At 35.8% G+C, this 511,840-nt stretch overlaps 2 protein-coding genes and 1 long non-coding RNA gene across 7 annotated transcripts; 2 read left to right on the forward strand and 1 right to left on the reverse strand.

The window, feature by feature from the left end:
* Positions 1–209: 209 nt before the first annotated feature.
* Positions 210–273,421, reverse strand: SEMA3E (semaphorin 3E). Of its 5 annotated transcripts, XR_014266690.1 has the most exons (19): positions 272,707–273,421; positions 121,792–121,952; positions 102,754–102,813; positions 99,840–99,959; positions 60,332–60,425; positions 48,822–48,941; positions 47,622–47,764; positions 46,443–46,557; positions 45,939–46,008; positions 42,937–43,081; positions 40,580–40,802; positions 37,724–37,815; positions 35,458–35,499; positions 33,546–33,712; positions 28,892–28,959; positions 27,244–27,383; positions 10,054–12,752; positions 8,064–9,942; positions 210–3,552 (listed from the first exon to the last, which is right to left on the reverse strand). XR_014266690.1 is itself a non-coding variant. In XM_082472484.1 (18 exons), the coding sequence occupies exons 1-17, from the start codon at positions 272,819–272,821 to the stop codon at positions 18,314–18,316; spliced, it is 1,914 nt and encodes a 637-aa protein (XP_082328610.1). In that variant the 5' UTR covers positions 272,822–273,421; the 3' UTR covers positions 12,761–17,368; positions 18,272–18,313. The 5 variants fall into 5 exon arrangements, 3 of the variants coding, with proteins under 3 accessions (XP_082328608.1, XP_082328609.1, XP_082328610.1); XR_014266691.1 differs by having other exon boundaries at positions 210–9,942; XM_082472484.1 differs by lacking the exons at positions 210–3,552; positions 8,064–9,942; positions 10,054–12,752 and adding exons at positions 12,761–17,368; positions 18,272–18,352.
* Positions 250,013–250,471, forward strand: H2BN1 (H2B.N variant histone 1; the record flags this gene model as incomplete). Its single annotated transcript, XM_082473906.1, is given in 2 exon segments — positions 250,013–250,348; positions 250,352–250,471. Coding segments are annotated over 2 exon segments (456 nt in total), but the record flags the coding sequence as incomplete, so codon positions are not given.
* Positions 273,422–291,236: 17,815 nt separating the features above from the next.
* LOC309666345 lies at positions 291,237–298,021 on the forward strand. Its single transcript, XR_014267061.1, has 2 exons — positions 291,237–294,958; positions 295,268–298,021. It is a non-coding gene; the product is annotated as an uncharacterized lncRNA (long non-coding RNA).
* Positions 298,022–511,840: the final 213,819 nt, after the last annotated feature.

The raw sequence follows: 511,840 nt of genomic DNA on the forward strand, positions 1-511,840 counted from the left end.
ACTTATGAGTTAGAGATTAATTCTGGGAGAGCTTTATGGAGAACACATGCCTTGAAAATAGCTTTGCAAAAGATAAGTTTCAACATCTTAAGACATAAAAGAATCTGCAATGGGAATATTTTTGAAAAATTAAAGTATATGTTCTAATTTCCCCCAATGCAATCTTCTGCCTCCCAGTACAAGCCAATCATGGCTCCAAGGCAGAGAAGGAGCTCTTTAGTTTGATGACAGGCTTTAAAACAAGCCATTATAAAGAGACAAGATGGATAATTCCTTTGGTCCCTGTGGCAGCCAAGAAAGTACACTGCTCAGAACTCCCTGTAAGAGAGAACCAGCTGCAAAGAGTACAGTCAGCTGATGGCCCCTAGCTGAAGCCCAGTCCCAGGGCAACTCGATGACTGAGTGTAGCAGGGACACTCAGATCTGGTCATTCCTTCCCAATGGGAAACTCCCAATTGGGCTGCCTACCGCTTCCTCAGAGTTACATCACATTCAGAGATTCTTCATCCCAAATACTCCTTCCTTCCCCCATCTCCTCCCATAGGTGTCAGACCTGTATAATACTCTTAAAGTATTCACCTGGCTACTTCTCCTCTCTCTCACCTTTATTTTTCACAGGCATTGCCTCCAAAGATTCTCTTGCATTTCTAATTCCATCCTGGTGTCTGTTTCCCAGAGGACCTGAGCTGACTTAGCTCCTACTGAATTTTTCACGTGCTAGATGTGAAGGGACATCTGAGATCTTCTTCCATAGTGTAGGAGACTTACTCCTATCCACTATGATGTCCTAGCGTTAGGCAGTAATGAGAAAGAAGAAGGATGTTATGTAGAGTAAGAAAAAGAAAAGCTCATTCTTCCTGGTCTGGAGAAGTGTGGAAAGGAGTGAGAGGTAGGAGAGGCTAAGTGTGAGGAATGTATATGAACCTACTGTTGGGAGAGGCACTCTGCCATGGGACAGAAGACCCCCTGCATGTTCTTGCTAAGTGTGGCAAGTATTCAAAGCCTTGACTTTTCTTACCTGCATCATTTCTCAGGGTTGGATTGGCAGCAAGCAAACTTAAGGGATGATGCAATGTATCCCTCTAGAGCAAAAACAAAGCTTAAAATAAAAAGCAGCAGGTTTCCCAAAATCAATGATTTTCAGCTGTGAATCAAACCCAAAATGTACTCAGTATTTACTGGAGGAGAAATTTGTCACCTCTATGGAACTCAGAGGGAAAAGAGAAACCAGTGCCAACATCATACTCATGCTACTTTCTGAATTATGAATAATAAGTCCTTTGTCCCTGATCTAGGGATATTGTGTCTTCTGCCAGCACCTATGAAACAGTAACAGGCTACCTCGTTAACTTGTGAGATAAAATCTCAGGCCTTGATACCTTCTCCCTCTCAGTTGCTTTAAAGCCCCCCGAGCATGGAAAAGTGGATAACAAGAAGAGGTTACTGTGGGTAGAATAACCCACATCTCACCTGAAAAAGTTAGAGGAAGCTATCATATAAATGGTCTATATATCAACCTGGGACTAGGTCTCACCAAAGAAACCTGGTGACACAGTGAGAAACTAGGTAAACAGAACCTGGACATCAGCTCACAAAGTACACAGGTGTCTCCACTCAACACACTGAGTTGACTAAAATTACCAGAAGTTCTTGTCCTCCTTGAGAAAAGAAGTGAAAGACAGTCAAGAGTGTCAGCCAGTTAACCTACCAGAAGAGGCGAAGTGGTACTACAGGTGGACTATGGGGGCTAAGAATTTCTTGAGGGGGAGAGCCAGATCCTAGTGTAACTTAGCACCAGGGATTTGGGAGTTGAGGTTGAATCATCAAGGCCTTGAGAGAAAATGAGATATTTTAATGGCATCATAATTCTACTGAAGACTCTAGGAGCCCAAGGACACTCTAAGGCATGGCTTGGATATGAAGACACTGTCATTCACAGTGACAGGAGATCACACGTCTTCCTTCCTCCATACCCCTGTACGCCATCCTCCCGAGAGACCTTGGGTGAGAGACAGCACTTCGCCATCTGAGAGTCTGAGACTTAGTGTCCAAGAAGGACTATGGCCTAACTACAAGGTCTGTCACAGTCATTTCATCAGATCAAATGGTAATAAGAAGAGCTCAAGTGTTTTTTCCTGATACCCAGATTCTCAGAGCTTGTGAAAAAGACCTGGGCTTGATAAAGATAGTAAAGAAACTACAATTTTTCTGCCTATCCAAGTTGTAACACAAGTGGAGTATAGCTCTATTTTATAACATACCAGAAGTTGAGGGTAGCAAGGTAAAAATGTTTAAAAAGGCTCCATACGTTAAGTTTTCTCCATTGTTATACAGCATAGAATACACAAGAGATAATGCAGTTGCCTTGAATGTCAGGCTAAGGAGTTTTGGCTTCCTTTTGTACAAAGAATAGAGTCCTTGGAGGGGATTTTTAGGAGGGTAGTAAAAGATTTAGTGAGGCTGTTTGGAAAGGTTCCTTCAATAATAAAATGTATCTATACATCTATCTATCTATCTATCTATCTATCTATCTATCTATCTATCTATCTATGTATCTATCTGACTGAAAGGAGAATGACAAGGGAAGGGGACTGGTATTAAACACCTGAATTAGGCTAGTCCCTTGGTGCAGGGATCATTTTTAACATAATGCAGAGAGAGCTTTGCACTGTACCAAATACAATATCAACCACATGCCTCAAACATAGTAGATGATGAACAGACCAATGTAGCACATAAAATACTGATTACTGATCTCCTCAGGAAAGTGCCTCAGTCTTTCATTTATGGATCCTCTGAAAACATTCTGCAGTATTTTTTTGTGCTATATCATAAAATGTGGTAAAATGAATACAGTTTTAAAATCTCCTGTTTAGAAAAGCTTTGACTGCTAGGCTACATATAGACATGACAAACCAGAATAAATAAATTCAGTGTTTCAATGTGTGTCCTCACTAAACGGAATTAATTTGTTGCAGAAATGAGACATTCTCACATTTAAAAATAAATTCCAAGCTAATTTTCAGATTGCTACCAAGAATATATCTGCAATATCACTCCTGAGAGAGTAAAAGTGTTACAGTAAATGCCCATTTATGCACACATTTTAGGAACTAGTTTATATTTGACATATTATTCTACATATCATAATAGTCTGGTTAATAAAGAACATGATAACCAAATATACACTTAAAATTTTAGAAGATGGTGTTTCAAAAAATATATTAGCACTAAGATTATTTTGCATATAATTAAATCTTTGAGGAATTAGATGACTTTTTATGATGATGTAACAGAAAACCCTGCCCAAAGGTACAAGTTGCATTTTTTGGCAAATTGCATTTTGATAACTCAAAAATGTACCATCCCTAAGGAAATAATGTTGTAAACAGCTATTGAATTACTTTGAAAGCCACAAGAATCTTTTTAACCGATATGTCCCTGAAAGACCTCACCTGAGTATTAACAAGCCTGAGCTCTGCTTTCTGAGATTTAAGGCCACGTAGTGCAGAAAGGAGGAGAAAGAAGCACCGGCATCTGAGAACTCAGGAACTGTGGATGATAGTGGACAACAAACTTGAAGGGGGTTGTAGAAAGCATTTTTAAAGTTTATACCTTTTCCTGAATAAAGAACAACACGAATACAGGGAAAATTGTATAAAAAGTCATTTTATCTCTTATTTTCATTTTCTTACCCCTGGGGGCACATTCCTCCTCTGTTACTCTAATCTCTCAACCAAGGCCTGAACTTTTCCTTAAAGCGTTCCATTCTAAAAAGCCAAATAGCTCCTTTCTTTCCTCTGTTCACTTCCTTCCCCCACCCCAACTCCATCAAAAATGTCATTCTAACAGTTCAGATGACTCCATATGGCTGGTTGATCTAACTGATACTGCTGATGTGAATTCTATCTACTCAGTTCTACAAGAGTTATTGGCATTTTAAAGTAGATGGCTTGATAAATCAAAGACATTCTTTGTTTGATAGAATTTTTAGGACTTAAAGGACTTTCATATATATGGAATGTTACACATTTTGGGACAGGGGTAAACCGTTAAGTCTGATAGGTTAGCCTGGTTCAGCCAAACTAAAAATTTTATAGCTGATCACCTTCATCAAAAGGTGCAAAGACCATGAAAAGATGCTCAACGTGACTAATTATTAGAGAAATGCAAATCAAAACCCCAGTGAAGTATCACCTCACGCCAGTCAGAACGGTTATCAACAAAAAGTCTGCAAACAACAAATGTTGGAGAGGTTGTAGAGAAAAGGGAACCCTCATTTGCTGTTGGGATTGTAAATTGGTGCAATCACTATGGAAAACAGTATGGAGGTACCTTAAAAAACTAGAAATACAGCTACCATATGATCCAGCAATTCCACTCCTGGGTATATACCCGGAAAAAATGAAAACACTAATTCGAAAAGATACATGCACCCCCAATGCTCATAGCAGTACTATTTATAATAGCCAAGACATGTAAGCAACCCAAGTGCCCATCAACAGACCACTGGATTAAGATGTGGTATTTATACAATGGAATATTACTCAGTCATAAAAAAAATGAAATACTGCCATCTGCAGCAATGTGGATGGGCCCGGAGAGTATTATGCTTAGTGAAATAAGTCAGACAGAGAAAGACAATATTATGATATCTCTTATACATGGACTCTAAAAAAAAAATGTATACACAAAGCAGAAATAGACTCACAGACATAGAAAACAAACTTGTGGTTACCAAAAGGGAGAGGGAAGGGGGGAGGAACCAACTGGGGGTATGGGTTTAACAGATACAAACTACTACATACAAAATAGACAAGCAATAAGGATTTACTGTATAGCTCAGGGAATTATACCCATTATCTTGTAGTAATCTATAATGGAATATAATCTGCAAAAATATTGAATTACTACTCTGTACACCTGAAACTAACACAATATTGTAAATCAACTACACTTCAATTTAAAAAAAAAAGTACAAAGACAGTTCAATGGGGGAATTGTTTTTTCAATAAACGGTACTGGAATAGCTGAACAAACACATGTAAAAAAATAAATCTTGACACATACTTCACAGTGCACACAAACTAACTTCAAATGGATTATAGATCTAAATGTTAGAGTAAAGCCATAAACTTCTGAAAGAAAATACTGGAAAAAAATCTTAGTGACCTTGTGTTTGGCAAAAATTTCCTAAACTTGAAATGTCAATAAATAGAACTTAATAAAAACCATTTATACCTGACGAAGGTCTTATATCTAAACAATATAAAGAACTCTTACAACTTAATAATGAAAAGGCAAACAACTCAATAAAGATGGGCAAATAATTTGAATAGTTATGTCCTCTAAGAACATATAGGAATAACAAATAAGCACAAATAAGCACATCATTAGTCACTGAGGAAACATAATAAAAACCCCACGGTGAGATACATCTACTTACCTGATAGAACGACTACTTCATTTTTCCATAAGCCTTCGAGGAAAGACAACTTTGAACTTAGCACTTTCATTTATTAAACTGGTAGAATGTTATAGTCAGCATAACTCAATGTCAGCTGTCAATTACACATCATCCTGATGTTAACAGGAAAAAAATTTCAATTTTACAAAATTGAAAGCTGAGATAATTATCTGTATACTTCATATCAGTGTTTTTTAGGAAGAGCTATGTCTTTGATTTTGGTATTTTAAAAAGGGAGTCCAGACAATGGGATAGAGAGCACACAGGGTAAGACGGATATTCAGAGAGAAAGCCAAGAGGCACAGAAGAATATTTCCAGGCCTTGAAACCTCACGGAAGTTGCCGAGCTGAATTTTCAAACTGCTTTCGATTGGGGACTCCATTTTTATCTACCATTTTCTCCTTGTTTGAGCCAGAATATCCTTAAACCATTATATCCATCATTATATGTTGGAAGCAGATAACTTGTTCCTTTAGTTTCACAGGGCCACAGATGGATAGGAACTGTACCCCCGAAGGGTATTTGATGGTATATCAAGAGCCTTATTCATACCTGACTTAGAAGCAGACGAGAAGATTGAGGACTTCTGAGCTGAAGGATGAGCATTAGGGGACCTTGAGATGGGGGTAAATGTGTATTGCATTTGGGAGGAATGTGAAGCTTTGGGGGCCAGGGGATGTACATGGTCCTTGAAATATGCCCATACCCTAATCCTCAGGATCTGAAAATATGTTGTTACACAGCAAAGGGGACTTTAGCAATGTAACTAAGGTTACAAACTTTAAAATAAGGAGATTAGCCTGGATTATGTGGGGGGGGGGCCAGTCTAATCACACAAACCCTTACAGCAGTAACATTTCTCCAACTGGAGACAGAGAAATGCAGCGTGAGAGGAAGTCAGAGAGAGTCTAAGCTTCAGAAGAACTCAAGAGCCCACTGCTGGCATTGAATATGGAGCAGGGACGGGATCTCAGTCCTGGAACCACAAGGAACAGAATTCTCCCAATTATCTGAATGAACTTGAAAGTGGATTCTTCACCAGAGCCCAGGCAGCTGATGCATTGATTTTGGTCTTTTGAGATCCTATGCAGAGAATCCAACTGAAACACGTTGGGCCTGGACTTCTGATTTATGGAAGTCACAAGATAACAAATTTGAGTTGTTTTACGCTGCTTAAAAAAAAAAAAACAAACATGTAAAATTAAGAAACTCTTCAATCATTCCTTCAAAATAGATTAAATTTATGGAATAATCTCCAAGGGATCATCCTGCTTGTCACTAGCTCTTTTTGTTTTTCTGCTTGAATACTGAGCTTATAATTTTGTCTTTCCCTTCCCCCCAAACCTATTCTGAGCCACAAAGAAGAAACCTCCTACAATATGGAAACTCTTTCTGAATGCCCTAACCTGATTGCTCTAAGCCGACAGTCATGGTTGAGAGGCCACTTCTCATCACTTTTTCCAGATATCACTTTTCACTTAACTTCAGATATTTTGAAATGTCTTGGAATATTTGTTTGTAGGCTCATTTTGCATGTTTCTGTTTATTCCTTAATCTCTCTGCCTTCCTCTGTGCTTTCATTGTGTATTAGTCTGCTCAGGCTGCTGTAAAAAAAACACCATAGACTGGGTGACTTGCACATCAGACAATTTATTTCTCACAGTGCTGGTGGCTGGGAAGTCCAAGATCAAGGGACTGGCCGCTTCAGTCCTGGTGACAGCCCTCTTCCTGTCTTGCAGATGACTACCTTCTTGTTGTGACTTGTCTCTTGCTTTTTTTTGTTAAATTATTTTTTCTTTTTATGTACCATCCATCATTGCTACATCACTGCAGCTCCTCTGAACCAAAGAGTGGCTTTTCAATGCCATCCTGACCAGAAGTCCCAAGATTCATAATTAGAAGTACTTTTCACAACACTCAAAACACTTGAAAAAAAGATTTAAAAGCTACACTGGTGTTGAGTGTCTCAGTGCATAAAGTAAAATGAAGATTTGGAATTTTTCCAATGAAAACATCTTCTGAGAACAAATATAATTCAATTTTTATTTATCTACATAACTTAATGGCATTATTAAGCAACCATCCACTGCCTGGCACATAGTTCTGAATAAAAAGGGGTGCATACTTTTGTTCCCTTTGAATAATAGGTAAGAGATTTCTAATCCCCACAAATGTTTCTCTACTTTTCCTTGATTAATGACTGGGTATGGATCTAAAAAGCAGTTTCAACGGGTTCATCAAATACTACACTAAAAGTAGGCCCTGTATTATAAATAAATGCAAGTGTGAAACATGTATAGGCAGTAATGGCACTGTCATATCACAAAGCTGTCAGAAACATGTCCTAGGCTGCTGCCAAAATCTTCCTTTAAAACATCGGAACTAATTACTTACCGATACAATAAAATTGGCCTTGAAAACAAAACTCCCCAAAGAAGGAGTCATTTAACACTAAATCTCATTTAAATGACCTCCCCAAGTTCTTATAAAAAATAGCAGAGAAAACAGCAATTTAGATACCAGTCGAGGCTTGTAAAAATTGTAAACATCCTATTAGTTACCATTTTAAAGGCATTCATTTTCCATATCTCTTACCTGGATGATGCAGCTTTGAAAGGGATTTCTGGATGCTGGTCCTAGAAACATGATGTGACATAAACAAATCCAACTGCTCCAAGGTATTGAGATGAATGAACTCTCCTTCTTAAGAAAGTTGACTTATACATTTGAAATGAAAGAGAACTGAATTCTTTTCTAACTTCTTAAAAATTAGTGTTTGTCTAACATTGTATGTTTACGTTCAGCTTCACATATTATGAAACTTGGGTTCAACTGCCAAAAAGTGAGAAAACACTCCTCGGACAGCACTCAAGGGTTTACAAATATTTATTTCTTTATCCTCTAAGTTGAACTAAATAGAAATTATACATAATGGTACAAATTCTGCAGTGTACAGTGGCAGATTCATGCAATAGTCAAAGAGACCCGTTGTCAAGGGTCTTTGTAGCTTGCCACCAGATGGTAATAAGTCTCATGGCTTATCATCAGTGAGAAGAAACAATATGGCACATGCTGTGATGGACACAGGCAAGCAAATAAAAGGAAGCCATACGGACAAAAATACCCTAATACAGTCCTCCAGCTTGTAACTAAGCCATTTAGACACAAACAGAACACACTGAGTTTATAATGAAGGCCAAAAAGATAATGCTATCTTCCCAAGAAAAAGAAAATAAACGTACCAGCTTACCTAACATACTACAATCGAAAGTGTTTCTGGAAAATCTATTATTTATATCTGATTCAAATGCAACAGTTGTTGGCCTGAAAAATGAGCACTGCTTTTGAAGAAGTACCTCAACGTGATACTTTGCTCTAAGAAAAATAACAGCAACTCCTTACTGGTATCATGACTGTGGCACTTTCTCCTGGGATCTCAAACACCTATACAATGCTAAGTGATATTTTTAATATATCAGTCAGGCTGAAGACAATTCATTTCAAGGACAACAGCTGCTGTGTTCGTTTCATGCTTACCACTAACACTCAAAACGATTTACTGTAATTTACAAATTTTACAAATGTTCATAATAACTATGAAGATTTACAAAACCCTACACCCTAGAGCAAATATTAAACACTTGATTAAAAACATCCTAAGTATTTAACTAACTTTAGGAAGGAAAAAACTCTAAAATATATATGGAACTGCCACTTACTAATAAGCAGGCAAAGACTTTCTGTTCCCTTTTTGCTAGAGCTCTTATTAGTGTTTATTACTATTTTTAATTCCTGTTTCTCCAAGTTGATAGCTTTGCACTGAAATATTCAGTAATAACCACAAAAGAAAACATTAGCAATGTAGAAGGCTAGATGTGGAAGAGACCTCACAAATCATAAAGTAAGATCCATTCAAGTTGTAATCCTTCTAGCTAACAAATCTCCATCTCTATCTAGCTCAATGGGTGACACAAGACTGAAAACAGAGGTGCACATTGTCCTATGCCAAACTCATTCTATTCACAGGTCCTCTCCCTTCCCAGAGAATAACAGAGAAGACAGCTGAAGAAGCAGGAGACTGACCCCCCATGGAGGTGTCCCTTTGAATCTAGGATGGGTAGTTATGGGTTATGATTCTTTCTCAGCTGTGTGTTCCCAGAGGGCACGGGGTCGGGCGAAAATGTGCTGGAGTCAAGGCAGGTGACTAAGTATGTGCCCTTCCCGAGTTCAAGAAAAAGGGGATAAAAAGGATCAATTCACTTGTGATTTTCCCAGCTTGGGCATGTCTCAAAGGAGATTCTAAATTTGATTTCTAATGCCAGACAGAAAAAAAAGATTGCCAATATGTTTCTGTGGTATGTTTCAGATTTTCAAGAAGGAGAGGACAACATAGGTTGCTGGTTTGTCTTTTGAGAGGGCAACGGAGATTTATCTTAAAGTATGTCATGATGTGTGTGTGTGTGTGATTGTGTAGCTGCACTCACATATGGGACAACATAGGTTGCTGGTTTGTCTTTTGAGAGGGCAACGGAGATTTATCTTAAAGTATGTCATGATGTGTGTGTGTGTGTGTGTGATTGTGTACCTGCACTCACATATGGGGGGAGAAAAGAGGAGGGAGGAGCAGGCAGGAGAGAGACAGAGAGAGAGACAGAAACTGAGAAAACAGAAAAATAAGTGTGTATGAAATTTAGTGCTCTCCCTAAACTGTGAACTTGTGTCCTCAAAATTTTCTTATCAGGCTTCTTTCAAGTTAGCATTTTAAAAAGGTTCTTTCTTTTTCTTGTTAAAATAGTCATCTCATTTTAGTTGAACAGCTTGTAGGACCATTTATTCTTAAGACTTATGTCATAGAAAAGTTATTTTCCTTAGTCTTCTCTCTTCAGTTACCAAATATTTTAGTTCACAATTGACGTCACTGCCATCATTATTATTAACTGCTTGTGTGTGTTATTTAAAGTGATAACTACTTATACCGCAACTGCCTTATTTTTTAAAAATTTTGAATACAGGAGAAAATCCTACTTTCCCTTCTCTTGTGTTAATGGAAGAATATTTTCAATTATGCTTTGCCTTATCTGTTCACTTTGAGTATTTCAGACATAAACTTTGCTAAGGACCCTGTGATTTGTGGTTATGGGTCTATTTCTCCATGTTGGGCAGGCTTCTATTGAAACACATACAGTTTTCGGTTAATATTGGTGGGCAGCAATGACCTCCAGTGGATTTCTAGGTAAATAACAACTGCATTTTTCAGAGAATGTTAATTTCCGATATATTTGTTTCCTTTAGGACTTTTGGAGCTTGGCAGCTTATTGAATGAACTTTCCAAACTTTCTTAAATTTGTTAATGTTTGAATGAAATTGCAAACCATCACAAGTTATCAACACTTTAACTTTCATAATTGTATAGCCTATAAGCTAATTTTGAAAACTGAAATTAATGTTATTCAAAATTAACATTTAAATATTCATAATTGTTTTCATGTGTAGTCACTTGCTTTTAGTCTTTAGTTAAATGAAAACTCTCAAAATTTCATATTTTAGAAAGTTAATGGCTAAATAAAACAGAAGAAAAAACTTCAGGAAATAAGCATTCTCAAAAATAAAAACTTCTGATAAGATTTATAAGAAAAAAGTTAAGGTGCTCTAAACATCTCAGTAGTTAAGTGAACCTCATGAAACAATTTTCCTATTTCTTAATATAAAACTGAAAGGAAATTTTGATATCTGAGAGCAGAATGCTTTACTTTTTTTAAAATAATAAAACATGTTTCTGGAATATCTTTTAGATTTCATGGAAGATTATTTAGAAGGCATAAAATTTAAGTTTTAATAGAGCTTCAGTGCCGTAGTATCTTCATTTTGGGCTTGTGAGGTAATAATAAACATATTATCTCCACTTTAAAACATGATATAAGCATTAACACATTTTTACTTCAGTTAGTTTTTTTTTTCTGAAAATGAGCTAGATATAGTTACTGAGAAACTGGTTTCAGATCTTTACTGGACAAACCATAGAATTAAAAAAAAGATATGAGAATATACCTTTTCTACCACAAGAGGGCAGCAAAAATGTTTTCAGTTAGAGTCTGTCACTGCAGCTGTTCTGACACATTTTGCTGTTTTTCTGAGAAGTTACCTTAACTTTCTTCTTTCTGCACTGGAGTGAAATTGAAAGAATGTGTTTTCATCCTGAAACAGAACTATTGTGAATATGGTTTAATGAATGTTTTATGAAAAGCACAAGCCTCAAGGTGACCACAATTTTTCCTTCATGGTTTACGATAATTACGACATACCTGCTTCATAAAGCTCATGGCTTAGACAACACTAACACAATAATTCTTAAAGACTACAGATGGTTCACATGAGAATGTTAAAGTATCTGATAGTCTATATATTTTACATCGTGGTGGAAAGGCAAAATTCAGAAGGAATAAAACATTTATTTTTGCCATGATTATGAAAATCTCTAATTTTTCAGCAATATTGCAATAATATTAAGTCTTCCCAGGGTAAAATAATTGCCAAGGAAAAGCAGCCAAGTACTCAAAGCTACAGCTATGGTCACCTTTTGATAAATATAATGTGAAATCATCGAGCAATACATTGTTTTTAAAAAATTAGTTAATTTTATGTAAGGTTCAACCAGTCAAATGAGTATATAGAATAATTTATCATAACACCTTTATAGTCCTTTCTGTATTACAGAAATCTCTTTTAAGTAATGCAAAGAAGGTGGATGGTTTCTTTTTCTCTTTTTTTTTTTTTTTTTTTTTTAGTTTCTAAATATAAATTCTTCAGAAGCCAGTAGATGGTTTCGCCCCATCAGGAGTCCAGCACATGCCTAGGCAGGCGATAGTGCTCGGCTTTGGGACGGAGCTTCCTTTCCTGTGGGTTGGCATACTTCCACTTGGAAGGGGACATTTTAAGCTTTCTTCTCTTTTTATCCGTGCACCATACCTTTTCACAGTATTCTTCTACTCTCTGGAAGTTGCTATAACCAATCAGCTGCAAGAATTCCTTGTACCAGGGTTTTGTTCCATGTGGGGTGCTGCTCTGAGCAGGACAAGGCATCTTGTGAGGCCCGTCCTCTTCGTAGTCTTTGTTAAACATTTCCTCCACTCTCTCCTCTTCCACAACCTCCAGGGTGATTTTACGGATTGTATGGACAAAACTATGTTCTACTGTCTGGCAAAAATAGGTCCCAGCATCCACTTTGCGTACCCTTAGGAAGAGTAAACCGAGGTCCATCTTAACCATTCTGTCATCTGTCTTCACCTGCAAGAACAAGAAAATCAATGGCACTGAAGTATTATCCAGGACAAAAGAACGCCAACCTGTAACCCTTTCCACTATCTAGAATTTTTTCATTTTTGTTATCATATGATGAGATCCTAAAAATCATATATATAATTATATATATTATATACCTATTATATGAGTATATTAACTATATATTATATAAATGTATATAAATTATGTTAATATTTTATTTATACATTCATATTTTAATACATATATTTCTTTTATATATTTATAGTTATACTATATATAAATATAATATAAATATATATGAGAAAGAGGTAAGTAATTACATCAGGTGTGTGTGTGTGTGTCCTGAACTTTATATTGAGATCACTTCATATCAATGACTTTGAGATCAATTTACATCAGTATTGTTAAGAGCAAACTGAGAGAGCTTTCTCCAGTTCAGCATAGCACTCAAAGTTTGAGTGAAATGAAGATTTGTTAAATTTAATTTCTTTTGTGATGCCAGAACAAATGCCGTTTCTCACATTATTAGTTCAGGGGTTCTTATGTTTCCCAGATCATAATGATCAATGTACCTACAAGGACCTGTGTTGAGAGAGCTGGGATACCTATACTCTCTCTCCTTACCAAAAAAAAAAAAAAAAAAAAAATCCATCCATTCCATTTCACTATTTTTTGCTCCATATTTCATGACTGTTTCTTTGACCTTATCTCATGGCAGTCTCCCCCAAATCCTTCTTCTTTCTGTTCCTGCTTTCATGCCCAACTTGATTCTGTTTCAGGACCTAGAGGGACTCCCATACGGCAGGCTCCTTCTCATCCCGAAAGGCTGAACTAAATGTCATTTCTTCAGGCCTCCTTCACACCCAATGTCAAAGTATCCTCCTTCCCTTAACACCATCATTTCACCTGTTAACCTTTGTACACCCGAGCCTGCAACATTACCTGCAAATACGTAACAACAGTCCTGTAATAAGTTTTCTTTTACCTGGTATCTTTCCCCTTTATGTCAACATATGGGTACTATTTTACTCTTCAAAGTCCACTCCCTTTTGTCATGCTCCTGATTGAGAACTTATTCAGACTCTATTCCTGCTCCTCTGAGCAGGTGAGAATTGCTCAATGAACCAGATTCTGCCTTTCTGATTGTCTATCCCAAAGCAGCTTAATGTGGTGTTTCTCACTAGGGTTGGTGGAAGAGGTACACTTCTGTAGATGAATGAATTTTCTAGAAGGATTTCTTAATGTGTTTATATTCATGATAATCAATATAAATTAATAAACTCTATTTGGGATTGTGTGGAAGATCAACCTCATTGTGAGTGTTTGTGTTTATTCTGAACCATTTTTAAAGCTTGAATAGTTTCCAGCTGCTGAGAACAAAGGTAAATTTAATATGTTAATAATACATTCCAGCCATATGAAAACCAAACAACATCCCTACGTACTAATGTACATAAAAAGTTTTGAAGTCACTTGAACAACGTGTGGGGGGATCGCATCATCATATGGCACAAGGTGTTGTGGATAGATGTTTTACACACACACATACACACTCATATGTGGTAGTCTGTATTCCAGAATATGTTCATGGAGATACCTTATTTCAGCGAAAAAAAGTCATCACATTAAATAAACATTTAAATGATGCATATATTTATTTCTATTTTATTTGTAAATTTATTTTCATTCTATATTTGAATAAAAGCTATGAGCATAAAGAATGCATTTGTTTCAGTCTTGTGAATATTTAATAAACATTCTAAGTTATGATGGCAGCCCAAGAAAATGTTTTACTTTTAACGGCAGGTGGTGGGGGGAAACCTATACAATACTAGAATCAAACCTTCCTCCTCACAACTGCCGCTGCTCTTGGCCCCTGAACTCTCCCCTTATTTCACACTTCCAGGTCTTATTCTGGTCTTAGTCTTTCTTTCCATTAGTTGAACTCCTTTCTGTTGTTGGGAACTCCACCCATCCATTACTTAAAAAAATTCCTTCTAGGCTTAAATTTTCCCTTCTTAAATGAATACTTCCTTTACAGCCCACAAAAATCTTTTGTTTCTTTTTGTAACTCAATAGCATTCACATCTGTAGTACATAAGTTGGTATTTTTATTCCTCTTCAAATTATTTTTCCACACAATTTTTATCTCTTGAACCATATACTAAGTTTCATAATGGCAAAGGCTTATCTCCTAATCATTCTGAATATTCCACAATGAGTACTCAGAACACACTGAAAAACGAGAACATACTAATTAGTTCATAGGGCACAAACATGCAAAACAATGGGGTATACAAGTAAAGATACATCCAAAAGTTATTCACTTTTTCTAGGTAAGTTCAATAATGACTTGGATAGAGAGGAAACAAGCACGATTTCAGGAGCAGTTACTAACTAATGAAAGAAGACGTCTCTGCTCCACAGATACATAGAAGAAACAGCTCCAGGACACTGTCTTCCCCTGAAAAGAATCTGCATACAAACATCATCACGAATATGATCCTTTGATCTCTCCCTACTATACCTCCTGTGAGAGTGAATAATACATGAGAAAACACGAAAGTCATCTAGCCTACTTTCTGGCATACAGCAAGCAGTCTATGAAAGTGTTTTGAAATAAAACAAAGAGCAAAAATAGAAATAAATACAAATCTTTCATCACTGGATGAGAAGGACTTTCTTGTTTTTTGTTTTTTGTTTCCAAGTCTGGTATAAAAAGCAGGTCTTTCTTTCATAATCAGAAACCCCAGTTTGAGAAACTGCACTGTGTATAGATAAAGTCCAGACTGGTTCAAAAATGTGGAAGCACGACAATTACAATGGGAATTGTCCTACATCATTTATTTGCATATTATAGATAGTGCCTGTCTTGGAATTTTGGTCTCCCCTCCTGGTTACAGTGAATCATAGATTCAGGAAAAGATGTTTTAACTCTTGAGTCTGGACAGCTGTACACTATGAAGGTTAAACTGCTTTGAAAGTTAAATATATCTTCCATGGCCTATGAATGCCTAAAAACAAAAAATGACTTAGAAATTTGTATTTGAAGTCTTTCCACGATTTAATCTTTCTACTTTCGTTAACATGGATACCTTCAACATCAAATCTTTATTACAGAATTGTTTTCATCCAGCTGTTCTGTCTGCAGACCAGATTTCCTTGGTCAAGAAGATGGTACATAGTACATCATTTTATCAAATATTCTTATAGGCAATCTATAAAAACACAAAATTTCTTACTGAAAATGGTTTTAATATTCTTAGCTATAGAGATTGATTCAGTATGTTTCATAATGTCAAATAAAAAAAGTAATTGAACAAAGAACCCTGCACATCTGGTAGCTAGTCAGGAAGAAGCAGTGATTTCCATGGGTATCAACCATATGGTTCCACACTTTTTATAGGAAATGGACAGACATAGGCCTTGAAATGGTTTAGTTCAGAATATATTTAACAATGAAATCAGTTTTAGTAAAGAAATAAAGACCAACAATTTTATATATTTGTTTGTTTATCTGGCCTGCTTTCAATAAAAAAAAAATTTGTTTGACTTACAGAAAATGTATCATATATTACAGTATAAAAATAAAATTTTCCTTTTATTAAAAACACTTTCCAATGTGAAATTGCTATATGACAGAGATGATTCCCCAAGAGAGACAGGATGAATTACTTAATAGCTCATTTGGGGAAACCTACCACACTATACAGAGAACAAGTAAAGTTGTATTTACTTCAGATTAAAGATCCAACTGGAGAAAACTTAAATCTAACACAAGAAGATGATGATAAGAAAGTTATCATAAATAAGAACTCTATACTGTGAAAAATGTATTCAAAATATCAACTATATCAAAGAAGTTTGGAATATTTATATTCAAGAATGGATTAATGTACACAGAAGATGCAAAGAATTCTTGAAAGTCAACAAAGAGAAATAAAAAATGGAATGGAAAAAGCATATAAATAGGCAATTCAGAGGAGAAACCCAAATGTTTAATAAGTATGCGAAGTTAATGTTCAACCTTACTAGTAATTTTAGGAATGCAAATTTAAACGAAATACTACATTATACCCAGAAGAAAGGCAAAAAAAAGAAAATACCAAATATAGGTGAGGATATACGGAAATGGGAACCCACATGAACTGCTTTGAGAGTGCAGATGGTGCAGAAATTCTGCAAAGCAAGCTGGCAATAGTTATAGAAATGAAAGATGTTGACAGATAATAATTTAGAAATTTGCACTCATATCTATAAGAGGTTACCTGCAGAGATGATCATTAAAGATATGGTAGTGAGAATTAACAACACTCTTGGTCCACTCGTAGGGGAATGGATCAATTAGGAGCAATGAATACACGCGATGGGATGAGCAGCCTTCAGAAACAATGAAACACAGACACACACAGCAACAGTGATAAACCATATAAACATAGTGCTGAGTTTTAAAAAGTAGAAGCAGAATAAGAGTTATAACACAATACATTTATTTTCACAGCTCATGTACACTAAAAATGTTACATACTTGTTCAATATACAAATGTAGTACTGGACTTATCCCAATCATTACAGTGGATGTACATAGGGAAGCAAGGATGAAAATGGAGAAAGGTGGCCTAGGAAAAATAAAGTCAAACAAGAGAGGGCATTTGTGTGGACTGATCATGACAATGTGCCATATACTAAGCAGTATGATTAAATTATGCAACTGAAGTCAAAAATAAGAACCAAAAAGCAAAACAAACAAACCAACAAAAAATCCAAATGTTTGTAATGATCATCCTGGTTTGGCAAACAATAAACTAAATTGTCTGTAAGATCTGTTCATGCTCTAGCATACTATAATTATATACTTTTAGAAATAGTGTTCAAACATGAGCAAACAGCAGTTTAAAAGTAATGTTTTATTGAAAATTTCTATAGATAAGAACATCAGGGGACTTCCCTGGTGGTCCAGTGGTTAAGAATCCGCCTTCCAATGCAGGGGATGTGGGTTCTATCCCTGGTCGGGGAACTAAGATCCCACATGATGTGGGGCAACTAAGCCCACGCGCTGCAACTACTGAGCCCGTGTGCTCTAGAGCCTGCGTGCCACAATTAGAGAGCCTGCATGCCGCAACTACTGAGCCTGCGCGCTCTGGAGCCTGCAAGCCACAACTAGAAAGAAGCCCACGTGCCGCAACTAGAGAAGTCCGCGCACCACAACAAAGAGCCCATGCGCCACAGTGAAGGATCCTGCATGTCGCGACTAGGACCTGATGCAGCCAAATAAATAAAATAAAAAAAAAAAGAAAAGAATATCAGGATGATCAGGATGAAGGGAATAAGAGGACAGAGGATGAAAGTAAAGATAATGTTTGAACACAAAACTGGATACCATAAGGCACTGAAGAGCTACCCTAACTGGAGTATAAATTCAAAACTAAATTTCCTAGTGACCAAAGGAAAGAGGAAAGTATGATAAATTCTGAGATCCAAGTGTCTCTAAAATATACTTCTAAAGTTACTTTCTGCATTACCATGTTACTTCGTTTAATCAGATGTCCAGAGTCAGACTGGTCTCAGTGGGATAAAACAGATTGGGATCTGATTCCATAGATCTAGAAAGATATATGTTTAATTTTCAAAGATGTTCAGCATTCTCTTGGAAAATTAACAGAAGAGAGTTCTACATGAAGCTCTAGATCCATTCTTATGATCACATAGCTGCTTTATATTTTCCCTTCATACAAAAGAAACTGTCTTTGCCATTGCAATGGAAAAAATGAAATTAATAAGCTATATTGCTAATTACTCCAGAACTAAAATACTGGGCATATGACATTATAAAAACATGCTTGTCAAAGTTCAAAAATGTAAGTTTTGAATATTTACCTGTAAATAGTTGTTAGTTTAGAAAAGATGAGAACATTTTTTAATAGACTGAAGTAGAAACATCAAAACTACTAAACAGATGTTTCAAACGAGGCAAAGAGTTCACATACTTTAATGTTATGATAACAAGAAAAACAAAGAAATAATATTCATGGGAAACAAATCTGATGCTTTCAAAACATGTAAATAAAGACAGAATTGTAAACTTAGGGCTGTCACTGATCCCTATCATGGATTAGCTAGCATTGGTGAAGGTCAAGAAAATGTGAGCCATCTAGCAAACAAGATGGTACAATGAAGATAAGATTTTGCTTCAAAAGTTTCCGAGTTTTGATTACATAATGCAACTGCAACATTAAAAGATGTACTTTGTGTACTCCACTTTTCTTTCTTTTGTTTTTACAAGAGAAGCTGTCTCCATAATGCATTGAATCATCAATAAAATTATGCTTTCATGGAGACTGTACAAATTTAGCATAGATGCAATGAACTCTAAGTTATCTGGAAGGAACTGCTGACTGATAAGTTAACTATGCCTCTTAGATTTCTCAACAATATTTAAATAACTTTGATGAATTTATCCTACTCAGTAGGTGGTCTGAAGATGAAGTTAAGAAGTGACAAATTTCTGGTATAGAGTTAAAAAAGAATTGAGAGAGTAAAGTCAAATTCAAGTTTTGGAGTTTTACTGTCAACTTACATCCTCTCTTGAATTTTCTATAATAAACATGCACATTTGAGCATTATTTAAGCAATCTATACAGTGCATAAAATTGATACTTTATTTTTAAGACACACAAACACACAAAAATAGTTTCCCTTAAGTAGAGAATGCTCAATGGAAGGATCAACAAAGATCAAGGGGGAAATAAATCTTCCATGCTTACCAAGGGATAAATGATGATGATGGTCTTATGGACCAGAAGCTTACTGGCCTGCCTTATACCACTCTGGCATGGGCATGAAGAATATTATACGTATTTTGGGATTGCTCTGAAACTGCCCCACTGGAGATTTATGAACTCCTTCCTAGAACCCAACTTTGTTTACAGTGTCTCTGGGATGCACATTGGTTTTGTCAGTAAGGAATAAAATCCAAAAGAACACATTCCAAGAAAATACTCATTTTGTTTGGTTTTGTTGAAAACTCATTCCAATGAAATTATAGTGCTCAGGACAAAATGAGGGCTTGGTTTTTCATGAAAAGATATTTTTTCCAAAGTAGAGAGGTACTTAATAAGACTTCACTTGTATACGTTTTCATTTTGAGCTCTTTAATCAGAGGTCAATACATTTCCTGTAAAGGGCTATAAAGTAAAGATTTGGGGCTTCATATGTCATATGGTCTCTGTTATAACTACTCAACTTTGCAGTTGTAGCATGAAAACAGTCATAGACACCAGGTAAACAAATGAGCGTGGCAGTTTTCAAATAAAATTTTATTTATAAATGAGGCTGAGGGCCAGATTTGGCCCGCAGGTTGTACTTTGCCAACTTCTGTTTTAAATTATTGTCAAGGTTCCAAAGACTATTCTATTTTCAGGTTAAAAATAATATATTCCAAACTTAAAACATTCAAAATGAGGATCCTCTTAACGTGAGCAGTTACACTAATCTGAGTAGCTTGAAGAAACTATGGCTTTCTTTGTCATGATAAGTGAAAATTACACACAGTGAACTAATAAATATTTAAATCTAAGCAAATCAATGCATATTTCAATTTTTCCTCAATTACTTAGTTTTATTTCATTTAAAAAATTTTTTTAAAGATTTTTTTTTGATGTGGACCATTTTTAAAGTCTTTATTGAATTTGTTACAATATTGCTTCTATTTTACATTTTGGTTTTTTGGCCCTGGCATGTGGGATCTTAGCTCCCTGCCCAGTGATTGAACCCATACCCCCTGCATTGGAAGGCAGTCTTAACCACTGGACTGCCAGGGAAGTCCCTCAATTACTTCATTTTAAAATATAGTGCTCATGCATTTTAGAGAAAGAGAAATACATAGAGAAATAATTCAATTGTCCAACCACATGTCTTAACAAGTATGGATGCCTTTCCTTTGGGATGTTATTCAGGATTAAATTTTTGCAATTATTTTGGAGGCTTGTAAATTCAAATACATCAAACTGTAGAAATTGAGACTTCATAAACTAGGGTATATCATTTTGGGGAGATTTAGTTGTGTTTCTAACAGTTTTTTCCTTTGCAATCACACAAACATACTTTATACCTCCTTCATAAAAGGAAGAGTTGAGCTGTATTCCAAATTAGAATTATATGTAGAAATATATACGGCCACCTGATTTAAACAATTATAGAAGGCCTATGGAACAGCTAAACTAGGATTCTGTAAATGAAATTACCCTTATCCACATACATAAAATCTTTCTTTTCTTTTCTCCTCAGTTCAGAGAATGAGGGTTCTTCCTCTTCCTTCTTAGAATCGACCCTGTCACTTCTGTAATGATATTCTCTCCCATACTCTTCGTCTTGCTTCATCAATTAACTGCACAGTTTCTTCTTTATGGCTACTTCCCTTCAACCTCTAAACATGACCAAGTCACTGTTTTTCTTAAGCCAAAAAAGCAAAGCAGAAGTTTTTTCAACTCTTGTCTCCTATTGTTGACCTCCCTCGAACTTCTCACCTAAACCTTCAGGTCGAGAACACTATACGAACTGTTTCGAATCCCACACAGCCCCGTGCATCAGCATTACTTCATCTGTTGCTAGATGGCTCCTGGCTTAACCATTCTACTGAACATTCTCACTAGAGCCTGAGCACTTATTTTCTGAATTTTTCAATGGGTCCTGTTTGTTACTTTGTCCTTATCCAATTCGTTTTCTCTGAGTTCTACTATATATACCACATCCCCAACTGCACCATCTCTACTTCCTCAAGCTATAGTACTCTTGTGGTACTTACCATTTGTGTATTTCGCATCAGTTACTTAATTTTATCTATGTAATGCACTTAATAATACTAACTACTGCAGAGAAATGTTGTAAGTTTTAAAAAAGTTACTACACATGAAGCACTTAGAACAGTACAGGGCACATAGTAAGCACTAAATGAATGTTAACTATAATTATGACTTGTTTCTCTAACGATTTTACTCTTCATCTTTTGGAGTTTTTTCTTCTCCTATTTTTTCCCTATATGTGCGTTTTCCCCTTGCTTCTAGCTTTACTTCACAATGCTTCTTATTTACTCCAAGCCTCCAAGGCAGGCTATGGCAGTTAGAGGCACCATTGCAGTGTAACTAAGGGCCTAGGGTTAAAACCAGAATACCTGGCTCAAATTCAGGGTGATTTCACAAGCTATGTGATATTATGCAAGTAACTCAATCTCTGTGCTTCAGTTTCTTTATCTATAAAGTGGGGACAATAATTCTATTTCATAAGGCTGTTGCAATGATTAAAAGTATTACTATAGGTAAGATTCTTAGGACAGCGCCTGGCACACAGTAAGCCATATTTAAGTATAGATGCTCGCTATATTATTCTTACTTTTATTATCTCCATGAATTTACCGCCTCTTTGCTAATGTCCCTCACACATCTCTTGCCATTCCAAATCTTTCCTTTGGGCTTTATACTCCCAGGCATGCATATACCAGAAGGACAGCTCTGTCTGCAAGCTTTACTGGAGCCCCAATTCAATATGGCCCAAATCAAACTCTTCCTTTCCTCCCTGTATTCTTGGAATCACATCACTGCACTGTGCATCAACCACACAAACACCCAAACCGGGAACATATGAATCACTTTTGATCATTTCTCTTTTATCTCAAATATCAAATGCACTCAATGTTATCTCATAAAAATTAAAACCTGTCTTCTCCCTTCCTACTACCACTGTTTAGTTTGATCAAAACTCTTTCATTTGACCATTGAAATACCTTCTTAAATGGTCTCCTTGACATCTTGCTTATCCTCCAAGCTGGTAAGCCAGTTTCTAGAGTAATGTGTCTAAACAGTTTGTCTAAGGCATTCTCATTGGCTTACAGATAAAGTGAAATGGTTCCTTGGTGGATATACTCATTTTGGCATCCTCATATCCTCCACAGATCTACACTGACCGTACTGTTTGTCATCTCTAGCACATATGATTACACCACTCTTTCTGCTAGTTGGCTTCTATTTATCCGTTAAGACACAGCTCAAATGACACATCTGCCTTGGATCTTTTCCTAAGTGTCCATAGCGCCAGCTCCACACCTGACCTGTCGGTTGAGACAATTTTCTTTTCCCATGGTTTCATACTACGTTGTAATGAACACAATATATTATAACTATCTGTTTACATAACCGTATTCACTGTAAGCCTATAGGCTTCGAAAGGGCTAAGGCTATGATTTGTTCATCACCTATTAAGGTAGGCTCTGAATGAATATTTATTGTATTCAAAACACTAATTTTAGACACTTGGGGAGGAGAACAGAAGGTTGAAAATGCATTCCATCTGAGATATTAAATATATTAAACAGCCTTCACAATTTTCAATAATACTGAAAAATATACGTGAAGCACTTGCTCTTATGTGTATGAGGCGGCCACTTGCCCATCCTTTGACTTTGTAGGTGAAGGGCACACTGACAGTTAATGTTGTGTCACTGAACATAATGATGTATGTCCCTATCATCCCAATGACTACCTGCTTCCACCTTTATCTCCACACCCACATGCTACAGTCTTAATACAACAACCAAAGTCATCTTTTTAAAACCAAATTTTGATCATGTCATAGCTCTCCTGAAAACTACCCAATGGCTTTCTATTTAATTCAGAGCAAAAACTAAAGCCCTTTATAAGGGGCTACAAATCCCTGCATGAGCTGGTCCTTTACCTCACTTTTTGACTCAGTTTATTAGTTTCCCTATTACTCTGTCTCCTCCAGCCACATTGCCCTCCACGCTGATGTTCTTCTAATATATCAGGTGCCCTCCTGATGAAACAGGGCCTTTGCACCTGCTGTTCTCACTGTCCAGAAAGCCATTATCCAACACTGTTACATGGCCTATTACCTCACCTCGGTCAAGTCATTTGCAAATGTCACTTTGTTGGTGAACTTCTTAGTAAGGCCTTCCATGACCACCCGTTTAATATTGCAACCTTTCCTTGCAAGTAATCTCTCTTGTATTTTTCTCCTTACCATCATCTGATACATTAAATAATGTTCTTATTTAGTCATATTATTATTATTACTATCTTTCTCTGTTCTCCAGAGTACAAGTTTTATGAAAGCAGGACATAATAGATGCTCACTAAATAAGTTTCAAATAAATGAATAAAGCGTTATTTTAGTTAAAACCCAAGAAAATGAGGTAGAGTGCCAACAAAGCTGAAGCAGGATGCTCCACTAAACTCTGAGGGAGAAAAATATAGATATATATATATACATATATACATACATATATATAAACACACACACATATATATATCTGACAACAGGAGCATTTTTCAGAAATCAAATTCCAGAACTTCTACAGTGCACAGTTTTCCATTTGCCCCATGCTTGTCCCAGAGCATGTGAAACTGTATTTAGAATTCTGATTTCAGAAGATGGTGTGATTTAGTAGAAAGAACTAAGAGACCTGGATTGGAATCTGCCTCACTAGCTATGAGTAACCAGGAAAGTGATTAAACATTCTGTGTTTCAATGATCTCATCTATAAATACATTTTTAAGAACAAAATGGTACATTTTATAAAACGCAAATAGCAAATTCCTAGTTACTTGGCTGATGAATAAATGTGAAGCAGCTCAGCTTGGGAGGCAGGAATACCTGAGTTCAAACCTTGGGTCTGTAACTGACTTTATGAGCTCTACCTCTTTGAGTTTTAGTTTCCGCATTTGTAAGATGAGGACTCTTATGCCTAAGGTGCAGCTATGAGATCCGAGAATAATAAGGTAAGGCACCTACCCCAGTTCCTGTATACAGTAGATGCACATTAAAGAAAAGCCTCATCTCCCAAGTCCCTTCTATGAAGGCTTCTCCCCCAGGATGTCATAATCACAATGCACACCACAATTAACCAGGTCATCAAGCCAAGGGAAAATGCTCCTTTATGAAGTACTTATAAATTACTTATAAATTAGGCTTTCCATAAACATTTCTGGAATTAATAAAATGTTACATTTCATATGTGTTATTTAAGGAAGCAAGAAACTATAAAGTGCATATTCGAGAGAACTGCAGTGATCCAGTTTAGAAACCAGATAACTGAATTGCTAAAAGCATTCTAGAAATTTGGTTATGGAGCATTTCTACATATTAACTGGAGCAAAAATGTCATCCACCTGAATACATGATTTATGGACAGCTGAGGAGAGTTGAGGGTGGATCTGTAAGTGGATTCCAGACTCAAAAATAGCAGTTCAATAAAAGGATACGACAATCAAAATTTTCCAGAAAGGCTATGGTCTGACCGTGGCTTGTAGCGTCCAGGATGAGCCTTGACGGCCATTGTCAGGGATACTCTAAAAAAACATACCCACATGGGTTAAGAATTGGACTAGGTGAACTTAAACATCCTTTGCAATGGTCTAGATTTGATAATAAAATTATCTTATATGTCTTATAGTAACTATAATAAATGCAAAAGTGGTCCAAACTCTAAACGCTAAAAAAACTCTAAACAGACTCTAAAAAACTCTGAAAGAATACACACGTAAAGTCATTTTGCTTTGTGTACACAGCACGCACATTTAGCTTTTGATGAAGTCAGCAACTGTGTGCTTTGTTTTGTTTTAGATTGTAAATAAATCAATATATACTGCTATGTCTATAGAATCAAGCACTACCTGATTATGATACAACTTGTCATGCATAGAGTAAACTCAAAATTTCGAGTATCAGTAAATATACCAGGGAAATTTGAATGTAGTTGAAAATAGGGACTAATATTTGGGGAAAAAGAAGTAGATTATATTAATATGATAAAGAAACTTAAAATTGAACACTACTGGATGCAGCATGTCAAAATGATTTGGTAAAGGTTTCCAAATGAGGCAGATTACAGTGAGTTCCAAATCAGAAACAGAACATACTGAGTGAAGAAAACTACTGATGAAAGAATTACTTCTCTGTCTTCTGAAGCCATTCAACTGGAGGAACGATAGACTATTTCCAGGTCCTCTCCTGCCAAGTCAGTTACAATGGAATTTAAAAACCAGTTTTATCTCAGATTTGTGCAATGGAAAATACTTCAGTACTAAATCAATAATTTCAGTGCAATGTACTGTAACTTTTTTGGACACATATTTATTGTTATGATGTCATGAAAATTTAGGAGAATTTTCCTCTCCTGATTGCCTTTCTATATTATCTCTAATAGCCTTTGTTAAGTTGAGGTATCTTCCTCTCTAATAGCTATCCCAGGAACCTGGGATATAGAAATTTAGTCATCTCCCAGAATGTACTTTATGATTCTTGACCAAAAACATGTTGGAGTTTTAGTTTCACAACAGGCTAGGGAAAAAAAAGGCATAAAATGTCATTGTGCTCTACATGTAGAATCAGTCATTTAAACTTCCGATGACAAAGGTTTCGTCTCCAGAGTCAAAATGAGGTACAGACTTTCCTGACTCACTATCTTATGAGTACCTATTAGCTGTCCTCTGTGTCCTAAGGCAGGTCTCTAGAATTTCCTCCCCTTATTCAACTTGTAACCCTCTCTTTACTAAGGACCATTTCCCCAGTATTCACCAAGTCTATCACCCTTTAATATAACCAACTTTTCTTCTATTTTTATAATTCCATTTTTGTAAAAATTAAGTTCAACGCCCACATCAACAATGCTTTATCTGCCTTCCCTAAGCTTTATCTGCTTCACACCCTTGACCCCTCCCTACCTAAAACCAGCTCCCTAGACCCGCGTGCATCTATACAGTGTGTGCCACCAGACTATTCTGTATGTGTGCTTTAAATGCTGCCTAGTCTTCCATCTATAAAAGCAGCCCAACTCGTTCCTCTCTCATTAGTTAGATAATTATAGAAATATAATCTCCACCACTAAACCTGCTTAGAAGGGTAAAAGAGCTGATGCCTTTTTTTTGGACAACAGTGGAACCCCTGATTTGATGTCTCACATATGACTTAATAGCTTTATCAACAACTGGTTTAATGTCGCTGCTACTGTTGTTTCAATTCTATTATCCATGTGTCTAAGATATGTGTGATAATGGTGTTTAATTTCGCTATTTTTCTAAAACATTGCCTTCCTTGGGTGATACAATTTGAGACTATAATTTTACAATATGACACTAAAATCATGAAGCCAAAAAAAGCTCCTAAGTTAAAATCTAATTCTAGGTTCCAAATTTTATTTATACATACATACATAATTTATTTATATATCTCTATAAATATAGATGTATATAAAAATCTACATGTGTATTTTAAAACCTTTATATATACATATACACATATACCTATACACATATATATTTATATGTATATAAATCACACATAATAAAAAAAACCCCACTTTTAAAATGACAGGTATAGCACAAGAGATTGTTTAATTTTTAAGTACCCAAATAAATCATCATCTATTTACTGATGGCACACTGTATGCAAGACACCACGGTGTGAATGTGCAGCTATGAATTACCTCCTCTTTTCTTGTGTCGTGTCCTTTCTGCACAAACCAGATAACTTTTGCTTGTAAAGATCGCGGGGTACATTCCAGCAAAGTACTGTTGTTCTCTATGCCATAGGCCAATCGCTCCTCAGTCTTATCCAAAACATCCCCTATAACATAAATGTTAACATCAGCCTTGAGACTTTGATTTTACTGGTAAACAATATTTTTTAAAGATTCTTTATTCAGACCCCTATAGCAAAATGAATAACTTTTATTACTCATTGTTAATTTCTATACAGGAGTTATTTAGGGAGAGTAGCATACCAAAATCTAGGCATTAAAAAGGCACAGCAGGCTATGGAGTGAGACAGAAAGAAGTACGTGGAAGTTTGGTTCCAAAGGATGTAACAGTCAGATCAGTTAGAAGGTGCATCAGTGTTAAATTCGTGGAAAATCAGTGGCAACATCCACTGATAAAGTGGGCAAGAGAAGGTGAGCACAAAACAATTAAGCAAGGCATAGAACTAAAATTCATGGTTACAACCAAAAGCAGAAAGCAGAAACCGAGGAGATATGGCACTACATAAACACAAGTGTGAGCGTTATCTTGACAATGGACTGCACTTATCCAGATATGGGGCTCCTGAAGGAAGAAAAGAGTACGAAACTGAACTAAGGACTTTGTGAACCAGAGCTTCTTGATTATAATCTGTATTTTGGCCCAGAAAGGCTCTCACTGAACTTGAACTCAAATGGGCATAGAGGCAAGTATACCTAACTGCAGTTTGGAATAAAAGCAAGTGGATTTATTCTTTGTTGTTTCAACCAAGATCAAATTCAGTACTAGATCCCAGGATTTTTTTTCTATGTCTGAGTCCTCCTTGCATTCAAAACTGACCCCTAAATTTCCCTAAAATTATAATGCCACCTTTCTCTAGCTAATATTCTCAGAGGCTTACATCTTGCATCAAATCCTGAATCAGCCTGGGGTCTAGCAAATTGATCCCGGACCACAATCTCTGGATCTGTGTATAAATACCTCTGGTCTCCCAATCATGGTGCCCCTTCCTCCTGTTGCTTCCTGGTGAGCGCAGCATGTTCACCAACTACCATCATGGTGTAAAGAGTCAGGACGGTGTTTTTCTGTCTTGTCTGACTTTTTTACATTTGTCTACAGCTAAAATTTTCTCTCTTCCTTTACACATTGGACCACCTACCACCTTTCATCAGAAACCCAGTGAAAGAGTCGAAGTTTTTCACTTTATTCTCTCCAAAGCTTAGCAGGTGACTTGATTCAAGTTAGATCACTCTTGATAAAATTACTGTAAGTTATAAAAACACAGTGAAGATATTCCCAGGGTTGAACTGGTGAAATAAATCCTGCAAATCACTGTGGCATCTGCCACCTAAAGTATGCAGCATTTTTGTTCTAGGAGTCCCCTTCTTGAATTCTAACAATAAAGCTTGGTGGGTAGATAAAACGTTTTCCTAATTAGGAAAGATTATATATCAAATGCACAAAATCTTAACTACATGGAAAACCAGAATACTTTCAGGAACATTGTTCTAGTGTGTATCAATCACAAAGAAAACAAGGACCCTTTTTAAGAAGCTGGCAGTTTATCTTCAATGCACACTCTAAGAAACCCATGGCAATCGATTTTCTATGGATTACCGACAAACTGCTGTCCAAAGCACTGCTGAGCTGCATTTCCATGCCGAACATCTTGTCTGCGGAATCGCCTGAAAGTAAGTAAATGCATTTAGGAGATGTTCAGATTTCAATGTTCCAGACTTTAAAAGATAGCCAACCGCATTAAAGTTTCAAGTAGTATTCTGCTACTGAAAAAATTGATCAGTCATACGAAACCAGGATAAAATCCAAGTTTCATAGTTTTCCATATTTCCATTGAATGTTATTCAATGGATAAGATCTATAGAAAACTGTTTTTTAAATCGTCACATGAGTTTGATTATAATTCCAGAGTTCTCCTTACATTTCGTTAAGAATTTAGTTAAACAAGAAGTCTTCTAGTTCAAAATGAGTGTCTTGGGTGGTAAAGAATGTGTGCAGATAAAGACAGTGGGATTTGAAGCAGACTACCTATTTGAGTAAAAATGCATAAAATTCCTATCTATATTAAAGTGCATTAAGTAAAGGTATTTGGATCCAAATATTTTGTTCTACAGCCATCATGATCAATATGATTGCTAATAAAAATAAACTAATAATATACTCAATTTACTTTTATTCAGTTATAACATTTAGAAAGTATATGCCTCTACTGAATGTGATGGTGCATTTACCTATTTAACAGGATGTCTTACATATAGTGTAACTCAAGAAATATTGTATTTCTCCTCAATTTGCCTCTAATAGGCAAATACGCTTCTAGTATATTTTCATGTTTTATAGTTCGCTTAGACATATAATTGACAAATGACAATATTCTTTACCCATGGAAAAAGAATTCCAGAATATATACCATGTTCCAAATTTGTAAGCATTGTTCTCAAGAATTAAACAATAGAAATTATCATTATTAGTACTGGGAAGCTAAAATCAAGATCTTCAGCATATTAATTCAGATTTGAGATAAAAACAGAAGTATTACATAAAGGCAGAAAATACTACTTGCTTCTCTAAATCATGGCATATCTTCAAGACTGAGGGAAAACCAGAAGGCAAAACAGAAGTTTTACCCCAGAGGGAAATGGGTGAGACTTCCAGAGTGATAAAGAGATGCTTTAATCATATGCAATGATCAAATCTGGAAAAGGGAACCAGATTCAAATCCCAATGGCACCACTCATGTGCTGCAGGAACTTACACATATCCCTCGCCTTTCCTGGTTCTGTGTGTCCTCCTTGGTAAAATAAAGTTGGGCTAAATGACCCCTAAATTCCACTCTCAATTTTTTTTTTTTTTCATTCTAGGTTTTCCTCATGGTCACCAAATAGTGATATTGGAACGTTATTTCAAGAGATGGAGTGCTTTCTCACACATGAGTTCAGATCCTAGTTAAGAACTCAATACTTAAACAACCATTTAAGTATTTCCCTATATTGAAAGCTAGGACAGATGAATATTTCCAATCGATTTTTAGGATTATGACCTCTGTGCGAAAGCATGTTTAAAAAAAGATAGACTGTTGATTAGAAAACCTGACCTAAAGACCTGAGATTTTACAAAGTTAAGATTAAAACTGCCACATGGATCATTCTACTGAGCTAAACTGAAAATAAACATTGACAGAAAAGTAAGGAGCAAAATTTAAAAGTTTTATGCCTCTATATTATTTTATACTAGTGTTAACATCTATTATACAACTGATAGCAGCTCTAGATGAGAATAAAAGGCTGTTGTTAATTCCTCACTTCACTGAGTATTGCTTTGGTATTGGGAATCCCAAGCCTGCTGAGCAATAACGAATAATGGAACAGGAATAAATCAGTGAAATGGGAAATAGGTTCCATTTTGCAGAAATGATATTGTATCATATTTATTATACAGATGATGTGAGAATAAAGGGAACTACAGTCAGCTAATACTAGATAAGCACTGTGGATAGATGTACAAAAATTTTGTTTAAAATCACTGGAAACATGCATTTAAAAAGAAAGATATCACATTCTCCAATAAAGCTTCAGTTCATTTTATACTATCCTAAAAGCTGTTCTTTACTTCAGCATTTAAAAAAAGAGTGTATTAAAAGCAAGAGTTTTAGAAAGGTTAAGCAAAGTTGTCTTTTATTCTCAAAGTCGCATATTTTTCTTATATCTCTTGCCTCTTAGAAACTTTTAAAGAGAATGCTGGAAATAGACAGAATACAAGAGCAAGGGGGAAGAAAAAGACCTAGCTCTAGAAATTATAGTGTATTTTGGAAGACTATTTTAAACAAGTGGTTTGAATTGCGAAGTAATGTTTTTCCTCTGTTGACTCATTTTCACTCCGTGAACAGAAGAGTATTTATTTTAATGACCAGTTTTCAATTTCTGCTGCTAGTCAGATCTGAAGCAAAAACGATCTGCTATAAAAGCAAACTATTTTCCCTTTATGTCTGGAACTTATCCAAAAAGTTCTCCTCCAGGGGTGGGTGACGGTTCACAAGAGTGACGCTACTGGATGATCTGCATTACATGTCACCGAACTGAACTAATTCACTTGAGTATGGCTCCTGACTCCAGCATCTCACTCCTTCCTGTCTATGATTTTGCCCATTCATTTAACTTTTTCTAAACAACTCTTTTTGTCCACCCTTTTAAATACTATCTTACAAACTTGTGCATGTACAATCTTACAAGATGCACTGTATACCAAGACATACTTAGCTATGGAAACTGCTCAGTTAAAATTCTTCAACACTCTTGCATGCCTAATACAAAACCTTGCTATTCGGAAGTATTTGATGCAAGGCTTGTAAACATATTGATTGTTGCTAAAAACAATAGGGTAAATAATTTTGTTACTTTTGGTAAAACTACCTTTCTGCCCTTAGATCCTACCACTTCACTCCTAACCTATGGAACTACACGGCTTTCCCAGAACATTCTGTGCCTCTGTACAAACAATTAATTCTCTTTAGCTGGAATCTCCTTATATCTCTACCTTTAAGACTGAGCTCAAAGGCTGGGTTCTTTTGAGAATTAAATAATGTGTTATGTGCATTGCACTTAGTCCAGTACCTTACACATACTAAGTGCTTAGTGGTGAGCTATCATCCTTATTTACAATTCCATTCTCCACTTCAGGTTCCGATTTCCTACAGACAGGGGGCTGTGATTGTTTCTTCATGCCCCTTGAACACAGTACAGAAACTGGCTTGATGAGCGAATAAATCATAAAACAATATTTTCAATTAATAACATGGCTATATTCCTCAAGAATTGCTTTCAACTATCAATAAGCATTTGTACAAAATCAATTAACTCACTCTATTCTTTAATACAGTTGGTAAATTATTAAGTTCACAAATGTCCTCTCAAAGCATCTTTTTACTATCTGCTTAGTATACCTTTAAACACTCAAGGGAATGTTAACTTAGCTAAGGTCAAATTAACAAAAATTTGAATTAGTGACTAAGTTTTTTTAAAAATGAGATTCTACTATACATGTAAACTTAGAAAAATAACAACTGTATTAAATTAGATTAAATTCGATTTTGAAAAAGGTTTAAAGAAAAGTAGCCCAAAGTGAAAGAGCAAGAGTAAATGAAATTAATAAAAGTTGCTTTTCAGTAGGGAAACTGTATATGAGTCTATATTTTTGCTTTATATTATCTTTAGTCACTTTATCAAGTGAAAAAGATAATTGCTTATTCCACAATAAAAATATTTTCCCTTATTTTTCTCCCCAAAGAATGCACAATTTCTTCTGACTTGAGTGAAGAAAGATCCTTATTCTTTAAAATACTTTCTGTACCTCAAGGTCTCCTGTTCAAAGAATCCCAGGATTTACCTCCTCTAACAAGTGGCAATGACCCCACTGAATTGTAGATATTAGAGTTTGGAGGTCTTTAAGTACCTTTCATTTGTGTTGAATTAAATCACACATTTCATTAATTATACAGGTCATGCATTTGCCTAGGAGTTAAAATATTCACTTTCAAAATGAAATAAATGAAGACCAGCTGGTCGGGAGGACACAGGGCAAATGCAGGATGTATTTTAGAATTTATTTATTTATTTTCCTTTTAAGTCTTTGAATTCCTCATGTGTGGGGTGGCTAGCCATTTCCACATTTTACGTTTATCTAAACTGGTTTGATGTCTTGCAGCAAAAGTTTCAGGAGGGGGAAGAGCTGATTCAAACCCGGAGGAAAAATAAAACCCCGGCAGCCTGCTCAGCCCAGGCTCTACACAATAATTAATGGGAGTTATTTTTCAGTAAAATGTGGAGTTTTCAAAACTTATATTATGAACAAAATAGGACTATGATGATTAGGAGGTTGGGATTAACGTATAAACATTACTATATATAAAATAGATAATCAACAAGGACCTACTGTATAGCACAGGGAACTCTACTCAATACTCTGTAATAACCTATATGGGAAAGGAATCTGAAAAAGAATAGATATACCTAAAGTCTATGTACACCTGAATCAAGTTGCTGTACACCTGAAATAAACACAACATTGTAAATCAACTATACTCCAATATAAAAACAAAAAAAACAAAGTTACTTTGGAATAAATGAAAAATCACTAAAAAGAAACAAACAAGCAAAAAAAAACCACGGTTATTTTCATGGAATGGGTACAAAAAGAAAATAGTGTTAGGTTTGTTTCTCTAAATCAGGGAAAGATTCCATGGAAGACTCTGTCTCACCGTTTTGCATGTGTGCCTGTTGGGTAATACCGGGAGCAGGATATACCATCCCAGGCGCAGTAAGGGTCTCGAGCCAGGCAGCAGTCTGCACAAGCACTTCCATACATGTCACACTGATGGAATCTGACTTGGGCCACGGCAGAAGCAGATCCAATATAGAGCTGTTGCTACAGACATCAAGGAAGAGAGAGGCCACTGGTAGAAATGGACAGAATTCTCACTGAGCTCTTACACCTGGATTTTCACATTCCTACACAATCGCCTCTGTGGATACTCACTTAAATGACTGCAGTTACTCAAGACAGATAATGGAACACTGATACTTTCATTTTCTCCAAGATCTGAAACACTTTTACAGGCTTGGATGCATGAGTAATAAAATTGCTAGAGCAAGGCTGACAAAAATCTCAAGAAGTTGACTATTTTTTTCATTATCTAAGTAGAGTCTTTTGTCATCTAACATTGTAGGTCTTTTTAAAAGATCTATAGGAATGTCCAGTAGGAGACTGGAAAAGTAAATGGTCTTTTTTGCATTTTTAATTGAGATACAACTGACATATAACATTATATTAGTTTCAGCTGTATAACATAATGATTCGATATTTGTATATATTGTGAAATGATCACAATCAGTCTACTTCACCGCCCTCATCACACACTACAAATCTACAAATTTTTTTTGTGATGAAAACTTTTAAGATCTACTCTCTTAGCAGCTTTCAAATACACAATACAGTACTGTTAACTATAATCACCATGCTGTACATTATATCACCGGGACTTTTATAGCTAGAAGTTTGCACCTTTTGATAACCTTCACCCATTTCACCCAGCCCCCTGCCTCTGGTAACTACCAATCTGCTCTCTGTATCTATGAGCTTGTTTTTGTTGCTGCTGTTGTTGTTTGCCAATAGTTCACATGTAAGTGAGATTATATGGTATTTGTCTTTCTCTGACTTATTTCACTTAGCATAATGCCCTCAAGGTTTATTCATGTTGTCACAAATGGGAGGATTTCTTCCTTTTTTATGGCTGAATAATACTCCATTGTGTGTATATATATGTATGTATATATGTATATGTGTGTGTGTGTGTGTGTGTGTGTGTGTATATATACATATATAATTTATTTATACAGTCATTCATAGATGGACACTTAGTTCATTTCCATGTCTTGGCTATTGTAAACAATCCTTCAATGAACATGGGGGTGCATATACCTTCTTGAGTTAGTGTTTTTGTTTCCTTTGGATAAATACCCAGAAGTAGAATCGCTAGATCATATGGCAGTTCTATTTTTAATTTTTTGAGGAACCTCCATACTGTTTTCCATAGTGGCTGCACCAATTTACACTCCCACCAACAGTGCACATTGACATATAACATGTAGAAAAGTGATGTAGATATATATAGAATGATGTGGAATAAACTGTAAGATATGTTATTAAGTAAAAAGTAGAAGTAGCAGAACAATCAACATCACATGTTCCCATTTGCCTAAACATAAATGGTTATTTATAAATAAATGAGGCAATATATGCAACAACTACTTCTGAAGAAATTTACACCAGAAGCTGGTTCCAGTAAAGTAGAAAAGAGGTTTGTGTTTCATTGTACACTCTTTTGTATTACCATCATTACCATTGTTTTTTGCAAAAACATTACCAAAAAAAAAATCATGGAATAAGGTCCTATCATGGTTGTAGAGGTAAACCTACTCTTTTCTATCTTTCTAAAAACAGAAAATGCAGAAATCTATTACCTGTAAACCACTATGTATTTTTGTCAGAATAAAACTGTAACTTGTTAATATATAAGCACACATACTTAAGCTTTCTATCTTTTGACCTTATCTGATGTATAGAACACACACACACACACACACACACACACACACACACATACAACTTACTCTCTTTGATGAAATCTCCATAGAAATAATAGGAACTGGGTCCTGAAAAATTAAAAAAAAACGTTTCCTTTTTAGGAATAAAAATATAGAAACATACCTTAGTGTGGTTATAAATTACCTGAAAACATGTGAGTTGTTTCCTGCCAAGCAGTCTACAGCTTTCATTTTAGTAAATCAAAAGGAAAATACACTTAAATAAAATATAGCCTTCTTTTAAAAAATATTTTCTAGTAGAGTAGGACAAAATGTGGATGAGAAAAGTAGTGAATAATCTAAGCATCTTATAGTTTGTCTCTGGATTACAATTTTTGTGTTTGCATTTGAATATTACTCATGCTCTGGAAACTCAAATATCCTTAAATAAAATAATGAAGTCAGAGTGTTCTTTCTTATAAAGAAAGTTGAACCATTAGAAGTAAAACACTTACGTCTTTGAATAGATCTTATTGCCAATAAACCATGTGATCTTTCATTGTTTTAACCCAGGCCTAAACAAAATACTTTTCTGTTAGAGTTCAATCTCCATGAACCCAAAACGCTTTGAAAAAGATGCACTGTCATCATCACTGTCTTAGAATTGCACCAGAGGAAGGATGAATCTACACGATAGTTTGAGAGCCTATGTGCAATTCTAGGGATGGTGACTGAGACGACAGTGTCTCTAAGGACACCACAAACTCAGTCAATTCTGCAAGTGGAGAAGCCATAGGCAAATGGGATCCGCTCTGTGGATAATTACCCTTCAAACAATTATTTTTTGAAAGAGAAAAACTGATCCTCTCTATTAAATCTTTTAAAATATTTTAAACTACAGAACCATTTATGCAGGCATGCATTTATTCATTCAGAACACAATGTTTCTTAAGGGTTTATATGAACAAGACATTGTGATGAATGTGGTTAATATGAGAGCTATGATTCCTAATGGGAAACGAAATCTTACAGAGGTCCAATACGCAAAATAAACAAAAGCATAGCTGCTCTGGTTGAGATAAGAATGTGGTTAACTTTGTGCATAGCTATGGGGAATCTAATCTCCAGAAGAGCCAACGTGAAATACACTGTTTCTCATCAAAAATGTTTTCATATACATTCATCACCTACATACACAATCTTCATTACTTGCAGATTGTGTTCTTGCACATTTGCTTACTTGCCAAAATTTATTTGTAACTCCAATATCAATACTTGTGGTGTTTCGCAGTCATTCACAGACATGTGTGTGCTCAGAATGGCAAAAACTCTTGAGTTGCCCAACATGTACATTCCCAGATGACGTCGTTCAAGGTGACACCCTGCCTTCTTGTTTCAGCTCTCATATTGTAAACAGGTATCCTTTTCATGGTCTATTTAGTGCCCCATTTTCATACTGTTGTGCTTTTTGTTAGTGATTGTGCTGATTAAAAGGCCCCTAAGCATAGTGCTGAAGTGTTGTCTCGTGTTCCTAAGCTCCAAAAGACTGTGATGTGCCTTACGAAGAAAACATGTTTTAAATAAGCCTTGTTCAGGCATTAGTTATAGTGCTGTTAGCCGTTAAGTTCAATGCTAAATAATCAACTATGTATACTAACTAAGGTGTCTTTAAAGAGAAACACACATAAAACAAGGTTATGTATCGAAAAGTTGACAAAAATGTCGTGACTAGAGACTCTCAGGAACCTAACCCTATAGCTCCCCTAGGAGCAATGATTACTAATTAATTCAGCGTTCAGGGTGACTTCAAAGACGGTAAGTGCCACAAATGTTGAGACTTACTCTGTGTGTGTGTTTGTGTGTGTCTGTCTGTGAATATGTACAATTGTTTGTGTCATGTCTAATCTTTCCATTATCGTTTTGTAGTTTTCTCTCTTTTAGTAAATTCTCTGTGTAAACTGCATGCCATAAAAAAGCAGTCTACTTACCATACCACAAAGTCCACAACATGAAATCTACTGCTATTTTTTAACTGTCTATATCGATAGTAAATTTGTTCAAGATGATACATTGCAATAATGATTCTAGAATTCATTTGTGGGATAAGTGTCTTTTCTTTATGTCACAGTTCATACAATGAAATTCTTTTCATGCTCGGTAAATACTGGCCTCTTCGTCTGAACAGTCTATGACAATCAAATAGATGTATCAGAATTTTAAATCATTCTTCAATTCATTCTGAATTCACAATATACCTGTTAGAAAAAAACTGACATAATGTTTTTCCTATTTATAACTCACTTGCAACTGTCTGTAATACATAAATGTTGGCTATATTTTTTACTAAAAATACCTTGAATATCTGAAGTTCTTCTAGAATTACTTCTTCCATTGATTCTGTTTCTTGGTTATAAATCGTGATTACTTTCAGCACGATTCCATTATCTGTGAGAAAACAAAAGAGATAAACTAGAAGCTTTGTCACAATCTGGTTTTCAAACAAGTAAAAACCATGGAGAGACTATAAATTCAAATAAGATTTGAAATCTAGATGTACAAAACATTTAATCATTGCTATTGCAAACAATATGACTACTTATATATTCATATTCATTGTTTCAAAAATTTGATTCAAAAATCCAGTTAAAGGTTCAGAAATCAAAATGTCTTTTGGAATTAATGAAGTATAAGACAGATGGCAAATTATTCTAGCTTCTTCTGTGATGTATGATAAAAGAAAATTTTTTGCCTAAAGCTACCTTCCCTGTAAGAAACTATACCTTTAATCTTATGGAACCTTCCAAGCAACACACTATGGAAATTTATATATATATATATATATAAAAATATAGATAGATAGAATATGTTTATATCTATATATACTTTTATTTTTTCCTTCCAGTTTTAATGAGATATAATTGACATACAGCACTGTATAAGTTTAAGACATACAGCATAATTATTTGACTTACATACATCATGAAATGATTATCACAATAAGTGAACATCCATCATCTCATATAGACACAAAATAAAAAGAATTTTTTTCCTTGTGATGAGAACTCCTAGAATTTACTCTCTTAAAAAGTTTCACGTATAACATACAGCACTGTTAATTATATTAATCATGGTGTACATTATATCCTTAGTACATATTTATCTCATAACTGGAAGTATGTATCTTTGACAACCTTCATCCAATTCTCCCACCCCTCACCTCCAGTAACCACAAATTTGGTTATATACACTTTTAATAAAAATTTCAAGCATACACTATTGAGAGAATAGTATAATGAGTCCTCCTGTACAAACCATTTAGCTTCCATAATTATCAATAATTTTATAAATTTATATTCACCTTTTAAAACTCCACATTATTTTTATTATTCCTGATATTCTGAGCTTGTTATTTCTAATGAAAAATTTAATAAGACACTAATTTGCTTGTAAGAAAGATTTGGTGTAGTGGCTAGAAATAACTTAGGGAAAAAAAGCATGTTGGAGGTTCTGATCCAAGAGTTTCTATGGTATTTAAGCAATTTGTTTAAAAATTATGAAATCTTGCGGTTGGGTTAATAAAATTTGATTAAAATGAAACTAATAACAATTACCTGTGTCATACATTAAAAGGAACAAAAATTATCATATCAAGCACACATTATAAATATTCCACAATTATTATATAGAGTAAAAGGCAAAGATGAAACTCAAATTATCAATTTGCAACCAGTGATTTTGCAATAAGGTCTATATAGCATTAAAGCAAGTGTCTGATAAACTTGGGGAAAAATAACTATTTTGTGGGATTTTCCAATGCTGTACTAATCACACATTTATCAAATATGCTCTTTGTGCTGAAAAACTGTGGTTCAATATAACAATATCTTTAAGTTAAACATAGGTCACAAGAGAGTGTAAGTATATACCTGATATTTCTGGAATTCTCTCAAATAGCTTTGGTCAATCTAATAAAAAAGTATTTCTGAAAACATTCTTGGACTTATATATGACTTCTCATTTAAAAATAACATACTTTTTTCTATGATTAATTTTATCAAATATTACTCTTGCTTATGGAATTCTTTTTTTTTTTTTTTAAGTCTGTTGGATATCACTATAAGTGAATTCATGGCCAGGTAACTTTAACTTTGTTAAAGAAATCTGATGCTTTGTTAATCTTGAACCCACAGTGTAGAGCACATTACTAACCTCCTAAAATAAATGAATAAAATACAGCCTGCACCAGAGATCAATTTCTGGAAATCCGATTAATATCTCCTTACTTAAATCTTTGATTTTTCAGAAAGCATGACTGGAAAAGCTCAAGCACCAATATTAATACTATATCCCAATTCCTGATTTGGGCATATGCAATGTCTCTTTAGAATATGTCAATGATTAAAGTTAAGTATGGTAGACTGTTTCCTCTTCTAAATAGGATCTGCTGTAGCAATTACTATGATGCATATGAAAAAAAAAGAAATGATCATTTTAAAGATCCTTTAAATGACTATATAATTTTAAAGTACTTGACAGAATTTGATACATATTACCCTGGATGCTAAAAGATTCCAAGTTCTCTTCCACAAGCTAGATCTAATGCATAGCATTAACTGAAATTACAAATTTATTTGAAATATTCACTTTTAGCATATTTATTACACTTTATTAATGCAGGATATTATAGCTTTGGTCTAAAATTTTATCTCCATTATGTGTAACACTTGTCTTGTTTGGTACGCATGGTTGACTTCTGACGGGACCTGATAAGCATAGTTGAGATTACAGATTTACGTGAAATTACCTAAACCTCACCTAAAGACTGAAAAATCTTGAGACCTTGTTGAACAGCCAAAGGTAGCAGTGGACCTGGGGGAGTAACAGGAGAACTATCCTTGTATGGCACCCTACTTCCTCTATGAGTTCTTTTTGGAACCAACATTGTTTATTCATTGTTCGTTAACATCAATTACTCGTTCCTTTATGTATTCATTTGTTCAAATGTATTAAGTATTGACCATGTATCAGGAATTATGTGCTGTAACTGCTCCAAATCTTCTCTTCCACTGCAGTAGACAGGTAGTATGTAAATGAGCCAATGTGGGTCAACCAGGGTTTTGCTGATAGGTGGGGTTTTTTTAATGTAATAATGTTATTGATTTTAAGGTTCAATTTAAATGTCTCTCTGAGTAGTCTCTAATCTCTTTACCTGTCCCAATGAACAAGACATCATATTGGCCATCCTCGGCTTCCACTCGATCCACTGCTATTTGCTTCAGGTTATACTTTCCATCTGTTTTCACCAGTATTGGTTTTTTATGGGCAGGTTTTATGGGCTGGTACATAAGTGGATGGCTTCTTGCAAATCTGATGGCATCATCAGGGTAGTCTTTGGTGGTTCCGTACCTCCCTCCATTCACTTTGCTGGCACACTGAAATACAAACGGATGAATTTTTTTCCCCTGAAATCTAAAGAGCAAATTTATACTCAATTATGAAAAAAATTACAAAAACTGGGTATGTTCAGTTAATCAACTGTGCATTTAGCAATATTTAGTAACCATATATTCTTCATTACAGAAATAAAATCTGCATTAAAAATTGCATAGAGAGACTGAATTATTTCAAACATGCAGCAGTAGAAATAGACAGATAGTAGTGAAATCCTGAAAAAGTAAAGTATATGTAATATTGGTATAGTCTAGAGGTAATACAAACGTATAACATTATAAATATTCTAATTATTTTTCCTGCTTCTAAAATTTATTTTTCATATTTGTAAATTAAATTTTAATTTGCTATGAACAACATATTGTTTATAGCAAAACAAAGAGACTCTTTATTGTGCTAAATCTTCCCCCCAAATTAAGAATCACAACTGTACAATAGCTTTCCCATTATTGATACTATGATTGGTGATGGTTCCAATTGGCTCACTGACTACAGAATTTTAGTGCTGTAACACTGAAACCTATTCAAATTCCATCATTGTTAAATAAGGAAAAAACCCTCTCTGTTCTACTGTAATCTGTATGAATTTATATTATTTTTGTATGAATTAGACACAATAAATTGAGAAAACCAGAAATATTTGCCATAATGTGTCTCAATTCTTAAATCACTGACTCTAAAAATAAATGTTCAACAGTACCTAAGTTACTTCTTGGAATACCTTTAACTGCGTTGATTCATGCTTGTTATTAAGCGCTCCCTCATTTCACATATTTTCCTCCAGAACCAGCAGCAATTGCAATGATGACCTTGATAAAAATTTTCCACTTCAGAGTATAAATACAGTAGTTTAGTAATCAGATTCTGCAAAGAGGGCATTTTTAATGGTTTGTTTTAAAAATTTGGGCCATATTTCTCAATTTGGCATGAATTTTTCACTTGAGTGTACTTTCATGATATATAATTGGAAACATTGTGGACCAGCCTGGAAGCAGTTCAGTAACCAGTCACTTCCTCCAAATCTCCTTTAATACCATGTGGTTTCAAGAAGCATTTCCAGCAAAGCCACAGGAGTGGGTTTTCTCCATTTAAATTGTAATTTCAATCAATAGAGTGAAATAAAATATACTTTATGTCTTACTGTAAGTAATAATTCTAAGCTAGTGAGAGAGAGTGATTGTAATGGTAAAGCCTTACACTTGTTAATGTAGGTAAGCTTTGTTTCCACTTTGAATTTTGGCTCTGCAAAAATGGTTTCTACCCGACTTGCAAGCACTTGTGGAATCAGCCTAGTGTTGGGTTTTCACCAGCTGCTCATAATAGTGTAGACTGTGACTTGCATGACAAGTTCAGTATTTGTTCTCCATGGACAGCAGATACAATTGATGCTACACTTTCCCAACCTAGTTGTGTACGGGACATATGATACAAAATCATCCTCATCATAATCATCATCATGTGTGCAATTAAAAGCACAAAGTTTGAATGGCTAGTTAGGGAGAATCTTAGTAGTATCAGTTAAGAGGCAAATGGTGGAACTTCTTATTCTCTAGCAACACAGCTGTATTGTCACTTTTCTTCCAGAAGGCTAGCAAGGATGGCAAATGGGGTGCTCAGAATTCTGAAGAGCCAGAGAAAAAGCTTCCTCTTGACATGTTAAAGTGAGAAGTAGGGAGAAAGTTTGGCCTAGGGAACTGAGAGCCTGACTCAAATATTATAATATAAAAATTTGGTAACATTCTCTTGCTTGGAAATCACATGTGGCACTAATTCTTCTGAAGAGGCTGAGAGGAATATGATGCTCATTTCACTGGATATTTCTGTATTCACCAGTACCCTTAAAAATAAAACTTTAGTGAGACCTACATAGATAGCTAAAATATCAACAATAATATATAGCCTATAATGCTAGATTATATTCTTTTCATTAAATAACAAGCATACATCTTGATGTAAGAAGTAATATTTCTTTACCTTGCAAGTAATCAAGCATATTTTTAGGTGTTGAATTTAACTATTTCATGCTAATTTAGTAAAGCATCTGAAACAATGAACAGAATATTACTAAAAGAGTCTTTAAAAAATAAGAATACTTTGTTAAATGCCTAAACTTACAGAACCAGGTCTTGGATAAGGGACTTTTCCTTCATAGAGTGACCAGTGGTATTCAGGTCCTTCCTTATGTGCATATGGTCCATTAAAGGCTGCCCGGATACTGGACATGTGATAGACACATATAGCATGCCCTCTAAATATATTACTAAAAAAAAAAAGATAAGTTACTATTCTGGAACAGACTAGGAGGTCACAGAGCCAAGCCCCGCAGACAACATAGATAAGGATGAAGTCTTTTGGATAAAAGACTTGCAATCTCTTAAGCATAGGAAATTCTAGAGATATTAACTATTGCAATATTTCAAGTATGGAAACTCCAAAATTTACCATTTTTTGCCTATTTATTATAATAAATTGAAAATGACATTGTTAGAATCACAAAAGCAGTTGTGTCACTTCATTTTTTCCAGTTAAATCTTATTTTTTTTATTGAAGTATAGTTGATTTACAATGCTGTGTTAGTTTCAGGTATACAGCACAGTGATTCAGTTTTATATGTATATATATATATATATATATATATATATACACACACACATAATTACACATACACACACACACACATATACACATATATATACACATATATATACACACACATATTCTTTTGTGTTTTTATATTTTTTATTAAGGAAGATTTGGCCTTAATATTTTAAAGATTCATTCCCAAGTTGAGGAAGGCTTTATCTCCTTGTACGTTGTCCTCTCTTCCAAGTAGACGGTGTTTTCCTATTCTCCATGCTGTTAATATTGCTATAAATTTTATTCAAATTTTATTACTTCTCTTAGTGTATATGATCTGAAGAACAATTTAAAGTCTGAAGAAAATTTGGGGCTTTGTTTCATTCTTTAGCTTGGGGTCACGGAAACATTAATAAGCTTGCTGTATATTCCTTCCTTCAGGTCACTGAAAACAGTGCTACAGTGGAAAGGTTTACTGGGCTGCACCAGATTAATTTTGAGAAAAAGACTTACATTCTACAAAACTCAGATTCTTTACCTGCAGAACTACTAGCAACTGAAATTATTTTTTTGATAAAAATTTCTACTTGTTGCAGATAAAGACAGTAGTTGACTAACTACAGCAAGCTTTATTGGGGGCATAAGATTCTGCAAAAGGACATTTTAGAATGATTTGTTTTAAAGATCTGGCTGCATTTCTTAATTTGGCATAATATGAATGAATTCTAGCACTTCCATAGCCTCCTTATTGTGAGAATTAAAATAATTAGTTTGTGAAAGTGCTTTGCAAAATGCAAAGTTTTCTGTAAGTGTAACATTTCCTACATTCTGAGACACCTGTAGAACAGCAGTTATGTTACTGTCTGAGAACAGCAATTCACACATTTTATAACACACCTTGAAGCAATTGGAAATGCCTGCAACAGTGAGAAAACCAGAGATAGTCTTCCAACTAACGTGGCAGTAAACCTTTGATCACCATGCTACGATATCAACCTTTACGTCAGGTAACAGCTGGCAAGCCTTTTTCTCACAATTACGTATAAATTGAACAGTCAAAATTGAAATTATGGAAGAAAATAATTTGTCTTTGAAATCTCAGACAGATCCATTATGCTATCATTTATGAAAGCAGCTTATAAACTGATCATTATAACCCATAAAAAAATCTATACTGATTATCCTATAGCTTATATTTATCATATAAAGCCATGGATTTATCATGCAGTGTACAAATTCTTCACTGGCATAAGGCAGAAGATGAAGTGTAAAAAGAGGTTAGGGATATTCCAGGGACTGTGATAGCTACCAATGTACATTAACATCTCCTCGCATCACGGAATGACTGATAGCAAAATTGTTTCCATGTTTCTGTGCTGAAGAAAAGGTCTCCTTACAATAGCAGGATACTTATTGAAAGAGCTTTATTATTTTTTTTTTCAAAGTGAGCGTAATAAACTACCTGCTGAAAAAGTAAACAAAAACTATGTGGAGAGATCCCAAACAAACAAGGTATACATGGCTATAGAACAGTTTAAGGCCAATGCAATGCAAACGAGGAACTGAGTAATATCGTTCTTTTCCTGTCAAGAGAATTGAAGTATGTTCTTTATTTCTCATTCCAGCCATATCATCTCCACTCTGCTTATTTGGAAAGACACTCAGGAAATTATATATATAAACTTTCAACCAAAACTGATTCTAATATTTTTTTCATTCACGTATCAACACACATGAAATATTTGATTCATTTTTCCAGCACTCTTCAATGGATACAAAATACAAAAGCATAAAAGAGAAAAATACTAGATCATAAGCCCTAAACATGAGCACCTTTTTAAAATTTAAAACTCAGAGGGTAAATCATAAATGTGTGTTCTCTAAGAATCTACATAGGAGCAAGACAACCAGAGTAAAAGAGTGAGCCAAGCACTCTGTGATTAAGGAATCAAGGAGTGTTTCATGAAGATGGCAATTGACAAGTATTGGAAAAACTGATATAAATCAGCGTTAGAAGGGAAAGTAGATAAATAAAATCACAGTCACAGGGAAAGCAGACACTGGGATTCTGACAAGGTATTATCTTGTCAAAAGCAGAGTCGGTGGGAACTTAGACGAAAAACTTTCAATCCTGAATGGGGAATAGTTGATAGAGAGCCTTGAAAGCCTGACTTGGACAATTGTATATGATGATTGAAAGAATTATCCTAGACTCTATAGCATAGAACTAGTACCTTAAAAACTGTATGAGGAAAAAAAAATCATTCTGTTGTAGATCAGAGAGGGAAGAACTTAGGACACTGAGCATAGGAGGATGCTGGTACTTCAAACAAAAACAAATAAGGATCTGGATTGAGATTGTGGCTTTAAACATCAAAGTACAACTGCAAACACAGGAGAACGAAGAGAAACTGGTGACTTATAAAGTATAGAAAGTGAGAATAACACATTGGTCAATAGTATTTTCAATTGCATATACGGTGAAGGGGTTTGGCTTCCTTTGTTTCATGATGTTTTGACTGACCATATAAATTTCTCACCTGGTAGTGTTGAAGAGTCCAAATATCACTGGGTTCTTATGATCTCTGGTATGCAGCAAAAAAACATCCTCTGAAACATTAAAGACCATTATGTTACTTAATATGTTTAGCCCTCGTTGCATGTGAAGAAAATACATTGACATAAAATAGTTTAGAACCCATGACAGATTTTAAGATATAAATTTCCATATACAGTCATATGACAATGACCAAATCACAACATAGTGAGACTGATGACTGTTCAAGATGACTTTGAGCTGGGCCTCAAGGAGGGAACTAGAGGCGCCGACTCTAAACTAACAAGAGAGGGTCTTTCTGTTCCCGCAACTCCCTTGTCCCATTCGTGGACCTGGCCAAGATGAAAAGAATAGAAACTCGCTCTAAGTTAGATAGAAGTCAATTACTGCAAAAAGCAAATTTTCCATATGTGCTAGAAACAATGAGGGTTATACAAAGAAGCATATATATCGAAGAGGAAAATTTAACTCTCCCAATAATATTTACCTAATTCATCAAAATATGTATCAATTCCATTCATTCCTGGTACTGAGCAAACCAGTCTAGCTTTCAGGAAAGTGCTCCACTTGTTCACTAGTATTCTCTGTCCTCCTACATCGTTCTGTAAAAAACAGAAAGCAGGTAAATGGGTACCCAGAGAACTCTTACCAACAACAGATTTTGTATTATTAAACCTGCAGATGGCAAGAGTTATACTTCTTTTATTTAATATGAAAATTTGAGCATAATCTTCAAATAATATTAAAGATGCAATTCCCCATAAACTTTTTCTTTAGGTTTGCACATTCTGCCTTGTCAGTGTACTTTCACCCTGGCCCATTAAATACAGTTTCCAGGCATTAAACAATGTTAGTAGAGAGTAGAGTACACTTTCCTAAATAAAGCAGTAAGTTTTATGATACAGTAATGTTTATTATTATTTTATTGATAAATAATCCGCTTATCTCAGAAGTACAGAAGCATCCACTTCTTTTTCTTATTTAGGGAAAAAGCCTTGAAATACAAACACACAAGCACACATACACATAACAGGCATATATATTTGCACACACACACAAAATTCGTATGTGTGTATATGCGAATATATATACACATACGTATATACTGAACATACATATAAACATCTTCTTAAATTTATTCAAGTACCTTCTTAAATATCAAAATAACTTCACATTTATAATACTATTAGCATTCTCTCAATATATATGGCCACTTCAGTTGGTGATGAATGTTCACAAAACAACCTATCTGACTATGCCCAACAAACTATATATGTTTTTCCTACAGAATCAACCATCTGAATTGTTGAAACATGCTTATGTAAATTATTTAGAATGTGGATTAAAGAAACTAGCAAGATTTTGGTGAAATTAACTTTTAAAAATGGAGCTCAAACTTCTGTGTAGGAAGAAGTATAGCCTAATTATAGGCCATTTCTTAGTAGGGCTTTGAAAATGGAGAAAATCACACAAAATGCAAAGCTCTTTTCAGATTAAACTTTCAGTAGATATGAAGTCTGAAGACTAGATAGTAAATACCAATTTTAGGGAGCCTAACAGAATAGAAGAAAATACTTTACAGTAGAAACCTACTATAAAATGAACAAAGGTCTGACCATTAATTGTGAGTTAGGCAAGCTTAGTGAGAGAGGAAGGCGGTCCTCACCACGCAGAGTCGCCCCACTCTGGTGTAAATTGCCTGGGCATTGTTTTCTGCCTCCAGGGCCTTCTCCGTAAAAAAGAAATACACTTTGTTGTCATCTCGGTCTTCATTGTCAGGGATCATGTACGAACCTACAAATTTTGGTTCTAGAGAAGTAAAAAACAGAAGAAAATGAAATAACTATTACAACAAAATAAGTTAATATATTTACCTTGAAATTTTGTACTAAACATTACAATCATGTAGCTATCTCCATATTCTGTGCAAATCAACAATTTTTAAGAAATGTTAGGGTATTTAAAATTTAACTGAGTTGGAGGGAAATAAATCAATTTCAAATAGCATACATTATAGACCTGAAATGAATTCAAAGAAGAACAGATTAGGAGCAGCATGATTATAATCTTCATAAATTTCCTCCCATATATGTATGGGAGGCATATATTAAAGTCAATATAATATATGTAAAATATTTTAGCAAAGAAGTCTATCATTATTTTTTAATTCATAAATTATCTACCAGTCCAGCTCATGGAAGACCAGTTTAAGTTTTTGTATTTGTAATCAAAGGGATCTGAGGGAATGACCTTTGACTGATACGGAATGTCAAATATTTTAATGATAAAATGCTGCCAATAATGATTATGCACTCTAAAGCTTAATAAAAAGGCTGAAAATAATGAAACCACTCACTATAAAATGACTTTAGTCCCTAGATATACCAATGTGCCAAAATATAAACATGATTCCTTACAAAGGATTCTATGTAAATGAATGCCTAGTGATTCTCCTAGAATTTCATTTGTCTCTCAAGTACAATGTGATCCTATTAAAACAAGCAAAGCAAAGCAATCAATTCATGCAAAATTATACCAACTGACAAGAGAAAACAAAGCAACTATTGGATGAAAGGGGTTTTCACTTTTCATATATTTGTCTTGTTCATTTAAGTCCTGATTTCTAACTATTGCTATGAGGGTAATCTGGTTGTATAATAAAGCTGATCCACTCTGCTATAAAATGATATACATATATCATATATACTATTTTAATTCGGGAAGATTGCTAAGGAAAAAAACCCTGAGATTTGTGAAAACTATAAATTACATTTGTATTGTTATCATTATCAAAATGGCAAGTTTCCCGTGAGCTCTGGACTTGCTTTCAGTTCTGATTTACATACGCTTTTCTCCTCAATGCTACCTTTCAACAGGCGCTCGTCATCGTGCTCAGTGCGGATATGAGCCAGTCGCCCCAGGCTCCTGAAAATGGCAGCGTCTCTGCCCCAGTAGTCACTGTAGAGTCCAGCAAACAATTCACTACCTGCATGAAAACATCAGATAAGATAAGTCAGTATTCGTTTCTGGGTCTGATGACAATGTATAAAACCACAATTACAATAAACATATCCAGGTTTCCCGTGTATACGGTCTAGTGAAACGGATACTACTGCTAAGAGCATAGATGGTACAGGCAGACGGCCAGGGTTTGAATTGTGACTCTGCCACTTACTAGATGTGTGAACTTGGGCAAATTGCTTAACCTCTCTGCGCCTCAGTTTCCACGTTTACGAATAGGGGAATAGCACTCAGAAGTGTTGCTAAGAGTAAAGCATTTAGAAGAGTAGCTGGCATATACTAAGGCCTACATGAGTATTTGATAAATAACCTGGCTTTATGGTATTTTAATAAACTTCTTTTAACCTTCATATCATCAGGGTATTAGTATTAGTATTGGTATTAGTATTAGTACTGGTATTATATGTGAGTCAGCTAACTCACATTCTTCTTGTAGTAAGAAATTGCTTCCATCAACATGATTTTAATGCAGGAACCACAAAGTCTGACAAAGCTGTATATAATCCAATTAGTTGTCATTTAATTTGTAAGTGTGTGGCTTATTTAGACAGAAATGACAGAAAGAGTTCATAATTTAATCAGGCAGTCAACAGAACGAATGAAGTTAGCTGCAACACGTGGTGAAGGTCACAGACTTAAATCAGACCAAGGAATACACAAGCGTATGCAGGATCTCAAGCCATGACAACATATTTTTGGGGCCAGCCAGAAAGAAAGACATTAAAATTGCTCACAAGAAGAGAAAAAATAATTAACAAAAAGAAAAATAACATAATGATATAACTAGACCCCCAGAAAGACCAAAACCTCTCAAGCACAGGAACTTGGGGTCCTCTTTCGTCGAACTGACAACAAAAGGTAACTGGTGTGCTCCTCAGTGAGGCCAGAAGGATTGTCCTGGGCATATGAGGCTCAAATCCTGTCCTGGGCTAAAATCTCTGGCCAAGAAGCAGATGATAGCAACAGATCACTGGATATAGCAACCTCAATTTAGGGTGACAAAATTATTTTCTTAATCAGTGTCATGTAACTGTGGTCCGGTTTTAAAATATAGACGAGTATACTAAAAGTATACTCAAAGTATTAATGCCTTTCTGTTAAATCTGGAATGTGTACATATGTGTCCAAGTGGTATTTAAAGCGCTTTTTTTAAGAGAATTCAAATTAATTGGATTTCCAATATAATAAATTTAATTGTATACTCAATTTTAGAATTAGAATTATTAAAGTTACAGTATAAAAATTTGACCAAGTATCTAAACAGAATTAAACAAAACTTAAATGTCGTATTTATAAATTTTATTGATTAGATTTAAAAATTGTTTCAACTTTAAGGTAAGATCTTTAAAACTTTAAAAAACTTGAACAGATTAAATATATTTGTATGGTTTAAAATTTGAGAAAGTAATCAACTGAGTTGTAAACAGGATCACTGTAAGAAGTTTATTTCCACCTTGAGATAACTAACAATTTTTCAAAAGTAAAGATAATTGCTTTTGATCTTTTAGATTTAGAAAAAGAAAAGTGAGATATACATTGAATTTAAAAACAAGAAAACAAAGTTTTGATAAATGTTACTATAATAAACTATTCTTCATTTACAAAAAGACAAGTAACCATAAATGGGTTTTTTCGTTCACAAAACCCACTATGGATACTTAAAAACTATACAAGATACAAATAAATAAAATCCAGGTCTTTTGCAAAGGAATTAACTTTTAAACTATATATATTATATAAGTGAGAAAGAGAGAGACAGACAGACAGGAGAGACAGAGGCAAATGTGGTAGAATATTAACAGTTGGTGGGCCAACGTAAATGCTATAAATTTTTACTCCTCTTTCAATTTTTCTTTGTATTTGAAAATTTTCAAGACAACAAATTTAAAAAGGAGCTGTATTTGTTGAGTTCATCCTGTATATTCAATGCATGCTGAATGAGAAATATGATAAGGAAAATAACAAAAACCAAAAAATAAAGATGCTTTATATCTGGACTTAAGAAAATAAAATTTGGTAGAGAAGAGTTATATCAGAACTCTTATTTAAGCATATTCTTTGAAACTAGAAGGGGGGAAGAACAACATAATTTGTATCAAATTCAATCAGCGCTGTCTTCACCAGAAGTTTTATATCCATGTGGAAAAAGAGTATTTTGGGATAAAATGTATTCAGTGGTTAGGGATATGAACCATATGTGGGGTTCAATCCGTACTACTTGAACATAGATAAAAGAGAGTCATGTTGAATTCATTAAAAGGCCTTGGAGATCATCAACTCTATGGCAGAAATGAACGAGTTCACGCACAAAAGAGTTAGTTGACTATTGAACCACCAGAGCAAGGGTTGTTCTGAAATTTAAAAAAACTATTGTACTTGGTTATAGTTTCCATAAAAATATAAAGGCCATCTTACATGGATGGACCTCGAGATTTTCATGCTAATTGAAGTAAGTCAGACACAGAAAGACAAATATCATGTGTTATCACTTACATGTGGAATCTAAAAAAAAAATGATACAAATGAACTTATTCACAAAACAGAAATAGACTCACAGACATAGAAAACAAACTTATGGTTACCAAAGGAGAAAGGGAGGGGTAGAATAAATTGGGAATCTGGGATTAAGAGATACATAATACTATACATAAAATGGATAAACAACAGGATCTACTGTATAGCACAGGGAACTATTATTAATATCTTGTAATAACCTATAATGGAAAAGAATCTGAAAAAGAATATATATATGTAAATCAACTATACTTCAATAAAATACAGTAAAAAATAAAAAGGCCATTTTGTAAAACTGTCCTAAACAGAACTTATTTTTCTAATATGGACTGGACTGAATGTTTAATTCATAATGGGTACAAAAAAAAGATTTCTTTAAAATCATGACAGTTTTATATTTCTTAAGTTTTTAATATTTAATGTAATTCAATTTCCTAAAATATTTACAGAACTTTTATATATGAAAATATTACTTTGGAAAAATAATCTTTATTTTAGTTCACATCAATTTTCTTGCACTTATCCCAATTTGAACACTGTTTCCAAGTTCTACTTGTAATCAATTCTACAAATTTAACAAAAAAGTTCCCCTTGCAGCCACTAGATGGAGCCATATGATACCAAATAATATACATCCAGGGCAGGTTATCTGCAAAAAGGAAAAGATGATATAGTACCAATTTTACCCAGTTTCCCTTTTTGTATCCAGATAAAAGAAAATGGTTTGTGAACAATTCAAATAATACAATATGAACTGTATGACTTAAACTTTGAAGAAGCTACTAGACAGGTGCTAAAAACTATATGCTATGTAAACTGAACCAAACGTGTTTGTGTTGGAAACATTAGATCTTCCTCAGAAGGGAAAGATTCTCCTTTCATATTTTATTATCAGTGTGAAGAACAAAATAAATTTATAGTAATAGATAATAATGATGTTTGGTAAAATCCTTTCCTAAGAAAAAATAAACACTTTAATGAAAAATAATAAATGAGAATAAAGCTTTAGGCACAAAGTTAACTAATAGTAATTAAATGAGCAAAAATAATCAACATTATTATAATTGATACTATTTATGGCAAATACATAGTTTCTAGTTGAAAACTTTAAAATTATAGCTATTTGGTATAGAGACAATTTGTGAATCAATATTTTGGTATTGTATAGAGCAAAAAATAATATCTGGATAATTCATATTTTCACAGATTAAAAAAAATTTCATACAAATAGTAAAATATGTTTTAGATTTTCAATGATAAGAACAGAACTACTCAAATTTTTAGTTTTCTATGTCTATGCAGATATGATATTTAATAAATGTATTAGCTTGGTCATAAAGTTTACTGGTACCTATTTTGATATTCTGAATATAAATAACCAATTTGACTTGTATGCCATATATTATGTTTCATTGTTATAGCACTGGTTTCTGATGGTAGCTGATGTTATGTTAATGTTAGTTGGTTATAATTAAAAAATAAAACACATCTGCAGGGTATTTTGACAGGTGAATGTAACTTATCACTGTCATGTTCAACAATAGTCTCTGTGTACAGATACAAGAAGGGTGGAAACAATTCTGCACTGGAAATCTGGCAAACTAAGCCCGCAGCCCCAAACCTACTGTTTGGGGCAAAACTGTTTGGAATCTCACTGCCTCGGTTATTTGGAGAATCAGAGAGGTGTACAAGTGATTTCCTGAGGTTGCCAAGCTTTTCTGTTCTCTCTGCTGCCCTTTTTTTTGGTTTGTATGTTCTTTCCCTGCAATTCTGCACCTCCCCCCACTTCCCACTTCACCTCCCATTTACCTGGCCACGGCCCACTTTCTCCATGAAGCCTTCCCTAACCAAACTTGTGTTAGTTTAGTAGCTCCTAGTACCACCATAGCCCCCATGCCTATCATATTTCTCATCCTACTATAGTTTGTCTCCTGTGTTTGACATTATTCCTCACTAGAATGCAGACTTCTTGATGTGTCTTATTATATTCTTTTGTCACCAATATCTTGTAGAGTGTCTGGAATACAGAAAATGCTCAATAAGCATTTGTTGAATCAAAGAATGGCATAATGAGTTAATTAACAAGTGAATAAATCTAAAACTTTTAGTGTTCATATTTTAAAAAACTATGAAATGCAATTAAAAAAAAACACCTCAGGATAAGATTCTGAGTTTTCGAAAATGCTTCAGGGAGAAAATATCAAAAGAAAGAAAACACTGTTGGCATTTATATGAATAACAGAGTTCTTTGAGCTTTTGTTCCTCAAAAAGCCTATATTTAATAATTTTAATCCAGGAACACAGGGACTCTATCTTCTAGTATTTGTCCCCAGTAGTTTCAGCCCCAGAAGACTGTGTCTACTCTCAACTAGTTTGTAGGAAAGAAAATAAAACAATCATTTGACCTTGGCAATACAAAAACAAACCCATTGTAAATAATCTAAGTTAAAATGCATAAGTAAAATACTTTTCTACACAACTCCTTTTTTTACAATACAAACTCCAGTTGAAGTTTTAGTGAAACATACTTCATTGCCTTAATATTTTATCAACCTTATCAAGAGCTTAGTTCATAGATGGTATTATTAATCGATTAGAGTTTTTACTCACCATGTTGTAAATACTGATTTTAATTGTTTAGTAGGAAAAATTCACAGTTTTTCATGCCCTTAAGTCTTGCTCAAGCATTTCTCCTATTTATGTTGCAAATGTCTACGAATCTGAATAATGTGAAACATATTCGTCTCATGGAAAAGACATGGCTAAAGATGGATTTAACTACCTCATTTTATAACTGAACTGCATCATTTTGTTAGAAAATCATTCTACTTTTGCACTATTTCACAGAGCGACTATGACATGCATAATTGCAAAGAGAAACAAAATGCACTTGGGAGGATGAGGATGGATAAGAATGGTCCATAGGTTCCAACCTCCTAGTTCACACTCACGGTCTGTGTAGGATGCTGAAAGAAATCAGGAAAAGCAGGTCCTTTTATTAGTTATGTAGTTGTTTGGACTTTCTGTTTGTTTTTGCTTTGGCAAATAGCTAGCATTAGCTATCAATGTCAAGAAGGTGGTTTCTCAAGACCAAAAGACAACCCTCAGAATGGGAGAAAATATTTGCAAATGAAGCAACTGACAAAGGATTAATCTCCAAAATTTACAAGCAGCTCATGCAGCTCAATAACAAAAAAACAAACAACCCAATCCAAAAATGGGCAGAAGACCTAAATAGACATTTCTCCAAAGAAGATATACAGACTGCCAAAAAACACATGAAAGAATGCTCAACATCATTAATCATTAGAGAAATGCAAATCAAAACTACAATGAGATATCATCTCACACCGGTCAGAATGGCCATCATCAAAAAATCTAGAAACAATAAATGCTGGAGAGGGTGTGGAGAAAAGGGAACCCTTTTGCACTGTTGGTGGGAATGTAAATTGATACAGCCACTATGGAGAACAGTATGGAGGTTCCTTAAAAAACTAAAAATAGAACTACCATATGACCCAGCAATCCCACTACTGGGCATATACCCTGAGAAAACCATAATTCAAAAAGAGTCATGTACCAAAATGTTCATTGCAGCTCTATTTACAATAGCCAGGACATGGAAGCAACCTAACTGTCCATCATCGGATGAATGGATAAAGAAGATGTGGCACATATATACAATGGAATATTACTCAGCCATAAAAAGAAATGAAATGGAGGTATTTGTAGTGAGGTGGATGGACCTAGAGTCGTCATACAGAGTGAAGTAAGTCAGAAAGAGAAAAACAAATACCGTATGCTAACACATATATATGGAATCTAATAAAAAAAAAAAGTCATGAAGAACCTGGGGTAAGACAGGAATAAAGACACAGACCTACTAGAGCATGGACTTGAGGATATGGGGAGGGGGAAGGGTAAGCTGTGACAAAGTAAGAGAGTGGCATGGACATATATACACTACCAAACGTAAAATAGATAGCTAGTGGGAAGCAGCCGCATAGCACAAGGAGATCAGCTCGGTGGTCTGTGACCACCTAGAGGGGTGGGATAGGGAGGGTGGGAGGGAGGGAGATGCAAGAGGGAAGAGATATGGGAACATATGTATATGTATAACTGATTCACTTTGTTATAAAGCAGAAACTAACACACCATTGTAAAGCAATTATACGCCAATAAAGATGTTTAAAAAAAAAAAAGAAGGTGGTTTCTGACATATGAAGGAAAAAAGAAAACTGCGCTCTGAATCTGTTCATTTGCATTTGCTAGCATCCATGACAGTACTGTGAGTTTCCTTGGTGGCAAAACAGTGACATTGATACCAGCATGGTCAAATCAGATTTCTAAGGGGGAGAATGTCAATGGGGAATTGAAGAGGACATTTTTTTTCTTCTTTTTTTTGATTTTTTTGTTTGTTTGTTTGTTTTGAGGAAACCATAAGCAAGTATTCAAATAGCTCTTTAGCAACTAGCAGTTAATGGCCAGAAGCAACAGTCAGCATGTGGATACTTGGCATTCTGCCAAATGAGAAAGCACAGCATTCTTAACCTGGATAAGAAATTACAGATATTCTTTAGGCACAGGAATATGCAAAAGGAATAAGTTTCTACACAGTTGGGACGAATTCAAGAAATGAGCCAGCACATTCACTTATGTTTATAGAGGTTGTGATTGTAAAGACATACATTTTACCTTCATTTCGATGATTTCATTTATTTTTCTAATATTTATGAAGTCCTATTTTGTGCCAGAACTATTCATTTGTAATTCTGCCTTGAATATATAGTTAATAAAATAGAAACATTTTTTTGTGAAAAAAGTTTTAACGGTATTAAGAGTTTGAGATAATCACTTAAATTTTCCCTGCATGAATTCCGACTCCCTTTCATTCAATTGACATTGACCTTTAATTCACAGAATTTGTAATGAGGGGATATATTCACAAAGGTCTCATTATGATGAATAAAAGTGCAGGAACAAAATTTCAGCAGCTGTAAACTTTTGTAGTTTTATTTGCTGTAAAATGTAACATAAGACATGAAAAGCGCAGAAACAAAATTTTGGTGACCATGAAATACCTCATTCATGGTTATTTGTTGATATAAAATTCAGTAAGTCTTTAACTTGAAAGTATCCTAAAAATTCTAACAACAAAGCTAGCACTTTCAAAAGCAAAGTGTGAAAAGGTACCTGAGAAATCAGAGTGGTTTTCCCCCAAACACTAGTAACATGTACATTAGCATACCTTAGGTGCTTCAGGTATGGTATGTATTAAATTACACCTAGAACTGGTAATAAAAATCTGGGTCAGAATGAAATGCTTTAAAACAGTAGCAATAGATTGAGTCGGCAAAGTATCAAAGAAATCCCAAAGTTACTGAAGGTGTTATCAACGTAATAAAAAGAATACTGCAATATTATATCAAATGTAAACTGATGCAAAAAAGTCAGCTAATACTTTTCCTTCCTGACCAAAATGACATATGACATAAAGAAAATATTTCCTGAATTTTTATTTGGCCGGCCACCAAACCTAATAATTTTTAGTGGCAAGATAAGTCCTAAGTATCTTTCGTTGACTTGAAAGGCACAGACAAGTAATGCAGCAATTCATTTTACTATGTAATTCATTGTTTCAAAAAACTGTTTTTAAAACCAGATTATAATGTCTTGCCTTCTTCAACCAGTTATTTAAGACCATTTTAAATGTAATATTAGTAATCACCATAGAGGGAAAGTGTGGTTAAACATATAGAAATATTGCACCTGTGATATGAATTTATACACCACCAAGATAAATTCTGTTAATACAAAGTGACATTTAAAGAGCAAACCTAATTAATGTATGACTTCATTTTGATTGGTTTCTGAACATATAGAACATAGCTCAATAAAGAGGCTTGTTTTACTCCTTAAATCTTGTTTCACACAGAATCATTGCCAGTTACTAACACTTCCATTCTAAATTAGACTATAAATTTAATAAAAGTGTTCATTAACCTGTCTTTCACCTAACAAATAATATTTATTCCTTACTTAGTTTTTCAGTAAGCTTTTACTCCATGTGATCTTAAGCCAACTGAATTTAAGTTAAATAAAATGAAACTTGTATCTAAAGTTAAGATATTATAAGAAATTCTCAGATTTGTGAGCATGTTTTTTTCTTTGGGGGACTTGTTAGTTGTATGAGTATTGTTACAAAGTTGAGGGTTTTTTTTTTTAATGATGAAAGTGAATCTTAATGTGAACAGGTATTAAAAGTTAAGTGTGACCTATAATTAACAAAGAAGCAAAGAAGCAGAAATGGTCTAAAGATGGTCACCTTTTTGCTGGAGTCCTGTCCTAACCCATCAGCAGAGAACATGTGCGGTCATAAAATACCACATTAATGCATTCTTTTCCTGTCAGAGTAAGCTGCACCAAGCCTGCCAAATTCCAACTCAGGTAGCTCCATTTTTTCCAGTCCAAATTCCTGCTGCTTTTTCAATTGGGTGAATTATTTCTACTTCCTGTCTTTTAAAGAGTTGCTGGCTCACATAGGTTATCAGATTTCCATCCCAGTGGCCGCTGCATATCCACAGTGAGTGAATGATCTCTCAAAGGTACTTTGGGATGAAAGCTAGTGGATAAATGAGAAGAATTATATTTTTATTTCTTCTCTTTGGAGGGATTATTCTATAACTTTTGTGTTTAGCTTGGAGGGCTCTTATGATTTGATTTCTTTTCTGAATAAGCGAAACAGTCACCCAGATGGCAAGCACTTCATATTTTAGCATAGTGTAATTCGATTTGGAAGTTCAATGAAATTCACTTGGAAACGTCCCTCTAGTAATATTTCCCCTCTTAAAAAAATTCAGTTTCAAATTCCTGGTTTCATGCAAAAACAAGCTACAAGGAGGCTGAGTGGTGAGTGGCTAAAAAAAATTACTTTTAACCATTAAAATAAATGTTAAAAATAAATGGTGTTCTCTTCCAATCTTCTTAGGATTTTACTAGAGAAGTAGCGTTTACTGCGCAATTTTTGACTTTCAATACCTTTTATAATATTCTTGTGAATAACATCCCCAAATTTATTTTTGGTTTGTTTGTTTAGGAAGCTCAGTGAGTATTTCATTCAGTCGATATTTAAAGGAGGCCTTTTCTGTGCAATATATTGTATGGTAAAAGAAAGATGATAAGACAGTCTCTTTCTTCCAGACATATTCAAATCTTAAATCTATGAAGTTACAAAAATCACTAAAAACATTAGAAAAAAATTGTATGAGTCTATCAAATGCATGTATTTTAACTCATATGCTGCCAATCTACCACAAATTTCTAACATTTATGAATCTGGCATTCTCCAAAAGTGGCATTCTTAAGGTTTTGATTCCTACTAAGTCCAAACTGACTTAAGCAACTCAATTCCCATATTTAAAATCTCCCCTCCTCATATTGTGTTTACACACACCCATACACGAGTGAGTAGAGGAACTCAGGATATCACAGTATTTTCTTTAAAATCTTATATTCTTTAAAAATATCTCTTTATTCAAGCTCCTAAAGAACTAATCACTACGTGAAATTCTCATCTTAAAGCACTTTCAAATTATGAAGCTGAAGTAAATCAAACTTTCCCTACTGTTTAGAGCTAACGTAAGATTTTTGTTATACAAATAAATATACGTATATATAAAAGCTCTACTTATTTGGACCTGAGTACCATTACTGAGACGGGGGACTGTGGAGGGTGGGATGCAAGGCCCATCAGAATCAACTGTCTGGAATAAGTTCAGGGAACGTGTTATCTCTAGAATATACAGGAACATCTGCATCAACTCTAAATCCAGCATATGATATTCTGATTACTCATCAGTGGGGAGTTTTAAGTTTTACCCACTTATTTAGGACAGGAAATCTCTACCTGTTATTTTACATGTTTTCATTTTCTGTAAACAGGATGACCTAATATTAGCATATAACTCTAAGTGCTGCAAATGTAATAACAGAAGCTTGTACATCTGTACCATATACCTATCAGAACCTCTCAACACTGAGAAAACAGAATGATTCCTAACAGCACCCATGTGAGGTGTCAGGGATTGCTCTCTTCAACTTTATACTTGGCAACTCAACCAGCTGTCTGTACCATAGCAGTGCTGGAGTATTTGATAAGGGTGTGCCATTTTCAATCCCAAACTGTATTAAAGAAAAAGTATATTTCTGAGATTTAAGTGAGATTTTCATGTATCTCGTCTAATTTAATTGAAATCCAATTGAAATCCAGATCAGACATGGCCAGCTTATTCTATTATTCCAACGTGGACATAGTTTGAGCCAGTCAACCTCTACAGCTTACATTTTAAATTAACAGGAATTTAAATAAATGACTTTGAAGTTCCAAATTGAGATGACTTTCTGCTGAATTCTACTGAGACAGAGAAAGGCACCAAGAGAATATTAGAAGAGAATATTAGAAGTTCCCTTAAAGTCACAGAGTAATTAATACATAAAGAATTAACATATGTTAAAATAGTTTAGTTTCTCTAGCTACATTTTTATAAAGTATTTACATAATTGCATTTTGTGAACAATAAATGACATAATACAAAATATCTTCTATCAGGTATTAAGGGACAATTTGTGTTTTCTGGATGAGACGTCCATACTTCATAGCAGCTGCACTTATTTTAGAGTAAAATTGGCTCAGGTGAGCATGGCTTGAAATTTAATATCCATGCTCCCAGCACCAATAAATAGATATGACACAGCAATGTATATGAAGAAATACTAAAGAATCTACCTGAAGTTTCGAAATCAATATGACTACCACCTGATGTCTGCAGCCATGATAATTACCAATTAAAGTGGAGATGAATGAGGAGTTGGCATCAAAAGGACATCTGCCCCTTCCTCTCTCAGATCTGTGCGATTCCAGGTGAAAAAGGGGATCCTTTAAAGAAAACCAGAAAAGCCATTATGTATTTGCCAACTTTAATAAGAATTTAATTTCTCAGAAAAAAATACATTCAACCTTGATTATTTACAAAACAGGCATTGTAAATAGGGCACCAGTGAGAAACATCAAGTTATTTAGGAACAAACTGGATTTTATACATAAACACGTGGGTTTTCAGGCCCATGTGGGTTTTATCACTTCTCTCAAAAAGGATGCAGGTGCTGAAATGAAAGAACTCTGCAGTTTTTATCACTTGATTAGCCAGTATTAGTTATTCTGAGATGTGTCAGTTAAATATTCCAAATGAATGGAGACTTGCTGGAAAAAAAAAAAAAAAGGTTATTAAAGAGGAGACTCTGATAAACATGAAAATGGGCATTTATTCCACAAAGGTCATTATTGATTTTTTGAATAATCTCTAAAAGAAAATGATAAAATTTCTATCAATAATTTGGAATATTTATTTCCAATCATTTTTATTCTTCATCGCATATTCTTTGTATAGACACCTAATATTTAATAATTTAGAGAATGATTACTGCATAAATAATTACTGAGATATACATGTAGAAGTTGATGCCATATTATGAACAATATTTCAGTATGGTTTCATACAAATGAGATTTTGAAAATAAACATTTCCATGAAAAACTACTACTTTATTGGTTCCTATTGCGATCACATAACCACAGAACTTTTTCTGAATGTTCTCAGATTGCAAAATTCTCATTAATGGATATTTTTACAAGTAATCGCCATTAAGTGTGCTATAAATGGTTTCAGTTAAAAAAAAAGTAGTCTGGAAAAGTGACAATAAAAATCAATATACAAAATTTTGCCAGAAAAAAACCCCCACTTTGCAATAGAATATTGTCAATACTGCCCACTGTGGCATCTATAAGTAGTCCTGCCCATCTGTGAATAATGAACCTGTAAACAATCCAAAGTCCTGAGGAACCTCTGAGGGTTGCATGCACTTTTCTAGAACTTGATCTTGACTTTCCTAGACAGCCTATTTACTCCACATTATCTATGCCATCCTTTTCTTGCCATTCTTATCCAACACACATTCCTCTTTCTCTCTATGATATTCTAAAATCACCATTTTGATCCTGCCATTTCAAGACCTTTCTGATAAGTGCAGAGTTCACCTGACTCTTATAAAACTCCAGTCTTGTTCTTGGAACTGAACCATAGCCTAGAGAACAAATGTGGCCTCTGAATCCAGAGGTGTGGCTAAACCGGTATTTTAAGCCAGAAAAAAAAAAAGTTTATCTATTTATACACGTCACACGAATCAGTAAAGAGAAAGAATGCCAGTAAATAATTTGAAACATTTTTGTGTTCGCTTCCCACAGACAAGAGATTTGCAATGACATGAAAAGAAAATGTTTGTTGAAATGAGCTAGAATGACTGGTCTACCCAGCTAACACTTAAGCGGAAAGGATTTCATCTAAATTTGCAAAACATATCCATAGTGTTATATGGAGGAAGAAATGATCAAGTCTATGAAAGAAATACTTGTTTACCCCTTTAGTTAATGCCACTTTACAGAATATTTGGTAAAAACAGGTAGGGTATACATACTATACTTGCTCTAATTCAGTCAAATGTCCAAATGTTTGCTCATAGAAAGCAGTTGAAGAAATATACTGAACTACTTTCTTAACTCAAGACGTTTGATAGCTTCAACATTCTGTGATACTCAACTTTTTGTCTCTAATGATGGATGAAGTTGATTTATCTAACAGATATACTTAGAAACCGTAAACACTAAAATTGAAACTTTAGGAGAAAAACAAGTATATTGCTTATTGATTCAAGGAATATAATATATTCATTTAAATTTAAACTGTCAAGTGGGTGAAACAGAAAATGCAAACTGTAAGAATGCTAACATCAAGAGAATCTCAGATTTTGAAGAACCACAGAGTTAGATGAAGGAAATGAAGTTACAATTTCTTAGAAAAGTCACAGGTTCTCGTAAATATAAATCATGATCTAGGTTCCTAAGGCTACTACTGTTGATTTGTGAATTTCAGCATGTTTCTGAGATATCAAGTATCTAACAGAGCAGTGTCTTCAACTTTCAAGGGAAGTAAATTGAATCAACTGGAAACTATATGCACAAAAGCCTATAACCCTAACATTTTGAGAACAAATAAGTGGAACCCAGGATGTACGAAGCACAACTCTGTGCAATATGTAAAATCTGTTTGAGTCTGTAAAAGGGTGAACTCTTTCATGAAACTTAAAATTTGACAACTGAATACTGAATACTAAGTACTTATATTTTCTCAGAGATCTACACCTCAAGTCCAGACTCAGATGTACCTTGACTGAACCCTTCCCACCTTTCTCCAGAAGACTTCAAATATCTCTCATTAATTTGATTAATGGCTAAAACTGCCTCAACAAATAGTCTTTTGAAATAATGAACAAATTAAATTAAGCCTTTTTGCCTGCTTTTCACATTAGTATTAAAAATCCACATTTTTGAATAGCTTAAAGGATAGACATACCTATCATTTTAATTTTTTAAATGCATGTGTTCTCAACGTACACTTATATCAAATTATCACGATGAACACTTTAAATATCTTACAATTTTATTTTTCAATTAGAACTCAATAAAGCTGGAAAAAATACGTGTATTCTGCAATTTGTAGGTTTTCAGCCCACTAATGATTAAAAAAAAAGATAAACTATTAGAACATCCCTGCTTTAGACAAGCACCATTACCTTTATAAAAAGAAGAAAGGTCCAAATCTGTAGAGGATACAGTCATTTCATGCATACATAACCCTTAGTTAATAATACTGCAGAAATCAGATAATAACAAAACGGATGAAAATGTTAAGCTGGATTGTAAATTGTGCTATGTACTTCTTAAATTTGAAGACTACGCTATTTCTAACAAAATAATGAAGAGGTGCTCTGAACGCTTCAAAGTTCTATAACTTGTATCTCATCACTTCACATAGTCTTCTTTGACCCTGTTCCCAAACCTGACTAGTTCTTAAATGAACATTTCCATTATTAAATTAAAATGTCACTACATAGAACAGGAAGCTCTATATTTATTTTTATTAATCAGAATATACCTTTCTGCAGAAGTATAATATAGGTGCTGTCAATATTCCTTATTTAAGTCACTGGATGCCTTAAAAACAGTAATATTGTCTCCCTGCTTTTTACTCTATTTCTGAATTACTAAGTTAAATGAAATTGTTAAAAATATGTTGCCTGGTTTTTAGTAAAGGCTATTATGATGTTATGACTAAAATAACATTTGATAATAAAAGCCAGTAAATGGTTGACATTTTTTACGTGAGTGACTTGAGAGTCTAAGTATGGCTATGATTACACACAACTTTACATTCCTATTATTTTGAACTCAGCCTCATTTGCTGATACAAGGTATAGCTTTATCACAACTGTTCATTTGTCTGTGATAAATGAGTGAGTGGCCTCAATAAATTTTATCTGAGCACATTATGTGCAGTCAAAACTTTAACACATAATTAGATGACACTTAGAGAAGTTAAACAAAAGAAGCAAGGCCAGAAAAAGTAAGAAGATAAAGTTATCTTACACCTAATCAATGTTTTATGACATGGTAAAAACAAAAGATCTGCCTGTGGTGAAAGCTAATCAAATCTAAAAATGGTTTGCCTCTTTTTTAAAAAAAAATTATTTATTTATTTTGGGCTGCATTGGGTCTTCGTTGCTGTGTGCAGGCTTCTCACTGAGGTAGCTTCTCTTTGTTGCAGAGCACCAGCTCTAGGTGCACGGGTTTCAGTAGTTGTGGCTCACGGACTCAAGTTGCTCCACGGCATGTGGGATCTTCCCGGACCAGGGCTCAAACCCGTGTCCCCTGTATTGGCAGGTGGATTCTTAACCATTGTGCCACCAGGGAAGCCCAAGTTTGCCTCTTTTACGAACGTACTCAAAACTCCTCTTTTTAACCCGTCAATCTTTGTTGATAACAAGTATGAGATTTCCATTGAACAAATCATGAAAAATGAACAAGGTCAAAAAGGCAATTTCTATCGGAGATAAGATGACTACTAAAACCATATTTCTGATCTAATTTTATTGCTTCTCTAAAACCTTTCTACGATGCTTTTTGAAATCCTTATTTCATGGTAAGTGAATCTCTAAAACCACACTCAATTTACAACATGCTTCAATACCTCCTTGCCTTAATTGAGTCAGAGCTCCCATACTAGGCATAATTATGGAGCCTCAAAATGTTCATGTCCTAAAGCCTGGAACCTATGAATATCTCACTTTGCATAGCAAAAGGGGCTTTTCAGACGTGATTAAGTTAAGGACATTCAGATGGGGATATTACCCTGAATTATCCAGGTGAGCCCAATGTAATCACACGAGTCCTAAAAATTGTCAGAAAAGATTTGATGATGACAGCCAAGAACCAACCAAAGGAATGCAGTGTGGGGAAGACTAGACCCACCATTCACTGCTGGCTCTGATGATGGAAGAATGGGGCCATGAGCCAAGGAATGTGGGTGGTTCTCTAGAAGCTGGAAAAAAGAATGACACGGATTCTTCCCAGAGATCTTCTGGAAAGAATGCATCCCTATTGACATCTTGATTTTATTCCAGTGAGAATCATTTTAGACTTCTCACCTACAGAATTATTAGATAAAACATTTGTTTCATTCTAAGCCACTAAATTGGTGGTAATTTGTTACAGCAGCCTTAAAAAGTGAATGCAGCTCCTATGAGAATATTGTTCCACACAGCTTCTCACAGTTCCAGCTCTTTTACATGATTAATCATAAAATTATAAATATTTTTGACCCAATACAAACCTCCAGAGTTGAGACCCTTTTATTTTTTTCAAAATACAAAGGTCCCTTCCCGTCTGCTCCCCCTTAGTCAGCCCTCACTTTGCCCCTTATTCTCTTATCCACATGTCTACCTTCCCCATTTCTAAACCTAGGATAGTGATGCTGCTAAAGCAAACCATTCAAAAATATAAAGCAATCACTAACAACCAGTGGTTTCAGCCCTCAAAATTGCCAAGGAATGTATGTTTCCCTGGTTACGTCCTTTTATAACTCTTCTGAGCAGCTATGTGCTCAAACACCCTAACTCGTGATCTCTCTTGACATTCAGTAGACAGCCTCACACCTTACGTTTGATGGAGAAAATCAGTTTCCATTATTTATGTAATTATTCAGAAAAAAAAAAAATCAGTTTCCACTTGTCAGGTCCTGGCCCTGGAACAGGAAAGACAGTAGCAAACAGAACTCCAAGCCTTATCACTCTACTGTTCTCATAAAATTACCCCCAATAGACTTTTTTTTTTTTTTTTTTTTTTTACTGTATCTATCTGCAATATTCAACGCTGTTGCCTGCACCATGGCACTTATTTAATTCACTCTTTTACCACTTATCACCTTAATTTTAACCAGCCCCCTGAGCGGTCTCCCCAGCCACTAATTCTTTACTCTGCTGCCAAAGACTTCTTTCTGAAATGTGAATTTCCTCTTATCACCTCCCTACTTAAAATCTTTCATTGACTTCTGATAGAGTCCAGAAAAAAAAGTCTAAAGTCCTTAGGGTATTTACGTAAGGGACTTTATACATAAATACTTCATCTCTAAAATGCTGCTCTTACAGTTTGAGTACCAACCATTCTGACTGCTTGTAGGTTTTTTAATCTTACTTGGGCTTATTAATGTGTTTAGGATAACAATGCCCACACAGTATTAAAAATTCAGCACAGACCTTATCACCTCCAGGAATCCTGATCTGCCTGCCCTAATATGGATTCCTTTCCCTTTCTGGGTCCTCCTGAAGCATTATACAAATCCCCCTTTTACATCATTTACTCCTCTGTATTAACTGTCTGTTTGACTCTATTCCCTACTGGTTTGTGAGGCTTCCTTGAGGAAACTGCCTATGTGACATTTATCTTTGATCCCCTCTATCAAATAAAACACCTGATATATAATAAATGCACAGCTGTTTGTATTGTTTGAATAAATAGCTTTATCTCCTTTGTTGTGTGGTCTTTGCCTACTTTCTCACAGATCTAAAACAACTCACAAAACAGAGCTATGGATAGGTATGTTGATTTAAAACTAGACAATATGTACAAGTTATTATGCTATTCTTTGTTGTACATGCTTTCCTGGGGCTACCCATACAGCAATAATCACAGTTCGATTTTTTCTATATTTTGATTGCCATTGGCTTTAGTAAAAAAGGAAGGAAAAATAAATGTGTTCTTAATTTCCCCAGCTATTTATTGAAGATAATATATTTTCATAAACACTTTGACAATTTATGATGAACTCTTGCCTGGTGTGATATATTAAAGGTTTGGATGAATAGAACATAATTTAATATCACATGGCAGTCATTAAAAATAAAATCAAATACTGAAGAATTATAGAGATGACTTATTTTATCCCCAAAGACCTTATTAATGACAGCATGTAATTTGAAGTAATATGGAGGTGTGACGTGGACGTACACTTATTTGTTAGTTAAGGCTTCCCTTTCCCGCATGACTTTTTTTTTTTTTTTTAATGAGGAAAAGGTATTCTCTTGATACTGCTGTGTACTGTCAGGAAATTTCAAAACTGAATGGGCAATAAAGACTGAGTTCTTAATTTTTATCAAACAACCAATTTGACACTAGTTTTTAACATACTAATTGGTCTTTTGTGCCATGATTTTAAAGCAGAGGCTTTCTTTGTCTTGTTAAGCTGCATATGACAAAAAAATACACTGATCCAAGTCATCTTAATTCCTCAGGATTGAATATGTTATTTTTGCAACTTTATACAGCTGAGATGTAGAAATTTTAAAGGAAGAAAATTTACCATACACAGAATAGTATTGATATTATGATAGAAAACAGGCAAATTCCAAACTTTTATTGCTTTGTTTTGTATAGGTCAAGCTAACTTCAAAATTAACTACAAATTTAAGAATGAAGTTTTTCACATTATTTGGAGAGTTCACTGTGGTCTTAAATGCAGTGTTTAATTTAGTGCACAATCCAATAAAATACTAAAAAGCAAGTAATATAATTTTCTTCCATGAAGTAGAATTCAGCAACCAAACCAACCAGAAAACTTGAGTCATAATGACCTTGTCAATGACCCCAAAGCAATCGAGTTTATGGTTCAAGTAATGTGTAATGCTGGTGTTTAACCCTTTTGAGAATGTTGGTCACTACTTAGACTGGTTTTCCATTATCTGTGTTTTAACAGCTGGAATTTCTGCCTGAGTAGTGTGGCTTAAATTTACAAGACATCGCTAGTATTAACAACGCAGGCTGCACTTTTTGTTTCAGTGTGACACAGAGAAGTTTTTCAATAGATCCTCATGTGCTTGAGAAAAAGCAGGACATCTAGCTCACAAATGTGCGGAGATGCATGTGCTCTTCAGAAAAACGTTTGTAAAGAATAAATGGTACATCTTCCCAGAAGAATTTTCTCATTTAGGTCTTGAGGAGAGCCCTCAAAACCCAGCAAGCCTGCTGTAAGCTACTGTCAATAGGCGTGAGTTGCTGCATATCAGGTGTTAAACGTGATGCCAATTAAATGAAATGAGTTTCCCATTAATAAATCAGCTTTGTGAACTAATATTATTCTTGCCCTCAGCACCACTGAGATATTCTGAAAGATGTCAAAAGTAAATTGGAACATTACAAATACAACAAGATAAAGCAAGTAATCACTTATTTTATTAGCTATTTCTAATAGGAAAAAAGTAAAATACACAGGCTCACAGCCCTGTATCTATCAACAAAGGTGGTTTGGGTACAAAAATGCCTAGAATAAATAACCATAATATGCGCTTTAATTCTTCACACAAAAAAATAGCTATTCAATTGTCTGTATCACAAATTAATTTTGAATGTGATTCACTGTATCATTTATTTTTTCCCTTTCTTCTGCCAAGCAATAAAATCATTTATTAAAGAATATGTGAAACATTTCCCAAAGGCTAAATAAACAAAGTAGAAAAAAATGCAAAAAGGGAGTGAAGTTGTAAGTAAATGTTTTGACTTTAAGGCTAATAGTTTTGCATTTTAATTGCTTTTTTCTTCTTTTACATTGTTTTTCCAAAAATGATACATTATATTTTTATAATACTTTAAAATTTAGGAAGTATTCTAGCATATATTATCTTGTTTCATCCTCAAAATAAGTCTGTAAAGTAAGACAGGGTCAATAATATTGTTCACAATATTACTTTCTCTTTATCGGTGAGGAATCACAGGCAGAATGAGGGTTTGCTAGTCTCAAAGAGTGTCTTCTAGTTCCACATTATTTTACAGTATTACCCTACTTGCCATTATAAAGGAGAGGATGGATATATTTGTGTTGCTAGGCATGGTTGAGTCCTTTATAAGGTACTTAATGTATAATCAAGGTTCAAAAACGTATATTAAGATATTTTTAAAGAAGAAAAGTATTTTATTATTTTATGTATTTATTAAATTACATGTTCAAATGTTTTATTTCCTTAAATATTATTGGAATAGCTTGCAGAGGCTACCAAAATTTTTTAAAAGCTTATACTACATCTAAGTAAAATTCTAACTCAAATGTCTTGTGCTGAATTTTTAAATAAATATTTACTTTAACCTTTGTTTGACGGCAAAATCATCTTTTCCTCTCTTTTGTTTTAATTATTACTTCAGGATTCCTCACCCTAAGTGCCCTTATCATATGCCAATATTCTCTTAAATTCCACACTGATAGCTCTGTCTACTGGATATGTATGCCAGGGTATACTAAGAATACTGGAAGCAAATATTCTTCAAACTGTAATTATAATGTTGTCCTGAAGCCTGCTTTTACTAGAAAACAGCATCAATCTTGCTTCTTACCTCTTCCTCATCATCTTCTTAAAAATAATCATGTCACTCTCCCTCTGAAAAATCTTTGGTGCTTCCTCATGATTACTGAATAAAGTCTAATTTCTAGAATGGCAGTTTAGGACCTTCACGGTTTGACTTCATGCTTTATCCCTTATGATTTCCACCATCCAATCAAAATTCCAGCAGCATAAGCTATCTTTAAAATTTTCTGCATCATAACACCCATAGCTCTGATTACACTTTCCCTTTGGGAAAAGAGAATTTGAGTCTTCCTTTTCTCTACAATACTAACTCCTACTAATGATAAAATGATATTGAAAAATGACTTCACTGATATTCTCCAAGACATCACCAAGCAAAACTTCTCCCATGGCTATGAATCTCTGGTAGCATTATTCTCACTGCATTGTGACGATGTACATCTGGGCAGTTCAGCAAACATTTAAGAAGCCTACTATATTCCAATCATTCAGACAATAACGAATTTAGGAAGCATGATGCATGCTATTCCTTTTAACCACCATAAAATTAAGGAAAGTAGCCTAATTGTCAGGGAAGATTAGAGGGAATTTCACAGTGACAAATGCCTACCTCAAGAAATGAGAAAAGTCTCAAATAAATAACCTAATTTTACACCTCAAGGAACTAGAAAAAGAACAAACAAAACACAAAGTTAGTAGAAGGAAGGAAATAACAAAGATCAAAGCAGGAATAAATGAAATAGAGACTAAAAAGACAATAGAAAATATCAATGAAACTAAGAGCTGGTTCTGAGAAAAGATAAACCAAATTGACAAACCTTTCATCAGACTCACCAAAAAAAAAAAAAAAGGACTCAAAGAAATAAAATCATAAATGAAAGAAATGATATTACAGCTGATACCATAGAAATACAAAGGATCATAAGAGACTACTTATGAACAATTATACACCAACAAATTGGACAACCTAGAAACAAATGGATAAATCCTAGAAACATATGACCTACCAAGACTGAATCATCATGAAATAAAAAATCTGAACAAATTATTAGTAAGGAGATTGAATACATAATCAAAAACCTCCCAACAAACAAAAGTCCAGGACCAGATGGCTTCACTGGTGAATTCTACCAAACATTTAAAGAACTAATACCAATCCTTCTCAAACTATTCCAAAAAATAGAAGAGATGGGAACTCTTCTAAATTCATCTTATGAGGCCATCATTACCTTGATACCAAAATCAGACAAATATGCTAGAAGAAAAGTAAATTATAGACCAATATGCCTGATGAACTTAGATGCAAAAATCTTCAACAAAATATTAGCAAATTGAATTCAACAATACATTAAAAGGATCACACACCATGATCAAGTGGGATTTATTCCAGGGATACAAGAATGGTCCAGCATTCGCAAATCAGACAATGTGATGCACCACATTAACAAAACAAAATGAGGAATAAAAGTCATATGATCATCTAAATAGATTCAGAAGAAGCATCTGACAATGTATTTTATATATATATCCAGAATATAAAAGAACTCATACAACTCAATAGGAAAACAAAAAACAAAAAAAAACAATCATCTGATTTAAAAATGGGCAGATCTGAATAGACATTCTTCCAAAGAAGACATATGATGGCTAACAGGTATGTGAAAAGATTCTCTACATCATTAATTACTAGGGAAATGCAAATCAAAACCACAATAAGATATCACCTCATACCTGTTAGAATAGCTAATATCAAAAAGTGTAGAAATAACAAGTTTTGGCAAGGATGTGGAGCAAAGGGAACCCTTATGCATTGTTGGTGGGAATGTAAACTGGTGCATCTACTGTGAAAAGTAGTACGGAGGTTCCTCAAAAAATTAAAAATATAACTACCATACATCCAGCAATTCTACTTCTGGGTATTTATCCAAAGAAAATGAAAACACTAAATCAAAAATATATATGTACTCCCACGTTCACCGCAGTATTATTAACAATAGCCAAGATACGGCAACAACCTAACTGTCCATTGACAGATGAATGGATAACAAAATTGTGGCATATATATGTGGAATATAATATTATTCAGTCATAAACAAGAATGAAATCTTGCCATTTCTGACAACATGAATGCACCGTGAGGGCATTATGCTAAGTGAAATAAGAGAAAGACAAGCATCATATGCTCTCCCTTATATGTGGAATCTAAAAAAAACAAAAAACAAGCTCAGAGCTACAGAGAACAAACTGGTGCTTGTCAGAAGCAGGGAGTGGGGGGTAGGAGACATGGGTCAACTTTTATTTTTTTAGTTTAAACAAGTTAAATCTAAAAATTTTAAATAATAATTGTCAATTTAACAAATGGCAAACCAAAAGGAACAGGTGACTGCAAGTAATATATAATAGGATAAAATTTTTTCATTAATCAATATATTAACTGAACATCAATGAATCATATTAGACAAATACATCATTTCAATGGCAGAAATAAAGTCTCTGATACGTTCTTCTCATAAATTAGTGAAAAGAAAAAAAAGAAGAGGAAGAAGGAGAAGGAGAATGAAAATAGGAACAGGAATAAGAACTAGAATAAGAGTCAGGATACTTCACAAAGAGAGTTAATTCGAAGTGGAGACAAGAAAGGTTCTGATTTGCTCTTGCTCAAGTCCCATAACCTCTTTCTACCTCAATTACTTGTAACTCATTATTTGTAAAAAAAGAAATGATAATTCTATGCTGCTATCTCCTATGACTGTTGTGACAATCAGAGGAAGGAATGAGTATAAAAGGCCATTGAGAAACCATAAGAACTAGAACATATAGATATGTGACATAACCATACATGAAAAGAAAACTGATCTCTTACAAATCCAAGGGTTTGCAACCAAATATTTTATATCAAACCCAATGGTGCATAATGCTGATTTCATTCAGCATTTTGTTTTTGTTTTTGTTGTTCTACAGTGAACTTTAAAACCTTGTTCTATATTATAAGAAGCCAATGTGGTGTAAGAATGCACATTAATATGGATAGTATTTCAAAGCACTGTGGATAAGTGATGGATTATTCAATAAATGGTGTTTGGACAACTGGACTGCCATCTGGAAAAAAATAAAGTTTGATTACTACCTCATGTCCTATAGCCCTGTAGTCAAATTCCAGACTGATCAACAACTTAAAACATAAGAAACAGGATTATACAGGGAATAGAAAAAGACAAAAATTTTGTATATAACCTTTGATTCAGGGAAAGGCCTTTTAAAATAAGACACAAAATTCAGAAGACTTAAAAGAAAGACTGATAAATAATATGACTAAAAATTTTTTAAAAATCCTATATGAAAAAAAAAACATTTTTTTCACTCAAATAAAAAACAAGACCTTTATTTTTGCCTTAATATATAATAAACTTATACAAATCAATAAAAGATCACAAAATTAATTTAAAAAAATGGTCCGGGGTCATAGATGTATGAAGTAGGCATGGAATACCTTTTCATTCCAGAAAGCAAAGAAAGCTATCAAAACTATTAGGGTTATAAAGACTTAGATGTCAACTTAAAGAGGTATCTACCGGACAAATATGTGATAATTCATTGATCAATAAGAATAATAACTGCAACGGATTGAAATAAGCCTAAACAGCCAAAGAATATTAAAAAGCTGAATATTGGCAATATTTGTTGGAAATATCTTATAAGGCCACATTAGTAAGTGTCCTATTATAATTAAATATGTAGTTCTAAGATTGGGAAAGTTAGTATTTTAATTATTTGAAAGATGAGCATAGCCAGTCTTCTTATAATGATATCATGGGTTCTGATTTGATTCATTTACCTTATGATCATCTGTGTTTGGTTTTGGAAAAAGTCAAATTTAATGTGATAGAAAATCCATCACATATGTCTAGTCAGTCCCTGCCTGAACTACCCAGTTAATCTGACTTTGAATTTACATATTGAATTCATATTGAATTTACATATTGAACTGACTTTGAACTCATAGTGAGAATGAAACAGCATTCTATAACAAATTACTCAAATAGCTTACTTGGAATCTCTTTACATAAACAAATTATGCAATATTAAAAGCAGGTATATCTACATGTAAAAAGGCTGAAGAAAATAAAATTTTGCAGTAAGTGACATCATGGTCTGGATTATGAAAACTAGCTGCTGCTTAATAGAATGCCAAGAAATTTAGTGAATGCAATTATGGCTATTTTTTGAGCAGTTATGGACATGCTGTCCTGCATAGACATTTTTGGGTGAATTTGGACGAAAAAATAGTGGTAGTAAATATTTGTTCAATGTAAACAGGTGTTTACCTTCTGATATTCTCTATACATTGTATGATAAAATAATTGGCATAGCATATCTAATAAGCAATTGGATTAAACTGTGGCTTGTTTCTTAGATAAAATATATGGTATCTGATAATTTATATATATGTATATAGAATAATCTACATATATGATAACATATGTAAGCATTATATATTTTAATATGTAAAGTATAAATAGGAGATATTAATATTAAATATTCCTTACTATTGATTCATATTAAATTATTAAATAGAAGAACGCTAGACATAATCAAGAATAAACAGTTATGTATACTTTCAAAAATTTAACTGAAGGATGGAGATAATTATCTAGACTTTTACACATGGCAAGAGAAAACCCATCTTGACTCAAGTCAGCTTAATGATCTGGATTTCTCTTCTGCATTGCTTTTCCTGTCCACCTTCTCTGGGTCTGACTACTCTCACTGTTATTTTGACCACACACAATGAAGCAAGAATCAAAATTCTTTTTTGAGGACAAAGATGCTTTTGATCAAACTATGAATATCTACTTTTCACGGGAAGGAAGTCATGGTCCCTTTTTAGTACGCAGTTAGCCTTCGGAGCCATTCCTCACTTCTGAATCCCTGTTCCCTTTCACTTGGACACTTCTGAAAACCCCTCAATCCTATGAGTGTTCCTACCAATGACTGACTCATACATGATCACAGAGGATCACAGTCCTGTGTGGAGAAGAAAGAAAAGAACGGCTGGTAAAAGGAAAAAGAAATCCACCCTCTGCACAGTAAGCACTGACCAGCTGCAAGGGAAGGGACGCTTTCTATAACAGGTGATTCGTCATTCAGCTCTGGCTGGAACCATACAGCTCTCAGAGTTAAAAGTGCCAACAAAGGAAATTTTGGAAAATAGGTTTAGTGAGTAAAGACTTTCATGGTTATCAGAGAAGTCTAGGTTAAAGGATTCCTGGCTTTTTCTTATGGTAAGAGGACAAATGCTCATGAGGAAATGTATCCACATTATAATATTCTTACATAGTTACAGAAGAGTATTCCAAAATTATTTTCAAAGCTGGTAATAATTAAACCCTTTCTGATTTTATGATGCCCAGGAAACACTCTAATCTGCTGTGCTTGAAATGGGGAAACCTGCTCCACGAGATAGTCTTGAGTCTGAGAGTATATGTTCCCTCTTTCTTCTTGCATCTCATTCCTCCCTTTATCAAACCACAAAAATTAGTTTATCACATAGAGGTAAAAGGCATGTGAGCATATTTTTTTTTAATGTGATTATTCTGGAGGCTCAAGCCTGTAGATATAGAATAGAATAGAATAGAACAGAAATAGAGTACAATTAAAAGAGACAACCATCATGTTTCACTAGGGCCCCATGATCAGTGATAACACCGAATGGACAATAAACACAGGGCCTAACATGCACTTCAGAAGACATGATTTCAATGTGCACTTGAATTCCATGAGCGCTTCACTACTCTGTGCTGGGCACTGTGCTAGGTGCTGCAAAGTTAATAATAAATCATTTCTGCAGAGCACTTACGAAGATACAAAGCACTTTTACCTACGTATTCTTCCTTTACTGCTTATCACAAATCTTTAAGATAGATATCTAACCTATCTCAAATACAGTGATCCTCCAAAGAACATCACAGGAAGGAACTGTGTCTTCTGAGCTCTAGATAGGGAAATACAATTAGTATATTGAGTGCCTCAGTGTCAGAAGTCCTATAATGCGGTGTTATGAGAACAGGAAATTGGAACCTAATTCTAGTCCTGGGGGTAGAGTGGTCTGGGTTGAGGAAGGGAATGGTAATATTCTGGGATGTTTTTCCTAAGGAAACAAAAAAATAGTTGATTAAGATTTATATTACGAACACTCTCTCTGGCTCAAATATTGTGCTGAACATTGCTTATTTGTTTATTTCACTGTTACTACAACCTTAAGAGACAGACGATTTTATCCTCATTTTACAAATAAAATTTCTAAGGCTCAAAGCTATTAAAAAATGTATCCAAATTCACATAGCTAGTAACACGAAGATCTAATTCCAAAGTCTTTCAACCACTCTTCTAAAAGAAGGTATTCTAGGAGAAAAGAAAAAACATTTCATGATGAAGGAATGGGTAGGAAAGAAGCAAGTAGCCCTGACTGACTATAATCAAACTTGTACAGAGGAAGTTTAATAAGTGGGAAGGAGAGAGGGCTGAGAAAGTACATTAGAACCAGACTGTGAAGGATGCTGAGATAAGGTGTTTGAACTTCCTTCCCTCAATGCGCAAGGGGAAATCGTGAAAAAATGTTTTGAAAAGACTTACTGTTAAGCATGGTTAATTTGACAGCTGATTGAGATACGGCCAGATTGAAGAGCAAGTGAAAACTGGGGCAAAGCTAGTGGAGGGTGACAATGGTTCTGGCAGAAGGAACAGAAAGAGGAATGAATTGGAAAGATAGTTTAAAGATACAGCTGAAAGGGTTTTGCTACTGATTTAACTTGAAGGAAAGCTAGGCTGACAGTACAATGTTGAGTTTTAAGCATGAGTGGAAAGAAAAAAAGTAGTATCTTTTAACTACGATAAGGAGCCCAGTAAAAAGGAATGAAACAATAGGTTTTTAGGAAACATGATAAATTTCATATTAGGAATGTGTTTGATTTATTCATTTGGATACTTTTTAAATGATGACGGGAAATAACAGAAACTTGACATGGGACGTCAGCAGATGTGTTAGGACTAGGAATTCAGATTCGTGAAAAGTTGATGCCACTGGAGAAGTTAAAGGAACGAGACTGAAGATGCCGCTGCTGATGACAGCTGACAATTACATAATATCTCTTATCCGCCAAGCCCTAGTCAAGGTGATTGACTTATATTAATCCAATCCTCATAACAACCCTATATCTGAGGTACTATTATAAGCTTCATTTCATGGAAGAGGACACTGAGGCATGGAGAGAACAGTGACTTGCCCTAAATTATTACACAGTCAGTAAAAGACTGGGATTAAGCCTAGAGGTAGGGAATTATTCTATATATGTAATTAATATCACCACTGCACCACCACCATCAGTTTGGCTTGTGGCCTTCCAGAGAGAGAGAGGTCTGAAAGACACAACCCAAAGTGCTGGTGGTGATTTAGTCTGGGGGAGGGGCTGAGATTGGGGAAATGTTGAAGGAATACTTTCAGTGTGTCTCTGTGCTTTGACTCCCTCATAAAGGCGAAGGCAATGACATGGATGACTTTAAATGACTGAAACGATATCATTACTTACATATGAAATCAATATATCATTATGGAGGAAAATGTAGAATATAAATCTCTAAAGGCTGAAAATAATGATTTTTCATAGTCGTACTAGTTAAAGAGAACCACTGTTGAAGCTGTTACATTTCCTTCCAGGCTTTATAGCATCTTTGATATCTTATTTCATAGAGCTCATGTTACACCGAGTTTTACTTGGGTGTCCAACAAGTAATAAGACATTCTGTCTCCATTTCTTTAATAAATACTTTTCAGTCTCCAGTGCTGTGATACTTTATGGGCAGAACCTTTTCTTTAGCCCCGACATTCGATGATTTTTACTTTGATATCACTGGAGTGAAGAGATATCTACCAGCCTGGTTTTGTCTTGAAACAAGGTAATAAGCAAGTCCCCATTCACTGATCTCAGTGTCCTTTGGGCTCCTATTACTTTTGGCCTCTCACACGTTCAGCTGCTGTAAATTTTATATCATCTCAACAGTGATTCAGCCACCTGAGGGCAAGGGGATGGCAGCCCTACAGGAAGTCCTGAAAGGAAAACACCAACTGTGCAGGCTATGTTTGTTTTCTTCCTTCTTGTGTTTGCAAAAGGTGTTAGACTGAGGGTCAGATTTTTGTTTGCATCTTTTTGTTCTGTTTTATAGCCTTTCTGTATACAACTTTACATTCAGGCCAGCCTGTACAGCATGTAAGTAATGTGTTCTCACCTAGCCCCTCTCCAGATGTTGCTGGCAAGGTCCTGAGAGTTTGCCAGAAACTTCTCTGCTTCCCATGAGGAGGCACTGCTCTGTCAAGTTGCGCTCTTTGACCCTAAGTGCCTTCCTCCAATCTGGTTCTGCATCACAGCTAATAAAATGTCCCTGGACTTTCCAGCATATGGTAGCACTCTCGTCCTTAGTAGTGCATGCTGATGCAAGTTCTCCCCTTTGATGAAAGCCTTCTAAGTAACTTCAATAGAAAATCAGCAACAAGGTGGTTCTTAAGAAGTAGAGGGAGTAGGTTATTACCTGTATCTGCCTGGATCCAATCAGGAGACAAAACCCCACAAAGTTTAAACAGGGGACATTTAACATAAACATTAAGTGATGATAGGAGATTAAGTATAAAGATGAATTGCAGGCTGAGGAAGGAGAAACTGAGAAGGGGGGGATTCAGACCTCTTTGAAAGATGTACGGTTGCATGCCGATGGGTGGTGGAGAAGCTTGCAGTGTGTCCAGGTCAGGGCTGGTTCAATGTCCCCAGGCAAGTGGAACCACCCTCAGGCACACAGTTCTGAAACCACCCATGCACAGGACATCACAGGGAACTTGGAGCTGGAGAGATCGCCCCCTGCAGAACCTAGCATGCTGGTATGGCCTGGACTGGGGTGGCTCACCAGATGGCCAGCCCCATGGGCCCGCAGGCAGGGGACAGGAAAGGATGCAGGGAAGCAGCACTTCTGCACAAGCTGGGGGCAGCCCCACATCTCATGCTGCCTCTGTCCGAATTGAGAGCTGCAGCCAGATGCTAGAGAAACTTGTGTCCTGTGGGCACCCTCACACTGAAGAAACCGAAAGAGGCTGGGCAGTGGAGAAAAAAGTGTACTCTCCAGAAGTCTGGTGAAGAAGCCAAACCTGAACCAATGAGGATGGCCTCTTCCTTCTGGAACGTCTTGCAGCGCCATCTACTGACAAAGTTTAGCAACGGCCAGCTTAAAGGTGAATGATTAGGGACTAATGAATTATGTCCCGAGAATGTAATTTCCCTTTGTCACATAATATAAACTAATTAGGAGAGTGATATCACATCACTTTTGTCATATTCTATTGGGTAGAAGCAAGTTATAGGTCCAGGTCCTGCCCACTCGAGGGAAAGGGATTATACAGAGCATGGATCCGCCCACCACAAACTGCATTATTCATAATCGCCCCAAACTGGAAATGACCTAAATGCCCCTCAATATGTGAGTGGATAAGCAAACTGTGATACATCCATGCGATGCAATACTCCTCTGCAATGCAAGGGAATAAACTATTGATATACACACGACTCCATGCATCTCAAACCCTTTATGCTAAGTGATAGAAGCCAGTCTTAAAGTTTGCCTACCGTGTAATTCCATTTAAATGGCATTCTCAAAATTACAAAACTATTGAGCCAGATAACAGGCCAGCATTTGCCAAGGTCTGGGAAGGGGATCAGCAAGCTTGACTGTAAATCCTGTTAGTGGTGGTAGTTACCAGAATCCATACACATGACAAAATTCATAAAATCAATTTAGAATTCATTTATCGAATAAAAGTGAACTATACTGGATGCAAAATTACATAATAATAATACTTTAAAAGAAACAGCAAAAAGTCAGTATACTTTTATGTTCCCACCAGTAAGAAGTATGTAAGAGTTCCTGAGTCCAGACATCCACACAATTGACTGAAAATATTTAAAATTTTCACAAACCAAAATAACTCTATTTTGTTTTGCATTTATTTAATTAAAATGAGCTTGCATATTTCACGCATTTAGTAGCATACGTATTCACTCTTCTGCAAATTTATCTTGATATCCATTTATTAATTAAGTTCTTGGCATATTTTTAATGCATTACAGACACTCCTCAGAGTTTAGGATATTAATGTTTGTTACCTGTTACAAATATTTTCTCATTCTGTTACTTGTGTTTTGAGTCAATTTATGATGCAATTTTTAAATACACAAGTTTTTTTTTAATTACCCAATATAACCCAAACGTATCAATATTTTCCTTTTGCTTTTTGTTCTTGTTGACTTTTGCCTCCCCTGCTGAGGAGGAGATAAATTAATCACAAGTATGCTCTTGTAAGTCTTTTTATGCTTGATAGTTTACCTCTTTGATCAAGTTTAGCATTCAGCTTATTATGAGAAGCTTTTTTTTTTTTTAAAGCACAGAGGCAGAGCATGCTTGTTTTTGAAGCAGAAAGAGCCAGTGGAAACTTGTAGGTCCAACATCACTAGCCTGGGGTGATAGTGAAAGCTAAGTTGATCTGCCTCAGCCTGGAAAACGGCCAAGTTTGGAAAGAAAGATCAAGATGAAACTGATGGACAGAAAGCATAGGACAATAATGAATAATAAGAAGCTGTGGTGAGGATGTACATGTGAAGAACTGGGGAAACAGCAGGGAATTACAGAAGATGAGATTGTCAGAGCAGAGACCCATGGCTGAGGCTGTGTACGATGGTAAAGCCAAAAAAATTAAGATGAGACACAAACAAAAGAGTAAGGCTGACACAGCAAAGCAACATCTAGCTGCTGCCCAGAACGGTAGTAAATTCAGGAAGGGAGAGAAGAGCAGGGTAGTAGTGTCTCTGAGCGTGGAACACATGCAGACACGGAAGCAGGGTAGTGGGTAAGGAAGGAGACAAAACTAAAAGTAGGACGCTGGGGCTGGACTATATAGTTCATAGGCAAAAACCCAAACCAAAGAGCCCACTTATCACAGAAGATATGTATAAAGTGTCATCACAAAACCAGAGCATCACCATTATATGAACTGGCATAGGTCATAGCAGAACCACAGCAAGACAGACTAGATATTGCCTCTTATGACTTACTCAACCATGACTTTGCTAATTTGAGCTAAGCAAGGTTTACTTGCACAGCATCAGGGAGAGACAGCCTGCAACTAATTCCATCTGAGGGTATAGGAAGATTATTGGAGCTGAAATCATAGTTCACTCTAGGTATTATATAAGAGATAAAAATCTAACTGATGATTAAGAACTTAGTAGTATGGAAGAGGGACTTCCCTGGTGGCACAGTGGTTAAGAATCCTCCTGCCGATGCAGACGACACAGGTTTGAGCCCTGTTCCGGGAAGATCCCACATGCCGTGGAGCGACTAGGCCCGTGAGCCACAATTGCTGAGCCCACGCACCTACAGCCCGTGAGCCACAACTACTGAAGCCTGTGCGCCTAGAGCCCATGCTCCGCAACAAGAGAAGCCACCGCAATGAGAAGCCCGCACACTGCAACGAAGAGTAGTCCCCACTCGCCGCAACTAGAGAAAGCCCGCACAGGAACGAAGACTCAATGCAGCCAAAATTAATTAATAAATTAATTAATTTTAAAAAAAGAACTCAGTATTATGGAAGAGGAAACATTCAAAAAACAACTGTCCAGAAAGCTGAAAATAATCATCATACATACATATACATTTACAATTATATATACTTCTACATACACATGCATATATGTGATCTTCTTGAATTACTGAATGTTCAAATGTTTGATCATAACTCATCTTGATTCTAAAAAAGTCAATCCAACACTCAATTCTATTCAGAAACATTTTTTATAGATTCATATCAATTCAACAAATTTAAAGGTCTGGCAAATAGTAGGTTATAAATTATCAGGTTAAGTAAAATGATAAGCCTGATATATATTAGACAGGCTGGGTCCTGGGACCCTTTACTGGAGTGCTTGCATCTGGACAAACATCTCCTGGAGCAACAGAATACAAAGAAATAATAAGGGACTAAAAATAACTGCATGCATGCATAGTTGGGGCTATTATGAACAATAAGATACAAAAAGGGCACAAACCAACTGTCATTTCTGAGGCGCTGCGAGCAAAAGCAGGGTACTGCACATGATCCCTGCACACAGCACCACCAAGCGGTGGGAAGACCACCTAAGCAACCCCTCCTGCCCGACCCATGGATCTGCCTCTACCCTCACCCCATTTAAGGAACCAGTTCGCCCCTCCTCATGTCTTTCTCTGACTTATTTCATTTAGTATGATAATCTCTAAGTTCACTACATCTTTTTAGTCAATGATTTCAATGACTACTGCCAGGATTATGTTGGGCCACGAAGAAAATGAGATAGAAATGACAATGTCTTCCCTAGAGAAGACTCTGGCGTTCATATAGAAATCTTAATTCATAACTAAGGTTTGTCTTAAGTACAATGAAAATCCAAAGGAAAGGTAATTAACTTCACCAGGTGGAGGTCAAGATAAGCATCATAGAGGAGGTGATGTTATGAGCTGAATCTTGAAGGATGAGTTAGGATTTTCCAAACAGAGAATAAGGATAACAGTTCCTCAAGTAAAGGAATCAGCATGAGTGAAAAACATAAGCAAGTGACAGAATACAACATCTTTAAGACATGGCACAAAATGCTGTCATTGCCTCATTTGTCCCATAGGATCAGGGAAGTCATGAAGGGTGTGTGGGCTCTTCCTCCTCCTCCCACCAGGGCTCCCTCCTTTGTCAACCTGAATTCTCAGAGTTTTATTATTAAAGGAACTCTTTCCTTACAATGTCTCCGGAAAATTATTTTCTACATGTCCTGCAGGCATAGGATATGTGGATTTAAAGTACTGAATAAAAGTCAAGACTGGGATAAAATCTCAGAGTCAGCAAGTAGATAAGAGATCAAGCCATGTGAATTAACAAGAACATCAAGGAAAGCATGCAGTGTAGGAAAATCCATACCAAGGATAGAATTCCTGCCACCACCAAAATTTAAGCGGCTGGGAAGGCAGAATATTCAGAATTGTAAAACTATACAAAAATAATGATCCTAAAAACGAAAAGAGGAAAGCATCTCTACAAAAATTATAAATACTATCAAATGCAGCAGAGAAGTAGTATAAGATGAGGAGTTAAAGAGATACTTATTTGGCAACTAGAAAGTCATGGGTAACAGAATTGGGAGCAGTTTTCGCAAAGTGCTAGGTGCACCCCAGGCTGACGAGCAAATGGAAGTTGAGGAAGGAAAGATGGGAAGTACCAACTCTTCTTTCAAGGTGGTCATAGGAAGGGTGAGAGCCAGAGAAGTCAGGAGATAAGCCTGTGGCCAAGCAGAGTTGAGGCTCAAGTTTTGTTTCATAATTTTTAATTTTAGAGACAACTCTAAACATGGAGAATTCTAAACATTTTTGTGCGCGGGAAGAAAAGAGAATGGAAACAGGTAATGAAGAAGGTAATAGATGTGATAAAGGGCATAGGTGGAACAAGTAATCTTGGAAGGAAGAGTCCAGAAATGTCTCCATATGAGACAGAGGGAAATGCAGCATCAAATACATAAATTAAGAAGTGGAAAAGAGGAGAGGTTATAGACTTTTACTTTATGGCCTCCATTTGCCTGCCTTTTTAATAGGAAGACATTTCAAATGCCAAGAGTTAAGAACTAGGAAGTCTGCACTGGAGGTTTAACAGGAAAAAACTGTTAACATCAAGTGTGCAATACCATGTACCAGTTCCTAGGGGAGCTGCCTCTCCATATATGATCTCAGAAAATCCATATAGCTCTGGCAAACTAGGTATTAAAATAGAGAAACTGAAGTTCACAGAAGTTAAGTACTGACCCGAAGTCACACAGGTAGTACATAGCAAAACCTAGACTTGAAATTTCATCAGTCTGGTCCCAAAGCCTCTATTATTTTCACTGCATTATTTTGCGCCTACCCCACTTCCAGAACAGTAGTGACTTGGACAATGCCAGGATTGTTAATTGAGGACTATGCATGATTGACCATATGAACATGGGTCCATCTGAATAGTAATGGTGACAACCAATGTTCTCTAATTGTCTCTAGTACGATTCAGCAGTTTGGGAGCAGGGTTAGTAAATCACAAAGGTGAAGACAAAAAGACCAAAGTAGTTTGTTGTGTGTCACTAATATCAGTGCAGTGAGCTCGCCACTGTGTCAAGAAGGGAGTAAAATCTGGAGGGATTCAAGGATTGAGAAAATAGCAACATGTCCACTGACAGCTGATGATGAAGATCAAGTTGAGATAAAGTGTGGAAAAGCTGTGGAAGGCATAGATTCATGTAGAAGATGCCTGAGTAGAAACAATTATTACTATCATCATTAAACTCTTACATGGCACTTCACAGTTTACAAAATGCCTTAATATATTTGGTCATTCAGGAAAGCAGCACAGCATAATGGACAACACTTAGCCTTGGACCATGTGGCCCAAATTTGGCTCTTACTGGGCAGCAAGAAGAAGCCACTTAATTTCTTTTCAATTTCCACATTGTTATATGAGAGCAGTAATTCCTCCCTCATGGGAAGTTATAAGCATTAAAGCAAATGAACAAAAACATCTGGCACATGGTATGTACTCAATATGCGGTACTTATATTTATTAAGAGTCTTTGGGGGAAATTTTGATTCATCAAATAAGACTGAGGTAGACAATATTACTTCATTGATATGTAATTTTAGATCTAAAAGATGCCCTCTTATCTCATTTTAGAAAAGGGAAAATGGGGGATTAGAGAGGAAAACAAACTTGACTGAGGAGATTGAAATAGGATGAGACTAGAGCTTGTTAATATTGCTCAGAATTTCATTCCAGAAATAAAACTGAATCTACACACTGATCAATCAATCTAGACTGACTACCAAAGTCTGACAAATGTTTCAGATATGAGGATATGGATAGACATATAGGACCTTATTTAACATTCTAATCTTACAAGAAGATGGAAGGCTTTTGTTAGAGAAAAAGAGGAAAGGTGGACACAGAAGCTTATTTACCCAAACGCTAAGCAGAAAAGTTATTTAGGCAGAGAGAGAGAAAAATTGGGGCATCTAAGCTTTCCAATGACACTGAAGATATACCTAGTGTAGGAAATGCTGAAGAAGACAGTAAGATCAGTAAAAAGAAGGCACAGTGGCCAAATGATATTTTACCCAATATCAGGATAATAAAAGGGCTCCATTCTGTTTTAGTCTCTTATATTACTTTTTTCTTCATTTTCTTGTAGGAAGATGATGGTAATAAGCAACACATCAAGAATCCTGAATTCCTATCAAATTTCTTCTCTTCTCTTTCTTACCTTTTTCTGTCCAGATGTTTCATCTATGCAAATGCTGAAAAGGAAGTTTTCTGGAAAATACATCTACAACGATGTAGACTTTTAAAAGTTAACAAAATAAATGAGTAAAGTTGAGTTTGCTTACTTTTTAAAATATGTTTTAATTTCCCTTTGGAAAGTAAAACCTGACAAAATTCAATTTGACAGACTGGAATAAGCAAGTCATTTTAATTGTCAATATTTTAATTAGGCTACCAAATTTAACTCTATGTACATGTGCTCTGTTTCATGTCCATGAATTAGCAGTATAGCATGTGACTGAACTTATAACTAATTTAACTTGACTCCACTAATAAAATCCAAGTTAGTTGTAAGGAGCCAACATATTACTTAATCACCTAAAATATTGTTCAAATGTCTTAGTGAAAATATTCTTGAAAACAAGGACGTCCCAAGCTAGCATGCTTTGTCCTTAGAGTCATTGTTGCGATGAATGCCAAATGTATCTTTGGAGTTAGAGAATTGAACATCTTCAGGCATATTTTTTCAAAATTTCTTCAGATACTTTCATGAGAGCATTTAAAAAGTGAATCCATTTGACATCATTTCCAACCTAAAGCAGGCTAATGCAGCTATTACAAAACATCCACCATTACTCAATAGCCATCAGATAAGGAAAATAAATCATCTGGTTGCCATAGAATTATAAATGCAGAAAGTGATACACCATGGTAACATTAAGATTTTGGCATGAGGTACAAAAGTCCATATGTAGAAAGTCTGTGCTTTTTCTAAGTAATGGACTTACATTATGGACACTATCCACTCTTATATAAAGAATTATGCCATAATTATATCTCAAAGCTCAAAGATGGAAAAGTTAATAAAAATAGCTAATTGTTACTGAGGTACCACTTCACTATTGGGCTATATATGATTTTTACTATACTTTTATATTTAAAATATTTTATGTTCAATTATATATATATACATATATATATAATCTATATACACACATATATACACATATATATATAAATGGAAACTCCAGTACTCCTAAATCCAAAGCTTTTATTATTAATCTCTAAACTCTTCCTTCCTGATGAGAACTATGTAACACATCTTTTTTCCTGGATTTACCTTGATTACCAAGAATGTCAATATCATAATCAGGAAATAATGGTTTTATTCTTTTTACCTGTTCCTCTTTTCCTACTACCACCTCTAATATTTAATCCAACTGTTCTCTTCCACCATTTTCCCCCAATTGTATTTTTGACCCTTGTTTTAAATTTTCTATCAGTTTCAAAAGGAAAAGGAAAAGGATCATAATAAGAACTATTTTTAACTATTTTCTCTATGTCTAACACTGAACTGCACATTTTAGATTTGCTCTGTCATAGAATCACCCAGCAAACCTATTTGGCAAATGTCAAGCAGCTCTTAAACGGCAAACTGAAGGCTTCAACTAAAGAGTTACTCAAAAATCCTAAGCCTCAATAAATATGTGAAAGTGCTCAACTTTATTAGTCATCAAGAAAATGAAAATTAAAACCACAATGTGATTCCACTACACATTCATCAAAACGGTTAGAAAAAAACAGACAATATTAAGTATTGTCTGTGGAGTGTGGAGTAACTAACTGGCACATGCATATATTGCCAGAGGGCACAGAATTGGTACAATGACTGGAAAACTGTTTGGCAGGATTTACTAAAGCTGGACATACACATCCTCTATGACCCAGTAATTCCACTCCCAGAATATACTGAGCAAAAACACAGGCATGTTTACCAAAAGACATGCACAAGAATGTTCATGGCAGCATGATAACAGCACTGCAACTGTAAACAACCCAAAGGCTCAGCCAAAGGAGAATGGGGTCAATAAACTGAGGTGTATCCATATAAAGAAACACTACACAGCAATGAGAACACATAAACTATGACTACATACAACACAGATTAATGTTACCATATTATTAAGCAAAGAAGCTAGTCACACAAAAAAAAGTAATGTGCTGTATGATTCCACTTACATAAAATTCGAAAAGAGGCAAAACTAATCTATGGCGTAGAAGTCAGAACAGTGGTTAGTTTGGCTTGGGCAGTGGGGGAGGTAGTGGATGCTGACGGGAACGGATCACAGCAGAGATTCTGGGGGGCTACTGGTGATGTTTTCTTTCTTGATCTGGGTGCTGGTTACATACAGGCGTTCAATTTGTGAAATTGAACATGGGTACATTTTTTTGCATCCATTCACTTTTCTTTATAAGTGAACAAAAAAGTATACTTAAAGAATGTCTCTGCTTTCTATGTTATGCTTCTTAATTTATATTCTAAAGGCCAGAAAAGTAAAAACAAATATTTATCACGTTATCACCAAACTTTTTCAAGAGTGGGCAGAGTCCATAAAATAAAAAGAAACCAGTATGTGTATAGAGGGGATTTGTTTATTATGGAATTTATAAGATAGAGTCTATCTTATAAACACTTTCACCAGTTGAACCAAATAAAATTATTTTAAAAAGCAAAAAATATTTACAAAGTTATAAAGTCATCAAAAAGCAAAGATTCACCAAATTTAACTAAAACTTTCAGATCTCAAAATAAAGTCCAGGAATTTCTAATATCAGGGCTGTTAGAACGTTAGAGGTTCACATCAAAGTATGAATGTAACAAAATCCATTCATTTATTCATTAATTTGCTCACTCATTCATTCATCCCATGGTTATTGATTATTAGATTCTAAGCACTGAAGTCCACAATCCTTCTAGTGCTTGGGTAACAAATGCAAATGCCCATCAGGGCCAGGTGGAGATGGCGAGCTAGCAGAGGCCTGGTGTAAGCGTGCATCGTGTGAGTGGCAGGGACTGTGCAATACTGTTAAGCACATGCCCCTATGTGTGGAATGGGGCAGCAACTACTAAGGGCCCACTGATTCTTTTCATGTCAGTCCAACGGAAATCACAATTTACTATGTGAAACCAACCGGTTTTCAAATGTAGTCTCTTTAAAAGAAAACAAACAAGAAACACTGTGACAAACAAAGCACATCTGTGAGCTGAATCAGACATATGGCTGCCAGTTTATAACATATGATCAAATTAAAGAGACATGAATGCTTACTGGGTTACAGCCATGAGAAGCTCGTTTGTCCGTTAGGTGCCCAACCACTTAAGTACCACATTCATTCTCTGTTTCGCTGTAGACTGAGAATTAACGGTTTAAAAATAAATCACTTAATTACATTATGGTTCATTCTTGCTATGAAATACTATGCACCATTTAAATGAATGAGATAGCATTATTATGTCCAAATATATAAATAGTAATGTCTTTGAAAAATTTTTGAGTAAAAATTAACAAAATCAGAACTTCAAGTAGGGTATGTTTTTTGCTCTTACACGTATACACACACGTTTGGAAAAATAAATATCAAACTACTGGGCTTCCCTGGTGGCGCAGTGGTTGAGAGTCTGCCTGCCAATGCAGGGGACACGGGTTCGAGCCCTGGTCTGGGAAGATCCCACATGCCTTGGAGCAACCGGGCCCGTGAGCCACAACTACTGAGCCTGCGTGTCTGGAGCCTGTGCTCCGCAACAAGAGAGGCCGCGACAGTGAGAGGCCCATGCACCGCGATGAAGAGTGGCCCCCGCTTGCTGCAACTGGAGAAAGCCCTCGCACAGAAAGGAAGACCCAACACAGCCAAATAAATAAATAAATAAATAAATAAAAATCCTTAAAAAAAAAAAAACTATTAACATAGGGGTGCCACAGAAGAGGTGGGCAAAAGTTGGCACTGGAGCACTTTCACTTTTTATTTTCCTGCCTTTTTCCATGTATTCTACGTATTAAGTGGGAAAAAATAGCCCTCATGGCAGAGCTCACTGCTCCCTGAGGATCTGGCCTGCTACCTCTTTAATTAGGTAGCGTTCCGGACCAGCATAAGCCTCTCCTGATCCCTTATCCCCAAGGGCCAATAGGAAAGTGGCTCAGCAATACAGCATCACTTGCTTTTCTCTGCACCTTCCCTTTGGTCCCAGGCACGTGGTGCTGGAGAGTGGGGTTTCTCACTAACTGCCTCACATGCAGAGCACGCACAGGAGTGTCAAGCAGTCTGCCTTTCCAAAAGCTTTCATATAATCATTCTCAAACAAAAACTAGCCCAAGGAATACTGTTTTCCTTCCCACTAGAAGATCATGTAACCAGCTTTCAGTATTAAGATTGACAGGAGAGAAAGACCTTGAAGGAACAATCCCTCTATCAAAGACATTTTAAAATAACCTTAGGGATATTAAAGATCACAAAAATAATAGACTGCAAGCTCCTGGAGAAAGTGTCATGCTCACCTTTTTATGTCCCAGGGGTAGAAATATTGCGTTTTCTATCACCTGCACTGAAAAATATCTTTTGATTTGCAGTAAAGAAAGCAGAAAAACAATGAAGAAAATGGTTCAACACCTGATGGACAAGATAGATATAATTTCTTTTAAAGTATTGGTTACTATTTAAGTCTTCTAATGCTAGTTTCTAAATAATAAATCTTGATACAATGTGATAAGAAATTTAATTAACCTTCTTTACCTACTTAAAAAATTTTGTCTTTTTTTAAGATACAAAATAAAAGAAAAAGAAAAAATATTTTTCCTTGTGATAGTAACTCTTAGGATGTCTTCTTTTTAAAAGAACTATTGCCTATTTGATAGCTATGATGATAGTATAATTTCCTTTTTCACATTTAACTTTTAATATCTATTCCAATGGATAAAATATTTCCATTCTTCCTACTTCAGAAAAAAAGTATTAGGGTTTCCCTGGTGGTGCAGTGGTTAAGAATCTGCCTGCCAATGCAGGGGACACAGGTTCGAGCCCTGGTCCAGGAAGATCCCACATGCCACGGAGCAAACAAGCCCGTGCACCACAACTACTGAGCCTGCGCTCTAGAGCCCACGAGCCACAACTACTGAGCCTGCATGTCACAGCTACTGAAGCCCATGAGCCTAGAGCCCGTGCTCCACTACAAGAGAAGCCACAGCAATGAGAAGCTCCACACAGCAACGAAGAGCAGCCCCCGCTCACCGCAACTAGAGAAAGCCCATGCGCAGCAATGAAGACCCAATGCAGCCAAAAATAATTTAATTTAATTTTTTAAAAAAGTATTATTGTTAGGTAATCGCTATTTTCATTGCTTATAATTTCCATTACACCTGCAGTCAAAAATACCTGTACAACACATGGTTTCCAGAATGAAAACGTCATAGACTGAGGTCAGAATAAAACATAAACCTGACTTCATAGGGTCATACATATAACCTTTTAATCACTTATTTGAAATGAATATAAAATAAATTGCCATAATTTTTAAATCAATAAAACATTTCTATATATTATTTTCACATAAGTAGATCAGGAAGTTACAGACCAGAGTTGCCCTTCAAAACATTTGACCAACAAGGTTTATAAAAATAATCTTGATACAAATTATAATATAGACATTTTCGTCAACTAATAGTTAATTTAATATATAAAAATTATCTGAAAAAATAAATGTTGCTAAATACTCAATGTAAATTTTCATGTATTTATTCTATTCAAATGGCTAATGCTCACCCTAGATGTTTACAAAATAATTTAAAAATTATTATCTTTAACATTTTTGTATCTACTGTTAAGATAACTGCAGGTAAACAAATAGAAATAAACAGGGACCTAACAGAAACTCTTTAAGAGAACAAATTAGAAAATCTTTGAAATTTTGTGTGTTTAAAAGCTGGGTGTGACAAGAGTTGATATTAAACAAAATAATTTGTGAAATCAAAATATGCATACTTCTTTGTGAAAAACACAGAGAATATTAAATGCATGGCTATACTGATCTCAGTTGTGTAAAACAAACTAGAAAGATCAGTCATATAACTCTAAGAGAGTAACTTTTTAAACCTCTGGGAATTGTTATTAGTTTTGCTGGCCCTCCCAATGGGATTCTGACTCTGTACTATAAGCAGAAAATAACAATTTAAAAATCTGCTAAGAAACAAATATTAACAACCTGTGAGGAAAATATATCTGATAAAAATCCATGTACTCATAATATTTATGTTTCAATCTATTTTGGACACTTAAGTATTGTTGCCTGAAAAGATATTTTCAATATTTATTGAAAATAAAGGATCCAAGCTCTAAAGGACCCAAGAGATAATATATAAAACACATGACTCTAAAAGGCAAGAACCTGTTAGGTCTGGATAGTAATCTCTTACTGGCATATCAGAAAATATTTAACTAGGGAATACAAACAACTAGAAAAATACATAATTTCCAGTCTACGAAGTACAAACGTGAACTTGGTAAAAAACATTATTTGGGTACAGTTCCTAACATATTTTCAAAGAGACTTATACTGGACTGAGTTAATGTATAACCCTTTTGATTTTGAAGCTGACAGTATCCCAACTTAAGTAGCTGAGCTGCTACTTTCTGCAGTAGATGAAACGCGTCAAAATCATATACTGAACATCAAAAAGCTCATTATTGATTATCTTTGGTGCCAGACACATTTGCATGACTAATACAGTCTGCATACTTAACAACTGATATAAATAGGCTTTAAATTAAAATACACTGAGAAAATTTACCCTACACTAATGAAATACCTCAGCAACCTACATTCAAATGCTATGCTCACAAAGACAATCAAATTTTCCCATTTTTGAGCAGGCAAAATTTGGAGGCGGCCCACACATTCATCCCTCTGTCTTTACAGTTCTTACAAGGAGGAATGTTAGGGGTTTTTTGTTTTTTTCTTTAAGAGGAGAGCCGTGGACAAAGTTTAGAAAAGAATAACTTTGGGCTTCCCTGGTGGTGCAGTGGTTAAGAATCCGCCTGCCAATGCAGGGGACACGGGTTCGAGCCCTGGTCTGGGAAGATCCCACATGCCGCGGAGTAACTGGGCCCATGAGCCACAACTACTGAGCCTGCGCGTCTGGAGCCTGTGCTCCGCAACAAGAGAGGCCACGATAGTGAGAGGCCCGCGCACCGTGATGAAGAGTGGCCCCCGCTTGCCGCAACTAGAGAAAGCCCTAGCACAGAAACGAAGACCCAACACAGCCAAAAATAAATAAATAAATAAACAAATAAATAAATGAATTAAAAAGCAAGTTTAAAAAAAAAAAAAAGAATGACTTTTATTTTTCACCCTTTGCTCTGTGCCTTTGCCTTGCCTCCCCCAGAACCATCCTCTTAAAACACTTGTACTTATTAATACAATCTTCCTTTCATATAAAGATATGTAAATGAGAGTATGGTAGGCAGAATACTAATGATACCCAATATTCCCACCCCCTCTTATAGAGGTTTAGTATAATCTCCACCCCTTGGGTTTGGACAAGACCTATAAATATGGTAGAAACCCCCCTCTAGATTATAGTACTTTATATGGTGATGGTATAGTAATTCTCATAATTAGGTTATACTATATGACTCCTTAGTAAATTGGACAGAAAGATTCTCCTGCTGGTTTTGAAGAAGTATGTTGTTATGTTGTGATAGGGCCACATGGCAAAGAACTGCTGGGGTCCTTTAGGAGCAGAGAGCAGCCCCTGGGTGACAGCCATCAAGAAAATGGGAACTTGAGTCCTACAACTACAAAGAACTGAATTGTGTCAACAACCACAAGATCCTGGAGTACGACCCTGAGCTCCAGAAACATGGCAGCCCAGGCAACACACTGCTTTCAGCCTTCAGAGACGTGGAGCAGTGGAGCCAGCTAAGCAGTGCCTGGTCTCCTGCCCCACAGAAACTGTGAGATAATAAATGTGTGCTGTTTTAAGCTGCCAAATTTGTGGTAGTTTGTTCTGCAACACAGAAAACTAATACAAATAGTAGCAGGCTAATAGCATTGAGCTAAAGTCACTGTGCTCTTAGAGAAACTTAGGTTGTTAAGTGATGAAAGCAATTTTTATTTTGCAGCAGTTCAAGGCCTTTGCCAGTTCTCTAGAAACATATGTTTTATACCTGAACCTCTGGGATTTTTTTGTCTGAACCTCTATATTCAACACATAATTTAGATTTTCTATGAAAGGTGAGTAAAATTAGAAGTAGACATAAACTTGTAGTATTTTACATAGTACTTTATATTTGTATAGCATTTTATTATTTAAGAAGTACTCTTGGGACTTCCCTGGTGGCGCAAGGGTTAAAAATCTGCCTGCTAATGCAGGGGACACAGGTTCGAGCCCTGGTCTGGGAAGATCCCACATGCAGCGGAGCAACTAAGCCCGTGCGCCACAACTAGTGAAGCCCGTGTGCCTAGAGCGCATGCTCCACAACAAGTGAAGCCACTGCAATGAGAAGCCCGCGCACCACAATGAAGAGTAGCCCCCGCTTGCTGCAACTAGAGAAAGCCCGCGTGCAGCAACAAAGACCCAATGCAGCCAAAAATTAAAAAATAAATACATAAACAGTACTCTTAGTGTAACAGAGAAGAACAAACCTGACTCCATGCTGGATCTATTCCTTTAGTTCTAACCTTTGCGCTCTGTTGCCTGTGCTTAGTCATGCTGGCTCTTCACCTTCTGTAAAAGAATGTTGCCTACAGCCTGACATATATATCATAGCCCATTCTCCAGGCTCTGACCTTTAAAGGTACAACTCTTTTTCATTCATACAGAGATAAAAAGTTGCAGAACAGAGAATAACAATTGTCTTATTGTAGGTTTATAGGAACATCAGCGACCTGACCTACGTGGACAGCTGCAAGAACAAAGGATTCCGGCACCAAGAAGTTTGCAACAACCTGCCATATCCTCTCCCCTCTTAGGATAAAAGAAGCCTGAATTCTCACTCGGGTAAGATGGTTCTTTGTAACACCAGTCCACCACCTTCTCAGTCTGCTGGCTTTCTGAATAAAGTCACTATTCCTTTTGCCCCAACAACCCGTCTCTAGATTTATTGGCCTGCCGTGCAGCAAGCAGTACAAGATTGGACTCGGTAATATTAGATTTCTGAGAGGATAGCAGCAGAGACATACCTTCTATTTTCCATAAGTTCTCTCAGAAAAACAGATGGATCAACTAGAAATGCCAAACGACAAGCTCACAGAGAACACCTACAGCAAAGTGGCTATTAAGACATCTCCATGAGCCCCTAAGTACCAGCAGGTGTGGATGAACTACTGCAAGCTATAAAACACACAGGGTATTAACATCTTGCCAGAGGAAGCAGAGAGAAGCAAATAGGTTTTGTCAAATGTAAGAAGAAAATGACTCTCATATTTCCAATAAGTGCTCACTAGTAGTGTAGCATCGCTTAGAATGTCAGGTGAACCTGGGAGGAATTCTTGCTGATTCAATCTGTGGTTTCAAGGGGCCTGAGGAAAGAATGGAGTCCTATGAATCCTCAAAATTAACCAGCCCATTTCCCTTCCAAGAAGAAACCGCTGGAAGTAGAATACAATTTGTCCAAGACAAGGGATAAAGAAGGTCAAGGGAAAGCAACAGCCAGACAAAAGAGAAAAAGATCATGGCCAGAAGAATATCTATATCTATATCCATATCTATATATCTGTATCTATATCCATATCTCCATATTTTTGAAAACTTGGCAAAACAAAATAGAATGGTGAATTCTAAAATGTAAAGCTAGACATCCATCTATTCTGATCCACACTTCCCTTTTAAAAGTTCAGGAACTAATTTTTTATAAAAATGAGCAATAGAAAAAGATGCCACCTGAATCTAGTACAATGTTACCATAGGATAAAAGAATAATAAATAGAATAACATTACCATAGACAATGAAAGTTTGTCAAACAGACATGCCACAAAGTGGATGAGAATCAAACATAACTTAGTATTTCAACAGAAGTTAAGAAAAGATAGAAGAAATAAAATACATAAATCAAAATTAGGAAAACTCAAAAATGAAGTGATAGAATTCAGGAAGGACTTTGAAATACAAGGAAAAAATAATTTTGAAAATGAAGACTAAACTAGAAGGGCATAAGAGAAAAAGATAAAACAAAACCAAGAGTTTACAACCTATGAGGGAAAAAATGGTGCAAATAAAAGCAAAAAATAAAAGAAATGATTCAATCTGGGTGTCCGTTACACAGGGGTATTCAATTTGTGGACATGATCTAGCAATACATTCACACGCTGTGTACATCTTGTATTTATATTATACTTCAGGAAAAAATTAAAAATAATGAAATGAAGAAAGAGACAAATGTGATTCAAGAGAAAGTTGGCTTCAATCCTTTATGCCAGAAAACCATGATTTGCATCCACATTTTACTGAAACTCCTCTCATAAATGTCTCCAAAGACTTTCTAAGTCCAATGACACTGACTCTTTAAGACTTGTAACACTGGTGATCACTTCCTCATTTCTGTGCTATCCCCCTCTCCTATTTTCCTCCTAACCTTTCTAGTCACTTCTTGTTAGTCTCCTTTGTGGGTTTTTCTTCCTCCACTAGCCCTTCAAATATTGGCGTTTCCGGACTCTATATTCAACTATTTTCCCTTTTTTACTCAAATTCTCTTCCTAAGCAGTGATATCATACCTAAAGGGCTCAGCTTTCACACATACACATGCTGTTAATTCTCAAATTTGCATTTCTAGTTCTGGTTTCTCTCTTGAAAAATAGCCCTTTACATCCAACTGTTAATGAGATCTCTCCACTGACTATAAGACAGTCTCCCTCCTTGTCAAACTTGCTTCCCACCCAGCCCTCCTTAACTCCAAGAAGGAAAGTGATCATATCTTCTTGTTCAATAAATAATTTAAGTTTCCCCATCATAAGAAAAACCTTTCAACACTCCTACACTTTTTATATCCTTCTCCATATTTCTTTTCCTTAACAATTCTATTTCTGGATTGAATAGGCAGTATTACTGCCTTTATCACAATTCAGTCACTTCTTCATCTCCTACATTCTAATTTCTCATCCCTTTACCAAAACTGCCCTCTCTGTAGCACTGATAATGTTGTCTATTATTAATTTTTTTCCTTTCACTCTTACAAATGTGATTCTAATTTGCACTGACATGATTTGCCTTATACTACTTTGTCTGCTCAGTCTGTTTACATTGATATTCCCTAAACATTCTACTGTCACCTAAATAATGGCATTTTCCAAGTTACTCTGATAAAGTGAATGGCAGAGAAGGAAAGCAAGAGAAAAAAATAAGATAGAGAATGAGGTAGAGAGAGAAAAACAGAAAGGAGAGACTCCTTCAGGGACCATTAACTCCCTAGGGTTCAATAATTCAACCTATTCTGACAACACCCTATCCTAGCTGCAGGATCAATATTTCAAATAACTGTACGTGGAAATAAAACAGTTATAACTGAGAAACACTGAGCATTTTTTATGTTCTCACAGAAATATACTCTTATCTTCTTAGTTTCCTCTTGCTGTTAGACTTTGTCTTCCCAATCATCAAGAAATAAAATTGGAATTGTTTTTTGATTCCTTTTCGTCTGCAACATCCAATAAAATGTTAAGTTATATAAGCTCCTACTGAGTGGCTTCTCACATCAGCTCCACACTTCCTTTCCTTTGCTATTGTGACAACACTCAAATACCCTCATGATCGCTCACTAAGACTCTGATAAGAGTTCCCTTTATTTTCTCTCTGCCTTTCATCCCTCTCTGCTTTAATCAATCCTAAATATTACTAATGACATGTCAATCAAACACTATGCTCAACCTCCTTCCTAGTCTCCATGCTGTTTTTAGAAATACCTACAGGATGCCACTGTCTAGCATCAACATCCTCCACCAATTTGCCCCAGCTTTATCTTCTGCTGTTTCCCAACCAACCAATGTCTGTGAACCTATTCCATATGTGCCTATCTCTGTGTTTTTTAAACATTTTCCTTGCCTATAACAATTTGTAATTTTTCATCCCCTCATATGAAATTTTACCAAGCCTCCAAATGGAGTTTTGGGAAGAAATCTCTCACTGCCCTTATTATCATCTGACCACATATTCCTTTTATGACACACACAGAATTTTTTTCAAAATATGTTTTTAATCAGACCTAATATTAAGATGATTACATGAGAAAACTATTCAACATTATGTATATGAAGGTGAATTACATGGAGTTCCACGTCTACTAATGACAATGCAACTTGTACTAAACTAACTCCCACAGATAATGATGATGAAGTAAAAAAGTACAAAAAAAATTATTTGAAGGCAGTGGATTCAGTAAGAGCAGACAAAGACTGGAGAGTTTTTCACTCAAGGAATGTCCTAATTCATGTGGGGAGGAATGGCTAGAACTCAAGCAGAAAGCTACAGACCTTCTAGCTTGGAAAGGCATAGGACAGAAATTTAAGGTACCAGATCAACTTAAAAGTGAGAAGGCGTATCCAGAAACTGAAGGAGGCGCCCTGAGATCTGTGTCTATACTCTTTCCCAAGTCCTTAGCTGACACCTGAACTGCATGAGCAAGCAGACCCTGAAAAGCAGTGGCTGGAAAGTTAAAAGAGATGCGTGGATGCTGCCCATTGCAAGGCAGTTTTGAGCGTGAGTCCAGCCAAGTAAACTGTCTGCTAGAATAAAAACGGACTCTCTTCAAAGGTAACAGAGCTCAGAATCAAGAATGAAAGTATATAATCCATAGTGTCCAGTACAAAATAAAAATTACTAGACATGCAAAGAAACAAAATATGATGCATCGCCAAAAGAAAAAACAGTCAATGCAAACCTAAAGTAACCCACATGTTAAAATTAGCACACAGGGATTTTAAAACTGCTATTAAAATATGTTCAAAAGTTTAAAGGAAAAGAGAGTCATAATAAATAAAAATATGGGGGAGCACTCAGGATAGAAATGGAAAATATACAAAATGAAAGTTCTAGAATTGCAAAGTACAATATTTACATGGACCATTAATGGAGTGGGCTTAACAGCATACGGGAGATGTCAGAAGAAAGGGAAAATAAATCAAAGGTATTTATCCAACTTGAAAAACAGAGGAAACAAAGATTGAATAAGAATGAACAGAATCACGGTGACCTGTGGGACAATGCCCAAAAGTCAATCTGTCTGTCTGTCTATCTGTCTATGAGTCCCTGAAGGAGAGGAGAGAAAGAATGAGGCAGAGATATTATTTGGAAAAAACAATGGCCAAAAATTTGGTGTAAAACATATACTCTGTATCCAAAAATCTTAGTATCCCAAGAAATATAAATATCAATCTCTCCAACACTGCCACCACACACACATAGGCACAGTATAGAGAAACTACTGCAAACCAAAGATAAAGAGAAAATCTTGAAAGATAAAACAGTTACAAACAGGATAATACCAGCATGAATGAAACCTAAATCTACATGAGAAAGAGATTAGACAACAATAAGGCATTTCTGAGACGCTTAAAGAAAAAAAAATGTTAACCCAGAATTCTATATCCAGGGAAAATATCCTTCAAAAATAAAGATGAAATGAAGGCGTTTTCAGATTAATGATAACTGAGAGGATCTGTCACCAATAAATCTGCATCACAAATTGTATATGTTCTGACTTTGTATTTATGTATACCTGTGTGTTTGTATACACATATGTACATATGCATATGTATATACATATGTATACTTTGTATATATGTAAATATTCTGACTTTGCACTGGACTTACTTGCCTTCTAATGTTCTCCTACTATATTACCTGCATTGTTTCTTTAAAATAATTTAGTAAATACACTGTGATGTGTTTGTGTACGCTACTTAACTTTAATCTACAACTAGGGGTGGTTAGTTAACATTTAAAATATGCTAATCAAAAATCCTGCCTATAAGGATGCTTAAACAGCTGAAGTGCCTCAATCAGGGGCACTCTCCAAAGGCAGCTAGAGTGAGCACTTCAGATACTGCTAATTATGTGTGCACCTGCATGTTAACTACTATCAGGAATATCAGAAATAATTTTTCATTAAATAATTTTTCATTAAATAATTCATTTCATTTTTCATTAAATAATTTTTCATTGAAGAGAATGTTGCTCTTCATATGTGGTGGCTGAAAATATTTTATGGTCACTGCTGCCCTTTCATAAATGGGGTCCAAGAATCAAAGGAGTAGCAGATGTAAGCTATTCTATACAGGACGGATAAACAACAAGGTCCTACTGTATAGCACAGCGAACTATATTCAATATCCTGTGATAAACCACAATGGAAAAGAATATTAAAAAAAAGAATGTTTACATGTGTATAACTGAGTCACTTTGCTGCACAGCAGAGACTGGCACAACATTGTAAATCAACTATACTTGAATTAAAAAAAAAAAAAGAGAGAGAGAGAGTCTAGCTGCATGTCCCATCTTGATGCAGGATTCTGCCTTCTGACCACAAGGGAAGGTAACAGATCCTGACATCAGTATATTGTTTAGTAGGCTTATTCACAGTGAAACTGTGATGTAAGGTGCTTGAAAATGCGCCTAAATAAACCAAAGCTGAGAGTTTACCCAGTTTGTTGAAACCACTTATATGACTGAATGTCAAGCCTAGTTGCTAGTAAATATAATGTGGTGTATGTGGCAGAATTCAGTTGGGATTTGCTTTCAGGATACCATACCATCTAGTGGTGGGGTCTCGGGGGAGGACATGTATAGCTCTCATCAAGTAAAGTTCATCTTAAGTCAGTTTGCAATCTCCCCCAGCCCAACTCTACCTCCCCCACCTCACCTGGCCAAGAAAAGGAGTCATTACAGGATCAACAAGCCTTTGCATGTCTTTTTAAAAATACTGTATGTAGTAATTTTATTTATATAAATTTATTTTCATATATGCTTGTATATATATGTTCATATATATATATTCATTCTAGTTTGGCACTTACACCAATAAAGTTTTATATAAGAAGACGATAGAGAACACAGTTTGATATTAAGAAAATATTTTTAAGCGGACAAATTAAGTAAATGAAATTCTTCAGTGAATGAATACATAAAGAATTAATTGGTTCACAGATTTTGAAGATGGCAAGAATTTTAAAGGCCCAGAGAGATCGTTTATCTGACTCAAGAAAGCTTAATCAGAAGATCACAAATGCTTTTCTCTTTTGTAGGAAGAAATGCCACAACCTTTCTTTTAAAACAAAGTTCTTTTAAGCATTACTTTTGATAATTCATTGAGAGCAATGAATGAAATCATCATACCTCTAAATGGTATCCAACTCTGATGAAGGCACAAAGTGGGTCAAAAGCTCCAGTACCGCAGGTCAGAAGATGCGTCCTATTATAGTGATGCAAAACCCGAACATAATTTGCACACTCACTCTAAAGCAGGGGAAAAAAAAAAAAGAAATTGGTTAGTGTAATGAACATATTTAGTTCTTTTTTGATTTTTGCTTTTCCGAGCCCTAGAAATCTCATGTATAATCCTTGCTTGGTTAGAGAAGGCAAAGGGGGCAGATGAAAAGAAGTTAAGGACCAGTGGAAGAAGAGACGGAGGTGACCAATACAGCGATGTATGAATTACATTTAATAATGCGAGTGTATCATTTTCATGTATTCTAGTACACAAGGAATTTTTAAAAAGCACTGTTCAGAAATTTATCCAGGTATAAAGATTTACATGGCAATATGTTTCACTAAATAATTAAATTCTTCCCAAACCTGTTATGTTTTTAAATTTCATATAAACAATGAAATCAGCATAAAGTCAGAAAACAAATAACTAGAAAAAGCTTCATTACACTTAAGGGAACATATGCAGACCTTAGGGCACTACAGAGTTTTGATGTTTGGGATAACAACAAAATAAGTCTTATACCTTCAAACTCATAAATTCATATAAAGTACTTTCATAGAGAATTTTTAAGTAAACAGATAGAAAGCTAACTGATAAAAATAACATTTTATACCTATTACTGTAAGATTACAGTCCTGAGATCAGCAAACTTTTTCTATAAAGGACCAGAGAGTAAATATAATTAGTTTGATGGGCCATCTGGTCTCTGCTGCAAGTATTTACTTCTGCAGCTATAGCATAAAAGCAGCCGTTGACAACAGAAAAATGAATGTATATGGAAGTGTTCCAACAAAACTTCATTTATGGCAGGTCACATTCGGCCCCAGAGCTCTAGTTTGCCCATAATGGGATTCAACTGTAATCTTATCACGGACAGAATCTTGATTTTACACATCTTTGTATTCTGTAGCTAATCAAACCCAGTACCTGATACACACTCCATGTGTAACAAAGTTTTAATAGATCAGTCATTAGGTGAGTATGCTGAATGAAAAAAAGTTTAAAATTACTTCAGACAAACTTGACTAAATTAATTTTAGCAAATACCTTGTTGGCAAATCAGGTACTGCTAGTTCATTTAAATTATGAGAGAAATACTAAACCCTTTTATTGCTAAATATCACTTTGACATTAGTACATGCAATAGTCAGTACATACTATGTTTTATAAGGTCAGATTCTGACTTTTAAATTCTCTCATGTAACAGTATTAGGATGAAAAAGCCAGCAGAACTATCTCACCGTAAGTGATTCAGAATATAGCATTCCCTTGGTAAGAACAAGTAACACACTACTGAACCGATTATCTGGGGCACACAGACTTATTCCTTTAATTTCCCCTTCATGCAGCATCCTAGTCTGTATATGACCTGTATAGTTGGGAAAATCTAATATCCTATTTTCATATTGCTATAAGCACCTGCTTCTCATCTCTTGAAACTGTCACATCTTGAGGAAGCCAATTAGACCACATTTTGGCTCGGGGGGGCTTAGATTGACACAGCCTCTGAATGTGTTCAATTAGTCAGCATCACGCCGTAGACTAAGGCAGCAAGGATGTCTTGACTCATCCCTTGGCTGTTACCCAGTTGCTGCAAGAATCAGGAGTTGGTATAATGTGTGTTAGATTTCTACATGGTATTTTTTTTCTTACTGAAAAAAAGGATGAGTTAACTTTCAAAAGGAGCTGTGCATGCATTCCGCCAAAGCTGTGCATTGTGTCATTGGCCAGCTACTCCTAGCATGTGAAAAGTCCTTTCACCCGCGTACTCGTGCATTAGCAACTATGGCAGGGTTGCTGCAGCTGGACCACCTCTTCCCTCTCACACGCTGCAGGGAAGTTATGGAGAGATGGAATATTGATTCTTTCAGTAGGAGACATCCTCAAAACATGTGGAATATATAAAGCATGTTTATTGCCTTTGCCATCTTCTTTCAAGTTTTTTTGCTTTTTCTCCTTTACTTTCTTCATTTGTTTCTAATTTACTAATCAGGGTGAGATGAAATCTCACAAAGACGGTGCTTAGCTTTTCCTCAAATTAAGAAATTACCTGAAATTATTTTTCTCCCCAGTACATAGGAGATAAGCCTGACTAGAAGGAATTTATAAATCTGAGTTGATTAAAATATTGTAAGACAAAATAAAACCAAGATCTAGATGGTATCTTGGTGCCCTACTCTACCTCTACACTGATATTAATTTTTAAGTAATTATATATATAGAAAATGTATATGTATATATCATATGTGCATGTGTATACATGTGTGTATATACATGTACGTATGTGTGCATATATATTGATATATATATGTATATATCAATATATATCTATAGATAGATATTTATTCTTGAAATGAATTGCATATATGATTTTTAGGAGCAAATAAAAGGTTAGAGATTCAGTCCTTTGTCACTGACCATGACTATAATTGATGATTTGTTTAATTTACAATGAATAATACTCACGGGGGCTTCCCTGGTGGCGCAGTGGTTGAGAATCTGCCTACCAATGCAGGGGACACGGGTTCGAGCCCTGGTCTGGGAAGATCCCACATGCCGCGGAGCAACTGGGCCCGTGAGCCACAATTACTGAGCCTGCGCTTCTGGAGCCTGTGCTCCGCAACAAGAGAGGCCGCGATAATGAAAGGCCCGCGCACCGCGATGAAGAGTGGCCCCCACTTGCCACAACTAGAGAAAGCCCTCACACAGAAACGAAGACCCAACACAGCCATAAATAAATAAATAAATAAATAAATAAATAAAACCCAAAAGTTTAAAAAAAAAAAACAAAAAACCCCAATTAAAAAAAAAAATACTCACGGCATCTTTTCCTTTCATTATGCATTCTTCTGTTTTTACTGCTGTGCTTGGCCAGTGTATCTGGAATAAAAGGTAATGGACTGTTATGCAACTGCATATAAAAATAAACCACACTGAAAAACCATTTCATTTTTTTTCTGCAATTCAATACATTTTATTTTGTTCTATTTTTGTTGGTTCTACTTCGTTCTTTGAGAAGATCAAGCAAGACTTTATCTTCTTTATGGCATTATTTGCCAAATTAAGACACTTATCTTTCAGCTTTTATTTTATGCTAAACTTTATTATTTTTTTTAATCTTTCTGAAGGCTCATCTCAAGTCTCAGGCCTTCAGAGGCCACCCATACTTCAACCAGCACTGCTCTGCATTTAACCTGCTGTAACCTCTGCTGTCCAATCTTTCTCCTGAACTTGTCTGCCCCCCAAAGGCCAGGAACCTCTTTGAGTTCCCTTTGCATTTTTACCACCTAGCACTGAACCTGGTGTGGTGGACTCTCAATAACATTTGTGCACAAAAGAATGAAAGGATTTATAATGAATGAATTTATAATTCATCCTTTGTTTATAATGTATCACTTCATAATACACCACAAACATCTTTGATTATTTTTAAAACATTATTTAACTCTACCAGTTTCCCACTGGATTTCAGGAAATTTTCGTTGTATTTCAAATTTGTTGGTTTCTTCCTTGAAGAGAGAATATATCAAATACCTCTTTTTCATCTCAAATAGTGCCTAGCACTTTGCTGGGACCACAGGCAGAAATCATTAAGTACTTTTTAAATCTAATTCCACAAATATTTAACCGTGAACTGCTGTTTTTTTTTTTTTTTTTTGGAATGAAAGAAATTGTTTTCTCTATCCTTTTCTTTTCTCAGACTGTTTCTGTTCCTCTTTTTGCTTAAATGATAGATTAATCATACCATGTGCCAGATAGCGTGGCAAGAACTTTTAGTTTTTCTTTCTTTTACTTTATAAACTCATGTGCAGAGGTTTGAGTTTGTTATACTATGCAACTGAGGGCTCATTATTATCACTGGTCTTAAAAGGTCCCTCTCTTATTTTAATTACATATTTATTTCCTTCCCTTCCCCCCTCCATCTTCTCCCTGCATCCCTCCAGGAGGCAATGACTGTAAATTGTTCCTGGGAAGACTAACAGTTTTTTTGTTGTTTGCATATGTTCTTATAAAGTCTATATTGCTTTTTGTGCATTTTTAAATTTATGTAAATGGTATATTTTAATTTATGTAAAGTCTTTCTCATCTTTTATACTAAGAACTGGGTTTTGAAGACCCCTATACAAAGCCCTATGTATACATACAGTCTGTTGTTTCTAACTGCTTTGTAATATTTGGGGAATGGATCCCCCATATTCCCTCTTCTACTCTCCCAGTGAGGACACCCAAATTGTCTCCAAATCTCCACCACAGCAAACATCTGCACATCTTCTCCCAATAAAACCTAGAGGAATCATTTTAATGTTTATGATCTCCATGAACAGCTCATTTCAGTTGCAGTGACTACACCAGAAGTGACGGTGTATAAACTACTGCAGGAAAAGGCTTCTTACCACAATAGTCTGTTTTGTATTAATAAAGTACTTTATTGACAAGAACCACTCCCTCCCCCCCCCCCAAAAGCAGCAGCACATCTTTGTACACGTCTCTCTGGGATCTATATAAGAATACCACTGGTATGTATAACCAGGAGCAGAATTACTGGGTCTTAGCGAAGCATACATTTAATCTTTTACTGTAGTGTCAGGTTGCTCTCCAGAATGGTGACATGTTTATACTCTACCAGCAATCCTCACTGACACGTGGCATTATCAGCTTTCTAACTTTTGTACTGAGCACTTCAGATTCAACATTTAATTTAATCCTTACCAGAACTTTACCTAAGTATTATTTGGGAGCTTCTTTTTAAAAAAAATGCATATTTCTCTGTCCAACTCTACAGTGCAGATCTATGGATGGGAACCAAGGTATACAATTCCCTTAAGTAATTGTAGCAACTGGTAAGTTCTCAAATGTTTCCTGTGCCTCAAGACCTAAAAGCCTCCCGGTTAATAGCTTATCCCCTCACCTGCTGGATCAATCACTCCCCCTCCCCCGACTGAAAAAGCTCAATCGGCTCCCTTTCTTGTGTCTCCTTCTGAATTCCACGGGATCACCTTCTCATGCTAATGTATCATCTTCACAGGCTCTGCTGGTCAGCGATGATGAATTCTATTTTGAGCGATGCTGACTTTCACCAGAACCCCCTATAGTTTTTTGTTCATAGCCTCCAAACGCCTGTGCCTTGGATCCACATGCCCTGGTGTACAGGACTCCTAAGATGTTCTCTCTTCCTCTCCTGCCTCTACGGCTGCTTTGAGCCAGGCTACATGGACATTTCTTTGGCTCCCTTCTTTTTGTAGGCAATCATCTTCCACTCTCAAGGGAACATTTTGGTGAATGAGTAGAAATTTCCCAGTAGAGTAGACTGGGTCTCTTAAGATATTATTAATATTTCTAAAAATAGCCTTTTCCTCCTCAGGATGCTTAAGAGACTCAGGTCCTGGATTAAGAAGAGTTCAGGTATGGCATCCTACTACCCGGTATCAATGGTCATATATATTAGACTATATTGCTCCACCTGTGCCAATAAGACAAACTGTCTTCTTATCTAAGGCAGTTTGTTCCCTAAAGGTCTCTATTATCTCTCCCTGATGTCTCTCCTCCTTCCACCCACCGCCATCCTATCCTGTGCTCTGCTAGTTTGGAAGGACTTTCTGGTTATTGAACTACATACTAGATGCTGCTGATTGAAGATATTTTTATTTAGTGAGGACTGTTTAATTATTTTTAAATTACTGCCCAATATTCAAAAGTGAGAAATTTTGCATAAAAATCTAGATTTCTGGTGTCTCTAGAAAAATCTAAAAGGCGAGCAACAGGCATGCCTTCCTATGTGGCACCATTCTTCTGGAGTTGAGTCTGAAGTCTTCTTTCAATGGGACAGGCACTCTCTGAGTCTCTTCAGACTTTTACCTGAGTGGCCCCTGTAGGCATTTTAGTTTTTGAAATCTGATATACATGTTTGAATCCCAAATATGGTCAAAATTTAAGATGTTTAAAAACGCTGTGTCCCATACAATATCAGGTTAGGCATTTATATGCTAGATGGGGAAGAGGTTTGTCACTTAACTCACACATTACGTAGTCAAATCCAGGCCCTGATACATGAAAAATATTGGGGATTTATAAAAGTGGTGTCAATAGCATTTGATTATGATGATCCTTTTATGACTAAATTTATTATCATGGGAGTAAGCACTCTATGGTTTGAACTATAGGTATATGACATTATTTTGATGTTATTATTAGTGTAATGAGCCCCCTAAAGTTTCTTACTAACAATATTCAGCATTCATGTGTTCCTTTGTTTTCATAGTACAGTATATAAACTTTTAAATAAAAACACAAGCGCTTTTTGTTATGTTACAACATAGAAAAAAGACAAAAGGAAAAAAGTAGAGATATAAAAGAAAACCAACTAAAAAGTCCAAAGCACACATAGAATACCCTAGAATCAATGTTCTTCATTATAGCAGTAGATCTATCAGTGGATCACATATGATTCAGGAAAGATATCACATAAATAAGACAATGTCAGGTTCGACTGCAGGCTTAACATCAGCCTGAGGGAGGTTACCAACACCACTAGACAATAGGATCCTGGAAGTGAAGTGTAGAACTTATAAACTTCACTGATCCTTTATTTTGGAAAAAATTCAGGCACTGAGCAGTAGGTTTTCTCAGATGATTTCTAAAACTCATTCTAATTTGAGCTTCAATTTGGTTTTGGAATTATAGTTTTACTGTGGATGCATAAATTATTCAAAAGGATATGCTAGAATGTATATGTGTGTGTAAATACAAATTCAAAATACAAATTCATTTTAGGATCATCCATCACTGGAAAGATTTTCATGACTAATTTGCTTATTGACATGAATAAATCGGAGAATACCTCATCGGTAGAGCAGAATAATGCTTTTATATTCTTAACACCTTTAATTTATGAGATGCAGGGCTTTTCTTCTTAGAATATTAGCATCCTTTTTTATTCATTTTTCATCATTATGTAAAACGGTGACTTCTTTAAACTGTACTTCTGCAATTTCAAAGTATTAGATAACCAATTCCTTGGAAAAATATACGAAAGTTCAGCTTTTCAACGTTGAAATAGTATCCAGACAATAGAACAACCTCAATGTATTACCTCATTCTCCTCAATCATTGCTTCATAAGGATTATTTTGGGGACTACTTGAACATATTGTCTGGGGAGCAATTCTCTAGAGGATTCCTATACTTTATTGACAGCTTTTGTTCCACATTATCTTTTCAAAGAGCCTTGGAAGACAGAGATAGAATCTCCCTTCAGGGCAAATAGAAGATTTGTTTCCTGACGGGGATAATAAAGATAATGTCCCCCTCTGGGCAAAGGTTGGACAGCTTTGCTAGCAAATCCCTGGTGAGACTGGGAGTTTTCTGAGCTGGAGGTTGGTAAAGCGGGTATGACACAAATTCACTGTGTGTACAGCGTCTACTTAGGCTGCTTTGCGCATCCCCTGTGGGACTTGAGGAGGAAAAGACAAGATGGAAACAGAGGCTCATGCTGCCTGCTGTGCTGTGAGTGACAGAGTGCTGTCTCTAGCCCGGGCGTTGTCTTCTGCCAGCATCAATGAAACTATGACAGGCCAACCTGTTGTCTTTTCTTGCACAAACAAAAGATCATATATTATGTGGTGGCGAAGACAATACATGGCTTTTCTAGGATTGCCAGAACATGTGTTGTTTCTAGCAGCAAACCTAATAGTGGCAGTTGCTCTAGGAATAATGAAATCATTATTTCAGGCACGTCTTAGAAGACGTTTCCTGATTAACTTTCTCAACAGATAGTATTTCTCCCTCCTTTGATCCTCTATATTGTTTTTCTTACTTTTTCTACCTATGACTATAATGATATGTGTACTCAACTTTAGCTCTCTTATTAGGGCTATAAGTTATAAGAGGGCAAGGCAGTGACTTATTTCCGCAGCCCTAAAATGCCTACCTGGCACAAGGCCTTAAATACAATCACTGCTCATCCATCGTCTCTTGGCAGACTTGTATCAGTCAACATTTCTTTATCACATTCTTCAAAAAGTCAATTCAGTAAAGGATCCTACAGTAAAGTTTGAGATATAGATTCACTGACATGAAAATGCTGCAAGCAGTGTCAAATAAATGAGACAAGTAACACTTTCCAGTTTAATCAGGGAGGAAATCCTGCAGGATTTAGCAAGTTTGAAAGACTGGCAGGATTTCTGAGGGCAGAGAAAAGGGTGTTAACCAGATCACTCTGGGTCCATGGAAGGGTGAGAGGTAGAAGATTAAATTATGAACACTCACCACTAAAGTGCAACACAGGGGAACTCTCCAAATGAACAATGTAATTATATATTTATTCAAGTTTTGTTTTTGTTGTTGTTTATACATTAGTTTTTTTTTTTTTTTTTTTAACAAAATTTAACAGGCTCAGGACTGCATTCAAAGGTCCACTCAGGTGAGAAAAGATAAGAGAATGATCTCACTGGAAATCAAAAGTTATTTTAAAGCCATCATGTACAAATGTTCTGCCAATACAGTAAGGGAAATGATTTTCCTCATTTGTTTTGGCAGTAAGGATGCCTTTTGGTTCTGCTCCAGAGTATAGCATCAACAAAAACCCATAAAATTAAGCTATTCGTTCTGCATAAAACATTTTTAAAGGCAGTTAAGCAACAGGGTGTAATGACATTTCCAAATTCTCTGCACCGAGAAAGGTACAAAAAGCAGAAGGTTAAATATACATCATTTCATCACAATACTCTTACAATATAATTTAATTGTTCCAATGCACTTTAACAGGCCATTTACTATTCTTGCATATCTCAAAGGAGAAAAATAAAATAAAATAAAAATTAAATTACAAAGTAATTCTTTCCCAGACTCCCTATTGAGTCTCCTAATTATACCAGGATTAAGAATTTAACAGTTCTATTGTTACAAGATGTTAGGACACTCAGAGATTTTGGAGAGCAAAAACAAATGAACAAAGAAGCAACAATTTAACTGTCTAAAAAACATTATTTCCTTTTTTATTGAAAAAAATTAAATAAAATGATCCAGGTAATATAAGTCTCTCTTCCTTGGAATACATTTAAGTGATTAAGACACTATTATAACTTCATCTAATATTCTCTTCCTAATTCTCTTATTCTAATGAAAAATGTTTGTTTATATTTTAGCTTTTCTTTATATATTTTATATCTATATATAGTACCAGTGTCCATCAAGGTATATTTTAATTAAAGGTCCTATAAATGTCATTAAAATCAAGAAAATAGATTGAGTATAACACATTAAAAGAGGCCTAATGGTTTATAAATGGTAGCTTTAACCTGACACATGTTATCCTTACTGCTTATGCTTTTATACTTAATTACAATGGCTGTCATTATTCAAGTAGTTTGTACACCAGAATTATAATCTTTTGGACTATAGGCAAGATTTGTTCTTGAAATGTTTATAATCCAAAGCTTTTGAGTTAGAACACTATTATTATGACACAAACATTTTTGGCCTTGTGTATGCCCTTTTTAATGGATGAAATTTACTAAATTGCCATCATTAATGTGAAATACCATTTGCCATTTTATATGCAAATTAGATTTTAATGCCTTTCTCTCACTTAAAAAAAATTAAATTCTAAAATTCAAGCATTTTTTTTCACCTTGGATTCAGTAAAGTTGAGTAAATGAGAAAAGTATAAATATTTTTACAAACAGAAGTGACAGTTATATTTAGAGATATCCAAATTAAGTAGTGTAACTTTAGCCTAAAATAATAGTGGTGAGAGTAATTTTAGAAAAAAAAAAGCTGAAATTTAGAAACTTAGAGAAAGCCAGGAGTGAAAGTTTGTTAAAGTGAATATTTATTACTAAATATGGAATGTTTTATGAAGTCCTATAAAATATAGCTTAAATAAACAAACATTTCCACTTTTGATTTCTTCATGAAATGAAAAAAGGAGAGAAGATTTTATACCTCAAACTAGTATTGCTACCTCCCTGAGAATAATTCTGATTGGTTTTTCAGGAATCTCAGTATTTCTCAAATGTGCACAGATTGCAAGGGGCTACGTCGATAGAAGACGGACAAGCTAGTTCCTCACCTGTGGTTGAATACCGGAGCCTCGTGGGGCACTCAACTTTGCCGTTAACAAGGGGAAGACAGTTCCTTCTCGCACTTGTCAGTGGTTTTCCTCCACTACTGTCACCAACCACTAACTGTTCCACTAGTCTATTAACCATTACTAAGGTAAATGCTAGTCATGCAAAGGGAATAAGAACCAAGAGGAAAGAGACACCTCATAACAAGAGGCAGAACTAACAGTACACTGAAGACCACCTCGGGAGACACGGATTCACACCAAAGCAGCAGCCTGGCTCTCAACGCCGTGGCGTGGTGGAAAGACCTTAGGCTTCTAAGACAAGTGAACTTGGTTTTAAGTTCTAACTGCTACTTACTGGCCTCATGGCCTTATTCTCCTCTTCCTTCCATTTACCCAACATGCTGCTGCTAAAGCAATCATGCTGAACTACCGTTCTGATTATGTTATACACATATTCAGACTCTCCCACTGGCTCCTGCATTGCCTAGAAGATTAAGTTTCAACAGCACAGCAGTCAGTATTCTTCAGGATCTGGTCTAAACCCCATTTCCATCCTTCACTCTCACTCTACCCTGTTGATACCCACACACCCCCACCTCACCTATCTACTTCAGCCAAGTCATTATTTCAAAGTGCTCTAAAATTTCTGACCTTCTTCCCTGTACTCTCTCTGTTCCTACTACCTATCTGTGTGAATCAAAATTCCAACTATGATTCAAAGTCCAATTTTAAATTATATCTCCTCCAGGAAACCCCAACTCCCAGCTTCTGTATACTTTCTTAGCATTTTATTTGGGCCTTTGTTATAGTTCTATTCAAATTGTGCTACCTGTGACAGATGTGTATGTATGTATCTTCTCCATTGCATTAGAAATATTTTAGGGTAGGGACTGTTTTATTCATCTCTGCATACTTCGTATCTCCACGACTGTTTCTAGAACTGAGTTGAATCGTCTCTAAAAATATGCAGTACTCTTCTACCTCAGTTAGAAATGGCAGCACATAGGAATCATGTGCTGATTCTATGTCTTGTTTAGATGATAACCATGATAGCAAATATTTGGATAATACTTACTATGTTTCAGGCACTGGCCTAGGCAACTAATAAGTCAATAAATTGTCTTATAAAAGCTGTGAGATAAATACTATGATTATCTCTCTTTCACAGATGAGAAAACTGAGAAATAGAGTTATGGAATAAGCTGACCAAGATCACTCATCTCCTAAGTGCTGGACCAGATACGGGAGTTCAGGCAATCTGGCTATAAAACGTGTTCTTTGCTATTACATTCTGCTACTTTTCAAAAGGTCTTATAATATCTGCAAATGGAAATAAGTTAAAATAAAACAAAAAATAATTTGTTGGCTCTTTTGGTCAAATTTCAAAAAAAAAATGTAACTGTTGATCCGTTATATCTCACTCTAGAAATGAAATGTTGATCAGAAAGAACGAAGACAAACTTTCAACCAATAAAGAAACACAAATTAAGGTACCATGGCTAATGTTTCTTTATGGTAATACAAATAAACCTGATAAATATGAATAAGGAAATAAATTTTTCTCATGGAATACGGAAAACAGCACAAAAATGTTTTCAATAATTCTTAGGTGCTATATGAAAAAACTTTACTTTGTGTAATATCTAAAGGGATTTTTAATTTATTACTAGTTTTGGTTTACTAATTAATACTATTATTCACCATTTTGAAATATTATCATACATTATTGAAATATTTTAGAGTCACAGGAAAAGTTTTTTTAAATCCTCTTTTTAAGAATTGTTTGAATTACTCAATAATTGTGTAAATATTACTCTTAAATGCTCCTTAAATGCTAGCAAAATACCAGGATGTTTTGTATTTATTCCTTTGCTTCCCTTTCTTGATCATATTTTTAACATACATATTTAGTTTTTTATGAATTACATGTTTAACGCTAAAAAAAACTTAACTCATTAATTTTGCATGCATATATTTAAATCCCCTTAGATTTAACTCAAATTAAATTTCACCAGACTGAAGTTTAAACAACTATGCATCATGTATAAATAACATTTAATATTGCTGAGTGTACAGCTGCTAACTAGAGAATTTAATAATAACATAATAAACTTTCATTATCTCTTTTGGCCACATCTTGATATTGCACTAAGTATAAATAAATTGGGGGTGGAGGATATGACAAGAGACATGTACATTCCTTTTCAAATGATCTAGATTGGAAGTTCTTCCTCAATACAAAATGATAATTTTAAAATTAAGTAGTGAGTGAAAGGAAATTTAATGAGGAAGATTTTTGACTTTCCTGGTGGTCCAGCAGTTAAGACTGTGCTTCCAATGCAGGGGGCATGGGTTTGACCCCTGATCGGGGAAGTCCTGCATGCCGTGCAGTGCGGCCAAAAAAAAAAAAAAAACCAATTTAAACATGGATAGCTTTGAATTCTTGTGGCTATAGTCCTATCCCATTTTAGAGACCTTGGGGCTTCATCATAAATAAATGCTTTTTTCAAGAGACAGATACAGATGTAGGTTGTACAAGAAAACAGGAAAATCAAGTGAAAAGTGTCCACCAGCATAGGTTTGTCTTTCCCTTTCCAAGTCTTCTGATCTATACTAATGTCCTGCTATTGTCACATTATGATCAGAGTCTCAAGATACTTCAATTTTTTTCACCCAAATAATGATTTCCTCTAGCTCAGTCCAAATCTTTCTGTACCAAAAGCCTTTAGAGAAAGGTGAAAAGAAAAAAAAATGTTTTAAAAAAAATTTCTTAGAAAGTTCCTGATGAAGTCAGAGTTTAATTTAAGTCGCATATTATCTGTGGATTTTAGAGACTTTTTAAGAGAGCAGAAGAAACCTTTCTTTGGCAGGTAGGAGGTTCTCATATGAGGTAAAACAAATGGAATAATAAGGGTAGAATTTTTACACTGAAGAGTATGATTTACCACCAGCGTTGACTTTTCCATTTTTGAGTGAGGGTCAAGAGTTTTTTAGGAATGTGACCTAGATACAAGAGAGCAGAATTTCAGTGTGAAAGTATCATTACATAGTCTGGGAAATGCTATGAATTAATTTATAAAGCGAAGTTAGTATCGAAAAAAACTAATATAGTAAATCTATTAAATGGTAAGTTCTTATCTATCTCAAAATTGCACGGGAAAAATCAGTCCTATGTGTGTATCATGATATAAGTTCTGATTATTACAGTTGATCCTTGAACAATGTGGGTTTGAACTGTGAGGGTCCACTTAACATGCAGATTTTTTTCAGTGAATATGCATTACAGTACTACACCATCCGCTGAGGTTGGTTAAATCTGCGGACATGTAACTGTGGATATGGGGGGCCAACTGTAAAGTTTTACCTGGATTTTCAACTTCTTGGGGGTCAGCACCCCTAACCCCCTGTGTTGTTCAAGGGTCAACTGTATATATAAGACAATTATTTATTTAGCCCTATATGTAGGAATAGTATTTCCTAGGGCTTGCAGGGACATATAATACTCTAGTATATCACAATTTTAAATGTACATTACAATCACCTCGGAGAGTTTTAAAAAGTACTACTTATTCCTCATTTTATTCTGGAGGAAAGGCCAAGGCATAGACATTTACAAGATCCTTAGGTATTATTAATGTTCATCCAAAGTAAAAACTATTACCATACTGTAAACAGGCTCCTTACCCTGTTTGCCAGTGGGGAAGTGGGTAGGTGCTTGGGGAGGGAGAGAGTGGAAGGCAGACAAAATTAGTTTGAAAGTGGTTCTACAATAAGTACAATGGGATTTGCAAGAGGGCAGACACTGAAGAGAACAGATTTATTGGACGATGTCAATATTAGAAACAGACACCTTCATCTTTTTAGTGTCTACATTCCTTGCATGCCTACATCTTCAAAGATGAATACAACTTAGTACCTACTCTTAAGGATCCAACTGACAAAGTACACTGATAAGTAAACAGCCACTTTTAATACAACATAGGAATCAAAATCAAACCAAGGGATAAGGAAGGGCTGGGAGAACCTTCTCCAATTCTAGTTTAGAGGAGGAAGGAAATAACTAAAACAACAAAAGCAAAAACTGGGTATGTGTGAAGGCTAGTCCAAAGAAGGAAAATGTAAGGATAAAGAAGCATTAAAGAGCAAATAGAGGTGACTGACATCACCACTTATCAGGAAAATAAAAATCAAAACCACAATGAGCTAGTACCTCACACCGGTTAGAAAGGCTATTATCAAACAAATCAAAAGATAACAAGTGTTGGCAAGGATGCGAAGAAAATGGAACCCTTGAGCACTGTTGGTGGGAATGTAAATTGGTGCAGCTACTACAGAAAACAACATGGAGTTTCCTCAAAAAATTTAAAAATAGAACTACCATACGATCCAGCAATGCTACTTCTGGATATATATATCCAAAGGAAATGAAAACAGAATGTCAAAGAGATATTCTGCACACCCATATTCACTGCAGAATTATTCACAGTAGCCAAGATATGCAAACAACCTCTGTCCATCAAGGGATGAATGGATTAAAAAAAATGTGGTATGTACACATACACACACACACACATACATACAAAAATACACATGGTGAAATATTATGCAGCCATGAGAAAGAAGGATATCCTGCCATTTAGAATGATATGAATAAAACTTGAGGGCATTATGGTAAGTGAAATAAGTCAGACAGAGAAAGACAAATACTGTATGGTACCACTTATATGTGGAATCTAAAAAAGCTGAATCCATTGGAACAAAGAGTAGAATGGTAGTTACCAGAGGTGGGACTGGGGGGAGATTGGTGGGGAATGAGAAGATGTTGATCAAAGGGTAAAAACGTCTAGTTATAAGACACATAAGCTCTGGGGACCTAAAGTGCAGCATGGTGATTATAGTTAATACTGTATAATATCTTGAAAGTTGCTAAGAAAGTAGATCTTAAATGTTCTCACTACAAAAAAGAGATGAGAATCACATGATGTGACAGAGGTGTTAGGTAAAGCGGTGGTGGTGGTCATTTTGCAATACACAAGTGTATCAAATCAACATGTTATACACCTTAAACATACACAGTATTGTATGTCAATCGTATCTCAATAAAGCTGGGAGAAAAAAGTGCAAAAAGAAGTGCTCCGATTGCCAATGTATTGGTGTGAACAAGTGGAGATTAAACTAAAAAGGTAGACAAGAGTAGATCCTGAGGACCTATCACAGCTAAAGTGAGAAATTTATGTTTATTTTTACTCAAAATTTTAATAAATGCTTTCTAAGATGAAAATTGTAGAGCAAGAGTTCTTAACTGGGGCCTGAAAAAAGAATTCAGGGAATGTACCAACTTTGATTGGAAAAAAAAATTACATTATTATTTGCACTAACCTCTAACTGAAATTTAGCTTTTCTATCTTATAAATGTAGAAAACTAACCTCAGTAGTATTAATAGTATCTGTGGCTTAATAACCAAGATAAATAACAAATATTTTAATATTAACTTAGAGTTGCTGCAGGTATCTCAAAATATTATTAACACTCACCATCAATTTGAAATTATGGTACTTATGAGAACTATTGCTAAGACTTCTTATTTAATATTAATAAAGAAGTTACATGTTTTCATATTAGAAATTGTTATTTTTATATTATGATAGTTGTATTTCAATGTAGTTATATTTTAATAACTTTTTTTCAATATTTTACTTCGTAATCCTACATATTTATTTAATGCATTTACGGTGCATAGACTTCACCAGACTGCCAAATGGATCCATGACATACAGAAAAGCTGAGAACCCATATACAAAGCCCTATTTGTTGCTGATTTTGTAGAGAGAAAGAAAACAATAATGTAGAACAGACAGAAGATAACCAGTCCTTGACAAATGTCAATAGACTGGGATGCAGAGCGTGTGCAGATGAAATGGCGTTTCATAAAAGGAGAAAGAGTACGTTCACTAACAAGGAGGGAGGCAGAAGAAGTCAGGCAGAGGAGTACCCCTGGTGATGGGAGAGTAAGGATTAACCTGTCTGATGGCTTCATATGATGCAACATAGTCCATACAAACCAAAGTGAACAATAGGAGCTTACGGATAGCTTATACATAGCTTATACATGTGTGCCAAGCACGGTTCTTGGTCCTTTGCATATATTAATTCAGTTTCATCCTTGGAGAGGCCTAATACGTCCCCTTTAACAAGTGAGGAAGTAAAAGCATAAAGGGATTAAGGAATTTACCCAATGCTATAAATGCAGAGCCAGGATTTGAACCTAGAAATCTAATTTGTGTTCCTAATTCACTCTTCTGTCCCTACAAAGGGAGTAGAGCTACAAGTAACACAACTGACTCTAATAACTAATACTGAATAAAACAAAACAAAAAAGCAACCCCAGGAGACGACAACGTACTATTGTGCATCACTTTTACATAGCTCAAAAGAAGTAACATTAAACAATATACTGTATAAGAAAACACTCGTTATGATAAAATAATTTTTAAAACTTATGAAAAACAAAAAAATAAACAAAATTCAGCATAGTTAATTGCTTCAAGGCAGCAGGAGGCATGAGGAGGCAAAGAGGCAGGAAACAAAAGGTAGCTGCATCTGCAGTGGGAATGGTGATATTGTCATTCTTGAGTTGGGTGGTGAGTTCCTATGTATTTATTTTATTATTATGCTTTCTAACATATTTACGTTATTTATATCTTTTATGTATCACATATTACATTTTAAAAGATATTAAAAACTAAGAAATAAATGGCAAGTGAGAAAGTGGGGAAAATGGGCTTTGGCTACTCTTCCAAGGTGACTGATCCCAGGGGAAGAAGCAGGGATGTGGTAGCACCAAGTAGATATATGTTTACAGCAGGACTTTTTAAATGAGAGGTCTCTATCCTGCTTATAAAATGATGGGCTAGACACAGTGGTCTGACCTGAGGTAATTCTGCATCCCAGGGGGTATCTGACAGTGTCTGGAAACTTTTTGATTGTCATGACTCAGGGGGAGCATTCTACTGGAGTGTATTGGATAGAAGCCAGGGATACAGCTAAACGTCCTACAATGGCACAGGACACCCTCTGCTCCAACCTAGACTTATTCCAAATGTCAACAGTATTGAGGTTAAGAAACTCAGAGATAAAGCAGGAGAGATTAAAAATATAATAACAGGTAAATAATTGAAGGAGTAAGATCCAGGAAAGATCGGAGGAGAGCCTGGCCAAGAAGCAGAAACATCACATCTTCAGAGCCTGGACAGCACTGAGGCACCAACTCTCATTCTTAAGTCTACCTTTTTTAAACAGACTGTCTATGAAGTAGACCTTGTCTAACTCTGCTGTTGCTGAAAATAAATGCAGAACGTCTATGTGGAGTTTTATTGCTAATCATTCTGTGGAAATAGGCAAGAAAAGTATAAAATAACAAATACAGGTGGGGTGAAGTCACCTCAGAGCTAATGTAGCTTACGTCTCAGGATTCCTCGCGATTACCCAGCCCTTTTGTGGCCCTGGGAGGGGCGTTAGCAATTTTGAAATTTAAGTTTGAATTATATTTCCTGAAGTGGCCCAGCGAACTGTATATACTTCAGGTCCCACAAAACAAGGATTTACCCTTGAATGCTGCAAAGTTATTCAATTTAATAATTTGTATAGCTGCTTTCCGTGACATCCTTGCTGGATGGAACCCTGAAGCTTCAACGGCCAGATACTATTCTATTTAGCTCCCTAAGATGCAGTTCATAAAAACTCATCACTCTCCAGGTTTCTTATCCTTATATAGTCTTCACAGGTCATTTCCTCCATTAAAGCAGTCTTTCTAGCATTAAAGGCCTTAGGGTACAATTAGGCCAAAACAATAAAGGATAGTAGGTTATTCAATTTACCCTACTCTAAAGCAGAATCACATTAAAGTGGGAAGCTGCTAACTCCTGGCCTTAGTTCCACATAGGAAATGAGGGCTCAGGAAAACTGTTATGAGATTTTGTGTACATAAAAGTCATCTAGAAAGCATGTCATAAATGCAGATTTCCGGGACCCAGTCCATGAGAGTTACAGGATCCAGATCCAAGCACAGCAATTTAAGAACTACTTCCTTAATGCAAAGATTCTTAACCTTCTGGGTGTCGGACCCCTTGAAGGATCTTTCCATATTCACATACTTATAATTTTAATATGGAGATTTTATTAGTTTTCTATGGCTGCTATAACAAAATGTTACAGACTGGTTGGCTTAAATAACAGAAATTTCTTTTCTCATAGTTCTGGAGGCTAGAAGTCCAAGTTCAAGGTGTTGGCACATCTGGTTTCTTCTGAGGCCTCTCCTTGGCCTGCAGATGGCTGCCTTCTCACCGTGTCCTCACATGGCCTTCCCTCTATGGGCACACATCCCTGATGTCTCTTTAATGTATCCAAATTTCCTCTTTTTTATAAGAACACCAGTCAGACTGGATTAGGCCTACCCTAATTGCCTCATTTTAACTTAATCACATCTTTAAAGTCACATTCTCAGGTACTGGGAGTTAGGGCTTCAACATATGAATTGGGGGTTGGGGGAGGAAATCATCCCGTAACAGAGACTATTCTATGGCCCCCATTCTAACCACCCCTAGCTTAGCTATTCCTTCAAAGAGCTGGAGTGTGCAGATGATCTACCCGAGAGAAAAAGAAGGGGGCCATGTGGTGAACACCACAGTTAAGAGGAAAATGACCATCCATAAAAGGGAGAGGAAAATCCATTGAATTTGTCTGGAAAAAAGAGGTCATTGATGGTCTTAAAGATTTATGTGTGTATACCTGGAAAAGACGAAAACTCGAATTTGAAAAGATATATGCCCCCCAATGTTCACATCAGCACTATTTACAATAGCCAAAACATGGAAACAACCTAAATGTCCATCAACAGATAAATGGATAAAGAAGACGTAGTATATACATACAATGGAATATTACTCATGAAATAATGTCATTTGTAGCAACATGGATGGACCTAGAGATTATTATACTAAGTGAAGTCAGACAGAGAAAGACAAATAGCATATGATATCGCTTATATGTGGAAACTAAAATATGACACAAATGAACTTATTTACAAAACAGAAATAGACTCACAGACATAGAAAACAAACTTATGGTTACCAGAGGCGAAAGCCAGTGGGGGGAGAGATAAATTAGGAGTTTGGGATTAGCAGATATAAACTACTATATATTAAGTTGATAAACAACAAAGTCCTACTATATAGCAGAGGGAACTATATTCAATATCTCGTAATAACCTATAATGGAAAAGAATCTGAAAAAGAATATATATATGTATATACATATATACATAACTGAATCACTTTGCTGTACATCTGAAACATTGGATATCAATAATACTTCAATAAAAAAATCCCCAAAAATGATGTATGTGTGTGTGTATAATACAAATAATGTATATTTATGTTTTATATATATAAATACATATACAATTTTATAATATATATTTTAGATAGACATTGAGAGAGAGAGAGAGCAATCATCTCTTTGAGAACTGTAGAGAAAATAAAATTAAGGATGACAGAAAAAAAAAGGAAAGAGTTAAACATATTATGTGTCTCCACTTCATCCTGCAACTAAAATAGTAGCCAAAGGACATAAGGCAAAAAGGACAAATAGAACTTGAGTGGAGATGCCAAAGAAATATTAGCAACATTTTGGAAGTTCTACAACATATGGACAAGTGTTGACTGGCTTTCCACACGAGAAAAGCTGAAAACTAAATGCCTGCAAGGTGAAGGGAGCCAATAAACAAGCTGATTCATGAAAACGAACTTGAAAAATTCTCAGGAATTAGAAGTCTAGGACTCCTCTGAAAATGGGAAAAGGGGTGGGTGTGGGTGAAATCAGGAGAAATCGTTCAACATCTGTATAATAAACAGCAGGCCAGACAATTGAGAACAAAACTCTGCCTTATAGGAGTCCCAGAAAGAGAGTCAGGAGGAAAATGGAAAGAAGGGAAAACATCAAAGACATAATGAACATTTTCCAGAGCTGAAGGCCAAGGCTTTCCCCTGCAGAAGGCCCACTGTGTCTCAACACAGTGAATGAAAAACAGATCAAACCTTAAAGAACATTTGAGAAAATGTTAAAACATAGAAGGGCATGAGGACAGGATTAGGGGAACAGGGTGGCAGGAAACAGCTTATAAATAAAATTTTGAAATTAGAATGGTATCGCACTTCTCTGCAGCTATACTCGAAGTCTGAAAACAATGGAACGCCATCCTCAAAATTCTAGAGCTAATGATTTTCATTCTTGAATTTTACATTCATCTACCAATTCTGTGTGGAGTCTGAATAATACTATATTTAAACATTAAAAAAAACCTCAAAATTTTACTTTGGATCTTTCTTCAGCAAGCTAATTGAAGGTGTGTTTCAGTAAAATGTCAGACTAAACTACGAAAGAATATCACACGACTGGGAGGTTGAGGGGATGCTCCAGCATGATGGTGAAGTTCAACTCTGGGCTGACAAGAGAATCAGGAAGGACGCATCTCGTTTAAAAACCAAAAACTGATTTGGAAAGCCATATGGTTTACAATATTGAAAGGAGTATAAGAACTCTGGTAGAAAGTTTGGTGAAAAATGAGTAAAAGTAATCTAAGCAAATGAAACAAAGAGAAAATATTTCATCTGGGGTGGCGGGAAGAAGTGTGATCCATTTTCCCAATTATAATAATATAAATAGTTATTACTTAGCTAAAAGTTGTGGTACAGCTCTATTGGGAAGATGACCGGGCAGATGAGTAGGGGTTGCTGGTGAAATAGTGCAGATATTTTAGCTACGGTACTGCAAGAAAAGAAAGCTAAAATCCTCATCTTCCTTTACAGAAAGTCAACATATACTATCTAAAATTAACAATACCGAGAAAGAACAGTACACAAATGTTATTTAGACATACAGAGGTAAGAACCAGAAGAAATGAGAGTTTTACATGATTTCCTCTAGAGATGAGGAACTGTCAGGGATGAAGGTATGCTGCTTTTTATGATACATTTTTAAAAAATGACTTTAAAAAATATGGACACTGTACATTTCGACAAACATAAAAATAAATAAGTAAATTATAAAGAAAATGTATTATGTAATACATACATTTATGCCAAAAATATCCTATGGTCTATAAAAATTTCTGCATGTTTTATATAAGGTTGATATATCAATATTTCTGGAAACATATTAGGTCAGTTCAACTCTATAAGCACAGAGTTATAAGAACCATTTTTCTTCTTACAGTTAATCTTTCTCAGAAAAGTTGGGTGCTCACCTATTTTAATATACTTTAATCCTTCAGGTTTAAAAAGCATCCACCTGAATTAGTGATCTTACCAACAGAAATATATGAGTTAGCTATACTGAGTTCACACATCGGTATTTCTTCAGGCTGGGATTTCTAGAGTAGTAAGTGCTAAAGGCACTTTAAATCAGCATATTCCAAACCCAGGTGTCAGGACACTGGGTATGGTGACAAGGGCCATCGGGCAAGAGAAACGTCCAGTGCACCAATCAGAAGTCTTCTGGGGACACAGAGATCTGTGGTGTGCTAGAAAAGTTCATTCTCCATCATTTATAACTTTTTCTCAAAATGATTTTTTTATTTTTAATGAATATTTTATTTATTTCAGTAATATTATCACTCAGAATGTTAAATGGCCAAGACAATGAAAAATCTAATCCAAGTAACACCCACGCAAGAAGATACCTCCCTTACTCCTTTTCTTTCTCTCCTGAAATATAGTTTGCTGTTTCCATACCTCTCTATAGTCACTGCTGATGTGTTCTAAGCTGAGGGAATACACAAGATCCTTGCCTCCCACGAAGAGTCTCTCTTGATATTCATCCAGCAGCATTGTCTGGAGATCAAGAAATCCAAAAGGGCTATGAAAGACTGACGTTCTGTTTAGATCCAAGAGCTCTGAAATGCAAAAGAAATTGTACACTAAACACAAGAGAAAATACAAACACCTTTATAACACTTTTCTCATGGCTCTATTTTCATACCTATTAATACTGTGCAATTAACATTCATTTTATCATAAATACAAAGTCTTTAAAATTTATTACTCAAAAAGATTAAAAATATATAGTACATCAACAATACTTAGTTGTGTATTTGAAAGTTGCTAAGATGGTAGATCTTAAAAGTCCGAATCAACAGAAAAATATTCTAACTATGTCAGGTGATGGATATTAACTAAACTTACTGTGGTAATCATTTCTTGATATGTACATATATCAAATCAATATGTCATAACCTTAAACTAATACAACATTATACATCAACTATAATTCAATAAAACTGGAAAAAAATTTTAAATATTTGTTCAGTGTGTAAAAAAATTATAATGGAAATAAGTTGTGATGTGCACAAACTAACATCTTTTATAAGTTTATTAAATGAAAAGCTTCGATTCAACTTAATAGGTAAGGTAAATATCCTATGTTTTTAAATACAGAAAGAATTATTTTTCACAAACTTTAATGTAAAGTGCTACACGGAAAAGTCATTCCATTATGACTTTTTTATTTACTTTTCTATGTATAACAAAAATCCCAATTCTACAATAAATATTCCCAAAGCAAGTCCATTTAATTCCAGATGAACAACAACTCAGAAAAAATGTTTCCACTTGAAACTGGTTTTGAAAGTCACGTCCAAAATCAAATTGTCCAAGAATGGAAACTATCAGGGTTGTTAATGTGGTAGTATTCAGTACAGTGGGAATGACTGTTAAAACTGATGGGGATCTACTTTCTACCACTGTGATTCGGGCTGGTGTTTATGCATTCACCCCTACTTCAGAAATTACAAATTATTTGTTTTAGTTAACATACATTTAATTTTAGAAAGCCAGAATCTGGCAAACCTCTCATATGTGTGTATTTGTTTGTTGAAGCTATTTAATTGCATATGGCAGTTCACTATTTAAGGTTGGTAAATGATAATGTGAGAGCCTTTGAGGATGAGAGAGAATTAATACGAAACCCTGCATGCTGAAGATTTCTTAAAGAGACTCCTTGGAAATATTGACAAGGTAGAAGATAACTTCATTTCCCAAAGGTCAGCTCCTAATGCATCTGACAAAGAAGGTGAAATACTGGTAACCAGAACACTCAAACCCAGACAGCAGTATGAAATATGACAAATCCATAGCACTTTGCCCACTCTTACACTGCCTGTTTCTGAGAAAAGAGAAATGGAGTATCTTTTCCCCTCTATTACGAATGTATTAATAACTTCTATTTCTCTACTCTGAAACTGTTGATGTCCAAAGTTTTGTGGAATGGTGCTAACTTTAAACCTTTAGTTAAAACAACCAATTTTGCTAACATCAAATTATTAAATTATTTTAAAGGTAAAACTTGTGATACTGAATCATTTGACCATTCACCTAAATAAAGAATTTAAAGTTTTGAGGGACAGATGGAAATAATAATAATGTGCTTTATTTAGGGAAGATAAAAATAGGAATTTGAGAGATTAGGGGTTCTTGAATCCTGGAAGACAAATTTTTTCCCACTCAGTAATTTTGTCAAGGTAGAATCACATTGTTTTCCTTCTTAACTAGGCATTCACAAACAGAGATGCGTATTTTAGGGATTCAATACCCTAACAAAAATATAAATCAGAGCTCTCCACTGCCATTACACCTTGTCTTCACATGTAATCACTTATGGTTTTACATCAGGGCTGCTAAGTGGAGTATTTTCCAGAAAAGCCTCCCCAGTTATTCTAGTATGTTGCTAAAATTCCTCAAGCATTATGCATGGTGAAATCATTATCTGAAAAGATTCAACTGTTCAAAGAATGGTTATACACTAGCTAGAATTAGCAGGTCTCTAAACTACAGACTTACCAAACACAGTAGTGTACAAAGCTTAGGAGAATAAGTTGGCTGGAAAACGAGAGAAAGCCATGAAAGGAATCAAACATGAGGGCGCTACCCTAAAGTGCTGCCACAGTGGAGTAGTCAGTGCCAATTTTTAAAATATGAATTGGAAAGAGAGGCAGCTCAACCAGTAAAGGAGGCACTCCATAAATGAATTCCATCTAGGGATGGAATGACCTTGCTTTTTCCCAATGAGTCATTAGGACCTCATTACCTCTGTATATACAAAGAGATATAGACATCAAAACTTCTACTTGTTTTTGTGACTTGCCAACTTCTGCAATGCATACTATGCTTACTATAATTTTTATAGTCTAAAGGTCATCGTTCCTGTTTCTTTGTCAGTAATAGAGACTAACTACCGGCCCATCAGTCTTATTTTCTTCTAATCAAATTTTATTCTGACCCATCTTCCCATCTCTATGAAGAAGTCTATCCCATGAGATCACAAAGATGAACTCATGTTCTTGTGGAGATGTAGACTGGAAAATGCAAAGGGAAAAATTTCAACAAATGCAAATTTTTTAAATGTTCATTTCTTACAGCCTTTACATGTATCAATTTTTTTTCCACCACAGTAAACAACCACAGTGTAACCGTTTGAATTACCACTGTCCTTTATTTTACTTATGAAGAAACTCAGGTGCCTAGAGAATAAATGACTATCCTACAGCTATATACTATTACAATGAAAATTCACTCAAATTACAAAAAAAAACAAAAATGAGAATCAAAGTACAACAGATGTATATGCCATAATGAAAGTCCTGTAGGCTGAGAATCTGAAGAGCCAGGTTCTGGTCTTGGCTTTGCCATTAATTACCTGAGTAACTATGAACAACCACTTAACCTCTTTAGATTGGTTTCCTCATATCTTAATCACCCTTGTACACTCAAAATTATTAATTCTTTGACTAAATTGCATTTCTAAAATAGAGGTGATAAAACATTGTCAAAAAAAATAAACAAACCCAACCACAGATATTCTATGGCCTTTCAAAGTACAGTGCTGAATCTGTATTTTTTGGAGTCTTAACAAATGGAGGGAGTGATCAATGAACAAGTCTACATATCCCACGACCCTTATTTAAGCTTGCCTAAAAGGAAGTAGTTAAAATATTCATTTATGACTTTTCATATATTTAAATGATTATAGGGTCAGGGAATACTTTTAGGTTATCAGGAATTTTGCAGCTAATTTATTTTGATTCATTCATATCACCTCAGAGGAAACTGCTGTCAAGATACGTTTGGATACATAAAATTGAATATCATGTACATGCCTTAGGCAGTAAGTTAAGAAATTTCATTTCACTTACGAAGACACTTCCTGGGATAATTCCTAACTTATTTTTAAAAAATATAAGATCCAATAAATAGACTGCAGTTTTCTTTAAACATGTTCCCAATATGAGAGCTGTGCATTGAATGTTTCTGCAACTCTCCACTTTGACCATCACCATCCAACAGAATAATGCCAACGACTGATTCCTAAGAAGTTCAGACTTTTCAGTGGAAATTTCAGAATCAAGGCACTAACTACTGTCTATGATTCTCCAACATCCTCGACTTTAAGTCAGGAAAGGTTAAAAGTACCCGTTATGTGTAAATATTTGTGTTTTAGACATATATCTGGAATAACAGACACAGAGGCATTCTAAAATAGAAACATTTTTTAAAGGTTGTGCATAGTTATGCTTTAATACTAACTCTCATTTTCTACTTTTATTTATTTAACTTGCATCTTTCCAAAAAGGATCTGAGATGACTCATACAAATATATTCAGTTGAACAAACAAATATATTGCTAGGGGTGCTAAAATGAAGGGAAATAAAAAACAAAGAAAATAAGATGGGAACGCTGGAATAAATGCTATTAAGTGAAAGTTATTCTCTAATATCCTATACACTGTTAAAGTGAGTATCAAAATTGACCCCAGGCTTCTTAAAATTCAAATTCAAAGTCCCTATAATACAAGAGAAAAACTATATCAATTGCTTAACAGTACTGCTTGATGTGATGATCAATTTTAGGTCTCAACTTGACTAGATCAGGGTTGCCCAGATATTTGGCTAAACATCTCATTTAATCATGGGCACTTCCACGAGGTAGGACCTACAACTACCTCCGTTTTCTAATTGCAAAAAGAGAGTTTTTAAGCGATTCAGTGCACAGCTAAGGTTATTTGGTCATTGTTGGTGCCAAAATTTGAATAAGAGGTTGACTAGAGAGCTTTGCTATTAATGATCCATGTGAGATGGCGTGTTTATCACCACTGTATACTCACAGAGCTTAGTCACCCCCAATTCTGGTCCCCAGAGACAAAGAGCATCAAGATTGTTTGACTTGTTAAAAGCTTGTTCCTTATAAACAGTGACTCCGTAGCCTTATATAGAAAACTCCCTATAGAAGCAACTAAGAAAAGTCTAGTCTATTAAGGGATTATAATGTTTCTGAACTTGAATACATTTTTGTAGAACTTGATATTAAAAATAAAGTAAAACGGAAGGTTTTCCCAATATTCAATAGCTGGGATTGATATAATTCAAAACAATTCAACAGCAAGAACATCAAGAGGAAAATTTAGGTTAATATCAATTTTAATTTTAATTACCTTTCATATGTATTTAAAAAGCTGTCTCAAATAACTACGGACGTGTTCATGTTGCTTTATTAATTGGTGACATTTTCAGTTTTATACATCTTACTTTAAGAAAACTGAAATATTTGTAGGTAACTTGTGATAGCGTTTCAAAATGAATTGAAAAATTTTTTGGTATATACTTAGGCAAACAAAACAAAACAAAAACCTCAAGCAGGAAGCTTCCCTCCTTCTTTACGAATATTTCCTCTTTTTAGTTTTAGAGCCAGCATTTTAAGTCATAATACTGGTCTTCGCACCAAATTATAGTCCGTGGACTTGGCGTATTTACCAAGCAATGGCTGACTTATTTATCCCTCTGCACTGCTGCAAGCTGCTTAGATGAAAGAATCAGAAAACATACAGGAAGAGGGGGACAAAGAAACTCTAATCTCAGGTAATCTCCAGAAAACACAGTGCAAATAATGGACAGTGCTGACTCGGGTAAAGGGAGGAAGCTCATCTTGAGTTCTTCCTACTCTAAAAATAACACGAATTACTTGGGGGAGGCAGTGGACAAAGAAACAAGACTAAACTGGGATGCACCAACTCAGGGTTCATCCGGAAATTTTCTCAAGAGGGAACTAATTATTATTGCTAAGCTGCCTGCTAATTATCAGCTGTCAATGAAGGCATACTCAGAGGATTTAGTCATTTCCTCTCATGGTCTTTCTTTTAAAACTGCAAGGGAAATAGTTTTAAAACTCACTGACATCAATATATTATAGAGACAGTTCCCCTCACTTTGTCAAAATATATTTAAATTCCACACATCCATGTACAAGGTGGGGGAGGACAGAGTACATATTTTTAAGTTCTCAAACAAAAAATAGATCTCCTAGGGATGGGTGTTTCCTTTTTTGAATGCATACTTCTACCAGTCACCTGCAAAGTAGTGACTTCCTGAGACCCAGGACTTTAAACTTTTTATTATTTTCCAAATCAATTCTTTTACTCAATGTCTTAAAGTTAATTCAACAATAAAATATTGAATCACACACAAAGTCAGCATTATTAAAGAAAATGAAATGTAGAAATAAAGGTTAGAAATTTCTTCAACTTCTTAACAATTCCAAAGGAAAAGGTTTCTTACTGCATGCTTTGATGATTTTGACAGACCTGATCAATACTCACTAATGGCTTGTAATAACGTTGAAACAGAGTGGTAAAGAAATAAGCAATTAACTTTTTTTAAAGTGTAAACAGGGCTTCCTAATTGGTCTTTCCAGCAATGGACTATGGCCAGCCTTTCAGGCACCTTCTGAACTTTTAGATTTCTATCTTTCTTACAAGTCAAAGGTCCACAACAGGCATTGTGGTGTTCCAACTTTTAATCATAAACTGCTTCCAACAAAAGCAGAAAAAGTTCAAAAGTACACATGAATAGCCTAGGCATTAAACAGCCTTTTATTTCCTCGGTCAAGAAAAATAATAGTGTCAGAATTTTAATATTCCTTATGTTCCTATCTTATATAAATTATCATTATTCAGTATTATACGCGATGTTCTGCCTTACAGGTCAATGAACTCGTGCACGCACACAAGGGCACCATGGGACAAAGGGTACACAGACTCACCGTCCATGCATGTACTCTATGTGTGTGAGTGCACATACTTAAATCACTGAACTGAACAAAATCATAGAATATAAAGTGCTACTCCATAAAAGTCAATGATTTAACAATTTTTGATTGCCTCCTAAATGTTTAATTACATTTTATTCCAGTGGAGACCAAAGGAGCAAGTCCTAAGTGAACAGCTTCCGAAGCTGAGCCTGCAGGCCAGAGGGACCCTGACCTGGGACCACCCTGTGTCCTTCATTCAACATTCCTTTGGGGCCTTGTAAACTAGGACATGTTATTCTAAATATAATGGAAAGGCCCTCAAAGGTTTTAAGAGCAAGTACATGACTGGATTTATTTTAAAAATACCAATTGGTTTTGATGGGCATAATTGCCAGCAGGGGGCAAAAGTTAAATAAAAGGGATGGAGAAAAAAAATATATATATATATATATATTATAAGCAGGTGAGGAGAATGATAGTAGTAAAGCATGGTGCACTGTGAAGGCAGAGACCTGAAAGATTAAGTGGAAGAAAGCTAGGTATCAAATTTTACTCAATACGGTAAAAGTCTTTTTTAAATTTTAAGCTGTTTAGGATTGGGATAACAGATTGTAATTCATTTTGATGAAACATTCAATGCATACTGAGATGCTCTGCATTAGGTACTAGATCTGAGGTTTCAGAGGGATACTAAAAATCAATGTAATTATGTAAAAATAACACAAATCAGATTTTTGCATTCTTCATTTTATTTCTGTAAATCAATTTTAGAGGTAAGTTTTTTCAGGCTTACATACTGGATAGAATCAGGCAGGTTTACTTTTTTTTTTTTAAGAAAATATTTTTTATGGTTCAGAACCAGAAAGAATATAAAGATTTACAATGATAGATTCCCTTCCATCTGGCCTCACTCTCCCTGTACAGTTCTCACTCCCCCTGTACAGTTCTCACTCCTTCACCCTGAAGGGTCAAACCCTGTCTACTTTCTTGGGTATTCCTCCAGAGTTTCTTACACCTACACAACAAATAAGGTAAATATACAGGTGTTTAATACTTTCCTAACTTTTTGTACATAAAAAGAATCATAATATAAGCTCTGTTGTTTACTTTGCTTTTCTTCACTTTATATACTTTAAAAGTCTTTCTGTACCAAAACTCAGAGAGGATACAGTTGCATAATATCCCACTTTATGAATCAGCTATTGGCAGGCACTGCATTCTTATAAATTTTTGCTATTAAAAACAGCACCACACATGATATCACTTATCTGTGGAATCTAAAAAAATGATATAAATGAACTTCTTTACAAAACAGAAAGACTCACAGACATAGAAAACAAATTTATGTTACCAAAGGGGAAAGGGGGTGGAGGAGGGATAAATTAGGAACTTGGGATTAGCAGATACAAGCTACTACATACAAAGCATAAACAACAAGGACCTACTGTATAGCACAGGGAACTATATGCAATATCTTGTAATAACCTATAATAGAAAAGAATATGAAAAAGAATATATATATAAATGTATAACTGAGTCGCTTTGCTGTACACCTGCAACTAATGCAACATTGTAAATTAACTACACTTCAATTTTTAAAAATGGTTTAAAAAACAGTGCTAACAATGTATATACATGAATATATGCCAATTCATATATGTGAAAATATATTTGTAATATACATTCCACTTTTTAGAGTGGAGTTACTGGGCCTAAAGATACATGAGTTCATAAATTTTTACAGATACTGCCAATGTGCCTCCATAGGAATTATATCAGTTTAATATTCTACTACTATATGTGAGAGTGACTGTTGCGCATCACCTAAGAGAACAGTATGTTATTAAAATTTAGGATTTTTGCAGATCTGATTGTGGAAATACAAATTAAATTTCTTATTATGGATGAAGTTAAGCATCCTTTCCTATATCTCAGAGTACCTTATTGTCACTTTTTGTCATTTTTCTCTTTATGTCCATTGCCTATTTTTCCACAGGATTAAAGGTGCTTTGTCAACATCTGAATTTAAGAAATGTTTAAACTGTTAAGTTTTATGTTTTGTGACATCATGGTTGAGAGATGAAGGAGGCGAGGTTCTTAAATGTAGAAATTTGTGCTTCAACCATGTTAGAAACATATTTTTAATGTGTTATAGTTTTGCTTTAGTAAGTAGAGTTAATTCTTGATTATCCAGGGTAATTAACCAGTTTGTCATTAACAGTTCACCAAAAAAATGTTATAAATCAAGGAACATGCTCGGTCTCCCGGAGGCTGAACTGGGTGTCAACAAACTCCCAGGCACAGCTGTTCAGCTGGGGAGCCCTACGTGGGTCAGGAAAGGTGGAGCCTTGGCCACAGTGGAGGTGCCACCATTGGGGCGGTGACAGTGGTTTTACAGCCAGAGGCCTTTATGAGATGTTTCCTCCTCCCTAAGGAGACCATGGTTGATCCAGACTTTTTCCTCATCCATCTTCCCTGCCTTCAGAGCCATGTTTTCCAACTGGCCTCTTCAGACTCCAATCCCCTTCAGACTTCCTCTGGATTTTTCCTATACCTCCATTTTTGAAGATCCCCATTGAATCCATTTTTACTCATTTGGTTTTGCTTTAACAATTATTTCCAGTCACTCATGATTCCCAAATCCACAACCCTTTCTCATACACAGATTAACTAGGAGTTATATTAAGAGGCATAATATTTTCTTAATAATTTACTCACTACTATAAAATATCAGAAATGTCGTGCTTAACATGCAGTTTCCCAAGGCCGCTACTGTGGAGGTCAATTTTTACTTATAGTCAGGCTTTTATTGAACACTAGCCAATGAGAAAGTTTCTTTCACATGGAGGGGAAAAATGACTCACTCAAAACTGACCTTTCAACCCTACTCTTCTTAACTTGACTCTGTGTTGATTTCCGGACACTTGTTTATGAGAATTCCAAAATTCTAAGAAACAAGTAATCTACAAGATGTTTTAAATGTTCAGTCAGAGCAGAAGTTAACAAAGCCAAGAATATGTGTGAAATACCGTAATGATTTCTATACTGTTAGTCATTTAAAACTTATCGAGAGGAGGGTTGTGAAAGGAAACATGTTCCTAGAAGTCCAACGAAGTGCTCTAAGCATTATCATAGTGTGCTATAGGTTTGATCATCATCTGAACTTCTTCCTTTCAAAATATTTTCATACAATCTATGAAATTATCTGTGATAATAAAGCTTTGATTTCATTTAGTTATTTGTTACTTATTTCTTAATGTGAGACGTATAAATAGCATTCATTTTACAGTAATATCTTAAAAGCCACTTTTTCTGGATTATATCATTTCACTATGGATTGGCTCTCATTTAATATTTAAAACTTGAATAATAAAACACAACTGTTCTATATATTTACACTGTATTCTGTCTTAGAATTGGATTTAAAATAAGCGAGCAACAGTACTTCATAATGCATTTCCTCTAACACACACTGAACAATCCTGACTCCCGTCACTCAAACTACACCCCACAAAAAACTGCTTTTTGTAAGATACCTTTGATTTTTGAACAAAGTTGGCTAAGGTATACACAACCCCTCCAGGTAATTACCATAATTAGCTATTAAATTATAAATATATTTCAATATTATCTTGACCCAGAAGTGCTCTATGCTAATAAAACGAATACATTTTATACAGGCTATATGTTTAATTGAAGTTAGGTCATGCTAAGAAGGTGACTAGGTCTATCAGCCACTTTTTCATTTTGTAGTTGATCATTTTAAATGTTAGACTAATATAACTTGCTAATACATAGCATAAATTTTATGCGCTTTTTCCCCCAGTTTTATTGAGATACAAGTGAAATGTAACATTGGGTTAGTTCAAGGTATGCAACATAACGATCTGATATATGTATATAGTGAAATGATTATCACAATAAGTTTAGTTAATATCCATCATTTCACATAGTTATAATTTTTTTTCTTATGATGAGAATTTTTAAGATCTACTCTCTTATCAACTTGCAAATATACTGATACAATATGGTACTGTTAACTATAGACACCAGGCTCTACATTACATCTCCGTGACTTATTTATAACTGGAAGTTTGTACCTTTTGAACACATTCACCCATTTCCCCCACATGTAAATTTTTATGTTTTTGTTGAAATTCTGTACCTTTCTATAACAACTTTATTGATCATTGGTCTATAATGTTTTCTCTAATAAATACTCCATCACATAACAACAAACAAGCAAATTAACTAAAACTGGAATCGAATTTTTACTTCATCATACACTGGTTCAAATATTTGATAACTGAAATTCTTCAAAGTAATATGATACTCAATTTCTTGCCTCCTATATTGACCCCCAAATCCATATTTATTTAGCCAAATGCCTACTTGCCATCTTCTCCTGGACTCTAACAAACTAGTTTTTCCAATTGAGGAAATGAAGAATAACTCTTGATTTCTACCTACAAACCAACTCCTCTCTCAGGCTTCCACTCTCAGTAAATGGTTCTTTGGATCTCGCCAAAAATCTAGGATTTGTCCTGATTCTCCTTTCCCTGAATGCCATACTATCAGTCCTCAACATCTCACTACAACTACTCAACTGGACCAGTGAAACGGCTTCCGATTTTCCTGCTTCTACTCTCCCCAACTCTCTGTTCCATCCAATTGGTTTAAAAAGAGTAGCCTTTAAAAATATTAACTGGGGTGGGGGCAGGGGAAGGACCTTCAAGATGGCAGAGGAGTAAGACGTGGAGATCACTTTTCTCCCCACAAATACATCAAAAATACATCTATATGTGGAACAACTCCTACAGAACACCTACTGAATGCTGGCAGAAGACCCCACACTTCCCAAAAGGCAAGAAACTCCCCACATACCTGGGTAGGGCAAAAGAAAAATGAAAAACCAGAGAGAAAAGAATACAGACAGGACCTGCACCTCTGGGAGGGAACTGTGAAGGAAGAAAAGTTTCCACACACTAGGAAGTCCCTTCACTGGCGGAGACGGGGGGTCAAGGGGAAGCTTCAGAGCCACAGAGGAGGGTGCAGCAACAGGGGTGCAGAGGGCAAAGCGGAGAAATTCCCGCACAGAGGACCAGTGCCGACCAGCACTCACAAGCCTGAGAGGCTTGTCTGCTCACCCACCGGGGTGGGTGGGGGCTGGGAGCTGAGGCTCGGGCTTCTGAGGTCAGATCCCAGGGAGAGGACAGGGGTTGGCTGCATGAAGACCGCCTGAGAGGGTTAGTGCACCACAGCTAGCTAGGAGGGAGTCCGGAAAAAAGTCAGGACCTGTCAAAGAGGCAAGAGACCATTGTTTCGGGGTGTGTGAGGAGAAGGGATTCCTTCCCTGTGTGCCTACAGAAGGCAGAGCACAACCTAAGTGAGCTCCAGAGACAGGCGTGAGCCACTGCTATCAGCTCAGACCCCAGAGACGGACATTAAACACTAATGCTGCTCCTGCAGCCACCAAGAATCCTGTGTGCAAGCGCAGGTCACTATCCACACCCCCCACAATGGATAGCCTGTGCAGCCCGCCACTGCCAGGGTCCCGCGATCCAGGGACAACTTCCCCGGGAGAACACATGGCGTGCCTCAGGCTGTTGCAACATTACATTGGCCTCTGCCACTGCAGGCTTGCCCCGCATTCCAACTGTGACTACTGTACCCCTCCCTCCCCCCAAGCCTGAGTGAGCAAGAGCACCCTAATCAGCTGCTGCTTTAACCCCCTCTTATCTGGGTGGGGAACAGATTCCCGAGGGTGACCTATGTGCAGAGGCGGGGCCAAAACCAAAACTGAACCCCAGGACCTGTGTAAACAAAGAAAAGAATGGGAAATTTCTCCATGCACCCTCAGGAGCAGCAGACTAAATCCCCACAGTCAACGTGATGTACCCTGCATCTGTGGAATACATGAATAGACAATGAATCGTCCCAAAACTGAGGTGGTGGACTTTAGGAGCAACTGTAGGCTGGGGGTTTGCTGTCTATGACTGATTTGTTTCTCATTTTTATGTTTATCTTAGTTTACTTTTTAGTGCTTGTTATCCTTGCTGGATTTGTTTATTGGCTGGGTGGCTCTCTCTTTTTTTTTATTTTAATAATTTAAAAAATACTTTTAATTTTTACTTTTTTTTTTTTCTTTCCCTTTTTCTCCCTTTTCTTCTGAGCCGTGTGGCTGACAGGGTCTTGGTGCTCTGGCATGGTGTCAGGCCTGAGCCTCTGAGGTGGGAGAGCCGAGTTCAGGACACTGGACCACCAGAGACCTCCTGGCCCCACGTAATATCAATTGGCGAGAGCTCTCACAGAGATCTCCGCCTCAACACTAAGACCCAGCTCCACCCAATGGCTAGCAAGCTCCAGTGATGGACGCCCCATGCCAAACAACTAGCAAGACAGGAATACAACCCCACCCATTAGCAGAGAGGTTGCCTAAAATCATAATAAGGTCACAGACACCACGAAGCACACCACCAGATGTGGTCCTGACCCCCAGAAAGACAAGATCCAGCCTCATCCACCAGAACACAGGCACCAGTCCCCTCCATCAGGAAGCCTACACAAGCCACTGAACCAACCTCACCCACTGGGGGAAGACACCAAAAACAACGGGAACTACGAACCTACAGGCTGCGAAAAGGAAACCCCAAACACAGTAAGTTAAACAAAATGTGAAGACAGAGAAATATGCAGCAGATGAAGGAGCAAGGTAAAAACCCACCAAACCAAACAAATGAAGAGGAAATAGGTAGTCTACCTGAAAAAGAATTCAGAGTAATGACAGCAAAGATGATCCAAAATCTTGGAAAAAGAATGGAGAAAATACAAGAAACGTTTAACAAGGACCTAGGAGAACTAAAAAGCAAACAAACAATGATGAACAACACAATAAATGAAACCAAATATTCTCCAGAAGGAATTAATAGCAGAATAACTGAGGCAGAAGAACAGATAAGTGACCTGGAAGATAAAATAGTGGAAATAACTACCACAGAGCAAAATAAAAAGAATGAAAAGAGTTGAGGACACTCTCAGAGACCTCTGGGACAACATTAAATAGACCAGCATTTGAATTATAGGGGTCCCAGAAGAAGAGGAGAAAAAGAAAGGGTTTGAGAAAATATTTGAAGAGATTATAGTTGAAAACTTCCCTAACATGGGAAAGGAAATCAAGTCCAGGAAGCACAGAGAGTCCCATACAGGATAAATCCAAGGAGAAACACGTCAAGACACATACTAATCAAACTACCAAAAATTAAATACAAAGAAAAAATATTAAAAGCAGCAAGGGAAAAGCAACAAATAACATACAAGGGAATCCCCATAAGGTTAACAGCTGATCTGTCAGCAAAACTCTGAAAGCCAGAAGGGAGTGGCAGGACATATTTAAAATGATGAAAGGGAAAAACCTACAACCAAGATTACCCTACCCAGCAAGGATCTCATTCAGATTCGACGAAGAAATTAAAACCTTTACAGACAAGCAAAAGTTAAGAGAATTCAGCACCACCAAACCAGCTTTACAACAGGAACTTCCCTAGGAAGGAAACACAAGGGAAGAAAAAGACCTAAAGGAACTTTTAAAGGAACTTCTAAATGCTAAAGGAACTTCTCTAGGAAGGAAACACAAGGGAAGAAAAAGACCTACAAAAACAAACCCAAAACAATTAAGAAAATGGGAATAGGAACATACATATCAATAATTACCCTAAATGTAAATGGATTAAATGCTCCAACCAAAAGACACAGACTGGCTTAATAGATACAAAAATAAGACCCGTATATATGCTGTCTACAAGAGACCCACTTCAGATCTAGGGACACATACAGACTGAAAGTGAGGGGATGGAAAAAGATATTCCATGCAAATGGAGATCAAAAGAAAGCTGGAGTAGCAATTCTCATATCAGACAAAATAGACTTTAAAATAAAGACTATTACAAGAGACAAAGAAGGATACTACATAATGATCAAGGGATAGATCCAAGATGAAGATAAAACAATTGTAAATATTTATGTACCCAATATAGGAGCACCTCAATTCATAAGGCAAATGCTAACAGCCATAAAAGGGGAAATCAACAGTGACACAATAATAGTAGGGGACTTTGACATCCCACTTTCACCAATGGACAGATCATCTGAAATGAAAATAAATAAGGAAACAAAAGTTTTAATGACACATTAGACAAGACGAACTTAACTGATATTTACAGGACACTCCATCCAAAAACAACAGAATACACTTTCTTCTCAAGTACTCATGGAACTTTCTCCAGGATAGATCATATCTTGGGTCATAAATCAAGCCTTGGCAAATTTAAGAAAATTAAAATCGTATCAAGTATCTTTTCCAATCACAATGCTATGACACCAGATATCAATTACAGGAAAAAAACTGTAAAAAATACAAACACATGGAGGCTAAACAATATGCTACTAAATAACCAAGAGATCACTGAAGAAATCAAAGAGGAAATCAAAAAATACGTAGAAACAAATGACAATGAAAACAGGACCGCCAATAGGAATCTAGAGTCTGAACTCCTGAAACCACTTTTATTAAAGAAAATAGAAAATTCCTAAAAAAAAAAAAAAGAAAGAAAGAAAACACGACCACCCAAACCCTATGGGATGCAGCAAAACCAGTTCTAAGAGGAAACTTTATAGCAATACAATCCTAACTCAAGAAACAAGAAAAATCTCAAATAAACAACCTAACCTTACACCTAAACCAATTAGAGAAAGAAGAACAAAAAAACCCCAAAGTTAGCAGAAGGAAAGAAATCATAAAGATCAGATCAGAAATAAATGAAAAAGAAATGAAGGAAACAACAGCAAAGATCAATAAAACTACAATCTTGTTCTTCGAGAAGATAAACAAAATTGATAAACCATTAGCCAGACTCATAAAGAAAAAAAGGGAGAAGACTCAAATCAACAGAATTAGAGATGACAAAAGAGAAGTAACAACTGACACTACAGAAATACAAAGGATCATGAGAGACTACCACAAGCAATTATATGCCAATAAAATGGACAGCAAGGAAGAAATGGACAAATTCTTAGAAAAGCACAACCTTCCAAGACTGAACCAGGGAGAAATAGAAAATATAAACAGACCAATCACAAGCACTGATATTGAAACTGTGATTAAAAATCTTCCAACAAACAAAAGTCCAGGACCAGATGGCTTCACAGGCAAATTCTATCAAACATTTAGAGAAGAGTTAACACCCATCCTTCTCGAACTCTTCCAAAATATAGTACAGGGAGGAACACTCCCAAACTCATTCTACGAGGCCACCATCACCCTGATACCAAAACCAGACAAAGATGTCACACAAATCTTTGTTCATCAGTGATATTAGCCTGAGGCCAATATCACTAATGAACATAGATGCAAAAATCCTCAACAAAATACTAGCGAACAGAATCCAACAACACATTAAAAGGATCATACACCGTGATCAAGTGCGGTTTATCTCAGGAATGCAAGGATTCTTCAATATACGCAAATCAATCAATGTGATACACCATATTAACAAACTGAAGGATAAAAACCATATAATCATCTCAATAGATGCAGAAAAAGCTTTCAACAAAATTCAACACTGATTTATGATAAAAACTCTCCAGAAAGTAGGCATAGAGGGAACCTACCTGAACATAATAAAGGCCATGTATGACAAACCCACAGCCAACATCATTCTCAATGGTGAAACACTGAAACCATTTCCTCTAAGATCAGAAACAAGACAAGGTTGCCCACTCTCACCACTATTATTCAACATACTTATGGAAGTTTTAGCCATGGCAATCAGAGAAGAAAAAGAAATAAAAGGAATCCAAATAGGAAAAGAAGAAGTAAAACTGTCACTATTTGCAGATGACATGATACTGGAAGTAGAGAATCCTAAAGATGCCACCAGAAAACTACTAGAGCTAATCAATGAATTTGGTAAAGTTGCAGGATACAGCATTAATGCACAGAAATCTCTTGCATTCCTATACACTAATGACGAAAAATCTGAAAGAGAAATTAAGGAAACAATCCCATTCACCATTGCAACAAAAAGAATAAAATACCTAGGAATAAACCTACCTAAGGAGACAAAAGACCTGAATGCAGAAAACTATAAGACACTGATGAAAGAAATTAAAAATGATACAAACAGATGGAGAGATATACCATGTTCTTGGATTGGAAGAATCAACACTGTGAAAATGACTATACTACCCAAAGCAATCTACAGATTCAACGCAATCCGTATCAAACTACCAATATCATTTTTCACAGAACTAGAGCAAAAAATTGCACAATTTGTACGGAAACACAAAAGACCCTGAATAGCCAAAGCAATCTTGAGAAAGAAAAACGGAGCTGGAGGAATCAGGCTCCCTGACTTCAGACGACACTACAAAGCTACAGTAATCAAGACGGTATAGTACTGGCACAAAAACAGAAATATAGATCAATGGAAGAGGATAAAAAGCCCAGAGATAAACCCACACACATATGGTCACCTTATCTTTGATAAAGGAGGCAAGAATATACCATGGAGAAAAGACAGCCTCTTCAATAAGTGGTGCTGGGAAAACTGGACAGCTACATGTAAAAGAATGAAATTAGAACACTTCCTATCACCATACACAAAAATAAACTCAAAATGAATTAAAGACCTAAATGTAAGACCGGACACTATAAAACTCTTAGAGGAAAACATAGGTAGAACACTCTATGACACAAATCACAGCAAGATCCTTTTTGACCCACCTCCTAGAGAAATGGAAATAAAAACAAAAATAAACAAAGAGGACATAATGAAACTTAAAAGCTTTTGCACACCAAAGGAAACCATAAACAAGACGAAAAGACAACACTCAGAAAGGGAGAAAATATTTGCAAGCGAAGCAATGGACAAAGAATTAATTTCCAAAATATACAAGCAGCTCATGCAGCTCAATATCAGAAAAACAAACAACCCAATCCAAAAATAGGCAGAAGACCTAAACAGACATTTCTCCAAAGAAGATATACAGATTGCCAACAAACACATGAAAGGATGCTCAATATCACTAATCATTAGAGAAATGCAAATCAAAACTACAATGAGGTATCACCTCACACAGGTCAGAATGGCCATCATCAAAAAATCTACAAACAATAAATGCCGGAGAGGGTGTGGAGTAAAGGGAACCCTCCTGCACTGTTGGTGGGAATGTAAATTGATACAGCCACTATCGAGAACAGTACGGAGGTTCCTTAAAAAACTAAAAATAGAACTACCATATGACCCAGCAATCCCACTACTGGGCATATATACTGAGAAAACCATAATTCAAAAAGAGTCATGTACCACAATGTTCAGTGCAGCACTATTTACAATAGCCAGGACATGGAAGCAACCTAAGTGTCCATTGACAGATGAATGGATAAAGAAGATGTGGCACATATATACAATGGAATATTACTCAGCCATAAAAAGAAACGAAATTGAGTTATTTGTAGTGAGGGGGATGGACCTAGAGTCTGTCATACTGAGTGAAGTAAGTCAGCAAGAGAAAAACAAATATATGTGCTAACACATATATATGGAATCTAAAAAAAGAAAATGGTTCTCATGAACCTAGGGGCATGACAGGAATAAAGATGCAGACGTAGAGAATGGACTTGAGGACATGGGGAGAGGGAAGGGTAAGCTGGGACTAAGTGAGAGAGTGGCATGAACACAAATACACTACCAAATGTAAAATAGAGGGAAGCAACCGCATAGCACAGGGAGATCAGCACGGTGCAATTATACTCCAATAAAGATGTTAAAAAAAAATTAACTGGGTCATGATGTTCCTTCCTCTGCATAAAGCCCTCCAACTGTTTCTCAGTGTTCTCAGATTAAAATCCAAGTGTGGAGTGATCTATCAGTTGCCTACCTCACCCCAGATGTTGCTCCACTTTCTTCCTTGCTCACAAAGCTCCAGGGCACAGGTTTTAGACCTTTGCCGTGACTCTTCTTCCTGCCTCCTCCGTGCCTCCCTCTGACCTCCACAGTGCCAGCTCCTCCCTCCATTTGGACCTTGTCTCCGTGAAGTCTTCCCAGACTAAGGAATCCAGAGTTCCCACTTACACACTCCCAGCTGCATCACTCCCTTTTAGTATTTTAATATTGCATGAATGCTACTTGGTTTTGGCTTGTTTGTATTTTTCTTAACTTGTGTATTTTCTTCCTCCTCTGATGAGAAGCAAGTACCACGGGAGGCGTGACATTTTCCATCTTGGTCACTGTGATACCCCAGAGCCAAGGCCAGTGTTAGCCACCTGTTTAGTAAACACTCATAATGGTGTGTGAAATGAATGAATTTCTCTACATCTCAACTTCTTCAAGCGTAAAATGGGGATAACAACAAATCAGTAGAATTGCTCTAAGGATCAAATGACTCCTAGTACGTAATGGACAGTCGATATATATGGGTTTCTTTCTCCTTTCTTTGATGTTGATAAATTATTGGTGAAGGGTACTGAATGAAAACTTCTCCTATAGAAACAGGCCTTTCTTAATTATATTCTGCAAGTGGACATAGTTACTGTCTAGGCTTTTCATATAGGCTTAAAGTGAAATAGGAAATTTTCCAAGTACATGATTACTATGATCAGTGTAAACAGCTAGTCTGTGTTGTAAGTTAAAACCTTGTTTTCCTACCAACAGGAGTTTGGGATAGTTTTCTATTTCTTTTGTTAATCCACATCCATCTCTGCTTGCAGGAGAATATGTCCTTGGAAAATGTGCTTCATTTCTTTATCATCCATTTATTTATAAGCTTTATCTAAAATATATTATACTGAACTATTCTCCACTTAACCCCTCAAATTTCAATTCTAAGTAGCAGAACAGCAGGCAAACATTCCTTCAACATTGTTGCTACTACTATTAAACCCTAGATTTTTATGAGTTTTTCAGTATTTAATTTGGTAGTTGTTTTTATAAGAACAGAGTTGTCATTTCTAGACAGGTGCGTGGTTTGACATGGTGTTAAAGCATCACAGCTAAACACCCTCTACATTCTCCTCTTTTGACCTCTAGTAAAGATCTTTAGTCTCATCTTTATAAAAATAAAGCCTTCTCTCAACCCATATAATTTAATCCTATAAAACATTCCTTCTAAGAAAAAATGACTTCCAGATGTCCTGGGAGTTTGCAATCTGATCATCTGACACACTGAACATTTGCACCTTTAAAAATATATCGTTTCCAGACTGACATATTACCATAACGTAGTAACTACTGTGTAATTTAGATACTTTCTTAACATCGCATTTTCCTCATAGTGTCAATACTGATAGAATAATAACTGAATTTCAAATCCAGGCAGAATGAAGGGCAACTTTATAATCTTTTGATATCCCAAGAATTAAATGGAAATTGAATCTACTCATCCGCATGATAATGACAAAGAAAATACTATCACTGGTAGATGTATATCTGATGTAGAAATGAGGCTGTGTGTTATGTGCCATCATTTGATAGTTTTGGAAATGCAGGACAACCACTAAAAGCTCATTTGCTCTTAAATTACATGCCTCAATTACTGTAGCTGCTGCCATGTGAACCGGAGGAAGCCCCTTAATAGGTAATAGGCCCCCTGGGTAGGTGGGTTCTCTTCAGATGTGGCCAAGAGAAAAGTGAAGAGAGAAGACAAACCCATGCTATGTGTACAATTCACTGATGACTTTCTTTCACAAGAAGTCGCCTTAGTGACTAAGCTGCTAACAAATTCTTCCTCTGTTTTCCTTTCCTGGCAATCGTCAATAAGCATTGATTCACTTCCCAGAAAACCCTGTTGTTTATAACCTGTCACAAGGCAAATAGTACCTAAAAAGACCACCCGTGTTCTCTCTGGAAACTTTGAAGGAAGGGAAATGCACATTCACAGAAAGGCTCTTGTGTGGTAGGTACTGTGTGAAATATCCACTTTGCATCATTTCATTTGCCCTTCACACCACTGCAACAATGAACGGATAATGCTTCCCATTTTACAGATTAGGAAACAGAAGCTCACAGAGAAACTTAAAAACTTCCTAAGGCCACACATCATGTGAATGTCAATATCTCTGGATCTAGTATATTATTTTGCTTATTTTGTATATTTGATCATAAAAAAAGAATTTGTATAATTATATAGTTTCTTCACAGACTCAGATTAGTCATAGGTTGTCAGTGAGGTACATCTCTGAAGAGTTACAGGTGTTTCCCATATTTCATGCATTTATCAAATAACATTTATCCATAATAAATAGCCATAGACAACTTTGGAGGCTGGCAATGTTTCAGCCTGTACTTCAGCCTTTTCTCATAATTCGCCTCACTCATCCTAAAGGCAATTTCATGGCAGCCATGTTTATGTTACATAATCCGATCACAACAAACAGACAAAAAGGGGACCCAGAGGGTCAGACAATACAGAGATCAGAAGCAAATAAAACGAAAACATATACCTCTTAACTTGAAATCGGTTAGAGGAGATAATGTTCTGAAAAATAAAAATTATTTGAGAAAAATAAATCAAGACATCGTTCCCAAATTTACCATTGAATATACCATTCACAGGAGATTAAATTCCCCACTTGCAGGATGAGGAGTGAATGGGATCATTACTAAGGTTCCTTCTAGCTTCGCAAACTATATCACATCATGAACTATATTGTCTCCAGTTGGGGAAAACATAAACTAGAAGTGTCCAAAGGATGCTCTCTAGAATTTTTTAATTTGTCAGCTTTTGCAAACCATGAGAACTGCGGAATTAATTCTAGCTGTATGGAAAGATAAGAATTAATGCTAAAGATACAATTTCATATCTGTTGAGTTCTTGTGTCCAAAAAGGCATATCACTATGGGTAAAAAAAAAACAAAAAAAAACAACCAACAAATTTATTGTTATTGATCTGTCTCCTATAATTTTTAATAGGCTTCAAATATAAGGGGGAAGCAATCCATCACATATAGTCTAGCTTCATACTGGTATAACACACTTATTACGAAAATGAGATAACATGAATTCACGTTAAAATTAGAAGAACTAAAAGTTGTGACAAAACCTTTATAAATTATAATGTAATCACTTAAGCCAAAACCTTATTACTCAGGAAACAAGTAACTTGGCAAATGTGAACATCTTCCCACATGCTAAGAGCAAGAGAATAGATGATAAATAAGAAAAAGCATGGAAAGCTTGGAAGACATTTTTATGGGATAAATTAAAATGTCTTTCATAGAACTCATTGGAGAAACTTCAAAGTATAAAATTAGCTCTAGACAAGCAATTTATTAGTAGAGCAAGTTGAAAGAATGAAACCTAAGTTCTGCCATGAAACTCAAGATTAGGTCCTTATTCTATATTTTATGATAGGACTGCCAATCATCTCCTTTGAGAATCAACTGAATTTCTGAAAATATCATTCCTGCCAGCTGGAGGCAAGAGTAAAATGCATTAACATGCAGCTGCCCTATCCCCAGGCCCCAACTTTATCAGAACAGAGGCGTGTACCCACGTAACTGGCCATCCATCATCAAGTCAAATATGATTTTACATGTACTTGGATCCTTCTGGCAAGGTCACTGCCCCTATCTGGGAAAAAAAATTCCACATAAAATTGGGAACAGGAGGTCAATTTTCTTTTCCTTGCCATGACCAAGCAGAGATATAGCCTCTGCCACTGGAAGGGAGCAAATGCATTAACCTCCCTTATTGGCAGACACCCTTCAAAGTGATGATGCAGTTTTTTAGAATGCTTGTGGTTAGTGACTGCTAGGATTTATCCCCTTAAAACAGAACTCTCTGTGTATGTGTATGAAAGAGAAAGAGGACAATTGAAGAATATGAAGGTAGTTGTGGGGAGGTGGCAAGCAGAGGCAAGCAGGAGGTGTAAAAGCTTTCCCTTCACCATTTCCTCTCGCTGAGTGCAACAGGGGAAAGAGAAAAAGAAAAATGGTAATTAACGCTGATGTAAATAACATCAAGAGGTGATCATTTTCGTTACAGTTCATATTGCTAAAAATAACATAAATTAATAGATATGATATTGAGGTGTTTAAAGCTATCAAGTCCCAGCCTGCTTTTGTAGAACTTACCAATTCCAGCTCTCAAAGAGCCTCTTGATTTTCCACGTAAGCAATAAAAACATATACACTCTACCTAAATTATTAATGCTTTCCAGTTGCTAAAACAGTTATAGTGAAAACATTAAAGAACATTAAAAAATTAACTAAGTGAATAACTGGTAACAGAATTTTCTTTGGCAAAGGCAAGATTATCAACAGAGGCTGTAACTCCTGTAACATCAATTGCAACATTTAAAATTCTGTGGTTACCTCATTCGTGTCTTTAATATTCATTGATAAAGCATAGTACATATGACATCTACGGTATTTTGTGATAATACATTATCTGGAGTAAATTAAATTTTGAAGGCAATCAATTAGCACACTTTCTTTAGCAAATAAAGTGTTTTTAGTGCTTCAGTGGCAAATTACCTTCGGTAAAATAATAATTAATTTCTAATGTAACTGTCTACTTACTTATATGACCAAGGAGACATCATATTTGGAACCAAAAGGACAAAAAAATTTTTTTGAATGGGTAATAGTAAGTTCTCTGAACTTACTGTGAACAGAAGCTTAATGTTTTCCAGAAGGGTTAATCTAATGAGCAAAACTGCCCAAGTGGTATAATTTGAAAAGGGGTAATGAAGAGGGCCCTTTGAGTCCAATTATTTAATCCTCCCCCAGTTGCTACTGTCATTAAAGTTTTACAACTTTGATATTTGTGGCTTTCAAGAGACCTTATTAAAATTTTGGAACCTCTGGGAGGGATTATACCTTACACCTTTATCAACTAGTAACTTAGCTTTGTCTGAACACTTGAACGGGGTTGAGCATGAATACACCATTAGATGAACCTAGAGAAGGGGTGTTTTTCGTGTGGGAAAAAGGGATGATATTACGTTAGGGTGCGTAGGGGCAGTGGGGGTGTGGAGGTTGACACTACTCCTAGTGTGGCCCTAACGGGCCAGCTCTCCAGGTCCAGGCACACAGCTTGCTATGGGGCCAAAACAGGGAGTCCAGAATGAACGAAATTGTTCACTTTTGGCTTAGTTTTCTGGAGGCAAGCAGACACACTCCATGACACATGAGGGTATGTCTGAACAGTGTCACCAAAGTCTAAGTAATTTGGTCAAAATTTACTTTGGCGTCCATCAACCTGACAGAAAAATGTTATTTTTATGGTAAATTCAGGGCTCAGTGTCGGGGGGTGGTTTCTTCATGCTGATTTTGATTCTGTTTCTGCTTCTTGGTTGCACCCTGGAATCCCCTGGAAGCTCTAAAAAAGTCTGATGCCTGGGTCCCTCCCCAAGAGAGGGTTGTGTATTCAGTCTGGCATTGGTATGTTTTTAAAATCTCCCCAGGTAATTCTACTATAACATAAAAACTGAGAAACTCTGCTGTAGAATGATTCTGCTGAAGCTCAGCTGTTAGACAAGATGCAAATATCATATGCACATAATCACAGGTTTTACAATCTTGGGGGGGTCAGTTACAAAGAACTGCCAAGAGGCCAAATTTACCAAACTGTTCCAGTCATTATCCAATCATGTCAATAACAGGAGGAAACTAAAACTAATCACTGCTTGACATTATACACAAGACCAAGAAGGGGTGAGGAAAAAACCTTACTTGAATATTGTATCAACATATTAATGCTGGAAGCAAATGCTGGCTGTTCCTAGGTGTGTCTGTACATATTTCATGGTGTGATTAGTTGACACTTAGCAGTATGCCCTTCATCTGTACCATAAGACATGTGATGAATCTATTTTGTACAATGTTCAGATAATTATATTTAAGATATCGCATATTTTGAACAATAGCTAGCCCTGAATATTTGAACTGGAAGAAAGTATTAAAAGATGGTGCTTCATCACTCAGATTTGTCACAAAAGGGGAATAAACTCAAAAATAAATGTCTTTGTTGAGTTCTACAGGTTTGATTTTGAAAGGAGCAACTTTCAACTCCCAGATTTCTTAATAAACTCTATGTGTCTCTTGTCATCTGTAACGTTTGTAAAGGCACTGAGGTAAGAAACTGAGCTAGTATAAAAGACTTCAGGTCCTGTCTAACTCAGGCACTGCAAAGATGTGGTGGGACATTTTACGAAGTGTTCTTCAATATTAGAGGTAAACTCTTTTCTTTGGGTTAGGCTTAAACGTGTTTATTTTATAGTGAGAAATAAAGCAGACACTTTAGGACACCAAGATACAGAGACCTGTCAAAGGCTTCTAATGTCGTATTCTCTACAGAAAAGGGTATGAAACAACACTCATGGTTACTCCTCATGTCTGAAGTTCTCTACTCAGTAGATGAGCATTTTTAAATGGTTTGAGATGATCTAGTCCCTGCCCACCAGCAGCTGAATGCTTCTAAGGGGTAAGGATATAGGCCCATGAGATCTCCATTCATCTACTGAGGTTAGGGTCAAGGGGAAGGTCCCCGTCTGTTCTCTAATAGCAACATTAAAACAAGAAAACATCGCACGTTCTAGTTGTGGCAACACATGAAAAGTATTTTCTGAGGAAGGAGCATACTATGTCAGTGTTACCTCAGTACAGGAGATAAAGGTCATGATTTGCTAACTTCATTTCTTAACCTCAAAGAAATGAATACATACTTATGTATCTATACAAATATATATATATATGTATATATAAAACTAGAAGGTGAATGCTAGAAACTGTTTAGGCCCACAACACTAAATCTGTCCAAAAATCTCCTAGGACTAACATTTTCACTCACTTAATTCCCACGGTTAATTTAACCGAAGTGATCATCCAAGTGGCTGATTTCTTTCACCCTCCCCAATCCATACTTATACTGCCCCCTCGAAACTGTGGGCTTGGAGGAAGCAAACACACTTCCTGGACAAAAAAAGGAAGAGTCTTTGGACAGGGATATATAATTAGCAGATCTCTCAGGCTGGCAACCCTGAAGAAGCTGTATGAACACTGTGAAATTACTTACGGCTGAAGCGTTTGATCTGAGTCTCCATTTATAAGGACTCACACACTAGAGAACTCTTGAAATACAGGCTATGGATTAGTTGCATTCGTTTTACTGTGTACATAAACACTGGATAAGACGAGGCAAAGGGATAGGCATTACATTCAAAAAGGCATTACATTTTGTTCTGATACTCTGCAAGTTCTCAAGAAAGGAAACAGGAAAAAAATATCAGATAATTATTTTTAGAGATATTTGTATTTAATATTAATTTGAGCTTATTAAGAATACAAAATATATGTCACGTTTCTTTAAAACTGCAAATTATTTTGCTAGTATAAAACTTAGTTTTATTAAATAGTGTTTGAAATCAGTAATTTATCATCTAAGGTTTGAATATACATGGAAATGTGCTGAAAAGGAAGTGGAGCCATACAAAGGCAACTGTACTAAATTAAGTAAATAAGGTATTTTAAATATCTTAACACAAGCTATTTCTGTACTCTGAATATGACAATGTGATGTAAATTATACCTGCTTTTTAATTTTGGTGTAATATAGAAAGAAATATAATATGATGCATTAATGCTGTCAATATAATTTTTAAACTTCATTTAATACATAAAAATAAAAATGATCCTAATTCAAAGCTTCACCACTAATGGAAAGAATTTTACTCAGCTTCTTACATAAAGACTAAAGCTAGAATAGAGGCTAAAACTATTCAGATGCTTTGAAATAGGGATAGTGAGGAATTTATATTTTTTAAATAGCAAAGGGAGGGCGCACATCAATTATAATATGAAAGTCTCTATTTATCAGAGTATTTGTTTTAATGAACTGCCATTCATATTTGGTTGCTCTGGTTCTTTGTTTTTGGAGTTAAGCCCCATGCCCACTCATTTCCAATTAGTTAGCTGTGTCCTCCCTGGTAATAGGTGGTTACCACATCACAGCTTTCTAGTTTTCAGACTCAATTAAAACAGTGATAGTGAGTCTTGGCTCAAAATCAAGGCTGTAACCCCTGCAACCATCACATCTCCTTTAATCTCCCACAACTCTGTTCCCTGACAAATTCCCTGGACAGAATAATTATCCCTTTCCACAACACTTCCAAACGCTCTGCACAGAGTTCCCAGGAGAACCAGCACAGAGATGCCATAAATGTTTTAAGTTAGAAGGAAAAAAGGCACACATTTTTTTCAAAACAGATTAGTTCTTAACAATGATTGCTCAATGTTGATTGCACAAACACATTCTAAAATCCTATAAATTTAATTATATCATTTATGGAGAAGGAGAACTTGCCACAGGATTAAAAGTCTATGAGACCACATTTAGGCTAGCTTTTCTCGTTACTGGCAAAGCTATCACCGGCTCTTCTTTTAAAAATACACACATACATACACTTTTATACTACAAGAGAAATGATTTAGCTGGGTGACTCTGGTATACACTTTTGGGATAACAATACACATTGTGTTCTTAAAACTCATAAAATTAGGTTTTGAAATATCATTAACCAATTATATATGTTTCAAATGAGTTCCATACTATTTTGATCAAGCTGTCAAAATCTCCTGAAAATTTTTTGTATAAATGTACCAAGGGTTCAAAAACAGGATTTAACAAGTTTCTACTATCTACCTCTATAACTTTCTTCGTAAAGATTTTGTTTTCTTAAAAATGAAGAAAAAGAACAAAAACTTTATTTATTGTCCAATGTAACTACAACCAAACTTGACTTTAAATATCAAGCATACATTTTACTGGCTGATGGAATATCATGATTAATGCACAATCTAGGTTCTATTTCCCTCTTTAATTGGAAACTACCCAGCCACAATAGGAGAAAAACATTCCTATTCTTTTCCTGAAGAGGAAAAAAGATTAATGAAGTAAAGTTAGATTTACACGGTCATCATTAGCTAGACATTCTGTAACAAATTGTGAATAATTAAATGGAAATATGCTGCTTTCACCTGCATTTATCAAGATTTTTTTTAAAGAAACAGTAAAGTTAGGAAGAGGGACAGGGAAAAATTGAATCTTATCTTGGGTAATGATTTAATATCATATTTGCTTAGATGCTTCACCTGCCTACAAGCACACACTTTTCTCCTATAGATGCGTATGCACGGTAAGCAAAAACTGAAGAAAAGTGATTTTTCCCACATAAGATTTTCTCTACCACTCCACTCCCCACCCCTTACCACCGCCCCCCCACCCCCACCCCCCACCACTGTTGCCAGCAGAAGCCTGACTAATTGAAATGTGCTTTGTCCTTGCCAGGACAAATACGAGATTAAATTAAACTAAGCAACAGCCTTGGTCAGATGGGAGACTGGGAAACAATGAGTTTGCACCAGCCTCCCCTCACCCAGGACCTCCTCCCCCTCTTCCTGCCTCATCTTCTTTTCCTTCTCTCTACTCCAGGCAGGGGGCAGAGGCCTCTCAGGCAACCTCCTGCCCTGCAGGTGTTTTACTTTGTGTCTACGTACTTTTTAAGCTCAATAAAGGGCTTTGCTTATGAAAAGAAGAGCTGCCCTGAATTGCAAGCAAATGTTGTTACAAAGTATTTGGGACCTTGAGCACGAGCTGTTGTTCTGTATTAAGGATGATCTGAAATATGAGGACAAATTATCAAGAAAACTAGCAGAAAGTGATTCTGCTTTCCTTAACCTACTGCCTCCTCAGCCATCCTCCCTGTACTGCTTGGAAGAGGGGAGAGTTTGAGATATTCGTAATGTGCATCATCCGCCCATCACAAAGTACTTCTGGAAGCACAAGCTTTGCCTGTACCATGATTGTTAATCCATCCACTTCATGCTTACAGTTTACTACAGAAACACTTATCACCAGAAATAGTTAGTACCTCTAGGAAAGACTGGTCACCTGAGCAATGGCAAGACCCCTGGCCTATTAAAAAAAAATTGGATTTGATATTTTTTTTTCCCAAATACTGAGTTTTTATATAGTTGTCAGTGATTCTCTGATCATTAAATTGATATTTTAGATAACATATCACAATCAACCATAAATTAATCTTCTTCCATGTCAATGTAATTTTACTCATTACGTATTCTTATGCATAGTACTAATTTCTGGGTATACAGATGCGTGAAACTGTCATGGGCCCTGGCTTCACAGAGTTTCCCTCCTAACAAAACATATTTTCTCCATTAAAGAGAAAATATTTTCTCTCTAAACAGGCATTTAGACAATTATAGTAATTTTAAAATATTATTTGATAGAGATACAAAGTATGTAAAGATATTTTGTTCTACTTTTTTCAACATTCATTGTACTTGGGAAAAATTCCTAGCAAGGCTAAATTATTTAGGGAAAAAAATATATTTACATTATAAATAAAGATACTTGACATCTTTCAGAATATAAAAAATAATCAGCAAATCTTAACACGAAGAGGATTTTCTTGATTCTGACATTGTTGAGATAGTATTTGCTTGAGTAGACGCAATAATTTATGAATTACATAAATTCTTAGAACAGACAGAATACATCATAGCCATTAAATCCAATGTATTCTGATATTTCATCACCTAATTTTAGTTTTCAATATCACTGAACACAAGTGGTGTGTCTAAGCAATAGCAGGGAATTTATATTTTCTTCACCTGCCACACTGTTTTTAACTATCACACAAGTCAGACATGCTTGAGAGAGTCTGAATTTTAACAGTACCTTCCAGTTCACTACAATAATAAATTTTAGCAATAAAAGTAAGAATGTACAATCATAGGCATCATGTATGCATGTCGAGTATATAGAGCATACAGCATGCAGTACAGAGTATAAGGGGAATTTGTGACTGTCAGAATACTGCATCCATTCCATACAAAGTTTTACTTCCTGGAATACAACTTTAAACTCAATGCACTCTTGTCAGTATCAAAATGAACGAAACACCACACATCATTAGTGTTCCTACAACAGAGTGACCCTATTCCTTTCAGGGTCTACAAGTGCATACATTTAAGTTGAACATCTGCATTGACAAGGAAGGACTTCCGCAATGGCCCTGATGCTCCAAATCATGTGTTTTGGCAGCTGCCTTATGCTAGACAGAGCATGAAAGACTGCTCCGTGGCCTTTACACACTCTGTGCTCTAAATAACAAGTTGGCTTTGTAGAGGCGGAGGAAAAGCGAGCAATGAAGCACTGTCACCTCCAGAGCTCATTCTAAATACATCGACTTTATTTACCCCCAAGTTCAGAAGAAGAAAAACTATTCGCATTTTGTGATTTAACTGTAATTATACTCCAGGAAATGCTGCTTTTGCTATACTCCCTCCAACCAGGGATACATAAAAAATACTAATTCACCATTATCTTTGAAAAATACTAACTTCACCATGATCACCAAACCCACTTCTAAGGAGACAGAATATTTTTCTTGACTAGCTATTCCCTTGCCTTACCATGAAGAATGGAGCGAGGGTTAGGGAAAAGGAGAGTAGAAGCTTAGAGTAGCAAAATTATATAAACAGAGGGAGGTAAAAGGAAAGTAGGGGATGAGGAAAAGAGAATCAACATATAAGTTAAAAAAAACACCTTTAGAGATCCAACTTTAGGTGCTGGCAACACACCCCATACACCTGTTATGCAATGGAAAATGAGATTTTTCCAGTTTTTAACCACTATGGAGAGCTGAGGCAAAAGCAATTTGAAAGAGAACGGACACAGGTAAATTTTTAGCAGGATCTGAGGTAAATGAGAACGTGTTCAGACAGAAGTAGTAAATGAGGACCATGGTGCAAGAAAATGGTTTGGGGATTCTGGGTGGAAAAAGTAATTACTAGAGTTAATTCCAATGGGAGCTTAGAAACCCCAAAGCTCTTGTTTCCATTAGAGGCACATAAAAGTATGGTGGGTTGTAAGGAGGAGACACTATACAGAAGGAATAAAAATTTGAACGGATGCACATGATGGCCTTGGTTTTCTTCATGAAAGGAAAAAAGTATGACATCAGTGAGTCAGGAATGGACTATAATCTCAATTTGAGATGTATTTCATGGGGAACAGGTTACAGAATGGACAAGATGCATACATAAAATTGTCTATAAGGATTCAGTTGAAGTTGGAGAACATGAATAAACAATTGTGGGTTTTGCCAAATATATTCGTTAGCCCAGAAATAAGACATAGCAGATGACCGAGCACTTATAACTCACAGGTAAGAAAAGGAAAAGGTACAAGGAAATCTGCAGTCACAGAAATACCAGTAGTTGAAACTGCAGATTGGAAAAAGGTAAGAGGACACATAAACAGAAAAGAGACTCACAGATTGGAAAAGCTGTAGAGAAATCGCTTTTGGTTTCAGTCTGGCCTGAGTTCAAGTCTAAGCTCACCTTCTAACTAGTTATCTGATCTTAGACAGATCACTTATCTTCATTTTGTGTCAGTTTCCTCATTCAGGCAAAGAAGATAATAGCACTTACCTATGGAGTTATCATAAGGATAAAGTTAAATGATTTATGTAAAGCAGCAAAATAGGAGAATACAGTACTACGACCATTAATAAAAAGAGAGGATAACAGGAGATGTCAGTGAATGCCAGTGGTCATGCTTCCCTGTCCTTCTCCACTTCTTCCTTTCCTCAGTGATGCCCAGAGATCCTGGCACAGCCCTCCCTTACAGGCAAGCTCCTCACTTCTCCTTTCTATTACATCACAACCCCTGAATTTAGCCATTGTTTCCACCAGGGCCAATAACCCTGCTTTACAGCATAATGAAACTCCCCACTGCAGTTCTTTTTTCTTATAAATTTCTATCTTGCCTTGGCTTTCAGAATTATCAACTCAAATATATATTTCTCACTACACCTAGGGTAAACTTTCTAGAATCTGCCTAATGTCCTACAATGAAAATGGACATTTTTAAGCACGGCCTGGCCCTATTACCCCATCTTCATTCTCCAACACGCTCCCAGCATCTCCTCCCGTAGTAGATATGCTAAATCAGGTAACATGCCTAGAAGGCTCCGCGTTTTTTCATGCCTCTGTGTCTTTTCGGTAGTCCTCATCGTCTTGCCTTCTTGGTAAAGTCCTTCAAGACTCATCCCAAACCCTAACATCATACCCCTCTCCTCAGAAGGGGGGACTCCTCTATGAATGTCACAGCTCTGAAACATATCTTCTCTTACAGTACTTATTACACTGAGTTTTAATCACGAATTTCCTTTGGACCCCACCAAACTATGAGAATCTTGGAAGCTTTATCTGATCGATTTCTGCATGGGTAGAACCTGCATAAAGATGGTAACAACAGCTATTACATTGAAGGCCTACTACCATGTACCAGACACAAGTGATCTACAAAACCACCCTATGGGATATGTATCTTTCTTATCATTGCCATTCTATAGAAGAGGAAACCAAGGCATAGAGAGGTGAACTAATTTGCCCAAGGTCACAAACTTTTAAGGTTTAGAACTGGGCCATGAAGCAGGCTGCTTGAGCTATCCAAGTCTCCTAAGCACTACACTGGCCAATCAATCCCAAAAGCTTGTTGAATAGTAGGTGCTCAATAAATATGTAAAAGATGAATAAACATGTAAGCTTTAGTTGAAGAAGGCTTAGAATAAAATCAGCCTTGATATTCATCTGGCATTGGCACTGCTAGTCTGTTAACTTCTTTCAGGCAATCTCCTGATCTCTCTATGTAGATAAAGCTCCAAAACCATTCTGCACCAGAGAGCTTGCATGCATTTGAATATTTATTGAGTGCCACTTACAACTCTTCTTTCAAGTGATGCCTGAGAGAGTACAGTTAGAAAATTACATTCATTAGGAGATGGGGGCATCTCAGGAACGGGCCTGGCCAGACAGCTGCTCCAAGCTCAGTTACCAAGCCCCTTCACCAATGAAAGGACCTTGGAGAGAATGTTTGGTAACAGAACCAAGGCTAGTTTTTTTGTTTTCTTTTCTTTTCTTTTCTTTCCTGTTTATATTTCCTTCTCTCTTAATCAGCCAGCACAAAAGTTCATCTGATTTCTCTGACACCTCCCATCACTGCCACTCTACCAGTCGTAAATGAGAGGAATTGAGAAGTGTGGGCTCAGAGAGAGGCTGAGCAAAGTGTAAGGACCATGAGAACAAGTTCAAGGCTGGCTCTGCAGCAGGAAGGGGTAGCAAGCTCCGTGAGGAACAAATCTACCTCTTTACTGCACTGCTAACCTCTATTTCATTTAAGAAAAAGACACAAATTTAGCATTTCCAATTCAAATACTGTTTAGGGGATAGATAGGTTAGTAGTTATTGTTGAGTCCATTTAAAGACATAGCCACTCAAAGATAACTTTAAGCCAAACTTAGCCTTGTCTATCACAGCAAATTGGCAAGTTCAAGGTCTTTGTGACTGGCCATTTATAGACACCCGCCCTAGAGAAGAAGCTGGAGTGTTGCCAGGTCTTGCTGGCCAGCTCCCAAAAGCAACCTGTCTTGCTCTGCTGTGTGGGGCTGTAGGAGGATGGGGCCTTAGGTTGCGGGGTGAATGTGATGTCAGTCACATGAATCCTTGCTCTTCTGCAGCACGCCTGTAAACAGAAAGTTTTCACTGCAGTTAACAGATGCTTTGGTCCTGTTCTGGGAAGCACCTGGACCTTTTAAGGTATTTTAGGTCCTGTGTATAGATGGACAGAATGGCAGTGGAAGTTTTATAGAGACCTATGTAGCGTCCTTGCCAAGGAACATTTTCTTTTCACATCACAGTTCTTCCTGTAGTGCCTTGGAAACCAGTCTCTGCCAGGGGCAGGTTCTGACTTTCTAAACACAGAAAGAACACTTTTACCAAGACAAGCAGGCAACAGGTAGGTTCAGCCTGCAAAGGTCCGAGAGCAAATTTAGGCACAATTCCATCTTAAAGAGGCACAGTTTATAACAATGAACATATGAAAATTACCTATACGTGACTAAGAAAGTGCACTGTTTTTCACTAGCTAGGGAGAAAATGGTGATAAAAGGGGAAACATTCTCTCTGGAATTCTGTTTTTAGTTTTATTTTTCCCTGGAGAAAAGAAAACGAGTTTAAAGACAAGTACAGACATGTGGTACTGTATTAGTCTGCTCTAGCTGCTATAACAAAACACTGAAGACTTGGTGGCTTAAACAAGGGACATTTATTTCTCACAGTTCTAGAGGCTGGGAACTACAAGATCGAGGTGCTGGTGAGGGCCCTCTTCCTGACTTTTAGACAGTAACCTTCTCGATGTGTCCTCACATGGCAGAGAGCAAGTGAGCTCTCTGGTGTCTCTTCTTTAAAGCACACTAATCCTATCATGGCCCCACCCTTACGACCTCACTTAACTTTAATTATATCCTTATGAGGTACAGTCACATTGGTGGTTAGGGCTTTAACGTATGAATTTGGTGTTGGGTGCAGGGGTACACAATTCAGCCTATGTTAGGTACCTTTAAAAAAAAAACTAAGCCACATGTTATGTAATAGAGTAATGCTATGAGGACACTCAGGAAAGAGACAAGAATTATAAGTGTTCTATGAAAGTATTACAAAGATATTTATACAGAAGCATTATAAAGATGCACTACTCAGAAGTGTCATAGAGATATATCATGGTTGATTGGTGAGAAATTATAAATCCGGTTTCTCCTAAATTTCAATGCTATCTTAAGCAATAATTTTAGCCAAAGATACTTGTTAGTGTTCTACCTACATCCCCTCAAATCACTTTCTCCATTTTTTGTTTTTGTATGTTTCTCTAACTCAGTGGACTTTTATTTCTAACACCCTGTATTTGTGGCTGTCTTCAGATCACTGTCCTCAGCTACTGGAGCTGTTCTGCCAACACAATGGAGAACCAGAAGTGCCTCGGAATTCATTTCTTCACTCAGCCATTGACCAATATGTGACAGATGCATGCATATGAAAGCCCAGGTCCCTTGCTTCAGTCGGGGTACCTCTAGGGGTTAACTTATAACCTAAATTTTCCCTGTGGGATCAGGCTGAAGTTACCCTTATTTGTCTCCCCTACTTCTTTGTCCAGATTCTCCCAACCTTACCAGTCTCCCCTGGGAGCACTTCCTTAATAAACCCCTTGCACACCAATACTCAGGGTCATCTGGGGAATGCAACCTCAGACAGCACTTGAGATAACATCTATGACACTATCAAGAAGATACAATGGGGATAAACAGGAGATGTCAAATGTTAGCAGCTTTTATACTGACAACCTCCTAGCTGACTTTCCTTTAGCAATTCAAATTTAATCCCTCATTCTTTGGTTCACTGTCTCACCCAGGACTTTTTTTTTTTTTCCCTTTCACTTTTCTCAGCTTGTCTGAGACACATGGTTTCACCTTATTTCTTACTTTTTCCTAACACTCCTGTTATCCTTAATGAACCCCAAAGCACAGTTCTCAGGATTGATGGAAATATAGTTGGGAAGGTGGGGAAGCGTCAGGCTCTGGTGTTTGATTGACTAGTAACAGAGAGACTTGAACAGCACAGGATAACTGCAATACCAGCATAAAGAGGGGATGAATCCAAGGAAACAGACAGGAGGCTGGCAGATGGCAGTGGCAAAAAGAGCTAGAGGGAGCGTGAGGGGGGGAAATGAGCATCCATGTCTCCTGTTCAGGGCAGGCACTGTGCACTCAGGGGTGGCTCTGCCTCTTCTTTATTAGCAGTGGTATGCAGGACTCAGAGGCCTGACCGCCATCTTCCGGACTTCAACTTTTGCTGAGTTGGAGACTAAATAGTTTCTGCTTGTGTTTTTCACAGAGAAGAATGTTCCTAGGAGAGAACTGGTTTTTAGTTGAGGAGGAGAGAGGATGCAGGAAAGAGGTCAGTGAATGGAGGTGGGAGAGAATCATAGGGGTGGACTTTAAAAAATGTTAACAAAATTCCTATGAATGGAGAAGCTCACTACAACGTGTTTCAACCCAACCAATCCATGGAAGCTCCATTCAGGAAGGTAATCAAACAACTCACTCCTGTCAAACTTCCTACCAGCTCTCCTGTCAAACTTCCTACCAGCTCTCCTGTCACGATCTTCTTTCCCTTTCAGTGGCATTTGTCCTGAGCCATTCTGCCATCTTGAACTCTGTCTACCCTTGGTTTTCCTGGTACTTTCTTAGATGTTCTTCACTCTCTCTGGGCAATGACTCTGTCTCCTTGGATTTTTCTTCTTCTTCAGTGTTCTCATAAACACTGATATCATTAAGGCCTTTCTCATCCTATGTCTTTTCTTCTTCTGTCCCTACATTACATCTATGATTTCAAAAGCATTTTTATCAAATTACAAGGAATAACATTGATGTATTTTTCTTTTTTAAGACTAAAAATTCCATTATGAGGGCAAATCCATGGGTAATCCTTACATCTCCATTGCCTGAGACCTAGAAGGTAACTAGTCACTGACTTTTGAGTAAATAAACAACATATAATCAAAAAATAATAATTCATACACTCTTCTTTTGAGAAAATGCTGTAAAATCTCATTTAAAAATCCCATAAAAGAGGAAAATTATATTTGCTTCATCATGAGTGAACTATGAAAACATTTTATTTTCTGTGTTAACTAAAATAATGTTACCCAATATTTTATAAATGACATAAACCAAGCAAACTGCCTTTGCACAAGTAGAACACAGCTTTGGAAAAAGTTACATTTTTGATTCCTACTTAGCTAGGTCTGACTTACATAACTTGCAGGAATAGCTTTCCTTCCCCCTTAACAGAGAAGTCATGTCAGTACAGAAATTTACAAAATCTCTCATGCACTTATTTTCTGTGAATCCACCTGAGGTACATTAAAGGAAGGGATATTCTCAAATCTTCCACAACAGAATGAAATACAAAGGCCAGAACTATCTCTAAGAAATCTGGACCTAAAGTTCCAAAAGCTGAGAAATGTCTGATATCTGTGAGTACTTAGTCAAAGGAAAAAAAAATTCCAAGTTGTTTCATTACTCACCAAGTTAGCACTTCTAGGAATGCAGGGAACACAATCTGTGCAGTGGCCATGCCGCATTCCTAGAAGCAGGTGGTGTGTTTTCTGAATTTATCCAGTCATTGTACATAACACAGAACTGCGACTTTTTATAGCTTGTCTTAGAACAAAGTTATTCCTAATAGGAATATATTTTCTTTCTTTTTGGTTCTCTTTTAATCATTGGATTTAATATTCTCTCTCTCTGATTTTTTTATCTGATTAATTTTCTACATGCGTATCACAAATCCAACCGCCAACCCTCCAACAGTTGTCTTAGTTCTCTTTCAATACTACTCCATCAGATTCACTGCCCCGAAGAAATCTCTCTTGGACCCTTTGCCCAGAAGCCTCTTGGATTGGCTGTCCTCCCTTGGTGCACACACTCATTGTGAGATGGCCCATCACGCTTATGCTGGGGATTTCTTTTACTCCTTCCTGATTTGAATCGCTTCTTTCTAGATCTAACCCTTTGTTGGTTTATTCTCCTGTTATGGTGAGCATATCTTCAGTTTCTTAAGAAATAGTACATCAAGGTTAACTATTTGAGAACTTGCATGTCTAAAATGTATTCAACCTCCTATGTTAATTGATATTTTGGCTAGATACAGAATTTTACACTGGAAAGTATTCTCCTCTGAAATTTGAATGCATTTTTCTGTTGCATCCTGGATTTAAGGGTTGAAGCTATGAAGGACAAAGCATTTCTAATCTCTGAAAAGCATATAATCTGCTTATTTTCTCCAGAACCTCACAGAGTCTTCTATTTTTTTCCCAGTGGTCTAAAACGTTATGATGACCTGCTTTGGTATGAGTTTGTTTCCATCCATTGTACTGGGCCCTCTCAATCTAGAAGTAATTTCTTTAAGTACTAAGAAATTTTCTTCAATGACTTTATTGATAACTTCTCTTGCACATTCCTCATTTTCTCTTTCTTCAATACTTATTTTTTGAGCTTCTGAGTTGCCCCCAAATTTTCTTATGTTGTCTCACTTTTTCCATCCATTTTCTCTTTTTTTCCTCTATGTCTAGGATATTTCCTTAACTTTAATTTTCAAAACTTCTTTTATGATTTTTATTCATCTCAGATTTTAAATTCAGGGAGCTGTTTTATTTTCTGTCCCTTTTAAAAATAGTATGTGATCCTGTTCCATGAATGCAATATCTTCTCTGATCTTCATGAAGATCTTTTATTTCTCTCAGCATAGGTTCTGTTCCCTCCAAGCTTCTTTATTTATCTTTTTTTTTTTTTTTTTGGAACGCTACTTTTTGTTTTAGAAGCTTTCCTCAGCTGTCCAGTGGTCTTGAACTCTATGTTTACATTTAAGAGGGGGCTTAAGAATGGAGGCTCTAAGACATGAGTAGGCCTTGCCAATTGGAGACCTTTGCTATAGAGAGAGTTGGTAGATTGTCTCTTTGAGGAGGCCAAATAACAGTACGTTTCTTTAGACTGGTCATATTCTTCTACGAAGAATATTCCAATTGTGTTCCTGGAGGGCTGCCAGCAATCGAAAGCCTTAGGAGAAGAAGGACAAGCAGTTTTCAATCAATAGTGGGCTGGAGCTGGTAAGAACTCAATCGGAAGGACTGATTATGTGCATTATCTTCCCTACTTTACATTCAGGGACATCATGTTGATAGCTTGAAATTGGGCATGATGGTGCTATTTACACCAGGGAAATCAGCAAATGCTACAAATCAAGTAGAGAGCTGGTTGTTGAAAATATACCAGCACACTGCTGGTCTTAATATTTAATATTTAGTCTTTCATCTGGTTCCACTGCTTTCAGTCTAGTCCTTCAGTTCAGAGATGCTCTGTTTTGCCTACTCCAAAGAAAACATTTCAATCTTCACAGAGATATGAGCGAGGAAGTGGCAGGGTTATACTGGATGAGACAGGAGATCTTGGGATTTAATGCTTATTAAACAGACTTCCAAAGTTTCGAATCCACTCTCATAGGTACTTGATGATTCCAATTCCTAAAGCTTTGGGGGATTCTATGCAATAAATCAGGTTATTTCTCAACTGGGGCTTCTGTGGGCTTAGGATATGGTTCTCTTGGTTATGCCAAGTCAATTACACTCACCCATGTGCTATTCATTTTCCAAAATTAAGCTGCTATTGCTTTCTGTCCCCTTTTTTATGTAGTGGTTTGTGCCTTTAAAATCCTTTTATGGTACTTTTAGGAAGATGGAGGAGCTTATGAAAATATAGGTACATAATTTATCGATCTTTATCTGACTATTTTTTTAATTAAACATTCGGAGTTTAAGTATGACAGCTTCCAATGTGACCTTATTTGGAATTAAGGATTTTGCAGGCGTAGTCAAGGTAAGATTAGGTCATACTGGATTAGGGTGGCCTCATATCCAATGACTAGTGTCCTTACAAGAGGAGAGAAATTTGGACACAGAGACACAGGGAAGAAGGTCATGTGACAGTAAAGGCGAAGAATGGAAGCCAAGGAATGCCAGCCAAGGAATGCCAAGGATTACTAGCAACCACCAGATGCGAGGAAGAGGAAACGAAGGATGCTTCCTTGGATGCTTTAGAGGGAGCATAGCTTTGCCAACACCTGGATTTTGGACTTCTAGCCTCAAGAATTGTGAGAGAATAAATTTCTGTCGTTTAAAGCCACTCAGTTTGTGGTACTTTGTTAAGGTAGCTCTAGAAAATTAACACAACCTCCAATGGTCTGCTTCCAAGGCTTTTGCTTTGCTCTTTCCTTGGAGTGAGCTGGCAAAGAGCGAAAAGGAAGACTAGGCAATCCGCACTCATATAACCTCTCCATCATTAAGCCCTGATCCTATGGAGGATACAATGCTTAGTTCCCTTCTTCTGCTTACATCGCCCAGTCACCTCAGTTATTCAAGAATCAATGTTATAACTAGTGCAAGGACCTCAGAAATATACGTTCAAATCTACCTGCGCTTAAACACTGAAAAGCTACATGTGGCAGACATAAAATAGCAGCCTTTTGGTTTAAATATTTCACCCTTGATATTTAGAAAGTTCAATCTTAGTTGGTAGCAAAGACCAGTAATTTCAATGATTTCTTGAGCTAAGACAGCATTTTTACTATATATATTTTTTCTCAGAATCAGATATATTATGAATATTTACACAACCCTTTCAGTGAGTTTTTTAAATTTTTTTACTTTTGGTCATTAGTGATGGGAGGGTACAAACTATATCATTTGTAGAAACTATTATAAAAATATTTACACAGTGATTATATCTAGAACCTAAGTTTTCTACTAAAGGAATTGAGTAAATATAGATGTGAGTGGTTAAAAGAAGAAAAAAAGAAAGAAAGTAAAAGAATAAGTTGTGATGAGGCAGGGACTTTTAAAACAAAAACAACTTATAACCCCTGTCTATGCATATGATGAAAATGACTCTCTAATTTATATTTAATTACTGAACTTATGTAATTATATGCTTACATATAGTTTTTGTCATAGTTCTTACCGTAATGGTCTTTTTGATAAGACAAAAGTAATTGTCATCTAAGTTAACATAATGAAAATATGGAGTATAAATAAAGTACAAATAGTCTCTATATAATATTCATTGTAAAAATGAATCTTAAGCAAAGTAGCTCTTAAGCATTTCTAACTAGGTACACTCAAAAATTTAAAAAAACCTTGAAGGATGAAACAACTAAGTATCAAAAATCACAAGTATAATGTCCAATATTTTCATTTCTTTCACCAAAGTCAAAATTGCACTGCAATATTATCAGGGATCGAATAGGAGCTTTACTGAAACTGAGGACATAGTTTAAGACTAACTAGCGTGAACCACCAACTGGGCCTTGAAAATGGGTGAAGGAATAAACTGCTAACTACAAACTATAAGATATTATTATCAAAGCATAAAGTTTGTCATAGATAAATATTATAGCCAAACTTCCTTCATAATTTAATCAATTCACTATTCATTTTCTTATTACTCACTCAATAATCTATAAAGGCAAAAAAAAAGGCTGAATAAGTAAAATCCAAGACCTCATTATAAAAGCTACTCCTATCCAGATATTTAACTGTTTTAACATTTTTGCTTAAACTCCATTTGCAATGTATGACCTATAAAATAAATATCTGTTTAACATGATTAGGTTTTTAAGTTCTTTTTAAAAAAGAAATCTTTAAAACGAATACATTTTCAGAGAGTATTAGAAGGATAAGACATAATAAAATACAATGAAATTGCAGTGATTTATTACTCTTCTCTATCTTCAGAGAGTCTTTAAAAAAATTTTTTTTAATGAACCATACTGTAAAAGGGCTTAAAAATGTGAAAAATACACTCAAGTGGAGAAGTAAATACTTTTTAGATAATGAGAGTGTTATGTTCTTACAAAAATCTTCCAAACATGGTCTGAGAATAGAAGAGCACTCAAGTTGCCTATTCTACCCTTATTAAGGGTTATCTTTTTGGTAGAGTATTTCAAATCATTCACATAGTGGTCACTGGAATGTAACGTAAGTGTTTTAAATAGTAACTAAAGAATTTTATAACTGCCAGTAGAAGCAGCTCTTCAAATAACTAGGAAATTATATTCTTGATCAAAGGGAAGAAAGGCTATTTCTCCTCTACCAGGGAGCAGTGTAACTTGGCATATTCTATGGCCTAAAACTGTACTCTAGTGATTTCCTCAATATATCTGTTTCTGTTTGCATGTGACTTTACTTTCCTGCTAAGGGTGAGTGATTCAGAAAGCCATTTTCCAAGGTATATAAGAGTTAATAGCTTCTTTCCATACTCTAGGTAACTGGTAGAAAATTGAGCTCTGTCAACAACTAGTAAATATGTTTTACAAAATAATATCAATATATGAGTATATGGTAAAGAGATTCAATTTCTCATGAAGAAACTAGATCCTGCCTTCAAAAAGATTCACAAACATTTTGTGCAGGCAGGTAATCTATGCATACAAAGGGTTTTTAATCCTAGACTAGGCTGTGGTTAGGTAGGTGGCTGTTCCAGGTGATCAGACCATTCACTACTGGACTCCAGCTAGTAGATCTAGAATTTACTATTACCTGGAAAGGGGTCAGGAGAAAGCTCAACAGTGTGATAAAGACCCACCAGTGTGTCAGGAATCCATGGAACAGAAATGCTAGGCAGGGATATAGAAGCAGAAAGCAAGTTTTAGTATTCTCTCAGTGATAGAAATTCAACTTTAATTGGAGTGAGCATTTAAAAAAAAAAGGATTCACGTGATTGTTAAGTATATTGGGGTAATTCTCAACGTCAAAGGAATCGGAGCTTTAGGGATTGAAATCAGGGACTCTACACTAGTGCTCTCTTTCTCTTTTTTCCTCTCCCCCCACACACTCATTTCTGATTTTATTTTCCTCTCTCCATCTGTTGTCAGACCCACTCCGTATGATGGAGAAGAGCTGCAATCAGGCCCAAGGCTGGACTGTATCTAGAGATACCCTTTGAAACCCACGGAAAACTACTCTTCCACCACAATTTCAAAGAATTAAGGGTTATAACTCTGATTATCCTGACATGCATCTCATGCTCACCCTTTGAAACTAATTTGTATTTAGGGGCATAGAGTACTGTGATGGACCAATATGTCAAAAATAGTGGAGAGATTTTTAGATATCTTGAAAGTCAGCCTCTCCATAACTACATGGACTCAGGAGTAGCTCCCTAAAGAAAAGGACTTACCCTTAGCTAAAAAGGGAAATGGGACTACGACTACCACATCCCCGTCTACTGGATGGGCAAAAGGAAAAGATAGTGTATTTGAGATTATCTAGATGTCCAAGCCGTTCTTTAAAAATACTAGGAGCCGACACACTTTCTGGTTGGTGATCTGAAAGTGCTATTGTAATAGGGAAGAACAAATATGACTCCATATTACGTCTGTTTCTTTTACTTTAACCTTTGTATCCTATTGCTTTTGTTACCAGTTAGGAATGTTGAGATTTCCCTGGTGCTCCAGTGGTAAAGAATCTGCCCTCCAATGCAGGGGACGCGGGTTTGATCCCTGGTTGGGGAACTAATATCCCACATGCCACGAGGCAACTAGGCCCGCACACCGCAACTACTGAGCCTGCATGCCTCAACTAGAGAGCCCACGTGCCGCAAACTACAAAGCCCATGCGCTCTGGAGCCTGTGCACCACAACTGGAGAGAACCCCGCACGCCACAGCTAGAGAGAAGCCTGCACACTGCAATGAAGAGCCCACACACCGCAACGAAAGATCCCACATGTCACAACTAAGACCCGAAACGGCCAAAAAATAATAATTAATTAACTAATTAATTTAAAAAACAAAAGAATGTTGCCTATAGTCTGAAGTATACAGGATAGCCCATTCTCAAGGCTTTGACCTTTAAGGGTATAACACTTTTCCATTCACAGAGAGATAAAAAGTTGCAGAACAGAGAATAACACTTGTCTTGTTGGAGGTTTATAGGAACATCAGTGACCTGACCTACATGGACAGCTGTAAGAACAAAGGATTCCTACACCAAGAAGTTTGCAACAACCAACCACGCCCCTCCCTCACCTTGCCTTTAAAATGCTTTGCTGAAACAGCTTCAGGGAGGTTCAGGGTTTTTTTGAGCACAAGCCACCCGACTCCTTGCATGACCATTCTCTACCCCAAACTCTGACGTTTTCAATTTGTTTGGCCTCACTGTACATCAGGCACAGGAACTTGCATTCAGTAACACTATTATGATAACTACTCAAGTAAGAATTGCTTGGAAATTCTTAAGAAAGGTGGGTTGCTTTTCTACCACTACAAATTAGAGTAGAAACTTTTAATATCAGATGTGCTGCTGCTAGGATAGGACCTTCAAAGATGCCCTGCATCCATGTTTAATAAAGAATTAGTCTCTGTCTTGTAAACCATAGAAATCACAATTCTCAGATCATTATATCAGAAGAATGCTTCTGATTTCTTGTAATCTGTATTTTTATCTAGTATCATGCAGTGCACTGTGAAAGGCCTTATTTAGACTACTTGTGAACTTAATATATGTTAATTAATAAAACTGAATGGTTTTTAACATGTTCAAAAAAATAGACGCACCTTAGTCCCACCTGCCAGTTCCTGTTGGCCAATCCTATGACTAGTCCACACGTAGTAGTTCTTTCTTACCACATCCTAGCCCTCATTCATCTGTCACCTGCTAAGTCATGGGTCCCTTGAACAAATAGAAGGTACATTCACATTTGTGTCTCCCACAGTGGGTTTCACCATAGAGATGGGTTCCCAGGAGATGTCTGCCAAACACAATAAATCATCAGATGTTCTATTCTAGGTAGAAGTTTCCAAGAGGTAAAGAAAGAGAAGTCATTGTAAATTGGCTCTTAATTAAATGTTTTAAAAAATGAATGAAAACCAAAAGAGTAAACTAGATTTGACTGAGAAAAACATTATACAGACAGACGTTACAGATAAAACGTTATGTATCTTCTTCAAACTTTTTCATTATATATTAGGACAAAAATATAGAAAGAAAAAAATTAATTCAAATTAGCATAATTGGAAAGAATTGCCATTTTTCGTACATTTTTAGTACCCTGTTTCATTACTTTAAAGTTTCAAGTAAATTGTAAAAGATAAAGATATTATCTTGAAACTTAGTCACGTATTTTTCAAAATAAGATCAATATACCTACTTATATCCTAAAAATTCTTACTTAAAATTATTAAATATAGGTATTTTTCAATATGTATAAAGACCTTATCAGGTTTGAATTCAGGTTTTATTCATCCATACCTACTATGTGCTGCCAACTTTTCTAGGTCCTGGGAATAATGCAGTGAGCAAAAGGGATAAAGTCTCTGTTCACATGAACTTACATTTCAAAAGACATGGATACAGAGTTCATGTTGTGAATTGTTTACTACAAGCCTCCTGTCACTATTCTAAGGGCTTCAGAGGTATTAACTTGCTTATTCTCTACAATAGCCCTACAGGGCGGGTCATATTATTTTCTCCATTTTACAGTTTAGAAAACTGAATGGAAAGTTTAACTTGTAAAAGGTCTTAAACAACCAGTAGCAGAGTTGAAATATAAACCAGGTTATTCTGGCTCAAAATGTGTCTTCTGAACCACTCTGCAATACTGCATCTCACCATAAACAAATATAAGAAATATATGTTCTTAATATTATCTTTATACACATAGACGATAACTAGTCAATGACTTGCTCATAAAAAATAACAGAACTTATTTCTTCAAAAGTATTTGTCACCTGTAGAATTTCAGTCCCCAGTGTCTCACTTCTCCTGCCTGATGTCTCCTTTACCAATCTCAACTCCAGGCCTTAACAAACAACCTTACTCCTTCCTTCTCTGCTTCAGTTGTGACAATAAGCACTGCGACGTGCACTGGGGACACCCTCTTTTTGGAAGAAAGGAATTTACTTCCAGAGTTGTTGAGCATGCTGCCAACAGAGTTCAGCAATCAGCCCATCCAGGAACTCTCTCAGCTAGAGAGAAAGGGAGCCACCTTGCCCAAGGTCCAGCCCCTTCCCAGGGTGGCCTGTACCCTATGCCTGATCCATGCGGGGGTAAAATGCAGGTCGACTCTGAAAGATCATCCCAGTCTCAGAGCTCCTCCCACATCAGGCTGAGGTCACAGTTGAGACTGCATCTCCATCCAACCTTCTCTCACTGCTCACTCTTGGTTTCCCCCTTCCCTTCCATATGTGTCCCTCTGAAAAGCACTCTCTAATAAACTCCCTGAATGCTAATCTCTCTCAGAGTCTGCTTCTCAGGGAACCCAGCCTGCAATACTCCCCACTATTAATCCCAACGTTTCAAATTTCCATTGGGACAGAAACCCTACAGATGATATAAAATATGTCAGATTATGGATCAGTGTCACGGAGAACACAACAGAAATAAGCTTCATTTATGGCCTTTATTTATGAAGCATAAATGGGATGTAACTCTATCAAATGATAAACAGAAGCAAAGGGTCACTTTGTGTTCATTCTTTTATTCTACAAAGTGCTCTCCTATATTTCATTGCACTACTGCATTCGTACTCTTTTTTTTTCTTGTAAAATGGATTCTAGTTATCCTAGTTACTTTAATTTTTATGGTCCTGATTTCCACATCTCTAAATCATTTTGGTCCCTCTAAACCACTCTAAAGTATAGTTTTTGGCACAAGAGTTGTCCTCCCTGAATTTTTTTTTCTTTTCATTATCCCCAAGAGATGAACAAGACAGCATACCAATTATACATATCAATTTGCATTGTTGTAAGGGAAAATGTTCATGTTGATTTATGAGATACTTTGAATATTTATTTTGGATAAATGTTTTTAATATTTACTACATCCTGTATTCAGAAGTATAATACTTTTATGATAGTTGTTTGGGTTACGCTTCCATAGAAAATACTGCCATTTTAACCTGAAACTAAATGAGCATTATTCACAGGGTGTTTCTCAGTCTTTCAAAGAGATCAAAATACCTCATTTCTTGTTTTTTTCTAATTTTCAAAATAGCACTAAATAAAAATGACCATGTTATCATAGTGGAAGAAATTAGCATTGTATAAAATATTTACAATTTAAACCAAAAGAATGTATTTATTGGTTGAGAGGCAGTATCACAACCAACACGGAGGTTTTCTTTATGGACTTTTCCAGTCCCAGTCCTGACGCTTTTTGTCTCTGCTGCCTTAGGCACATCATCTAACTTTTAAGCTTCAACTTCTCCTCTGTAACATCAGCAATCTATTTTGTCTAACTTTAGAGTTTTTATGAGATATCAAATAATATGTTACAAAACATAAAAATCAGACAATACTGTATAAACACATGCACTAATAATAATTCCACTGAAAAAGAGAATGATGGGTCACACAGTAGTTGTGTTATACAAAACCAAACCACCCAGTTGCCTAAGTGAACTTTAAAAATGCATCTAGAAGTTATTTGACATGTCGATCATATCTTAATGCCCTGCGGGCTGTGCTTACTGATGCTCAGGTCAGCCTCCTTCTAAGTCTTCTGTGTTTTAGTTTCATTGCCTCGACATTTTTGCTTATATGACCACAAATCAGGAAATCGCACAATTTCTCTAGGTCAGCACATTTTGCCATTTCACTGATGCAGTGCACTCAGCAATGCATTAACTTCTCTAATTCTTATTTCTTTCCTGAGCTCTAAAGTTGATATTGTACCTTTCAACTGGGGCTGGTTAAATAAATCATGGAAGAATCATAACATGGAACACTACATAGCCATTAAAAAGTAGGAGGAAGTTTTATTTGTCGTATGTGGAACAATTTCCAAGACATGTATATTTTTTTAATTCAAGAGTCTAGTCGGTATAAAATAAATCCAATGTGTCTGTGGAAATATATATGTTTCACATTAAATACATACTAAATTATGTATATTATTATAAGTTGTATATATTTCACATATATACTATACATTGGATTCATGTGTGTATATATACATTATACACACATATGTCTATAAATACACACATACATTTTTCCCTGAAATTACCATGGATTTTCTTAAAGAAAGGAAATTTGGTATTTGCAGTTATACGAAAAGTTTTATTTTGGCATACACAATCAATAAAAATATAAGAATCAGCTTCTCCTAATATCTGCCTAATATTATAACTTTTATTAAGAACCTAAGGTTATCATTTTGTTTATTCCAGTATAAATATTTATTTCTATTTTGTAGGAAAATCAAACAAGAAGCAAACAAGTTGAGAATATTATTATATCTTACTTTGTTTTAAGCAACAAGTCATTGTGTGTATTTATGCTTCTTGATTGGAATATTCTTAATATAGATGTCTTCAAAAATCTATATTTTTGTTTCATGTTTATATGAGATTTATTTATTTAAAATTTATTTTCCAATTTAGAACAGACACTAAGTATGAAAATGCATACATTTAAAGATGCCAAAATATGTTACTTAACAAATATTTTTCTTCTTTTTTAGTGTAAAAATTATGGGGGAAAGAATTATTTATTTTCTCTTGGATTAATTTGAACCACCTTAAGACATAAGGTTGGCACCTATAAAAATAACTTCAAGATAAATATTTGCATTCCACTGTTCCATATGGGCATCCTCAGGAGATGCGACATTTGGCTTCTGGCTCTCAAACCAACACGTGATAAACGTGACTTTTAAAATTAGCCTGTATTGCTGATTGTTATTTCTTCTGGGTAAAAGCAAGGACAAATTAAGGAAATCTGAAGGAGATATTCCAATGCAAAAACTTAAGATAACACTTAAGAATACAAATCAGGGATCTTTTTAGAATGTAAGGTTTCTTTATTTCATCACATCTTTATTTTTCTTGCTATGTTCTTTGACTTTTTTTACTTTGAGGACATAAAATGGAGCTAGGAAGCTAGCCTCACATTCTAGAAAATATGAGTTAATGAACATCGACAGATTTAAGAATTTAGGAAACCTGTGTTCAACTGCCTTCCCTCTCCAGAAATGAATATTCTCAAAGCGATTTAACGTCTCTCTTCCCAGCTAGAGCATGAACTTTATGAGGGCAGACACCAAGTCCATCTCATTCTACTTTTAGACAGAAGCACTTAGTAAAATGACTGGCACATAACACAAATTCAATAAATAGTTTCTGAAAGGATGAATGAATCAATGCATGAATGGACGGCATAATAACATACAGTAAGGTGTAACCTTTTCTTTTTGAAGAAAAAGAAGTTTGCTTTGATGGAAACAATCTAACCAGGAATCTTGAAACCTGGGATCAGTTTCTTCTCTGCACCTATTCTGACTAACTTACTTTCAATACTTGTGTTTCATAAGAAGATAAATAACCTAAAAAGGGACAGATGATTGTATATAATTTTTAAGTCCTTTCCAGTTTTTAGATAAAACCTAGGTGAAATTATGATGTTTGAAAAAACAAAATGCAATAAATGTGAGGCTACAGTCTTGCTTTGACTATTTATGTTCATTTGTTAATGAACTACCATGTGATCTGTAATGTAAGGAACTCTCATCAGAACTTCTGTCTTATAACTTTAATGAAGATGAATATTAAATCCTGAACATAAATTGGTTAATTTTACATGGTTTTCTCATTCACCCCCTACAAATATCTAGGATTTCTCCATCCCTCAAACAGAAATAACTATACCAATAAGCTATTCTACAACCACTTCCTTCTGTATGTTTCCCTCCGCTTCCTGCCCCTCCACCAGTTTAATTAACTGCCTCTACCTGAATTTCCTTAGGGCATCATGTACAGTCCCAGGATTTACAACCTAAAAGGGAAACTCCCCTTTCTCACTTCAATTTATGTTTAAGTCACAAGTGGAAAGAAAACAAGCAAGTTGGAGAGGCAGAAGAGGAACAATTAAATGCTACACAGATCCTTCATTTGAGCCTCCACAGCCTCTACTGTGCCTCAGCCTGCGTTACTGCACTCTACTGGGAAGTTACCTCCAGCTGAAACTTCCTTTCCTTCTGTTACTATGCTTAACTGAGATTTGAATAATTAAAAAGGAGCAGGAGGAGAAAAAGTAGTGAGTTACTGGAACTGTTGTCCTCAGATGGCAGAGGCACTGGGGCTGGGTAAGGTCCTTCCCTACTGCCATTGTCCTATAGAGGAGCTCACTCTCCTTGCTAATACCCACGACTGCGTTTCTGGAAGGGCTTCTTGCCTCTGGAGTTCTCTTTACTCCAAGTGCTACTGACAACTCAATACTGTTCTATGTAACATATTCCAAGGAAAGACAACGCAGCTCCCATTTTAAACCTATGCTGGCAATTCTAGGTAATTCAGGGCAGCTTTCAAACTTTTTAGACCACGTCCACAGATAACAAACAGATTTCACTTCGGAGCCATTAGACAGGCTCATGTCATATATCCGAAAACAAGGTTTCACAAAACAATACTTACTATATGCAATACGCACTGATATTTTCTGATTCCCATATTAAAAAAATAAAACAAAACACTGGCTGGACCAATTAAATCCCAATCTTTTGGAGTAAGACTCAGGCATCAAGTTGTTTTCGCTTTTTGGGGGTTTTTTTTGTTTGTTTTGGGGGTTTTTTTTCCGGCATTTCCCAGGTGATTCCCATGTGTAAGTAGCTTTGGGAACCACCTTTCTAAAGGATTTTCAGGTGACCCTCTTGGACTTTTGAGGAATATGGTTTTATCACTTGTAAATAATAATAGTTCTCTCTTCATTTAAAATCACTATATTTCTTAATTTTGTTTCTTGTTTTACTGTATTGCCCAGAATTTTTAAAACAATGTTAAACAGTAATAAAAACAAGCATCTATTAAACAACAACAAAACTGGCCTTTTCCCGTTGCGGCGCTGCCCAGTGAGGAACTCTTGTGTACATCCGCAGCCGTGCAACCCTCTGCAGTCTGTGCAGTCTTCCGACACAAGGAAAAGGCCACAGCCTCCGTCTCTCGCTGCAAACCGGGCAGAGCTCACCGAGGTGAAACAGGAAGCTGGAAGGCAACGACCCGAATCGCTTCTGCTTCTGAAAGAGCGACTCGGGGGCGTGGTCGTGCGTGGTCGTGCGTGTCGGCGTAAACGGTAGTGGTCTCGTGACCCAGATTTACCCAATCAGCCAGTCCATCTCCAAAGCCCTGGTGGCCTAGTACCAGGAATTCGTGGATGAGGCTTCCAAGAAGATCAAAGACATCCTCATTCAGTAAGACCGAACCCTGCTGGTGGCTGATCCCTGTCGCTGCTAATTCAAAAAGTTCGGAGGCCCGGGCGCCCGTATGCGCTACCAGAAATCCTACCGATAAGCCCTTCATGAAGATCGGAGTTCACCATTTGTAAAAAAAAACAATGGTTGTGGGATTTAAGGTTTAAATTAAATCCTAAATCCTGTGACCTATAAAATTGATTGCACACTCTATTAAACTCACAATTTGTAAGCCAACTGATGTAGAGCAGGAGTTGGCAAACTATGGCCCATGGACCAAATCAGATCCGCCATCTGTTTTGATAAATAAAGCTGTACTGGTGCACACCCGCGCCCACTTTTTAATGTGTTATCTATGGCTGCTTTCCTGCAACAGTGGCAGAGTTGAGTCAATGTGACAGAGACAGTAGGACTCGCAAAGTCTAAGCTATTTCTTATTTGACCTAGAGAAAGTTTGCCTACCCCCTTAGTTAAAACAAGTATTTTACCTGAGGAGGGGTGGAACTGGGGGCAGAAGCGAAGAGGTTAGAAAAGAATCAGGATGCAAATCTTGAATGGTGTTGTATGTTAAGCTAAGGACTGGATTTTATCCCAGGGGCAGTAATGAACCATTTCCATGTAGGAGTGACCCTTTTTGCTGATCAAGTCTCCAGCTGGGTTCTGAAACTTTGAAAACAGAGCACATTAGGCAGGGATGAAACTATGTCTTGTTCCTTGTGCATTTCTAGGCTCCAATAGTTGATGTTCCCTGTGAATCTGCTAAATGTACACTTAGCCTTTGCTTCTCTTTGACTATGAAACTGCTGGAATTTATAATCTTCCTATTTTTAGATTAAAGACTCCTGCCTGAGTCTCATCAGAGGATTTCATAACTCTGGGCTGTATTCAGTGGGCATTCTGGCTCCACCTATAGGTGGCTTTCCTCTGTTCTCTAAGGAGAGGTGGTGATGTGGATCAACCATGCTTCCTGCCTGAAGCTGCTGTGGTTTTGACAGTACATAAAATAAGCAGCAAGCCCATTAAAGGTGGTCAAGAGACCAGTAAAAAAATAAAGCTTTTTTTTTTTTTTCAGCAGGTAATGCTTAATTCATTCATCAAACTGACACAGTAAACATTTACACTATTCATCTATCCATCAAATATGTTTTGCTTTAAGTAAACATAGCAACTATACAGTTCTTAATGGCAACTTAGATTCTATTCATGCTTGCTTCAAAGACAGCACTGAAAAACCTGTTGTTGACCTTGAGAATGATTACTAAAGCCCTACTGGTCTGATGCTATAATTTAAAGGTGTTTTTTATATCTTTTCATATTCTAAAAGGTATGATAAGAAAAATATGCTTGAGGCAAAAGGTCTCAGTTAATTATTTTAATGTTTTATTTTATTCACCAGCTGGGTTTTATTAACCGAGCTTAGAAAAAAATAGGAAGATCTTCACAACATGTAGTATAGTAGGTAAATATACATAGCTTAGAAATAAAGGTCCTATAAGACTTATGAAAAGTTTATGAAAAGACTTCTAAAAGAAAAAAGTTCCAAACCTAAATTATGGTTAAATCTGCATTATAAAGTAAATAAAGGTGGTTTCCAAAGAGAATGGTTATGTGTCAAAAGTGAGATGTGAAGAATGCAGAAAGATTAATAAAACCAAGCAGGATCTCATTAATCAAACATCCCCAAGTGGAAGAAATGATTTGACTTGAATTTGCCTCTATATAAACCAGTGATGGAATCTGCTTTTTTTGTGAAGCAGCCAAAATGTCAGCTTGATAAATGGGGTAATTCAAAAGTACCTACTCTGTTTTTTTTAATACATAGATGAATGTACATAGTAAAACCAAGATTAATTATTTGTTAAAAATCTAAATAAAGCTTTGATCACTTTGACTAAGAAGATTTGATTCTTTTTAATGAATTGACCAAATAAAATCGTTAAACTGAATCTCTGTTCAAAGGATTGAACATACAGGGAAAAAACCACAACATCGAATGATTTTAGTTTACCAGGAGAGCATCTTAGATGAATTAAAACTAATATCTGTTACGAATATCATATTTAGGGCTTCGAATAACAATTTATAAAAATAATGTAATTACCTATATATTTCAGTCCTGATATGAAAATGCTTTAAGAATGATTAGGTTAATGTTTCATTTATATGGCACTTTTTCCCCTGAATCATTTGAAAAATATGGTAAATATTTATGTCCAAGACCACCTAAAGGAAAACAAAACAAGTAAAGCAAGTAATAAAAAAAAAATCTTGCCTATAAAACAGTTATCTAATAACCAGTTGAACTGAGGTAGTTTAAAAAACCACCACAAATACAATTTGGGAATATCATTGCCAAATGAATATAAACATCTAGAAACAATACAACAACAAAAAAACAGTATTCCTATTATAGTTAATAATATCCCCAGTGACAGTGGCCTCTTTGGCAACCTAGTAAAGATAACTATTATGGCTAATTTTATCATAGGTTTTCTGTGAAAATGTCTAGTATTTAGTTTCTGTTTTATTCAAAGTTATACATTGCTTTAGACTGAATTTTGTCCCCCCAGCCCAAAATTCATATGTTGAAACCCTCACCCCTGATGTGACTTATTTGGACATAGAGCTTTTAGGAGGTAATTAAGTTAGAGGAGCTGATAAGAGTGGGCCTTACTTAATCCAGTAGAATTGGTGGTCTTATAAGAAAAGAGAAAGAGATAAACAACAAGGACCGACTGTACAGCACAGGGAACTAATTCAATATCTTGTAATAACCTATAAGGGAAAAGAATCTGAAAAAGATATATATATATATATATATATATATATATATATATATATATATATATATATATATAACTGAATCATTTTGCTATACCCCTGAAATATTGTAACTCAACTATACTTCAATTTTTTTTAAAGTAGCATTAAAAAAAAGAAGAAGAAGAAGAGAAAGAGAGTGAGAGATAATCTCCCTCCTACCTCTCACCATGTAAGGGGACACAGAGAGAAGGAAACAGCTAAAAGCCAGGAAGAAAGTGCTCACCAGAAACCAAATCTTGATCGCCTCCAGAACTGTGAGAAATTAATAAATTTCTGTTCTTAATCTATCCTGTCTGTGGTTTCCTGTTATAGCAGTCCAAACTAACTAAGACATACATGTTCACAGTTTAAATAATCAAACAGTTCTTCAGTATTTGTTATGAAAAATAGCCATGCCTCCACATTGCAGCTCTCCTACTCCAATTCCCAATCCCTAGAGCAGGGGTTCTTATCTAGGGTAAACCAAGCCCCCACTCCCACCCCTCCAGTGGCCATTTGGTAACGTCTAGAGACACGTTTGGTTATCAAAAATGGGGGGAGAGAGGGTTGCTATTAATATCTAGTGGGTAGAGGCCAGTGATGCTTTTAAACATTCCACAATGTATAGGACAGCTCTGTACAACAAAGAAGGATCTGGCCCCAAATGTCAATCATGCCCAGGTTGAAGAACTCTGCCTTAGAGGCAATCACTTTTATGCTACAACTTTTTTCACGTTTATCTTCAAATCTCTAAATAATATGGTCATTTTCCTGCTTCTTAACTTTTCTTTTAAGCAGTTTTATTGAGGTATAATTCACATACCATACAATTCACCCATGTAAAGTGTATAATTAAATGGGGTTTAGTATATTCACAGATAAACACAACCATCACCACAGTCAAGTCGGGAACAGTTTCATTACCTCAGAATGAAACCCATACCCTTTAGCTATCACCCCTCTACCCCTGCTCCCTCCTCCACCCCGTTACCACCACCCCCCCAAACCCACCAGCTCTAAACAACCACTAATCTACTTTCTGTCTCTGTAAATTTCCCTATTCTGGACTTTCTTATGAATGAAATCATACAATAATGTGAACTTTTGTGACTGGCTTTCTTCACTAAGCATGTTTTTAAGGTTCATCGAAGTGGTAGCATGGATCAGTACTTTGTTCCATTGTACAGATATACCACATTTAGTTTATCCATTCTTCTGTTGATGGACATTTGGGAAGTTTCCACCTTTTGGCTCTTATGAATAATGCTACTATAAACATTTGTGCACAAGTTTCTGTGTGGACATGTGCTTTCATTTCTTTGGGGTATATACCTAGTAGAACTGCTGGGTCATATGATAACTCTATGTTTAATCATTTGAGGTACTGTCAGCTGTCTTCCAAAGCAGCTGCACCATTTTACATTCCCATTAGCAGTGTATGAGAGTTCTGATTTCTCCACATCCTTGCCAGCACTTGTTTTCTGACTTTTTGATTCTAGTCATCCTAGTGGGTATGAAGTATTATCTCATTGTGGTTTTAATTTGCATTTCCCTGATGACTAATGATGTTGAGCATCTTTTCATGTGCTTATTAGACATCTGTATATCTTCCTTGGAGAAATGTCTATTATCATCTGTCTCTCATCCTACCACAGCAACCCACATCATGTACCTGCATACCTAGTATTCTCTTTCTTCCAATATACTGAAATTGTGCTTTTGTTAAATCAGTATTTGGTTATTACATTATTATATTATTATAACTATATAAATATTTTTGACAACTGAACCATATAATTATTATGATTTCATAATTTTCCCCTCTCTGGAGTAATTACCTTCTTGTTGTTGTTTCTTCTATGTACTTCTCACTGCTGCTGCATCTCAGAAATCTTTCTCAGTTGTTATCAATCTCCTCTCAATACATTAAAATCAACTTTATCTTCTTGAATAAATCTCACCATCTGACCTGCTCTAGGTCAGCTACACAAATATTATTTGGGGAATCTCTCTTCACAATCACCTAGGAATTCCCATCCCTCTCTCTCATGTTGAAGACTGGTTTCCGGGATCCCAAGACTTTCACTTTCTTGGTTTACTCTCTTGTCTTGGTAGTAAAATACGTCCTTGGTATCTTCCTGAGAAAGTGTACAAGGGAAGCAAAATTTGTGAGATATTACTTCTACCCTTTCATTTAATTGATAATTGGTCTAGGCATAGAATTCAGGGCTGGAAATGATTTTGCCTCAGACCTTGGAAGAAATTGGTTTATTGTCTTCTAGCTTAGTACTGCTAATGAGAAGTCCAAAGCCATTCTGACACCTGCTCTTTGTGTGAAACTATTCTTTTTCTCTGGAAGTTTTTGGGATCTTCTTTTGGTCCCAGTACTTTGAAATTTAACAATACAGTGTTTTAGATTGAGTCTTTTCAGCTTTTATACTAACCTTTCCATCTGGGGAAACATTAATTATTTTATTAATTATTTCCTCTTCTCTGTTTTCTGTTTGTCTCCATCTGTCTCTTTGTTTTCCTTTCACTGAGATTTCCTTAATCCTATGTCCAACTCATCTACTGATTTTTTTTCAACTATCACGTGTTTAATGTAAAAAGCCCTTTTTTCTCTAATTTAAAAAAATAGTATTTTTTTGTTGTTTCATGACTGCCATAAGCAGTCAATGAATTATCTCTGAGGATATGAATGAACTTTTTTGTTTGTTTAGTTTTATTGCTTCTGCATAGCCTCTATGTTCTCTAACTTGCTTTTTTATAGCAATTTGGATTCTTTACTAAAGTCTTTCTGCAACTACCTGGTGAGACTCAAGGCTATCTGCTCATATATTAGACTGGGACATTAAAAAGTTGATTAGAATCTCCAATTTTTCATCTATAGGCCCACAGGGTGGTTTTGTTTGGCAACTTTCTAAGGAAGTATAGGATCTTACCTTTGGGCTGGTCTCATTAATCACAAAAGATTCTTTCAATCTTTTTATGTTAGGTATAGCTTAGTGCCAGGCTCTGAGAGCCCAGGGGGGAGGAGAGCTAGAATTTCAACATGCTCTAGTAAAATTTCTCTTTATCACCAGATTTTTTAGAAGATTTATCCTCCCTCTCAACTGTGCCTGGTATCCCCCAGTCAGAAAGTCTCTGCTTTATCCTCTACAGGTAATAAACCTTAACTCTTCTGATGATATACAAAGTGGCAGACATCTGGTTGTAGAGAAGGGAAAGAGAGTCTGATGTTCTAATTACTTTTTGTTTTATTGAAGTAGAGTTGATTTACAGTGTTGTGTTAGTTTCTGGCGTACAGCAAAGTGACTCAGCTATACATACATTCTCTTTCAGATTCTTTTCCATTATAGGTTATTACAAGGTATTGAATATAGTTACCTGTGCTATACAGTAGGACCTTGCTGTTTATCTATCTAATTACTTCTTAAACAGAATTCCAAGCAATCTTCTTATGTTAGCCCCACCTTAGCCCAATTTCAGAGAATCTGGTACTCCCAATTCCCAAACTTTGGGGGTGTTTCCTGTAGACTAAATTTTCTCTCAGTCTTCTTTACTCCAGTTTAGGATCTAGCTTTCTTGCTTTGCTAATTCAGTTATCATTTACCTCTGTGGTTTTCAGCCTTCCAAATGTCATTGCTGCTAAGCCCTCTCTCATCCTCTTTTCTTAAAGTCATTGCTGTCATGTGCCCCACCCCGTTCTTTTTTCCTATTGTCATGGCTACCAAATTTTCCATTGGCCTTATCTGCACTTAATGAGTTGTTGGAGAAAAGGTGAAAGCTAAGGTGCATGTTCTATCTGTCATTTAACAACAACAAAAAAAAAACCTTCTTTCCATTTTTAAAGTTAATTTTAGCCTTGAAAGCGGTTGGAGAACAAATTCAATTTTTCTATTAACACCTTTTTTTTGCATAAAGGGATGTGGATATCATTTTAGATCTGAAATTATCCACCAAGCATAATTTTTCTCTAAATATCAATCTAGTAAGACCATATTAATTTTGAGTGTTATATCAATGGGGATATCAACCAGTACTGCTGGTCTTGGAATTGGAAATAACCCAATACATATTATAAAGATAATTTTCTAAGGACATATATGGCCAAAGTATGTTTAATAATATTTCTTCCTTACACTCTGCCTTACTTTATGTCCCTAGAATGCATACATCCATTCTAAATATATCATTCCAAAATATGCAATACTTTAATAAGTAGATGTCAACATTAATATCCTACCAGATATTCTACCTCCACAATTATGGGATGTATAACATAAAGTAATATTTACCAAGCGTTGATCCACAGACTATTTACAGTAAAAAGTGCAAAAAGTTTGAATAATGATGCCAATTCCTTAGCCTCAGCCAAGAGCTACAGTGTATGGATCTCTGAGGGTAAAGTCTTCATTTTTATTTACCTTCTTAGGTAAATCTGAAGCACAATAAAATTTTAGAATCACAATGAACCATAAAGAATGTGTTTTGTGAGGTTAGGAACTTAATTTTATCTCTAGGTTTTAACGAATTTGTTTTTTATATGCCAAATGGCATAAGACACAGGGGGTTTTAACTGTTTTCTGTAAAAAAAGATTTGGCAAATGTGTATCCAAATGACTTAGAGGTCACTTTCATGTTATGTCTGGAGAAAAGAGTTCAAGAAAGGAGATGAGATGCCTAGACCCTCAGTGAAGGGATGACTGAGTACTTTCAGATGCTCAGATCTTTAGGAAAGGGCTTCAACAATGACTCCAACTAATTCATTTGGGGAATGGAAGTTGCCGGCATTTTCTCTACCTCATTAGTTTTGGCAGCATGAATACTAGAGTCTAAGAACATGGATTTGTACGTGTCACATTGACTTCCTTGAGAGGAGGACTGGGCAGGACTTTTCAAACAATCTTTGAAGTTATGTAAAGGTTGTAATTAAAGTTCCTGTACACTGTGAAGGCAGGGATCATTTCTATCAAATTCCTTGTTTCACCTTCAGCATCCGGCACAGTGCCCACCACACACAGTAGGGGTCAGTAAACACTGAATTAACGAACAGATACTGACGCTTGACCGTGAGAGGCTACAATGCTAAGAAAATATAAATGCTGTTTAGGGTAATGCTACTGGATTCCACCAGAATCAGCACTGTGAGCCTAATTCTTTCCATCAATCCCTCACCTCTCCTCAAGAGAGGCAAAAACAGAGGTTACTGTTAGCTCATCTGACAACCCCTCTCAGAGGCCAATGAAACATCAACAACATAGTAACAGGAGACGGTTGAAGGGAGTGATTTTGGCTTAACTTTGATCTCTTTGAAGTAGATAGGAGAACTGTGAACAACCAGTGCAGTACTGCCAGCAAATTCAAGAAAGCTCAGAGCAGTCATGAAGCTTACCCTGCAGAGGAATTGAAAGACTCTGACTCTGGTATAAGCCCTCAGAGCGAGATCTCCAGTGATGGTGGCAGAGATACACACTATGATAGGTGGCTTTCTGTAAGTCAGAAGGAATACATAACTTCTCATATTTCCAAGAAGTGCTCTTAGAAGGGGAATGCATGGGAAAACATACTCTAAAAGAGGCCCCAGAAGGATTAGATGAAAGGAAACAGAATCTGTGGAGAGCGGGATGGAAGAGACTGGCATGACCTCACTGCTACAGTCAGTGGTATCCTGTAGGACTTAGCTTTTGATAAGGTCTGCTGTGCAGTCAATCACTGACAGCCAAGATTGAGGCCTGACTCTTTAATGATGGGAATTAAATAAACTGAAAGGGAACTCTGAGGATTTTTAGAGCATTAGTGTTCAAAGAAATCAATTGTTTTGTTGTTAACTCTTGTTTTATACTTAAAAAGTCTGAAAACGTATATTTAAAATATTTTAACACAGAAAACAATTTTCTTTTGTTTTTTATATAATAGAACTAGTTATATATGTGTATATAAATTATAGTTATATGATTTTGTTATGTATATAATAGATTTTATATATACATGTGTATATAATGCATTTAAATACATGTGTATATAATGCATTTAAATACATATGTATTTGGTATAATATGTATACATATAATACATTATATGTATACATAGGTATATATATATTAAATGTCTATAATATGTTTTGTTTTGTAAATAACAGAACCAGGCATATATATTATATATGTAATAGAACAGCTGATAGAACTTTGTACTGTTTGAATATTTAGGTGAGCAAAATAAAATTCATAGAGGAAAATTTGACCTTTTCGAAAGCATAACTTGAAATAACATGTAATAATTCACCCTAGAAGGCAGACAGAAGATACAGGATTTTTGTTCCTGACATAGATTTTATCCTTACATTTTCATTATAGTTAGTTGGTCTCATAATCAACTTAAATGTCTGTCTCTCTCACTAGACTGTCAAACTCCTGAAGGGCAGGGTTTAGGTGGTAATTTATTTGTTTCTAAGCCACTATAACCGGTACACAGTAGATGCTCAAAAACTTTTTACCAAGTTATTAGATTATAAATTCATATTGTATTGGATAAATAATGGAGAATTTTGAACAATAGCATTTTTGTGGCTTGTAAGTCCAAAAAAGAGAGATGCTTTATATATGTACAGACAATATAAAAATTAACTAGTCCTAAGACTTTCAGAAGTTTACTTCCTATGTTAATATTGGCCTCAGTTTTCCTAATTATACCTACGTGTAGGACTGATATAAGAGACAATGTATAAATTCTTTGTACATAGTCTGTGCTCAGTAAGTGGTATTGCTATTATTGATAGCCTTGCACTGACAAAACACATAGATGGACTGATTTTGAGTTTGGAGAAACTGAGACAAATAGATTTAAAGTGATTTGGACATGTCAGCCAAAAAAAACCCCCAAAACCTCACAAACCTCAGTCTTAAATATGGCCATTAATTTCCACGGATCCTCTGAAACACTAAGGGTGTTATTCTAAAAGCAAAGATAACATAAAACTAAATAGATTTCTCTTTGTTTCTTAGGCAAGATAAAAAGCCAAATCCGTTAGGGGTTACAAGTACTAAAATACCCTTTCTGTGATTCCAGGGAGCTTGCATATGTGTCTAGACTCATACAAACTCAGGTTTGTGTTTCTGGTTACTCAATATGGTAAAGTTCCAACTCCTCCTCTTAACAAGCTGCTTTATAATGGGAAGTCGGTGATTTAATGGCTCTAGAAATTTAAGGTGATATATGTATGTAAAAATGCTTGTGGGGAATCAACAAGCTAAAACAGTTCTATTGTAACTACACAAAAACAGTAAAATGAATCCCTCCTGGCACAAGAAGATGACATCAATGGATAGAGGTGGGAAACTGGTTAGATATGGCTCTTTTTCTAAGCAGATGAATCACGTATTTCCCTGCACTCGTCCTGTGTGCCTATAAAATGATGCACTAAACAGTCTCGACTTCAGAATTACAAACATGCTCCCCTTTTGCTAAGCTACAGGCAAAAGAGGAAACACAAGCTAAAACTTCAAAGTCAGGGTGATGTTTATACTACTCTAGTTTCAAACTTCTTGATCATTTTACTTGCACCTTTACATTTTAGTTAGGTCAATCATTCTTTAATCATTATGTTTTCCATTTAACCTTTCCTCCTAAAAATCACCTTTAAATTGTTGCTTTCTCTTTCCTTTTTCAGGGGGTAGGTTCCTTTTAGAATAAAGACATCAACCAAAAAAATTCTATAAAGTACTGATAAAATTACTTCTAAGACTTCATAAGACATCTTGGAAATAAGCACTTGCCTAATTGCCTAGTAGAAGACACTAACACTGTATGGGCCTTTAATGGCAGGCTGGTTAAAATATATTTAAGTAGACTCTATAAAGTTTTATATTGTTTCCTTCCTTATGCAACTTTTATCTAAAACTCTAAGTACAGATAAATGAGAACTATAGTGCTTGAACAAATCCAATGTATATCATAGCAATAATAATATTGTTTAGAAAGTAGTGTTAGTTCTTCATTTGAGCAGCTGCACATATAAGTAATAATCATTTCTAAACCCCAAGTTGATGACTATTTACTGATATGATTTGTAGGAGACTACAGAGCTCTACTTGGGGAGGCATGAAAGCATCATTGAGAAAGAAAGCTTTGAGAGACAAAACTTTCTGCTGTGCTGTGTTCAGAAGTCCCAGTTAACACAGCAAGTGCCAGATACTAAGTGCTTACATGTGTACTTTGTCCTAAGTACTTTACCTGCATTATCTTATTTAACCATCACAACAACTCAGTACAGTAGATACAAATTTTTTTTTCATTTTATTCATGGGAAAACAGACTTAGGGTTTAATTAGTTTCCCCAAGGACACACTGCCTATACACAGGTAGAGCTGGTATTCCAAGACAAGAATCTCTGAATCTAAGCCTTGAAGGTGGCTTTCCTAATCACTAAGCCAGTAGGGGTCTCATGCTGTAGTCTCATAACATTTACATCTCAACTATATGGGACCCTTCATCTCACTCCTTTTTAGCTCCTTGGATTAGTTATGTGTTTTCAAATCCATGATTTAATGGTTTCCTTGGACAAAAGATGTTTACTAATAAAATGATGGTTTCCTTGGACAAACGATGTTTACTAATAAAATCAAAAATTCCATTTTTTTTCTAATTCACAGGACAAATTAGACTACTGGATAAAAACACTCTCAAACTTAAACCTTTGGTGCCAGCTAATAAATGCTACCCGTTGAAAAAAATTAATGAACTAGCATGATAAATACATTAATAGGAAACTCAGGATCTGCTGACCTTGCTAAATCCAACAACTTAGTTATTATTTGTCACTCCTGAAAAGAATGTTTGGGGCTTCCCTGGTGGTGCAGTGGTTGAGAATCTGCCTGCCAATGCAGGGGACACGGGTTCGAGCCCTGGTTTGGGAAGATCCCACATGCCGCAGAGCAACTAGGCCCGTGAGCCACAACTACTAAGCCTGCGTGTCTGGAGCCTGTGCTCCACAACAAGACAGGCCGCAATAGTGAGAGGCCCGTGCACCGCAATGAAGAGTGGCCCCCACTTGCCGCAACTAGAGGAAGCCCTCGCACAGAAACGAAGACCCAGCACAGCCAAAAATAAATAAATAAATTAAAAAAAAAAAAAAAGAATGTTTGGAGATGTGATTTTATTGTACATTGCATGCCCCATTTAATGCTAGGAATGTTCAGAAATGGGAGCCATAACTGAATAAGCTCTACAAGAGGCAGAATCCACTTGGAACTATATCCATTTGCTAAGATGGCAAATGTTCTTCCTTTTTTGTCCAAACCTCTGAAGCCAAGATAAACTCCTGGGGCCGTGGCTTCACCCAGTTCCTAGTTCTATCCATTTTGGGTTAGTCCTCCCAGGCTGCAGTGATATTTATCATGCCCTTCCTAATGACAAAAGTTTTCTCCCAATCCTCAAATGCCTACTTATTTTTCTTGAAAGCTTTTTTAGACTTTATTAAATTTGTAGTATTATATCCAGTGTGATACTCTTCTTTGGAAAATTTTTTTTCAATTATCCTGGATCAGTTCAAGAGAAATGAAAAGAAATGGCGGAAAGAGAGACCATAGTGGAAAAATAAACAGATGGGCCAGAAAGAGTCAAACTGAGGCAAGTGCTGGACAGTGTGAACTTCCAGCTGTTAAGGACATATGACAGGGCTCTCTTCCCTTTGCTGTGAATACTATAGGAGAAAACTATATGTTAACACCATTTTCCAGTAGTAGAATGGATATACAGATTTCTAAGGTTACCAGTGTTATAAAGTGTCAACAGTGGATACTGGATGAGGCAGAACTGCATGCTTATATTTTATAATGTTTTATTTTTTTTCATTTTTGAAAAAAGTTCCATGTTTAGGTGATAGAATTAGCTATATCAGTAACTTATAATGCTCCATTAAAGCACCAAGATTTATAAGGATCTATAACCCAAACAATTGTAGGCTTACTGGATGATTTGATAACTTAGCTAGTTGAATACTGAGTGCTTGATGGACTATATTAAAGATGCATTGTGTGCATGTGTGTGTGTGTGTGTGTGTGTGTGTGTGTGTGTGTGTGTGTGTGTTGGGCAGGGAGGGGAATATAGTGCGTGGAAGACAAGTGTATGGCTAGTGGTAATGGGCAATGGGAGAGGGTGTCTTCCAAAGGGACAGGCTCCAGTTTCCTGGCAGCAGGAGAGTGAGAACTGTCAAGGACTCCAGACCAAAGAGAAAAAAGACCAACATTTCCTATGTTACAATTTACTTACAAAAAGTCGCATATGCATTTCTTTTTTCTCCATTAGCTCATTTAGATTTCACTTTACAGTCAAGATTATGTCTGTATCAATATCTTATTATATACTTTGAAATCACTTTTTATCAATGTTTCTCAAACATTTCAATGTTTCTTGCTAAAGCCAGGAAAAGATTTCATGTTCATTATCCTACCAAGTCTCCCATTCTAATGAAGAATAAATCAGCGATAAATAGTACAGTGACCATCTGAATTATATGTGTGTGTGTGTGTGTATATATATATATATATCCTTAGCAAAAAAGATATGAAAGATTTGTATTCAAAATGCAAATTAGTTAAAGTAAACGTTACCAAATCCTAGGTCAAAATTCTATTGATAGAGGGCTTCCCTGGTGGCGCAGTGGTTGAGAATCTGCCTGCCAATGCAGGGGACACGGGTTCGAGCCCTGGTCTGGGAAGATCCCACATGCCGCGGAGCAACTAGGCCCGTGAGCCACAATTACTGAGCCTGCGCGTCTGGAGCCTGTGCTCCACAACAAGAGAGGCCACGATAGTGAGAGGCCCGCGCACCGCGATGAAGAGTGGCCCCCACTTGCTGCAACAAGAGAAAGCCCTCGCACAGAAACGAAGACCCAATGCAGCCATAAATAAATAAATAAATAAAAATTAAAAAAAAAATTCTATTGATGGAGATATTTATCTTACTCAAACTTGTTTAAAAAAAAGTGCATGACAAAATAAATTGGAAATGAAATTAAGTAAGCATAATGTCTTAATATGAAACAAGAATGGCAACAATTGAAAACTATAGGCAACTCAAAACAAGGCTGAGGATGAATTAGTAAATTGTCCTTCCTAAAATTTCAACCACCTGCCCAACTCTGCTTAATATTCTGTAATAACCTAAATTGGAAGAGAATTTGAAAAAGGATACATGTATATGTATGACTGAATCACTTTGCTGTACACCTGAAGCTAACACAACATTGTTAATCAACTATACTCCAATATAAAATAAAATTTTTTTTTAAAAAACAGTTTTGAACAACTACCAAATGTTAACTGGAGCCAAATTTTCTTTTTAGGATACTGAACTAGAGTCCTAAGTATACTTTAATAAATATTACAACTTTTTTCATGGATAAATTATTTATAATAATGATTATAATATAATATAATTATGAATAAATTCATATTTATGGATTTTATTATGAATTTTATTTATGAATGATTTATAAATTTTACTTTTACTTATTAATAAACTTTAATAAGTTATATTTCAGGTTATTACTTAGCATTTAATTAAATTAGTATTAGGCAGAGTCAGAAATCACAATCTATGGAACTGCACAGTATTCACCTACAAGCACTGTATAAGGTCTAATATTCTGAGACCAGTTCATCAGGGTGCCAAGAAGAAACACTGGTCTATAACCTTCTCCTATTTTTTCTCCAGTTTGTAAAATTGTTGGTAAAATTTTAGCAGAAAGCACAGGCTTTCTGCAAAAATACCATCAACTACAATTTTCTATATAGGTGTGCTTTCTCTTCACAATGGAATCACTCATTCTGCCATTTTCACAGTCTAAACAAGGAAAGTAACCCCTGGTAGTTTGGTCTGACTGGTCTGCTGTGGTCAGACACACTTTGGTATAAACACTGCCCAAATAAAGAATGTACGATATTATTATATTCTTATTAAATCATATTTAAAGATTTGTTTAACCTTAGAAAATTGGCTGCTCACCAAAACCTCTTGGTTGCTGCTAAAGGTGGTGGTTAGTAGGTTTGTCTAATGCAAACACAGGCCAAGTCAAATTTTCTTCCACCCACAGAGTTTCAGAGGGGTATATCCTGCCTTTTTGCTAGCAGGTAAGGCAAGCTGCCAGACTCCAGTAGGCTTACTGAGGCAGATATGTGAAAAAGTTCTCCCACTCTAATGCTGGAGTAATCATCAATCTTTCAACAGAAAATGCAATACACAAGAATGAGGAATTGGTAGCATTCCCCAGTCTGGATGAGGCTGCCAGATCCAGATAAATGAACTTTGCCACCCTCAGTAGAATATCTTCTTCCATATCTGGCTCCAGTGAGTCCAAGGTAGGCTCAGAAACCAGAGCCTTAGTCTCCTTTATCTCCTGTCTTTGTTCCAGGATTAATCCTTCTCTACTTTCCTTTTAATGCCCTGTGTCTATCACCAGGCCTTTCCTTTCTCCATTTTCACACCTATGTTTAAGAGCTTTTTAAGAAACAGAGAACTTGATCATTTCTCATACTCACACTGATGCTGTAATTATGATGCAGGTAATTAGAAATATTTAATGACTTTAAGTTTGTTCCACCTCAGAGCCCTATATCATGTTTTTCATTGATAGAAATAAGTCAAGGTATAAAGGTCTATGATTTGTCCTTCCCCAGGATTTACCTTTTTAATAAAAGTTATAATATTACAGTACTCAAGTTAGGTACCCCCAAAATCTCTTATCTAAGTAAAATTATATATTATTCTGAAACTCCTCTATACAGGAAGGAAGAGTGTCAAAATTTAATGCGCTACTGAGACTTCTTGCCTCCCTATAGAGTCTTGAGAAGATCTGAAGCCTCTTTCATATCCAGAAGAATGTTTGGTGGGCAGATTCTCTAGTTCTTATTCACCCCCATCACCTCTAAATAGTCTGTGGTCCCAGATGCATAGTCCCTTGATAAGTTGTCATCCCTCTGGTGTTTCTCAAACTTGGGAATCAAGCTTCTTATTGAGGCTGAGAACCCTAGTGCCCAGAGCACTAAGTACATTCTCCTTAAATAAACCACACAGCGTTTTCCTCTTAGGTATGATCACCTCCTTGGAGCAGGGAAATTAAGGAGAGCAGAAGTCCACACTGCTCCCAGAATGTCCCAAGTTTCTGGTGCCTTCTAAACTAAGGACTCTTTTTACCCACAAGTTCAACTCCTACCTCTCCGGTCTAAGCAGAAACCCTCAACATTTTAGGTTTCGGAAAACAAAAGCCAGGAAGGGGGCTTACCTCTGTCTGGTAACTTCTTCTTTCAGCCTAACACCACATATGCTCCCAAGACAAAGGAACTCACTACCTTCTGGGAATTTGGAAGTAAAAATAGACCAAATCAAATATCTCATTTTACACTATATTTTGTTTCCTACCAAACAGAATTTTTTTTACTGAAATTTGCATTCTATCACACACTGAAGACTCAATTTTTGAGTCATTTGAAACATTCCTATCAATACCCTATATCAATTTATAGTTGTAAATCTCTTTAATTTACAAAGTATTACATGTTCTCTCATTTAATCCCTCAACAAACCAGTACTACTCTTATTATCTCTAAATATTCAACCACTAGATTACATACTCCAAAGGATACAGCTAAGTGTAAATGGAATAGCTTTTCAGGTGAACCTGAGTAGAATCCTGATTTCTACCACTTATTATCTGATAATCAAATCCAAGGATTCTTTTCCTGTTTTTAACATTTGTCACTGTTTTCCTTGACACATTGTCTAACAGCCTCTTAAATGATATATTTTTACATTTTTATCTGTTTAATTTTTATCCCATCTCTATTACTAAAAATTAATGGATATTTATATGTATAACTGATTCACTTTGCTGTACAGCAGAAACTAACACAACATTGTATATCAACTATACTCAAATAAAAATTCATTTTAAAAAATTAATGGAAATTCTTCTCTTATTTAACTATTTTATCAATTCCCATTGAATCATTTTTGTCTGTACATCTAATGTCTGACTTACCTTTCTTTAATCCTATATCCATAGGACATTTCCACCAATATCACCACTGAAGAAAAAACAATATTTAAAAAGGAGTTTATCTACTTTTTTCCCATCTTCTGCTAGATCCCAGACAAATTTCTTATAAGTTCTAAGTTTTCCCTTTAGTGTCAGCCATTGTGAATATTTTCTAATTTTCCCAGAAAATTTGATCTTTGTGAAGTCAAATTCAATTCTCTTACCCCCTTTTGTTCTCTGCATTCCTTGTCTTACCAATTTCTCCCCAGAAATGAATGATAAATCATATTTAATAAGAGTTTTCATATTCAAAATCAAGGAGTTTTTCTAGTTCAATCAAACAAGCTAGATCATCCACACTATTAACACTGGAATGTCAGAATACCCTCCCCTTATTCTGCAGAAAATCTACTCTAGTCCATTATTTTTTGCAAAGTAAAGACCACGGTTTTATTTACACTGCTTTAGGTTACACAAGTTAATCGCAGAAAATATGTTAAAGAAATATCCAGAGCCAAGAAAATCAACTGTCTTCATTTATCTAATCCCCCTTCAATATTAAACACATATGGTATTGCATCTGTAGGTCACCATCATTTGGAGAAGTACTAACACCTACATTCACAATTGCATAAGACAGATGATACTTTGTGTTGATCTGAAATCCCTGCTTTGAAGAACTGATCAAATTTTTATTATCTTAAAATGATTATTCTATTCAATTCCCATAGGCTAGCTTCTGAATTCCTGTGCATATGTGTGGAACCCAACAATATCAGTGGAATGCTTATACATATATACACATATGGGCATGATGGGGCAATACTTCATTTCACCATTTTATATTTACTTTTTCCAAATAGGGGAAAATGGAGTTGTTGGTCTTTCTTCATTTTTTGTTGATTCTTTAAAAGTTGTGCCATATCTTTTTCAAAAGGTAAACATAGTAATACTTTCTAAGTATGAACAAGAAGTTACTGTCTGACATTCCATTCATTTATCAAAGAAACATATGGCCTTTTAGAGAATTTTTTTCATTTTTTATATTATAGCATAGCCATCAGTTTCAGTGTCTCGCTCTCTATTACTACAATGTGACAGATTAAAGATAAAATATTTAAAATGGCAGAAATAAAATATCTCCAAATGAGATTTCTTTTCTTAACATTCTTTTATCATGTACCCATCAGGGGATTCTTTTTTCTTTTAATCAAGCAGTTCTGATGAGTTGACGAGGAAAAACTCCAAGCATTTCCTGGGATCATTAATTCTTGATATTGCACAAGAGAATTGGAAAATATATACAAAACCTTCAAATCAACAAGAAAAATGCAAACATATTGGTAGAAAACTAGGCATGAAATATGATTAGCTTTCACAAAAGAAGAAATACAAATGTCAAAACACATATGTAATCATTAGTAATAAAATAATTATTTTATTAAGAAGACCTCAATGAGGTATAATTTTAGACCCATCAGATTGGAAAAAATAAAGAAATCAGATAATACTAAGGGTTGATTAATATGTGAATCAAAAGGAACACTCACATACTTATGCTGGTAGGACTACAAATTGGTATAACCTTTGGGAAAGTGTGTCATTATCTACACATTCACATGCCCTATGACCTAGCAATTCCACTCCTAAGTGTATACCCTAAAAGAATTGTTGTATATATCCATCAGGAGATATACAATAATGTTTATAACATTCCGTTCATAACACCAAAAAACACTGAAAATAAGCCCAAATAGCCATCAAAAGAAGACTGGCTATATAAATTTAGCATACACTCACCATGGGCTAATAGGCAGCAGTGAACATAAATGAAATATGGCTACTCTCAACGATGTTAAAAATTCTTAAAAACATAGTATTGAGTGAAATAAAAACACATAACAAAGGACACATGGGTCATGATGCTGTTTTTATGAAGTGTGAAACCAAGCAAAATTAAACTATTATTTAAGGACAAATTTTTTTAAAAGAATAAGAATGAAATATAAAATTCATAATAATAATTGCCTCCTGGAAGAAACTAAGAGGATGAGTTAGGGAAATAGCACACAGGCAGATGACATGGAACAGGGAAGGTTCTAGATCTTAAACTGAGTAATAGGGTCACAGGTACACATGTTTTATAATTTATGGTATAATTTACTCATACTAAAACATTTACTTGCATGAATGAATATCAGAGAACTCAGTGCTTTGTTTTTCTTGTACTTTTCAGAAAACACGATCAATAGTAATCTCAGAGAAGGGTTTCTCAAGCTTGGCACTATTGGCATTTTGGGCCAGAACACTGTTTTGTGGTGTGGGGCTGTCTTTGCATTGTAGAATGTTGAGCAGCATCTCTTGTCTCTACTCCCAGATGCGAGTAAGAAGCTGCCAGTTGTAACAGCCAAAAATGTCTTTAGAAGTTGGCAAATATCCCTTGGGGGCAAAATATCCTCCACTTGAGACCTACTGTCGTATAGGAATAATTTATGTGAGATTCGCACAACATAAGATTAGAGCGTCTTTGCCTCTGAAGATGGAGAGATGTTGAGAGGAACTCAAACAGAACTTGCTAAGTTTCCCCCAGTTTCCTATACTCAGCTTGTACCCTTTTCCCCACCATATCTTTCCACGACTTTCCACTTTTCATCAAACCTAGCATAAAAAGACTCAGGTTTAACCACACCTTTGGGTCTTCATTTCCCTATGAAGGCTCCTGTGTCACATGAAACTTACATTAAATAAATTTGTATGCTTTTCCCCTTTGAATGTGCTTTTCATTACACAGCCCCAGCTAAGAATCTAGAATGGTAGAAGGAAAAGGAATTTTTTTCCTCCCATACACAATACTAATCCATAAATTAAATACAAAATCTCTTGCTGACTTATCTTTGAAGAACTATGGAATGTCTCTTTCAGGTCAAGATTTTTGTATTTGTGTCATGCAAATTTTCAAGCATTTATAAGAGTTGAGAGCATAACGCTGTGAATCCCCATGCACTTATTTAAATCTAATGATTATTATGATTTTGCCCTAATTGCTTTCTCTATCCACTTTCATTTTATTATTTTCTTTGTTGAATTATTATTTCAAATTCCATATGTCAGAAGTATTTCACTCCTGCATACTTAAGTATGCAACTCTAAAACACTTGAATGTGTCAAGTCTTTGTTCTCATAATCACATTTGTAACAAAAACTAAGAAATAAATATAACAACTCTTTGTCATAGCACAACTTTAACTCAGAGTTATGTATGTTGTATGTATAAAGCAATTTTTTTCACATTTTATGATGAAAATAATGATTATTGACTTTCTGTGTAAACATAGGTGTGAAAGTCTATAATTTCTTCTAAGGTTTCAATGTAATCTTAAAATCAAGGTTGTCAAATTAACAAGAAATGGAAAGATGAATCCACAGAGAAAAGCTGAAACCAAATTGCTTGCTATATGATCAGGCCACCCAAGATGTTCTCTTGCTCTCTGTATATCCCCTGCTTGACCAGTGCTGTTTCACCTACGCCCTACACACATGACTGACCTTCCAACATGCCCCAGGCCTCAGCTAGTGGTTGTTCTAATCTTGAGATCAGAACATCTCCACCATGATAGTTTATCAAAGGAGCAGTGAGGGGCGGGCCCTTCTGTTTGTTTCCCTGGTAACCGATGAGCCAACCTGCCATCAATTCCCCCTATAACTGGTAACCTCCCCCTCCCCTTGGGAGCAAGGCTTGCAGCCCTGTCCTGTCAGTCATCTGCCCTACACAGTGAGGTGTCACTCCAGGACCTTGCTTCAGACATGTAAGATCCCCCATCCATTAAGCCACTGATGTCTCTGTCACGCACTCCGGGCTCTTTCTTCAGACCCAAGGATGGGCAAGTACAGGGCTTGCAGGCCTGAAGGTGCAGCCCAACACTTGATAGGAAGCAGCACCCAGTCTTCTCCAGACCTTGAGTAGAGAGATACGTCCATTCACTAAAGCTTCTAAAATCTGTATAGAGCTGAGCCAATTTTGCTGACCATTCTAGAAATGTAGATACACGTGAGAAATTTGAAGAGGAAAGAAAAGTATCTGGACTTTTGAAAAGATCCAGTTTACAAAACTTAGTATGTCAACATTTTCCTAATCCAGTGAAGAGCAATTACCTTTCCACTTAAGGTAAAAGAAGGGAAAGTTTCTTGGGCATTATTCTTAACGCATAATGTCAGAACATTCACTTTATAAAATCATAAGAACACTTTAAAGACTTGGATTTCTCATAGAAACAATCCAATTTAACAGAGAAAATTTAAATGTAAGTGAAATAATCATGCTTTCTTCAGAATAGATGCAGCCTTGAATTCTGTGACGCAAACACTACTTTTCCTATTGTTATTTATTGTAGACCAAAAAAAAATTCATTTCACCAAAAAAAATTTTGCCCTGACATAAGGTACAGGAATAAATCTATCTAATACTAGTTTCCTTTATGCATCAAAAAGTTTGTGGATGAGTGAGTTACTTTTTCCTTTTTTTTCTTTCTCCCACTTAAATGGGTTGGAAAGAACAATGTGCATGATGGAAGTCACAGCATTTTTTTCCGCCATAGAGATAAAAATATGTGTTTTATTAGCTAAAATTATCTATATCCTAAACTACTTCTATTACCTTTTCTTTTTACCTATTCTCTTTTCCCACAAGAGGCAAATATGTTTCCCATGTATAAATGGGACCTAAGAAAGTGAGGTGCAGTGCAATCATGATTTGCTCATGTCTCAGTGCAAATCACTGAACAAATCAACTCATGTAATTTTTACAGATGTAAAAAAGATACTAGAGATACTCTGGAATACCCATTTTACACATGAGGAAGTTGGGTCTTTTTGCACCCTCATGATACATTCTCACTTTTTTCCTGAGTATTTTCCAATTTACTTTTCCAATTTTCCAATTTACTTTTCCTTGCTTCACATCTGCGTTTGGTGGCATGGATCACTCATTAGAAACCTGTCGTCCATGGACATACTAAAACTACAAGTGTGGAGACCTTGCAAGGAACTCCCACCCAAGAGGGACCATGCCATGCATCCAATATATTCTGACATCCAATTTTTTAAACTACAGATTTTTAAATTTCTGTTCTGCAACCTGTGATTGTCCTGCATCCAATATATTCTGACATCCAATTTTTTAAACTACAGATTTTTAAATTTCTGTTCTGCATCCTGTGATTGTCCTCAGTCTAAACTCTAACAAATGAGAAAGGCAGCTCCAAATGCACTTTGGTCTGTTCTCTTTATGGCATGATAGGAAATTTTCATATAGGTAAGATGAACTTGTTAAAAAGAAAAAAAATAAAAAAAGAAATAAAAGGAGGAAAAAAAAGTTTCCTCCCCCCGCCACCCTCTCTGCATATTCCTTTTCCTTCCTGAAGTAACTATTGATAATAATTTGGTATATATCTATGGAGAAATGAGCCTTTCAGTATGCCAAGGACTTTTCATGGATATTCTCATTCAATCTATCTTACCAAGGCCAAGTGGCTCATTTAAGTATTATTCATTCATTCAACAGCTATTTATTGACCTCCTTATTAAATGCCAGGCACAATTTTTAGAGTCATGATACATCAATGAACAAAATAAGCAATGATTCCCACTCTCATGTATCTCATATTTTATGAAAAAACTGTTTAGAAAAAGACATAGACATTCAGGGGATAGGGAACAAATCCTAAATTTTAATGACTCTATATTTTGTTTAACAGAGTTTTACAATGGAGGCATTTGTAGGTACAGGTGGCAGGCACATAATAATGATATAGAATATTATCTGTGGATCTCAAAATATATTTGATTTATGAATTAGCTTACTAAGTTTAAAAACTGCTGAATAAATGTAAGGATTACAATATATTAAGGATCAAAAAAGTCTTATGTCAATATATTTCACTTGAAAGTGAATTTTCTATTACTAAATGTACATAACAATTACATTTATGTGTGAACCTTAGGTAATGAACCTTACCTAATTTTTCATTGAGCAGGTAAAAGATAAGTAATTTTTATTAATTTATATTAATCTATAACTAGGACATAAAATCAAAAAAATCACTACATGTATTTTTAAATATAGGAATTAATAGCTTACATTAATATAGTTTAATTAATTAATGAAGCACATTACAATAGAATTGTATTGAAATGAATGTTTTTATTATGGGAAAATAATTTAAAATTAATTCTATCTAATTTACGTTATAAACATTTCTATGCTCATCATTTCCAATTTAAAAATATTAAAGTATTCAAAAGACCCTGAACAGCCAAAGCAATCTTGAGAAAGAAAAACAGAGCTTGAGGAATCATGTTCCATGACTTCAGACTATACTACAAAGCTACAGTAACCAAGACAGTATGGTACTGGTGCAAAAACAGAAATATAGATCAATGGAACAGGAGAGAAAGCCCAGAGATAAACCCATGCACCTATGGTCCACTAATCTATGACAAAGGAGGCAAGGATATACAGTGGAGAAAAGGCAGTCTCTTCAGTAAGTGGTGCTGGGATAACTGGACAGCTACATGTAAAAGAATGAAATTAGAACACTCCCTAACACCATACACAAAAAGAAACTCAAAATGGATTAAAGACCTAAATTAAGACTGGACACTATAAAACTCTTAGAGGAAAACATAGGAAGAACACTCTTTGACATAAATGGCAGCAAGATCTTTTTTGACCCACCTCCTAGAGTAATGAAAATAAAAGCAAACAAATGGGACCTAATGAAACTTAAAAGCTTCTGCACAGCAAAGGAAATCGTAAATAAGATGAAAAGACAACCCTCAGAATGGGAGAAAATATTTGCAAACGAAGCAACGGACAAAGGATTAATCTCCAAAATATATAAGCAGCTCATGCAGCTCAATATCAAAAAATAAACCAGCCAATCAAAAAATGGGCAGAAGACCTAAATAGACATTTCTCCAAAGAAGACGTACAGACGGCCAACAAACATGAAAAGATGCACAACATCACTAATTATTAGAGAATTGCAAATCAAAAGCACAGTGAGGTATCACCTCATACCGGTCAGAATGGCCATCATCAAAAAATCTACAAACAATAAATTCTGGAGAGGGTGTGGAGAAAAGGGAACCCTCATGTACTCTTGGTGGGAATGTAAACTGATACAGTCACTAATGGAAAACAGTATGGAAGTTCCTTAAAAAACTAAAAATAGAACTACCATATGACCCAGCAATCCCACTCCTGGGCATATACTCAGAGAAACCCATAATGCAAAAAGACACATGCATCCCAATGTTCATTGCAGCTCTATTTACAATAGCCAGGACATGGAAGCAACCTAAATGTCTGTTGACAGATGAATGGATGAAGAAGATGTGGTACATATATACAATGGAATATTATTCAGCCATTAAAATGAATGAAATTGGGTCACTTGTAGAAACGTGGATGGACTTCATACAGAGTGAAGGAAGTCAGAAAGAGGAAAACAAATATCGTATAATAACACACATATGTGGAATCTAGAAAAATGGTATAGATGATCTTATTTGCAAAGCAGAAATAGAGACACAGACATAGAGAACAAATGTACGGATATCAAGGGGGAAGGGGGTGGTGGTGGGAAGAATTGGAAGAGTGGGATTGACACATATACACTATTGATACTACGTATAAAATAGACGACTAATGAAAACATACTGTATAGCACAGGGAAGTCTACTTAATGCACTATGGTGACCTAAACAGGAAGGAAATCCAAAAAAGAGGGGATATATGTATATGTATAGCTGATTCATTTTGCTGTACAATAGAAACTAACACAACATTGTAAAGCAACTATACTCCAATAAAAACTAATTTAAAAAATAAAATAAGGGACTTCCCTAACGGCACAGTGGTTGAGAGTCTACCTGCCAATGCAGGGGACACAGGTTCGATCCCTGGTCCAAGAGGATCCCACATGCCACAGAGCAACTAAGCCTGTGCACCACAGCACTGAGCCTGCACTCTAGAGCCCATGAGCCACAATTACTGAGCCTGCATGCCACAACTACTTAAGCCTGCACACCTAGAGCCCATGCGCCGCAACAAGAGAAGCCACTGCAACGAGAAGCCAGCTCACCACAACGAAGAGTAGCCCCCGCTCGCCACAACTAGAGAAAGCCCACTGCAACAACGAAGACCCAACGCAGCCAAAAATAAATAATTAAAGATTAAAAATAATAAAATAAAAATTAAAAGATTAAAGTGTTCATTAATTATCATGAACGCCAGTTATTAGGGAACTCTCAAAGGATACAAGTAGTTATTTTAAACAAACAGGTGTCATTTCACAAATTATTCAAGAAAAACCTTTTACGAGGTTCTATAAATTACAAGTAAAAGTCTATGCTTTATGTCAGGAAAAATGCCAACAGATGTACAAAGAAAAGAAATATATCCCTATTTCCTCCTATTCATCTAAAAAATAAAATTTTTATGGCTGGTAGCTTGTGTTTCTTTAGCATAAAGTTTACTTGATTAAATGTACACGCCTCTATTGCTCAACTAAGAATTATTCTGACAGGGAGGTATGAGGCAAATTCCAGTTTTATCCCCAGACATAAGGCATTATCACTTCATTCAAAATGTACACAATATGCTTCTGAAATAATTAATTTCTTATTTGCACATATACCCAAGATTGTTAAACCCAGTAATACACCTTTCTATATGAGCACGGTGTAGAGGGATAAACATTTCTTCTGGTTACCAGGTTATAGGAGAAAATTGAGGTCCTTGTCCAATTAAGCTCTCCATTTCACTTGTTCACTAAAATATATTCCTAATAATAGCTTTCATAATGTTCATAATTTAACGATCTGGAAAAGTAGATGTAATGTATAGTAAATAATTTCAATCCATGGTGGGGGAAAGCTCTGAAATAAATAGAGCTATTAAAAAAAAAAAAGACAAGGATTTGAGGATATTTCCAGTGATGGTTAATTTTATGCATCAACTTGACAGGGCCATGAGATGCCTAGACATTTGGTCAAATATTATTCTTGGTGTGTTGGTGATGGTATTTCTGGATGATATTAACATTTGAGTCTGTACACTGAGTAGAGCAGAGTGGGTCTCATCTAATCAGAGACCAGAATAGAACAAAAATGCTGAGTAAGAGGGAACTCCACCTGCCTGACTCATGAGCTATGACACTGATCTTTTCCTGCCTTTGGGCTTAAAAACTGTCTCTTCTTGGATCTTGAGCCTGCTGATTTTCAGATGGGAACGACACCATTGCTCTCCTGAGTCTCCCATTTGCCAACTGCAGATCTTGAGACTTCTCAGCCTCCACAATTGCACGAGACAATTCCTTATAACAAATCTCTTTCTCCCTGTATACATCTTATTGATTCTGTTTCTCTAGAGAACCCTGATGAATACATCACCAAAGGTGCCCCATTCCACCATGAGTAATAATTCAGATAATACAGTTGACTCTTGAACAACATGGGGGTTCGGGGAGCCGACCCTTCATGTAGTAGAAAATCTGCATATAACTTATAGTCAGCCCTCCATATCCACACATTCAGTTAACTGCAGATCGTGCAGTACTGTAGTACTTATTATTGAAAAGAAATCCATGTATAAGTGGACCCGTGCAGTTCAAACCTGTGTTGTCCAAAGATCAACTGTAATGTATCTGAAAAAATACCAGCCTTGATTTTTCAAAACAACACACTTTCCACACTGTTTTAATTTATAGGGACTGGTACCAAGATTTTACTGAATAATTTTTTTGTGGTCTTCTATGCTACTGGTATTTGGTTTCAAAAGACAAATATAGGATTGTTGCAATAGCATTTTTTTAGTAATTTCCCTTTAAAATGTAAAATGTGGCATTTGGGGAGAGAAAGAAAGTTATAAAAATATATATTTATCCACTTTTCAAAAAGTGCATTTGTCAAATTATGAAGCAGGAAAAAACAATAGAGCCACTAATATTAGCAGAGATGTATTCCAGATGGGTTTCCTAAATTATGGTTATATTTCAGAACTAAACTAAATATTCTCATACATTTTAATAAAAATATGGTTGAGAATCAATGCTACAATGACAAACCATAATAAAATACAATAATAATTCTTCTATTTTAGCATCCTAAAGATGGAAGATTAAAATTAAGATTAAAATTCTTATCTATAGTATATTAGGAACGACTAATCATGTGTCATGTCATTACAAAAATCAAATTTTCAACAAGTACACAATATTTTCTTTAATAAACAAAGGCAACAGAAATTAAATATAAGCTTCCAAATTTGGCCCTTTTTTTTGCTTTTCTTGAATTGTTAAATCCAGTTAGGTCACCGATTGAAAGTGATGTTTATTCTTAATAATATTTCACCTCACAGGTTTTGAATAAAGTAAAAATTTAACCAGCTACATGTTTAGTTGATAAATAAAACCATTTTGGTCTTTAATCATCCTAAATTAGCACCAATAATTACTGCTTTTCTTTGACTGTATCAATTTTGAAGTAGCAAAAACAGTTCTGGACTTGGAGCAAGAGAAAAAGTCCACATCATCACTGTGATAGTTACTAACTATGCTACTTCTGAAGGGTTATTTTCTTGAGCCCTAGTTCCCTCTTCTGTAAAATGGAACCTTTCCCTAATGGTATTTGACAGACTTGGAAGAATATATATACATATATAATATATATATATTCTTATATATATATATAAGAATATATGTATATACACACACACATATATACATATAGATATAGATATACAGCATTGTGCCATGATAAAAAGCAATCACTAGTGGAAAGTCAGTCTTAGTGGTTTAGTTATATTCATATTTGTTTTGATATTCAAAGTATTATTACTATCAGAAAATAATGCTTTAAAAACAGGGAGGGGCTTCCCTGGTGGCGCAGTGGTTGAGAATCTGCCTGCCAATGCAGGGGACACGGGTTCGAGCCCTGGTCCCGGAAGATCCCACATGCCGCGGAGCAACTAGGCCCGTGAGCCACAATTACTGAGCCTGCGCGTCTGGAGCCTGTGCTCCGCAACAAGAGAGGCCGCGATAATGAGAGGCCCGCGCACCGCAATGAAGAGTGGCCCCCACTTGCCGCAACTAGAGAAAGCCCTCGCACAGAAACGAAGACCCAACACCGCCATAAATAAATAAATAAATAAACCCAAAGTTTAAAAAAAAAAAAAAAACAGGGAGAAAATTGTAGTGCCCCGTCTAGCTCACCTAATTGCCTTTCATGTAAAAAACTGATAATAATCCAAACGATTCTTGTCCATAGAAATGCAAATTTATTGTGTGTGATGGTATGCAATTGATTATTGCCTTGTGAATAGATATGTTTTGCATGTATTTATAAATTCATTTGAAAATTCCTTTTTCTCTATTCATATGAGGTTCTTAGGCTCTCCTTTGAACTGATAATATCATCTTACTAGGTCCCTCTTTAGTAATGAGTTAAATTAACCATTGACACATGTTCACCTAATGTTTATACGAGCCGAGATTTTAACTTTTAAAAAATATTATTTAAATCTGCTCTACATTTTAAATAAATTGTATGATCCACATATCAATGGAATTTGCAAATTAGAAAAGAATTTTTTAGAAGACTACATTGAACATATTATTTTTGTTCCTATTATATCTTTATAATGTTCACACTAGATGATTTTTTGAAGTGTGTAATGGAGTTTTAAACATATGGATTGGGGTAAACTAATCTTGTCAATTACATAATGCTGCTTTCCAAAGCACAGTTTTAAAAAAAATGGAATAAAGACACATGATAAACTATGAGTTAATTTTTTAGAATTTCCTAATCTAGAAATCCTAAAGAAATTATAATATACAATATGGGAATTTTAGTGTCCTTTTATTGCATCCATTAATTGCGCTAAGAAAGTACAGCTGTTCTCAAAGAATTAACAAAACCAACAAGGAATCTTTATTTACCAAACTTTGTACAAAGTTGCCAGTGTGAAAATACAGAATAAATTGAGAGCCCTACTTTTTCAACATGACAGATGTGAAAACTCACCTTGATCTCCAAAATAACAATCCATTTTAACTGAGCTTTAATCTTCCACAAAATAAACTAGGAGTTTATTCAAAGGAAAAAATTTTTATTCCTCTATACTTCATTTATGATAAAATATTTCCCATGGGGTTCTTCTCTTGATTCCCTTAAAATTTTGACTGCCTACCCCCGTGTTGAGCTTCTAAAATAATTGCATGGTAGAATTTTCAGGTTTCTGCAAATACTTCAGTTTTCTCTTCCCTGTTTTTCAATTTTGCCTGCCTCTTCTTCCCTGATAATATTCTTACCTCTGGCAGGCAACTTTGTCCTTAATGCCCTGTTCCTGAAAGAATCAATTGACTCTTTGAATTAAGCTGCTTTTTTTAAGCATATGAGCTCTCACAGTAACTAGCTGATAGCATTTTCAATTCACTCTAGAAAATGTGTGTCAATCTACCTGTAGCTGAATTATAACAAACTGGTTTTAAAAGTTAATCTATTTACTGGGGGTAAGTATTTCATCAATATGCTAACAAAAATGATATTTTCAGATACCCCACTGCTGGTATATATAGCATCACTGACTTATAGTTAATAAAATTGAAAATATTAGACTTTTTAGCTTATATAAGTGGGGAAGCATACTAATTATTTTCTAAGCACTGCGTTTTCAAACAGTCTTTAGTCACAGAACTCTTCCTGAAAGAAAAACACACATGAAATCACCGTTAAGCTCCCTATTGACTTTGAGCCCTGGGTCGGGAGGAAGCATTTCGTCCATGGCTGATACTAGACTCCTATATACATAGTATGGAAAACGCCAAAGGCTACCAAGCATTGTATTCATAATTCATAAATATGACATTCAGCATTTTAGTTATTGAATGTGCATACTTTAAATGAAAATCTTTCAAAAGAAATTATTCGAAAAGCACGTTTAAAAAGGAACAATCTAGAACCCCAGAGTTTTCTTAACCTTAAAATTGAAAACTCTATCTTGGAAAATGATTTCTGATTACATTTACTTTCAGGTTTTTGTTTCTTTGTTTGCTTGTTTTGGTTGAGAGTTTTCAATTGAAAAAAGGACTTACTTTTTCCAAATACTGACTATAAACTCCTTTTCCTCAATGCAGTTGAGAATGGGGGTGTCTGCATATTTTCCCACCTGTATTTGGCTCCTGCCAAGAAGCATTCAGAAACCCAGGTACACATCCAGGACTACAGGCAGTGGCAGCCAGAGTGGAATCTCCTTTTTCAGCTGAATGTATAAAATGACTATGACAGCAAAAGCACTATCTCAGAAAGGCACATTCTGCCCCCGCTCTCCCTTGAGATTGGCAGATACCGACAGTTAAAGCAGGATCTTCCTTAGAAAACCTCATTTGTCTGTAGCAAAGGGAATTTGGTTTCAGCTGACAAAACTGCCTTCTGCAACCTTTAGAAGTGGCTATTACAACGTTTGCAACTAATGCCAGGGAAATGAGCCTTTTGGTCCTAGCGTGAACTTTTTGGTGGCATGGAGCAAAGACATATCCAATCTATCTTCAAAAAGGGGAGAGAGGGGAGAGTTAGTCTATAGATATTGGGAAATTTATAAGAATCTAAAAAGAGGAAACAAAACAGAGCAAATTTCAGTGGCAAGGGAAAGTCATTTGAAGCAGACCAGCTGCTTTCAAGAATGGGGCTACATCTTCTCCAGCTCTCTCCTCTCTACCTACTGGATTCCCTGTTTACTCTTGGTTTCCACTTACTCATGATTTTGGTGGAATCAGTTCACTTCTTAGCTCCAGTGTCCACTGTGGGCATCCTCTGTGTGTCTCAGTTCAGATTCCTGAGAGTCAGAATCTGGTCCTTAGACAGCCCGTGGGTTGAATAAACTGTGCAGTCAGGGACAGTGTAACAAACACAGTGATGAAAAAGACAGGCAAAGTCCCTGGCTTCATGGAGCTTACAGTGTCATGATTATCACTTGTAATAGGACATGATAATTTAAAGGCAGCAGGGCTGTGGGAACGTCAACTTTTCTATAAATGCGCTGTAACAAAACATACAATGAAACAACTCCCTAGCACACTTTGCCCACAGCTTTTTCTTTTGCCATTGCTTTGCCTCTGCCACTACTGTTACTATTTTTGTTTTTATTGTTGATTACTTTTTTACTCAAAGGCTACTACTCTTAACCAGACATACTCTAAGCCAGTGAGTCTCATAGTGTGGTGCCCAGACCTCAGGCAGTAGAAGTACCTGGGAATTCATTAGAATGCCAATGTTAGGGTCTTAACCCAGACCTACTTAATCAGAAACTAAAGAACTGCTGCTTTATCCCTTCAATGCAAATATGTCAGTCTACCTTTATTCTACCTGCTTCCTGATAACTTCAGTGGACTCTCTGTTTAATTGTTCCTCAATACTTGAATTGTATGAAAATATAAATACATAACTGTTTAAAAGGATTCTCCCACCCCCATTTAGCCTTCCTGTCTCTAAGCTAAACACAACTTTTCACATTATTCTTCTTGCCCACAGGCGTCAAAGCTGTTAATCAACTCCTACTTGGTATCTGTCTGGAATTGTGCCTAAAACTCAACTCACCAAAATAGAAATACAATCAATCAATTTTAAATTTAAGATGACAACAATTCAACTAGATTGACCATGTATCCCTTCATTTTTCAACCAGTCCAACCTATCATGTATGAAAACAGTGCCAAATAAGAGCTGTCAAACTTCCTATAATTCTATATGGAGGATGATTTTGGAAATATAATAAAATACAGAATTAAAATCTCTTAGTGGGCAATGAACTCTGTTTCTCTAAAATGCCATTGCTTAATATAGCCTCTCAAAATATATTTTGCAAATAAAGTCACTTTTTAAAATGAACTTGTGGGCTTCCCTGGTGGCACAGTGGTTAAGAATCCGCCTGCCCATGCAGGAGACACGGGTTCGAGCCCTGGCCCGGGAAGATCCCACATGCCGTGGAGCAACTAAGCCCATGCGCCACAACTACTGAGCCTGCGTTCTAGAGCCCGCGAGCCACAACTACTGAGTCCATGTGCCACAACTACTGAAGCCCGTGCGCCTAGAACCCATGCTCTGCAACAAGAGAAGCCACAACAGTGAGAAGTCTGCACACTGCAACGAAGAGTAGCCCCTGCTCGCCACAACTAGAGAAAGCCTGTGCACAGCAATGAAGACCCAACACAGCCAAAAATAAAAACAAATAAATAAATAAATTTATAATAAATAAATAAATTAAATAAAATAAAATGAACTTGTATTCTGGGGGAAAATTATATTGTAAGGAGCTTAACAAAAAAAGCCTCAAGTGTTACAGAAAAAATTACATTCACAAAACTGCATTCCTGGAATGCCATGTTCAGGTCTTTCTGGATCACTGTTCTCTACACTACACTTTCATTAGCATATTTTAAAAAGTTTTCCACCAATATATCACTCCCATTTTTACTAAAATATCTTTAGTAACTATTTTTGTTCCATAGGCATTGTTGTTGTATAACAATTGTTAATCATTTATGTAAATCTTTCTTCCAATTAACCGTCAGCTCCATGAAAGTGGGAAATTGCCTTTTTAACTGCTGTAACTTTAGCACCTGACTCAATACCTGGCTCATATTTGGGTTTTTCTTGTTTTCTGTTTTTTTTTGTTTTTTTGGGCCGTACCACGCAGCATGCGGGATCTTAGTTCCCTGACCAAGGATCTAACCCACGCCCCCTGCAGTGGAAGTGCAGAGTCTTAACTGCTGGACCACCAGGGATGTCCCCCCAGCTCATATTTGTTGTTTAATATATGTTTGCAGGAATGATGGAATAGAAGGATGAAAATTTTGTGGTTGGTAAAAAAGAATAAATATAATTTTTAAAAAAGAAAATAATGATAGGCTTAGAAATTATTGTGAACTCAAAAATACTGCCTGGGAATAGATAGTAAATGCATGAAGGTTTAATGTGTTTTGCCATTCATTGCAAATTTGTGTATGGATGTCCAGAATATATACTTGATAGCCAAACTTTAATACTGGTTTTGTGGAAGAGACTTGAGAGTGCTTTTGCTCCAGCTTCCTTGCCTCAAGGCTACAGGATATTGAAACAGAACAAACAGCTGTCAATGTTTTTCTCACTTTCCAGGGGTGGAAATTTTATGAGATCTTTGGAATTCTGGCATTTTATCATATTGACAGTAAAGAAGTTACTCCTTTTGCCCCCCCCCAATAGCTTCTCCACATTAACTTATTTCTTTTAAAAAGCTTTTTCTGAGAACTTTAAATCTTACCATGATTCAGTTTTTTGAACACATCTTAAAGTTGTATTTGATTTATACGCTTCCTTCCTTACTTACCCAAAGTTTTCATTCTTTTGTTCTAAAAACACCTAACTCATTTCGCCTCTTCTCATATGCTACATTTACAACCTTAAAATCAATGATTGATTCTTCTCTGGCCTTTCTCACGTTTTTTTAAATTCTATTTCATATGTGGGGTTACTATTTCAGTCTACATCAGACATATTAACCCTTGGGCTCATCATCTTATACAAGTTCTAACATGACCTACTGTGGTATTGGCTTTTTCTCCCTTCAAGAGCAGAGAGTTTGATTTTAGCCTGCAGGTCCAAGACAGTCTCATGGCATTATACCTTAACGGCTGTCCTCCAGTCTGTGTTGTTAGTGCTGATTATTTTCCCCAACATAGTTAGCTTTTCTAAATTCTAGCATGTTTTGAAGAACAACTTTTTTTCCCCTTCATTCTGTCAATGTCTATTTATATGCTATTTTGGTTTTCCAGCATATTGACAACTTCATACTTATAATCTTTGCCTAAAAAATTTGTTTATGACAATCTTAATTCTCTATCAAAGAAATAAACATGAAAGCAGCTCTTTTGTCCTTTTCGTGTTTGCCCATCTCTGTCCCCCTTTAACCTTGAAAGAACCTAATAAGATCACTAGGCAATTTATCCTAATTCCTGACTTATGCCCTCCCAAATGCACACCATGCCTTATCTAACCTGTTGATTCTTTTCCTAGATAAAAAGAAGTAAGAATGAAAAATTAAACAGTTAAACAATGACTAGCTCTTTACCCCCAACAGCCCCCTTACCAATCCTGCAGGCAGATCACATGGGGAAGGTAACATCTGAAGGGAGTCAGCTAGTCTGCAGGCAATGGAGAATGACGCAGAACCTAACCTTCTGCCTTGATGATTCACAGAGATTCTTTCCCCCTTTTTCCCTTTAAAAACTGTCATGGCTGAGCAGAATCTTCAGAGTTGGTCTCAGGACATGAGTCCACCTTCTCTTCAGATTGCCGGCTTTTCTGATTAAAGCACCTTTCCTTTCTACTGACACTTGCCTTTTGATTATTGGCTGTTGAGTGTCAAGCAGCCGAAACTGAGTTCTGTAAGAAACTATCAGATAGAGAAAAATTTTGGAACATTAACTTTAGACTCTTCGAATTTTGGTTCCAACACTTTATAGTTATTTGATACAAGGCAAGTTGATTTCTAGCTGTCAACAACCTTATTTTTAGAGGAATACAGGCAATATTGTGACAACTAGGGATGACACATCCTGAGTACAAAATAGACACTCAATAAATGTTAGCTATTTTATTTTTAGAATTGTTTTTAAAATTGTAGGGACTGCTCAGAATTGGTTTCTATAAGACTCTTACATTGAAGAAGAATGTCATTGTCAACTTTATTCAGTCTTCAAGCATTTTTTTTTTAGCTATCCTTAAATTAGTCAAATTCATACTTTTACAGACTACCATATTTAATATAATTAAAATTCATAACACAAAGTGTACGGACACATACACAAATGTTTAATTTGTCTTAAGACAAATTTTGTCACAGGAAAAATTGATATTTTCTGGCAAAAATCAACATTCTGGGAATGAAGGGGGGAAATCTAGTTGGTTGCTATCACCATTCTGAAATTGTCTGATCAGTTATAAAAATAAGAGGAAGATAAAGACATTTTGACTTAAGCATAAATAATGAGCATATATTTGTAATTTTCTGTGACCTCTGTAATTAAATATAACCTTCAAAATTAGGGAGTTCAACTTATTTAATATCTATTGTTTTGGCTTTCTTATCTTTCCTCTTTGAGTAGCTAGTTCATCATAAATAAAGAAATGTATACATTAATGTTATCCTTTTAAATTGTGGAGGTAATAATAAAAATAGCTGTTTTATTATATATCAGATACTCCACTCTTCTTGGGTTCTTATTTTTATCAGAAAAATATTTTAACCTTGTGTAATATCGTTTCCTTTAGCATTTTATAAAATAAGATAATTTTAAAAATAGCTCTTATATGAGGTGATGGATGAGAACTAAACTTATTGTGGTAATCATTTTATAATATATGTAAATCAAACCATCATGCTGTATACCTTAAACTTATTCAGTGGTGTATGTCAATTATTTTTCAGTAAAGCTGTAAAAACTAAAAAAAAAAAAGGAAATGTGAAAGGTGAAAAAAAATAATAAAAAATAGCTCTAATCTGTTTCATTACTGGCTCCTGGAAGCCATTAAAAAAAAAAAGCAATTGTAAGGTTTTAAATAGGCTTTAAAAAATGGGCTAAGATTGTAAATTTTAGAGCTACAAGTTCTCCTGCCTCTGATCAATGCTCATGTTTTTATATGTAAATACTAGGACTGCAGCTTGATCTTCAAATATTAACCTTGACTCCTCCTCCCATTTCTTTACTAAATAGAAATGCAAACCAAATCCTTAGGGACTTGCATTATTCAGTGTAGAATTTTCAACATTCAGGCCTTGTTCTGCCTGAAAGAGATCTCAAGTTTGTTCCCAGCACTATTTAGGATTTAAGAACAAAGCTATAGAAAGGGATATAATCCTATTTTTTGAATTTGCTATTAGTCAAAAACCTTTACTTAATAAAAGTGGGAAAATAAAATTTAACTTAATTTTTCACCCTTAGGAAAAGAGAGAAAGAATAAAAGAAAATGGAAAGGATAGGGATATGGGAGAGGAATCTCTCCCATGGGAAAGAAATAAAAGAGAAATAATACATACAATGAGAAGGAGATCCATACTCTGAAAAAAAAAAAAAAAAAGGAGAGAAAAAAAAAAAAAAGAAGTTTAAAAAAAAAAGAGAGAGTGAGGGAGATTGCTAGCAAAATGTCAGTAATTAACTCCCTTCCCTGCATCTGCGTCACTGGGTAATCCTCACCCACATAAACCTGTGTTGAGCCATGTGATTCTCTGTAGCCAATGAGATAAGTGTAAACACTATACAAGTGGAGACTTCAACAGAGTTTGCCTACCGAGACTTCCTCTCTCATGCTGTGCTTGGAAACCTTAGACCAAGTGAACAAGTCTGTGCTAACCTCCTGGAGAATGAGAGGTCACGTAGAGAAGTGAGGAGCCTCAGCCAACAGCCCATTAGCCAGCCATCTGCCAATAGCCAGATATGTGTGAGGCCATTCTAGATCATCCACGGCCGGCCAACCTGGCAGCTAGCCACAGACCCATGACAGAGCCCAGGAGAGACCCTGCTCATTCCAACCACAAAACTGTGAACAAAAGAAACTGGACTGTTTTAAGTCATTAAGTTTTAGAGTGGTTTGATCCACAGCAAAAGCCAACTGATGCAGGGAACAATAAACAGAAATGAGGAGACAGTAGCTTTTGCTGAGAAAGAAAACACTTCTCCACTTGGTATTTCATTTTAGTTGCTGGCTTCAGAATTGGTTACTATTTCACTTCTCTTTGAAATGTGCATTTGTTTAATAAGTCTGATTCATTGTAGGTTTGTTTTTACCCTAAAAGACAGCTTTGCTAAAAAGCTAGAAGTAACAGTACACACCTCCCCTCCTATCCCTAGTTGGAGGAGGGTGGCAGCAGGGATGCAATATCTTAAATTTTTCTTTGGATAGAAATAGATCACAGTTTTATCACTTGCTTACAAGAAACAATCAAACCAAAGATCAGATCTAGCACTGTATTCGATGGACTATGATATCTTAAATATACGTACCATTTAGAGACAAAGTAAAAACAGTAATTTTTATTAATACTTAATAATATTATTGATTGATTTTACTTACATATGCTACTAGATAAAGTTTTACTTGGTTCCACTTAAATTCAACAAGTATTTATCAAAAGTGATTTCTGATATGCCTGACATTTTACTCATATTCCTGTGTTCTACTCTTTTTGAGTTTTAAGATAAAAAACTCTCATGCAAAACTATTTGATTTCTTATTTTTATGTCAGCCCTTGGGCTCATAGTTCTCTGGAACTGCTGCAACAGAGTGTGCTTTCAGTGATAATTAAATGTTACTGTAAGCTGTGGGTCAATTTCTTTCTGAACACCAAAGATATATACCATCTCCTCTCTGATTTTTCTACCCTCAGAATAATAGAAAAAGGAGAGCTATTTTAACATTTTCCCTTGTATTTATAGGGGAAAATACCAATTTATAAATCCTTAATGGAAGAACAAGGATACATGCTATAATCTGCAGAGTGTAATTTCATTAAATCCATAAATAACTAGATAAACTCACCTATTTACAGCATTACAAAGAAAGCTTTATCCATGTAGTTAAGCACTTGGGTGGTTAAGTTTTATCCAATTGCAGAGCTTCAGTGTATTGTTATATTAGTTCACACAGAAAAGATAACTTCAAGTGAACAGTGTCACATTATTATTGAAGAATATGAACTGGAATATATATTACGATATAAATCTATTGATGATATGCATAAAAATAAATTTCATTGTAAGAATTATTATGCGAATGATAATCAACTAAAGGTTTGTTTCTCACAGCCAGCATCTTAATAAATAATAAAAAATTTTTATTTGCATATGCTAGATGCCTTGGTCATTTATTCTTTGATTTACATGAGCACTCTTTAGAAGTTTATCTATCGAGTTTTGACAGTTAATATTTTATAAATTTTATTGGAAAATTTCAGATGTATGTAAATGTTGAGTAATTAGTATATAAATTATAAGGGAGACAGGAAATGCAGGCTTTAAAATAGGTAACATTAAGCCCAGCTAAAAATTAGGGTTCTGTTTCTAAAAAACAAGAGGAAAATGTCACAGGATAGATAACCATGAAATGCTAAAACTTACCAAGGAGTTTCTAATTAGCAGCCTTTTTCTGTAAGTGAATTTGCCATATAAACCTGTGTTTTTAATATCTTAGATGAATGTGTAAAATGTATTATGCTGAAAGAACATGACTGATCTATATTTAATAGTCATCATCATTAGTTAAATTCTAAATAATTTCCATGATAGTTATATTCATTTTATATCATGTTAAAACCTATAAATTGGATTTAACATTTTCTCACTTATGCAATGTTTTATACTCACCTCACTTATATATATTATGCACCTAATCACTATTCAAACCACCAAAGAGTTAGATCTAAATTTTAAAATACTTATATTAAAATTTATACATGAACATGTGTATCAACATGTAATGACAGATATATATGGATAGCAGATTAGATAGATGAGACAGATAGATAGATAGGATGCCATTACCCTGCCCTTAGTCTCTAACAAGAGTTGAGACATATTTTATACAGAACTCAAAATAATGAAGAATAAAAAAGATAAATTAATAGACATTGGAAGAATATACAGCTCCTTTCGTCCAAAAGGACCAAAACTTGAGGAAAGTTTTAAAAACCCTGTGTTGTATGACAGCCCTTTGTTGTTTAGTTTGTATTTGCCATACTCACTACAACTTTCACTGAAGTTAGAATTTGAACAATAGGATATCAGTAACTTGCCAAGGTTTAAGATGTTGTTCAAAAAATACTAGGGGATAATGCAACGTCCAAGACATGTCCTAGTAGTTATGAAATCACATATGTCTCACAGGTAGCCACTTAATCAGTACTGCATTTGTTTTACAGGTAGGGGAAATCACTGTAATGTGATACATAGATAAGTAATGCTTTGCCGAAATGAGTTAAATCCTTATAATACTCTAATATACAAAAAACTAGATGAAATTGAAATAAAGTGTTGGCAGATTATCCACTCATTTTAATTCTAGAGGCCTGTGATAGATGATAGACAGTTTAAAACGAGAATAGAGGAAAATTTGCCCTAGGAGAGAAAAAGGGAATTTTTGAAATTAAAATATAGTTGGAAGAAACAAATCTCAATTCAGAAGTTTGAAAATAATGTAATACTCTGTTATTCTTTCATATTTATCGTAAGTGTAAATAATCTTACAGCATTTGCATCTTAACAAGCCATAAGGAAATAGCAAAAATGTCGCCATATAAAATTTTAATCTCAATTTTTATATTACTCTTTTTTATTTTTAAATAAAGAAACCTAAAATACACTCATTCTGAGGAACATGTGTAATCTAAATAGCTGCCAGAATTTGAAAAATATCTAAGTATTAACTCATAATGTTGGCACATGTAAGGCAAAGGATATTACCTCATACTTTCTACCTTTCTAAGTTTTTGTGAAAGAACGTTGTTTGCATCCAGTTATGACTATGACAGCTTTCTCATAAGAAAATGCTACAATAAAATAATAAAAATGCTTCACACATTCCCCAAAAAGTTTTTTAATTTTCTAATATTAAATTTGGTTTAATGGCTATATCGTGTAATATTGCTACGCCAATCATCTTTTTTACTGTTGCAGTTATTAAAAGATAGAATCCATAGTGGGGACTATTAAAAGGTACCATTCAACACAGAAAAATGTTTTAAACATTCATGGCAATGTATAAAGCAAACAAGAAAGTAATTATTAAAATGAACTTAGAGACTATTTATTTTCTTCCATGACTATTCCAAAATAAACTTCCTCTCATAGTAGAATCAGTTATAACTAAAAAGAGAAGACCTATAAATGAAGGACTCACTATAATAAAAAGCAGATGACTTCAGAATAAAAATATATTATGCCTAAATTTGATTAAATGTAGACATAATAAAAGACAGCTTATTCAAATATCGGCCCTTTAGACTTGTGAGCTTTGTTAAGTCCTTGAATAATAAGTCACAGAAGTTATGGAATCAGTTAGTACCATTATTTGAATTAATCAGAAGTGTATAGAAATTCAATTAATAACTACTCATATTGTAGTATTTAATATATAAACAGCTAAGTTTGGCTATGTTTTATTAAGACAAATAGATTCTAAAAGATCTAATATAATTTATCCTATCATGTAATTTAACTGTTTGCAAATACATGTCAAATTGGATAGAAGTTTTGTTAGATTTTTACTTTTCATAGTTGAATGACATTATTTAATTATACTTTAATAGGACAGAGATTGTTTTGAAAGAAACTAAAATCTATTGCTTATATGCATAAATTGTGTATTATATAATACACTATGTAAATGTAATCTACTCATATGTTTTAATTGCTTTAGTGTGATAATCTCAGTTTGGAGTAGCAGAACAATTTTGAGTATTCTTTTAAAAAATTACCACCAATTTTCAAATTCAAATTTAAAATTTGAAATTAAAAATATCTTAGAAAAAGTTTTTAAAAAATCAGTCTATCATTTGTAATATAGACAAATAAATAGAATTTAGAGTTGCACAACTGTGCAGTATATTTTGACATAGATTAGTGTAAATCAGGTTGTGATTAAAACTGTCCCACTACACTGGCAGATATTTCTAAATATCACTTGTATACCATTGGTATATGCTAAGAAATATGGAAAAAGAAACTGTTAATAAAAATTCTGGGTCAATGCAAAATGTTTTGTATAATTTTCCACTTTGTATATAAAATATAAAGTAAATTTGGATAAAAACTCTAGGAACAAGTTTCAACACCACAATTACATTTTTCCTTTCTTAATTCACATTTACCATAGCCAGTTAAATATTGTCTAGCTAGAAAAGTACCTAAGACTAGTCCATAAATCTGGCTTGTTAAATTTGTTTTTGCAAGACTAACAATGAATGAACTCACTGAAGGAATGAGTCATTCTTAGGAACATAATAAAGATTCTTGCTTTTGCTCACTTTAGTTAACCAAAGCACCCTGCCTAAACAACAATCAATTTAGTTCGATGAGTGAATTCCGTTAAAAAAAAAAAAGGCACAACAACAACAAAAGTTTTGACTTAGGTAAAAGGATGACCTTGATGACATCTTAAGTCCTTTATCCAAAATTCTTCCTAAAACTCAACAGGAATAATTACAAATAGGCAGAATATTCTAATCTCTCTATTTCCTACTTTTAAAGTAGAAAATTTCTTGACTGCTCAACAAATTCCACAATTTCTTGACTGTTCTCAAATTTATTCTCCTTACACTAATCACCTCTACTACAAACTACGTAATGTGGTCAAAGGTGAAATCACCCTTACTAGCACCTTCATTTTAGTTAATATTGTAGTCTCAAGTTGAATCATTCCAGATGCCTTCCTTTCAATCAGCTCTCTCATTTCCATTTTCTCATCAAATCCTGTATGTTCTATCCATTTACTATCTATCATGTGCATCCCTTCCACTTTACCTTCACTGGTCCTTCCTCCATTTAGACTATGATCATTTTGTGGTTGTATCTTACTAACTGAATGATTGCCACCTGTCTTGCATGCACTTCCTCAACTCTCATCCACATAACTAACTCCAACTCTTATATCAAACACAGTTCATGAATTATCTCAGGGAGGCCTTCTTTAACACTTCAATTTGATAAGTTTCTTTTCTAGACTTCCTTAATCCTCTCTATTTTAGTATTTATGCCACTGAACTATAATTGTCAATTTATATAAACCTCTCCTCTTTCCCTTGAAGGCAAAGCCTACATTAATTTTTAAACTCCTGTTCCAAGCAAATATGAGGCACTAAATACTGTGAATGTTCGTTCAATGAATACTGTTACCAAGAATTTTATTTTTAATTCTTCATCCTTGTACTTATGAATATGTTGAATTTCAGGCTAAAAATAATATCAGATCTTTATTATTGCATAGTTTATTACATTCCCTAGATGAATTTGGATTTTAAGAACAAAGTTAATGTTAAGTAGTTTAAAGCTTCATAAATTAAGCCTTGTACATGTCTACCCTGAAACTGATTTATTATCCTAGCCCTTCAAAAGTAATATCAGAATGCTAAAGTCATTCTATATGGTAACTGGAATTAAGATCTAAAACTTCACAAGATTCAGCATCTTTCAAGGATCCATATCATGGTTAAGGTTCTTAACTCCTCAAACGCCTTTAAAAATAAAAATCAACACATATTTTCTAAGTCCCTACCATTGAGTATTATTTCACCATTAAAGATTCCAAACTGTTTTTTAAAATGTTCCACACAGTCTACTGTAGCAGACTACTACATTGCTCATAGTAACATCTACAGGCCTGGACCTTGAATTATTTTTCTGGTAACTTAAACGTCCATGTTTCAAAAAGAGGGAAGTGAATTCTATCAATTTTCCTGTTTGAAGGACCTTTCTTAGTGAATAATAGTACCACTGGGTTTTAAACTATAAATATTCTTTTATTTTGGTTTTTAGGGTATGTTTATTTGTTTAACCTGTAGAGTGTTCTTAAAACTAAAATCTTCAAACTACTATTTTTAATATTTTCAATTTAATAAATTGAATTTTGCACCATGGAAAAGAAATTTTGCAAACATGAGTAGATTAAATCTAAAAACAAATATGGCATAAAATGACACATAACTCATATCACAGTAAGTGATCATTAAAATCTGGAATTTGATGAAAGCTATTAGCTGAACAATTACTCATTAAACTGTTACTGAAGTCAGAGTATTAGAAACTAAACTAAAACCCCATGAAAAACAGTCTGTCAGAGTGTATAGGTAGAAATGAATTAGGAATGTTTTTATTTCATTCACAAGAAGTTTTGTCTACAATGCCTATCAAGGGTAATGGTTGGGGGACTTGACTTAGCAATAGGAAATCCTGTTACTATTTTCACTGGTAGAAAGTAACTGAATTAACTGCAAAATACCACCATTATTCCTCTCCATGTGTTATGAGAAGAAATAGAATCACACATCTTAAGACTACTAAAGTTTTTAAGGCAGGTCTAATGAGGGGTCATAGCTCTATACCAACCCTTGACTTCTGAGTCATGGAGAGAATATTGCTTTCTATTGAAGTCACAAGTACAAGTACTTTTCTCATATGTACAAGGAAAAAAGAATTGTATTCTCTCTGTTCAAAAAAAAATAAAATCACAATTAGAAGTCTGGACTCATAAGGAAAAATGGAATTGGAAACTAACTGCATTAGAGTTTTCCTAAGACACAAATTAATACAACTCTGTTTTCAGATTGTTCATGTCCACATGAAAATCTAGACAATAAGATAATATATCTCCTTTTCCCATTGGTTGAATGAAGGTCTGACAACCAGTAATCATTCTGCTCTGTAGACTGTCACACCTCTATCAAGCGTTCAAGTGAAAGCAAAGTTGCATAGCAGTACAGACAGGTAAATAAGGATCACTATTTATTAATGATAAATTTTTATTTGGATAGCCAAATGCTACAAAGAATGGATTGCTATCAAATCTCTTCCTGAGATAAATTATTTTTAGATAAATTTTCTCTTTTATATAACAATGAAACAAATATGGCTACCATATGTGTGTGTGTGTGTGTGTGTGTGTGTGTGTGTGTGTGTGTGTGTGTGTGTGTGTATATATATATATATATATAAAATATTCAACATTTACATAGTACGAGGTAATTGGTGCCAGATAATTGATTATATATGTGTATATATACACACACACAGTACTATTGACTATACATAAAAACTTGTTTTTTAAGGTACAATGTACTCTTCATAATATCAGAGACAGGCCATCATTCAAGTGAACTCTGAATACTGAAAGAGAATTTTTAATTTCTCCAAGCCTCTTCACTGGTCCCTCCCCCTCCATTCTTGCCCCTCTCCAGTCCATGCTCCATAGAAGAGCAGAAGCAATCTTCCCCAAAGCAACTCAAGTTATGTTATTTCCCTCCTTAATCCCTGTAGTGTTTTCCCAAAACACCCAGGAAAAAAATCCTTATTTTTTTCCCTTGTGCAGGAGTCTGCATCTCCTGACCCCTGCTTATTTCAAAGTATGTTAGACTCCTATTACTAATCATTGTTTTCAGTTCTTTGAAGATGCTAAGCATTCTCTGGTCTTGGGTGACTTGAATATGTTGTTCCCTCAGTGTACAATGCTCTTTCTTTGCTCTTATCATAGGTAAGTGCTTCTCTATGCTTACAGCTCAGCAGCAATGCCCCATTCACAGAGAGGTCTTCCCTCACCATCCCACCTGAGCTAGGATCCCATCCAGTATGCTCTAACGGAGATTCCCATTGCTTTCCTTGCACTCACTAATATTAGCAACCAGTTTATATATTTGCCTTTCCATTGCTGTCTGTCTTTCGCACTTGCATGTATATTGGGACAGAGACAACATTTGTTTTTTGTTTTTTTTTTTAACCATTACATCTTAAGTGTATAACAGAATTTTCTGGTACTCCATAAATATTGAATAGATGAAGGATTGAATGCTCATTAAGTAAGACAGCATAAATTTGCGTATATGATTATTAAAATAATGAGACAGACTGTCACATGAGACATTTATAATCAGCCTCATCATATTAGGGTATTAAGCCACCACAAACTGATAAATGGCTGGGTAATCAGCTCCCTCTGAATACCCTTAACAATTTATATATATTTCTCTTCACTCTATGTACCTTCTATTTTGTATCTCAGCTATTTGTGTTCATATATTTTCTATTTCATTAAATCACAAAGTCCAAGAGGTCTTTAAGAACTTTTATTTGTTTGTTCTGATTTACTCTGGGTAACTGAGTCCTCCTTACAAGCCTTAAGCAGTGAGAATATAGGCCAAGCAAGAACTTCACCACTAACGAAGCTGTTTGAAGTCTGGAATGTTAACTTCTGTGGGTCTCCAGTTCCTCATTGGTAATAAGTACCCTTCTACCTACTTCACAGAATTTTGGTGAAATCAAAAGAAATCGTATATATAATACCACTTGCCTAACATATGATCAATAACAATAAGTATAGTGAGTCGAATGGCATTCCCAAAAACATACGAGATCATTCTGATGGACCTTAAATGCAATGACAAGTGTTCTCTTATAAGTGACACATGGAGAGAAGAAGAAAAGGCCATGTGTAAATGAAGGCAGAGATTGGATTTCTTAAACTCAGCTTAACATATATTACAAAAAGCAAATATACCACCGCACATGCATATGCAAATAGATAAATGCACGCAGCTGAGCACATATCCCCATGTCATCATCTTCATCTTGTCAAATCATATTTATTATATATGTAACAAACAGTGGCACTGGGCCAGATTAGAAGTTGTGAATCTGATATTCGTGGGCCTTGTGGGGCACCTGCAGAGTCCTGAATTCCTGCCAAGCATGCAAATGTTAGTTATAGTTAAATATACCTTCTTCTAAGGAGAACGTGCATAAATTTCATCAGATCTCAGAAGGGTTTGGGACTGCCAAAAGAGATATCATCTCAAATTTGAAGAATCTTGAAGGTCCTTTCTAGCTATTATATTGATATAATGTTTCAGGTTTGTATGACTTTGAAGCAGCCAAAGAGATTTGGAAAGCTATTTTAATCAGTAAGATCTTATCTTTGAAGACCAAGAGCAAGCCAATGAAGAGACTGTAAGAGAAGTTGTTTTAAGTAAACTTATCTTCTTCCAAACATTATAATAAAAATCTACAGGTTTCCGTTTTCTTATGTGCAGTCTGTCATTACCCACTATCCTCCAGCAAAGGAAATAACCTCTACAGTCAACAATATAAATACAGACTCCAGGTTTCCCTGAGCTCTGAAATTGCTATATTCAAGTTAAAGGGTCATAGTAAGAATGAAGACAGAAAAAAAAGCAAATGAAAAATACACAGTTTCCTTATTTCTTTCAGCAAAGGAAACTTCTTTGCTGAAGTTTCTTCTTTGCTAGTCATTCTTATCAGAACAGCCATATTTCTGCATTTTGTACATTGAAGGCTATGAAAGAAAAGTTAGAATAGATATACATCTAGGAAGAATTGGATACTAAGGTTCTTAAAGTTTACTGTTTCTCTTTAAATCCTTTCTAAAGTTTACCAAACAGAAACTGAAGAACTTTCTGCAGAATATCATCTATGAAGCAAATGTCAACAGTACAAACATATAATAAATATGTCAAGTGATTTCATGTAAATAAATTATATAAATAAAATAAATTATATAAATAAATAAATTGTATATGTTTCTCACCTCTTTCAAGTTAACAGAATCTTAACTTTGAGGCTTGAAGTAATTGGAGGCTTATAAGAAATATATTATGGATATGCTGCGGAGGGTGAGGTGAAAAAGGAACCCTCCTACACTGTTGGTGGGAATGTAAATTGGTGCAGCCACTGTGGAAAACAGTATAAAGGTTCCTTAAAAAACTAAAAATAGAGTTACCATATGATCCAGCAATCCCACTCCTGGGCATATATCCAGAGAAAACTCTAATTTAAAAACATACATGCACCTCAATGACCTCAATGTTCACTGCTGCACTATTTACAATAGCCAAAGCATGGAAACAACCTAAATGCCCATGAACAGATGAATGGATAAAGAAGATGTGCAAAAAAAAATATATATATATATATATGTATATGTGTGTGTGTATATATATATATATATACACACATACACACACATATACACACAATGGAATATTACTCAGCCATAAAAAGGAATTATTGCCATTTGCAGCAACATGGATGGACCTAGAGACTGCCATATTAAGTGAAGTCAGACAAAGACAAATATATGATATCACTTATATGTGGAATCTAAAAAAATGACACAAATGAATCTATGTACAAAACTCAAACACACAGACATAGAAAACAAACTTATGCTTACCAAAGGGTATAGTGGCAGCAGCGGGGGTTGTGCGGGAGATAAATTAGGAGTTGGGGATTAACATATATATATATATATATATGTGTATATATATATATATATTCAGTTCCATTTATATATATGGAACTGAATCGCTTTGCTGTATACTTGAAACTAACACAACATTGTAAATTAACTATACTTCAATTAAAAAAGAAATATATTATGGATTATCAGGCAGTGTCTCTTGAAAGTTAAAGCAAGCTTTATATTCAGTTCATTCACTATGCATACATATGAAGAATATACGGAAGACAAATTATTAGATTGGAACAAGGTGTTGTAGATCTGACAAACAGCCCTTTTTATGTGGTGTATGGACAACAAGTGCCCCTTTATTCTTTGTAAAGCACAGAAGAAATTATGTGGGTGGAAGCCTTTCACTTGAAAGTCATCAAATTGGTTTTAAAAGTTGTGCCTTTGAAGAGTGATTGCTTTCCCTTAAAAATGAACTTTGCTGTGGCTTTTAAGAATAGCTTGGATGAATTGCTATGTGAGGCAATGGTAAGCAGTGGTTAAGAGTACAGGTTCTGGCACCAGATTTCCAGGATTCAAACGTTGTATCCACCAGTGAAAAGATGGGCAACATTAGCAAGTTACTTAACTTATGAATGTCTCAGTTTTCTCTAAAATGCTAGTAACAGTAACTAACTTAGAGTTGTTTGAGGATTAAATGAGTTAATACTGCATCTTACTTTGAATTTATTAAATTCATGGAATATAGTAAGTGTCCAATAAGTGTTAGCTATAATCTTATTTAAATTATTATGAAAAAGGTTTTTATTAATGTATACTTTGCTGAATCTAAGTTTCAAAAGTTTTTCTATATACCAATATCATGGCATTGAGGTTTACAGGAAATAAATTCCTGATGTACTATGAATCATGTTGATCATTCATTCTTGTATTTAGATATTTGTAATATCTTATATCTTTGTAACATCTTATAATCAGATATTTGGAGTATCTGACTCAAAAATACATTAGGATATACTACTAATCTCATTTTACATATAATATTTTGAATTCTACCTTACATTTAATATCTCTCATAGGAAATATTAGTAAATTAATAATTTAAGTTAGGTCAGAAATTAATAAATTTAGGTTAGGTCAGAAATTAATAAATTTAGGTTAGGTCAGAAATTCAGTTACATCCCTGTTATCTTAAAGTGTTAGTATTTAATAATGCCTGTAGGAAACAGTTAACCCTTTATTAATTAATCATGTCTGTTTCATGGTAGTACATTCTTATATGGTTTCCATTTCTCTTCAGTTACATCTATACTGTACCTTGCTCAAAGATTCACTCTCTTACAATTCAGTTTTCATCATGTGCCCTTTTCCTTCATGTTTAAGTATTTAAAAATTCATTACTCCCAACTGACACTCCTCAGCCTGGTATTTATTATATTTTATGGCTTTTCATGTATTTGTATTTCTCTTCCCAATACTTTCTGTTTCTGTTCTTGCTATTTCTTTTTGTTTGTTTTATACACCCTTAAACAGCATGCTAAATACTTTTGGGCAAATTCAATCTATTTTTCAAATTATTCTTTAATCACTTTAATTTCGTATTTGAAAAATCATAAAAAGTTTACCAATCTATACTAAAATCTTTTCTAAATGGCAAAAAGAGATCCCACTCATAACGTACAGCAAAAAATCCTCCCCATCTTCCTACCTCATTTACACAGAAGCTGCCCACAAAAATTTCAATCTTTTCTCCAAGAATTTAAAAACTTTCTTCTCTTTCCTTCCTTTATGAATTTATTACTTTTCTCTTCCAGAAATAAAGCTGTCCTTTCCAATTTAATCTACCACTCCTGGTATCTACTTTTTTTTCTAACCATTACCCCGATTAAGCTTAGCAAAGGACCAGGAGCCGACCTAGCAGACTCAGAATCTTTTTAGCAGACAGGAAGGGAAAGGACTGTGGATATACATATCCTACCTCTCCGGGGGGCTTCACGGCTCTAAAGTGTGTCTTTAGATATTAATCATGCGGAATTAAGAAGAATTCATTATAATTTTCAACAAAAATTTGTTGGGTTTGATCCTTTGCAAAGGGAATGCAGATCATTTAAATAGATTTACATATATGTATGTATACATATACATATATATATATTTGCCACTAAAATGGCAATTTATCCAACCAATGTAGCTGCACATATGTTGGGTAACTGCTACCATGTTGTCACAGTCACTTAAGGATTCATGCATGATTCAGTTTCATTTTAATACCAATCACAACGTATATTCCATAATATCTATTAGGTTTTTTTTTTTGGCCGCTCCACGCGGCTTGTGGGATCTCAGTTCCCCCACCAGGGATCCAACCTGAGCTCCGGCAGTGAAAGCCCAGAGTCCTAACTACTAGGCCACCAGGGAACTCCCTCTATTAGGTATTTACTTGTGTGTTTGTCCTTAATCAGAAATACTGCTTCATCACAACTATATATTCAGTTCAAAAGTCTCTTCTTTTATACCATCCTTAATTCAGTCAAATTTATTCACACATTGCTGACATAAATGGGAGGCTGTCAAATACAGGACATCGGCACACAGTTTACTGTCTGACCTGCGGTATGTTTCTTATGCTCTCTGGACATGGTTTCCTTATACGTAAATGCAGATGATAATACAGGGCATCTTCTCACATATGAAACCCTTGGAAGCTCACATACTCTAGACTAAAAAAATATAGTTTATTCTCTCATAAATAAAGCAATTTGCTTTCTTCAATTTTAATGAAAGTTATTTTACTTTATTTACTGTGGTTTTTCCATACTATAAAAATCTAAGCAGCCCTTTAAAAGAATAAGGTAGATCTAGATATGCTGATACGGGAAGAATCCCAGATATACTGTTGATTAAAAATCAAGTTCCCAAATATTCTATTATTTTATGGTATGAGCCCATTTATGTAGAAAACAGCTAGAAACCATACATACACATATAAAAACTTGTGCATACATGGTCATGTGAATATATATGCATGTGTACATAATTATAAATAGCATATTGTAAATACATAAGATTATGTAGAAAAATGTTTGAAAGTATACTACAAAATTTTTTAAGATAATGATTATATAAAAGGAGTGGAGATGAAAATGTGTTATAAAACATGAATCTCTGTTATATGATTTTTTAACCCAAACAGGTATTTGAGAATTACTTATGTAATTAAAATATTTAAATACAGCTCTAAGCAGCAACTTCTATATTTTCATAACTTTTTATACTTCAGTTATTAATTGATTTTTATATATGTTAATTATATTTGGTGGGAAACTGACAATATTTATACTAGTAGCCCTTTACTAACTTATTTTTAATGTTAAAAGTCACTCAGTGTTTATGCTGGTATAATAATTGATTCTCATACATTTAAAGAAGCTCAAAAAATGTTTATTAACAACGACCTAGATGGATGGGATAGGGAGGGTGGGAGGGAGGCTCAAGAGGGAGGGGATATGGGGATATATGTGTACATATAACTGATTCATTTTGTTGTACAGCAGAAACTAACACAACATCGTAAAGCAATTATATTCCAGTAAAGATATTTTAAAAAATAAGAAAAATAAAAACATAAGCACTGAGAAAACCTCTGTAGTTAAATGCCTGGGCAGATGAACATTAAGAAACTGCCATTTAAAAGCAGCCAGGTAGGGGCTTCCCTGGTGGTGCAGTGGTTGAGAATCCGCCTGCCAATGCAGAGGACACGGGTTCGAGCCCTGGTCTGGGAAGATCCCACATGCCGCGGAGCAACTGGGCCCGTGAGCCACAACTACTGAGCCTGCGCGTCTGGAGCCTGCGCGTCTGGAGCCCGTGCTCCGCAACAAGAGAGGCCGCGATAGTGAGAGGCCCGCGCCCCGCGATGAAGAGTGGCCCCTGCTCGCCGCAACTAGAGAAGCCCTAGCACAGAAATGAAGACCCAACACAGCCAAAATAAATAAATGAATAAATTTTAAAAAATAAAAAAGAATAAAAGCAGCCAGGTATTTCTCTTTCTAGGTGAAGACACTGATGCTCATCTAATGTGAAGAGTCTCTAGTAATTAATTTGAATATTAATGTAATGTCACTTATTAGTATTCGAAGCTAGTGAAGGAGATGACAAAAGTCACACAATTATTATAGATGCATTTGCTAATAGCTTAAAGTTTAAAGGTGTTAGACCCTTTTTCCTCTATCTTAATGGTCTTTAATGACTTCATCTCGTTTCTGAATGTTCTAAATAGTCCACATTTGCCTTAGATCACATTAGCATGAAAAGTAAACAAAGGTCATGATAATAAAAAAACAAAGAAAGAGGCAATCTTAGTTACAGCCCCACTAGTGTAATCTCTGGAAATCTCATCCCCAAATCCCCATGGCTACTTCCTAAAGCTCCTGGGGGATCTTACAACTATAGCATGCTGCTCCTCAGATGCTCCCAACAGAGGCTGACGAGCTCCTGTCTCTGTGGTGACAACCCTGGAACCTTCCAAAAAGGATGCCTCCCTCACTTCTCATCTTTTGCAGCTCACTGAACTGAGGTGTGTGAGTCGGAAAGAAGGGTAGAAACCCTCTTCACTTCTGTGTTCAATTCCATCGTCAAGTCAGAATCAAGTGCATCCATCCTCAGCCCTCAGGGTACTTCACTGGCTCTACCAATGATCATTTTCTGAAGTTAATTGTAGTTTTACCCAGTTGTTATTATACCTAGTCCAGAAGATAATCTGATTGGCAAGATTTTCTCTTACTCTCCACACTGTTCCTTTCCTGAGACTTTTAACAAATAAGAAGCCTTATTTGTTTTATACTCCTCTCGTTTCTTCAGTGTGAGTTTCTTTCCCACCTAAGATGATTATTTATTGAGATTCTGCCTATATTATATATATATATATAAATTATAATTATCTATGATATTAAAAATTGCTCTTGTTCCTGAGAGACTTAAAGATGGGAGTTTGGTTAATTTCACTTCATTCCCAGCACATTCAAGTACTGGCCTTTACATGAGGCTGCTTAGCTTTCAGACAACTGGAACCTAACTGGCCCTCCTCGTGGGACATCTACACCTGTGCTGTACAATAGAAATATAATATGAGCCACAGATGTGCACCACATATGTAACTTTACATCTTTTATGAGCTACATTTTTAAAAAAGTAAATAAGTATCAGATAAAAATAATTTTAATAGTATATTTTTATTAACCAAATATATCTAAAGTATTATTTCAATATGTAATCAAAATAAAATTTAATAACAAATTTTATATTTATTGAAAAGGAGTATTGGGACTTCCCTGGTGGCGCAGTGGTTAAGAATCCGCCTGCCAATGCAGGGGACACAGGTTCGAGCCCTGGTCTGGTAAGATCCCACATGCCGCGGAGCAACTAAGCCCGTGCATGACTACTGAGCCTGCGCTCTAGAGCCTGCGTGCCGCAACTACTGAAGCCCGCACGCCTGGAGCCGGTGCTCCGCAACCAGAGAAGCCACCACAGTGAGCCCACACACCGCAACGAAGAGTAGACCCGCTCGCCGCAGAGAAAGCCCGCATGCAGCAACGAAGACCCAATGCAGCCAAAAATTAATTAATTAATTAATTATTTTTAAAAAAAGAAAAGGAGTATCTATTTTACACTTACAGCACATCTCAATTTAGACTAGCCACACTGCAAATGCATAACTACATGTGTTTAGTGGCTACTTTATTGCTTAGTAGAGATCTGGATACTCTAAAAATTCTGGGTTTCAACTGGCTCAACAGTTTAAGCTTGATCTAAAAACCTTGTTTCATGTTAAGACTTTTCTTAAATACCAAACTAACTTCGGTATACCATGTCCAATAATGAACTCCTTGCATCTCGAGAAACGGTTTCCTCAGATCAATACATAGTAGCCTGCTCCCTGCACTACATGCTTTATTAAGCTTTTTTAAAAGTTGCAGAAAGAATATTTCTTTTTAATGCAATCATTTTGTAATTTACTACAGAATTAGGAAAAACAATTTTGTTTTTAAATTAAAAGATTAATAACAAATCCTCACTGTAAAAAATCAAACACGACAGAAGCACATAAATTAAAAACTGAAAGTAATCTCCCCTTGTATTCCCTATTCTGTTCCCTAGAGTTACTCAAGGTTGCTGTGTATCATTCTAGACATTTTTCTATGTTAAACAGATGTTTAGACAGAGGTACTAAATACTGCACCCAGATTTGCCTAATGAGGATGAGTAGATTCACTGGCAAGGTCTAGTGCATTAACATGTTTGATGACTACTGGAAACATTAGGTGGCCTAATGGAAGGCACTGTACTCTTCCTTGCTGGTAGAGCTCCTATTTTGTCTGAGTGTTCACAATCACTGTTGCCAGGTGTGCACAGAAGAGCTAAAAAGTGGGATATTGATTTGTCTGAGCCCATGAGGTCATTCCCTTTCCCTAGCCAATGACTAACTTTGTCCAAGGTGTACGATGTAGTTTTGTCCAATGAAAACAAGGGACAAGGAAGGGATTTTCTTGCTCATAAAAACAGCTGCATGGAAATGAACAGTCTTCTTTTTCTTTGGACTTTGCTGTCTACCTGTGATGCCTGCAATGACATGTTGTGGCTCTGAAAGGAATCAGCCTAAGGATAGAAGTTAACATATCAAAATAAGCATATGACAGCTCAATATTAAAAAAACAAACGACTCAATCAAAAAATGGGCAGAAGACCTAAATACACATTTCTCCAAAGAAGACATACAGATGGCCAAGCAGCACATGAAAAGCTGCTCAACATCACTAATTATTAGAGAAATGCAAATCAAAACTACAGTGAGATGTCACCTCACACCAGTTAGAATGGGTATCGTCAGAAAATCTACAAACAACAAATGCTGGAGAGGGTGTGGAGAAAAGGGAACCCTCTTGCACTGTTCGTGGGAATGTAAATTCATACAGCCACCATGGAGAACAGTATGGAGGTTCCTTAAAAAACTAAAGGTAGGGGATTCCCTGGTGGCGCAGTGGTTGAGAATCTGCCTGCCAATGCAGGGGACACGGGTTCGAGCCCTGGTCTGGGAAGATCCCACATGCCGCGGAGCAACTAGGCCCGTGAGCCACAACTACTGAGCCTGCGCGTCTGGAGCCTGTGCTCCGCAACAAGAGAGGCCACGATAGAGAGAGGCCCGCGCACCGCGATGAAGAGCAGCCCCCGCTTGCCACAACTGGAGAAAGCCCTCGCACAGAAATGAAAGACCCAACACAGCCAAAAATAAATAAATAAATAAATTTATAAAAAAAAAAAAAAAAAACTAAAGGTAGAGTTACCATATGACCCAGCAATCCCACTACTGGGCATATACCCTGAGAGAACCATAATTCAAAAAGAGGCATGTACCACAATGTTCACTGCAGCACTATTTACAATAGCCAGGACATGGAAGCAACCTAAATGCCCATAGACAGACGAATGGATAAAGAAGATGTGGTACATATATAAAATGGAATATTACTCAGCCATAAAAAGGAACAAAATTGGGTCATTTGTAGAGATGTGGATGGATCTAGAGACTGTCATACAGAGTGAAGCAAGTCAGAAAAAGAAAAACAAATATCATATATTAACGCATACATGTGGAACCTAGAAAAATGGTACAGATGAACCGGTTTGCAGGACAAAAGTAGAGACACAGATGTAGAGAACAAACATATGGACACCAAGGGGGGAAAGTGGCGGGGAAGGGGGTGGTGATGTTGGGATGAATTGAGAGATTGGGATTGACATACATACACTAATATGTATAAAATGGATAACTAATAAGAACCTGCTGTATAAAAAAATAAATAAAATAAAATTCAAAAAAAATCCAATAAGCATATGAAATGATGGACAGGATCTTTGATGCCATCACAGAACTGGTGTCTTCCTGAGATGTGAGATAATAACCTTCTTATTGCTAACCCACTGTTGGCTGTGTTTTCTGTTCCTTGAAACTTAAAGCATCTTAATTGAGGCAAACAACAAGAAAAATATGTTTTATAGACATTAGTCAAAATGAAATAGGAATCATTTTCATTAGTGAATTGAGAATTTAAGCCACCAGTTCTCGATGAGGAAGTTATTAATTTTCTGTCAGTTTACTTCCATACATCATCCATACATTATAACTTTATCTGAGAGTTATTTGCAAAGAAAGAGTAATTCTCAAAAGAATAGAAAAACAAATGTTCAGTTTTACTGCCAGTAGAAATAACATAGACACAATTTAGGTAAGCAAACTGTAAACACACCATCAGAATTGTTTAGTATGTGTGGAAATCTTCACTGGATTATAGAATATCATGGGACCTGCTGTCAGTAGCAAGTTATAACTGTTTATTTTTATAGTGTGGTGATTTTCTTCCTGTTCAATTACTATAGTCTACACATTGCTCAGAGTATTCCACACCCTGAGTTTGAAGAAAAGTAACATATAAACTATGTATTATATTTATCATATATAATACAATATTAACAAAAGTAGTTTTAGCTACCAGTTGGTAGAGCCAAATTCAAATATCCTTTCAACATTTCTACTTAACATACACTTTTAAACATAGAAATTAAGAACTTTGATAGATTTAATGGAGTGGGATCAAACCATATAAATTAATCATATAAAACTGCCATTTTTGTGAGCAAAATGATGAAATATTGGCAATTTCACAGGATTTGAACTAAAATAAACATTTAAAACTCTTTCAAGAAATACAAAAACTGGTATTATTTTGAATTTCAAAGTTTTTTTTCTTTTCATAATGATCATAGAAGTTCAGAATGCTTATGTCACTTACCTAAGAAACTAGAGCTCTACTTGGTAAGACAACTGTAACATAGCAAATGGGAAAGGGATAGGGTGGGGATTTTATTTTTTGTTGATGTACATCAATTTATTCTACGTAATTCTAAGTCAAACATTTTTGATCCAGTTATAACATTAAATCTGTTTGCAGATACAGTCATACAAAAAAAAAAATACAACCACAACACTGCCTTATAACTATAATGAATGTTCTATTCTAATTGTGGGAATAAAAATATTTATAGGTATTTGTATATTCACAGAGCACAGTGTTAATATGCTAATGTATATTTTTAACACAGTTTATAGAGAGTATGTTGAAAAAAATCTTTGCCATAAACTTTAGAAATACTATATATGGTAATGCTTTCATTTTTAGAATATCATTTACATGGAAAAGGATGAAATTGAGACTTCTAACTTATTCAGCTGCTCTAGCTGAGGATTACTATTCAAAATCAAACTTCTGCTTTGTGCTAACTGTGACAGAAGCTAGATAAAATAAATAAATATGTAATTAGGGTTAGGCTAATGGGTATGTTGAGGATAATACTTTGCTTGCTGTATTTACAAAGCATTAATTATTTCTAGGTTTTAAAGTACTATTGCGTCTATCCTATCTTTTTAGCATTTTCTCTGGTTCATATAATTTTAAAATAACAGACCCAAATTTACATTTTTTTTCCTATCTCATCTTAACCAATGGTCATCATCCGGATTAAGCCAAAAGGCTTAGAACTTTTCTAACATCACTGTGATATTTAGGAGGTGGGATTAACAATACTTGATGACTGAATATAGAGGGACATAGTAAATGGGGAGAGGAAAGTGAAAGGTTCAATTTGGTATCCAGGAGGATATAGTAAGTAGGAGGCAGTTGATATGTAAGTTTGGGATTCAGCAAAGTATTTCAGCTGAAGGCACTAAACTTGGGACTAATTACCGTAGAGGTGCTAGCTAAAATAAAGGAAGTGGATGAAACAGCTGAAGAAAACCTGGTCAGAGAGTATAATGGACTGAATGTTTGTGTCCCTTCCAAATTCATATGTTGAAATCCTAACATGCAATGTGATGGTATTAGGAGGTGGGGTTTGGGGGAGGTAATTAGGTCATGAGGGTGGAGCCCTCTTGAATGGGATTAGCACCGTTATAAAGAAAGACCCCATAGAACTCTCTTGCCCACTTTGAGCCATGTGATGATGAAGAGAATTTGACAGTCTGCAACACTGAAGAGGGCCTTCACCAGAACCCGACCATGCTAGCACCCTGATCTCAGACCTCCAGCCTCCAGAACAGTGGGAAATAAATTTTTGCTGTTTATAAGCTTCCAAGGCTATGGTATTATACTTTGATATAGTAATCCTAACTGCGTAAGACAAAGAGGGAAGAGAAATAGGAGAGAGAGGTACCTTGGAGAATGAGAGAAGCAAGTGTTTTTAAAAAGGAGGACATGAATAAAGTCAATTAAGCTGAGACCTAAAAAGCATTTCCTGAAATAGACTGCTAAGGTAGTTAGGGGCCAAATTATGGAGAGCCTTGTCTATTAAACTTTAGTTACTTCACTGGCCATCAAATATTTTGAAGCGGGGAGTGACAATATCATAAAATCAAATCCATGTAGTAATAATTATCTCTGAGGTGTGTGTGTGTGTGTGTGTGTGTGTGTGTGTGTGTGTGTGTGTGTGTGTGTGTGTGTGTGTGTGTGTGTGTTCGGGGAAGGGGTTGCTGAGAGAGGGAGAGAATTTTGGACCAGCTAGAAAATATGTAGTCTATCTTAATGAGTTTATCATTGTGGGAATGAAAAGGAAAGCACAGATTAAAAGAACACTTAGATATAAAATCAAGAGCACTTAATAACAGCATGTAGAGGCTGAAAAGCAGCTAGGAGGAATTAGAGATGATAGTGGGAGTCATAGACTGAAGTCACCAGCAGGATGGTGGTACTCTCAACTAGAAGTAGATATGTGGGGAGAAGAATAGGTCCGGGTTTTATTATAATGAGTTCCATTTTGAAAAGACTGATTTTGAGCAGTCAAGGTGTATCCACACTGAGAAAGCCAGCAAGCAGTAAGATACTGGATCTATTGACAAAGAAGATTCAGATCTACAGATGTGGATTTAATTGATCCTCAGTGCAGAGCAATTTATCCATATATTTTAAAATACTTTTAAATACACCATAGATCATGAAGAACCTAGGGTCAGGATGGGAATAAAGATGCAGACCTACTAGAGAATGGACTTGAAGACACGGGGAGGGTGAAGGGTAAGCTGGGACAAAGTGAGAGAGTGGCATGAACATATATACACTACCAAATGTAAAACCCATAGCTAGTGGGAAGCAGCCGCGTAGCACAGGGAGAGAGGGGTAGGATAGGGAGGGTGGGAGGGAAGGAGACGAAAGAGGGAAGAGATATGGGGATATATGCATATGTATAGCTGATTCACTTTGTTATAAAGCAGAAACTAACACACCATTGTAAAGCAATTATACTCCAATAAAGGTGTTAAAAAATAAATACATACATCATAGAAATACCCAACAAAACATGTAGTGCATAAATGGAAGTTGGTTTCCATTGATGGCATTTGTAAAACTATACTTTAATTACCTGTAGATAATAATTTTTAAAACTATATTTGAATGCAAAAAAGTAAGTGAAAGGTATTCTATTTCACATTTGTTAAAAGTTATGTTTGCGTTTGGAGGTACATAAACCAGTTGTGTCCCTTCTTTACAACACATACACTATTGTCATTAGTGGCTAAGATTTTTCCACACAGGGAGTGGTGCCAATATAGAGAACTTTACCAGCTTATTCCAATTAAAGATTGTTTCTCTCTAGAGAGCATGGAATATTTTTACCCTCTCTGTCAAACGACACTCTTTTGTTTTGCTTTTCATGTAACATTTTGTATGTAAGAAGGTGAGGAGCTTATGTGAGAACAATTTAAAATTGTTCAGCCAGCAGGAAGCTTATGTAATGCTTTGTTCCTTAATGAGGGCACCTGAATCTTCAAATGAAATTACCAGTTTTTCCAAGTGCAGGTGATCAAATTAGGGATGGGAGATGCGCCAAATGTATGTAAACACAGGAACCATTTCCAAGGATGCTGACTGAAACAAGTGGAAACGGATCAGACTAATCAGTGATGGAATTTAAAGGACTAATAAGTTAACCTACTGGGTCTCACCAGATTGCCGAAATAATTATAGCACTGCCGAAGAGAGGATGAGTGCAAACCTTCCCAGTTTTTATAGAAGGGTGTGAATTTCAGATATTCTTTCTTTCATTTCCATATTAGAATATTTATTAGTACCAGATCATGTGTACAATTTTTATTTTGAAAAATGTGTTACATTGGAATGTTTCATTCCTTCCTAATAATCATTTCCCCTTCCTAAGACCTTGATTTTAGTCCATCTACTTAAACTAGCTCCACCCAGCTCAGCTCCAGAGGGGGCATAGTAGTTGAAATCCCCTGGCCAACGATTGCTTATAGAAACTAGGCTTATGACAAAGAGTCTACATGATTCCCTTTGCACTTTCAGTTGGCTTAGTAATGAGCATCCAATCCAACTTATTCCAGTTGGATCTTTGGGGGATGAAGTTTTCCTAGGAATATCTGGGAAAGACAGTCCCTTACCTTTTTAAAGGCAGTCAGTGCAGTTAGCAGGCCTCTCATTCTGGCCACTAGTGAACAGCTTAGAACTCCTGTTGCTATCTCATTACCTGGATGAGGATAAAATGGCTTGTGAAGGAAAGCTAAACTAAAGGGAATCTAAGTTAAAAGAAGCTCGAGTCTTGATAGAACAACATTTTGATTGAGCACTCCCTTACTTTAAAGATTTCTTCAGTTAAATAAGCAATTATTTTAGACAATTAAGTTGGTTTCTCTGTTACTTGCAACCAAAAGCATCCTAATACTAGTATGCTTAAACCACAGTTTTTCACATTTCCATGACATATAAAATGATTCCTGTTTTCCTTTAGAGTCTTATATTTCTTTTTACTTTATTTTGAGATGATTTTGGATTTACAGAAGAGTTGCAGAAACAGCACAGAGAGTTCCCATACACCTTTCACCTGGTTTTCCCTAAGTTAAAATCTAACTGTGGTACAATGATCAAAACTAAGAAATTAACATTGGTACTATGCTATTAACTACAGAATTTATTCAGCTTTCACCAGTTTTTCCACTAATGTCATTATTCTGTCTCAAGGTCCAATTCAGGATCCCAGATTACATTGTTGTCATGTCTTCTTAATCTCTTTTATTCTGCGGTATCTGTTCATTCTTTCCTTGTCTTTCATGACCTTGACATATTTAAAGAATACTAGCCAGTTATTTTGTACAATGTCACTTAACTTGAGTTTGTATGGTGTTTTCTCAAAATTCGATTGAGGTTATGCATTGGGGATGCCACAGATATACATTACGTCTCTGTGCATCATAATAGAAACTCAAGATTTGATAAGTCTGGTGATGTTCACACTGATCATTCCGTAAGGTGGCAACTGCCAGGTTTCTCCACTGTAAAATTACTATGTTTTTCTTTGTAATTGATAGATTTGGGGAAGGGATAGCTTGTGAGTATGCAAATGTCCCCTTTCTCCTTAAACTTCTGTCCACTAATTTTAGCATCCTTCATTGGGTCTTGCCTGCAGCAATTATTACAATGGTGTTCTAATGGTGATTTTCTATTTCCCTCATTTCTTCTACACTTTTAACTGAAATTCTTCTATAAGAAAGAGTTGTCCCTTTTCCCATTCACTTATTATTTATTTATTTATAGTAGCATGGACTCACAGATATTTATATCATTCTCTTGGTATAATCAAATACTGTCATAATTTATGTGTTGCTCGAATTGTTCCAGCCTTGGCCATAGTGAGCTCTTCTAGGTTGGCTCCTGTGTCCTTTTGACACTTCACTGTTTCTAGGTTCTCTCAATGAATAAAGACAGGAGATATATGTATGTATATTAACACATTCATAAACACTGTTGCATGTCCCAATCTCTTTCTTATGTCCTCCCCCCACGCTCTGATCTCATGATGGCATCTTGGACCTTGGACCTTCCTATATTTATATGAATTTTTGTGACTCTTTTGGCTGCTCCCTAAAATTTTCCTAGGCACAGAGAAACAATATCAGTAGGGTCAAATATTCTAATAGAAAATGATAACTTCCTAAGGTGGGACTCTTAACCTGATCTCTCTTACCTGACAGTCTACCAGTGGTGTACCCCAATTACAGATTTCCCATTTAACCCTCAACACCATGACCACACTGTTCTCAATTAATCTATAAACTGATGGCTAGACCAGTTGGACAGGTGAAAGTCTGACACTTCTACAAACGACACTAATACTCAGCTTATAGAACCATCAGCACAATTATCTATCTATGGATAGCACCCATATACTTTATAGTCCTGGCAAGGGACACATCTATTTAAGTATCTCTTCTGACACTAACATTGTGACACAAAGTCTTATGCCACAGTGAGCCAGACTAGACAAGAACCAGAATAAAACACTTGAAATCATGCTCTAAGCCTAGCCAGTTTTGATCATGAAGGTCTCTGGTTATTGTAGGACCCAGATCTCATGTCGAAAAACTTGATACTTTTTTATGGTAGTTATTTTTGCTAATGAAAATGTGTCACTGCCAAGGAGAGCCTTCAGTGATATTCACTCTGTAATATTCCATCTCTATGGACTCTCTGGTAAGAATGCATTAGATCAATACACTGTCTTAGCACTCTGTTTTTTATGTCCATCCATTTTACTGTCTTGACTGTGTTTTGCTCAACACTAGTTCTTTTGTTACCAGCTTTCACTCAGTTGTGGTTCCATGAACTGTCCTACCAATTAGAAAGTGTCCGATGAATACATTCATACACATTGTTTCAGTTTAGCAAGCTTTACAAGTCTCTTGCACATTTCCAATCAGTAATTGATGCTACATTTTACTGGACTATATTCAACTTTGTCCAAACATAGGTTAAACATAGATAAGACAATATAGCACAACTCTATTTTTCTTGGTTATTGCTGTGGTAACAGTATGAATTCATGGAAAATTTACTCTGTAGATAGTATAGGGTCAAGTTGTTGTAATCTAATATCAAACTCAATTCAAATACTTCACCACTATCCCTCACTGTTCCTATAGAACTAATATTTCAAAATTTGATATGAAGAAAAAATTGTCCTAATGGGAAAATATATATATAGGTACAAAAGAATATATATATGAGACAAGGAATTAGAAATAATTTAGATTAAAAGAATGGCCATGTTCATCTCATGGTGTATTTCTGGGAATTGAGAGGAAGAAAAATATTTGGAAGGCATTGCAACTAACTTTGCACTATTATTATAAAACCTCGTATAAACATATCAATTGTGGTTTCCAAAAGGTTCTCACATGTACTATAGTCTCTCATGAATATGGAGATTTATGGTAGTTGGCTCCACTGAAGCTGAGAATGCTAGGGGAGAGGTTAGCTAAATCTACCTGTGGTGGTAGGTGCAGGCTGGATCACCCAGATAGCACAAGGACTGCCAAAACAAATGCAGTGAGATCCTGGGTCCAGCATTTCTCCAGTATCTTTTTATATATTTCAAGTTTTCACAATATTAAAATGTAACTGTTTTAGAGATCCTTTAAAAGACTGTAAGAATGGCACCATGATAAATGATGCCATTTTATTCTGTTGGTCAACTTTAGTAAATGAGTTAATGAGAGAAAGCAGTGAAATAATTAAATAGTATAAAGTATTCAATCCTAGTGGCTTTTATAAAGTGATCTTGGATTTTACTCATCCATTCTTTGCTTTCCCAGGTAGACAACCAAGTCAGTGTTTATATATAAAAATCAATGGTGAGTCGGTGCTATTATACAGGCTAGAGTCCTCTCATTGGAAATATGCTGCATTAATAATGCCTGCAGTTTGCTGCTCTGGACATTTGCAGAACTTAAGCCAGGAGAATTCCAATCTTCTCCTAAGGAATCAAATACTCAGAATCAACAAGGCTCCTTAGGCTTAGTGATAACATAATTTACCTCCAGAAAACCTGTTGTGATACCCCTCTGCGCTTCTACAGCATCTCTACATGTCTTTATCAGCACTTATCCCATGACATGCTATGTACTTAACTGTATATCAATTTTCTCCTTAGAACAAAATCTGTATGTTATGTATTTTTATATCTCTTAAGACTTCATATCTCTATAAGACTGCATCCCTAAATATGTGGCACTTAGTAAAGATCAGCTAAATAAATTTATAAGCAGTAAACATTATGGACGTTTTTCTTTATAAACAGTCTCTAGGAAAATTTCTGTAAGCAAAATAGTTCTGAGTTAAATTTGCTTAAATGTTTGGATTTATTTTTTATCACACTTCAGAAAATAATGTCCAATATGAAAATTCTAAGAACTCGAGTTTTTGAGAGCAAAAAATGAAAGTAGATAAAGCTCTGTGGTTTTAAAAGTCTTAGTGAAGTATTAAGTACACATTTTAATTACAGAATGATGTCATTGTAAGTCACTAGCATCTAACATTTTCCACTTCTAGCCCTTTCTAAAATAGTAAATCTAGAGGAAACATTAAGTTATACATAACACAATGTCCCTTTCATTAAAAAGCTATGAGATTATTATTTTTTTCCTTCTAGAGGGTAAAGTATTTTGTGGTTAAGCAAAAGTACAAAACTTCCTATGTGAATATGAAACACGAGAGAAGGAATTTAATCATTTTAATCTAATGAATGACAAAATAGTTCATTTATATTGGGAGCTTGAATTTAATAATTTAAAACTTTTGCTCCAAGGTTAATTTATAGCTATTAAATACTTTCATAGCTGTCCCTTAATGACTGTAAAATTAAGTTGATTTTTGTTACATAAATATGAGTAGTTCTACACAAGACGAATACAACAGAAGTGAGTATATAGATGGCCCATTGGGCATTTACTACCTGACAGTTTACATATAGACTAATTTCCACATTCAGACATTCAAAAAACCATTCAATAGTATTAAAAATCATTAGAACTACATAATGAGATAAGCAGAATAAATAAACCCTTGTTCAAAAGTATATGCCTATAGTGTTCCAATCCTGTTTTATAGCCAGCATTGCATGAGGTCCTGCTAATGTGTTGGTGTGTGTGTGTGTATCTGTTTCTAAATAATAAATAGTACAATTGTTTTTGAAAGACGTTCTTGGAATTTTAAAGGTCAGTGTATAAAAAGAGCAAGCTTTTTAAAAATGAGCATTTACCACACAATAAACACATTTTATCAGTAATGGATTTGTAGAAAACTTAATTTTGCAATAATAATCATTTTTTCCATCAATCATATTACATAAGTATACTACTGATTAATTTGAGGGCTTTTGAAAAATGGCTCCCATATTTTACTCTTCCTCTCTCATCCTACAGACTATCAAATGTTCCCTATAGACTAGGTAACATTATTTTATTTGGTTCTACCTTATATATCTTGCTCTGGGCCTTTGTTCATCAAAATCCTTCCAAATAAAATACTCTCCCTTTGTTTCTATCTCTGTCAAAATTAAAACTTTTCCTCAAAGTCCTTCTCAAGAAACAGACGGATTACATCAGAAATTAAAATCCAGGAATTACCACTACCAAGAAATATTCATTATTAGAAGCATGGCAGAATCTCAAGCAGTATGAAGGTAAAACAAAGAAAAATTGTGGCTTTTTTTTTTTGCTAAACAGGGTCATAATCTTAGAGAAATAAGGATAACTAGAAATAAGTGGAAAGTTAGGATGCAAAAAGAAGATTGAAAGATAAATTCCAATGGCAAAATTAAGTAGGAATGAACTAGGCTCTAGAGAGTTGTGGTAGGCTGAATAATGGCCTCCCCAAAGACAAGCACACCCTAATCCCTGGAATTTGTGAATATGTTACCTTACACAGCAAAAGGGACTTCAGTGTTGTAAAGAAGTTAAGGTTTTTGAAATGGGAGATAATCCTGGATTATCCAGGTGAATCCAATGCAATCACAAGGGTCCTTGTGAAAAGGGAACAGGAGGGTCAGAGTGAGAGAAAGAGGTGTGATGAAGAAAGCAGAGGTTTGAAATGATTCAAGGAAGAGGCCACAGGTCAAGGGATGTAAGTGGCCTCTAGATGCTATAAAAAGACAAGAAAATGGATACTTCCTAGGGCTTCTAGAGGGAACGTTGCCCTTGCAACCTCCAGAACTGCAAGCTAATAACTCTGTGTTGTTTAAAGACACTAAGTTTATAATCATTTGCTACATTAACAATAGGAAGCTAATACAAAAGTCAATACAATTCAATGAAAGCCACTTTGGCTTTAACTCAGACAAAATTTGTGTTCTGAAGTCCCATTTTGCCATTTATTTACTGTATGAACTTGGATTAACTACTTATTCTCTTTGATCCATCCTATTCACTGTGATATGCACATAAGATCCCTTTCTGAACACTCGTCCCCTGCATATTCCAGGTGAACCTGACTCACCAGCTAAAGTTCTTTGGATATTTGACTCATTTGAGTATCATAAGCTGCATATAGTAGGTCCTCAATAAATATTTGTTAAGTGAAATTGAAACTGATATTTAGTCCACCAAAAATATGGAGTTTCATAGATACTTGTTCAAGAAAAAATAGTTAAGTTGTATAGTATTTATTCAATAAGCTTCCAACCCAACACTATATTTCTCCAAGAAATACCACTTATCCACTGGGCAAAGTCCCCTACTTCTGGGAATAATAAAGCATTTACAAGCACAGTATGAATGTGTACATCATTAACTCTCATTTCCCCAACCCCCCCAAAAAAACCCTGAAGTTCATACGTTAATACAAGTGTTGAATTATTTTCAGTGCTTGCTGGCTATATGAGGAAGGTGAAACATAAAAGAGAAAAAGGAGTAAAAAAACATAAAACTTTATGGTGGATTCTTTTTTGCTTTATACTGTGAATAGGAATATCTTCAAGTTACTACTAGGTAGAGGAAGTGAGAAAAGGTCTCATATTTTTATGACATGAAAGCTAATACTATTTAAATTATAACTACTCATATAGAAAAATGGCCCACCTTTTCTGAACAAAACTAGATGCTGCTATAGACATTTTATTAAGGAAATCAGAAGGTACTCTGCTCCCTGTGCTAGTTTAAGTTTAGTTCTTTAACAAATTAGTTCTAATATCAGCAGTGAGATAGGTACAGTTTTATTTTAAAGTGTAAAGAAAAAGACCAAAAGTTCAATGATTTTCTCACAAAAGTAAATATTTTCTAATCCTTTAAGCCACATGAATATAATTTGTTTGCTGTAAATCTTTGCATTCATCTAAAATATTGTATAAAAACCTAGCCATTTAATCATTGCAGCTGTCTATTGCAACACAACAGTACTTATAACAAGTATTTATACAAACACTTGCATTCTTTGGATTTGGCTACTCCTCTTGCACATGTGTTTTTTAAAAGCTGCAAGAAAATTAAGGTGCTAAGAAACTGAACAGGAATTTAAATTTGTGTAGAGCTTATCTCGCTAAATCACCCACTGTCAGAAGTTTCTTCAGGTACCGAAAGGGAAGACTGATATCCCTAATTGCATGGTTCACCTAATGAACTTGAATATAATCACATTTCTGGAAAGTGAAATTGTTCTAGCTACTGATAAAGCACTTCTTCTTTAACTGTTAGAATAAAGTGCACTAGTACATTTGCAAAGCAAATAGGTTTAAGGAGGAGAGAGGAATTTCATCCCTTACACCTGAAAGTGAAGCAAAATTTGTTTAAGAAGCAATAAACGTATAGAAAGAAAGGGAATGCCTCTCTTCAGATATATTGTTCCATTTAAGTGCTATGTGTATAGTCTGAATCAAGCTGTCTATAATTTATGAAAAAATACCTGGCTGTTAAGGCTCTTAGATGGAATTCAAGTAGACGTGATCCAATTTTTTGGTTTTAAACCTAAGTGGTTTTTTTCCTTACTATTTAGATATGCATAGAAACCTTTTATTCTATGAACTTTTAAATATGTACAAAGATACAATTTTAAAATTAAGAACAATTGAAACAAATAATAAAAGTTTCCATCTCTCAAATATGTTATTAAACATTTTGAGACCAGAATCCTAATTGCCCTTTGGTGAACAGCAATCATTAGATATCTACTCAGCATTCAGCAGGTTTAGGTGATGGTACCTGGTAAGAAAATTGAAAACTTTCAGATTACTGCCTTGGATGCATTCTAAGCTGCAAAACCTTTGAAAGTCTTGATTTACAGAATGAAGGGAACAAAATGGTTAACAGTTCTTCTGGTCAGGGTGACCTATAAAACGCCATTGAATTGATGATTTGTTAGCCCTAATATTTTAGCAGCTCATCCATTTCCTGGGTAATCTTTTTTTCAAAGATTTAATTTTATTTATTTTTGGGCCTTCGTCGCTGCGCACGGGCTTTCTCTAGTTGCGGTGAGTGGGGGCTACTCTTCGTTGCGGTGCAGGGGCTTCTCATTGCGGTGGCTTCTCTTGTTGCGGAGCACAGGCTCTAGGGTTTGCAGGCTTCAGTAGTTGCGGCACGTGGGCTCAGTAGTTGTGGCTTGCGGGCTCTAGAGTGCAGGCTCAGTAGTTGTGGCGCACGGGCTTAGTTGATCCGCGGCATGTGGGATCTTCCTGGACCAGGGATCGAACCTGTGTCCCCTGCACTGGCAGGCGGTTTCTTAACCACTGCGCCACCAGGGAAGTCCCCTCCTGGGTAATCTCATGAGATTAAAAATGTCAGGTTGGATATTATGGTTTTAAACAAATATATGTATTTTCCTATTTGCATATTATATTGTGACCAATATAAGATTACAGAATAGGATCTACTAAAGTAAAGCTTCCAAGAATATTTGAAATTAAAACTAAAAACAGTGTAATTTCATGATCTTTGTTGTACTAAGGCTATTTGAAGCAAAATCCAGGATGTGATATAGACCACCATTCCTTAAATGTTAAGTCCACAGGAATGAAGCTATGTAAACTTGTACCAACACTTTCTGGTTGGTAAAACTGGAAATAGTTCAAGAAGGCTGAACTTCTATATGAACACTCAGAAGTGCTATTCCAACCATAGAGATGATGTTGAGATTAGCACCCACTGAGCTAATTTGTCTTTCCTCTTGAACCCCCCAGTGTGAAATAACCTAAGGCAGTACTTATGTAACTTTAAAGAAATACAGATTCAATCAGTTAGCTATTGTGTCCACATGACAACAAATAACATGTTTGACTCAATTTTTTTTTTTAACTTAATTGACTTTCATTTTCTCTGAACGTTTGAAAATTGCTGGATGTTTTGGGGTCATATTATCAGCCTAAATCTCAAGAAATAAACTGTAAGTGTTATAAAATACCTTCTCCACTCGAGCACTTTCTCTACCTTTGTAATTTCCTTACTGTACTATCTTGAAGAGGACTTGCCTTACATATGTTAATATTATGGGAGTGGGTTGCCCATATTGATTAAATTAGTCAATTGGAATGCTTTGCTCTCAGTATTATCTATATATATAAAAATAAAACTCCATGTTTTTAATATTTTAATGTTTTACAAAAAATATGAACTGTCTTGTGGGTTTATTAGTCATTCATTCCACAAAAAAAATCTATGAAATTAAAATCAGAATGCTTGTAACTGTGAATAATGCAGTACTGTTCTCAGGCTGGAGAATAAATAGGATCTTTCCTTAACAATTAAAGTTGGAGCTGAAATCTAAAGGATGAGTAAGATTTAGGAGAGGAGAGCAGGAGGACAAGAGGATGATTGTGCAAAGTCAAGTGTAGAGGCAGAGAGGCAAGGAGGAGTAGGCTTTTTCTGGGAAAGGCTGGTGAAGTGGGGGAAATGTAGGGAGATGGGCAAAGGCCACCTCATGAAAAGGAGACTTGGAGACCATAGTCAGAAGCTACTGAGTAGCTTTAATTGCAGAGATGGTATAACCAGACTGATTTTTTTTAATGATTATTTTAGCTTCAGTCAAGAGAACAAAAAGGAAGATGATAAAAGATAATAAAAAAAGAATGATGTTCAATGAGCACCTAAGGAATGATTGCATTTGTCCAGGTTATACATTATCTCTTCTGTAGGTTTCTCGTATTACTATATTATTTTTAATAAAAAATATAATATTTTTAAAAATAAGGAATTTTTAAAAGAAAAATTTTCATAATCCTACTACTTTTAGACAGCTACTTTTGTTTTATACGAGTTAAAAAAAATTTTGTCGAGATGTGTAGTTTATATCGTTGTAATCATAGTACATATATAACTTTGTGTTTTGCTTTCTTCATGCTTTAGTTCATCATAAACGTCCCCCTGTTCCTGTTATATATTATATTCCATCAAGATAAGTCATAATTGGTATAACCAGGCTATTACCGTTAGTGTAGAAGCACTATAATTTGAGGTCCATGGATATTCACAGGCTGTCTTATGGGAATCCATGAATTGCTTGACTCTGGATGCAATGTTTTGAACGTACATGCAAAGTTTTGAATTTTTCTAAAGAATCTATAGTATTCATCTGGTTTTCAAATGGCATGCAACCCAAATGGCTATGAGTACAGATAAGCATTCAAAGTTGGTAAAATCCCAAGTCTCATTGTGTGAGAGAGCTAAGTGAAAGAAAAGTACACTGTGGTACAACTTGCAGCATAAAATTTCATTCATTTTAAGGATTCAAGGGATGCCTGCCAAGAAGTAAAAGTAAAGCCATCTGACAAATTTCTAGGTATTGAGAAAGTATAGAGAAATGTCTAACAAATTAATTTGTATTGAGAAAGATAATTTAAACATTATACCATATACAATTTATTCCTCTCTCTCATTTACCTCTTATTTTTTTGGAATTTTATTTATAAGCAGGTTCTTATTATTTATTTTATACATATTAATGTATATATGTCAATCCCAATCTCCCAATTCATCCCACCACCACCACCCCTACACCCCGCTTTCCCCTGTTGGTGTCCATACATTTGTTCGCTACATCTGTCTCTCTATTTCTGCCTTGCAAACCGGATCATCTGTAACATTTTTCTAGATTCCACATATATGCGTTAATATACGATATCTGTTTTTCTCTTTCTGACTTACTTCACTCTGTATGACAATCCCTAAGTCCATCCACATCTCTACAAATAACTCAGTTTCATTTCTTTTTATGGCTGAGTAATATTGCATTGTATATATGTGCCACATCTTCATTACCCATTCATCTGTCAATGGACACTTAGGTTGCTTCCATATCCTGGCTATTGTAAATAGTGCGGCAATGAACATTGTGGTACATGCCTCTTTTTTTTTTTTTTAACTTTATTTATTTATTTATTTATTTTTGGCTGTGTTGGGTCTTCGTTTCTGTGCGAGGGCTTTCTCTATTTGCAGCAAGCGGGGACCACTCTTCATCGCGGTGCGCGGGCCTCTCACTATCGTGGCCTCTCTTGTTGCGGAGCACAGGCTCCAGACGCGCAGTCTCAGTAATTGTGGCTCACGGGCCTAGTTGCTCCGTGGCATGTGGGATCTTCCCAGACCAGGGCTCGAACCCGTGTCCCCTGCATTGGCAGGCAGATTCTCAACCACTGCGCCATCAGGGAAGCCCCATGCCTCTTTTTGAATTATGGTTTTCTCAGGGTATATGCCCAGTAGTGGGATTGCTGGGTCATATGGTAGTTCTATTTGTAGTTTTTTGAGGAACCTCCATACTGTTCTCCATGGTGGCTGTATCAATTTACATTCCCACGAACAGTGCAAGAGGGTTCCCTTTTCTCCACACCCTCTCCAGCATTTGTTGTTTGTAGATTTTCTGATGATTCCCATTCTAACTGGTGTTAGGTGACACCTCATTGTAGTTTTGATTTGCATTTCTCTAATAATTAGTGATGGTGAGCAGCTTTTCATGTGCTTCTTGGCCATCTGTATGTCTTCTTTGGAGAAATGTCTATTTAGGTCCTCTGCCCATTTTTTAATTGGGTCGTTTGTTTTTCTAATATTGAGCTACATGAGCTGTTTATATATTTTGGAGATTAATCCTTTGTCCATTGATTCATTTGCAAATACTTTCTCCCATTCTCAGGGTTGTCATTTCGTCTTGTTTACAGTTTCCTTTGCTGTGCAAAAGTGTTTAAGTTTCCGTAGGTCCCATTTGTTTATTTTTGTTTTTATTGCCATTACTATAGGAGGTGGGTCAAAAAAGATCTTGCTGTGATTTATGTCAAACAGTGTTCTTCCTATGTTTTCCGTGAAGAGTTTTATAGTGTTCAGTCTTACATTTAGGTCATCAATCCATTTTGAGTTTATTTTTGTGTATGGTGTTAGGGAGTGTTCTAATTTCATTCTTTTACATGTAGCTGTCCAGTTTTCCCAGCACACTTATTGAAGAGACTGTCTTTTCTCCATTGTATATCCTTGCCTCCTTTGCCAGAGAGTAGTTGACTGGTTTATCTCTGGGCTTTCTATCTTGTTCCATTGATCTATATTTCTGTTTTTCTGCCAGTACCATATTGTCTTGATTACTGTAGCTTTGTAGTATAGTCTGAAGTCAGGGAGTCTGATTCCTCCAGCTCCGTTATTTTCCCTCAAGATTGCTTTGGCTATTTGGGGTCTTTTGTGTCTCCATACAAATTTTAAGATTGTTTGCTCTAGTTGTGTAAAAAATGCCATTGGTAATTCGATAGGGATTGCATTGAATCTGTAGATTGCTTTGGGTAGTACAGTCATTTTCACCATTTTGATTCTTCCAATCCAAGAACATGGTATATCTCTCCATCTGTTTGTGTCATCTTTGATTTCTTCCATCAATGTTTTATAGTTTTCTGAGTACAGGTCTTTTACCTCCTTAGGTAGGTTTATTCTTAGGTATTTTATTCTTTTTATTGCGCTGGTGAATGGGATTGTTTCCTTAATTTCTCCTTCTGATCTTTTGTTGTTAGTGTATAGGAATGCAAGAGATTTTTGTGCATTAATTTTGTATCCTGCAACTTTACCAAACTCATTGATTGGCTCTAGTAGTTTTCTGGTGGCATCTTTAGGATTATCTATATATAGTATCATGTCATCTGCAAACAGTGACAGTTTTACTTCTTCTTTCCCAATTTGTACTCCTTTTAATTCTTTTTCTTCTCTGATCGCCATGGCTAGGACTTCCAAAACTATGTTGAATACCAGTGGCGAGAGTGGACATCCTTGTCTTGTTCCTGATCTTAGAGGAAATGATTTCAGTTTTTCACCATTGAGAATGATGCTTGCTTTGGATTTGTTGTATATGGCCTTTATTATGTTGAGGTAGGTTCTGTCTATGCCCACTTTCTGGAGAGTTTTTATCATAAATGGGTGTTGAAGTTTGTTGAAAGCTTTTTCTGCATCTATTGAGATGTTCATATGGTTTTCATTCTTCAGTTTGTTAATATGGTGTATCACATTGATTGATTTGCATATATTGAAGAATCCTTGTATCCCTGAGATAAATCCCACTTGATCATGGTGCATGATCCTTTTAATGTGTTGTTGGATTCTGTTTGCTAGTATTTTGTTGAGGATTTTTGCATCTATATTCATCAGTGATATTGGTCTGTAATTTTCTTTTTTTGTAGTATCTTTGTCTGGTTTTGGTATCAGGGTGATGATGGTCTCGTAAAATGAGTTTGGGAGTGTTCCTTCCTCTTCAATTTTTTGGAAGAGTTTGGGAAGGATGGGTGTTAGCTCTTCTCTAAATGTTTGATAGAATTCACCTGTGAAGCCATCTGGTCCTGGACTTTTGTTTGTTGGAAGATTTTTAATCACAATTTCAATTTCATTACTTGTGATTGGTCTGTTCATATTTTCTATTTCTTCCTGGTTCAGTCTTGGAAGGTTATACCTTTCTAAGAATTTGTCCATTTCTTCCAGGGTGCCCATTTTACTGGCATAGGGTTGCTTACAGTAGTCTCTTATGATGCTTTGTATTTCTGCGGTATCCATTGTAACTTCTCCTTTTTCATTTCTAATTTTAGTGATTTGAGTTCTCTCCCTCTTTTTCTTGATGAGTCTGGCTGAAGATTTATCAATTTTGTTTATCTTCTCAAAGAACAGCTTCTAGTTTTATTGATCTTTGCTATTGCTTTCTTTGTTTCTATTTCATTTATTTCTGCTCTGACCCTTATGATTTCTTTCCTTCTATTAACTTTGGGCTTTGTTTGTTGTTCTTTCTCTAGTTCCTTTAGGTGTAAGGTTAGATTGTTTATTTGAGATTTTTCTTGTTTCTTGAGGTAGGATTGTATTGCTAGAAACTTCCCTCTTAGAACTGCTTTTGCTGCATCCCATAGGTATTGGATTGTCGTGTTTTCATTGTCATTTGTCTCTAGGTATTTTTTGATTTCCTCTTTGATTTCTTCAGTGATCTCTTGGTTATTTAGTAATGTATTCTTTAGCCTCATGTGTCTGCGTTTTTTATGTTTTTTTCCTGTAATTCATTTCTAATCTCATAGCATTGTGGTCAAAAAAGATGCTTGATATGATTTCAATTTTCTTAAATTTACCAAGGCTTCATTTGTGACCCAAGACGTGATCTATCCTAGGGAATGTTCCATGTGCACTTGAGAAGAAAGGGTAATCTGCTGTTTTCGGATGGAATGTCCTATAAATATCAAGTAAATCTATCTGGTCTATTGTGTCATTTAAAGCTTGTGTTTCCTTATTAATCTTCTGTCTGGATGATCTGTCCATTGGTGTAAATGAGGTGTTAAAGTCCCCCACTATTACTGTGTTACTGTCGATTTCCTCTTTTATAGCTCTTAGCAGTTGCCTTATGTATTCAGGTGCTCCTACGTGGGGTGCATATTTATTTATAATTGTTAAATCTTCTTCTTGGATTGATCCCCTGATCATTATGTAGTGTCCTTCCTTGTCTCTTGTAACATTCTTTATTTTAACTTCTATCTTATCTGATATGAGTATTGCCACTCCAGCTTTCTTTTGATTCCCATTTGCATGGAATATCTTTTTCCATCCCCTCACTTTCAGTCTGTATGTGTCCCTAGGTCTGAAGTGGGTCTCTTGTAGACAGCATATATATGGGCCTGGTTTTTGTATCCATTCAGCAAGCCTGTATCTTTTGGTTGGAGCATTTAATCCATTCACATTTAAGGTAATTATCAGTATGTATGGTCTTATTACCATTTTCTTAATTGTTTTGGGTTTGTTTTGGTAGGTGTTTTCCTTCTCTTGTGTTTCCTGCTTAGAGAAGTTCCTTTAGCATTTATTGTAGAGCTCATTTGGTGGTGCTGAATTCTCTTAGCTTTGACTTGTCTATAAAGCTTCTGATTTCTCCATCTAATCTGAATGAGATTAGATGCCCGGTAGAGTAATCTTGGTTGTAGGTTCTTCCCTTTCATCACTTTAAATATATCGTGCCACTCCCTTCAGGTTTGTAGAGTTTCTGCTGAGAAATCAGCTGTTACCCTTATGGGAGTTCCCTTGTATGTTATTTGTCATTTTTCCCTTGCTGCTTTTAGTAATTTTTCTTTGTCTTTAATGTTCGTCAGTTTGATTACTATGTGTCCCAGCGTGTTTCTCCTTGGATTTATCCTGCCTGGGACTCTCAGCACTTCCTGGGCTTGGGTGGCTATTTCCTTTCCCATGTTAAGGAAGTTTTCGACTATAATCTCTTCAAATATTTTCTCAGGTCCTATCTCTCTCTCTCTTCTCCTTCTGGGACCCCTATAATGGAAATGTTGGTGCATTTACTGTCCCAGAGGTCTCTTAGGCTGTCTTCATTTCTTTTCATTCTTTTTTCATTATTCTGTTCCGCAGCAGTGAATTCCATCATTCTGTCCTCCAGGTCACTTATCCGTTCTTCTGCCTCAGTTACTCTGCTATCGATTCCTTCTACTGTATCTTTCATTTCAGTTATTGTATTGTTCATCTCTGTTTGTTTGTTCTTTAATTCTTCTAGGTGTTTGTTCTTTAATTCTTCTAGGTGTTTGTTAAACATTTCTTGCATCTTCTCGATCTTTGCCTCCATTCTTTTTCTGAGATGCTGTATCATCTTCACTATCATTATTCTGAATTCTTTTCCTGGAAGGTTGCCTATCTCCACTTCATTTAGTTGTTTTTCTGGGGTTTTATCTTGTTCCTTCATCTGGTACACAGTCCTCTGCCTTTTCCTTTTGTCTGTCTTTCTGTGAATGTGGTTTTTGTTCCACAGGCTGCAGGATTGTAGCCCTTCTTGCTTCTCCTGTCTGCCCTCTCGTGGATGAGCCTATCTAAGAGGCCTGTGCAAGCTTCCTGAAGGAAGGGACTGGCTGTGGGCAGAGCTCAGTAAAACTTTAATCCCCTTATCTGCTGATGGGTGGGGCTGAGTTCCCTCCCTGTTGGTTGTTTGGGCTGAGGCGACCCAGCACTGGAGGCTACAGGCTCTTTGGTGGGGCTAATGGCAGACTCTGGGAAGGCTCATGCCAAGGAGTACTTCCCAGAACTTCTGCTGCCAGTGTCCTTGTCCCCGTGGTGAGCCACTGGGACAAGGACACCCCCTGCCTCTTCAGGAGACCCTCCAACACTAGCAGGTAGGTCTGGTTTAGTCTCCTAGGGGGTCACTGCTCCTTCCCCCTGGGTCCTGATGCACACACTACGGACATCTGTAGTGTGTGTCCTCCAAGAATGGAGTCTCTATTTCCCCCAGTCCTGTCAAAGTCCTGCAATCAAATCCTGCTAGCCTTCAAAGTCTGATTCTCTCGGACTTCCTCCTCCCATTGCCAGACCCCCAGGTTCGGAAGCCTGATGTGGGGCTCAGAACCTTCACTCCAGTGGGTGGACTTCTGTGGTATAAGTGTTCTCCAGTTTGTGACTCACCCAACCAGCAGTTACGGGATTTGATTTTACTGTGATTGCGCCCCTCCTACCATCTCACTGTGGCTTCTCCTTTGTCTTTGGATGTGGGGTACCTTTTTTGGTGAGTTCCAGTGTCTTCCTGTCAATGATTGTTCAGCAGTTAGCTGTGATTCCTGTGCTCTCGCAGAAGGGAGTGAGTGCACGTCTTTCTACTCCACCATCTTAGAATTGGTCCCACCTCTCTTAAAAAAAACCATTCTGAATAATATTTTTAACCACTGCTGATTATATTTGATCATATAGCATGACCATGAGTTTCAGAAGATGCCCCATCAATAGTACAAAAAGGTATGTTGAAACCATGTATGTTAGTCTCCTACTTAAATATTTGCTATGTGTTTTCTTCATTTTCTACTGTATTTTAAACATTACAGTAATAAAATTAAACATTGCATACTGAGTGATTATGGATAAGTTTTAAGAAAGCCAAAGAGACTCCCCTCTATTTGTATAAATAATTTTTAAATTTGCTAAAATGAACTGTAAAATAAAATCAAGATATTTGTGGAAAACATTAAATCTGGATTTAAAGACAAACTATAAGTAAATTTTGAAAAAAATGTATATTATGTATTAAATACCCAAAGCAGAGAATGCACATAGACTTTTCATACTGAATATAAGACTGTTGTAGAGACTAGCAGAAGCTGGACTTTAGTCTGAAGGTCATGGGACGAAAGATGTAGAGAGTTCACTCTACCTACCTCCCCCGCTTTTCTAGTTTTCTAATCTTGACCCTCTGTGGGCATAATTTATGAAATAACAAATGCAAATCACTTGGTAAAAATACCTAGAACATATGTATGCCTAGTAAAGAAATCTAGAGCTACTATTATTATTTTCTTTTTTATCTTCTATACAACTAGAGTATATGTACAGAAAATATTTTTTACATTTAATTGGCATGAATAGAGTTATTAAAACTTTAAACTTAAGTTATCCCTTGAGTTTCTTAAGTGTTATGAATATTACAATGCTGTGACTGTGACTGAACATGTTTATAGCATTAACTGAAACATTGCCATACAATCCTAAATGTCCCGAGCCCATTCTCGAGAATTATATCATACTTTCCTCAAACTTCAAATACCTTTTTATGGATTGAATTGTGTCCCCCAAATTTATATGTTAAAATTCGAATCCCCAGTACCTCAGAATGTGACTGTATTTGGAGATAGGCTCTTTAAAGAGGTAATTAAGTTAAAATGAAGCAATTAGGATGGGCCCTAAATTAATGTGACTGGTATTTTTATAAGAAGAGGAGGTTAGGACACAGACACAGAAGGAAAACCATGTGAAGACACAGGACACAGATGACCAAGCCAAGGAGAGAGGGCTTAGAAGAAACCAATCTGGCTGATACCTTGATCCCGAAATTCTAGTCTCCCGAGCTGTGAGGAAAAATATTTCAGTTGTTTAGGCTACCTCGTCTGTGGTATGTGTTACTGGCAGCCCCAGCAAAATGACACACGTGCCTTTCCTACTTCCTCTCCCACAGTGGAGGACCTGGCTTCACATATAAGTGAGAAACTAGAAGTTGTACAAAGAGAAGTCCCCAGTTTTTCCACCACCACCAATTCTACCGAACCCCCTGCATCAATACTCCTATACTCTGCTGCCCTCTGCATTCCTGTCACAGCCCAGCCTCTGCTCTGCTTTAATAAATTCCATCTCTCACCTACTCAAGGACTTTCTTCCCTCTTTTGCATCATCAATTGTTCCCTCTCACCAGATCATTGCATCACTAGACAAGCATGTGGTACGCCACCCACGTTTAGCCATCACTCCCCTTGACCTCAGGTCCCCATTCAGCTACCACACAATCTCTCTGCATACTTACTCCTCCAGCAACATTTCCTATGAGAAAGTATCAACTCCACAATTCCAGCTGTTTAGGACAAAACACTTGAAATCATTTTTTGGCTCCTCTCTTCCTCTTACATCCCATAAGAATCTATCAGCTAATTCTGTTGGATCTACTTTTAATATCCACATCTTTTCTTTCTGTCTCCATCAATTCCACTCACCTCCAAGCCACCAAGTTCCCTTACCTGAACTATTAAAATAGCCTCCAGATTGGTTTCTCTGTTTCAGACCTTGTCCCTAAAGTCTATCACCTTCTTATCCAATAGTCAGTGACCTCTCCAATCTGAAAGTCAGACCAAGTCACTGTAACTCAGAACTCCAACGGTTTCCTATTCCTGCAGCTGAAGTCCACTCTTCAGCATGGTAGACAAGACCCACAGATCAGCTCCCCATCTGCCTCACTAATTTCACCTCTATTTCTCCCTGCTCGGTTCACTATTAGAATGGATAAATGACCCTCTAGTTTCAATGCCTTTGCACTTGACAGTCTCTCTGTCCATAATGTTTTCCTCCTAAGCTTCCATATTTCTTTTAGTTCTCTACTGAAATATCACTCATCAGAGACACTCTTCCTGATCACCCTATATAAAGCAGAACCCCTGACACATTCTATCTTCTTTAACCTACTTTATTGATTTTTATTCAAAGTATTACTCAACAACTAGCATATATATATTTCAATCATTAGGCCAGTGGTCTGAGCTAGATGTATATGGATTAAGCCTTCCATGTGCACTTCATTTACTTCATGGACTACAATTTCCTAAGAAGACTACAATTTATATCCCAGCCAAAAAGAAATACGAATGGGCCAGTTCCACCTTTGGGAAGAGGAGGAGGAGGAAGGAGGAGACCTATTTTAGTTTCATGGGGAAAATCCTAAAGCAAACCCACCCAGACTTCAGCAGGTGTTCCTGGGTCTTGGATGCACTGGGCTTTCTGAAGGATTAGCAACTGGAACGGGTTAGTCTGGAGGCAGTGAGACTGTCCTTCTATAACCACAGAAAAGCCATTACCAGCAGGGAGATCCTTGAAGCAGTCAAGCAGAGATCCTCTCAGAAGAGCTTCTGAATAAATGAAGTGGATCTGAACGGCCCTGTTGTTGAAATGATAGCACTTGTCAAAAAAAACTGGATATGTCAGAGGGCTGGGTTGGAAGACAAGGTATCTGAGAAGTACCTGCTGCAACAGGACACTCGGTGCTACACACCTGGTCTCTGGGTCCTCTGACTTAATTTGTGAAAAAAATAAAGGAAAACTGTTCCCCCCCAAAATATATATATATATATATATATATATATTTGTTTATATATATATTATATATATATAAACAAATATATATATTTGTTTATATTTATTCAAACCTAAAAATAATCCATATTAATACACTTAACAAAGCTTTTGAATGAAGATTATTTGTACTTTTTCTGCATTTAATAGTCTTTTGTATTCCACAATCCATATGTCAACTTTTGATCATAATTTTCACTCTTAACACCAAGAGAGTAAAACTAATGTAAAAAAATAAGAACAAACTCAAGACCAGTACTCTTGAGGATGGTGTAAACAAATTGAAAATAATATTTTTTCATATATCTCTCTTAGTTGTCACTAAAACTACATATTTCATCCCAGTTTCCTACTCCTTACCATTAGAGAATATGAAATGTAATTTTCATTGTAATCATTTACTGAAAAAAGGCAACAAAAATGACTTCTAAGGATGCAGCATCTTTTAAAGCATTTAAAATATAAAACAATATTCATATGTAAAGGCAGGGAAACAAGAATTCCAGAAATATGGTTGAATCTCTCAGAGAATTACCAAGTCTGTGGAAGTGAGGATTATTTTCTCCACCCTTCAGTCTTTCTTGCTGTTAATAAGACAGAGGAGTTGCTGTGTTTGCTCTGGAAAGTCCCAAGTGATTATTTAACAACTATACCTGTCCCAAGTTGTCACTTCACTCTATACTTTCTAATGCATGAGCCAAGAGAAAAAGGAGGATAAGATAACAATTATATGTGTAAGTCTAGCTGCTCACGTTCCTCCAAAGTCCTACAATCCAGGAGACAAACAGCCAGACAGATTTTATTCCCGATTCAGCACTGTGGACAGCCAGCCAGAAGCTGTTTTCCTGTTCAGATACAACAGATGCTATGTTTCTTCCTTGTAAGGGAAGAATTTCACCACATGTAGTATAGAGAAAGTTGGCATGGCACAGTCAGTTATGCGGAGTGACACCTGAACATAATTCATTTGTGTGTGGAAAAAAGCAGTTTGCTTAGTCATGTCTAGGAGCAAAAATGTTTTCTTCCCAAATAAATGTGTTGCCAATTGTCAGTCAAGAGAGGATAGGTTAGGCTGCAATAAAAAACAACCCCGGTTTTCTCAGGATACATGCCCAGTAGTGGGATTGCTGGGTCGTATGGTAGTTGTAGTTTTAGTTTTTGGAGGAACCTCCATACTGTTCTCCATAGTGGCTGTATCAATTTACATTCCCACCAACAATGCAAGAGGGTTCCCTTTTGTCCACACCCTCTCCAGCATTTATTGTTTGTAGACTTTTTGATGATGGCCATTCTGACCGGTGTGAGGTGATACCTCATTGTAGTTTTGACTTGCATTTCTCTGATGATTAGTGATGTTGAGCATCTTTTCATGTGTTTGTTGGCAATCTGTATATCTTCTTTGGAGAAATGTCTATTTAGGACTTCTGCCCATTTTTGGATTGGGTTGTTTGTTTTTTTGATATTGAGCTGCATGAGCTGCTTGTAAATTTTGGAGATTAATCCTAGTCATGTACCACAGTGTTCATTGAAGCTCTATTTACAACAGCCAGGACATGGGAGCAACCTAAGTGTCCATCCACAGATGAATGGATAAAGAAGATGTGGCACATCTATACAATGGAATATTACTCAGCCATAAAAAGAAATTGAGTTATTTGTAGTGAGGTGGATGGACCCACAGTCTGTCATACAGAGTGAAGTAAGTCAGAAAGAGAAAAACAAATACCGTATGCTAACACATATATATGGAACCTAAAAAAAAAAAAAGCTTCTGAAGAATCTAGGGGCAGGACAAGAATAAAGACTCAGACATAGAGAATGGACTTGAGGACACGGGGAGGGGGAAGGGTAAGCTGGGACGAAGTGAGAGTGGCATGGACTTATATATACTACCAAATGTAAAATAGATAGCTAGTGGGAAGCAGCCGCATAGCACAGGGAGATCAGCTCGGTGCTTTGTGACCACCTAGAGGGGTGGGATAGGGAGGGTGGGAGGGAGATGCAAGAGGGAGGAGATATGGGGATGTATGTATATGTATAGCTGATTCACTTTGTTATAAGGCAGAAACTAACACACCATTGTAAAGCAATTATACTCCAATAAAGATGTTAAAAAAAAAAAAAAAAAACCCCAAAACCCCGGGAATCTCAGTGGCTTCAAAGAACAGATGTTTATTTCTAGCTCAGTTTATGTAACCAAGGCAAGTATTCAAGGGGGACCCTGCTTATCAAGTAAGTCTGGGACCCAGGGTACCGGAGCCTCCATCTTGGCAAGTGCATTTGTGACTGCTGAGGCTGGATAAGGAAACGTTACAAATCACACTCTTGGTCTTAATTTCTGAAGGTTTTTGCACAGAAGTGGCATTTGTCAATTCTGACCTCATTTAACTGACTAAATCAAGTCACAAAGCCATGTTAACCTCCAAGGGGAGATAGGGATGTGCAATTCTATCATGAAACAATGAAGAATTCAAAGATTAATAAACTGTTCAAATGATTCTTCACAAAACATAAATGTCTAAGTAACTTCCTATCATTCTTAAGTAGAGGATTTTATGTGGTTGAATCAAATGCATACTTACTGAATACATGTATGAATGTATGTACTGAATATATCTATGAATAGAACAAAGCACTATATTCCCTGCAGAAAATACAAACGAATACAATACAGCCCGTACTCTGACGTATTTAGACAAGACCACCACTGTCACCATCTTCATCACAGCTAATAACAGGAGCTAATATCAATTGAGCACCTTCTCTGTGTCCAGCACTGTTCTCAGGGTTTCTGTGACACCCATATATCGTATATCTCTACAAGAAACCTGAAATTACTACCATTGTTACCCTTAATTTGAGATTTGATGCCTCCAAACACTTCTAAAATGTGAATATATTGTTTATAAAGTTTACATTATGGATAACATTTAATTCACATAAGGTTGTTTTTAAACCCCCTACTTAGCAGATAGCGTGGCATTGAGGGATGTGGAGAGAGAATAAAACAATGATGATAAGAAAAATGTAGGGAAAATATAAGAGCTTAGACTATGGCTCAGAGAAAAAAACAGGCTCAGATGGGCTTTACTATGATGTGGGCAGCCGTGAGTGAACATGGAGGCTCCTTGAAACTGGCAGGGGAAGAAGCCTCTTTCTATTTTTAAAGAAAGGCAATTTATAGGTGAAAATGACATGAGACTTCTAAGGTCATAAAAAGAATAACTTAATAATGCCACACTTTATAGATCTCCATCATTGTTTTTAACACTCAAGGACAGAGGTTTGTACACATACACCCACACCTTCCCACCTAAAGGCAGATTAGAGCAACTATAAAACAATTCTATTGTAAGTGAACCACACTAGAGAAAATGGTCTTAAATGGAAGAAGCATGGGGGAGTTACCTTAGATATAATAAAGAACTTGTTTGCTATAAACTTTTTAAACACTAAGCTTTGCTCAGTATTAAGAGCTTGCTGTGGAATCTCTCTCTCTCCAGAGGGTTTTATTTATTAAATGGAATTTTTTCATCAGGCATGGTTTTAAACAATCCTGCCTAAAGTTAGTAAAATGGATTAGCTTGATTTAAAAAAGGAAAAAAAAAGTCCTCAGTAAGTACCTATGCTGTCGTAGGTTAAACGTATGCCCTTGAAGAAATTAGACCATGAACTAGTGAATTTGTTGGGGTCCTTTTCCAACGATTTGTGATTTCAATCATTAGGTTCAGTTGGGGGAAAATAGCTGCTGTTAATTATGTGTGAGTCTATTTTCTTAAGCTTTTGGCAAATGGGAGTATACATACTGCAAAAACATTTCCAACTACGGCAGCAATTGTACAACACAATATAGACATATCTGGATTATTACAAAACTTGACGTAAGTAGCAAGGGCAATTGTCGTTCATGTTATGACCTCTTTTACATAAGAAAACATCTGTTTTTGCATTTCCTAATTTTTGTACAAGCACATTCGAGATCAAATAGAAACACCATACATCTCATGTTGGACGTAACTAGTTCTAAGATGGGACATTTTGCCAGAATAGGAAAAGAAACTATATTTGAATTTTTATTTTATAAAAACCACAATTTGTCACACTTCTATATCTTCTAAAAGAAAGAAAGAAAGAATCTGGTAAAATGGCACCAGTCTACTTACTCAATGGTATTCCCTGTTCTTTTTCAAAAGTCCAGCTTTCTCCTGAAAAGCCACAACTTCCACGTCACTTTTGCCTTTGCATCAGCCTGAAATGCCCTCCTCTTCATTCTTTCTTTCCTGAAGTCCTACTTGTCCTTCAAGGCCCAGATGAGATCTGAGATCCCACCTCTGTCAGGAAACATTCTTCAAAAATTCCAATTCACACTCTTTACATTCTTCATCTTAAACATTATCTTGGTTAAAATTCCAAAATATATGTTAAGAATATTTTAAATAGGAAATACAAAGTGTAAAATATATTTTAGCATAATTTAAAATATTTTATAGTCAATAAATTCCTTTTCATCATTAAAATATTTTTGTATTTTTTATGTTTGATGTTCCTATATAATCTTCACTTTGCAGTGTTATTTATCGAATATATATAATCCTCCTTTGAGAATGACCAATTTCCATTTCATATACGAGGGCCAATAAATGCCCTTAGGAGGTTAACTATAAAGGGATGAAACTAACCGCAGCAAATATTTTTCCATAACTGTGTCATAGAATATAAAGAGCTTCCATTTCCTTTACCAGAGTTTATAATTTGGATACATTGGTAACTAAGTGATTTTATGAAAGAGGAAATTATAAATCACTGCTTGATGGGTTTTTTAAAAGGTCGTTTCATGTAGTAGATCTTATCCAACAAAGACGATGATCTGGAATTCATACATAGTAGAGTAGCCCCTGAAAAGCATTCTTCCACAACAAGAAAAAAATAACATCAACCTAAAATTGATTAAGTTTATGGATACCGTATTTGTGAAGAAATTTGGAGTTATCTGGGAACAGGCTATTTATGGCCCTCCTAGGGTAGAGAAAGATTCCTTTGTGCCACTGAAGTTTAGCTTTCCCCACGTTTCTTGGGTAGAACGAGCACCCAGAAAAGACAGGTTGACCATAACACAACACAGACATCCATATATTTAATAAGTTCTTACTCTTTTCTAGATATTGTGATATGTGTTTGTGACATAGTGATGAATAAAATATTGCCCCTACTCCTAACGAGTTCATCCTAGTGAACTTAATAGATTAATAGACAATTGTAATACAGCAAATAATTGTTGTAAAGTATGCATGGAGTACTGTGAAGGTTAAAGGATGACTGGAAGAGCCTACCACGTCTAAATCGAGTCCTAAAAATGAGCAGACGTTAAGAGTAAGCAGCAGAGGAAGGGAGAATGGAGACAAAAGGAAAAGGCATTCTACGAAGAAGCAATATACAAAGGTCCAGAGCAAGAAAAAGCTTGACAGGTGGCCAGAAAATCATGGAGCTCAGTATCACTGGAGATTGGAACTCAAAAAAGATGCAAAGCAAAAAGAAGGGGAAAAGTAAATAGGGTTCACATCGCAAAAAGCCTAGTGTACCATGCCAAAAGGAATGTGCTTTCTCTAAAAATCCATGTCTATTCTTCCATTAAAGATTTATTGGGGGGAGTTGAAACGAGTAAGATTTGCATTTTTAATGATCACTCTGCTTGTAGTAGATTGGTGAAAATTTGAAGAGTAGATTGGATTGACAGTAAGATATGACGAGGAGATTGGAAATGCCATTTGTCCAATCTACTCTTCCAATGAAGAGTAGATTGGATTGACAGTAAGATATCAGTCAGGAGGCTACTGTAATAAAGCAGATGGACCATAAAAACATTAGTGGGACCAGGCATATAAATTGATTGAATATATAGTGTTCTTTGAACTCGATGACCACCTGACTCAGTGCTATTCTTAGAGTCATTCTTCCTCTACATTCAAAAAAGTGTAAACAGGTCATAAACTAATACAGTGATATAGGAAAAGAGCATTTGATAAAGTTAACCCTATAACAAGAACGGAACAAGTAAGTTTGGCTTAAAAAAAAATATATATATATATATATATATACAGGTTTTTTAAAATTTAATTTTAATGATGCTTATTTTTTAACATATAAAGTCTTCTGCAGAATTATTTTTCTAGAGCTTACCATTTGACTTACAAGGAGTTAATGAAAAAAATTATTCTGAAAAATCATATGCCTCGTTTTTCAAATCACAGGACATTCTACAAATACCCAGAGAGACTGGCAAATCTACAAAATGACAGCAAATTAAAGTTACAAAATTAAGCAATCACAGCTATGATGGTATTTTAATTCTGCCATTCTGTTGTGGTGACCATTCCAGATTCTTTTTAAATAAAAATTGTTAAGACATTTAAAAGTCTCCTGTTTATTTTAGCAGTGAAGAAAGACTGTTTAATTTTTTCATATTAAAGAATTTCAAATGAACCTTTCATTTACTATAATTATACAAATTATTTTATATTTATAAAGAAAATCAGCAATTACATTTATTGGTGTACACCATCCCTGAAAGCCCAAAGCATACATTTTATATATTCTAATTTAAAAATTGTCTTTTATGTGCATTACACTTCTTCCAAATACTGACATTTTAGAACGAGCCCATTCAATGTGTAGTTTTAAATTTTAAAATAAAAGAATTTCTACAACGAATGCAAGTTTCATCTTTCCTAACTAGCTAGTTTCCTAAAGACAATAAATGTGGACACAGATGTTAAATTAAGTGAGAACACACAACAGCAGAACTAGTCTGAAATTAGGAAAGTTTCACTCCAGAGCCACGTCCTTGTCCAGGGCACCACATGCTGTTACTCTGCTCTGAGCCACATTCTACACTGGAGAGGGTAGGAGAGAGTTTTCCTTAACTTCAACAAATAAACCACACATGTGAAATAAAGGAAAGAGCTGGCTTAGAGTCTATGTGAAAAACCCTTGGAAAAACTGACAGTCATTTCAACAGAAACCAAAAGGCTGGCATATTTGTCAAATAAGCTGCTGTCAACTCAGGTGGCTTTAATACATAAAGTCACCAGTTAGCAACCACAATTCTGTGACCAAGTCAGGGATCTCTTGAGTATTGATTGTGGTGCTTGATTTTAAGCGGGAAATTAACAAAGAGGCGCCGGATCAGAATGCTGGTATCAGTCAGACAATCATGGCATGAGGAATATTCACCCACGACCAAAGGGCATGAGAACTATCTTGAAACATTTGGAGGTCTGTTATGACTTATGACCTTATGGCATTAGTGGAAAGAACCAAGGCTAAAACGTGGGAGATACAGTAAGTCAGATTTGGGATTCGGTATGTAAACACTTTCTCCTTATCAGAACAGTCAAAAATGGAACGGACCTTCTTATCAGGCAGTTATTTCCCTTTCCATGAGAATGTACAAATTCAAATGAAAAAACGTGTCTGACCACCTGTCCGGATGCCACAGATACAATTAAGTCACTAAAATTCCGACCTTCAATAAAATTCTCTGATTTGGGTAAAATTCCACAAGCTTTCCTAAACTCCAGTCTTTTTCTAATTATTGATTTTGGGGGGAAGGAACATGGAATAAGATATATAAAATGCTAAGTGCTAAATACATGTCTTAATTGAGTAAGTAGAGTTATTGGTTTTTCTGCGTTCCAGCAATGATTCCTCCCTCCCTCCCTCCCTCCCTTTTCCTTCCTCCTTTCCTTCCCTCATTTTCTCACTCCCCTCCTTCTTGCTCCACTCTTGCTTTCATGTGCTCTCTTCTGCTCTCTTTCCCTCTCTCTTTCTTTGCCTTCCTATCACTGTTCTACATGCGTTCAAATGTTCATTCATTTAATCCTTATCAAAGACAATCAATGACATAGGTGCTATTTATCACCCACCTCTTCCAGTCAGAAAAAGTTAAGTAACTTTTCCAAGATCACGTAAATAAATTAGTTTCTGCTGCATTTGTTTTCTAAATGGTGCCTAGAAGTGGAAAAAATAACAATGTGCAAAATGAATCATTTTCGGCAGCCAGGTATAAAAGAGCCACATCCAGATGAGGAAAACATTTTGGAAAAACATCATTTGCCAATGTTTTAAAAGTTCAGCAGAAGGAAAGATTAGCAAATTAAATGAAATAATAAAGTTAGGAATGGACCCACCCCAAATTATTTAGATGCCAAAGTAAGCCAATCCCAGCTGTTATTCTTTACTCTGGCTGCCATCCTCAGCAAGAGCGGTATGGGGGAGTGTGGGCAACCGGCTGCAGTAGCAGCTGGGCCTATTTGTGAAGAGGAAAAAAATCTTCAGTGAAGACAAAGGGAAATTTCAGTGGCTAGCAGTGTGAATGGAAACTTGGAGCCTAGCTGGGGGAGCCGCACAAGTGAAATGCAGCAGTGCTGTCAGCAACCAAATTACAGTATCGCACAAACCATTCACGGGGAGACTGCTTCCTCCAGCACTGCTTTTGCTGGCAAGAGTTTTATTCCATCAAGAGCAAAACTTAACCAATGACAAATTTTGTATATATTTTCTCATATTACCAGTATTCTGGACATTCAAAAATTAAGCAATATCAATGTCTGTTCTAACTACGTAGGGGGTATAAATTAGCAGACTAAAAAGGAAAAATGGCATCTCCAATCTAAAAAAAAAATTGCTGTCACATATTCCACTAATATAGAAATGTAAATGCATAGTAAACATAATCACATATTCCAAAGCATAACTGCATATAATAAAATCCTAGTATTCTATTTCTTTTACATCTCTTGAGACCTATATGATAATAGGCATCTAATATGTTTCTGAGTGATTACTGCTTGATTTGCATGTAGACTGTCTCATTAGTATCAATTTTCTAATTTTATTTTTCATTTTTATTCTTGTTCAATTTTATTGAAGCCTTAGAGACTTCCAATTTTTTCTCCAGATATGAAAAACTCTTCTACAATCCTAAAATATGTCAGGCTTCAGTTTGGGAATACACATTTTGGAGCAAGTAAAAAACATTTGGCAAAAAAATCTGTCAAAAGCAGTGCCCAGTACATAACTTTTGTCTTATTTCTGAGAATTATAATGACAAAGATACAATTATAGTCTTTTAATTATAAGTATAATTGACTTAACTGTAATACTTTTCTTCTTTCTATGGTTATCTAAATATTATTGCAAGGGAATTTTACTTTGGGGAATTACTAGGAAGTCAAAATATATTAAGGTGTTGAAGTTTAAACATATTAACTTCCCATAACTGGAACAATATAGTAATAAAATTGATATTTTTGGGTGGCTCATCATATCCATTCCAGTATTTCAAAGTCCTATCTTTTCTTTTTCTTCATTCTGGATGAACAAAAAGGGAGTATTCTGTGTTCCTTTATTAATGGGACGGTGCAATTATATGGGTAGTTGAACATGCCAACAACTAAAATTCTAACATTTGACTTTGAAAAAAATATTTTTTTCTTTTTAAATTTTAAACATGGGGTGGTATGACTATTCTAAGAATACACCATATGGTTAACTCAAGTTTATGCAGACCCTTAAACTGCCAGCAAGCTCAATATTCTAGTACACATTCTAAGCAATTGTAAAGTATCCGTCAGATATCATTCATCTGACCTGAAATATGTGTAGCATTTATGCATTGTGATAATGTCAAAGTTGAAATTTCTTTTGCATTTCTTTTCTTCTTTTTTTTTTTACTTTGCTTTTGATAAGGAAAAATTAGCTATATCAGTTTCATCAATAATGATAGAGCTATTTCAATTTTTATTTTCCATTACTTTTCCTAATGTTTTCTTTACAAAACATATATTTTTGCCTTGCTTAAAACAATCAAAATGATCTTATTTTCTACACATTTATTTTGACAACTGGATTTAGTTTCTAAAAATAAAATAATCAAGCACCTCCCATTTCCATATTTATTTTCTCCTTAGAGTAGTAAGGGGCAGTGACAAATGTGTGCTTTCTCCTGAATTAACTTTACTTATAACATTTCTGTTTATGTCCATTAATTTCCTCTTTTATGTTAGGTGTATCATATCTGATGAATTCATACGGTGCTAAAAACAAAACAAAACACTCAAGGATACAACATTTCAAAATATATTGTCAATTTTTATAAGGCTTATACATAATAAAATCTTAGGTAAATTTTTCATTGGTTCTTTCCCAGTTAACTTGGTTTGGAAAATACCTTACAATAACTAACCATAATTATAAAACTGGTAACTATTGCTTATTCTTCTCACAATATCATCACCTACAGTTACGCTTTTAAGTGATAAATTCACAAAACAAAAAGGCAGCATGGTCAAATTATTCGTAAAACAATCTTCTCACAGGGATAAACTGATAAAAACAAAAAGCATTCTTGCTTTTGGTCATTTAGGGCATTCCTCAAAAACAATGGTGTAGGATAAGTTGCTACGTTTTCAAAGCCCCCCCTTTGCTTTCTGCTTTGTCACTGACTTCATGCATTAGTTGTCTCTCTTCATCGTTCATCACTCTAGACATGAATGAAATGCTACATTGGACATTGGAAGATCACAGCAGGGGCAAATGGGAAGAAAAGGAGATTGAAATGGGACATTGATCATGTAATGGCCCAGATGAACTCAAACCACTCTGCAAAAGCTTCACACTCTCTTTCGATAAAATATGGATATTTTCTGAAAAATTTTGTAGACGTTCTGGATTTCTCATCATAGCTTTTGTAACAAAACCTGAAGCCAAACTAGGGCCTAACATTTTGGAGCAGGGGAAGAAGAGAAGTATTCCCATCTTTTTTCCTGATTTCCATCAGCTCATTTTCTGTCATCTTTTTTAGGAATCTAGCTATATGTGGCATCAGACAAAAGAATTAAGATTGGTAATACTAATGTGAATAGACATAATGAAATTCTCTACATTAAGCGAAATAGGTAAGATAAATTTATTAAGTACCTTAAATTTGTTAGATTCTAAGGATTCAAACAATAAAATGCAACCTACTTGCCTTCAAAACTTTCAAAATCTACTCATGAATGTGCATTAATCATATATTAGTCATACAAAGAAAATGACAATTCCTTAAAGTCATATAGAAATGAGGCCAACTTAACATGAGTAAAGAGCATTCATGATTCTACCAGTAGTAAAGCTATGAATACAATGGAATTCAGTTAATTAGATATTCAAGGCTAACTGTATTTCTAGGAGGATACAGTGCACTGTATGCAGAGGGGATGGCAGTGGAAGGATGGCAGGCATGGTGGCAAGACAGCCTAAGACACATAGACAGTTTGCTAATTGCTTCTTACCCGGTCTCCTCCTATTCATCTCCAAGGCTGAGCTCTGTTTTTTTCATTCCCAACTCTATGTTTCCATAGCACTTTGTTCTAACCTTTAGTATGTATAAAAAAACATCCTGCTTTATCATGACTTGTCTCTTTTTACAACTAGACCTTAAGCTTCTTGGAGAAAGGGTTTGGGTAGAGGCACTGTGTGTGTGTGTGTGTGTGTATTTTAATAAACTTATTTTAGAATAGTTTTAGATTTACAGAAAAGTTGTGAAGCTAGTATAGAAAGTTTCCATATACCCAAGCCCAGTTTCCTCTATTATTAATAGTTTACATTAGTGTGGTACATTTGTCACAGTTAATGAACCAATATTGACACATTACTATTAACTAAAACCCATACTTTGTTCAGATTTCCTTAGTTTTTACCTAATATTCTTGTGCTGTGCCAGGATACCACCCAGGATACCACATTTCATTTAGAAAACTGCGTTTTTTATTCTAAAATTCCTAGCATGATGCTCAGTATCTAATACATTGAAGAAGGTCAACAAATAGTCATGGAATAAGTGAATGATTGAATGAATAAATATTAAAAAGATACAGAAACGTCTGTATCCCTTAAGGGAAAGGTTAGGATGTGTAACTGAGGAATGAAGTGCAGCTAACTTCATTAGTCCAAGAAAACTTCCCATTGAGAGGTAAAGGACACCTGGAATCTTACAAAATGCTTTTCCACAGTCCATCAACATTAAATGTTTTCTTATCTGAACTCAATGATAGCACCATGTGTCACAATTTACACCACGAATAATCATTAAAAACAAATTTAATTTATGTGTTAAATTATTATCAGTAACTATATACACTATACATATATCTTATCTAATAGAAAAAATAATAGGTAGAGAATGGTATAATAGTTAGATATTTATGAATTTAAATATATGTATGAAGACCAAGGCTGTAATTTGGAAATTTAAATAAATGACACCTTAGCCTGGGTGATGGATCTGAAGGGGGGAAAGAAATGAAAACGTTAATATGAAAGTGAGGCTCCTTTGTAGCAACATCCCAAACACTTAGCCCAGTGTTTCTCATGCTCGAATGTGCATTGAGAATCCCCTGCAGGGCTTGTTAAAACACAGATTCCTGAGCCCCAGAATTACTGACTCAGTAAGCCTAATTCAGTAGCTCACAGGGGATGCGGATGCTGCCAGACCAGGACACTTTGTACAGCACTGGCTTAATCCCAGCTCAACCTCCTCCCTGCCCCTCCTCTGGAAGAAGAGCAGAAGAAAATCACAAGTAGCATCATCTCCTCTGCAGTGAAATTCAACTAAGGCTCTCTCAGGTTAGTTACTCAGCATTAGCTCTACCTCTTAAAGAAATAAGCCTTTATTTTGTCATTTTGACCATAACATGGGAGCCAAAAACAACAAGAGAAAGTTTTCTTTTGTTTTTTTTTTTTCAGTAGATACTAAACACCCAGCCTTTAGGAATGATCTGATTAAGTCATTTTATTCTGTCCACAAGGGTCTCACCAAAAGACTACTCCTTGCCCTCAAGGATCCTAAAATATAGTTAAAGACAATTACATAACTTAGAGAATATTATAAGCCATTATTATACAATATCCTACATCTCCACGGTACATTTCCATTTTCTACAACAATCACGAGATAGAAATTAGACTCTGTGTACTTATGAGGAGAGTAAGCCTCAGAAGTTCAATAATTTAGCAAGAATAATAGGCATCAAATAGGATAAGCTGTAGATTCAAATCTGGGATTTTTAAACTGTGAATCCATACATACTCTTTCCACTAGAACATGCTGTCTCCTAATAAAATGTTCAAAGTGTTCTGGAGAAACTAGACACACTGGGAGGTCTGGTGAGGAGAAGAAAAGAGTCCTAACACTTCTAGAATTGGAAACGATCTCCGGAATCACACGGACCATAATACATTTTTGACTCAGGATTAGGAAAAAAGGGATCAGCAGGAGTGAACAGCTACATGCAAGGCTGTCAGCACATTTCCTCTTCAGCTTTAGTTCCACAGTGTATCTCGAGCTTTGAATTTAAAGCTCTCCTCGGTTCCCATCATTTCCTGAGAGGAAACTGGTCAGGAGGGAAAAGGTCACTGTCCCCAGCTGACCTTATTTTCTCCCTTTTTTATTCCCATTTTCATTGCTGTTGTTCTTTTCTGGTTCTGGAGTGAGTCCAGCCACCTAAAATCAGCACTGGGACGTATCCTTAGGGATGCTACTCTTCTGCTCTATCCTGTAAACAAAACCCCCTGTCTATTCTGGTTTCAATGAGTTAAGAATCGTAACTCAGAGAAAACAAGGCAAAACTACATGGAAATAGATAGGTTTATATAAATAATATTCTTACACTTAACTCAAGTTTAGCCACAAAGGGAACAGGCTGGCAGGCCCTGCTCTGTCCTTCTCAGGACCCTAATTCTCCCCTCCCAGTCCCCACACTGCCATGGTGCTGGGGACATCAGCCTCCCACTGGAAACACAGGCTAGACAAACAGGACAAGTTGTCCAAGTGGCTCATAAGCTATTTATTTCATATTTCATTATTTCCTAAGTCATGAATTTCAACAAATTTTGAATGCCTAATGAACGCAGTTAAACTTCTTTTACATTCAAAAGTCATGTTTTCTATTCGTTGAATGAGACAACAAAAGAAATACTCAGGTAAACTGAGGACCAATAAATAGATAGCACTCACTTAAAATGTTTTAATTTCATTTTCGACTTAAGGTAGGGAAGAAATCAAAATCTCTCTTTGGAAAGAAGCAAGGTGGAGACAAAAAGAGGTGGGGTGGTGGTGACACAACACCGAGGAGAAGTTAAAGAAAGAAGTGAGAAGAGAAGAAAAGGAAGGCGTTGTGGTGATCATCCAGGAATGACGAGAGCATCAACAAGTAGTTTTTTTTTGTTTTTTTTCAAAAGAAGACTGATTATAGATGAGAGAATATGGCTGACCTGTCAGGAGGGTGTGTGGTGGCCCCAGCTGCTTCACACAATGCAGCGCTGAGGGGAAGGAAGGTGAATAGGCAGAGAAAGCCCCAGCCGTCCTCTTCATGTATGTTTTACCAAAGGAGCCATAAATAGTTGTTCATGATTCCTTAGTTTCCTTGGTACTCCTCACCCCACCCCTGGAATCAGACATTTCTTTAAAAAACACTGCTCTAAATCATTCTGTTTTATTCATATACCCAGTCAATGAGCATTGATTGAACACTTACTAAGGGTAAGGAACCATGCTCTGCGGCAGATACCTTACCTGTGTGTGGGTCCAGGGGAAGGCAGAATGGAAAGCTTTCTTTCAAAGCAAACAATGCATGTTGGGCTGACTGCTTACAGGACACTGGTTTAACTTTTGACAGTGTGATCTGGTCTTAGTAATATCTGTTCTATTGTGCCTTACAAAGCCGGGCCTACAATTACCTTTGTTAGTGACTTTTGTTTATTTTATGGCTTTGGTCTCTTGTCTCCAAGGTGCCATCAGATAAAGTTCCAACTTTCCTTAAATTATCAACAAAATAATCTTACAGTAACTTACAAGCATGAGAGATACCAATATCCCTAGTTACTTCTAGTCATCTACTCCAATAAGAGCTGGATTTCATTTTTTAAAAATCTTTGCTCTCAAGTAAAAAACTGATGACTAAAGATTTTCCCTTATTTTAAGTTGTTAAGTTAATAATTAACTCATGATTGCTTTTAGAATAAAAAAGGGAACCAGAGTAGGCTAATTCTCCCTGGACCTCTTCTGATTCATGGAGTAATTTATGAAAAGCTTCCTAAGGCTAAAGTATTTACCACACGAATTCGCATTATCTCATGTAATTCTTTCAGGGTGTTGCAAACTACCCCATTTTAAAGATGAGAAAATTCATACTCAGAAAATAAGTAACTTGCTCATGTCGTACAGCCGGAAGCAACATTCAGATTAGGTAGGCCTCAACCGAAGTCTAGAGCTTTTAGGCTATTGATATTAGAATGTGAGAGTGTTTTGTAAAACTTGGGCCTAAACTACTTTTCTACACGTACTGTGCCAAGGCTATGAGCTAAGTCCTTGAGCAGAAAGCAGTGATGACTAAAGACAGAAGTAGAAATATATTTCTAAGCCCCAGAAACCAGGCAAGTCATGAATTTCTCTTTTCCTTTTCCACACTAGTTATAGAGTCAAGGTTACCAGGACAATGGGGCCTTATGGTGGGAATATCCTAAACTAGGTATTAGACCCAAGGCAGGCTGAAAACTTCTTGAGTAATCAATTGCTTTGGCCACCACCAGGGCAACAGGAAATCAAGTTATCGATTCCATAGACATTTCTGTTCTTGAAATCATCACATTCTTTGACAGAAAGTGTTCTCCAATATCAGAGATTGTAACACTTGGTTCAAATGGGGTATTAACATATCCTTTTCCTTCACAGTTCAGAAAATCCAGCTGATAAAATATCTAGTCTTATCATTATCATCCTTATCATGAGTACAAAGAATAATGCTTGCTTAAGCCCAAGAAATAACTAATGACATTGATAGTTTCCCTTATGCTTCAAATGTTATTTAAAACCATACCGTGAAAGAATTCTTTATTAAAATAATCATCATCCTTTGTACAATGTATATAATATTCCAAAGTGTCATATGTTGTACTAAAGACTACTAACAGCATCTGGCCCTGTCTATTGAAACAAAGAGAATAACTGAAATCTTTACTTTGCACCTTTTGGGAAAATGTTGTAAGCGGTATAATTTCAGTTTTGTTTTCTTTTAAATTCTCTGAGACTGAACTTACCAGAACACTTAAATACCGCGGTGGCTATGTATGAAGGGGCATGCATGCATGCAAAGTGCCGTTTCTGGATTCCTGCAGACTGAATTCCTCTACTAAACCACAGAAGAGTCTTAGACACAAGATAAAGGAGTAAATCTTTGCACGCTCTCCCACTCAGAACTCCCCAGGATGATTCCAGTAGATATCTTTGATGAAAGAAAACTGACTCAGCAGATTGTTAACAATAATTTTCACCAGCAATGACCAATTTGATGTTTGGTGCTTTATTATGTGGTCGTAGAACTGGGGCCACCAAGTGATCTCATACCAGACAGAAAGATAGGCGGTCTCTATGAAATACCCTCGTTAAATGACAAATCTGACGTGGACAGCAAAATAATATAGCAACATAAATTTTTACAAGAATATTCCATTGTGACAACATGACTGTTGCATGTATTTTTTAGTCAAGAACAAGCACTGGTTCTATATTATGGATAGAACACAGTCCTCACAAAACTTTTAAGAAATGATTTTATGTGACTAAATTGTTTTTTGGTCCAAAATTGGCCCAGTTCATTTATTGCTTTTCCTAACTCTGACCTTCCCTCACCCTATTTCTATACTAAAGATAACTGTGTTCTCACTGTCATACTCAACATACAGATAAGAACCGAATAATTTAGGCTTCCCTGGTGGCGCAGTGGTTAAGAATCCGCCTGCCAATGCAGGAGACATGGGTTCGAGCCCTGGTCCGGGAAGATCCCACATGCCACGGAGCGACTAAGCCCATGCGCCACAACTACTGAGCCTGTGTGCCACAACTACTGAAGCCCGCGCACCTAGAGCCCATGCTCCCAACAAGAGAAGCCGCCACAATGAGAAGCCTGTGCACCACAACGAAGAGTAGTCCCTGCTCGCCACAGCTAGAGAAAGCCTCCGCTCACCGCAACCAGAGAAAAGCCCGCGTGCAGCAATGAAGACCCAATGCGGCCAAAAATAAAATAAATAAAATAAAATAAATTTATTAAAAAAAAACAACCGAATAATTCATAGAACCATTCAGAAGCTTTTGTGTCTCCAGATGCATTTCTGTGATGCATGAGCAATATTTCTATGTAGCAGATATAAAAATACAAAAAATACTGTTATCTAAAATCCTTACATAGACTTCCTCTATAGAAAGTATATTCTGTGTAAACTAAACTCCACAAAACATACTGTAATTCCTTTCATGTTACCCAGTGGCTTTTTATTTTTTTTTTAATATAAACTGTTTCTTAATAAATCCACCACTTAATTCTCACTGACTCCCCCTCATGGAGATCTGGGCAGTAAGGTTTGTGTTTACCCCTGGGTCCTATCTAACTACTTTCTTTATGAATCATGCCTTATGACCAGTTTTTATTTATTAACCACACAGGGATGTGTGACTAATGTCACTATTGATAATACCTAGTTACTGGCTGAGAAACCCAAGCTATGAGCTGGTTCACGAAAAACTGGCTCAGTCACTGCCTTTATAAAACTGGCCCTGGATAGGATATAAATACCACAGCCTCCAGGATGATCATTCAAAACTTATTTATCACTGCGCTCTTCTAGAATTCTATCTCAATTTTTTTTAATGTAAACTGAAAAAAATTCTAAAATGTGTGGTGAAAAGTGAGTATGTAAAATAAACAGATATATGCACACTTCTATTACAAAAATACTGGCCATGAATCTTGGAAAATGCACAGATGATGTAATTATCTTCTAAATTATTATAACTAGAGGTCAAAGGTATGGAAATGGGATTTGGAGTGAATGCAATCAGGATAAATCACACATTTTATGCAAAGCAAGAGCAAGTTTTGCTGTCGTCTATACTAGCATCATTCTAGGACTTACTGATATCCAAACTCAAGCCATTTCCAAGAGTTTTTTCTCTTTAGTACATGATTCCTTCTAACCTTCTCATTTTCTATTAGTCTTCAGGAAACATTAATAAAATAATTTTTAGGTTATAAAGTGCTTTTACAGTATTATTGTTCCATTTTGATCCTCTCAAAAACCCAGTGAGATATACAGGGAAAATACCAGTACTACCCCTACTTTCAAATTAAGGAAACTGAGGCACAGATAATTACCATTAGTAGAAGTGGAAGAATTAGAGCTGGAGACCTCTGACTTCAAATCTGAGCTCTCTGAACTATGACAAATCTGTATTTAATTGGTTACAATATTCAAATACAGATAGACTAATTAACACTAGCTATCCCACGTTCTATATGTATGGATATGTATTCAATGTTCAAATCTACATTTATAATATCAACATATTTTAGCAATGATCTTCTGCCGTATTCACGCCTTTATTTAGCTATCTTTTCATCAAACATCCTGGGAGAACATCCTCTGCTTATCATCAGCCATTCTCCTCGGCTTCTGCAATTGGGAAGTTCCTCACTGGGTCTTTGAACACCTACCCTATCTGGAACCTCCCTCGATTGAATTTCTGGGGCTTTCCACGTGCACTGGGATTCCTTCTTTGACATGGGCTTTCCTCATTTGTTTTTTTCTTCTTTGAGCTCCATTATCAAGAAGGCTATTTTTGTCTTCCCTGTAACCTCATTAATGTGGGATGGTGAAAGATAAGGAGAGAATGGACTTCAACGGAGGGAAGTGGCTGAATCCACCAGGACACTTCTCCCTCTATTCTCTCTTTCCTTCATTTCTGTCATGAGGAGCATAGCTATTTTTCAAAGAAATCCTTGTAGTAGAATATTATAAATTTGTATGAATTATACCCAAACTACCCTCTTTAGGGTATTGGCTATAAAGTTGGCTATAAATTCTTAACTGTTCATAAATTTTAACATTCTTGTCTGATATAGTTAATCTGGACACAAATCTTGACTGAAAATTCTTACAGGGCAGGGCAGAATCTTGCCATTTTTATCTTTGTATGTTTTTATTTGTCAACCCAATTTATCTTGTACCTATAAAATGCATTAAAAGATATGCATTGCCTCAACAAGAGCAAATATTTCATCTTTTTAGCTACAAGGCTTGCCTTAAGTTAGCATATTTGCTTAATATTGGGGTGGAGTGGATATTCCGTAAGAAGAGGGAGGAATTCAATATTATCCACTGTGGGTGGAGAGTAGAGAGGAGTAAGCTCGAAGATGCTCCATATCTGATCCCAACTTTCTACCTTTTCTCTCTCCCTCTCTGCCTTTTCTCCCTTTTGGTCCTAATGGTCTTCTCCTCTCAAGCTGTGTTTAAGAACACGCCACTTCCAGAGTTAGAGAAGGATGGAGGAGAAAGAAAAAGGGCAATTCCTGGGCATTTTTTTTTTTTCTGAACATATTTTTATATAATTTAACTCAAGCTTTGTAAATATATGACACTGACACTTTCTCCTCCTCTTTGGGAAGTGACACGAGGTTTGTGTTCTCCGACACCATCTTGACAGTGGAAGATATAAGAAAGATGCTTGTCCTTCTCCAGTATGGCATGGACCACTGCTATGAAATGAATCCCTGATGAATCCAGTAGGCTACCTCCAGGGAGCCTACTGGCTTTCTCCACTGGGGGTCAGGCAGCAGTGCAGAGCTGCTAGATTACTTATAAGTAGTGTCTCTTATTTTTAAGGACCATGCACTCATTTATAATACTAATCACCTAATTTACTCACTACTAAAATTGTACCATTTCGGATATCATTTAAGATAGCAGAAGAGTATACTCTAAAATATTCTGCCCCCAGTTTTCGGACACCACTAAAATGTCCATTGAGTCTCGAGTGCAGAGAGGTGAATGTGCTGTTCATACTGTATCGAAGGGATGGAATATCCCTGCTCAGGCAGTCCTGTGCTTCTCTTTCACTGAGTCACCTGCGGTGCAGGAGGCATTTGTTGCTTCCGGTTGCATCTCCGCTGTGACCTCTTAGCTGACTTTGCTAACTAAACTGAACAAGTGGGAACATTCTCTTTTCAGGTAACTCTATACTGTCTGCATAAGAGCACAATATTGCACATTTTCAGCTAGTGCCCTTAAATCAAAAGGTTAAGAAAAGCCAAAAGGAAATCTCACGGGAGTTTTCTGTCTAGTGTACCCATAGCTTCTAGCAGTGGTCCTCCCACACCACTTAACGGGACTCATAAAATCAATTACAGTTATTCCTTTGACTAAGAGAGATGTGGTGAAGACGAGACTGATGACAACATTATGCATTAGAGTTTTGGTATGCACTGACTAAATCAGAAGCTCTCCAATGAAATATTAAAATGAGGTATCTTTGGAAACATACTGATATTGAGCTATCAAAAAACAAGTATCCTAGTAATGAGGTATAAAAGGTTGATACCATGCATAGCAGAATGGCAGCTTGCCCAAACTGGCAGCTTATCCGCTTGTGTACATAAGAAAAAGAATCCATTATTATGGTTTTTTTCCTGACATCCTTATGTGTCCATATTCCATCACATCAAATTTCTACATTTAGATATATTTGATCTTAACTTCTTAGGAATATGTATTTTGATACATACCATGATACATCTTCCCAAATCAAATGAATTATACTAATTCTAGGCACTATATTTTAAATACTTTACAAATTCCGTGTCAATGTGTTTCTTAAATTTATGTTATCTACTGGGGAGTACTATAGGAAATCTATTTAAACTAAGAAAATACCCCTAGATTATAGCTGTTCTAAAAATGAGAAACATCTATAGTCCAATCTACTGATGATTGTCAATCAAAAAAAAAAAAAAAACTGTGTCATACATTTGAGCCCTCCCTTTTTGTTTCTCCTTCTGGTAAAGACTACACTCATATTTTAAAAATACAGACTTCCTTCTACAGTGGGGACAATTTAAAAGCTTACACAATTGAAAAATGTTTTTTATGTAATTCTCACTATTCCATCTATTATCTGTCTCAATGGTTAATGATAATAAATACTTCTTTCCTGAAAATTTATTCCAAGTTACTTTTAAGTCAGCAAAGTCACTTTCTTAGAGTGTGGGTTTTGTTTGTTGTTTGTTTGTTTGTTTGTTTACAGGAAGAGTCATCAAACCTATTCATGACTGGCTTTTACTGGTCCTGATGCAAAAGCTACCTTTTAATCATTTATGACTAAATGCTGCTTTACAAGACATAGTTACAGGATAAAATATTTAAGCGCTCTCTGAAAGATGGATCTTCAGTTAAGCAATATGAATTTACATTAAAAAGAATAGATGCTAGTAAATAGTATCTAACACTTTAATCAGTATAAATCAGTTCACAAGGATTGCTAACAGATTTTTTTTGCCACACATTAAAAAAATGTCTAATAATCAATTCAACTAGAAAGCTCATTTATAACAGTTGTTAGTCATTTTAATTACACGGTGATGACTTTGTTATCATGGGCAAGGAATCATTTTGAGTCTCAGGAGTTTTCTTTTTTCCTCCTCTCATCCCCATTATGGACAACACAAAACAGAAAACCAATTGCACCTCTATTTCTGCAGTCCTTCCCCAACATCCTTGCTTCCCAAAATGCATAAATTGGTATTTAAATACCCTTTGATAACTTGGTGGATTCAGCCCCTCAAGGCTCTTTACTACCTGCTTCCTACCCTCTTCTGTTATGTCTGCTAGTGAGTGAACTTATTAACAAAACCTAATATTTACAAGACAAAAATAACATCTCTAAAGTTAGCCTGTGATTTTACACTATTTTCAGCTGGGGTTAAGTATGACCTATTCATTAGAGGTACTTAGAAGCTTCGGTCAGTGTTGCAATCATTTTTTTCAGGTGTATGTTAAGGGTCTGGGAAGACCAAAGATCAACGTTAAATAAATGACTTTAATTTTTTTCTCATTTTTTTGTAACAAAAGGATCTGAAAAGGTGACCTACCTTTATGTGACAGGCGTAAGCGGGGGTGCGGGGTGTCAGCTGTGTGACCTCCTGGCCAGAGCTCCAGCAAGTAGCCCCCCAGGAGCCAGGTGATGAGGTACCCGGCAGATGCCATGCTGCCTGCCTGCCGCCAGCGATCCTCACTTTCAGGCGGGGTGAGTTTTACTTAGGACTCCCCTCCGGGGGCAGCGTGCGAGAGAGGCTTTGTCAGAAATCGAACGCGTTGTCATCAGAAAGCACAGTTCCAAAGTGCCATTTGTCAGGCTGTATTTGGATACGTAAAACCTGCCTTTCCCCAGGACAGTTGTTTATAAGCCGGGAGCAAGAGGACATTCCAAGGAGTGAGTCTTCAGAGCCATGTCCTGTCTAGAGCTCTCTTCAGTCACTATGCCGGTGGATTCAGGAAGAAACTGTATTTTTTTTTTTTAGTCACTTCTGCAAGCGGTTCATTCAGAAAAAAACAACCACCCCAGTACACCCACTGCCTTCCCCCGTGGAGCTCCTGTTCTCTTCTGGCTCGTTCTAGCCTCTCAGAAGTCAGCCTCTTGCACTGACTTGCCAAACAGCTAGTTTTAATTCACCTTTCACCTTGCTAATTAAAAACAAGAAGTGCCATTCCCTCTAGGAGTTGCAGGATCCACCCAGCAGGGATGCCGCTCTGTCAGCGAGCTGTGTTTTCGGGGAAAGTTCAGGCAGGGTTGAGCAGCGTACTTGCTGTTTCTAGGAAGTGTTTCTGGTGCACGTGCCCTCGCCCCACCCGCCCTCCCAGTATTATTGGCCCCGCGTCACTCAGCGACAGCAGGGAAGTTCGCATATTGATGGGAAAGGGGAATCAGGAGGGAGAATGATACATCATAGGCTGCTTACTTAAGAATAACAGAAGAGGATGGAGTATCAGGAAGGGCTTTTAAATGTTCACTCATCAAGATTAACCCTTGAATAAATACAGATTCATTGTAAACAATCTATTTGTCACTATCCAGTACCCAAATTGATTTTTTTTGCGTTTCCACTGAAATTGTATTTTTTTTTTCACATTTTTGGCTTTCTGTATTGATTACATCTTAGAAATGTTATTTTCAACTTTTGTAAGGAAAGCGTTTCAAGAATCTGAAAAACTTTCATCTGATTGTTTCATAGATATGTTAAAACTAACAAATTATTTTGCATAGGCAAATTCTTCAAATCAATTAAAAGCAAGTTCTTCTTTACAAGCAAGTCATAAATTTCATCTCAAATTTTGGAATAATTAACTTTTAAGGTGATTTTTCTCTTACATAAGATAAGTATGGTAAACTTGAGATTCTGTATGGGACAGATCTCAGTAAAGTAGACATTAGAAAACTCGGGATGTAAAATACCTTGGGATTCAACTGCTATGCACTTCCAGAGTTTATTTTCCAAGACACTATGTTTGTGTAAATAAGCTTAACACAATAGGTCAACTTTACAATCTACTTTCAATCAGTCTCAAAAACTAACTAAACCAAACACTCTGTGGCTGTTGGCATGGAAATGAATGGTATTATTTTAAGATACCAATAAACTTGAATGGATATTTGATTTGATAGCTGAAAGTTAAATGGTCAACAAACGGTTTCAACTCTAACTTTTTCTCATTCTGCATTTTACATGGTAATGATTAAGGATACCTCTTGAGAATTATGGTTTTAAAATCATGTACTTATAACAAAAAGATAACACAGTTTACCCTGGTATTTTGCATCATATATAAGCAAATGTAGAGCCAGGCATTCTCTACCCATTTTCCTAAGCACAATACGTTCTATTACAAGCAGAGTATATTTAGCAAAATGTAAATGTCACTGGATATTATAAATAATTGGATTTCCAAGGTCTACAAAAGATAACAAACTCTAAACATTATTTAAGAGTAAAGTACCATGAAGTATTTAGATACTTTTAACCTGGGGTGGTCTCTGTAGGTGCTTGCATATTTTAAAAGCCAGTCTGATGAGCTACAGACCTAAAGGTTTTTCTAAGTGTGCTGTAATATACCTTTGGAATCCTCTTTTACTTTCTTCCAGAATTGAAATAACTAGAAAGTAAATAGCAGCTTTTATATGTGTTATCTAATGGTAGGGTTCCAGAAAAAGTAAATGTGATGCATATAATTTTATTACAAATACGTGGCTACACTCATGCAACTGAAATTCCACTTAAGATTGTGCAGAGCCTGTCCTAACCCTAGTAAGGAACTGAGGCAATGTAAGACATTACAACCATTTCATTAGGGTACAGAATTCACACCATGAAATCTTGATGCAGGGATAAATGTTATGAATGCTGGTTACATACATATGGCTATACACCAAGATTCATCTTCAGTGTTTACATGTCATCCTTCAGATAAGGTTAGGACCTTTTGAAGTCTGGGCCAGAATAATGAGCTCCTTTGGGTTCCTCAGAAATATGCTTTGGTTTATCCCTCAGTCATCAATGTCATTGTTTATTCCCTTTAACTTCTTTCTATGTCCTTCTACTGTTTATTCCCTTTAACTCCTTTCTATGTCCTTCTACCTTTCTCTCTAGTCTCTACAGAACTTACAGATGATGACCCTCCAAAATGACTATTAAAAATACTAACCATAGGGCTTCCCTGGTGGCGCAGCGGTTGAGAATCTGCCTGCCAATGCAGGGGACACGGGTTCGAGCCCTGGTCTGGGAAGATCCCACATGCCGCGGAGTGACTAGGCCCGTGAGCCACAATTGCTGAGCCTGCGCGTCTGGAGCTTGTGCTCCGCAACGAGAGGCCGCGACAGTGAGAGGCCCGCGCACCGCGATGAAGAGTGGCCCCCACTTGCCACAACTAGAGAAAGCCCTCGCACAGAAACGAAGACCCAACACAGCCATAAATAAATAAATAAATAAATAAAATTGTAAGAAAAAGAGTAAAACCTTTATAAATTACTATTAATGGAAAACCTGTATCACCTCTCCTAAGTTGAAAGTAACTGAAAGAAAAGTGAACATAAAACAATGTTTAAAAAAAAAAAAACAAAACTAACCATAGCTTCAGCTACCCGCATGTGGCTCTAGCCACTAGCAATGGAATGAAGGGTCTTTGGGACCAAATCACTCATTCACATCATAAAATAAAAGAAGAAGAATTCTCAGGAGCAGGGTCACCATATACGTTATCATCCAAACAGAACATTTTTTAAAAGTAAAAGAGCCTTCTATTAATAATCACAGACAGCCAAGACTACTAGAGACAAATCAGGACATCAAAGTCACTCTCCTTGGGAGAGATTTCTAGGCTCCCTTAGAAAACATGGAAATGGAAAAAAAAAAAATTAAATAACAAAACTGACTTACCACCAACAGTGAACGAGGAGCTTCAGTAAATGGAAGAGCTTTGGAACTAGCAATAATATCTGTTGATTTTATTATATTTGATCTGAGAGGAGTGAGACTGCCAGTTTGAACAACCTTAGACAACATGGAAAGCCAGGTAAGAAGGAAAATGGCAGCTCTGAAGGTACTGCCTGCCAGGTCAAATGTTTCTGTCCAAAACCTTAACCCTTTGTGGTTAGTGTCACAACACAGTAGTGAGAAAAAAAAAAGGGGGAACTGAGTACTTATCAGGAGTTCCAAGCTCCCCCATGGTGGGTTCTGTCCCTGGTTCCCCAATTTTAACAGCAGAAGAACAACTGGCCTCTGAAACAATTCTTCCCAGCATGTGGTCTAAGACTATCTACTGCTGAATCACGAAGGGTATAGGGTATTTGCTAAAAGAGCAAATTCTAATGCCCCACCTTGTACTCCCAGTTTACCTAAAGTTTTACGTACTAAAATTTGAGTTTTAGAGTGGTTCTTTTAGGTCAGTGTTATTAAAACATTAGACATCTGTTTGGTACTTTTTACCATTTTTGTCATAAGAACACAGTGTCTGCAATTAAAGTTTAAATTTATATAAAACGAAGCCATGACCTCATAGGCATAGTGTGCTACTTACATTTTCCAAACACATGTTGAAAACAAGCAAAAATTGTAAAAGTTTATTCTCTGCACCACTTAAAATTATCTCACATATTGTGGGACACAGTATTTACTAATGGCCTCGAGAATATCCATTCTTTCTTTTCTTCCTACCCAGGAAGACAGGAGATAAATATGGAAGCCTACCCTTCTCAGCCCCTTGGCAGTTATGTTAAGCCATGGGACAATTTTTGACCAAATAAATGTGAGCAGAAGTGACGTGTATCACATCTAGGCTGAGGCAGTGAAATACTCCTAAGCAATTCTTCTGTCTCTCTCAAGTCCTGGAGGAGGCCTTACATTGAAATGGTGAAACTATGAGACTGAACCATCTTGAATTATGAATCACCATACTGGGGACAGTTGTCCTGGAAAGTTACCCAGACCCACAGCAAATTTAATATAAGCAGGAACTAAACATATGTTAAACTATTTGGTTTATTTATTACCACAGCATACATAGTCTCTCTTAACGAACTGCACACACTTTACTTACTGTGATTTGGGAAACAGGTTCTTAGACAAACATATGGCATCAGTAAGTCACTGATATTGTATTCCTTCCTATCTATCACTAAAACTTATTTCATCCAGAGAGAGATGCAGATAGTTGAGGGCTAAGTAAGAGGTAACATGATTCCCTACGTCACTTTTAGAATGGGATGAGACATGCCCTTAGCTTTTCCAGTTGAACACTGCACACAAAAATGATGTCATGAACAGTATTTATAGGTGAACAAATAAGTACTACATCTCAAGAACATTATGATTAAAACTATTAACAACCAACATATCACAATAGCAATGATGATGATCCTTTTTAGAACTAAAGATAAACTTTCTCTACAATGGTCATGGCCTTTCAGGTTCACTAATCCTTCCTCCACTCCTGCTAGCCCTGCAATCTGGAGCATCTCAAATGCTCCACCAATACTGCCAGCTACGGCTGCCGCTGCCACATCACTGCTGATGGGTTTTACAACCAAGACTGTTGATGTGTTTATTGATCAGTCCATTCAGATGATGTACAGGATCTGTGAGGATTCCAGAAGTCTGGATTCACTATTTCTCACATTCAGTGATTCAAGAGGATGACGGAAAAGAGACAACTAAATTATTCCTGGTTTGTATGTAATTGAGAGTAGTTCAGAGAACGGCATCCTATCATCAGTACCAGCCAGGAGCCAATCCAGTCGCTTGCCTGAGAGAGGTTTGGCTGATGCCATTCTGATGTCATCATTTAGATAGCTAAGAATTCAATAAATTGGCCTTTTATTTTTCCATTTTTCTATTAGTAAAAAAAAGACAAAATTTGAGCAAAATTTACATTTTATAGAATTTTCAAGTTCTTTATTTCTGACTGACACTAGGTTTTCTCTAATTTTCTTTTAGGTCCTTGATAATAAAGAAAAGCAGAAGCATTCTGACCAGGTATCAGCTTTAATTGACTTTAATCAAAGAGCAGCGCTATTTCTCATGCCCTTTTAATGGCAAAATGAAATTATTATGTGTCATTAACTCTAGAAATCCTTTAATTTGTAGGTCCTGAGAGGTTTCCCTATATATTCTTCCTTATAGGTTATAGAGAATTCCTTAAAAAGGCAGCGATCCAATTAGTTACCTTAAAAAAATGTAACAGAAACCTCCATAATACATTGTAATTTATTGGTTTATATGCCTGTTTTAACACATATTTGGGAGTTACTGGTGGCACTGATGGTGACCTGTTCTTAATACTTGATTAGTGTCCTCAACACCTAGCACTGCACTTCAAAATGATTCCATTTTAATAGAATAAAAACGATTACTATAATAATAACAAAAATGTTCATTTGTTGTTTTCTGTATACTAGGCACTGTACAAGGCACATTCACATATAATCCAGTTTAATCCAGACAACAGCCCTACGCAATAGAAACCATTTTTACTGCCATTTACTCAGAAAAAGAACCTGGGACGCAGATATTAAGTAACTTGCCTGAGGTGAAGTACCGATAAGCAAAAAATCTGCCCTCTTACACCTAGACTCCAGGGCCCGTGTTCCAATCATTACACTTGCCTTCTTGGAGAATATTATTTAGATAAGACTTCGTAATGACTCTTCCAATTTATTACACTAGCAGGAACTTATCTTTAATAAATATTAGTAAGGAAGTATACACAGTTTAACAATAAAAACCTTTCAAGGCAGTTGGTGCTTTAGTCGACAACCAGCCTCTATGATTGAGATTGAACTCACCAGATAAAGCCCTCCATCCCAGGTTGTGTCAGATGGCAGCACATACTCTGTTCATTCCATTCCAGGCTATACTGTCCAATTGCACAAATTCTAGTGACTTTTTTCGTTGACTAGATACTGACCCTTGTAAGCTGTTAGGTTTGACTGGAGTCTTCTGAGTTTGGTAATTAATAGGGTTTTTTTCTATTAATAATCTTTATTCCATATTGAAAAGTACAATAGTTTTGTAACAAATAGATATTTTAAGAAAAACTGCCAGATAATAATAGTTACTCTTATTTGTGGAAATATATATACATATGTATGCATACGTATATACACACACACACACACATTTCTAGTTATGGTTGCAGGAGAAGAAAGAAGTCTCCAAGAAAGGATTTAGGGGTAGTAAATCACTTACCAATATAAACTGATGTTTATATTATTTTGTCCAAAAGATTCCAACATTTTCAAACAACATTACCACTAATGTACCCAAATGAAAAAAAACATTTCATAGTCACTCCACTTAAGAAAGGGACTCAGTATGAGACCAATAATAAATGCCATAAACTGCAGTAAAGGAGTCATCCATCCACTGGCTTCTTTAATCTCATTCTAGAATTTAAGACCACCTGTATTTTTTGTCTTCCTGGCAAGAAGTGGTCTAAATTTTTCAAGGTCAGTTTCCAGATTATTTTTTTAAAGAAAGAAGGAAGGAAAGGAAGGAGGCAGGGAAGGAAGGCAGGAGGAAAGTAAGTGATAATTCAATGTAATATTTTTTTCTACTTTATTTCAAGTTTTGAATCCTCTTTCATTTTCTTCATGATCTCCATTGTTGTTTAACTACCACTGCTAAAGCCAGGCCCAAACCAGTTGGCATGGAGTAATTTATTCAATAAATATTTGAGAGTGTGATAGTTGCAAGGCACTCGTATAGCTTAAGCTATCTAGAAACCAAAGATTAGTTTCTTTCTGTTAATTTTTTGGATCTTTTTTTTACTTGTTCACTTTGACTCTACAGAGGACACATGGCCAATAGGTAAGCATAAAAGGAAGAAAACAATTGTATCCCATTATGAAAGAAGAAAAGGAAGGATTTATATAAAGCCAATGCAATTAACCATTAGTCAGTTGGCAAGAAACTAAGAAAAAAGGCCAAATATTTTGCAGTATTTTATAGTATCTTCAATTGTCATACAGTTGGCAGATGGATATAAAATTTTATATACCACATAAAGCTGCCATCAACTCAATGAATGTTTCACATTAAAAGAAATGGAAACAAACACTAAAGTTGTGAAGAATCTGACAGAAAATCAGAATATTCAAAATAAATCACATTTTGGCTATGAAGGTGAATCTTAGACTTCAAAGGAATCACAATCACCAAAATAAAAACCTGGCAAAAGTCCTACGAAGCCTCTTTTCCCCCAAGGACTTCCTTTCCTTAAAACCATTCCAAATAACAATCTATGGAAGAGAGAAAACAATCCATAGAAAAAAGAACATGATCTTGAACCCACTGGTGAGATCCCAAAGATGAAACAAGAACTCTAAACTCATTATTTCATGTCACCTTTTGTTTAGCTTTACTACAATTTCCACAAATGGTTTGCCAAAATTATTATTGTGCATGAGGCAGATTTTAAAGAAGGCAGGATTTCAGGTGTAGTGTCTTTTTATTTGAATCTGTTGTTTCATTATTGGGATTAGTTTTGATGGGCAGTATGAGTGGTTATTAGTTTCATTATTGGGATTATTTTTGATGGGCAGTATGAGTGGTTATTAGTTTCATTATTGGGATTATTTTTGATGGGCAGTATGAGTGGTTATTTTGCATTACCAGGTAGTTCTGGCTTGTGATGTCCCAGTACATAACACTAGCACCATGTGGAGGCCAAGACTGGTACTACACGCTTTCAATTGTAAATGAAACCACAGTACAAGCCTATTCGTGCTCGCAGTTTGTTTACTATACAAAATAAAGAACGTGCTTTATCTAATGATAATGTGACACTTTATATTCTGAGCATGGTCACTTTTCATGGCTGATACAATGGGTCTTGACAGTTAAGGATAAATAATTTAAATGTTCTTTCTACAACATTTAATTTAAAAAACACTAAGACTTCTGTTAAGAAACTATTTCTTAACAAGAGGCTTAGAATTTTGAAGAGATGACCATAAATGTGTCAGAAACAAAGGTATTAAATAGGAAAATATCTCCTGTGAAAATGTGTTGACGAAAATTTAGCAAACTCAGTTGAAAATTTAATAGTTTGGAGATCTCTAAATTTAATCATCCCTGATTTTATGACTATTGTCTTATACCTAAAGCATCTCTAATATTACTATTACTATGAGACAATGATATAATTGCATGTAAATATGTCTTTATATAATCCCATGTTTATACTAGGTAATAAATAATGCAAAAATATGAACAGAAAATATCAAGTAAATCCCAACCTCACCCTATTTGCTTGCCAAAAAAAATATAACCACATAAAACAATGTCCTTCCCCGAGGCCTAAAGTGAAAGAATATTTCAAGCTAGAATTTTACTTTGTATTAGATACAAGTAAGAAATTAGCATGTTTTCAAGGATAAATTAGTGTATGTGCATTAGAGCTCTGCCTAAAATTAATTGCAGGAGAATTTTAATAAATCACTTAATGATCTGAAGATGGATCACTTATCATTGTTAAAATGGTGTAAAAGTTGAATTTGAATAAAAACTGTACACTTTGAATGACATTTTAATAGCTAAGCATGAAAAGCTAATTGGTGCATCATATCCTCACAATAACTTGATAAACTCTATCTAGGACGAAAATACAAGAAACAGCAATTTGTACTGCAAATAAAGGAGAAAATCAAATTAAACATCTTTTGATTGATCTACATCTTAAAATAAAAAGTCTGCTTTACCAATTATTTTCAATGAAGTAAGATTTACACCATTAAAAACATGGCATATCATCCATTTTTTTCCTGATTGCCTGATTGAAAATTATGCTAATTTGCTTGAATTCCAAGAATGCTGTTTCTTACAGTTTTTAACTATAACAGTATTAACATCTATATAAGAGAAGAATTCAAATATAATTTTCCCCCAGACAAGTAAATCTTTCTCCTAGAATTTTCTGTTATTCCTATTTTTCCGTTCACAATGCCTTGCATCAATTTAATCTTTTTCTAGAGGATTAATAATACCTCTCTACAAGATAATCCCCAATCTTATAGAAAAATATGGTAACATTTCCCATCTTAAAAGAAATCTCCCCCTATCCTCACTAATCCTCCAACTAGGGACCCATTTCTGAGTTCCAACTTACAGTTAAATTCCTTCAAAATATTGGCTATAGTCTGTCTTCATGTGTTGGCCTCTCATTTTCTCTTGAATCCACTCTATCAGTTTGAATTAGGTTTGGTTGCAGGTGGTAGAAAACTCAAAACAACAGTGGTTTAAATGTGACAAATTTTACTTCTCCTTTTTGTAAACACAGTCTGGGGGTAGGGCCAGGGCTGAAGTGGCAGAATAATGAGCTAACTAATCCATAACTAATAGAAGCATTTTCTATCTTGTCGCTTATTCATCCTCAATAGGCAGACTCCATCTCACAGTCCAAGCTCCAACCATCACATCCTCTCTGCAGCCAAAAATAATTAGGAATGAATGAAGAAGGACGTGCCTTCTGCATTTAAGGACACTTGCTAAAAAACTTCGTATTCCTGACCTCTTAACTTTTGAGTGCCATGGGATTCAAACCTACAACCTCATCTCTCCTCTCCCTATGCTCACCCCCTCTGGTGGATTTGCAGCAGGTCAACCTGGCTAAGCTGAGCTCCCTTTCCCAGAACTCCCTTTCTTGCTTGTTTCCGTTTAGGTTGAGCCAAAGGGGAAACTTGGGAGATTTGGAGAGCGGAAGGGAAACAGCAGTCATTTTGTAACATACATATTTTCTTATATTTGCATCTGCAACTCCTCCACCTTCTTAGAAACCTCCTTCAGCTTTTGTCTCCTGGGACAGGTGTATGTGTTTAACTCCACCACCAAGGGCCCTGGCTTTTGCTGGACACCCACAACATCAAGGTCAGAGGCAACAACTGCTGACAGGGCTTTCAGTCTTTTCTCATTGCATTCCAGTTCATACTTGTGGATTCCAGCTTGTAATTCCTCTCCAACTTTACATCCTTCTTCTCCTCTTACTGCCTGCCCTGTGTGCTTCAAAGTCCAGCATCAGACATGAGGACAACAGCTTTAAAGAGACTTATTAACCAGCTTCCACAAATGCGTAAGGTTAAGTTTCTGTAACAAATCCATCTATATGTTCTAGAAGCTCTCCTTCTTCCACTGTACATCGTCTAGTCATCTCACCCAAGACCATGATTTTTCATAACATCTATGTGCTGGGTATCAAATTTACATCAATAAATCCAACCCCTCATTCCCTCCATGAAACTCAGACAGATTTGTATATCCAATTGTCTTCTAGAGATTTCCACTTGTATGTCTAATAAACATTCTTACCTTACCATGTTCAAATAGAACTGTTGGTTTCTACTTGCCCTTCGCCTCCTCAATCTGCAAACCTGCTTCCCCCATCCCAGTAAATGGAAATGTCTAGGTCCCTTTCCATCAATGCTTTTCTGCTCCATATCAGTTAGAATAAAAGTCAAATCCTTATAGTGGTCTCTGAGGTCCTTCTTGACCTGGCCCCTGCTGTGTTATCCACCTTAGGTATCATTCCTCTTCTCCCTCAGCCCACTGGAATCACAGTGAGTTCCCGGAGAGTTTCCATCCTAGCTAAGCACACTCCCACTTCAGAGCCTTTGCATTTGCTGTTTCCTCTGCCTATACAGCTTTCCCTTCAGAAATCCATATCTTACATTATAATAGCTCTAAATTTTTATTACAAGTCAAAAGCTAACAAGACATAATTACTAAGAAAACAAATGCTGAACATAATTAATTTATAATGTATAACGCTAAACACCAATTTCTTATATTTCAACTCTCTACACATATCTGTCATTATATTTTTAAGTGGAAGTTTTTTTTCAGACCTATATTTAGAGTAAAAAGGCATGTTTTAAATCCTGCTTTAATACTATGTAGCTGGGTCCCCTTAAACAAAATATTTTTTCTGAGCATCATTTTCTAGCATCTATAATAGAGATAGTTATAATAAGCTTAAATAGAATAAGCATTTTGAAACTAATATGATTACATTCAAAGCTTTAATATACAAACATTTCTATAGTTTTCTATATCGTTTTTATATTAACATTGTATAGTAAAATATTTAAATAAGTTCCATTTCAATTTTGGGGGGTATGAAAAGATCTGCATGAAGGTCTATAAATATTGATATGTTAGTTTTTTTCCCCACCATTTGAATAATGGGTTAAATTTTTTTTTTTTTCCTTTTAAGAACTATCTCTGATCAGGTACTTCTAGAAATAACATTACAAATGAATAAGTGATTTTTCAGGATTTAAATAGCTTAACTCTTATGTGATTCCTAATGTTCCATGCATTCAGAGGTAGTGCTGTATATATCAATGTCTCCTGTGTACGGTTGAAGAGATGTGGGTACTAGGTAACCCCATACTTCTCCATTCCTACTAATGAAATGAATGACTTTGCAGAAAGACAATCTCATCTCTCAGAATAAAAGAGAGCTAATATCCTACAATCAATATAGGAATAGTCTTTAACACATTTCAACAAGGTCAGAATTTAACAGAGTATAAAATGTTTTTGAAAATTATGCTGAACAATTCAATCTGCAGAGCAAAATATTTTATAAAATCTGTATCTTACAGTAATTTAATTTATTTTTAGGGATATGTTTCTTTGTAAAAATAAGCTCATCCACAGATTTAAAAAAGAAATATCCATTATTTACATGTTGGGATAATGATATTTCTTCTGACCAAATTTATACTCCTTGCTTAGGTGACATTACCCTTAAAAGCCTGGGCATATACTCATATCAATATATTCATGTCAATGTACTCATTTATTCATTACTGAAGAATGTAAGAACAAATGAATGAAAGAAAATATATCAAATACTTCAAGTTAAAATAAGGTTATGTTTTATAATATAAGACATTATATTATAATAATATATTAATAATTAAAAATAAAGAAACTTTGGGGGTGATGGATATATTCACTATCTTGATTACAGCAATGGTTTCATGAGCATATACATGTCAAATCATAACATCAAATCATAAATCTGATATATTTTCTTGTATGTCAATTATACCTCAATAAAGCAGTTTAAAATTAATAATTAAAATATTAGGTATAAATTTTTGAAATTATAAAAATTTTTTAGAATATAATCATTCAAGGTGAGCCTGGTATAAAGAAATTTTGAAAAGAAAAACATCTTCAATCATCGTGCTCTGCTCTGAATATAAGATGATCATTTAAAACTATATTTGGCACTAACATAAACTCCTTACATAGTAAAGATTTTGTCTAAAAAATATTCTTTGGTTCCTTCTGGCTGTGACCAAGACCTTGATTTGTCGAGAATAAAGCTTCAAAGCTCATCTCTTCCTCCCCCAACGGGATTCTTTGGGTTTCCCACCACTCTGGTCTAGAAGCTGAGACAGCAGCACAGACTGACCATGTTCAATCTCCATCCCTCCCAAAGGCAATAATAGTTCATTGTGCTTTTAAAAAGCTCTGCTATTTTGGAGCTTATACCTTTCGAACTAACCACTCTCTCCCCATGGATGCCGCTACAACCTCATCATTACCTCCAATCTTTCATCAAAGACTACGGCACTAGCTCATGGCATTCAAATGACTTCACTATTCAAATGAATGACTTACCTAGCAACCCTTTCAATTCCTTGACCTTCTAATCACTAATGGTTTGCTTCTCCCTCAGCAACAATCTCATGGTTACAACCTGGGTATTTTCACTACCAATCTGCTCTATTTTCAAGAGCATTAATTCAGTAATCATCCTCTGAGCAAAAATTCCTCTACCCCAAGTTTAATTTCTCAATCCTTCTATTGCAAATCCTTCTGGCCTCTCAGGGACCAAGAATTTTAGGTTTTGCACCAATAAGGTCTCTGTGGCAACTACTCAACTCTGCCTTTGTAATGCAAAAGCAGCTGTAGACAATATGTAAACAAATGGGTATGGCTGTGTTAGAAACATAAAACTTTTTTTACGGACACAGAAGCTTGAATTTCTTACCATTTTTACATGCCTCAAAATATGCGCCTTTGATATTTTTTCAACCATTTTACAATGTAAAACGCTTTTTTTTTAGCTGCAGGCTGTACAAAAACAGGGCCAGATTTGGCCACATCTCATCAGGACCTTTAGGTTACTAACCTTTTGACTTTCTTGCAATTCATCAGCCCTCTAATGTCTTTATTTCCCTCTTTATCCTGCTTTGAACTAAGATTGCCTTATTTTAATAATGCTATTGCCAATAAGTTAACTCCTTAGTCCCTCTCTTTTATTCTTCTACCATCTGGCAACACTCCAGCCTTGGATTAACTTGATTACCTGTTTTCTCCATGACTAAACCCAAGGTAGCTGGGCACTCCTGCAGGAAGTCATGGAAGGGTGGAAAGATGTTCCACTAAAGATACAAACATTACCTCAATTGGTCTCTCTATACTCTCTGGCAGTCTTCGGAGGTTTTACTGTTAAACTCAAGGTCCACTCTTCTCAGGACTTTCTTCCAAAGATTTTCTTTTCAAAGGTGTAATCAACACTTGCTTCAAATCTCTACTTAGTCATAGCAGATTATCTGGATGCTTATTTCATAGAAAAAGCTAGAAACTTACCACACATCTGCTTTCCTTTTTGTCTGGTGAAATTAGATGTGGTGTTCTTCCTTCATCTGCCTTTAGTACATCTAGCTGTACATTGGACTCTGTCTCTTTCAACCTCTTATGAATTTTACATTATCAATTGTTCCTTCTCTCTCTTTCAATCGTTCTTCAATAAGTGTTTAAATGTGCTCAAGTCTCTCCATCTTAAAGAAAGAAACACATACACATCAAACTACCTTCATAAACCTCATTCCCTCTACTATCTCTTCATCATTCTCTTTCTTGTTATAGCAATTATTTTAAGTCCCTTTTACTCTCTTTTTCTGTTCTTCATCTTTCTTTACAAATTACTACCTATAGTCAGGCCACCCCTCCCATCACATCACCAAAGCTAAGTGATGTTCTCCATGTCACTAAATCACTGCTCATTTTTCAACTCTCATTAAAAAAAAAAAAAAAGAAGAAAATAAAAACAAAAAATTAAGCAAATAAGAGACCAAGGTCATGTAACTCTTATATCAAGATTTACCATGGTCTCTAACCATTCCCTTCTGTCCATTTACAGACCTACTTTCTCAATCACCTGTTTTATAAACATTTAATTCTCAATGGAAGAATGCTCTGAGCATGTATTTTTTTAAAAATCATTATCAATATTCTTTTCAAACCATCCTTAGAAATAGTGACACCTCACCATGGTTTTCTAGGTAAGTATATTATCTGAGGAACAATATTATCACAAACTCAAGGATTTAAAACAACACATTGTCTCACAGCTTCTGTGGGAGGAGTCTGGCATGGCTTCACTGGGTCCTCTGCTTAGGGTCTCAAAAGGCTGCAATCATAGTTTCTGCCAGAGCTGAGGTCACATCTCAGGTTCCATTAGGGAAGGATCCACTTCCAAATTCACTGTTGGTAGAATTCAGTTTCTTGTGACTGTAGGACCATGGCTTCGGTTTCTTACAGTCTGTCCCTGAGGGCTGCCCTCTGTCCTACAGGTGCCCCCCATAGGTTCTTGTCATGTGGGATTCCCCAACATCGTCACTAGCTTCCTCAAAGTGAGCAAGGGAGAAAGAGACTCCAACAAGATGCGCAGTGCAATCTCATAAAACACAGTCACCTATAATATGGAAATGCACCCTGAGTCAAGAGAGGCACACTATACTTAAAGGGAAACTTTCAATGTCCATTTCATATTATGTGACTCACTTCCTATTTGACATCTTATTCTTAAACAGCTGTTTTGCAGTAATTTATCACTTGAGAGGTACTTTCCATTTTAAAGGGTTCTCAATTAGTTATAAGTAATCTTTTGAAAAAAAGACAACACAATACAAAAGATCATTTCAAGATCTCATTATGTTAAAAAAACTAGCTTGGTCATACTCACTTTGGCTATTTTTATAATTTTGTTGAGACAATCGCTATGCAAAACCAGGATGGTTGTCCAGGCAGTCTGCTGTTGTCTTTCATAGGGACACTCTAACCAAGTTGTGACTAAAGTTACAGCTGGCCTAATAATTTGCTATTTGTATACATAAAATGACACTCTTGTAAAAGTATTCGTAATTGTACCTTGCACACCATTGTAGAGTGTTAGCTTACCCACTTATTGAAGGATCTTTTATTAAAATATGTTTTATCTATAAAGCAATCCTCGCAAAATAAATCCCAAGAATAGCTTTATATTAAGGAACAAATTATGCATATGCATGCATGCACACAAACACACAGACTGTCTCTCAACAAATTCAGGGAATTCAAAGGAATACTTACAACTTGTTAGGTAAAAATAAATGCTTATACTCTGCTAATTCTATAAAATAATTACACTTTTGGAATTTAAATGATTAAAATTTAATATTCTACTCTGGCTCTTTCCATCTCTAAGTTGGAAGACAATAAATTACTTTTATAATAGTAAAAAATATTATCATGAAATATCATGTGTGGTATTTTTCACTAATAACATAAGTGAAGGAAAGTCAGAATGGCAAATGGTACAATTTTTGGCAAGACGCCAACACAGCTACAAAATTCATTTCAGTGTTCTTGTATTTAACGTATTATCTTTGTCATCACATCACTGTAAATAATTTTGTTAATTTCAAGCAGGAGGAACCATTCTATTCTCGCTATTTACTTTTGTTTTTCTTCATGCAGGCGATGTACATTGAACATCTTAGCAGCATTTCAGTATGATCTCAATAACTTTTTGTCTTGAATTATGATTAGAGTAGGTTTGAAATTGCTTTCCTTTGTCTAGGTGTGTAGTACTTCTATTTTGTATTTCAGAAACATATTCAGAAGAAGTAAGACTTTTCAAATATCTTATGCCTACTTAAAAAAATGTTTTTCTATATAGGCATTAACTTTACAATAAAAAAATATACCCAGGTGTCTTCCCTTCATATATCCAAGTGCCCACCCTTCCTTGAGGTGATTCCTCAATTGAGGCCCTTGTTCATCTTCTTAAATCTATAATTAGGTACGCCTGTAGCCCTTCTTATTTTAGATTTAACATGTTAAGCTGAGTAATTGTTACTCATTCTCCAAACTTTGAGTTATCCTTACTGTGTTTTCCACTGGTCTCTTAAGATACGAAGGCCTTATAAAATGTGACAGCTTCATGCTAGAATATTAGGCTGCAATTTATTAACATGTAAAAGTATTATGAAATAGTATTAGGTGGGAAAATTGGAATATAAAATTGTACATGTTTGTATGCGTACAAAAATATCTTGCTAAACTGAGAGTTTTACAGCTTCTGTTCCTGAAGGGAACCGTTTCCTTAAATTTCTCCTTTATAATTTTCAATATATTCTGTAAGCATATGCTACATACATAACAAAGGACATTTTCTTTACATGACTGCCTTATTTTATTATTGTCTTTAATATAATTTGCAGATGTTTGAGACTCGAGCCATTCTATTTGCAACTCTATGTTTTGCTTCTCAAATATCCTATTACTTCTGCATAAAAAGTCATCTTATGGAAGATTACTGTGCTGTAGAATAGAGGTCACCAAATTATAGTACCATGGGCTAAGGCAGTCCACAGTAAGCTATGAATGATTTCACATTTTTAAATGGTGGGGGGAAAATATCAAAAGAAGAATAATATTTTGTGATACATGAAAACTAAATTAAATTAAAATTTCAGTGTTCATAAATACAGTATTATTGGAACACAACCATACGCATGTTTCCACATTATCTACGACTGCTCTTGAACTACAACTGCAGGATCGAGCATTTGCAACAGAAACTAAATGGCCCACAAAGCCTAAAATATATACAATGGGGTCATTTACAGAAAGTTTGCTAACCCTTGATCAAGATTTTGGCTTCTCAAATTTTATATCACACAAATCACAAAGAGGATCTTCTTCAAGTACAGATTTCGATTCTGGGGCCTGAAACTCTGCCTTTTAAACAAGTTCCAGGTGATGTTAATTCTTCTGGTCCATGAGTCATACTCTGAGTAGTAAAGCTCTGGATTCCCACTCCAGTATAATATGTAAAATGTACTAGTTATATTAAAATTAAAAAAAAAAAGTTTCCAGGGCATTTTCCATTGTGTTTATGCATGTATGTGAGACCTCAGATCACCCTTTTATCAAAAATTAATACAAATGGATGTGGACAGATTATAAGTAAGGATAGAGAAAAAGTGTAATAAAATAGTTACAGAGCATTGATGTACAGTAAACTTCTAATGAAAAATTTCTAAATGTTCTAGCATATATAAAGGATTCAATACACTGACATATTCCAGTAGATTGTATTTTCTAATATAGTAATTCACGTAATAATAGAAGAATTAAACCTTCTACATTCCTGCAAAGATATTAAAATGTTCCATTTTAATATAGTAGTAATAAATGTGCATATAAAGTCTATCATAATTATTAGGTTATAATTGCTTAGTTCTTTTCCTTTTGATAAAATTATCTCAAACTATGTTAAAAATCACAAAGAAAATAGCTCTGGTAAGTTACTGTACGTATTGGTTTACACCACAGAGATGGCCCTAAGCCTACCTTTCTCAGTAGGGACAAAGTAGGCCATTGTGTTGGAAGAGCTTTCCCAGTGAGGAACTTAGGGGTTACAAGCTGTTGTGTGGAGTGTTCTGTTTGGATTCTCCCTTCTTTCTAAATTGCTTCCTTTCCCCTTAGGCTGGTGTGGCAAGGATGAGCTTGTGATTACCTCTTCTTGGGAGGTCCCTTTGTCTTTGTAAGTAAAACCAGGGAAAGGACACCTGGGGTGGCCAATTTATAGCACCTCTTCTCTAAACCTTAGGGAGAAATATTCTTTTACTTGGGTGGAGATTCTTTGCCTCTCTGTCAACAGGGAAGGGTACTCCGAGGAACAAGATCAGGAAAAAGGCAGGTAAGCCTAATTTCTAGTCTAGACCTTAAACTAGAGAAATAGTGGAATTCCCAGAGTATGTGGGGATTAAAGCCCCGGTAATAAAAGCAAATAAACATAAAAATTTACATTTCCATCTACACGTAGTTGCATTCCTAGAAAATCTGGTATATTTAAAAACGTCCCCCCAATTTTTTTGCCTATGTGTAAAACAGAATGAGATTCTAGATTCAGATAATTATAAGTATTTCAAATATATGAATGTTAAGCAAAATATTTCAAAGTTATGTGAGAAATTTTTTCTTGTGCCGAACTATTCTCATATTGCAGTATGGCTATCATCCCTGGCTGTAGTGTCCCTCAATCACTGGGAAAACCAAAAATGCCTCCACAAATCCCTGGTCATACAAAACCCATTAAGGTTTGCTGCTATAGTGCAAAAAAATCAGAATAAATAACGATGATGGTGATAATAGTAAAACAGAGTTTCAGGATACATTACCTTAATTCTTCTAGCAATGAGTTTATCTCTGCTATTTAAATTATGTATCCTTTTCAAAAGCACAAGGGTGTACATTCAGTGTATTCCAGTCCAGTGCTTGGAGACCGCTTTTGGGATGGCGGTGGAAAACAGCGACCTCACATTTCCTCCGACAGTCCCGGAAAGAGATGAGGCGGCCCCCGCAAGCAAGGAGATGCCGCAGGACCTGCGAAGCCCAGAGAGAGCCTTGTCTTCGGAAGAGGACTGAGTCGGGAAATAAGAAGAACTGAGCAGATGAAAGTAGAAGACTTGGAAGCTGCCGTGAACTTCTAAGGAAAAGCCATGGAGCTCAATCCCGCAGCCAGCTACTTCTGTAACCGAGCTACAGCCCTGGGCCAACTCAGGAACTGCAGGCAACAGAATCCAAAATAGACGGAACAGCTCCAAAGTCGGATCCGAAGTAGGACCCACAGTGTCAGCATCGTCGACTGGCATGAATGACTGTCCACCCATCCCAGGGCCATCGTGTTCTTCCAAGCCGACTGGAAGCTTTACCGCATTTTGCCATTTTCTCCCGATGGACTGCCCAAGACAGAAAAAGAAAAAGAAACTGGGCTTGCACGCTAAAAAAAAAAAAAAAAAAAAAAAATCATTTGAATATACTTAATATCAGCTTACCTACCTATTCGATTCATTTCAGGTTAGCTTCTCAATCTTCTTTGCCTTTCTCATTCTGAGTCTGGTTAAAAGCTACTTTCCTTCATTCATTCAGCATCTACCAAGCACATGTCTGTGCCCAGCACAGTGATTAGTATTTTCTTAATGTGGTTTAGCCTTTAAATCAGAACAGGATTCTCTGATTATGTTGCCTATAAGAGTGAAATTGAGCTCTTTTTTCCTTAATGAGTATGTTCTAATTCTATAAATCTATCAATATCATTTTATAGTTTATTTCCACTAATTTTATGAAAATTGTAAATTTCATGCATCTAAAATTCTTCTGCACAGGAAAATACTTCACCTACTGTTGGTATCTGGTCTTATTCCTTTACATTTTAAGTAGATTTCTCTTTGAAGATCTGGTTTACATTTCTTCTAAACACAAGACACCTGAATGAGTAGCATAAGAAACCGATTATAATGCTTTCCTTTATAGAATATTATATTTTCTGGGAAATAAGCCAGAGTCTGATCTAACTCATCTCTAGCACTTTTAGCTTTGAATACTTTACCACGTATTGACTTGCAAAATCTTCTGCAAACAGTTATAAAATACATTCTTCCAAAATAAATTGATTTCCATTTAGATATATTTACTAACAACCCTACAGGACTATCTGTTAGAATAAGAAGAATTTTAATTCCTTTTTTTTCAAGTCCTAAATTGTGACCAAAGCCTTTTTTGAGAAATTACCATTTTTACTGAGTTTAATGTTTTTCCTCTTTTCTTTTTCCTCTATGTTAGAAAGTGCTATCAAATCAAAAGAGGCACAGTCCAAGAGTGGTTTCTAAATGGAGAGTTGGAGTACTTTTTGTCCTTTTTGTAATTTAGGAATGGACTCCCAGGTTGATTCACAAGTCTAAAAACAGGGTAGAATTTATTTTTTGCTTTTCTAAGGCAGAAGTCACTTCAACAATTTCAAAAGCACGGTAAATGACTAACTTTGACAACCTGGAGGCCAAGGAGGTTCTCCCAGCTCTGAAAATGGAAACAGCTGGACTGGGTAAGTGGTGATGAATCAGCCTGAGTCACAAGCCCACACCCAGATGGAAAAGGCAAACCCTGGAGGTTTTCGGGGATTCCTAGGGCCTGGGATCCCCTACGAGACCTATCATTGTGTCTGGACTGGTCGGGGTTTCAGAGAATATTTCTAGCTCCTTTAGTTTTTCTTATGGTTTCCCATCTTATTCATCATAATTCATAGGATTCTTTATTTACATTTCCAATAAGTACTGGTGAGTATGAGTAATTGCAGAATAAATTAAAATATGCCCAGTAAACACTTGACATGACACACAGCCCCAGACATCAACCTGCTCATACCCTCCTTTAGTCTGGAGGAGCCCAGATATTTCTGGAGTCCCCAAAGGTAAGATGTCTAACATTCAGGCAAGCAGATTTAATGAGGTACAGCATACAGGATCTATACTACTATTTCCCTGCCCACCTAAGCCATTCTAATTAAAGCAATAGCTAACAATTACCAGTATTTACTCTGGCCAGAAATGCTACAAAACACTCTACTTGCTTGATCTCCATTAATAGATCACAGCTACTCTGTGAAGTAGACATTGTTATTACACCCGTGGTCATGCATCGGGTAACTGGTGGAGCTAAAAGTGAACACAAGATCTTTGATCCTAGAGCATGAGCTCTTACCAATTATGATGGTTAAAAATGAATTGTATTTTCTTTTCTGGATAAATAATTTAAATTTTAAGAAGGAAGATGCATAATCACTATGGAAGAGTCATAAGCTATATAACAAGCATGTATTAAGAAAAAACTACACTCAAGCACTGTTTTAGTTACTAAAAAAACCAACAGTGAATAAAAGACAAATGACCTAAATAAAAGAGTAAGTAGATTGTATTATGGTGGATAATAAATGCAATAAAGGAAAAAAAAAAAGGAAAGGAGCATGGATTATGGAGATATTAAAATTTAAATCCCGTGCTCAGTGATGATCTCCTGAGAAGGTGATAATTAAAGCTAATTAAAGACCTGAAGGAGGTAAGGGAATAAGTCCTTTTCTATTCTCAGGGACAAGTTCAAAGGCCCCGAGGCAAATATGATGAAGAAAGAAAGAGACAAAAGAGTTGAAATAGTGTTCAGAATGAGCATAAGGACTGACCACAGAATGTAACTAGGATAAGGAGGAGTGATGAAATGAGGTGGGCTGTGAAGGACACTGAAGAGATGGTAGGATCAAGGACTGTAGACCCTAGTGAGGCTGTAGGATTGTTGGAGTCCATACTGGACAGGTGATTAATCAACATAAACCATGGCTCCCTCATGTCAAACATTTATTAGAACATGCCCTAGCCAGAGCCTCCTACTGGAGCCCAGTTCCTGGGACTCTCTTACATTCTATTTCTGTATTAGCTTTAGATAACCAAGGTTCCTTAAAATGTTTAAGAACTGAATAGTTTTCCAATTATCTAGATATTAAAGTCTCCAACACTTAATATTTGAGTACTTATAAGATTTAGCTATTTGGGATATATTTGAAAATTCCTGGACTGAAATAGATGGTCCTTCATTAGCAGTCAAAACACATCTGGGCTATAAGAGTCATTGCGTTATAAAAGGATTAAATAAAATGTATTAGTATAGGGCTTCCCTGGTGGCGCAGTGGTTAAGGATCTGCCTGCCAATGCAGGGGACACAGGTTCGAGCCCTGGTCTGGGAAGATCCCACGTGCCGCGGAGCAACTAAGCCCGTGAGCCACAACTACTGAGCCTGTGCGTCTGGAGCCTGTGCTCCGCAATGGGAGAGGCCGCGACAGTGAGAGGCCCGCACACCGCGATGAAGAGTGGCCCCTGCTTGCCGCAACTAGAGGAAGCCCTCACACAGAAACGAAGACCCAACACAGCTGAAAATAAAAATAAATAAATTAAAAAAAAAAAAAATGTATTAGTATAGAGATTTAAAGTTTCATAATTAATCCCATTCATTACTTTTTAAAATGGATTGAACCGATTTTCAATACTTATAATCTTAATATTAGTCTAATGATTGGCAAATGTATATGCAAACATTTTACAAATACTACTTAATTCTTAAAATGTAGATTATGACAAAATTATATTTTCTTAGAGGATTTTTTTAAAGTAGAGGAATATTACTAGCTGCAATTTTGGTCATACAAATTATTTCATTCCTTGATGTCATAAATAAATGTGGCATTGCCAGTTTAAATAAAAATTCTACATGACAGATCCCCCTGTTTTGAGATTTGCCATTTGTTTGGAAAATACCTGGTAGTGCCATTCTTCAGGGAGGTGACTTTATTTTCTGTAAACATTTGCATGCTCCATTCCCAAGCTTTTGAGTAAATATAAGTAGCTTTTCATTGCAAAAAAGTATGAGTGCACCCTAAAACATTTTTTACAATGCTAATTAATCATAATATAGAATTTGTATGGCCAGTATGCATTTTTAAAACAATCACAGCTATTTATCATTGGCTAATATTTTACTCTTTTATTATTCTCTTACTGTCAAAATGATTTCCTTTCTCACAACCCTACCAGCTCATCGATGATGGAAGCATGTTTGAACAGCAGTACATATTCTCTATGTTGTGGCCATGGATCCCATGACACAGTTTCCAGAAATATTTCTCCATAAAGGTAGAGGTTATTCATATAAATTATAGTATTTATGATTTTTCAGTCAAATGTGGAAGAATTTTAACCTTTTTCCCCTATTATTATGAAAGATAACAGAATATTTTATATTAACAGAATTAATGTCACATTGGGAGGATGGAGAAATTCATTTGTCCACCTCCATATATGTTCAAAATTGAGATGCCACACAGCTTACCCTTCCAAAATATGACCTTCCCAACCCATTGAAAGACTTGCCATTATGCCCATTTCTATTGCGTGTCTGAAGACCCCTACCATAAAATATATATATACGTTACTTTTGAGGTTTAAGGTACTGACTCAGAAGCTTTATTGTCACTATCCAATCATAAAAGCAGAAAAGTCATGGACGGAATAAACAATGACCAGGAAACGACCCTTTCCAATGTGGAAAGGAAACGATCTTGAGGAAGGGGGTGGGCCTAAGGGAGATAGGTCCAGGTGAGGTGACAAAGGGACAATATGCTGGCACTTTGTATATATCAGTTGAAATACTCATTCATAGGAAGGAAAGGAAGACAACTTTTCCAATTTAACGATTAATCACACACTGATACTTACATCGCTTTTGATTAAAATACAGCAGATAGCCTTTTCATTGTAAAAGATCTTGTTTTTGGTTTTTACTTGTTGAGACAAGATAATTATATAATACCTACAACGATAAATAAAAGTATAAGTAGAGGTTCAGTGATTTCATTTCTGGGACAATGTAAGTAATTTTTTTAAAAGGAAAAAATATGTTTTTAGGGAGGAGAACATGCAGTTTCGAGTTTATGAATCAGGAATGTAGTGCAAAGGCCAAGAAAACTTGATATTACGTATAAAAATGTAATGCAAAGGCCAAGAAAACTTGATATTACGTATAAAAATGTTATTTCAGAGTTATTATGTTATCTACCAAAACAAAATGATTTAAGATGGACAAGAAAATACATGTTTTAAATGGGAGAATTTCCTTGCGTCTAGAGAAGAAACTAGTTACATATATGTTTATCTGTACTATTGTATTATATTCCAAAATTATTATTATACTGTCATTCTTTAGAAGGCATCCTGGCTTAATAAATGACATATGTATATCTGGCTTTATATCTCCATTAGGGTCAGTTCTTCAAGATAACATTTATTCTTTTCAAGTAAACTTGTAAACCTATACAGACACATTTATTATGTATATCAGCTCAATGATAATAACGATGGGCCAGAAACTGTTCTAAGCAGTTTCCATGTATTAATGCATTATACAAACTTTCAGATGGATTCCATTATTATACTCATTTTACGGATGAGGAATGCAAGACAGAACCATCAAATATCTTGCTAAAGACTGCACAGAATAAGCAAGAAACTCAGCTGTTGTTCACATGTGATATGAATATACTGTGTAGGTGCCAACACGGTGAGATGCCTCAGACGGTCCATTATTAACAAGTCTAAAAATTGTCGGTTGGCTTTTCCTAATAGCTTCAGTGGGATGAAGTAGTAAAAGCCAGATTTTGGTGGGTTATGGAATGAAGTGAAAGCTAGAAAGTGAAGACATTAATTTTAATAAAGTGACAGATAATAAAAAAATTTACTGATTGCTAAAGGTATCAATCCCTGCTGGGAAAGGAAGTGGGGGAGGGATCAGAGGTTGCCAAGAGGAAATAAGACATTTTTTTTTTAACTTAAAACACAAGTAGGAGTTTTTCTGAAAGATGAAAGGCTGGAGGCCAGGGCCAATGGGGGCTGAAGGAGTGGGCTGAGCAGACAGGGGGTTTAGAGTGGAAGGGAAGAAGGGAAGGATGAGGGTGGAGATCCAGGAAAGGGGAAGATTAGGGAGGCCTTGGACGGTCTGCCAAAAAGCTTTATCTTTATCCTCTATATAATAGGAGGCTTTTCTGGATTTGAAACAGAGGCGCAATATGTTTCGATTTGGGTTTTATATAAATCACTTTGGCAGCTTAGAAGAGAATGTATCTGAGAGTGGGAGACTTGGTATTAGAAGGTTGCTACAATGAACTAGGAAAAAGAATATATGATTTTAAGGGAAGTGGCAACAGTGACTGGGAAAAGGGGACATAATTATAAACGTGTAAAAAGTGAAAACAGCAAGTTTGGGTCATTATTTGGAGAAGAGTAAAAGAGTAGGAGTCATCTCCTGGTTTTCTTGCCTGGATTGTGGGTGCAAGTTGGCATCAAAAATAAGATAGAAAACACAACAGGAAGCGCAAAATGATGCACTGAATTTTAGGCAAGTTGAATTTGAGGTCCCCGTAGGACACACAGTGGAGATGTGAGGCAGAAAATGGGACGTGTTGGAATAGGCCAGGAAGCATGGACCAAAAAGAGTTGTTTGGCAGTAACCAGTCTATGGATTCCAGGTGGAACCACAGACTGGAGCTGTGAGAATGGATGTGAATACTCAGCAAGAGACAATTCAAGAACAGAAATTGGCTGAGGAAATAACTCTGGAGAACAGTAACATTTAACTTTCAGAAAGAGGGATAAAGAAAATATAAACCAAAGTTAAAGCGTAGAGGATCCAAGGGAAGAAAGAGAATTTCAAGAAGTAGAAACTCAGTTGAAATACACACTCTAAGTAAAAGCAGAAGCTTTGGCTTTGTCAGTGAGGGTGTTGGGGGTGGTCACTGGTTTGCTTCAAGGTGCAGTCACTGTCAGTAGACAGAGAAGCCAGATCATAGCTGCTTGAAGAGGGCGTGGTGGAAAGTTTAGGCTCCCAAGAATCCCACATTTCCCCAAGCGATTCTCACCTTGATCCTACCCTGTAGATGACTATCTCTAGTTTCTGCGGTGGAGGGGAGGGTCATGATTCCTATCACCATTCATAGCAGTCTTACAACCAAAGCTTTTGAACTTAATATGCAAGATAACTTTAGGTTGTAAATGTAATGTGGTAATTTATCAATTGGTAGTAAATTATGATATTCTTAGAAACAGTTATCATTTAATAGAAAATTATGCATAGAATCCCGCTCTGTAATTTCTACCACTAGGAGAGGAAAAATGTTAGACTATATACTTAATTGTAGGGTTGCTTATTAATATACAATATATAAAGATATTAGAAAATAATTTCCACTATTTAAAAAAGGAAGGCTTATAATTTTGCTTTTGCTCCTTTACAATTTAAAGGAGGTGATTATGTCAGCTCCTACAATTTTTATTGTCTTAGAAATAACCAAATCTGTGCAACTGTCATTGTTGCACTCAATAATGGTCCACCTTTATTTTATAATCTGAGAACTATGAACATCTAAAGGCAGAAATCAAAATCTTTCAAGGATGGTTTTTATGGTTCCTATTAGGAAAACTTCCAGCTCAAAATTCAGCTTTCTTGGGTCCTTAAGCTAGCAGTGGAGACTGAGAGAAAGCCCAAGGGGAAGAAAACATTAGAGTGGGTTACTTAGTAAGAGCTCTATGTTACATAACATCAATTTCCTTTTTAAAGAAAAGCTGTCAAGAACATGTAGCCCCTTGCCATCATTTTTAATAACTAGCAAACTGAATGCAAGTACACACATCTTCAAGGAAAGAGGAAAAATACAAAACCAAGGCGGTTAGTTTAGCCAGAATTTCTTTCTATCTGATAAAAGATTTAGAAACTATAAATAATTATTTCACTGCTTTATACTTTTACAAACAGTGTGAAGGTTATCATTAAGAACAGTGGAGTACCTACTGACACTATTTAATATTGCAACAATATGTCATTGAATTAAAGAATTATATTTCAAGAAGTTTTCTATTTTTTCACAGACATTAGACTGTTAGGATGTGTTCATCTGTGCATTTTAAATAGATTTGGTGAGAATAATTGCCTGTTTGTGCATTTTCTCAAGGAAAAATTAAATTGGTCTTAGCTGTCGAATTATTTAAAATCCTAATTTTTACCATAGTGTGAGTTAGTGCCTATCTTCATAAAAATCTCAAGGACTTCTTTAAGAAATATAGGAAATCGGACTTTCTGCCATCATTCTGACTCTATTACTATTTGATTTCAAATTTCTGGGCATTTGACACACCTGAAATAAGAAATGGGGTGTGGAGTACTTGTTTGCTTAAATGACCGTGAGAAACACGGTCACAAAGCAGCCTGGGTTTTTATCTGATTCACAGGAAGGAGGGTGGCAGGAAAGGAGCAGGTGCTGAGGTTAGATGCTGGGGTGGAGCCCTGGGGGAGAGCGCCTGGACTGATACGGTCTAGGTCTGTGGGAATCTCCTCTGTGGTCTCAGCAGCTGTGCTCTGTACTGAAGGCCTGACAAGCTCCCTCCTTAGAAGGAATGGGTGGAATGTGGATTCTCCACTTTACCTTGGGCTGTGAAACCGCAGGGAGCTCGTTACCATTTTGAAGACCTCAGCCAGTGGAAGGCATTCAGGACTCATGGGGAGAGGGTCCAGGGTTCCCCCATAAATCATAGTGAGGACTGCACTTTCGCAACCTCAGTGATCACATAATCCTTGCATTATTTCAACATGTATTTTAAAAATGAAAGCGAACAAACAACAAGTTGAGGAATGGGGAGGAGGTAAAACAGTACGTTATCTAAAAGCCCATCTTACAGACTTGGCATGGCCAGGTCTTTGAATCAGATTATGGTGTTGCACAAAATTGTGCTGTAATCTTCAAGCACATAAATAATATAAGCATGTGTAACATCTACTTAATTATTTGGAATGAAGAAAGCAAACTTAAAAGCATTACAGAATCACAGAATTGGCATGCATTGGGTACTTAATGAGCTACATAAAGAAGATAATTTTACCTCTCCAGGCTTCAGTTTCTTTATCTGAAAAATAAAGACATTTGACTAGATATTTAAAATTCTATTATCTCAAGTTCTTGATTTTAAAATTATAAGTATTGGTCTGTTTTAAATATCATAAGCTTGCTGCATAGCACAGGGAGGTCAGCTCAGTGCTTTGTGACCACCTAGAGGGGTGGGATAGGGAGGGTGGCAGGGAGACGCAAGAGGGAGGGGATATGGGGATATGTGTATACATATAGCTGATTCACTTTGTTATACAGCAGAAACTAACACAATATTGTAAAGCAATTATACTCCAATAAAGATGTTAAAAATAAATAAATATCATAAGCTTTGCATGATTCATAAATTGTCATTTTACCCTTTATTTTTCCAAGTATTGATAGAAAATCATTTATGCTCAATGCCAAAATAAAAAAGAGAGCTATTAAAAAATTAAGAAAACCTATAAACCCATCACCTTGAGAAATCTACAATAAACTTTTTTGTGTTTCTAAGTACAAACTTCTTATTAAAAAAATATATATATATAATTATAATAAATTGGGATTATACTGTACCTAAAACATGCTATTTTATTCATTTTTTGTCTTAAAATATATTGTGTATGTTTTCAATGACTATATTAGTTCTCTTTAATGGCTGCATATTTTACTGCATGTGCATTTTGTACGTATCATCTTTTAAGAAATCATCTTAATGCTGATCAACATTATATATTGATAATATTCAACAACATCATCTACTGATGAACAATTCAGTTGCTTCTTTCTGCTATTGTTTATGATGTTTCAGTAGGTATATTTATACACTTCTTTGAATATTTCCCTAAGATAAATTCCAAGTAGAATTGTTATATCAAAGGGAATGTGACATAATTTGAAAGTTACTTTAAATTAAAGAACACATTGAAAAATCTTGTACAATGTATAAAAATCATGATTAGTCATCATTTTGGTTAACATTTCATTGAACTTTCATTAAGTGATTTTTCTATGAATATATTTTTAACATGACTGAAATTAAATACTTGGCAAGAATATATTCTGAAAGCAACAGTGTGTTTCCCACTCCGCAGACAGGTTTGGAGAAAGAAATAAGTCTTAAAACCCAAGCTATAAATTCTCCGGCCCTGGGCTTCTCACAGGGCAATTAGCAGAGAGACACACACGGAGCAGGTCCCTCCTTCTGGACACTGGTTGCAGTGGCTGTGAAGAGCACTGGATTGCTGCCCCTTTGAGCCCATATGAACTCGCTTCTCCCTCTTTTTCTTTTTTTTTTTAATAAATTTACTTTATTTATTTATTTATTTTTGCCTGCACTGGGTCTTCGTTGCTGCACGTGGGCTTTCTCTAGTTGCAGTGAGCGGGGGCTAGTCTTTGTTGCAGTGTGCGGGCTCTAGGTGCATGGGCTTCAGTAGTTGTGGCTCGTGGGCTCAGTAGTTGTGGCTCACGGGCTCCAGAGCACAGGCTCAGTAGTTGTGGAGCACGGGCTTAGTTGCTCCGCGGCATGTGGGATCCTCCCGGACCAGGGCTCGAACCCGTGTCCCCTGCATTGGCAGGTGGATTCTTAACGACTGTGCCACTAGGGAAGCCCCTCCTTCTTTTTCAAATGGTGTGAGTGAGTGATCCTAGACCATTTCAGTAGTCTAAAGTTATACAATCCATCTAATTATTTTATAATTTTGATTGGTACCAACCTAGAAATGTCTACTTAGCTACAAATGAATGAAAACTACTATTTTTAAACAACCTTTTATAAGACACAATGCTCTGTACTTTAAATGCATTTTCATTAATCCACAAGAAGAAGACATTAGTGCTGTAATTTAGGTTTTGTCATGCCTGTGTAGAGATTAGGCAATTGAGGCAAAGGGTTGTTAAATAACATTCCCACGTCAAAAAACTAGAAAACAGAGGACTGAAACTAGGTTGGAAGTATTTCTATTCATTATCCCATTATTTTTCTTAGATCATGTTTTATTTATAGCAGATATACTGAGCATCATAAATTCATCTCAACACAAGAATCACTAAAGCTCATCATTTGTACCACAGGAGTAAGGATAGTTACATTCTTATGCTTCACACACGTTTGTTTTGGTCTCATACTTGACCAATCTAAAAACAAAGTTTGAGGTAAATTCTGTTCCTTACCCTTTCTCCTACCAAACCGGGATGGATGGGTTGCTCTAACTTCTACTTTTCCCCTTCCCCAGTTCCCTGGTTTCTCAAATAAAGTAACATTACCTATCTCACTCTTATTTATTCAGTTATGTGGGGTTTTGGGGTTTTTATTTGGTCACTAATTATGTAACCGATAAGCCCTTTCCCCTAAGAACCCAAAGCATATCTCAATATTATGAATGATCAATAAGATTTTTCTTAAAGTTGATGGGGGATTTGAGGAACTACTAAATAAGATTTTAATTTTGTTTTATAAAAGATGCATACATAAAATATATCTTCCATCATGTAAATCTTTATATTTTATAGAGCCTGTATATCCTCTCTGTGACACATGAATTAGTTTTCCCTTTTTAAATAGTTGAGAGAAATGGAATCACAAAAGTATATTACATGACTGCCGCAAGGTTATTTAGAAAACCAGCTGCAAAACTGCAGAGTTTTGTTCAAATCAGCTACAATTAACACAAGGGAGTACTTAAAAAAAAAATGAAGCCATAGAAGCTTTAAAAAAACCCCAGCAGAACAGATTAAAACTACTTAATGTACACTAGACAACCAATGAGGTTGTTTTATTTTCAACCAAGGGTGGATAGATATCTAAAAGCATGTTGAGTTTTCAGTCATAAAATACCCTCAGATAAATAAGATTCACACAAGGGATTAAATCTATTTAGTCCTGCTCAAGGTTATGGAGAAAGGATAATAAAGAAAGTGTAATAGAGAAAGACTTTGAGAAATCTACTTGAGTGTGCCATTTTGATCTTTTTATCTTGATTGCTCTTTACCTCCTGATAGTTTACTTCTCAAGCTTTAGTGTAGGGTTAAAAAAAAAGTTGGTCAGCCTTTACTTTGTGCTTGTCTGCTTGTTGTAATGATGGTTCTGTGTCTGTAATATTCATTCCACAGTGTATTGTGTCTACTCTTTGTTTAAATGGTTAGTTCCAGAAATATTTAAGAAGCTTTCTCTACCTAAAGTAAACATTTCGAAGAACCATTAAGGAGTTAGAGAGATGATGAGTGGTGTGTTTTGTGTTAAGCATAACTGTGGCTCAAAGGGTGAAATCTTTGCTACTGTTGTAAAAATAGTCTCAATTCCTCTTCATTAAACCAAATAATTTGGTTGCCTGAAAGTCTTAGACACCCATATCATCCAAACAGAAATCCAAGGACTGAGGTATGTGTGGCATTTGTTATTAGAATTCCTACACCTTTTGGTGCTAGAGTTCTAACTGGCAGGTAAATTGTGAAATGCAATCAAAGGCAAAGCTTAAAATCAGGTCATAAGTTGAAATATTTACAAGTTGATATAATATTAACAAATTCTTACTGAAATTTTTACGACATTTATTTAGCGTAGAAGAGAAATCAATCTCATTCTGAATAACTAATACATGTAATAGATACTTCCATAAAAACCTGATCCCTTAATGTGACACATTAAAAAGTTTTTGAGTAAGGACAAAAAAAAAAGAAATAGAAATATGTCATATATTAAAATACTTCAGATCAAGAATCAAATTAATTTAAATAATGTTTTTTCAAGAAAAGATCTCTCTCTGTATATATACATGTATATGTGTGTGTATATATATGTGTATATATACAAAGAAAATGAATAAATAAATTTTTTTTTTTTTTTTTTTTTAGTACAAACAGTTGATATAATTGTCTTAAGCACTAATTCATTTTAGGGCAATCTGTCCTAAGACTCAGACTTTCTTGACTCATTTCATGGCAGTGATCACTATGAAATTCTGGAAACGTAAAAAAGAACATATTAAAAGTCAGTCTTATTAAATGGACTTTCTCAATTAATCTGGTAGTTCCATGATTCTAGAGATATCCAAATTTATATAATATACATTTGCATGTGTGTGTGTACACATGTCTAGAGAGAATTCAGTTGTATACTAAGTTTACATATGAACACTTCCAGAGTTTATGATTAGATTTGGCAACTTTACGGGTCTATTTAATCTAAAGAAAATAGCTGCTTATAAAAAGTCCATATTATACAGAGAGAATATTGTACTGATATTAAAAATATTATAAATATGTAATTTGGACTATAACACATGTAAGTTGAAAATCAGTGTTAAGCTTTATAAATGTCAGGTAAATTTTTTTTTTTTTAACATTTTTATTGGAGTATAATTGCTTTACAATGGTGTGTTAGTTTCTGCTTTATAACAAAGTGAATCAGTTATACATATATCCTCATATCTCTTCCCTCTTGCATCTCCCTCCCTCCCACCCTCCTTATCCCACCCTTCTAGCTGGTCACAATTCCGAGCTGATCTCCCTGTGCTATGCGAATGTCAGGTAAATTTTAATTTATATTATTATTATTATTTACCAAAGCAACAACTTTCAACATATTCTTTGCCAGAGGAAATAAAGACAAATATCTGATTACAATGAAAGATTAATAGTAGGTAGTATAAAAATATTAATGCTATTACTTTATAAAAATCTGTAAATTCATTGACTGTAAGTTAAAATTACATACAGCCAAAAAAATAACATAGCTGGTAATAACAACATAATTTCTAACTACAGCATAAAACTACCAATTCCCACATGGCTGCAAAATTTCACGCCATCACATGTTCCATATATTTTTTTTTTTTCAAATGACTGTAATGAATTGGGTATTTATTGTTACACCTCTGACCCTATTAAGGTAGAAATATATGGGAAGTTCTTAAAGCCCAGATTTTTCACTCAGCAAATACACGTGAATAGAAATTACTCAATTATCTTAATGTCAATCTCAAAGACATACAAATGGTACCTTAGACCTAATTTTTTCTTAGGAGATTATATCTTGAAAATTTATATTATCCTGATAAAAAGTCAATTTAATTTCATCATTAGTTTAATAATATATTCATCAAATATTTTAGACATGTTACTTGAAATTCCCTGTGTGAATAAATGTTACCAAGAGTCAGAAAATATGGGATTCAGTCTCAGTTCTGCCAGTAAGTTATTGTGCTACCTTTGTCAATCAACTACTCTTTCTCTGCTTCACTGCCCTCATTTGTGTAAAAGATATTTTGGAGTAAATAATCCCTCAAGTCTCTGCCACCTCTAAAAATCTCAATCTACAAATGAGATGTGATTTCTACTCTTAAGGAGTTTACAGTGTTGTAGGAGAGAAGACAGTAGTGTTCTAATCGTAGGGGAAGAACATTTTTTTCCCTTTATCCTTCTAGGTTCTTGGCTAAGACACACCCTCCCACCCTGCCATAATAAAAGAGAGGTGAATGGGACAAAAACAAACAGAAGTTTAATAACATACATAGCTCCTGTATACATAGGAGAGACCTAGGAAAACTGAATTGCTCCCTGAATGGCCCAAGCTACCACTTAAATATCATCTCCAGCTAAAGACAAAAGAAGTTGGAGGTAGGGAGAGCCAGTTATGGGAGTTTGTCAGGCAAAGCACAGTAAACAAGGGTATAATTGTCATGCAGATTTAAGTCCAGGCCTTCTTCACTGATAAATCCTAGAGATTTAGTCATTCTCCTCTTCCTGGTACAGAGAGGTCCATTTGTGACCCTCGTAAATGGAAATTTCCCTTATAAATATAAATGTCCCTTACAAATGAGTAACCTACTCAGTTTTCAGAGCTTGTCCTGTGTCTGCCGTTTCTTAAAAATAACCAGCCTAAAATAATCCTTATGTCAAAAAGGTACATTTTGGGGTGGCAAATTCTGCTCCCCTTTATATTAGACCAAAAGTTCAGAGAATGGAGGCAGGGAGGTCAGTAGGTATAAGGGAAGTCTTTCTGGAGGAGGGAGCATTTGAAACTGAATATGAAAATTAGTAAGGAATTATATTTCAAATAAAGATGGGGAATAAATTATTTAAGGTGAAATGAAAGCAATGGGAGAAGGAATGAAACTTGGAAGACTTATAGAACTTTCTGATTCATGACCCTTCATGTCTCAGTAATTTTTTCATATCAACTATAGGTCAAAAGAAATTCATGACAGATCCATTTATTAGGTAGTTTAAGTCCAAACAAATTATAGTAGTAGTTCATATGGTATGCAACAAATATAAGTGTATTTCCCTTGAATATTTAAAAGACCTGACGATGCCTCTGAGAGTTTATTGCAGTGCCCCATGATACCTTGAATCACAGTTTGAGAACCATGGTTATAGCATGTTTGGTTATAGTGTATGCAGGAAATGGTAAGAGAGTTTTCTACAGTGTGAGCTGCATGTGAAGACTGTAAAATCCTAATAAAAGCAGGGCTTACATGGTCTAGTCTATGGATTAACATGTAAGCAAATCTAGAAATTAGAATAAAAAAATTTCCAATACACTATCCTCCTTTATCCAAGGTTTCACTTTCCATGGTTTCAGTTACCCATGGTCAACTGCTGTCTGAAAATATGAAATGAAAAATTCCAGAAATAATGCATAAATTGTAAGTTATGCACTATTCGGAGTAGCGTGAATGAAATCTCTCCCTGTCCCACTCCATCCCACCCAGGACATGAACTACCCTTGTCCACTGTATCCACGCTGTACATGCTGCCCACCTGTTAGTATAAGTAGGGTTCAATACTACCCTCAATTTGGGACATCCACTGGGGGTCTTGCAATGTATTCCTCTCAGATAAGGGGGCATTATTGTATTTAAATGCAACTTCTAAAGAAAGATTAAGAGATTCAGTTCCTTACAAACAACAACGCTTCTCTGAACCTCCACCCAGCCCCCCATGCTCCCAGCTTTCTTTCCCTTAATCTTTTGTGCTAAATCCTTCTCTACTTTCTCTGACCTCTAGTCCACCTCCAATACTCTCCACATTCTCAATTACAGAAAAATCCTGGAATGGGTTGGCAAAGCCATAGAAGAGGGAAGGGTCATAGCAGTATCATGACAAACAAAAATTACAGTCTTGTTAGCATGGAAGTAAGTGAAATACAGGTCTTATGCACATGTTAAATAAATCTTATCCCTGTTACATATTCTCCCATCTCGTGAACCTCCATAAGCAGGCTCCAGTTTTAATTACCCTGTCTAGATACTCTTTCTATTTATGGTCTAATCCCATTCCATTTTTCCATATTTAATGTGATGCCTCTGGAGGTTCTTACTTGGTCTAAAAAATGTCCTTCTTACAAAGAAGGAATGTAGGAAGGGGAGCAGAATTTGCCACTCCCAGATTATATCTATGCGGCATAAGGTTTATTTTAGACTGGTTATTTTTATGAAACTGCAGACACAGGAAAGCTCTGAAAATTGGGTTAAAAGGGTGAAAGCTTTCCTTTGTAAGGTCCATTCACATTTATAAGAGAAATCTTCATTGTGAGAGTGTCTCCCTCTCTGTGCCAGGAAGAGGAGGAGACCAAATCTCTAGAAACTTATCAGTGAAGAAGGCTTGGACTTAAATCTGCATGACAATTATACCCTTGTTTACTATGCTTTTCCTGGTAACCTCCCACAACTGGCCTTTCTTCTCCCCCCACATCTTTGGTTTTTAGCTGGAGATGATATTTAAGGTGGTGGCTTGGGCCATTCAGAGTTACGCAGTTTTTCTGGTCTCTCCATGTATACAGGAGGTATATACATCATTAGACTTGTTTGTTTTTTTCCTATCAATCTCTCTTTTATTACAGGTGGGTCTCAGCCAATAACCTAGAAGTGTACAGCTAAAGTTATTTTTCCTCCCATACACGGGCTTCCCGAAAAATAAATGCCTCAATGTTAGAGTTTAAATGTCATTTTTTTCCCCTCCAATATCTATTTTTTTTTAGCAGAATGAGAAAGATAGTGTATACTGAGTTCTTTTCCTCATAAAGTCCAATTACTATAAGATATTCCTTGAGGTCACAAGTAAGGAAATGCTGAGCCCACTCAAAGTTTTCAGCTCTCTAGGGATAAACACTGGATTTGGCCTACACTAATTATTGTGTATAAAGCACCAGCAGATGAGAGCACAATTGCTAAGAGGCACCCACCTGTTACCCTCTTCATCACATTGGAACTAAATGAGTGGGAACAGCCTCCCACTGTAGCTCTTGCCTTTCTTGGGGAGGGGTGGGGAGAGGGAGGAGGAGAGTTCTCTTGAACAGTAATGCAAAATATATTTAATCCCAGTCACCAGGACCTTGCTTGTAGGACTATGCCTGAAGCATCTATTATCACTACCCACACTACCAGAGAGGCAGGTCTTAGCTCCAGTATTTAGCCCTGATCATGGAGCAACAACATGGTAGTCATTCTCTTTCTTAGTCCTTGTTGGGCTGCACCCGTAGGCCTGCAAGCCTTGTAGTTGCCCAGCCAGGAGACTGAAGAAAGAGCCTGGATACAGAGACAAAGACATCAATGGTTTATAGGATAGGGGACTTTACACATCTGAAGCAAAAGGTCCTGGAGCAACACCCCACCGAGGATGGCAGATGGTGGCAAGCAGGACATGAAAGCAGTTTTTGCTACTCAGGGGAGAAGGAGGCTACCATTTATAGAGGGAATTGACATCAGGTTGGCTCATTTGTTGCCAGGGAAACCAGCAGCTGGGCAGGGGGCAAGCACATCAACAGTTACTGACTAAGCCCTATAATTCAGAGGACTGGATAGTCATGTGAATGACCGGTCAAACATGGCATGTACAGAAAGCAAGAGAACAGCCATCTTGAATGGCCTGACCATAGAGTCCTTATTAATTTCAACAATGATAGGAATTCAGAGTCCACTCGGTTTATATAGAGGGCCACACCTTAGACATCCTTTATAATTTTAAATATCTTTAATCTCATTCTCAAATATTTCATGTCCAAATGATACCTCCCAACTTCCTAGCTCCAAATTAGAACCAAATAAAACAATCCTTAGACCCTGCTCAGACACAGCTTTTATTAATCCTGTCATCTTTTTTTTTGTATTATTCCTTCTTCCATCACTTCTTTACTTTCCTCCTATTACAGCTTAAATTTCAGAGTCAATCCTTATCACTCTTTGGTATGCACACTCAATTCTCTTGAACTTCTCCTTTCCAAGCGTTTGCTCAACCAAACTACAATATTGGTTAATTCCACCCTTTGTCTAATCTTAGCCAATATGCACACAGTTGAACAAGGCTAGTGAAAAACACACAACCACTTTCAGTTTTCACTTTAAGCTCATGCCAAGAACTTGGAAGCTACCTGATGATCATGTTTTATTTCCCCAGTACATTCAATCTCCCAGTCTCCTGGACCAGTGGTTCACAAAGTTTGGTCCACAGTCTCCTAGAAGTCTCCATGACCTTTGCAAGGGGTCTGAGAAATCAAAATTATTCTCATAAAAATACATGTTGTTTGTCTGTTTCACCATGTTCTTCACATTAGCTCCAAAGATACAAAAGTAATAGAGGGGAAAATTGTTGGTGTCTTAGCATAGCTAAGGTACTGGCACCAAACTATCATAGAAGTCATCAACAAGCACTTTCATTTAAAAAAATAAGTTCCTTAAATGACATTTAAGAATGCCCTAGAGGAAACAGTAAAAATATTAATATTATATATAATATTAATATAATTAATATTAGATTTCAACTCGAGTATATGTCTTTAATATTCTGGGTGACACATAAAGCCTTACTATTGCATACTAAAGGAAGATAGTTGTCCCTAGGAAAGCATTTGTGCTTTTTTCATGGAATACACTTTTTATTCGAAAGAGCAACTGACAAAAAAATTATTGTGATTCTTAACTGGGTGTCTGGCAGACATTTTCTCACAAATAAAGAAAGTGAGTCATTTCAAGAAAAACAACTGACAATTCATTGCCAGTGGTAAATTTTGAGCTTTCAAATGAAAATTATGATTATGAACAATTTGTATTTGCCACCTGTGCTTCCTAATACTCAAGGTTTTTCTGATGAAATGGACATGATACAAGCGAAAGTGCTATTTTAAAATACTGTATAATAAAATATGTCAGTGTTTGTAATATTTGCGTAACTCAGTGAGCCGATATTTTCCAAATTACCAAAACATTATAATGTTCTTATAATGACATTATAAGATCATGAATGAATAAAACTTCCAATCGAAGTGCAAGGTAGACCAATGGACTTCAGTGTAACAGAGTACAGAACATTGACTGATGTGGTTTCAGATTTCTTACTGCAACTAGCATTAAAAAGACTACTGTTTATTTGACCTTCGGTGCAGTGACAAAGAAACATACCCACTATTAGTTATCTCAAAAAGTGATTTCTCCCTTTCAAACCACATACCTGTGGGAGGCCAGACAAATGCACTGTCCTCTCTGTGACATACTGAGAGCTCGGCAAATTATACTCATAATTTTGTTGCAGGGAGTTCTCCTCCTGTTTCCCGATCGATTACATGTTCGTTCGTTTTTTTGAAGTGTTTGTATCTGGTGGTGCAGGTATCTCTGCTTCCTCTCCATGGCCATGTCTCCCTGCTTCAGGCCTTCTCTTCTCAATCTCAATACAGGGACCAGAGTGATCTTGTAAACTACCCAAGTTAAATTATGTCATGCTTCTGCTTTAATTCTTCAATGTTTCCCAACTTGATTATTCTAAAAGCTCAGGTCTTTAACATGACCTAGATGTCACACACACAGGATTTGGCTCCCTGTTACCTTTCCGACTTCATCTCCTATTGGTATCCCCCTTGGTTTCATACTGCAGCCGGGCTGGCATCCTTGCTTTTTGAACACATAGTCTTTTGCTTTAAGATCTTTGCCTTTGCTCTACCCTCTACCTGGAATGCTCCTCCTCCCTATTTCCACACAGCTGGTTCTCTTACTCCTTCAGGTCTTCACTCAGATAGAACTTTGGTGGGAACATATGTGACACCCCTTTTGAAACTGTAGCTGTCTCTGTCCCAATGTTTATTATTCTTGTTCACAGATCTATTTTTTCCCATAGCATTTACTAACATCTAGTGTACTATATCAACTGTTTTTACTTTTTATTATAAGTTTCACCATTCTAGAATGCAAGCCCCATGAGGGTAGGGATTTTTTATTTTTGTACGCTGCTATAACCCATTACCTAGGGCAAGGCCAGGCAATGAATGGGACTCCATGATTGGATGAACTGAGTAAACATCCATGAGTGTCTATCCTAATAGGCCCTGTGCCACACTCTGGAGATCAAATGATGAAAAGTATACAGACTCTAACTAAAGAGTTCAAGTAGAATGAGGAAAGAGAGGATATAGGGTATGTAGTAGGAAGATAATTGGACAAAATTGGTTTACCCTAAGTGACTATTTTTTATTCAAAGTTTCCCATTAACACTTGTATACTGCTTTCCTAAGTGACATCCGGTTTGATATAATAGTTTTATGGTAAAGAACTCTATAACTGTATTCCCAAGAACACTTATAACTGTGTCTAATATATAGAATTGCATTGATATACAGAATGTATAAATTATTTCCAATAGAGTTACTTATAGAAGAGTGAACTGACATTAGCAGTATTTTGATTAGAACAATAATGATATAATAGAAATTTTAAAAAAAGAACTATAATTGTATAAAGCAGCTATTTGAAGCAGAAACTGAAGTACTAAACCTTCAGCATCCACCAGCCTAGTCCAAAATAATGAAATGTTCCTATTTGGAAACATAACTTGGTTGACACATTTAATCCTTCTTCTAACACATTACTCAAAATTATGTGTGAATTATATATGTAAAGCATAAATGACTTGGCTTAAGAATTTAAAATGCCATCCTCATTTTTTTTTTTTTTTAACCTGCAATATGCTAACTGCGGGAACTACACTAGCTATAATGGCATTGTATGTACTGAAGTGAGGCTGCCTTATAATAAGGATTTGAAGGAACCATATCTGGATGTGATACTGAAAATAATCATGTCTCTTACTAAATCCTTTATATGATAATAGGAAGAAATTGCTGAACACTGAAATGCCTATGGATCAATCCAGGCAAAAACATGTTAGAGAAATTTTTGTTAGATGAACAGAATAAATGGGGAGATTTTCCTTCTTGGCTAAAAGTCTACAGAGAATGGTAACAAATTGTAAGAAAGTTGCTAGTGATTTTCTATTTCTTTTCATTTATATAATGCAATTCAAGATGCGAAAATCTTTATAACTCTTCTATATTTCCATGTAAAATATATTTTTAACTCTTGTTTTATAATAATTCAGTATTTTAATTGGACTGTTTATCAGTTCTCACTTTGAATTCTTTTAAATTAAAAATTTTAATATATGTATGTGAGTTAATTATTTAGTTTGTTCTTTGCTCTGGACTTTGGAAAAAAATATCCTGAATCTGAAATGTAAATGTGCTTTTGGTTCACATTTGTAATCCAGAGGATTAAGTTCTGCTATTGATCATCTTTTACTTCTAATTACAAATGTATCTCCTGTGTCAAAGCTGTTGCAGAAAAAAATTGAAAAGCATCAAGTATTCCATGAAGTAGCTTGAATTTTTAGAGAAGGGAAAGGAATAAGAATTACCAGTGGGACTACGCATTTCTTCCCATTGATTTCTCATCTTACCCACTGATGTTTGGAGGTTACTACATTGTTATTATGAATCAAGTGATTTTTCTCAGATTTTCTCTAATGAGAATATAAGTTTGATAGTGAATGACTACACATGACTGCAATACTGTAGTAAATAAATACTGTAACATAAAAAGCATGAATTTATTTATTTATTTATTTTTGGCCATGCCATGTGGCATGAGGGATCTTATTTCCCCAGCCAGGGATTGAACCCATGCCCGCTGCAGCGGAAGCGTGGAGTTTTAACCACTGGACCGCCAGGGAAGTCCCAAAAGGTGTGAATTTATATTCAAATAAATAGAGTACTGCCCAAATCTCACATTTCTGTGTCCTTGCACATGCCAGCTCCTGACTGGACTATCCATTCCCACTTGTCTCACACCCCACTATCCTTTGTGTTTGTTTGTTTGTTTTTCACTGAAGCCAAAAGGGAAATATTATTAGAAGGATATTGGAGTATCTTACAAAATGCAGGACTGCCACGCCTGGCAGCAGGAATAAGAAAGCTATCAGTAACCCAGTAGTACTTGCTTTTCATTTCTTATCTCTGCTTCTCTCTGGGTATCATTTTTTTTTAAATCCATCTTCCCAGCCTGGCTTTCTCAGCCCTTACATAGAGATAACAGAGTATGGCAGATCCATAATTCCTAAATTTATATCCTTCAGTTCAAGTTATACCTATCTAGACTGATTAAGTCCAAATTCCTAATTCCTAGGAGAGAACATCTGGAGCAGTTTGGGTCAGGGGTTTATTTATGGTCTAGTCCATTGTGGTCAGCAGACAGGATCTAATACTAACAATATGCCCATCAAGGGCAAATCCCTGGTGGAGGGCGTGGGGAAGGAAAGGGCAATTCTCAGAATATACGGTAACTTTTACTTGGCTAACTTCCTATGCAACCATCAAGGCCTGATTTTTGTGTCATCTTTTCTGGTTAAATCCTTATACCCCCCTCACTCTCCCCACATCTGGGAATACATTCATAGTATTTAGTGCTACTTATCCAGCTCTCATCTTGTCTCTCTTACCCACTGCACAGACACATTGTTTTTCAACTTCATATCTCTAACCCTGCTTTGTATTAATTGTTCCATGGTAAGCACCTTGGAATTGTTTGTTGAATAAATATATCGGTATATGAACAAAGATTCATACTTAGCCATGGTTATTTGATTACCTTCCCAGAATCCACAGCAGTCTCATAAGAAACATAAATGCTTTGGAAATATAGAGAGTCTAAGATTTTTAAAGACATTGGATTCTATCCTCTCTCTTATTAAAAAAACAGCTTTATTGGGATACAATTTGTGTATGACCATTCACCCTTTTAAAGTGTACAATTCAATGGTTTTTAGTAAGTTCAGAGTTGTACCACCATCACCACAATCTTATAACATTTTCATCACCTCCCAAAGAAACCCTGTCCTCATTAGCAATCACTCCTCATTTCCCTTCATTCTCTCAGTCCTAGACAACTACGAATGTACTTTCAGTCTCTATGAACTTAGCTATTTTGGAAGTTTCATGTAAGAAGAATAACACACTATGTGATCTTTTGTGACTGGCTACTTTCACATGGCATAATGTTTCCAAGGTTTATCCATGTTTGTAACACGTATTAGTAATTCATTCCTTTTTATGGCTGAATCCTTTTCTATTATAGGGACATACTGTATTTTATTTTTTCATTCATCAGTTGATGGACATTTGGGTTGTCTCTACCTTTCGCTATTATGAATAATGAGGCTATGAATATTCATGTGATTTTATTTTTCTCGGGAACCTGGAGGTGGAATTGCTGGATTATACAGTAACTCTATGTTTCACTTTTTGAAGAATGCCAGACTGTATGCCAAAGAGCTACATACACCATTGTATGAAAGGGTCTGAAGAGATATTTGTCCAAGGAAGAAATACAAATTGCCAATAAGCACATGAAAAATACTCAACATCATTATTCATTAGAGCAATGCAAATTAAAACCAAAATAAAATACCACTTCACATTAATTAAGATGGTCATAATTAAAAAAACAGAAAATTACAAGGGTTGGCAAGGATGTGAAGGAATTAAAAGCCTCTCTTTATTTTTACGAACACTCACTCTTGCATTGTACTCCACATTTTGTGCTACCCAATGATGATATTTATGAATCGACTCAATGATCAGCTCTCCAGAGCTAACCATTGTACTAAGTCTTATTTATTATGATTTTAAAACTTTTGATATTAATTCAAAAAAAAATTTTAATTTATTTCTGACTGCATTGGGTCTTCGTTGCTGCACGCGGGCTTATTCTAGTCGCGGCAAGCGGGGCTTACTGTTCTCTGTGGTGCTCGGGCTCTTGTTGCAGAGCACGGGCTCTAGGCGCGTGGGCTTCAGTAGTCGTGGTGCACGGGCTTAGTTGCTCCGTGGCATGTGGGATCTTCCTGGACCAGGGCTCGAACCTGTGTCCCCTGGTTGGTAGGCAGATTCTTAACCACTGCACCACCAGGGAAGTCCCTGATATTCATTTTAAAAGAATAATACCCATTAATGGTATAGACTGATAAAATGGTAGAGAAATACAAACATTATAGTATCATAATTTTTTAAAAAATTAAAATTGTTTTTGAAGAAATAATACCTGTATTTGGTTAAAAAAAATAGCATACAGTCTAGAGTCCAAATAAGTCTTTATTTTCCTGACCACCAATCCTTCAATTACCCTCCTTAGAAAAATTCTCTTCCAATTTCTTGCTTTCCAAAAAATTTCAGTCTCACAAGGCTCTAAGTATATGTTAATCTCTTTTAAAAAGTTTACACCAATAGTAGCATACTATTCAGTCTATACTGAACCATGCATTTCTTTTTTTTTTTACACACACACACAAATATTTATTTTCAAATATGGACAGTACAAGATTTGCTATTCTTAGAAATTGTAAAGGTAACTGCAAATAAGACAGCAGATTTGACTATATTAAAAACTGTATATGAGAAGGGAAAAGATGCAGCATTTTAGAAATCAGCAAAACATTTGCGGTAAACGTTTTGCTTTTTTCATTAATTTATCTTGAGGATTATTCTATATTATTTCTACTTTATTCTTTATAATGGCTGTAAGATATTCTCATTTAAAGGTGTGCCATAAAAAAGTTCACTGTAGGGCTTCCCTGGTGGCGCAGTGGTTGAGAATCTGCCTGCCAATGCAGGGGACACGGGTTCGAGCCCTGGTCTGGGAAGATCCCACATGCCGCGGAGCAACTGCGCCCGTGAGCCACAACTGCTGAGCCTGAGCGTCTGGAGCCTCTGCTCCTCAACAAGAGAGGCCGCGATAGTGAGAGGCCCGCGCACCGCGATGAAGAGTGGCCCTCGCTCGCCGCAACTGGAGAAAGCCCTCACACAGAAACGAAGCCCCAACACAGCCAAAAATTAAAATAATAAATAAATAATTAAAAAAAAAAAAAAAGTTCACTGTAATTTCAGTACCATACCATGAGTCCATTTAGTTGGTCCAGCTGGTCCATAAATATTTTTCAATGGTTTTTATATATTCATCTTCCATTCAGACCTATTGATATATATTCCCCTTGTAGTTTTATCTTGCATTTTTCTTTATTAAACTATTTATTGTCTGATTTTCTACTTTTTTTTTCTCAATGAGAATATACTGACATATCCCTTCCAATAGGAGAGGAAGAAAATAATTTTTCTTTGTTTTCTCAAAAATATAGAATATAAGAAATAATTTAAATATATATGTAGATATATATCTATCCATATAAAAAAAGTTTCTAAAAATAATAAGTTCACGTACACAGTTTGGAGCCTCAGACTTTTAAAAATTTACGCTATACCTACCTACCTTTTGCTTGTTTTCATATTCTTCCATAAATTCAACACATAAGAACTATTGGCCACCTATCAAAAACAGAACACTATGGACATTACTCAAAGAGATTACGTAAGAGGGAGAATAGGAGAAGGTGGTGGGTGGAATGCTAGGGAACAATGACATTGAATGACTGTTTTATGGGGAGAGGTGTAAGAAAATGAAAAGCCCACGAAACCCAGAGAGGAGAGTTTCAAGCAACTCCACCCTGGCCCAGTCTCCAGGTCGCTGGAACTCACTGGCTTTTCACCTCAGGCAAAAGGCCACATTGCCTCTCGCGTGCCTAATCCTTCAGGTCAATAAATGTTTTTCCACAGTCTTTCCAGTCCCCTAGTGATGTAAAATCAACCCATCTTGAGTTTCATGACCTCAGCACACTGCTGGGTGACTGGATAATTAATGTTTTCAAGAAATTTGAACTACTAGGTTAATGATATAACAGGTAATACTTTTATCGTAACAACTGCATGCTCTCAAAGGAGCGGTAATGTCAGAATTCGTGCCCCTCAGCAGTTCCCTTGGCAGGCGGGCGTATCATGACCTCTCTCAAATTGGACCAAATAAGCGATGAGTAACTTCACCATATTCCGTTCAAATTTCATATAATCTTTTGTTAGCTTCACAATGAAGATATTTCTCGATAAATTTATGTTGAATTAAGGTCTCTGCTAATACCAAGATATTACAACTTGATATTTATAATTTGCAGCCTGATTTTCATATGCTTAGTATCTCAGTGCAGCGATTCATAGCTGAAAATCCCTTTTTTATGAGAACTCAAACATATGAACAAATTATTTAATTTACACCTAGAAAACTTTTCCCACGATATGATATTTTCCCATTAAATTCACTGGCCAAAGTATAAATACATGCCCATAAGTGTTTTGGTACTAAAAGGACAATCTCAGGATGTTATAAAGATGTTAATATAAGCTTCTAAGAGTACTGTGGGAGATTAATCTCTCTTTCTTGCTCTCTCTTTTCTAAATTTGTGTTTAGAATGATTACAATGATTATTTCTATGAGAAGTAGAGTATATACTTTTTATCTTCCAAGCAATGATATTTGTCACTGAAATCAGAGACCTTCTATTATCTTAAAAAATTTCTTAGAATTTTAAATTACGAACATCATAATGTGCTTTGTGACATAAGTGAAACATTACGATGTAAAAATGTATGTATGCAAGATGATCATCTCCACATTCCCCTCCAGCTCACACCCCAGATGCAGCCAGTGTGAGAAACCTTCTGTGACGCTCTTCAACACCTTTTTCCTTGTTCATTCATGTTTACAGGCGTGTATGCACATACAGAGAGGTGTTTGTTTATCTGACTTTTAAAATTAATAAATAATTATACTATATATCTTACTCTGCAATTGCTTAGTTTTAACTGACAATATGTCATGGATATTCCTACAATTCTGTATGAATATCGGCTATATAATACACAGGTGAAAGCAACTCAAAGAGAACGCGCAAAGGCTATGAATAGGAAATACAAGGAGAAACAAATGTAAACCCGAAGCGCTGATAAACATGAAAAAAAAAATCTCAAAAAACAAAAAAAAAATCTCAAGCTCACTGATAATAATGGAACTGCTTGTAATACTGGCAAGTGTTTAAATGAATTAGGATGCCTGTAAAGAGGAAGATACAGAAAAAAGAGTAAATTATATTCTTTAAAAAATGATCTGGCAATATCTATCAAACTTATGTATTAAAAAGATACCAATTATCTATCTAATCATCTATTTTTTTTAAACATCTTTATTGAAGTATAATTGCTTTACAATGGTGTGTTAGTTTCTGCTTTATAACAAAGTGAATCAGTTATACATATACATATGTTCCCATATCTCTTCCCTCTTGCATCTCCCTCCATCCCACCCTCCCCATCCCACCCCTCTAGGTGGTCACAAAGCACCGAGCTGATCTCCCTGTGCTATGCGGCTGCTTCCCACTAGCTATCTATTTTACATTTGGTAGTGTATATATGTCCATGACACTCTCTCACCCTGTCACATCTCACCCCTCCCCCTCCCCATATCCTCAAGTCCATTCTCTAGTAGGTCTGTGTCTTTATTCCCGTCTTGCCACTAGGTTCTTCATGGCCTTTTTTTTTTTTTTCCCCCTTAGATTCCATATATATGTGTTAGCATACTGTATTTGTTTTTCTCTTTCTGACATACTTCACTCTGTATGACAGACTCTAGGTCCATCCCCCTCACTACAAATAACGCAATTTCGTTTCTTTTTATGGCTGAGTAATATTCCATTGTATATATGTGCCACACCTTCTTTATCCATTCATCTGTCGATGGACATTTAGGTTGCTTCCATGTCCTGGCTATTGTAAATAGAGCTGCAATGAACATTTTGGTACATGACTCTTTTTGAACTATGGTTTTCTCAGGGTATATGCCTAGTAGTGGGATTGCTGGGTCGTATGGTAGTTCTATTTGTAGTTTTTTAAGGAACCTCCGTACTGTTCTCCACAGTGGCTGTATCAATTTACATTCCCACCAACAGTGCAAGAGTGTTCCCTTTCCTCCACACCCTCTCCAGCATTTATTGTTTCTAGATTTTTTGATGATGGCCATTCTGACCGGTGTGAGATGATATTTCATTGTAGTTTTGATTTGCATTTCTCTAATGATTAATGATGTTGAGCATTCTTTCATGTGTCTGTTGGCAATCTGTATATCTTCTTTGGAGAAATGTCTATTTAGGTCTTCTGCCCATTTTTGGATTGGGTTGTTCGTTTTTTTGTTATTGAGCTGCATGAGCTGCTTGTAAATCTTGGAGATTAATCCTTTGTCAGTTGCTTCATTTGCAAATATTTTCTCCCATTCTGATGGTTGTCTTTTGGTCTTGTTTATAGTTTCCTTTGCTGTGCAAAAGATTTTAAGTTTCATTAGGTCCCATTTGTTTATTTGTGTTCTTATTTCCATTTCTCTAGGAACTGGGTCAAAAAGAATCTTGCTGTGATGTATGTCATAGAGTGTTCTGCCTATGTTTTCCTCTAAGAGTTTGATAGTGTCTGGCCTTACACTTAGGTCTTTAATCCATTTTGAGTTTATTTTTGTGCATGGTGTCAGGGAGTGTTCTAATTTCATGCTTTTACATGTATCTGTCCAATTTTCCCAGCACCACTTATTGAAGAGGCTGTCTTTTCTCCACTGTATATCCTTGCCTCCTTTATCAAAGATAAGGTGACCATATGTGCGTGGGTTTATCTCTGGGCTTTCTATCCTGTTCCATTGATCTATATTTCTGTTTTTGTGCCAGTACCAAACTGTCTTGATTACTGTAGCTTTGTAATATAGTCTGAAGTCAGGGAGCCTGATTCCCCCAGCTCCATTTTTCATTCTCAAGATTGCTTTGGCTATTCGGGGTCTTTTGTGTTTCCATACAAATTGTGATATCTATTTTTTAAAACGTTAATCCAGACATTCTATACATTATCTAACTTATAGACATCTCTTCCATAAAAATGAAAGCACTGGTATTTAAAAATACAGGCACAAGATGTTCCTGTGAGGTGTTACCACAGGACAAGGGAGACATGTTACCTGAGAGGGACGAGGAAGGTAAAGGACAGAGTCAAGTAAAAGAAAAAAAAAAAAAGACTACCATAAAAGAGTAAGCATGTTATGATCACATTTATGTAAAATTATATTACATATATACATGTATTTGCATTAGTACTTTAGAAAAAAGTTATTAAGTTCCATATGAACCTAATATTTTATATTACCCAGAACAAGACTATCTTAAGTGATTCTTTAACATATCTGATTTTAACTAACTGAAAATGATTATAGTAAAAATACGTTTATGACTGCAGCTGAAAGTGTCTTATTGGTGCATAATATCATGTATAAAAGTTTTCCAAGGCTCACACAGTCAGGGTATTTACTGTTTCATTTGTGAAAATGAGTTCTGTCTGTTAGTGCTGGTAAATGAGAAACTGAAGCAAGTTTTTACCTAGGTTACTTTATTCAATAAAGTGAAATATCACCCTCAAGAGCAAACAGCAGATGTCTCTTAAGCGTTTAAGGAAGATGAGAGTAATTAATTTAATAGGTGGAAGTATATTTTCTTTTCTTTCTTTTTCTTTTTTTTTTTTTGGCCACACCGCACAGCATGCGGGATCTTAGTTCCCCAACCAGGGATCAAACCTGTGCCCTCTGCAGTGGAAGTGCAGAGTCTTAACCACTGGACCGCCAGGGAAGTCCTAGAAGTATATTTTCATTTTCTTTCCCCTCAATTTTCTCCCAAGTAATGTCAATATATGTACTTTAAACATGTAAAGAATCTATGCTTCTGAAAGTGTGATTGTATTTTAATTAAAAAAATTTTTGTTATTAAGACTTTACTTTTTTAGAGCAGTTTTAGGTTCATACCAAAATTGAGGGGAAGGTATAGAGATTTCCCATATACGCCCTGCTCCCACACATGCAGAGCCTCCCCCATTATCAACATCCACCATCAGAGTGGTACATGTGTTGCAAGTGATGAACTTACATTGACCCATCATAAACACCCAAGTCCACTGTTTACATTACGGGGTTGCATATCATAAGTAATAAACACATTTTCTCTACTCTTCTCTATTTCTAGGGAACCTCTGGTCCCTTAAGATCTCTGGCACTTTTTTTCTAAGCGCGCTTGTGGGGCATTTCATGCATGCACATTTAAAACTGGCCTTCATCAACTGTGCCACTAGCATCCTCTTACTGTGGGTAAGGGCTGATGTTCGTGCTTGTGGTTACCACTGCTGTGCCAGCCTCCCATTGCTTTGGATGCAGTTGCCCAAGTGCCACTACTGTGTTACTGCTTCAGACTGGGTGCTAATGAAGAGACTGAGGTTACCCATCACAGGCTGGGGAAATATTCTGGAGTGTGTGCTCTAAGAATGCTGTGCTGTGTTACCCATGTGCCAAAGACACATGGCATTACTCATCGCAGGAGGCTAGGACTCTCGATGCCTTCTGTGAAGCTTCCAGACAACTCACACTGATTTCTGTTTGAAAATAATTCTTGAACCTTTTAATTTATAGCTCATCTCACCAAAATATGCAAATCTGTGGGAGGCTTGGAATAGGATACAAACTATTGTGAATATTAGTGCGGTATATTCAGAACTTCTATTGCTTCCTAGGATACTGTAATCCATCGATCAAGTCTCCCAGACCCAAAGGTTCTCTGTCTCTGGTGAAAATTAAATTAACTGAGACAACTTGCGTAGTTAAGCTCAAGCTTGGCCCCAGCTACTAGGGAATGGTAGCAACGTTTCTTTATAAGAATCTGTTGCCTATAAAATACCCCAAGCTACACAGAAGGGTTTAAAGCGCTGAACAGAGCCATTCTTATTACTTTGGGGTAACTTTGGGATTTATTGTCATCATGATTGCCTAGCATTTTGCAAAAGGCAGATCCTGATTAAATTGTTCTAAACTATATGTGCATTTTAATAGATGTTTTCACTGACGTCATAAATTTTATTATGATTTTGCCCATTTCTAGGGCAAGAAAATAGTTAATTTCCTACTGGAATGAGTTTTAAAATTGGTTATTACTTATTGGTAAATGAAATACTAAACGTTTTCTGAATATTTTAAAATTTACAAATTTTGATATGGAAGTAGGAAATGGGTCATTTAAGAAACAAATAATATAAGATTAAATTACACAGCATACTGAGGTAATACATGCTTTTAACTTTTCATAACAGGATTTTAAAGATTCTATTTTTCAGCCTTTTGGTTTATGACATCACAGAAACTTTCAATGAAATTAGAACCTTGTAATTCTACACAGGGTGCACTTTTTCACTGCATAATAAATATAAAACTGTGCCTGTAATTTGGGTCCATTTGCAGTTCAGTGAGAGAAATAATTGTCCCAACAAAAACTTTAACTGCTTAAAGTATGGAACTGTTCAGATTCGTTTTTGTAGGAGCAATAAAACTAATTGGGAAATTAAGCCAGTGAAACCTACCACATACTCAGAGTTACAAATAATTTTGTTTAATGCTAATGTAAAGCCAAGCATTTGTTACCATGAAAAGACTATTTGTTGAACAGCCAATAAAGTTCAAAGAACTTGGGTTTTGCAGCCCAACACTTTCTCTATGGAGAAAGGTGTTTACTGCAAACTGCCTTCTCTTTTGCTAATTAGCACCTGCCAATGATTCAGTCACAATACCGCCCACCAAGCAAAGCGTTTGCTGAGAATTTCTTTCTTGCTGATAAAATGGAAAAGGTTATATAAATTTTGTATTGTGTTTTTATTGAAAATGATCCAATGTGGCATTTTAAGTAATAGCATTTAATATGGAATACATAGTGGTTAAAAAGAAATGAGTTTCTCTTAGGTTTTTTCATTAATTTAAAAAAAATTGATAAACTAAAATGTAAGCAGATGTTTTAAGAACATGTGATTTTTTTCACAAAAATATTTATGAATGCATTGGTTTTTATGATGATATCAGTAAAAATGTTATAGTAATGTGTTACAGTGTACCTAATTATCATCTCAATGTCAAGCAATTAGTATTCCAAGTGACTGTCTGCAATGAGATTTTCTTTTATCTGAGTCCTATAAATTTCACACTTGTTCTCTCACAAAATAATTTTTTCTTTCATTTGGTTGACATTTGTTTTGGGGGAAGCCTGAGTTCATCATTATCATAATTATAGTAGGCAATATGTATAATTCTATAGTTACAGAATAGCTGTGCTATACAATAGTAAATCATAAATCATAATCATGTAAGAGTAGATTTTAATGCACATAACCATGTTTTTATAATATTTTAAATTATGGAATAATAAAATCTGTTTAATAACGAGTTATTATATAACTGGGTTCCACTGTTCTACAGCCACTTTGCACTGCTTTCAGTTTCCATTTCCTGTTTAAGAGATGGCTGGATTTCAAATGGAAGAGAGTGACATTTAGGCGATTTTTTTAAAAGAGAGATATATAAATCTACCAGATGGAATCAACAAAGTTGGAAATTTCTGAAATTGTAGTAGTCCAAAGTATTGATTTATTTAAAAGAACTAAATTTAAAATTAAATGTGTTTTCTTTCAAAAGATCTTGCTAAATTTGTCAATTACATTGGTGTGTTTCAGTGACACTTTATCATGCACATAACAGCACATCAAATATCTCATAATCTATACTGTATGTTAAATATTTAACTCATATTATAAAGGGGGAATTTTTATTCAACTGTTAACCTATTAACAGAATATAGCCTATTTATTTGTTTTATAGCTTCATTAATTCTTTTTCTCTGATTTGGACATTCAGGTATATGTTCCTGCCTGCCTAGGAAATCTGCCAAATTTTGGGTGGTGATATGAGAAATTATCAAATATACTCATGAAGCATTTCTCATGAGAAAAACCAAACGTAAGTTGGCAGGGTTCCAAATGTAATTTTTATTGTTGTAATTATTTTTTCCAGACTTTCATTGCAGCAAGAACAGGCTTTCCAGAAAATTGATCTGTCATATTTTGGAGTAAGCTTGGTACAGAGAGGATGTTGAAACTTCGAGTCATGTTAGTGTGGAATGTGTACGTTTATATCCATGTAACTTGAAACTTATCCATATATTCAACATTTGGCTTCTGTTTTTTTCATAGTATGTGTAGTAACTTTGCATTTCCACTTTTAGTGTTATTAAATATTAAAGCTATTAATAATTAACTCCTTAATATGAGTTAATTAATTTGTTCAACAAACATTTATTATCATGTATTATTTACCATGCTAAGCATTAAGAATATAAAAAGAAACCACAAACTCTATTGTCAAATGCTCACATACACTTTAGTAAAGAAACTAGATATTAAATAATTATGAAAAATCTATATGGTCGTTCATAATAAAGATACATACAAAGCAGGGTGCCTGAGTGGGAGAGAATAAACAAAGATATAGCCATGAGAAATAGCAAGGGGGTAGAGCGAACTGTATGATAACCCATACAGTTTGGTACCATATATCAGATGTAAGAAAAAAAAAGTTTAAACAACTTTACTGAGATATAATTCATACACCTTATAATTTACCCATTTAAATTGTAAAATTGGATGGTTTTTAGTATATGTACAGATTTATACAACCATCATCTCATTCTAATTTTAGAACACTGAAAGATGTACTTATTGAAAGACATTACAACACATAAATATTTGAAATTTAAATAATTTGCAATTTAGAAGAAATACCTGAATCACAGATTGGGCTAACTGCCTAAAATCTCTATTGTGAATTACTTGGCATGTTTCAAAAACAACTATAAATGACACATAACTTGAAATTTATTCTCCTTTGGGTTAATACTGACTAGATAGACTGACTTAAAAGAAACAGTTTTCCAACTTTAGTAACATTCAATGTCACTTCTGATAAAAATGGAATAAAGTGAGGTAACAGTAATTAAAATAAGTTTTTACAGGCATACATTTTGTGTGTTTTTTTTTGGAAGAGAGATGAATTACTTATTATGAGATATGCAAAATAATATCAAATTCTCTTCAGAAATAAGAGCACACCTTACTTAATGATCAGTTATTTATTGATTAATTAAAATATTTTATCACAATGTGTTCATATTCAAAATTCAAAGGAGTTTTCTTTTATATGTTATTCTGGCTTAATTTAGATGTTTCTGTGTTTGTTATATAACTGCTAACTTTAAGTTTTACTGGTTTGGAGCACTGGTTTCACACACACACACACACACACACACACAAAATATTCAATTTACTTTGTTTTACCAGTACCTTCTTGATCTGATGTAAAATGTAGTGGTACAAGCCCAGTATAGATACATTTTACTTCTATACTGTAGTCCAATACAAACTTGGGAAACTATACCTAGGTCACATTAAACCCAACCCATTGATGTAAATCCTACCCCCTCCGCCTTTTCTTTGAGAAGTGAAGTATAGGATTCAAGTTTGGAGGGAGACAGAAACTGAATTGTACTTTAGCTAAAATTGGTATAATTCAAAAATAATGTGAATTTGAAAAAAAAATTTTTGAGATTTGAATTGTCCTTTAGTATATCACTCTTACATAATATATCACTCTTCATTCAAATTACATTTTGTTGAATGAAGAAATACAGATATAGCTATATTATTTGCATAGATTATCAAGTGACTCATCTAGTGATTCATAACATTTCTACTACTGGAAGGTCAAAGTGATTTTATAAGCCATCTGTTGTGTAGCATCTGGCTTGTCAGCTTAAACGGATTAACTAAAAAAAAGTATATAGTGCAAATAATTGTGTTGATGTACTTAACTCAAAAATTTACATTTAGAATATGAAAAAGAAACAAATATTTGTATAATTGAAAAACTGTACTTTAGGAAATTATTATAGTTATATTGTTGTTAAACATTTTAAGGAAGAACCACAATAGATTCCTGAAATTTTCTTTCCTGTGAAATATATCAACAATGGATTTTAATAACACCTATATTAAAAATCATAGTTATTTTTCAGCAGCCCAAAACAATGAGAAAGTGATAGTATATGAATATTACAAAGAGTCCTAGAACATATCTATTAATGCTTGTAATCCATGCACACCTCTTTGGCAATTATTCATTCTACCCCTCCTTGACTACTTTTAGTTGCAGGAAAATCTGTGACTCGTAAAATGGTCTAATTTTTAAAATTTTGATTAGAAACATGCTCTAGTTTATCCATGATGGTTTAAAAATATGGTTCTGAGAACTAAACAAATTACTCCACATCACTTCCATTACTATGAATTTACTATCAATATTCACTATCATTACCACAACTTTTCTTACTGAATGTAGCACCAGGGAAAGGAAAATCTTGCTCTTAATTCTCAGTTGTGAACATTTTAATTAGTGTTTTTCACGATATAATATACCTACTAAGGGTATTATGTAAGTGATCTTAGATGATTTATACAGTAATCTTCTATTCATAAACATGTGTTAATGGTCATAAATATTAGAAAATAACTAACACAGTTTACTTGTCATTTCATAAACATTATTGTTTAGGATGAGATTAATGTAGGATTGATTTTAAGAAGTGAGTCAATTTATAGAAAAATATTGTGCTAGTACAGTTGATCCTCATATAAGGTGGTATATGAGTAAATGAAATTTGGCATGATGGTTCTCTGCTTTTAATTGTAATCTACATGTGAGATAGAAATACGTTATTTTTCTCTTCAAAGCAGTGAATGGTTGGAGCAGAGAATTTTTAATTTTCTATACAGGAACATCATTTTAGGCTTCTTTAACTTTTTACACAGTATTTTTCCAATGAGTTTTGCTGCCTCAGAAATTCGCAACACAGTATGAAAGCAAATTCTTCAGTGAAGAATAAATCCGACTAATAAAGAATTCTCTCTCTATGGCTGAATCATAGTAGAATCTTTCTGTAAAGCATGAATTGGCAGTAAGTACCACAGAAGAAAGAATTTGGTGCAAAAATTTTAGAGGATGGAAAGAAGCTTCTAAAGAAGCAACCCTCTCATCAAAATTAATTTATTTAATGATTCTTAAGGCAACAATTTATTTTTCTTGTTTCTGTTTAATATTGTTTTATTAGACTAGGGATGGTTTATCAATGAATATTTCTCCTTCGTTAACAACCATGGTGTTTTTGAAGGATTATTCTCTTTATACAGATAATTGTCTCAAGTCATCAAGTCACATTAACTGTGAGAACTTCTTTGCCTTCTCTCTGCAACTAAGTGGAAATTAAAAGCTTAAATTGAAAGGAATTAGGTGTTTGGTAAAGTATCAATTTTATATAAAGCATGTAATTCTACTGGCATGCATGTCTGAGAAACCAGCCCAGACCAAAACAACTGCCCAGCTCAGGCAACCCAATTACCCAACTAAATAATCAGGAGCTAAATAAACTGTGGTTGTTTTAATCTCCTGATTTGTGAAATGATTTGTTACTCCATAAAAGCTAACTACTACAAGACTTAAACTTAACCTGGTTGATTTCAGACCCTGAGAGTGAATTAAATGTCTGATCCACTCAAGTGTCTGGAAGCAAGTGAAATCCTTACAATATCTTAACTTGCACAAAAAATAAACAAATAACACCCATTTATGATAAAAACTCTCCAGAAAGTGGGCATAGCGGAAACCTACCTCAACATAATAAAGGCCATATATGACAAACCCACAGCTAACATCATTCTCAACAGTGAAAAACTGAAAGCATTTCCTCTAAGATCAGGAACAAGACAAGGATGTCCACTCTCGCCATTTTTATTCAACATAGTTTTAGAAGTTCTAGCTATGGCAATTAGAGAAGAAAAAGAAAGAAAAGGAATCAAAATTAGAAAAGAAGGAGTAAAACTGTCACTGTTTGCAGATGACATGATACTATACATAGAAAATCCTAAAGACACTACTAGAAAACTACTAGAGCTCATCAATGAATTCAGTAAAGTGGCAGGATACAAAATTAATACACAGAAATCTCTTGCATTTTTATACACTAACAACAAAAGATCAGAAAGAGAAATTAAGGGGAAAAATCCCATGTACCATTGCATCAAAAAGAATAAAATACCTAGGAATAAACCTACCTAAGAAGGCAAAAGACCAGTACTCAGAAAACTATAAGGTGCTAATGAAAGAAGTCAGAGATGACACAAACAGATGGAGAGATATATCATGTTCTTGGGCTGGAAGAATCAATATTGTCAAAATGACTATACTACCCTAAAGCAATCTATAGATTCAATGTAATACCTATCGAATTACCAATGGCATTTTCCACAGAATTAGAATAAAAAATTTTACAATGTGTATGGAAACACAAAAGACCCTGAATAGTCAAAGCAATCTTGAGGCGGAAAAATGGAGCTGGAGGAATCAGACTCCCTGACTTCAGACTATACTGCAAAGCTAGCGTAATCAAGACAGTATGGTACTGGCACAAAAACAGAAATATAGATGAATGGAACAGGATAGAACAGAGATAAAACCACGCACCTATGGTCAACTAGGCTATGACAAAGGAGGCAAGAATATACAATGGAGAAAAGACAGCCTCTTCAGTAAGTGGTGCTGGGAAAACTGGACAGCTACATGTAAAAGAATGAAATTAGAATACTCTCTAACACCATACGAAAAAATAAACTCAAATGGATTAAAGACCTAAATGTAAGGTCAGATACTATAAAACTCTTAGAGGAAAACATAGGCAGAACACACTCTGACATAAATTGCAGCAATATCTTTTTGGATCCACCTCCCAGAGTAATGAAAATAAAAACAAAAATAAATGGGACCTAATTAAACTTAAAAGCTTTTGCACAGGAAAGGAAACCATAAACAAAACGAAAAGACAACCCACAGAATGGGAGAAAATATTTGCAAACGAAGTGACCAACAAGGGATTAATCTCCAAAATATACAAACAGCTCATGCAGCTCAATATCAAAAAAACAGACAAGCCAATCAAAAAATGGGCAGAAGATCTGAATAGACATTTCTCCAAAGAAGACATACAGGTGGCCAAAAAGCACATGAAAAGATGTTCAACATCACTAATTATTAGAGAAATACAAATCACAACTATAATGAGGTATCACCTCACACCAGTCAGAATGGCCATCACCAAAAAATCTACAAACAATAAATGTTGGAGAGGGTATGGTGAAAGGGAAACCCTCCTACACTGTTGGAGAAAATGTAAATTGGTATAGCCACTATGTAGAACAGTATGGAAGTTCCTTAAAAAACTTAAACATAGAGCTACCATATGATCCAGCAATTATACTGGCGAAAATCATAATTTGAAAAGATACATGCACCCCAATGTTCACTGCAGCTTTATTTACAATAGCCAGGACATGGAAGCAACCTAAATGTCCACTGATGGAGGAATGGATAAAGAAGATGTGGTACATATATACAATGGAAAATTACTCAGCCATAAAAAAGAACAAAATAATATAATGCCATTTGCAGTAACACGGATGGACCTAGAGATTGTCGTACTGAGTGAAGTAAGTCAGACAGAGAAAGACAAATATCATATGATATAGCTTATATGTACAATCTAAAAAAAATGATACAAACGAACTTATTTACAAAACAGAAATAGAGTCACAGATGCAGAAAACAAATTTATGGTTACCAGTGGGAAAGGGAGGAAGGGGGATAAACTGGGAGATTGGGATTGACATATACACAGTACAATATATAAAATAGATAATTAATAAGGGCCTACTGTATAGCAGAGGGAACTCTACTCAATACTCTGTAATGACCTATATGGGAAAAGAATCTAAAAAAGAGTGGATATATGTATATGTATAACTGATTGACTTTACTGTACACCTGAAAATAATACAACATTGTAAATTAACTATACTCCAATAAAAAATTTTTAAAAAGCAACAAATGAGAGAAAAAGGTGTTATAACAAAAGAATAATGATATAGCACCTGGATTTTTATTTTGCATTTTACTGTAGTTAGAAATAAGGATTGACTATATATAAAGCTAAAGGAGGATAACAGTGAATCTGTATAGAAATATAACTAAGTCCTATATTTACATTGCACCTAATTTAGGAAAACAGAAATATGATCATGAAAACCAACAGTTATTAAAAGAAGATGGGCGACTTCCCTGGTGGTGCAGTGGTTAAGAAACCGTCTGCCAATGCAGAGGACATGGGTTCGAGCCCTGGTCTGGGAAGATCCCACATGTCGCAGAGCAACTAAGCCCGTGAGCCACAACTACTGAGCCCGTGCTCTAGAGCCCGTGAGCCACATCTACTGAGTCCACGTGCCACAACTACTGAAGCCCGTGTACCTAGAGCCCGTGCTCTGCCACAAGAGAAGCCACCACAATGAGAAGCCCGCGCACCGCAATGAAGAGTAGCCCCCGCTCTCCAAAACTAGAGAAAGCCTGCGTGCAGCAACGAAGACCCAACGCAGCCAAAAATAAATTAAAAAAAGAAAAAAAGAAGACGGAGGCATTTTAAACCAATAATTCCATCGAGAAAGAACATTACATAGAATAAGTTAATGGAAATTATAATAAGGAAACACAATTTTCTTAGGGAAGAACTTTGACAGATAAATAAAGAGCTACTTATTTTCAGTAAGAAAAATATAGAATAAATCATATTCTTGCATCCTGATCTCAAGTAGTAGTGCTATTCTAAAAGTATGTTATAAAAATAGAGAAATGCTAACCTTGAAATCACAGCAATTATTGATATTAATAACATAAGGAAAACAAACAATAATATTTCCACTGTTAGAAAATAAATTATGTCAGCATCTACCTTGAATATGTTTTTATTATTAGGTTGACATCTAATTTATATGAGGTTATATGGTAATTCTGCTTAGCCGTGTGAAAAAGTGTTATTATTTTAGGTTCACCTACAACGAGTATACTAATTTTATCACATACTGATCTTTCTACTGCTGTGTAACAAGTCATCCTAAACAGTGGCTTAAAAGAATAACCACCATTTATTTTGCTTGCAAATCTGGGATTTGGGCTCAGGTAGACAGTTTGCTCAGGGTCTCTCACTGGATTGCAGTCAGATAGCGGTAGGGGTCATCTCTGGATTCGTCATTCAGGTATCTGGTACCTGAGCTGGGAAGACACAAAGAGCTCTGTGGGTCTCTCTCTGTTTCTCTCTCTTCATTGGCTCCAGGCTCTGAATGCAGTCTTTCCACGTGGTGAGTGAAGGCTCTCAGAGCAAGTGTCTCCAGAGATGCCAGCCGCATTACATGGCCTTTTCAAACCAAGCCTCAGAAGCCACAGTATTGCCATGTCCCATGTGTTACATACTACAGTATTTGTCAAGGCAATTATAAAGCCCCACACAGTTTGGAGGGGAGGGAACATAAGTCCCAATTCTTGATGGAAGGACTGTCAAAGAATCTGGGGACATGTTTTTAAACCACTATAGATTTATTTTGTGTTTATTTTTAGTTTCTATACCTTTCCTTTTTGCCCTCTCCCACCTCCAAAATGCACACCACAGATATACTTTGGGTTGTACAGATCAAAGGTCATGGGTTCATTTAAATTTATTGCTTTAACTGTGTGCAAAACTTTTTGGTATTGTTCTTCAGTGACTATTTAAAAGAATTACTTAACATACCTTTGTGGAATGGCCCCTTTGGTATGTATGTCTTTGTTTTCATCAACATTTGTAAAAATAATTTTCTACTTTTACTTTCCAAATATTGTGTGAAATATAAGGAAGCCTACTTGGAAAAAATATTAAGTTGGAATATTTTCTTTTATAAATGTAGTGATCAAAAGAGGCAAGAGAAAATTAACATATTCTGTCCTAGTGAAAAGAACAGGGATATGTTTTACTCACAGAACAAAATCCTTACCTTTGTGTTGAATAAAGCTTGTGCAGTGTAAAAATGAAAATACAGCTATTTCCTTAAGTACGTGATTATTATGACTAATTAGGTCAATAACTTCAAGGCTTTTAGATCAGTGATTTCAAAGCTTTTTGAAGTATTGCTTTGATGTATTCTACTTCTAATATCTTCCACTGGCATTTTTCTCTTTATTTAAAATTAAAGAAATAATTTATGATTCGGATAATAAGGAATTGGTAAATAGAATAAAATGTTACTTAAATAGGGAGTTGTTTTCAATTTTATCTTAAGCTTATGTGTTGGGTCAGTCAATCTCTAGGAGATTATATTGGGGAAATAGTAATAAATCTTACCTCCGTTTTGTGGCATTCATGTAGTTGCTTGCTAATGTAACTAAAATTTTGAAGACTCCAAGTAAATACTTTAGAAAGTGAGCATTTTTTAGTTAATTGTCAAACAAAGAGTGATCCTAACTTTCTTTGATCTAAGCCTTCATTTGTGTTAATAACCAGAGTGAGAGAAAAAAAAAGGATGGGGGGATTTTTTATACTTTCCCCATCCAGTCTAGAACTATGTGAACAGTGAATTACCAATATGTGAGTCAGGTATTTTTTTTTTTTTTAACATCTTTATTGGGAGTATAATTGCTTTACAATGCTATGTTACTTCCTGCTTTATAACAAAGTGAATCAGCTATACATATACATATATCCCCATATCTCCTCCCTCTTGCGTCTCCCTCCCACCCTCCCTATCCCACCCCTCTAGGTGGTCACAAAGCACCGAGCTGATCTCCCTGTGCTATGCGGCGGCTTCCCACCAGCTATCTATTTTACATTTGGTAGTGTATATAAGTCCATACCACTCTCTCACTTCATCCCAGCTTACCCTTCCCCCTCCCTGTGTCCTCAAGTCCATTCTCTATGTCTGCGTCTTTATTCCTGTCCTGCCCCTAGGTTCTTCAGAACTTTGTTTTTTTTAGATTCCATATATATGTGTTAGTATACGGTATTTATTTTTCTCTTTCTGACTGACTTCACTCTGTATGACAGTCTCTAGGTCCATCCACTTCACTACAAATAACTCAATTTCATTTCTTTTTATGGCTGAGTAATATTCCATTGTACATATGTGCCACACCTTCTTTATCCATTCATCTGTCGATGGACACGTAGGTTGCTTCCATGTCCTGGCTATTGTAAATAGTGCTGCAATGAACATTGTGGTACATGCCTCTTTTGAATTATGGTTTTCTCAGGGTATATGCCCAGTAGTGGGATTGCTGGGTCATATGTTAGTTCTATTTTTAGTTTTTTAAGGAAACTCCATACTGTTCTCCACAGTGGCTGTATCAATTTACATTCCCACCAACAGTACAAGAGGGTTCCCTTTTCTCCACACCCTCTCCAGCATTTATTGCTTGTAGATTTTCTGATGATGGCCATTCGAGTCAGGTATTTTTAATGAGAGAAAAAAATCCTGTAAACTTAAAGAACTTAGCTGAGAAAAGTACTTTGTACAAATGCAGTATTTTAGGGCTCTTAGGAAGAGGCAGTTTTGCCGTACCCATGAGTAAAGTCCCACAAACAGTAAAGTCCCAGGAGCTTGACTTTTCTCTACCTTGAACTTCCTGAGAGAATATTATTGATGTAGCTAGCTTCCAAGCCAGGAGCTGCTGGGTGAAAATAGAAAACTAAAACCAAACCGTACCATGTCAGGCAGCCTCCCACTCTCACAGCATTTTTGCAGAGGGCTTCTTCTTTATTACCAGCTGTGTCCTTTGTAAACAGTATATATGGCTAGGGGTCAAGGGGGTTTCATTTGTTTCTTTGCCTTGATTTTAATCTGTAGAAGGGATAGGTTTACAGCATATGGTTTCTTCCAGATCTAAGTTCAAGATTTCTTCTTCTGTAAGTAATAGAAAGTGGTGATCTACATGGCATTATCACCCCGTAGCTAACCTTCCTCCAAATTCAGCCCAGTTTTCAATGCAACTTTTCCTAAAAAAGGAAACCCTGGAGAAAGTTCACCCTGAGGTAAGACCAAAAGGTGATTTGTGGTAGAAATAACTGAATCAAAGAATATTCATGCTTAGGTGGGCCCTGATAAAATTTCTTTATAACATCCCCAGTCATGTCAGAGAGACCGAATATTGAAAGACTAAAGAACAAGATAAATCAATAAATAAAAAGGCTAAAAGGACTCCTGATTTGCCTGGCTTTCTCAGCTTGTACTTCAGTTTTGCAAAAAGCTACCTTTAGGACTCAGCCAACTGCAGACCTGCACACATACACAGGTAAGCTAACTCAGGAACCCTACCACGATGACATCCAATTAATAACATGCAGGCTGGTGGGGCAAAACTTTATTGACAAGCACAAAGACCTCAATAGATGAATACATGTAGGGATATGAAGTGTAATAAATATATCAATTCTCCCCGTATTGATCTATAAAAATATAATGAAATTCTAATCAAAAAAAGAGGCTGAAGAAGAATATATGTATATATAAGACTAAATCACTTTGCTGTACACCTAACACTAGCACAACATTGTAAATCAACTATACTTCAATAAAAATATAAAAAAATAAAATAAAAATAAATAAAGAAAGAAAAGGGTCATTTTAAAATCCATATGGAATATTAAAGGTCCAAAATTAACTAAAATATTTTTAATGAAAAGAATAATGGTGAAGGACACCATTCCAGATAACAAGTTTGTTTATTTATGAGCATTTAGCAATGTCTAGTGAACTTTCTACAGGTGCCTAAGATGCGGAGCACACAGCTCTAGGGGGCAGTGTTTACATAAATGAAAATGTAAATTGTAGCCCCTGGAGCTGTGTTTGTGGCAGCCCTGCACATATACCTCAAACCAGATTTTATATCTACAATTATTATAAATTATTTTAAATATTAAGTATTTAAAATAGAAATTTTAAATATTTTCAATATTGAACATTAAATATTTAATATTAAATACTTAAATGTAATATTAATAGCTATAATGGTTAAATATTATAATATTTAATATGTATTAAAATATATACATGTCATTACAATTTTATAATATACCATATAAATATAAAATATTTATAATTATATACATAGAAACATATATAATTAGTTTTTAGAAAACATCACATAGGTACACACAAAGGCAATTCCAGGAATGTTTATTGCAGAATCATTTATTAGAAAAAAAATTAATTTCTACCAGTAGAGAATTGATAAAAAATTTATAAATAACTGTTCATAATATAAAACAGTATATAATATTTAAGAAGAACAAACTAAATTGCAATATATGTTCATCGGCAGATTTCAAAAACATAATTTTGAGTGAAAAAAGCAAACTGTAAAGATTTATTTGTTTAGATAAAAATTTAAAACACACTAAATCGTTCTATTTATTTATGGACATATACATAGGTAATAAAGGTATAAAAACATGTATCGAATGGATGTACACACACTTAGGATAGTGATTACCTTAAAAAGAAAAGAAAAGGTTTTGGGTAAGGTGGTGGCTTTCAACAGAATCTGAAGCATTTCTTTTCAAACAATTATTTGAATCAAGTATGGCAAAACTTTTAATGTGTGTTAAGTTGCAGGAGTGAGGTCATGAGTATTTTGTGTTATTCTTATACTTCTGAGATATTTCATAATTAAATAAATTTTTTTTAAAGTTGTAAGTTGTCGATTATGACATTTCTTGCTGAAAATCAAGTAAGATGAAGAGGTGACGTTGACCACTGGCTTTCAACAGAGCCTGGTTTTCAAACTTCAGTGTCATCAAGGATGCCTATAGGACAGGCTAAAACATGGACTGCTAGAACCCAGACTTTCTGATTAAGTCTGAGAGGAGCTTGAGAATGTATATTTCCAACAAATTCCTTGATGATATTGATATTGCTGGTCTGGGGACCACACTTTGAGAATCACTGGTGTAGGTTATAGGTGACATTGATAAGAGCCTTTTCAAGAGTGAGTGGAAGAAAGAATGCATGAGTATTTTTTTCTGAATTAATGAATAGTTTTTTTTTTTTATGGTACCACTGTCAAAAACTAACTTAAATGAGGATAGAAAACCATGTGGTCATTGCCTTAAATACTGTATATTTTGAATATTAGAATCAGAATTCATTTATTATATTGAACAGAGTTGATACTGACAAATTATACCAATTACTTATCCCTTGATATGAAATGTTACCAAACAGGATTTTACAAACTTAATGTCATCATAATTTCAAAGGCATTCTGAAAAACAAGGTAACATATATGTATATATATATATATATATATATATACACACATACATTTATTCATATACATACACACATATATTTATAAAAATATATTGGCCTTCAAAATTAAAGTGGTATTTGACATTTAGGAAATTAATAGCAAATGGATATTTGATAAGCAATTTAAATAAGTCCTTTAAATTGAGATCCAAATCTCAATATCACATCAGTTTCAAATACTAAAAGTATTTTAGGATTATTTGCATTTAACTTGATAACTCTGGGCTATCTGTGTCCTTTGGGAATTTAACATGAATTAGAATTACGCTATGGCTTTCCAGCAAAATCCATTAAGGGAAATTAAGCCCAAAGAGATTCTCTTACATCTGACATTGCTTAATGTGCTTACAGTATTAAATGGATACTCTACAACTAAAGATTAATTTGTTATAAAGAACTCACTTACGTGGGTTTGTCTTTTCTTGATATTATTTTCATACCTAAAGCTCTTCATAATAAAGTAGAATAGAATTCATATACCTATTGATTTCTTTTTAATTGGAAGAGTTTTAATTGGGATTTCAAAGTAATTTTTTAAAGCGATTTTTTATTGAATTAACACTTTTTTCTCTAAAAATTTAGGTTAATAAGTTATTGTCACTTTCTGGCTATCCTTCCAATTTATGTCTTTTCATCATATCAGAGAGGCAGTAACTACATAGTATGAATTTGGAACAATGGCTACATTTGGCAAAGCATCCGAATTACCTGGGGGAACTTGTTAAAAATATAGATTTCCATATCACATCTCTAATTCTTATCAATTCTAATTCCCTATGTCTAAGGAAGGACCCAGCAGTGTGATTTTCATTCCAAAGTTGCATGGCTACCCTTGGAACTGATCTTTTCCTATAGAGGAACCTTAGGGAACACAAGGAGCCTTTGGGAACATGGCAAATGTTTCAAGGAGGCCCTGACCTACACCAAGGACTCATACTACTATTTTCTAATTGCTGAGGCCATGTGAAGTTTCCACTTTTGCTTATTCTGGGCGTTGACAAACTCCCGGCCACTGCAGAACAAGAAAAATTCCTAAGAAGCAAGTCAGGCTTGAAAGTTTGTAACATCAAGGATAACACCACCTGTCTTCATAAAAACTAGTCTTGCTTCTCTATGTTTGCAGTTATGTTTCTCTTTTAGAAAACGGGTTAAATACGCCTCCTTCCTCTGCCTAAGGCAATACACCTGCATGAATTTTTGTTACCAAAGGCTTGTGTTCCTCATGCTTATAATCTCTTGACAGTTTCATTATTACCATTTTCTCTTCAGGCTTACTAGTAACACAGCTAATATTGTGTTCCCCACATAAATTCTAGCTGCTTTGCCAGTTTTGGCTTTTCAAGACAAAATGATGCAGAAATATGCAAGAAGACAATGATTAGATGATCCAACAAAATGACTCTTTCCTGACTTCACTTTTAAACTAAGCCCAGAGCAAGCCAAACGTATATATGCACCTGTGTGGAGCTTCCCTAAGGCTCTGTGCACATCTCAAGTCCTCGTACTATGTCATTTTTAAAAAATGATCTGGGTGTGTGTTTGCAGTCTAGGTTGGACAAAGACTCCTTGAAAGTACAGGCTGTCATCAACGTTAGAAACAACATCAGTGGTAGTATCATAGGGAAATTATTAGGTAATATTTGCTGAGTACTGAGTAATGTTTTACTTTATTTAGAAATAGGATGTCATTTAAAAATGTCCTTTACAAACAGGATGTCATTTAAATCCTTAAAACAGACCTGTGGGATAGGTACTATTCTGCTTTATGTAGGCTCAGTTATTTCTCTCAGCAGCTATCTAAAATATAGATTAATATTATTCCCATTTTATTCCCATTTTATAGATGTGGAAAGGGAACTTCATAAAATGGTTTTAGAATCCCTTCTACTTCTGATCTGCCCTAATTTATAAGTATAAATGCTGGAGATCACAATGTAAATAAATAATAGCACCATACTGGTCCTCTGGACCAAGCTGGATGCTGGCAATATGAAGTCAGAATGTGTGTTGGTAGACTATTTAATGTGTTAGGAGTGAATGGACTGTTGAGCAACAGTTTTACGGGTATACTCCAGAACTACCCTTTTCTCTCCCTGGAAAATAATTTAGTTCCCTTTTAACCACAGTGTTGTCCTTTGATCTAGGGAGGGAGCCTGAAGGAATAGAGGCACCAGGGCGGAACTCAGCACTTTCAGTGTCTGTGTTTGTGTAAACACACAGGAGAAAGACACACCATCAACGAAGGAAAACAGCCCCAGAGAAATATGTATTCTAAGGAATATTTGATCTATTTTGGATTCATTAATATGAATGTTTTTCTTCTGCCTCCACAGATTTGAGATATGACAAAGCCCAGAGCCCTTCTGCAAAGCATCTCTTCACTCCAATTAGTTTGCTATTGTTCTCTGATGTCACTGCTATTTCTAAATGAGTTTCAGTTAGATGAATTACCTTCATACTCTGAGAACTATTGTTGAATTCTGAGGGCCTTTGTCCAAAAGTTTAAAAATAAAGTTTCATCAATTGTGCAGTAGAAATGGGAAATATCCTAAGGGAACAGTAAGATAAACTTTGCTCTTGAACTCTTCTTGCTCTCTCTCTGTTGTTATACATTGTTCCAAACTTCCATGGATATTATTCCCTAATGTTTTTAGAATACACTATATTTTTAAAGCAGAATTACAGAACAACATTGCAGTCATCCTCAGGTGGCATTTCTCACTCTACTTTCAAAATAAATGACGGAAATACACACATCCATATTCTAATGCAGTATTGTAAAGTTTGGTGGAGAGCTTAAAAGTAAATAGTTAAGATTCCTTTTAATAACCATATTTTCAGCATTTTTTCCACGTACACGACCAGTTTTAATATTGACTACTAATTCTCTCTGCTATCCACATCACGCACGAGCAGAGCGCTAGGACATGTACAATATAGGAATCACACCTACCCACCTTCCATTATATTATTCATAAATTCGTAAGTCATTATATTCAATTTAGGTTCTACAGTTAAGGGAGCATGAGGAAAAAAAAAAAAAAAACAGAGGAAATGAGGTAATTCAGGTTGCCTAGGAATATCGAAGGATAAATTTAGCAATGATTTTCAAGCACACAGAGACTGTGATCTCCATCTCCCCGGAGGTTAGAAAAGGAAAGAGGAGACTTACACCAAAGCCTAAGAGGATTAAGTTGGATATATAATCATAGCAGGCCAGAGTGAAAAAGACTGTAAGATCGTCTGGTGCATCGTCTCTCTTTCAGAGAGCAGGAAACTAAAGCCCACAGAGGGAGGCTCAGTGTGTAAAGTTATATTGTAGGCAGCAGGCTAAAACCTGTGGCCTTCGAGGACTCAGCCTCCTGTCAGGGAAGAAGGATAGATACGGGAATGGATTACCAACAGACAACGGGCTTTCCTTCTCAGAGTGACAAGATTTTACAAACAATCCAACAGACAAATTATCATTTTCATTTTTGCACTAATCAGCACAGAACATTTTAAATTATTTTCACATGGCCCCAGTAAAGGAAAAGAGATGACTTTTTCTTTCTTTTTCTTTTTTCTCTTTGGGTGTAGATTTTTCTTTGGGTGATTCAGTCATTCAGCAGATATATCTTGACCATAGATGCTTTGCTAAGGAGAACAATATAGTGGACCTTCCCTGAGAAACACATAGCTGAGTACAGTGATACCTAAAAAATGCTATGTGGATAAGGTGCATGCTTCTTTATGAAAAATTTTAAGCGGTCTGGGAAGACAAAGTTGCGAGGCTTTCATAGATCTAAATTCTTTAAAATATACATTTGGTGTTGAAATACCTTTTATTTCATTCATGAAATGATGCTAAGAAGTAAATTTGATGTTAGGATATTTTTATTGCCTGATTTATTAAAGAAAAAAATATTGCTCCATGAAATTAAAAATCTGGTCTAGTACAATGAATCGGTAATTTTAACACTGAAAAATGTACTGTGATAAAGGTACGGGCATTGTAGAAAAGCACAGGAACACTGTATTAGTATTAGATTTAGACACATTTGACAGAAAACAACACAACATTGCAGGAGATGAAAGAAGTCTAGAGCTAGGAAGTACGGGGCTAATAGGATGACTCCCCTATCTCTTTCCAGCTCACCGCTCTATCATCTTAAAGTTTGGTTTAAAAGAACTGTTGAACTCTAACCATTCCATTCAAAGAGAGAGGAAAAAAAAGAAACAAGTTTTTAATCTTTTTATCACAAACTTACACAAGATACTTCTCTCAGAAGTCCCGTTCAATACACTTCTTATATCTCACTGGCCAGAACTATGTTGACTCTTACATACAAGAGTGTTTGGGGAATTGATCATTTTCACCTGGGCCCACTGCTGTCACAAACAAGACTGGGATTCTGTTAGATCGCAGCAAAAATCAATAAAGAGCATCTTATTTAGTTTTTAAGTATAATACAATAGTTTGAATAGGGAAAAGAGAAAGAAAAGGATTGGGGAATGACAGCAGTTAGCAAAGAAAGTTTATATATTATTATTTTCAAACATGGTTAAGTAACCTTTTTTTCCTTTACGAATGATTTTCTTTTTTCGTATTTTTCCAGAAAAAAAATCTGATTTTTTTTCCAAGTAAGGATGACTAGCAGGTGTTTGATATTCTGTACAGGGATGAGGCTTAGAAATCCAGTTGTGTGTGTTCTGGAGTGAAATAAATGTTAGCTTTGGTAGAATTAATAGTTCCTCCTTCCTGCTGATGCCTCTTAAAAACAAATAAATTGTTAGCACAACATCAGTTAATGGTAACCTGTCTGAGGATCATTCTATTTTTGCATATACTCAAGCAAAGTTCAATCTTTGCCTTTGTAATTAAAGAGCAGAGTTTTAGTAAACCCTTTTCCTGGTTTATTGTTAATAATTAAATTTAGTGTTTTAATTAAAAAATGAACTCTACTTTTATTAAATGTATGGTATATAGATACATATTATTTTATTATACAATTTATGTTCTATTTAGAAGTCATGTTTTAAACTTGAAATTTCATTGATTTTAGCAATTTTCTATAGCTGTTGCAATGCCCGCTGAAAAGTAGATAGAAAACTCTTCTTCACTGTAGCAAAGCCACGATCCTTAGCAATATTTTCTTTCTGTCTTATAGTTCATGTCCAGATTATGTAAAAGGTGTCACGGGTGAAAAATTTGTTCCAGAAATAAAATACTAATTTTACGGTAGACCGATTCTCAACTTTGAAGAGTTAGGGGTAAATATCGAAATTACTATTAAATATTCTCTGTTTTTTAGATTTGAAGTACTTAGGCACATTAATCTTCAAAATTTGATGAACAGTTTAAGTCACAAAACGTTTAAAATTTTGTAGCTGGAATACAGAATCAGGTTAATCCTCAAGTTTTCAATATGTTTCATAATTGTATCCATAACTAAAATTAGATAAAGAAAAATACTGATCGCTTTAATTTTCTGAGTTTCATGACTGACATGTGGAAGTGTTTAAACTCCACTTTTGTTTTGTTTAATTATTTGTTTTGAAAATCACAATTCAATTTAATCACAGTCAGGTAATCTAAGCTCACTGCAGTGGGATCTCCATACTAAAGTAGTTTGATATAGATGTTTCTGTTCTATTAGAGCAATAACTATATATAATTTAATTCCAAGAAAAATGGTTCCTTCCTATTCAGTTCAAAGTAGGTGTGTACAGGTATACCTGGGAGACATTACAGGTTTGTTTCCAGAGGACTGTAATAAACCGAGTCACACATGAATTTCTGTTTCCCAGTGCACATAAATAATGGTTCCACTATCCTGTAATCTAGTAAGTGTGCAATAGCATTATGTCTAAAGAAAAGTATACATCTTGATTAAAAAACCTTTTATTGCTAAAAAATGTTAACCATCATCTGAGGCTTCCAACTAGTCATAATCTTTTTGCAGTGATAACGTCAAAGATCACTGGTCACAGGTCACCATAAAAAATGTAATAATAATGCAAGAGTTTGAAATATGATGAGAATTACCAAAATGTGACACAGAAACACAAAATGAGCAAATGCTGTTGGAAAAATGGCACCAACAGACTTGCACCACACAGGGTTGCTCCAAATCTTCCATTTGTGAAAAATTTAGGATTTACGAAGCGCAATAAAGCAAACTGTGCTCAAAGGAGGTAAGCCTGGATGGTGTGTAGTGTTTATAAATATGTGTGTGTGTGGGTGTGGGTGGGGCGGGGAGGGAGTCCCCCACTTACTTTTTGATAGCCATAGTTCCAGTCTAGTAAATTGACAATACTGTGTGGTAAACCTACGAAATCCAACTTTGATCTCCTTTTTGTGAGCCATCCGAATTACTCAGAAGGACAAAAACAACAGGGGAGAATGAGTCATTTCATTTACAGTAAACTCAGCCTTTCTGTTTTTAGAAAGTGGCACACCTTGTCTTTCCTGCTTAGAAAGCTACTGAAGTTTGTAATTCAGACCTGTGTTTGGGTTTCCTAGACAACTTAAAGTTTATAAGTTAATGTCACATGGAAAACCCATCTTATGGTAAAGTTACAGAAGGCACGTTAATCATGAAGTGAATAAAATGAGCTTCTTATTAGGGAATTTGGGGGAGAAGAAAACCAATCAAAATATAAGGTTTATGACAAGTTTTACTATATAATTGTGATTCTCCTTAAGACTGACCTTTTCATAATTGCATTATCTGGTAAAAAGTTTTGCTTTGAAAATGTGGGCTTTTTGAATAGCTTACAACAAATGAAACACAATTTTCACTAGGTAATATAGCCACAGGGTTCAAAAACAATAAACTGTAAAAAGATGAACAGTGAAAAGTCCTCCATTCATGCCCATCTCCCAACTAGAGATTATCATTATCTACCCCACTCTTACCCATAACTGCTCTTATTAACTTCTTATGTATAATTCCTAAGTCTATCCTTCCTGTTTAAGCACATACAAATAAGCATAAACATATATTATTTGCCCCTTTTTTTTACAGAAAGTTTAGTATGTGTGTTATTTTAAACACCATTTTTTCTCCTTAATATGTCTTGGAGATTTTTCAACATCACTCTATTCATGGAACTTTTTTTTAAAATTAAGGTATAATTGAAATATAACACTTATTATTAGTTTCAGGTGTACAACATAATGATTCAATATTTGTATATATTGCAAAATGATCACCATAATGTCTAGTTAAGATCTGCCACCACACATAGTTACAGAATTCTTTTCTTGTAATGAGAACTTTTAAGATCTACTCTCTTAGCAACTTTAAAATACGCAAGACAGTATTATTAACTCTAGTCACCATGCTGTACTTTACTTGTGGACCCTAATGCAAAGTCATTAAGTACATAAAGTAGCACTGTGACTAGAGAGAAATGAGTTAGGGTAACTCCTGGGCCATACATAGATGTGATCCTTAAATTATAACCCCTAGGAGAATAAAACTGTCTGTTATCTTTGAATTTAACAAAATGTTATATATACATAGATTTTACTCTAATATATACATAGATTTTTCTCTGATCTATATACATAGATTTTTAACCTCAAACCAATATTAATCTTAATTAACTAATAATAAAATTATATTTTAAAGTTATTTAATTGTATCATAAACTTAATTTAAAAATAGATAATATTCTCTATTATTTTAAGGTATTATAAAGTAAGAGAATGGGAAGGGTTCACATGGATACATCACACAGAATGGGAATCTCTGTACAACTAAAACTAAAAATGGAGGGAATCAAAGTCTTCCTAATAAGAGTCTTCATTTAAAGGGTAATCATTATTTAAATAATTCATTATTTTGTACTAATGCTTAATATGTTGTGTTTAATTTTTACCATGTGTATTTTTATAATTTTTAATGAAGAGGCAGAACTATACGAAAGTTGTTATACGTTAATTCTTAAAGAATATACCTCCAGTTTTGCTGTTTAAGCTTAATTAAACCTATTGTTTTAAAAATTGCTTTTAAGCCATTCTAAAAGAGTAAATAAACGTATCAAGTGTATAAAGACAAATTTCAGATACCAAATGAAGCTAAAAGTAAAGATTAGACCTCAAATTATTCAAATTGGAAAATATAAACCATTTGAAAGGCTGTTTAATAAAAACTAAATTAGGATTTTAAATAACCTTTTTTCCCTCACTCTACTTCTAAATATACCAAACACAGTTTTTGAATAATACAGGAAAGGTAAAGGGTATTTACTCTAAATGATCAGGTAGTTTCTTAGATGTTACCTTTTGCTACATCTCAGTCCCCTCACCACACACACACACACACACACACACACACACACACACATACACATACACAGTGGTCATGAGGAGAGAGTGCTAAAAATTCTTTAGCCTCAAAAGAAAAAAAGAACTTCCGCAAAAGTTAAACATGGTATTTACCATTTGATTCAGCAATTCTACTCATAGGTATACAGCCAAATAATTGAAAACAGGTACTCAAATACATGGACGCTCAAGTTCATAGCAACTTCCTTAACAACAGCCAAAAAGTGGAAAAAGCCCAAGTGTCCATCAATGGATTAATCCATAAATACATTGTGATATACACATACAATGAAATATTATTCAGCATAAAAGGGAATGAACTACTGATACATGTACAGCATTGGATGAACCTTGAAAACATTACACTACGCAAATGAAGCCAGACACAAAAGGTCACATATAGTACGATTCCTTTTGTATGACATGTCCAAAGAATATAAATCCCTAGAGACAGAACACAGTTTGGTGGTTGCCAGGGGCTGGGGAGAGGAGAGAAGAGAATGGGGAGAAACTGCTTATGAGGTATGGGATTTTATTTTGGAGTAATAGAAACGTTTTGGAACGAGATAGAGGTGGAGCGTGTACAGCATCGTGAATGTACTAAATGTCACTAAATTGTTCATTTTAATAGACACTACCAAATGTAAAACTGATAGCTAGTGGGAAGCAGCCGCAGAGCACAGGGAGGTCAGCTTGGTTCTTTGTGACCACCTAGAGGGGTGGGATAGGGAGGGTGGGAGGGAGGGAGATGCAAGAGAGAAGAGATATGGGGATATATGTATATGTATAGCTGATTCACTTTGTTATAAAGCAGAAACTAACACACCATTGTAAAGCAATTATACTCCAATAAAGATGTTAAAAATAGATATAATAAGTAAAATAAAATAAAATGATTAATTTTTCGTTATGTGAATTTCACCTCAATAAATTAAAAAGTCAATTTTAGAATCTTGGCCACAGGTAAAATAAAGCTTACTGGCATGAAAATATATTTTACTTTTTTCTCATTTATAGTAAGTAAAAGGCTAGGCAATCAAATAAGTATACAGTTTTATATATTTCTTCATTAACTTTTATTTACTTTTTCCACCTTCTTCAAAGTAACGTATAACACTGATAAGTTGCATAATGATTTGTAACTTATTAGCACCAAAATGCTTTTGATTTCAACATAGTGTTTTCTCATTTAATATTATGAATATCAGGAATTGATAAATATTGTTAATCTGTGTGGTAAATGCCCTGATTGCATTTGTACTTGATACCAATTGGGTATTATTAGGTGTTTATAAGGTTGTTTTTAGAACAGATTTGAGAATATCTGTTCATTGAATTTAAAAATATATACATATCTCCTCTGTATAATATTTTAAAATGATATCTTATTTGAATTCATGGAAACAGAAGTTTTGTACATAAGCTGAGGAAGGTACAAACTGAGCATAATCATTTTGGGGGGAAGTAGGAGAAACGGCTTCTAACCTTTTATACGCCAGCCATAGTTGATCCATTTTCTTATTTCTGGACATGGGTTTTTTATATAAGAATCATCTTTTTCTAATTTATCAAAAATTTTCTAAGCTAGACCATATCCACTTTTTTTCATTTTAATGAAGTTAATAAATCTATCAAAAAACAAGAAGAAATCACTTAATCACTGAAGTTACTAAAATCACTAAGTCAAACAATCTGAAGTAGTAAACCTCAAATTTAATTTTGTGAATTTGGGTAAAATTTTGCTATAGATATTGACTTATTAAAATTAAATATTGGAAGTTAATAGAAGTAGACACTTGAAAAACAAACATGTTGAGACAGCTGGGAAATAGCTGTTATTTTTCTGTGTTCTGGGTGTAAAAGAGGGTTGATAATTTGGGTATTAGAGACTGTCCTTGGTTTTCAATTAAATGTGTGTCGACATTCAGGCCCTCCCATAATGTAGAGGATTTCAAATATAAAGCTATAATTTGGATCTCTTGTGGTTCAGGAATCTGGAGAGAAATCAGGTCTTGCTTCCCAAATCCCTAACTTATAAAGGATTCTGGAAATTTCCCTATTTTACCCCCAGGGAATGTAATCAAGCCCAGTTTGGGGGCCTGAATTTTAAAACCTCATATGCAAGGTAAATATTCCTCATAAGGATCAGTTAGGACACTTCCGGTGAAAGAAAATTTTTATCTCAGACTTTGACAATGTCTGGTTCAGCATTTTAAGTTCAACTAGCAGTGCAAGGAATTTATTTTTCCTGGAAAGATTAATACAGGTGAGAATGTGGTTTGCTGAATTAAATATTTTGCTTTGGCAAAGTAAGTGTTAGTTTTTAGCAACATTTTTTTCCTATTTTTATAATTTAATTTATTCACCTCATGTGGCTTCTTGACTATCTAATGGTATGGTTTGTGTGTATTAGACTAGCCGGCATATTATTCTAATTTCTACACTATTCATGAATTTTATATACACCTACTTTATATTCTTATTCTTACTCATGTTATTTTATTAAAATAAGACTACTACCTTTTCTTAAAATACCAGAAAATTTTGTCCCTAGAAAAATTTCCTACTATTCATTAATCTATGCTTAAATCTCTAGTAGCATATATTGGCTTCAAAATGCCATTCCAAAATTTGTTAACCAACATTGATTTATAAACTTTTAAGGAACTCAGTTTTATCTAAGGGTAAAATTGCGTGATACTTAGACAGATACTGACTTCCACAGGCCATTATCACATAAATGCAAGTAAAAAGGAGAGCAAGGACGGGGAGTGAAGCAGAGAGGGAAAGAATGGGAAAAGTTTTTCCACCTAGTTCAAAGTAACATATAACACTGATAAGTTGATTAATAATTTGTAACTTATTAGCACCAAAATGCTTTTGATTTCAACATAGTGTTTTCTCATTTAATATTATGAATATCAGGAATTGATAAATATTGTTAATTTGTGTGGTAAATGCCCTGATTGCATTTGTACTTGATACCAATTGGGTATTTTATATAAGAATCCTCTTTTTCTAATTTATCAAAAATTTTCTAAGCTAGACCATATCCACTTTTTTTATCCACAAAACAGAAAAGTCATAAATATAAATATTCAAGTCCACAATTTCCCCATCTTCGTATGCTTTCTACTCTCATATTACAGTGGCCGATTTTCCAGCAGACACTTCTAATCATAGCACTGAAACCATGTTCTCATGTGTATAATTAAGTTCTACCTTCTTTAAATAAATGCCTTTGGTGTTGTGAGACTTGACCTGGTCAGTGAAGTTAGACTTTTGTTCCAGAAGCAAGTCTATTTTCGAAAACCATCCAGCAGCCTGGCAGAGCCAGCAGCAAGCTTCCTTGCTTTTTTGAGGAAAACAAAACAAAACTCAACCAAAAGCTGACAAATACGCACAACCCAATATAGGCTGCAGTCCTAAAGCAGTTAGTGTGTTGAATTATAGGACTCATTTTCCAGGGAGGAAATTCCAAACACCATTGCTCAATATCGAGTACAAATGTGCAATGAAGACTATTGGACAAAAAGTCTGTACTCTTGCATCATTTCCACAAAATAAAAAGAAAATTTTCTATATAAAATTTCTTCTCTGTGTTATGTAAATAACTGGTATATGTAATTCATTACATCTATTTAAAATATGTTTTGCTCTTTGCTGTGAGTAAATTGCAGTCTCCTATTATATACCACTGTGTTGTTTATGTATTCTTTGTGAATTTTTACTTATTACCACCTTTTGTTGCTAAGAGTAGAGGTGAACCAGCATTGCAGTACACTGACCACTGTCATTAGCAATCAATGCAAGGCTGCTCTGGTTTCATTTTATCTCATTTTATTTGTCTCTTTCTCCCTGCTCCCCACTCTTATTCTACTTTCTACCTAGCCATTTTCTTTGATATGTTTACTATATGTCCCTAAAATTAATAAATTACTGGAAAATATTTGTTAAATTTCTGTTTCTTTAAAATTTACATGTTTATCTACCTTATTCATGCAACACTTTTTGAGATATGTTTATGCTGTTGTCTAGTATTAAGTTTCTTACTTTTAGTATAGCACTGTATTCCATAGTATGCATCAATCATTCTGTTTTTCCATTTCCCCAGTGATTTCCTCTAGGTAATTCCAACTCCCAGAGCCACAAACAATGCCATGATAAACTTACTGAACAAGTGCCCATGTGATGCCATGTGAGAATTTTGCTTTCATTTTGAAAACAGCACATTATTTATTTATTTATTTTTAATATCTTTATTGGAGTATAATTGCTTTACAATGGTGTGTTAGTTTCTGCTTTATAACAAAGTGAATCAGCTATACATATACATATATCCCCATATCTCCTCCCTCTTGCGTCTCCCTCCCACCCTCCCTATCCCACCCCTCTAGGTGGTCACAAAGCACTGAGCTGATCTCCCTGTGCTATGCGGCTGCTTCCCACTAGCTATCTACTTTACAATTGGTAGTGTATATATGTTCATGCCACTCTCTCACTTCATCCCAGCTTACCCTTCCCTGTGTCCTCAAGTCCCTTCTCTACGTCTGTGTCTTTATTCCTGTCCTGCCCCTAGGTTCTTCAGAACCAATTTTTTGTTTTAGATTCCATATATGTGTGTTAGCATACGGTATTTGTTTTTCTCTTTCTGACTTGCTTCACTCCGTATGACAGTCTCTAGGTCCATCCACCTCACTACAAATAACTCAATTTCATTTGATAAGAGCACATTAGATTTTAACTTGCTCCCCATATATATTTCAGAATTGCAACGGACCAATAACTGCTGCGTCCATATCATTCCCGCACCTTTGTGAAGAAGAGCATTTAACACGACTCCTTGTTCCACCAGGGTATACTGGCAGTGTGGAGGCAGCTAATTTTTTTATTTCTCCGAACTGAGAAGAGACACATCTGGGTTTGATGTAGAGACTATCAGACATCACCCACAGATCCTGGACTTCAAGCTGATGCCTATGACCAGATGCAAATTTGGACTGAGTGTAGTTTGTTGGTAGGAAGGAGAGTGGGCCAAATGACCAGAAGGGCAAACCGTGGTTACCATTAATACTGCTCATGAAATATTTCTGCCTCTCTGCCTTTGGCGCAAATAATGGAGTGGGACAGTGCGACAGAGTGACATCTGTCAGTTCTGGCCCAACTATTGAATTTTTGATGGGAGAACCCCTCCAAAACACTCTTTTTATCTGCCACATTGACCAGCAATAGTACAGACGGTATTTCTTGGTCAGTCTGTATCCAGACATGAGGATAACACCCTCCACGAGTTGCATAATGGACACACAGTGTAAGAATAAATCAGCGCTGGTTTGAGATCTTGAAAGTATTTGTTACCAAAGCATTACCTAACCTAAAACTGATACAACCATATATACCTAAGTTAGAGCACTGAATCATTGGGTATCCACACTCATAATTTTGCAAAAGACTGACAATTGTACTCCATAAATCCTTGCTAACACTTGATATTAACCTTTCCTAATTTTTGCCACTCTTTCATGTATAGGGTGTAATGATTTTCTGCATTTTCTGTTAGGTTGATTCCTAAATACTTAAAAGTTTTTCACTGCCACTGTGAATTCTGCTATTATTAAAATCTCACATACGTTGTTGCTAGTCTAGAGGAAAGTTATTAATCTTTGTAAGTTGTTCTGGTACTGGCTGTCATTTCTGGGTACTCTTATTAATCATTTATGTTGGGGTGTTTTTAAGTAGGTGACTATGCAATAATAATGACAGTGTTATCTCTCTCTTCCAATTCATAAATCTACCATTTTCTTAGCTTGTAATATTAATGAGAAATTCTAATATTATACCAAACAGGTGTTCAGTTCCTGAATTTAATGTGAATGATGCCAAAGTTTTCTCATGAAATGTAATGTCTGCTATGGGATGGCAGTTGCCTATATTCCCATTTTTCCAAATTTTCTTTTAAATGAAACAACTTCAGTTTTATTGAAATATAGGTGACTTACAAATTATGTTCATTTCAGGTGTACTACATAGTGATTTGACAACTGTATACATTATGAAATTATATTTCATCATAAGTCTAGTAACCATCTGTCACCATACAAAGTTATTACAATATTATTGACCACATTCTTTATGCCATATATTACATTCTTATGGCTTATTTATTTTATAACTGGAGGTTTGTACCTTTTGATCCCCTTCACCTATTTCACCCCCCCACCAGCCCCTTCCCCCCTGGCAACTGCCTGTTTGTTCCTTGTATCTATGAATCTATTTTCATTTTTTTGTTTGTTTGTTTTGTTTTTTAGATTTAACATATAAGTAAGATCAAATGGTATTTGTTTTTCTCTGTCTGACTTATCCTACTTAGCATAATATGCTCCAGATCCATCCATGTTGTCACAAATGGCAAGATTTCTTTTCTTATGGCCGCGTAATACTTCATTGTGCAACATGCTCCCCCTCTGATCTCTGGAGCTATACGCTGTAGGGGTGCCCCCTATGTGGGCTGCATGCAACCTACTGTTGTGGTGGGGTTGACTACTGGTACACAAGCCTGGCCCCCTGCCTGGCTGGCTACGAGGCCATACATGGTATAGTGGCTGTAGGCCTGCTGGATGGTGGGGTAGGCTTTCTGCATGGTTGGCTGCACAACTGATGGGTGGGGCCAGGAGCCTGCAGGGCTGTCTGTATGGCTGGGGGGGAACTCACCTAGTACGTTTTTAAGCATAAATAGGAGACCTTCAAGATGGCAGAGGAGTAAGACGTGGAGATCACCTTCCTCCCCATAGATACATCAAAAATACATCTACATGTGGAACAACTCCTACAGAACATCTACTGAACACTGGCAGAAGACCTCAGACTTCCCAAAAGGCAAGAAAATCCCCACGTACCTGGGTAGGGCAAAAGAAAAAAAGGAAAAACAGAGACAAAAGAATAGGGATGGGACCTGCACCTCTGGGAGGGAGCTGTGAAGGAGGAAAAGTTTCCACACACTAGGAAGCCCCTTCACTGGTGGGGATGGGGGGGGTGGGTGGAGGGGAAGCTTCGGAGCCACGAATGAGAGCGCAGCCACAGGGGTGCAGAGGGCAAAGCAGAGAGATTCCCGCACAGAGGATCGGTGCCAACCAGCACTCACCAGCCTGAGGGGCTTGTCTGCTCACCCGCCGGGGCGGGGGGGTGCTGGGAGCTGAGGCTCGGGCTTCGGAGGTCAGATCCCAGGGAAATGACTGGGGTTGGCTGCATGAACACAGTCTGAAGGGGGCTAGTGCACCACAGCTAGCCGGGAGGGAGTCCGGGAAAAAGTCTGGACCTGCCAGAGAGGCAAGAGACCTTTGTTTGGGGGCACGTGAGGAAAGGGGATTCCTTCCCCGTGTGCCCAAAGAAGGCAGAGCACCACCAAAATGAGCTCCAGAAATGGGTGCGAGCCACGACTATCAGCTTGGACCCCAGAGACAGGCATGAACTGCTAATGCTGCTCCCACTGCCACCAAGAATCCTGTGTGCAAGCACAGGTCACTATCCACACCCCTTCAGGAGCCTGTGCAGCCCGCCACTGCCAGGGTCCCGTGATCCGGGGACAACATCCCTGGGAGAACACACAGCGTGCCTCAGGATGCTGCAACATCACACTGGCCTCTGCTGCCTCAGGCTCACCCCGCACTCCAATTATGACTACCATACCCCTCCCTCCCCCCACCTGAATGAGCAAGAGAGCCTTACTCAGCTGCTGCTTTAACCCCCTCCTGCCTGGGTGGGGAACAGACTCCTGAGGGTGGCCTACATGCAGAGGTGGGGCCCAAACCAAAGCTGAATCCCAGGAGCTGTGCGAACAAAGAAGAGAAAGGGAAATCTCTCCATGCAGCTTCAAGAGCAGCAGATTAAATCCCCACAATCAACTTGATAAACCCTGAATCTGAAAAATACCTGAATAGACAACAAATGTTCCCAAAATTGAGGCACAGGACTTTGGGAGCAACTGTAGACCTGGGGCTTGCTTTCTGTGTCTAATTTGTTTCTGGTTTTATGTTTATCTTACTTTACTATTTACAGCTTATTATCATTGGTGGATTTGTTTATGGGTTTGGTTGTTATCTTCCTCTTTATATATATACATTTATATACATACACACACATATATATATACTTATGTATATATATATTTTTTTCCTTTTTCTCTTATTGTGACTGGGTATCTGTATGCTTCTTTGTGTGATTTTGTCTGTATAGGTTTGCTTTAACCATTTGTCTGAGGGTTCTGTCTGTTTTTTTGTTTTTGTTTTTGTTTTTTTTCTTTCTTCCTTTTCTTCTGAGCCATGTGGCTGGCAGGGTCTTAGTGCCCTGGCCAGGTGTCAGGCCTGAGCCTCTGAGGTAGGAGGACTGAGTCCAGGATATTGGGCCACCCGAAACCTCGTGGCCCCACATAATATCAGTCAGCAAGAGGTCTCCCACACATCTTTGTCTGAACACTAAGACTCAGCTCCACCCAACAGCCAGCAAGCTCCAGTGCTGCACACCCCATGCCAAACAACTAGCAAGACAGGAACACAACCCCACCCATTAGCAGAGAGGCTGCCTAAAATCATACCAAGTTCCCAGACACCCCAAAACACACCACTGGATGCAGCCCTGCCCACCAGAAGGAAAAGATACAGCCCCACCCACCAGAACACAGGCAACAGTCCCCTCTACCAGGAAGCCTACACAAGCCACTGAACCAACCTCACCTACTGGGGCAGACACCAAAAATAATGGGAACTACTAACCTGCAGCCTGCAAAAAGGACACCCCAAACATAGTAAGTTAAATAAAATGAGAAAACAGAGAAATATGCAGCAGATGAAGGAAAAAGGTAAAAACCCACAAGAACAAACAAATAAAGAGGAAATAGGCAGGCTGCCTGAAAAAGAATTCAGAGCAATGATAGTAAAGATGATCCAAAATCTCGGAAATAAAATGGAGAAAACACAAGAAACATTTAACAAGGGCCTAGAAGAACTAAAGAGCCAGCAAACAATGACGAAAAACACAATAAATGAAATTAAAAATACTCTAGAAGGAATCAATAGCAGAATAACTGCAGAAGAAGAATGGATAAGTGACCTGGAAGATAAAATAGTGGAAATAACTACCACAGAGCAGAATAAAGAAAAAAGAATGAAAAGAATTGAGGACAGTCTCAGAGACCTCTGGGATAACATTAAATGCACCAACATTCGAATTATACGGGTCCCAGAAGAAGAAGAGAAAAAGAAAGGGACTGAGAAAATATTTGAAGAGATTATAGTTGAAAACTTCCCTAATATGGGAAAGGAAAGAATCAATCAAGTCCAAGAAGCACAGAGAGTCCCATACAGGATAAATCCAAGGAGAAACATGCCAAGACAAATATTAACCAAACTATCAAAAATTAAATTCAAAGAAAAAATATTAAAAGCAGCAAGGGAAAGGCAACAAATAACATACAAGGGAAACCCCATAAGGTGAAGAGCTGATCTTTCAGCAGAAACTCTGCAAGCCAGAAGGGAGTGGCAGGACATATTTAAAGTGATGAAAGGGAAAAACCTACAACCAAGATTACTCTACCCAGCAAGGATCTCATTCAGATTCAATGGAGAAATCAAAAGCTTTACAGACAAGCAAAAGTTAAGAGTATTCAGCACCACTCAACTAGCTTTACAACAAATGCTAAAGGAACTTCTTTAGGCAGAAAACACAAGAGAAGGAAAACACCTACAATAACAAACCCAAAACATTTAAGAAAATGGGAATAGGAACATACATATCAATAATTACCTTAAATGTAAATGGATTAAATGCTCCAACCAAAACACATAGACTGGCTGAATGGATACAAAAACAAGAACTGTATATATGCTGTCTACAAGAGACCCACTTCAGACCTAGGACACATACAGACTAAAAGTGAGGGGATGGAAAATGATATTCCATGCAAATGGAAATCAAAAAAAAGCTGGAGTAGCAAGTCTCATGTCAGACAAAATAGACTTTAAAGTAGACTATTACAAGAGACAAAGAAGAACATTACATAATGATCAAGGGACCAATCCAAGAAGAACATATAACAATTGCAAATATTTATGCACCCAACATAGGAGCACCTCAATACATAAGGCAAATGCTAACGGCCATAAAAGGGGAAATCAACAGTAACACAATCATAGTAGGGGACTTTAACATCCCACTTTCACAAATGGACAGATCATCCAAAATGAAAATAAATAAGGAAACACAAGCTTTAAATGATACATTAAACAAGATGGACTGAATTGATATTTATAGGACATTCCATCCAAAAACAACAGAATACACATTCTTCTCAAGTGTTCATGGAACATTCTCCAGGACAGATCATATCTTGGGTCACAAATCAAGCCTTGGTAAATTTAAGAAAATTGAAATCGTATCAACTATCATTTCCAACCACAAAGCTGTAAGACTAGATATCAATTACAGGAAAAAAAAACTGTAAAAAATACAAACACTTGGAGACTAAACAATACGCTACTAATAACCAAGAGATCACTGAAGAAATCAAAGAGGAAATCAAAAAATACCTAGAAACAAATGACAATGAAAACACAATGACCCAAAACCTATGGGATGCAGCAAAAGCAAACTTCTAAGAGGGAAGTTTATAGCAATACAATCCTACCTCAAGAAACAAGAAAAATCTCAAATAAACAACCTAAACTTAACCCTAAAGCAATTAGAGAAAGAAGAACAAAAAAACCCCAAAGTTAGCAGAAGGCAAGAAATCATAAAGATCAGATCAGAAATAAAGGAAAAAGACATGAAGGAAACAATAGCAAAGATCAATAAAACTAAAAGTTGGTTCTTTGAGAAGATAAACAAAATTGATCAACCATTAGCCAGACTCATCAAGAAAAAAAGGGAGAAGATTCAAATCAATAGAATTACAAATGAAAAAAGAGAAGTAACAACTGACACTGCAGAAATACAAGGGATCATGAGAGGCTACTACAAGCAACTATATGCCAATAAAATGGACAACCTGGAAGAAAGGGACAAATTCTTAGAAAAGTACAACCTTCCAAGAATGAACCAGGAAGAAATAGAAAATATGAACAGACCAATCACAAGTAATGAAATTGAAACTGTGATTTAAAATCTTCCAACAAACAAAAGCCCAGGACCAGATGGCTTCACAGGCGAATTCTATCAAACATTTAGAGAAGAGCTAACACCTATCCTTCTCAAACTCTTCCAAAATATAGCAGAGGGAGGAACGCTCCCAAACTCATTCTATGAGGCCATCATCACCCTGATACCAAAACCAGACAAAGATGTCACAATAAAAGAAAACTGCAGACCAATATCACTGATGAACATAGATGTAAAAATCTTCAACAAAATACTAACAAACAGAATCCAACAGCACATTAAAAGGATCATACACCATGACCAAGTGGGGTTTCTCCCAGGAATGCAAGGATTCTTCAATATATGCATATCAATCAATGTGATACACCATATTAACAAACTGAAGGATAAAAACCATATGATAACCTCAATAGATGCAGAAAAAGCTTTTGACAAAATTTAACACCCACTTATGATAAAAACTCTCCAGAAAGTGGGCATAGAGGAACCTACCTCAACATAATAAAGGCCATATACAACAAACCCACAGCAAACATCATTCTCAATGGTGAAAAACTGAAATCATTTCCTCTAAGATTAGGAACAAAAGACAAGGATGTCCACTCTCACCACTATTATTCAACATAGTTTTGGAAGTCCTAGCCATGGCGATCAGAAAAGAAAAAGAAATAAAAGGAATACAAATTGGAAAAGAAGAAGTAAAACTGTCACTGTTTGCAGATGACATGATACTATACATAGAGAATCCTAAAGATGCTATCAGAAAACTACTAGAGCTAATCAATGAATTTGGTAAAGTTGCAGGATACAAAATTAATGCACAGAAATCTCTTGCATTCCTATACACTAACAAGAAAAGATCAGAAAGAGAAATTTGGAAACAATCCCATTTACCAGTGCAACAAAAAGAATAAAATACCTAGGAATAAACCTACCTAAGGAGGTAAAAGACCTGTACTCAGAAAACTATACGACACTGATGAAAGAAATCAAAGCTGACACAAACAGATGGAGAAATATACCATGTCCTTGGACTGGAAGAATCAATATTGTGAAAATGACTATACTACTGAAAGCAATCTACAGGTTCAAGGCAATCCCTATCAAGCTCCCAATGGCATTTTTCACAGAACTAGAACAAAAAATTTTACAATTCCTATGGAAACACAAAAGACCCCGAATAGCCAAAGCAATCTTGAGAAAGAATAAAGGAGCTGGAGGAATCAGGCTTCCTGACTTCAGACTATACTACAAAGCTACAGTAATCAAGACAGTATGGTGCTGGCACAAAAACAGAAATATAGATCAATGGAACAAGATAGAAAGCCAAGATATAAATCCATGCATATGCGATCACCTTTTCTTTGACAAAGGCGGCAAGAATATACAATGGAGAAAAGACAGCTTCTTCAACAAGTGGTGTTGGGAAAACTGGACGGCTACATGTAAAAGAATGAAATTAGAACACTCCCTAACACCATACACAAAAAGAAACTCAAAATGGATTAAAGACCAAAATGTAAGGCCAGACACTATAAAACTCTTAGAGGAAAACATAGGCAGAACACTCTATGACATAAAATCACAGCAAGATTCTTTTTGACTCACCTCCTAGAGAAATGGAAATAAAAAGAAAAATAAACAAATGGGACTAATGAAACTTAAAAGCTTTTGCACAGCAAATGAAACTACAAACAAGATGAAAAGACAGCCCTCAGAATGGGAGAAAATATTTGCAAACAAAGCAACTGACAAAGTATTAATCTCCAAAATATACAAGCAGCTCATGTACCTCAATATCAAAAAAACAAACAACCCAATCCAAAAATGGGCAGAAGACCTACATTTCTCTAAAAAAGTTATACAGATTGCCAACAAACACATGAAAGGATGCTCAACATCACTAATCATTAGAGAAATGCAAATCAAAACCACAATGGGGTATCACCTCACACCAGTCAGAATGGCCATCATCAAAAAATCTACAAACAATAAATGCTGGAGAGGGTGTGGAGAAAAGGGAACCCTCTTACACTGCTGGTGGGAATGTAAATTGATACAGCCACTATGGAGAACAGTATGGAGGTTCCTTAAAAAACTAAAAAGAGAACTATCATACAACCCAGCAATCCCACTATTGGGCATATACCCTGAGAAAACCATAATTCAAAAAACAGACATGTAGTTCAATGTTCATTGCAGCACTATTTACAATAGCCAGGACATGGAAGCAACCTACGTGTCCATCGACAGATGAATGGATAAAGATGTGGTACACAGATACAATCGAATATTACTTGGCCATAAAAAGAAACGAAATTGCATTATTTGTAGTGAGGGGGATGGACCTAGAGTCTGTCATACAGAGTGAAGTATGTCAGAAAGAGAAAAACAAATACCGTATGCTAACACATATATATATGGAATCTAAAAAAAAAAAAGGTTCTGATGAACCTAGGGGCAGGACAGGAATAAAGACACAGATGCAGAGAATGGACTTGAGGACACAGGGAGGTGGAAGGATAAGCCGGGACAAAATGAAAGAGTAGCATTGACATACATACACTTCCAAATGTAAAACAGATAGTTAATGGGAAGCAGCTGCATAGCACAGGGAGATCAGCTCAGTGCTTTGTGACCACCTAGACGGGTGAGATCGGGAGGGTGGGAGGAAGACGCAAGAGGGAGGGGATACGGGGATATATGTATATGTATAGCTGATTAATTTTGTTATACAGCAGAAACTAAGACATCCTAATCCAATATGATCTCATCTTGATCATTAATTACATCAGTAAGATCCTATTTCCAAATAAGATCACATTCTGAGGTTCTGATTTGACATGAATTTTGAGATGACACTCTTTAACCCACTACAGGTATGGAAAAATACTGTCATTGGTAAATATTATTGAGAAATCACATCCTCTGTTTCTAGGCGTTAAGAATATCTAAAATTATAGAATTTATATTATGAGCCAGGCATTACTCATTCATGTTTTAACTTTTTTAATACTCAGGAAAAACCCTATGAAGTAAGCACTGATATTATTATCTCCAATTTACAGATGAGAAAACTGAAGAAAAGAGGAGTGGAATATCTTTTCCCAGTTATTAGAGCTGTTATATGACACAGCTATATTTACTTGTCAATATTCTAAACAGAGGTCACATTCTTAAGCACCAACATATTACCAAGGAAAAAAGAGGAGGGGAAAGAAATGAAAAGCAAATAAACCAACAGTTCTGTAGGACTAATATGCCCAGGTGCACGTGTTAGTAAGTTTAACCTTAATAACAGTGCTATAATTTGATGTATTTTTTTCATATTGTTTTGAACAATACTGCAGTCATGCAAGCAGTTTGTTGATTTTTCAAATAAGCAACCAAATGCAATTGAGCAGATGTAACAGAAGCAAAGACATCAAATGACCTCTAGAATAAATCCAAATCTCTGTTATTAAGACAAAGCTGTCATCAAATGATTTCTGAATTTCTTTCCCTAGCCATGCTATAATTGAGACGAAAACTAACTGACATAATTTTAACAAGTTCCAATCCTACAACACTAATTTCCCACTAAATGTAATAACCACTCAGAAATCTAGCCAACTGATTTGAAGTTGATTTTAACACTAGTCTCCACCTACTTTATGATGGGGTTTCAGCCTTTTTTCTTACAGTCTTATGTAGTATTTAGAATATTATGGGTGTTAACAATATAATTTTAAAAATATTTGTCAATTGCTCAAACTTCAAGTAGCAAAACATTTAAATGAATAATAGATTTCATATTCAGCTTTTATGGTCCATAACCACTTATAGAGTTTAATTTATATATCTTTATTGTAAGAAATGGGATGCTCAGACTGTTCCTGGATGCTGACTTAAATGAAGAACTTTCTACCCTCTAAAGAACATAAAAGCACCTTCAATGCATCAGTCTCAAACACAACATAATGTTGTACATAATCGGTGAATTGATGCATTTCTTATTTGAGGCTTATCACATGTGCTCTGAGGAAATGCCTTATGAAAATGCTCCACTTATTTACAATAATGTGACAAAAATCAGTGGGTTTTGATTAGATTCATTCAAACCCTTCTGGATAGATATATTCCCAGCTGTAGGAGAGTTAATCTCCTAAATAGTCATCTTGACCCAATGCATCCAGCAGCAATATTTACAATGCTCCATAAATGATAATCTGAATATTCCAAGGGAGATGATTAATCCTTTGAAGTTGATTTTAACACTAGTCTCCAAATCTTATAGGGCTCAGTCTAAGGACGTAAAGATGACAAAGAATTGGTCTTCTCACACTGTATACATCATACTCTACATCACTGATGTAGAGAAACCATTCCGTGCTGCCTCTCTCCGAGCTTCTGGAGGTTGTCAGTGATCCTTAGCATTCCTTGACTTGTAGCCACATCACTCCAATCCCTGCCTCTATGTTTATATCACCTTCTTCTCTCTGTTCCTGTGTATCCTTTGTATTTCCTGTAAGAACACTCTCATTGGATTTTGGGCACACCCTAATCCAATATGATCTCATTTTGATCATTAATTACATCAGTAAGACTGTATTTCCAAATAAGATCACATTCTGAGGTTCTGATTTGACATGAATTTTGGGATGACACTCTTTAACTCACTACAGGTATGGAAAAATACTGTCATTGGTAAATATTATTGAGAAATCACATCCTCTGTTTCTAGGCGTTAAGAATATCTAAAATTATAGAACCTATATTATGAGGCAGGCATTACTCATTCATGTTTTAACTTTTTTAATACTCAGGAAAAACCCTACGAAGTAAGCACTGATATTATTATCCCCAATTTACAGATGAGAAAACTGAAGAAAAGAGGAGTGGAATACCTTTTCTCAGTTATTAGAGCTGTTAAATGACACAGCTACATTTACTTGTAAATATTCTAAACAGAGGTCACATTCTTAAGCACCAACATATTACCAAGGAAAAAAGAGGAGAGGAAAGAAATGAAAAGCAAATAACCCAACAGTTTTGTAGGACTAATATGCTCAGGTGCATGTGTTAGTAAGTTTAACCTTAATAACTTAGGTTTCATCATTATAGCCCATTTTCCTGATAAAAGAATGACAGTTAAGAGATAGGAAGTTGTCCAAAGTTCCACAGCTGTGGCTGCTTTAAAGCTCACTCTGTTTCCCATGTATGATGCCGTCAATGTTCTAGGGATAATGGATTTCAACAGCCTTCTCGGAATTAGTGTGTATATTTCCAGATGAATTAACTTCCTAATTTTTGAAAGTAATGTGTTGTGGAATTATTAAAGGGATAGATCTCATTTCTCCTCAATTTATTAATGCTTAATCATATTCTTCAAATGTGTTTGGTCAGTAAATATTTTACATTAAATACTGTGGATGTAACGCCAGGATATGTAAGTGGAAAAGAACAATTAATATTTTATAGATAGTAGAGAAATATAAAATTAATAGAATTAAATGGATTTGGAAAAAATAAACATACACCTCATTTGAATATATTACTGAATATACCAAATATATAAAAATTTCCAAGGCATGAAGATATGCATGCCTAAATTATAAAACTTTAAAGTAAAGATTTAATTTTGAAGCAGTACAAAAATGAATATGCTTTTGGGCCAATTTCTAGTTTCATTCCCCAAAACTTAAACTTGGAAGTAAGTGCTCACTGATATTTCCAGACTGACTATTTTAGAAACCAAATGGAAATCATGGAAGGCTAAAATCTGACTGACCTTTTATAATGAGATTTGTATCATGGGACACTGGCAAATAAAAAATATTCAGCAATATTTGCTTTAAATCTCTCATACCTCATAATTTTTTTAAACAAAAAGCAAGCCCTAATTTTTATCAATCTGACAAGTTTTTGTTTTACCATATATTTTATATCCAACTGGCACTTTTACCATACAACATATTATTCTGTCTTTGCATTCTTGGCTTTAAAACTGTCTTATACATTTTGTGGAGAATGATGTATTAATAGAAGCCATGAAATTAATTTGAAAAAAAAATAGCCATTAATTTGACTCAAAAATTCCTAAAGAATCATGCCAATCACTTATAAAATGGAATAAATGAAAATAATTTTATAGAAGTTGAAAGAAAACAAAATAGAACTGCATATTTATAGTTTCTACTTTAAATTGAACATTTATAAAAGGCTGCAAATTTATGTCATATTCTCCTGAACAAAAAATACGGTTTGTCATGTATTCAGTTTAAGATTCCAATGAAATGCTAATAATGGTGCATTCAGTATTATGGTCATTTATAGAAATAATAAAATTACTGAAAATCTTCAGGAGAAATTTCTATATAAACGATACTTTGCTCACAAAGAAGATTCTGACATAATTACAATTCTTCTTTGTCATATGCCATTTAAACTGTTATTTACCATCTCTGAAACCACTTCTAAACTTCATTAGCAATGTTTCCCAATAGGGTCTATCAGCAAATTTGTAATGGGAAATACACATGGAGAAAAAATTTCTCAGTATTACATCAAATGACCATTTATTAAATCAGTAAATATTTACTAAGCATCTACTTGGGATAGTTTTTTTTTAAGCTACGCAATGGAGACATTGTTTAGGGGGAAAAATAAAGGGAGACAAGTCTTTGCCTCACTGCGGGCACATGATCACACAGGTTGAAAACATGGGGGAGTGGTATCCAAAAATTTTTGTTCACTGAGGATAGCATAAACAAAGAAGAGTTAGATCAGTAATTCAGGAATTCAAGTCAAAGGCCAAAGAACACTTGGCATTTGACTTGACACCTTCCACACAGGGTTGTTTTGCAGCGAGGGTTTTCATTATTTTCCCCTCTGAGAAAGGTAGAATGAGTATGTGCATCAATGAACAAATACCGACTCTTGCCTTTTTTTTTTCCCTTAGTGAGCATGATTAGCAACGATTATGTAAGGGAACAGATGCCCTTCCAACTAATATCAAATTTATAGATGCATGTCCTTATCCTAGCTTAATCCTAGTATATTTATAATAACCTAAATAGAAAAATCAGAGGTCGGATGAGTCAATATATGACACTATCAATGCCTGTTAAAGGGGGGCCAGGGAACCATGAATTTGCCTATTAAGATGTGAACTCTGAGAGGCAGGTAAATTTTGCTTTTGATATCGACTTATATGTCAAATTAGTGATATATTAATATTGATACTGTTTTTGTTCATGCATTTTCCAGGGAGAATTGTATGTTTTTAATTAATTATGCATGTTAAAATAAATCTATAATTTAAGGGAGAATGTTTGCCTTGTATTATTTCACCTCCAGAGCTTTGTTCACTCTTTTCCTGATGTCTGCAGACCTGCGATTCTCACATACACACATACAATCACATTCAGTTTTGAAACCCCCTGACGTCCCTTTTCATTTCAAATTCATATCAGTACTTTAAGACACAGGTCAAACCCTTAATCCCTCTTGCTACCTTTCCCAATCCATCTTACACCTGAATTTCCATAGCAATCGTTCTCTGTACAAATCATTTGGTTTAAAGATAGGGTTAAGTACACTATGCTGTGATTCCACATTAGACTCTCTGGAGACAAGACTGCTTAGGTTCAAAACTGAGTCTTATTTTACTAAATATGACACCTCGAACAAATGACTTAAATTTTGGTTTCTTGGGAGGACTAGATGAGATAAACATACAACCAAATGCCTAGAACATTAAAAAATGTTCAGTAAAGAGCAAATTTCCCGCCTTATTTTCCATTGTCTATCTTTCCTTTTCCTTTTCTTTTTTCTATTTTTATCCAAATATTTAATGCAATGATTTTTAAAAGTAGCATTAAAAGATTTTTAGCAACAACACTAGAACAAAATGGTCCTTCTCTGTCCACATTCCAACTCACCCAGCTCATTCTTCTCCCCAAATGCAATCACTTGACGATATTCTAGTGATCAATGGCACATATTTGGGAGATTTGGCCAATATTACAGTAAAGTATTTGCTCATAGAACAATACAGGAATCACTCATTAATGCCAGACTCAATCACAAAATAGTCATTACATGGTAAGTAATATTTAGTAATAAAATATCATGAAAGTAATGTCAATATAATCAATAGATAAGATTAAAAATATTTACTAATACTATCATAGTACTTTAAGATTGTTTCTTTTTCTCTCATTCTCTAAAAAACTTATACTATAATTTTCAAATTTCATTAGAATTTTTATTCTGTGAATATTAGATTCCAAATATTTAAAATTTCTGGCTTTTTCTTCCTATTTGATGTACTGTAACAGCAAGGTAATGAGAGGATATTCAAAGACTGCCTTAGGTTGGGTTCTCTTGATGGCAGACTCTGAAGCAGAGTTTAGTCTATAGGAGGCTTATTAGGGAATTCCTTCTGGATTGATAACTTTGGAAGCGAAGAAGGGAGGGGACACAAGCTGAATTTGACAGAAGCAGAGGTTGTGCATCCACTGATGTGCCTTGGCTGATCCCATAGGGAGCTCTGGAACTAACACACTAGAGTTGTTCTGAGTTGGGCCAAGACTGTGAGTTTCTTCTACCTTCCACATCCAGGCTGACTGACGTACCCCCATAACAATCAGTCATTGGATACAGGCAGCCTTGGAAGAAGTATAACCTTGGGCGAGTGGTCCATTGCAGCTGAAGCAATCCTGAAGGAGCTTGCAGCTGAATGTGGTCCACTGACAGTACTCCCTGCAGCTCTGACAAGAAGTCTTTCTTTGAAAAGGATAGAGCATCTCTTTGTCCATCGTAGTGGTTTACGTAATCTTTTGGAAAAACTATATTAGCTCAAGAAACATTTTCAGACAATGAGAAATATCTTGACAAGGTCTACTGAACATTTAATAAGAAATGCTGACAAGTGATAAAATTAATGGAATTTTTTGGGAAATGTGTTTGTTATTTTTGAAGGTCATTATGTGATTAAGGAAATAGATTTTTCAATTTATGTGCCTAGTTTATATAACAGCTAGAAATAAATATACCATAGAAGCCTAGTTGTTTAGATATTTGGGCAAGTTTAAGAATTTGTAGGGTAAAACATGAGATTGTGTGTTTGTCTTGACTTTCAGAAAAGAATTTTAATTCTAGTTTTGTTAAATGATTACTCATGATTTATGGTTCAATGATTCTTCCAACAAGGTCACCAAAGGCTATTGTGGAGTTCTGCTTCTCCAATTTTTCAGTGGACATTGAAAGGCTTATAGCTGCAATTCACTAAATCAACTGTATTTTTCGGTTCAGTGAATTGGAGACTATCAATCATATAGTTTTAGAACCAGAATTTAAAACTAAGGAGTGTGAAATAAAGTTTACAAGATGGTGGCCCACAAGCCAAATGTGGTTCACTGGCAAGTTCTGTTTGTACCACTTTGTATTCATATAAATTATGAAGTAATTGCTATAGACTGAATTAGTTGCTATTCTCTGCCCCACTGCAGGAAGAATTATACTTACTGCCTTCATAGACATTGGTCTTGGCCACGTGACTGTTTTAGTGTGTGAAATGTTACTAATTTTGGCTTTAAGGACCACTGGATGCTTTGCCACATTCTCCTTGTCCTCTGCTGCAACTCAATCAGCCTCAAGTGAATATGACATGTAGCAGACATGCAGCACAGCTGCAGCGAAACTGTGATGCCATGTAGAATGGACAGGAAATAAACTTTGTTGCTCTTAGTCATTAGAATTTTCAAATTGCTCATTACTACAACATAATCTTGCCTATCCTTTAAAATTTGCCAACATTTATACATAAAAACTGTGATTTCTGATTTAACCAGAATATTTGACAATTTCAGTACTGAATACTGGTTGCTTCTTTAGGTAAACAGTGCACGATTCAGCTTACTAAGGTGCCCATGTAGTTTTTGGTTACATATAAATATCTATCCCTGGTAGAAAATCATGTTTGCTGCTCTGACCTAAGTACGACTTTTCCTGCCAATCCAACCACGTTGCATGTGACGTGAATTTAAGCTGTATGTGTGATAGCCCACGTAAGCAAACTGAAACCTAAGCCAAAGTCAATTCCTGCAAATGCCTCAAGGTTAGGAAGAACAAACACCTTGCTCCTAGCTCCTGTCACTGGAGTGTTCCTAACCACTTTCTGTTTGGCACTGCCTGACTGGAATTCATGTTTGCTCATATAAGCTTTTAAAAATTGTAATATGCCTCAGTTTATCTTTTAACAATATATAACTCACATGCATATACATACACTTACAGTCATCACAATATTACTGGCAACTCCTGAAGTATTTCCATTAATGTCAGAAATAAAACAACTACACTCATCACCAGTGATATGTAATATCTTGTCGAAAATATTAGCCAATTCACAAAGGGATAAGAAGAGTTATCTATACTGGAAAGGATGAGGCAAATTATTAAGGTTTACAAAAATGCAACTCACTACCAATTAATCCCAAAAGATTTAGTTAAATAATTATTAAAACTAATATGAGATGATTAATATATCTCATAAAAAAATATGCCAGAACCCATAGTTTTCTAATATATTCACAATACATACAGTAATACACTACAATGGAAAAAAATTAATTTACAAAATAAACACTATAGAGTTCCTTGGGGAAAAATTAGAAGAAAATGTGCAGGCCCTCTTTGGGAAATACTGTAAAATATCACTGAGAAAATTTAAATAACAGATGAGATATGCTATGCTCTTAAGCTGAAAAGTTTAATATTATAAAAATAGGAATTACTATCAATTAATTCACATATTTAATACAATTGCAATCAAAATACAAATATTAATTTAAGGAACATGATAAAATGATTGTAAAATTCTATCTAGACACTACAAGTATAAGAACAGCAAGGAAAATTATTGAGGGACAAAAAATTTTAAGAAGTGTTAAAAGATAATATGACCAAAATGAGTGTGGTACTATCTTAAAAGATGAAGAAAGCAATGAAACAAAAGAAAGACCTGCAAAAACAGGGAAATTTACTGTGTGTTGCAGGTAAGAATTTAAAAAAAAAATAGGTGAGGGCTTCCCTGGTGGCGCAGTGGTTAGGAATCCGCCTGCCAATGCAGGGCACACGGGTTCGTGCCCCGGTCCGGGAAGATCCCACATGCCGCGGAGTGACTAGGCCTGTGAGCCACAACTACTGAGCCTGCGTGTCTGGAGCCTGTGCTCCGCAACGGGAGAGGTCGTGACGGTGAGAGGCCCGCGCACCGCGATGAAGAGTGGCCCCCGCTCGCCGCAACTGGAGAAAGCCCTTGCACAGAAACGAAGACCCAACACAGCCATAAATAAACAAATAAATTAATTAATTAATTTTAAAAAAAATAGGTGAAATGAATAGGTGTATTATGATTTTATAAACATGGAGTCATGCCAGGAAGAAAGTAAAGGTTAGACTTAATAAAAATGTAAAAATGTAAAATCATCAAAATTCTGTCAAAAAATACCATAAACACGATTAAAAGTAAAGAGAAGTTTTACAAATCAATGAAAAGATGTACACCCCAAAAGAAAAAGGGACAAAAACCATGGATTATTGTATCAGTCAAGAATCTTTCAGTGTTGATATCAAAAACCCAACACAATTGGCTCAAATAGGAAGAAGGATATATTTGTTCATTTAACTGGAAAACCTATGTAAAGCTAGATTCAACTGTTTAAGCTACAGCATCTGAACTCTTTTTCCATCTCTGAGTTATGTTTTCCTATATATTGGCTTCATTTTCATACAAGCCCTTTTCTTCTGGTGGCAAGGGGACCATGGGCAGTTTCAGGGTTACATCCTACTTCCTCAGCTACCCCAAACAAGAAAGGAATCCCACCAGCAAAATCTAAGATAAGCTTAAATTTGCTCTGATTGGGACATGTACTCCAGAATAAGTATAATCAGGAAGTCAGAGATGAGTTCTGTGATTGGTCATCCTTGGTCACATGAACGTTTTTATGTGCTATTAGCTCATCCAAGCCACATAGAATATGGCACAGAGATAATTTCTCATAGAAAATAAGTTCTGTTCCTGGAAAGTGAGGGGTAGGCCAGACTACAAAGAACTGATCCAAATTTGAATATGGATAAGAATGACAACTGAGTTGAAATTTTCTTCACTTTGATTTATAAGCAGAACTAGGATAAAAAAATCACAAAGGATGAAAGGAGCTCCCTCACGCCTCTGGAGTTCCTTGCAGAGGCATGCCTGAAGTTTTTATATAATGCTAATGTGTGGCAAGCTGCCAGTCAGAGTGACTGTGAGTTTCAGGTCCACTGCCAAAATTATATTGTTATCCTGCTACAGGAGACACGTCCGCACTCTTGGGTCTACCTACTACTATGTAAGGGAATTCTTGCTGCCCTAGGTTGACTTCTAGGGCTTGTGTCCTTGATCTAAAGATGGACTGGATGCTGGGCCTTAAATGTATATCATTTAAAATACTTAAAGAGAAAAGTCACAAAAGCAAAAGAGAAAACCAACTATAAATAGATAAAAGACAACAACATGCACTAGTAATGAAATAATTGTAAACTAATGAAACATTGCAGGTATTCTTTACCTACCAGATTAGCAATGGTTTTACAATTTATACTATTCTAATTGGAAGGGGGCATGAAGAAATGCGCACTTTAATATACTGTTCAATATATTTTAAGTTGGTCATATTTCTACAAGGCAATCTGGTATCAATTTATCAAACTTTTAAAGATGCAGTTTTTTCTTAAAATAATATTTATTTCACTATTCTTTACTCTTGGAAAAAGTTATAGAAATATATACATAGGTGAACATATAGAATACATGTATTATTTCAACAATCTAGTAATTGATAGGAAAATTAAACATGGATATAATTAACACTTGATTGATCTACATTATATTTCCATGGCAGAGATGCTATTATTGTCTTAATTTTGAATCTCAATATTTCAAATTTTGATCATGGCTATTTAGAGTTAATTTTGGAGAATGAGTTTTTAATCCCTAATTATATGTAGATTTTTCCAAAAACATTTTCTAAAAGGGTCTTAATATTTTAAACTTAAAAATATGCACATCATTAGTTGATTACCCTCAATGTACTTTGAGAAAGGCTACATTGTCAAATTTTAAAAGATATATACTACAAGAAGTGTATTGTTAGTGGACTTCTACATTCTGAAAAAGAGAGTGTCTGGGTAATATAATATCTTCTTGTTTATAAATTTGTGAAGTGAAATTGAAAATGTAATTCATGTTCTGGCCCACAAAATACTGAAATCATATATATTTTAATGAAACAAATATATTGTGTAATGTAGTCCATATATATTATTTGGTCCCTGCATAGTAAGCCCAAATCACCAATATTTTTTTTCAATATATTAACAGGCAAATATAAATTACACTAATATCTATTATGGAAACACTAACTCATAAACCCATAAAATTATGTAAATACTATCTTAACAGTTCATTTTGCATTAAAAAAATTGACGATTAAATACAGATGACAGTTTAATCATAGGGTACTCAATTAACTGAGACAAAAAAGTTAAAAAATTAACATAGTCATAAAGCACTCTTTTAGTAGATACTTAAAATGGAAAATTTATAAATTTGAGATGAACAATTTTCTTTAAAACTAAAGTGAAATCTACATTATTTTATATCAAGTGAAGTTGCCTTTCATCCATTTTTCAATTACAAAGAGTGAGTCTAAGAATCCTGTGACATAATTTAACTTTTTCTGGAAACATTAAAAAAAAAAATTCCTTTGTTTCTAGGAGGTCGAGGTATCTTCATATCAATTTTAGTCTAAAGTGAAATAAATTAATTTCCCCAATCCATGTTTTGGAGATCAGGTTATCATTAACTTGGAACAAAAGTAGTTTTAAGAATTTTCTTTTTCCTCTGTACAATTCCTGAAATGACAGTCTTCAGATTTAGGTGTGATTGTAGGGCATGTTGTTACTTTTTGAACAGCCAGGAGGAAGTAGATTGAGTTATTTGCCTAGACATTGCTTCTAAGTGGCAATCTGGCTGAATGGTTACCGTGAATATTTACAAATACTACCACCCATACAGAGCAAACTTGCTGCTCCAAATATTGTTCTCCATGATCAAAAGACCACATTCTACGTATTGTTCATTATATTCTTACTCAGCTGTGTTGTTATTTCACAGTTCCAGTTGAAACTCTTTCTTCACTAGACAAATGATTTCTTTCTCAAAAAAAAAAAATTTGTTTTTGGAAGCCATTGGAATTAGCATAAAATTTAGTTTTGAATGAAAAACTAGAATGACATCTAACTTTAAATTTCAGTTCAGGTCAGCAAAAAATTTTGAGACATCTGCTTTATACAAAAAATTATCTGCACTTATGAAGATTCAAAATAATTAGTGTCCTTGACTTCAAGATCTAGAACAGTGGTTCTCAACCACTCTTATTGTAATAGGGAAGAACACATCTGACTCCATGTTGGATCTGTTTCTTTTACTTTAATCTTTGTGTTCTGTTGCCTGTGCTTAGCCATGCTGGCTCTGCACTTTTTGTAGAAGACTGTTGCCTATAGCCTGAAATATATAGGATAGGCTATTCTCGAGGCTTTGACCTTTAAAGGTATAACACTCTTTCATTCACATAGAGATAAAAAGTTGCAGAACAGAGAATAACATTTGTCTTGTTGGAGGTTTACAGGAATAGCACGACCTGACCTACGTGGACACATGCAAGAACAAAGGATTCTGACACCAAGAAGTTCGCCACAAGCAACCACATCCCCTCCCCTTTTAGTATAAAAGAAGCCTGAATTCTAACTCGGGTAAGATGGTTCTCTAGGATATTAGTCTGCCTTCTTCTGGGTCTGCTGACTTTCGGAATAAAGTTGTTATTCCTTGCCCCAAAAACACATCTCCTGATGTACTGGCCTGTGGTGAGGAGAGAATGAGTTTGGACTAGGTAACGTTATCACTTCAATGCTCCTTTCAAATGTGACAGACACCCCTGCTCCTCAATGCAGGCATGCCCTTGTGGGAAGGGCACCTCAGAATTATCAGAATTACTGGAGGAATGAAGTAGAGCATAGCTGATTTTCCACCAATTTTCCCATTTGAAAGAGTCACAAATCCTCTAGCAATTGTAACATTTATTGAAAATTTATCATTCTCTGGTATTTTGTTAAGTACTTTAAAAAGATTGTGTATTTTAATACGCACAACACACATAAAACAATCTCTGAACTTAGGTACTAATATGAAATCAGTTTTCTCAGGAAACTGAGTCTTAACAAAGTTAACAGGTGATTCTTGTTACGTTTCCCAAGATTTTGCTCAGTCCTCACTAGATTTACCCTCATATAGACAATCATTCTATCATTTCAGGATCGTCATAAGCCCCAGAGAATAGGAAAGTAGATCCTGGACCCCTAAGTGGATGGAAAGGAAAGCCTATCACCAACTTCCCCACTCAAGTATTGCTAGAGAAATCTGTTCAATATTTCTCCCTGAACGAAGACAATGGAGAGGCACTCCTATATTGAATTCAAATAGTAATGGATCTGTATAAAGGGAGGTATAGTTCTATCCTATAATTCTATATTCTACCTTATACAGTTTCAGTGATGACCAATTGATACTTGGTCACCAATTGATATAAAAACAAAGATACTTTAGCATACTAAGCGAAGTAAGTCAGAAAGAGAAAGACACATACCATATGATATCACTTACGTGTGGAATCTAAAATATGGCACAAATGAACTTATTTACAAAACAGAAACAGACTCACAGACATATTAGAAAACAAACTATGGGGGGTGAGGGATAAATGAGGAGTTTGGGATTAGGAAATACAAGCTACTATATATAAAATAGATAAACAACAAGGTCCTACTGTGTAACACAGGGAACCACACTCAATATCCCATAACAAACCATAATGGAAAAGAATATGAGAAAGAATATGTATATATATGTATAATCAAATCACTTTGCTGTATACCAGACTAACACAACACTGTCAATCAACTATACTTCAATTTTTAAAAAAGATACTTTAAATAATTACAGAAACATAGCTTTTTGTTATTATCACTCATTTGGCACCTCTAATGCATTGGCTTATTTTGCTACTTTTGCTCCAACTAAACTGATAAGTCCCAGGATGTTAGCTAGTTTGTGAATTGTGCTGCATTGTAGCTCTTTGCTTTTGCATTGCAGCTCTATGCTTTTAGCATAGTGCCTTATATTATAGGTTCATAGCTTTCATTTGCTGACTTATCATAGGAAACTTTAAATGTGTTTGGTGGCAAAATATCTTGAAAACTAAATAAATAAGAGGAAATGTGAAGGGAAACTTTGACTTCAACTGTCACTGTTATGAATACTGAGTCACATACAAAAATGTTCAAGGCAAGTCTCTGACATTGCCAAGGAAATAAATATAGTGTGAGCATAAAATTATTGCTGGTTTCTAAAGAATGACACCTTATTATAAAATTCAATTCTAAGTTAGAAAGTGAGCTTGCTTTGAATTTCTTTCTTGATGAGGTCTAAGAGACATCACGTGCTGGCAGAGCAGGGGTTTATAAATGATTTGATCTCATCTCATTGCATAGTGACAAGGAGTTAGAAGTTAATTTTTATAGTGTAATTCAAAGCATTTAATAATTTAATCAGAAGTCAATTTTCAATTGTCAGTAAGAATAAGACAAAAATAGACATGGGTTTATAATTCTAAGCCCAACATCTTCTATAAAATTAATGATGTGATTTGATTTTTGAATACAGTTTAGACTACCAATTTAGCTTTGTACTAACAATCTACGTCAAAGACTCATTCTAGTTGTGTCTGGGGGAGAAGGATAAAATAACAACTATTTTTCCCTTTCAGAGTGATGGCTTCTCAGACTGTTTGAAACATGACTAATAAAACTACCATGAAGAAAGTATAAGAACATAATAAAATACAATACAGAAGCTTTGCGCTAAATAGGTTATTGGGTGAGAAGTCCAACAATAATGAATAAGAGGTTATAAAAATATGTTAGGAAAATATATGATAGAAGAAATTCCCTAAGTATGTTCTTCAACAAATCTACTTTTGTCAATGAATTGGCTGAATAAACTGGCCGGCATGAATAACGTATCTGTTGGTACTTTTTCATTTATTATGTTTATTATTTATGTAAGACATTAATATGTGCTATGAATTATGCCGGGGAAGGGCAATATGAAGGTAAATTGACCTTTTTTTCAGGAGATACCCACAATTAAAGTCAGATATAGCAAACATTTATAATAAAATAAAAGTGGTATGTGGGACTTCCCTGGTGGCGCAGTGGTTAAGACTCTGCACTCCCAATGCAGGGGACCCGGGTTCGATCCCTGGTCCAGGAATTAGAACCTGCATGCATGCTGCAACTAAGAGTTCACATGCCACAACTAAGGAGCCCGCAAGCTGCAAATAAGGAGCCCACCTGCCGCAACTAAGACCTGACGCAACCAAATAAATAAATATTAAAAAAAATTAAAACAATGGCAATGAAATAAACTATAAAGTGCAAAAAATTTAAAAAGTGATATGTAGCATGCACTGAGGAATGGAAGGAATAGCAGAAAAAACAACTAAACCCCACCCCACCCCAGCCCTGCTGAGATGACTGAAAAATCTTCATTTACGAGAAGCCTTGAGAAATGAATAGAAAATTTCCAGAGAAATGAAATTAGGGAGTGATTCAAAGACTGTAGAAAAAATTGAGGTATATGAGTCAATAACAGGCAGTTTGAATCCTTACAGTCTATGTAACTAATTTGAAGGTGATGCCATAGTCAGTGAAAATTTACAGAATGTTTATAAACAAATACAATCATACCTATAATATTACCCTGTGATTTGTGTTGATAATGTTTTAGAATGAAGAGATTATGCAGATTGAATAGAAATAGTAGCAATGGAGGAAATGGATCAATGATCTATTTCATAGAGTGCTAGCTACTGTAACCCATATGTTCAATGATGTTTTCTTTCTCACGGCTTCCTCTGGTGACTTCCTATAAGGAGGGATTTGGAGGTGCTGCCATCTTGTACTACCTTTATCTTGAACACATTACCACAGATCACAGCCGAAAGGCAAAAGAGAACTACATGACACTCTCAGAAGAAATATTAACAGCCAGGTGTTCATCATTTTCTCCCACTTTCCATTAAACAGAACTGTTCATGTGAAAGTTAATTGCAAAGGAGGCTTGCAGGTATAATCTTCCTATTTGCCAAGGAAGAAGAAACAGGTTTGATGAATATCTAACCATTTTCTAACACAGTCTAGTCTTTTGATCATTAAGTATCAAATTTACTCGTTTCTTTTCATATACAATCCTCCCCACAGGGGAAAAATCAAATTCTTTCCAGTGACTGCACTGAACTCAAAGTGCTGTACCTTTTGGTGAGGCGCAGTCCTCTCCAATAGTCCATAGATGGCTTCTTTTGTATTAGAACCTGTGAACCAAATAAACAAGTTCTTTAGCTACCTTCTCTCTCTCTCTGTCTGTCCGTATGTCTGTCTCTCTCTCTAACACACACACACACTCTGCCCAATGCTGGAACATAGAATGTAATTTCTTAGTCAGAAAGGGAAGAATAAAAGACAGTGGACTTGTCCATTACAGTTCTGAAATCCCACTGAGAAGACTTTGTGAAGGTCCCCCACCTTGAGCATGGGGTGGGGGGGAGTACCTGGATTAAGATCCAATTCATCTCTCTAGGAGGAATTATTACATCTATTTTCTCCACGGCCCCTTGGTCCACCCATTTGGAGACCCCCCTTAATCCATTACTCTCCATGGCTGCATTGGAAGTGAGTGTTAGAGAGAATACCTTTGGGGCTCTACAGCCTTCAAAGTTTGCTTCACGCTGATGGAAAATTGGGGGTTCAAGGTTTTATTATTATTACTCATTTGTTTAAACCTGAAACAGTCAAAGGCTTCTTTAGTTCAAATTCGTGATTTCGGGCAATAAAATTCTCTCAAACCAGTAGACCGCTGATTTGTTTTATTCTAATTTTACATGTACCAGTAATCACATATCCAAAGTTCATCTCCAGATGTAGTTCTCAAATATCTTTATTTTATTGCTTTTTACCAACTTGTTTCTCCCTTAATTGGGACCACCTATCTAGGGTGGGAAGACTGTATATACACTTTATTGATTTTAGCCTTGATTTATTTTATTCACTTGACACATTTTACTGGATCTTTGTTGTTCACTCCTTTAAAAATACCATCACCAACTGCTCAGTATCTATAAGCAGCTACCTTTTCCAACTTTACAAGGCACAGAATTTCAGGACTCTGTATTCTCTTTCATTTCTGCTTGCAAAATGCCCAATTTACTCCTGAGTTTCTCTCTTTAACGGTAATACCTTGTTGAAAGTAGTCAATAATGTCCAAAATATAGTAATTCTGTGATTTTATTCCCCCAACCACATCCCCTAAAGTTTCTGACTGAATAGGCAAATAGCCTAGTCTGCCTTTCAAGTTACTGCACACAACACTTTTACCAAATGTTTGCCTCTACATAACAGGGATCATCATCTTTCTAAATTTCAATGTCATTTTTCTTGCTATCACCTGATCTCTAAGTCTTTAACAAATATTTTAGGAACCCTCATATAATGCCAATTTATGAATTAGGATAGACTAAGTTATGCCATGGTTAAAAATAAAGCATGAAATCTTAGGAGCTTAGAAACAGCGAAGGTTTATGTCTCCCTTCTGTCACAGTCTGATGTGTATTGGGATTGATTTTCTTTGGCAGTTTGCAGCTCTAACTATATGAAGTCATTCTGTGTTTTCAGGAAGAATTTGATAAGCATCTAGCCGTATATGTAACATAGCTCCTACTGTTTTTGTTTTTTGTTTTAAACATAACAAGAAGGATCTCAATATGTAGTCTGGAAAATAATTATTAAGGATTATTTAGTTAATTTAAAAGACCGGCCCCCTTTACCCCTCACACATTGTCATTAATGTCATTCTCCTTACATACTCAAGGTTTGTCCAAATTTAAAAAAAAAATGCCATGAACCTATGGTCCACCTCTAGCTAGGACCTCCTTCACATCTCCTTTACTTTCTGTACAGCCAAGTTTCTTGAAAGAGTAGTCCACATCAGCGGTTCTCAAACTTTAATGTGTGAACAGATCAATTGAGGAGCATGGTGAAATGCAGATTCTGATTCAGTAAGACTGGGGAAGCACCAGAGATTCTAAATTTCTATCTAACAAGTTCCCAGGTGATGCTGATGTTGGTCTGCAGGCCACACTTTGAGAAGTAGGTTTCTATGCTCTAGTTTCACTGATGCTATTTCTGCTATTAGAACCAACATCCATTCTTTAATGGGATTCTGGGAATAGAAAACTGCCTGATTCTGTTCACTTATGTTCTTTGAGTAAGAGCACCTTTCTCCTGGGGGCCTCAAATAAATATAGCACACCCTTCTTTATCCTTTGTATGGAGATATATATGTACATATCTCCATAAGAACAATGGCAAATAGCATATCAGTGCCAGGGTTTGGACTCGATGACTAACAAGCTTTATCTCAAGAAGAGGGGACCTCTGTGTATAAACAAATATGCTGAATAGCAAGTAAAGTTTTTCAACAAATGATGGAACCATTATTTTACAAATCTTATCAACAAAGGTGGGTTAAATTCCTGAAGCCCTTGTGAACCTGAGGCAAGAACCACTTCTGCACATCTAGCTGAAGTTTTTAAGAAATTATCTCACCAAAAAAAAAAGTCATGCTCTTCCAATTTCCTAAAAATAAAACTTCTTCCCTGTTTTCCCCAGTAACATCAGTTTTCATTTCTTTCAACTTCCATCTTTCAGCATATCATTATGAGTACTTACTTGGTCTTACTGTTTAATTCATTCTCTTGCATTTGGGGGAAAAATATTCCACTCTTTTCCCTTCTATGGAATTTCACAGATCACAATTTCTCCTATGGAGAAAACACACCTGCCTAAGCGTTGATTCCTTAACTCCCTTGGTCCTTTTTCTTCATTGCAGAGAATAAATGATTTCATGGTAGCAGTATTCCCTATCCCGATTTGCCAAAACCAAAGCTAGCGCTGGACCACATTCACTCCCCAAGATTTTGAGGAAAATGGGAGGACAATTTGAAGATGGTTTTTGGGTTTATCTCACTCCAACTGGACTCTGATATCTGAGAAATGTCGGGATAAGTTGTCAAATCAATCATGATTATGAAGATGAGATCTGAATTCCTGTCAATTCCATAAGATGGCAAGAGTCACCTGTACATAGTGTGATTCCTCACAACTGCAAGTCTGTAAATTACCTTTAGTGTAAAGCCTTAGAGATGTTTGCAGAAATTGGAGCGTCATTCTAGCTTCAAAACTACGTAAACTTTCTGGGTTCGGCTGCATATCCTAACCACCCTCAAAGTTCCAAATTTTGGCTCCTAGAATGGAGTTTCCAAGAATTTCTCAATTTTCTATTAGCAATTACTCTGCACTAGCAGTTGCAAATCCTGCTTACTTCCAAGATCCCAGGCAGATACCCAAGGATCTGATTTCTCCTGGTGGCACAGGGCAGAGAATTTGAACTAGCCCAAATGTAGGTGCACTTAAGTCTTCCTTTGACTACAAAGGACTCTGATTTTGTAAGAAATTGAACTTCTGGAGATGTGCAAAAACCAGTTCAGAGTTTGGTTTTACAAGGAATTTTTTAGATGTCTTCAATCTAATGGACTCATAATTTCTAAGTGCTTTGGTATAATCTGTTCTCAAACATTACATTTCCACCAGTTTAGAAACTTCAACTTAGGTGTCATCCACACAAGACCTCTTTGGCTTTCTAATGCTCTTCTAAGAGTCATGATGACTTATTATTTGTTAATGAATCATATATTTTTCCAACAGATTCCCCTTGCCCCCCAAAAAAGACTGGAAATTGTAGTAAAAGTGTACTCTCAGTTCAGGTAGAAAATTATGATTTTAATCTTAGGCCCTAAATCCTAAAGGGTAACTCTCAAAAATGTAATAGTTATAAACCAAAGAGATTAAGTTTTTCAATATGACAAAGAAACACTCTAACAAATAATTTGAAATAGTAAAATTCTATACTAACTTGCCATACTACTTGGGTCTAAGAGAACACATTGAATTTTTTGATATATGATTAGGTGTTCATCAAAAATGAAAAGTCATAAGGTTTTTATTTTTAAATTTTAAAGTAGAGGGTTTTATTTTTCTTTTATGTTTTCACTTCTGACTTTTACAACTTAACTCATGTGACATATTTCATTACATCATTTTATAGTACAAGTAACTGAGAAGTGTATTCTGAGAGTATGAAAACTTTTAAACCAAGTTTTATTAGAGATCACAATATCCTTAGTGATCTCGAATCTTTGATAGGAAAGAAGAATCCACATTCTTTTATAATTGCAGAGTACACAGTCATTTTTTCAAATTCAACCACATGTATCAATTTGTCTGCTAAAACTCGACTGAAAAGAATAGTGAGAAACCTTCTCTCTTTTTAATATCTACTTTGCCAGATTAAAAACAACAGTGCTGAAATAGCACATTAGTTACACAATTCTCAGGCTTTCTGCATCTATGAATTGAATGGCCAATATCAACAGCATGACATTAAACAAGACTTCCTTCCATACCAGTGAACTTAACATTGGGTTCTCTATGCTACTATTCAATGAAAAGATACTGAAAATGATTTTCAATGGTCACATCTGCTGCACATTTAGAAGAATATTGATGTCGAAAGCTGCTTATTTCCTAGAGAAATACCTTTCACTGGGCAAGTGTAGGCATGGCCTGAGAGTCAATGTTAATATTATTCTTTCAAGTGTTTGTAACGTATATAAACATGACCTTTTATTGACTCATTTAAGACTCTTAGTGGAAATCTTATAGTTCATGTTACAATAACTGATCTTTAGGGATTCAAGTGGGCAATTACTCAACTAAATAAAGGGATTGCTTTTCTAATCTGTTCTTGTAATATTTAGTTAACATGTTCAAAACAAAGCACATGGTGACACTATTTCTTGTTTCTTTTTCCTTATGAGTCATATGGGATTATCAACGAACTCCTGCAGTGCCATTATAAACTGGATTCTAGAAACACATTATGTTAGAAGTTCTGTGCAAATCTCACAAATATGAAGCAGACAAAAAAAATGTGGAAAATGGTTATTTTACTATTCCAATTGGAAGAGCAAATTCTTCAAGACTCTGAGAGGGAACATATTTCCCCCATGATTTTAAATTTATAATTAAAAGCCATGCTTCCCCTTTTAGTCCAAGAAAGCATAAAATACTCAATTTGAGAACAAAAGCGTCATAGATATTCTTCATGTATATCTGAGAGACACATTCTGGGCACTTCAGATATCATACTGAGTATGAATTTTTTTGTAATGAATATTGTGGAAGTATATCATAACTGTCACTGATTACCCGACATCAGTGTAGAGATATCAGTTGAGTGTGAGGCTGGGAGTTTGGGGTTGTGATGCTAGAGTAGAACCCAATGAGAGTCTGCAACCCTTTTCTAACACTTGTTCAGAGGCACATACAACAAAATAGTTTCCTTTGGTAAACTCCAGACAGATGGTGACCAAGACGAAACATCAAAACAACAAGGGCACGTGAATATAAACAACTTGATTCCTGAGATGGGGTATTCACTCAGGATAATTCTGGAAAGTCTGCAAAGTGAGTATTATTGTGTTCTCTCTCAGTACTACAGACCCAGGGAGCCTACCTCCCATGTTCCTGGGGCTTGAGCATTCTTCTCTTTTTGTATGTGCTCTCGTGAGAACTATCTATTCACTCATGTGGTTTTCACTACTGTTTGTAAACTGATGACTTTCAAGCCTTTCTTCCAAGATTGACCCTTTCCTGAACTTCAAGCTAGGTCTTTTCTTTGGTGTCTCACCACACTTCAAAATCAATACGACCCAAATTGAATTCCTTATGCCCACTTCTGCTTGTCACCAAATCTAACACTTCCCAGCCACTCAGTTTCTGCCCCTCCTATAATCCCCAGCTCAGAGGGTAGCAAAGCCATCTACACAGTCACTTAAGTATAAGTCCTAGAATTAATTCAGTGGGGAAAAATGTCCAAGGCCATAGACAAAAGAAATTTTAAGTGATTGTTGGTGTGGATAACAGGGATGTATTATATGTATATGCAAGATGTTTAAAGCTTATGGATAGAGCAGAGCTTCTAAACATATAATACAATATAGTAAGATAACAATTCTAAGCAGAGATTCTAAAGCTGACAAATATCAAACAAATACATTTAAATTCCCACCAAAGACTTGTTCTTGCAAGTCCTCACCCCAATAAAAACTCTACTGTTTGCCTTCCCAGGGCAGGGACTGATGGGCACTTGACCTTTTGGGCTAGACAAAAAGCCTTTAAGCAAGGCTTCTATCTTCAGAGAGGATTTTCTAAATCCTTCCTCTTCTCTTTTAGCATTTCAAGAACCAAGCCTGGAGGGCTCAGCTCAAAACATTCTTCCACATTATGGAAAAGCAACAACTGAATCTAAGGTTTTCTATTCTACATTGGAAAATAGTCATTGGGATTGGGGAGGAAAATAGGAGTGAGAGAGAGATAGGGAGTTCCATACTCAGTGTTTAGAGTTCAAAATATTCAGGGATATTCAGTGTTCAAATCCATGTAGCCAAATTGTATTCTCTGGGCTTTCATGGGAATGAGGCATAAGGCATAAGGCCTAAGATTTAGGCCCAGTATCATGTATGCCTTGAGATCTGGGGAAAACAGAGAGGGATTTGAATGGCCTAACTACAAGTTCCCCTCCACACTCTGCTCCTGTGGATAAGGTCCACTAGCCAAACAACCTCCTATCACAGTGACCAGGTACAGTTCCCACTCACATCTGAGTAGTGGACTTCCATTCTCTGTAAGCTGCTGGAATTATTCAAACACACCAATCACTCTTGCATGGGAAATGGGGTACCACATCCTCCTGATACTATAAAATCAGCCTCCCACAGCCCGGGGTGCAACCCCCATTGGCCCTGTGTGGTGTGACCTTCTCCTCCCCCAGGCTATGAGTACATGGGACTTATCAACTGTTATCCATCTCATCTGCCCAGGGTTGGGTGTCCTGTGTTCAGCCATCCCCATAACCCTTGGAAGAGAATCCCTTCCTCACCAACAGGATGAAGAGAAGGCAATTAAAATAGGGAAGTGTGTTAAATATGTCTGGGGATTCCACGGGAATACAGGTTTCTGCCCTTTTTCCATTTAGGGTTTTGGAAAGTCATCTGTGCACCAAGAATGAACAAAGTATAAGCAGATAGGGTCCTGGGTGAACCAAGCATGGCTTTCTTGACATAAGTGAAGCCATTTTTGGCCTAAGCCATGCTTGTCTTTGAACAGGTCTCAGTAATTAATGATCTTCAGGGAACAAAAGCATGCATGAACAAAGGACTGTTATCAGTCAAGAGAAGTAACAATAGCAAAGAAAACAGATCAGTTGTAACGACTCCCAGTTCTGTTTCAATGGTAAAGATTAGCCTGAAGCGCTCAACCACTAAATCAACTGGAACCTAAGGGATGTTGCCGTTGACCTTTTCTGACCCTTGTAACTTCAAAATCAACGACAGCTTGGACTCTGTAGACCTTTGCCCCAATTTTATGCTGAACTCTGCTCTGCTCAAGCCCCTTCATGAATATGCATGTACCCTTAGTTTAAAACTTACCCAATTTTGCTGTTGGAGGAGACACTGCTTTGGGAAAGATCCCTGGTGTTCTTACTTGCTGCAAGTAATAAATCCTTCCTTCTCCCGCTCTTTGGCTTGGCTGTGTCTTCTGGCTCGACACTCACCAAGAGGTGAACCCAGTTTTTCGGGTAACAAAAGTACTTCAGAGTGAACTTGGTGGCAGAGTGTGGTAAAATCAGAGAAACTTATATTGTTTATTTAGGCTGAATTCCTGGGTGGCGTGCAAGGAAAAAAGGACTTGTGCCCCGCTCTCTCAAACCTCCTTGCCCCCAGTCTGGCTTCCTTGAACAAAGTGTATCACAGTGATATTATCATTTGCAATGTGTGCCATGACAAGAAAATTTATGGTAGCACTGATAAGAGTGAGGAAGCATTTAAAAATGTTAGCTATTGTTTGTCAATATTATTACATTGTTTTCCATTATTTTTTTCTCTAAAATGCCTCTTTCTTGGACTTTCATGACACTGCAACTGTAGTATGTTTCTTACTTTTAAAAAATTCTGGGCTTCCCTGGTGGCGCAGTGGTTGAGAATCTGCCTGCCAATGCAGGGGACACGGGTTCGAGCCCTGGTCTGGGAAGGTTCCACATGCCGCGGAGCAACTGGGCCCGTGAGCCACAACCACTGAGCCTGCGCGTCTGGAGCCTGTGCTCCGCAACAAGAGAGGCCGCGATAGTGAGAGGCCCGCGCACCGCGATGAAGAGCGGCCCCTGCTGGCCGCAACTAGAGAAAGCCCTCGCACAGAAACGAAGACCCAACACAGACATAAATAAATAAATAAATAAATAAATAAATAAATAAATTTAAAATTACCTTTAAAAAAAAAATTCTCATTTCCTGGCTTTTCCTCTTGTATATAATCCTTTTATAGAAGAGCTCATCATGGCTCCATCTTACGCTCTCTTCTCTTCCTCTACATGCTTTCCTTCCACAGTCTTATTCACTCTGGTGGCTTCAATTACTATCACTGTAATCTTTCTCTCAAAGGAATATCTCTCTGGCCCAGATGGCTCTCCTGAGCTTCAGCCCATCAATCCACTGCCCACTGAACATACTCAGTTAGACATTTCACCGGCACATCAAATTGAGTATTCCTGTCTCTAAATTACCCTGGACTTCCCTCTTCTGATCTCATCTAGTCGGCTCCTAAATATGTCACATCTCTTTTCTTGTTTGCATCCACACTACCACAATCCTTGCCCAAGGCGAGAATATCTTCTTAAACTACTATATTAGCCACCTAACTGGTTTCCCTGAATCTACCTCCATTTGGTTCTCACATTATTTCCAGAATTTGTTGTTAAATATGCATATCTGATCATATTATTCCCCAGCTTAAAACACTGGGATGACTGCTTGCTGATACCTTTCAGCTGGATTAGCAAAACTTACAATGTCCTCCATTACCTGCCTCCTTCTATCCCCTTACTTATTTCATGCTATCGATTGTTTCTTCTCTTTCCTCCAGCTTTGCTTAGTTTGTTGAGCAGACTGTTTCCTCCCCTTCCAAGCCTCTGGATACAACTTCCCCTCTTCTTCCCCATCATGAGTTACTTGATTAATAGGTACTTCTCATTCAGGACTCAGATTAACTATCAATACTTAGAGAAGTCTTACTTTGATGCATCGGACTAAGTCAGGCTGCTCTGTTAAGCATTACCAAAGGCTTCTATGCTACCTTTGTGAAGCCATCTATTACCTTTGATATTGTCTACTTTAGGGCTGTGTTCTCTCCCTCTCATCTCAAATTGTAAAATCACAAATCACAGGACAGAGACTATGTCCATCTTATATCCCTGATGCCTTGCCCATAGTTAAGTTTTTAGTATTTAATACTTAGTGAGTTATAATTGAAAAACTATGACATGCTCTATATAGAAGGGAAATGAAATGACCAATGTTGCAGATTTAGGAGTTCAGGGAAAAGACCACAGTGAAGTACCTGATGACAAAAGCAAAGAATCACTAGGAAGAGAGTGTCATAGGAGTAAAAGGCGGATCCACATTGGAAGGCACTTCTCTACCTTTCATATAAATCCAAATATTTTTAACTCATTCTGCAATCTCAATTTCTTTTCTCTTCTTGATATTGTCCTTCGGAAAATAAATTTTGTAGGAGAAAAGGATGCAAAATGTCCCTGTTAACACGTTTCTCTGGTTTTCTTTACCTTTTTTTCTTTACCTTTTTTACCTGTCCCCTCTTCTCCCCTTCCCTCCAGTCCTGTAAAGCCATTGAGTTAAGTTGCTCTCTCTCCTTGTTTTACCTATTTATTACTTGACAGCATTTACTGGGAAAGAATTTTTTTTGAGGTAGGGATGCCAGTTCTAGGTTATGATGTGTACTCTATTATTCATTATCCACTTTAAATACAATTGGATGAAATATGTATTCACACTGAAAAGCAGAGACTTAAAAAAATTTCAGCTCCCCCTTTGCTAACTTTTTAATGTACTGTTTTCTCAATTCTAGAGTAGTGTTGCTATATTATGATACTTAATAATAAAGATATTTTTAATTGTTATTCATCAAATTTTTGAGATTTATAATTTATAAGTATATAGTTTTTAAAAATTTTCACATTCTTTTAAAAATTAGATCTTCATAAAAATCAGATGGGGTAAATAGGGCAAGAACTTAATAGCCATAGCAATATTTTCACAATACAGGATATATAATTTTCCAGGCCATACATGGATGTGAAAAGAATGTTTCTATTTTCTAACTTAGATATAGGGAAAAAAGCCTTATAAGCACAATAAACACTCACACATACACAAACGTACCACACTAAGGCTCTCCTGATTATAAGTAGATAGTAATTCTCTATCTTGTAACAAATTCCCAAACTGAAATAATATTATACATCCAAATCTTACTAAAGAATTTTGTGCTTAATGGAAATTTGGGGTGATACTTATATTTTTGCACATGTTATAAAATAAATTCAACTAAAATCATCTGTTTTCTCATTAAGAATTGCCAAAAGTATCTTTTTTCTTTGAGTAACTGAAAACAAGTAATCGGGGATCCTATGCCATAACCATACAAGACTTTTTTTGAGCATGTAGTGTTTATCCCTTGAGATCCATAAGCCTCTACAAACTGTGTTTCATGTGCATAAGTGCACTCTGAAAGAAAGGGGAATTTAAAAAATTCATGGAGTAGGTAAGTGCATTCCATGTTGAATAATCACTGTTAGTACAGTGTGTGTGTTTTTTAAAGCACTTGGGCACTTGGAAAAAAAACCAACATTGGCTTTTAAGATTATTACTATACGTAGAGCCATTTCCACCTAGAAGTTGAACATATGAAATAATCAGCACTGTCTTTTTAATTTGTCAATATCACATTATTAAGAAAATAAAGAACACAGTGTATTACACATACCACAATAATTGAACCAAGTTTTCAGTTCTTCTTTATATTCCCTTTAAAGACCTTGTCCAACCTTTTATCAGTTGAAATGAAAACTGGATATTGTATTTTTAATTCCTTTGGAAAAAAGAAATGAGAACAAAATGGAAGAATAGAGGGAAAAAGAAAACAATCTATTGAAAGAGACAGATTTAAGATTGATGCAAATGTATTCATACTCAGAGCTCCTGACCTGGTTTTGTAGTTCTAGTACAGCTCTTGGATGGTTATTCTTTCTGTTATAGTCAATTTGTTATCTGTCTGATTCTTCTTTGCAAGCCAGGAATTTATTGTCTTCATACTTAGGCCTTTGTACTATATAACATTGTCCTCAGCACGCACATGCTTCTCAATAAATATTTGTTTGTACTGAACTCGGTTTATGGCCATTGCAGGTGTGGAGTTGCGGGATTCCCAATTTTTTGTTTCTCATATTGTGAGAGAACTAGAATGAGACTCTCCCATTCATCCCTTTAATCAAGGATTAATCAATGACTGTTGCCAAAAAAGAACACCGGCTTGACAGAGTGGTGATTTGGGTTAACTTAAAAATGTGAACCAAATATTTTTGGGGATTTTACCTTATATTTAACAAAGGAACATAAGGAGAAGGCTGCTCATTTGCATACTTTCTTGATAGTATACATAGTACAACACTGTTCTCTTTGGGTGATTAATACTAAAATATGTTATGAACTATGTCATTTTAAGATTTATTCATTTTATTTATTTATTTTTGGCTGTGTTGGGTCTTCGTTGCTGCGCATGGGCTTTCTCTAGTTGCAGAGAGCGCGGGCTACTCTTTGTTGCGGTGCGCGGGCTTCTCAATGCGGTGGCTTCCCTTGTTGTGGAGCATGGGATCTAGGCACAAGGGCTTCAGTAGTTGTGGCACGTGGGCTCAGTAGTTGTGGCTCACGGGCTTAGTTGCTCCGTGGCATGTGGGATCTTCCCAGACCAGGGCTCGAACCCGTGTGCCCTGCATTGGCAGGTGGATTCTTAACCACTGCACCACCAGGGAAGCCCTGAACTATGTCATTTTTAAATCGAATTGACAGGTTAGTCAGACTCAAATTTACTTTATATAATTTACTTTGTTATTAGTAGAAAAAATAGAGTTTTAATAAAGACTACAATTTATATTTAAAGAGCTTTCATTATTTGTTGAATGCTTAATTTATCAATTTTATAAATATTTTAAACTTGTTATAGAAACATTTTTTAACATGTCATAAAACTTGGATATTTTAAAATCTTAAAACTCACATTGTTATCACTTAGAGTAAACTGATACTTATGGTCTTTTAATTTTAAATCTAGTGCATTTTAAAACATATAATTATTTTTGCTACTCCTTTTGTTAACTTCAAATTTTACCAAATACGATATATTTAAATTACATTCAAATCTGGCCGTGAAGTACATCAAGGTAAGGATGGATGAAACTGAAAGATTTTAGGATACTAGATTAGTTGCATATTTAGGTGTGACAACAAATATTTATATCATTGGTAGGACATAAAGAATGCCATGAGAACCCTCTTCAAAATAGTCCAGAATGATTTATGACTCTCATAGGAAAATGCTACTGAAAATAGTAATTCACCTCTGGAAAGAGAGAAAATGAAGAAAAACATAAGACAGTTTTTCCCTGTCCTTTTCATAGATTTTCCCCTGTTTTTAAGACATAGCTATAAAAGAGTGAGTGAGTTTAAAAGAATGAGCTAATTTTAAGAAGGAAAAAAAGGCATTCAGGCTGAAATATTTTTCAAAAATATTTTTCGTTATTTGGTGACCTTCAGATATAACTTGTAGAGCAAAATCTTGCAAAGAAGGGAAAGTAGTAACAGGAAATTACGACTATAATCCTTTAAAAGGTAATAGAATTGTATATTTTTGCAAGTAGCAATGTTGATTTTCACATAGCATTTTCTGCTGGGTCTATATTTTCTTTTTTTCTTCTTCCTTACTTTCCTTCCTCCCCCTCACCCCTCTTTCTTTCATGCTCATGAGCAATGCAGCATATGACAATTTCCACTCCACCTGTCCAGCTGCCTGTGGTGATACTGGCATCATAGGCTGCAGTTGTCCCCACCAACCGTGTTTAGACTACACGGACACACCTCAGAGCTGTCAGTGCCACATTCCACCAGCCCTGAAACCGCCAGAGATTTATACCACCACCTCGTCCCAGAAGAGTCACCCAGAGAGTAAAGTGCAAAAACACTTCCCGGTGTTTTTCTCTTTTCTATTATCTTACCCATGTTTAGCCATCCATCGAGAATATACCATGAAGATGGGACCAGAAGAAATTTTGAACAGCAGATACAATTCTTTCACCCACACCAGCCCCATGTCCATGGCTCTTTACTGGAGGTAGGAATCTTCCTTCCTCTACTTCATAGGAAGTCCCACATTCCTTCATGCCAGCTGAATCCTAGCAGACCTCAAGATAATCCTTTTGAGGCACACTGTGATCTCTGACACCTGTGATCATTAGTTTTGTCTTTCAAGCCGGGACTCCTACTACAAGTTAAATAGTTAAACCTCTGTAACTGAAGGAGCAGGGTGTTTGAATACGATGTAAATCACCATAGCATTAATGAGAGTATGTCTCAATTTTGACTCAATTTGCCTACTAGCCTCTCCTTTTAAGATGATATCCTCTTCCTACCCATAGTTCATGATATTTCAGTAAATACACAAGTAGTAGAACAATCCTTCAGAAAAGAGAAAGATGCAAGACAGCATCATACCACACAGAGACAAATTGGTCCTAGAAAATGGTAACTAGCACTGGCATTTTCCAGACTATATTGGAAGTAGAAAACCTCAGATCTGTGTAAGTAAGTGCAAAGATTATTAGAACAATAAAAATCCAGGTGATGGAAACTTACAAATTAAATCTGAACTGAGAATGATTGTGGCTGGGGGAGAGGGTGTGCAGTGGTGTGTGTAGGGGAATGACTGAGGATTTTTTACAGCTGGTTTTAAATGCTCCAGTAGAAAATTTTCTTCACATTCATCTAGCTAAGTATTCTGAATTTTCACTATTTCCTGAATTGGGAAGCATTGAAAATTTATGTGAGAGTGACTTTATTATTTTTTTCTAGTTCGCATTATCTATATCTCTGTCTACATGAAAACTCTACAAAATATTTACTACTCTCTGAGTAAATTTGTACAAATATACATATACACATAATCTTGTTTTAGTTTTTGTACAGTCCTGATTAAAGAAAACCTGCTCATATATTTTTACCTATTATAACCGAATATGGAACTTAACTAAAGATTATAGTCATGACTTTTAGGCACCAAGTAGCCTGAACAGGTAAATAAAACCATTTCCATTGTTCTAAATTACTACACTGAACACACACTTGCTAATGTTTTCGTATATTTAATGTTTCTTTCAATGGCATCAAATTACTGGACAGTGAAGGATATTTATGAAAATAAATCATATATCACATTAATGGTAGTAAATGTGGCCTGTATTACCAAAAAATTTTTAAAAACCTTATTTATAATTCCCGACTCACATTTCTAGAATACTGGAGACTAGTTGATAGAAGGTCTTTTGTTTGCTGAGAGGGAACAAATTCGGTGTTTACAGTAAATATACTTTCAGGTATGTGAAGACAAGATTAAATAAAGGTGAGAGGATCCAACTTTGTAGAAGCTGAGACAAAGCTAAGTTCTGTGTAAGAAATGGAGCAATGGAAAGCTATGATTGGCGTGGGATGCAATTCTGGACACGGGGGGCTAAAGCAAGTGAGCCTGGTGAAGACCAAAAGAAAAAAAAAGTATGCTGGGGGCACTCAGAGGAAGCTGCAAGAGAAGAGCCCGAAAGAGAAGTAAGAGGGGGTGTTTGAAGGAGACGTGTGTACCTGATGCAGTGATTGCGCAATGTGCATTTTCCCCTCACGCCAGACACAATGGTAATAAGGATAGCTTATGCTCATGTAGCACAAATTATGTGCCGAGCCCTGTCCAAAGACTTCACATCTATTTAGTCATTTTAGTCATTAGTCACAATAAACCTATGAAATGAGTAAATTATTTCTATTTTACAGGTGAGGAAACTGAGGACGAAGAGGTTAAACGATTTGCCCAATGTCACGCAGCAAGTAAACTGCAGAGCTAGGATCCCAACCCAGGTTCTGAACTTAGTGTACTGCATTTTCTTTTGGGAAAAGAAGAAAACGGTTATGTGGTGCTACAAGGTTGGCATATCCTCTATCTCGCGATGTAATTAGAGGCTGGCCTCCCAGCCAAGCATATCTTGGTGTTAAGTACATTATACAAAGGAAAGATTGATAGATGAGCTCTTCGTGTTTCACTTGTTTAAGAAGTTTATTTCTGTGCCAAATGATTTGCTGCCACCTCAAAAACAATCAGAACCTTGTTTCTTCTAAACGGCTCTAAACTTGCTTTTGGTTTCATTATGCTATGTCTCTGAAAAATTCAGAGGGTGTCGGCAACACGCACATATCCTAGCGGACACAACGTTTAGAGATTGGCAATTTAACTTAAAGTTGGCAACTGAACCTTATTGTGTTCTGTTGTATTATTAAATAAGCTTACAGCTGGTCATAAATGTATTGGGAACTAACTGTACTCAGTGCATATTAATTGCCACAATGTTTGTTTATAATCTGTGGCTTTATTAATTTTAATCATCACAATAGGTAGAAATCTGAGATTGTTTCTTTTCTTTTACAAAACCGTAATCAGCTCACTGTGCATAAATATGTATGTGCTCACATTTACTTTCTTACTTTCTCTGCAGGTAATACAGAGAAAGTAAGTATATTCAGTTCCCTGAAATCATCTCTCTCACAAATAAATATCACAGATACTTCTCTGGAAGATGGATCTCTTAAAAAAATAAAAGTACACTATTGGATTTTACAAGTAGATATGAAATCCTAAGGTTAAGATTCCTGCAGTAGGTTTTTTTTTCCTTTTATCACCACCCCCCCCCCATTTTCTATTAACTGCCTGGCTAAACACGATATGATTCAGAAAAGTGACTTTATTCACTATAATTCTCTTGGGAGACAGACTCTTTCAATACCTATCTGAGAGGGGAAGTGACCTGCCCAAGAGAAGGAACTCAGGAGGAACACCATTTTACGAGACACGGACTGCTGAATGGAGCCTATGTGATCTGTGATCGGATGGCAGATGTTGTGAATAAATCACTGGGCAGTCTACCATCAGCCACCTGAGTATTTTTCAGTTCCCACTGAATGGCCATAAATTAGGAGGAGTGCTGAAAAGTCTGTCGACAATGTTGCATGCCTGGAGTGACCAGGCTTTCATCTTTTCTTAGATAAACAAAATAAGGATCAACCTTAATATGATTAACAGTTTGAAGGGACTACTTTATTTCTTAACTTGGAAAATCAGTGGAGGCTGCCTTTATCAAAACTTTATAATGAAAAGATCCTATGTCCCATAAAAATTTGTTAGATATCAATCCCTTCATTCAAAATAATACTTAAATAACTAAGATCTACAGAATGAAATATCTTAAAACATCAAGTTAGTCTCAAACTAAATACATGTAACGTAGAAGAAAACAACATATATCCACAAAATGTAAGCTCTACATACAAATAAATAACACAGGCCAGTCAGTTTGTCAATTTTGCTACCTAATTCTAAGGGTTTCCAGGCCTTAGGTGCATTTCCATTATTTAACAAAAAAAAAAAAAAGGCATTTCTCCACCCTCTTATGACTATTAGACTATAGTTCAAGACACACCTGTGCTGCTACTCATGTAAGTAAATTTAATATATTACAGTCATAAAATACCTCTGATAGTTGGAATTTGGTTCCCAAGAGATTATTGAAATACTAAGTTTCAGAATTTGTTTACCAGAAGTTGCTGGTGCTACTTTACCCCCTCTCTACTTGTCTTTTGCTCAGAGCCCCTAAACTTGTTCTAGTGGGATTAGCCTCAAAGGCCCAATAATGACTTTAAATTATAGGCCCAGGAGCAGAAAACTGTTTCAGCCATCAAATTCATTTAATATTGGCCTCGCTTCTGTTTAGTGTTATACTGCTCTTGAAGGCTGCCCTACCAATGAGCAATTCCCCCAGAGTCAGGAAGAAATGTCTGCTCTTTGGTTAACAAAATTTGCAATATTATTTTGTCAATCTAGTTTCTATACTGTGACTTGTTTGGCATTGACCTTTCCTTCAACTCCCCATGGCACTTTACTTATGGCTCTATTACAGCACTCACCTTATTTTGCCTTATATTATAGTTATATTTTTACTTATTCCACCATTAAGTGTTATGATCATAGAGGGAACACAGCACCTTTCTTTCTCTATAACTATCCCTCAGCATGAACTAAATGTCTGTTACTTTCCATTAACTCTTGCTTTGGTGATGAGCTTAATTAGGAGAATTTCAGTTCTAGAAATTCATTCCTCTTCTTCCTTTTTTTTTTTTTTTTGGTTCTAAGTGGATAGTTTCTTTTCTCTTGCCATATAATTACCTGATTCTCTAATTTTGAACCTAATACATTGTAAAGCACTTTGATCCAAGTTCACCCCAAGTTTTATATACCAACTATGACATTCTGTTCCCAAACATGGTGGTGATCTCATATCATATTGTTCCTGTTTTAGGTTGCTCTAACGTTTGTCCCAACAGTTTGTTACCCAAACAGGTTCATTTTATCTGAAGAACAGCAAGCCAAAACACTGAGACGCCGAGGTTTTAAGCAAAGAGAGGTTTTGGGTTTTTTTCCACAAGGCAACCAAGAAAGGAGATGGGAAAACAAGTCTTGGGTTAGCCTCCCTGAAGACAAGGGGCTAAGGGTACTTACGGGATAAAGAATAAAGAATCAGGGTGGTCTGAGGCATGGGGAGTGTGGGGAAAAGAGATTGGACAAAGGTGCAGTAATCACAGGCATAACTAAGCTACAGGCCTCTGTGTATTAAAACTTGGAGGCGTTTAGCAGGATCTGAGCATGGAGTTCTTGGCCCTCAGACATCAAAAGGTCACTGAGTGAACATCTGCGCATGCCCAGTTGGAAGGTCGGTGGTCCTATACAGTCTTAACCAGCTCAACTCGAACTAGACACAACTGACTCCAAGTTCCTGGGAAACAACTTGGGCAAACATCTTATTGTAGGCAACGTGCTGCTTGGAGGTCATGCAAGTCTTTTGCAGTAGCAAGGAAAACAATCTTGATTAGTGAAGGCAGGTGAAATGGATTTGACTAACGATTACCCACGGTTTCAAGTTTTGTGATAAGCATGGCTATGCATCACTGGACAAAACAAGGAAAATACTGCAGGCTCAAGAGGGGAGCAGAATCTTGATTCCTCTAAGATGAGGGATGAGTAGCCCCTCAGTCATAAAAGTGGAGGACAGGTGCAGAATTAGCCCCAAAGAGAGGCATCTTTGTTTTATAGAAAATTAAGAGAGCTCTGGGGTCTAATTTGGCTCTCACTAACTGAAGTATGATAAGATTAAATATGTGGTCTTTTTCATCTATAAACGGAGATAGTAAAACATACCTCAAAAAACTGCTGTAAGTATTAAATCAGGTAACAGTCATTCAACCCATTTACTGAGGTTCAGTCACATGGCAGGCTCTGGTCAAACCATGTCTGGATAATTGTGATGAATGTTGGGTTAAATCTGGGTCCAGCTGGATAGGTCCGGAGGGGACAGTGGAGGAGGGTAACCATAATAGAGGAGCTATAGATTAGAGAACTGGAAATGTTAATCTTGTTAAAATAAATTGCATAAAAGGATGTGATAGCTGTCACATGGCTAGCTTCCAATTTTGGAAGCTAGACTGGAATACCTATCTCTGGAAAATAAGTCGTTCATGCTGAGAAATACCTTTATAATAATTGAGGAATCTCCAAATAAAACTCTGTGGTTAGGACTGGATATCTAATTTATTTTTGATCTGCAGAAAGAATATGTTGGAAAATGAGTCATTTTTCAAGCACGATTTTACATATATATATATGTACACACACACACACACATATGCACACTCTGCAGTGTTTTTCAACACCAACAACCAATTCTCCAATTCTCCAAACAAAATCTGGGTGTCCAACAATTCGATTCAGTTCTGACAGTAACTACCCAGAGTTTGTACACACCCCATAGGTTAAAGGCTCAGTCCCACAAGGCTGCCCCCACTTCAGACACTAGTCACAAGTCCTGGGACTCTTGTACTTCTGATCAACCGGCTATTAATTGATATTTCCATGACTCCCTCCTCAGGTGCAAAAATTTGCTAGAATGGCTCACAGAGCTCAGTCAGTCACTTGACATATTAGTACTATTTTATTATAAAGGATACACCTCAGGTACAGCTAATGGAAGAGGTTCACAGAGCAAGGCATGGGGGAAGGGTGTGGAGCTTCCATGCCTTTTCCCAGCATGCTACTCTCTCAGTACCTCCATGTGTTCACCAACCTGGAAGTTCTCCAAACCCCATTATTTAGGGGTTTTTAAAGAGGTTTCATCATGAAGGTATGATTGATTATTAACTCAGTCTTCTGCCCTTTCCTATTTCCGGGGATTGAGAAGATGCGGCTGAAAGTTCTAGACTTCTAATCAAGGTTTGATCTGTCTGGTGACCAGCCCCCATCCTGAAGCTGTCTGTCTAGGAGCATGTTAGTGGGAAGCAGCCGCATAGCACAGGGAGATCAGCTTGGTGCTTTGTGACCACCTAGAGGAGTGGGATAGGGAGGGTGGGAGGGAGATGCAAGCAGGAGGAGATATGGGGATATATGTATATGTATAGCTGATTCACTTTGTTATACAGCAGAAACTAACACACCATTGTAAAGCAATTATACTCCAATAAAGATGTTAAAAAAAAAAAAAAGTCACCTCATTAAAACAAAAGATGCTCTTTTCTCTCAGGAAGTTCCAAGGGATTTAGTAGCTCTGTGTCAAGAACTAACGATAAAGACCAAATATATTTCGTATTATGCCACAGGTACACACACATACACACACACAGGTTATTCCATACATTTATATGTTGTCGTTAGGATAGGTCTAAACACGTGTCTAACATTACATGTGACTGGCTTTCACCTAAACTACAGAAAATAAGAACGCCAAGCCAGATTCATCAGTAAAGACGCAGAGAACAAGGAAATTCTAGACAATATCTACAGAGGCAAATGTGGATGATTGTATTTTTCTAAATGATGCAACATTTCTCATCTCATCTCACCTGCTCTTCTTACAACGTAATTCTGATACTCCTTCCAGGAAGAGGTGTATCTGTGTTCCCTCCTTTTAAACCTGGTAGGAGTTTTATGACTGTTCAACCAATAGAGTTAGTGAATGTGTTACTATGTGACTTCTGAGGTTAGGTCATAAAAATGTTATGGTTTCTCTCTGGCTTGTTCTTTTTGGCATGCTTTCTCTGGGGAAGCCAGCCACCACACTGAGAGGCAGCTCAAACTAGCTTTTCTGGTGAAACCACAAGGAGAAAAAGCCACCTAGAAAGGACCTGAGTCTCCCTGCGGACAGCCAGCATCAACAGATTTGCAGATAATTCTAACGTCCAGCCTTCAGCACTTCCATTTGAGGCTTCACACATTTTGGAGTACAGACAAGTCATCCTTGCTGTGTGCTGTCAGAATCCCTGATACAAGAGTCAGGAGGTATAATAAATGGTTCTTCTATGCCACTAAGCTTGGTAGTCATTTTTTTTACACAGTTATATGTATTAATCAGGGTTCTCAAGCGAAACAGAACCAATAGGATATATAGAATGTGTACACATATATAAAATAAATATAAATAGGATATATATACATATATACACATATTTAAAATAAATCTTCCTCTATTTATATAGCTCTATCTATTTATCTATCTATTGAGGGGGACAAGGAGGGGAGATTTACTCTAGGAATTAACTCACATAGTTATAGAGAACAAGAAGTGCCACAGTCTGCCATCTGGAAACTGGAGAACCAAGAAAGCTGGTGATAGAATTTAGCTCAAGCTCAAAGTCCTGAGAACAAAGTAGGGACAGCTGGTATAAGTCCTTGAGTCCAAAAGTATAAGAACCAGGAGCTCTGATGTCCAAGGGCAGGGGAAGATGGAGGTTCCAGCTCAAGAAGAGGAATAATTCAACCTTACTCCACTTTTTTTATTATTCAGGCCTTCAGTGGATTGAATGATGCCTGCCCACATCAGTGAGAGTGGATCTCTTTTACTTTGTTCACTGATTCAAAGGCTAATCTCTTTCAGAAACACTGTCACAGACACACAGAGAAATAACCTTTTATGGGCTATCTTGCCATTTCTTGGTTAACACATAAAACCACAAGTCCACCCCTGTCAACTTGATGCCTATATGCATTTCCTTAAGCCATACATGGTCTCCAAATAAAGACAATAATAAAGTCATAATTCTATCTAACATGATACAACTCTCCTGCATACAACTGAAAATGCAAAAATCCTTTCCCTAGAAGAGGAGGTAAAGTCCTTGAATAATGTTTACTCTTCTCTTGATGTCCTATAACTTGAAATCCATGATGTAAAATTAACAATACTTAAAGACGATATAAAGTCAATGTGTTATGTTACATAATAAAGGAGTAAAAGAGGAAAGAAGACAAAGATATTTGCCATATATATATACACACACACACACACACACACACACACACACACACACACACAAACATATTCATTAAAAAAGGAAGGAAATACTCATGACAATTACAGTCTTTCTAACTGTAACTAGTCACATCCCTTGTGGATGGAAGGGAAAAGGGTTAGTGTAGAAGTGAAGGAAATTTGTTTTCAGGTACAAAGATAGTTTATTTATGGTAATGGCAGAAAGGCAGAATATAAGGATACAGATGTAGAAAAGGGACAGATTTGGTGGTGAAAAATCTATGGAACTTCTGGTAGTTCAACATTCTCAATGAGAAAAGCATGATCATCAGCTGAGAATGGGAATGGAGAGGAAGCACACAAAGTTGTAACATGAAATGAGCGATATAATGAAGTGCAAAAAAGGAAATAGAATTACCGGGCAGGAAAATGGCCTTCTCCAGGTTAAAGGTCACAAATTTAAAGTGAGATGATTTATCATTAATTGTGTGTTTTTCTATAGTCATGTTTAGCTGTGCCAGTACAGGCATGGAGAAAGAAAGAAGTTATATTTAACCAGGCTTGTAATTGTTTTCTCAATGGGGACGGTAGAACATGTTAATCTGAAACAAACAGACTGCCAGTTACTTCTCCAGCAAAGATGATTTATTCAGGATCAGCAGGAAATTGCAATTCAGGGTCTGCAACCATGGCGAGCCACGGGTTAATCCCCCCACGGCAAGGGAAGGAGAACAATTTTATAGAGAGAAAAAGGAAGTTGGAAAGGCTAAGTAAACAAGGAGTCCATGGCTTTCTATTGGCTGAGCCCTTGCCAGGAAAGAAGAGGTGTCTTTTTCCTTCCTGTTGGGCTCTGCTGTCTCACCAGGCATGAGAGCTCCCCCTTCTGGTCTCCCAACTCTGTTTAATTGAGGTTTCTGTTTATTCATTTTTTACAAACATAAGATGAGAGGGAGTTAAAAGTTTTCAAAAGGAAAAGATGATAATGATTGCCCTGGAGTAGAAACTGGATTAGAATGCTAGAGAAGACATGAAGGGGGGTGAGGGAAAGTGAAATGGTAAGAGTATCAATGAGTTGGAGATCTCAGTACTTTTGCAGTCAGAATATTAGGAGAAAAATGGAAAGAGGTGGTGGTCAAAAACTGGTAATGCTTGGAATTAAAACTACAGAAAGGGTACAGCTACTGGTAATTACAAGCCTAGCTTATGACTGTTGAAGTAAGTGGCTGAAGTTGAATGAGGAAGATAATTTGGAGAGGAAAAGGTGAAGGGACTCAAAACCTGGAGAAATGAAAACATAATCTATATGGATATTGAAACCACCTAGAAACGTAACAGAAGTCATTTTGGCATGAGTGATGCTGTATTAGTCACTGTACTCCAGAGAAACAGAACCAATAGGATATACATATAAACATGATAGATAGATAGATAGATAGATAGATAGATAGATAGATAGATAGATAGATAGATAGATAGGGGTTTATTATGAAGGATTGGTTCATGTAATTTACGGAGGCTGGGAAGTCTCATGATCTGCTTTCTGCAAGCTGGAAACCTAGGAAAGCTGGTGGTATAACTCAAACCCAGTATAGTTCAAACCTGGATTCCTGAGAACCAGAGGCGACAATGGTGTGTCAATCTAAGCCCCAAGGCCTGAGAACTAGGAGTATGCCCAACGGTAGAAGAAAATAGATGTCCCAGCTCCAGCAGAGAGCAAATTTGCCCTTCTTCTGTCTTTTCCTTCTATTCAGGTCCTCAGTGGATTGAATAAAGGTAATCTTTACTCAGTCTACTGATTCAGATGCAGATCTCTTTCTGAAACACCTTTACAGACACACCCAGAAATAATGTTTACCAACTAACCGTCACAGACAGTAAGCCAGCGGTTAAAAAGGGATGTAACCAAGAGATCCTTTGCTTCTAACGTTCCAGAGAAAAGGTGTGAACGTTTTTGTGTGAAAGGAAGAGAAGCTGTGTGTGTGTCCGGGGCGAGGTTGAGGCTGGGGGTTCAGCACGGATGAGGAGCATACAGGACTAACTCCCAGCTGTGGGTTGGCCAGCAGGGTTTTTGAAGAACCTAACTGTCTGATTTGCACCTTAATGTGGCTTGTTGTCCACTAAACTCTGTGACCTTGTTTATTATGACCAACTTTGGAGTAAAACCTACCAGACTCACAAATGCTTGAGCACATTAAAAAAAAAAAATTAATACTATTTTGGAGGATCTTGTGAAGCGGCTCTGTCCACATTTTGGTTGATACAGGAGTGAACAGAGACTAACAGAGAGAAGCAAGAGCTCAGGAGGTAGAGAAAACCAAGAGAATATAAGCCTCCTATCAACTCAGAGAAAGTGTGGGGAGTGCTTTGGAGACGGCAGGTTGGGAATTTGGTGGGCTGTGAGTGCGGGATAGCCAAGGTTCCTTATCAAGGGGCGGCAACAGACAGGTCCAGCACTCTTCCAGTCTTTATCTCCATACATACATGTTACAGTTGACTTACAGCAGTGTTTCTTAACTTTTTTTTTTTTGTTTTTAAGCAATCACTTCCCTAAGGAATTTTGTAGTCAAATTTTTCCTAATTACACCTCACCTCCACTCCATGAAACTGTAACACCACAGATATCTTGTAAGTCTGTTTATGTACTGTGGTCTTTTGGAGGGCCACAAACCACTACAGTATTTAAAATTTTTTCACTCTCCCCAAGAATCAATCCCGCTGCCCTGCCATGGGGCTGATATCAGCCCTATTGAGGTTGCATGATCTAGAGGTATAAATTTTCAGTTACCAAATTTCTCTGTCTAGTGTTCTTTTTACTATAATCATGTTTTCTTGCTCTAGGTAAACTTACTGCTTTCAAAAAATTTCTTTAGGGAAAATGATTTGTCATGTGTCCCTGTCACAAATCGCATCCTGCCATGTGACTTTTTTTCTTTATAGCTATCTCCAATGAGGATTTCCCAGTAGTTTTTCCAAAGCAATTTAATTCCTTATTACAGAGGTTGATTCATGATCACTTAAGCAAGTTTCCACTTTTCCTTGAGGGACATGTTAAATGGCTTTGTATCACTATGGTCTAATCCTAAGTAATAAAACATGATCCAGGAACAGCTGGTTAAATGACTTGGCCTCCTGGTAGACCTTTCAGTTTTTCTAGGACCATAAATCTGTGATCATTTGTAGCAAACGTTCTCTCCACTCACACCAGATGTAGGTGGAGGAACAGGATGAAGATGAAGGAAATGAAAATAAGGAAAATAATTGCACAACGTTGGTCTCTTTCACAACTTGACTTTCCAAATTCTATGCACACTGTATCTTACCATTCTTTTGGTGTCACGGGTTAGGGTACAAATTTCTACCTGAACATCACAGTGTAGCTTTTATTTTAACGTATACGGTGAGATTGTTTTACGTACCCTTACACATTTCTGAGTTTTTGTATAAATATAAAACATATTACTTTGATCTTGGACTTTCCAGCCTCCAGAACAATGAGAAAATAAATTTCTTTTGTTTACGCTACATTGGTATTTCGTTAAGGCAATCCTAGCACATACATATGTATGTGTATATATATGTATCTACAATATAACAATTGTTTATTGTATGACAATATATATAACACGTTTTATTATAAAGCATGTTATAGATGTATACCTGTCTGTTAGGGCTGCCATAACAAAATACCACAGAGTGGGTGGCTTAAATAACATAAATTAATTTTCTCACCATTCTGAAGGCTGGAAAGTCCAAGCTCAAGGTGTTGGCAGGTTTGGTTTCTCTGGAGGCCTCTGTCCTTGGCTCACAGGTGGCCACCTTCTCCCTTTGTCCTCACATGGCCTTTGCTCTGTGTATGTACATCCCTGGTGTCTCCTTCTCTTCTTATAAAGACATCAGTCATATTGGATTAGGGACCACCCTTATGACCTCATTTAACCTTAATTACTTCCTTAAAGGCCCCATCTCCATACACAGTCAGGGGGTTAGGGCTTCAACACATGGATTTTGAGGGGAACACAATTCAGCCCATTGTATTTATTTATTTGAAACAATAGCACATCTAGTTATTATGAGTTTGGCTATGAATAAATGCCATTTAATGACTCTAAAAATGATAAAATGATAACCTCACATGCAGGAGTCATAATATCAATTTGTATCTGGAATGTGCATCAAATACACACTAGACTATGTCTTATATTAATAGGACTACTGGGAAGATGCAGTGATATGAACTTACTAGTTGTCATATATTATTCTAACTTTCTAGGATGAAGGATGATTTTCCCTAAGGTGAGCAGGGATCTTAGGAATTTAAGAGGAAGGCAAAAATTGGTGATACAAGTTGAACATCTACGCATCTTCTCTTTTACTCCATTGTTTCCCTTCTGGTCAGAGATATTGTGAAGAGAAGTATACATTTTTTCTGGATACTATCAGGGGAGGTGAATTTTAGGAAGTACTTGTAGTCACCTATTACTTATTTTAGCACTTGAACTTTCCTTTTTAAAAATCATTAAACCCCAAGCGAATAATTTACTCCTGTGTTTCTCCTGTCTGAAACACTAAATACTTAAACAAAATGTCTGAATGACAGCAATATAGAGTGTTAAACCAATCCAGATGCTTAGATCTTTTTATATGTGATTTGACTTAAAATAAAGCTTAGGTAGCATAAATTTGGCCTTAAATTGTAGCTATACACACCATTATATATTGCCCCCGCTGCCTTGTTCTTACAAAATGGCATCTCACTACACACATTAAAACAAATTTTGCTTTTTTCTCCTCTAAACAACATCTTGAAATTACTTGCTTTTCAGGTCAGTATCTACAGATCTAACTCATGTTTTTAAAAATGTAATAGCTCCATAATATGGATAGTAAATAATTTATTCAGTTTTTCTAATAACGGTCATTACTGTAACGGTCATTATTTAGACTTTTTGTCACTCTAAATAATGACGCAATAAATACTATTATAATATATTCTTATTTACTGTTGCATTTATTTCAGAAGGCAAAGTCTTACAAGTAGGACTGCTTTGTCAAATGTGTGCATATTTCACATTTTACTAGAGCTGACAAATATCTTTATAAAAATATGTTAGCAAACTTTATACATACACAAGTGGTTTTTAAGATTCTCAGTTTCTTCCACCCCACCAACATTTGATATTATCAATTGTTTCATGTATTTTACTTATTTCCACTTTGCAAATTTTTTAATTAAAAAATTTGTTGTGAGACATATCATACATATAAAAAGAATATATGATAAAAGTACATTTTATTTATTTACTTACTTAAATTGAGGTATAATTGACATACAATATATTAATTTTAGATGTACAATATAGTGGTTGAACTTTTGTATACACTGTGAAATTGTCACCAAAATAAGCCTAGTTACCATCTGTCACCTTACAAAGTTAATACAATACTCCTGACTATATTTCCTATGCTGTACATTACATCCCCATGTCTTATTTATTTTCTAATTGGAAGTTTGTACCCTTTGACTAACAGCTCTACATTTCTTCCACTCCCTGCCTCTAACAACCATCATTCTATTCTCTATTTCTATGAGTTTGGCTTTTTTGGATTCCACATGTCAGGGTTGCCATACAGTGTTTGTCTTTCTCTGTGAGACTTATTTCAAGAAGCATGATGCCCTCGAGGTCCATCATGCTGTTGTAAATGACAGTATTACCTTCCTTCTCATGGCTGATTAACGAACATTCCATTGTATGTATGTATGTATGTGTGTGTGTGTATACGTGTACATATATATATATATATGTGCCACATCTTCTTTATCCATTCATCCACTGACACTCAGGTTGCTTCCATATCTTGGCTATTGTGAATAATGAGGCAAGTATTGTTTTAAAATTTGTCCGTCTAATGGGTAAAATGTGATATCCAGTCACACTGGCATTTTCATTTCCTCCAGTTGCATACTGGTCCATAGATTTGTTGTCCATTTTTACTTTTATCTTCTGCCAAAACCATTTGTTATAACCTGTTTTCACATTAAATTTAAATGCAGCTTTTATTATGTAGTAAATGCACAAATATATACATATTTGGATATGTTTATGTACTTTATTCTGTTCCAGCAACTTACTAGTGGTGTGTGGATATGTTTATATGTCTTCTAACACTGTTTTGATTACACAGCCATATAGCAAGTTTAAATGATTATGATTTAATGCTTATAATAAAATAGGTTTCCACTGCCCAAATGTAGTGACAATGAAGTAATTATCTTATCTGGATGATTTATGAAAAATGCTCATGTTGTAGCCTTAATTCTTAGGGAATTACTTTGTTCTTCCAGGTCTTCAATGCTGGTGATATACTCAGGATAAATGGGGAACTCCTTTCCTTCAATATTTAATATGATGGCATTGTGCAAACTGCCACAATTAATTTTTCAAATACAGTGTTATTCAATTTGAAGTAGGCTCACTTAGCTAAAAAAAATCCTTCTATTATAACACAGAATAAAGTTCTGTTTTAAAATTTAACTAATTTGTGTAATACATAAATATGCATAACAAAATAAACTTAAAAAGCCAAAGATCCATTTCAGCTTGACAGAGAAAGGAACTTGCTTCCTTCCCTGTACAGAGTGGCTGTCATGTCAGAGGCACCTTGTCCTGGTGGGGAATTTGATGATGGCTTTAAAAACCTTGAAGTTTCCAAAGCAATTTAAATATGATCTTTAATGACTTTGGAGTGGATTAGCCCTTGACCTTTCTGTTCCCATGGTACTTTTCCCATCTAGCTTTGACATATGTAACAGAAAATTGTGCTCTTCAGATCACTTTAAAACTTCCAATTATGTCAAGGGGCTTAACTTGATTTTTGATTGACTTATAATGGCAAGAGTTGATCTTTAAAGGGCATTACAGATGCAAATCAGTGCTCTCTGGGACTCTATTTTATTAGCTGTAATTCTGTTAATACTAAAAGGACACACTTAAAATAATAAAGTTGTGATATGATTTATGTTTACGTGATTTTGGAAAAAAATGTAATTGATTTCCAAATGAGTCCAAATTATATTACTTGATATGATGTCTGTTCCTACGTTACTTTTTATCATTGCCCATTTACTTTTAAAATCTATACAAGAAGTCTAAAAAATACAGTGTATCATAAACAACATAACTTCAAGAGACAAACATTTTATACACTATAATTTGGAGAAATGTAATTATAAGATAGAAAACACACTTTTCAAAATAAAACAGGAAAACCATATGAAAACTTGAGTAACTGACAAATGAAGCTCTTATAAAGCAGCATTTCAAATGCAAATAGAAGAGAAAGGAAGCAAATATGGAAAGTAAGCTGAGACATGGAAAAGAAATGTAGAAAATTCTAAGATGGTAAATATAATAGAAACAATTAAAATGGTCACTAAAGTACTCTGTGCTTTAAAAGAACAATGTCAGTTTTATATAAACATTGTTGAAGAGGAGAAAGGAAATTTTATATGTATATATACTTACTGAACTTTAAAAAAGAATTTTAATAATTTAATTATTTATGTAGCTCTAAATAGGAAGAGAGTATAAACTATGAAAAACTGATGATTCATATTAAGAATGTGTGATTTGAAGGTAGTGATGGTGGACAGTATATTTTCATTCATGTTTATAACTGCTGAATATAATTCTAAATGAAACACAAATCAGAAGGAAGATTTGTTGTCATTCCTGTGAATGAGGAATTTAGATTTAAAAAAAAATCTAGTTCTTTTAGCCAAGCATAAATCTGTTAGGTCATGGTGTTGTTTTGATTTTCATTCTTGTGTCCTAGCAATATTAAGCCCTTGCCTCATTTATGGGATTTACAGTAAAGGTGTTAGACAAATGTATGACAATTTCTCCTAGTTCAAATTATACGTTTATTTAATTTCTCTACATATTCTTGTATTCAAAGATAATAAGTGACGTGGGTTGAATTATGTACTTCAAAAATTCAGATACTGAAGTCCTCAGAAGTACCTCAGAATGTGACCTTATTTGGAAATAGGTTTTTGTAGATATAATTATTTAAACTAGGATGAGGTCATATTGGAGTAGGGTGGGACCCTATCCTTATAAAAGAAAGCCACGTGAAGAGACAGATATACACACAGGGAGAATGCCTGAGAACATACATAAAGATAGAAGCAGAGATTTGGGTGATGTTTCTACAAGCCAAGAACCGTTAAAGACTTTCATCAAACCACCAAAAGCTAGGCGAAGAGGCATGGGATATATTCTTTCTCATAGTTCTCTGAAGGAACCAAGCCTGTCAACATCTTGATCTAGCCTTCTAGCCTCCAGAACTGTGAGATAATACATTTCTGTTGTTTAAGCCACCCATTTTGTGGTATTTTGTTACAGCAGTGCCAGCAAACTAATATATTAAGTGCCCGTTAATCCTACTTTTTCTATAATGCAGTTAAAACCAATAGAAATACATAGTATAGAGTAAATCAGTAAGCTTAGAGCAGAGAAAGCATGTTATAGTGCCAACGTGAGACAAGAAGACTAGTACAAGTTAAACAATTCAAGTGGATATTTACCAATAGATTTGCAAAAACGTAAATTAACCAATGATGTGATAAATAAGGACCAATGCTGTGGTAAGAATTCCTTGTTCCTGTGTAATAGGGAAGAACAAATCTGACTCCATATTAGATCTGTCCTATTGCCTGTGCTCAGTCATGCTGGCTCTGCACCTTTTGTAAAAGAGTATTACCTATAGCCTGAAATATACAGAATAGCCTATCCTCAGGGCTCTGACCTTTAAGAGCCCATTCATACAGAGATAAAAAGTTAGAGAACAGAGAATAACATTTATTTTATTGGAGGCTTACAGGAACATCGTGACCTGACCTACATGAACAGCTACAAGAACAAAGGATTTCAACACCAATAAGTTTCGACACCAAGCAACAACTAACCACGCCTCTCCCTCACCCTGCCTACAAAAGTGCTTCGCTGAAACCCTTCAAGGAGTTCAGGGGTTTTTTGGGTACGAGCCACCCGTCTTCTTGCATGGCCCTGCAATAAACCTTTCTCTGCTCCAAACTACGACGTTACAGTTTGTTTGGCCTCACTCTGCACTTGTGTTCAGTAACACCTGGGCTAATAATTAAAATTACATCAATTCCACAAATATATACCATTTCTTATTATACTAGTATAATATATAGTTCTTTAGTTCATCCATAATCTATGTATCTATCTTCAGATACCCTACTTATTTGCTGCCAATGACAAATTCTGTTAAAACTCAGCATATTGAATGTGTTACAGATATATTACTCTAGCCTAAGACTTTAGGTGTACAAATAAGTGTTGCAGTATGGAGTTTTTTTCACCCTGTCCCTTCTTCCTGCTACAACTCCTTGCTGGAAGAAGGGGTCTTTAGATAAGATGAGAAAGGAGAAGGAGACTAGTGGCATCATGAGCCATTAAAATTCCAGCAAAAGCTATTGTAATTTACCTCACCTTAACCAACTCGTGAGATTTATTAACATAGCCTGCAGAGTCTATTTGTTCACTGAGATTTACAATATGCTGAACTGTCTAGGTTACTAAGCTGTTCATTAAAATATCTGACCATTTCTCCTAAACTGTAGAGCTATGTTCTTACTGAAAGTCAGGTGTTAACTTCTCAAGTCTGTTTATGCTAATTTTACTTGTTAACGTAATTACAGAATTCAGTTAATATTATGCAAACCAATGAAATATGAATGCAAACAGAATGAAAAGAAAAAAAAAAAAGATGTGGTTTCCACTAATGGAATGCTTTGGAAAATCTTGACAAGGACAAGCCAATCAAAAAATTGCTATCAAACCTAGTACTGTTGAAACAACTGTTAAAAATTAGGAGAAAAAGTTTCAAAATCTAGAATTACTGTTCACTCAGACAGCTTTAAGTATCCTTAAGTTCTAAGTCTCTTTAACAAATTCTGAAGTGAAAATCATAGATGATTATGGGTATGCTTTAGTATAAAATACTCTGAAAAACTTTATTTAATGGACACGTATTCAAAAAAAGAGACCTGGGTCTATATCACAAAATTGGCGAATGAACACATATGTTTACTCTTTACATTAAAACAAGATGTATAGATTTTATAAAATTTGTTTAAAATTCCACACTTAAACAAAATATTTTAATTAACCAAAGAAACTACTAGCTCTGATCTAGTCAGATAGGAGGATGTCAACGATTTCGTCTTCAATCTAAAATGATCTGCAATCCCCTTCTTTGCATTCACAGAAAACTGAATGGAGCCAAATGACTGAGAATCTGCATCTTGTTGGGAGGACTGAGAGATAAAAATGATAGAAATAAGTGGAGAAAGAAGAGGGCAGGAACTATGTAAAAGAAAACCTCTGCATGGACTGTAAAATTACTGAAAGGCAGAACAAAAAACAAGCACTTTGCATTTCTTCTGGACTTCAGATGTTTTTGTAGTGAGATTTCTAAAATGCACATTTTTATTTCTTTTGACTAAAACTCCCTGTCCACCTAAAGTTAAATGTTAAGGGCATAGTTAGGCTGTTACAAAGTAAAATTAATCTTATTTGGTGGAGAGACCAAAATGGCCTGACCTCTGAGGCGAAGCACTGAGCAATACGTGATAGTTCTGAATGAGGACAGACAGGGTCTGGTTCAGAGCCCAGGCTCTTAACCATTCTGCTATGCTTCCTCATCAGCAATTGCTATCAGCTAAATGACACAATATTTAAATTGGCTAAAAGGTTGCACAGGTGATCGTAATGTAAGATTTTTGTTTGTTTCTTTGTTTATATCCACAATGTAAATTTTTTGTTTTCATTTTTTAGGCTACAAAAGGCCTGAAGTTAGAGTACTCTGTTCATAAGAATGAGGAAGAAAGGAAGGAAGGAAGGAACTGAATTGAGACTCTCTGAAAAAGAACGAGAATTTGATTTGAAACGTTTTGGAAGAGAAATAAAATGAAAAATCACATCCCCAAAACATCCTTAAAGTACTTTTAAATAAAGCTGTATTTTGAATATTTTATTTGCTTTGGCCAGCTGTGCTCAGATACCAAGAAACAGGTCTAAAGATTTGCTTCAATTTTCCCAGAGCGGAGGAGACAAAAAACAGGTCTGGAGAGATAAAGTGTTACACAATTAAAGAGCTTATTTCTATTACACTTGTACATCATTAATAGTGCCAAAATAATAGGGCCTCCCATTTGTCCCACAGGTCACTTAATGCTACATAGGTCTTTCACAGAGCGGCTTATATTCTGAAATATTAAACTTATATCTTGTTGCAACATGACCTATTCCGTAAGCTTCTTAGATACACAGGAAGATATGCGACTTTACAGGACAAACTGTTTCCTTCAGATAAGCATGCCTTATGGAAAATCACTATAATTATATTGTTTAGAAATACATTTTCAATATTTCCCAAACTAAGGTCAAAGAAATATACAAAAACAGCAAGAATATTGTGGCATCATTCTACCTAAATTAGAATAGGCTATACTATGTTGACCTTGAAACTCTGAGTCCACTAGAGAGTCAAATTAAATCAGGCACATGAATTGAAAGGAAAGCTCCATTTTTGTGACAATAATTTTTACCTTTTTAAACGAGCGGTATTGTATTGAATTAATACAGGTTGACCAGTGAGAAACCTAACCAAAGGGCAGGTTGCAGTAATCCCGGAAAGAGAAGATGTTAACCTGAAACTTAGTTTGTTTAGATATTAGATATATTTTGCAAGATTTCCTGATTAATTTTCTGTGGAATGTGAGAAAAAGCAAATCAAGAAAACCCTATGATTTTTAGTAACCAGAAGTATGAAGTTTGGGGGAAGATAATGTATTTAGTTTTGGACATGATGTTTGAGATGTTGCAATTAGACATCCAAATAGAGATGTCAAATAGGCATTTGAATATATGAATTTGGAGTTGGAGACAGAGAGAAAAACAGATATGGGTAGGAATATAAATTGGAAAATTCCTGGCATAAACATGGTATTTAAACCAGGAAATATGACAGTATCACTAAAGGAATGAATATACACAGAAAAGAAAGGAGGAGCAAGCCTGAGACTGGGACACCCGAATATTAAGAGACTGAGACTGAGGAGAGGAGGAATTGACAAAGTTGTTCAGGGAGATGGAAAAGAAAACCAAAAGAGGGGTGTTCTGCAAGCCAAATGAAGAAAGGGTTCAAGAGGAGACACTGAGCAACAGCGTCAAATACTTCTCATAGGCCAAGTATGATAAGTACTAAGAATTGGCCATTGGACTTTGCGGAATGGAAGACTTTGGTGATTTTGACTAGTTTCTATGGACCAAGGAGAGCAAAGCCCTCACTGAAGTGGGTTTAAGGAAATGGGAGGACAGGATTGGACAACTCTTCTAAAACCAAAGAAATTTAGTGGTAGATGGTGGTAGAAGTGGAAGAAGAGAAGGTTTTAAATTTTGTTTTGTTTTATTGTGTTTTCAGATGGTAGTGATCATAGTATATTTGAATGCTGATGAAAAGCATCCAGTAGATTAAAAGGCACTGATGATTTAGGAGAGAAATCCTGGATTGTTGTTCTTGAGCAGATGAGAGGTGATGAGACCCACATCACATGTGGAAGGATTAGCTTTAGACAGGAGCAAGAATCGTTCATTCATGGTTATATAGGCTTTTAACTCCTGATATTTCTGAAGTACAAATCAATACAAATCATCTGGTTCTTTGTAGACTTTTGTGCATATTTGAGTTTCTTCTCTGGTAGATTACAAGGATTTTCTTTCATGATTTGTTTTAACCTTAAAAAATTTTGTTGGTATCTTTTATCTGTCATTATCCCTCTCTCCAATTCTATTTTTTCTGGTCAATTTTTAATTTACTATCATTTTCATGAGATTTACAGAGAAAGAGAGATTGGACAAATTAAAAAAAAGAATTCATAATAGCTGATCTTTTAATTTGCTATTTTGGACTGCCATAAGATGGTTTATCTTTTAAATAATAGAAGGTAGATGATTTCATATTTCATTTTTTTCAGTGTGTGTGATATTTTAGGCAGCGCATGAATAAATATTTTCAATTTTCATATTTACTACCTTTTTTTAATGGATGTTAATCCTTACTACTTATGGCAAGTGACACTGGTTTGCATTTACCATTGTGATATACATTTCCTATTCTAAATAAATTTATGAGTCAAATAATGAGTTGACTTAAAATTTAAAAAGTAGCTAAATAGTACATGTGACATGTTGATATGGGAAAACTCATGAAGGTAGACTACAAGTGATGTTAGTTTTGAAAACATATGTATTAGTGATGGTTAATTCTATCTGTCAACTTGATTGGGCTAAGGGATGCTCAGATAGCTGGTAAAACATAAATTCTGGGTGTATCTGTGAGGGTGTTTCTGGAAAAGGTCATCACTTGAATCAATAAAGTGTATGAAGACGATCTGCCCTTACCAATGTGGGCAGGCATCATCCAATCCATTGAGGGCTCAAATAGAGCAAAAGGATGGAGGAAGGATGGATTTAATCTCTCTTCCTAAACTGGGTTGTCCATCATCTCCTGTCCTTTGACATTAGAGCTCCTAGCCTCTGGACTTGGACTGAATTACACCACCTGGTTTCCTGGTTCTCCAGGTTACAGAAAGCATACTGTCAGACTTCTAGGCCTTTATAACCTTATGAGCCAATTTCTACAATAAATCTCCTCTTATATATAGCTATATATATCATTTTGGTTTTGATTCTCCAGAGGACCCTGACTAAAACAGTATGCGTAGGCTATAAACAGATTCCCTGCCCTGAAAACAGTACCTTTTCCATGGACATCTCTCTGTTCCCTGGACATAATAATAAGGTATACACAAAATGAAAGAAACAAATATTTGCTTCTCATGTTGTCTAGCATGATCATCTTCATGCTACTATATATAGTTGTTAATACTGATGTTAGCTATGAACCAAACACTTTGGTGTAAATAAGATTACCAATCTTTTTTCAAGTTGATTATCAACTAAGGAGGACATGCTAAAAATCAAACAGACTACTGGACATTTTACATGGAGGGAGGTGCAACAGATCCAGGGGAATATTAAGAACAGATGAGCTGAAAGAAATGCAGAAGGTAGAAGTGTTTTGTGGTAGCAATAAGGGTTGGTGGTAGGAAAAGTGTAGATAGACTGGGAGTAAAGATGATAAGAGGAATAGTTAAAGGGGTCATGAATAAGCTTGGTTTATTTCAACATTTTTGTCAATATCAATACTACCAGTAAATACTAATGTCAATTCATACATCTTTTGAACATGAATCCTGTATGTTATTTTATAGTCTAATTCTCTTATAGAGGTGAATGAGGATGGCAGTTATTGGAAGTTATCTGTGCTTGTTTACCAACTTTGCATAAGCTCTCAGGAACTTAATTTTTAAGCACACATATTTCTATGAAAATCTTTCAATTTAAAACAAGTATTTATAAAATTCTTTTTAATCAATTATGTAACTTTCTTTACACTCCCCTATGATATTTCACTACTTACTTAGTAATGACTGAATTGTGGAGCAGCATTTAAACCAAGTTGATAACATAATTTAACCAATTCACGTGGTGATGGTTTGAAGACATTAATTACTTAAGTAAAAGTAACAAAAATAACGAGCTAAAGAAAATATTAATCAGGGAAAATGGGTGCCTGCAATTAAAGGTGATTTTCTATTCTCCATCATCTAAATTAATTACATTGCCTGAAATTTATGGAACATATTTCCTTGGCCCTTAGAAACACCTTATTTAGTTATCATGAATTATTTGGATTTTACAGTGTATTAAAATTACTTTATACACTTAAATATTTATAAGAAGTAACCCAAACAATTAAAACACCTTTTCAATTAAAATCTATTAGGCTTGCAATGCTGTCATTGGAAATTTAACTGATTAAATATTCATACTAGTATTAAACATTTATTGTGCAAAATTTGAAACAATATTAGGTGAATAACATGACACAGTTTTGCTTTTTATTGAAGCACCTGATTGAACAACGATGTTTAAACAAGTTAAAATACTCAAAGGGAATCTTAGATTTAAAACATCATGCTTTTGAAGTCATGTATTTTTACTCCCAAAAGGCTTACTCAAAACTCATGTTTCTCTTCAGATCATACAAATCTTGTGCCTTTTACAAAATGGCTTACTCATTACTCACTGCTCTTCTTTCCCCAGTTCCCATGTTTTTTTTCTATATTGCTTAAGAAATTGAACTTATTCTAAAACTGTAAACTAATTAGCAAAATCTATATTTTAAAACTATAAAATTAACATAAATTATAATAAAACAAGATATTAAATATTTATGTCTTTGCTAGACTAGGAAAGGATGGTTTATGTTTTTGTATTTTTACTCCCTAATGTCTGATCTGAGATAAATGATGCTGAGGATGTGAAAAAATACACAAAGTCTATGCTCAACGTATGAAAAAATTTCTTGCTATTTAATTATTACAGAATAGTTCCAACATTGCCACTTCAACAATGTACGTAAAAAGGAATAAAAAACAACAAATACTCAAAGGGACTTTTTGGCAGAGTTTCAAGGTCAATATTTTTTACTCTGAAAGACTCAATTTTCTTGGGAGAGGGTGTGGAGAAAAGGGAACCTTCTTCCACTGTTGGTGGGAATGTAAATTGATATAGCCACTATGGAAAACGGTATGGAGGTTCCTTAAAAAACTAAAAATAGAACTACCACATGACCCAGCAATCCCACTACTGGGCATATATCCCGAGAAAGCCTTAATTCAAAGAGGGACATGTACCACAATGTTCACTGCAGCACTATTTACAATAGCCAGGACATGGAAGCAATCTAAGTGTCCATCGACAGATGAATGGATAAAGAAGATGTGGTACATAGATACAATCAAATATTACTCGGCCATAAAAAGAAATGAAATTGAGTTATTTGTAGTGAGGGGGATGGACCTAGAGTCTGTCATACAGAGTGAAGTATGTCAGAAAGAGAAAAACAAATACTGTATGCTAACACATATATATGGAATCTAAAAAAACAAAACAAAAAATGGTTCTGATGAACCTAGCATCAGGACAGGAATAAAGACGCAGAGGTAGAGAATGGACTTGAGGACATGGGGAGGGGGAAGGGTAAGCTGGGACGAAGTGAAAGAGTAGCATTGACATATGTACACTACCAAGTGTGAAATAGCTAGTGGGAACAGGTGCATAGCACAGGGAGATCAGCTCTGTGCTTTGTGACCACCTAGAGGGGTGGGATAGGGAGGGTGGGAGGGAGACGCAAGACGGAGGGGAGATGGGGATATGTGTATACGTATAACTGATTCACTTCATTATACAGCACAAACTAACACAACATTGTAAAGCAATTATACTCCAATAAAGATGTTTAATAAATAAATAAATAAATAAATAAATAAATAAATAAATAAATAAATAAAAGACAATTTTCTGGCATTAGAAGAGTATTCAGAGTGATTTAAGTTGCAATATTACTACTAGAATCGCTCAATCTTATCACCAAGGTGGTGATAAGGGGGAACCCATGTGTTGTACCTCGCTTTCCTATTCTGTTTTAAACCTACTCTAATCAAGTTTTCATCATCATCATGACAATGAAACTTAACTTCTCTTATAAAGGAAACCAGTGATCTTCATGTTATTAAATCCAACTGTCAATTCTCAGTCCTCATATGATTTGGCTGGCAGCCACAATTAACATTTAGTCACTCTACAGTACATTAAAAATGGCTATGAATTTCTTAACACTCCACTCAGAGTTGAGGTCTATGTCTCCTTCCCTACATGGGGGAGGTCATGTTGGTCCAGTTTCTGGACCCAGAACCTAAGGCACAGGCACCTTCTACTGCTTGTCCTGAAGAACACTTTCCATCTGGGAGCCCTAAGCCACCATGTAGTAAGTCTGGTAACACTGAGACTGCCAGGTTGGAGATACCATTTATAAGTGCTCTGCAAGACCATCCCAGTTGAACTCAGCCTTCCAGACATCCCTGCTAAGAAGCCAGACATGTGAGGAAACTATATTAGATCCTCCAGATCAGCCCTCCACCAGCTCAATACCACTGAGGATCTTAGTCAAGCTATGAAGAGCAAAATGATCACCTGCTCGAGCCCTGCCCAAATTTCTGACAACTGTAAGGTATATGTGAAAGTTGTGAAGTGAGTAAACCCTAAAGAGTTCTCATCACAAAGAGAAAAAAACTGTTTTTTTTTTTGTAGCTATATGAGAGGATGGGTGTAACTAAACTTATTGTGGTAATCACTTCACAATATATGTAGTCATGACATTATGCTGTATGCCTTAAAATTATACAGTGTTGTATATCAATTATATCTCAATAAAACCAGGGGAAAGAAAAGACTCAACATCTAACTTCCTACTCAACCTTCTAACCACAATTCCTATAGGCAAATCAAACTGAGCACTTCCAAAACTTAACTACTGACCTTTCCTCAAAATTCTGCTTCTTGCCAGTATTTCATTGACCACAGAAAAACCATATAATTTATCATTCAAACTAGGTACTTTCAAAGTAAAAGGTGTACTATATTAGATTATAGGCAAACACTGAGCTGGAGGAATCTGGAATGTAGGGCCATCCTAGAAATCCATCCTTCAATACTCAGGTTAAAAGAAACAAGCAAACAAACCAACAAACAAGAAACCCTCCTTGGAGTCAACTCTGACTCCTTTCTTTCTCTTATACAACCATCACCCAATTCTTCTCCAGCTATTACAGTCACTCATTTGTGCCGACTCTCCCAATTTCACTCAAAGTCACAGCCAAAGTCCTTAACGTGACTTACAATACAATATATATTCTGGCTTCCTTCCCATCTCTACTGTGTTTCTTACTTTTCTTCCTCTCACTCAGGTTGCTCCAGCTGCCCTGGTTTCCTTGCCTTAGAGTCTATGTAGTGGCTCCTCCATTGCCTAGAAGATCTCTAGATATCTTCTTCGTTTGTGCTCTCAACAAACCAAGAGAGAGGTTTGTTGAGACAGGTCTTGTTGCTCCATTGTCATCCTCTCAATGGGGGCAACTCTGACCACCCTGTTAACATTGCATATGGTCCTTCAAAACCCCTTGTGACATTCATCACCTTTTAACATGCTATGTAGTTTACTCATAGATTAATTTTATTTTATCAGTCACCCCCTGATAAATGCAAGCTGTGTGTGTTTGCCAATACACTTAATGTGCCCAAAGTGATCCCTCATATAGAGTAGATGCTAAATACTTATTTATAAATAAAAGAATAAATGAATGGATGGTACAGATTACAGATTGTACATAGACCATAAGAATTGCACTGATCAAATTTAGGTATAGTGAGTAAGAGAGTTTTAAAATTATATTAGGATTCATTAATTTTTGAGCCAATATTGTTTGGGGTGTTTTTCTCCTGTAGTTAATGTTTTAATATGTATGAATGCTATTTACATTTTAAGCAACATTTGTATTTTCTTTACATTTTAAGCAACATATGGATTTTCTTTAAGAAAGCTTTTTCATGTTTGTTTTTGTCACATACTTATTCTCTGTGCCTGAAATTATTAGTAATTCTTAGAGAAAAGTGAAAGATATATGCAATCTGTTACGTTATGCTTCCAGATTGACAATTTTATCGGCTCTGTGATTTGCAGTCCTGTACATGTTTTGATATCTTTAAATCACACATTGAACCATTTTTGCCTTTACCATTTGATATAAAATTAAAAATAATTGTCTTAAATATAAGTTAGTTTTAAAAACATAAAACTGCTATATCTTTAAGCAGAACCTTATCACTTATTTTGTGGTTGTGAATAAATATTGTCCTGATCTCTCCCAACGTGATAAGGCTGTGATATGCCCTTATCATAGCAACCACTGTTACTTCATAACTGATTGACTACCATATAAATTAATTACTTAGTCATCATTTTAAATATAATCTTTTCTGAAAATATTTCTTGGCTCTGATTAAAATGTACTAGAGTCAGGTATTTACTCTGTGGAAGGCAAATTAGTTATTCATTTTATAAAAGAGTGCAAATAATGTAGGCTTCACAATTGCTTTCTTTTTAATCCTTTAAAATATTTATTTAAAAATAATGATGTTCATAAAATTTATTTTTTGGTGAAGTGTGGTTTTAAACAATTACTGAAGAAGTTATTAAAACCAATGAAGAAACAGATAATGTGGTATGTGTATATATTTTTTCTTATTATGTTACCCTTAATCAATCTTATTAAGAAATAAAACAATTCATTATTTATACTTTACAACAAAGAGGTAGCCAACTACGATCCTTTAGGTTAATTATATATTTTTGGCTCTGATAGCAGTTTGTGCTTAACTTTAACAAATTGAATTGATATTTCTGGCTTTCTGCTGTTTTTTTTCCAACTAAACTGTAAACTTCCAAATACATAACCACTGAATACATTTAAAAAGTAAATACCTCGGGCTACCCTGGTGGCACAGTGGTTGAGAATCTGCCTGCCAATGCAGGGGACACGGGTTCGAGCCCTAGTCTGGGAAGATCCCACATTGCCGCGGAGCAACTGGACCCGTGAGCCACAATTACTGAGCCTGCGCGTCTGGAGCCTGTGCTCTGCAACAAGTGAGGCCGCGATAGTGAGAGGCCCGCGCACCGCGATGAAGCGTGGCCCCCACTTGCCGCAACTAGAGAAAGCCCTCGCACAGAAACGAAGACCCAACACAGCCATAAATACAAATAAATTAAAAAAAAACAAACAAAAACTATTAAAAAAACAAACAAACAAAAAAAACAAGTAAATACCTCGATTTACGTACTATAGGTGCTCAAAAACATTAGGCAAGTTAATACATGGAATTTTTATAATGTGTATGTTGGGAATCATAAAAATATACTTGCCCAAATGCCAAAAACCTAACAGAAAACACATACACACAAATATATGTATAATCAAAAATTTTCCAAGATATGCTGAGTGATAGAAGCCTTACACAACAGACCATAAACTGTTATGATTCTAATTATATGTAGTTCTGTAACAGGCAAATTACTCTTAAGGAAGGGAAAAAAAATTAGAACACTGGTTGTTTACTAAAGGGTAGGAATGAAGATTGAGTGGGACGGTGTATGAGGGAACTTTTGGATGGATGGCAATGTTTAACAGGTATTTGTATTACATAGCTGTGTGTATTTATCAAAACTTACAGAATGGTACAATTAACATTTGTGCAGTAAACTGTGTATAAATTTTACATCAAAGAGAAATGTTAAACAAATATTGAAAAATTTAATGACATGCATGCTGAAGTGTTTATGGTTGTTTACTGTAGTATTGTTTTTGACTTATATAAATGTAAATTTTCATAATAAAAAATCCTGAAAAATGTGTATATTAATTTTTCAAATTGTTTCCTCAAAAATTTTTAATGAAATTATACTTTTCTTGCTTTAAATATTTGAAAAATCATGAGATATATTGTCAAAGGTTTGATAAAATTCTATTAAGACTAGAATCTGATTACATAATTTTAGTGTTAGTTACATTTTTATATTATAAGCTTTCTCAGTCTCTATTCGTTAGGAAAATTGATTTGAGTCCTCAAATAGAATAAAAATGAATTACAATTTTTTTGGCCATGAATTACAACATAAGAAAAATAACTCTATTTCCTATTTAAAAAACCTGTTATTTTTAGATTCTCTATCCCAGAAAACGCCATTGTATACATTCCTAAAATTATAATATTTTGACCACAGTGTTTTATATAATTCATGATTCTCATGTAAATAGCTGGCTTAGAGAATTCTCTTGAATCTCAGGAAAATATTGGTATAATATTTATGTAAACAGAAAATACTAAGTATGAATTTGTTCTAACAGTTTTGACTCGATGCATTAATCTCTGATCAGAAACAAGGCAGTGTACTAAGTTATTACTTTTGCACCAGTTTGTTGAAAGGCCATAGGAAGCATAGTAAGACTTTTAAATAACTAATCATTTGCCTTTAGAGTGAAAGGCAAATCAATGTCAGTAAAGCAATGGTGGGGTCGAGAAGGATGATGTGATAGTTACTTTTATGTATCAACTTGGCTATGCTATGGGGTCCACTTGTTTGGTCATATGCCAATCTAGATATTATTGTGAGGGTATTTTTTTAAATGTGATTAACATTTAAATCAGTAGACATTGAGTAAAGCAGATTATACTCCATAATGTGGTGGGCCTCACTGAAGCCCTGAGAAGGAAGTAATTCTGCCTGCAGACTGCCTTTGGACTCAAGAATGCAACATCAACTCTTGTTGGAACTTTGAATTGCCACCTCCCACTAGCACGAGGGCCAATTCCCTGAAATAAATCTCTCTTTCTCTCTATGTACACATGCTATTGATTCTGTTTCTCTGGAGATCTCTGACTAATACAGATGATGAAGGTCCAGAAAAAATGTGACGAAGGTAGCACACTCAGTACCTTCTCAATGTCCTTTTTTTAATTTTTTTCCACAAACCTTACCATCTCTGCATTAACTGTGAATGTGTAAATATTCTACCATAAGGCAAAACTCTCAAAAAATTGTATACAGTACAAGAAGCAATACAGACTGGTCTTTAAATACAGCCTCTGAACTGGAGATATGATAACTGAACACAGAATGTTTAAAAGGAATACTTTTTACATTCAACATTGGGTTGTAGTCCAGCAATGTAAAGAACGTAAACTGTCAGAGTCAGTTTGGGCTGCTGTAACCAAGTACCATAGACTGGGTGACTTAAACAATAGACACATTTCTCACAGTTCTGGGGGCTGGGAAGTCCAAGATCAAGGTGCCAGCCAGCATGGTCAGGTTCTGGTGACAAACCTCTCTGGGTTATAGACTGGCTACATCTCTTTGTATTCTCACATGGTGGAAAGAGCAGAGAGAGAAAGCAAGCTCTCTGGTGATTCTTGTAAGGCACTAATCCCATTTATGAGGGCTCCACCCTCATATAATCCTAATTACCTCACAAAGAACTCATCTCCTAATACCATCACATTCATGTAATCCTAATACCTCACAAAGACCTCACCTCCTAATACCATCATATCGAGGGGTATGAATTTTAGGGAGACACAAACATTCAGTCCAAAACACAGACTAAACAGTGAGATGAGAAGCTTTATTTAAGAAAGCATTAGATGTTTTTGTAAGTCCATTAACTTTTCTTTGGGATTTACATGAAAATTCTGTTTCAATGTGTGTATATGCATAAGAAAATTTATATTTAGGCAAAACACTCAAATGCAATTAATAATAAATCATCCATTCAATAACTCAGAGCAATCTGGGAGGTACTGGCAACTCTTGCCTCTTCCAATATCCAAATTTATGAAGTAAAAAGTTCCACCAGTTTTATCCCCTAAATATTTCTTGAATATTTTCCCTCATCCCTGTCTCTATTATCACAATTCTTATTTAGACTTCCATCAGCTTCCACCTAGGTTATTTTAGTAGTCATTCTTTCTCTGCCTTTATTCTGGGCTTACATCTAGCTTCACAGAACAGTGTTGTTTCTCATTACTCTGATCTTAGCCTCTTTTCTTCTATCAGCAGTATTCTATTTCTGCATCCTAAGAAGTAGGCATTTTTAGTATGTAATTTTCAACTGAATTAGAAGATAATTTTACCAATTGTGTTCTAAGTGTCAGCCTTGAGTAGAATTAAAAGATGTGGGCTCTGCAATAAGAAAAGTATTTCAGTGCTGACTCTGACACTTAGTTGCCTGATCTGAATAGACTGGGCAAGATTCATAATTCCTCTAAGTCTCAGTTTCCTCATCTCTAAAATACAGATAATAAAAGCCCCTACTTCATGCTGTTGAGAGGACTACAAAAGGTAATGCGGTAAGGAATGAAGGTGCATATTTACTACAGTTCGTGACACAAGTAAGCATACAATAAACTCTAGGTGTTGCTATTTAATTGAGAATATAGAGAAGGATTTGCTCTCATAGATTATTTCAATTTTTAAAAATTTTACTTTAACCAATTTAAATATGCTTTTATTAGAAATAATTTTTTAAGTATGGCCATTCGTGTTAACTCCTTAACCTACTAGAATGCAATTTATTTGTTCTTGCAAATGATTATTCATTTCTATGTCTTAGTCCAATACTTGTTTTCTTCTGATTCTTTCCTTGTAACATCTTTAGATAAATCTGTGAAAATTTTTCCTAGAAATTGATTTTAAAATGATTTTAACTCACTTCTAAAATTTTTACTAGTAACAATAGACCTTAAAAGATGAAAATGCATAGTGAATAACTACATTCCTAGTAAAATCATCCAGCAAAATACTAGGTAATTTTATTTCATTTTGATGACTTAATCAGAAAATATGCCTTTAGACTTCTGGTTATTGCTATACTTATTGAGTATGAACTTTTCAACAGTTTTTGGAGGATAACATTTAAATTTATAAAAGATGACTTTGGGCCTTTTACTCTTGTGAAGTCATTTGGGTGTACAATATATACATAGAACACAGTTACAAAAGAACTCTAAAGAACAATTTTGAAAGAAATAATAACAATATTTCCTTCTGCTTTATTTATTCAGTGATATCAAAATTAAACTTAACATCAGGTAATATTTTTGGTTAAGAAAAAGAATTACGTTAAAAACGGAAAAATCTGTGTGACTAAGCTTAGACCACTTATTTAGCATCTGAAGATGCCTTTATGTTCTGAATTTTGTTACTTGGTTTAAAACATTTAAAAAAATTTGACAATAGTATGAAAACTAATAATGTGAGAAATGGTGAATTACATAAAGTAAAATATACCTTATTCTATAATTAAAAATTGGAGAATTAAAATTTGTAAGTTTAAGAAAATTACATTAAGTTTTCTAAAGTTGGGTTGTTAAAAGCAATGTGTCATTAAGTTATACAGTTTTTCAATTACTCAGCATTTAAAATAAACTAAGATTAATTCATGAGCAAACTTTATTTCGATTTCTAATTATTTATAAGAAATAAAAATACATTTTAGCATGTTATATAGATAATATAGCTGTATAACTCATGCTAATAAAAGTTGTTAATAAATGTTAATCTAAATCTGATCTCTGAGTTATCCCAGACTATTTTATCCAGTAACCAATTTTGACCTCATAAAAGTTTGTCAACTCGAAATTTACTGGATGCCTTATTCTATTACTTAGCTATCATTTTGGTCTTTCATGAGAAACAGTTTTATGTTCTCTAGAGTATCCAAATTTCAACAAGTTAATTATATGCACCACAGGAAAGTAGAGTCTACAATTTGATGAAGAACATTTCTCACTTGGGAACAATATCGATGAACAGTATACATAGTAATGTTAATCCAGAACCATATGGTAAAAGGATTTTTTGTTAAATTTCATATTTAGAGTAGAGAAGGGCCTCTCCCTGTATCTCATAATGATTTATCAAAGCTCACAGCAGCCAAGCTACTTGTAATGTTTACTATATTTATACTATACCAGATGTTCTACTAGAAGAAAGATCATTTGGTTGATTAATCATTTTTTTCACTTGAAGAATAAGATCAGCCCACTTTTGCATATAAGATTTTAGTGTGGAAAATTGTCAAGTTTATGAGTTATGAATTTCTGTGCTATGAAAATCTGTGAACTTTGAAAAAAAATCATTCAACTAGTTAGATACTACATTTTTCTACAGGGATAAAATTATGATGAGTAACTATTATTACCTTAAAATATTTAATCCTTTTGCACTGTTTTATAGAATATATTACAATGACACATTTTAAATTCATTTTCTTAATGATAATCAGACATTCAGTCAGCTTCATGCAAAATATGTTCTGATAATAACCAACAAACTTCAAACAGCCAGGAATATGGACATGTACATGGATTCAAAACATGGGGTTTGAAGTCAGAGCAACCTGGCTTCCTTCAGTTACTGTGTAACCTTAGACAAGTTTCTTAACATCTTGGAGGCTAATCTTCCTTATTCGTAAAGTAGGCATAGGAATAGCTCATCATAATGTTTTCTCAATTAAATAAGGCATCATGTCAAAAGCCCAACACAGTAAGTGAACTCAGTAAATTTGAGTTTCTTCTCCCTATCATTTGACTAGTAAGAGAAAAAAAAGCAAAAGGAAAACAAATCTCTGAGTATAAATAATTTTAGATTACCTTATTCATTATTACTCAGGATTGGGCCTTTTTTCCCCTGTACACTCAAATTTTAATTGCGTTCCCTACCTGGAACAAGCAAATTACAGTCACTTTAAACAATGCACTTGTTCAAAGCCAGTTCAAATAACTACTTAAGCTAATTACTTTGCAGTCAGGCTCAGACCTTCAGGGTATGGTTGGCCTGTCTCATTATGTAGTTTGTGTCTATGGTTCTCTCTTTCTAGAAACCACACATCCTCAAAACTTGGATTCCTACTGGTGGTGTTCCTACTCAGTCATGAATTACATAGGATGACCTATTCTCTACAATTTCTATAACATATAACATGGGAGAAGAGCTTAGATCCACCACTATTAATTAGCATTTATATCCTTGGTGTTTTGGAGAGACTGCAAACTCTTGAGAGACTCTGAGGTATGTATTAACATAGTTCCTTGCTTTTTTTTTTAAGAAAAAATAAGATGAAAAGATATAATTCATATCCTTAAGGTACTACTCCTTATCTCTCACTCCCTGTTTCCATTTTTTTTCTTTGTCTTGCTCAACTGAGTTGGATGCCAGATCCCATGATTCAGGATATACTTCACTGAGAAAGTCACCTAATTTAATGCTCCTTCTTCCTCATTTATAAAATGGAATTTATCATGATTGCCATTTATTGATTACCAACTATTTATTAAGCACTTGCCATATATTATCTCCTGTATCCTCACAAGAACACTTTTAGATAACTATTGTTATTCCCACTTTTCAATTAATAAAACTGAAGTTTAGTGACTGCTCATGGTATGACTAAGTAAATTGAAATTTAAACTCATTTGAGTCTAGTGCCAAATTTCTACTACGACTTTCCTTGTTATGCATTTTATTACTGAGATTTCAAGGGTTTTATTAAGAAAACTGAGATAGAAAATGCAAGATTTGATTTAATAATAACAGAATACACACTGTCCACGATAGGAAACTGGATGTCTAACTGAAAAAACCGATCTGTCAGATTTTTCAGTGACTGAACTCACAGTTGACTAAGGTCAAGAAACATCTTGCACTTTTATCAGGGTTACATTATTTTATATAAATTTAGCACCTATTCTTCCTAATAATTTCTAAATACAGGGAGAAACTTGGGGAGTTTCTTCCCTTCAGCTTGAAAAGTTGCAAAAATCTCTCTCACATCCACATGATCGCCACACTTTCCTTTTTTGAGGCAGTATGTCTTCGGAAAGATCACATGGTTGGAGTCCGTCAAACGCGGTTATGCTCTCTGGATCTCAATTCCATCGTTTACAAAGTGGGGTAAGTAATCCTAGCATGCAGGATTGTATTTAGTATTCACTGAGGATTAGATAAATGGCAGTATGTAAAAATGGTCACTATCACAGGTCCACAATTCTGAAATCCAAAATACTCTGAAAGTTATAGACTTTTTGTAATTCATTTGGCAACAATATTTAACCTGAATTGATATAAGGCTGCTTACAGAACGAATAATTTGTTTTCACTGCAAGCATTTAATGAGTTTAATTATATATTGTAGCCCCAGACTCTAGAAGAAATATGACACAAGATATGGTATATGTGCCATTTAACTTTTTCAAATTTCCAAATCCTGAATTCCAAAAAACACCTGGCCCTAAAGTTTTGGAAAAAGTATATGGACATATTATTATTCTTACTAAATATAAATTAAATTCTAGACTAAAACTTCTAGGTAAAATATGAAATGGCTATAAGTAATAATAGTTATTCATTAAGTTTTACACTGAACTTTCATCAAAACACTTTTGACTTGAAGTGACAAAATTATCCTTATACGTGGCACTTGGTAAAATTAATATGACCTTTTCAAAGCTGAAGAAATTGAATTATAGAAAGATATATTTAATTTAAGCAAAAATAAGGTAAAAACTAAGATCACAGTTGGGATCAAGAATACTTAATTTACTCCCTTTGTGTTGAGCTCCTTGATTAGACATCTTCCATTTTTAGCTCAAGTACTTCTGGAAATGATCAGTTTTACCAAAGAATCTCATTGGCAACAAGAAAATAGCAGCCTGTCTTTCTACCTTTTTTTTTTTTTTTTTCCTAGTTAAGGCACACAGCTTAAAATTTTTGGAGAGAAATGTTTTTACATGTCCCTTCTATTGGCAGTTTTTTCATACAAATTTGCTCTAGCACATGGTTTGGAAAATATATGATGTGAATATGTATATGTAAGAAAACAAACGTGCAAATCTATACATCTATGCTTGTTAGATATCTAGTGGCTTCAAAATAAAATTCATGGCAAAAGTAGAAATTACTATGTTATCTTAACTACGACTATGGAATGTTATTGTTTAAATTATATAGCATTTTTAAAATACTTATACAGAACCATTTAGATACATTTTGAAGTCAAGCTTCATGTAGCAAATCTTGCTTTCAATTTTTTATGAACTCTAGCTACCCATTTTACTCTTAACTTTTAAAGAACAAAATTTGAGGCACTTGCTATTTTAACTTAGTTTCACTCCTTACTGAAATCTATGTCAATGGTAAAATAAAAGTTTTGCTCCTTTTTCTTATGCTAAAAAATTTGCCTTTCCTGCCGCAGAATTGCTGTAGAATTGAAGAACCTTAAGGGCTGTGTTTTGTATCGGTACGGAGGACAGGAAAATGGAGTCATAATTTGGAATTTATATAGTTTCTCATCAACAGACTTCTTATCTTTGTATGGAGCATTATTTACTGTTCAGTTTTAATACATTATAACATCAAACAGCAAAAGATACATTGACATATCAAATATAAAGGGTATTTTAGAGTACTTACTCTATTGCTAAGTTCTTGGACTTGCCTAATGAAAGTTTTTTTTAGTCTTGCTTACCGCTTATTTTGCGATTTGTTAGATTTTGTGAGCATGTATGTGTGCTTTTTAAAACTTGGCAGGCTTATGTACTCAGAGATGGAAGAATTAGATCACTGTGCAGTCTATTTTACTTTCCTTAAAGGTTTGCCATCCTTTACTCTTTAGCTATGTTGACACATCGAGGAAAATGCTGTTATTAACAGTGTCACGTGTCTGGAGACTCTTCATTAATTGAAATCAATTTATTTTTAAATTTAAATGGAGCAGAAAAAGAATCCTGTGGCAAAAATCTTTATATTTATTAATGTAAGCCAATCTAGCAAAAGCTATTGTTTCGTTCATTGCTAACTATCTTTATAAAGCATAACTGAAAAAGTGTTGATTTGTAAGTTCATTTATTTCTTAGCCACTATCCTTGAAGATTTAAGGACTAGCGTGTCTAATGTGGGGATCAAAAACTGTCGCCACATCCCATGGAGGCCTCTGTGTCATATTCCTTTGGGGCTCCACTGGTGCAACCAGCTCTGCTTGGTCAAAGTCTCTGAGCTTCTTCATCTTAAAAAGGGAACACAGACTCAGCTCCATTGCAAGAATTTAGATTCCAGATAAAAAGGAACTAAAAACATTCCTATATTTTGTTCCACCAAGTGCTATGTACAGAGTGATCATCTATTTTATTGATCATTTTATACATTATTATTTTTACCCACTGACATTTGAGCCCGCCTCAGTATGATAGTCTTATTAAATCAGAATCAGAACTGAACACTTTTTATAGCAATTTGAAAAGTTTCAGGGGAGTTGATAAGTGCTTTATTCTTATAAGTTTTCTAAATTTGTATTAATCTATGTGAAGGACTTTTTTATTCTTTAGCAATTCTGAGTTATAGTGCATCCATTCTCTTAGGGTAACAACTTATTATAGAAGGATGTTCACTGATGATTTTTCCAGAATGGAAAGATAATATGTCTGAAATCTTGATTTTTTTTTCTTTTCCGTTATTTTCTGGGATGTCATTAGATTATCAGCACTCACTGAAAAATAGAAGTTAAATGAACAGATGCCATTCAGCAGTAAAATGAGTCTTTCTTTAGTGTCCTTGTGGATATGATTCTCATCTTTACTGGGAATTTTAATCTTCATATCTCAGTCTAAATTAAATTTAAACACTTTTAAAAGTTAGAAAGCTTAATTAACTATATTAGGGATTTTTACATTTAAATTATTTAATTCTTTTTACAGAGAACTTACATGCATGTCATTTCTTAAAAGAATACAGCCTGTGAGCTAATTACATGAATTAGATATTTATACTCATGGTTTCTTGGCGTCCAAATGGGATATTAGGTGAGAATTATTTTGAGGGTTTAGAAGACAGATACATAAGAAACAAATTAAAATTTAATGCCTCCATTCAGGTAGAGCAGAATCTGGCAAGCCTCTACATCTGCAGATGAACCAAAGGATTTAGGAAATCAGAACCCTATGTAGGAGAAAGAAATACAAACTTAGATGGTAATTATCTTGGAAGGTTTCCCTTGCTTCTACCAAAAAGTAAGGCTCTTTATCTAATTACAGAAGTGGAAAAGAATAAAAAGGAGAGAATTTGCAGTACATCCAAAACACTGTGGCAAGAGAAAAATAAAATTCTTGTCCCTTTGAAAAGCATTCAAAAAGTCGGGACATAATTTACTTACTAATTATAGCCAGTTAATATTGGTGACATACTGATTAGCAGAAGGCATCGTCACAAGGTGTTCGATGCTATGTACTCCCACTGAGCTAATTAATGCACCTCCAGGCTTTAGCTATGGGCTCCATCTTCAACAGAAGGAAAGATCCAGACCTTCATATCCTTTGATTCCTCAGTGCTCAAACACCTGAGTGAAAAGCTGAGCATTGAGATTGGACAGAGTTGGCAGCACTTGTTACACATTCTCACATCCTCCTCCATTAAATATAATAGTTTTAGAAACTAAGTGTTAGAGTGACATTTGGTAACAGACCGTCAGTGCTGTCATTTGGGCATTAAAATAATCAGCTGATTTTTCGACTTTAATTAGCTTGCTTTTCCTCTTCTAATATCAATTGAAATTTGGAATTTAAGAAAAATGATAATAATGAGCCATGTTAACATCTGTCTGTTTTTCCCCTTGGTGAACTGAGCTGTTGGAAGCAGTTTCATTGTTATAAATACACAATAACTTTTATTCCATGGAAAGTATGCATGTGTCATCTAAAATAATTTAATTATATTGGTGGTGCCATAAGATTGAAACTTTGATGTATCAGTGACATACTGAGTGATTTCATGTGGGAGTCAGAATACAATCTTTTAAAATGAGATTTGTGCAGTGTTTGTTATTTCTAAGACAGATGTAACGTTTAAGTAGGTGAGACAGAGATATATCCACTGAGATCATTTTAGAATTAGCATACTTTGGTTTAGATTCCAGTTGCTCCACTCACCAAGCAAGGAAATTATTGTATCAATTTCCTTGTCTGTAAAATGGGAATGATAAATCAGAGGTTGTTTTGAGGATAACATTAGGTGCTATATAGTACTTAACCCAATGGCTAAGAAATAGCAAGTACTCAATAGGGCTTTTAAAGCTATAATATTAATGTGATGATACTAAATGTAATGTAAGTAAATAATGCACTCATGGTTAGTTATAATCAATACAATTCTAAAACATAAAATAATAGAGTGCATTAAATTAGCTAATATTTTTATTTTATAATGAATATGTCACAACATTCCTTTAAAATATATTAATTATAATATATATTTTATAGTACAACATAATATACTATTAATATACTATAGTCATATAAGATAAAATCATATAAAGTATATTTCATATTATATTAAAATTGGATTTTAAAAATTAAATGATATATACCAGCTTATTTTTAGTGAAATTAAATAAATAAGGACAGATTGTAAAATAATGTAATTAATTTTTTTTTTTAACAAATTATATAAGTTTGTTACATACCAAGTATCACATTAGTGCTGGGAGTACAATGTAAATTTCACAACTGCTAATTTGGAACTTGGGGAACCTACAGGGGAAATAGGGTATCTAAATTACAGAGGAACAAAATAAGGCATATTTTGGAACATCTTATTCTTTCTTCAAGCTGAAATTCTCTTAAACCCCAATTAAGAATCAGTCTTCAATGACCTCCACAAGCCCAGACTGAGACTGGCAGCTTGCTCTGAAGAATCTAATGTTCACTGTGAATTCAGCTACTAGGAAGAACTGGGGCAAGAAAACACAGTCACAGTAAGATGGATGTTCCTCAAGTTCATTTCTGTTCTGTGAAATCAGGAATTTCCCTCTTCAGTGTTATTCTCTCAGTTTATATGAACCTTGTCTCTAAACTAGTTTGTATTATTTAGTTCACTGAGCTTTATGACTTTCTTCTGAACTCACAGCCAACCATTAAACGGCTACCAATGACTTCAATATTAAGCAGATCTGAAACATGAAGTGTTAGCAATTAGTACATTAAAGTTCGTGTTGATCTGAGTTGGCACTGCTCTGGATTCCTGGTATTTGTTAGGTGACATTGTCACAAGTCTTGGCATTTTGGCACAATCGTCTGACCCATATTGACAGCACTTATGTTAGACAAAGAAAAATATGGAATATTTGATTCAGAATTTTCTTTTAGTAAAGTACGTAATTTTTTTGTAGTTTTTACTATAAAAGTAACTTTCTTAGAAACCCGTTTAAAAAAAATTTAACAGTGATCAAATATATATCTGATGTTCTGGCCTATTACCTGACTGGCAACTCTTCTACACAGCTGCTTGGTACCTAAGACACAGTTTATTATATAGCTGCCCCTTCTTACCCACAGGAAATTAAGAAAATATCAAAAGATTACTCGCAGTTACAAGTACCCTCCAAATTCAGGTTCAGTCAGCAAAGTGAATACAGGTGGTCGAAACCATGTGACTAGCTGAGATCTCTTCATGGATTTAGGTTTAGAAAAATAAAATTTGATTCAGGAAACGGTAATAAGAAATCACTGAAAATTAAGAATCTCTGTATAGATGAGAGTCAGTGCTGGGAGAGATTCTACTTAGTTGCTCAGCTCTGATCTGCAGCGAGTCTCCCGCACTTTGGCCAGTCCCCTGTGTTCTACCCTCTGTCCCCTGTACTGTATATACCATCCTCAGCCAAGGAGAAGTGGTCAGCATAATCAGTAAAGTAGATAAAGAAAGCTCATAGTCTCAACAAAGATCTAATGAGACTAATATCAATCACTGTATATGCCAAGCATTGTCCTAAACAGGCTATGATTTTTGTTATTCAGTAAAAAAAGCAGTTTCTCTAATTTTACTGTTGTTAGCAATTATAATGTATAGAATCTGTTCTGTAGAAGCCCCAATCTCCTTCTATTCCCTTAAACTCCTCGTAAGCGTTGCTCATCAAAGAACAAAACTCTTCAAAGTAGTAGCATCAGTAAAATTAATATAACATAATAAAATGAATTAACAGTGTAAGGTTAAAGGGCATGAAAAGGTTAAATATCTATGTGTCTATCTATGTATCTATGTATCTATCTAGTGCTTGTGAAGTGTTACAAATATATATAACTTGTACATAAAAAATAAATAAAATGCCAATTGCAAAGACGAATAATGAAATCTTTTAAGTTAGTCAGAAATTTAGAGATTAAGTATATGTTACCCATGGAAAATTTCCAAATATATAAAAAGCTATCTGACTATAAGGAGAAATGCTTCCATATGAGGATTTTTTTTTTTTTTTTACTGATAGGGAATGAAGAACTAAATAAACCCTAAAACAGAGAAAAGATACAAGAAGCTTAACACACAAAAAGAGAGATTTACATTGTTTTCTTTTCCAAAAATAAGTCACCCCACTTGTGATTTTAAAGAGATCGCTAATGGATAATCTTTTCATAACTGGATGCAACTGTCATAAAATAAAACTAAGGCAAAATATATTTTAACTTTTAAAATTGTAACATTCATTAAAATACAAAAAGATGACAATCTTCAAGGAGTTTAGATCATGGGGAAATGACAGAATGTTTTCCTCCTTTTTTTGATTGTGATGTGATGCTGGGATTTGCTAACGTAGATATTGTGATAAGTTAGGAAGATGCGTCCTTAAATGGAGAAGGTGAACAGCATCATAACTTGCCAACTTTATGTCCAAGGCCCTTTTATTTTGATCTACTATCACAAGATAGTACGTTACTATCCCACATAAGCTTTCCTATGAAGAAGAGGTCAGCTGATCAAACAACATGAAGATTTTAGGCTGATTAGCAATGCAAATTAAAAAATAAATATCATCATAATAAAATCACCTCTTCAGGGTTTGATTACCATGAGCTCCAATCACTCACACAATAAATAAAGGTACATATACATGAACACATACGCACACACACAATTAGGAAACTTCCAAATAAGCAGGCAAAACCTAGATGACCAAAGGAAACCATTCTACTTTGAGAGCAAAATATCATTTTCACAATGGAGTTCTAAAACAATAATGAACTAAGCCAAGTATGGGCTAAGTATATTTCAGGAAATAGCCACAACAAAATGAACAGAAATAGAACATAATTGATAGATCTAAAAATGACAGCAAAAATCATTCTGCTCATGAAAATCAATAATGACATATATTTTATTTTCTATACACTGTGATGTTAATTTTACTGTATTGTATCTACTATACGATACGATTATATTATACCCTTTATTTCATTTTTGTTGCTTCTTCAATTAAAATCTTAACTTTTGGATCACAGGAATCATTTGTATATTCTTCTGTATTCTTCACATGAGCTAAACTTTAGCTGTACACCTAGTAACAAATATATATTTGTTGAATGAAATATGTACATAATGGTTCATCAAGCTATATATTACAGAGGAAATGAAACAAATATATTACTCTGATAAAGAAGCAAAAATGGTGCGTCATTTGTTTTAGTAACCAGAGGAGTGTCATGTAAACAGTCAGACAGCTTAAGAAACTAGGAATATTTATATAGCAACAGATTAGAATGTTTACTTCTAAATAAATGTCATAGCTGGAAACATCTATTTGAATCATAGATAATAATGCCTGTTCTATATGTTGATATTCATAATAAATACATTGTGGCAATAAAGTTTGCCAAACCTGTAGCAGCATCAAACTGTAATGGCAATAAAAAAATTTTTCAAAGCTCTTTTAAAAATATGCATGGCTCATTACACCCTTGAGAATTGTTAACTGATGTGAGTGAGTCATTATGGTAATTTGACAGATAGAAAAATAAAATGCTCAAAGAGTTACAATAACTCCTGATGTCACATTAGAGACACTGAAAATACAGCGTACATTATTAGTGCGTTAAAGGCTGTTTACTATATATACAAACCTCACATTTCTTTTGACCAGCTTCTCCTAGAAACTACTCTAATTAAGAAAAAGTTATAGAGTGGTGTTTATGAGATTTGTCTTTATTTTCATAACTGTTCTTCACAATCAAATATTTTGTTCTTCACAGAGGTTTGAATATTTCAGGTTCCTTTAATTTTCTAACACTATATGTTGTGGTGACTTTAAAGCAGAGATAATGTCTGTGTTGTTCACCTCTGGATGCTCATCAATTAGGATGGAGGCCAGGACACTGCAGACCCTTGACCGATAGTTATGAATTCACGTATGTCAGCCTCAGCCACTGACTTTAACTTTCAGGAATACTACTTTTTAATATTAGCACTATTTTTGTAGTAATGATTCTTAGCTACATGATTTTATTGTTTAGAGTCTAATTCCACTAGGACTGCCCATGTTTTGTGCTTGCATGCTTTCACCCAAGCCTTCTTCCTCTCTGAATAAATAAATTTTAGATGTTAAATGCTTAATAAAAGATATAAATAAAAGTTAAGTAAGTAAAATATTACCTTCAAAGTAATTAATATGTCTACCTTTTTCTTAGTTTAATAAACACTTTAGTAAAAGGGAGTTTAAATCTTTTTAAACTGTGTTATTTTATTCTGTTGCTAGGGTTGTTTAATTAATTATTAATCCAAATGTATTTATAAGAAAAATGTTATATTCTCAATCTATTATCATTGGTATTGATAAGGATTTGGTAAAGTTAATGTGACATTACCTCTTGCCCTGACAAAGAAATGTCCCTCCTACCTTGGAGATATTTAAATGTACCCTGAAAAAAAGGCCTATTCAGTGTTCCTGTGTTATCATCATAAATACCTAGTTAAGTGTTTACAGTTATCAGCATTATGGAAATAGCCAAGAGGGCTAATTAGCTCAGTTGGAAAATGTAAGTTCATAAAGATTGAGATCCGCCCTTATGACCTAAATTTTAGCCATCAGTACACTTCAGGGGGCGAGGTTCAAAAATGTATTGAACATTTGCCAGGCCACATCTGTCAATTATTTATATAGTATATTTTCCATCATAAAGCTTGCTTTAGTTGCATCACAAGCCCTTTTAGTATGATTCCTGTCTTAGCAATTAGCACAGAGTGTACCTGGTGTAAAATCACCTATCTGCAATATTTAGAGGAAACTTTAAAAGATTACCAACCTCAAATAAGAAAAGCCGTATAATGCACTGAGAGTGGACTCTGAAGTTGGAGCACCCGGGTTTAAATCTCCCTCAACCATACGATACCTTGTATGACACGTTACCTAACAGCCATCTGCCTCTGTCCCCTCATCTGTAAATTAGAGATAATAATAGTACCTAAATCTCAGGACTATTATGACAAGTAAATGAATAAATACATGTGAAAGTATCAGCCCGGTACATAAAGTGCTCTATGAATATTAGTCATTTTGATGATTACTATATTACTCTTGATGATTTCAACACGCAAAATGCACTTATGGATAGATAATCCTTCCAACACTTTGGCCTCTCTCAGTTGGCTGAATTCTTCTTCTGCAATAATCTTGTTTTCCAACCTATTTCAGCTGTATAGTCTCACAGTGATACTGCAGTGTTCAATATGGTAGATACATGTGGCTATACATATTTAATTAAAACTAAAATTAAATACAATTTACAATTAAAATTTCATTCGTTGGTTGCACTAAACACATTTCAAGGGCTCAGTAGCCTTCTGTGCCTAATGGCCATTATATTGTATAGCTCAGATATAGAAAATTTCTATCATCACAGAAAATTTCATTAGCTAGTACTGCTGTAGACCTTGAATTCAATAACTTTAATCCCTCCCCAAGCTCAACTGCATGCATTGTGTGTTTATCAACACCTCCTATGTTTTCAGCTCACTGTTTTACTATGACTTCAACAATAGTTTCACTCTATCACTTCCTCTAATTCATCAATTCTCCAAGTTTTAAATCTCAGGAACACCTTACACTTCAAAAAATTACTGAGGATGCCAAAAAGCTTTTATTTATGTGGCTGTCTACTGCTTTTTGTTGAATCATAAACAAAAGTAAAAATTTAAATTATTTAAAAGTTTATTAAAAACAGCAAAAATAGACTTATGTTATATAAACATAAATACACATTTTAGCATCAATTTCCACGTTGGGGAAATTACTATATTTCCCAAGCAAAAATAAACTTTAAGAGAAAAGTAGCACTGTTTTATATTTTGAAAATCTCTTTAACGTCTAGCTAAAAGAAGGCAGATGGATTCTCCTATGTTTCTGTAGTCAATGCTTTGATATCCACATCGTGAGCTTCTATAAAACTCCACTGTAGATTTATGAGATAATAAGAGTGAAAAAGGCAAGTAACATCTTAGTAGCATTATGAAAATAGTTAGGACTCCCTGAAAGGATCTTGGAGCACCTCCAGGGCTGCCCAGACCACACATTGAGAACTACCATTCTAGATGCTACCATCTTTTCCTTGTCCCTTACTCCATGAGGTCCTCTAGCCCCTTTTACCCAGCTTAGGTATGCCTTTGTATATAAAATTAATTTTCTTGCCTAGACTTCTTTATCATACTAGTTTTAGCCACAGCTGTGGTTAAATACTTTTCTGCCCTATTCCACAGCTGCATCTGTGAAGATGAAAGCTGGGGAAAAGTCACACAATCATGTGGACTGATCTCATTTCATGCCCTTTAACCTCAAAAGGACTCTCAGGGACTTCCCTGGTGGTCCAGTGGTAAAGAATCCCCCTTACAATGCAGGGGACTCGGTTCGATCTCTGGTCAGGGAGCTAAGATCCCACGTGCCTCAGGGCAACTAAGCCCACACACCACGACTACTGAGCTTGCGCGCCTCAACAAGAGAGCCGGTGTGACACGACTACAGAGCCCATGCGCCCTGGAGCCTGCGCACCACAACTAGAGAAAGAAAACCCGCACGCGGCAATGAAAGATCCCGCATGCCTCAACGAAGATCCCGCGTGCCACAACTAAGACCCGACACAGCCAAACATAAATAAAATTTAAAAATAAATTAAAAAAAAAAAAGGACTCCTAGTATTGCCAGACAATAATACTATGCATCATAAACTCTTAAATGTGTATCTCCTACTTTCTTCTTTAACCCTTAACCTCCCAAATCTCTTCCTTTATGCTTACTCTCAAACAACAACCTCCTAGCTCGGTGAGGAAAGCAAGCATTCAGAGGAGAACTTCCACAGACCCCCACCAGCTTATGTGCCTCCTCCACATCTATCCTTTCATGCATGATCTCTGCTACTATCCAAGACTATGGAAGAGCACCTCACAAGCCTGTCTAAAGTCAATGCATCCATGGGAGCACAGATCCTATCCCCTCTCCTCTACCCCAGTAATTCTCCTCTTTCCCCTTGACATCACCAATACTCCCTCTTTATTGGATCATTCTCATCTCCAACCACACAAGCTGTAATTTCTTTATTTTGAAAGTTCTTTCTCTTGATCCCATTTACCTGTGAGCTACTATCCTGTTCGTAGCGAAAATCTTCAAAAAGTCAAGTATAAGCCCTGTTTCCAAACTCCCTCTCCAATTCATTCTTAAATGTACTCTAATCAAGCTTTCACCCCTACCTTCCTCAGAAACTGCTTCTGTCAGTTGCATCTAGGTTGCTAAATCCAATGGTTAATTTCCAGTTCTCCCTATAGTTGACTTATCAAAGTATTTGATACAATCGATTACCTTTCCCCTTGGTTGCACACCCTTTCTTGGCTTCTGGGACACTGCTCTCCTACACTCTTTCCTCAGCTTCTACCAGACATCTTCATTTTGGAGTATGTAAATTCTCAGTCCTTCATCTTCTCTCCTCTATCTATACTTGCTAGTTTGGCGATCTTATCTAGGTTTTAACATCACCTCTATGTTGTTATTTCCAAATTAAAATCTTCAATTCAAACCTCTCTGTTGAACACTAGATTTGTATAGCCAAATGCCCTCTTCACATCTCCACTTAGAGATGTGAAGATACATAACTTACATTAACATGTTCCAAATGCAATTACTGATCTCTACCTACAGGCTTTCTCATCTCAGTAGTTAGCAAATTCATCCCTAGCAGTGCTTAGGGCCAAGTCCTTGGATCCTCATTGATGGCTTGCTTTCTCTTCATCCCTCCTGCAGTCCATCATCAAATCCTGTTAGCTCTGCTAAAATGTGGCTAGTGAGGCTGAGGAACTAAACTTTAAATATTATTTATTTTTAATTAAGTTAAATTAATAGTCGCCTGTGGCTAGTGGATGCCATATTGGACAGCACAGATCTAGACTAAAATAATAAACACTGTGTAAGTACTGGGAAAAACAACTGATAATAATAGTAAACATAAACTAAATAAGGTAATACAGGAAAGAAGAATATAAACCAGTCAAGGCAAAGAGAATGCAACAGGATCCTTGAGTGCTAGATTCACTTATACATTGTAAGCAGTGCTTGGCACAGAATGACTACTCAGTATATATTGAGTGGATGTTACCATTAATTGTTTTATATGTTATGCTTTCAATTAGTAGACCAGAAGACAGGTTAAGATTTTGCATGGTTTTTTTTGGTGATTTCTCTTTTATTTCTAATATTTTCAAATCCCAGCACTTAATGTTTTATGTCACAACTCAGAAAAATACCATCATCCTTAGTCATTATTCAGAAAAATGTTAGTTTTAGGTGGCTTTATGTCCCATATTAAGTGTTTTCTTTACAACCCTTTGCATAGAAATTGAGATGTTGTTTACATGATAAAGTTCTTTGCTGCTGACTTCTGGGACTGTAATTATCCACAATCAGACAGAGAATGTGCTCTCCATCGCTGGAGAGGGACTAAGTTTCTTTACACATTACGTAGATGATTTTAAGACTCTGGATACATTATAAATAAATGCATTTTCTCTAACAAAAATATTGTTGTCAGTGGGACTTATACTTCCTATGTCTGTGCCAATACATTTATGTCTACTAATCAGAAGGAGCTATGTTTCCTGAAGTTTTCTGTTGGTTGAGCATGATGAGTTTTACTTGATTTTAAGGGATTTATGCCAGAATAAAAGCCATATATAAAAAAAGTACCTGTATTGCCTTGAAAACTTTAAGTTTGCTGACCACCTAAAAGAAAAGAGAATAATAAATACCTAAGGAAGATTCTGTTACTTCATTCACTGATATAATTAATTCAGGGAAACACTCTTTTCCTCTGTGTGGTAGCATTAAGAACTGCTTTATAGGGATACACTTACAAATATCAGAACTATTAGGTGGCAAAATGTGTATCTTTTACCAAAATAAAAATGCTTCAATAATGGTCTGTAATGATCCATGCTATAGAGTAATGTATATTAGGTGTTCTAGTGTGGTTTTTTTCTTCTTTATTACTTTTTATCAAGCTTAGTTTCTTCCTACAGTTCCCTGCTTAAATTTGAATGATTAAAATTCAACATTGGGAAAAGGCTTAAAATTAGTATGTTTAAAATTCAACAACTTCTGGGGAAAATAGTCTATATTTTTAACTTTGTTTTACCTTTAGTCAAGCCTGCCCTCTTGGTTCTCTGGAAAAGTGACGAGTCTGCTTTTTTTTTTTTTTTTTTTCAAATGAGAGCTCAAATTCCCACGACCTCCACCGGCCTCTTTTTTTATTCTATGTTTATTTTTATTTATTTTATTTATGGCTGTGTTGGGTCTTCGTTTCTGTCCGAGGGCTTTCTCTAGTTGTGGCAAGTGGGGGCCACTCTTCATCGCGGTGCGCGGGCCTCTCACTATCGCGGCCTCTCTTGTTGCGGAGCACAGGCTCCAGACGCGCAGGCTCAGTAATTGTGGCTCACGGGCCCAGCCGCTCCACGGCATGTGGGATCTTCCCAGACCAGGGCTCGAACCCGTGTCCCCTGCATTGGCAGGCAGATTCTCAACCACTGCGCCACCAGGGAAGCCCGATGATTCTGCTTTTTACATTACTGATCTAGTAATCACATCTACCTAATCTGTGTGTGTGCGTGAGAGTGTGTGTGTGTGTGTGTGTGTGTGTGTGTGTGTGCGTGAGAGTGTGTGTGTGTGTGTGTGTGTGTGTGTGTGTGTGTGTGTGTGTGTATTTATATCTACCTATCTCTGGCACTTTCTGAAGTCAAAAAAATCAATCCACAATGTGCTCTTTAACTGTATTCAATATCATATCCGTAATCATGGAAACAAAATGTGGATTATTCTCTCTTGGATAATAAACAGATACCACTTCTCTTAACATAAAATAAGAGCCTCCTACACATAAATTTTAAAGCCTCCTAAAAGTCTCAACATGGACTATATCTTCTGGGTTGTAAATTATCCTTAATAAAATAAAGTTAACTTATATTGAGACCAAACCATGTTTTACTTTACAACATGCTAAACTCATCCCTCCTATGAGACAGTTAGCAGTCTCGTCTTTCTTCTTGCTCCTTTATGACTCTTTAAAGACTATTTTTAAAGTTCTAATATATACAGGCTCATAGAATAATTTCACCTTTTCAACCCCATCACATTTAGTTAAAAACAATTTTTGATGCCAGTCTATAACCCACAGTAAATAACTTCATTACATTTCTAGAAGAAAATGGTCAAAACATAAGATTATGATCACATCATAATTGTGATCAGTGGATGAATTCCTAGAATTGAAGGTGATGTGATCATGTTGCTAGGCTGACATTACATCTACAAAACTAGGAGTCCTTCCTTGCTTTGGAGCATAATCTATGCAGGTGTGTCTCTGCTCACACCCACACATGTTCATCTACTCACTCTTAGGAAATGTAGTCACTTTGGTCTTGTTTAGATTTATCTGCAGAAGTTTTAAAAATATATTGCAGAGCTTGAATATAACTTTATTGTTTGTATAAAAAAATTGATACAATTTAAAAATAAGATTTTTATTTAAAAACATATGCTTATAAATCTAAATTGGAATTTACCAAAAATATCCTTATAAATTTCTAAAATATTATAATTCTATCACATAGTGAATTAAGGAAACTTAGACACAAAGTGTATGCTATCTTTTAACCAAAATCGATCAAGGCAAATGAGAATAAGGCTAGGAGTGTCGGTTAGAGCACTTCTAGAATTTCACATTCAGTGTTGGATGCTCCTTTTAAAGTTGTGTCTATAAGCTAGAATGCATTAGAAGACAGTGACAGGGACAATGAGGTGACTCCAGATCAAATTAATTTACATATTCATTTCTTTATATACTTTCCCCGTGTTTCATCCCACAATTGTTTTGAGGTAGCATATATAGATATATGTAAGGTAGAAATTCAAATAGAATGAACTGTCAAGAGAAGAAAGATGAAAACATGTAATGAGTATATAGTAACATAAGCTTTAATGACCATGTAGGATGCTGTGAACACATGGCCTCCTTTAGAGTTCTACAGTTGCCTAAAATTCACTTAAGAAATATGGTTATTAATCTGACCCACATTGTTCCAAAAGAAAAAAATGCATGCGTATTACTTAGGCTCTTCCTGGCACTAGGCCTGAGGGAAATGATTCATGTGGTTCTTTATACTGGGAACACTGAGGAATGTCGAAGGCAACGTCCTCAACAACATATCTCCAATAAATAAAGTAACAGGTTCCATATGGCACTTATGGTATCTCACCGTGTAAGCCCAGGACAGAATACTGTGAAAAGCTTCCTCCAAGGAGCCAAGACCATGTTACACACACACAGAATTTTCTGCACTTTAACTTGATTCAGAGATAAAACCAAACTAGCAAAACCTGCATGACTTGAGACCAAGGCACTGGGTATGTTGAGGACATTTAGGCGGTGGGGAGAGAGGAGGCACTTGTGTGAGCTGTACAGCTGAGCATCTGTTTACCTGAACAAGCGTGGGGCTAGGCTGCTTGCGTTTAATTCCACCTACGCTACTTACTGCCTGTGTAACTTGAGCAAATAATCAAAACTCTCTGTGCTCGTTGAGTGCCTTATAAAATAAAGATGATCATCATGGTATGTCTACCTCATAAAACTGTTGTGAGAATCGAAGAAGGAAATACAAGTGAAGTCCTGTGAAAGGGGCCTGGCAACTATCAAAGGCTACATAACTGTTAGCTCTTACTTTAGCCTCGAAGTTGAGAAGGGCTAATACAAGAAGAGATAGGCTTGTTCTGTTTGAGAGGTGGCATTAGAGAAATACATTCAATCCTCAGTATTCAAGGACCTAGTATTTGCTAATTTGCCTACTTACTAAAATTTATTTGTAAATGCAAAATTAATACTAGGGATGTGCCTCTGTGGTTACTCGCAGACATGGGCAGAGCAGCAAAAAATTTGAGTCACCTAATGTGCATGTTCCCAGCTGAGGCTGAACAAGGCCAAGCTCTGCCTTGTTTCAGCATTCATGCTATCAACAAGTGTCCCTTTCACTATCTAGTTACTACCTTTTTTCTTTTTTTTTTTTGCATTTCCGTGTTTTGCTGTTTAAAATTTGCAGCAACGTGGATGGACCCGGAGATTATCATACTAAGTGAAGTAAGTCAGACAGAGAAAGACAAATATAATATAATATTGCTTATATGAGGAATCTTAAACAAAATGATACAAATGAACTTATTTACAAAACAGAAACAGACTCACAGACTTAGAGAACGAACTTATGGTCACCAGGGGGAAAGGGTGCAGGGGAGGAATAGATTGGGAGTTTGGGATTAACATACACACTGTTACATTTAAAATAGATAACCAGGGCTTCCCTGGTGGTGCAGTGGTTAAGAATCCGCCTGCCAATGCAGGGGACACAAGTTCCAACCCTGGTCCAGGAAGATCCCACATGCTGCGGAGCAACTTAGTCCATGCACCACAACTACTGAGCTTGCATTCCACAACTACTGCAGCCCGCACGCCTAGAGCCTGTGCGCTGCATCAAGAGAGGCCACCGCAATGAGAAGACCACGCACCACAACAAAGAGTAACCCCCTCTGGCCGCAACTAGAGAGAGCCTGCACGCGGAAACAAAGACCCAACACAGCCAAAAATAAATAAATAAATAAATTTATATAAATAAATAAAATAAAATAAAATAGATAACCAACAAGCACCTACTGTATAGCACAGGGAACTCTGCTCAATATTCTGTAATAACCTAAAAGGGAAAAGAACTTGAAAAAGAATAGATATATGTATATGTATAACTGAATCACTTTGCTGTACCCCTGCCACTAACAAAACATTGTTAATCAACTATGCGCCAAAATAAAATAAATATTTAAATAAATAAATGAATAAGCAAAAAAATAAAATGGTCCCCAAGGGTAGGTTGGAAGCGCTGTCTGGTGTTCCTAATGCAAGACGGCTGTAATGTGTACCTGGAAGGAACTCTGGCAAGAAGGACAAAAGAACAAAAGGGAGGTGACAAGAGTCTGGAGTCTGAGCTGCTTTAAGAGTCAGTGTGTCCTTAGTTGTGACACTGAAACACATTAAATGACCATTTAACCCTAATCATACAGAGAGGAAGCAAATAGGATTCAGGTTTCAGGCATGAATCTAATAGCTATGAGGAAAATTAAGACACATATAGAAAACAAGTATCTTTCTTTAGAGTAAAAATATTTGGGAATTATAAAATATTTAAGAATTTTGCTTTTTAAAAAATAATGTCTAGTTTGGACAAAACTACTGCTGTTTTTTGGTTGTTTTATTTTGCTTTTTTTTGCTGTTGTTGTTAGTGCTTAACTGATTTTTCAACTATTTGCTGTTATAGCTGCATCAGGGCAAGTTGGGTTTGCCTGATTTTATATATAATTTCTATGATGTGACAAACTCTAAATTAACAAGGTTTTGCTCAATGACTTTTTATTTTACTTAAGTAAATCTATTGTACTTGCTATACTCATAACACCTTCTTCTATATCTATCACCAGTTCTGTTGAGAAAGAAGAATTATCTGAATATGTAAATATTATAGCTCCACACCCGGTTGTAGGCCGATTTCCTGGTCTACAGCTTAAACAATGTATGCCCACATGCCCACAGATGAGGAGGAGGGTGCTTCAACCTACTGTAATGACATTCTCTACGCTTCTAGTTAGGTGGCTTTTGCAGAAAACACATTTTTTTTTTTTTAAACATTTATTTATTTATTTATTTATTTTATTTATGGCTGTGTTGGGTCTTCATTTCTGTGCGAGGGCTTTCTCTAGTTGTGGCAAGCGGGGGCCACTCTTCATCGCGGTGCGTGGGCCTCTCATTATCGCGGCCTCTCCCGTTGCGGAGCACAGGCTCCAGACGCACAGGCTCAGTAACTGTGGCTCACGGGCCTAGTTGCTCTGCGGCATGTGGGATCTTCCCAGACCAGGGCTCAAACCCGTGTCCCCTGCATTGGCAGGAAGATTCTCAACCACTGTGCCACAGGGAAGCCCAGAAAACACATTTTTTATAACTAAAAATTCTTATGGAGTTGCAAGATTGTTTGCCCAGTCTGAACGGCAGGAACTTCCCCCGAAATGAAACGTTATAAAAGAAGTAATTTAGGGTACAGAGTCAGAGACACTTTTTCTCTCTATAAGGAATACATTTCCTATAATTCAAAGGAAATGTTGACTCATTATTTCAAGCTATCTCAAAATTGATTTATTTTTGAATTTATTTTTTCCTGCTGGCTTTGTAAAAAAAAATATTATAAACACTTTGGTGGAAACCAGCCCAGCTCTGAATCAAGTTTAATTTCTTTTTAATAAATGATAAAAAAGTATTCCTGTGTCTTGGAAAAATGTTCTAGTATATACATACATACATATATATATATATATATAGTGTATAGTATATATATGTATAGTGTATAGTGTGTGTGTGTATATATATATATATATATATATATATATATATATATATATATATATATAGTGTAGTTATATTTTAAGCCCATACCTCAGTTGACCTTGCCCAAATTGTCTTAGTTTCAATTCCTAGCACACTGAGGGAACTCCCCAAATAGCAATTTTCTATTCTACAGTATTATCTGGGAAGACCTAGCCAGAGCAGGGCTGGCATGAGTAACCACTGTCTTCCAAAAGTCTATTTTCCTCATAAATCAGTAAAATATAGTTGAATCTTCCAGCTTTTAGCATAACTGGGCCAAAGAAAAAGAAGACTCAAAGACTGCACAAGTCATCCACCCGTGACAGAGTAGATACGAGTCTATGATAAGATCAACTAGAATCATAAGCACTGACTCCCATCACTGGAGTCAAATGAATCAAAGTTTGCATTAAGGCCTAGGGTGAGGTACCACTGCTTTGTTGTACTTTTGAACAAGAACTTCTCCTGATTGCTATTATATAATTTTTTAGAAAGTCTAAAGTTGAGAATCGATTCTGATTTTTATTCCTATATTTGGATAGAATAAGCTTTAGAGTTGAATTTTGTACAGTTTGGATTTAATCTTTTGAAAAATAAATTCTTTATTTGCTTGGCTACAATTGTCTGTTATCTTTAAAAGAGGTAAAACTGCAAGGTGACAAATGTGTTCTCTGAATCTGCCATTCCCTTAAATTTTATAAATACTTGATATATTTTATTGGTAATTAATCACTGCAATAAATGGATATTGTGAAAATGTATCCACGCGACAGGTAATTCCTCAGGAAAAACACATGTAGTATTCACAGAAGTTAAGAAACTGAACACCAAAGTATACATCTTTTATTGTCACCACCCAACTTTGGATCTAGAACACTGCCAATCCCTTATACCCAGCTGTGTATGCTTCTCAACTACATCCCATTGTCTCACCTTCAGACTCCATCATTATTCTGAATTTTGAGCTAATCATTTCTTTTCCTTTTTCTTCTGTTTAAATTATTTTATAACTTTACGTATGTATAGACAACCTATATGCTGTTAGATTTTGTTTGCTTTTGAGCTCAATAAAAATGTTACCTTACTGCTGTAATTCATATCTTTCCTCAAATATATATTTCTAATATTATTCTGTTTTTGAAGATAGTTATATTTCATTTATTTTCATTAATCCTTTCAATAATGGCTGTATAATACTTCATTATTTATATACCATGATTTGTTTATATATTGTCTTCTTCAAGGACATGCGAATTGTTTCCAGTTTTAGCTATTGCAGCATCTAAGTACCTGTATCCTGGCACATCTTGCAAGAGTAAAACACTGGGTTGTGGAAAATGCTTATGTTTATCTCCACGAGGCAATGCTAAACTATCCTTCAAAATGGTTGCATAATACACATACTTTCCAACTGTATAAAAGAGTTCCATTGATTCCCATGCGCACCAGCCTTCAGCATCATCAGATATTTTGACTTTTGCTAATTTGGGGGAATAAATGGAAATGGTGACTAATTGCAGTCTGAATATGCACATTTCTAATCAATAGCAATCTTCCCATGTTTAAGATCTTTGATGTTTCCTTCTCAGTGAAATGCTTGTTCATGATTTTTTAAAATAGACTTTATTTTTTAGAGCATTTTTAGGTTCATAGCAAAACTGAGGAGAAGGTACAAAGACTTCCGCGTACTCCCCACCCCACACGTGCACAGCCTCCCCCAGCATCAACGTCCTGCTGTTCGTGAATTTTGTGCACTTGTCTAGGGATTGGTATGGGTTCTTTCTGAACAGTCATATATTTCAGAGTGTCTGGCTTGTCTTTTCATTGTTTTATGGTGTCTTTTGAAGAACGGAAGTTCTTAATTGAATTTTGTGGCTTATCGATCTTTTCTTTTATGGTTATCACTTTTCTGTTTTGTTGCAAAATCTTATTCTGTCCCAAGTCCATGTAAACGTCTTTCTATATGTTCTTAGAAAAGTTTTTCTACTTTTGCCTTTCACACAGGAGGCTTTAATCCCCCTGTAATGGATTACTGTACACAATAACGTATGGCTCTACTATAATGCTTTTTGATAGCAATAATATAGTCCAAGTTTAATGAGTATCTTAAATCCTCCCACTCAGAAGAGAAGGGCTTTAATAAACTTTCATGGAGGTGGAAAGAATAAATGCAATGTCCTAAATGGGTCAATAGTGGGAATCAAGCAATCAAAACAAGTAAGATTTGGATACATAACCACAGTCACAGAGATCTTCAAAATAAAGGCCCTAAGTGCTAAACCAAGTGAATACCATGGAAAGAATGAGAGCCTGTACATACAAGGGCTCATACGAACTTCTGCTTGGCAGAGAAGTAGTGTGCTCTGGCTGCCTTTTATCCTTGATTGTGGATGTTTTCATCCCTGGCCTTCAAAATTCTAAGATTTATCTTAAAAGTGGTAAGTGCCTTGTACATAACACTTAGTAAATGTTTATCTAACTGAATTAAATTGCATGATATAATATAACAAAATGAGGAATATGTGTTATACATCAGTAGATGATTGACAGGAAGCAAAGAAGGGAGAGAGGGAAGAAAGGGGAAGGGAAAGAAAGAGAATAAAAGACTTTCATTTTCTAAGTCCTCTTGTCACAGTATCATTCAAAAAAGTTTTTTATTTTTCTTAAATTTTTGAGTAAGAAGGTTTTTCGTGGAAGAGTAGAGGAAAGAATCACATGACAAAAATTATTTGCAACTCCCAACTGGAATAGATCTATAGAATGCAGAGTGAGTGTGTAGCAGGGGCAGGAGAATCTAAGGACCAGAGAGGTAAAGGCATATCTCATGAGACACTACAGGCTATTCTTCCTTCCCTTCCCTTCCCTTCACTTTCTTTCCCTTCCCTTCCCTCATTCTTTCTTTCTTTTTCTTTTTGGCACAAGAGAGCTGCCTTAAACAATTTCTGATTATTTTGGTGCTTCTTCCTTCCCATGCTCCCATGGGTTGTGAGACAACATTCTCTTGTTGCTTTTCCACCATTACCCATAATGTTTTTTTAATGACCTGTTTCTACCTTCAGAAAATGGAAATGGCTCGACAGTGAATGTTCCATGACTTCTAATGAATTCCTTCCCCCTTAGTACTGAAAGAAAGTTATTTGGAAAAGGAAACTCACTTACCCTAAGCAATTTTGTCATAAAGTGATACTCATTTGAACTGCTTACCGGTACTAAGATGCGTTTACCATTCAAGTGTATTACGGCTAATGATGTAAAAGACCTAAAAATAATTGTAGTTGTTAGTGGTATTACCCAATCCTTGTGACACAAATACCATACTTAGATGTGCCTCTATACAAATTCACTTAAAAAATTTTAATCAAGTATTTTCACTGATGTGTAACTAAGACATTTCTTTTTCATTATTCCATGGACTAATGCAAGCTTAGAAAGCCCAAGGACAGTGAATATATTTTCCTTACGTTTCTAATTGGAGTAGGTGAGTGATATTAAAAAAAAAAATGTTGAAATTGAGAAAGCCTATTGCTCCTGTTGGTTAACTGAAACAAAGCTTTATTCTGTTAAGGTTCTCTGCCAATTATACTCACACTACTGCTTTGTACATGGAAGTGAAAAAACATCCCGTGAAGACACACTCCTTAGAGATATTTGAGGGTATTTCAGAATGCGTGAAAACTTTGGTTAAACGCCCATGAATACTGGTAGTGGTTTAAAATTAGATACATTTTGGAAAGTTCTCTATGTTTATCTTTAAAATATAGATGAAATTGAAAGGAAAGGCAATAAATCATAATGCAATATCGCACTGAATAATAATTAGTTATTCCTTAGCTGTGGTATGCTCTTAAAATGACAAAAGGTTTGGGATACAATTATACAGAATGGAAAAAATGAATATATAATGGCCTTCAGATAAAGGGAAGATGATTGAAATATGACCATTCTTACTAAGAAAAGGACAAGAAGGAATGAGTTAGGTTCTAGTAAAGTGGGGGGATAGAAATAAAATAGAATGGAAGGGTCTGGGAAAACTAAGTTTAACTGTTTCATCCATCAAGATTGTAAAACTAGTACATGTTCACATGTGTGGAAAGTTGAACTGGTTGGGCAACCGGAATGAAATGATGGTAAAGTTGTGCAGTCTGGGGCTCTTGTCATAGCAGAACAGACAAGAGATTATGCTCATCATGAACCATCAACAAAGAGCTTAACAAAATAAGAGTAGCTGGGAATGAAGCTGGGGCTTGTTTTGACTATTATTTTAATACATTCCTTCTGGAATTCTATACTTTTGCATACAGTACTTTTTGTGAGGCTCATTGTGTAGTGACCATTGTAGGGTCCAAGAAGCAGAAACAAGATGAACCCAGAGAAAGCAAGAGAATAATGATGAGTATGAGTATCAGGTGTAAGACTAATAAAATTACTTTAAAAATCTTATCAAAGCATTCTTGAAAGGGAGGTGAAACCACTTAGGGAAGCATGTAATCTGTGTTTGAGTACAAGTCTTAATTATAAAAAAAAAAGTTAGTCCTATATGAAATGAAATGGGAATATTATATAATATACATGTATTAAAATATACGTATATTTGTGTATATATGTGTGTATTTATATGTAGATATATGTATGTATGTGTGTATATATTCATATAGATAGGTATCTACATATCTATTTGTGTATCACTGTTGTTGAGCACAGGGCTAGGTACACAGGATAGATGCAACAAATACATTCTCACAAATATACATAAGACATTATATACAGCAGAAGAATTGAGACTTTCCTCCACCCCCGACAAACACACATTCCTTCAGGAGCCATGTTAGAGGAAAAACACTATCTAAATTGGGCTCATAGCCGAGCCACTTTTTGCTTGGTAGGATAGGAAAGCAGAAAAAAGGAGAGGCTGAGGGAGGAGAGAAAGGGAATTCTGGTAGGACGGGCCTGTGAAGAAGGAAGTCTGGGCAGAAGGAGAGAATGAGAACAAGATGGAAGTCATCAGCCTTAGGGACTAGAGCTTGTAACAAGCCAGCGATGCCCAAGGAGGGGTTGGGGGAGGTTTTGTTTGTGATATGTGATGACAATTGCCTCCACCTGCATATTCCCCCGACTCATTCAGAGAAATCCACATTATCCCTTAATGCTTTGTGTGCTGAATTTGTGATTTTTTTCCCCCTCAGATATAACCGAGTCGCTTAAAAGATCACAAGTGGCTTTTACTATGCCCCCCTCTTCTTCCTCTTTCCCTCAGAGCATGTCTTACCTCTGTTCCCTGCTTGAGACAATGCACAATTTGTTTCCTTAAGGTAAAGGGAATCAACTAAATCTGCTACATAATTTTATAAACTTCTGTTCCTCCTAAAGATACAATATGGATTTCACTCTGATTAAAATATCTAAGTATAAAGACAAAAATATATATCATTATAGACAACAAGTAGAGTGACATATTTTGAATGGCCAGCATAGAATTTAATATTTAACAACTAATTTAATTGTTCTACTAAGTTCTACATTAAATATTTCATGTAATTCTGGAAAATGAGACCCTAAATATTTGTGAAATTTCATAATTTCTTAGATGCCATTTCCACTGCAAATAAAATGGTTCCAAATTTCATCTAGATTTTACAAGGTTTTGGAAAAATGTATCTCAAACTCTAGTTGCATGAAAATAAATTTACATAAGAAGTATGATTTGGCCATAAATGAAATGGCAAAATGAAGGAATCAGTAAGTCCTTAATACTCATAATTTAAAATATATATATAGATATATATACACACACCCATATACATATTTGGATATTGGTTGACATAGAATTTTCCAGTTTCAGGCTCATACTATTAATTTCATGGCAAATGAGTGTTTACAGTACAGAAAATTAGAGCTAGAGAAGTAATTCAGTCTAGTAAATTAATAATTTTAATCAGCTTTTTGATTGATTACAACTGGTTCAGACATTCCTAACAGAAATCTTTACTTACATTTCTCTTTGTAAATTTTACAGTTAATTTGCCTGTTACATACAAATAGTTTGTATGTAACAAAGACAAATTAACTGTAAAATTTACAATTTACCAACAATCTGTAAATTTACCAACAATCTGTCAGTTGGTAGCATCACTTGATTTAGAGAAAAACAAAATTGTTGGGATTTTTTTTTTAGTCTATAGAATTGAAAGCCTAAGAACAAATTTTGCTTAGAATTTAAATTTATTGAGTTTATAAGGCAGTAGTAATTTTGCAAGGGTTTCATAGGATCGTAGATGAACTGGATTTTCATAAGTTAATTGCTGGTTAGTGGATAACTTAGGAGAGACCACTAATGTTATTCTGCTTTGAATGATCCCTATTTTTAGGGGTCTAAATGACAAAGAGGTGCTGACACCTGAAATAGACAAAATCAAGAAAGATGTAAAACTCAGTGTTACCTTTGTTCATTGAGAAGCTATTTTCTCGAATTCCACATTCATTCAGTAAACTATATTAGCATTTGTTATGCCCACAAACTATATTTGATGGTGAGATTAAAACCGTATGTTCTTAAACCACACAAGTAAGGAACGGTGTTGCTAAAGCAAAGCAATGCACACCTATAGAAAACTGCAATGTTTGCACCTTCTTCTAATGCTCTCTCGCCCTCTCTCACTTCTCTAATTTTCCACTTTTGACCTGTGGAGAACAGTTACAAACATAACTTGAAGTTGCTCTATTTATTAGCATTTGATCTGCTTTCTGAGAAACTTCAGGTATCAGAATGCTTACAGCTATAAATAAGAATACCCAACTAAAAGTGGCTAAAAGACAGAAATGTCCTTTACATATAACACAAAATCTGAAAGCATGGCATTTTTAGCTTGTTCCTTATGGTCCAAGATAGTTACCACAGTCAAAGGTGTCATATGGAGTGGAAAATATTCTCCATCTGTGTGTTCCTTTCTATTAGAAAGGGGGAATAACAACCCCAAATCCCAGACATCCTCTCAGGTTCTATTTGTCTCTACTAGTTTATATATGCCCATGCTCTAACTACACACTGCTGGGAAAGCAAGTAGCTAATATGTTCAGCTATTATAGTGGGAGGCTCTGCTGGAAGAAAAGAAAAAAAAAAAAGAAAGAAAGAAATAGGTGAGGATGTTGCTATATAGTAGGCAGACAGCTCATACTTCTGCCAGCTATGTACAAGTATCTATTTCCAGAGAGCCTCACCAATACTGTGAATTGTCAATTTTAGATTTTCCTTGTCTGATAAATGAAAAACGGTATCACAGCATGATTTTAATTTGAAGTTTTCTTATAATAAAAAAGTTGAACAAACATATTACTTCACTGCTCCTGCAATGATGGAACAACTCTCTAATTAGATTTTATTTGTTGTGAGTACTACCATAACTTCTCTAATTTTCAAAATTTAATTTTCTGAATAGGTGATGCATTAACATGGTTGAAAATTCAAAGTGTATAAAAAGGTATGTAGTAAATATTTTTCACTTAAGAGATCTTTCCATATAATATTCGTAGATTGTTTTACATAGCTTCATATAGAACAAATATATAAAATATTTTCTCTTTCTTTTGATTTACCATAATTTATTTAACTGGTCCTTTGTTGACAGACATTGAACTTTTTCCAATAATTTGCTATTTAGAAAATGATGTACTATCATAAGAAAACACATTCATTTCACGTACATGCAAATAAATCTGGATGAAATGCAGGATCAAATTTATATGCATTTGTATTTTCAAGAGACATTGCTTAATAGTCCACGAGGTTTGTAAAACAAAAAATTATACTTCCACTTCCATGAGAGTGTGTGTTTCTCCACAGACTCGTAAACAAAGCATGTTGTTTAGATGGCTTATGACATTAGAATACAATTTATATAATGAGGCTGGGTAAATTTTCCAAAGTTCTTTTCTGTGACTAATCTTGAATCATATTTCTTTTGGGCTGTATGTCTTTATTCTTACTGATTTTTTATGAGCTGTTTATATATTGAGGAGATTAGTCCTTTTCTGTGAAACACATTGCAAAGACTTTTTCTCAGTGTTTTGTTTGTATTTTGACTTTGTTAATGGTATAGTTATAGAAGTTATAATTATATGTAGCCAAATTAAATAAACTTTTATGGCCTCTTGGTATTTTGACTTTATTTATGATGTTCTTTGCTATGAAGAAGTTTTTATGCAAAAAAAAAAAAAAAAGATAAAAACTGAACTTAATTTGTTTCTTGAGTCCCCATTCTGCCTGACAGTGAAAACTCAGTTGCTGCATACTAACTCAGTCAAGTCAGGATACCTCAGCTAATTCAGGCGTTTTCTTCTCCCTCAAGTCCCTAGTTTTAGGTTTAAGTTCTAGAAGGCTAACACACTGCCATATCTTTGTGGGCATGTCCTTCATTTGTATGTATACATACACACATAAAAATCAATGGATTTATCAATATTATGATTTTTTCTCTTTTACTTGCCAAATGTTATTGTATGTAACAGGTTTTTATTTGATATAACCATTTTTATACTTTTTAAAAGGACAAAACATCTTGCTGACTCGTAACTGATACAGGCTAAAGTCACAGAAAGAAAGACTTGATGTAGAATTTTTGTGCAACATAAAATAAACCACCAATTTGAATGCGTTTGATCTTATATGAACCTTATTTCATGGATATTCTGAATCACGTGCTATTTTGTTCAATGTTACTCTTTTAATTTACTCAGTTGTTCCCTGTCCCACCCCTTTTTTGACTCAGTCAGTTTATTAATATTTTATGTTAAGGGATAGCTTTTTCTAAAAGTAAGTATTGAAGGGATAATTGCCCACAGGTAATAAAATAAATGTCACATTGTCAATAAATAGGTTATTAGTGTGATTACCTCTTATTGAGTGCAGTTACACGTGCCAGGTACTACATACCCTTTGTATTTCTTAACTCCAACAACAATCCTCTATAGCAGGAATTAATATTATCCCACTTTATAGCTGAAGAAAGAAGAGACAGGGAGAGATTATGTTTCAAAAAAGTACTGCAAGCAAATGGAGGAACTGGGACTTGAACTCATGACGCCTGGTTCCAGATTCCGCGCTGTTAACCACTATAAAATCCCATACTAACTCAAGAGTAACTTGCTCAATCCCTGATGACTTTCCAGCAAGCATTTCTTATCCTAAGCCAGCCCAGCTGTGCTTCTTTCTTTAGTGTTTCATGAGATACCCAGCATGAGCTTGCAGAAAATCCCCCTGAGAACTGCTTGAGCAGGTTTCAGTTACTTGCTATCAAACATACTCTGATGAAGATGACAGGAAAGACTGTACACCAAAGTCTGCTTGTCTCACCTGCCCTGCCCTCTTTAGAACGTAGTGCAATAAACAGGTACTCATACTGAGTTGAGAGGCTTCCTTTGGGAAGAGAATATTTCACTCAGAACTAGAGGTCATGGGTACTTCTTTCATTTCCAGACACCAGCACTGAGTCAACTGAGTGCTGTCTTCTGGGAAACAATATACATAGAATGAGATTTCTTTTTTTCAAAACTTCATATTGTTTCATTGCTGAGAATTGTGAGAGACCCGTAGGGCCTTCAACTGACACAAGCACACTGCCATTAGTGTTTAGAATAGAGGCTTTGTGCATGGGTCTAATTTGGATACGTCAATCCTTCCCAGTGAGATCAGAATCTGGCTCAAGTTTCAAACCTTAGAGATCAGTTAGGTTTTGGCCCTGGTAACAAGTTTGTTTGATGTGCTTGAAGAAAGAACTATCATTGTTCGTCTGTGCTTTTCTGCAAATGAAGACCAAATCGATGGATGTGAGTTGACTCTGAGTTCCTAAAAGACCTGGAAGAAACCAATACATCAAAGATTGTGCCTATAAATTCATTATACTTAGAACACCTAGTCCAAGGCAGAGTATCCCATTTAGATAAATGTAGGAGAAATAGGAACCTGGTTGTATTGAGATTGAAACGTCAAAAACAAATATGTTTTCTCAATTCAATTGATGTATATATGGCTATAGTAAAAAGAAATTTCTTATGATGTCTGTAAAAACTGAGGTATTGAATTTTGAATTGAGGTATCAAGTGCCAAGCAGCATGTTCTAAAGAAGAAGTAAGGCAATGGCTATGAAGAAACGGCTCACCCAGAAGGCACTCTTGCATCACAATTTAAAATAAACTTGTGAATGTGATTCCTGATATGAGAAAAAGCAGTATCCACAGGGACAATTCTGGAAGCTTGCATCAATAACGCAGAAGAAAACCCTGACTGGGAAGTGAGGATAAACATATGTAATAACTGTAGCTGGCCACATGTCTATGTGAGCCTCACTTCACTGATTTTACCTGGGACATGGTTCCTGCCATTTAGAAATTTCTTCATATTGTATTTTGTGTCTCCCATCTCATTTTGGAGAACCTAAAATGACTTGCGTCCAAAAAATACAATTGATTTCTCTGTTTCTTTCCAAGATTCATCACTCCATTAGATACGTCTTGAAAGCAGAGTCCCCAGTCATTCCCATTGTAGGGACTGTTTACTAGTAGCACCGTACAATAGCCAGGACTCAGTAAATGTGCACTGAATCGATTTGATTAGCAGCACCATGTACTTAGAATGTCCCTCCAAATTGTAGCTTGACAAGCCACTATCTTGTCGTCATTTAAAAATAAATCTCACAGATTTCTCTTTCAGCTGTGACAGAAAAAAGCTCTCAATTCCCCATCCATATCTCTCTCTCATTACAGATTTTGACTTGGTGTGTCTATGGTTCTTCTCCAGTCAAGTATGCAGTCTTGAAAAGAACAACGCACCTTGTGGTACACTGTACATGCTGTAAATATTATTAATGTTCTTTTTTAGGAAGAACGAATGAACTTATCTCACAATGTCCGTGAATTATTATAAACTCCCAGAAAGGAGAGACTGGATCTGGGTAGCATTTTATGATACATTGTCATGTACAGTCAGTAACTAATTTTTGGTGACACTGAGGATTTGTATTATGGTAAAGTTTTTTTTTGTTTTATTCTAATCTAGTGATTGTTCTTCTGCTTTAGATACATTTAAATTTCAAACTAATTGTAGACATGTTAACGGCATATTGACCACTCAATATAGAGTGTGATGAAACCCATAATTTGTTTTCTGTATGTATTTTCCCTTAATTTCTAAATGCATGTATAATTTAAAGGAAAGTAACCCACATGGTTTCATTCATTCATATTTAAATTGTGAAAATGTTCATTTAAGAGCTCTTTGACGTTCAAGGAGACTTTTAATAGCCCAGTTAACCCTTTTTATCTCCAAACTAGGATTGCATTTTGCCAAGAATAAACAAAGACAAACGCCTAAAGGTTAGGGTTCAGCTAAAAATTCCAAATTCTCATATTTTCCCCCATGTGTTCTTAACAATTTAGAGCAAAATCTCTTTTCTCCAGTACCAGCTGGAGAAATGAGCAACTGGACAAAGAGCAATTGGAACGTGGTAAATGCCCTCTTTCTTTGACTCTATTCATCCACATCTAAAGATGTTATTCACTTATGTATAAACAGTATTTTATAGGCAATAATGCTTTGTACTACTGGAATAATAAGGTTTTATTCTGGATACTGTCCTGACTGAAAAGAATATTTAATACTATAATTTTGTTTATTTTAATACAGTTCAAAGTCATTATTTTTATACTGTGTTTTATTCCCATGGTACTAAGTGCCAAGTATAAAGAGAGAAATCCAGCTTAGTAGGGAAGACAGTCAACAAGAAGAAAATAGTAAAGATCTAACAGAGGTGAAGCACACTGTGCCATTAGATAAAGCAGGACATGTTAAGATCATAGACCCTTGACTAATTGATTACAAAGTATTAATCAAGATGTACTGCAAGATACAACATATGCATTCACTTTTCCTTTGCTTTTGCTTAATCCATTACTCATATTCCCATCCTTATACCTCAGCAGGTGTTCATTATTCTTCTCTTTAAATTAGTCCAAGAGGGACTTCCCTGGTGGCGCAGTGGTTAAGAATCTGCCTGCCAACACAGGGGACAGGGGTTTGATCCCTGGTCCGGGAAGATCCCACGTGCCACGGAGCAACTAAGCCCGCGAGCCACAACTACTGAGCCCACGCGCGGCAACTACCAAAGCCCACACGCTCTAGGGCCCGCGTGCTGCAACTACTGAAGCCCACGCGCCTGGAGCCCATGCTCCACAACAAAAGAAGCTACCGCAACGAGAAGCCTGTGCACCACAATGAAGAGAAGCCCCCGCTCACCGCAACTAGAGAAAGCCCGTGCGCAGCAATGAAGACCCAATGCAGCCAAAAAAATAAACTAGTCGAAGAAAGGCAATGGCAGTACCAGAGCTTGCATAGATATTGCTCTTGATTAACAGATATATGCAATATTGTAGATGCACTGGTGTATAGGTATACCCATAACATGTCAAAATGTCAGTGGTACGACAGCCACTTGAGCTGTATGGGTATGAGGTTAGTATAGAAATAAAATGATATAGTTGTGTTGTCTTGTTGATGCCCATGGTCATTGCAAACAATTAAATTATAAAATATACTCAAGGTAAGTGCATCTGATAAAAAAGTGGAATGAAATATTAATAGGAAAAGCTGTTACTTTTTAAGTAATGGTAGGTTTGCAACATTACATGATAGCCACCCAATTATGCAATGGATGGAGAGTATCAATCAAACCCCTCCATATATCATATCTAAAATTTATTCAGCAATAAGTTTTTATCCTTATTACCACAGTATCTCTGAGGCTTGTCATAAAATTTGACAACATTTAACTACGAATATAAGTGAAAAATACCATAAGTGGATATGGCACAACTCTAATGTGACATTTTATAATCTACATTTTTCTTAAATGATTTTGACATGGTCCATTTTAAAAGCTATGCAAACTTTGAAAGTCTGTAACTGTTTGGAGTGGTACTAATAACAGCACTGTTTCTAGTTATTCCCCTTTATAACAAAAAAATGGTATTTTTTAAAATAAGGCTTGTTTTCTAATGTGTAAAATAATTATGCTTTTACATATAAAACATATATCTTACTATATAACTCCACATGTATGTTTGCTTCTACTATCAGAGAAATGGGAAATCATACTGCAGTTTACACTGGGTTTTGCTATTAAGAAAAACACAGCTGCAAATCACTGAGTTGAGCCATCTTTCTTCCTTTCCCTTGTTTTATTTTCCTCTGCAATATTTTTAGTCTTTCATAATTTACTCTGCAGGGTGTATTTTTTCCCAAGATAACACACCAGGGCCTAACTCTCACAGAAACCAGGTTTGTCCATACTTAGGAAGTTCAGTCCACCACGGGCTTAACTATGTGAGTGAAATGGTTCTCTTACGTGCATTAGCAGAACAGCCATTTTTTTTCCTTGTTTTTCATCCATATGTTTCTACTCTACTTATATAAAGAGACTTGGAGTAGGGCAAGCACGCTGCTCTCTGTGAACCTGTGTTTGGAACTCACCTGTTAAGAAAAAGTGCCCTCGCTGTGGAGACTAGTACATGTTGGCACTTTCTCAACTACTCACTACCTAGCAACTTCATGATCAAAGAGGAAAGAGTCCCTAAGGAGTTTTGAACTGAGAGCCCCAAAGTAGATCGATTCGTTGTTCTAAGTGAAGATTTGTGATCCATCTCAAGATACATGGGTAACAGTTATTAAAATGAAATTTTTCTCATCTCAGTTTATCTGAGGCATTCAGACCAGAGACGGTACATCCCAACGTGAGAAAACTATACAGAAACATCAAATATAGGTGGGTGAAAACCTGTTTGAAAACTCTTAAACCTTTACCTACCTTTAGGGTATCAAACGTTCAGGATTGGAAAATCAGGGAGAAGAGTATCGAAAGGATTTGTAAAGGAGGCTATTGGTGTACTGTGAGTCCCACCACACTCTTCATCTCACGAACGGCTAGTGACAATGGCCTCAATAGCATTAGGTATGGACTCAATCAAGTGAGGAATATGGTGGTGGACCAATGTCGGACATCTGACAGAAATGTATAAAGAGTGAGATGCAAGCTTGTTAAGTGCTACTGGATTAGCTGGCATGTGTGTGATGAAGGTCACTGATCACTTTGCCAAAGTGGTTTTAGTGTAGCATGGGGACAAAATCCTGGTAAAATTACGTTGAAGTGGTACAGATTGGTGAGAAAGTATAGACAGTGAGTATAGACAAATGCCTGAGTGTGATTTTCTATAAGCGGTGCTGAGAAAACGGGGGAATGAGTTTTTTATTCTTTAATATGTGATCTCTTATGGTGTATTCATATTTTTATAGAAATGATCCAGTAGGGGGAAAAAAAAAGATTCAGGAGAGAGAGTATTGATTGCAGGAATAAAGTCTTTGGAATGCTAGATGAGATGGCTTTTGATAACTGCAGGGGGAATCTGTTCTTTGTAAGAGGAAAGAAGGTACAGCTTCTAGGATCGAGTCCAAAATTCTGAAGCGAACTAGAAGACCTCAAATTATTTTGTCCTTATCACTAGCTTTATATATCTTATTATTTTTTTCATTATTTCCTCTGCAAAAATGCTGACTTCTTTTAATTTCTTCCATAGTCCCTCAGACAGAAGTGTAGGCTTCTAAAGTCTACACGTATGATATCGTTCCCTCTACCTCAGCTCCTCTCTGTCATCCAAAAATATCTCCCCCAACCTTTGTTATTCTGTTCTGCTAATTCTAAGTTGTGTTTTAAAACTATACTTAAACATCACTTTTTAAATGATACTCTTCTTATCCTTAAAACTAGGTTGTAAGCTCGAGTTTTGCAAATACACAGCATTATTCTGTAACACGTACCTCACCTACACTTAGATGTTTGCGTTCCTTACTTCATTGTGAACTCCAGGCGGATAGTGGTTAGGGCTTTCTTTTGACACTGCTGTATCCTATGATGGCGGACACATAATAGATACTGAGTTTGATGACTGACCACCTTGCATGGTCAGTGTAAGGGAAATCCAACCCTTAGTTTATCTTGAAGTGAGTCTCTAAATCCAGAAAGCTCTAGGAAACACACATTTAATATAAGGGGAAATATTATACTAATGTCCATTAACACAAAATTTTAGGTGAGTAAGCAACTACTTTGCAGAGAACAGAACAAGGCAGTAATGACACAGGGAAAGAAGTAGTACTGATAAAGTACTGATAAAGATCTGAAGCATCAGCTAAAGTATGGCACAAAATTGGCTTAACTTGAGGAAATAAAGGCACCCAGTTCTCCAAGGGAAAAACACAAATTTCCCCACACTCTGTTTTCAATTCAGTCAAAATAACACTGGCCTTTTCTTTTTTGTTAACCTGATCATGCTTCAGACTTATGCTCAATTTAGAGAACTTGATTACTCTTAAATATGGTTTGGCAATAGCATTTTCCATCTTGCTCCCATTAACTGAGTATCTGCTTCATATTATTTTTTTTCCAAATTTGTTTTTGGAAGTTGAATGCCAACCAATTTTCCAGTGTAAATATTAAGTTTTTGTTTCCCTTCTGTATTTCTGACATAGCTACCTTTTTCAAATTGTCCTTGAGGAATCATTAAGTGTTCAATCCATATTTTGTGCATATGATATATTTATTGAGAACTTCTTACACACCAGGCATTGTTCTTGGTATAGAGGAGAGTGCAAGGCCTTCACTCCCTACACAGTGACACAAATAGGTATTCAACTAAGTATAAAATACAATGGGGGATGACTAGAACTATTGGAAGATTGTAAGTGGTGTGCCTTTGGAGCACAGATAAAGGAATAATAAACTGTCCCAAAAAACTGAACAGGCTCCATAGAGAACTTCTGAATGGGGCCTGTGGCCAGAGTCGTTAGCCAGGAGGGCAACCAAGCAGCAAGAAAGGCATGGTTACCAGCCCAGAGGTATCAAAACGTGTTTGGATAAGTGACTTCTCAGGTGTGACAGGACCAGTATGTGTGTACATGAGAAAGAGTAGGGATGAGAGGCAGAAAAAGGAAGCGAGGACCAAAGTGCACAGGACCTCAAACGGCTCCCTAACATGTACAACTTTATCTGTAAGTGATACAGTATAATTCAAATTTAGACTTTGAACTGTAGCTAATTTGCAGTATTGGTTAAAATATTGGGAAAGAAAGAGCCTAGAGAGATGGCCGTAGTCTAGGAAAGAAAGTGGACCAGAACTTTGGAGGGAAGTATTTCACATTCATTGATTCAGGCGCCTGGCACGGAGTTAGATGTTTTATAGAAAGCCAGAGTTAAGACCTGCAGCACTCTTACAAAGTAGGCATTCCTACTGAGAAGAGAAAGTAATAAAAAAAGATAACGATATTTACGTGCTCATTATCTAAGTGCTGTTCATGTTTTTTTTTTTTTAATCTTCTCAGCAATGCAAATGGAGGCCCAAAGAGGAAACATAATTTGCACAAAGTTACATGGTTTGTAAGTGGCAGAATCAGGATGCAAACTCAAAAGCACTGCTCCAGCAGCCTCCTTCCTTTAAAACCTATGCTTTGCTGCCTGATAAAGAGAAGGTTAAGTTACTGGGCATTGGGTTGTAGCGTTTTGTGGGTTCACAGTGTACACGCTGGGGCCACTGTGAGTGACTGTAGGAGAAGGAGTGGAGAGGGAAACAGTGAACCAGGTAGAGTTCCTTTAAAATGATTTTTATTTTTGCTATGAATTTGAAACATAAAATTTAAGAATTTCTAGCTTTATAATTTATCTTTTCACTAGCATGTGCAATGGTTAGGAGTATGGATTCCAGAGAGAGAATTCCTGGATTAAAGTCTGGTTTTGTCAGTTACTAGCTGTGCGACCTTTGGGAAATTATTTAACTGCTCTGTGCCTGTTTCCTTCTCTGTAATTTAGGGATATCAAATAGTGCCTATTTCAATGTACCGGGGATTAAATGACAATATTGGTAAAGCATTTAGAACAGTGTCTTGATTATACCATAATTAGCACTATATAAATGTTCATGAGATAAAATGACAATAAAATATCAACCAATAAGCTCAATTATAACAGTCAGTTTCATTAAATAAAATCTTAATTTAGAGCAAAAAAACAAAAATTCTCTGCGCACAGCCTTCACTAATGTACAACCTGCTGTGGGCGAGGGTGAAATTTATATCTTAGTAAAGAAAGGGGGCATCCAAACAGAGGTAATTTCTCTGTTTTTTGATTTTGAAATGACTTTTCCTTAGAGGGCCTAGGACTAATCTTCCTGCTTGCCTAAAATGTTTAACAAAGGTAAACATGATATAGAAATGTCTACTTTTGTAAATATTTACAGGCCTCTGATGAATTTCTGCAAACAACTTTCAAAGAATGAGTCTGAACTGCTCATTGTTACTGGATTGAACTTTGCGATTATAGATATAAGCACGTCATTTTTTTTTCTTAAACTGTAACTGAATAGAGTCAGACTGCTTTGCTAAAGTAGAAAAATCTAGTAATTTTCATTTTATAAAATTCCTGAGCTTATCCCTATTTCAGCATCTTTGGACAAATAATCATATACATGAAATAGCCTGATAGGATTTGAGTGGAAATTTTGTTCCAGAGTGTTTATCTTTAGACTTTGATTCAACCCAATAAGCACCATAATCTCTAAGGTTTTTAGAGCTCATATCTAAATAACCAGATTTCGTGGTGAATGCCTGCATTATGTTTGAGTGGTATATTTTTATAATCTATTGCCAAAATTAGTACAAATGCAGTGGATCAAGTATGAAGCAATCCTTGTTTTGTGTAGAATGATGGTGCAATTCATTGGAGAAAGTCTGTAGGCTTCTTTACAAATTATTTGGAATGGTCCCCAATATTACAGATTTTTTTTTTCCCTCCTCAATGTTTCCCTTACAAAAGTGAGCTGGCTTTGGATTGGTAAATAAATCATGAAAGAAAACCTTGGGTGGGTCCAACAAGTGCCAAAGCAGCTCACCAGAGGCCCTGAAAGGATGAGAAAAAGGACACTGAAAAAATTCCCCTGGGGACCTTTGATAAGCAGCCTACTCTTGTGCTGGAGAGGACTGCTTTACCTACCTGGCTTATTTTCTCAATTAGTGTCTGGTATCATGACTCCATCTAATACAAGCGGTTTATTGTTAGCAATTTCTGATTTTCTCTCCTGGCATAACAAATTCTATCCAAATTCACCTATAGGTTAATAAATATGTCTTACGGCTTTTTTAAAGTAAATAAGATAGTATGCCAGGGAGAGATCAGATAATAGTTTTAAAACATCCCAAAGAGGAGGTATCACTCTCATTTGCAATCACCCTTTAAAACCGAGTCTTAGTGTGAGTTGTATTATCTGCCGTTTAATTGAAATGTATATATTTAGAGTGAAGCCGATAATCTTTCTGCATATAATAAGATAAAGTTTTGCTTAAAATATTCTTAATTTTTGATATACAGTTAAAATATGCTTCTGCGAAAAATGCAGTTATCTTTTGAGGATAGCTTTCGAATTTCTCCTGCCAATTCGAGTGTTAAAAATTTGACACTGATGACTCCTGATTTTTCTTCCTTATCATAATGGAGACCATTTGTCATTTTCAAGTAAAATACTAAAAGATTTTATTTTCACTGTGGGGAAAGCTTGAGAGCTGTAATTATCATATGCAGATGGGAGAGGATAAAATATTCAATACAAAGAATTTATTATCTCCAGTCTTGAATGTTCTAGGGCAGGTGGATCCCAAAGAAGATCCCTCATTAGTAAAGTAGATCAATGGATGGGGCTGCATACAGCAAAAGCTGAGAGAGCCAAATTATCTTATAAGAAAGAAATGGTCAGGGAAAATATGGATGCAGATAAAAAGGGAGAACTCAGCCCAAGGTGGTGTTGGAAATGCTCCAAGAATAGTTAAATCTGCAAACAGAATGAGAGTATAAAAGAGATGTAGCAACTGTTTTGAGGAGTGGGATGTTGGGCAAAAAGAGTTTTAAAAAGGATTTTAAAGAAGTTTTGTTTTATATGTTCTCTAACTCTCCCTTTTGTCCTACGAGCTCTTCAGAAAAATCTTCATTCTCCTTTTATGATGTTGTTTTAAAATTTTTATTTGCTTGTAATAAGAATAAAAATATTTTCCCCCTTGTTTGTATTTTAGATATGACTTGAAAACAATAAAATTTACCACTTTTAAGAGTTGGGGGAGGAGGTGGTGGTGAACAAATGCCTGATGCCTTGTTGTCTCAAGTTGAGATGACTCTGAAGGGCCACACCAACGCTAAAGCTCCCTGTGGGATCAGCTGAAGTACTGGAGTTGAACTGCAGTTCAGCTTCTTTCCCTCCTCAATCCTGCTTTCTTCCTTCACAGGCTTGCAGGAGAGGCCCAGCGTGTGCTCCCAAAAAACCTCTTGTACCCTAATCTCGACTGCATTTTGTTTCCAGGAAACCTGACTCAAGAGAGTTGGTGTTAGGAATGGCCTTGGAAGCCAACCCTGAAATGAGAACTGGAGTCTTGACTCACCTGTCAGCCAGGTGATAGTGAAGAAACTGCCTCTGATGGCCAGTAGAGTATCAATAGCCCACAGTGTTCTCCAGTGAGGCAACTGTGAAAACCCTCCCTCGTGGTAAATGGGGACGGATGCCTGTGAAAGGAATATAAGCTCTGGTGGAATAGTCCAAGCATTTGAGAGGGGAAAGTAGTAATTTCACTAAGTGTAAAATTGGGTATTTGCTGCTGGGAATTTTTGATGTATTAGATAAAAATGGAAAGCTAGAAGTGAATGATCACTAATTTAAGGTGAAATGTGAAAGAGTGCTTCTTTTGTTGCCCATAAAACGATTCCCATCATCTGCAGCTAGAGGGCAGAAAAAAAGATCAGACAGAGAGCTTAACCATAAGTATAGGAGGAGAGTTCCAGAGAGGCTTGATTTCTCAACCCTGGAAAGTTTGCTACACCAAGATGAGGCACAGGTTGAGACAGAACAGAGACTGGGACCCAAGATTTGAGTTAGGGACCATCTTGGTTTATGAGTCTGAGAGCTCTGAAACTCCAGATCTCCCTGAACCCTCTGAACCTGCAGAAGTAGCTCGGTCTCTTAGTTAAATATTAATATTTCCCCTTGCTTGTAGGCAATGCAGAGGCCTTTGCCTTGCAAGACATTATGTTCTGCCATTCAGAGTGCACCTTACTTCCCTCCTTGGCCACAAGCACCATAGTTAGGGCCAAATATCAGCATAACCCAATTCAAGTAGTCTTGGACCTGCTAAGGGAGGAAAAGGAACACACTCCAAAGAAGCTTCAGAATCTAAGTAACATACAGACCAAAGAAAGATAAGAGAACATCTATGGTTGCAGGATCTAGGAGAGAGGCATAAATTTGGATAACAGAGTTCTCCCATAATACGAGGTGTAGTATTTTGCCAGGGACCCCATGAGACAGTGCTAATAGACTATGAGGATGGCCTTGGAAGTTTGGAGAAAGTGATGACCTAAACTACATGCTAGAGGAAAGGCTAAGTCTTAGTTTGCTTGGGCTACTATTAAAAAACATCACAGACTGAGTGACTGAAACAGCAAACATTTATTTCTCACAGTTCTGGAAGGTGGGAAGTCCAAGATGAAGGTGAAGGCAGATTGATTTTTGGTGAGGCCCTCTTCCTGGCTTGCAGACAGCCACCTTCTTGCCATATCCTCACACAGCAAAGAGAGGAAGCTCTGGCATCTCTTCCTCTTCTTATAAGGGCACTAATCCCATTTTGAGGACTCCACCCTCATAACCTCACCTGAATCTCATTACCTCCCAAAGGCCCCACCTCCTTATAACATCACGCTGGGAGTTAAAGTCTTGAACATATAAATTTTGAGAGGACACAAACATTTAGTCCTTAACAGTCTCCAAAGGCTCAGACAGGTGTGTATGCTGCAATGGCTATACTAGGTAAGGCTGAAAAACCCATCAGCCAAGTATGTTCAGTGAGAGAGCCAAAGGACACCTTATTTATCAAAGCAGAAAGGAAGAGTGAGTCAAAATCATTGAGATGCTCCCTGGAGTTTGTCCTCTATAGGCTAGGCTCATCAGAGAAAATGCTGATTCAGAACAAAGGTCCCAGAAAGTAATAAGGATCCTGAAATAACAGAGTCCAGCTGGTCCACTTAAAGCTCAGCATTCAGGAATTCAGGGGGGAGAAATTATCATGATGAGTATCAAGGTCTAAGAGGCAGCTGTGATCCTGACCTAAAGAGAGCTATGGAAAAAATAGAATACAATGTTCCGAGGCACAAGATAGTAGGGAAGCCAACAGGAATACTGCTTAATCAATAAAATCAAAAAAATAAAAACTGAAGACGGATGATGAGGAGGCGGAGGGCAGCACCCCTGCCAATGTCACATTCTCAGATCCCATTTTCAGATATGAGCCAGGACTACAGCTGGAATCCACTGATGGAGGGAGAGGCACCAGGTGCCCATAACGAAGAACTCTACAGTACAACTGCCAAGTGTGTATGGTAATGATATTTCTAGTGCTTTTCTAAAGAGACTCATGACCATCTACTTGGCAACTATGTACTGGGAGAGAGGAATAGGGATTTTAGATCCAGGACACAGGGTATGAGTTGATACTGATAACCCAGGACCCAAAATGTCATCATGTTGCCACTGTTAAACAGGTGTGTGAGGACTTGGTAACAAATGAAGTCTGTGGCAAGGTCTGGCTCGCAATGTGTCCACTAGGCCCACAGAACTACAAGGTGATTTTTCCCCTGGCCCCTGCACTGCCCTGAGGCTCTGTATTCAGAAATAGAGTGAAGGGTGGTCTTTTGAAGATTCAGCTGCAAGGCCAGTTTAGAGAAGATACCCTGTGTCATTCTCCCTGAGGACACAGTATACACCCTAAATTAATGAATATTAGTTTGCACTCGAATACTAGGGTGCATGGGTACTGGAACAAAGGGATAGTAATGTTGTCACTCCCAATAGGGAAGCTGGGAAATCTGTGCTCCTCATTCCCTCAAATTTAGGCTCTGTGGGCCTAGACCAATTGGAGATGATTTTGCTGCCCCTGCTGGGGTGGGCTGGGGGGAGCATTTGGCAATGTCTATTTATATTTTTGGTTGTCACAACTGGAAAATGCTCCTGGTGACTAGTGGCTAGAGGCCAGGGAGGCTGCTAAATCTCCTGCATTGTACCAGAAAGTCCCCCACAGCACAGTATCTGGCCCAACATGTGAATAGTGCCAAGGCTGAGGAACACTGATCTACACGTCCTGGCTCCCAGAGGGGCAAATGCTCCCACCATGAGACAGAGGAAGAGTTCTCTTGAACAGTAAGATGTGGTTGCCACCCAATCACTTCAGGATCCCATGCCCAAAGTAAAGCATACAAACGAAAGAAGCAACGCTCCGACTGGAGTTCCCGACCTGATCAGCACCAAGGGGCTCCTGCGGTACCACAGGACAGGGAGGGTTATCTTTGGCACTCGGGTGATCCAAGTGTATCTCTTGGTTCTCTGGTGACCAAATATGATGACAAATGAAAAACTACAGCGGCCATGGCCCGATAAGGATGTGGTGCCTGGGGGTTTAAGTCTGGGTCACTTCACCAGGTATGCCTCATAGGGCAGCAGAGGTGCTGTCCACGGGAATGGGCGATCCAAAGGAAGGGGGTGATGAGTTTTTAGACCAGCTGCAACAACAGAGATTGTCGTCCGTTCTACGAACCTTCAACTTTTAAGTTTCCCCAGGAAATGAGACAAGTCAGAATCCTGAGAAAGTCGTCCCAGGCAGGCTGAAATTACAAAAAGAAGCAATTGGATCTGAGTGGATAGTAGCGATCCTTTGATGCACTATCCTTAAGGTCCAAGGCACTTAATCTCCCAGCGGATAGGTCTTTAGCTGCTGAGGTCTCAAAGTTGCATCCACCCCAGGAATTGCTCCTTCTTATTAAGGCAGGGGTGGGTATACAAGACCTGGCACCCTTGCCTCCACTCCAGACTACCCTCAAGGTAAACTGTGGCGCAGCTGAAGTCACTTTTCTAACTGCATTGTAACACTTTCTCCCTCTGCCCATTTTCCTCACGTCTCAGAAGTGGTGTTCCTAAGGGTGCTCTTCAGGGCAACTCTGAATGAAAATTTCCATCTCAGACTCCATTTGCAGGAACCCAATCTAATTCAGAATCAAGGAAAAGATTCTGCAAATTAAGATGAGAAAAACAATGCCCTGAAAATGCACATGTAAGAGAAACATGTAAAAAGAATTTAGCAGATAAAATGAAAGTCTTAAAATCTCATTTTCATTGTCAATAAAATAAAAAAACATATACTCAATACCAAATGTCACAATAAGCTGAACAAAGCAAGGCATGATTGGCCTAAGAAAAGAAGGCAAATAGGCTAAATAGCAATAGCAGAATTAGCAATACCATCAATAATACTGAAAGCAAAATTCAACTGTTTTATACTTCATTGGTGATAGTAATAATATCAAAAAGCTTTGGAAGAATAACAAAAGTAGAAGAAGAGAGAGAAAAGTTATATGAGAGAAGATTAAAAATGTGTGAACCAAGTATGGACACCAAATTACAAAGAGTAATCACAAAGGGAAACCGTAAATTAAAATATTTATGAAAAACTGGGATTAGAAGTTGAAGGAAGGAGTTTCAGGCAAAAAAGAAAATGTGGTCCCAGAGCTGAAAAGCATGTCACAGGATGTGCAAATAAGTCAACTTAGAGAAGCTCAGAGAATGAAGAGGGACATGGTATAACATGAAGTTGAAGAATTACACAAAGGAGAGAATCTATAGGGCATATGAGCTTAATTAACTTGTTTAAAGTTTGAGAGCAATGGAACTACCAAAGTCTGTGAGAAGGGAATAAATATGACAAGATTTTCCTTTAGGAAGATTTTTCTGGCTCTATAGGTATAGTGTGATTTAAATTTTTTACATTTTATTGAAGAAAATTTTAAACATGTACAACAGTAGATAGAAAAGTATAATGAGACCTCACATGTCCTTCATCCACCTTCAACAGTCATTAATTCACGGCCAATCTTGTTTCATTTCTATTCCCACTGTTCAACCTCCCATATTATTTTTAGATAAATTCCAGATATCATTTCATCAATAATATTTCAGTATGTATTTCAAAAAATAAAAGGACCCTATTAAAAATATAACCATAATGCTTTTGTCAGATCTAAAATTTAAAAATAATTACTTAAGGTACTATCAAAATTTTCTTTTAAAATGTATGCACATAAAAAGTAATGGAAGAATATCTGTAAAAATTTCGTTGGGTGATAGGATTATGCCTTTATTTCTCTATTGCCTTTATTTCTCTATTAATACTGTCTGTGAGTAAAATGATATGGAGTAATATTGAAACTAAACTATTAGATTTTTCAAATTCAACAGTACTTTGAATATCAATAGATTAATATCTTACATTAAGAAACCTGGCACATGATGGGATTAGCTGCCCTGGAAATTCTGCCTCAGACCCGAGCCTACTCTGAAGTGCTGTGAGAAGACAGGAACAGATAGGAGTGGGGAAGAGCACTTTCAGACCGTCTTCTGGCATCACAGTGTCCACATGCTTCTAGAGCCTTGCTCTGAGAAGCATTCTACCTTGGATTGAGGGGACAGTTGAGAAAAGAGGGTCTCCTGACTGAGCACTGCATTCCCAAGCAGCCTTCTACTTTAAAAGCCTAATTCTCAGGAGTGCTTAATTTGATGAGCTAACTACAAGGCTTAAGAGGAAATTAGATATTAGAAAAATTAATTAGAAATCACACTCTGACTTACCCCGTTGAGTTCTTTACATTGTGTCTCATGGTTTGCGGTTTATAACTTTGCTATTCATTGGAATTAATAGAGGAATTAAAGAAGGAGAATCAGATTGCTATGGAAATTCCAATTTAATAAGTGAGGTACAGAGCCCAAGAATCTGGGTGTTAAGCCAGTTCCCTAGTTCCTTTCTATTCAAAGTGTAGTTCTTGGACAAGCAGCATGGGTATCACTGGGGAGTTCCGAAAAATGCTCAGAATCTCAGGCCCCAGTCTAAACCTTCTGAATTAGAATATGCATTTTAGTAAGATCCCCACCTATTTTGTATACACATTAAAATTGAGAAGCTCTGGTCTGTGTTTTCTAATAAACACCCAACTTTGTTAACCTCATGATGGAAGTTCCAGGGAAGGCCTGACATCATTTTTTGTTATGATTGGGTTCATGTGCCTCAAACATATTTGGTCTATAAACTGTTTTATCAGTTTAACCAATTAACCAATGCATAATTAAATTTTGGGAACTGTTTACCAATAAAAAAAAGTCTTAGCCCTAGAATGAACCTATGTCATAACCCCAGAAGCAATAACTATCGTACACAATTCTTTATAGGATATTTATGACCATGTAAATATGGAACACATCAAGATATCCACAGAACTGCTTGACTGAACTAATGTGGAGAACCTAAGTTACAACACAAATAAAAACTGCTAGGACGTAACTCAAAGCAACATGTCTTAGCTCTGCTATATCTGGCAGTAGTAGCAGCAACAAAATCAAGCCGGTTGGAGGCTCTTTATAACACACAAATGCAAAAAGTTCAAGAAGTCAAAAGCAACTGACTTAGAATTTTCAGTAACAAACCCCTGTATAATCTACTCATGCTTATACTCTGTTTAAAGGAGTGTCATGAATCCCAAAAGAGTACCAATACAATTAGCCCCATTTTCTATTACAAAAAATAAAAAAAATAATAAGCAATAGAAATAGTGTGATGGGATAAATTTCTTAAATCATTTCAATGGGAGCAAAATATTGTTATTGCATGATTAAATCCTGGCATCTTTTAGGAGATTAATTAGCACAATCAGTCCAGATCTGATAATAACACCATAAAATCTGACAAATCACAGCTGGAATCCTGCTGGAAGGATGAAGACAGGCTGAGAATCAAACTGCTTAAAGGTTTTGTTTGTATCATCAAAGGGTTTAAAGATGCATGTCAGCTGATCTGGAAGTAAATCTTAGTCTTTTCATATATCAGGCCATGCTCTTATATTCAAGTTTCCTAATTATTGGTGTCACATGATTTATTTACACACAGGTAATTTAGTGTTGATTTGCTTCTCTGCCTCACACTAAGGAATCTACATTTCCCCAAGGGCAGAGGATATAAGTGAGCTGTGTGGCCCATTTCCTTATTGTTTAATGAGACCAGATTTCCTTTAAGCTCCTGAAGAAGCTGCTTTCCTCTGTTTGGCTGGGCTTGTAGCCATTACTGTGAGAACTGGGAGAGACTGAAGGGGTCATTGTGCCAGCACTTTGGCAGAAGATAAGGAACAGAAAGATGTGGAAACTATTTTCTGAGAAGTTCCCCTGTACCCTAGAAGAAGAGACAAATAGAGACATAGCAGTGTTGGTCAAGGGATGGTGTTAAGTAACACTTGAGTACGATATTTTTACACATCTATTAATCATGGGCAAGAAAGAGGCTTTCAACAGATAAGTACTATAACAAACAACATGTTTGCTTGATAAGAAACGGTAACATCCACATCTAATAGTTGAATGGGAAACAGTTATAAAAACAAAAAAATGGCTTCATGTTTTTTGAAGATAAAGTCTAACTTTTGAGAGGTTCTGCTCTTTTTTTAATAGGAAAATATAAATTAGGGTAGCACACATGATCATGGATTTAATGCAGAGATAATAACTTCTAGTCAAAAACTAATGCTGGCGTATTTTTTATTCTTGTAGAGTTTATGTAACTTCAGGTGGATTTTTCTCTGCAGTAACACCAAACATGATTTGTTAATTATACCAAATTACCAGAGCTTACAGAAGAGCTTGGATCTATTCAGTAAAGCAAAATCCCTCCAAATATATTTCCACTCAGATACTCCTTGCTGCCTTCAAATAACTGCATCATACAAACACACATACATATGTATCTCCATGGTACATACAAATATACATGTAGACATATGTTCTGGAGTATATATTTGCCCAGGAAAATACCTAGGACAAAACAAGACAAATATTAAGCTACTGCAGTGGTTTTCAATGTTGGATGCACATTGAGATCACCTGGCTTGCTCTTAAAATTATCCATGCTTGTGCCCCACCCATTCCAGACATGCTGATTTCACTGGCTTGGAGTACAGCCTAGGCACTGGGATGTTTTCAAAGTTTCACAGGTGATTCAAATATACACCAAAAAAATTAGCAGCTATTGAGTTAGTATGATTACTCAGTGTTTTTATTTTCCTTCCTTTGAACAAAGACACCAAACAGCCTTCTCTGTTTCTCAGAATTTGTAACCCTCCTTCCAAAACAAGAGCTTCTGACCCCTTCTTAAAGACTTTTTCTCCTCTAAGACTGTCTTGACTGCAGTTTGAGTGAGGAAAGTCAGGATGAAAAACACCATAGAATGTCGATGCATGAGTGACAGTGGTCTGTCTTGGTGATCACTGCACATGCAGTACCTCCAGGTGCCTAGACATATCAGCCACTTAATAAATATTTATTGAATAAATAAATGAATGTATGTTGCTGCTATAGTTACCTTGGCTCCAATCTTGTCTCCCAAGAACCTCTATTTGTGGCCAGATTTACAAGATCTTCTTCTCTCTATTTTTATCATGTCTTTTGCTATGTGTCTCAGTCTCTGTCATTGTAGAAGAAATTTTTGCAGTGGCTGTCTTGCTGAAAATATTCTCCCACATCAGTTGGAAAAGCTCCAAATGCAGAGGAGCTCTGTCTCATGGCTTACTGCTTTGAGCATGGGACAACTGGTAATTCCCCTAGTTTTTTGTTCATATTTATTTGGTAGTGCAAGCTGCATTTGGCAGTAATGTCTCTTAAGCGTGGACAGTGCATGGTTTTCAGAGTTTTTGATTGCATACAAGAGACAAAAGAAGGTTGCCTGTGATCATATAGCTGGATTATTCCATGTGAGTGATTCAGATAGAACTCCTAAATCACTTAGGGTCACTCAGCAGTCACTACTAGCACCACTCCCTTGGTCTTGGGGTCACCAAAGCCTTTTGAAATTCCACAGTACCCAGCTCCAGGGTAACCATCACTTAAAAGACGACAATGACAAAAAATAGCAAATCAACTGTCTTTCTATTTTTGAATTAATCCCTAAGATTCATGGTCCTAGATGTGACTTAATACACATATGCTATTTTGGAAAAGAGCACATATATTTAATGTTTTAAATACGTGCTGAGTTGACTCTCACAGTGTAAATCATGTTCTATCAGTGCAGTAATTCTGAAAGGCTATTTTAACCATTATAAGCATTGCATAAGTCAGATTATGTCTCAGCTGACTCCAGTCTTTCAAAGGTTTATCATCATACTCCGAATATAACCTAAAATTCTTTATGTGACCTGCACAATCAGACACCTGACCACATCTCCAACCGTACTTTCTGCCACATTTCCCCTCGCTCAGGTAGTGTTAACTGTACCAGGTCACCTACTATTCCTTAATCATCCCAAGCAGGGTCTATGCTCAGGGTTTTTGCACTTGCTGTTTACAGTTCTAGAACTTTGTTCCCTTGAATAGCCAAATAGTTTACTTCATTTAAGTCTCTTAAATGTAACCTCATCATGGAGTCCTTTCATGAACGTGTGTAAATTAGCGCCTGTATCTGATACCCTCTACCCCCTTAATTACCTTGATTTAGTTTTCTTCTCTTACTTGTAACAATTTGACATCTTACATATTCACTACTGACTCATGCTCCAACACACAAGCATGCACGCACACACATACACACAGAGGAATGTAATAAACTCTAATTTAAGGACTTTTTTTTTCACTGTGGTATCCCATGTACTTATGAAATTACTAATTTATAGTATGCACTCAATAAATATTGATTAAAAGCACATGCAGGATGGCAATAGAAAATCACTAGAGATGATTTTTGAAGATGTAAAACTGCCTTTGGTATCCATGTTTCTTGACATTCCAAATCCTTTGGTCTTTCAGTTCAAGAACCTAATGATTAGATCAGTGAATATTATACACCTGACAGACTGAATGCCTGGTAAGTTTCCAGGTGGGTTTTTATCTAGATGATACATCATTTTTGATGTACATGTAATGCACTTATTTGGAAAAATTACATATAAATAAACAATGTTTGTGGTATTTGACTTGTAAATTATGGTGTAAGGTCAAAAAAGATGAGTGAAATTTTCAATTGTAATTAGTACTTCATTTGCATTATCAGAATATGTCACAAGTTAAAATACAGAGCAAGATATTTACATAGAAAAAAATCATGTGATGTGTTGAGGAAATTTATGTTGCAAAACTTTGCCAAGAGTTAATGAATCAAAGACTCTTGAGGAACTGGGGGATATAAAGAGATCTTAGAGAAATGCCTGAGTCTCAGGTAGCTTAAAATATGTTTGTGGAGATAATACATGCATAGGCTGAGGAAATTACAGTGCAAGGTAGAAAGTGACAAATTAATGGTAGAGAAAGTTAAACTCTGAGCAGAGAAGACAGCTTGCAGTCAGAAAAGGCTTCATAGAGGAGGCAGGATAGCGTCTGTGTTGGCAATGAAATAGAAACAGTCTCCTAAACTACCCAAAATGAAAGCCAACTCAAGAAATTAATACCATGTTAACTATTCAAAGCTGAAATAGTTATAAAAAAGAATATTATGACTAAAGCTTTCTACCCCAGCCAGGATCATATGTAAAACTCCAGGTGATTAATTGACTACCACAAAAGACATAATAAATTCCTACTTACTCTCGACATGAAAAGTTACTGCTTGCACAGCTTCTTTTCTTTTGAAGAGGAACACATAACTTTAATGTTTTAAATGCCTGCTGAGTTGACTGTAACTCACAGGTATAAACCATGTTTCTTTCTAATGAGCCCCCAAAAGTGATGACATATCCAAATAATGTGAACAAGCAGTTCTTTTAATGCTTACAATAGTGAATGGGTCTGAGAAATTTGCATTCCGGATCAAACTAGAAAGGGAACTAATGAAAAGCTGTAGGGATTCAGTGACATCAATATAACTTCGAATTTGATCCTTGTTTTTCAAAGAATCTGAATGTCACTTAGTATCAGGCTGTATTATGTTGCTATCTTTTTATTAAAATCCCCATGGATTACATAAAGAGGACAGTTCTCTTTAGGAACTGCTTATTTTATATCCACCCAAATCTATTTGCTGGGTGATTGCTACGCTACACTGCCTTTTTCACCTGCCTAATTTAGAAGTATTTCTTTTCTCTCTTTCCTCCTGCCTGTTCCAGCCTTCATTCAGCCCCAACGCCACGTACCGAGACACACACACACACACCACACAAACATACAGACACACACACACACACACCCTGTACATCACAGCAACAGATGAGCAAATAAGATTCTATCATTTTCCTTAAATAGAAATTAGCCTCAGATCAGGCTCAGATTCCCATTAACCAGCGGCAATCGCGTTAGATACTGAACATAATGCTTCTCATGGAAATATGAACAAGCAGACATGAAATCATAAGGTGAAGTGGTCTCTGCTCATTCCCTTCAGTTTCGAAAAGCATTTGTCCACAGCCGACTCCAAATGAACGATTTTGACAAGTTGTGTAATTTTTTTCTCCTGTCCTTCTCTTACTATCTTGCATATAATTTGTAACAAATCTTCCTCATATCTCAAACCACAGACAATTAGACACAACAAACAAGTAGGGTCAGGAAAGAGTAAAAGTCTAACAAAGAAATACGAGATTAAATCAAATGAAAATGTTCAATTAAAAGACAAAAGGAGGTGCTGGTTTAAGATGGAGGTGGAGGACTATCTCGAACTCGCCTCCTTGCACGGACACACCGACTCTCCAGCTACCTGTGGAACAATTTCCGCTAAAATAAAACCTAAACGCTGGTTGTGTGACAACTTCAAACCGGGCAAACAAGAAACAATCCCACTGACGCAGGTGGGAGAGGCCGGGCCACAATCTCGCCGAAACCCCATCCCTGGCGCAGCGACTCACAAGACCGAACCCAAACCGGGAGTTCCTCCCTGAGGAGCAAAGGGTTTGAACCCCGCGCTGGGCACCCCCGCCTTTAAGGCCTGCACCTGAGAGACAAGCCCCCAAAACATCTAGCTTTGCAAACCAAAGGGGCTTGTGTCCAAGAGACACACAGGCAGTAAAGTAACAAGCTGAGCAGTGGCTTACAGAGGGCCCAACGCTCGGACTCACCCGCCTCGGGTCCAGCGCAGACGCCGCTGACTGCGACCAGGCTTTCCATGAAGGACGCTCTCGTTTGCTGATATAGAAGCGGCCTGAGGGGCGGGCATCTGACTTAACTAGCACATCCCGGAGCTGCTGGACGCCCTCCAGGGAGGACACTGGGGGGCGCCATCCTTGGCCTCCCCCGTACTCCCGCGTTGCTCTAGCCGCCGGACGCCATCATTTGGGGGTTTTTTCTTTCTTTTTCTTTTTTTTTGGTAGAAACCACCTCCTTCGCCCCTCTCCTCAGGTGCCTTGAATTTCTTTAAATTTAATTGATTAATTTCTTAAATAAATTCCAGGTCTTTTTCTCTTTTTTCCTCCACCTCCACACCACCTGCAGGCACCCTTTTTTTTTTTTCCCCTCAGGACACATCTTCCGCAACTCCTCCCATTTGTGGGCACCATACAAGATTTTGGTTTTGTTTTTAAATCTAGGCTTGTTTCTTCTCCTTCCGCCCTGCCCCCCTCCTGTGAGCGCCATCCTCGCCCTCTCCCGCTGCCATGCTCCAGAGGACGCGTTTCCCCAGAAGGGAGCTTTTATACACGCCTGGCCCCTGGCTTTTGCAGCTGCCTCCCAGGGGACACCCCTTAATGCCTGTCTCCAGCGGCCAGGGGAGCTTGTGTTCCTGGGGCCCACGGGGCTGTAGCAATGCGAGAGGCAGGTCTTGGCAGGCTACCAGCCCCAGGACACTGTACAGGGGGCACACGGAAACACAGCCCAGTCTTCCTGTGCGAGAGGCCCACGTGCTTGTCTAGGCCTTGGCCTGAGGGGCAGGCTTCTGGTTTGGCACACACCTAGGGGCATACACAACTGCTCTCAGGAAACAGAAGCTGGTGGACACCATCTGTGTGATCTCCTTCTGCCTCACTCCAGCTTGCTGGTGTCTCCTAGAAAGGAGCTTATACCCTTGTCTGGTGCCTCAATTTTGGTGGCTGCTGCCTGGGGACACCTTACTGTGGCCTGGCTCTGGTGGTAAAATTTCAGATTTGGGGGAGAACCAGCAAGGCCTTATATATGAACTCCAATTAAGACATTCAGATGTTACAAAATTATAGCATTTAATGTGTTAGGACATCTTGTTCAGGAGTTTCCAAACTGTCTTTCCCATATCCTAAAACACATCTCAAAGATATTTCAGGAGCATCCACTGGAGCCAAAGGCGGGGTGAGAGTGACAGTGAATAAGGAGCTCTCTGGACCCCAACTCTTGCTTCAGCCAGGAGAGACCCATTTTATGACTTCCAAGATTAAGCTTTCCTGTGGAATTTCATTCAAAGAAAAAATGTGTGTCAGTTTTGGATCTCCAGAAAGCATATACAAATATGGAACTAAGAGTGTAAGATATAGATTGGGCAAAACACCTGTGAAAGATAAAAGTGGAAGGAGCAGGAATAGATGGAATGAGATCTCTGAACCCTCAGAGAAGCAGATGCCAAGATGGAATGTTAAATATCAGGACTTTATGGTGGAAATCCCTGTATGAAAGAAAATGGACAGGTGGCTGGAGAAGGCTGGGAGAGCCATCAGACCATAATGAAAGTCCTATCCTAAGGGAAGGAGAGAGGGAAGGGCGAATGGAAGACTCTCAGACAGCTGTGCAATCTTACGAGAGGGTCAGCAAGGTCTTCAGGGAGTTTGCAAGCTAAAGTTAGCCTTCAGAGGAATCCTGTGTCTACCAGGAATGGGCCTGCCTTAACATCTGTTAGTCATTGGCAGGAAACATCCCATGGAAAGTGTAGTCTCCTTGCAAACTTGGCAATGGATGTCAGAGCACAGCAGATGGAGCCCTTGGTCCATTATTCTCCCTGCAGTTGGAGGTGTGTGAAGTAGATTCTCATGGCTGCCACACGGGTGAGCTCCAGACCACAATGTTGATCTGATACCTGTGAAGAAAGAGAAGGAAGGGGAAAGGATTGAGGGGTAACACCCTCAAACTACAGTAGAGCTCTGAGAAACTCCTGCTAGCCTGATGGAGAGACTGAGCAAAGGTTTCCTGGTAGAAGAAATTACCCTCCTAAGGCACAAATGGCACGGTTCTTAAACCCCCATTCTTCTCAGTCGCTGGCAGTAACCCAGGAAGAAAGTGGCCTTGGCATAAATACTACATCAGATTTTAAAGATGCAGCAGTTGGGGCCTGTCAGCTAATTACATTCCTTGGAGAAAGTTCTCTCTTAAAGAAAGATCTGGGTGGTGCACCTTCATGGCTGACAAAGAATTTCATGAGCAAACACTGTTTGCAAATAATGTATCTAGTAATTACGTCATTTTATAGACTATGAGATTTAATGACTAAATGAAATGACATTCCAATGTCACATACTTAGTTGTTTTACAGCTAAGACCCAAACCAAAATATCTTTATCTTCTACCTAGAATTATTTCTACCATACTTCCATGCATTACCAGAATTCAGTTCTACAATAGAGCAAATTCCATTTCTCTCTTTTACTCTCACTACAAAATCCTTCAAATAATTACAGGACGAAGAGAAATCACAATTTGACTCGCACCCTACCTTAATCTTTTACTTCCTTCTTTACAAATTTTAAAATTGAAAATAAAATCCTTAATCAGAAAGGACCTTAAGGTTAATAGGTAAGAATGGTTTCGTTTGGCTTGGGTTTTTTTTGTTTTTTAACGAAATTCTGTTGATTTGTAAATGAACAAATAAAGCCACTGTTGGAATTAAATTGTCTGACCTGGTCTGAATAGTGAGTGAATGTACAGAGTAGTCCAACTTGTCTAATCAGAAGAACATCAAAGGACACTGCTCACTTCTTTGGATGTGCTCATTTTCCTATATTTGAAGATGCTTCGGTTGACGAGACTTCTTGTTATCTGTTAACAAAAAGAGGGTCATAAAAAATCACTCATCGACAGTCCATTAACCAGTGTGTGACTCTTCAAGCCGTGCTTCTGGAATTTGAAATCACGATTTTGTGAAAATACAATGTTTTCTTTTTAACATTCAAGACAAATAAGTACAAAGTATGCTGAACTTTGCATGAAGCAAATTCAAGAAATAAAATTAGGTTAAAAAGGTGAATTTTGGTGCTGTTATTTCTGTGATATTGAGTCTAGGAAGTTATAAAACTATGGTCTTTGTTGATATTTTCATCTTTTCTCTAAATTTTTTTTTTAGTTGTTGAACAGTATATATGCTATTTGTTTATTAAGTTGGCTTTCTTTTTGTGCATGCTAGGGAAACATTTATAATTTATTGCCAAAACGTAAAATATCTTATCTCCCCTATGAGGGATTTTCTGACTGCACATTCAATGATGTCTTCTCAGTTCTTTCAGAAGAAAATAGAACGAAACAAGCCAGCAACATAAACTAAAACTGCAATTAGCTATATCAAAAGAGCCAATTTTATAAAAGGACAATATACTATTTTTTTCTGAGGTCAGAGTTTTGGCTTAACAATCTATATCATCAAATGGTAAGTATTAATAAAATACTGGGAGCTGTGCTACATAATATGATTTTGGGGAAGAGATTTAAGACTCCCTTTTGGCTCATGAAAGGCTTAATCACCAGGATCTCAGATCTAAAGTGAGCTTAGAGATCATCCAATTCAATTTCTTCCCTGTGCATCCCTCTAGAAAACAGCCAATAAATTAGCAACTGCTTGGGTCAGGAACAACTCTAATTGTGAGACAACATCTTCATTGTATACGCTATGCCCGTCTCACCCATTGGTTTAATTTATTCTCTGAGAAGCAGCTCAAAACTGTTTCAACCCTTTTTTCCATGTGGTAGCACTTTAATATTATTGACAACTCTCATGCCTCTTGTCCTCATGCCTTAGCCACATAATTTTACTTAAATGTATACTAATAGAACTTTCTTTTAAAATTAAATATTTTGCTACTGTGGCTTTAAATGCAACCTGGGTTTCCTTAAGAGCCTTGCCTAAAGGAAGAATATTTGGAGAGTGGGTAGGAGTTTTTATTTCCTTGACTGCTTTAAAAATCAGAGAAGAAGGAGGAGTTTAGCTTCTTCAAATCCTTTGGATTCCAGGGTAAAGTGCCTGAGGAAATTGCAGGAGAAAAGGAAAGAAGGGTGAGCTTTAAAAATAATGGAATCTGATAATTGGATTTAATTGGGTCACCTCCTTACTATCATCATAACCTAATCTTTCATTTAGTGTTATTACAGATACCAGGTGAAATGAGACCACTTTTGTAGTGAACAAACTGAAAGCCTGTAAAATAGTAAAAAAAAAAAAAAAAAAAAAAAATTTTAATAAGAAAAAGTTGTTATTGTAGCTATTTTAAAAATTAGCTTATATTTTTGCTTGTATTCATCCTAGTTTCCATTATGTAAAAATCAGACTACATTATGTAAAACCTAAGTAAGGGTGAATGGGATTTTACAATTCTAAGCAGAGGTAAAACTAAAACTATAATTTAACCTTTTAAATCTAAATGTTTTAATTATTTTAGATAATAAAATAGAGTCATATCTAAGTTCTACAGAAATTAAATTTACACTGGCATATATGAAATCTTCTAAAAGCCAAGATTCACTTTCAGTCGTGTTGGAATAATATCCCTTTACAAAATGACTATTCAAAATTAGCTTCTAGGAAGCTATATTTGGTCCCAGATACATAGGAACTTATGGTGAAGTTAGAAACATCATTTACAAATGTCTTTATGTACAAAGGAACAATATGGTATTCTGCCAGAGTGTACACTATACAAACTGCTCAAGATGTTACCTTGTGGCAATGTTATTTTTAACCAGTTTTTGTGATAATGTTACATTTAGCACTTCAACCTAGTTAACTCTTAAAATTTATTAAGGTGCACAACAAAAGTGAGATTTGCTTTGTTATACTAGAGTTATTATGATTGTATATAAATTTGCAAAATCTCACCAGAACAGCAAAAACAGAATAAATGCTGAGATGAAGCAAAATTATTTTCTATATTATTATTCTAGTTTCCTACTCCATAAATGCAAGCTTATTCCATTAAAATAGCAAAATTTGCACAAAATAGATAAAAAGCTTATTAAGCTGGAGATTGAAAATTTTGAATACATTCGCTCCTATAGCTGTGTATAACATTTCCTATTTTTATTTTGCTAGATTTCTCCTTCATCATATTCCTCTGGAAATAACACCCAGGCTTAAAATAAGGGAATCTGCCTCCTCCACCCATGTGGCTCTAATGGGGTCCAAAGTGCTGAATTCTGTTCTAAATTTTAAAGTGAGAATTTAACTCAGGCTTGGCCAATAAAATTATCTTATCTTTCACGCCACAGTTATTGGCACAGGGACCTGATAAAATATTGAGTTTTTAATACAAAATATTGGGAAAGGGAAAAACTTTCTTTCCTCCAGGATGACTACCTGAGCTGACGTAAGCCTGGATCTGTTGGAGGCCATGTACGCCCAGGGTACGAAGTAAGTCTTTCTGCAGAAACAGGAGGAATGAGGGCCACTTACACCGAGAAGTCTGGGGGAAAGACAGATGAATAGGGACCTGAGGACACCATTTAAGCTTGGGGTTCTTTGATAAAACACCAATAAATCTCTTTTTTTTTGCTCAGGACAGGTTGACTTTATTTCTCTAAGTTGCAACTGCAGAATCCTCACAAATACAAGGTGCAAGGAAGTAACAGCCTGCAGAGGTAGAGCAGTGCATGGTAACTCACTCTGCTGGAAAGTGTATAGTAAGATTGCAATGAGTAAAACAGTGAGGTGTGATGTTGTGGTAATAGAATTGACAAAGGAAACCAATGAAACAGAAGATATGATATGTAAAGGCTGTGTATGTATGTTCACATGTGCATCAGAGAGAGAGGGAGGAGGGGGAAGTGGAAATTGTCACATACTAATAGAGAATCCGTTGACTATTTACTTTCCTAAAATTTCTTGTTAAAAATTTGTTGTTGCTTCTTTATTATCTTCAGAATCCATACCACTATTGCTGCTACTATTGCTATTACTGCTACTGCTACTACTAGTGATACTAGCTAACACTTATTGAATTTTTTAAATATTCTGAAACATAAACGCTAGGTCACTGATTTCTTAGGACAATTCTGTCAAGGAGGTACAATCGTTATCATCCCCATTTTCCAGATAAGAAAACAGGGATAAATAACTTACTCCATGGGACGCACATCAACTAAATGTTGGAGTTACGATTTGGATGAAGCTAGTCATGCTCTTAACAAATAACCAATAGTTACCCAAGAAGACACCAGAAGCCCCTAAGCATTCTGGTGAACTCCAGGGGTAGAGGTACAGGAGTGTCACACTGTGGTTACTGTCAAACATATTTTCACAGTGGCTACCTGTCTCTTTTTACAATGCACCTGCATCATATAGCTATTCCTCTGGTAAAATGTCTATAAATTCCTTATTATTGCTTCTCAACAGGGTTGAAAAGTACTTAATACAATAATTAATTCCAATGCAACCAAACTATATGTGTAAATATATTTCAATTTGGCATACACATGCACACATATAGTCTATTAAATAACTGTGTTTATGGCAAAATAAATTTTTAAATATATGGCCGCTTCCCATGTAAATAATGTGATTCAGATGTGATAAATTAATAATGGATGCCATTTTCTTCATGAATATTAGTTTCGGTGATTCAGGCTTCTGCAGCTAGAGCCGACAGACCGTGCCATCTGGTGTACAGAGTGGGTGTTGCCATGAACAGTGAGACAACAAACTCATGAACCCAGAAATCCATAGTCTCAGAATTCAATTAATTAATTTTACTCATTACATTTACTTGATGAGATCAAACGTCATGAAAGAATGTTAAGTGTTGGGGGTTTTTTTGTTTTTTTTTTCAGATAAGAACTGGAAGGTTTTAGCTGTCTTTAACAATAGAGGCATTGGTAATTACCTGTAGCCATGATATTAGGTATTAACCCCTCTTTTCCTTCTTCCCATCTTCCCATCTCGCACCACACACATGCATGTATGGTATCATCTCAAAACCTTGCCCGCTGATGAGGCATTACAATTATTTGTTCAAGTGATTGTCTAGAAACATACCAAATGAAACGCTAAAAACAGTAGTAATAAACAGAAAGAACAGTTGGTCTTCTTAAGAGGAAAATCATAGAGACATGTCCACTCTCACCACTTTTATTCAACATAGTTTTGGAAGTCCTACCTAATGGCAATCAGAGAAGAAAAAGAAATAAAAGGAATCCAAATTGGAAACGAAGAAGTAAAACTGTCACTGTCTGCAGATGACCTGATATTATACATAGAAAATTCTAAAGACGCTACCAGAAAACTACTAGAGCTCATAAATTAATTTGATAAATTTGCAGGATACAAAATTAATACACAGAAGTCTCTTGCATTCCTATACACTAACAACGAAAGATCAGAAAGAGAAATTAAGGAAACAATCCCATTTACCATCACATCGAAAAGAATAAAGTATCTAGGAATAAACCTACTTAAGGAGGCAAAAGACCTGTACTCTGAAAACTATAAGACGCTGATGAAAGAAATCACAGATGACACAAACAGATGGAAAGATATACCATGTTCTTGGATTGGAAGAATCAATATTGTCATAATGATACATTGACTATTAAGCTATATTTGGACTCGATAGATAATGACCAACTTCAGCATCATGAAATATTCTCCTAAACTTTTTTCTCTCCAATCTTGATCATAACTTAAAAACAATAATTGTCTAGAACAATGCAGACACTTGTCTGTTCCCTATCCCCCAATTTTCACCTCAAAATGCACACACAGTCTGCCTTACACTCTGAAAGCAAACTGTGTAGTCACTCATTTCCTGGGAAATAAAGCAAGGTTTAACAGACAGAGCATCAATACACTCTCTTTTTAAATACAGAAAATCTCTGCTGTTCTTTCAGCACCCTATATAGTTATAACACATCATTCTATCAGAATAGCCTTTTCCCTTTTATTGCAGCAAGAGTGTCAGTCTCTAGAATGCCCTCTATAAAAACATTGGGTTAGGGGATATTTAATAAAATACCTAAGTTCTGCAGATAGGATGAGAGCAATTGTTGGTAGAAAAGAACAGGGCACAAAATAAGAGTGGGGATGAGGGTCAGGAAGAGAATATAGAAAAGGAAGAAAGGAACTAAGGTGAACACGAAGGAGTAAATTCTCCCATTTCTCAAGTTGGCCTCGGTGTAGCTGACCGTGTGGTACCCTAGTTTAAGGAAGCTGCTCCAGGCTCTGCCCTGTGTAATAAAGTTGAGCCACACTTAGAATATTTGCTCTTAGGAACTCCTCTGCTTTCTGAGTTTTTAAGGCTCTTACTGTGCTCTTTTTTTTTTCCTGCAGAAATACCTTTCTCCATGTTCTCTATGTGGTAAACTCTCACTAATCCTTTGAATCACAGCTCAGGTTTGGGACTTATGCAACTCCCATTCGATGCCCTAAAACACATGCATGTAACGGGTCCCCATGCCAGTTAACAGTCGCATCACTTGGGAGCTTGCTAGAATACAAATGATTCAGATATACTAAATTAAAATCACATTGGACAAGATCTTCAGATCTGTATGCACATTAGAGTTTAAGAAACATTTGCATTATGTTTTAAAAATTTATGTACATAGAATCCCTTCCATTTTACTGTGAGCAACTTTTGGTAAAATATTGTGATTTATTTATATCCGAATCAAAATCTCCCATCATTATATTTGTTCAATAAATATTTTACAAATAAAACAATATGACTAGTATGTAGCAAAGAAAAATTACTCTAAAGAATTCTAAATTTAAAATGCTGATCAAGAATTATTACCAATAGATACTTAATGAGTATATCTTACTACTTAAAATTTTCAAAGCAACTAGCAGTAACATCATTTTTCTAACATTGCTAATCAACTAAGACTTATATTGATCCTGATACATTTATTTAACTGGGAGAATAAAATTATTCCTTTGACTTTTCCAGGATAGACATTTTTAAAAATGAGGACTCTTTGGTAAGATTACACTTTAGTCATAATTAGGATGACTGTCTCATAGCTTTCCTCTCTATAGCCAGGAGACAGCACTAAGAAAACCGTACTTCAGCAATTGTCTACTATCTTGTTCTCTTAGGTCTGAGAAAGCACACTAAGCTCAGTTCAGAAAAATAAATTACTAACTTTATTGTAAAGAAGCAGCTTGTAAATTATCAGAAAGTTAGAAAATCTATTTTCTTCCTTCTCATGGATTAAAATCATATTGTCTCTAAAAATTAGTACTTAATTTTCTTTTGGAAAAGATGTGTGTGCATTTGTGTGTGTGTGTGTTTGGTCCAACAACTATGCTCTGGATGGTTGAAATAATAATAAACAGATGTGCCTACACCTCCCATTGAAAGAGAAATCTTTAAATAAACCTGCTTTGGAAGGACTAAGCCCTTACTGGACTTTATGGTGAGACTAACAGCAGCCACATGCCCTAGACCTCGACATTCCAAGTTTCTAACATGATTTTGCATGTTTTGCTGCAAACCAGCGCTTGTGCTACTTTTAAAGGAATGTCTCAGAAATGAGGAAGTGCACTACTGGTGAAATGAAGTACAGAAGGATGGGCATAGGGTAAGACTAACCTTTTGGATAGAAGGGTTTTAAACAATGGGTGGAGTGCAGAATGCTAGAGGTTAGGAAAATGTTTGAAGTTTACTTCTTTAAAAAATTGAAAGTTTAGAAATTGTAGTTCATATCATGTTTTGTAATCACACATCAATTTTTGTGGCCCATAAAATAAAAATATGGGACATATTTGATCTATTTTTAAAATATACTTCTAAAAGTAGGGAATAAAATTTTGTAAATAAAATTAATTCATACAAAACAAGGTAGAGTCACCTCTAAACTTTGATTCACATTATCTCTTGGTATAATAAATATCAAAGGAATTCCCAGAAATGAGTGTGCCAAGCTCAGTAATTTACTGTGTTCATCCATATATCTGATGAATTTGCACATTATATAAATAACATTTTACTTTACTTGTGTGAACTCTGCACTGACATCTAGCATCCCCACCATCACCTTGCAGTTTGAAAAATTTCAGTCTTCCATCATAGTTGTCAAATCTTCTGCTGAGCATGACAGCATCAATGAATTCTCTTTATGCTCTGTTATTCTCTGCCTTTTTCACTTTTCACTTGGAAGAAACAAGGGCAGGTGTAGAAACAGACTCACAAAATTTCTAATAACGGTCAGCACATAATTAAATGGTCCAAATGTTAATGCCTGAGATTGCTGGTGAGTAAACTCAAATATTGTTTCCATTAAAAACAAATGTGAACATGTAGCATTCTGAGATAGAGTAAATAACAGAAAAATAATTAAAATATCTGAATTGTGGACTTATTAAAATAATATTTGCTCAGCATCACTAATGATTAGAGAAATGCAAATCAAAAGTACAGTGAGTGTCACCTCATACCGGTCAGAATGGCCATCATCAAAAAATCTACAAACAATAAATGCTGGAGAGGGTGTGGAGAAAAGGGAACCCTTCTGCGCTGTTGGTGGGAATGTAAACTGGTGCAACCACTATGGAGAACAGTATGGAGGTTCCTTAAAAACTAAAAATAGAACTATCATATGATCCAGCAATCCCACTCCTGGGCATATATCTGGAGAAAATCACACTTCAAAAAGATATATGCACCCCAATGTTCATTGCAGCACTATTTTCAACAGCCAGGACATGGAAGCAACCTAAACGTCCATCGATAGAGGAATGGATAAAGAAGATGTGGTACATATATACAATGGAATATTACTCAGCCATAAAAAAGAAGAAAATAATATAATGCCATTTGCAGTGACATGGATGGACCTAGAGATTGTCATACTGAGTGAACTAAGTCAGACAGAGAAAGACAAATATCATATGATATCTCTTATATGTGGAATCTAAAAAAATGGTACAAATGAACCTATTTACAAAACAGAAATATTCACAGATGTAGAAAAATTACTTACGGTTACCAAGGGGGAAAGGAGGGGAGGGATAAATTGGGAGATTGGAAGTGACATATACACGCTACTATACATAAAATAGATAGCTAATAAGAACCCACTACACTATAGCACAGGGAACTCTATTCAATACTCTGTAATGACCTAGATGGGAACAGAACCTAAAAAAGAAAAAAAAAATTCTCTCAGGAAAGATCTGACACATTTCTCTCAGAAAAGCTCTAACACATTTGATTTTAATGACATTGTAAATGATATTTACAGTTGTTTGTTGCTAGTATATAGAAACATATTGACCATGTATTGCATGCTCTTTCTAAATTCACTTATTAATACTAATATTTTATAGAGTCTTTTGAATTTTCTAGACATACTTATGTCACCTGTGATAAAATAATTTTACTTCTTTTTCCCCAGTATTTATAGCTTTAATTACCTTCTCTTTAATTCTCTTCTCTTCTCATTGGCAAGGACTTTCAGTACAAAATTGAAAAGAAGTAGTGAGAGTGGATATCCTTACCTTTTTTTCCAGTCTGAAAGAGAAAGCATTATATAGTTCACCTTTTAGGATGATAGCTATAGATCTTGTGGTAGATATCCTTTATGAGATTAAGAAAGATCCCTTCAATTTCTAGTTTTTTTGAGAATGTTTATAATTAATGGTTGTTGAATTTTATTAAGTGCTTTTTCTGGAGATGATCAAATCATTCTTCTTCCTTATTATTAACATAATAAATTATATTGATTGCCTGGGAAATGATAATTAATTTCAAATTCATGAAAAAACTCCTACTTAAAACATGGTGCTATATATACATGTATGTGTGTGTGTATAAAGATAGGATTATAAGTATTTTGTTTGTGGTTTTATATCTAAGTACATGGGAAATGTTATAATTTTCCATTCTTGCAATGGTCATACCACATATGACCATAATCACATTATGATTATGCTGGTTTCAAAAAAATTAACTGGGAAGTATTTCTTCCTTTTCTATTTTCTAGTATAGTTTGTATAAAAGTTACGTCATTTATTCATTTAATGTTTTGAGAAGTTTAGTTGTGAAGACATCTGGGCCTGGAGTTTTCTTTTTGGGAAGGTTTCAAGTTATGATTTCAATTTCTTTTAAATTATTTTCTAGATTGCAATTTTTACATTCTATCCTCAAGCCCAACTAAAGTTAAGAATAATAGCATAGAGTAGGTGTTGACAGGTGAAACTCAGGTAAACATAAAAACTCAGGGCATGTGGGAAGGGTATCACTTCATATAGAAGTTCAAATTATTGATGTCAGAAAATATGGAAGGGTGATATGGGGGACTCATGTTCCACTTACAATGAACATGAATTATACTTATGATTTTAAAAACAGTACATTTTATTAAGAAATGGAAAATGTTATGAAATGTCAACAAATTTTAGAAGTTTGAGGAAATTATTGATGTTTTTCCAGATTATTTTTATATTTAAATGTAATGATTTAAATTCACCTGTTCTAAAAACTATCAGTTGTCAATATGCTTTCCTCCCTCTCTGCCCACACACACAAACAACCTACATATTTCAGAAAGCTTAATAAATTTCTTTGCATTTGGTTTTAATTATGTCCCCTGATTGGCCCTTCCATGTCTGAAAATCAAGGATTTTCCTTTTGAAATAATTTAAACAATTTGTTTTATATTAAGTACGTCTACCATAGTTTACTTGATTTTTCTTTGAAAGCAGTCATGCCTTTCTAATTTGAACTGGCCTGAAAGAGAGAGAGAGAGAGAGAGAAAAGCATACTTACTTATTCTTTATTTATTGAGTCCAGAATTTTTACCAGGGTCATCCATGAAACAGTTCCATATGCCACTGCACAAAATAATACATTTTTATTAAATGACCTAGTTTCCTTGTAGTTGGTGATATGATATTAACTATCGTTTTCCTAAATCACGGTAAAGAATAAAAAGTTGAGTAATTATTTGTATTGGTATCCCTTTCCCAAACATACAATTAAGCCTTAAGAAAGTTATTTTTCCACTTTGTGTATTGCTTAGTATAGAAAATAGATTTAAAATGCTTTCTCTTGACTTCATTTATTTAACAATTTTTTTTATTAAGCACCTACTATATATTATACGCTGAGTTTTGTGATGTGGTGAGGATTGGTAAATGTCTAATTACTCTCTTGGGCTAAAATAATGCTAGGTGTTTATTTTTACACAACATGATTTAGCATACAACTCATCAGTTTTAAGTAAAGAATCCTAAATTATGTATTTCACATGTTAATCTATAAAAAGCCATAGGAGAATAATGTGCTAAATATTATTTTTGTCAGACAGAATTTTTCATGACATAATTGCATCTAAGTATTTCATTAAGCATCTGATTAGGGGCTTCCCTGGTGGCGCAGTGGTTGAGAGTCTGCCTGCCAATGCAGGGGACATGGGTTCGAGCCCTGGTCTGGGAGGATCCCACATGCCGCGGAGCGGCTGGGCCCGTGAGCCACAGTTACTGAGCCTGCGCGTCTGGAGCCTGTGCTCTGCAATGGGAGAGGCCGCGATAGTGAGAGGCCCGCGCACCGCGATGAAGAGTAGCCCCCGCTCGCCGCGGCTGGGGAGGGCCCTCGCGCAGAGGCGAGGACCCAGCACGGCCATAAATAAATAAATAAAAATTAAAAAAAAAAAAAAGCATCTGATTAAATCATTAGGCAGATTTGTTTTTAATTTAATGTTCATTGGGTAGTATATTTCACAAAGAACTTTTAACACAAATAGATTCATCCTCTCAGTTGAGCAGATAACCTTTTGCATTTTGCTTAAAACTCTTAGCCTAGTTTTAACTGTAACTTCATCCTTAGAAAATATTAATAAGCTATTATCAAGTTTTAAAACATCGTTTACAAGTTTAATATGGTTTTTGTACTTCAGAATCAGTATTCTATCCACTAAATTGTAAGTTACTTTTATACTAGGGATATATCTTATTCTCCGTGGAACCCCTGACACCAAGAAAAGGTTAGACATTCAATAAATATTAATTGAAGGAGTCAAAAATGTAATATACTTTCTTTTCTTTGTCATTAATTTGGAAATTAATGACAAAAAAAATCATAATTTTGTAATGTCACCAATTAAAATCTATTCAATGGTGGAAAAAAACCCTTGTAATGGGACATATTTAAACTAAACCAAATAACTTGGATGCATTTGTATTTAATTTCAGTGTAACCATTCCCTATTGTGAATACTGAAAATCTCTCTATTACCTCATCTTCTACTTTCCAGTTGTCCTTTTGATCAGAAGCTGAGACTCCTTCCAGATTTTAACTACTGAACAAGGGGACCTCGTTCAGGGACTATCTCATCAGAAAGTTAGTTCCAGGGAGTCAAATCTCCCCTAAGTTTGTCCCTTCATGACAAAACAATTTACGTAAAGCAAGACTTTTCCATTTCTCACTTCTCCTTACTTAAATCTAAACCAAGATAAACCATCTTCTAATTAGAAAATGGAGACTGATACTTACTTTCATTTTGTTCTAGTCAAGGCAATTTTAATTTCAAGGATTCATGAGTCACTTAAACAAAGACTGAGTAGGGGGTTGTTATGTAAGAAACCAAAACTCAAGAGACTTTGAGGAAGGGACATAGGTAGAGACTGGTCTTACAGAACCTGGAAAGCTGTCAGAAATTGAACTTAACCTATGTCTCTCAGAGTTTTCAGGTCTCCAATTTCCGCTTCTCCCTGCTTATTTGCTATACTTTCCTGTTTCTGTCAGTAGAATGGCTTCCTCTGCTTATTTATCACCCTTAAATGACTCTAAGCTAGCAGCCTTTATCCCAAAATATATCATTTGGCTGGCATCCATTATTGGTTGATTACATTCTGTGTTCTTAAAATTCTTAAGAGAAATAATCTGGTTGGCTCAATTCAGCCTATGAGTCTCTCCTCTACCTGTGAATTCTGTGTCTATCCTAATGTGACCAGTAACGTTCAGGGCTATGGATTTATGTGATACCAGGACAGCCAAATCCAGAAACTCTAGATGGGATAAACGCTCTGCAATGGGCTGTGAATGAGGCAGGCAAATATACCTACATGGTTGGTACAATACTGTGTCAATTTAAAGAAAGCAGTTGCCAGTGTTCACTGCATGGTGGAATGTGAGTCTGTTTCCTTTCTTCTGTTTTTATTTTATTGCTCTCTGTTTAGAAGCTTTTCAAGGTAAGCTAACTTAGCATAACATTCAAATGGTTTTGAAATGACTATTTCTGTTTCACTTGTCTGCCTAGACTGCTTCTTTTTCCTCACTCATCTTTTTTCTCCATTTTCAAATGCCCACAACCTGCATGATGATGACATGAAAATAATTAAGAAATAATTATAAAAACAGATTTTTAAATGTAATATTTCTAAAGACTTTGTTTATATCTTTTCCTTGCTCTCATCCCCCGAATGGTGATAATGATACACAAACGGAGGCAGTATAGCATGGTGGCCAACAGTACAGGCTCTGGAGTTAGACTATTTAGTTTCTTATTCTAGCGTCACCTCATGCAAGCATTATCATCTTGCACCACCTGCTTAACCCATGTAAATTGCTTAATACATATAGTTTACAACATATATTAGGCACAAAGTAGGTGCTTAATAAATATCGACTATTACTATTACTACCACTATTAGTACTAGTGTTCATTACTACCATAACTATTACAACTACTACTACCAGTAGTAATAAATTATCTTTAAAGTTTATTAGTTCCTTAGAGTTTGCAAATTAATTAAACATATTCAATCACAGTTTTGTGACTTTTCTATGAAGAAGAATATGTACAATTTTAACTGAGCCTTGTCAATAACTTTCTGTAAACTTTATCTTTACTGAATATTTGTCCATTGGGAAAATTCTATCTGCTAAATTGAGATGCACTCAACAACTTTTGCTCTGTTCATCACATGTAATTTGTCATTTTGGGGGCTATATCACTGCATTTACCATACAAATATTCCCTTCTGATGCTTCGTTCTAATCTTGATTGACATTTTAGAATACATCAAGGTTTTTAAGGGAGTGGATTAAATTATCTAGCTTTTACTTTTTTACAACTTTCATTTTTATATAAATTATATTGTTTTCAATTATCTTACAAAAGAATAAAAAGTAATTGAATATATAATATTCAATTTGAGTGAAAATTGTATGCTTTTATTGGTTAAATGTTTTACTGTAGCCTAGGAAATGAAGCTTCTTGATGGGTAAACTTCCAACCTGAATTCTGCTATCAGAGGTCTATATGGATTATAGGTTCTACATTTCTGATTGTACCCATCATATTCTTAGGGAAAAGAAAGTACAAATGAAGCATGGATATTGGACAATGTTTAAAAGAAAGCACACATCAATTTCTTTGTAAAACCCGGGTGAAATATCATTAGAATAGTAGACATGAGTAAAATATGAATCAAGCATGCACATAAATTATAAATGCTGAACAATCTTTTCCATTGAGATAATTCATATTGTGGCAACCCTTGATTTGCCTAAAATCTTGGTTTCATGTAAATGTTTATATCACAAGTGCAAATCAAGGGAAAGATCTTTTTTAGATTAGTGTTACATTTGAGGATACATGACAGCTCAACTGCTGCAAAAGAACACTTTCTGGTGCCTCCAATCTTACTTCCAAGAATGGCATTCTTTATGCGTGTTCACTAAACTCTTTCCAGGAAGGGCTCTTTGAGCATGGCAGCTGGTTTAGAGCCGTCATGACATTTAAATTCTTTAGCTAGTCATCCTTGGAAGGAGGATTATGAAACAGATGTATGGGAAACCTTATATTTACATGTGACATTAGTAATTCAAGTGGAGATGATAGAGATTAGACATTTCTTTCACCTTTATAAAAGCCTAATGTTATGTAACTGAAACAATTATACATTGCTCCGAATAGATAAGATAAAATCCACCAGTTAAAAATATTTGAATATTTCAAAATAATTGAAAACAAATAGCTGTTTTCTTTTACTCCAGCTAAATTATCTTTGTTTTTCTCTCTTTTTTTGCTTCTCTGGTCAGTAAGGCTTGTATTATGAATTAAGTGTTTTTGACCAAAAAAAAAATGCCACCCCAAAATCCAACTGTGTTTTTGTTGTTTCTGTTTTCACAGCAGAAATAATGTTTTTTGTTGCAAGTGAGTGATTTTAGAAACTAAGCAATTAATTGTTTTGATATCCCTGGTTCATTATAAATTTGATACTCTGGCAGAGTGTGCTCTTTATAATATTTTAAAGGAAAATGATAGTCACGTAAATCTACTATACTCTGTAAAAGTAAAATTAAATCGAATGTAATGAAACTACACTTACATGGCACTCAACTTATTTACAAAAAAGGGAGACTATCATATTTGCATTTGCACTGCCACACCTGACAGAAAGCACATTTCAGATACATCTTTCAGACGGTAAGTACCAGAGCCTACTATTGGTTAGGAGTTGTCTTTTAATTGGAGGCTCAGAGGACAAGAAACATGGCTAAGAGAAAGGGTATAAGGGCTATTTTCAGAAAATGGGAATCAAGTTAATAACTTGATTACTCATTCAATGTGTCTTTGCAAAACACCATGCTAAGTTCTACTGGATACAGAGGGAGTAAAAAAAGCAAGTAAAACAGTACGCCTTCCTTTAAGTCATTTGAATTATAGAAGAGAGAACACTCATTTGCATGATTAGTGTAAAGGACTGTGCTGAGATGAGTTATGAGAAACATTTTGAGTAATGAGTTAAGCTGAAAACTGGCAGCCTCAGAGTCCCACGGTGCTGCAGTATGAGCTGCTCTGAAATCTCATGTCAGGAGCAAGTCTAGAAAGACTGCCAGATGGTGGGGTAACTTTTCAATTCCATCCCTGGGTCAAAGTGGTGACCAGATGTAACAGATCTGAAAGAAGGCATTTAAGCCAGATGGAAAGGGATTTTTAAACACACACACACACACACACACACACACATACACACACAAATACACTTTTACTCTGGGTGTTTCAGGGAGGCTAGAATTCTGGTGTGTCCTTAGTAAGCCATGACCATTGTGTCTATTTTCCAAGTAGAGTCTAAAAATTAAAGGGATTAATACTAAGAGGGCTACTAGTTGCATGCTTATGTTAACAAAAGTTATAGAACTCCATTTATTTTTAAAACACTGTAACATACTAGCTTGATTATTAATCGAGTCAGTGACAAGTCAGTCTTGATGTGCCAGTACCAGTGACCTTGAATCAAACTCCTCATTATAGTATAAAAACATCCAGATTTTTCTCCCAAATCCCCATCCCTTTTGAGGCACTTGCTCCTTGACCTCTCAGTCTCCTGTGTGGACTTCCCTCTCCAGTTCTCACTTCAGATCCATAAATAGCCTTCTCCCTGTTATCCTACTAGTCATCCAAACCAATGCATTCTGTGATAACCTTCCTCTGAAGCATGTGGTCTGAATAGCTGAATAGCCCTCTGGAAATAAAACAATGAGATTTTAAATCAGTGAAAACACACATACTTTTCATTCATTACTGGGCTCATAAGAAAACTAAGAAATTTTTAGGGACAAATGAAATAAAACAATCAGCAAAAACAATAACAATAAAAATAATAAAAAGAAAATGAAAAAGAAAATAGAACCCAAGATGAATAAATGTTCAAATAAGAGTTTACATCCATAGATCTGCAATAAAGGAATTTTTATCAGATATACTTAAGGAAGAGGAAAAAGGACCTGAGAGGCAAAAAGGAATAATGGGCAAAGAAACAAGTAAATCCATAAGTAAACTGAAATATATATTGTCTATATAATAACAGTATAGTCTAATTATATATTTAACAAGATATACAAATAATATTCTATATAACAGTAACATATAAATCAGTAAAGGAGAGATCAGAATTAAAGCGTTCTAAGTACCTTGTATTATTTGGTAGGGGCTTGAGATATTGAATAACTTTAGAAAACTGTTAAGTTAAATATATGGGATAAAATTTCAAAGTATTTCTAGTCAAAGGGAGATTAAAAGGAAGAAACAATCAGTATGCCAGAGAAGTAAAATACAAGAAAAATGGAAACAGAAAAGTGAGACATTAAGAACGGTAAATAATGGTGGTAGAAATAAAGTAAAATAAAAATGGTAGAAATGAGTCCAAATGTGTCAGTTATCACAGTAGATGTAACAGGCTAAGCTTGACAGAAGACAGAGGTTATCAGATAGAATAATGAAGTAAAATCCATCTGTGTGTATAATACCTGTATAAGAATATTATGGGAGGTGCAGAAACATATTCAATGGCAAAACTATGAAGTAATTAGTCAATGTCAGAGTACAGGACATTCCAAGGACAGCTGTCCACAAGCCAGTGCCATGAAAATGGTAGTGAAGTTGCAGTGGGAGAGATCAGGTTGAGAGTAAAATCTATTTATGTGTGTCCTGAGAGACGTACAACTAAATTCAATAATTGTACCTTGTTTCAATCATGATTTAGATAAACCAACTGTAAAGAGACACAGTTTAGGCAATAAGGGGAAATTTGAACAGGAGAATAATGGTAAAGTCAGTTTGAGTTGGATAAGTTAAGTTTTGAGGCCTGCATTTCAGAAGGTTCAAGGGCTGGTTGAGAAATGCAGTTTATGCATTTAGGGTGCAAGTATTGCAAAGTTACAGTCTGCATTTTCAGTGAAAGACTAAGGGATCATAATGCACGAGGTTAACTATTTCATGTAATTGGTGGGTACATCTGAAACATTTTATATGTTTCTTTGACTCTGTGTTGTTGGCTTAATTCTATATGGGTTCTGAATCAATGTAATATAGTAAATTTCTTTAATATTAAAATGAAAATGTATAATCTAGTTTACTACTACATAAAAATCAACTATCCCAATATATTTCCTCCAGTATAGAGTTATTTTAATGTCATAAAATACAAACAGAAAGCCTTGATTTTATAAAACTCCATCACCAACACATTGTGTCCCTAAGGGCTCCCTCCTTACCCACAGATTAAATCACCAACATTCATTACAACCTTCCTCCCATCCCTTGCTCTGGGTGTGTTTCTAGGCTGGATTCCAGGATCCAGCACGCTCTTCCTATGTATCACTAAACCTTAAATCTGCTTCCTGCCTTTTCCTTTGGGTTTAACATTTAACATTTTGAGAACTCATTTATGTCTCCACATGACACTCCACCTTTATTTTACTCTTTGTGTTTGCATCATGCAAAACTCAACCCCAATTATAGCCACCATAATGCTCTGGTCTAAGGTTCCCGTACCAGATAAGGGCCCAGATGTTTACTCGTCCAGTGGAAGAGACTGTGCATCTATCTTGGAAGAACAGAATTCTAAGTCTATTCTATACTATGATAAGTCCTTCCAGCCAGATTATTACAACGCTCATATATCATGTCCAGACAGTCAAATATGTGTGATGTGTGATTAAACAAAATTGATATTGACCATGCAAGAGAATATACAGGTGAATACTGGGTTTTTGCTATATCTGTGACATGAATCAAGTCTCTTTATCTTTCTGGGCCTTTTTTTTTTTTTTACTTATTTATAAAGTTTGTTAATACTAGGCTTTTCTAAGATTCCTGCCTATTGTATCTTGCTTCTGTATCTTTCTTCATGATGCGTCCTATGTCTGGAAGCTTCTCCTGAGTGGTCAGTACTGTCAAACTGACAACCACATTTGTGTTCCAGTAGCACCTATGTTATGACTCTTTTACAATGACTACAACATTGTCATTGTTTTGTCTCTTACTGAACTGAAAGCCTCTGATCCATCTTTATTTTCTCCGTGTTCATCATGGTGTCAACACCTAACGTGCATTCATTAAATATTTATTGCAAGTATGAATGAATGAATGCCTAAAAAATTATAAAGAGTATTTTTAGAGTTTGTATCATTATGTAGTATAGTTTTTTGTTTTTCTTCAACTGTGCTGTCTTGACCCAGTTTTGAGGCCCTGATTTGAGGTCGATCAATTTTTTTTCTTGAGCAGCTAATCAAGTTCGTATCCAACTGACCACTTCCCTTACTGGGCTCTCACACTCCAAGCCACAGTGTATCAGCCCTAATCACTCCAAGGCTAGGTAAGAGACTGGAGACAGCCTCTAGGCCTAGGATCCCACAGAATCATTCAGGTTAGCCGATCTTCAGGGAACCTGAGAAATCTTGCTAACCCCACCCTGCTAGCCATACCTAATCTGCCTCTTACAGCTCCAGTTTGCTGTAACTCTTCCCCTGGGTACAACCCCCTGTTGGCCTTACCTGGCAGCCTTCTCTAGTTTGGAGCTGTAAGTAACAAAAATTTCTGCCTTCCATCTTTCCAAGTATTAGTGCGTTATGATATCCTGCCATCAGAAGAATCTTTAAGTCTTATAAAGCACATGAACCCTTACCTAAAAGCTATGTGCATTACATAAAAACAATTCAATTAACATTTATATTCAGGACTCTAGATAAGAGGTGTTCCTTAGAATTTGATAACAAAAAAATTCATAATCAAAAACCCTGAAATAACTGCCCTAAAGTGGACAAAGAAAATGTTGCCAACTATCATTTTTTGCTAGCTTTCAAACCCCTGAAAAGAAGAAGTATGCCTTATGCCCCGCTTGTATGCCTCACATATACCTAGGTGCATAGTAGGAACACAAGACAATTACCAACAGATTGAGCTCAGGACAAATCATAAATCTTCTTTTTTAGATTGGCCTTTCCAAGGAAATAATTCTTAGTCTTTTATTTTTTCTGTGTGAACAATATAGTAGAATCTAATTATATTAATTTAATGTGGTCTTAATAGACTAAATAACATAGATAAAATAACATAGATAAAATAGATCAAATAACAGAGGATATAACTACAATCAAATTCAGACATAAATAGTATGTTATTTTAAACTAAGCTGGCTGCAACGAGTGTTCTTTTTTTGCAGTTTCCAGCATCTGCTGAATTTAGTGTATAGGTTGTATTGTCCTTACATTTTGGCAGAAACATAAGAGAAAACATATTTTCCTCACTGCCCCTCACACCCTTTGATTGGAAGGTTCCACTACTCTATTTGTACATTTTCCAATATACTTCTTATGGCATCCATATGCTAGCTTTTTATGCCTATTAATGCTTTCTTTACTCTGGGCACCCTTCCAAACACACTACTTTGAAATATGGAACTCCTTATTTAGTTATATAGCCAATATCTAAAAACCTCAACTAAGAAAAGATTTCCACCAGAATTTCTGAAGGTACTGCTAAGATCAATCAAGGCAGCCAGTCAATGAGTGTGGAAAAGAATCTTATAACAGCTCAGGAAACCACCTCATAAAGCCTCTACCGAGGAGAACACATCAGAAGACAGAGACTACAAACCACCAGAAGGGAAAACTGTAGCCAAACTCCACAGCCACAGATGGAGAAGAAATGCTATTGATTTAATACATGGGACAGCTCTATACCCCACTGTAGCCCTCTGAAATACAGGGATGGAACAGAAACATAGAGTTCCTTCTCTAAGATATGGAAGATAACCCATGGATTATTCAGACACTTTTGCTCAAGAAAGGCTCATGGCTAAGAGGAACTTGTATACAAGCTTTCGGAAAAAGGATAGACATGAAGCAAAAATACACTTTGGATGGGGATAAGTGATGCTGCTTCTTTTCCAGATGTCTGCCTATTTTCCTTGCCAGAAATTTTAAAGATTTGTAAAAAATTTTCCTTAAAGTGCTTACCAATGCTCTGCGAAAGAAAGAGCAAGGCACATAATGACTTCATCTCAGAGTGAATCGTAATGAACAAGATACTGCATCATTAGAAAATATGAGTCTAGAGAAAGCAGAGACCAGGGCTCTCTGGACAATGGCAAAGCCCCTGCTAACACGAGTAGAGGCTTTTGATCCAAGTGTAAATTTTCTCCTTTGTAATGATGACGTTCCATCTCCAGCATTCAGGAGGTAAACATTTTAAAGTAACTGGTTATGTCACTTGAAAATCAAATCCCAGAGATGCTGGCTGGAAGCCAAAGAGTTACTCCCAGATGCACAAGAAAGTGGTTGCAGCATATAATTAGGTTAATGCTGGACTAGACTCTGCTTTTGATGAGTTGGCAACTCCAGTGACTGCTGTGCGTTAAGTAGGTTGGTGCCTGGGAGGAAAATATACCTTATGGGACTTAGCAGGAGACAAGCCCCAGAAAGCAATTGAAGGGCTGGGATTTCACAAACCTTTCAAATAATGGAATCATAGAACAGAAAGGTCGTCTGTTCGGGTTCCTGACACCACACGGGTTTTAAGTGTGAAAGATAAAATCCAGTCTACATTTTCACTTAGGTCTCCAAAAAGGAGGCTCCATCTTCTTCTTTGGCAAATGTTTTAAGGTATATCAAGAAGTTCTTCCATATGACTCCTCAAAGTCTCTTTGTTGTAGTTAAGCCCCAGTAAATTTCTTTCTCATAATATCCTTTCATATACACACGTATGATTCCTACATATTAACTCAAAATATCTGTATGTCTTTTTCATTTCGAGTCACTTTCTATGTCTGAAACTGTTAATTATTTTTCAGTGGTTCAAAATTGATCATAATTCCATAAATTCCAAATTCTGACAACATGGAAAGTATTACCCTCTGGTTCTTGGATTTCCTGTTAAAGTTCTGGTCACTTGCAATAAACAACAAATTCTGGTTTATTTGACACTTTTGTTAACTGAAAGATACTAGGAGGGGCATGAAATACACATATTACTCAATGTTAAATGATTAAGTTACTTAAAATCAAATTTGGCTGAAAGTGAGAATAAAAAAATCAACTTACAGAAGGAGTTTCTGCTATATAAGAAGAAATGCTGATTTTTTAATGTAAAGGAATACATTGTTATTTAATTTTATTATTAAACCTATAGAAACATATTTTCTAAAGTTTTCTATTATACTTCAAGAACATAAATTTTTCAAAAATTTAAACTTCTATAATTGCCTGAGTCATATGCTAATACTAAAATATTAAACAGGCAATCACTTTCAAACAGTACATTTAATAATATTGCTAAGATTTTTTTGCACTGTAGAATGTAATTCAGGGAAACGTTTTTCAGTAGCATGTTTTCCAGAAGGAATTTTAAACCAAGGAGTCATACTTGAGAAAAATCTCAAGAATATACTGACTTGAAATGCTGAAAATGGTTGGACAGACTATAGTAATCATTTGACCAGTTTTTGTTTAATATATTAGCCTTCACAGACAGAAAAGTAAAAGGAATCTTCCTCTTAAATCTTTCTTATAATTTTATCATTCTAAACTTTTGATGAGAAAGAACAAAGTAAGCTATGGGTGCATACTTTTGCACTTTTTTTGCTTCTTCAAACGTTACATTCTTTAACATGTTGAGATCCAAGTTGATTTATCAAAGATTTTATGGATATGACTTTGGATTTTTTCTTCCTACTGAATTTTTATGTCTATGTTGGCATTGTGCTTTCAATTTATCATCATGGGAAGAATAACCAAATAGGTTTAGGGTTTTTTTTTCTTGAAATGATCATGGCCTAAATTAAATGAAGTAACTAAAAATTAAATACTATTATTAAAAAATTAAATACTGTTTGATGATATAAATGTTAAAATACAAACAATTCTATAATGATTAAAACAACTGTATAATTTCTATAGCTTTGTTTTTTATATTATTTGTATGTCATAAAAATCTATTACCTTAAAAGAATATATTTTTCCTCAAATGACCTAGTTAACGCATTCAGTTTTTAAATATTTCTGTGATTTCTTATCTATTTGAAACTTTTTATTACTTTTGTTTATGCATGTGAATATCTTTCACAATCATCAATTGTTGTAGACTTTTACTTAAACAAAGATAATGCACACTTCTGTATGTGTGTGTGTTCAGAAAAATATTGATATCTTGAAATGAGGTATTCTTAGAGAAATTCTAGCCACATTTTAATGGACCAACAAGGGGCTACATATTTGGTCTGTAGTGAAAACAGTGAAAAAACAGATTTCACTTATTTTCTAGAGTAGTCCAAGCATGCCAACTATAGTGACCTTGTCTGCCTGGTTTGGTTTGGTTTTCATTTTTCCTTCCTTCCTCCCTCCCTTCCCTCCTCCCTTCCTTCCTTCCTGTGGTCCTTGTCCCAGGAGACAGGGAGGACGAGTTACAGCCCCTCAAACACTGCTCAGATTTGAGCCAGTTTACAGACCCAGAACCTCTTGAACGAAGGGGAGGCCAGGTCCCCTTGAGGAAGAATCTGGCTACACTGCCAAAATTTATACTATTGGTCTTTCACCCAGCCTTCCAAAAAGGGAACTGCAGAATTTTCCACCTTGACTGGCACTGGTGAAAAAGAAATAAGCAGATTTGGGGGGATTTCTGGACATTGGTTCTGAAGTGACACTAATCCCAGGAGACCCCAAAAGTTACTATGTCTCACCAATAGAAGTAGGGACTTACAGAGGTTAGGTGATCAATGGAGATTTAACTTGGGTCTGTCTCAAGGTGCTTCAGTGGGTCTGCAAACCCACTGTCTACTCATTTCTCCAGTTCTGGGGTAGACATACTCAGAAAATAGCAGAATCCCCATGTTGGTTCCCTAATCTGTGAAGTAAGGGCCATTATGATAGGAAAGGCCAGGTGGAAGCCACTAGAATTGCCCTACCTAGGAAAATAGTAAGCCAAAAGCAATACCACATTCATGGAGGGATTGCAGAGATTAGTGCCATCATCAGGCACTCGATGGAAGCAGGGGAGGTGATTCCTACCACATCCCCATTCAACTCACCTATTTGGCTTTTGCAGAAAATGTATCTTGTTAGAATGACAGTGGATTATCATAAGTTTAATCAGGTGTTGACACCAATTGCAAATCTATCAGATTTTATTTCATTGCTTGAGCAAATTAACACATCCCCTGGTATGTGGTATGCAGCTGTTGACTGAGCAAATGCTTTTTTCTCTATGTCTACTAGTATAGACCACCCTTGCTTTCAGCTGGCAAGGCCAGCAAAATACCCTCACTGTCCTACCTCAGGAGTGTATCAACTCTCCAGCCCGATGTTATAATTTAGTTCACATTAGGGATCTTGATTGACTTTCCCTTCCACAAGAAATCACATTAATTACATTGATGATATTATACTGATCGGACATTGTGAGCAAGAATTAGCAACTACTCTAGACTTATTGGTAAGACATTTGTGTGTCAGAGGGTGGGAAATAAATTAAACAAAAAATTAGTGGCCTCTACTTCAGTGAGATTTCCAGGGGTCCAGCGGTATGAGGCATGTCAAGATATCCCTTCTGAGTTAAAGAATAAATTGCTGCATCTGGCTCCTCCTGCAACCAAAAAAGAGGCATAATGCCCAGTGGGCCTCTGCATTTGGAGGCAACATATTCCTCGTTTACGTGTGCGACTCTGACCCATTTACTGAGGAACACAAAAGCTGCTAGTTTTGAGTAGAGCCCAATATGAGAGAAGCTCTGTAACAAGTCCAGGCTGTTGCGCAAGCTGTTCTGTCATTTGGGCCACATCCAGTGGCTCCTGAAGTGTCAGAGGCAGGGATGCTGTTTGGAACCTTTAACAGGGCCCTATCGGTGAACCACAGCAAACACCCTGATGATTTTGGAGCAATGCCCTGCCCTTCTTGTGGATAACTATTCTTCTTTCAGAAACTACTTTTGGCTTGCTATTAGGCCTTAGAAGAGATCAAGCTACCATGTGACCTGAGCTTCCCATGATGAACTGGCCATGCCTGACTCCCCAAGCTATAAAGTTGGGTGTGCACAGCAGTGGCATTCCATCATCAAATGGAAGTGTTATATGTAAGACTGGGTTGTGAGAACACAACTTAGTTACATAAGAAAGTGGCCCAGATGCCCATGGTTCCCGCTCCTGCTATATTACTTTTTCTCTCCCAGTCTGCATCTATGTCATCATGGGGAGTGCCCTATGATCACTAGACTGAGGAAGAGAAACCTCAGTCTTGGTTTACATCTTGTTCTGGGAGATAATGTAGACATCACCCAAAAGTGTACATCTGTGGCACTACAGTTCTTTCTGGGACATCCCAGAAGGGCAATGGTAAAGGGAAATCCATGCAGTGAGCAGAACTTTAAGCACTGCACTTGCTTGCTCAGTTTGTTTGGAAGGAGAAATGGCCAGATGTGAGAGTGTATACCAAGTCATGGCTGTGGCCAGGGGGTTGGCTGAATGGTGAGGGACTTGAGAGTAGTACGACTGGAAAATTAGTGATAAGGAAGTCTGAAGAAAAGGTCTGTGGACAGACCTTTCTGAATGGACAGAAAATATGAAGATATTTGAGTCCCATGTAAGGAGGATTTTAATAATGAAGTGGATATGATGACCCAGTTTGTGGATATTAATCAGCTTCCTTCCTGAGCCACTCCTGTCATTCCCCGATGGGCTCATGAACAAAGTAGTGATGGTGGCAAGGAGAGAGGTGATACATGGGCTCAACAGCATGGACTTCTACTCACCAAGGCCAATCTGGCTACTGCCACTGCAAAGTGCCCAGTCTGCCAAAAACAGAGATCAACACTGGCCCCCGTATGGCACTGCTCCTCAGGATCATTGGACTGCTACCTCGTGACAGATTGATAACATTGGACTGCTAATCATCATGGAAAGGATAGCATTTTGTTCTCACTGGAAGCCACACTTCTGAGGATATGGATTTGCCTTCTTTGCATGAAATGCTTCTTCCAAAACTACCATCTATGGATTTACGAAATGTCTTATCCACTGTATAGTATTCCACACAGCATTGCTTCTGATCAAGGAACTCACGTCACTGCAACACTGGTCTAGAGGTCTTAGTGTCAAAAGGAAGAATGCTTCTATCAGGAGATTCCATTGAACTGGAATTTAAGACTGTCTCCCAGTCACTTTTGGCTCCTCCTGCCTCTGAGTCTACAGGCAAAGAAGGCAGTTAGTGTACTTGCTGAGGATACTGATCCTGATTGTCAAGGGGGAAAACTGGACTGCTGCTCCACAGTGGAGATAAGAAAGAGTAGGTCTGAAATACAGGAGACCCCTTAGGTGTTTCTTAGCACTACCACACCCTGTCATTAGAGTCAATGGGCAGCTACAACTATCCAATTCATGAAGGACTGCTAATAGCCCAGACCCTCCAGGAACAAAGGTTTGGGTCACCACCCTAGGCAAAAAAACACAACCAGCTTAGGTGTTTGCTTGGGGTAAAAAGAATACAGAATAAATAGTGGAAGAAGGTAGTTATAAATACTAGCTATAATGTCTCCATAGTTTTGCCTTTTCCAGAATGTCATAAAGTTGGAACCACACAGTATGTAGCCTTTTCAAATTGGCTTCTCTCACCTCGTAACATGCATTTAACATTCCTCCATGTCTTTTCATGGCTTGAGAGCTCACTTCTTTTTAGCCTTTGTCTGGATGTACCACAGTTGATTTATCCATCACCTACTAAAAGATATCTTGGTTGCTTCAAAGTTTTGGCAATTAAAAATATTCATGAGTGGGTTTTTGTATCAATATAGTTTTCAACGCCTTTGGGTAAATACCAAGAAACAGGATTGCTGGGCCACAAAGTAAGATTTACCTGGAGATAAATCTCACAATATTGTGGCGGCCCCTTATGACTAGGTCCCGCAGAATTTTTAACTCTCAGACTTGTCTACATGAGCCTTCAGCAATTCATCAGTTACAGTTCAGGTTTTTATACCCTGGCACTGGTTTCTGTTGCAGTTTCTGTTGCAGAGACTCACAAGCCTCTGATCTAGTGATTAGCTGAGACTCCCTGTATTTGCCTGTCTCTTCAATCTTGGAGGCAGCAGTTTGCCCTGTGTCCTGCTCTTTCTTCTGGATCCATGTAGAGTTGGTGATTTTTTAGTCTGCTCAGCTTTTGACTTGTTAGGATAAAGTGGTGACTTCCAAGCTCCTTACATGTAGAAACAGAAATCTTCATTTTTTTTGAAATACTGAAGAAAGAGTTTCAGTTATACATTTTGAGGCAAAATATGTTTGCCTTCAGTGGTCAAGATGAAAATTGATGTTCTACAAAAAATGAAAACTTTATATGGAGTATTGAATTAGAGTTGAATATGGTTCATTTTTGTATGAGCACTTGGAAAGCATTAAAGTGAAAAAAATGTAACTAATCTAAAAAATTCTTAAGATTAATAGAAATTATGAGAGTGTATATAATACTGGTCCAAATAAATAAACCAGAAACCAATTATTACTCATAGCTGTAGATTTTGCATCATGTAATAAATCCTAATCATTGATAATTATTGTGTCCTACTGCTACAAGGGAAAACCCTCTGCATGATTTTTTTGACCATTAGATCACCAGAAAAGTAGCATGATTATAACCTACCTATGAATAATATTTATAGTCTGTTATATGACAATGTTACTTTTAAGAGCTGCAAGCATTCCATAAAACATCACTAAATACACAGAATATGTGCCATGAGCAGCTCCTAACCTTGATGTCATTAAAGAAAAAAGCTATTGCCATAGTACCAGAAATATTGCTTTGGTATTTTTCCACAATTACAAGTTTTCTCTTTGGTTTATCTTAAACACATTTGACAACTTGGATTTTTCTCTAAAGAGAAAGTCTGCTCCTTATTATAAAGTTGTAAATGTATTTTTGAAGATTTGAGAGTGAAACCAGAACATAAATGATATGCAAAAAATGTATTTAAAGGTTGATAAAGCTTAAGTGTGCTATTTTAATTGCAATTTGGAAAGATGGTTTGGAATGCTTAATTAAACAAGAGAGAACTTACAGATTCTTGACTTGGATATATTTGAAGTGTACCTTCTTTTGTCACTTTAAAATGTATTTATTAAAACCTGAGAGAAAATTCAGATAAAAATGAAATATAAAACAAAATGATAGGGGTGCACAACATCAATAGAAGTCATTCTGATATTTAGAAGTGAATTATAACAAAAATTTTTAGATCAACAGTAAAAGCAGTAATGTAAGAGGAAGAGTGTAAGTAATGAATAGGCTCCTTGATTATATGATGATCAAGTTATTGAAGAGAAATGAATCATATGGACACATTTGAAAATACCTTTGATGAAAATAATATAAAACCTATAATACACTACTATAACGAGGATAGACTCCTGCAATATTACGGCTTACGTGGGAAGAAACTTGATAGTTTTTTTTTCCCCCAATTTGACAACAGTCCTAAAAACTTACATGATATTAAGTGATAACAAGTTGTGAGGCTGAAATAGTCCCAACAGAAGTATATTTTCTATTATCTCTATAGTAAATCCTATTAGAAATTATTGTTCAATTAAGAGGTAATCAAAATGTATTCAACCAAAAATGTAAGAAAAAAGTGTTATTAAACGTGTCAGACAATTAAAACCTGCACAACAAAACTTTCTAGACTTTCTTGTTAAGGTGGATTTAGACAATAGGATTGCTTTAGATTACTTATTGGCTGACCAAGAAGGAGTCTCTGCCGTAGAGAATAACTTTTGCTGTACCTGGCTCAAAACCTCTGGTATTGTAGCAAGTACAAGAAGTTAACAAACAAGGTACTTGGCTAAAACAGTTTAATCCCCCTTCAGGTACATGCTTTGACTTATTTGACACTGACTGGTTTGGTTCATGGGGGCCCTGGCTACAGAGTATACTTCAAGCTCTTGGTGTTATCCTTCTAATAGTTATCATTGGAGTCTCCCTGTTGTGCTATGCTTGCTCAAAGGTCTTAAGTGCCTCTTCACAGCCATCAACATTACCTCAGATGGTCTCACTGTTCTTAGAGAAACAGAAACAAGATGAACCAAAGACAAACAGCAAAAATAATTCCTCCAGATCTGACCTCATAACCTGAGAGTTTCACAATGAGACAGGAACAGCTTAACTATGATGGTGACTGAAAGTAGGGTTGATACCAAATTGTTGGTCAATCTCTCATGTATGAAAGGATGAGCAAACAGGGGGAATTGTTAAATTAGCTAAACAAGGAGGCCACCAGACTGAGGTGGCTCTAATTCCGTGATGGCTTGTGTAAGCAAACCAAAATCTAAGCGTGTAAATGCCTCAAGGTTACAACATCAAAACACTAAGGAAAACCAATCACAAACAGCCATCTAGGCATTGTACTCTAGCCAGTCAATAATTTCCTTTCTTTGCTTCCACTTTCTAAGTTTTTCCCTTGGCTCCTCTGGTGAAACACGTTTAACCACCTCTGGTTTGGTGCTGCCTGGTTCAAATCAATTTTTTCTCAAACTCTTAAAATTTAAAAAAAAGTGTGTCTGACAGTCAATTAATAAAACAGAAGTTTACTGGATTTTATAATGTTTGTATTATTGCAGCTTTAAAAACTAATTTATTTGTTGTGATTTCTTTCTGATTCTAAATATTCATTTTCTTAATTTTATACGTATAATTTTTTGATTTTTTTTTTAAAAGATGATCCCCAAAGTGTACAAGCTTCAGGACTCCAATGAATCTGTACTGCAGATGGTGTTCAATGCCTGTATTATATTACCTTAAAGGATTCTATTGTGAGTAAACAGGACTTTATTATATATGATAGTTCTATTTTTATATTTAGCTTTGGCATAAGATTGACTCCAAGTAGTTTTCCTCTTCATTAAAATACAAAATAATCTTTTAAATTGCTCTGTGTATTTTCTGTTTGTTTGTTTTACTTTTTGCTTCTAAATTCAATATTTAGTTCTTATAGGGAACTTGCTTTTGTTTATAAAGTAACATTTTTTCTAATTTATTAGTATAAGCAGCAATCCTTTTCTGCTTTTCATGATGCCATTACCTCTGTGTGATATGAGAATATGAGAGAAACCTTTTAAATCAAGGATTACAGAATAAATGTTAGCTTTTTAAAGTCAGTTTTATATAATCTGCTCAGCAATATTACGGAGACACAGATCAGAACATTTATTATTAACTCAATAGACACATTCCTCATAGCACCCTTTAATATGAATGAGATTAAAACCTATTTTAACCTGCCATAAACAAAGAGCATCTTCTTTGCATTTCCTATGCCAAAAAATATATTTATAAAATACCAATCTATATAACTGCACATATTTTACCAAAGAGCATATGCTTTCTTTACCTTCCAAATGTCTCACTACTATTCTTCTGTAAATATTTCTTGAATATATATTCTTTATATATAAAAATATGGGACTAGTTATTTCCCTAGTCACTGCAACAAATTACCAAAAGTTTCCTATTGTCACTGCAACAAATTACCAAAAGTTTGTGGCTTAAAATAACATCCATATATTATCTCTCAATTTCAGTGGGTTGGAAGTCCAGGCACTGTATAGCTCAGCTGCTTCTTTGTACTGGGTTTCACAGGGCAACTTCAAGGTGTCAGCAAGACTGTTCCTTCACAGAGGGTCTAGTAATGAATCCACATCCAAACTTATTCAGGATTGGCAGATTGTGTAACATTTGTGTTGTTTTACACTCTATCAAATTTCTAAAATGTCTGACAGTAGAAAATGGCTGGATTCTCCTATCTGCCTCTGAAATAATCCACTATACCCTTACGTACTAACTAGAGTGAAAGGCAAATAACACGTTGTTGTTATTATTATTATTTTGATCTTGTGGTTCCCCTGAATGGGGCTCGGGGTTCCCCAGGAGTTCATAGTAAACACTTTGGGAACCACTGTTCTAGTGGAACAACAGAAAAAATTATGTAACAGAGTGACAAGCAAGAGACAGAGTGATAGAAAGTGTTCATTTGTAACTAAGTACCCAGATTATCATGTTACGGAGGGCATCATTCTCAACGTTAAATTGTCCTTCCCAGTTCTGGGCATGAGAGGAAAGGATAAAAAACTCAAGCATGTATTTTAATTTACCTGGTGGTGCAGTGGTTGAGAGTCTGCCTGCCAATGCAGGGGACACGGGTTCGAGCCCTGGTCTGGGAGGATCCCACATGCCGCGGAGCAACTGGGACCGTGAGCCACAATTACTGAGCCTGCGCGTCTGGAGCCTATGCTCTGCAACAAGAGAGGCCACGATAGTGAGAGGCCCGCGCACCGCGATGAAGAGTGGCCCCCGCTCGCCACAACTAGAGAAAGCCCTCGCACAGAAACGAAGACCCAACACAGCCATAAATAAATTAATTTAAAAAATACTAAATGAATTTATAAAAAAAATAGAGTAAGTTTAATAAATTCTAATTTCTTAACAAGTAGTTGTGTGAGGAAATGCATCAAGATTTCATTTCCTTGATCTTTATCCACTTATTGTTTAGGTTTCTGACCTATAGTTTGGAGATACTGATGCTTTAGGCTCTCAAACTTGTTTAAAACCATTGTTTCTCACAAAATTCATAATAACAGGAGTCAGGTTTTCCATTAGTGGCTGGTTCAAGCTGCCACCTAAAATCTACTTATAATAAGTTTTTCATAATTTTCTTTGAGAAACCTTAGGATCATTTCCTTCTCCTCTGCATTAACAAAGGAAAGATACTGGGTGACTGGACACGATATTTCAGTGGGTGTGTATGTTAAATAATTTTCTTCGTGATCATTGACAAAATGGTCTCTTCCCTAAGCTCTGTTAGCCAGAGTCCGGTTAGAGTACTTAGTTCCTGAATATGATTCCCTAAATTCTAAGGGGAAAAAATGGATTTAAAAAATGTGATGCCCATATGCATTCTATTCCAATGTTTCTGCACTCATGTTAACTTTGCCAGGCCTTGTACTTCACACTTTCTTTTATCTTCAGCTGTAAGAATGCGTGTTGCGAATTATGTATTTACCTGAGCTAACACCAGAATTCTGTGCTTTACTGAATGTTTTATAAACTAGAAAATTTGGAGTTGCCTAGCATCCTTTGCAAATCATTAAAAAAAATGATGCTCTCATTCAGAGCAGATGGGAAAAGAGCAACATTTATGAAGAAATGTGCATGATGTTGGACAAAATATGTTCCAAAAATAAAAAGAATATCAATTACTATTTCGATGTTACGAGAAACTCCTTCCCCCATGCATTTTCATGGATTCATCAGTCATTTACTTATTTATTAACAGCTAACAGTCCTGGATCAGGCACCGGGCTGAGCATTGAGATTACATTTGTGAGAAGACACACAATTAGGTCTTGCTACCTTAACCTTGATGAAAGAATACCAAGCTGGTAGGATTCAATCTAAATCTAGCCTAAAGACATCCTAAAACAGAGTGTTTTGTTCTTATTAGTTTTCTTAAGATTTTAATTTTCTACATCAGTTTTAGTTTAACAGCAATATTGAGAGAAAGGTAGGTATATATTTCCCATATATCCCTGACCCAAAACACACATAGCCTCCCCCATTTTAACATCCTCCACCAACGCGTTACATTTGTTGCAATTGATGTACCTATGCCGATACATCATTATCACCTGAAGTCCATAGTTTACACGAGAATTCACTCTTGGGGCTGTACATTCTATGGGTTTGGACAAATATATAATTTCATATATCCACAGTATCATATTGCATAGTTTCACTGCCCTAAAAATCCTGTGTACTCCACTTTTGCATCCCTCCTCTCCAACCCCCAACCCCTGGAAACCACTGTTCTTTTTACTGTCTCAATAGTTTTGCCTTTTCCAGAATGTCATATATTTGGAATAACACCGTATGTAGCTTTTCCAGATTGGCTTCTTTCACTTACTATTAGTATTTAAGCTTCTTCTGTGTATTTTCAGGGCTTGATACCTCATTTCTCTTTAGCATTGAATAATATTCTATTGTCTAAATATATCTTAGTTTACTCATTCAGCTACTGCAAGATATCTTGGCTGTTTCCAAGTTTTGGCAATTATAAATAAAGTTACCATAAACACCTGAGTACAGGCTTTCGTGTAGACATAAATTTTCAGTTCCTTAAAGTAAATTCCAAGTAGCACAATTGCTGGTTTGTATGGTAAGAGTATGTTTAGTTTTGTAAGACCCCACTAAACTGTCTTCCAAAGTGACTGTACCGTTTTGCATTCCCAATAGCAATGAATGAGAGTTCCTGTTGCTCCACATCCTTGTCAGCATTTGGTGTTGTCAGTTTTCCAGATTTTAGCCATTCTAATAGGTGTGTAGTGGTTTCTTACTGTAGTTTTTATGCATTTTCCTGATGTTATATGTTGTGGAGCATCTTTCAATACACATTTAGCCATCTGTATATCTTCTTTGGTGAGGTGTCTGTTAAAGTCTTTGGTCTATATTTTAATTGGGTTGTTTGTATTCTTATTGTTGAGTTTTAAGTGTTCCTTGTATACTTTGGAGAACAGTCCTTTATCAGATATATCTTTTGCAAATATTTTCTCCCAGTAGGTGGTTTATCTATTTTATTCTCTTGACATTGTCTTTTACAGAGCAGAAGTTTTTAATTTTAATGACAGTAACTTGAAGTAGGTACGGTAGTATCAGTCTTCCAACTTTGTTATTCTCTAAGATTATGTTGGCTATCTGGGCCTTTTGCCTCTCCATACAAAATTTAGAATCAGTTTGTCGATGTCCATAAAATAACTTTCTGGGATTTTGATTGGGATTGTATTGAATCTATAGATCAAGTTGAAGAACTGACATCTTGAGAATATTGATTCTTGCCTACCCAGTTGTCTTTTTTGTTTGTTTTTTGTTTTTTTAATTTAAGTACCCATAGGGGGGGATGGTCTCTTTCTTTCACTTAAAGTGTGTTCTGTGGACCAGTGTGACATCAGCTAAGTACTTGTTAGAAATGCAGAATCTAATAGACCACATCACTGTGGAAATGTGTTTGGGGAGATCAGAATTGTCAGGGAGCAATTTGTGAGCAGCACATTGGGTCTAATCCTGGAATAAAATTTGAAAGAGGCCAGGGAACATCAATAATGAAGTCAGTGGGATCCTGTAGGATCTTGAAGAAGTTCGTTTTTCTTTTGCTCAGTGCTCATATAATTGATACAATTATGAGGATTTCCATAAGTTTTTATTTCTTTATACTGGTGAGATTATGCTCTTGTAGTGAGACGAAGACTCTGAATTATTATATATTTGTGAAACCCTTCTACTGGTAATACAGTGGGTTTCCTCTTACTTCTTTGTTATTTTGCAAAACCTGCAAAATTGCTACATAACATTTTAGATGTTGTGTACATGAATTAGTATGTCAGGATGTCTCTAGACAACTAATTTAGCTTTGAGTTCTTTTTCGGATTTGAGATTCTAGTTTCATACACTCACAAGCCTCAAATTTTTAAAATAAAGCAAAAGCAACAAAGACAACCATCCTTATTCCACAAAATATAAATGAGAAGATTGAAGCTTCCTAGAAATGAAGGAATAAGTAGTATTTGACAATAAAGCAAGTTTCCCCTTAACTGTTCGCTATCTCAAAATCCTGTTTGTTCCCTTTATCATGTTCACTAAATACACAATTCTTTGAATTATTTTCTTTTTAAAAATTTGTCTCTCTTACTAGAATGCACATTAGAAGAGGTTTTGTAATCTTTCTACTTTATTCATAATTGTACCCTGGGCTTAGCTCATAGTAGACACTTAACTATGCCTTAAACAAGGCATTGAGTTTAATGCTTTAAAAATAAAGCTTATTAATATTTACCACTAGAGGGCATTTTCCTTCCATTTAAAAATACTAATTCTAGTCCTTGTTTTTTTTTTTTTTAAACTAGAGGGACTGAGTACGCATTATTAACTTGCAAAGATAAAATATTTCAGATCAATCTATCATCTCAAATTATTAAGAGCTCAAAGTCTTTATGGCACATATTATATTAAAATACATATTTTAAGCATCCATGATCTATAGTTAAACTAGTTAGAATTTAAAACATTAATCCAATAAACTGTTCAGGATTTCAAATTTAGATCAACATACCAATACACACACATACATATGCAATACACATACAGGATTATGTAAAATATTTCAGTGATATAAAATAGACATAATGGCCAAAAACCATGCATCTCACAGTATTTGATAAGATTTGATGAGAGATAAATCATTTTTAAGTTAAAAATAACATCTTTTTCCATAGAAGAGGACAAAACAAAGTACCTGGTTATAACGAGGCTGTCCTTCAACTGGAGCAGCTGTTTGAATTCTCCTGGAAGCAGACGCTGAGATGGAGTGAGCCTGCAAACAAGTTGTTCATTAGGGAATGCCGCTGGGATTAACCTGTGTAAGGGAGGGTAAGCAAGCAGGAAATCGGGAAGAGACGGAATTCAGGCTGGAAGGTTGACTTCTGTCAACCTTACAAGTTGCTCTGGGGCCAAGGTGGCCCATTAGAGTGGTCCAAAATTAGGCAGAAATAGCAGGTCTTGATATTCCTGTATCCACCTGTCATTGGATGTCAGCCATGGGGGAACTGGAGCCAACGGAAGGGTAAGAAGGTGCAGCTGAGGAATCAATCCCTAAAGAGGCTGGAAGCTAAAGTCTGGGATAACAAGCCCTTCTTTGAAGGGAGATCTGGGAAGTGCTTGGCTATGTTGATCACAGCTAAATTTTATGGAGAATTTATGTGAACCGCTAGTTAAGTGAGGACTCTAGAACTGTTAAATGTAGTTAGGAACAAAGTACATTTTGCAGACCAAGTAGAATTATTTCAATGTAATGATTCAAATAAAGATTAAAATATGGATGTTTAAAGCATATTGTTTAAAGTATAGGTCAGAAATTGAGAGAAAGGTGCAAACTTACCTCGCATAAGTGAGTGATATTTTAAGTGGAACAAAGAAATAATTGCAATAATTTAACATTAATAAAGCTACTATGCTTTGTTATTATTTGATACATGCTTGCTCTAATTCTAAATGTTGACATTAATGTCTTGAGCAGAGAACATTATGTTTTAACTATCAAGAGTTTCCAAATTATATAATAGCTAATTTACCTGAAGGTATTTACAAGAAGAAAGAAAAACTAAATAGGGGGAAATAACTCTCAACCCTAAAGCTAGAACTTCTCTGTTAATGTTCTCTCTCAAAAGACACTCCTTTGTCCTTTTTCCGCCTTCTTCCCACTTTACTTCTTAGAGTGTATTTTTACTTCATTTTATGCAATTGAGAGTGGAATAAAATCCTGAGGAGGAAATGATATGTTCAACAGTTCTGTTATTCAGCTTCAAAGAAATGAAAATTCTTTATTTAATAACATTCTTTCCTAACAAGTTCAAGAAGAGCCTTCCCTATGTTCTCAGTCTCTTTTACCAGAAGATGGCACTCTTGCTCCTCACCAGGGAACCTGGAGGCTTTGCACATCTTTAGGAGTATCAGTCACAGATCTCCCCTTGAAAGCAGTATAATAAAGCAGGCGCCTTCAGCCTGTTTATCTGAACCGACTGAGATTCTTTATGTGCAGGTGCAGCTAATCCTTTCAAGATGTAATGAAGCTCAATAAATCCTCTTTTGCAATATCGTCACTGGTCTTTGAGGCTGATTTTTGCTTTTTGTGAGAAGGTAAGTGCAGAACCGGCTCTGCATAATGCCGTATGTTTAAGCAATAAGGAGACTGCCCCATTGTCTCATGTCAGGCTGCCTGGGACACAATTTCCTTTATCCTGTTCTCAAAATTAGCTGATGAGAGCAAGTTCCCCAGGTGAGCACAAGTTCCCCAGATTTTTTTTCTGAAGTAGGTGACCAAAGAACCATGCCTTCACTAGCTGTTATTC

This window comes from Balaenoptera physalus (assembly GCF_965194825.1).
Source record: "Balaenoptera physalus genome assembly, chromosome: 8".
In the NCBI taxonomy this organism is placed as follows: Eukaryota; Metazoa; Chordata; class Mammalia; order Artiodactyla; family Balaenopteridae; genus Balaenoptera; species Balaenoptera physalus.

Bases quoted from the DNA above. Each gene is read 5' to 3' on its own strand.
- SEMA3E (XM_082472482.1), bottom strand. From the start codon at position 272,821: ATGGCATCTGCCGGGTACCTCATCACCTGGCTCCTGGGGGGCTACTTG. The intron at 60,426-99,839 runs GTATGATGATTT...TTTTCTTTAAAG, and splicing joins GAGTTGGATACCATTTAGAG to GATCCCCTTTTTCACCTGGA. The intron at 37,816-40,579 runs GTAAAGAGATTA...GTTTTCTCACAG, and splicing joins TGTCTTGTTCATTGGGACAG to ATAATGGAATCGTGCTGAAA.